The sequence below is a fragment of the Triturus cristatus genome, chromosome 6 (genome assembly GCF_964204655.1).
Source record: "Triturus cristatus chromosome 6, aTriCri1.1, whole genome shotgun sequence".
In the NCBI taxonomy this organism is placed as follows: Eukaryota; Metazoa; Chordata; class Amphibia; order Caudata; family Salamandridae; genus Triturus; species Triturus cristatus.
Window position 1 is genome coordinate 1,371,111,754 of NC_140589.1, and position 576,716 is coordinate 1,371,688,469.

Below are 576,716 nucleotides of genomic sequence, written 5' to 3' on the forward strand. Positions count from 1 at the left end.
AGGAATATAGCCAACAAGGCTACCTACCTTTGAATCTTACTTAGAATTATCAAAGAGTATGCATCAAAATTCCCTATCTATTACATACCCAAATCAGCTGACCGATTGGTCCCATGTTAATTTTATATTGTTTTCAGAATATCTGATAATACTGTAATATAGTGTCTTAAAATTCGCAACTATGCATCTCCAAGTACAACATTGTTCAATGGGTGTCACCATTCCCAAAGGATGGCAAATTGTCAGTATCCTATGTTTACCTTGGGGCATTATCCTCTTTGCTGCTAGGCCTTCCCCCCCCCGCGTGCTAAGCCCTTTTTTGGATATTTGGGGGTAGTTCACGCTTATGCCCCTCTATATTTTTGACCACATAAGGTATCCACGCCAAACTTGCGTCCTTTTCTTCCAAAATCATGAGGATTTTAAAGGTACCCAGGGTTTGTGGATTCCCCTGGAGGGGAATCAGAAATTAGCCAAAATAAAGTAAAATTTAGTTTTTGGGGGGAAAAATGGGAACAAAGGCCTACAGATGAAAGCGTCTGTTTTTTTCCCTGCAAATGGTATAAAAAAAGGGGTTGTGGTGTTGAAATCACCATCTTCCCAGCTTTCAGGGACAATCAGACTTTTGTCAGAAAACCAAAATGTTTTACACAGTTTTGGCATTTTTCTGGGACTAGGCCTATTTTTGCTATTTTTTGTGCTTTCAACCTTCTTCCAGTTAATGGTAGAAATGGGAATTAAAGCAATAATGGATCCTGGAAAGCTATACAAAGTAGCCAAAATTCTGAATTCAGCAAGGGGTCATTTGTGTAGATCCTTCAAGGTTTTATTGTAGAAACTAACAGTTGAATATAGGTAAAATTGAAAATTAGTTGATATAAATAGCCATTTGTGCCAACGTTCTCACCTGTAACTTCTTCAAATTAGGAGAGCTGTTTGAAAGCAAAATACCATTACATCCACTGGACCTGTCTGGTTGTGGGGATAGATAGGACTTGTAGGTTCACCAAGACCCCGACGAACCCTGAGCCAATAACTGAGCAGCGTCTTGCAATGGTTTTATGTACCGGGTATAGAGCAATTCATTTGGGAAAATATATACATGAAAAAATCGGTGTGAAAGACACCTATGTATTTATGAAATAGAAACAAAATATAGAGTTTAGAAGTTTAGAAACAGTAGATATTTGCACATTTCCGAAATTGTGAGTACCCATATTAGCATGAAAATTATAGGTCATTTTTCGAAATGACTTATTTTTTACACATTGTCTTTCATTTGGAAGGTAGAAATGCATCGAAAGTCAAAAGGTAATAACAGTTGTGAAGTAAGTACAAACTTTATCTTTCAACTTCGTTATCTTTATTCAAGTCAAAAGGTTAACTGCATCCTCAGCTTACTGGCAGGATCATTAAGTGAAGGCAACCTCGTCAACATTCCAAGGCTGCCTTCATGTCAACATTCTGAACGTTACATCACTACAGTGGAGAGTGGGGGTGGCCGGAATGTACCATGTGGTTAGTTACAACACATCTCCCTTCATAAAGAAGACCTCAGCTCACCCCTTAAACTGCCCGGATAAATATAAACCAAAACCAGGCCAATGCCACAATTTCCTTAACTCATATGAAATTCCTTGTGCCAACTTGGGGGTTTTCGGTCCCTAAGTTCCCTGCCTCCTTGTGCCCCTTCTGCTCGGGAACTCTGGGCCAGATACCTTCCCTCCCCTGCTTGGTCCATTTCCCTGGGACCCTTGGCCACCCGGTCCATGCTCCATTTTTTCCCATCCTCCATGATGACCACGTTTCTTTTGACCTCTCTTATTTTCCCCGGCTCATAGTACTTCTCCTCCTTGCCCCCTATGTTCATTGGTCTCCTTATCACCACCTTTTGTCCCTCTCTGAAAGATCTTTCCTGCACCCCCCACTTTCTGTCGTACCACCCTTTATACTTCTCTTGTCTGGAGTCAATTCTCTTACTGATTTCCTCCCGATCAACCACCACCGGATCCTTGGGGATCATCCAGTTGGGGGATAGTTTAGAACCCGCCTTTCTCCCCCTCAATAGTTCAAATGGTGTATGACCTGTGGAGAGGCTAGGCGTGGTGTGGTAGGCCCAAAGCATGTCTCTCAGAGCCCCCTCTATGGGATTCCCCGCTTTCACTGCTAGTTGTATACACTCTTTCAACATACGGTTAGCCCTCTCCACTTTTCCATTTGCTTTCGGGCAGTACAATGGGGTGCGTATGTGTGTTATTGACATGTCCTTCAGGTATTCCTTCATCTCTTCAGATACCAATTGGACACCATTGTCCGTGACTAAGGTGGAGGGAATGTCCTCCTTTGAAAACACTTCGTTCAAAAATTCAATCAACGATCTTGTGTTGATGTTGGTCACAAACTTGTGTGTGACCCAGTTCGAGTAGTAGTCTATAAGCACTAAGATGTACCATTGCTGTGGTCCCTTAGCCCTTATGGGGCCTGTGATGTCGAATCCCAACTTGTCCCATGGAGCACGCGGAACTTCCACGGGACTAAGCGGAGATTTCCGGATACATCTTGTTTTATCACTTACGCCGCATGCATGGCACTCTTTCACCTTGTCTTCCATGTGTGTATCCATCCCAGGGAACCAATATTCCGCTCTCAGTCTTGCCTTGCATAGGCTCCTTCCCAGGTGCCCCTCATGTGCAAGGTCCATGATCTGTCCTCTTAATCCAGCTGGTGGCACTATCCTGCCTGACTTGAGGAGGTATCCATCTACTATGGACAGATCATTTCTTACGTTCCAGTACGGTTGCATGTCTTCTGGTAGAGTCTTACATTTCATGGGCCATCCTTTGATTATCCAAGTTTTTACCCTGTTGATAATGCTATCCTGTTCCAGGTGATAGTCCCACTGACTCCTTGTCATAGCTGGGAGTTTAACCTCCAGAACCCCTTCATTGCTCTTGACCTCCTCCTCATGACTTCCTACTGGTGCTCTAGATAAAAAGTCCGCCACCTTGTTCTGTTGGCCCGGGACATACACTGTCTTGAAGTTGTAGCCCTGCAATCCTAGGACCCATTTTGCAATTCGCGGGGTCATGTTCTCCAAGACTTTGTTGCCGAACAAGAATATTAATGGCTTATGGTCCGTGCACACTTCAAAGGGCAATCCCCACACATAGAAGCTGAAATGTCTAATTGCCCAATACACCTCCAATGCCTCCTTCTCTATTGTAGAGTAATTAGACTCTGCCGCTGATAGCGCCCTTGATGCAAACGCTACCACTTTGACTTCGCCGCCCCCTCTTTGTGAGAGCATAGCACCTATGCCCTTCCCACTTGCATCCGTGGTTATTATGGTGTCTTTTGTAACATCAAAGTTGCCGATATATGGTGCCGTCACAATTGCTTCCTTTATGTTTTCAAAAGCCTGTTCTTGACTTTTCTCCCACACGAACGGCGTGTCCTTCCTTAGGATCTCTCTAAGGGGATTAGCTAACATTGCAAAGTTCTTAATGAATTTGGCCATGTATTCCGCTAGGCCCAAGAACGATAGTACCTCCTCTTTGCTTGATGGTGTAGGTGCTTTACGAACTGCTTCGACAAGATCTATCTTTGGTTTTATTCCCTCTTCTGAGATGGTATGCCCAAGATAGTCTACCGCCGTTACCCCTACTTTGCATTTGCTCTCCTTTGTGGTAAACCCTACCTCTTTTAGTTTGTTGAGTACTCTTTCTGCATTCATATTGTGTTCCTTCTCATTTGCTCCATAAATTAGAATGTCGTCCTGAAAGCACAATGATTTAGGACAATCCTTCAACACATGTTGCATCACCCTTTGGAATGCCGATGCTGCTGATGCCAGCCCAAAGGGCATTCTTAAGAATTTGTAGTTACCAAATGGGGTGGTGAACGCCGTTAATGGTTGTGACTCCGGATGAAGTTTGATTTGGTGGTAGGCCGATGAGAGGTCCAGAACACTGAAAAACTTTGCCCCTTGCAGTGTGCTCAACATCTCGTGTATCCTGGGTAAGGGGTGTCTGTCCACCACAATGTTGGCATTCAGTGTCCTGAGATCCACACATAAACGGATGCTCTTTCCACCCTCCTTACTTGTGATGACAATGGGCGCCAACCATGCCGCACATTCTACCTCCTGTATGACCCCTTGCTCCACCAACTTTCTCAATTCCTGTCTCAGAGGTTCCCTCATAAGTAAAGGGATCGACCTAGTCTTGTGCACCACCGGAATTGCTCCTTCCTTCAATTCAATTTTATGCATGTAATTTTTCAGTACCCCTAACTTGTCACTGAATACTTCCGGGAATTCTTTCACTAAATTTGATCCCACCTCTGGAGGGTCTATCAACAACACCTGCTCCTGGTTGTTAGGGTCAAGCTTTATTCCCAATTCCTTTTGGTGTTTCCACCCCAATAGACTAGACCCTTCTTTCGTAACGTACACTTTCCCTACTGTATGCCTGTCCTTAAACGAAATCCTCATTCTAATCATCCCCTCCAATGGTATGGGTACCCTATTGTAACCCATGGGGGCAATGTCAGCTGTTTCTAGTATGAGCTTATGTTTTGCAAACTTCTCCTCGAACCTGTTTTTGTCCACGAGGGTGAATGGGGAGCATGAGTCAGCATACACTTTGAACTTTTCCCCATTAAGTTCTATTTCGCATGTGGGGTACTGTGTCTGCTCTCCCTTATTTTCATCTTCCAGCTGAAAAATGTAATTTTTTTCTTCTTCCTCATCTTTCTCTCTGTTTTCCACTACATGGACTTTATTTGTACCCACATTACATACTTTAGAAAAGTGTCCTTTCCTATTGCACTTCCTGCAAACTACATTACGGGCTGGGCAGCGCCAATTGTTAGCTAGGTGATTGTGGTTACCACACCTAAAACACTTCAGGCCTTCCCCTTTATTTCCCGTGTAATCTTTGTTCCTATTCTCTACTTTACAGACTGCCTCCTCGTTGACATTATCCTTCCCTGTACTTTTCTCTTTTGCTCCTTCTGAAACTTTCATTTCTCTCATGCACTGTGCTGTATGCTCCAACCCCTTAGCTATACTAATGGCTTCCTCCAAGTCTGGATTTCTAGTAAGTAGTTCTTCCTGAACCTTCTCCTCATTGGTGCATCTCACCAATTGGTCTCTAATAAGAGAGTCCGTAAGTTGCCCAAACTCACATGTGGCTGCCATGCCTCTCAATACTGCTATGTACGACAACACCTTTTCTTCTTTCCTTTGTACCCTCTTAAAGAATTTGTGTCTTTCCAACACCACATTTATTTTTACTTTAAAGTGAGCTTCTAATTTCCTTAATGTGTATTCATACATGTCCACCCCTTCATCTTCTCCACTACCTTCATCCTCCACCTGTCTACCTGTAATGTCCTCAAACACCTTCCTTCCATGTATTCCCAGATTATGCAGGAGAATGTGTTGCTTTCTTAGATTTGAAAAATTCCCGCCTCCTATAGCTATCAAATATGACTTAAAAATACCTTCCCATCTTTTCCAAGGTATTTCTGGCTCTCCCAGCTCATTAAGGAATGGAGGCGGATGACTCATCCCTGCCCCTGCCATTTGTAGATGGGAAGTGACTAAAAGGATGAAAACCAGAGCAGGCAACAAAGTTTACCTATAAGGCAGCAGGACTATAACCCTATTTGAATATAATTTTTTTTTTCCTCTCTTGTATATCTTTTACACTACATGTAAATTCCAAATACTTCCCCTCTTTAGTCTGCGCATGAACCTTGTACCCTCTGGTAAAATCCTCCTTTATACTTCATTCACCTTTCCTTCTCTTAAGGACAGTCCTCTTTCTTTGTTTGGTGAATTTCCCAGCGTTCCTCTGTGGAGTTATGACGAATCCTTCCTGTGTCAGCCTGACGAACTCGACTTTGTGAGGAGAATACAGCTTCTGAGGTGGATTTTTTTTGTTACTGCTCTCCTTAGATTTCCCTTTTTAACTGCTCCATCATTGGGAAGCTTCTTTAAACATCGTTCCGCCCTCTCTTCACCCAGCGCTCTTTATACGAGGGCCGTACTGCTCGAGCCTACAACCGCTTACTTGCGTTTATTCTTTCACATCGAGTCCAGCGCGCGACCACTTCAGTTGGCTGACTTAGTACGTCGAGGCTGCTTTGGTACCAGAAAACGAGGTGGGGGGGAGAGGGGGGGGGGGTAGTTTGAGCCCCGGATGCCACCTCACCAGGATATGAAGTTCCACTCGGGGGCCTTGTACGCTTTGGCTGCAGCGATGGCCGTTGACTGCCTCGACGGTTCCTTGACGTTCTCGCTACCTCAGGGCACACGACACCAGCGTAGCACTCCGGACCGCACCAATGTCCGTGCCTGATGCTCCTCTTCAATACAACGCCCCTTGTAGCACCGCTTTCATCCTTTTCTCCCCGTTATCTCTTCACATCCTCTCACACTGATACCATGAATTCTTCTCTGTATATGTCCGTGAACCACCGCAGCTTTCACTTTTCTAATTTCATTCACCAATCCGGTGCTGTCCTGACGCAGTCATACACTTTTATCTTGCTCCGCTCCCCATAACAGAGGTAATATCATAGAGGGTAATTCTATTCAGTCTCTCCCCCATCACTTATCTCCTCGTCACCATAGACGTCAGGTGTCAGAGCGCTGTCAGCACGCTTCCTCTTTCCGGAGCCTTCAGTGCTTCCTACTAGCCAGTAAGTCGAAGTATCTACAGGGGAAGATGCAGCGCCGTCCCAGTCACAGCTCCCGTCATCCTCGTCGCCATCTGAAGTAAGTACAAACTTTATCTTTCAACTTCGTTATCTTTATTCAAGTCAAAAGGTTAACTGCATCCTCAGCTTACTGGCAGGATCATTAAGTGAAGGCAACCTCATCAACATTCCAAGGCTGCCTTCATGTCAACATTCTGAACGTTACATCACTACAGTGGAGAGTGGGGGTGGCCGGAATGTACCATGTGGTTAGTTACAACAAGTTGCTCTACAATTCTCTGTTACCCTAAATCTCCCAATAAAAATGGTACCTCACTTGTGTGGGTAGGCCAAGTGCCCGCGACAAGAAACGTCTCAAAACGCAACGTGGACACACTTTTATTTTTACAGTTAAAACTGACAATTTTTTTGCCAAGTGCCTAGCTGTAGATTTTGAACCCGAGCTCTGCCGGTACCTAGGAAAACCTAGCAAACCTATACATTTTTTTAAACTAGACACCCTGGGGAATCCAGGATGTGTCGACTTGACTGGCTCTCACCAGGTTCTGTTACCCAGAATCCCTTGCAAACCTTAAGATTTGTCCAAAAAAAACAAATTTTCTTCACATTTCTGTGGTGGAAAGTTTTGGAATCTGCGTGGATCCACACATTTCCGCACACCCTGCGTTCCCCAAAGTCTTCTGAGAAAAATGGTACCTCACTTGTGTAGGTAGGCCTAGTGCACGCAACAGGAAATGTCCCAAAACGCAACGTGGACACACCACATTTTCAGAGTGAAAACGGACCCTTTCTTTCCAAAGTGCCTAGCTGTAGATTTTGAACCCTAGCTCTGCCGGTACCTAGGGAAACCTAGCAAACCTATACATTTTTTTAAACTAGACACCCTGGGGAATCCAGGATGGGGTGACTTGACTGGCTCTCACCAGGTTCTGTTACCCAGAATCCCTTGCAAACCTTAAGATTTGTCCAAAAAAACACATTTTCTTCACATTTCTGTGGTGGAAAGTTTTGGAATCTGCGTGGATCCACACATTTCCGCACACCCTGCGTTCCCCAAAGTCTTCCGAGAAAAATGGTACCTCACTTGTGTGGGTAGGCCTAGTGCACGCAACAGGAAATGTCCCAAAACGCAACGTGGACACACCACATTTTCAGAGTGAAAACGGACCCTTTCTTTCCAAAGTGCCTAGCTGTAGATTTTGAACCCTAGGTCTGCCGGCACCTAGGGAAACCTAGCAAACCTATACATTTTTGAAAACTAGACACCAAGGGGAAGCCAGGATGGGTTACTTGACTGGCTCTCACCAGGTTCTGTTACCCAGAATCCCTGGCAAGCCTAAAAATGTGTTTAAAAAAAACACATTTTCCTCACATTTCTGTGGTGGAAAGTTTTGGAATCTGCATGGATCCACAAATTTCCACCCACCCCATGTTCCCCAAAGTCTTCCGAGAAAAATGGTACCTCACTTGTTTGGGTAGGCCTAGTGCCCATGCACGCGATCGTCATTGCAACGAAAACCAAAAATAGGCCTGGGGAGGTTGGGGGAGCTCTTCCCCACCTCCCCAGGCAAAAAAAAGGTAAATCCCTCTGCTGCAGCAGAGGGATTCTCTGAGCATATGCTCATGACGGAATGGTTCCGTCATGAGCACAGCAGCAATTGTGCTCATGACGGAACTATTCCGTCATGAGCTCTGAAAGGGTTATTTGAGGATAAAATGCCTCCGATTATTTTATTGAGCAATTCAGAATGGGATTTTGTCTCACTTAGTGGGTACTTTGCCCATTACAGCATTTATAACCTGCAGACTTAGGGGCCTATTAGTATGGCGGGTGGTGGCACCACAGTGGTGCTGGCGGTGGCGGAAAATGCTTATTTCCGCACGCCAGCAGCGGCCCTCACAGCCGCCATATTAGCATAGCCAAATATAGCCCATTTCCCATCCGCTTCGGTGCGACGCGAACCCCCATCAAAGTGCGCCCGCCACCATGGTGGTGGGAGCCAATGAAGCCTCACCGCCGTGCGGAATGGCATCCGGTTCGCTGTACAAATGAGCCCCAAACAGCCAGTCGCACCGCAGCGGAGAAACAGCCCAACCAGAGACGGTGGAAGCTCGACAGCGGAGCGCGATACCAGAGTCCTGGCCCCTTCCACCCGGTGCCGACCGCCATGGATCCAGCTCTACATGTCTTCCCGGTGCTGATACATCACCAGCAAATCATGGACCGTCGCAGACGCCGCCGCAGGTATGCAATAACACAATCCCGCACACAACCACAACACACAACTCATGGGCTGATACAGGGTCCCTGTCCACACCAGACACACTGGTGGGGACAGGAACACATCCACAAGTGTACCCACACATGTCCTACCTAGTAGCAAATCACCCCTCCGCATCCAGGTCCCCAATCTACCGCGATCATGAAGTAATGTCTCGGTCCCGTCACGGCAGCGGTAAAGACGCAGGAAAACATGCGCACAATGCAGAAGGCAGGGCCAGCTCCAGGCATGGGCAGTGCACAAAGACCACAGGGCTACACCTCCACCCTCCACACACTAGACCCCCAAAATGAAGAGACATGCCATGTGCACCTCCTGTGCACCCCATGCACAACAACAGCACAACAACAAGCCAGGTGAATCCACACTCTGCACCACACAACAAACAACTAGGGAGACAGCCACAGCAGGAGTGGCTGCAGAGGAACACACAGCACAGAAGCACATGCCCAGGGCAACCCACACCAACCACAACACCAAACACATGGCAAGGAAACTGAGTCCAAGCACAAAATGAACACACACAGATAATGAGCAACCACTCCACTGGACACACAACCTGACAAGGCACACAGACATACCCCACACTGACACACAGCCACATACACAGACCACATGCCAGCAGCAATGGAGCACAACATATAGGAAAGCCAAAGTGAGGTGCACACAAATGGAAGGCTGTTGTAGGGATTCTGCGTATGCACAGAACTGTGCGCAGGAAACCAGAACCTTAGAGAATTGTGGTGTACCAGAAACTCCCCTCAGAACTAAGAACCCCTTATCCGACTAGCTTAGTGTCACATTCGTTATCCGAGATTTAGCTCGGCGGTCCCAATGTATAGACAACCCAGAACATGCGACTTATTTATTCTCAGGAATGGTGGGAACCCGAAATACCCGTTTGCACATATATATATCAGTCCACAACAGAATAACTAAGACACAGTAAAGTTTAAAGAATTTATTCATAAACCTCGAGTCCTGTTATACAGTACTTTGGCTAACATAAGTAGACAAATGATTAAGATCATTACCATTAACATTGTTACAATACCATAGAATATAAAAGGAGCGATCATATTAATAATGACAGTGGAAAATAACCACCCTCCTTTCTCTAGCAACTAATAAAATATTATTAGACTATTAGAAGGTCTCATAGGCTTGCATAGGGGACCCCATACCGTATAGATCAGCTCAGGTGTATCACATCACAGGATCAGCTCAGTGTTCTCTGCAACAGCTCTTCTATCGAATGCCCTAACAATATGCTGCGCTGTGATACTAAAGCACACGACTTTCTGGTATTTGCAGCTGCGTGCATGTTGTGACTAAACAGTGGTACGATCACCCTGAACACAATCATCCGGCACCGTCTAGTGTCCTAGAACAGTTCTTTACTCGATGTATAGACCAAGGGCACTAGCAACTGTTAAGGATGTATAAATAACATTCCCTTGAGACAAGAGCGAGTCTGCATTTCTCAAATTAATAACATGTAACAACAGTGTCGGGTGCAAAGGCAGCAAAAGCAACAAGATGGTTTTCCAACAGCTAACGTGATTAAGCTAACTTAGCACTGTAAATAGGGAGTGGCCTAAAACCACGTGACATCCCCCTTTGATCGAACCACGGTATAACCAGGGGCGAATATTTTTACAGAACGCAGAGTTCAAGATCAACGATGCAGACTAAAGAGCTTGAAGTGTGAGTTCAGAAAATGAGAGGAAGAAAAAACTTCAAAGAAGAGAGGAAAGAAAAAAAATGCAAAAACACAATCCATCGTCCATAGAGGATTACGATCGTTTGTGAGAAGATAAAAAATTCACTCCATTGAACTTGCCATCAGGCAGTCAATTTTGGAAAGTATAAGCAGCATATGCGGCTGCAGCTTCCAGTAGAAAATCATTTGAGTCATCCGCAAAATTGGCTGACATCCAATCCAGCAAAGAAAAAGAACACACGTGTTCCACAGGGAAATGAGCATCAAGCACTCCACGTGGACAAGAAGCAGGCATCTCGATGTAACTTCGTGTCAGGAAGTCAACTGCTGCTTTCTCTATATCCCATAATCCAAGGACTCCTTGCGCCGCACCCAAGGCCATAAACCCGACTCCAGAACAGTCAAACTCATGAACCACTAAGGGATACATTAGTCGATCAAAATCCAGGTCAGGTGACACCAAGTTTGACAGACACATATCCAGAGCCCATTGGAACGGACATTCGAGACAGTGAAAGACAGGCTGTACACAAGTGAAAAACGGGAATCGGAAGGATAATCCATAAGCGACACTCAAGGTAGCCAGTGGCAAAGTCCCATAAGCTTCCCACATCCGGCTACGCAGATGGAACATGCTGAATCCGTGGTCGAGTAGCGCAGGTCGTGCAGCCATAGCGTAGTGCGCAGACCAACAGGAGTATGCCAGCAATTAATGCGAGTATCAGAGGAAACCCTCCGAAAACCCCAGAAAAAATAGAATGAAAAATAGCTGGTATTATACCAAAGATAGACTGGAAAGACGTCACAAGGCCAGAGCCTATAATTTTAAAAAAATGGACCAGACCAGTCGTAGAAGAAGCATTGAAGATAGTGTGTATTAGTGTGCCAAAATGTAGGGGGAGATCAGTATTCAAAAGCGCTTGAACTTCCGTGCGAGTGTTCGCAACTTGAAGGAGAAATGTTTCTCGTGACGAAGTCAGCGCAACCTCCTTTTGAGACAAAAGAGCCCTTATTCTGCTCATCCTATTGAACTCTGCTTTCAAGGTTGGAATCGTCGGCCAGATGGATATATCCAGTCGACCTTGCGGGGGTGGGAAAAGCACGTTATTACAGCAAATTACTCTTCGTGAAACTGAAACAATATAGGGAATTCCAGCTAACATCCCACAGCAAGCCTCACTATTTAAAAGCAGATAACTACCATTAGCAAGCAGCGTAAATGATGGTGTTATAACAGGCACAGGAATGCCCTTCAAGACGCAAGCCAAATTAGGAGCATTCATGTTACATGATCCATGTAATTGGATATGTCTACATACTACAGAATGATCAGGAGCAGACGTACACTCCTCACCCTTCAAATAAACTTCTTTGCCGTCTCTCTCACATCGATATGTAAATGGGAGAGACCAAACTTCATGCAGGAATGCGGAACCAAGTTTTTCAAATCTGCCTAAGGCATAATGTTTCATGCACGAACTAAACCTATACATAGAAATTGGTAGAGTTACCATCCCATGAACGAGCCATACTGCATAATCCGACTCAGCAACAGAAAAAGGCAAAGGTTCTAATTTTTCTATATGCAGTAGTGAATACGTAGCTTCTTTCATGGACATGAATTGTTGCTTTGCTGACAGATTAAATGGGCGGAAAAGAGAAGAAATATTCATGTAATCCCACGGTACTTTCCCCGCCTTTAACGTCTGCAAAATCCAAGCAAATTGCATAATCGAACGTAATTGATTTTGACCATGATACAACACAGACACGTCGTCCTGGACAATATCTACAACAGATGAAACAATGTTATCCAATGTATATATTCTTGAAGATAAGGTATTAATACTATTATCTATTACTGCCAATACTTTTTCCATATTGGCTTGGTCAATAGCACGGAGTCTGGAAGCAGCCTCAATCTGTGACAACTTCCATACCTCGTTGTAAACAGCATACACCCATCTTTTGGGTCTTCCTAATGCGGGACCCTTAACAAAATCATTCAAATCAATGTTGTCATGCAAACGTGACAAGTGAATTTTAACAGAATCTAACGTGGAATGTTGCAACCATGTCTGACATAATTTACCTACCGAGTAGGTAGTGACAGTATGTGAGGACAGAAAACGTGGTTCTACTCTATCCTGTATGTACCCGGGAATTAACCCCAAAAATCTACGTTGACAGGTATCCGAACTTTTCTGCCATATCAACCAACCTGTAGGGTCTAAGGCACTAATATTGAAGGTGGAATTGGAAATAAAAGACTGCAACATAGTAAGGGACAGATCTGTGTGATTCTCCCAACCAGGATAAGCTCTCAGATCCGGGATCGAGGGGGAATTTAATTTTTTAGAGATAGCCAATCCAAAACAGGTTGTCTGAAAAATAGTAGAATTTAAAAATAACATGTGGTTTGGGATCAGGCAGGCACGATGTAAAGCTTCTGTACCCTGTACTTGCCAAGATTTAGTTCCCCAAACCGATTTGAGATCAATAGCATGTTTCCAAACGTCATACCCTCCAATTGCCAAATCGTCCATGAAGGACTTAGAAAACAACAATTTAGTGTGGGTCAAACGCACCTTTGAAACAGGTTCGTTTATAAGCTTAAAATAAAAAGAAGCATTATTGGATACACTGAAATCCGAAAAATATGAAAACTTTCCGACCAATGTTTTTGAACTACCAATCTTCGGGGCAGGGCAATGTTCCCACTGCGTAAAGTTGACTAAACTACGAAATGTGTTTGCCCTATGTAGAAAATGTGTGCCATAATGTTGATAACAGAACTGCTCTGCATAGTTTTCATTATTCAAATACAAATCCTCAGCATCAAATGCGGCATAGTATTTTAAATCAGAAAACAGTGTCTCTATAGTTTTAACATCCCAATCATCAGATCAAATGTCTTGCTTCACCACATCACCCATAGAAACACGATATACAGATGGCACATTAATCACTTCCGTGGGCCCATGAATTTGAAATTTAACTGCATCCCATGCTATTCCATCACGAACAGGCCAGGCGGTGATATTTACAAAGGTCTGGTCCCTCTTCATGATGTGCGACGAAGAATGTGGGGCCAAAGTTCCATTAATTAATCTAATTGTAGAACGTTCATTCAGGTAGTGTCCATTTATCAACCTAAAAAACACTACCACAAAACCAATGGACATGAACAAAAAAATGCAAATGCGCACCAGCCAAATGTAAATCCAGGGGGGAACCAAAAATTGTCTCTTGAACCAGGCAAAAAATTTAGAAAATTTGGAAGGGGCAGTGGAAGTCAATGATTCAGTTCCAAAGGAAGAATTAGACTGGACAATGTCAGTTGAATGCAAAAGGGGCAATGGGACATCAGCAGGATAAGAATATTCAGCATCATCAGGTAAAGCACCATCCGCAGTTGAAACAGCAGAATCAGAAAGTACTTGCATTTCAATGGCAACCTCAGGCACTACGTCAGATGGTGGCACCACAACAGCACTGCGCATCATTGAAGGGCAAGAAACTGAAGGTGTCAGACTATGGAGTATCGGCCACCCTGTGTAGCTTGACATTGTCAACCGAAATGTACCTGTTGTCTCTGTGACCAGGAAGTGGAGGCAAAACAATTGTGCGGGTACCCTCAACTCCAAGCACCGGCACTGGTGCACGATAAGAGGGTCCAAACTCCTTCTTCTTCTCCACCTTTTCACGGACCAGATCACCAACTCGGGGTAGCCAGCCGACTACCGGAATCTGAAGTCCAGCCTCGGTCCCGGAAGATACGTGCTCTTTTGCTAGAGTGTCTCTTGTTTCTTGAAGATTCTGTAAGACAGTACAGTGGTCATCTAAGTCAAAAGGCGCGGCCGCCGCCGCCATGTCGAGACCCTCAAGGTCAGGGACAAACATTCGAACTCCGAAGAGCATCATGTACGGGGTCCTCCCACCCAGAGACCTTCTAGGGAGATTATTAAGTGCACGTTGGACGTCATACAAATGGGCTAGCCAGTTTTTGCCAGTACCTAACACCCTGGCTGTCAATGATTGCTTTAGGTCACGGTTCATTCGTTCCACAACACTATTGCCCTCAGGCCGGTATAGAGACGAAAATTTGACTTGGACCCCCAAACTTCTCATAGCTTCTTTGTAAGCCTTAGAGGCGAACGCAGGGCCCTGATCAGAGTGAAGGGTTCCACATGCAAAACTCCCTATAAAGACACGCAATGCTTTGATGGCAGTCCGGGCGTCAGCACTCCTGTGTGGCCACACCCAAAGAAAACGTGTGCACGAATCTACTGCAACCAAGATATACTTGTACGCAGTGTCCGAGGAAAAAGGACTGCAGTGATCTAAATAAACACACGCTAGTGGTTGATTAGATATATGCAGCTGCGTTTGTGGTGGTCGCGCCACCGTAGATGGCTTTATTTGTTGGCAAATACCACAATTGAGGACATAAGTCCGCGTATGTTTGTACAAACCGTACCACCAATAACGCTGTTGCAACAGTGACACAGTTGCGGACACTCCGGCGTGCGCTGACGCAACACCCTCATGCGCAGCTTGTACCAATGCAGGCCTGCAGTCCGAATTGGGAATAACCCTATCCCCAACATCATTAATCCTCACTAACAGGACGTTATCAGGACTTAAGTGATAATGGTATCGAGAAGGGAAACCTCTAAGGAAGTTTGTCCCAGTCTCTGATGCAGCAATAGCTGCCAAGATGTCATCATCGATCTTACTTTTGGATCTTGTAACCGCTGCTACTAAGTATGTTGCCACTGCTGTTTTAGCTGCCTCGTCAGCCAAACTGTTACCGACAGCATGGACACCAACTCGTTGGTGACCAAGAGTGTGAATAACACTCACAAGGGGTAGACTGCCTTTTAGTTCAGCCACCCTAGCCCAAAGCGTTTTATGCTTCACTGTGCTACCTTTTGAATCACGAAAACCATCTGTGATCCAAAACATCAGATTGTCGTTGTAAGATTGAACACAATAGTAAGAATCACTCACTATAAGAGTTGTGACTCTGTAATCAGCAAACTCCAGTGCAAGCACCAGAGCTCTAAGCTCCGCCAATTGTGCGGTACAATCACCCAAAGTCTGCGTATGCACCGCATCCTGAACGAATTCTCCATTCACGAAAGTACCAACCACAATTGCGCAAGCCGCTGAATAAGCGTGCCTTGATCCAGTTGCGGGCTGCGCGGACCCATCAGTGTATATGACACAATTGAACTCCTCCAAAGGGCGCAATGTAAGTGGAGCCGGATGAACTAATTCATACTCCAAACTCTCCTGAGTCTGTAGCCCTGCGTCAAAGATGTATTCGACGTCAGGCAAGGCTAAGGAGGTAGCCCATTGTATCCACCTTGGATGCAAAGCTTTAGAATTCGGCACACTTGCTTTAGTGACTGCCTCTAGGGCAGGAAATGGTGTCACCACCATCATGCGTTTCCCCTGCGATAGCGCTCGTTCTTTCAGGATTGCCATCTGAACCGCTGTCAAAACTTTTTCGACAGTGGAGAAACGCCTTTCAGCCGAAGCATATAAATGAGATTTGTAAGCAATGGGGACAGTGTCGCCTTCATTGTATGTTAAGTATGTGAACCCCTCCACACCCGGTACAATTCTTATGACCAGGTTTGTGTGGTTATCACGAGTTTGTAAATATTTCACAGTAAGAAGGTCAGACTGCAAAGAGTGTAATGCAGCCGAATGTTCTGGCAGCCAGCAAGATTTGGTAAAAGTTGGTTGCACCAAGGCATATAATGTCTTGATACGCTGGGCATATTCAGGAATGTAGGTACGACCGAAATTCAGAAAGCCCAGCAATGATTGTAGTTGTTTCAGTGTCGTAGGGATACGAAGGCGTGCGCATTTCTCAAGGAACTGCGGAGCCAAGCCTCGGCCCTCATTGTTGAGTTCGTACCCCAGGAATAAAACTGTGTACTCGGCAATGTGGGACTTCTTAAAGTTAAACTTGTAACCAAAGTCCGCAAACATAGTAATTATGTTGTCCACGCGAGCAAGGTGTGGAAGCAACTCGTCGTCTGTTAAGTAGATGTCATCAACGTACGAGTACGCCTCCGGGCCTACCATCTCTAAGAGAGAGACCACACGGGCAGCAAAAACCCCAGGACTATTTTTATAGCCCATTGGAAGCCTTTTGAACACTTTTTGTTTACCACCCGAAGTAAAAGCGGTCCACTCATAACTATGAGGGGATATGTTATGGCAATAAAAACCATTGGATAAGTCGAGTGTGGTTTTGAACCTTTTTCTCACAAGACTATCTACGAGCGCTGAACTATGGGTATTTTGCACTGCACAATTCCGGCAGTGCGAGTTTAAGTGCCGGTAATCCAAAACTAGGCGGTACGATCCGTCAGGCTTCGTTACAGTGAATAAAGGATTATTCATGGATGACACACACGTTTCAATTACTCCCTGATATTCCAATTGTTCAAGGATAGCCGCGACGTGAGACCTAGCCTCACGACGCATAGGGTATTGGGGTTGAGGCTGGGGGTCGGACCGCAATGGAAATTCATGGAGGGTAGAACTTTTATCCCACCCCACCTGATTACGATACAACGCAGGTGCAAGCACCCGCGCCCACTCCTCGGCCAACTTCTTAGACTCCTCTTTGGGCACTACGTGTCCAAAAGAAGGAAGAATGACTTCTTCCCCCCTTGGAGCATTTAGAACGAAAGCCGGGGGCCAATCCTTCTCTGCCAATAGTATATCATAGGTGGTTGTTAGATTATCCCAAAATACCGCGTTAATTTTGCGTTGTATGTCACCCTCAATATTGAGGACTATGTCAAATAACCTCTCAGGGGGGGCTACGCGAGTATCAGCAGTTTCTACTGTTACATAGATTTTAGTTGCTGTCGCCTCCAGAAATGGACGCAGTGCTCCCCGCACTACTGTAACTTCCGCCGCGCTGTCTAGCAGCGTCAAAGCCCATTTCATGTTCAGAAGCTGTGTCCGCACCATCTGAGGCATACTTCGCTGAGATAGCAGCAACTTTCTTTTTCTGAAACGGAGGACGCGGACGTGCAGAATCCTCCTGCTTGCCTTTTACGTCCGCCTGTCGGGGTTGGTCACGTCCTTGAGCACTCCGGCCTCTCCCACGGTCTCCGCCACCAAAGTGTGAAGCCGCTGATTCCTGTGAAGAACGAGGAATCGCTGGTCAGGAACCTGAAACCTATCAGGTGACTTAATACGAGAACGATCACGCAAATCATAAGTGCGTTCAACATATGCCTGAACTGGGGACGCTGGACGAGTCTCCTGTTTCTGTTGCTGTTTTTCTTGTTTTTTGGCTCGCCAATTTTGTTTTGGAAAGTTAGGTTTATCGTCTTTTGTAGACGAACTCACTTTAGTGTGCTGTACTACATCAGGAATTTTGATGACGGGTTTCACGCCTAAGGCACTACGTCCAACCATCCTATAGGCTTTTGCAATAACTTTTGCAAACTCCCTCGGCTTATCCTCTTCCGCAATTAGTTCCATCATGTTTCCCACTTGAAACTGCATGGCATCTCCTTTGAGATTTCCCATTATCATGGAACATACCACATCAAAGCTGTCGATAAGCCGCATTCCCAATTCAATAGCTGCTTCCGCACCATGGTCCTCCTGGACTTTCTTGATAACGGAAGGTAGTACCCACATAGACGTAGTGCCGAAGCACTTCGAATAGGTCGCGGCAAAGACCTTGCCCCAATTGTCACAATCGACAATGTCTGGGACTAGTTCTTTCGGCAAAGTAATAGTGAGTATCCTGTGTTTATCCACAGGACTAGTGTTAGGAAACACGGCTTCTAGCTGATCGAATTTTTCTGCAAGCCAATAAGGATACTCATCCTTATTCTGGGGACGCTTGCCAACAACCGCGTTTACCATTACAGGACTGATCACAACCGCATGATGGTGATCAGCCCCGTGTACCGCAACTGCAGGTGCCCCCACCTGTACAGTGCGTGACACATACTGCACTAACGCCCTATGGACCGTAATCAGGGTAGTGTGTAGTATACGTAAGCTATCCACTCCGACCGTCAGGTAGCGTGGATGAGGTGTATGTCCGGCCAGCACCGGCCAAGTAGCTCCTTCAATACCCAAAGGACCCAGTCTCGCCGGGGTGACCGTGTGGGGGAGGGCGCCATTAAACCAAATAGTGTGCTGCCAGGTTGAAATAGGAATTTCTAAAGCCATATATGGGGTATAATGAAGAGGCACCTGCGTAGCAGTGTATTTGTGGAACGTTTTATCAACGTCTTCCACAGCCTCAAAGGTAACCCAAGAGTAAAACAACTCATAAGGGTAAGTGGCACTTGCACTTCCGACAAACACCACTGCCATCCCGTCATCAGGCACCCCGTACGTCCTCAAATGAGCACGTAGAGACACCCTACTATGAGCGGGAATTTCTACCGCCATTAGAACTAAAAAGAAGATACAACGAGATCTTTAGTAGCACTTGGGCTTAGATTAGTGTAACCTTTTTTATTAACAAGCTTGAAAGAACCTATAGCCTAAAACCTAGGTAGGTTAAACCGTCACTCCCGTTATCCGGAAACCAGAGTGAGGGTGTTGTGGACTAATAAAAAGCACTACTAAGGCATCTCAGATATTAAGACCAAACGTTAGGTGCGCCATGTTGTAGGGATTCTGCGTATGCACAGAACTATGCGCAGGAAACCAGAACCTTAGAGAATTGTGGTGTACCAGAAACTCCCCTCAGAACTAAGAACCCCTTATCCGACTAGCTTAGTGTCACATTCGTTATCCGAGATTTAGCTCGGCGGTCCCAATGTATAGACAACCCAGAACATGCGACTTATTTATTCTCAGGAATGGTGGGAACCCGAAATACCCGTTTGCACATATATATATCAGTCCACAACAGAATAACTAAGACACAGTAAAGTTTAAAGAATTTATTCATAAACCTCGAGTCCTGTTATACAGTACTTTGGCTAACATAAGTAGACAAATGATTAAGATCATTACCATTAACATTGTTACAATACCATAGAATATAAAAGGAGCGATCATATTAATAATGACAGTGGAAAATAACCACCCTCCTTTCTCTAGCAACTAATAAAATATTATTAGACTATTAGAAGGTCTCATAGGCTTGCATAGGGGACCCCATACCGTATAGATCAGCTCAGGTGTATCACATCACAGGATCAGCTCAGTGTTCTCTGCAACAGCTCTTCTATCGAATGCCCTAACAATATGCTGCGCTGTGATATTAAAGCACACGACTTTCTGGTATTTGCAGCTGCGTGCATGTTGTGACTAAACAGTGGTATGATCACCCTGAACACAATCAGCCGGCACCGTCTAGTGTCCTAGAACAGTTCTTTACTCGATGTACAGACCAAGGGCACTAGCAACTGTTAAGGATGTATAAATAACATTCCCTTGAGACAAGAGCGAGTCTGCATTTCTCAAATTAATAACATGTAACAACAGTGTCGGGTGCAAAGGCAGCAAAAGCAACAAGATGGTTTTCCAACAGCTAACGTGATTAAGCTAACTTAGCACTGTAAATAGGGAGTGGCCTAAAACCACGTGACAAGGCCAAGGAGATAACCACCAAGCATGTGTACATCACATGCAAGACAAGGAACAGATAAAAACACCCTCAGACCAACAAAGCACACATGGCTAGCACAGTGAGTGAAGTCAAACCACAGTCACCTCAGTGCAACAACTCAGGGAGACAGCAAGGCAACCCATGTATGGGCACAGGGATGAAGGAAGGCCCTGAAGTCAAACTGTGAACAGCCACACATATGTATACAACTACTTCACAGGAGTATGCCAGCATCACAACCCACAGGGCCCATTGCCACACTCCATGACTGTCGAACACAAGTATGAATCTCCACACATCACCCCTCACACCTGCAGCACACAACACCAGAGTCAGACACACAGAAGGGTGTCAATAATGTCCAGTCAATACACAGACAAACAATCACACTCCCTGGGGATATCCACAAACATCACACACACACAGGGGTGCCAGAACCAATGTCTGAACAAAAACAACAGCCAAACACATAACTCAACAGAAACACACGCAGAACCACAAGAAGACCAGACATGACCTGTGCAGCAAAACTGTAGAAAGGCAATGGGAGCACAGGCAGAACAGGAGTGCACAACCTCATCAGTCAGGAACAATGCACAGACAACATACCACAACACAGACAAGAAGTGCACCATCACAGAACAACACAGCCACATCAAACACACAACAGATGCACAGGTCATAAAACACTTAGCAAACACAGCAGGACATCAGGGGATGTACTCCAGGCAAGGACAAGGCAACATACACCCACAGCACTGCATGCACAACAAGCAGTGTGTGCACACAAAACATAACAGTCCCACACAGATATGAGTAACACACCATGAACACCCACAACAACAATCAAAACAGCACACTGACAACATCACACTCAGGAAGTCAAGCAGTACCTCAGCATACACACATACACCCAACACAACACCCACAGATTCACAAGTCTGGGACACAAAAGTGGAAACAATGTGACCAGAGGACTGGGCAGCAAAACAGTTGAACTGCATATGAGCAACCATGACTGCTAAACAGTATAAGGACATCACAAATAACCAATTGGGAAAATGTCCTGAGTGGCACATTGCTCCTGACCAAATATCTGCACCACAAAGCACAGTGTCACAAATGAAGTGATGGGGAGGCACACACACAGGCAAACAAAGGGGACAGCTAAAATCAAAGTGAAGTGTTGTGCACATCAGTAGTGGACATGGCAGGAGTGTACCATACACAAATAGAGGGAGTGCAGACTCACAATGGGTAGGCATCTGAAGCACAGATAGGGGATGGTATGACACCACACACAACATGCCATACTGGAGGCAATAAAGCACCGTGTGACAGCAATGCATGGGAAAACACACCCACAATGTCAGTGTGGATCAGCAGGTCTGCACAGTGAGTACAAACAGTATCAAGACACATGGCTGATCAACAAAACACAACACTGAATTGCCAGTCACACAATCTGCATACTCACAATTGTCAAAAACAACAAGTAGGAGTCAGATAGAACTGCAAGGACACACCAACACACTGCACAGTGCACAACATACAACTCACACATGTTCACACAATCACAATCACAGGGCTGAACAATCCAAACAACAGGCAACCAACTCATGTGTGCCACACGTGTGTAGTTGACATTGCAGGGGCACGCACACATCAACACTCCCAACAAAGTCAACCCCTTCACACTGCACACTTCTTGACCACCCAAGTGTGCTGGAGCAGGGTTTTCTGTTGAAAATTTATCGGGTTTTAAGCACCAGTTTTGTCTATAAGTCGTGATTAAAATTATTAATCTATAAACGATAATTATTGGTTTTGTGTGAAAACTTTGACTAATCAACATAACTAACTAGTGAAACTACACGTGGGAATGCATATATGTTGCTTAATAATAATGTGCAGGTTTGATTAAATGAATGTTGCTAAGTGCTGTTTGTTTTAAAGCACAAAACGCTTTTGAATAACGTGTACTAATGCTTTATTGTGTTTCAAAAGGCTAGATAATTACATACACATAAGGGTATTAGTGGGGTTAACACTGTTTTATCATTATGCTGTGGTAACGTTGTTTTTGTCTCTTTTAATTAAGATGGTCCGTTTTGGCCTAGAAAAAGATGGCTGCCTTTTACAGCCTGCACTCGAGTGATCGAATTTTGATGAGAGGGCCTTGCTGAACATGGTCGAGAGTCACCTGACCACAGCCTTTGCCTGGTTTTGAAAGTTTCCGTGATGACAGCGACTCCAGGCAGGCATCCAAATGTCCTTGGAGGAAAAGAAAGCCACAATGAACTTTGTGATTACAGCGGTGGCTTCGCTATGGTTCCGAGGAAATGCGTTCACGAAAGTAACTTTTGCAAAACTCGAGTTTCCTTCTTCCGTCTTTTTATTTTTGTGATTTTTCTGAGCGGAGGTTCTTACAAATGTTGCGATGCAACATCCTTTCCTGCTCGTTTCGCTTGGTGATTCAATGAACATTTAGAATTTTTAATTGCTTTATTTTGCAATTTATGTTATAAATATTGTTAGACTAGGGAGGGTCTAAGGCCACTTCTTCCCAAACCTGCGTTGGTGAGGATCGATGCTGTGAGGACGGCGACTCGGGAGACTTTACTGAGAGACCTGTCCTGTCCCATTTATGACATTTAGCTAGACTAGGTAACTATGAGAATAATGATTTTGCTAATGATTGACTTTCATTTGAATTAATTTTTAGATAAAATATAATTTATGAATTACTGTGTTGGTGATTATTTCTTGTCGATTATTGAGTACTCTAATGTGATTATTGTTGTTTAAATCATGACTCGGGACGGTAACAAACTGATCACATTGACCTTACTGTAGATACAGGGTGTTTAGGAGTTTTCTCTCTCCAGGTTCAGTGCTGATAGAGTAATCGAGCGTATGTTAGTGAAATGGGCCCAAGTGTGTGATGAGTGCGTGTGCGTGTGTCTGTGAAATTACTCTATCCGTGGAAGTAGGGAGAATTTGTATGCCCTGATCTGCAGCAATTTCCTGGTAGCAGAGTAATGGTTTTGATTATTGTCTTGATCTGATTAGATTGCTTGTATATTGGCTTTTGATTCATTGATTTATTGATTGATGTTGGTATATGTACTAATACTATATGTTGAAGTCGTCGTGTTGAGTTTTATGTAGTGCTTCTGGAACTTGGGAGCTGGTGGCAGTTCCGTAGTAGGGCAGAGGGAAGTATATGCTGCTCTCGGGAAAGACGGGATTGTTGGTCCTGTACGTATGCAGGAGAAACGTGTGACAATTGAAGTTGTACGTCACATTGTCTGGGTTCGGAATCAGTGACATCGTCGTGTGTTACTATTAGGGACATATTTTTGGTATAAAAGGAGTGTGTATGGTAGCGAAGGTTATCTGTGAAACTCTGGTCTTAAGTCCCAGGGATCCGTAAGGTTTGCCGTTAAAGCTTACCGCTGGAGAAGTAATAGGTATTCTCTGAGCTTGTCTGAAGGACTGGGCAGAGGTAAACACTGCTTGGTTAACGTGTGTTATAATTCTGTAGTGGGGCAGACTGTTCGCTGTTCTCGGAAAAAGCAGGATTCTGTGTGTATGTACTACATTTTCTTGTATGAAAGTGCGTGAATGTATGAGCATTTAAATGATTGTAAGACTCTTTGGAGAAGTCCTAGAGGAAACAGTTAATGAGTGCATGTGAGAAGGGCAGAGTAGAGGGATGTGCTACTGTGTCAACGAGAGTATTAATTCCGTAGTGGAGCAGAAGTGAGTGCTGTTTCAGGGCAAGACGGGATTCTTGTAAACCAGATTTTCTTTACTATTCTGTGGTTAGCGAAGCAGACAATGGAGATGTTTTAATGTTGTAACTAATAGATTTTGTGGAAATTTAAACGAAGTCTACTGAGGGGATTTTGTAAAGGAGGGGTAGACGAGTGACAGGAGACAGAGCAGAAGCTGCAGTCAGCGACTGGTGACGTCATAGAGACCGCGCTCTGATTGGGTAGTGAATCAGAACAGGGTTCGCACTGGGATTGGTGCGTTGGTGTGAGCCGCGCAGGGATTGGAAGGAGTACAGGGTGACGTAGACGCTCCAGGATTGGTGCGTTGGTGTGAGTCGCGCTGTTATTGGACGAAAAGATTGTACCGTACCGTTGTGTTACGAAGGGATTAGAAAGTTTTGGTAAACGCTAAAATGTATTACCAAGAAGAGAAAAAGAAGAAATCCTTGTTCGGTAAATTAAAAAGATGGTTCGACAAGGATAAAGACATTAAAACAAGAGAAGGTGAATTGTTACCTCCAACGAAAATGCCTTCATCCTTCATGGCTGCGAAATATGGGTATCATACCTGTATATGGTTAGACAATTGGGTTAGGTACACTAGGGAGGATGGTGTTTTGGCTTTCCCGGAACATGGTTCATTTAATATGGCCGTGTTGAGAAATTTACGGGAAAAGATGTTGTGTCTTGACCCAAGACCAAGGCCGACACAGTTTGAGGCGTTGGTGGAATGGGAAGATGAAGTACATGAGCGAGAAAAACAGAGGTCTGGAGGCAACTATAGGTATATGTTTGGAAGGAAATATGATCGTGAAACTCATCATGATCGAATGAGGAGATGGCGAGATGCTAGCATGACAGAAGGATTATATCCTATGAGGGCAATTGAAGAGAAGGAAGAAAGAAAGGAAACAAGAGGGGTACCTGAAGCAGAAGTGAAAAGGTATAGAGTTAATGATTATGAGGATGAGGTCTTGGATGACATGATTTACAAGAGACCACCTCCATATAGACCAGAACCAGAAGAGAGCACACCAGTTGCTACTCCAATAAGAGATACTTTGCGTATCATTGAGACAGAAGTTGTGACACCTGATTTGAAAAGTGGTAGCTCTTTCAGAGAAAAAGAGAGAGAGAATCGATGTAGTGACGAGAATACGAGAGAATTAGCCAGAACTACATCTGAACTGACTGAAAAGATTAGAGAGCTGACGAAGAATTTGGAAGCTGTTACGGTGCCTGTAACCATAGGTCCGGTTATGCCTATTTTTGATAAGCAGAGAACGGGTGAGAATGGTTTGATGGTTCCATATGTAGGGAATAAATTAACAGGTTTGGCTGGTCCTTCAGGAGAGTCAGGAATAAGGACAGAAAATAATGATGTGAGACAAACAAGACGTGACACATGTAGTGGAGGATTAGAGGTGCAGTCTAATTCAAGATTGGATACTAGTGATACTAGTTGTTCAGGGATGCCGATTTTGGAACCACAAAGGATGCCAGAGAAAGTGGGTGCAGTGAAAAAGTCTACAGAAATAACAGCTGAAGATTTGAATGATTGGTTGAAAGTTCTTCAAAAGAAGGATAAAGATTCGCAGGCAATTGATGTAGCCAGGTTACGCATTGAATTGGAGGAGCTTGTTGCAGGGACAATTTCTACAGACATACTCAAAAATCATCATGATGGAGAATTGTTATTCATGTGCAAAAGCATCACTTGGAGGGTTAAGAATACACATGAAAGGTTAAGAACAATAGCGAGTGAACAGGGAGTTGACATGGATAAGGTGAAAGTTTTGCAGAAACCTTACAGGGTGGATTTCACGGATAAGGATATTGAAAATCTAAATGGTGCTGGCAGAACAGGACAGATTAAGGAAATGATTGCCTTATTGCGAAAATGGGGTGATGTAGAAAGATGGAAGGATAGGTGGTACAAGAAAAGGGAAGAATCAGTGGACAGGACTTATTCAGCATTTCCTGTGAGAGAAAAAGAGAAAACAGTGGATGCTTATCCTATGAGAGAAATACCTGGAGGAGGATATGTACATGTTCCATGGACCAGACAGGATATTTTATCATTTACAAATGATTTCCCTCGACTGAGAGAAAAGCCTGTCGAGTGGTATAGGCAGGTAGATAGGTTTGTGAAATTGTCGAAGGTGCTGTGGATTGATCTGAATAGTCTGTTTGATATAATTGTTCCAGCAGACTTGTGGGCTGAGTGTAAAATAGTTGTAAGTTGGCCTACTGAGGAATATCCAAGAGATCAGAAAACAGGAGCACCAGATCCAGAGGTAATGAAAAAATACGATCAGGTAATTGTATTCCTGAAAATAAAGTACCTCCAAAGGAGACAGACTGGGTTAAGATAGATCGAACACATCAGGAAGCAAAAGAATCAGTTCATGCTTTTTATGAAAGGCTGATACTGGCTTTCAAACAATTCAGTGGGGATGAACACCTGGGTGACAAGGATTTGAGTCATTTTGTATACAGATTTGTATATGGCCTGAGACCTGAGATTAGTGAGAGAATTCGTGAGCATACAGTGGACTGGCAGAGTAAGAAAATAGATGAGATCCTGAGGAATGCAAAGTACTTCAGTGATGAAATTGAAGCAAAGCAAAGAAAGCTGAAAGAAAAGGCAATGTGGGCACAGGTGAAAGTTGCGGAAAGACAAGAAGCACAGTTGGTGGAACAGGCAAATAATCCAGGGAATAGGCCCAGATATGTGGGGAAAGGAAAGGGAAATTTAGAAGAGGCGAAGAAAAAGTTCCCTTGCCACAACTGTGGTCAACTGGGACATTGGAGATCCGAGTGTACCAATCCACCATTAGTGAATAATGAAAGTAAATCATTAAATCAACAGGTGCAGACTGAGGGGTGTAATCAACAGCAGCAACAGCAGAAGGTTGTTAAACAGCAGAGTCAAGAGCCAAGACCGCCCTTGCCGCAGAATAGAGGGTCCCAAAAATACAATCAGGATTCAGGATTCTACAATGATGAGCAGGTAAACAAACAAAGGCGTTCTAACCCGGTACAACAGTATTTGTTAAAGAATGAAGGGAGTGAGTCTGAAGGTGATTATTGACGGTGCCGAAGAGAGGAGGAGGAGTGCATACTTGGTGCAACTCTAGAAATAGACCAGGCAGGACCATTTGTAGATGGGAAAATAAATGAAGAAGGTGTTACTTTTTTAGTAGACACAGGAGCGACGAGATCAACTGTCAGGTCAGCAGATATTAGAAATCTTCCTCTCTCGGATGAAGCAATCCAAGTAGTTGGTGTAGCAAATACACAAATCAAGACACGTCTTACTGAACCAGTAAGGGTAAGAATAGGGAAATTTTCAGACATGCACAGATTTGTGGTCTGTGACACTATTCCAGTGAACTTGTTAGGTAGGGACCTGTTGTGCAAGATGAATTGTACAATTTTCTGTACTCCGGATGGAATAGCTTTTGAAACACCAGATGAGGATGTTTTGTACCGGATGACTCTAGATAATAAAGAGAGTGAGATGGTTGGTACATATGCTGTGTTTAATCCAGAGGATTTGCCTCAAGAGCTGAGAGACACGGTGAAAACGACAGTTTGGGATTTTACTGGAGAAGATGTGGGATTGATGAATAATGTAGATCCTGTGAAAATTACAGTGAAAGAGGGAATTACTTATCCTAATATCCCTCAGTACAAAATGACACCAGAAATAATTGAAGGAATAACTCCTATTATTGAGAAAATGATTCAGCAGGGAGTCTTGAGAGAACTGTTGAGCAGCCCGTGTAATTCACCGATAATGGGGCTGAAGAAGCCGAATGGGAAGTTCAGGATTGTACAAGATTTGAGAAAGGTTAACAAAATTGTGGTGGCATGTTGTCCCATTGTGCCAAATCCGTCAGTGATTTTGTATCAGATTCCACATGATGCTGAGTGGTATACAGTGATTGATTTGTGTCATGCTTTCTTCTCGATACCATTGCATCATGACAGCCAGCCGATTTTTGCATTTAGGTTTGGCCAGCGTATTTTAGCATGGTGTCGAATCCCACAGGGGTACACAGAGAGTCCTTCGATATTCAATCAGTTATTGAAAAAAATCATTGGAGAGTTTGATCATGCCTGAAAGCTCAGTACTGGTGCAGTATATTGATGATCTACTTGTGGCATCAAAGACACGTGAAGCTTGTGAAGTAGATACCATAGCATTACTGAATCATCTGGCAGATGGAGGGTTAAAGGTATCTCCAGCCAAATTGCAATTTTGCAAGAAAGAGGTGCATTATCTTGGACACAATATTGAAAAGGGTCTGAGAAAGGTGACTGATGACAGGATCAAAATTATCAGGGGAATGAGAGCCCCAAGAACCCAGAGAGAAGTGAGGATGTTCCTGGGGATGGTGGGTTAATGTCGTCAGTGGATTAGTAACTTCTCCCTGATAGCAAAGCCACTGATTAAGTTGACAAAAAGTGAGGTGAAAGATCCATTAGAACTGGATGGAGAACAAAGGGCAGCATTTGAGGAGTTGAAGAGCAGAATGTGTGAAGCCCCTGCTTTGGGAATGCCAGACTATGAGAAAGAGTTTGAGTTGTACTGTAGTGAGAGAAATGGATGTGCACTTTCAGTGTTAATCCAGAAGCATGGACAATTGAGAAGGCCTATTGCGTACTTCTCATCGACACTTGACCCTGTAGCTGTGGATTTGCCAGGTTGTCTGAAATCAGTAGCTGCCACATGCAGAAGCTTGGAACAGAGTGAGGGTATAATAATGGGATATCCTGTGAGGGTATTCGTACCTCATAATGTGGCAATCCTTTTGACGAGAAGCAGAACTCAATATATGTCACATAGTCGGCTGACTAAATATGAGTAAGTCATTCTGGGAGCATCAAATGTGACTCTTGAGAGATGTGTGAATGTGAATCCAGCAACATTGTTGCCAGATACTGAAAATGTGGGTGTAAAGAACGAAGATGATCATAATTGCTTGGATGTGCTTGATTACTGTACAAAGCCAAGACCAGACATAAGAGATCTTCCATTGCCTGAAAGTGACCATGTGCTGTTTGTGGATGGATCATGTCTGATGAATGATGATGGTGTGCTGAGTGCAGCATATGCAGTGTGCAAGGTTTCAGAAGTTATGGAAGCTTCACCATTGAAAGGAGTGAAGTCTGCTCAAGTTGCTGAATTGGTGGCATTGACGAAAGCTTGCAAGATTGGAAAGAATCTGAGAGTGACTGTAATGACTGATAGTCAGTACGGATTTGGAGTTGTGCATGATTTTGGCCAGCTTTGGCTACAGAGAGGTTTCTTGACGTCGAGTGGGACTCCAATAATGAATGCTGAAGTGATTGGGAAATTACTTGAGGCGATACAGCTGCCTAAAGAATTAGCAGTTGTAAAATGTGCTGCTCATGGACAAGGAGATGATTTTGTTACACTTGGAAATCGTTTCGCAAATGACATTGCACAGTATTGTGCTAAAAATAATCACTCGATTAATAGGGAACGAGAAAAGGAAATGTCTTTGTGTTCTGTGATGTTTACTAATGTCCTAGAAACGTGGGATGAAGTGAAACGGTTGCAGGATGAGGCAGGAAATGAAGAAAAGAAAGATTGGATTAAGGCAGGTTGTGCTCCAAGAGAAACAGATCATGTCTGGATCTATAGAGATGGTAGACCAGTCATGCCTAACTCTATGCTGTCGACAATGGCAAGAATGTATCATGGCCAGGGACACTTGGGAAGGGATGCGATGATCAGGTCTTTTAAGCAGACTTGGTATAATGCAAAGTTCAGGATGATTGCAGAAAGCATCTGTCAAAGATGTTTGATTTGCCAGCAATTTAACACTGGGAAAAAGACAGTGGTGAGTCTGGGAACGATAGGCTGAGAAGGTGGTCCTTTTACGAGAATGCAGATTGATTTAATTGAAATGCCCCAAGTGAACAGATTGAGGTATGTTCTAGTGGTAGTCTGTTTGTTCTCGAGATGGGTGGAGGCCTATCCAACTAGGAGAAATGATGGAATAACAGTTGCAAAGTTACTGTTAAGAGAATTGATTCCTAGGTACGGGTTTCCAGTAACGATTGAGTCTGATAGCGGTGGACACTTCTATAATGAGCTCATGAGTTTAATTTGTGAAGCATTAAGCATACAGCAGAAGCTACATTGTGCATACAGACCAGAGGCTTCTGGCGTGGTGGAGCAGATGAATGGCACAATCAAAAATCGGATTGGTAAGATGTGTTTAGCCACTGGAATGAAATGGCCTGATGTCTTGCCTCTAGTGCTTATGACTATTAGATCTACTCCAGATAGAACTACTGGTTTGAGTCCACATGAGATTTCGATGGGACGTGCAATGCGTCATGCATTTGTGCCTGTCAATAAGTTGATGACAATAACTGATGACATGATTTTGGATTACTGTAAAGGCCTGGCTGACGGAGTTCATTCTGTGTTTCACCAGGTTGGAGAAGACGCTACAACACTTGAGAAGAAGCAAGCTCATGATCTGAGTCCAGGGGATTGGGTGAGGATTAAAGTGCACAGAAGAAGAAATTGCTTGGTTCCAAGGTGGGGAAGGCCAAGACAAGTTATTCTGACTACGACAACTGCAGTAAAGTGTGCCGGTGTGAAAAACTGGGTGCATGCAAGTCATACTTTGAGAGTTCCTAATCCAAAAGATGGGACTGGTAAGGAGTATTTTGAAGAGTCAGATTCCAGTGATGATGAGGAAGCTGAGTCAGTGAGAGGGAATCGGAATTCTGGAAGAGGGAAGGAGAAAGAGAGTCAGAGGAGGTTGCAAGAGAACCATTGAGAGTCTCAGAAGAGAGATCAGATTCTGTAAGAGTGCCTGAAGTTCCAACGAGCAGTGGAGAAAACAGAAGAGAAAAGAGCAATTCCACAGAGACTACTCCTGAATTAGATGAAGAAGTTGAAAATCCACTTGAGATTACACCTGAAGAAGCAGGGTCAGTAAAAGTTAGAGAGGGACAGATTGCGGAAGACCCCCGAGGAGGTGTAGGGAACATTCCTGATAAGTTAGGTGAAGGTACAAGTAGACAGCAAGAAGATTGCGTGTCGGAGACCCGAGGAGGGAAAGAGTCAGGGAAATCTCAATTGGTGGTGGGAAAAACTGTGGTGCTAAGGAAAACTGCTGAAGAACAAGAGGCAATAGAGACAGAATCAGATGAAAGTGAAAATGAGAAATCAGAAGGTCGAGTTCTGAGAAAGAGGACTTGGATTGGAGAAAGGAATAATAAAGAAGTAAGACCAAAAAAGGTTGTGAGAGGAGATCTTTGGCCTAACAACAGGATAAAGAGGCTGAGATACAGACTGACACGAGCAAATACATCGAAAGCTGCACAAGTGAACGAAGTGTCGAGTCAAAATCCAGCAAAAGGAGAAAAGCAGAGAGAGTCGAAAGAACCAGAGGAAATCAAAAGAATCAGAAAACCTAACCAGATGTATAGGTCACCGGAATGGACGTACGTGGCACTGTCTGAAGGTGAAGAGGCAGAAAGTCAAGGAAATCCAGAGGAGACCGTACGAGAAGTGGTTGAGGAAGATACAGGTGAAATCCTGAAAGTTATCTTGACTGACATTGAAGAAAAATCAGATACTGAGGATGTTGTTGGAGATCTAATACAATTTGATGTCGAAGAAGTCGAAGTGAAGAATGATGAATATCCAAATTGAGTGAACTAAAGGAGTCACTTGGAGAAAAGTGAAGAGAGGAAAAGTCTGAAATTAAGCTGTTTGAAGTAGTCCAAAGTTCTAGAAGTGCCAGTAGTGAAATAATAGAGGCTAAGTCAAAAGACACGGTCAAAGTAGTAAAATGGCTAACATAGAGAATAATCAAAGTAGATGTGCCTTCTTAAAAAGATGGTGTAGAATGTGCTGCTGCTGTACTGGATTATTAATGCTATTGTGGGGTGTGCTAGCTTTATTAGTTACTTTTAGAGTTACAATAGGTACATTTGAAATACATACTGAGAATGTGACTAATGCAGAGAAGAGTTCGCATAAAGTAGTTTCAACTAGAATTAGTAACGCTTACATACATAAAGATAGGTCAATTAATGATTTTTCTAGCAATGTTTTTTCAAAGTTGTTGTACGAATACGTAAAGACGATGGAAGTTAGGGATTGCTACGTATGTATGCAATTACCAGCATCTGTTTCAGAGGGTGTTACTTATCACCATTTACCAGCTACGTATGGAATTTCTTGTAGTGTGCTAAGTAGTGTCTTTTATTTGCTAGGGAAAATAGATTATGAGATGTCTAACAAAGATAACATTTTTGGGCAATTGCCTATGAATAAAAGGCTAAATCCAGCTAAAGAAGCTAACATTTTTGGTGAGATTTTTGTTGAGAAAGAAGAATTAACATTAGATTACATTTTTAAGAACAATTTAACTTGCAGTTTGAAAGAAGAGGAGAAGGCTTTCCTGAATATGGTTGAGGAAAGGAGAATGAGCATGCATGAAAAGGCAGGGAAATATGGAGTGAGTGAGACAATTTGGGACATTGAGATGGGGAAAGAATTGAAAAATGGGGCTAGTCCAACTTTAGCTCTAGATGCACCACAGAAGGGTAAACTATGTATTACTAGAAAGAAATCCCAATATGATACATATTTTGTTGGGACTAGTGAATGTCATGATACATACTTCATTGCAACAGGATGGGGTTTCAAGGGAGGAGAGGATCCAGTTTTCCCAGGAGTGTATTATGTTTGTGGGAACAAGGCTTATTACAGGTTGCCTGACCATTGGTATGGCACGTGTTATGTGGGCCTGGTCTTTCCAAAGATTTTTCATATAGATAAGATAGAAGAAGTAGAACATATTAATTTACTAACACGTTTTAAGAGAGAAACTTGGTCAGAAATTGTAGGTGATATTTTTGGAGCTTTAATTCCAGCAGTGGGAATTTCTTTAAATGCTTATGGGATTCGGAAACTGTCAACAGTGGTGGATCGCTTATCGACAAGTACCGCTGGAGGGTTTCTTTTGGTGAATACGGAGATGATTGCCGTACGTGCCATGTCTATGCAAAATCGACTTGCCCTTGATATTCTATTGGCCAAGGAGGGTGGAGTCTGTGGAATGCTGAAGGTACAACATTGTTGCACTTACATTCCTGACGAAAGCAAAGACCTGAAGGTTTATATCAAAAATATTATTGATTTGCATGAGGAATTAGTACCACTGGAAGCTGAAAGTATCTGGACTAAATTAGCTAATAAAGTGATAGCTGTTAAGAGTTTTATTACTAAGATAGGTAGTACTATTATAGGTAAGATATTGTTTCCTTTGTCCTGTGTAATTGTTGCTTTATTGATACTATGATTAGTGTGTTTGTGTTGTAAAAACAGGGGAGGGGAAAAGAGAAAAATTAGAAGTAATGCAGAAAAGAAACAAAAGAGGTCAAGGAGAGATCCACAAGAGATAGAATTAGAAGAATTGAGGGAGAGTGTGTACTTGGAAACGAAGAGGGATGATGAAAGGGAGTCAAGTGTGTAGTGTTGTGGAAAAGAAAAAAGACATTTCCAATTTCTCCTAAAATGGGACTAAATTTTTTTTTGGGGTTGTTTATTTGGTGATAATATCACCAAAGGGGGGATTGCTGGAGCAGGGTTTTCTGTTGAAAATTTATCGGGTTTTAAGCTCCAGTTTTGTCTATAAGTCGTGATTAAAATTATTAATCTATAATCGATAATTATTGGTTTTGTGTGAAAACTTTGACTAATCAACATAACTAACTAGTGAAACTACACGTGGGAATGCATATATGTTGCTTAATAATAATGTGCAGGTTTGATTAAATGAATGTTGCTAAGTGCTGTTTGTTTTAAAGCACAAAACGCTTTTGAATAACGTGTACTAATGCTTTATTGTGTTGCAAAAGGCTAGATAATTACATACACATAAGGGTATTAGTGGGGTTAACACTGTTTTATCATTATGCTGTGGTAACGTTGTTTTTGTCTCTTTTAATTAAGATGGTCCGTTTTGGCCTAGAAAAAGATGGCTGCCTTTTACAGCCTGCACTCGAGTGATCGAATTTTGATGAGAGGGCCTTGCTGAACATGGTCGAGAGTCACCTGACCACAGCCTTTGCCTGGTTTTGAAAGTTTCCGTGATGACAGCGACTCCAGGCAGGCATCCAAATGTCCTTGGAGGAAAAGAAAGCCACAATAAACTTTGTGATTACAGCGGTGGCTTCGCTATGGTTCCGAGGAAATGCGTTCACGAAAGTAACTTTTGCAAAACTCGAGTTTCCTTCCGTCTTTTTATTTTTGTGATTTTTCTGAGCGGAGGTTCTTACAAATGTTGCGATGCAACATCCTTTCCTGCTCGTTTCGCTTGGTGATTCAATGAACATTTAGAATTTTTATGTTGCTTTATTTTGCAATTTATGTTATAAATATTGTTAGACTAGGGAGGGTCTAAGGCCACTTCTTCCCAAACCTGCGTTGGTGAGGATCGATGCTGTGAGGACGGCGACTCGGGAGACTTTACTGAGAGACCTGTCCTGTCCCATTTATGACATTTAGCTAGACTAGGTAACTATGAGAATAATGATTTTGCTAATGATTGACTTTCATTTGAATTAATTTTTAGATAAATTATCATTTATGAATTACTGTGTTGGTGATTATTTCTTGTCGATTATTGAGTACTCTAATGTGATTATTGTTGTTTAAATCATGACTCAGGACGGTAACAAACTGATCACATTGACCTTACTGTAGATACAGGGTGTTTAGGAGTTTTCTCTCTCCAGGTTCAGTGCTGATAGAGTAATCGAGCGTATGTTAGTGAAATGGGCCCAAGTGTGTGATGAGTGCGTGTGCGTGTGTCTGTGAAATTACTCTATCCGTGGAAGTAGGGAGAATTTGTATGCCCTGATCTGCAGCAAGTGCACACATTGAAACTAACCCATGTGACTAGGATGACTGACCATCAGAATATGAGCATACACCTACACTGCTGGGCACACATGAAAGCAAGAACACACATACTGATGGCCCTGGCCAGCCTGCCTGCAATCCTGTGGATAGAATCCCACTATGTGCTGGCAGTGCCCCCAAACCTGACATGTGTACAATATAGCCAACATGAACAAATAATAAAATGATAATGGTATTTCATCTAAAAACAACATCATTGCACCCACAAGTATCAGAGTCAGGAAGAACTGAAGTCCCTGTCACCCCTGTAAAAAATAGAATAAGTGAGACAAGCCATTGGCAGTGTTGAAGTGGCACACAGAGCATGTGGCACAGTAAACCATATACACACAGAAAAAACTTTATTTAGTAAGGACACTGACAAAACTGACAACAGGAGCAACTGTCTTTATTCACATATTGCACAGATAGGCACCAAGACTAGAGAAGAGCAAGGCACAACATGCACAGTATGTCCACGAGAAGCAGCACAGGCAAGGGGAAAACAGCAAGGCCAGTGACCAGTCCAAGGTGCAGAGTATGTCCATGAGAAGCTGCACAGGCAAGGGGAAAACAGCAAGACCAGTGGCCAGTCCAAGGTGCAGAGTATGTCCATGAGAAGCTGCACAGGTAAGGGGCACACAGCAGTGAACGACAAGGCCAGTGGGCAGGACAAAGTGCAGAGTGAGACCATGAGAAGCTGCACAGGCAAGGGGCACACAGCAGTGAACGACAAGGCCAGTGGGCAGGACAAAGTGCAGAGTGAGTCCATGAGAAGCTGCACAGGGAATGTGTGCGACTGTACCCTGCCATGGTCAGCAACACAATCAGGGGGTAACAATGGGCAGTACAGGCACCTCTGTGGGAGAGACAGGTGTGTGAGGGTGACTACCACTTAGACATGGCTGTCAGTCGGAATGGGAGCTGGCTGTGTGTCAGGGACAGTTGGAGCACTTGATCGGGAGAGAGAGGCCCAGCTGAGGTAAAATTATCAGTGACTTGGGAAGCCGGAGGGCTGCTTGAACCAGGTGGTGTGGTGGCACGTGGAGATGGAGTCATGCTGACGTGAGACACAGTGTGGGTGGAAGATTGTGGAGGGGTGCTTTTCCACTTCTTGGGGATGTTAAATGGCTTGCCTGACTTGGGATCAATGGGAAGTGGTGTGGACACAACAGGCACACTCACCACTAAAGCTGCATCAGATGCAGACGCTGGCCCTCCCTCTGGGGACATGCTGGATCCTTCGCCTGGCCTCGCCTTTGCCCCTCTATCCCCTGTTTCCCAGGTGGTCCCTTTACAGTGCCCTCCTTTCCCTGCTTCACTGGGCTTGGAATGGGAGTCGAGGTAGTCGAGGAGTCGAGGTAGTGGGTGAATCTGCCTTTGAGCCCATCTTATGTGTACCATTCTCAGTTGTTCTCAGTTGTTGTGGTGGAGTGGTCATCCTCTGGTACAGGGGGAGTTTTGCAGGCAGCACTGGTGGTGGTGATGTTGGTGGTGGTGATGGTGGTGGAGGAGGACGCATAGGCTGTAACAGCAGGGGTCTGCTGAGACGTTGGTATTGCAGCAGATGTGTCGGGGGACGATGGGGTCCTGGGACCTGTTGCTCCCTGGTACACCAGATGGGCCAGCTTCGAGCTCCTCGTCCAATGAATCCGGGGAGTCAACATCCGAGAGGTCATGTTCTGGGGGGGAGACTGGCTCTGCAGGTTGCTGGTGTTGTCCTCTACAGTGAGTTCTTGGTCACCTGTGGGTCAGATAGGAAATGGTCATTGCAGAGCACCCCGCAAGCTTTGTGTTGGCTGTGTATCATTCACTGTTTATACACCACACCGTTGACTAATCATCACATTGTTTTCTATGTGCACTACTGTGCCTCCTGACATGATGCTGTGCTACATGCATTACTTGTCCATGGTGGGAGGTGTCAATACATACCCTGCGCCACGTGCATAATTTGTGATCACAGGGACATGTTGCCATCTAGGGGCTAGCGAAACAAAGATTTCCTGTGAGGACTCTTTGTTGATTACTCTGCCCTGGCAGACGTTACATCTGGGCATGAACTGGCCATTGTCAGCTCATGCATACCTTTGTCTTGGCATGTGCATATCTTGATTCGTACCACAAACCATGCTTTCTTTGTTTTCATATCGTCCTTATTGCTCTGGCCCCATGGCACTTTCACATGTCATTAAGTGCTGTGCATGATTGTGTACAGACTTTCTTCTACATGTGCATTGGTGTGTCACACTTTGGTTGCTGTGACAGTTTTATTTGCTTAGCTGTCTGCACACTGTGAGTGGCAATAGGATCTGTGTGTATGTTTGGGCAATGAGAGTGCTGGTGTTGTCATATGGCACCATGCTTTTTGAGAAGACTGGCTGTGTGCACATACTGGCTTCTTACCTGTTATGTTTTCACATTTAGCTTTGTTTTGTGACACATCTGTGTGTGTGTGTGTGTGGTGGAGGCTTACATCCTGCTCAAGGGTGGGACAAGAAAGCATAATATGTCTACATGCCTACCTTGTTTGTAGTGAATGTATGGCTGTCACATGCATCTGGGTGAGATGAAGTGCTCCATCTTGATGACAAGGGGGCATGGTGGGAGTAGTAGTACAGGCCTCCCACCCACAAACACCCTCAATGGCAAGGTGGCTGCCTACCTGTCAGTTTGATGAGAGCAATGCTATGGCTGCCACATGCTTCTGGGTGGGGAGAGTGTTCCATCCTGCTGAGCTGTGGTACAAGGGGACATGGTGGGAGTTGTAGTGCAGGCCTACCACCCCCAAATACCCTCCATGGCAAGATGGCTACCTACCTGTTAGATGAAGGTGAACAATGCAATGGTTGCCACATGGTTCTGGGTGGGGATGTTGCGCCATCCTGCTCAGGGGTAGGACAGGGCTACCTGGTGGGAGTTGTAGTGCAGTCTTCCCACCCACAGACACCCCTCCCTGGGAAGATGGCTGCCTACCTGTCAGTTTGAAGGGAGCAATGCTATGGCTGCCACATGCTTCTGGGTGGGGGGAGTGTTCCATCCTGCTGAGCTGTGGGACAAGGCGGCCTGGTGGGAGTTGTAGTGCAGTCTTCCCACCCACAAACACCCTTCCTGTGAAGATGGCTGCCTGTTAGTTTGAAGAGAGCAATGCTATGGCTGCCACATGCTTTTGGGGGGAAGTGTTCCATCCTGCTGAGATGTGGTACAAGGGAGCATGGTGGGAATTGTTGTGCAGGTCTCCCACCCCAAACACCCTCCATGGCAAGATGGCTACCTACCTGTTAGATGAAAGTGAACAATGCAATGACTGCCACATGCTTCTGGGTGGGGGTGGTGCTTCATCCTGCTCAGGGGTGGGACAGGGCTACCTGGTGGGAGTTGTGGTGCAGTCTTCCCAACCACAAACACCATCCCTGTGAAGATGGCTACCTACGTGTTTCTCCTGCTGTCGCCCTTGGCTGCCCCTGGTCATACCTGGCTGACCTTGTTCCTCGTCACCTCGTAGCTGCTGCACTGTCCCTCCCCCCCTCCCGCCGCCGCGTTTCAGACCTTCGTGGTCGCAGCGTGGAGGGAGGGTGAGTGAGGACTACATCACCCAGACTCCCCGGGCCCACACCGGACACAGCGTCACCTGTCTAGCGCCCGGAGGCGCATTAAATACGACATCACTCCCAGCGTCACGGGATCGCGCGCGGGCAGTGCCGGGCTAAGCCCGGGCAAAGGGCGGGCCGTCTGAGGCCGTCCGAGGACGGAGGAGGCCGGGCTGGGCCACTCCCCTTTCGTGGACATACTGCCATCATCATTACACGTCAACGATAAGGTACTGTGCTACACCAAATCGCCTTTCTGGTAACCTGGGTTTTATCTGGCTTGCTGCAGTGGATTGTGATATTGCTTTCTGCTATTCACTTGGTTGTTGCCATACAGCTTGTGCTGTATCATCGCTGTTGGGATAAAGTTATGGGCAAAAGGAAAGCCGTTGAGGGAGGGCAGACGAGTACTGGTAAAAAGGTGAAAAAGTCCAAGAAGAACACTCATGCCGCCATGAACTGTGTCCTGACCAGAATAGAGGAGATAGTGCGTGACTGTGAGGATACGCTGCTTGATGAGCAAGCGGGGAACCAGACAGCTAAAGTCGCCCCTAAGATAAATGGCACAATACCAACTATGTTTCATACTCACCGCTCGACAAAACAACAAAGGTCTGACCCCGCCTCCGATATCTCCACCTCTGTCTTGCAACACACCTCTTCACAACCCACGGCTACTACTACCACGAATACTTTAGAAGTAGTTCCAGTAAACTCGGACACTGCTCTACAAGCCCTATTATGCACCAACAGGTTCGCCTCCCTCGACCCTGACCTGTCTTATCCTTCTAGCCAGGCCGCCGCACCTATAGCGGATTCTTTGACTTCTACCAGGTCTGATGTCGACAATTTCTCAGCGCTGTATGGCAGAGTTGTGAGACTAGAGGAGCTGGTGGCCGAACTAAGCAAGAGAGTGGAGAGTCTTACTAGGCACAAGGCCCCTCCCCCCACCTCCCTGGCCTCTCCATCTGCTCCTGGGACAGTTTTGCCTACGAAGAAGTCTGACTCATCAAAGACAATTCCCCTAAAAACTAATGTTGGTAATGTAAACATGGGCCCTCATAATAAGGGGAACATTTCCAGAGAAAATGACCAGCCTAAGTTACACCTAGATCTGCTGAGAAGCCCTGTACCATCAAGCTTAACCACTGTAGTTCCTCTTTCTAGATGCACTCTCAGCCCTCCTATATCTAGTCGAGACAACTCTGCATCTCATTCTCTAGTTCCTTTGTCAATCCCTTATCCTGTGTGCAGGGGCTTCTCTGTTTTCATGACTCATGCTCCAAAATTGAAATCACGCTATGACCCTGAAAGCAGTAAATCCCTGCATAACAAAGTTATACACTGGTTGAGATACGTAAGAGGATGTAGATCTATCATCGGAGAGGATATTACAAGGGTAACGAGGCTTTCACGGGCGGATGCTGGCACTGATTGTATAGAGATCACTTTCAGGGATCCTGTCTTAGCTGAAAACCTACTCCTGCTTGAGTATAGGACTTCACCACCAGCTCATTCTTCTATCCAGATTCGTAAGTTTCCTGTTTGGAATTCCCAGAGGGAGGGAGAGGACTCTGGCCTAAGACAAGTCGATTGACTACCCAATGCAACTACAGGTCCTCCCCTATATACACTCTCTCCCCACTTTGTTATGGGCCCATCCTCGAATAGCATTCCATCTCTTTACCCGCCCTCAAATGTTCGGGGTAAAGCTGCCGATAGCTTGGCAACCGATGTGAGCTGCCAAGTCAGTATGCCTGTAGCTATAGGGACCCCCTCCACGCCACCTTCCATGGGTGCTATTAAGTTGCTATCATGGAACACTGCAGGTCTAAGGAGGAACCTCACAGACCCTGTTTGGAGTGATTTCATTGACAAGTTCGATGTTATCCTCTTTCAGGAAACCTCCGGGCGCTAGACAGGTGACGCTGTGTCCGGTGTGGGCCCGGGGAGTCTGGGTGATGTAGTCCTCACTCACCCTCCCTCCACGCTGCGGCCACGAAGGTCTGAAACGCGGCGGCCGCCGCGCCTATAGCGGATTCTTTGACTTCTACCAGGTCTGATGTCGACAATTTCTCAGCGCTGTATGGCAGAGTTGTGAGACTAGAGGAGCTGGTGGCCGAACTAAGCAAGAGAGTGGAGAGTCTTACTAGGCACAAGGCCCCTCCCTCCACCTCCCTGGCCTCTCCATCTGCTCCTGGGACAGTCTTGCCTACGAAGAAGTCTGACTCATCAAAGACAATTCCCCTAAAAACTAATGTTGGTAATGTAAACATGGGCCCTCATAATAAGGGGAACATTTCCAGAGAAAATGACCAGCCTAAGTTACACCTAGATCTGCTGAGAAGCCCTGTACCATCAAGCTTAACCACTGTAGTTCCTCTTTCTAAATGCACTCTCAGCCCTCCTATATCTAGTCGAGACAACTCTGCATCTCATTCTCTAGTTCCTTTGTCAATCCCTTATCCTGTGTGCAGGGGCTTCTCTGTTTTCATGACTCATGCTCCAAAATTGAAATCACGCTATGACCCTGAAAGCAGTGAATCCCTGCATAACAAAGTTATACACTGGTTGAGATACGTAAGAGGATGTAGATCTATCATGAGAGAGGATATTACAAGGGTAAGGAGGCTTTCACGGGCGGATGCTGGCACTGATTGTATAGAGATCACTTTCAGGGATCCTGTCTTAGCTGAAAACCTACTCCTGCTTGAGTATAGGACTTCACCACCAGCTCATTCTTCTATCCAGATTCGTAAGTTTCCTGTTTGGAATTCCCAGAGGGAGGGAGAGGACTCTGGCCTAAGACAAGTCGATTGACTACCCAATGCAACTACAGGTCCTCCCCTATATACACTCTCTCCCCACTTTGTTATGGGCCCATCCTCGAATAGCATTCCATCTCTTTACCCGCCCTCAAATGTTCGGGGTAAAGCTGCCGATAGCTTGGCAACCGATGTGAGCTCCCAAGTCAGTATGCCTGTAGCTATAGGGACCCCCTCCACGCCACCTTCCATGGGTGCTATTAAGTTGCTATCATGGAACACTGCAGGTCTAAGGAGGAACCTCACAGACCCTGTTTGGAGTGATTTCATTGACAAGTTCGATGTTATCCTCTTTCAGGAAACCTCCGGGCGCTAGACAGGTGACGCTGTGTCCGGTGTGGGCCCGGGGAGTCTGGGTGATGTAGTCCTCACTCACCCTCCCTCCACGCTGCGGCCACGAAGGTCTGAAACGCGGCGGCCGCCGCGCCTATAGCGGATTCTTTGACTTCTACCAGGTCTGATGTCGACAATTTCTCAGCGCTGTATGGCAGAGTTGTGAGACTAGAGGAGCTGGTGGCCGAACTAAGCAAGAGAGTGGAGAGTCTTACTAGGCACAAGGCCCCTCCCTCCACCTCCCTGGCCTCTCCATCTGCTCCTGGGACAGTCTTGCCTACGAAGAAGTCTGACTCATCAAAGACAATTCCCCTAAAAACTAATGTTGGTAATGTAAACATGGGCCCTCATAATAAGGGGAACATTTCCAGAGAAAATGACCAGCCTAAGTTACACCTAGATCTGCTGAGAAGCCCTGTACCATCAAGCTTAACCACTGTAGTTCCTCTTTCTAAATGCACTCTCAGCCCTCCTATATCTAGTCGAGACAACTCTGCATCTCATTCTCTAGTTCCTTTGTCAATCCCTTATCCTGTGTGCAGGGGCTTCTCTGTTTTCATGACTCATGCTCCAAAATTGAAATCACGCTATGACCCTGAAAGCAGTGAATCCCTGCATAACAAAGTTATACACTGGTTGAGATACGTAAGAGGATGTAGATCTATCATGAGAGAGGATATTACAAGGGTAAGGAGGCTTTCATGGGCGGATGCTGGCACTGATTGTATAGAGATCACTTTCAGGGATCCTGTCTTAGCTGAAAACCTACTCCTGCTTGAGTATAGGACTTCACCACCAGCTCATTCTTCTATCCAGATTCGTAAGTTTCCTGTTTGGAATTCCCAGAGGGAGGGAGAGGACTCTGGCCTAAGACAAGTCGATTGACTACCCAATGCAACTACAGGTCCTCCCCTATATACACTCTCTCCCCACTTTGTTATGGGCCCATCCTCGAATAGCATTCCATCTCTTTACCCGCCCTCAAATGTTCGGGGTAAAGCTGCCGATAGCTTGGCAACCGATGTGAGCTCCCAAGACAGTATGCCTGTAGCTATAGCGACCCCCTCCACGCCACCTTCCATGGGTGCTATTAAGTTGCTATCATGGAACACTGCAGGTCTAAGGAGGAACCTCACAGACCCTGTTTGGAGTGATTTCATTGACAAGTTCGATGTTATCCTCTTTCAGGAAACCTGGAGTTTTGTCCCCCTGCATAGATCAGGGTTTTCTATCTTTTCCGTTCCAGCGATTAGGTCCACACGAGGTCGACCCTCTGGGGGTCTTTCAATTTGGATCAATATTAGTCTGAACTGGACAGTTAAGTGGCATCCAACTACATCTCATGACCTCTTGCTAATTTCTATTAAAGGGTCAGTCCATCAACTTCCCCTTGAAATATTTAACATTTATGCTAGGGGTACTCCCGGCGGACAAGTAAGTCCAACTGTCTCAGCTCTTGAGTCTGAACTCTCTGCAATCTCCCCTAAGGCGGGTGTCATAGTCGCCGGGGACCTAAACTGCACTTTTGAGCCCCTGAGCAGCGATGACATTCTGGGTATTGGTGATACTGACTCTAAACAGGGTATACCCCAAATAACTCTCCCACCATTGAAGAATTGGTCTAAAAGAGCAGTACAAATCAACGCTCTCACCTTGGAGTTTAACTTGAGGGCCACAAATGGCCGAACCCATTCAGATGGCCTGGGTGCCCCAACATTTACGAGAACCGGTGCCCCCTCACGTATTGATTATATCTTACTGAGTATAGAGATCTGGCCAGACCTGATTGATATGGTAGTGGTCGATAGGCCCGAGAGCGATCACAACCCCCTGTTTTTGCAACTCAGGAGGGGCCTGGCCACTACTTTTATCGAGCATCCGATTGAACAGAGGCCCGGGGCTAGAGAGGTCGCCCTCACAAATTGTAATAGACGTCTCAAGTGGCCCAGGGTGGCAAAGCGTGAGATGGACCTGGGTAAAATCAGAAGCTCAGTCGAAGATGGCATTGCAGCAATGGACTTACTCACTAGTTGCCACTCGAAGACCCTCCCCACCAATGACTTCCTAGAAGTCTACCAACAAACGATAGCAAGGGTTGGGAATTTCTTTGTGATACAGGAGAAGGGGGATCTAAAGCGGCACCCCCCAAAAACAGAAAACCCCTGGTTTTCACAAGACTGCAGGGTTATGAGACAGTCTCTATCTCAAGCCATTAAATCCAAGGACCAATTAGCCATTACTAATGCCCGGAAAATGTACTACAACACTATAAGGACGGCAAAGCGTATGTGGGATGAATCCCATTGGCAAGACTTAAAGGCCGCAGCCCTGCTAAAAGATTCATCCCCTTTTTGGAACGTCGTAAACACTAGTATGAGGGGTGGGGCTGATCCAATCCCGAACCATATAACGGGGTCCCAATGGTATTCACATTTTTCAAACCTTTATTCATCTAGGGAAAGAGTGGGCCACGGGGAGCAGGTGCCTGAATCGGAGTATCCGGAACCTTCTGAGCCGGAGCCCGATTTTGCTCTAATTGAGGTCCTCTCTGCAATAAATATGATTGCCCCTGGGAAAGCAGCTGGCCCTGACGGACTTCCAGGTGACCTACTACTCCACGAAAAAGACCTCTGGGCAGAATTCATTCTTCGGTTCCTTAAAAATTTAGCCCTAGGCTGTCCAATTCCGGACTCCTGGAAGGGGGCGGAGGTGGTGGCCATATACAAGAAAGGGGATAGAGGGGACCCTGCCAACTACAGACCGATTAGCTTAATCGATGTAATTCAACAAGTGGTTGGCAGAGTCCTCCTAACCAGGATTAAGGCCTGGATAGATGAGGAGGGTATTTTGAGTCACCTGCAGGCGGGCTTCAGGGAGGGAGTAGGCACTATTGACCAGGTCTTCAGATTTTGTACCATCTATTGGAAATCTGTGGTCATCGAAAAAGGCAGCCTTTACTTGGCATTTATTGATTTAAAAACAGCCTTTGACCTGGTCCCACAATCACAGCTGTGGCAGGTACTATACGACCTGGGTATCCCTCCCCTAACCCTGGACCTCCTCAAACGCCTCCACGTAGGCAACTTTGCCAAAGTCAGGTGGGGACCGCAGGGACAACTTACAGAGAGGATTTCAGTTGAGAAAGGAGTGCGACAGGGTTGTGTCATGGCCCCGACCCTGTTCTCTCTCTATATAAATGGTGTGGCAGACTATTTGAGAGGCGACAGGGTCGATGCCCCAACCCTGTGCGGGGAAAAAATATCTACCCTGCTCTTTGCTGATGACACTCTCTTGATTTCGAAAAGCCCTATGGGCTTACAAACACTTTTGTCCCGTTTTTCCCAGTTTTGTGACATCAGGGGGCTGAAAATAAACACATCAAAAACCAAGCTGATGGCGCTCTCTCCCTCAAAAAACTTCAGGAATAACATCAACCTCAACGGCATCACACTTGAGCTAGTGGACGCTTTCGATTACCTTGGAGTGAGGGTCAATAACAAGCTCAAATGGGCTCCCCATCTTTCTAAAATGCTCCTTGCCCACAAAAGAGCTGCAGGGGCAATATCGAAACATCAGAGGCTCTCACACAGTAGGCCAATAGCGGCGGCCGTTAAGGTTTACGAGGGGAAGGCAACTGTGGGGTTTTGAAAACTTGACAGAGTTACTTAGATCTGAGAACAAGTTCTTCAGAGACTTAGTCTCGCTTCCCCTGTCCACCCCACTAGTTCCACTCTGTAGCGACTTTGGCAGACAAAACATCAGCAACGTGGCCAGGCTGCGTCCCATTTTATTCTGGTCGAGGATCAGAAGGTCCCCCGAACTCCACCACTATGCCTCAGCCCTGGATGAGTTATTAAATCTGGGAGAAGATCATAAGATCCCCTGGGTAATGAATTTGAAAAAACAACTGCAGAAGATTGGTTTGGAAGAAGCCTGGGTGACCCAGGTCCCACCCCCCAAACTAATGCTAAATTTTTTTTATTGGGATTGGGTTATGGCCGAAAATTTAAGAAGTCAGGAGGGTGTCCTCACTGTGCGTTTTTTGGACATGAAACCGGCTCCCAATCTGGAGCCCTTTTTGGATTTTATTGAATCGCCTCATGACAGATCACTATATCTTAAACTGCGGTATGGTACTCTCCCTCTTTATGATTTTCAATCTAGTTGGAGCAAGGCAATCACGTACCGAACAGGTTGCCCCGGTTGTGCCTCGCCCACAGAGTCTATTGGCCACTTTATGTTTGCCTGCCAGGCGTACAGGCAACCCAGATTAAGGTGGCTTAAACCTGTCTGCAAAAATCTGGGTATAAGGTCTGCAAGGGTGGCACTGCGCATTTTGACATATGAAACATCTGTCCCAAGTGTAATCTGTGGGACCGCCAAATACCTGGGTTGGGCCTGGAGGTTAAGACGCAGGCTGCTCAAGGTGCACCATTTATAAGTATACCATCCACCTCCTTGAATTTGCAACCTATTCTGTTTACATTATTAATGATAGAGGATATGTGAATATAATATGTGCATATATGACATTTTTTATCCTTTTTAACTTTGTATGAACTGAAGTCGCTTGTTGTAGTATGGTTGTTTTTAAACTGGTTTTTATACACATTGTGCTGAACTTTTATGACATTTTGTCTATGTCGAATAAAGTACTACAACAACAACAGGTACCTACCTGTCAGTTTGAAGGGAGCAATGCTATGGCTGCCACATGCTTCTGGGTGGGGGGAGTGTTCCATCCTGCTGAGCTGTGGGACAAGGGGGCCTGGTGGGAGTTGTAGTGCAGTCTTCCCACCCACAAACATGCTCCCTCTGAAGATGGCTGCCTAACTTTTAGTTTGAAGAGAGGAATGCTATGGCTGCCCATGCTTCTGGGGGGGTGAGTGTTCCATCCTGCTGAGCTATGGTACAAGGGGACATGGTGGGAGTTGTAGTGCAGGCCTCCCACCCCCAAACACCCTCCATGGCACGATGGCTACCTACCTGTTAGGTGAAAGTAAACAATGCAATGGCTGCCACATGCTTCTGGGTGGGGGTGGTGCTTCATCCTGCTCAGGGATGGGACAGGGCTACCTGGTGGGAGTTGTGGTGCAGTCTTCCCACCCACAAACACCATCCCTGTGAAGATGGCTACCTACCTGTCAGTTTGAAGGGAGCAATGCTATGGCTGCCACACGCTTCTGCGTGGGGGGAGTGTTCCATCCTGCTGAGCTGTGGGACAAGGGGGCCTGGTGGGAGTTGTAGTTCAGTCTTCCCACCCACAAACACGCTCCCTGTGAAGATGGCTGCCTAACTGTTAGTTTGAAGAGAGCAATGCTATGGCTGCCACATGCTTCTGGGGGGGAGTGTTCCATCCTGCTGAGCTATGGTACAAAGGAGCAGGGTGGGAGTTTTAGTGCAGGCCTCCCACCACCAAACACACTCCATGGCAGGATGGCTACCTACCTGTTAGATGAAGGTGAACAATGCAATGGCTGCCACATGCTTCTGGGTGGGAATGTTGCGCCATCCTGCTCAGGGGTAGGACAGGGCTACCTGGTGGGAGTTGTAGTGCAGTCTTCCCACCCACAGACACCCCTCCCTGGGAAGATGGCTGCCTACCTGTTGGTTTGTTTGGGGAGATACAATGGCTTCCGACTGCTTCGGGGGGAGTTCTCCATCTTGATGGGATGGGGGACATGGGTGCATGGTGGGATTAGTAGTGCATGACTCCCACCCACAAACAGTACGACCCTGGTTACTGGCTACCTACCTGTGGCCTTGTTGTGAGTTTTTTCTGTCGACCGCCATATTTGTCACGGAGCGTTCGCAGCGGTGGCTATGCTGCTGCTCTTCCGCCGGCTCTCCCATTCTTCACTGTTTGTTACCGCGGCGGTCGGAAACAGCGGAAACGTACCGCGGGACCATCGGGGATATCCTAATTTTCCGTGCGGTGTCTCCGCTGTCCTGACTTTGGTTTGATTTTGTTACGCTGTGAAACCGACCGCCATGGACAGGTTTTGGCCATCTCCGCCCGCTACGGGCGTTTTTTCTTTGCCTTGTTCCGCCACGGTTGGTGTTTTTGGGCGGTCATTCCTAATTTGGCTGCCGGTTTTTCCCCGGTACCGACGGGCGGTTGATTTCTGCTTCCATGGCGGTCGGGTGATTTTCCGACCGCCATGCTCATAGACCCCTTAATGTCCCTGTTGGCGGTCTGAGTACGACTACTTGACCCCAAACAATAGCACCTGTCATCTGTTTCTGTGTAAGTTGGCTACATACAGTCCCTGTTGGAAATGACCATCTTTTGTGTGGTATTACTATTCCCCTAGATTTTTGCTTTCATTATCCTTTCCTTTTGCTGAACTCATTTTTAATGGCTTTATTCCTCTGCACACTTCACTCCTGCAAACCAGTGGTAAAATGCTTGTGCTCTCCCTTCCAAATATGTCAAAATGTCATGCATCTGATTGGTACCTGTGATTTACTTGTACGTGTTTACTAGATGGCCCCCTCATGTATCCAGGGCATCTAAATAAAATGCTACCAGGGGGTTGTAGCACTCTTTGTGCCATCCACTAAAGTAGTACTGCAAAATATTTCTCAGGCCTGCCATTGCAGCCTGTGTGTGCAGATTTGAAACTGCCATTTTACTTGTCAAAATAAACCCTTTGTTAGGCCGAATACTCCTTTTTTGTTACCTATAAATCACCCCTAAGTTAGGCCCTGAAGGCTCATAGGGCACGATGCATGGTATTTAAAGAGTAGGACATGGTAGGGCAGGGTGCACAGTATTTAAAAGTAGGACGTGTGTACTTATGTTGTATTTTCCTGGCAGTGAAAAATCCCCAAAGTGCAACACCCTGTGATTCTGGGCAAATCACTCTCCCCATGCCCATGGACATTGCCTTGATACCCTCAGGTGATAAGCTATGCTATGTAAATCTACAAACTATAACTTACGATTGGCGAGCAGCAGAATAATTGTTTTTCCACCCGCTTGAATTGTTATTTTAAATCCTCTTTACTAGTAATGTCAGCTTTTTACTTATTATTTTGAAAAATTCACTTTAAAAAAGTGTGCCTGTCTGCAAGTTTCCAAGGTGACATGACTGTAAATTGCTCTCCTGTAGCATGATGTGTATTCCTTCCAGACAGTGGACAAAAGACTTGGGTTTGGGGAAGTGTGTTCCTCTCTTGAACAGGATGGCCTGAGGGGGGTGTAACTAGCCACTTCTTGAGCTTAAAAGGGTAGCCTGCAGGTGATACCCAGCTGGAGCCAGACCTTGGGGAAGGAAAGAACCAGTTTAGGGTTAGAAAAAGGTGGTGTTCCCCACCAACAGGCTGGCACTGGTCATAAAAGTGGTGACCCCAGAACCCAACATTGGAACACTCTTTTACTTGAGAAGATTTATTAGAAGGACTGCCCTGCTGTTTGAAGAAGGAAGACTGGACCTGCAACTGGACCTGCTTGTCTTGATCCCTGGACCCCAGAACTGACTCCAAGGATCAGTTGACTCACCTCCTGTTCGAGCTACAGGGACATGACAAACTTCCAGTGGCCTCTTCTGCTTTCCAGCTGACCAGACCCAACTGGATCGGGTCTGGATTTTTCTGATGGTCTCTGTGGGGGTGAGTTCTGACTGCCCGAGTACTGCCCTCAAAGTCCTGGATGCTCGACTGGACTCAGAGTGTACTCCTCCCTGCTCAATGGAACGTTTCAACGGAAATGAACACAACACAGCACACACTAACACAGGGCCTTTCATCGCAGAACATTGCAGCTCCTGATTGGCAGCTTTATCAGATCCAATGCAGAAGACACAGGAGAACTCAAAGGCCTCGCATTGTAGCACTTCACAGTCTGTGAGCAGCGGCCTAAGCATGTTTGACTCAGAATGACACAGAAACTTGCATTACAGAACCGCACAGCTCCTGATCAGTGAATCAATGGACCCAATGCGACTCAAGGTGAGCCTTGCATAGCAGTCCCTGCACTGAGGATAGAAGGTACAACTCCCAGTTGGCCGAATCTGATCCTATATTTGGCCCTAACTCCATCGCAGTCAGCCTGAACTTGTGACTTTTTCCAGGTCCAGCATCACCAGATACCCACGTTTGGCACTATTTTTACCTTAAATTTTAATAACTCAGAACTCTATTGATTGGATTTTTATCAGTTTGGTGTCATTTTATTTATTATAATATTGTCCGTTTTTAAAAAATTGGTTTGAGGTTCTTCTTGTGTTGTGTTTGCATTTTATTACTGTTTGAGTGCTACAAAATACTTTACACATTGCCTCTAAGTTAAGCCTGACTGCTGTTGTGCCATGCCACCAGAGGGTTGAACACAGGTTTATTTAGTGACTTTTGTGATTCACCCTGACAAAGATTGTGATTGTTCTTTGAAATAGGTTCTCTCCCCTTCAACAAATAACCAAATTGCTTACAATCACCAATTCTCCCAACTTTTCTTGTAATTGATTTGCATTCACATTTTGTGTGTCTGTCTATGGGGTGTATCCTGCTACCACCCTGGAATACTCATTGAAGCCATTATGACTCCACTAAGTGTGGTAATTCACCATAGAACCATGATAAATATCCTGGATAACCTATATGAATTGTCTTCCTTTTATACAGTACTTGTTTTGCAGGAGTTGATTAGATTATATTTGCCGAAGTGTACAATAGCAGACTCAGCTGGAATAAAAACTACCAATGAGTAAAATATTTCAAAATGATAAGCTGAACTCCCTGAGACTGCTAGAATGAGTTCAGCCCCAGTAGCAGAAAACCCTTGTGCTATTAAATGATTAAATAATAGACCCTCAAAATCTTCCCTTATCCGGACAGACCTTTCTGCAATTTCAACACCAGATTAGGAGCGCGATTGAAAGAACAATCAAATTATGGGGAAATCCTTTTGCAAGTTAAGTACATAACAAACCCTCAATCAGGATGTTCCGATCTGAAATAGGGTAGAAAACCACTAATGCAATGGGCATTTGTGGCCATTTCTGCATAAATAATAATTGGCAAGTACTTCTGTGTATCCCCCTGAGGATACTCAGATAACCAGCCCCATGTTGTGTACCATGTTACATTTATACAAAGATTATGCCAACACAACACAGTAGATAATTCAAGGCCCGTTGGAAAGCGTGGGTATGGACCAACCTGGAGCTGAAGTAATGGAAAAAGTATGTCCCACAAACCTGCCACAAACTACCTGGAGATAGTGTGCATCACACACATAACATTGCCAGAAACAATCAGGCATGTTTATGTATTGTTATTGTGAGCTCTGGCAACCTTTCACGAGAAGTGTATGCTTGCACAGGAACTCAACACCTACTTTTAAGACATTGTGCCTGATTTAGATCTTGGCAGATGGTTTACTCCATCACAACGGTGAGGGAAATCCCGTCCATGAAATATAAATCTCATTAGAACATTGGAATGTTGGGAGCTCCATTGTAGACAATGGAGCGCTCCCTGCTTCTACGTGCCAGTAAAGGCCCGCAGAGCAACATTCCAATGTTTTACAAAGGCTTCTCAGAGCTCGAGGGGATTTAAATCCCCTCGAGCTTAGAGAGGCTTTTGTTTAATTTCTTAAAACATTCTGTCCTCTAGTGGCAGAATGTTCTAATAGCATTATAGCCCTTCATAGCAGGGCTATACAAGCTATTAAAGTCCCGGTCCCTTGTTAAAGTCCCTCGCCTTCGGCTCGGGCCTTTAACGCGGGAGCAGGCCTTTAATAGCCGGTATAGCCCGCTACGACGGGCTATAAGGCTATATTATATCCGCTGGGATTAATATTTCAGCAGATGTGATATCCGTCACCATTGTGACAGATTGACCTTTCCTCCAAGATCTAAATCAGGCCCTTTATTGTAAGCCTATTTTAGAGAGGAATAGATGAAATAAAATAATTGTAAAAATCAGTAAAACTATAGTGAAAGTGTAAGCAAAGAATGTAGATATTATGAAAATCAGCAACACGTTATATGCAGTGCATTTTTTTTGTGTTCAAAATATTCTATTGGAATTTCTTAATGAACAATAGAAATAGACATACAAAAAGAGTATTATTAAGCTATAATATCTAATGCAATACGTACATCACCATATTCTCATATTCATTTCAATAGATAATAAAATAGTCATATTCCTATAAAACTAAAAAGAGGGAGGGGGGTAGGGTAACATCCAATAACAAAATTGTTGTTTGAGCTGTAAATAGAGCTACTATAACATATCGATTAATATAAGAAATGCAATAAGGGGAACATGCAATAAATATACCATTAAGATGAAAAATAAATATATATGCAGTGCATTTTTTAAGAATCCTTACCACCCTAACCTTTCAGGATCACATGTATCCCCATAATAATCATCAGTATTTCGATCAACATACACTTTTATAACTGTACTTCATTTATGTTTGTTCAGTTTGTAGGTCGGTCTGCAAGACAAGGTCACATTATGTACCTACTGGAAAAGATGCCATGGGACACATCTCCAGATGGCCTCTACTGGCTCTACTCAGAGTCGGTCAGCTCTGCTGTCTGGAATGTCGTTGAAGTCTTGCTCTCTCACAGAGAGGGCTGGAACAGCAGTTAAATAATGTCTTAGCCATTTATTTTAAGAAAAATAAATCTTGTGATTATAGAATTGTATGGAATGCCTCATTCCCAGTTTATTATTAATATATTTCTGTTTATTCCAAAATAAAGCAATCCAAATAAATACTGCGAGGAATAAAGTAAAGATGTTTTCTTTGTTTCGTTATTCTTTTTATTTTTTTCCAATGGTCACACTTACATCCATGCTCCAAATATAAGTCCTTCAATATATAGTCACTCCAGATAGGTAAGTTGGAGTAAAGCCAACAAGTGTTTCACCCCTTAAATGACACGCAAACCTTAAAGCCCTGTTACCCTTGGGGGATCCTTACAGAAAGCAAACTACAGCCTACTTTCTTTACGGCATTGTTTATTGGCATTGGCAGGAATTACAAACCAAAAGAAAGTTCCAGACATAAAACAACCAAAGAAAAAATAACATTCCACTCAGGCGTTTACCAAACAGCCACACAAATCAGCACTGTTCACAACAATACAAGAAAAAAGCCCGACATCAGGCCATCCAAGTGGCGACACTGCAGTATGCGAGCTGTGATCATTCCAGAATCATGGGCGTTCCCTTCCACCAACTCCTAGACAATGATAACCAAAAATATCAGTCAGCATATTCCTGAGAGGCAACATGTTCAGCATTTCCCTCCGAGTCCTGTTGTGCCAGCTGGTACGCCACTAGCGGAGCCCAGATGTCCTTAGAGAGAACGTATCAGCATCAGCCTCCCAATAGGTGGCAATATACCGCATCCTGTAACCAGTGGGCCACCTGGGGCTTAAGACACCGACCCCAATAGATGGCCACCCAAAGCTTAGCCAACAACAACCGTATAGCAATACGTTTGCATGCTTTAGTGGGGGCATCCTTGACATAACCAAGCACTGCAATCAATGGGGTCCATTCAAGCTCATAGTTCGTGAACAACGTAATGGTACCAAAAACTTTGGTACAGAAGCACACAACTCTAGAGCACTCCCATGCCAATTGCAAGAAGGTAGCAATAGGCGCAATGCCAACAATGCGACTCTTTGAGTAAACCCATCCCACGTAGCTGCACTGGTGTACGGTACAGCCAATGCAATTATTTAAAATGAATAAGACCTAGCTATAATTTGGGGATAGGGCCCAGCGCTGGGAGCAACAATAATGCAATTGATCCTCACTGACAGGGGAAGCCAAATCAGCTGCACAGGCATCTCGCGCAAGAGACATACTGAGTGGCACAGCTTCCTGCATCACAGTGTAGAGGCGAGGGATGAGCTGGCATGATGATGAGATGGTAAGAAGCACCTCCAATGTGCGGAGGGTCGGAGGGGCCTCTGGGAATGTGCAATGTATGGCGCACAGGTCTGCCCCCAGCTGATGGATGGGCACAAGAGAAGTAAAAATCCATGACTGGGGCACAGACCACACCCTCCTCAATGTGTTAGCACCTCCCATGCCCCCCAAGGCTGCCTTCTAGGCCAGACTAAAGTTACAAGGAGAGAGTTGAGGCGTCGACGAAAATGAACCATCAGTGGAAGTGGGAGATTGATAAAAAAGAATTGAAATTTGGGTAGTATCATCATTTTGGCGAATGCGATCCTCCCAATAAGGAACAGCAGCATCCTAATCCATGTAGACACTCAGCCCTCCAGCCAGGTCATCAACCAGCCCCAGATTTCATGCCAAAGGTTATCCATCATTGGACTGAGCCGAAGCCCCAGGTATTTAATCGGGTCAACCAGCCACATCAAGGGAAACTCTGACTCAACGGCCTGCGTAGCATCTGTGAGCGGGAATATTATAGAGCTCAGGCAGCTGTAAGAAATGCCAGCAAAGCCTCTGAAATGTATTATCTCCTGTATGAGTGGATCTAGGTTAGATTGAGGGTCCCAGTCATACAAGATGATGTCGTCTGCATACATTGAGACCAATATCCGCCCAGGGGTGAATGCAAGTCCACAGTGCGCATGATGCTGCAGCAATCGAGCAGCTAAAGGCTCTATCGTGACTACAAAAAAGAGGTGCAATAGTGACAGCCCTGCCTCATCCCCCGCGTGACCTCAAAGGAAGGACTGAGTGCCCCGTTAAGCCGCAGTCGAGCCACGGGCTGTGCAATTTTATTAGATGCGAAAGGGTACCAACAATGGCGGGAATAGCAGGAAGGTGGAAAAGATAAGGTCACTCAAGTGAATTGAATGCCTTAGTGGCGTCTAATAGCACCACCGCCACACCAAGGTGAGGACTGTGCGAGTGGACTAGGGCAAAAAAAGTTCCCAAATTGTGCGCCGTTGAATGGCCAGGTAAAAAGCCGGATTGGTCTGGATGAGCAATAGTCAGTAATAAGGGAAGAAGTCAGGAGGCAGCTAGCTTTGCCTGTATTTTATAATCAAGGTTGTTCATCGAAAAAAGTCAGTATGAGGCGAAGCACTGTGCATCTTTCTCAGGCTTCAGGATGGTAACAACAAGTGACGTCCTAAGAGAAGGTGGAAAATCGCTGTACGGCAGGGAGTCTTCATACATAAGAGATGGGGCAAGGAGAGGAGCATATTCTTTCTAGAAAGCTGTGGTGAGGCCATCCAAGCTCAGTGCCTTATCTCCGGCATACCACCAATGGTCTGGTTTACCTCCTCCACAGTAAAAGGTTCATTGAGGTTCTGGCAATGCTCATCCTCCAGCCACAGCAGCTGTCCAGATAGAAAGTCAGAGTGGACATGTCTGGCAGTGAGGATGTGGTGTTTAAAGTAGAATAAAAATTGGTCATTACATGCTGAATAGCTTCGACCCCCACGTGGACAGTTTGTTGATCATCCACTAACTCTACAATGTGGCCGCTAGCCCAAGGTTTGTGCAGCAGGCCAACCAGAGTCTTACTTGCAGTATTGCCTTCCCCATATCGCTGAGTGCAGGCCTCCCTTCCAAGATATTGCATTTCGCGAGCCACCGCTAAACCATTTTCTAGGAGCTTACACCGGATGGCCACAAGAATAGTAGCATTGTTAGTGGTAAACAATTGGATCACCAAAGCCCTAATGTCCTATTCTAAGCGCGCAGGCTCTCTTCTCAGCACCTTAAGACCCTCTGCCTGCTTAGCAATGAATGCTCCCCTTATCACTACCTTAATTGCCTCCCAAAAGCGTGGATGGGGACTCTATGGACTACTTATTCTGCTCTATGTATTCTACTATGCTCATCCAGATTTCCACCCTGAAGATCTGATCCTAAAGGGTGTTAGGGGGAAGCCTCCAAGTGAAGGCTAGCGAGAAAAGCTCCAGAGGGGCAAACTCCAACAGGACGGGGCATGATCTGATTGTGTCCAGGGGAGGTGTGTGACCTCAGCCGTCCAAATGACTATGTCTTTAGTGACCAGCCGCTAGTCAATTCAAAGCCATGTACTGTTCGTTGGCACTATAAATATGCCCTCAGTGCTAGAAATGTGTTTGGTAGGCCAGATATCAATAAGGTAATTCTCTGCCATAAGAGTTGATTACTGGGCTGCAGTTCCAGGATGTGGGCCTCTGGATTTGCTAGATCTATCCTCACTTGCATGTAAAACTACATTGAAATCTCCTCTCCACAACACAGCCCCGGTGCTCATTGTGCGGGCCAAATGCCATACCTCAACATAGAAAGCAAGGTCATCGCCCTGTTGGCCGTACATCGATACTAATATCAGGGGATGCCCCAGCAGTGTGCCAACCAGAATGATGTACTTGGCCTGTGAATCACATAGTACTTGAATAATTTGCCTAGGTATGCCCCTAAGAATAAGTCTAGCCACCCCGCATGCATAATTGGAGTAGTAGGATACATGTGACTCGGCAGTCCAGCAGGTGCAAGCGCACCAGGGTCGATTGAGTCAAATGTATCTCCTGTAATAGGCAGATATCAATATGGTGTTGCAACAGATATGCTAGTATATGCTGTGACTTGCAACGATCATCATGCCCCGGTATTCCCGGTAATCAGATGCATCAAGACCAATGGAATCATATAATTGCGCAGGTGGCTTATCGTACAGTGAACAAGTGTGGCAGTGTATTGCTGAGCGGTGATAAGAAGAAAAAATGAAGCAGAGCATTAAACATAGCACAGTAGTGCCAACTAAGGTCCTCCACCCACTTCACCCCCCCAATAGAGCCAAATTCCCACATCCCTCCCAGCATGGAAAAAAGCAGAGCCCCACACTTAGACAGTGTAGGGAAACATCCCCAAAGGGGCGACAAGAGATGCCAACGTAGAACCCCACCATATAATGACTGAGTGACCAGGACAAGTAGGTGATAGAGCATCCTGGGATAGAGAGACAGTTGCCACCACAGCCCACCGGACAAAACAGTCATAGCGAATCAGTCAGGCTGAGGTCAGCCAGAAGGGAATATCCGCTAGGTGGGCCCTTCACCACTTACATGCAAGAGTACACTCTGACTCACACTTCCAACAGAAGAGAGGAGTTGGCCTAACGGCTAGGGCGGTCAACCTCAAAACTGGGGAACCGGATTCGAGTCACGGCAAGGAAGCACAACATCCTGTGATTCCGGGCAAATCACTTATTCTCCCGTGCCTAACAAAAATGAATGTGTCCTCATGTAACGCAACTGGTGCTCTTGTAAAGCGCTCTGTTTGATACCTTCGGGTCAAGTTAGTGCTATATAAATCTATGTAAAAAAAGAGAGCAGCACGGATGGTCCCAGAAGATTAGTCATTGTTACTAAGGCGGTCCCTGCCAGATGAAGGGGCAGGTTTGGTGGTAGGGAAGTCCATGCTGGAGATAAATCTGGTGGCAGCCTTGGAGTCCGTGAAATGGCACGTCTTCCTGCAGTGTTGGACTTGCAAATTGGCTGGGTAGAGCAAGGAATAAGTGGCGCAATCTTTTTGCAATGAGCATTTCACAGTTAGGAACTTATGCCGGGCAGCCAGTATGGTCAGCTTAAAGTCAATGAAGAAGGAGATGGTATTCCCTTGGTACTGGTGGGGCCGGCACTCTATGGTAAGGCGCAGCACTTTGTCACTGTCCCTATAATTCAAGAGACAACCCACTATTTGGCACGCTAATGCTCCAGGGGGCGGACGCATGCCAAAGAACCTGTGCGCCCTCTCAACAGTGAGCATGGAGGAGAGATCCTCTCCAAACAGGGATTGCAGCATGGTGTTGGAGGGTAATTTCTACCCCAGATGTCACCACACAAATGTGCTTTCTAAAATAATAAGACACACGTGTGAAATGTAGGAAGTGAGTCAAGAGTGGCACCATTGTTTTAAAAAAACAATTTAAACAATAAATGTCAAAGAGATGCATCTTTAGTCAGAAGTAATTCTGGGCAATCAAGTAAGTAACAAGTGTTGGAGACTCATTTTAGATGAAGAGCAAAAACATGCAATCTAGTAAGTTTTAAAATCAAGGCAATGCAAAGGAAAGAGAGAGAGAGGGAGTGAAAATAAATTTCAAAATAGAGTAAGCATTACAACCTCAGCAAAAAATGCTAGATATGACGGTTAAGTAGGAGCACACACGCTTTGTGACCCAAGGGTTCACTGTGCGAGGTGGTCCGTCGAATGGACAGCGGGCAGCTCATTTATATTATTTTAATGAGGAATTGCTGACCACAAGTCGTGATTAAAACAGATGTTTGATCGTAAATCATAAAAAAATGTAAACATTTCTCAAAAACAATTTACGCCACTTCTCTGAAATTTATAAGAAAGCAGAAGATTACAAAATGATGTAGGTCATTTATTTGGTCAGGTTGCTGTCTTAATTTCTAAGGCTAGCAGAAAAACATCAAATGTGAGGAAATGCTATGTTCCAGCTAGCCCCCACCCGATTCATACCCCATCTTGTCCCTCTAACGGATGTTTCTTGTTTTTGCTACATCATCATGATGTGCAGGAAAGATGTGCACATTGAGGGCAGTGGCGGGCAGTGGGGGCTTGGTGACCTTGTTTACCAAAAAGACTGTGGCTGGGATTCATGTCCTTGGCAGTAGAGATGTCTATAATCTTATTAGGGAGGCATAAGGCCTACCAATTTCAGTGAATGTTTTAAGACAGTATGAGCAATTTAGCAAACTCCTACACATTTGGCTGGCAGGGCCATTTAAGACTCTCATGCTTCAGATGTAGGACATAAATAGCTAATGTATTATATGGTAAGTCTAGACCCTGCTTCAATGGTCTCAAAGTAAGTCTCCATCCATTCCATTGCTATTGGTTCAGGGATGCCTAAGAGTGCGCAACATTATTGGGACATGACCACACTTTTTGGTCTTCATTTTTGTTTTTAATGGCCTCAAGCACTTTTTCAATCCAGAGTGACTGTTCACCAGCAGCAGACTGTGTGTCCTCGACGTCCCTGAGTTGGTCAATGCTCTCTTTAGGTGTATCAACGTTTTCTTCAAGGCGATCAAAGAGGTCAGTGAGGAGGTCAATCCTCGAGTCAATGGTCTATAAGCTATGGTTTAGTTCTTGGAACATTGAACAAATGTCTGGTGCATTCCTAGAGCCCTCACAGTCCATAGTGTCTGTATCGTGGACTTCAGGGCCCTGTTCCACTGAGCGTGCAGAGTGGTGCAACTCAAAATAGAGTTTGGATTGTTTATTGTTGTGCTTCCCCATGATGTGGGTGATGTATCTCACTGATGCACTGCTTAAGATTACCAGGGCGTCAGGGGATAATAAAAGCAAAGAGCTGGGTCCCACCACTCCTTTGTCACAGGCCACCAGGGGGCAAGAGCATACCCAGCCAGTGCCCTAGCCAGAAAATGGTGCAGGCAAGCACAGAGCAACCTCCCGGTCCCTGGTTGGGGGGGTCACCTTCTGCAGACACTGGTGTGGGAGAGCCCAATAACAAAGCACAACTGCCCGAGAGCCCTGCCACACCCCAGAAGTCCTTAGTGAGGGGCATAAGCAGTCCTGCAGAAAACACACGGCAGGCAGGAGATTTGTCCCCATCTACCCCATCATGAAGACCAACCCAGGTGCAAGAGAAAGGGGACTGTCCAGCACCACCAATTCAGCTCCGCTAAGTGCCGTCCCCCAAGACCCATAGTCAGCAGGCAAGTCTTTGCATGGCACCCCTCACCTCACACCCAGCTCTGGGCTTGACAGAGTGCCCGCAAGAGTCCAATACCCACACGGGGGACCGATCCTCCCTTCACCGGTGACCTGTTCCAAAGAGCCCAGTGGGCGTGGCCCACAGAGACATCAATCACCACCACTAGGCCCCCACACACAAGACCATTGCTGAATCCAGGTCCCTCCATTGCCCTAGCGTCATCAAAGAGGATCAGTTCAGTCAGTGGGCTACTTGGGGCAATCGCAGGATACAAATTGCAGCCGATGTACCTCCTACATTATAAATTATAGTTCCTGGCTGGCAGAGCCTCTCTAGGCTCTGCTCATCTTGCAGCTGGGCTCTCTAGTGCCCCCAAACTACAAGCTACTTAAGGTGTACATGTGAACTGAATATCAAATATAAATGCAATATTAGTATCCACATTTATTAATGATATTCATCTTTTACAGAGCCACAAATATTAATAAATTCACCTTAATTGCTAAGGATTTTTGGACTTCATCGTTAACAGGGAAGTGCACCAGTGAATATTGCAATAAGCTTTTGAAAGGTGACAGTAATTTATTAAGCATGTCCACAATTTTTTTAATTAACGCTTAAGATAAATTGTATGAACAAAATCCCCCTTTTTTACAATCCAATTTAAATCCCTCTGCCTACTCTTCTATATTCTCATTTTTCACCAACCTCAGATATGGACTTATATATTAGGTACACAACTGTAGTACATTTAAATCATGAGTGTAATGATTCTACAGGGGGGCAGTCCATTGGCTTTAAGGATATCATTCCTTAATAAGAAATTATGAATTACAAATAATAGGAAAATAATGGCTTCTATTAACCTCTCTAGCTTCCAGCCTTGACAAAGCCCTAGATTGCATGCCACTTAAGGGGTGAAACATGTGTTGGCTTTACTATAACATATCTATCTTGAGATTCTAGGACTTACATATGGAGCATTTGTATGTGTGCCAATTGAAAAAAACTGAAAAGAAATAGAATATCAAAATAAAGAAAAAATCTTTACTTTATTTCTCGCTTGATTCATTTGGATTACTTTATTTTGGATAAAACAGCAATTGGATGTTGGGCTCTACCTCAAACAAGTGAGGATATTCCCCCCTAAAAAACATCAAGGTACCAATAAGGGTATTAACTAGCGAGACTGGAGTCATCCGGGCTTTTTGATTTCTACAAATCTTGCGATTATGATGTAAGGGGAGAGAAATAGAGTGAGTTTTCACCTTGCACACTCATGTTAAAGCCTACAACTATTATGCTTTCTCCTTAGCACCATCTATTCCAATAAATATATGCATTTGGACTAAAGAATGCTATCAAATAATCCCATGAATCTATGTACTGCACATGTTACACAATAAAGAAGATACATGAATCAGTTCTTGCAAAAGGACAAAACTTACATGACCTAAGCAGATGAGCAAATGCACAATAGATGTGACCTAAAAGACATATCAAGCAACATATATGACAGCTTACACATGTCATAAAACACTGGCTAGTGGGACGTATAAGAATAGCTACTCACTACCACCTCGACAGAACACATCTGGACAGAGAAAAACAAAAGAGTTTGCCTGAAAGAGTACTAAGGGCTGCACCTGTCCTTCATCGAAGGTCAGCTCCGGAAGTGCTCTCAAAGGACAAAATTAACTGGACTTCTGTAGCCTTGAGAAGATGCAAAACTAAAGAAGGGCAACTTGAAATAGGAACCAAATGGCACTGTGAACTGGAGTGAATGTCTGAGCCTTCCTCCAACAGCTCAATTTTAGCTTAGACCCTAGAAGCCTCTGACAGCTGTCTGTGAATTTAAGGATGTCCAGGAGGATGTTATCCTGCACCTGAAGAAATTAGAACTCTTGTCCACCGAAGGAATCCGGGGTAGAGTGGTCTTTCTTTCCTTTGAAGCTGTGGCTGGAGTCACCCAGAAAAGCATCAGGAATAGTTTACTAACAAAATAGACAACTGACTCTGCCTTTGCCCTCCTGGACTCTGTGAGGCAGAAGGATTTCATAGTAACGTTTTGGCAATCTGGTTTTGGTTTCTGTAATGTGCATGAACTAACGTAGGGTCACATATATCAACCTGTTACCGAAACTCCAAATGGGTTAGCTATTCAGTATGTGGAAGGAGCGTGTTTAGGGCATCCCTTCCAAATAGTGAATCACTGCAGTATGTATAAGTGATTTGTGACTGTGAATGGGGTCGCAAAACATTTGCAATTTACCACCAACTTGAAGTTGGTGGTAACCCATTCGCAATTGGCAAAGGGTGGCGTATTCTTTTTTTAAGTGCAGGTAGTTTTCCCATAGACCACTGCTTGCTTTTAAAAAATTATAAGGAAACTTTTAATTTTTGTTTTTTAAATGCAACCCATTTTCCTTTAAGGAACATGGACTGCATTTTAAAAAAAAATATTGCTTTATTTACAAACAATACCGGGCATGGTGGTCTGCTAACCCCAGCAGGCCACCATCCCATTGATTTTAGCGATTCCTAGGGGGTCACAAATTGCAAACTACCTTATTAATATTAATGAGGCAGGTTGATTGGCAAGCCTTTGAATCGCTAAATGAAACTATTGGAGTTTCATATATTTGGAATAGCGATTACCTAATTGCGATTCACTGAAAATCACAATTAGGTAATCGCTATTCCAATTCTTGAGACATGTGGCCCTTAGACTTTTATGACTCCATTATTCTTAATGGTGCTTTATGACGCTTTTTTTCCGAAATTATATCATATGAACCCCTGATCCAATTTATGACGTTTTAATTAGGCCAGGGTGAAATTCAATCTCCTAATGTTGGGAATCTCACATTACGTTTGTTATACTAAATTCCAGAAATTATGTCATTATGCCACTTTGATTAATAGCACGCATTTATGGTAAAAAACTACCATGAACACATGGTAACAACAGAATGTGAGCAGCTGTTGTTTGCGGTGCCTTCATTTGTTTGCACTTTTCTTTAGCAGAAAATCCGTTCTTGTGACACAAGGGTGCATTTCTCCCTCAACCATAATGCTAAATGGCAACTTTCCATTTCACATAATTATACATAATTTCTCATAATTTTGCCGAGATTCTGCATAATTGAAAAGAAGCAAATTATGCGAATTTTACAGACCCTGAGATTTAATAATTATTTATTTTTATCTACTTTTTTACTTTTTCATAACTTGGTAATTGGGAGTTGAGAATTGCACTAATTGATTTACTGGCTTTAATTTTGTTTTGGTGCTGGTTAAACAGTAATCTCTCTTTTCTTAGAGAAAAAACAGTGCAGCTTTGTTACATTGATACAGGGATTAAGCTCGGGTGCTCTCATTGAACAATGTATTACTGTAAAAGCACTAGTTTATTCCTTCTGAGGAAATCTGTTTCTTGTCCTCCACTGGTTCCTTCTGATTTTCCGTAGCAGAGGCATGGTGCACTCAGTAGTCAGTTATCTAGGTCTGAGTAGATGGATAAACACTTCTGTTGAAGTGGAACTATCAAAGGGGTAACCAAACAACATTTGCCGGGGGGGGGGGGGGGGTATAAATATATAAAGACCTAGAAATGTTTCTGTAATATCAATGGGATTATCTTCTGAAGATTCTCCACCTTGAAGCGTCTCATGGTGATGCATTAGCTGGTTTACTTTAGATCCAGCACCAATGAGGTGGCCCGTCATCTTGTAAAAATTATTAACAATTACGCATCTTGTCTTTACCCCGTTTGGTGATAAAATATCTATTCAAATGCATTTTGTTATCATTTTAGTATACGTTTTAATAGAGCCAAGGCCCCTTATCAACCATAGTCAATCTGAAACCAGAAAAACCTATACCACCTAAGGCATAGCTAAGAGTGTGGATTTTTCTGTTGCAAACCAGCATGGAACTCGTTTAAAAACTAAGCAATGGCTAAATGGCCTTCGGGATTTGTACTTGATGCTTGATGGATGACCAGTACCTATTCAAAATGTTTTAAGACACATTGACTTTGGATTATCTCAATAAAGATTCCAGCATGCTTTCTTCCTTGAAGGTTCAACAAATCTTCCTATTACTTGCCTAACTGCTGTACCTTCTAGAATGGAATTATGAAAGCATCAATGCCCTTTGCTCTGACCTTGTGGAAAGACAGCAGATAATCGTGACATGTGGTGGCAAACTTGACAACTTCCAGTAAGGATGAAGTTTGAATCCAATCAGGCACCAGTTCTGAATAGTAATCTTTTAGCTTCTGCATTACCTTCCACAACGTTGAACATGCTTTTCATTCCTTTACTGCCTTTCATGCCTCTTTGCTTTTAACTGTTAACAGCATTCCTACAATGATGGAGTTATAACTTCAACATGCAATGTTAGATTGATCCCAGCAATCAATTACAAACAGAAATGTTCACTCAACCCATGTGTGTTGAGTCTTCTGTTGACAGTGATGGTCTGCCTGCAAGACTTTACAGAAAGGAATCAACCACCATACATATAGGAATGTCATCCTTTGTGTGAGAAATTAAATTGTTGGTTGGCTGTGGTGTGAACCCTGGGTAAGTCACAGCCACAATCCCTTGCAGGATGAACCACAAAAAGTCTCTAAATCAACCTGTGCTTAACCCTGAGTAGCTTGGCACAAAAAGCAGTCAAACTTAACTTAGAGGCAAAGTAGCTTGCAGCACACCAACAGCAATTAAATGAAAACAAAACACAAGAAAATTCACACATCCAGTTAGAGAAAGAGAGTAAATTGTGATAAATTATTTGACCCCAAAACGACAAAAATCCAATCAGTAGAATTGGGGTTATGAATTTGTTTAATTTTTGGTAAAAACTAGTGCTTAAAAGATCAAAACCCTAACCTCACACATTTAGTCACACAAGACTGGGTCAAAGGTCATGGTTTGCATACAAGAAGTGGTTTTGGCCCGTCAGCACTTACATTCGGGCTTATTCGAGATTTCGAGAAAAATGTCCTGAGAAGGTAAAGTTCAGTGGGGCAAGGCTGCAGGAAGTGTCCGATGAGGAAGCGCCGTCGTCAAGGAGCCTTGGGTCGAAACTGCGAGGAAGATTTCTCCGTTTTGACTTAGGGCCTGATTTAGATTTTGGTGGGACTCATGTCGTCCCTCTGAGGCAGAGTTCGCAAGTACTCCCCAAAGCTGATGGAACCACGGCCACGGTATTTAGATGTGTGCTGGCTGAATCCCTTTCTGCATCGACAGAGTGTTTTCCGTCACGTAAACGGCTCACCACAGTTGATGCAGTAAACGTCTCTGCCAGCTAACATTACTCTATCACCATCCCTGATAACGATGCAGCAAGTTTATTTAGCTATAACAGTTGTGCTGGTGTTTTTTTAGCGGTGGATTGCCTACGGAGTGGTTCTGTTGCGTGACGCATTCAACATTAGACTATTCCAGTGGCTTTTGGATGGATGCTATCATCACACATCTGATGTATTTTGCCTACTTGTGTTCACCTGCATACCACACTATAAGGCTGAAGAGGGGTGAAACCCCGAAACCGGTCCTAGGATTCTTGTTTCCAGTTCAGGAAGGACCTGGCTTGGCAGTTCGGGCTGGACTGTTCCCATGAGGCACAGGGTCAAGACTGATTTGCATATGGCTGGGTTCAAACTGGAATGGCATGGGGAGCTAAAAAACCTATGGATTTAGGCCCAGATCTCTGTACTGGGTTGAATGTATGACATTGTTCTGCATTCTGTCCATCAACTGTTGTTTTTGTATTATTGATTTATGTCATGAGCTGGAGCCAGGACTCCTGGACCACAATAGGAAATCCACATCAATTACATCAATAGTCCAAATCATGGTAGTACTCCATTTAGCGGACAGAGAATCATTACAAAAAAAGGTTGCATTATCAGGTGCAATGACACACACAAATTGAAGTATTGTGCCAAAAGAAGGTCTTTCTACAATGATAAAACATATCAACAGCCTCAGACACAACATAAAATGGGGATTTTGCCAATGCGAAGGGAGATTAGTATGCTTTGTGTCGCCTACCACATGTGGTTAGAGAAATGTAAACAGTACATATTGGCTTGGTGCCAACATTCCACTGAAAACAAGTCTAACACAATCTTAAAAACTTAAATTCATTCACTGTGCAAGTTGTCTTTGTACATGATATGTACACCCAAAGTCTGTGTGTGTCTTTCACAGGATGAACCCCTGGTCCCTTTGTACTTCACAACAGCAGCATATAACTGCAAATGTCACAACATTGAAATGTCCAAATAAAGATGACATGTTGAAGGAATCTAAAACAGATTAAAAACAAAAGAAATTAGCTGATTACTAAATTTACACATGACTAGTGGATAATATTGAGGACACATTTTCTAAGAACAATCAAAGATAAAGAATGCAAATGAAGAGAGTACTCAATGTGTCAAAACCTTGATCAGCAAACATTTTTGTCCTGTATTTACATTAACTCGCCCTTTCTAAAATAATTCCAATGCAGACAGTCATCTTCATTAGATTACAAGTTGATTTAAAATGTAATGTAATAAACTGTAAATATATGTTCACACGCATGTGAAGAAGTTGTCAATAACATCTAGACGTAAATCAGTTCTTTCCCCTTCACCACTGATGGAGTGTGAAAGTTAAATAACGATTGCCTCTATCAACTTTTACCAGTAATAGAGATTTCCGATAAATAATTCTTAAGGAAGACATGTAAAATGGCTGAGACGAAAAATGTGAGATTCTTACTGCATCGTAAAAGCATGCAGAAGTGTTTGAAAACATGGAAATGTGAAAACGTAAAGAAAGAGAGAAACAGATATTATTTACCTATGCATGTGATCACGTGATTTGAGAAAATAAACTTAATTTACAAAGAAAATGTGCTACCAATAACTTTAAAATGTGTCAAAATGAAATAATGTCTACATAATAAAGCAACAGAAATGATTAAAATGATTAATTTAGCAATGACTAATAGTATGAAAGCTTGCAGTTTATTCTAATATTGTGTGATAAAAACTTGTACTTTTTAATGGAACGTAAATATTTTGTTTCGAAAATGATAAACATGCAAAAGATTTTTGAAGTAATGCCTAAAACTGACATGTAACATTTAAAAGAAAAATAATGATTTAATTAATTAAGAAAAGTTGAAATGCAATTATTAATGCATGTTTTATATTAATCGTAACATGGCAATGATTCAGCAAATTTCATGTAGGCCTCAAACGCTTTTCTTTCCTTGCTCGAAAAGCAGAATCTAGCTGGAGTAGTCACTTTCAAATGCTGTGAGAATTTTTCGTGAAGTTTCTTTCCTGTGCTCTAGGACAATGGACTCACTTTTGACAGAAATGTATTGCTAAAATGACAAACCCAGAGAGAGCGCCTGGGAATGGACAGACTGTGAGCAAAGTGACGTTTCTAACTTCAGAGGAAAGGATGGAAATAATAATATAAATTAATTTGATGAATTTGCAAAAAGATTACTTAATGCTTTTGGATTTTTAGTGAAGTATTGATAACACCATGAGCAGCCCACTGTGGCCAACCAATGGAAATCATATGGTATGATGGAAAGGATACTTTTTGGGCGTAAACCGTGAACTTTTGGATGTATAATTGCCCCTTGGAGGTAAAGTCAGGGCTGGCTCTCAATCTCAATTTCCTTGCCTGGCAAGCTGTCGGACTGAACTCTGATATCCCTCTAATGCCAAACCATTGAACTGAACTTTCCTGACTGATCTGGAACCTTCACTTTGTTGGCTGGTAAAGTGAGCAGGAAATAACCTTTCGGCTGAAGGGTTAACTTACTCCTTTCTGTAGCACACTGTGCTTCAGTTCTGCATACTTGGTTTGTATGATATATACACCGAGACTCGATTTTTCTCATGTTTCTCTTTCTCGTTCTTTTCCTAGGCAACAAGCAAATGTTTTTCTCTTTTACTGAATCTGTATGATTTTGTGTGGCTGATTGTACTAATTGATTGTTAATATGCGATTATATGTTTCTGACCATTCAAATTGAGGCTTTAGATAAATGTGTTCCATGAGCAAACTTTATCGTATTTGAGTCATTCTTGAAGATGAAATTTCTTGTCTTAAGATTTTTGATAATTGGTGACAACTGTGAAATGGTGATGAAATTGGCATGAATTTGGCATTTATTTATTCTAGGTCCTCATAAGGAATTGCCTCACGTTCTCTAAGTATCCGAGCCCCTGTTAGCTCACAAAAAGATCCATTGGAGGACCAATGTCTGATGCTTATAAAAGGCGAATTTCAAAGAATGAGAATGTTATGTTATGGGCCTGCAGTGGTATTGAAGAGGTTGTAGTGAGATTGCATTAGTTGGCCAGCTTTCCGCTGCATCACCACTATCATCTACATTTGGCATTTCAACAACCTCACCTGGGGACTCTTCATGGTCTCCATCCTCTGCAATATATGGGATGCTCTGTCACAGGGCTATGCTGTGTAACATGCAGCTGGCCATTAGAATCTGGCACACCTGAGTAGAGGAGGGATCCACCAGTCTTATTAAGACATTTAAATCTGACCTTTAGGGACACAAAAACCTGCTCCACTGGCCTCCGTGTTTTTTCATGGGCCTCATAGAAGCAGACTTCCCCTGGTGTTGTGGGTTTCATCATCGGTGCCAACAACCATGGTTGGTTAGGATAAGCTGAGTCTCCTATATGGAAAAAAAATATTTAGGCAAACATTATAACACGGTTTTAGATCATTAAATTTGAAATTATTCAAACAATATTTTGACAGATTGAATTATCCAACTGGTAAGGCCCTCTCCGGTCCAAGTTGTGACATTTGCAGGGGTATGCTACTATTCAGTAGTAGAAAGGAAGCATGGGTTGATTGTGGAAAATGCCCACACACGCTTGTGAAGTACAAATTTGGTAAGACAACTTACACATTGAGTGAATGGAAGTTCTTTCGATTGCGATAGACTTGATCTCTGGCGTGTGGTGGAACTAAGGCAATATGTATGCCATCAGTTGCGCCAACCACACATGGTAAGTTACCCTAAGCATAAACATCTCCCTTCATGTTGGCAAAATCCTCGTTTTGTGGAAACTGGATGAAGCTATTGATGTTTCTCATCTTAGAAGAAAGAACTTATTGTTGCACACCACTGAAAGTTGGTTGTGACATGCCACCAGATACTGCCACAGTGTATTAGAATTATCTTGTGGCCACAAAAGGTAGTACTGTCATGATTATGACTATTGGTGCTATTGCTGTGGGATTCCTATTGTGAGGCAGAAGGTCTGGCTCCAGTTGATGACATGAATTGAGACCGTTTTATCTGTTTTTAAAATGATGTTAATACTGCTTTAACCTTAGCTGTACTTCCACTTATAGTGCTCTTTGGGGAGACAAACACTTGGGACAGTATTATTGCTACAGATTATGCAGCCATGTTTATAGCCAGCACTCTGTTTTCAATTGTAATTATTGTTTGATTTTGTTTTAATTTCAGTTGCACTTGCACTTATAATGTGCTGATATCTTTGGGAAACTAACACTTGGGGAATTATCCAAACATTGACTTCAAGGCAGGGTTCAGTGTAGTAGTCTGTATTAAATTATTGCTAGTCGCCTCTCTGTTGGTGGTCTAGTTGTTGTTAAGGCCATAATATTTTATGTTGGATGGGGGGGACCCGCATAGTGAGAGCACTGCTGATGCGCCGAAGGCTCACCTAAGGCGTGCCCATCTTTGCTCGTCCACGTCCAGCTGGGGCCATGGGCCAGGACCCCAGACTCCCCACAGTCAGAGAGTCAGGTATTCGCTGCAGCCCAACTAAAGGCACTTTGACATACATGCCTGATAGATTGCTATTTTTTGGAGCCAGGCACTAGCTCCCAAACCTGCATTGGCTGTAACTTTGCCTGTCCCACCTATAGTGACTGGAATTCTGGCACTGTTTTACATCAATCTGCTGTTAATAGCCCTAATGCAATGCTTAACACTGATTGTTGTACCTCTAAGTCATCGGGCGGCCCTGTTCATGTTAGGGAATGTACGTTTTTTAGCATGAACTGCAGGTCTTTTTCGAGCCACCAACAACATATGTTTAATTTTCAATAGGACAACAATCCGGATGCCTTGTTTGTCAGTGAGACCTGCTCCATTAGGAATCCGCACCTGACATAATTGTGACTCTCCCACCTCACCCTTCTATAGTCTGGAAAGATAGACAAGATAGGTCTGATGGGGAGGTTGCCATCATTTATAAAAACGATTTCTAATGCAAAGTTGAAGATTTGATTTCTGTGCTCCTGCCTGTGAAAGTTTGCATTTTGCAATCTCACTTGTGCATACATTTACACTATCAGGAGTCCTTATCTATCACCCCCCTGGGACTGCTGGAAATTGGTGTACCACTTTCTGGACTTACAGGCTACCCTCATATTAAAATCTGCCAACTTTATGCTACTTGAGTAAATTAATTAACATTGGAAGACTCCAAGTGCAGCCAGAGCACATCTTTTATAGAGGATTTGGGTGTCCTTACTCTTGGGCTGCATTACTCTGCACCTACTCATACAGCCAGCGATCTTTACGTTCCGGTCTTTTCCAATGTGACGGAGTTGGTCATTGAACCTCCCCATCGATTACAGTGATCTGATCACTTTACAGTACCATTTAAGGTTAGTATCCCACACTGCCTTATAACTGCGCAACCTATACTCTCTTCTAAATCCAGAAATTGGTCAAACTTGAATGTGTCAGTCCTGATTGAGAGTCTTAATAGCACTCTGACTATTTTAAAACAATCAGATGACATGGATCAGGACCTGGTTCACAACTGGCTTAAGGAGGCCGTGGAGATAACTCTGCCTGCCAAACATAAATGCTTTGTGATCCATCGGCTCCCTGGCTCAATGACCTGCTCAGACAGGAAAAGAAACAGTGTAGAGTCTTGGAAAGTCTCTGGAGAAAGGCTTATACCGAGGAAGCTAAAATTAATTACAAAGTTGCTCTAAAAAAATGTCATGGGCTCTGCAAATCGGCTCATGCTGAATTTTACTCTGATAAGATCTTATGCACCCAAAACCGTCCTATGACACTGTTTAAAGTGATGCAGGAACTTTCCGTTTCTAGTAACTTACCCCCCACAATTCTCCTCTCTTAGACTCAATGTGAGGATCTAGCTCTCCTCTTCACTCTCAAAGTGAATAATATCCATGAGCAACTGGTGAGGGATTGCACAATTGGAGAACATATGTCAGAAGATGTGAATGCTAACATTTTTAACCCTATACTAGCTGATAATAAAGATATTCTGGCAAGATCCCCACTATATCCTTTACCATCCAGCAAGCTTGGGTACTGGATGCCAGTTCATTACTAACAATAATGGATCTTCTCAATTCCTCCTTACGTAATGGATAGGTCCCTCTGAGATGGTTCTCCCGCTTTTGAAAAAAGCTAACGTGGATCTGTTGAATTTGTGTCCTATTTCCTTGTTGCCTCCTTCTGGAAGGTGAGAGAAGCTTCTAGACAGTGTCTTTGCAGTGCATGGAATTTCCTCACTCCCCTTCCCTGGCTCCAAGCTGGCTGCAGTGACAATGTGGTGGTGATTGGTCCTTTGTGTGAAGGCAAAGCACACCCTATTCAGTTGCAAGTGGGGCTGTGCTCAGCTCGGCCTCCCATCCTGCCAGCAGTTGGCCCAATCAACGACACCTGATCCCTCTATTATGTGACTGTCTGGGAAGAACTCACAAAGTCTAAGTGTCAGTTACACCCAGTATTGTGACCCAAGACAGGCTGCAGGCACAAAAACGTTAAGGGCAGGTCAATTCCAACTTTCTAAAAGGCACATTTTCAAAATTGTTATTAAGAATCCAACTTTAACATTAAAGAGGATTTTTCATTAAAATACCATTGATACCAAACATGAAGCGGATACCTGGTCCTAATCAAAAGTTAGCACCTATTAAATGTATAAAGGACTTATAAGTAAATTAAATATGACAATCTGGTGTAAAAAAACTAAACCATGTTTAGGGTAGTGAGCAAAAACACTTTAACATTGGTTAGCCGGCCAAGAAAAACAAATTGAGCAAACAAATTGAAGGGTAAAGGCAAACCGTTTTGGGATGACCCCGCAGAGGCCAAGTTTCAACACTTTCCCTCAGAATAGAGAAGAAAATAGCGTGGGCGTGATCAAGAGAACTGTAAATAGCCATGTATCCGTGTTCCACTAAGCAAGAATGGCACTCTTTAAAATTAATGTAAAGGTAGACCAGTCTGAGCAGTGAACTGGAAGACAGGGGCATCTTCCAAAGAAAAACTAATTTTGGGTTCTGCTTCTGTCACCTTCTCTTAATCCTCTGAAAATGTACCTGTACAAAGGGATATGGAAGAAGTCTATTACTGTTCCTATAATCAATAAGAACTCTGCATTTTGTGTGTATTGTCACTCCTATTTTTATTTGAACCTGCCACATCTATTTTAGAGGAGATGTGCCTCTCACTATTTTGTTTCAAAAGCCATTTTTATGTTCTAGAGCGGCACTTTCATGTGTGCTTTTCCTAGAACCAAAATACGCACAGTGAGACTTGACTACCTGATCTTCTAAACTGTCTACACTGGCTCTCCAGCCAGGAGTCTTCCTAGAGCTCTGTTGCTACTACTGATTATGTGCTAAGCCAACAGCATTAATCTGTGTAAACTACTGATACACGTAAATGAACCAAGATGGCTTTCTTGACACCTGAACGATTTAGCTCTACAGCTCCCTCTGCCATCCTCTGCAATCCATACAGAAGTACAGAGACTATAAACTTCCAACTGACCAGGCGATCTATGGGTGCATAATTTTCTATACTTACTCAGGCCTGTCATATGCCATCAACCTGAAATCTTTGAGCACCAAGGTCCTAGTAAGCTGTCACCTGAATATCACTGATCATTCTTATATTTCCAAATCACACCCCCTTATCTTGAAGAAAGAAATAGCTCTCACTCAGTAGTAACTCATGTCCTCTGCTTCAGTGAGAGACGTAGAGTGAAGGCAGGTGCAAAAATTGAGCACAGCTACAAAGTGTCCAGTCTTAAAGATTGGCAGCCCGTTGCTAAAACAGTGTAATAGAAGCCATAGAAGGTCATAATGAGAACACTTGAATGTATTGTGTATATGATATGTGGTCAATGCAAAGAGCCCCACCCGACTATGTTTTGTATTCGTTATGCAAAACAGCAAACAAATATTATTGAAAACAATACGGCTATGGGTATTCATGGGCACACTTGGACCCCTTATCGAATCCTATGATCGAGATATATTTCCAAAAATATATTTCACAGAAAATAACCATTAACCCCATTAAGGGCCTCATTACGAATCTGGCGGTCCACAGACAGCCAGGCTTGCGGGGATGTGCCGGTGGCGGTCTGCCGACCACCCTATTACATCCAGGGTGCTCTGGGTGTGCTGGGACCGCCTCAACCATGGCGTTTTTGAGGCCGCAATATGCTTGGCGAGGCCGCTGTGGCTGCACCAAGCATATTACCTCATCACCATACTCTTCATGCCGGTGCGACCGCCATAAAAAGTGTGGTGGTGAGGAAACAAAGGGGTTCCTACAGGACCTCCTTGTGCCTCTGTGCCATGGGGTGCAAGCAGGGAGGCACTTATTGTGCTCCCCTGTCTGCATGCACCCCCAGTTCCTGCAGGGCATGGACTTGACTGTGCCTATTTTCAAAGCCAATGCCGTCGGACCACCAAAGAACTGGCTTATTATGATTTTGGTGGTCTCGGAGTGGGGTGGTGGCATGACGGCCCGCTTCGAGACCACCAATGTCATAATAAGACTCTAAGTCATCCCATTAACCTTTGTTCTTTAACACTGCAAAACCTAGCCAGTTGCATGCTCTACATTGACTTTTGTGCAGAGTTTCCTTTCCTAGAGTCTTCCCAATGATGTTCTATTATTTTGTGCAGTAGAATGTAGTTTAGTTCCACGTAGCTTTTTGAAGAGGCAACATTTTCAGTCTTTCAATCTGTTTTAAAATGGTAAGGGTGAACAATGGGGAGAGTGATAATGAAAGATATCCTACCTGCTTTGGTTTGACTGGGATAGTCTGATGGAACATTGACAGCAATAGAAACATGCTACCACATAGCAGCTACATGCCATTACTTGCCCAAAGCAGCTGATATACTGGCACATGCATCAACGTAGGCTTTAGCGATTCCTTAATTGCGATAATTAAGGAATCGCAATTAAGGCATTGCAAAAGCCTATGCATGTAGGAATCGCTATAAAAATAGCGATTCCTCCACATTCCTTAATTGCGACTCGCAAATTGCGAGTCGCAATTAAGGAATGCCATCCCATTCATTCCTATGGGCCTCCTGGCCCATAGGAATGAATTGGAGATTGCATGAGCAATTTGCGAGTACCAGTAGGTACTCGCAAATAGCTCATGCAATTTCAAGGGTGCAAGGGTGTCAAAATGACACCCTATTGCACCCCTGAAATTGATCTGTGCACATATGTTGCACACACACACATGCCCTAAGGGCATGTGTGTGCGCAACATGAAACTTTGAAAAATGCACAAAGTGCATTTTTCAAAGTTTTTGCAAATTACCATGAAGTTCAACTTCATGGTAATTTGCTCCCCCTATTAGCGAAATCGCTATTTTTTTTTACTTTAATGCATTGCATTTAACGAATCTCAATTTGGGATTCCTTAAATGCAATTGCAATTTAAGTAATCGCAATTGAGAAATTCCTTAAATTGCGATTTTTGCATTTGGGATGATGCATCCCAAATGCAAAAATACCGGTCGCAAAGGGGCAGATTCTGAGAATCTGCCCGTTTGCGACCGGTTTTTTCTTTGATGCATGTGCCTGATAATGCTCTAATCATATAAGCAGCAGCAGATGGTCAACAGCACTGAGCATGGCCCCAAGATTTCATGTGTCCAGAATAGAATATTCACTTTAATCTGATTATCAAAGAAGACGATGTAGGGCCCTCAAGAGAAATCTATCACTGTTAAAGGGGAAATTGGCACCAGATTGTTCGTGTTCCAGCAGATTGCAGGTGAACAGATCACCTGGCATTAGGGAGATACACTAATTGCACACGTAATGTTTTCTGAAACTGAGGGGCCAGAGATGCTGTTCGTGTTTTAGAGCAAAGTGCAGTTTTCAAAGACTCTTCACATCTTATTTTTTACATGTAACCTAAAGTGGTACTATAAATAAAATAGCATTTAATTTCTTTGTAATTCGCTCTCTTAACTTACAGTGCTTGGCGCTATATAAAATAGTTGAATAAAATAGATAAATTTCTGTATTCCATGAAACTGTGCAAAGGTCCTTTCGTATCGTTGCCTTACTAAAGAGAGTGTTGCAACAATTCTGAAATAAGAATTTCTATCCATTTAAACAGAGGACTTGTGACTATAGACTGGCATTGTTTAGTAGCAGGTAGCAACTCGATGGCTCCAAAACAGCGATGCTCAAATGAAGGAAAAGAGGGAATGGGAAAAAGGTGAATTTCCTTACAGCTGCATTATCCTATGTCCCAGGCACAATGACTGCCCATGCTGCGTCCTATAATCCTACACGCATTGCTTCAGAATTCTCAGGTTGTGCTCAGCTTTCACTGAATTCTGTCTGGGCATGAGGTCCATGCAGAAACGGGGGGGCATATTATCAAGAATGGCGTTAAGATTATCACCGCTTCAGCGGCAGGAAACTGCCGCTAAAGCGGCGATAATGGGCTTGATAATATGCCGCAGAGAATTCCAATAGAAGCCCAGGTTCACACCAGAACATGGGCTTCTGCTGGAATTCTCAAGGGCATAATATCAAGCCCATTATCGCCGCTTTAGCGGCAGTTTCCTGCCGCTCAAGCGGCGATAATCTTAATGCCATTCTTGAGAATATGCCCCCAGGAGTCAGTTTCTGCATGGACCTCATGCCCAGACAGAATTCAGTGAAAGCTGAGCAATATTTGGAACTACTGATGGAAGGAAACAATAGTGGGGCATATTAACAAGGGCCGGCGATAAATACTGCAAAGCGCACTTAGCGCTTGCATATTTAACGCCGGCTATCTCTGGAATTTATCGCCCGGTTAGCGCGTTATCAACAACGCGCATCGCCGAGGCGATAAAATTCCAGAGATAGGTGGGATATCGCCGTTTTCCATGGTGGAAAACGGCGATATCCTAGATAATAGGGCCTGTGGTCTTAGCCACACAATCCACCCCCCATGTTAGGTATGCCTTAGTCAGGAATTTAACAGACGTTAAATTCCTGAGTTAAGGCATATTTAACGGGATTTTAATTATCGCTAACCCTCCTTGATAATATCGCAAAGCTTCCTTCACGATATTATCCCATGTTGCTTTTCACAGCCACGCCTCTTTTTCACACGCCGCGAGGCGAGGCGTGTGAAAAAGGGGCGATACATCAAGGAATCACGCTCTAGCGTGCCCTTGATGATAATGCGATAATAAACAGGCTCTAAAGCGGCGATAATATTATCGTCGCCCCTTGATAATATGCCCCAGTATGCCTAAATTGTGAACCCTTCTGTTTTCCATTTCGCATACTTTAAAAAAGGTTTTTCATGTATTTATGTTTTGATGGTTTCCTGGGTGCCACAGGCTGCAAGCACACCTCTCCAGAGGTTTTTCACATTGAAACTATAGCATGTCACTGTTATAGATCATATCACATGCAATGCGCCCTAGTCTCACACAATTAAGCGTCCTCAACACACAGTGGTGCATTCAATATACATTTTGAAGAAATATCCCGATCAAATGTTCTGTTGGAAGAATTCCCACTTCATAAACAGATGTTTTTCCCTGGCAAGGAAGTGATGCTCTTTCAAAACGGTTTGCCCTGTGTGGTGCAGAAAAAAATAGCTTTAATGTTTTGAACAGAGACCGACCGACATTGACAGTTTCCTCTGATCAATGTCAACGGGATCCTCACAAAAATCCGATTTACTCTGGGGATAATCTCAAGGCATGGATTGCTGGCTTTAGGTGATTTAAATGCATTTTTTATCTTAATGCCACTTGAACTATGATTGGAGAATAAACATTCCCTCCCCCTGGATATGTTAACTGTTTTTTAATGATGTTATCAGATATTTTAACAGCGTACCCAGAGCAACAGAGGGGTTGGATTTGCTGTTTAACTATATTTGATGGTATGTCATCACAAATTAGGTGTATTAGTGATGCCAACTTGGCAGACAAAGCTGATTATGTCCTGCAGTCAAGCTGCATATGTGCAGAGGATTATAATTAATGACCAGGGATGCTGAGTCCTCTTTAATAATGATCCCCTCACTTTGCAGTGATTGTGAGCTTTATTGGCATGTGTGCTTTGTGCTGCAACAGAGGGGGCAATGAAACCAAATAGATCCATCAGTGTCATTCTATCTGATAGTTGGCAGAATTTTCCTAATAAATGAAGAATCTCTGGGAGCTAGCTGCACAGATTCTGCAGTGAATACAAAGGGAATGTTTCTGTTAATTTAAGTGGAATATTTAGAACTTAAAAATAAATTGGACCACATTTTGGCACTTTTTAAAATTGGATGCATGTCTAGTCCCACCTCTTTCCCTCTCCAGTGGATGATTCTCGCAAACTATTAAAGCTAGGATGAACTCAGAAAAGTTAAATTGAGTCAGTTTCTAACTAAAAGTTGTGAATTACCTGTCAAGAAAGGAAATGCAATAAGGTTTAAGTAGTTTAGGGCCTCGTGCTAAAAAATGCATTCGGTAAAAATGGTTGCAATTTGCACAGCCACATTTATTGTATGTATTTGCATTTAGCCAACCAACCTATGTATGAATAGGTTGGGTCACATAATGCAGAATTGTAGTGGATATTATTTCGGCCCACCTAATAAATAATAATTCGACAGATCACAAATTGCGACTCACAACGATTGACTCCAGTCACAGGAGTCACAGGAGTGGCTGTCTAATGGGGTTAGCAGGCCACCATCTTTGTGATGGCTCTTCCCCCCAAAAAGTATTGTAAATTGAGTCTATTTTCCTAAATGGAAAACTGGATGTGTTTAAAAAGAAACATGAAATGTTTTATAAACATATTCTACTAGTAAACAGGAGTAGCGGCTTCTGGAGGGAGGGCTGCCGGGCGGTGACACAGGGCGGGGCAGGGGCAGGGTGGGAGGTAGTAAACTCTGGATCATGACCGAACCGAGGTAAGTATACAAATAAATAAATAAAACGAATTTCGTTGTGCATGCTGCATCGCCAAATGCGATGCAGCGTACGCACTGAAATTTGTTTTATTTATTTATTTGTATACTTACCTCCGTTCGGCCGTAATCCGGAGTTTACTACCTCCCACCCTACCCCTCCCCCGCCCTGCATCACAGCCCAGCAGCACTCCCTCCAGGAGCCGCTACTGGTAAGCAGTGGTCCTGTCAAGATTTGGTGCATTCCTGCTCTCTCCTTGTGCTGGTTCACTGGGTCCTGCCTAGTGCCTATGCAGGCACCGTGCACCTTAGTACAAGGGTGCCTGCTTTACAAGCAGGATTGTTCTTGTGCAGAAAGGGCACCTACCTGTACATAAACAATCCTAAGAATGCAGCACACTTGGAAAGAGGAGAATTAAAGACATTTCTCCTTGCTCTGCCTTACTTGGGAAGGCGTAGTACTTTTATGCACTCCCAAGTTTACAAGCCTTTGTAAATCTGGGAACATGCCAAAATCCATGGGTAGATGCATGGGAATGACCCCATGCATGGGAACAATCCCGGTTCACCCATGGAGTTCCTCCCAAGTTGAAATGTAACATAACGCATGGCAAATAGCGGCCGTCCATTACATTTCTTTCCAGAGCCACGCAAGACCATTCAAATCAGGCCATGCGTGGCTTTGTAAATATCACTGAAGCCTTTGTGTTTTACTTGCATTGCCTTGCGTGGCTCAAGAGCAATGCAAAGGCTTCATGAAAAATTGGCTCTGATGTCTAAGGGTCTTAAATGGGATAATCAGGGATATATCATGCATCCTATAATGGTTAAAAAATGCAGTGTTCAATTGACACATGAATGTTAAAAATGAGATGCTAACACTTCCCTATTCTGATTTCTTTTTGTCCTGGCGTGAATTCCTTTATGGAAATTCTCTGATTTATGAGTCTTTTTTCATAACCATCCTCAGGAATTTTAAATTCTAGATTGCTAATGTATAGGAGAAAGGGTCTTAGACTATTTTCGGAGCACCACATTTTTTATGATATTATTCTGTATTGCGGTCACAGAATTACTTGGTTGTTTAATACTAGTTCACCTCAATTGCTTCAGGCGACTGGGAATTCCAGTTATCATTCTGTATCTTTACAGCATTGTCTTAAGAGTTGTGTATTTGAACTTGATTTTAAGTTTGTAATAAGCCTTCTTGAACTTGGGTACAGATTCCTTATCCTCATTGTGCAGCCAAGTGAGTTGCACTGTTAATTGAATTTTGATTGAATACAAATGCTAACTCCCATCATCTCTAAGTCGGATCTAAAAGATCTGTCAGAGAACCAATGGTAAGCAAGTGGCCCCAGAAAATGCTGTATCCCTATATTATAATATTGGAGTGTTGAGAGCTCCCATAAGCCAATGGGGTAGAAGTGAGATGCCTGGCATTGGTATAGTCCTTCTGATAATCTGATGTACAGCCTGAGTCTCTTTCTCCTGTGCTTCTCTCCAAGATATCTGAATTGCACAGGGGGATGAGAGAGGCAAAAGCTTTGGATAAGGGCACCCAGCAAGCCATCCTCCTTCCTCCTCTGAGCTCACAGGACCACTGGAGCTGTGGAAGAAGGGAGGGGAAAATTCTACTCTGTACCGAGGTCTCCCTTGGCTCTTACAAATGAAGAAAAACAGGTTAGCAGAGCAGTAGAAGATTCTGGGGCAGACTTCAATTTTATTTAACAGATCTAGCTTTCTATGTGTAATATTTGTAGTTAATGCTGTGGCCGCAAGCAAATCAGAAACTATGACACACACAGAAGGAGTTGTAAGTGCACCAAAGCTTCTAAGCTGCATGGGTTATTTAAACCCCTGTATCCCCTAGGAGGCTGTTTTCTTTAACCAGGACATTCTCTCCTCACTGGGCAGAATGCTCTACTATCCATATAGCTTGTAGAGGAAATCACCATATTTTCAAGAACACCTAGGAACCATTTTTAATGCAGCAAAATAAAATATTCAAAGTGTTTGTGAGCAGAGGAGTCAGCAAGAGCCCCGAGAAAATCTTCAAATGGATGCTCTGACAGCTGCAGCCCACTTATTCTCTTTAAAAGGAGACACTGCTTCATCCACAATGCGAAGGCCAGAGTCACATCAATTCACAGGCAAGAGTATATCACCTATGAAACATAGTTAAATTTACTGTATTTGTGAGAATTCTCTAAAAAAATAAAGAGACTTCCTTACACATAACAGGCACAGCAAAAATAGCAGCAGTTCAACTGTACTTCCCCAACATAAAATGGGTGCTCACTCTCACAAAGACACAATGGCATTAATAAAAAGAAGCAACAATCCAAGCTTCCTCTGACACTATATATATATTTTTAAGTTTGGCTTTGAAATATACAAGAGAAACCAGATGACACATAAATCACAGCCAGTGCTTATCATAGGCCAAACAGTGATGCAAGATACACGCCATTTTCCCTTTCCCAGAGTGAAGGAAATACCATGATCAGAAAGTCCTACCTCACCACACCCTCCAACAAAAATTGGTATGGATTTGGACCCGCTAGTCAGCCAGTGTACATCCTAGCGGCTGTTTAAGTTATCAGCTTATATGGTCATGTTCAACAGGAATGTTGTGAGGAGACCCACATATATCTCAAGGTCTAAACGATGAGGGGAACGGTCTGAAGTATAGGTCAATTGCTTGTTACAATAGGCTAACAACGGCAACCAGTCCTTGCATTTTGGTGAACCCCCTCACCCCCAGCAGCATGCCAGCAGTCTGTCTGCCAGTGAAAGCGCCAGGGCAGTATATTATCTGTGGGTTACGGAGATCTCCCATACTCAACCCAGCACTGCAACTCTCGGATTTCTGGACATCTCATAGTCAATTATAGTTGACAGTGCCATGAGGACTTATGTCCAAAACGAATGAACTGAGGTGCACAGACATGCCAAATGCAGGAAATTTGCATCCAGATGGCTGCACCGAGCACATTCGAGGGGCTCCCTGAGACCAAATTTGTGACGTGACAGCAGTGTGTTATAGGCCCTCTGTAGGAACTTGTAATGCATTATGAGGAGTCTACTGCTGGGCGATACTAGGACCATCTTAGCACAACAGAAGACCCACTATATAGCTGAAACACAGAGGAAACAACTGAATGCTTTGTTTCACACAATACAGGCATACCACATGCAGCAGGAGTGTAAACTGTGCATTAGAAACCACAGGTACCACAGTTATCCCTGTCTATGCCCACACATGCGTACACACACAGACACACACATGTAATACAAAAAGTCCAACAGAAGTACAATATTTTCTCACAAACATAAAGCATGTTCAAACAGGCAACAGTAGGTCACAATTTCATTAGAAATCTGATTCAATTTAGTATGGTTTGGGCCCCAGTATCATTTGATGCTGGCACCTACCCAGTTGCCAACCATCAAAGGCAGCTGCCTATATAGCTCCACCACTAGCACCTCCCACACCCTGGGTAGTGGATTCCTAAATTATTTTATGTTGCAGTACTGTCTGCAGCACACATATTATTATACCTTTTAGATGTAAACATTTGATTATACCTTTAGTACAGAGTAGAGCGTACCACAATTTTCATGAACAGTTTTCTCATTCTTTTCTCTAACAATGTGTATTTATTGCTAGTAGATTGAAAGTCAGAATAAATAGACAGGTAAAATAAAATCAACCTCTGACATTCCTCCTGAAAGTTTGTGCCAAGAGGCGTTTGCATTACATCATTATTCTCTCCAACCCTAATTTATTTAAAGGTGACATTAATAAAATATTCATTAAATGAAGAGTAGCCATTTGTCTGTGATCTTTAACAGTGTCCCCATTAACATTCAATTGACTCCCAGTCACAGATGTAACCCTTCTTAATAAAGTATCTATCCTTTTCCAAACCTTTGCAGAAGAGTTTTGATTTACACCAGGACAACCTCTATAAATACGCCACCTCTGCCTACCTTTTTGCTGCCTGGCTTTTTTAGTTTTAAAGTACCACAGCGCCTGTTGCCAATACGATTCCTAATGTTTCATAAAATAGATTAGATCTTTTAACTAGTTATCAAGCTGTTCTATTTAATGAAATAATTTTTTGCACACTTTAGCCTTGCTGGGCGGAGATTCAAGAGCAATTATACACTTTCAAATTTACACATACAATGTAAGGCCTAAATATATTCCAATACAGCAGAAAAATGCCTTGGTAAGTAAAATGACAGCTGGTGATAGAAAAGGGGCTACTGGTTGGCAGAGGTATGTACCTTGTCCAAGCAGGAACCACCACTCTGGTTAGGTAAGCTAGATGCATACTAAAAGATAACCTGTGCTCACGCTCTGGAAGTTTGGCACACAGCAGTCAGGCTTATCTAAAGAGGCAATTTGTAATTATTTGTGCAACACAAACACAGGTTTGGAAAAATCGATTATGATTTTATAAATAATCAAGAGCAAAACAACAAAAATCCAAAAAGTAGAAATTAAGTTATCAATTTTTAAAGAATAAAAAGAGTTCTAGTGTTTAGAAGCAAAGAGTACTTTAGGGGCTACTTGAGGTGGCGCTGGACCCGGGAAAGTCAACAGCTCAAGTAGTTCAAGTCGGAGCAAGACCACTTACTCATTGTCAGTGAAATTGCTCTCCCTCCCTCGCAGCTCCACCATTAAAGTGAGGCTTTCCCCTGAGCCCCTGCACTCTTGAGTGTTGGTTTTCGAGGCCCTCCTCCACCCGCAGGTTTTACCTGTGCCTCATCCCTTGTGGTCCAGTGGATCTCTGTCTCCTTTCTCTCGCTCTGCTTTTTCTCTCCTTTTCTCTCGTTTTTCCCCTCGTTTCTATCCCTCCTTTCACTCTCCTTCACTCTCCTTCTGTTTCTCTCCTCCTTTTTCACTCGTTTGTCCCCTTATTTCAAGCTCCCCCTTCACTCTCCTTCTGTGTCTTTCCTCCGTTTTTCACCCTCATCTCAGTCTCCCCCTTTCACTCTCCTCTGTGTCCTCTGTGTCTTTCCTCCACTCTGCGTGCACTTTTGCTGCCTTATTTGCACTCTCCCCTCTCTTTTTGACTTTTTCCTTTGCTTTTTCCGACCCGTTTTTTTCCCCACCGCTTCTCCCCCTGTGGCTTCTCCCCCCCAGCACGACCAGCATGACCGGCCCAATCCAGCTCCCCTCCTCGCTCCCGCCTCCCAGCTGTCCAGCCCTCCCTGACCCCTACTTAATGGCTGCCGCTGCGAGCCCAGGCGAGCAAGACAACTGACTCATTGTCAGTGAAATTGCTCGCTCTCCCTCCCTCCCTCGCAGCTCCACCATTAAGTGAGGCCTTCCCCCGAGCCCCTGCACTCTTGAGTGTTGGTGTTCAAGGCCCTCCTCCACCCGCAGGTTTTACCTGCACCTCATCCCTGGTGGTCCAGTGGACCTCTGTCTCCTTTCTCTCGCTCCGCTTTTTCTCTCCTTTTCACTTGTTTTAGCCCTCGTTTCTATCTCCCCTTTCACTCTCCTTCACTCTCCTTCTGTGTCTCTCCTCCTTTTTCACTTGTTTTTACCCTCATTTCAAGCTCCCCTTCACTCTCCTCTGTGTCCTCTGTGCCTTTCCTCCACTCTGCGTGCACTTTTGCTGCCTTATTTGCACTTTCCCCTCTCTTTTTGACTTTTTCCTTTGACTTTTCCACCCGGTTTTTTTCCACGCCGCTGCTCCCCCTGCGGCCCCTCCCCCTCAGCACGACTAGCGAGACCAGCCCAATCCAGCTCCCCTCCCTGCTCCTGCCTCCCAGCTGTCCAGCCCTCCCAGACCCCTACTTAATGGCTGCCGCGCTGCTGACGTGCCAAACGCAAGCCCGTCTGTGCGCGACTGCGACCCGACCGTAACCAACGCCAGGATCCCTGAATCTCTTCACCGCCAACGCTACGACCCAACGGCACTCGACGCACTCAACCCAGGCACCAACAACAACTGCAAGCTAGCACCCATGGACCCTTCAGCTGTCACCGCTACCGTCACACCTGCAGCACTGCCAAGACCGCAGACCCAGTGCAACCCGCCCGCAAGAACACAACCGAACTGAAGACCCTGCAATACATCCTTCTCAACATCCGATCCCTCCACAAACACGCCACCGAAATCTGGGACCTCCTCGACAGCACCACCCCGGATGTTGCATTCTTCACCAAAACCTGGACCAACACCACCTCGGGACCGGACATCACCATCGCCATTCCCCAAGGATACAAGATCTCCAGGAAGGACCGCCCCACCCGCCCAGGAGGAGGAATCGCCATCGTCCACAAATCACCCTCCGCCTGAGCACACTCGCTGACGAGCCCACAGACCTGATGGAACACCTTCACTTCAAGATACTGGCCAGCCCCACCTCCACCATCCAGGGAACCCTTATCTACCGACCCCTGGACCCTGAGGACATCATCTCCCCACATGCCATTGCATCAACCACCTACTGGAAGACCTCAACTTCCACCTCGACAACCAACTGGACCCCAGCACCACATCCCTCCAGGACAACCACCACAACATTGGACTCTGCCAAATCATGACCGAACCCACGCACTCAGCAGGACACTCCCTCGACCCCCTCTTCACAACAGGAAACTCCATCACCTTCAGCCACACCACCGAACTCCCATGGACTGACCATCGATGCATCCATTTCACCTTCAGAACACCCACCATCAACGACCAGCTAACCTCATCACTCAGCAACTCAACCTCAACCATCGCAGGAAACGATGACCCCAACGCCGCAGCCCAAACCCTGCACAGATGGATCTCCGACAGCATCAACACCATAGCCCCCAACAAGAAAAACAACAACACCCACGCCAAGAAAACTAGATGGTTTACTACCGAACTTCAAAAGTCCAGACGCACTTACCGCCACCTCGAAAAGGCCTGAAGGAACACCAAATCCACAGAAGCCCACAACAACTTTAGAGCCGCCACCAACGTCCACCACCAACTCATCAGAAAAATGAGGAAAAAAGCGATTGAAGACAGAATCTCCACTCATACACACTCATACACACAACAGCAAAGAACTCTTCAACATCATCAAGGAGTCCGCCCAACCCACCAGCGAGTCCATCAACATCCCTCCCTCACAAGACCTCTGCGACAAACTCAGCAACTTTTTCAACCACAAAATCGAGAGCATCTACTACAACTTTGATGAAGACAACCAACACACTGAACCCTCACCAACCACCCCCAATACCCTGAAGCCAGAGATGTACAACTGGACAGCCCTCACCACCGAAGACACACTGAAGATGATGAAGTCAATCCACTACGGGGCCCCCACGGACCCCTGCCCCCACCACATTTTCAACAGAGCCGCCACATCGCACCCACGCTCTGCCACACCATCAACTGCTCCCTGGCAACCGACTCGTTCCCCGACGACTGGAAACACACCGAGATCAACCCCCTCCTGAAGAAACCCTCGGCGGACCCCACCGATCTCATAAACTGCAGACCCATCTCCCGTTCCCAGCGAAAATCATAGAGAAAGCCATCAACAGCCAACTCGCCACCTTCATTGAGGAGCTCAACATCCTCGACTCTTCCCAATCCGGCTTTCGAAAAAACCACAGTACGGAAACCACCCTCCTCGCTGCAAAAGACGACTGCCGCACCCTACTAGACAAAGGAGAAACAACAGCCCTCATCCTCCTCGACCTCTCAGCGGCGTTCGACACAGTCTCTCACCGCACCCTAATATGCAGACTCCACGATGCAGGGATCCAAGACAAGGCCCATGACTGGATCCGCTCCTTTCTCACCGGCAGAACGCAGTGGGTCAGACCCCCCCCTTTCCTCTTGGACCCCACACCAACCACCTGCGGAGTCCCCCAGGGATCCTCCCTCAGCCCTACGCTCTTCAACGTCTACCTGGCTCCGCTCGCCCCCATCGTCAGAACCTACGGACTCAACATTGTGTCATAAGCAGACCACACCCAACTCAGTCTCCCACAACAGAAAGACCAGATCGGGAGTCCGCTCCTTCTCCTTCTCCTTCTTCCTGGCCAGAGCCTGGAACGACCTTCAGCTCCACCTAGGACAGACAACATCGCTCCCCATCTTCACAAGAAACCTCAAAATCTGGCTCTTCGACAGACCCTCTCCATGATGGACTGGAACCTGCGAACCCCCCCCACGACTTGAGACCCTTGCGGGTGAGTAGTCGCGCTTAACAAACCCTTGAGTGATTAATTGAAGCTGATCGCGATGGAGTGCAGGCCAGGGACAGCAGCCCAGCAGGCCCGGTGAACGGGGTACCTTGATCCTGGTCGTAAGCAGCAAGATGCGGGATGCAAAGAAATAATGCATCAATGTTTCACCTGCAGTTGAGGTGCTGCATCGATTTTCACACACTTGGATGGCAAGCATTGGTTTACAAAGAAGAGTGTCAAAGCTGCGATGCATTGATTGTGAAGCAGATGGGCTGGGTTTCTCCAAGCTGTCAAAGGGATGCGTCGATCGTCCTTCAGTGATGGTGGCAATGCAGTGGTGATAGTGCTGGATTGATGCCAATGCACCAGGTGCACTTCCATCAGGCAGGGGATGCATCGGTCAATGCTGCAGTTCCAGAGGTGCTGCTTGGGCCCCAAAGTGCGATTCGCCAATTCTACTCCCGCAACAAGGTTGATGTGTCTGGTGCTATTTCCACCAGGCAGGGATGATTCCACCAGTGCAAGTGTCTGGGTCCACTTCCAGTGACCCAGGCATCCCTGAGTCTCAAGCAACAGGTGGCAACCCAACAAGCCTTTGGAGATCACTTCAGTTGCAAACAGAGTCCAGCTCTCCTCAGTAGGATCAGAGAGCAGCAGGCAGCAGGTGAGCACAGCACAAAAGCAAGCCTTCCAGAGCCCTGCAGTCCAGCAGAGTTTCAGTACTTGATGCAGCACATCAGTTCTTCTGACAGAATCCAGTTGTAGGTCCAACGGTGCCATTGAAGTGGGGGTAAGTTCAAGGACGGGTATCCTTTCTTCCTCAGCCCTGGCTCCAGACTATCTGTGGGGGGGAATCAGCCCTTTGTGTAGGGTCAGGCCACTACCTTATTCAGACAAGAGTGTTAGCCCCTCCCTCCCTTCCTGCTCAGAAAGGGCCATCAGAATGCAGATAAGTGCTCAGACACACTTAACCGTCTTGTGTATGAGGCTGTCTAGAGGGAATGCACAAAGTGTAGCTGTCACCCTCCCCAGACATGTATTGGAGACAGGCTGAATGCTCACAGAGCAGCAATTGCAGAGAAAGGCTCACTTTCTTAAAGTGACATTTCTAAAATAGTAATGTTAAATCCAACTTTACCAGTAAAGAGGATTTATCATTACCATTCCAAAGGTATAAAACATGAGACCACTACTCCTTTCTAATCAGGTATTCTACCTTAAAAGTGCATTAAGGAATTCCCAGTTGTTAACCTATCGGAGGAGTAGGCCTTACAGTAGTGAAAAATGAATGTGTCTCTTTGTCACTACCAGGAGATGCAAAACGTACATGTCTGCCCTTCTACTTACACAGTTCCCTGCCCTATGGGCTACCTAGTACCTAACTTAGTGGGGACAAATGTGTAATAAAAGGGGAATTCAAGGCTTGGCAAAGGCTTTTAAGTGGCAAGTGAAAGTGACACACAGGCTTTGCGATGGCAGGCCTGAGACAGGTTTTCACAGAGATGAGGCAAGCAAAGTGTGTATGTCTACATGAATGTCTTTAAATGTATTAGAACTGTTGTGTTTACATTAATCATTTCCTTTTACCATTGTCAATGTTTGATTGCTTTACTCAGTCATATGCCCAAAGGGCAAATGGAATGCTTAGATGTTTGTCCTATGCTTTTAATTTTAAAGGCTCAAACTGTACTTTAATGATGATGCCCAAAGAGGCCAAAACTGGTCAGAGGTTAATTGTGTGCTCTGCAGAGAGGGCTTAGCAATAAGCCTGGGCGGAGCACATGGAGTTCTGAAAAACTCTGCTTCACGTAGCAGAGTTTTTTTCTTCTCTCGCTCTCCCCAACGTCAAGTTAGCGAGCATGGGAGAGGAAAATCTACATCCCAGCGAGATTGTTCCTTGCTCGTGCTCCCCAACAGCAAGTTGGTGACTGCTATCGAGAAAAAAACACCTCCCGGTGAAATTTGTCAATGCGGGGGGGGGGGGGGGCGAATTTCTCAATGCCAGCGGTCGCGACCGGTCGCATTGAGAAACCTTCTGTTCGCACTGAGAAATTTGCCGCTCGAGTAGAAAATCTACTCTATCAGCAGAAAAGAAGCAGCACCCTCTGGTACTGTGTATGGTGCCGTTCACGTTAATTTTCCAGCACAGGGCAAACATCCAGCAATGAAAATCAGCATGAACAGGCGTGACCAATCACACTCCACCGCTTGCAGAACTCCTCGTAGTGCAGTGGAATTTTTTGGTCACTTTGTGGAGTTCCCCAGAGTGGAACTACACAAACTCTGCCCAGACTTACTTAGCAATTTGGACTGAACAATTCTGATTGAAGCAGACCCAAGGCTGATTTGCATATTGTTGGTCCCTCTCTGTTTTAACTTAGTAAATAAAAAAATATGATGGACTGGAATGCATCTCAGATCAATTACCAATGGCGTAGGTAAATTCAAGCATTTTACTCACTGCTTTATAGTTGTTTTCCAGTAATTGCGACTGTGGTCGCTGCTGTTGTTCCTGTCTTGCCCACCCCTGTTACTGAGGTTGTTGTCCTTGCTGTGATGAAAACTATTCTTGCTGCTGTAGTTCCTGTTATGGCAACAATTGTTGTTGCCATTTACTCCTCTATAGTTATAGTTGTGGCCAATGCTGTTAACCCAGTCTTGCTATTAAAAGCTATTATTTTTGTTATGCCTGCTGGGGCAGCAGCAGTGGTCATACGGTATGTATTGTGGCCACTGCTGTATATTCAAATTAGATCACTGCTGCTGTGACAGCTTTTGCTGATGTTATTATCCATGCTCTGCTGGCAGATGTGATTGCTGCTGGGGTCACTGATGAGGCTATTGCTGTGGTCCTTGCAGTTGTGGAAGCTGTAATTGCCACTGTGTTTCCTCCTGTGCTAGCAGCTGTGGCTTCTCCATTTGCCCTGCAGTGGTGAGAGCTGTTGTCATTGCTCTTATTTCTGCCATGGGGACATGCACCATCTTCCTTGTGATTACAGCTGTGGTAAGTGCTGTTGTCCACGTCCTCATGGCATCTGTGCTTACTTCTGTGGCTCTAGCCATGGCCAGAGCTGCGATGAAACATTTGCTACTGCTGTGGACTCTGGTATGCTTGGAGCTTTTTATGCAATTGCTGTTGTTACTGTAGTGCTTACTCTGGTCACAGAGGTTCCTTAAGTTTTCCTTGCTGATGTAGACACTATTGTATTGCTGATGTTGCTATCATATTGACAGCACTGGTTGATGCTGTGATTACTGCTTTGGTAATAGCTGAAGTCACAGCTGTTTTGACTGCTGTCTTAGTTGTTGCTATGGTGGGGGCAGGTGTATCAGCTGCAGTGGCAGCTTCTTGGCTAAGGCGGAGGAGCGTAGCCCCACTGCTTTTCAGCAGGTTAAGGAAAAATAAAATAATAACTGAAAGTTATTATCAATTTATTTTTTACTGTTGTGGGTACAGCAGCTTTGCCAGGTGGGACATTGCGGGGCTGCTCTGCTTACAGAGCAGGGAAGAGGAGAAGTGGTCCTTACTCCCTAAGTGCGCAGGAATGTGTGGCTGGCCCTCTCGGGCTGGCCAAACATTCATGCGCACTTAGCATGTTCTCCACCCAGGCTGGTTTACAGCCTGGGTGTAAAACATGCCCAGGCTCCCTGTCCCCATCTGAGTGCCGAACCAGAGTGCTCAGACCAATCACAACGTTGCATTGCAGCGTTGTCTTTGGCTCAGTGAAGCCTCAACCTGGGTGCTTCCTGTTCTATGTTCCGGTTGGAGGAGAGACGCAATGAGGAAGACTCGGTGAGGTGGTAAGTTTAATTTTATTTTTTATTTACCCCTCTTCCCCTCTTCTCCTTCCTCTCAACCCTCGCCTCCCCACCCCGCCACCACTGATCCATGCTGGCCACCACTGATAAGCTTTTGTGGTTATGTTGTTATGTTATGGTGATTTGTATAGCACACTAGTCATCAAGAGGGTATCCAAGCTGTGCTAGCAAATGTTTTTACTTCTGTGTTCCCTGCTGTTGTAGCAGCTTTTATTGTTAATGTTGTGGCTGCTGTGTCTACAAAATAAATTTCTTGTAAAGCACCAAATTCTTATGTTATGTGGTGTTTTGTAGGATGCAATAATTTTCAGAATTAGCCATGGAAATCTCCAGGCAAATTGGGTCCAAATTGTGTTAACCGACATGCTCTATATCAAGTCATATATTTCATGTTATACTAAATTGGTGACTTATATTTTAATTTATACTACAAAAAAATCGGTGAGGCAATTAAGATGAGCCCAGTATGAGATAGGACTGAGGAACATATAAGGGCAAACAGTATTGAGGACCGTAAATCCAAACAAGGTAAAACAATATAACAAGACTAAAAGTTAACATCAAATTCCACACCCTTGATGAATATCCAGTTATATAAGGGATGGGAACAGAGAACTGAACCTACAGAGGGCAAAGCCTATTGGATTATAAAAACTGAAGGCAGTAAAACTTGGACTCTATATGCATGACAAATTTCATTATGTGTTTGAGAGATTAACGACGTGCATATATGGGTTAGTGAACTTTGGATGCAAATTGCCAGGGGATGATTAATTATTATAGTATTCTTTCCAATCAATGGTTTCTAAGCTGTGTAAAAAAATGATACGATCTGAGAATGCTCAGTGAGAAAATATACATTAATGAGTGGAACTTAAAAAATTAAGTAAAAGTAAATTTACATATGTAATTTTTCTCATGTGCAAATCTATTCTTAGGCTTTCATCTAACTTTATTACTTTTGGCTATTCACTGTTTCCGAGTATAAACTTTCTCCAAAGAGTACACTTCCACATCCACACACTTGAAACCATGGGGTAGAGCCAGATTAATGAATGTGAAGTTACAACTAGTATCTTTTAACATTTTGTGGAGGTCTTCACCACCAGAGTGGGGATCTCCCTATAGTAAAGGTTTGGGAAAAAGAAAAAACAGAAGTTTCCCGAACTTTATAAAAAAATAGTATAAAGATGTTATTGTTAAATATTAATGTAAATTAATTTGATAGTGTTGTAAAAGTAGACCAAATAAAAAATGACAGCACTATTATGTTGAAAGTCTATTAAACAGTTAGGAATTTAAAAATATTCAATTAATGTATAGTTATTCATTTAAAGTTTTTTTTAATCCCACTTACATAAAAACATTTATTTGTATTTAATATGTATTAAAAATTACTAAAAGCAATGCAAAGGATTATTTGAATTCATTACATTTTTCCTTAATACAAATAAACTTAAAGCTATGTTTACATTCTGTAAAGTTTGTATAAAAAAATCCAAATAAAATACTATTTATTTTTTAATTATATACGTAGTGTCTTTTATAGACTCAATGATTTCTTACCTATGTGTATATTTGGTTTCAGAGTTTATTTTTGATTTGGCACTGTCACCTCTGTCTTTCTACACTGGTTTCATAACGTGTTTAATTCACGATTCACATTCTGCATGATACATGTCTTGGTATGTGATACACTGCTATCTCCTGTGCCTTAGCTTTGACCTTTTGGTCATGGCTGCTGTGCACTGTTCAGCTCCTTTCTGTTTTGTTGCAGTAGTGCTCATTGACGTGCTTCCCATTCGAATTCTTTCTGAACCTGACACATTTGGAGAGGTCTCTGTTTGCTTTCCTATTGTTTTGGTCCATTGATACATGTTTTTTAATTCACTCCCAATCTTGAATGAGGCCTCCAAATGACACAGGACTTTCTGTCAGCAAGCTTCAGCTCTCCGTTTCCTGTTATCTCATCCAGTGCATACATCTCACTTTATAGCAGCACTTTAACCTGACATCTTTGTTAGCATTCCCACTGGTCTTTGGTTCATTCATTTTGTTTATCCATAACTTTTTGTATTTATCACGAAATACCGGTTAACTAGGTTACACTTGGTAATGATATATTTTGTTCTTTTTAAACAGTCTGTGTTGAATAATTTACTTAATTACTCCCCCCCTGATAGAGGAACTTACAAATTGAATTAGGGCATGGAATACAATTTCTATATATTGGACATGGATCAATAAAGTATTCAATATTGCATACACAACCAATACAAACAATTTTAAAGAATGAAGATTAATTATAACAGCATGGTATAATAGTGTTTACGGTAGCCAACTCCTGGCACTTATTTGACTGTGCACCCAGCAACACATTCCAGTTATGGTAGTGTGCAACTATTTGATTATTCAGGTGATTTGACTGTAGGGGATATCAGGCTGCATGCTTAAAGAAGAGCTCATACTAGTATATAGTGGTGGCTTTAATTGAGTGTGTTGTATCTAGTTTGTTGATGCTGTTGTCCCTGCCTTGGTGGAAGTTGTTGTCTTTTCTCTTATTACAGGTGCCGTTACTGCTGTTGTCAGTCTCATGACAACAGCTGTGGTTCCTAGTGTGGTGACAGCTGCAATGAAATCTATTGTTACTGCTGTTTCACCCTTCTGTGTTTGCCACCAATGTTGCGGCTGATGTTGCTACTCTGGTGGTGGCTAGCATTGTGACTACAGACTTTGGGGTCCCTTCTGTAGCAGAAGCTATTGTTGTTGCTTTTGTTGCTGCTGTGGTCATGACTGTGGTTGGTACTGTGCCTCCTACGGTTCTAGACACTCCAATAGTCCATGTTTTAGCAGCTTTATTTGCTGCTGTAATCTCCTCTGTGGTAAAATCTGTGGTTGCTGCTATTGTCTCTGCTGTGATGGCAGATGACTTGCATTGATGGTGCTGTCCCTGGCCTGCCTGCAACTGTTGCTGCAACTTTGAGATTGGCTGTGGTTGAAGGAATTGTGGCACCTGTTGTGGATCCCGTTCCTGTGGTTCCTGCTGTGGTAAATGTTATTGTTACTGCTGTAGCTGTGCCTGAGTTTGCATCAGTGGTCACTGCTATGGTCTCTGCTGTCATTACAGGTGTGGTCACTGCTGTGCTTGCAGCTGCTGTTGTTACCATGACTGGTGAGAGAGGCTGTCCTCAAGCTTCTGTCATTATGTTTCTTTCTTTGTTAAACACATGACCTCTGGTAGATAGCCAAAGCTGTCTACAGTAAAAACTAAAAAGAGTACCTCTCTCTTCTCAAGACAACCTCAGGGAAATCAAATTGTTTCTTTCTGTCGGGAGACTAATCAATACTGAATTCCCTCTATGAATACTCTTTTTTTCATTTTGTTAGGGCATGCACTCTTTCAGACTGCTAAAACTGTCACAGTCAGACGTAATGAGATATACCGTCTCTTCGTCCCTCTTCCTCCATCTTCATCTGAGCTTTCTATCTCTCTTCATATCTCTGTGCTGTACTCCTGCTCTCTGAAGGCCCAATTCACAAAGTTAACTCCACTAACTAATGTGCCAAATTACATTTACAAGTAAGAATACTTTGTATTTGCAAAATGCAAATTTACATTCTCAATGTGATATACTCCAACATACTATCACATCAGCTTGGTGTAATATTATGTTGTAGTAAACCTCCACACAAATGTGATTATTGGGAGCTTCTGAAAGGACGTACCAACAATATTAAAACACCCACAAAAATGTAGGTTTGTGATTATTCACAAACCTTTATAGGCGGTCTCCCAGTCCAAATAATATGTTCCTAAATTTACCCCATCAAGAGCTGGAGCAAATACATATTGTAATTGATGGAGCACCCACAAAATGTGGATTCACTTGTGCTTTTTCTTCCCTACCAGGAGTGTGATAGAATGAACTTGTAACTATTGTAGTAGGTGAACCAATAGTGAATCTCCTCTTTTTCAGCTTCCTACCTTTATCTGCCATAGATTGTGTTTAGTCCTTTTTCAAAGATTTCATCCAAAAAGTCAAAGAGCTGCATTTTCCCCTTCCTAATTACCATTAATACTGAACTTCATCCTCGCCTTCTTCTCTTTATTCCTATTGTGCTCTATGTTATGAGCTTAAACTTTGTCCTCATGGCTGTTTTGACCAACTATGTCATCTGAATTGCCAGTGGTGGTTCTTGGTTATGAGAACCTTCTTCTAGATGGGGAAACCTTGGCCCAGATTTGCAAAACCCTTGCATAACCATTGTGTCATGCTAGGTGACGCAAGCCAACGTAAAGGCTTAAGTGAGATTTACTAAGCTACACAAAGCCACTCTGTGTGGCTCTGTGAGGCTTGGTAAATCTAGAGTAACACAAGGCAGCGCATATTGCTTCCTTGCATTACTCTGCCCTGGGAAGGTATCCCACCGGTAGAGGGTGGGTGCTCCCATGCTTCCAACTATGGTTTTTGTGCATTCCCACAATTACTATCTCTAGTGAACCCGGGAATGTGTCATAAAACTACACCTTCCCAGGTAAAGGATAACAAGGAGAAATATGTTTATTTCTCCTTGTTTTTTCTTCTTTCTACCTATGCTGCATTCTGCAGCACACATAGGAAGATGAAAAAGCCCCAGAGGATTGTTTTTGAGAAGAAATGTGTCTTTTCCTGCACAAAAAATATCCTGCCTGTAAAGCAGGCACCCTTGCACCATGGTGCAAAGGTGCTTACATTAACACTGGGCTCTACTCAGTGTGCCAGCACAGGGAGAGAGCAGGAATGCATCATATCTTAGTAGCTATGCCGCATTCCTTCTCTCTCCCTGTTATGCAGTGCAGCAAGTAGTCTTACTGCGTTGCTTAACTTTTTAGTAAATCAGCCCCCTGTGCTGATCACTGATGGAATTTCAGAAACAGAAATTTCGTGTGGACATAATAGTTTGTCAAAATATCAAGGACCAAAATATCGAGAAGGTAAGTGCAAATAGGTAAGTATAGATTTACTATTCTTAACTCCACCTCTACGTACCTTGAAGATAGCTATATCATCAAGATAAATTTATGTGGAGTTGTATATAGTTAACTTTTGCTTACCTATATAGACTTATCTCACAATATTTTGTCCCACAATATTTCCATTTCCAAATCTCTGTCAAACCCTCCCCCCCCCCCCCCCGGTCTTTAGGTGGTACACAGCTACTATCTGCTGTACTTGTAGGTCTATTGAAACTCAATGCTTGTTATTCTTGTACTATTTTTAGATATTTATGGTAGTTCCGTGGGTAATAAAGTTGACAGCTCTCAGTGTTCCCATGCCGAGGGGATAACAGGCTGGGAGTTAATGCAACCAGCAAAATTACAAGTGCTTTCAATTGCCAATGATTCCTTTCTCTGCTAGATATATTTTTCACCTCTGTTAATGGCTTTATGAGCATGACTGGAGTGTGCAGACCATTTAGCTGCAGGCCAAGCTGCAAAATTAAATACACATCTTTAGAATTAAAATGGGATGCCTTGAAGGTGTATGCCCAGTTGTGGCCCTGCCTAACTCCACCATAGATGGTCCCAAGCTCAGCTGCGAAAGGAGGAGGGTTATGCATGGGGCTAGCTACTGCACCATGTAAAAAAATCCTAGCTACAGAACCATCAACCAAAAGATCAAGAGATATCCTAGCCTTGGGGATACAGGAATCTTGTTCACAGAGGGTTATTACACCTTGTGGTAAAAGCCATAGATCCCTGGAGGCCACAAAGCCAATCCACCTGCTTTTAACCAAGATCATCAGCATCAGGACGTGGAATGTGAGGACCATGTATTAGACAGACAAGATAGCCCAAGTGGCAGTGGGGGATGAAAAAATACAACCTTGCCCTCCTTGGCATCAGCAAGACCAGGTGGACACAGTCCAGACAGAAGAGACTGGCTCCAGGAGGAATGCTTCTATATTCTGGACACAAGGTAGAAAATGCTCCACATACTCAGAGAGTAGCAATGATGCTAACACCAGAAGCCAACAGAGCTCTGATTGAATGGGAAGCCCACGGTCCCAGAATCATCACAGCGCCCTTTAACATAAAGAAAATCAGGGTCAATATGAAAGTTATCCAATATAACAGCAAAGAAGAGGACAAAGAACGGTTTACTACAGAGTCAGTCCATCCTGGTGAAATGCCTTAAGAGAGACATCGCCATACAGATGAGGGACCTCAATGCCAAGATTGGAAGCGACAACACTGGGTACGAAGAAGTCATAGTCGACCATGGCCATAGCGACATGAATGAGAATGGTGAAAGGCTTGCATATCTCTGTGCCCAGAACAGTCTTGTGGTATTTTGTAATGTATTCCCACACACAACAATACACAAGGCAACATGGGTGTCACCAGACCATTCAACAGAGAATCAGGTCAACCATGTCTTTGCCAAGATTGTCCGGTGGTCCCTGCAGGATGTGAGAGGATGTGAGAGTGATGTAAGGAGCAGACGTGGCATCAGACAATCAACTTGTCATGGTTAGGTTAAAGCTAAAGCTCAGGAAAGCATGGATGGAACTAACAAACCAACACCAGCGATATAACGTCACCCTCCTCAAAGATCCATGGAAATGGAGCACATACTCAGTCACCCTCAGTAGCAAGTTTCAAGTCCTGCAAGAACTAGAGGATAACAGTCACCCAATACAAAGTCAGTGGGAGAAGATCAAAGAAACAGTGACATCAACCTACCAGGAAGTATTGGGTCCCAAGAAAAACCAGTATAAAGAATGGATCTCCACCCAGACTCTGCAAACTCCAAGAGAGAAAGGAAAAGAAAGTTGCAGCTCACACAAGCTGAACAAGTGTAGAAAAAGCAAAAGCTCAAGGTGAATACACCAAAACTAACAACAAAGAAAAGAGAAGCTGAAGAGCAGACTAGCAAAGATTCATCAATGGTCTTGCCACAGGAGCCCAAGAAGCAGCAAACAATGGAAACTTGAAAAACCTCTACAACATAACAAGGAAACTCTCTGGCAGATACAGGGATCCATAAAGATCTTTTAAAGGCAAAGCTGGGAAGATAATCATGGATAACAAAGGCCAACAACGAATATGGGTGGAGCACTTTGAAGAATTGCTGAACCAGCCTGTGCTGCAATCCCCACCAGACATACATCCAGCTGACAAGGACTTGCCATTCGACTGCAGCAGACCAATTAAAGGAAGAAATTCAGTAAGTCATCAAACAGTTGAGAAATAGGAAAGCAGCAGGACCTGACAACATTCCAGCAGAGGCACTGAAATCAGACATTGAAACATCAGTATACATGCTCTACCACATGTTTGGAAGGATAGGTAAAGAGGAAAAGGTGCCATCAGACTGGAAAGAGGGATTTCTCATCAAGATCCCCAAGAAAGGTGAACTGAGTAACTGCACCAATTACAGAGTGATAGCTCTTCTATCAACCCCAGGCAACGTGTTTAACAGAGTCATCTTGATCAGAATGAAGGAACAAGTCAACATTCAGGTGCGAGATCAACAAGCTGGTTTCCACATAGATAGATCCTACACAAACCAGATTGCAACAGTGTGCATCATCATTGAGCAGTCGATGAAATGGAACTCCTCCCTCTATATCAGCTCATCTACTATAAAAAGGCATTCAACAGCATTGACAAAGAGACCCTTTGGAAACTCCTCCGCCACTATGATGTGCCAGATAAGCTTGGAAGAATCATCAGGAACTCTTATGAGGGAATGACCTGCAAGATAGTCCATGGAGGACAACTCATGGAAGCCTTCCAAGAGAGGATCGGAGCCCGTCAGGGTTGTTTGCTTCTGCCTTTTCTATTCCTACTGGCCACATGCACAGCAAGGAGAAGAAATGGGATCCAGTGGACACCTTGGACACAGCTCGACAACCAGGACTTTGCAGATGACCTGGCCCTACTCTCCCATACCCGTCTACAGATGCAAGAGAAGACCGAAAATGAGGCAGACCCATCAGGACAACTTGGCCTCAACATAACACGGCTACCACAACTGCAATCATTCTTGCAGGCAATGCATTGCAAGAGCATGAGGCCTTCACCTACCTGGGCAGTGTCATAGACAAGCAGAGCAGCACAGACGCCAACATCAAGGCAAGTATAAGAAAAGCAAGGGCTGGCTTCATTCATCTAAAGAAGACCTGGAGCTCCAAGGACCAAATGGCCCAAACCAAGATTAGGCTTTTTAACGCCAATGTGAAATCGGTCCTTCTGTATGGAGCAGAAACATGTACGATAACAGTGACTACCTCCAACAAAGTCCAAACATTCACCTGCACCTGTCTGAGGAAAATCCTCCAAATCTGCTGGCCAAACACCATTAGCAACAACGACCTGTGGCAGCAGACTTTCCAATACCCTGCTCATGAAGAAACCATGAAAAGATGCTGGTGCTGGATAGGTCACACCCTCCGCAAGCTTGCATCAAACACCACCAAGCAAGCCCTGACCTGAAACCTTCAAGGGAAAAGGAAAATAGGAAGGCTAAGAAACACCTGGCACCAAGGCCCTGAGGCTGACTTCAAGGAGATGGGTTATACCTGGAGTCAGACTGAAAGAAAAGCGCAGGACAGAGATGTTGGAGTGTCCTGGTTGATAGCCAATACCCCAAGAGGGGTAATAGGCATAAGTAAGTAAGTCTGTTGGTCCTTTGTTTATTCTGCTTGAATATTTACCTAGTGGTACAAAATGCCAAATAGATAATATTGTACTAGGTAGTCTCATATACCACTTTACAAAGCCTCTCTTTATCTTTCTGCTTTTGGAGCACAGAGCTCCCTCCGCATCAGTAAAAGCAGGGAAGGTACCCTGGTAATATGCTAGTGCATGTACCGTCTGGTCACTTCCATTTGTAAACCCGAAAGACCCTATTGTCTGAGTTATGTTCAAATCTTTTTTCTATCATTTTAATCAAGTGACATTTTGAACACACACTAGTTGTTTGCTTTTAGCTGATCCTTCTTTTAACACTTTGTCATCAAATCTTGACATACTACACATTAGTTTTCACAATTATAGTCCACCAAAATGTTCCATGTGTCACTATTCATACCATAGTACAAATGGATCTCTATCTAAGCCACTTTGGGCTTGATTTAAAGACTACTGTACTTCTTATCACTAGAGGTGGGCGAGCCAAGAAATTAACAGGGAGAGACGAGCCAGAATCGAGACAAGGGTCTGGCTTGGCTCTAAGAGACCGTGCACAAGCTGAGATCTGAAATTTTTTGGTATGTAAATCGTGCAACAAAGAATGTATAAAATATGATAAAATTACTTCAAGATTCAGACAACTACATTTAATTAAAACACCGAGGCATTTCAGCTTAGTACATCAGATTATATGATCACATTGAGAGGCATTTATTAAATTGATAGTTTTTAAAAACATTAATGTAGATATATTTATGTCATCCACCCTGAGGACAATGCCGCTGGTGTACTAAGAGGCAAGTCACTTGTCATTTGCATCCTATATGTGACCTAGGTTGTTATTACCATGAGCCATACTAAACTGTATTTATTCCAACACAAGAGGTTTTTCATAGAGTGCACATCTCAAACTCACATATTTAAAGGTGTTCTTATAAGTGAGAACAAAGACAAATGAAGCTAGGCAACATGAAACACTTGTCAAGGATCCCCAAATTTATTGAAATGAGGAAGCTGGGATTGATCCCAAGGTTTCTGGTGTCACATTGTGCAGTTCAGGCTCTAGACAGGTTTCTCTGTCTCTTGCCCATCTTACATCAAAGGACACTGCCTGGTGTTTAGCTTTTGGTGTATGAGCTTAGAGCCTGGGTGGCAGGCAGAAGCCAAACGAGGGCTCAGCTCGTTTGTGGCTTTAAGATCCAAGAGACCCTCAAGCTGAGCCAGAGCCAGACATCTTGCTCAAGCCTGGCTTGAGCTTTCAGTGGCTCGTCCAACTCTGCTCCTCGCATACTATTCACAAACCTTCACAGCCAGAGACTTTGGCCTCTCCGATCTCTGCCTCGGTGTGGACATTTTTGCACATGTAGGTACATTTTAGTTGTAAATGTGAGAGGGATCGGGGTGTTGGGGAGATGGGGACCAATTACTCAAAAATGGATGCTCTTGGTCCATTAATACCTTGGTTATACATACAGGGTTTATTGACATTAATGAAAATGCACATGATAATGTTCAGGTGCAATAAAGAAAAATACCTTCTAACAATGTACTATAAAAAATAGTCATCACAAAGATTCATATTTCTCCCAGCACTAAATTAACAGGTTTTTATTTTAAGAAAACTGCAAAGCTCCCTATTAGGGCACACAACTGTCATGGGCACTCGAAGAACAACATTACATTTCAGCAGGCTGAATTTTGCACTGGCAAAATAATTTATTTAACAGTGTTTTCAATTAATACCCATATTCTGAGTCACGTTGCTGCTTGGCTGTCGAAGCAACTGCTATATAGCAATTTCTTAGACACTTTACCTGATTAGCATTTCAGTAGTTCTTTTCTTTTAAACATCATATTAAGGCTTCTCAACTGCAGGACTACTTGCAATAAATTGAAATTTATATCAATTCCAGACAAGCCATTTTCAGTTTGAGCGCATACGGGTAAATAGAACAACGCATTAGTCTTCAGTGATGGGACAATCAGTATGAATATATCACATGTAGCAAATTTTGTAAATGTCTGATGTGTTGAGTGTTTGCCTTATGACCATGGTGAGCAGTTCAATGAGATAGCAAAACATTATAATGGCTGAATGCAACGAGTTAATTTGAGAAAAAGAGTGGATAAAACAAAGAGGCATATCATCAAGGCCTGAAGATATAATTATCGCCGCTTTAGCGTCCGTTTTTAGGTGAAAAGCGGCGATAATTATATCGCATTATTTGCAAGGACACGCTAGCGCGTGTTTCCTTGATTCAGCTCCCGTTTTGTTCACGTCTCGCTTTGCATCTCTAATGAGATGCAAAGGAGGTGGGCCTGACAAAACACCATGGGAAAATATCGCTACCCCCGCTTTGTGATATCAACGAGGGGTAGCAATATTTTAAATCACGTTAACTATGCCTTAACGCAGGAATTTAACGTCTGTTAAATTCCTGACTAAAGCATAGCTTAGATGGGAGGTGGATTATGGTGATACGACCACAGGGTCGTATCACCAAGGCTATCTCCGTTTTGGGTGCAACATCGCTGGTTTTCCAGCGATGTTGGCCCATTTCCCTGGAATATTATCGTCCTGGAGTAATGCGTTGTTAATAACGCATTACCAGGGCGATAAATTCCATCGATAGACGGCGATAAATAAGCAAGCGCTAAGCGCGCTTTGCGTTTATATATCGCCGTCCTAGTAAATATGCCCCAAAGTTGGCAAACACATTCCAGCTAGCGATATCCTACCCTGCCCTTTCCTATCTATACTGCAGAAACTGGAAATTAGGATCATGAAATCCCTCCAGGGGACTGGTTTGAGAATTTTTATCCTGTCCTAATCCTGACAAATCTCCTGGGCGTTTTTTTGGACCATGTTGCTGGCTTTGTACGCCGGCCTCGTGCAAGCAGTCTAGGGTCAGATATCATTGTGTACTACAACCTTTGGTTTTATTCATATTACTTACTTAAATAATATTTGCAGCCACGTGTCAATACAAATCTTTATAGCTCTTCACATATTTTCCCACACAGCCATAACACTTCTTGAGTGTTGGTTACATATGTCCCCACAGGTTGGTCTGCATTTAGGAGTGTCATGGAGACACCTATTATTCTGCCATTCCACAAAGCGCTTTTAGCAACAACCCCTTCATCTTCTTTCACACGTACCTTTCTTCAGGTCTATAATGAAAATAAACTCTACTTTTTATAGGCATCCGAATCTGAGCTAAACTTAAAGTCAGTAAACCAACTGATCATTTCCAAGCACAGAACTATCCAGAAACTCTTTGGGAAAATCACCCCATCAATATTCCAAATTAAATGTTCCAACTCTTTTTGCTGTATGAACTACCAGCAGTTTCTCCTAGATTTCTCTTTAGGGACTCAAGTTTCAGTCTTCACCTTCTCCTCCTGTGACCCTTTGTCCTTCGCCAATGTTTTCTTATCGTGTTTCTTTTCACAAAGGCTCATTTTGAGGTCAGCTGGTCTTTTTTCATCTATGGCGAATCGTCTTTCGTCTATGTCTAGCTTTCGTAGAGACATATCCTGGGATGATGCTACCTTAAGATCCGTAAGGGCACACTGTGGACATTATTAGCGATTATTAGCACGTTTACAGCGCAGGGCGACCTCTTACTAAACTGCGCGGCTTCTATGCTAGAACGCCACAGTGTAATAAATGAGTTGTGATAAACATATAGGTTCATTTTCTAACGAGGACGTTTCACAAAGGTTAAAACTGCAGGGTACAACATAAGAGACGCAAAGCTTCTGACTAATGGAGATTGATACACCTGGCACCCGACAGACCCCTAACACCAATTTACGCAAGCTCCTGCCATGCAATTATGGCGGAAACACATTTTCTATAATTATACCCAGAGTCATAGCCTCCTAACTCTTTGCTATGCTGTTAGAATTAAGCAGCGATCACATACAATGCCTAATGCCAAAGCACTTGATGAATTAATTCACACATACGCATGTTTCTGAAGGTAGTCTTAAATAGGTCAATGATGTTGGAGACAAGAGTTTGCTCAGATTTAAAGTAAAAAAGCAAATCAAGTGGCATATATCTATTTAGATTCACAGGGAGTAATCCTGAGCTCTTTATTTAATAAGCCACATTAGAAAACTAGCACAGTAGGCAACGGCCTTTTAGCTGAAAATGCAATGTATATGTGCAGGAAGTTAATCGGCACACTTTTATTTTAAAGTAAAAAAGAATGTGCATAAAAACACAACAGAATATAGAGAACCCCAACTAATTCAAATCTAGCAGTAGATTATAAGGTCAATCCAGTGCTGAGTGAGAGAGTCCTTGGAAGGAATGTGCGCCACCCTTGCGCCACGCATTGGAGCTCAAGGGTGATGCAACTCCTATATAGGATCTATCAAGCCTTGCAAGGTCACCTTGTGTGGCTCTGAGTATCTTGCTAAATCTGCCGTAACTTAACGCAGTGCAAATCACTGCGGTGCATTACTCTGCAGCAGGGAGGCGTTCCATTGTCGCAGCATGGGTGTTCCCACGCATCCTCCCATGGATATTGGCACATTCCCAGATTTACTATTGCTGGTAGAGTTGGGAATGCATCAAAATGCTATGACTCCCCTGGTGAGGTATAATGAGAAATAACTTTATTTTTCCTAGTTTATACCTCTTTCTACATGTACTGCATTTTGCGGCACACATAGAGGAAAATGCCTCAGGGGATTTCTTTTGTGCAGGCAGGTGTTCCTCCCTGCACAAAAACAATCCTGCTTACAAAGCAGGCACCCTTGCACCATGATGCAAGGGTGCCTGTGTTGGCACTTGGCAGCACATTCTGCGCCAGCGCTGGGAAAAGTCAGAAATGTGCCGTATAATGTGAAATAGGGTGCATTTCTGCCCTTTCTCCATCATGCAGAGCAGCAAGGTGGCTTGCTGAGCTCCATGATCTTTTTTATAAATATGCTCCAATACAGCCCCTCAAATTCATATCAAACACCAAATTCAGGCTCACTTTGCCCTGAATTGTTGATGCTGGCATATTAATAAATAATATTTTGGACCACATATTAAAATCCCACTGTGTGCTCCAGGGCGTTACCAGGAGATATCAAAACTAATGAGGAAATAGATTTTAAGTTCAAGGAAAGGCAAGGATGCCATTGTCTCTAGACTATGACACACAGCAAGAGTCTAGCCTGAATCTGATATGTAAACAGGCACTTGCTGACTGGGTATTGTCAACGAATCTGGGATTTGGTCTGTCTCAGACCAGGCCTTCAGTTGGGCTCCTCCATAAGGGGATGTGATGATAGCACTTTGAATGGAGTTATTATCAAATCATCTAAACTACTGTAAAAGTGACTCACTGAAGACCCTTTCTATTGTCGAGATCCGTAGCATATACATTAAAAACACAGGGGCATAATTATGAAGGTTTTGCATAGCTCTTGTGCCCCGCAAAAGCATGCAAGGGCAACACAAAACCTAAGTCGGAATTATCAAGCCACACAATTCCACGTTGCGTGGCCCAGCGTGGCTTGATAAATCTAGAGTAATACACCACAGCGCAAATCGCTGCGTTGCATTAGTATGCCTGGGAAAGCATTCCATGGGTGGAGCGTGCGCATTTCCACATGCCCATCCCTAGATAATGGCACATTTCCAAATTTAGCACCACTGGTAAACCTGGGAATGCTTCAAAAAGCTAGCATAACGTGAACAAAATATCTTTTATTTCGCCCCTCGTTTTACTTTTTCTATGTTCTGCATTCTGCAGCACACATAGAAAGAGGAAAAAGCCTCATATGATTTGTTTTGTGCAGTAAAGCGGCCCTGCACAAAAACTATCCTGCTCACAACGCAGGCACCTTTGCACCTAGGCAGCCAAAAGGGCGCCAGTGCAAATAAAAGACAGGAATGCATTGTACATTAAATATGGTATATTCCTGCCCATTCACGCAGCACAGCAAGATGGCTTGCTGCGCTGTGTAAAAGCTACAAAAATAATCCCCACAGTACATGTGTCTACTCCCCTGCAGTGGTGTGTACATGTTTCTCAGCAAAGTTGATTATTACAAAAATCCACACATCTTCTTCAGGGTTATAAAATGTGTATAATTACTTACCAAATACATAATCGTTTTAATGCTTGCAGACTTACAAGGTGCTCACTAATATTTTAGATTAACCCTTTCTTTGGGGATATTAGTTAATATGTATTGTGCTGAGTTTGCTTTTCTTTTTCCTCTGCGTGCATCGTTCTACCCAGATATGCTCAGGGATTTAGCCCAGTCACATGTCAGCACTGCTCCACTTGCAAACACGTTCTCCTGTGTTCTGCACCTCTGCGATGCTAAGCACGTAATAGTTGTCTTGCCCATGAAACTTCTTTCATTAGTACCTTTCAGCAATACTTTGTCCCTAAAATATAGGTGGTCTCCAAAATCATGTGAACTTCTCTGCTATTTGTCCTGTGAGTACTTCTAAGCAGTTTGCATCATTACAGCGCTGAAGTATCTTTGTTTTTGTTTTTTACGTTTAAGAAAGCTTTATTGCAATAATTGCATCACAAAGGTAAATCTCAATAGTACATGTCCAATAACTAGGAACAGATATAGTAACAAAATATTCATGCTGAAAAAGAAGATACAGTTAGAACATGAACAGATATTAAAATGCTGAAATATTAAGGCAATAGAATGATAAGGAAAAACCTAATACAAATAGTACCTTAATAATACCGCATTTTTTGTTTATAATAAGGGGGAAGAGAAGGGCAATAACATAGAAAACAAAGGCGAGGGAAGACAAGATAATAAAATAAATAATAAATAAAAGAGTGCAAGTAACCAAGCTTACAGAGGACAATATTGTAAATTGATAATAGCATTGTAAATGAGAGTAACAACAATTAATAACAAATAAATGTTATAAACAACAATGAAAATATCAATGTGGTTGGAAAATAAAATTACTATCCTGAATCCATACAGGTGGAGTAGATGAGTAGGTAGCAAGTGGTGACCAAAAAATATTCTTCTGAAGGAGTTGATGTGCGGAGGTGGTGGATGCTCTGTTAACTCTATGATGGTGGGAGAGTAAATTCCACAATTCAGCAAAAGTAACTTTGGTAGCGTCTTTCCAGTTAGATGTAATAATATGAAAAGCAACGGCAATAAGCAAATCCACAAATGTGCCCAATTTAGAAGCACCAATCCAAATAGGTGAGGACGTACCCAAAGAAATAGATTTAATTTCAATAGAAAAATGAATGGAGTACATACTGGAAATTGTTCTATAAATCTTCTAGATGGAGTTAATTTGAGGGCAATAAAAACAAGCATTTGCAATGCAATCGGTCTCGCCTTTGGGACCTTATATGTATTTAGCTATGCAGAACATTAGCCTGGGTGCTGAAACATCTACTGTTCTTTAACATGGAGGGAAAGTAAGCAACAAACTGCGGAACATGCCAGGTATGGGAACACATGGAGAGATATACTGACTATCAGCAGGAAATAGTATCATCCAAAGCACTGTTTTTAATATAAAATCCGCCCCTTCCGTGGTCATATTACTGAAAATACAAGAATTGAAACAAATATTATTGTCTACGGGTGCTTGTTAAATACAAGTTACTATGGGCCTGGAATCTAGGGAATGCTAAAAGTGATTCTGGTATTTTACTGACCCTTGCTGGTCGTTTTCTATCAAGAAAATTAAATAGAGGCAGTTGAGCAACCATAAAGCAATTCTAGTATTTTACTGACTTCTACTGGTCGTTTTCTATCAAGACAGTTAAATAGAGGCAGTTGAACAGAAAATTAAGCCCCTAAGCAAAGGCGGAAGCAGACAAGTCCTGGGGCTGATCTCCAGATCCCACAAAGTACATACAACAGATCTTCCATACAGCGCAAACACTGTACATACAACAGATCTTCCAGACAGTGCAGTGCTGTCTAGGCTTGACCTAAAAATGAATGGAAGTATGTGCCAGGTGTGGTAGTACAGGTTAAACATGAGTTTGACAAACTTGATTTATATTTACAAATAGAGGTAGGAGTTAAAAACAATCTTTAATAAAAATAGTATAAAGTGTGTGTGGTGCTGGCGTTACAAGAGGTATGATGTATTATTTGCAAGATGGAATTCCAGGTTTGCATGAAGGAAGGGTGGTGCAATTCTGATTCACATATAAGGGCCCGATTTCGATCTCGTTCAGAAAGCATAACGACCAAATTGGTTCCGGAATGCTTTTCGTATGACTTGGATCGGGGGGGGGGGGGGTCCGACGGAGCGATTTGGATGCATCTGTATGCATCTGGATACGATTCGGTCAGACTCCTATTGACTTCAATGGGAGCCTGTGTTCCGGAAGTGAACACAGGCTCACATTGAAGAAAGGTTTGGGTGGGGAAAATCGTGCACCCTGTGGCGGGCACCCCATGGTGCCTGCCACTCTGTGCATGGTTGGGAAGAGGGGACCCATGGGTACCCCTATGTGCCCGATTCGGAGGGCCTGGGGTGATGGGGGCGCTTGCTACGGAACCCGAAGACCGATTCCGACAGCCATTTTGTTCCGGGCAAACCGAATCGGAAAGGCTATCCGATTCGGATCAGGCACTGAGCCTTAAGGCAAAGCTACTTGTTCTTGGCACTCCACATTCAGAGCATTGCATTTTACACATTGGGCATCTTTTTAGTGACTTTACTGCTGTTAGGCATTTTATTACATTTGCTGATTCCCTCAGGCACTTTGCACTTTCTTTTAAGCTGGTCCTCAGTCCGCCGCTGCTCTTCCTGGCCATTTGTGCGGAGGGACCTGGCTCCTTCCCTTCAGTTTCCTCACTTCCGGTATTGGCTATACTATTTAATTAACATGGGGACACAGAAGCTCAGTGGACGCGTGCAGTGGGCTCGCCGCTGGTGCGCCAAAGGCAAGCCCGTCTGCGCCCGTCGGCGGCCGGACCGCGGCCTGACTACGGCCAGAGCCAGCCATGCTTCCCAATTGACTAGTGGCTAGATCATTTGCTGGTCGACGAATGACCTTCTGTCCTTAAGGGGTAATCCTTGTCCTAGGAAACATGCCATTAGTCTCACAACTGGTGTGCTCCCCAGCAGTTGTACAGGATGCAATCTGATTCTGGGGCACACAAAGCAGAATCTAGGAAATAGAGACAAGGATGGTAGCAAGGGGTGTTCGAGTAAGCAGGCTGGCAAGGTTAGAGCATGCTTGACCAACTGCAGATCCCTGCCTATACATACAGAAGATATATGGCTTCTACTTGCAGAAGATGCATGGGATATCATGTTTTTGACAGAAACGTGGCTGAAAGATGAAGTCTTATCCGCAGTAGCTCTAGCCATTCCACCGGGCTTCAAAATTTGGTGCGCTAATTGGGAGGGGGAGAAACAAGGAGGGGGGGAAGCTATTATTATGAAGGACTCCCGGGAAATCGCCACTTGAGGGTTGCACCACATGGGCATGATAGAAGGCATGAATTTTTGCATCAAGATTGGCCCCATGACCTCATTTGCGGGACTCCTTTTATATAGACCCCCTGAGTGTCCTCCAAATATTATTCCTGAGCTCCTCAATTTTGTTGCCCAGTAATCAGTACAGTATTCCAACTACACGGCATTAGGTGATTTTAGCTTACACGATGATGATCCGAGATGTTCACAGGCAGCACAGCTCTCCTCCTCTCTCAGTGGAGTTAACATGATTCAGCTTGTTAAACTACCCACCCATAGGGCCGGGCATACTCTAGATCTTCTGTTTTCTAATATTCCGTCCTTGACAACTGAGACTCCATATCAACTGGTGTGGACAGAACATTTCTTAATACCATTTTCCTTCAGCTTGAAAGAACCTAGTCAGAGCGGTGGGACTCGTTACCTTTTCAAAAAAAAATTGTAAAAAGTTGGCAGCGGAGTCCCTTGGTCTAGTGCTACAGGAGAGCCAACCACTATTATTAAGGGACCCAAATGTGGATACACTTGCGTTAAATGGGTGGATTTCCGCTGCAGTGGAGTCCACTGCCCCAGTCAGAGCTACAAAAGCTATGAGAAAATCCTCATCGGTCCCCTGGTTCTCGGACCCTCTCCGGTTAAATAAAAGTAGATGTAAAAAACTGGAACGCCAATGGAGGGTGGAGTATAGCACAACAGCCAAACTGGTATATAAGAATGCACTGAAATAGTTCCACAAATTGATGAGAGAGGCAAGGAGGAATTACTTGGTGAAGCACATTAAGAATGCGTAAAACTCAAGTAAGGTATTATTTAGGGTCGTTAGCTCCTTCTCCAAAGCGAGGGAGCTGGAGATTGAAGTTCGGCCGTCCCCTTCTCTGTGTTCAAAAATATCAGATTTTTTTTATAGCAAAATTCGGAAAGTATACAACACCTTTACAAGTGCAGCAGAGACGGAAAAGACAGAAGACAGGGGGAGTGGTATTCCCGAGTTCTCTTTTACGGAATTCCTGCCCATCTCCCAGCAGGAATTTCTGGCAGAGATCCAGAGATGTGAGTCAGGTTCCCCAGAGGACCCATGCCCCCATAAACTGTGGAAAGAGCTGGCACATTTGCTCATCTTGTGCTGGAGCACATATGAAATACTTCTCCGGATTCGGGTATTTTCCCTGATACCTGGAAACATGCTGTGCTCCTCCCTCTCTGAAAAAAAACAAATGTGGATCCGGGGGATTTAACTAACTATCGCCCAATATCATTATTACCAGCTAAAATGCTGGAAAAAATGGTTTCGCGACAATTGACTGATTTTATTGAGAAGCAGGAGATTTTGCATGAGACTCAATCCGGTTTTCGGACTGGTTTTAGTACCGAGACATCGCTATTGGAGGTGGCAGAGTCGGTGAGATTGTCGGTGGATTCAGGATCTTCAGCAATGCTGGTGTTCCTAGATCTATACGCAGCATTCAATACGGTGGACCATCAAATTCTGGCACAGAGACTCCAGGCCGCTGGAATTGGGGGAGTGGTTTAAGTTGTTCCTTAAAAAATGAATGCAGAAGGTTGCTCTGCAACCCCATCAGTCAGAACCTAAACAGTTATGGTGTGGAGTATCTCAGGGGTCAGCTCTGAGCCCACTTCTTTTTAATATATATCTGCCCCGCTGTGTGCACTCATAGCCAACTGGGGTGTGAAGGCGATATCATACGCCAACAATACCCAGTTGGTATTTTCTTTTAAAGACCAGTCGGAGGACTCATTCAAGAGCTTTAAGGGATATCTGAAAGACCTCGCCCAGTGGATGAACAACAACAAACTCAAACTTAATGCAGAGAAAATGGAAGTGTTGCTCTCTGGTAAAGATGCACCGCTAGCAGCTGATATCTGGTGGCCTGCTGAAATGCCCCCCCCCTAACCCAGCAACCAAGGCAAAAAACCTAGGAGTGAAGTGGGGGGCAGATCCTTCTTTTACAGCTCAAATTCGGCAGGTGACAGCCTCTTGTTTCAGCAAACTGAGAAGCCTGAGAAAATGTTTACATTTGCTGCCGGAGGACTGTCGTAGAGTCATAGTCCATGCCACGGTGACATCTAGGCTGGACTTTGCAAACTGCCTGTACTTAGGCCTGCCGTTGTACCTAGTCAGAAGGCTCAGATGGTACAAAATGCGGCTGTGAGATTGATTAGATGTGTGCCATTTTGTTATCATATCTATCCGCATATTAAACAGCTTCACTGGTTACCGGTAGCAAGAAGGATCGAGTTTAAGGCTTTAACTCTGGCATTTCGGGCATTACATGGCAAATGTTTTAGTTACCTTAAACTGCAGCTGTGTCGATATAAACAGAGCCGCTCTTTGAGATCTAATTCTCAAAACCTGCTATGTACACCACACTTTGCCAAAGCTCGTTTAGGAGGTAGATCCTTCACTGTGGGGACTACTAAGCTGTGGAACTCTCTGCCAAATAATACCTGCCAAATCGAATCAGAGCCACTTTTCAGAAAATCTCTAAAAACTTGATTTTTTGGCCTAGGATAGTGATCGTGTGGCCTGTCTTCTTGTCATTCTCGCATGCTGCCTACTGTTACAGCACTGGGACACCTGTTTGAGGTAGCTGTTTGCACTTTATAAATGTCAGTATTATTATTATTATTATTAATTAGTCATCGTACTCGCTCGCTCGGAAACCGAGTCCATAGAGCTGTACAAATCGGCTCCGGAAAGGCTTGACCTGTCCGAATGCCTTTCGAAACTGATGCAGACAGGCCTAATGGTTCCCCGGCATCGTACTTGGTCATTCGGAAGTGTGTCCAAATTGGTCGAAAACAAGAGCTCCGGATTGGATTCAGCAAACCCAAACCTGATTCAGAGTCTTTACGACCGACATCAGAATCGACCCCTAAGTCTATTTTGTATTTGGGATTATTGGTGAAGAATAATGGAGATATTTGTATATGCAGAAGGCTTTAGAGGGTAAGGAAAAGACTGATTGTACTGGAGAAGGTTCGGATGTAGAAGGAGAAGCCTGTGAAATCAGAGAAATATGTTGTGTAAGAGAACATTATAATGATTCATATTTAAGAGTGGAAGTGACGGAGAACCAAATATGTTATGCACTTCAGAGGAGGTAAGAAGACATGACCCTTGAACTAAATGTTTAACTTGAATTATTCTTTTAGCAACCCAATCTTTCCAGAAGATGGTGCGATTTGATATCTTAAAGGATTTATTGTGCTATATAGATGATTCTAGGAAAACATACGAAGAAGGGAGAAATCTAGTGAGGATCGGAAAGAGGGTAGGAATAGATTGTGAAATGGTAGGTGATGAAAAGGAGTGTGGAGGTTGAGGAAAATAATCCAAAGACTGAAAAGGGAAAGGGAAAATAAGGGAATCTTCCAGAAGATGCCGAACCGTTAAGGGAATTTCATGTGATGAATGAATGTGAGGTAAAACCTGTTTAATTAAAAAGGAAGAATGATACAGTTTCAAGTTAGGAAAGTTGACTTCGCTCTTATCCTTGGATGTGCACGGAAAAGATTAAGAAATGCGTGTTCTTCGCCCATTCCATAAAAATTTACTAAGGGAACTGTTAAGGTATTTAAAGAATTTTAAAGGGTTTCTAACCGGTAGCATGGATGGGTGAAAGTTAATAACAGGGCGCATCTTAATTTTTATTTTGTCTAGCCAACCCCATCAGGATAAATAAAGAGGGGACCATTTTTCTGACATTTGAAGAGTTTTTTGAAGGAGATCCTTCAAATTGATCTGAACGGTTTTCATGATGAAGGGGGAGTATTTGATCGCTAGCCATTTAATATAATTGGAATTCCATTTAAAACAATTTTCTGCAAACATCTCTTTAAAACAGAATTTATTTAATTGGAGAACTTCAGATTTAGTAACATTTAGTTTGTAACCTGATAAGCTGGAGTAGGTGTTTAAAAGATCAGTACAGGCAGGAATGAAAGTTTGTGGTTGTAAGACATATACAATGATATCATCCGCAGAGGTCCTGAATTTAATTTCAGTGTATTTATGGATGAAACCATGAAATGATGGTGAATGGCATAGAGTATGTAAAAAGGGTTCTAGGAGTAATAGAAAAAGTAATGGAGATAATGGGCAAGCTTGTCTGGTACCACGTTGGAAGGAAAAATAAGAGGATTGGGTTCCATTAACAAGAATGGAGGTAGTTGGAGAGGAGCAAAGTACACTAATACATTGCAGACTTCTGGGGCCAAAACTGTGCCATTTGAGTGCTCGCACCATGAAACACTATTGAACACGAACAAAAGCTTTCACCACATCTAAAGTGATGGCGCCTATGGGGGTAGAAGTCTTAGAGTCCAGATGAATAATATTTAGAAAAGCGTTTGAATTGCCAGTGATATGTCTGCCCTTAACAAATCCAGTTGTTCTTTTCTAATGAGGTCTGAGATTAATTTATTAAGTCAAAGAGCTAATACTTTCTCAAAGATCTTGCAGTCCAAATTAATAGGGTAAATGGGTCGATAGCACAAGAAGAGAGATATTTATCTTTTTCAGGGATCAAGCAAAGCATCGCTTCCAAACAATTGCCTCTAGCTTCATTGTTAAGAAAAAAGTATTGGTATAGAGAGAGGAGGTAAGGAAGTAAAATATGTGAACATTGTAAGTAGAATTCAGCCATGAAACAATCCGGACCGGGGGAATCATCATTGGGTAATTTTGCTAATGCAGACTTAAGGTCTTCTAAGGATATGTCCTTATCGGGTAGAGAGTAATCTTAAGGCAGGTGAGAATGGGGAGGAAGAGATAAAAAAAGGTCTAGGCCAGTATCAGATAGAGAACATTCCTATGTGTGCAAATTCTGATAAAAGTCAGTAAAACATTGGAAAATGTCCTCGTCTTTTAAACGATTAACTCCTTTGTCATCTAAAATGTTTACTATTTTTGATTTTTGGAATTTAACTTTCAGATAATTTGCCAACAGCTTTTCTGTGCTATTACTCCCACCATAGACCTTAGAGTTAATCTTTAATAAAACACCGGAAGCCTCTTTGGTGGATTATTTTAAAGACCAACTTGGCTTGAATGAAATCTTTAAGAGTGGTTTAGTTGTTAGAAGTATAGTATTTATGCTCAAGTTGTTTAACAGAATAAAGAAGGAGTGCATAACCCTTCAAGGATTTATTTCTTTATAGCTGCAATGTAATAAATAATTCAACTTCTAGCCGTGGCTTAATGACATCCAAAATAATATAGAATGGGAGGTCTGAAGTAAAGTTGAGGGAAAATGTTCCTACAGAACAACTTCAAAGTTTTCCACAAAGTTTGGATCTTTCAGTAAATAGTTATTAAAATGCCAATTTTTTGATCTGGAGAATTCAAGTGAAATATCTATATCAATAAAAAGAGGTGAATGATTGAATAATAATATAGAGCCGATTTCAGCATAAGCTACTGTGGGAAGTAATTTAGGTGATATGAAAATATAATCAACTCTGTATTTTGAATTATGGGTGGGTGAATAAAAGGTGAATTCTATGTTCTCTGGATTAGAAATCCTTCATGCGTTTTTCATACCTTTGGATTTGATAGTGTTTTTGAGGTTTTTTTTCATTCTACATGGAACATATCTTGCAGATGATTTTCTATTGGTAAAAGGATCAATAAGCTGATTACAATCTACTCCCACAAGAGGACTACTGCCGGAAGAGGAATGTAAAATGAGAGATACGTCTTCCCAAAATTGTACGTCAATACCAGTGGAACGATAAATGTTAAGGAGGGAAATGGGAGTATTGTTGATGTTGGTGAGAAGAAGAAAGCATACACAAGGAGATGATGTACGGAGCGCTGAAACCTTTCAACTTTGCAGGCGCTCCATCCATCATCTCCCTGTGTTTGCGGTATGAAGAAGTCATCAACCCTCCTTCCTCATCCCTCTCCTCCTCTTCAATAGAAATTGAAAGTGACTTATGAAATAGCTTAATTACCCCATTTTTATTCTGATTTGCGGGAGAACAGAAAGCGTAGCATACCCAATGTTTCTTTAACGAGTTAATATCTTTTCCTGTAACATAACAATCTTGCACTGTAATCTGGCTAAATGCATTAGCACTCTGTTTCTTAACAGATTATGTAGACCTCTCACATTACGGGACACTACTCAGAGATTGTTCGCCATATGAATGGGAAAGCAGCTTATATTGTAAATACATTCTTATCTCAGTAAAAAATACAATGCAAAATGAAAAGGATAAGTAAACCATGCAAAGGAACAAATAGCTTGTATTGCAACGGTAAGAGTCAGGTAAAAAGAAAGGGTGGAGAAAAAAGAAAAGAGGAAGGAAGATGAAAAGAAAGAAAACAACAGTTGTAGAAAAAGAGAAGCTGCAACACAAAAAGTTGATGGACAAAATGTTAAACATTGTCAAACATTCCTAGTCACAGATCTGTGGTTAATCCATCGTTATTTTACTCGCCACGCCATTCCAGTTTGGACCCAGCCATATGCAGGGTCAAGACTGATTTGCATATGGCTGGGTCTAAACTGAGGTGGCATGGTGAGCAAAAGAACAATGGGTTGGGATGCTACGCCTGTGGTTAGACAAATTGCAAGCATTCCTCCCAGCACCCTTTGTGTTTTCATGAATCTCCCTAAGTGGAATGGGCATTCCCAGACATGGCTCCCATGCTCACTGTGTCTCTGGATTCAAGCTAGTCTGGCTGATGAGGGGTAAAACCCCAAAACCTGTTCCAGGATGCTTGTTTCCACTTAAGGGAGCACCTGGCCTGACTGTTTGGACTGAACTGCTCCCATAAGGAGCAGGGTCAAGACTGATTTGCATACGGCTGAGTCTAAACTGAGGTGGCACGGTGAGCAAAAGAACAATGGGTTGGATGCTACCATGAGTGATTGGCAGTGGTTAGACAAATTGCAAGCATTCCTCCCATCACCTTTTGTGTGTTTCATGTACTGCCCTAAGTGGCATGGGCATGGGCATGCCCAGACGTGGGTTCCACGCTCACTGTGTCACTAGGTTCAAGCAAGCCTGGTTGATGAGGGGTATTATCCCGGAACCGGTGCGAGGATGCTTGTTTTGGGTCAGGGAGGTCCTGGCCTGGTAGTTCAGGCTGATTGTTACCATAAGGAGCAGGGTCAAGAATGATATGGCTGGGTCTAAACTGAGGTGCCATGGTGAGCAAAGGAACAATGAATTTGAACCACATCTGTGACTGGGGTTGTTGAAGAGTCTGGTTGAGGGTTGGAAGGATGGGCTGGGGGTAAGGCTGCCATCTGTGAGGAGGCCATTGCCTGAAAAGATCTCTGTAGAGCAGACATGCTACAGTTAGTGCATTCAGCAGGGATCTGTTTCAATAGTGATACAGCCTCTTCACTCAGGGCAGCTGTGGGCACCGGGGCTGTGGATGAGGTTCCTGGGGCAAAGGAGACGTCACACCCCTTATGGGAGTGAATGCAGACAACTTAGTGGGGAACAGCAGTGAGAGTGGTGGAGATGGGACAGATGATGGCGAACATGGTGTTTGAGACACAGCTCCTGTGGTGTCCACAACCACCACAGAGCTGCCACTGGAGCCTGACTCTACCAAGGATGATGATGACAAGTCTGTTTCCTCCAGGACACGGCCAACACCCTCCGAAGCTGTTACTCCGCCGCTCTAAGTCTCCTCACCGGAGCCACTCAGCCCACCTGCCTTCCCAATATCTTCTGCACTGCCTCCTCTGCCTGGCTCGGTTGATGCTTAAAAAACAGTGGAAACAGGTGTGAGCAATATGTACATACTCATCTTTCTAACATTTCCCCAAAAGTGACATCAAAAAGGCATACACAACTGCACCAATTTTGGCCACTAATAGTTGCATGGCCACTAGTGGCCTTAAGTTACACTATCAGCTCACACATAGATTTCCATGGCAAGAGACCCCTTCAACAACTATAGTCATGCTCATTGCACATAAGTCTTATTTGCAACATCATCACCACAGTACAGCTATACTACACCGTACAGATATCCAAAGCCTAGAAAGTGCTATTTCCTGTGAAAGTAGCACACCTGTAACAAACAATGAAGGAAAATGAATAGCAAATAACATGTGCCAAAACAACAAATAGGCCCCACCATTGTATGGACACACTAACACATTACCAGACAACATCATTCCAATAAAATGCATTTTCCTTAGTGTCATATGAAACCTACATCAACACTGGAATTGATTACTCAATATAACCATACAATATCACATACCACCTATAGATGACCAGAATGTGGAACACAGTTGCAACTCCACAGTCCAAAACAAATATAGTCCCCAAAGTAGACCATTAACAAAGTGAGCTGATACCATTACAATGTTGGTATGATCTACTCACACATGACACACTGTTTGTGTGTTCACTATTGTACACCAAATCACAGTGATAGAACAATGCACTTCATTCATCTGCTAAAATATGACTATGTCACACAATCAAATTGAATATATATATGCAGTTTAATAAACAGTGAAATGCCCATGGTCAATCAAGGATCAACATCAACTCATATCTACACAGACTAACATGTGTTCAACAATACATATGAAATTAGCTTGTATACAGACTACACCATATAGATTAAAATCCCTCATAGCAAGGCCAAAGATGGAAAAGTAATGTGTCAACAGGCCATTTCCAAACATCAAATTTGTGAGCATTTCATATGACATGCCACACATTCTTGTTGCAGCAACTTCATGAACAATAACTTGTGATCTGTCATGGGTGGGACATATGACAATCACAACCTCACACAATTGGAGGCATCATGGCACATAAGTAAGCCATGTGATGCCTTTTATCAGATGTATATCAATCTCCTTTTAGAATGGATACCAAAAGTAGAGATGAGATTCCTAGTAGAATACATTCTTTTTACTATCCAGCCATGACATAACACATCAGCCTCAAGTGTGGAGTATTCCATCACTCTTTTTGTATGACGATCAGTCTGGAAAGGGAGTAAAATATTAGAGCGCGTTAGGTACACTCTGTACAAAACTCACCCTCTCCTAGCTGCTTTTTGGCCGTCAACTGCCCATCAAGCTCCGGATAGGCCACTGTCAGAGCATGGACTGCCAGGGGTGTCAAGGGCTGGCGAAAGCCCCTGAGACGTGGGGAGGACCTTCCCAGCTAGTACTTGGTAATGTTGCGGCATCTATGTCTGAAGTCCTCCCACCTCTTATGACATTGGGAGCTGTGCCACTTATAGACTCCCAGGGCCCGCACTTTCTGGGCGATGGCTTTCCATAAAGCCTGCTTCTGATGGGCGTTGACCTGAACATAAATACAAGATGAACCAAGTCAATGTCTGCCTGATAGATGACAAGAACAAAGCCACTTTCAAACTGAGCCATTGCTGACACCTACCACAGCAAGTGGGTACCACTAAACATTTTGCATCAGTGTCACCACCTTTTAAGGAACAAAGATGTGGGTACTGTCCTGCGGCCACTAAGACACACACCCGAACACAACGTCCTGGTACACATTCTACAGCAAACACACATGTTCATGTTTATGCTCATCGTTCCCTGCTGTGTGTTACAGAGGCACATACAACACTATCACCAACACATCATGGACCAGACATTTAGCCATGTCTGGACACACTCTGTATCCATCTGGCACATCATCATCCAGCTAATACCCCATGCTGCCTGACTGACAATATGATGTACTACATCAAAAATCTACAGTGCAAGGTATATATCAAAATGCGTCAAATTGTCATCTGACTAAGTGGCAATCAAAGTACATATTGATAAGGGTCAGGTAATGTCTGACATGTGTAACATGATGTAAGGACTATGCAGAGCTAACACATGTACCTACTACTTGCAATCAATGTAACATGGAAGACCCCAACAAACACTTGGGCATGCACATGCAATGCACACGTCTGAAGAAGCATGACAACTGGGCAAGTTTGGTCGGGCACACATGGGGTAGTTAATGGTATGTCAAACAAAGATATGAGCAACAGTACATCACTTCCTCAGCCTAACTATTGGTAAGAACACACCAAAGACCATCCTGCCCTAACTCACTTCCAACATGTTTCAACACAGTGTGGAACTACATGGAAAAGTCCATGGACAGGGGCAGACATTTCTCAAAGAAACTATCATCCAACATGGACACACAGAATGGAGAGAGCAGTAAGGTTAGGGAGTCCGATTGAGGTCAGTCAGATGATTGTGTCACACTAGGTCTTTACAATACATTCACATGGCCTGGCAGTAAATATTATGAAGCGATACTTATGTAGTCAATGGATCTGCCTGTACTTTCAGCATCCCTTTTCATTAGCACACAGTGTATCATTCACATCACATATTTTGCCATTAAGCAGTATGTACACAGGCTGATGAAATGGCCAAACATCAATCTAAATGATCCAACAGCTTAGTAAGTCTCACCGAAGTGACCATTGACATATATGTGTCCATGGCCATGTCGTTAGAATCACTGCTCTCAAATGCATCATCATTCATTTAACACACAAATGCCAAACATCATTAACACTAGTTCACATGAGATATACGAATGTATGACGTTACTAAGCATAAATTTACAACGTGGTATTTTACATCGCGTTCGTTACAACGCAAGTCGTTACAACAACTTGCGCTGGAGGGCGCTGGACTTAGGAATAGTATGAATTACTATTCCAACTCCAGTCTACGTACAGTAGGGAAGGTGTTGAAATAGTAAATCATACTATTCCTTAGGTTAGAGCGCCATCGAGCGCAAGTCGTTGTAACGACTTGCGTTGTAATGACCGTTATGTAAAGGCATTGCGATGCAATGCCCACGTTGTAATGGATGTTTCCCGAGATATACACATGACATGCAGAAAGCCCAATAACCCTAATTAATCAGATACATGTTCACCTAAGGTAATACATCACATCTGACTTCATTTATACACATGATGCCCATTCTTCATGCATACCTGTACAGACCATAAATCTTTTACATTGTACGCAGGGGAATGTCTGGCTATGTGGAGGTGTAGTAGGATGAGTGACTGTGGGTGGAGATGGCTGGCTGTGTGGAGGTGTCGTGGGTTGGGTGACTGTGGGTGGGGCTGGCTGGCTGTGTGGAGGTGTGGTGAGTTGGGTCACTGTAGGTGGTGATGGGTGGCTGTGTGGAGGTGTGGTGGGTTGGGTGAGTAGGGGTGGGGTTGGCTAGCTGTGTGGAGGTGTGATGGTTGGGTGACTGTGGGCGGGGGCAGCTGTAGTGTGCTACATTTGTCAGTCTGGGTGCATGTATGGATGTGTGTAATTCGATTTTGAAAAGGTACAGACATACGGATGTGGACTGGGGATAGGAAAGAGAAATTATGTGGGTGGGAAGGCTAGAGTGGGTGAAATACTGCCGTTGTTGAGGTTGCTGGAGACTGCAAAGATCCCTGCAGGGCACCCATACCACTCTGAATGCCACCAAGGTATGAAGTCAGCTGAGCACGTTAGCTAACTAGACCCTGGATCGCATTCACTAGTGCAGTTTGCCCGACAGAGATCTGTTTCAGGAGGTCAATGGCCTTCTCACCAAGGGAAGCTGGCGGCACAGGGGCAGAGGTGCCTGGAGGTGTGAAGACGGCCCCCCTCTTATAGGCGCAAGCCTGAGAAACTGTTTAGGGAGTAGCCAGGAGGGCAGAGGTGGGATGTGGGGTGGCGGAAAAGGTGGATCTGCATCAGGCTGTACAGTAGATGCAACCACCAGGGATTGGCCACTGAAGTCCAACTCAACAGATATAGATGTGTCATCTGTTTCCTCCGTGGCACTCCCCTCGCCCTCCTGGCCACCGGGTCTGTCGGTCTCAGAATCCCGATTTGAGCCACTTGTGCCAGCTGCATCACCAGGATCCTGGGCCCTGTCTCCTCCACTTGCGTGGGTAGTTGCTGAAATGGCAAGTTAACTTGGTTATACACAACCATCATTACAGACAGGTAGTTAAACTTTGAGACACTGCAAAAGACTGCAAGCATTTATCTATTGGACAACTTGCACAGAGTAAATGTCATGATACCTTACATGTGTATTTTTTCATGGCCCAAGAGTCTGTGTTCAACATCTGTGCATATCATGCAACATGGCATGCCAACATAACACTGCTTGATTCTTCATTTCATTTTTACGAATAAACGTCAAAAAATACCCTGCTTCTCAAAGCCAGGTAGCAATGTGAGCTTAATCGTATAATGCCATCATGTCCTGGTAAGACAGTCGTCTAATCTGTACTCACACTTCATCAATTCAAGGTGAATTCAATCCTTCAATGGCGTAATGACATTTAACATGTCCGTCAGTTCACAAATCTCTGTTGTCAATGTTGACAGAATATTTGAACAAGTCAGACCCTTACACCAAACTGTTTTGAGGCAACATGACCTCCAAATTAAGCTACACATAATGCACATGTATCTAGTACATCGCATCTAATTTAGAAAGCATATTTAGAATGGAATAATGTTGGCACTGCTGAATATTCTGAACTCATAGACACTGGTGTAGTAAGGGACACCTCATGACAAGGTTCAATTGACACCACAGTATCATGGTTGTGTACCCCATGTCATGTGCACCCATAATTGATGTAACATGGACACACTATACAACATATGATTTAAGGCAGAGTATTATGACTATTCCCATAATATGACATTTACATGTCACATACATGAGTAATTGCCAGTCACCAGAATGGAACATCACATATTGAGACTATACTGTCCTACCTCAAACCATGTGTAAGTCCTGCTCAACATCAGCATCATATGTTTTGCATTGAATACAGTGTCTTTCTTTGCGTTTTCAACACATTTATGTAGATATAACTCTGACATGGATGTGGCCTGACATGTTTCTCCACATAATACACCTTTGTGCTTAACACAATGGCTTACATTTCAATACATCAGATTGGCAGGAGCATAATCTACAAACATGACAATGGTCAGAGACACCTGTGCCCATGCTGACAGCCATATATTTTGCAGTTTAACTAGCCAAGCAGACCAACCCATCTTAAGCACTCACACTTCAGCTGCCGGTGAATGACATCACCTGTCACGTACAGAAGTTGTTAAGCTGTATGTGTTTTGTGCAGTACATTACTTACTCCCTCTAAACAGTTGTTGGTCTCTCAACAGTCCATCTAGCTCTGGATGGGCCACCGCCAAGATACAGTCCATCATGGGATTCAGGGTCTGCGCATGCCCCTACGATGTGGGGACGACCTTCCAAGTTGGAACTGTGCGATGTTGTAGCAACTCCATCATAGGTCCTCCCACCTTTATTGGGGATGGAAGCTGCACTGGGGAGGGACTCCCAAGGGCCACACTTTCCGGACTATGGCTTTTCAATAGCGTCGCTTGAGATGGGCGTTGACTTGAATGGATACAACAGAGGGAGAGAATGAGTAGTCAGCCCCTACTTCACATAAGAATATCACATACTTGTGTAGGCAGTATTCTGACATGTCCCAGAGAAACTGTAGTATATAAAAAGTTCAAATTATATAATTAATGTCCAAACACACACACATTGACTTTTTTCTCACCATTGATGCAACAAAATTTGGTTTAGCTGACACTTGGGCACAAGTTTGCCTTGTGCATTATAACTTGTTGAACTTTGCTAAATGTATCCTGAAGATCATGCATGGTCCTGAGTAGGATGATGTTTCAAGCAGACCTATTGTAGTGCAAGGTGTGTATGAGTTCAACATTCATACATCATTCATCACAGTCATGACATTACCAGAGATGCCAAGATCTAACACGTGGACATGGGTTCATCACACATAAGTCTATGACATTTTGTTAGCAAGAGACATGTACAGTTATGGCACCATGGAGCAGCAAACATCTTGGGAATCTCACCTGCTCCTCTGAAAAGCCATATAGTTGGCCATACAGGGGAAGGACCTCTTCAACCATGATTTCCAGTTCCTCTGTAGTGAAGGCAGGGGACCTCACACCTGTCTGGCATGGAATTGTTGCTCTTAGAGGTGGTACACAGCAGCTGATGGCGGGGAGGTGTGTGTAGCTGCTATTTAAAAAGGCAATTGTGCATGATTTCAAACTTGTACACTGCAGATGCATGCATGCATGTATACGTACACAGCGATTGGCTTGCCGCGGTCACATTCCACAATGTTAGCCTATGGAAGAGACCACAGCTGAAGGGAGCTCCAGACTCGTGGTCTTCGACCGCTAACATTAGGAGTCTCTATGAGTTATTATCGCTATGTATGGAGTGTGCCATCCTAGGGGACGTGCAATTCACTAAAATGTACTTGCTTTTTTCCATTTCTAGGACTTGGTTTAGCAAAATTTGTAGCTTGATCACTGGTATATCTTGTTCACATACACCTACTAGTTGTACAATCATTACACCCAATTGATGTCCTACGCTACCAGGATACAGTGTCCAGTTGTGTTGTTCACCTCTGTCAGACATGGTGAGCTATTCCTTGCTGAAAATAGTTGCACACACAATGAATGAAATCAACTCTTTAGTACTGTAGACATTTTGATTAACATGATAACAAGTATTGTCTGGATTCTGTGGTAAATATGTGAGATATACAAGTAATGTATGTTGAGCTAAGTAGTATTGTTATGATGACACTTTTGTTGGCCATCATGTAGCTTATAATTACTTTACATAGACATTCCCCATCCAGCTAACACATGCGTTCATTATTTTATTCCTTCAACTTTACATGTTGCTTCTGTCTCCCACCTAGGTGCCCTAGAAGGAGCAGACGCATGCCTATGGTTTTTCAATCATTCCCTGATCTGCAGACCATGCAAGACAGACATATAATCCAGAAATACTGTTTGGTTCGCAAGACTGTTTTGGATCTTGCTGAGCACCTTAAGCCAGACATTTCACCTGGACTTGTGAATCCGCACAATATCACACCACTTGTGAAGGTGTTGGCTGCTTTACATTTCTTTGCCTAAGGAACTTTCATACTCACAGTTGGCACATCTGGTGGGATGGCACAACCAAATTCAGTATGTTGATCACAGAGGTCCTTGCAGCTCTATTGAAACACTTTGACACATACATCTAGTTTCCACGACATGAAGATTTGGCCAATATGAAGGCAGATTTTTTTGGACTTGGTCACATACCCAACGTAATCAGATCCATAGATGACACACATATCAGCTTGGTTCCACCACATGACTGTGAGCAGGTGTATAGGAACAGGAAACACTTTCATTCCATTAATGTGCAAGTGGTTTGCCTTGCGGATTTGTACATCATCCACATCTGTGTTAAGTTCCCAGAACCTGCACATGATGGCTTCATTCTATGAAACAGCAGCATTCTACAACTGATGTTACGATTCAGACCGGAGAGGGCCTGGCTTGTGGGTAGGTGTCATGGCTGTTACCTCTTTAATGTTACATGTATTCTACAGTATTTCAAGTTCATGTGGTCACTTTGTGCACTACTGTCATTCTAACATCTAGGTGACTCAGCATATCAAAACATTCCATGGCTATTGACGTCACTGAGGAATCCCACAACACCAGGGGAAGTCCACTACCAAGAGGCCCATGGCAGGACATGTCGGCCAGTGGAGCGGGTTTTTGGGCTCTTGAAAGCCAGGTTCCGAAGCCTGCACAAGAGTGGGTGGTCCTCATCTACTCACTCGGGAAGGTATGTCAGATCACTGTTGCCTGCTGTATCCTTCACAACAGTGCCCTAAGATGCAACGTACCTCTCATTGATGATGATGATGATGATGATGCAGGCTATGAAAACCACAAAATGCCAAGTGAAGACGACAACAGTGTGGAAGATAAAGGTGAAGATGTCAGACAGCACCTTATCCAGAATTACTTCTTACAATAGCAGGTATATGTTAAAGAGTATGGATACATACATTGGAGCAGTGATGTGCAGATAAGAATCTAAATGTCAAGTGTTCAGTGATTGTGACAATGTGTATCCTGGGACAGATGATATGGGCTGTATATGTTGGGTGGTTGACCCACATGTGAGTTACACTATTGTAGTGACCACTAAAGTTCTATTTAGTTTTTAGTAAACCAATTTATGTAGGTCTGAAGTATCTGTGTTGTTGTGTTCTAAGTGTCTCCACCACGTCTTCTTCACAAGGACATTTCTGAGTCGTAAGTTCAGTATATACGTGCTGCTGTTCAGATGTTCGAAGCATACATTGAAGGTTCCTGGAAATAGTGTGTCTTGGAGGTTGGCTGTACAGAACCACAAGCAAGACACTTTGCGCAACAAATGGATGCCTGGGCCCTGATTTCTAAGGTACATCTGTTTTCAGGGGTGTTGGTTGAACAAGTAAATGTGTATGATATGTGACATCACAAGTGTAGGTCTTGTTGCAAAAGCAAAGTATTCTGCAATTCTCATGTGTACCTTCACAATGTCTAGGGCCTTAGTGTTGTAGATGGTGTGTCTGTTTTACTATGTTGTTTGGGGTGATTGTGTCATGCTACTGAAATGAGTTTAGCACCTTACACATGATGCTGGAGATTCTGGGTGAATTATTGTGAAAAAAGAGGACTTGAAACATGGTGATGTCAACTATGTTTATTAAATGCAAAAAATGGATTAGGTGACATAAACAGTGCAAGGCAGTAAATTGACTTATATATATGTGAAACTAAAAAAGGTGCCAAGGACTACTATCAAGGTGAATGACATCAATAGAGTAGAGTTCATAATTTCCAGAACAAACGTCCTACATAATCCCCACATCAGTGCCAGGAGTAGTGTTCAAGAACAGTTGTTGAGGTGTTGTACACAGAGAGAGAGATCACGGTCAAGGTGGACCACTAGCAGGCCTTGAGGTCTTGGAAATTTTCCCTCCTCGGTTTTTGATTGGATGCCCCCTCTTCCTGACTTGGGTGGGATCTGGAGCTACTAAATCATGGGTGTATACAGGACTGTTCTCCTCTGACGGGACATGGCATCCTGTGGCTGCTACTGATTTTGAGGGCTGTGATGTGTTTGGATCAGAGGATGTGGTTGATTTTGGTGGAAATGCCCAGAAGATGTTGGTATTGATCAGCTGCGGCCGCTGCAGGTAAGAGTGTTGGGGCCAGGTGAGGGGGGATTTCGAGAGACGACCACAAGGGAAATGTAATTATTTATTTAATATTCCCTCGTGGTCGTCTCTCGAAATCCCCCCTCACCTAGCCCCACTGCCCCACTGCTCTGACCTGCAGCGGCCAAGGCTGGTTTTGATGTCCTGAAGGACAATAACCAGAGAGTCCACCTCTGAGCACAACCCAGATAATTCATGGTGCAAGGCCTCCAGCCTCTGGTCACTGGACTGGTGCTGCTCTGTCATTCCCCTCAGCACAGGGGTCCAATGAGACCAACTGAGTCAGTCTGGCTAAGCTGCCCAGAAGTGCCAGGAGCGTCATCAACATCCACACCTCCGAGGTCAGGGTCATCACTGAACTGGCTTCATGGGAAACTTCCGGGTTTGTTGTTTGAGTTTACTCCCTCGCCTGGCTCAGCAGTGCAGCAGGGGTGGGATCATCTGTAAAAAGACTACACAACTGTTAGGTATGATACTATTGGTTTGTGAAGCTGGACATATACTACGTTTCAGCTTGGATGTGGGATGTTACAAGAGGTAACTGCCCCAGCAGATTTCTCCAACATTTGTGGGGCTTATCCAACATAATCACAGTCATAATTTCATGAACTCTAGTGAGGTATGTCATAATCAATTTGCCATCCAAAAGGGCAGGTCACTTCCTCAAATGAAGTTTCCTCATGTGAACCATGGCTCTTTGGTTCTTACAGACATGCAGTTGTTTACAAACAAGTATATCTTATTTTACATGTGATTTTTTCTGCATGAATTGTTCTTTCATTGATTTTCCACAACGCATATGTCCTGATCTGTGTCTACTTTTTGAGCGGGATGGTTGATTTGCAATGTGCTGATCATCATTGAGGCACATTTCTGGACATATTTCTTTTCATGTAAATGTCATGGGGTTGCAAATTGTGAGACTGAGCTTGTTCATTTGGTCAACATGTGTGACTATCATTTATTTGGGTTTGCACTTGATTGTTTATTGAGTGGGATGTGCTTCTGGTAGTCATTGGCGATGTACTGAAGAGGCTGTTTGCATAGGATCAATGTGGGACATTTCTATAGTTTAACACAATGGTCATATGTATCAAAATTGTTATCCAGTTGGTATCTCAACTTGTCTTTTAGAAATCCATGGTAACATGTCCATGCCTCCAGTACACACAAAGGTCAACCGTTTATATGTTGACATTCATTTCTGTTCATCAGCTCAAGAACGGACATTGATGAATGAGTATATAATTAGCATAGTGTTGTTTGCCATTTGCAATGTATGACCAGTACTAACCAGACATGACCGTGCATACTGACAATAAGTCAAGTCCATATGTAAAGTCACAATGTGGTGGATGACATATGTGGTGTGCTGCCCTACATGTTGGCTAACGAATATAGACTATCCTACACATTGCAGAGTATGGAGTTATGATCTTTAACAGTTGCCTAGATACATGAGAAGATGTTGTGCACTTGCTTACATGCAATCCCTGATTCACAATGAGGTTCCTTATTGCAAGACCAACCATGTACAGGTCATTTTGGTTTGTCAGTTGCAAAGTGACTCTTTGGAGGATGTAGTCATCCTCATTTGATGGTTGTATGTCAGACCAACGAGTTCCTATACAACGACTACCATGAGTACGCAGTCTCTACAACAACAGCGTCTTAGCCACGAATTGCTTTACCACGCATTTCTTTACCACAAATGTTTCTAGTAAAAGCTTGCATGGTAACTAGCTATCTGTGGCTAAGCATACCACCCACCCTCCCTCTCCCCCTCAGCGCTAAATACACCCCCATGCTCCTAAAAACAAACTCGAACCCCAAACTTTTCCTACAAACTACTCCTAACCTTCCCCCACCACCTAAAAATAACCCAAACACCCCCACCCCCTAAAAATTACCCCAATCCCTTCCTAATCCCTGAAAACTACCCTGAACGCCCCACACCCCTAAAAACTACCCCAATCCCCCACCCCCTATAAACTATCCTGAACCCCCACCCCCTAAAAACTACCCTGATTACTTCCTACCCCCTAACAACTACCCGAACCCCCCCACTGCCTAAAAACTACACCAAACCCCCACCCCTTAAAACTACCTCAAACCCCCTACCTAAAACCTACCATGAACCCCCTACCACCCCTAAAAACGACCCCGAACCCCCACCCACTAAAAACTATCCCAAACCCCCACCCCTTAAAAACTACCCTGATCCCCCATACCCCTAAAAACTACCCCGAACACCCCCACCCCCTTAAAACTACCCTGAACCCCTCTTACCTGTCCTGTTCTCTTTCTGACGCTCCCCTCTCCCCGCCCAGCCTGAACACTAGACCGGCTTTGCCATAACCACATACATGCTTGATTAAGGCAAAGTTTTTGTTCAGGCAAGTCGTTGTTCGGCTTGCAGGCTTCCAGAACTCGTGGCTCCGGCCTCGTTGTTCTGGAATTTCCCCCCATTTGACGCAATATTTTTTCATTGTCTGCATGCACTATGACGAGTGGAGTGTGAAAAATTGCATGGCATCTGTTTTGACTCATGATGCAGATGATGAGTGTCATATGATGGAAAAGCCTGTCATACGTTCTTTACATCATATTGTCAAACAATGATTCCTATAGCCACGTATGAGAATAGATGCCATTAGATTGGTTGTTTGCTGACCCTGTTGAGAAATCCCAGGCTACATGTGATACATTTATACCTCCAAGTAAATTGTATAGTAGTGTTTTTTGGCATGATATACATCATCCCATTCCTTGCCATGTAGGGTGGCACATTTCCAATGCTCTGCATTGTGACATGTGGGGCACATTGATTTCTATGTAGCTGACAGCCAGATCACTGTGTAGTTGACACACAATGTATATAATTTGACCATTTCTAGTTTAATATTTACTAAATGCATGACACATGTACCAGTGTGTCTGAATAATTGTCTTTACCCTAGCTTGTCTTACACAGTATTTCACCTTCCCCCTACCTGTCACTTAGGTAATGCACAAAGGTATGTTTTTCACACTGGTGACGTTGTGGAGTAAATGTGAGACTGGCTTATGTTTGTTGATACTTCAGGACTCACCAGGCTTGCAATTTGTGTGGTCCTTGTTTATAATTTCCTATTCGAATGGTGCTGCAATCCACTATTTTACCATTTGGTTTCAATTCTCCCAATGGCTTATATTTAACTGCTTTGTATTAAAAGAAAATATGGTATGCTATTAGAAATGCCCTCAGTCTTGATGCTTACCCTGCTTGTCTGATGATCAAACAGCATCTTAGGAGGTGATTATGATGGCGGACGGACTTAAGTCCGTCCACCATCATCCCAGGAATCAGGACCGCCCGCCTATATGGTGGCAGTCGCGCACATGCAATTTAATATGCGACCGCCACTGTGGTGGTCGCATCCTGCATGTTTACCATTGTGGCGGGTGCTGCTGGGTGCAGCATCCGCCGCAATGGCAAAAATGCATGTTGTGCATTTCCCTGCACTACGTGGTAGGCACCACGTGGTGCCTGCCACCTGGTGCAGGGAACTGCAAGGGGGCACCATAGGTGCCCCCCAAGTGCACAATTCCCATACCCCTGCACAAGGGGGGCCCACAACGGCCTTTGAATGGCGGTTGAACCGCCATTGAAAGGCTTTCTTGAGGCAGCATCCTAATGTGGTGGACGGTGCCTGCCCCGCACTGCCACCATTCTAGGTAAAAAGAATAGTTGATTGACAGAATGCAGAACAATGTCATACATTCACCCCAGTATAGAGATCTGGGCCTAAATCCATCGTTTTTTTGCTCACCATGCCATTCCAGTTTGAACGCAGCCATATGCAAATCAGTCTTGACCCTGTGCCTCATGGGAACAGTCCAGCCCGAACTGCCAAGCCAGGTCCTCTCTGGACTGGAAACAAGCATCCTAGGACTGGTTTCGAGGTTTCACCCGTCTTCAGCCAGGATAGCTTGATTCCAGTGGCATGGAGAGCACGGGACCCACGTCTGGGTATACCCGTCCCACTCGAGGTGACAAATACAAAAAGAACAGTTGATGGACAGAATGCAGAACAATGTCATACATTCACCCCAGTACAGAGATCTGGGTCTAAATCCATCGCTTTTTTGCTCACCATGCCATTCAAGTTTGAACCCAGCCATATGCAAATCAGTCTTGATCCTGTGCCTCATGGGAACAGTCTAGCCCGAACTGCCAAGCCAGGTCCTCCCTGGACTGGGAACAAGCATCCTAGGACCGGTTTCGTGGTTTCACCCCTCTTCAGCCCGGATAACTTGATTCCAGTGGTATGGAGAGCACAGGACCCACGTCTGGGCATACCCGTCCCACAGGGTCAAGGCTGATTTGCATATGGCTGGGTCCAAACTGGGGTGGCGTAGTGGGCAAAAGAGCGATGGATTTAACCCAGATCTTTTGACTGGGGGCGAATATTTGCATTGTCAGCATTCCGTCCATCATTTGTTTGCTGTAACACTTTTCGCCCTAAGTGGGATGGGTATGCCAAGACGTGGGTCCCTTGCTCACTGTGCCACTGGATTCAAGCTAGCCTGGCTGAAGAAGGGTGACATACCCTGAAACCGGTCTCAGGATGCTTGTTTCTGGTCCAGGGAGGACCTGGCCTGGCAGTTCGGTCTGGACAGTTCCCATGGGGCACAGGGTCAAGACTGATTTGCCCATGGCTGGGTCCAAACTGGGGTGGCGTAGTGGGCAAAAGAATAATGGGTTTAACCCAGATCTTTTGACTGAGGGAGAATGTTTGCATTGTCAGCATTCTGTCCATCATTTGTTTGCTGTAACACTTTTCGCCCTAAGTGGGATGGGTATAAACAGACATGGGTCCCTTGCTCACTGTGCCACTGGATTCAAACTAGCCTGGCTGAAGAAGGGTGACATACCCTGAAGCCGGTCCCAGGATGCTTGTTTCCGGTGCAGGGAGGACCTGGCCTGGCAGTTCGGTCTGGACTGCTCCCATGGGGCACAGGGTCAAGACTGATTTGCACATGGCTGGGTCCAAACTGGGGTGGCGTAGTGGGCAAAAGAAATTATGTGTTTAACCCAGATATTTTGACTGGGGGAGAATGCTTGCATTGTCAGCATTCTGTCCATCATTTGTTTGCTGTAACACTTTTTGCCCTAAGTGGGATAGGTATGCCCAGACGTGGGTCCCTTGCTCACTGTGCCACTGGATTCAAGCTAGCCTGGCTGAAGAAGGGTGACATACCCTGAAACCGGTCCCAGGATGCTTGTTTCCGGTCCTGGGAGGATCTGGCCTGACAGTTCGGTCTGGACTGTTCCCATGGGGCACAGGGTCAAGACTGATTTGCATATGGCTAGGTACAAACTGGGGTGGCATAGTGGGCAAAAGAACGATGGATTTAACCAAGATCTTTTGACCGGGGGAGAATGTTTGCATTGTCAGCATTCAGTCCATCATTTGTTTGCTGTAACACCATTCTAGGTATGGTGGCCGGGTCCGACAGGCAAACGTAATGATTGCCTGTGTCGGACCCATGGCGGATGGGCTTTCCGTCCGCCAGCACACCGTCCGCCATCCTTATCTGGCGGGCAGTATTTGGACACACGATGGAGGTGAAACCGCCACGGCTGGCTCAGGATCTATCATAATGACCCCCTTAGTGCTTCCTCCACATTTGAGGGTACAGAGTTTCTTGTGGCCTTCCATTCCTATTGGCAAATGTGTTTCAGCTAAGTGTCCTCACATCTGTCACATCTGCTCGCAAGATGTTCGTCATGCAGGGTTTTGGAATGTGTAGTGAAGCAGTCATTGTTGTGAATTGTCGTTCTTTTTATCTTTGGAGATGGGAGAAATTGGTGTCCCGACTTAGTAGAGCAAATGAATATGTGCTTTTTAAGTTTTTTCATCTGATCTGGCTATGACTGGTACTTATGTACTGTGTTTTTGTTGGTTTAGAGTTTCATCTATTCGAGAGTTGACTGCCTTTTTGGTCTCTACACGTTGTGGCTGTTCTTAACTATGGATCTCCTATTCATATTTCTATTCTTCAACAATGGATGCACCGGCTATGGGCCATCTTGAGGAACTGGTTCTTAAAATTGTGTTGTGACAGGATACTGCAGATCTTCGGCATAAAGGTTTTGAGAGAACTGGATAGTCATTAGTCCCTGACATTCAGACAGGCCTGGTTTGTCTTCAGGCAGCCCCTGTTTCATTGTCCTAGGTGTCCCTTCATTGGGCATTGGATCTTTGCTTGGGTTCATCAACCTATGTTGCCACAGACTTGGTACTGCTGATGAGTCCATTGCTGACCCATTCTAATAATTGTCCTTCTGGTTGTGAATTCTACATAATGCGAGGTTTGAGCCACTCGTGTTGTCAGAAGAATGTGCATCAATACACGGCAGCCTGATTGTGTGGTCGACTAACATGGTTGCAGGCCATTTGTCACCTATACCAGGATTGGCTGGAGATCAGAATCATGTCTGTTATTTGGAGTTCAGACAATGGGCAGTGGAATCTCTTACGGCATCTTAATCTGATTCCAGATTGGAGTCTCTGACACTTCGTCTCTAATGGGGCCATGGATTCATCATGGAGTCTGTGATTACGACATATCTTTGGCTTCAATACCAAAATGCTTACTAAAATAGATTGAGCCTAGGAATATGCAAGTAAAATGACTGACAATATGACAACCTATTCTGATACACTAGTTATTTGACAAGGGGGAGCGTACTCAGCTTAATGAACGTTTCTTTGGTAATGTCCCTAGATCACATTTGTATACCTATCTGTGTGCAGATATTGTTGTGGTATCAACTTTCACCGACTTTATATTGTGACGCTTATTGACAATCAGATTAATGGACTATGTGATTGTTGAGCTGTTTCGAGAATCACCAGACAATTAGTATGCACATTTTGTAAGATGTCAGACAACATTGTTCCATGTTCTACATATTGGTGAGGCACTACCACCTTTAATTGTTTTAGTGAAACTACAATGGTTTGGACGTACACAGATATTTGATGTACATATGCCAATTTGTATGTTTCTCTCACTTCTTAGTGCATAAGTGTAGATGACAGACATTCTGCAACGACTGGTATGTTGGAGTTATATGTGTACATACAGGAGTACTGGGTCTGCCAGTGAGTCAGGATATATGTGGCTCTCCCTTTCCATTCATGATTTGTTGTTGTAAGGGAGGGGTTGGGGCGAAGGATCATCTATCTCATGCAGTGACAGACCTGTTACGGTTTATGTATCTTTTGAAATATAGAGGTGTTATCAGTTATACATTATTCAGAATTATATGGCAAATATACTGTATTCAAATATAACCAATTTGGACACATTCACACAAGTTGCTTGGTGTTTTTTTACAGTTTGTTTTGTGAAAAGTATGCAACAATCATTCTAAGGGTGGGTTTTATTACCTCTGTCCCAGGGTGTATTGAGAGTGTTTATGTAATGGGGTGCCAAATGACTGCCTCTTTAGGTGGTGTTCAGGGACATGTGAAATACTACAGCTATTGAAATTGTGACACACACAGCTGGTATCTCTGAAATGACTACAACTCCCAGGAGACCATGTTACTCCCACTTACAACTGGGGCTGTTGAAGGGACACTGCTCAGGAACATATTGATGTTTGGGACCACAGGAAGTCCACCTGTTGGGGCCGCTACAGGTGGAATTTCTGTGGTCCTGAGCATCAATATCTTCCTGAGCAGTGTCCCTGCAACAGCCCTTATTTTAAGTGGAATTAACATGGCCTCCTGGGAGTTGTGTTATATTGCATTTTCCATAAGGTTACACTTGCTGCTATATATATGTATGACTATTGTTGTTGAGGTGCTTTTGTGACTGACCATGCATCGGATAATTGGTATCTCTTAAAGTAACTTGTGTACAAATTGTTGAAATGGGACTGCACTTACAGGCTGCATTGGCATATGTGGCTGGGCCTGAATTTGTGCGTATGATTGGTCATTTGCATGTAATTTCACAGCCAAAAAAGTGAAATATTTCACAAATAGTTTCAGTGTTGCTTGTTGCAAGGGTCAATTGAGGAGAAGATGGGCTGGGCAGTCTTGTTAACAGACACATTCATATGTAGTCAAGACATTTGCTTTGTGGTCACTTACCAGTGTCGATACTCCCAGGTATTCCAGTCATGCCCTCAGTGTGTAAGATTACCAAGACCTTATTCTCCCTTGGCTGGGGTTGTAGTGGTGCGCTAGGAGGGCCACTGCAAGTCCTCTGGGCCTCCTTGTGCTAGTTGGTGTATTTGTTCTTGGTGTGTGACTTGAGGTCATTCCACCTCATCCCGATATCTCCCTGCGTGCGGAGTGTGTTGCCAACACCATTTATTTAGTTGACTATCCTGGTCCACATTTCCTGTTTACGTGAGAGAGGAATGGTCAGGACTTGGGTTTCAAAAAGCTGGGGCTCTACTCTAATGATTTCATCCACCATAATAGTGAGCTCCTGTGTGCTGAATGCAGTTTTTTTGGGAGGCATGATGTTGGGGGTTAATGATCAAATGTGATGTGTACAAAAAAGGGTGATGTGGTGTATGAGTTTTGCCTGCTGGTTTGGCTACATGGATGTGACACATGTGGTTTGTGGGTGATAAAAATTGTGTGGGCAAATGGTATTCGGAGGGTGGGTAATGGTAATGATGATGAGGACTATAGTGAATAATGGGGTTCAGATAAATCTTCTAAAGGTATTTTGTAGCTGTTTTATAGGCTGGTCATTAAATGTATAAATGTGTTACGTTACTTCATGTGGATAAGGTTCTTGAACCAACCAATGGTTGTTTGTTATTTCAAATTAGAAATTGTGTTGTGATTTGTTGTTTAGAATGTAGGCATTGGATGATGACGCAGGACCGACTATTGGTCTGTGCCACTACCGGACCTCCAATGCCTTTTTGTAATCGTAATATGCTTGGCGGCCGGACTTGCGGTCCATGCAGTGTCCGGCGGTGAACCGATGACATCTATCACAACCGCAAGGCCGGTACAGGACCACTGGCTGAACCGCAAGCCATTGGTGGCGGATCTACAGGCGCTACTCGGAATACAGTGGATGGCCTTGCGCCAGTGAGGCATTGGCGCAAGTGCATTCGGACCACCAAACTCATAATAACGCCCTCAGGTCTTTCTCCTTCACTCCTCCCTACGGAGCTATGAACTATAGTCTGAAGCTGATCAACTTCATCCCTGAACTATTTGAGCCAACTGCTTACTTAGTATAGTTCCTGTGGGAGCAGAACCCCGAACCCCAAAGGTTTGACTCCCCAAAATATACCTCTTGCAGGTCCATTCTTCACGGTTGATCTTGCATTAAAGAACACCCTCCTCAACATCAGGCCCAACATTAATTTAGCAGAGTAACAAAATAAATAACTGGGAGTGCTCAATAACTGACATCTAGATCAGGAAAAGTTAGAGGGTTTTATTACAAAATCTCAAAATGAAGTGATCCAAAGTGACTATTAAATGCCATGAAGACATAGATGTGGAGTACATAATCAGAAATCAAAAGTGTTCCTACATGAGCAGTAAAATCATAAGAGAAACATAAATCATCCAGTACAGTTCATACAAGAAACAATTCAACAGTCCTATCATCCTCTAGGAACAATATAGTGCTCCCCAAAATACTATTAAGTGCAGACACATTGACTCTTATCGAAATGATCTGAAATACTTCCCTTGTACAGTCCTTCAGCCCAAAACGGCGACCCCCACTGGCCTCCTAATATTAGAATAACTTTCATTGACACTGAAGATTTTACTATTAGAATTGTAACTATGTTTCACAATGAATTTATGTTTTATCATGTAAATGTAAATGTTGTAGACTTGTAAAGCGCACAGCTGCCCCAGCAACGGGGCGTCCCGGCGCTGTAGATCACTGGGGAACCCGTCCTGGCTATCCCTGTGAGATGGTCCCTTTCTGGGTATCTCCAAGGTGAAACCAGGCATCCCCGGCGTCTGTGGGGGGCCGTTGTAGAGATGAGGCAAGCTTAATGCCCAGAGTTGCCGAGTGTGTTCCTGGTTAGAGTAGGTACCGAGGCGAGAATTATCAAGTCTGTTTTGACCCTGGTCCACGACCCTGCCGCGTCGGGAATTGAACCCTGGTCTCTGGCCGATTCTCTGCTTACGGATCTGCCACCTCTAACCAGTGAGCCACACCTCTCCATGTAAATGCAGAAGTTACTATCAAATGGTTATATTAACTTTTAGGCTGTCTGGGGCGAATCGGTAGTTTGTTGGTAAAAATACTAATTGAAATGTGTTTGTACAACAGCAATGTGTCGACTATCTGATTTCATTTTATCTATCATATTTAAAAAAAAAATTGAACTGAAAGTTTTTATCAATGATTTTTTAACTTACCATGTAAACATGTATTATCTTGTATATTTATTGCAATGGCTTTAAGTAACCACGTTATTGTTCAAATAAACATAAACTATATTTTAAAAAAAAAAGAGAATCGGACAGCATCCTCAGAAGAAAGTCTAAAATCTCTCTAACTCTCTGTAACAAAATTGGACAGATTCTCTGACAGAAAAGAAAAGTCATCTGGCTCACCACCTAAACCAAGGAGTTATTTTACATATTTTCAGCACACATAATTAAAAAACATTGTAGTTTCAAAGTGGCATGACTAGAGATAACATGTTTTAAGCAAATTAACATATGACACATGAGAATTAAGTACATAACACAAACTACTTTTTAAGAAATCGTTGAGCAACTTTTTCAGTGTTGATGTCCAGAGAGGTATAATACAATATGAAACATTCTTTGAACAGTAACCCATACACCAAGAAATTCTACAGTCCCACAACGGAATTAGAGCAGAAAGGTTCCTTGATATTCATTACTTTGGTAACATGAAGAAGTTTAATTCACAATACTTGCACTCTATGAAAATAACCAGTTATATTACAGTGTACTGGATAGAGAAGGTCCACAACAGTGCATGATTGGGAGGAGGAATGAGCAGGAGCAAGATGAACAGCACTTGAACAGCATCATATTCACAACAATGGTGATTTTGCAAACATGTTCCATTAATTAATCACATTAATAAACACACTTCTAAATATCATATTACTCTTGTTTCAAGTAAGTGCAATGTAATTACTTCATCATTTCCATCTAGATTTCATCAAAAAAATCATGAACACTCAAAGTTAATTATCATCCAAAATTTGTACATAAATAAATAATAAAAAGATATTTTAGTGTTAATTTATGGCTTCTTCCTATCCTAAAGTGCCAGTTACCAGTTGGGACTGGCCGAAAATATGTGCCCATTGAACCATGGTGTATCCATGAACAACACAACTTGACCTGAACCAGTCTGTTTCGAGATAATGGCTCCTAAACTTTAATACCCATTTCAGACTTTGTAGCGGTTACTGCCAAACTGCTGCATCTGTCCCTGTTGAAAATACTTAAATAGATTCAGAGACCTGTTAAACTCTTACGCAGTCTGACTTGGAACTGTTTGAAGTATGAATATTGACTATTGGATATTAAGTACTCCAGCTGAACTGATGTGAGGTCTTTAATTTGGCTTTTGCGTGTAATTTCATAAATCTTTGGTTCGGGGGGCACTTGTTTGGTTTAGGTGGTGGGTTTTGGGAACTAATGCGTTTAGGACTCTTAATTCCAGAAAGTTAACAGCAGGGACTTTAACACACCAAGTTGTTGAATTTCACCCAAAGATAGAGAAGCCAGTGGGTATATGAGAGTCTTCTGATGCATTGCATAGGTATGCCTGGCATCTAGCTCCCACTGAGTAGCTTTGTTTACATACATTGTAAATATGCAATAAATCCCATGCAGTTCTGAAAAAGCCCAAACACCCCACTATAGTTAGATATTGGCAATAGGCCAAATTGTTGTCTAAATTGAGGGGCAATGGTGGAGATGTTATGAATGTATTTGTGCTGCAACTTGAACCCACAAGGTGATTGCACCTGCTGTCTTGTGTGTCATACCTTTAATTGAACCTTTTCTGTATGGCTTAATAAAAGTGCTATTCTTCTGTGAGTTTATGACGCTGACTGGAACTTGAGCCTAGAAAGTGTATTTCAGCACATAGTTGTGGCTTATCTCTAAATACAAAGCAAACACAATGAGATAATGGACGGAGTGCTGAAACTTTTCAAACACTCACCCCCAGTCACAGATCTGGGTTGAATTCATCATCATTCTTTAGCTAACTTTGCCACCCCAGTTCAGACACAGCTATATGCAAATAAGTCTTGACTCTTTGCCTCATGGGAACAGTCCGGCCCGAATTGCCAAGCCATGTCTTCCCTGGACCGGAAACAAGCATCCTGGGACCGGTATCGGGCTAACAGCCCTCTTCAGCCAGGCTAGCTTGAATCCAGTGGCAAAGTGAGCAAGGGACCCATGTCTGGGCATACCCTGCCAACTTAGGGCGAACAAAACAAACACAAGGAGATGATGGACGGAGTGCTGAAACTTTTCAAACACTCACCCCCGTCACAGATCTGGGTAGAATCCATCATCATTATTTAGCTCACTTTGCCACCCCAGTTCAGACACAGCTAAATGCAAATCAGTCTTGACCCTGTGCCTCATGGGAACAGTCTAGCCCGTACTTCCAAGCCATGTCTTCCCTGGACCAGAAACAAGCATTCTGGAATCGGTTTCGGGCTAACAGCCCTCTTCAGCCAAGCTAGCTTGAATCCAGTGGCAAGGGACCCACGTCTGGGCATACCCTGCCAACATAGGGTGAACAAAGCAAACACAAGGAGATAATGGACGGAGTGCTGAAACTTTTCTAACACTCTGTCCATCATCTCCTTGTGTTTGCTTTATCTCTAAATACACCAGAATGCGTACATGAGGTAGGGGGTTAAATCATCTGAGACTTATCAGCTTCCACCAATCATGTTTGCTTTTCTATGACAATGGCAGTATAATGTTTCTACTTGGTTATTTTTTCTTTAGATCCTCATAGCATTTTGCTTATTTTCCAACTACATCTATTGTGAGGAACACATGAACAAATCTCAGTCTTTAGTTAACTTGTGAAAATAGTTTTTATTATTAAATGTGTTTGCATTGAATCAACATTAACACCTAAATATGCAATGTTATTTACTATGTTTTGTTCATGTTTATATTGACAGTAGCTATGTAGGCCTGCATTATAAAATGGCTAACGTTGGTTCCATCTTGCTTTGTCACCCATGAACATTTTAGTTCTAGATGAAGCTGGTTTCCTAATTATCAAAAGCAATGTTCTTTTGCTTACTTTCCCTTGTGAAACATTTTCTTTTCTTTGCGATTATCTGATGAGTAGTGCACACAAAGATACCTGCAGAATATGGATTAGTATCTCATCTTATTATAGTTTTAGAGCCTGATGATGACGTTGGGCAGAAAGCCAACCGACAGCTCAAAGAAGGCTTTCCGCCTGACATCATAGGTTTCCGTCCGACTGCCATATTATGATACTGGCGCTTTGAGGGAATACCATGGGGGATTTCTGCTGCACTTCCAATGGGCTCAAGGAGCCTAAAGGGGCGTTGGTCGGACAGTTAATCTCCAAATGGCAGCGTGCCAGCTCAGGCACCACCGTCGGGATTGTGATGTCCATTCCCACAGCCTTTCCATGTCAGCCTTTCCGACATGGAAAGGCTGTCGGAAAGTGACTTTGGAGGCCCCTAGCAGGGCCCCCGTCACCCCCATGTCCTCCGCTATGAGGCCTGGGGGGCACATCCGTGCATCATGTAGTGGGCACTGCATGGTGCCTGCCACACGGTGCATGGATGTTTTGAAAGTGTATTTTTTCTATTGCGGCTTGTGCTGCAGCCCGCAGAACAAGCCGCAAAAGAATAAATACACTTTACGATTGCTGCGAAGGCAGTTGCATTGTAATAGTGGAATCAGGACCGCCGACTCCTTGACGGGCGGTCCCGTTTCCGCTATGATGTCGGTCGGACGCTCGTCCAACCAACACTGTAATTAAGGCCAATGTAAGTTTGAAGGATGCTTAAAGAAGCTTTATTGTGAAGTTCCTGATAAGCTAACAAGTTGTAACTTTGTAAGTTGAGCAAACGAGGTCAAGCATTCTCAACCTTAGGACGCAAGCTTTGGAATGGACTTCTTTTCAATCTCTACAAAGAAACCTAATTTCTAGACTTCGGAAAAAATGTAAAACCTTATTATTTATTTAGTATGACTTACTAAATCTCTCATCTTCCTATTTCCTTTAGTGTCAGGACACCTCTCGGGGTAACAGCACACTTGACAAAAATGTTAATAAATCAATAATTAATGCTTTTGAAGTGTTGCTGCTTTTCTTCTGCAATCTGGGGTACTCATACTGCTCATACTGTCTGGGATATCATGGCTGAGAGTGTCTGAGTTATGATGATGTTTTTCTTGGGCATTGCTACTGCTCATGATGTTTAGCCTGGGATATATTAGTACCAATATGCCTAGTTTAGCATACTCTCTAATTTATGTTAATGCTTAAAAGCTTTGGAGTTGTGTTACTCTTAATGTATAATTTAAGGCTGCAGGCTTTCATAGTGTTGAATTTTCAGCATTTTGAGAATCTGAGCACTAGCTGTTTGGGGAGAAATTCTGTCAGATATTAAATGGAGAAGAAGTCTTCTAAGAAAGTGGTAGGTCAACATGACAGATTCTGCCAGGCCATAAGCCTGAGTTAGGCCACCTGCTATATGATTGGTGATCCTCAAGAACAGTTTCAGTCATACGATTGTTCCATTATATATTGCATGTATCATGCATCAATGGTGCTTATTTTTTCAGCTTGAGAGGTTGAAGGCTAATTCTCCCCTGTGTAGTCAAACCTGTTACCTGAGCAGAGATGTCTTCTGCTGGAACATTGACCCTATAAAGCTGACCTATAAAACCAAAATAAACAAATAATTTAGTAATATTGGCTAGATATTTCGTAATAGTAGATGTTATTCATTAAATCAGTTTCATTTAAACACATTTTAAATGAGGAAAGGTGTTGCACCTGGCCCTCTCTGCATGGTCACCCCCAAGACTTTTGCCTTCCTCTTACTATTTTTGCTGCATTTGTTTTTGTAGACCTTATTACTCTGTGCACTTAACCACTGCTAACCAGTGCTAAAGTGTCTGTGCTCTTTGCTTGAAATATGGTAACATTGGCTTATACCCAATTGGCATATTTAATTTACTCGTAAGTCTCTAGCAAAGTGGCACAACATGTGCCCAGGGTCTGTAAATTAAATGCTACTAATTGGCTGCCAACACTGATTGTGCCACTCACTTAAGTAACCTTTTACTTAACCTGTCATTGCAGAGCCTGTGTGTGCAGTTTTTTTTTTTTTTGAAACCGTTTATTACAAGACTCAAAAAAATATACAAGTATGGGCCTACAACCTTCCGGCCGGCCGCTAGCAATAAAAGGAGCATACGATATACATTTATAAAACACATGGTGCTGCGGCCGAGCATGCACAGGAGGTAACATCGTTGCGAGCCACACTATCCAGACCCCACTATACGGTTCCATTTTAAACTTAAAGAACAACAAATACAAACAAACCCACAAGGCAATCCTCAATCGGAATAGCAACACGTGCTCCCCTAGAGGGGGGATCCTAGCCATCCATAGGAATCTCAAGAGGGGGGGGAGAGATCAGAACTAGGGCTGGGTACACCTAATGCCCAGGTACCGGGGGGATGAGTTGGCTAAGGGGACGGGGCCGGCGACGGGTCGGGCAATAACGGTGGAGCACAGATTCCCCCGCGGTAGGCGTTTCAGGGGCCCCACACTTTCACCCATGTCGCAGGCTTACCTCTCGCCACATACACCACCTTTTCCCGAAACATGCACCAATCCATATGTTCCTTCCAGGCCGAGACAGTCGGGGGCCTCTGGGATCCCCACAGCTGGGCAATATCACGCTTGGCAACCATATACCCCAGAGTCACCCACCACGTCTGCGGCACCGAGTAATCGGTAGGCTCCCACACATTCAACAGGCATCTCCTCGCTTCGGGCAACAGCGCCACATGCGTGACCACTCGCAGCACCTCATGCACACCACGCCAGAACCCCTCCACCTCCGGGCACTCCCACAAGATATGCAGAAAAGTCCCCAGCGCACCACACCCACGCTTACACAAACCGTCCTCAGCATAGCCCATACGCAGGAGCTTTGGCCCCGTCATGTAGACCCTGTGGAGTATCTTGAGCTGGATGAAACGAAGGCGAGCCGGTATGGCCACCTCTTTCGGGGAGGCCACTGCGGAGATCCAGTCCTCGTCGTCCAGCTCCAGCCCATCGGCTACCCAAGCCTCATGAAGGGCAGTCAACAAGTCTGAGCGGTCGTTGATCAGTTTTTTGTAGATCAGTGAGATCGTGCTGTCAGGGACGTGTCCATCCAGCACTCTATCCTCCAGGGGGGAACACTCCGGAATGGAGGCAACGTCCGGAAAGACGGAGCCCAGCGCATGCCGGACCTGCAAGTACCGAAAGTACTCGCTGTCCTGCAACTGAAATTCCGTCTGCAGCATCTCGAACGTTTTAAATCCTCCCCTCGTCCAGAGATCCCCCACTTTGCTGATGCCTATTAAATCCCACTTCTCAAAGCCCTTCGAGGTCCACAAGGAGCCCAACCGCTCAGATGCGTATAGTGGTGACGCCCGGGTCAAACGGTCCTTCCACCCCATTGCAGCATTGGCCGCGTGCCACACTCGCACCATGACACGCGTGGGGCCCGTTAGGCGAGCGTCGGGCGCGCTAGAGTAGAGCGCTCGGTTATGGTCACCACCTGGAAGTAGCATCCTATCCATTTCAAACGCCGGGTTTAAGGCGGGCCCATATAGGCCCTGATTAATCGCAGCTAGCTGGGAGGCCCAATAATACCGTTTAATATCCGGGAGGGCAATCCCCCCGTCATACCAGGGGAGCGTCAGCTTAGCCAGGGCAATACGTGGCCTCCCGTCCCAGAACAGGCGGCGCTGCAAACTCTCCACTTCGCGGAAGTAGCGCGCTGGGACGAGGTCCATAGTGTTCTGCAACGCGTATAGGAAACGCGGCAACGACATCATTTTAAACAATGCCGCCCGGACGAGCGGCGAAAGCGGCAAACGCCGCCAGCGCGCGACATCCTCTTTCAGACGCTGGAGGGGGGGAAGCAAGTTCCGATCATACCGAGCCTCCGGGTCCAGAGTAATGAAGACACCTAGGTACCTAAATCCCTGCGGGGCGACCTGGATCGGACAGCCCCGCGGGAGGATAGGAGCCTCCCCAGAGAGAACATACACACACGATTTAGCCCAGTTGATGACCAGACCGGAGTTACAACCGAATGAATGCAGAACATCAACCAGTACTATGAGTGATTTACGTGGGGAAGCTAGGTACAAGAGGATGTCATCAGCGCATAGGGATACGCGGTCCTCATACTCAGGGGTCCAGCGGAGACCACGGATGGAAGGCTCCCACCGCAGCCACTCCGCCAGGGGCTCCAAGGCAAGTGCAAAGAGGAGCGGCGATAAGGGGCAGCCCTGTCGTGTGCCCCGGCCCAGCTCGAACGGAGCCGATACTCTTCCGTTCACCACCACCTGCGCCAATGGGCCCGAATACAGCAATTTGACCCAACTGATGAACCCTGGGCCAAATCCAAACTTCGCAAGCATCGCCCAGATATATGGCCATTCAAGCGTGTCAAACGCCATGGTGGCGTCTAAGGACGCCAAAATGGCCGGCTCCCGTATGAACGGGGCACGTGCGAGCACACCGTGCAAACGCCGCAGATTAAGGGCTGTGTTGCGATGGGGAATAAAGCCAGACTGGTCCTGATGAACCAAATCGCCCACCACGCCGACCAGCCGATTGGCCAGTACCTTGGCGAGAATCTTGGGCTCCGCATTCAGTAGCGAAATGGGCCGATAGGACGTAACCCGGTCCCGAGGTCTCCCTTCCTTGTGGATGACCACGATTGTAGCCAGACGCTGGTCCGGCGGGAGGGAGCCCACCGAGTGTGCCGCCAGGAACATAGCCCGGAGGTGGGGTGCCAGCGTATCCGGTCGCAACTTGTACAACTCGATAGGGAGACCATTCGGACCCATGGCCTTGCCGGAAGCGACCGAGCGTATGGCGAGGGCGATCTCGTCGGAGGTGGGAGCGGCGTCCAACGACACCCTGTCCTCCCCGGAAAGGGACGGCAGCGCGATATCACTGAGCAGGGCACGGGAATCCTCTTCCGAGCAGGGAGACACCGGGGAATACACCCCATGGAAATAATCCGCGAAGCAGGAGACAATTTCTTCTGGCTCAGTTACACACACACCATCCGTTTTCTCAATCAGCGGGACCACACGATTCGCTCTCTCTTTTTTGTCCAACCACGCTATAAGTTTACCAGCCTTATCACCCACATCGTACAGTCGCCCCTGTTGCTCTCTACTGAGGCCCCTGGCCGCCTCCGTGACGAGGGCCCTGTAGGCCGCTTGCTTGAGTTGGAGGACATGTAATGCAGCTTCCGTCACCCCACCTTCTAAATTCCCCTCCAACTCGGCTATTTCAGCCTCCATCCGGGTCACCTCCTCCCGCTCGCGCCTCCGGGCGTGGGAAATAAGGGATAGGGCCTCCCCTCGGAGTACTGTCTTGAAGGCCTCCCATAGCGGTATGGCCGAAGGCACAGACCCCACATTCTCATCAAAATATCGCTGAAGGGATTTAATCAATTCAGCGCGAATGGAGGGGTCGCGCAGGTACCAAGGATTGATTGGGACCACCCTACCCTCACCCCTCGGAAAGACATCAAAGTGCAGTAGGAGCGGGGAGTGGTCCGAAATACCCCGTGGCAAATGGCGTACCTCTCCCACCCTCCCAACATAGGCCGCCGGGACAAGGACATAGTCTAGTCGTGAGAGACTACCATGGGCTCCCGAGTGGAAAGTGTACTGCAGCTGCGTGGGGTGTTTTAAACGCCAGCAGTCCACTAATCCAAATGTATCCAAGAGGCCGGGTAGCCACGCCTGTGCCCGGAGGAGGTCCCTAGGGGGGTGACGATCCAAAGATCCAGATACCACCGCATTAAAATCCCCCCCCACAACTAAAAGCCCCCCCGGAAGGCCAAGGAGAAGGCGCCCAAGGTCCGCAAAGGTGGTCGACTGCAGCCCCGGTGGGATGTATACTGACACAAAGACAACCACTTTGCCCTCCAGTCTTCCCACCAAGACCGTATAACGTCCCCTATCATCGTGGAGCACCTCATCAATCTCCAACGGGAGCGAGTTCTTCACCATGATGCCCACACCCCGTGAGCCGGACGTGAAGCCCGAGTGAGCCACTAGGCGATAGCCACGCCGATTCATGGCGCAGAAGGAGTTGCCAATGAGGTGTGTCTCCTGCAGAAAGACTACATCGGGCGAGATTCGCTTCAAAAACTGCAGGACCACACCCCGTTTGATCCTGTCCCCCAGTCCATTCACATTCCAGGACAACAAAGTTAGTTCCCTACCCCCCATCATATACAGAAGCCATCATTCGTACCCCGGAGAGCACTTTAGAACTAACACAATAATACGTTTGTCTTGTGATAAAAACGAACAACACCCCATCCCTACCCACCCACCCCAACAGAACTCCCCCCTCCCTGCACCCCTGCATGAGCCCAAACAGCCCCCCCAACGTGCAGTGTGCCTGTCGCCCCATATATAGTTAGACTAACTAAACCCCCTAGAGGAGGAGGGAGAACCCCCAATAGACCCAACACAACCTCCATAGGAGGGGAACTTACAAAAACTGACGCAGAATCAAAAGTGGCATCATTTTCGTCCAGAGTGAGGCCCAATATTAGACCCTCAGTCCTGATCCAGCGTGCCGTCTCCCCCCGCCGCCCCCCCCGCCCCCCCCGATCACGATCCCCGGGCAGAGTATCCAGCCAGTCCCCGGCCGCCTCGGGACGATCAAAGAAGTGCGTGCGACCATCCACCTCCACACGCAGCTTGGCCGGGAAAAGCATGGCGTATTTGAGGTTTAGGTCCCGAAGACGGCGTTTGACGCCTAGGAAGCTCAGTCTCTGCTTCTGGACCGCTGGGGTGAAATCAGGATAAAAATTAACCTCCATATTGTCAAGCTTGACCGGTCCATGCAGTCTGGAGGTTTGCAGGATAGCGTCTCTATCCCGAAAATTGAAAATCCGGGCGATGAGAGGTCTCGGAGGGGCTCCGACCTTCGGCCTTCCCCCGGGAACCCTGTGGGCCCTCTCCACAGTGAAGAATTTGCTCAGCCCCCGTGGCTGGAGATGGGTAGCAATCAGGTCCTCCACAAAGAGATCCGCCGCCGCCTCCTCGCGTCCCTCGGGCACCCCGATAATGCGGATGTTGTTCCTCCGTGCCCGACTCTCGGAGTCCTCCAGGCGTCGATCCATTAGCGCAGTCGCCTGACTAAGCCGGCGCACCTCTGTCTGCAAGGCCGCCACATCTGTCGTTAGGCCCGATGCGGTGTGGGCCAAAGACTCTACTCGGTCGTTGGTTTTGGAAAGATCGGCCCTCACCAGGCCAACATCCACGAGGACCGAGTCAATCTTCTGCGCCAGTGTATCAAACCGCTGGCCCACCGAGGCCTTCATCTCGGCAATGGCGCCCATAACATCTCGCAGAGTCAAATCTGCGGGCAGGTCTGGGGCATCAGGAGGGCTCTCAGGGGACTTGCGTGGTCCATCGGGAGATCCCTTCTGGAGGGTATAGCGGTCCATACTGTTGGCCTGATGGACGGCGCCACGCCGGGTCGATTTGGTCTTTGCCCGGTCTCCATCTTGTTTCGTGGCCATGGCCACCAGTCTCCCAGTCGCACCAGCCACGTCGTGTAGGGCAGGAAAGCAGGCACGAGCTCCGGGGGGGCCCCCTCAGAGCAGCGGGGTGGATCACAGCCTGCAGGCAGGCAGGGTCTCCCAGCAAGGCCACACCACACCAACACCAAGGGCTCCGCGACCCAACCTCGCAGAGACGACAAGGTGGTGCGAAAGCGAAAGCGAAAGTGCGGGGCACGCGAGTCGCCAGGCCCTGCCTGACGCTGTTGTTCACTTTGTCACTGGATCACCCCACAGCGCAAATCCGGGGTCCGGCGAGGGGAAGGCCGCACACCTCAATCGGTGCTCACTCCGGTGTCCGAGGTCCGATTCGGAAGCGGGAAACGGGTGCCACCTCAGCTCAGGTTCACCAACATAGTCCCCTCATCCAGGGCAGGATAATTTCAGGATAATCGTAGGAGGTTGCGGAGGTCCTCGGGAGCCTCGCACCTACGCGGCCATCTTGGTTGCGCGCTAGGCTCCTCCCTGTGTGTGCAGTTTTAACCTGCCATGTTGACCTTGCAAGTTACACCTCTTGCCCTGGTAATGCAAAAATCTTAAATTCCATTTCCGTGCTGTAAGGTCTATCTTGCCCATGGGATATCATTGCAGTTTCCTTATTGCATTTTATAAATATAATTTCCAAATGGGAAGAGATCATTGGTTAATTTTGGTGTCTGGAATCCTAATTTAAATTCCTGATTTATGGTGAAGTCGGATGTTAAATTACTATCCCGAAAATGCCACTTTTAGAAAGTTGTATATACACGAGGAGAAACTAGTATACCCAGCTGAGACCTGGGTGATGTATCGTATCATACAACAATGTCTCACAGGGTAACAATTGCTCAATTTATTAATAAAGTATAACGAAATTATGAGGAAAACAACAATAGCACCAACAGGAAAGATGATTTTGAAACAATATAAGGACACAGAGCTGCATACTGTACTTACCAATCCTCAAGGTGCATGGTGGGCACTACTGCAAACAGGTACTCACACAAAGATGAGTAGGTCAGTAGACTCACGGATTCGGACTTATGACATGATTTTGATAAAACCATAAATTTGCTAGTTTATGTTTAATAGCAGTGAAATTAATGTCCATTCGCTGTCTTTTTTCACTTTTTCATATGTTTTACATGTGCAGCTCACTGTTCCTCCATGAGCACCATGTGTTCACTATGTACTTTATGCATAATGTTTAGGTAAAGTCGATGCTGCTTTTAAGCTCTTATTGCTCATCTTATTGCTCATAACGGCATAAATAAAACATAGGTGCTATTGTTGTTTTCCTTATAATGTAGTCATACTTTATGATTTAATTGTGCTATTTTTACCTGGTGAGACATTGTTGTGTGTTACCACTTTTATAAAATTGCCATTTTCTTGCTTAGCCATTTTTTGCCTCTGGTCACATGACTGGGCGCAGTTGGCAGTTGAGCTCTGTGTATTCCTCCTAGACAGCCACACACAATGGAAGCTGAGGTTTAACTGGATGGGCCATCATTGGCAGGATGGGAGGAAGCAGCTGGGACCAGCCTCACTTACACCTGAATAGTCTATGTCCTGTCTCCACACAAAGGGCTTAACAACCCTGCATTGTCACTTCAGCCAGCTTGGAGCCAGGGCAGGGGATTCAGGGAATTCCACGCTCTTCAAAGACACTGTTTAGAAGCTTCTCCCAACTTCCAGAACCTGAGCACCAATGTATAAAAGAAGGACCTTAGACACCACCACTTCAGTACACTTCTGGACCTGTGGATACTCTGCCTGGAAGAAGGACTACTGAGCTGCTGAAAGGACTTCCCCTCTGATGGAATGTTACTCCGAAGGAGCTACTGCCCTCCTGTGCTGACCTGCTGCCTGCTGCTCTCTTGCCTGGGGAGGAAGAATTAGACCTGCAAACCAGCTAGAACCCAGGACCCCAGAGTGACTCAAAGGTCTAGTCTGCTGGCCTCCTGATCTGAGCCTCAGGGACATAAAAGGCTCCCCTACAGCTTCTGTACCTGCCTTCAGTGATTTCCTGTCCCCTAACTGGTGCCCCCAGGTCCTGGGACCTTGGTGTGGATCGCGGGCTACTAAATCTGGTTCTACTGATTGAAGTTTTTGTAATTTTGGTCTTCTTTTATTTATTACATTTTGTTCTATTTTTCTAACCTACTGTGTGATCTGTTTGTGTGGAGATGTTACTATTTTACTGTTTGGAGTGTTGCACAAATACTTTACACATTGCCTCCAAGTTAAGCCTGACTGCTCTTTGCAAAGCTACCAGGGGTTCACCAAAGGTTAATTTGGGGTGTGCTTATCCCTGAATAGGATTGTGGTTGAGGTTTACCCAGGGCTCAGACCCCAGCCAACCAGTAATCCAATTTCTAACAAAAGGTCAAGTTGATGTATCCAAGAGTCAGATCATATGAGGTGCAGGCAACATGAAAATCTCTAAAGCAGGTTTAATAACCCAGTTACCTACCTTTTTGTTCCTGTGATATTCAATTTATGCACAAATCTAAGTAGGAGGTGCATTATCATGCTGTATAAAATTGACGTCATTTGAACTTGCTTGTCTTCTTTATCTTTCATTCTATCTCCTCCCTCACACACACACACACACACATAAACCTACACCTTCCCAGCACACAAAAGCTTTTAACAATAAGAGATTAATCTAATGGTTTTTCCAGTGATTGATTTCACAATGAATCTAGTAGTTTGTTATCTAAATTGCAGGGGTGAATGTGGTAATGTTTATGATTTGTTAATTATGATGGTCTCAACGCCTTTTTGTACTCTATCCTGTGTGTTTGCTTGATGTGGAAGCTCCCTATGGTTGGAGATTGCGCGATGTCTATGGGGTGTTCTCCACCTGCACAGCTCACATTCCACGTTTTGTCTGATTAACTCCTTGTCAGGATGGGCCCTTCACACTAAAGCTTGGTTGTTTTTTAGAGGGGAGAATGGGAACAGCACAGGCAGCAATGGATTTCCTCTTTCCAGCCCCAATATTCAATATCTGCTATCAGTTATATTGTTCAAATAGGTGTTCAGTAGTTTAATACACTGACTTCGATAGTGGTCCTATGTAATTCAGCATTGACTGAGTTTAATACTCTATCAGTATGGCAATTAAATAGTTGTACTCATGATGCATTGTGTCCATTCTCATTTTTACTGCAGCTTGTTCTCAATGGAGGTCCATGCTGTATTTTAAATGTTGTTTATTGGAACGAAACCGTGTTTTGATTGATTGATACCAGAGCAAGAGCCAAATTCAGAAATGCCAATGTGTAATTTTCTACAGTATTAGGATAACAAAATGGCGGACATTCTCCGGTGGATTTTCCTTAACAAAGAGGGCCAGTGAGGTGCCCGTGCATCTGCCTGAAGGGTGCTACCTTAAAAAGCCACTGGGAAGCAATTGGCCTCAAAATGGTCTTGTTGCAAGGGGAGGTGAGTACTCAAACGGGACCATGTCATTTTAATTTTTCCTACGGGTGCTGAAATCCTTGCACTGAACCGCTTCCAGATTTATGATTTCCGCCAGCTATCAACAGATCTTCCATATTAACCCAACTAGAAATCAGTCAATTGCGCCCAAACTCTCAACACGTTCTTATTATTGCAAAAAACTTACACTTGATACTTACCCAAGGCAGAATTATGTTGTGCTTTCTCACAGAAAATTATTAACATTGCTGTATGAAATAGCTATTCTTCTCTCATTAACGTGAGGCCCACACTTGTCAATTCGATTGCACAACTACCATGAATTCAAAGGAATAGTGTTGACAACCCACTGTTGCCAAGGTTTACTTCTAAAAATAGGGCAAGCGTATATTCAAGAATTCATTTAAAATGATTTGAGGAGAATATTTTCAGAGGTCTATTTCCTACCTTCGCATAAAGCATTTCACCTTCTGCCAACACGTTCATGAAAGCGCACATCCCATCCAGTTCAGATAATGTTTCATTTGAGTCTTTCCACTGGGACCAACATGTAACCTCAGAGGCCATCTCTAGTTACCTAGCTGGCAGCTGAAATGGCTCATTGCGCAGCTGCCTTCGAGATAGTCATTATCATCCCAGCAGGCTGATGCCTCCAGGGCTTTGACACCGAGCAAAGGTGTAATCTTCGCAACCCTGGCCACATTTCATCAATTATACGTGCTACAGTTTTTAATAAGCTGTTAAATATATCAACATAATTCTCTTTTTTGTAATGCGAAAGTATAGGTGCCTTATTATAGCGCAGGAAACATGCAAAGTCTGCCCTGGCAAGACACCAATTAGCTTCACTCTCCCTGTTCAGAAGTCATATTTGCCTATTTTGAAGTTAAGTAACTATTTAAAATATTTATTTTACCTTTTTTATTTCAGCTCATTTTACTCTGTCCTTGGCTTTTAGGGTGAAGCCTCTCTCATCGGAAACCAAACATGTCAGTTCATCAAATACTTCACAATCCAGACACAAAAGCCAAATACCTTAACACGGGGCATGTTGAATTTCATGAAAGGGGTTTGTGAATAGTTATCGGAATAATGACTCTTCGACCTATGAAATAAGTCAAAATATTGATGGCAAAAGATTGGGCTCTATAATTGGTCACATGGTACTGTTTTTTAGGTCTCGCGCCTACCGTTGCAGTGCATAGCACTGCTCGCGCAGCGAACGCCCTCTTGTGCAAGGTGTCAAAATCGAGCCAGGAATCGCACACGCTCGTGCGTGTGTGATTCCTTTTGTGCCACGCTATTGGCCATTGCGTGAGTCTTTTTATGAAAGACAGCACGCAATTGGCCAAAGGTGGGCGTATTGCTCCGCCATGGCCAATTGGTGTCTATTACGCGCACCAAAGGCCATGTGGTTTCAATTATCGTGCCCAGACACGGGCGCGATAATTGAAAGCACATGTTTCGCTGTGGCGCTCGCACCACTCGCGGGCGTGTTTGTTTTACAACAGCGATCGCTTTCGCGATCGCTTTCACTGCCACTTGTTTCAGCTTACTTGCATGAACTTAAAAAACAGGTTGCTCAACTTCGTTGCCTGGTATTTGATTGTATCATTAGAGAAGGCAATTGCCCCATACCAACCAGTCAAACAGCGCTCCCAGCAGCACCCACCTCCACGCCATTCAGTCTCCAACTGCCAGCAACTGACAATTGGAATCTCATAGGCCATGGAATGACAGAGCCCTGAAGACAGGTACAAGCGTTCACGAGACCAAGGTGCATACGCATACCAAGCACTACAGACAAGTACCAATATAACAATGCAAGCCATACTGACCAAATACTAAAGTTAATGCAAGGTTATGAGCTTAAGTTACCAGCGCTATACCAGAAATAAAAAACATCCGCAGAGCAGACACCTGGGAGCTAACCCGCCACAGCCAAGTACACCTCTGGTAGGGTAGACATTGCTCAATCCCTCCCAGATACAACCCCCAAACCCCTTCATTGAGTACAGCCGCTGGCCACATGGTCCACTTAAACGATCATGCCCTTCCCGGACACTGGGATATTCATGCGAGGCAGGTCGTGACCCAACCCAGTAGCTTCTAGGCTCACGCATCCAGCGTGAGACTAACACAAATATCCATCACAGGGAGACTGGCTGTTCTCACTCACGTTTCATTGAAACTGTTCCTTTAATCTGGCTGACTGAAACACTGCTCATCACAGTGTAGATTGCTGATAACGAGGAGGGTGGTGGATGAAGCGTGCTCAGAATAGTAACGCGTTTATACACTGGTAAAGCACACAAAACACTTACTGACGTGTCAATGGCAGCATGTAGGTTAGGGGGCCGGCGCAGCCAGCAGGGATGCCGACGGCAGTCTCACACCTGTGCAGCCACGAGCAGGTAACTGCCCCAATAAAGTACAGCAGGTGAGAACACTTCGGCAAACACCTCAGCCGCTGTCCGACGGGGCCTGCTGCAGGGTGGGTGGGAGAGAGAACGGTACCGCGGACTCATGTTTCCTGTCAGGGGTTGGTGGGACCCGCCGAGGCGGCTAGGAACCTGCCTCCAGACAATGGTGCCGCTGGCACCTGCTGCCTCCCTTCTGTGACGGACTCCCAACTCTTACCTGTCCCTTTCAGTGAGCGGCATCCGCTGCACAGGCACCAGGGAGACCGCTGTCGCTGAGTCGCCATCGAGAGCCACCCGGCCTGTGCATGTGTCACCAGCGCGTTGCTTCCTGTGGACTGCTGCTAGCGTGAGGAGCTTGCCGATGACGAGAGGCACAAGGACTGTATGGTGTATCATCATGTGCTGTTGTCCCCTCAAGAACCTTACATCTGCCCGCCTACAGCCGCCTTGCATTATGTAGCACTGTTGCTGACAGTTTGATGTGCAGCCTCTTCAGCACCGCACGCGTACACTCCTTCCCAGGTGGTGAGGGTTGGCTGCCCATAAACGCCCGATAATCCCAGGAGTCTTGCTTCGCACATAAGGCGTTCTAGGTGGTGCTGTATACTAACCAAATGTAGTTGTTATAGTTTTATATTGTCCAAACTCGCTCCGGAGGGTATTGTAGCGCTTTACACAAGCTCCAGTTAACAGCCGAAGCTGCCGACTCAGGAGCTGGTTTTAACTGACAACAAAGTTTTTAGATGTAGTTTTAAAGAAACTGCTGTCCTGTTGAGTCATTTCAGGTAACAGAATCTCCTATTGTGTACAGTTATTTTCAGCTGATCAAAACTTAGTGGGCTGCTGTCCCTTTCCACGTATTCCTACCTTAGTCCTACTCACCGCAGTGCTCTTTTTCTTCACCAGTCATCTTATAGTGGTGTGGACCTAGAAAGAGACGCCTCTGTGAACAGGTGAGCACTCTCCTATAATTTATTACATGATCATTAATTAAGAGATTAACTGGGAGAAAAAGTATGTGGGAGCAGTACATCAGCCTTCAGGGAAAACAGATGTTTTATAGCACAACAAAGCAACAATACAAAACATAACAAGCATTTGCAATGCAATAGGTCTCGCAGTTACGAGAGTTTGAGCTATTGGCATTGTAAATGACAATGCCTTTTATTTATGCGTTTGAAAACCTGCAAGCTGTGCGTAATCAAGCACTTTGTACTTATAGCTCTTGCTTATGAGAAGCAAAGCTGGCAGTCTCTTTTACTGACAACCTTGCTTCTTGTAAGCAGGGACTATACGTACAAAGTGCGTGTTTATGCACCGCTTGCTGGTTTTCAAAACAAATGAATAAAAGGCATTGTCATTTACAATGCCAATAGCTTCAACTCTAGCAAATGTGAGACCTATTGCATTGCAAATGCTTGTTTAATATTGATAGATTGACAAATACATTATTTAATAAATAGAACATGCAAAGCGTAAAATTCACAAATAAAAACAAAATGGAGAATTGTCCCTCAACTACTCAACTATATCAGTACTCCTGTTGAACATTGACAAAACCAACCTTTCAGATCCACCTCACAACAGATCATCCATTAAAACATGGGGCCTACTTCAGAAACGTAAATCTATGGACTGAGATCATTGCACACGTAGATTTACTCCTGGTCATAAAGAGCTAACTAGATGCAATTCTGAAACTCCAAGCAGAGATGTATGCCTAATAATAGGACTAGAAGTACACGCCCCCTTGAATGAGAGAAAGGGGACACATACAACTGAAAATAGAACCAAAACATTACCACTGGTAACTTTCTGGCCATATTGTAGGTATACATCTGCCAAATGCAGCTCTAGATAACATAGGCTGGGATATATGCATCCGCTTTATTGAATTCAAAACAATAGGGAAACGTGCACGACCCAAGGAAAATAATAACACTGCACAAACATTAGCACTGGTTGCACATAAGTAGAGCCCACAACCTGGACTCTGTCCTCTTCCATGTGTGCACCGAGGCATGTGTAGATCCAGACATCGGCTACAGGTGTGATTTCATATTTCATTAACAATTTTCATATTTTTATTTTAATATGCATGTACATATCTTAAGTTTTTATTTTCTCAATGTGATTTTTGCAGGTGCCTTTAATGTATACAGAAATTCCTTTTTTAATAGTTTATTAAACTTGTAGGGGAGGAACCAAATAGCACACATTTACACAAGTAGCAGTGTTTCACCCTGTAATGATTAAAGTGACATTGCCATCCCACAAATCAAATGTTTTATTGCGAGAATTTCTGTTAACTCCAGTTTGAATATAGGTCAGGAACAAGTACAGAACAAGATATTTACAAAGACATGACAGTAGAACAAAATAGGAACACAATTAGAACAAGCTGAGCCCTGTACTACCGCTCCTTCCCCCTTTAGGATACGTCTCTCTCAGCACTTGAGGCTATTCCTTAGATGAGTGGCCTACCATGAACAGGGCCGGCTTTAGCGCTGGTGGCCTCCCCCTCGTAGTCTCTCACTACCACCTGCAGAAGTTCCCTTCATCTCTCATATTGCCAGGCACAGCGCCCCCTGAGGTCACATCGCCCCCCTCCACAGGTCAGCACCCAGTGAGGCCTCACCAGTCGCACTGCCCTAAAGCCAGCCCTGACGATCAACACTGTTGAGGCACCTAGCCTCGCCTTCAATAATCAAACCTCATAGAAATAGGTGAAACGTCCTAAGATGCAGCAGATCGTTCATCAATTGACTTGTCTCTATCAATGAGTTCACAAGCAGTTCCTAGACCTTCTCGAACTGCCTACCTTGCAGGCAAAGTCCACATGATAATTTCTTCTGTGATATGATCAGCCACAAATTATGAATCTATTGTTTTCTGGATGGGGCTCCCCATTCTTCTGTGTGATGTAATAAGCTTTTTAGTAGACTTTAGCATATGAGGAAGCACGGTATTGAGAGTACTAAACATGTGTTCTACACAAGGGTCATTCATTCCCAACAATGTGCACCTGGTATGGGGTGGCTCACCACTTTCCTCACTGTCCCGAGCTTATATGCTCAAAAAAGCTGCGCATGATCACCTTCCAGCCTTATATTTAATGATTTCCCTCATAATACCACATCTCAAGCATTTTAGATTTGGTTCTGGATATGCATGGTAAAGGCAGTGCAGATTAAGTGTCCAATCAAACATCAACTTGTACACTTCTCCTATATGACGTGCATTATGGAAGCATTCAAGGATCTCTAGCCAGGAAGGGTGTACCCTTACTAACTATATCAACATACTCTGGTTAGGTGTCAACATCGTTCTCTGTAATACTCTACTGATTTCCTGGTAGCTTAGCACAATCAGCAGGCAATGCCCCAGAGAAATGTGGGCTAAGTTCAAGTAGTATTTTAAAGAAAAGAAAACAACACAAAAAAATCCTAAGCCAATTTAGAAAATTAGAGAGAAAAAAAAATCAACAAATAGACATCACAATAAATAAAATCAGATAATGGGAACTGTAGATATGATTTTAAGGCAAAAAGCACCCCAATAAAGTAAAGCAAGAATGACAATGTTCAGTGGATGACCAGGACCTAGGAGTTCAGTCCAGACACAATTGAAAGAAAGTAGGGTAAGCTAAGTAGATCCCATCAGTCAAAATCTTTACCTCTGGGCATTATCTAACTTTTGGACCTCAAAGTCACCTACAGGACCAGGTCAAAGCTGAAGATTTCAGGTATGTCGTTGTCTAGTTTCTGAAGTCACTTCATCACTGGAATACACTTGCCATCTCAACCTTGTTCAACGTTTTACCTTCAGACTTAGTCCCTTTTTTGGTTCTTAAAATCCATCAGCAGACTGGAAGCTGAAATCTGTAACCAGGCAGTGTGCCAAAAGGCTTGAAACCTTTACCCCAGGATCAGCTGAACTAGATTTAAGCACAGCAACACTCTTTGAGTGGGATAATCCTTAATTTCTTGCCCACTGAAGGAACACTCTCTCCGGGGAAGCCTCAGCACCTTGTTCTGGTCCTCCACAATTAAAAATAAATAATGAGTTCCTAGTTTTCTTGAACTACTGGCAAAGTTCCCCCTGGTCATTCCTGCACTCCTAAGGTTCTCAGGACAAGTGTGCGAGGCACCGAGTCTTTCTCCAGCCATGGTTCCTGCAAGGTTCGGTCCAGAGTGGTCAGATGGGTGTTCATGGATTCTACAGTCCTTCTGTTTGTTGTGACCCTTGATAAGGCAAACAGAGTGCCAACCACTTGGTCCTTGGAGAGCAGTTCTAGATCCTCTGATTCAGCAGGAGCCATTATGTTTTCTTCTTCCAGTAGTCAAGCAGAGTCTTCCTTCTTCAAGATGTTCTCTTCCCAGGTACAATAATATTCTGAGATAGTGGTGAGGTGCCAGCCTTATCTTTTGCATTAGTCATTACCTAGAGAATCAAGTCCACCAATTTCATTTTATCACAAATTCTCCATTTTCTTTTAAAGCACTTCCTCTCTTGGTTTACTGAAAACCTTTATATGAGCCCTACAATAAGAATGTTCCTACTGACTTCCACCTGAAGGAACTCTGTTCCTTTCCCCAGCCAGTACTCTCTGTAGATGAAGTGTCTGCCCATCTTCCATGGCCAAGCAGTTTTTTGCTCCTACTAGGGTTGAGTCCAGCAAGTTTGGATTGGTCATGTTAATGAACAGTAGCAGTTCTTACCATCCCCATTTAGCATCTCCAAGTCAGAAGAAGAACTGTGAAGACTCCCCTGTGCTACAACAACTCTTTCGGCCCACCCTTGAAATGCTAATCCCTGATAACTGGCCACTTGTTGACAAAACACCTGCTTTCCACAAGCCAGAGGCAAAGCTATTGTTTTTCTGGAGCAGGTTCGTTAGCAACCAACCAAGAATTTGTTAGGGCCATCTGCAGTAGGTCTGAGACCCAACTCAGTTTTAAACTAGTTTTCAATTAAGCAGCACAAGAAACACTTTCTAAAGGTACGTTTCCAGAATAGTTATCAAAATTCTACTTACACCATTGGATTTGTTTTTTTATATAAGTGAACAATACATTTTAGGCATTGCTTTAGTATTTTCCCGGGCAGAGATATAAAATACTGATTTAATTTAATTAAGGAACAGGCACTTTTCCTAGCCATATGGTACTGTAGCTTTTTTAAACTACAGCATAGTCAGTGTACTATGGTGCTTCTTGAAGGCATTTATTTTTGATATATATGTGGGTAGAGTAAATATACACTATGGCACACATAATATATTTCATGTCCATGCCACTAGTGCATTTCTTGAGCCATTTACTGTGGTATTACAGGAAAGATAAATAAGCCAATTAGGTGAAGCTAATTCACAGTACAACTTTTAGGGGACAGGCACATTGCTATGCCATTGTAAATCAGCAAAAATTAGATGGTACTACTGCAGAAATAATGTCCTTGCTTACAGTCTTCCACTTCCCTCATATTTCACAGGCTTTAGAGGCCCCAAATCCCCCTATCAAAATAGTATGCAAGTGACATATTCAGTGATCCTTCAAAGGAGGCCAGACCTTTTCCAAGGAAGAGAGCATCTGCACTTCTGCCACTTAATTGGGTTGGTAAAGCATCCTATCTCTTATTTTCAGATATCATAGCCTATCAATTTTGGACACTTTGAGGCATCTTGGTCATATCAAAAGGTGTAATAATCCCCCTTGAAGCATGTTGTGCAGCATGCAACAATCTTCCACTCTCTATCAATGAAACATGTCCACCTCTGCCTATACTGCGAGTTGAAATGAATAGGGGTATGTGGGAACTGTAAAATTGTAAGGCCCTCTTCAGTAGATAAGCCATCCTACATGTCTAGAGCTGCTCTTGAAAATTCAGAGGTATAGAGGTTCAGGGGTTACAGTTCTCTTGGAAACCAGGGTATGTCCCATAGAGTCCCCCTAGTAAACTCTTTTGCATGTGGCACAATCTCTCCTAAGTTTGTCTCACTGACTATTTCTCCAAAATTTGCAAATGTTCCTCGTGATCATGTTTAGTGAACGTTCAGGCATGGCAACACCCCAGATTCTGTCAGTGCTAGAAGACTTCTTTAATTTAACCTTTCCCAACCCCTAGCCCATATGAACTTAAAGTTAAGTGAAAATTATCCTTTGTTTATCTACTGCTGATAAACCCTACATAGTCCTCCTCACCCAGGAAGGGCATCATTTTATTGCGTCTCTTCTTGAGAACTGTTTTAAAGATCTTGGCATTGGCATTGGCATTTAGCAAAGCTATTGATATCTAAGATTTGCCATCTTCACTGTCCTTCTTTAGTTTAGAGATAAACAACATTCTGTGTCACACATAGAGAGAGGTACTCTTGATTGCTGTGCAAAGGAGCTATATAAGGAGGTCAGCGGTCCCACCAGAGTGTCCATGTAGGCTTTGTCTAACCAGGGCGACAAACATCTGTTCCAGGAGTCTCTTTTTTGTTACTTGAAAGCTTGGAGATATTTTATGGGATAATGTTTGCTTAGTTTTGGGATGAATCGCTGGGGTTATAAATACATTGGGCCTCATTTATGAGGTTTTGCCGTAGGGCATCACAGCAGGCATTCCTACAGCAAAAGAAAAGGACAGGAATGCACCGTATCTATAAGATACGGAGCATTCCTATCCTTTTCCCCTATGCCGGCACACAATGGGCTGCCGTGCGCCAACGCAGGCAACTTTGCACTATGGTGCAGGGGGTGCCTGCTTTGCGGGGATGATTATTTTTGTACAGGAAGGGAAACCTCTCTGTGCAAAAATAATCACAAGAGGCTTTTTCCTCTTTCTATGTGTGCTGCAGAATGCAGCACACATAGAAAAAGGAAAAACGAGGAGAAATAAAGATATTTCTCCTCGTTGTGCCTCCCTTACACCTCTCCAGGGGAGGCTGAAGCTTTTGGCGCTGCCTCAGATTTACGATTTCTCGTAAATCTGGGGCAGTGTCAAAAGGCCATGGATGTTGTTGGGAACACAAAAAGTGACGTTCCAGAGGCGCAAGGGGCCTCATAAATGAGGCCCATTGTCTCAATTTTCTTCAGTTTTGTTTGTGAATTTACTATAGATTTTTTTAATTTTCAAAAGAGTAAAGTTCATTGAAGTAAAAAGGGGAAGAAAAAGAAAAGGGGGAAATGCAATAAGGATACATATACAATATAATATGAAAACATATGATTGTACATGAATGAGTGATTACATTATCAATGAAAAAATGAAAAGTAGAAGCTGAGGAAAATACAAAGATATAAAACAAATCTGGTCAATTATCAGAAACGTAAAAACATATTCCTATTAAGTCTATAGAAACAATGTTAAAAACAGAAAAACGGAATGTCAAGGAGGTTTGAAAAACTCTTGTTCTGAAGTAGTACGTGCATGAGAAAGATTAGCATGGCAATCAATAAATGTCGTAACTGGGCACTAAAGATTTTTTAATCATTTAACTGCTGTTGCTTTACTGTTTGAGGTCTAGTCTACTCTCCAGTAAGCCTTGGATGTATTTTTGTAATGTATTTTCCATATTTGCATTGTTGCTGTGTTACATGTCTTTTAATCATGGTAGGACCTGTGAATGGCCTTGTATTAAAACACAATGTCTGTCATTTTTTGTCAGCACATGCCTTTTGGCAGCTAGGGCTGGCCGGCCCCTAGAGTCCAGGCCAATGTAGCCAGGCATGCTCCGTTTTTCTCAGCTACCTTCTTCCCCATGTGCTTCCCCACCATTTTTGAGAGATTGTGTATGTGTGATTTAAAAGTATTTTGGGGCGTAATTGAGGTTTTCTTGGTCTGTTTTTGGTTGGGGAGTTTTTGAAGTTTATTTAATTTTATCTTATTCTTTGAAATGTCTGGCAGTGGGCAAAGGTTAGTCCCATGTGTCCCAACCAGACACATGTTGGGTAAATAATAGATATCAGCACAGTTCTTTCCCTGCAATGCTATAAGATTTGTTTTGGGGAACTCCCAGCAGATAAGGCAACTAAGTTCCTTATTCTCCATGTCACCTTTGTTGACCATGCGGTGGGGGCAATTTTGTGTGTGTTTTTGATAGGCTGACATTCTTTATTCTCCACACCTTCTTCTTTACAAGTCATACAGTGATTACCATTTTGTGTAGCCAGTAAGCTTGTGTGTGTGTTTGTCTGGGTGTGCGGTGGCCACTTTGACTTTGCTCTATATGATTACTTTTTTGCTGACTATATGGCGACCACCATTTTATGGAACAAGAGACTATGGGCCTTATTACAATGTCGGTCGGATGGATACGTGTGCGACTGACCGCTGGTCGGCGGTCCTGACCCTGAATTATGATGCAACCGCACATGGTGCAGTCGCAAGCTCACTTTACTGTATGGGAGCTTTTGCTGTGGCTGGAAACTGTAAGCAGCACAAGCTCACATACAGAAAAAGGGAGTTTGTGCTCATCCCTGCACCGCGTGGCAGGCAACTCAAGGTGCCTGCCACACAGTGCAGGGATCAACAGGAGGCCATAATTGGTACCCCCTCGGCCCCTAACCAGAGACCACAGGAAGAAGGGGGCCCTGCATGGAAAGCATCATAATCCAGACTGTGTAAAACGTTGTTCATGTGGATTGAGTCACGGCTCCCACTGGTAGATGGGCTCCTTGAGTCCGTTGGAAGCCACTTGGAATGTCTGGCCAGTTTCAAAACCCACAGCCTCCATTGTAATGGGGCTGTGGGTTTTAAAACCGTGATGAGGCTCAGAAAACCTCTGAACTGTGTTCAGAGGCTTTCCAAGCCTCATCGGAATCGGCCCCTAAGTGTATGTTTTTTTTTGTTTTTGTTTTTTAAAATATTTTTACTTAGGGATAGTTCATCAGTGTTTAATGCAATAATAAATTATTACAGCGTCACACGTTTCCACACGATTGAAAATATAAAAACCATATACAGTAAAAACAGCAATATTTACATAGTATACCATTTCAGAACCAAGATCATATAGCATAGTTCAAAAACATGATTATTGCATATATCCTACCCAGCAGCGTGCCAACTGCCTATTGTGTCTTAACTCATATTTTCCCATAAAATCCTAAACTTCCTTTATGAGCCTGATCTTAGAGCATGTTTTCTTTCACATTCCTTAATGCTATCTAGTTTACAGAGTAACTGTTGAAAAGTCGGGGTATCCTTAGATCTCCAACTTTGAAGAATCAGCGACCTGGCTACCGGAACCAAAATGTATATCTGTTTTTTCAGAAGTGGAGAAGCTATTAAGTGAGGCGTGTATCCTAGAACGACTGTTTGGGTATCTAACACCTGCGGAACCTTTAAAATATTAAAACAATACTGATTAATCATGCTTCAGAATCTATTTAACTTCAGACACTCACAGAAGATATGTGTCCACTTCCCTCCTCCCTCTATATTCCAACAGAAACAGTTTGCAGAGATTTGAGGGTTTATTTTATGCAGAAAATCTGGCGTTCGATAAAGCACCCACTTGGAGTAATATTGCATTCATTTTAAATTGCCTACTTTCAGCAGTGAGCTGTTACAGTTATTTATCTGACTCCATGCTATGGTGGAGATCTGCAACCCTTCCTGGGTTTCCCATTTACTCTGTGCTTTCTGATATAATTTGCCTACTATTCGAGCTCGAATGAGGGAGGCCCAGCCACTAATCTATATATGGTGCTTAGGATCTAATAGTTGCCCTGCTAGTTCACTGGCCTCATTAATATGCATTAAATTAAGTTCCTGTAAAAAGTGTCTGACCCTAAGTATATGTTTGTCATTGTGTCTATGCTGTACCTGTCTCATCCTTCATTGCACATGTGGTGGATGAGCTAGCAACCACCATTTTGTGCAGCCAGTGTGTTTTTGAATCCTTTTTGTACCGCTTTTAAAAGCAGGAACAGTGATAGAAGAAACCAATGCCATTCTTGTTCATTTTTTTCTCTGATATAGGGCGTCATTATAATCATGGTGAGACCGCCGCCGACAGGCTGTTGGTGTCGGTCTCAACGCCATCGTAAGGCCATTTGCCTGCCGCCAAATTACAATGGTGGGCAGTTCCGTGGTGGTTGGAAAGTCCGACTGTGCGTCGGAGGCCTGCCTATCCCAAAATTGTGGTGGTGCCTACCAGGCCTCGCCGTAGGGATTAGGATGGTCTATCCCCACCAGCCTTTCAATGGCAGTTCACTCACCATGGAAAGACTAGCGGGGATGGACATGGGGGCACATAGCGGGCCACCCTTCATTTCGGGCCCTTGATTGTGGATGTGGTGGGGAATATATGGTGCCCCCCAACAGGTCCATGGTCCATGTTTCAAGGGACAGGCACCGCATGGTGCCTGTCACGTAGTAGAAGGATGTGTTACACATCCCTTTTTTCCATTGCAGCGGGTGCTGCAGCCAGCAGCCCCCACCGCAATGGAAACCCTGGACATAGTACTAATTCACTGAAAAAACCATAGGTTTCACACACGTTATAGTTAGGAATTAGCATTTAAAAAACCTTGCAAATTCACTGAAAAAACCATAGGTTTCACACATGTTATAGTTAGTGGAAATTTTACTGATAAAAAACCAATGAAATTGCCCCGTTATAGTTAGCGCAGGCAACTATAACTCACGCGACCGCAATCCTCTGCTGATGACATATGTGTCTTTATGAAAAAAAAATATTTGTAATATATGTATAGCTAAAAATGTATGGAAGAAGACATGGGCAAATAAGTGTCTAAATACAGTATTAGCATCAGCAGAGGATTGTGGTCGCGTGAGTTATAGTTGCCTGCGCTAACTATAACGGGGCAATTTCATTGGTTTTTTATCAGTAAAATTTCCACTAACTATAACATGTGTGAAACCTATGGTTTTTTCAGTGAATATATATATATATATATATTATCTACTGGCGGTCGCCAGTAGATAGTTATAGTTACAACCTAGTTTCCATAGAAAATCTCAAAATTCTATTTTGAATAACTTTGGCGCCGGTTGACGAATCCTCGCCAAATTTCCAAAACTAATGGGGCGCTCCGTTCAGCTCCTACCCTGAAAGTCTCGGGGTGATTCGTCAAGCGGGGGCCGAGAAAAAGGGGGGGTCCCAAAATGCATTTTTCCATAGGACCTTTAGTCGCAGCTACAGCCCGAACGGCTGAACAGAATTACGTGAAATTTGGCAGAGAGGTAGCCATAAGGTCAAGGAAGTGCCTTTTGCAGGTCTGATGTAAATCTGTTCAGTATTTCCTGAGAAAATAGCATTTAAAAGCATATCAATATCTATACGCACGCACCGTGCGCGCCCGGTGCGCGCACCCTGCCGTGCGCGAGCGCAATTCTGATTGGTTGTTAGATGTCGGTAAACATTCGAATCGGTCGAAACCAGGAAGTGTCGGCCGCCATTTTGTCTTTCGCAGTCTGAGGGGGTGAAAAAAAAAGGTGGAGAACGTGAAAAGGGGGCAGAGTGGACAGTTCCTGACCCCCTAGCCTTGGTCAGGGGGTCACAGAAGGACCCCCAAGGGCGAAAAAAACAAATTTTTTTTTTCTTAAAAATCGCGGGGTGCGCGCACGGTGCGCGCACAGCGAACCGTGGGAGACCGAGCCCCCACAGCGCGCGCACGGTGCGCGCACGGTGAAAAACCTGAAAAAATAAATTAATTAATAAATACATAACTTAGCATTAAAAAACCGTACAAATTCACTGAAAAAACCATAGGTTTCACACACGTTATAGTTACGAATTAGTATTTAAAAAACCTTGCAAATTCACTTAAAAACCATAGGTTTCACACAGGTTATAGTTAGCTGGACATTTCACTCGTAAAAAACCAATGAAATTCCCCCGTTATAGTTAGTGCAGGCAACTATAACTCACGCGACCGCAATCCTCTGCTGATGACGTCAGATATTACATCACTGATGACATATGTGTCTTTATGAATAAAAAATATTTGTAATATATGTATAGCTAAAGATTTATGGAAGAAGACATGGGTAAATAAGTGTCTAAATACAGTGATGTAATATCTGACGTCATCAGCAGAGGATTGCGGTCGCGTGAGTTATAGTTGCCTGCACTAACTATAACGTGCGCGCACTGTGGGCGCTCGGTGCGCTTCGCGCACCGAGCGCCCACATTGCGCATTTCGTACCGTGCACGCCTCGCCATTTTTTTCAAAATATCAATTGTTTTTTTCTCCCTTGGGGGTCCTTAGATATATTAAATGTGATTGTTAATTTTTTTTTTTTTTTTTTTTTTTTTTTACCGTACGCGTACGGTAAGCTTACCGTACGCGCACCCCGCGATTTTTTAAAAAAATTATTAAATTTATTTTTCATACTTTTTGGCCCTTCGTGAACCCCCTGACGAACGCTAGGGGGTCTGCAACTCTCTTCATTGCCCCCTTTTCATGTTATCTACCTTTTTTTTTCAGTGCGACAGACAGAAAATGGCGGCCGATACTTCCTGGTTTCGACCGATTCGAATGTTTACTTTGATCTAACAACCAATCAGAAACGCGCTCAGGCACGGCACCGTACGCGTACGGTAAGCTTACCGTAAGCGCACGGTAAGCGCACGGAGCGCTGCCACAGATATATATATTGATTTAAATGCTATTTTCTCAGGAACTACTGAACAGATTTACACCAGACCTACAAAAGGCACTTCCTTGACCTTATGGCTACCTCTCTGCCAAATTACAAGTAATTCTGTTCAGCCGTTCGGGCTGTAGCTGTGTCTAAAGGTCCTATGGAAAAATGCATGGGGAAAACGCATTTTGGGACCCCCCTTTTTTCTCAGCCCCCGCTTGACGAATCACCCCGAGACTTTCAGGGTAGGAGCGGAGCGTAGCGCCCCATTAGTTTTGAAAATTTCGCGAGGATTCGTCAACCGGTGCCAAAGTTATTCAAAATAGAATTTTCAGATTTCCTATGGAAACATGGTCCTAACTATAACTATCTACTGGCGACCGCCAGTAGATAATATATATATATATATATATATATATATATATATATATATATATATATATATATATATATATATATTAATAATAATAATAATAGAAATAGAAATAGTCCAATCCGCTCTTCTCACGGCGGAGATGTAGGCACGGACCTCTCGCCTCCAATCCCAAAATTAGTCAGTCCACAATCAGAAGTGGGTAAAGCAAAGATTTAATACCCAAAGTTAGAAAACAAAGATAAATTCGGACCAGTGTCCTCCATGACGCGTTTCGCTCCACGCAGGGAGCTTGATCACATGTATATATATATATATTCACTGAAAAAACCATAGGTTTCAGGGGTGTTATAGTTAGCTGGACTTTTCACTTGTACAAAACCATTGAAATTCCCCCGTTATAGTTAGTTCAGCTAACTATAACTCACGCGCCCGCAATGCACTGCTGATGACGTCACATATTACATCACTCATGACATGGTCAGTGACATCACTCATGACATCACTCATGACATCTCAAATGACATCACTGATGACATCATCCAGTGAATGTGTGTTTTTCTGAAAATTAAATATTTTTTATATATGTATATCTCAAGGTCGATGGAAGAATAAATGGGTATATAAGTGTCTAAATGGATGATTTGTTTTTGAAAAATTGATTGTGTAACTGACTGATTAAGTGTATCATAGTGAATACATGGCTTAGTGAGTAATGTTTAAATATGTAAATATCTGTATCAGTCTCTCACTTTGTGTATAAGTGGCTGCATGGGTTGGTGAGTAGCTACATGGGTGTCTATATAGGTTATTAGTTGGTTTTTTGAGTATCAGTCTGAGTGTCTGCATGGTTCGGTGGGGGTATTACGTAGTGCATAGGTGCATGAATGAGTGACTCACTCTTTGTATGTGTTGAAGACAGCATTTGTGCAGGACTGTATGGGTGGATGAGTGTGTGTATGGGTGTGTTAGTGAGTGAATGACTGTCTCAATAGTGTCTTTATGAGTAACTACATATGTTTTAAACTAGTATATGTGACTATTGGTGTATATAAGTGAGTATATGTGAGAGTGAGAGATTGAAAGAGTTCCTGTATGAATAAGTATGTGTTTCTATAAGTGATTGTTTAAAACACTAAGTATGTGTAAGTTTCCGTAGAAGTAAGTGTGGTGGTGTGTGTATAACTGTATATGCAAATAAATGTATGTTTGATTCTTTATTAGCATGAGTGACTATGTGTGTGAGTAACTCTATGGATGAGTGGCATTGTGTAACAGGATGTATAGGTGTATGAGTACATATGATGAGTGAATACATGTATGAGTGACTGTATAGGACTGTTGGTGAATGAGTGGATGTGTATGTGGATCTTAGAATTACTGAAGAGGTTGTTGTAACTGGTATTGGTATGTCCATTGTTTTGAAAAGTTTAGTCTCTATTTTTCAATGTGTGTATCAAAGGTTATATTAGGGTGAGAGGAGGTCTGCCACTCTATCACAAGGATGATGTCATCAGTGATGTCATCAGTGATGTCATTTGAGATGTCATCAGTGATGTCATGAGTGATGTCACTGACCATGTCATGAGTGATGTAATATGTGACGTCATGAGCAGTGCATTGCGGGCGCGCGAGTTATAGTTAGCTGAACTAACTATAATGGAGGAATTTCAATGGTTTTGTACAAGTGAAAAGTCCAGCTAACTATAACACCCCTGAAACCTATGGTTTTTTCAGTGAATTTCTGAGGTTTTTTAAATGCTAATTCCTAACTATAACGTGCCTGAAACCTATGTTTTTTTCTGTGAATTTCAAAGGTTTTGAAATGCTAATTTCTAACTATGCCTACAGAGATAGGACATGTGAAGAAAGAAGAAAAAATGCACAGAAAGAAAAAAAAGAAGTGCAGAAAGAAGCAACAGAAGTCCTCAAAGACGAAGAAAAGTGCAGGAAGAAGGATAACGTGCAGAAAGAACAAAAAGAAGAGCAGAAAGAAGCCTTGTTGCAAAATCATCCTGTACCCTCAACTTTTTCAGACGGATACTGGTGGTAACTGAGTCTGACTAACCAGTCCTAGAGCCAGTGCTATGTTAAAAGACACTTAGAATACAGTGAAAACACCTACATACACTAGGGAACATTATGCGTTGGGGTCCCCCTGTGATTAGCATGACCTCCTCTCTAAGCCCCTAGTATATAATAGGGCAGGGGGATTACAACTACCTCTTAAAACAGGCCACAGGGCGTTTTTGCACACGTTAACTCAGGCCCCTTCCCCTCCCTTCACCACTGTGTAAACATGCCCTGTGTCCGTTTTTAGTTGGGAGATTAAGTTCATTTGAATCCTGAGGGTCCCTAGGGTCCAACTAGCCCACTAGGTACCTCCAGTAAGTGCCACAGAGCTACGTTGCAGAGAGGTGTAAAAAGTGGCACAGCCTGGACCACCTCTCTGCAATGCAGCTCAGTGGCGCTTACTGGAAGCACTTGGTGGGCTAGTTAGCCCCCAGGGGCCCTCAGTATTGAAGGAAAATTATATCCCCAATTTAAAACGTGCCATAGTGCGTGTTTGCACACGTCACCTCAGGTCCCGTCCCCTCCCTTCACCACTGTGTAAACGCACCCTATGGCTGTTCTAAGTTGAGAGATTAAGTCCCCTTGAATCCTAAGGGTCCCTAGGGTCAAACTAGACCACTAGGTACCTCCAGTAAGCGCCACAGAGCTGCGTTTCAGAGAGGTGTAAAAAGGGGTTTGGCCTCAGAACACCTGTCTGCAGCGCAGCTCCCTGGTGCATGCTGGAGATGCCTGTTGGGCTAGTTGGCCCTCAGGGACCCTCAGTATTGAAGAGGAATTAATTCCCCAACTTACAACTCGCCAGGGGGCGCGTTTGCAGAGTGCTGCAAGGAGGGGGCATGGCCTCCGGCATGATGCCAGTCTTTTATTTATTTAAATTTTTTAAGAAGGGGGGCTGTGTGGTTCCCCTTCTTATTCTAATTTATTGGCCCTGATGACCCCATCTCCCAGGGCCTGTCTCCTAATTATATTTTTTTGACCCCAATCCCCAGGGCCGGCCACTGTTTTTTATTATTTTTAAAAAATATATATTTATAGACACTCCTAGGACATGCTGGACAAACCGTACGTACCTATCACCATGACGATTTGCGTGATATTCATTAAAAGGCGACTATGCATACAATGAATCCACGTGGAATGTATTTACACCACTAGTGAAGCTCTGACATGTCTGATGCCCTACCGTGGCTAATCCCGGTAGACACCCTTGTCGTTTATTTATACAAACATGGGTAGCTATTGACAGGCACATTTAATACACATGCACACCAAGCCATTCAAAGGGGATTCGACAAAAATTCGACCAAAACTATGCAAGAAACCCCCCTCACGGTTAATAAAACACACATCCACTGCCGGATGTGTAATACTTTTTATTTGACTCTCTGGAAAGGGGACGAACATCACTTGAGAGTCACAGCGCGCTCCTGGCAGAGCCCAATGCTGTGTTACACTCACCATTGCCTGCTGAGTGCCACACACATCTGTGTTGTATTCCACTAGCTAGTGCATATGCTAAGACACTCTCTAGCCCATGTGCACTGTAACACCACCCCGTGAATATGTCATGCCACACTTGTCTTCGCACGGGTTATATTGCCCCATCTAACGTGCCTTCCTCGATGCCTATGTTATAATGCACAGTGCTATGCCATACATATTACAATCTGTGATCCATATCTTTGTCACAGTGCATATGCAACGTTACACTCCCCAGCACATATTTTATATTACAACTTTAGAGACTAGTTAGGTTACACAACACTGCCCTGTGCATATTACACTCCAAGGCGCATATCGCATAGCACGCGCTAGTGCCTGTGCTATCTCGCGCTCTCCAATGAATCTGTCATTGCGCACAATGTATTGCATATTATATTTCACGCCCGGTTCATATTATATCACACTTTTTGGTGCATAGTTTATACCATACACTATATCTAGTTTTCATTTTCAATCGTGCTCTCAGGACTATGTTCTATATAACACTGTGTTCACCTACCCTTTTCACGGGCATTACATTTTGCGATAGGGGGTGGAGGGTCAGGGGGTGTTTCTGCCAAGTGAGCCCGGAGTCACAGTCACAAACGTCCTCTTCTTCCTGAATGAAAGTGAGATTATGCTGCATACTTGTTCATATTTTAAGTAGTTCGCACAGACACACGTTTTAAAAACAAGTTCCTAATACCCGCCTTCTCTGAACATTTAGCTTGCTGCCCCATCCCCCTCCTCCCTATCCTCTGTTGTGTGAATCCATGGACTAGCCTCCTCCCTCCTGCTATGCATGGTCTGATGTGCTGCCACTGCCCTCAATTTAGTATGATGTACCAGTCCACTCCTCCTGCCCTCCATTGCCCAATTCTATGCCCCATCATTGACCGCCTGCTTAAACTCTGTGCTTAGCTTGCTGCCCCTATTCTCCTTCCCCCTGCCCTCCGATGTCTTTGTGCATGCCCCTGCTCCATCCTTTTTGCCCACCATGTTCCATGGACCTGCCACTCCTATCTACTCTGAGTGTTCTGTTGAGCTGCCACTCCCCTCCCACCTGCCTAGCATTGTCAGATGACTGTAACCTGTCCCTGCCACCTCCACCCTGCCTGTCCACATGCCATGCCCCTATCCTCTTCTTCCTGTCCTACATGGTCCATTGTACTGCCACACCCTTCTGCCCCGTGAGGTCTGTTGTGAGGCCCCTTCCCCTGAACTTTCTTGTCTGTGCACAGGTCCTGACCCTCCCTTCTATCCTCCATCGTCCTTTGTGCATGCCCCTGCACCCTCCTTCTTGCCCATCATAGCCATTTTGCTACCACTAACCCTCCCACTTGCCATGCATGGTCTTCTGTGCTGCCATGGCCCCTCCCACCTTCCCTGTGTGGTCAGTTAGCTGCCCCTGAACCCCTCCCACCTTCCCTCCATGGTCTGTGTGTATGCCATCACAGTCTCACTGTTGCTCTTCATGGTGTGTCTTGCTTCTAGTGCCCATCCTGCCTGACCTCCATGGCTATCTTGCTGCACCTGCCCTGCCCCCTTGCCCCCAGCCCTCTGTTTACATGTGCAGACCCCTACTCCCTCCCTCCTGGCTTGTCTTATCACCCAGATGTAGCCCAAGTATAGCCCAATGACAGAATGTCCCAGAGTGTTCTTAAGAACAACTAGAGCGCTTACTGTCTTACTTATGACAAACGTATGGCACACCTGAAGCCATCTTGATTGAAATAAACTGGTAACACTTAAAACATTTAATTTAAAAAGGAACACAATGAGGGGGTTCTTTTTGCCATAGAAATTATGATTAGTGCTGAAGAAAGAAAAATTAGGGCACATTTTGATTGATTTCTCAAATCCTCTTCTATTTCATTAAAAAATTCTGATATGCAGACTGAAACATGCACTTTTAATACCAGCAGCAGACTTCTGTGGTGAGCAGTAGCTTTACTACAGTGATCTAATGAGCAACTAGAGTGCTAAAATTCAGAATTTATGGAAAATGTGTGACATATCTGAATACCTTCTTGATGGAATCAAAGTAAAAAACTGAAAGCATTTCCTACTGAGGAGACTGCAGTAAATGAGGAAATTAGGAAACTTCATAACAAATAAATCTCCCAAGATGGCCACCAGAGACAAAAGAGCCCAAATGCAGCACAAATATCTCCCAGATGTAGCCCACATGTAGCCCAATGACAGAAGTGTGCAAAACACGTATTTGTTGTGTATTTGCGGTTTTATATAGTGCAGACTTGTCAGGTATTGGAGTGCTTTACATGAGCATTGGTTACATCACACAAGATCGAATTCATTTTGGTTGTAGACATGGGGAGATTAAGTGATTTGACCAGAATCACAGAATGTTGAGCTGAAGCAGAAACTCCAACCTGGTTCCCCAGTTGCAAAGTCTGCAACTCTGGAAGTAACACCACATCCTCTCCCCTAGGTGCAACATTTAATCAAGTGGTCAACTGGATAAAAAAAATAAAGATTACAAACAATTTAAAAGTTCTTTGTCGCTATTTGAAAACTCAGAAAATATGTCCTCATTTTAGTTTTTTAGAGCACTAATCATAATTTTGATGCAAATAAGACCCTCTCATATATATGTCATTTCTAAAGGAGATGCTCTAGGTATCACAGTTTTGATTACATCAAGATGACGTCAGGCGTTCCACACTTTTGTAATAAATATAGAATGTTAGCAATCTAGTTGTTCATTGGGATACTGTTGAGAGGCAGAGGCCAGGGGCACGGACTCTGAAAATTGAAGGCAGGTAGGAGAGTGTAGAGGCAACAATTTGACCACACTGGGCAGGCAGGAAGGGCAGTGGCAGCACAACAGACTATGGAGGGCAGTGGAAAGGGGGGCAGGGGCAACAAACCAACAATACAGGACTGGCAAGAGAGGCTGTGGCAATATAATAGACCATTGTGGGCAGAAGAAAGAGGCAGTGGTAGTACAACCATACATGCCAACAGACCCGTTTCAGCCAGGAAACGTCCAATGTTTTTAAGCTCAAATGGGCTTTATTTGATCTGTCTCCTGTCTACAATCTCCTCTTTTTCAATGTAACTCAAAGGGGAAAATCAATACCCCAGTATTTTTTTCAAAATCTCCCTCTTACCAAGTTCAAAATGTTCGCAAGTATGGTACATTGGATCATGGTAGGCAGGAGGAATTGGGGTAGGCACATGGACTCCGATAACAGAGGACAGGAGGGACATGGAGAGGTGCACCAAACTGACCCTACAGGGCAGGCATCAGGGTTTGCAGCAGCACAATACACCACACAGGGCATGCAGGACGGGAGTGCAGCACAACAATCCATAGAAAGCAATAGGGAGGGGACAGGACCATGCACATGGACAACAGAGAACAGAGGGGAAAGAGGCAATGGTAGCTAGCTGACTATAATGGACAGACAGGAGAGAAAGCTGCAGCATAACAGACCATAAAGGGCAGGAGGGACGGATCAGGGGCATTACAATGGAACAGACAAGCCAGGAGGGAGGGAATCTGCACAAGGGAAACAGAGGGCTGGGGGCAAGGGGGCAGGGCAGGAGCAGCAAGATGACCATGGAGGTCAGGCAGGATGGGCACTAGAAACAAGACACACCATGGAGAGCAACAGTGAGAGTATGATGGCATACACACAGACCATAGAGGGAAGGTGGGAGGAGGTCAGGGGCAGCTAGCTGACCACACAGGGAAGGTGGGAGGGGCCATGGCAGCACAGAAGACCATGCATGGCAAGCGGGAGGGTTAGTGGCAGCACAATGGCTATGATGGGCAAGAAGGAGGGTATAGGGGCATGCACAAAGGACCATGGAGGATAGAAGGGAGGGTCAGGACCTGGGCACAGACAAGAGAGTTCAGGGGAAGGGGCCTCACAACAGACCGTGCAGGGCAGGCAGGAGGAGCAGTTGCAGCACAACAGACCAGGGAGGGCAGAAGGGTGTGGCAGTAAAATGGACCATGGAGGACAGGAGGAATGGGATAGGGGCATGGCATGTGGACAGGCAGGGTGGAGGTGGCAGGGACAGGTTACAGTCATCTGACAATGCTAGGCAGGTGGGAGGGGAGTGGCAGCTCAACAGAACACTCAGAGTAGATAGGAGTGACAGGTCCATGGAACATGGTGGGCAAACAGGATGGAGCAGGGGCATGCACAAAGACATCGGAGGGCAGGGGGAAGGAGAATAGGGGCAGCAAGCTAAGCACAGAGGCTAAGCAGGAGGTCAATTATGGGCCATAGAATTGGGCAATGGAGGGCAGGAGGAGTAGACTGGTACATCATGTTAAATGGAGGGCAGTGGCAGCACATCAGACCATGCATGGCAGGAGGGAGGAGGCTAGTCCATGGATTCAGACAACAGAGGATAGGGAGGAGGTGGATGGGGCAGCAAGCTAACTGTTTAGAGAAGGTGGGTATTAGGAACTTTATTGTTTTTAAAATGTGTGTCTGTGCGAACTACTTAAAATAGGAACAAGTATGCAAATGTAAATGTAAATGTCAAGGTACTTATAGAGCGCACTGTCACCAGACAGCCACCTTGCGATGTCGCCTATGCGGTTTCCTGGCGCTGATACTCATACCGCTGTGGAACCCCTCCTGGCTTTCCCTGTGAAGTGTCCACTCCTGGGCAAAGCCAGGCATCCTTAGCGCTGTTGGGGCCAGTGTGGAGGCTAAGCAAGCTATTGCCCAGAGTCGCAGCGTGAGGCCCGTGATTAGAATAGGCACCGAGTCGAGAATAGACAGGTTCAAGGAAATTGAGCCCGAGCCCCGCCAAGGACGGAATCGAACCCTTGTCCCTGGCCAGAGCTCTGCTTCAGGGTCTGCCGCTCTAACCATTGAGCCACACTCCTCCACTCTTATTCAGGAAGAAGAGGACGTTTGTGACTGTGAGTCTGGGCTCACTTGGCATAAACACCCCCTGACCCTCCACCCCCATCGCAAAATGTAATGCCCGTGAAAAGGGTAAGTGGACGCAGTGTTATATAGAACATAGTCCTGAGAGCACGATTGAAAATGAAAACTAGATATAGTATATGGTATAAACTATGCACCAAAAAGTGTGATATAAGATGAACTGGGGCGTGAAATATAATATGCAATACATTGTGCGCAATGACTGATTTATTGGAGAGCGCGAGATAGCACAGGCACTAGCGTGTGCTATGCGATATGCGCCTTGGAGTGTAATATGCACAGGGCAGTGTTGTGTAACCTAACTAGTCTCTAAAGTTGTAATATAAAATATGTGCTGGGGAGTGTAACGTTGCATATGCACTGTGACAAAGATATGGATCCCAGATTGTAATGTGTATGGCATAGCGCTGTGCGTTATAACATAGGCATCGAGGAAGACACGTTAAATGGGGTAAAATAACCCGTGCGAAGGACGAGTGTGGTATGACATATTAACGGGGTGGTGTTACAGTGCACATGGGCTAGAGAGTGTCATAGCATACGCACTAGCTGGTGGAATACAACACAGAGGTATGTGGCACTCGGCGGGCACTGGTGGGTGTAACACAGCATTGGGCTCAGCCAGGAGCACGCTGTGACTCTCAAGTGAGGTTTGTCTCCTTTCCAGAAAATAAAATAAAAAGTATTACACATCCGGCGGTGGATGTGTGTTTTATTAACCTTGAGGGGGGTTTCTTGAATAGTTTGGTCGAATTTTTGTCGAATCCCCTTTGAATGGCTTGGTGTGCGTGTGTATTAAACGTGCCCGTCAATAGCTACCCATGTTTGTATAAATAAACGACAAGGGTGTCTACTTGGAGAGTACCCACCGGCGGGGGCGCCGGGATTAGGCACGGTAGGGTGTCAGACATGTCAGAGCTTCACTAGCGGTGTAAATAAATTCCACGTGGATTCATTGTATGCATAGTCACCTTTTAATGAATATCACGCAAATCGTCGTGGTGATAGGTATATACGGTTTGTCCAGCATGTCCTAGGTGTTTTTAAATATATATATTTTTTAAATAATTAAAAACAAAGGCCGGCCCTGGGGGATGGGGCCACCGGAGCCATAAGTGGCCTGAGGAGGGGGGCAAATAGCCCCCCTCCTAAAGAATTAAAAAAATAAAAAAGGCCATGACCTGGGGGTTGGGGTCCCCGTGGCCGATTAAGCCCTTGGGAGGGGGGCCACGCGGCCCCCTTCCAAATTAATTTTTTTCAACAAAAGAAATTAGGGTGCAGGCCCTGGGGGATAGGGTCCCCAGGGCCAATAAATTAGAAAAAAAAAGGGGGGCCACACAGCCCTCCTTCTTAAAAAAATAAAATAAATAAAAGACCGTCATCGCGCCGGAGGCCACGCCCCCTCCTTGCAGCACTCTGCAAACGCACCCCCGGCCAGTTGTAAGTTGGGGAATTAATTCCCCTTCAATACTGAGGGTCCCTGAGAGCCATCTAGCCCAACAGGTATCTCCAGTATGTGCCAGGGAGCTGCGTTGCAGACAGGTGTTCTGAGGCCACGCCCCTTTTTACACCTCTAAGCATCGCAGCTCTGTGGCGCTTACTGGAGGTACCTAGTGGGCTAGTTTGACCCTAGGGACCCTTAGGATTCAAGGGGACTTAATCTCTCAACTGAGAACGGCCACAGGGCGCATTTACACAGTGGTGAAGGGAGGGGACGGGGCCTGAGGTGACGTGTGCAAACACGCCCTGTGGTGCGTTTTGAGTTGGGGAAATAATTCCCTTTCAATCCTGAGGGACCCTGGGGGCCAACTAGCTCACCAGGTGCTTCCAGTAAGCGCCACTGCTCTGCGTTGCAGAGAGGTGGTGCAGGCCGTGCCCCTTTTTACACCTCTCTGCAATGGCGCTTACTGAACATACCTAGTGGGCTATTTTGCCCCTAGGAACCCTCAGGATTCAAGGGGACTTAATCTCCCTACTTAAAACGGCCACAGGGCGCGTTTACACAGTGGGGAAGGGAGGGGACGGGGCCTGAGGTGACGTATGCAAACACGCCCTATGGCACCTTTTAAGTTGGGGAAATAATTCCCCTTCAATCCTGAGGGCCCCTGGGGGCTAAGTAGCCCACCAGGTGCTTCCAGTAAGCACCACTGAGCTGCGTTGCAGAGAGGTGGTCCAGGCCGTGCCACTTTTTACACCTCTCTGCATCGCAGCTCTGTGGCGCTTACTGGAGGTACCTAGTGGGCTAGTTAGACCCTAGGGACCCTCAGGATTCACATGAACTTAATCTACCAACTAAAAATGGCGACAGGGAGTGTTTACACAGTGGTGAGGGGAGGGGACGGGGCCTGAGTTAACGTGTGCAAACACGCCCTGTGGCGCGTTTTAAGTTGGGCAAATAATTCCCCTTCAATCCTGAGGGACCCTGGTGGCCAACTAGCCCACCAGGTGCTTCCAGTAAGCGCCACTGCGCTGCGTTGCAGAGAGGTGGTCTAGGCCGTTCCCCTTTTTACATCTCTCTGCAATGCAGCTCTGTGGCACTTACTGGAGGTACCTAGTGGTCTAGTTGGACCCTAGGGACCCTCAGGATTCAAGGGGACTTAATCTCCCAACCTAAAATGGCCACAGGGTGTGTTTACACAGTGGGGAAGGGAGGGGATTGGGCCTAAGGTGATGTGTGCAAACACGCCCTGTGGCGCATTTTAAGAGGTAGTTTTAATCCCCTGCCCTATTATATACTAGGGGCTTACAGAGGAGGTCATGCTAATCACAGGGGGACCCCAACACATAGTGTTCCCTAGTGTATGTAGGTGTTTTCACTGTATTCTGAGTGTCTTTTAACATAGCACTGGCTCTAGGACTGGTTAGCCAGACTCAGTTACCACCAGTATCCGTCTGAAAAAGTTGAGGGTACAGGATGATTTTTCAACAAGGCTTCTTTCTGTTCTTCTGTTTGTTCTTTCTGCACGTTATCCTTCTTCCTGCACTTTTCTTCGTCCTTGAGGACTTCTGTTGCTTCTTTCTGCATTTCTTTTTTTTGCTTTCTGTGCTTTTTTTCTTCTTTCTTCACATGTCCTATCTCTGTAGGTATAGTTAGAAATTAGCATTTAAAAAACCTTTGAAATTCACTGAAAAAAACATAGGTTTCAGGGGCGTTATAGTTAGCTGGACTTTTCAAAACCATTGAAATTCCCCTGTTATAGTTAGTTCAGCTAACTATAACTCACGCGCCCGCAATGCACTGCTGATGACGTCACATATTACATCACTCATGACATGGTCAGGAACATCACTCATGACATCACTGATGACATCATCCTTGTGATAGAGTGGCAGACCTCCTCTCCCTCTAATATAACCTTTGATACACACATTCGAAAATAGAAACTAACATTTTCAAAACAATGGACATACCAATACCAGTTACAACAACCTATTCAGTAATTCTATGATCCACATACACATCCACTCATTCACCAACAGTCCTATACAGTCACTCATACATGTACTCACTCATCATATGTACTCATACACCTATACATCCTGTTACACACGCCACTCATCCATAGAGTTACTCACACACATAGTCACTCATGCTAATAAAGAATCAAATATCCATTTACTTGCATATACAGTTATACACACACCACCACACTTACTTCTACAGAAACGTACACATACTTAGTCTTTTAAACAATCACTTATAGAAACACATACTTATTCATACAGGAACTCTTCCAATCTCTCACTCTCATATATACTCACGTATATACACCAATAGTCACATATACTAGTTTAAAACATATGTAGTTACTCATAAATACACTATTGAGACAGTCATTCACTCACTAACACACCCATGCACACACTCATCCACCCATACAGTCCTACACACATGCTGTCTTCAACATGTACAAACAGTGAGTCACTCATTCATGCACCTATGTACTACGTAATACCCCCCACCGAACCATACAGACACTCAGACACTCATACTGATACTCAAAAACCAACGAATAACCTATATAGACACTCATGTAGCTACTCACCAACCCATGCAGCCACTTATACACAAAGTGAGAGACTGATACAGATATTTACATATTTAAACATTACTCACTAAGCCATGTATTCACTAAGATACACTTAATCAGTCAGTTATACAATCAATTTTTCAAAAACAAATCATCCATTTAGACACTTATATACCCATTTATTCTTCCATCGACCTTGAGATATACATATATCAAACATATGTAATTTTCAGAAAAACACATTCACTGGATGATATCATCAGTGATGTCATCAGTGATGTCATTTGAGATGTCATCAGTGATGTCATGAGTGATGTCACTGACCATGTCATGAGTGATGTAATATGTGACGTCATCAGCAGTGCATTGCGGGCGCGCGAGTTATAGTTTAATAATTTCAATGGTTTTGTACGAGTGAAAAGTCAATCTAACTATAACGCCCCTGAAACCTATGGTTTCTTCAGGGAATTTCTAAGGTTTTTTAAATGCTAATTCCTAACTATAACGTGCCTGAAACCTATGGTTTTTTCAGTGAATATATATATATATATAACCTACTGGCGGTTGCCAGTAGGTAGTTATAGTTAGGACCAAGTTTCCATAGGAACAGCATTTATTGTTTTGCTTATAACTTTGGCGTCATTTGATGAATCTTCATGAAATTTTCCAAGCTAAATCTTTGTTCATATCAGCTCCTATGTTAAAAGATTGGGGGTGATTCGTTAAGGGGGGTGAGAAAAAAGGGGGGGGTCCCAAAATGTGTTTTCTCCATGTTAATTTCTATAGGAAACTTTAGACCAGGCTACAGGTCGAACGGGTGAACGGAATTACCCCAAATTTGGCAGGAAGAAGGGTCTTGGCCTAGAAAGTACGCTTTTGTTTATTTGGTGTAAATCCGTTCAGTTGTTTTGGAGAAATATCGACATTTGCAGATATCGATATTTGGGAATTCTGCCATCTGATTTGCTGAGGTGTTACGAGCACAAGATTGATGCTTATTGGCTGCGCGCTGTTGCAACTAGGAAGTGTTGGCAGCCATTTTGTGATTCCGTTGAAACGAGTAAGGGGGAAAAAGGGCGAAAAGAGTAGGAAACAGGAGGATAGGAGCACTGTAACCTCTGTGGGGGAGTGCAAAACAGAGTAGTCACTCCTACAGGACTGAAAGTGCGGTGTTGCACAGCTGAGATGAGATGCTGCTACACTCGGGTACGAAACCGAGAGCCTAAACCATGAGGTCATTGCTGTAAAGTGATGTGATCTGGTCTTTGTAGCATACCTGTGAAAGTAGTGTTAGTAGGTGTTTATACATACAGGGAGTGGGAAGTGAACTACTGACCTCTACCGTGCGTTTATACTATACCGGAAGTGGGAAGTGAAGTACTCACGTCTACTGGTGTAAAGACTCGCGGATCAAACCATGCTGATTGCTGTAAAGTGATGGGCTCTGGGCTCTGTAGCATACTGGCCGCTGTAGTATAACTGTGTATGTAGTGTTAGCATGCGTTTATACTATACAGGGAGTGGGAACCGAACTACTCACCCCTACTGGTCTGAAGACTCGGGGATTAAACCGTGAGCTCATTGCTGTAAAGTGATGTGCTATGGGCGCTGTAGCATACCTGTGGAAGCAGTGTTAGTTTGCGTTTATACAATACAGGGAGTGGGAAGCAAACTACTCACCCCTACAGGTCTCAAGACTCGTGGATGAAACCATGAGCTCATTGCTGTAAAGTTATGTGCTCTATGTAGTATTCCAATGTAAGTTATAGTAGAATGTTAGTATGTAATGCTACTATAATGTAAATATGTAATGTTAGAATGTATGGCTGTCATGAGGAGAATCTTGGGTAGTTTGTGCATGGTGCTGGAGAAGACGGTTGCCTTGCTGTCTGCTCCTGTTGGTGGCTGTTTAAGCTGTCTTATTTTCCTGCAATAAATCTACTTATCGGATCCACTGCTGTCTGCCTCTTCACTACATAAATTTGGCGCTGAGCGGGAGAAGGTAAAAAGAAGGCAGCACTCACCAATATTTCGAGCTTCCTTGCGTTCTGCTGAAGACCCGTTTTCTTGGTGTAGCTGTTTCTATTCATCCCAGGGTTGTCGGCTCATCAAACTATGTGATTCTACCTCTGTTAGGATTTGTATTTTTTGATTTTGGGCTTCCTCTGCCTCTTCACTACACTCTGTTTGCTGTACTACACGTGTGCAAGTAGTGTTAGTATGCGTTTATATTAATTCTGTAGTTATGCAGTAACCAATGCATCATGGCCCTATGGAGCTCCACCTCCCAGGCGCAGCTCATACAATGTCCCGGGGTGTGCATCTGCGGGACATTTATGTTTGCTATTACAGGGCAGTAGCATGGCTTCCATCCTGTGATAGTAAATTGTTGTTTGCCTCATTGAAGCGAGAGGAGGAAAACCTCTTTTTGCTTCAATAAAGCAAATCCGGATGGTAAAAATGGAGAAAAAAATATGAAGCGGAGTCTCACCCGTTCATTTAAATGAGCCCACGGGTGGGTAATGTTCTGGGGCCAATCCTATTATTATATTTTGGGGTCTCTGCAGCACTGGGGACCTTAATCTCACATGTAAATTAGGCGCGGGAGGGCACAGAGACGTTTCGCAGCCTAGGGGATCGACACCTCCCCGGGTATTGTTTATGAATTGTTCGGGGGGCTTCGAGGCCAAGTCAAGACCGGGGATCGGCAACCTCCGGGGCTTTTCTTAAATATGCAGGGTGGGCCTCACCAGTCCTTGAAGCCTCGGTGGCCCTAGGCAGTGCCTTATTGGTTCTGTAATCACACGGGCAGTAGTCATGATGTTATAAAGTGATTCACTCATAGAACCCTTGCCATTGTAGAATTACCCAGGCTTCATTTATGTAATAGTCTGTTGGTTTATATTTGGTAGGTGCACCGCAAAATTACAAATGTTTTTCCTCAAAACCTCCCATCAACCGCCGATTTTCGCAATAAACTACAGACAAGTGTTCACAATTCAGATAGAATTTTGATTGCGAGGATGGTTTACATCCCTTTTTTTATTGCACATTGTGATATGCGAGGTGGATGCGGCCATATCACCTGAAGCAGTGTGGAAGAACTGGGACATGTGGCGGTGTCGTTATCCTATTTATACATATGCAAAGTGGGCTGGGCTTGCATACGCCAGGCCAGTGTAGGGGTGTGAATAATTATTCCAGGGACCTGAGCGTTGTTCAGTTCCTGCCTGGGCAGGAAGTGTACTTATGTGTATGTCCCTGTTGCAGTTTTGACATCGTACAATCCGCAATTTAGATTAATGTAGCATGTACCGGGAGGGCAGCAACTATCGCTAATGAGATGCTGTCCGAAAACATTGAATGGACAACATCACATGTCGTTGTCCAACATTTATATTAGGGAATCAGTATGTGCATCAGATTATCACATGGATGATGTCATCAGTGATTTCATTTGAGATGTCATCAGTGATGTTATCAGTGATGTCACTGACCATGTCATGAGTGATGTAATATGTGACGTCATCACCAGTGCATTGCGGGCGTGCGAGTTATAGTTAGTTCAACGAACTATAACGGGTGAATTTCTCTGGTTTTATAGGAGTCAAATGTCCAACTAACTATAACATCCCTGAAACCTTTGGTTTTTCAGTGAATTTCTAAGGTTTTTTAAATGCTAATTCCTAAACTATACCGTCTGTAAAACCTTTGGTTTTTTCAGTGAATTGATATAATTTTTTTTTTTCACTGAAAAAAACATATGTTTCAGGGATGTTATAGTTAGTTGGACATTTCACTCATACAAAACCAGAGAAATTTGGCTGTTATAGGTAGTTAAGCTAACTATAACTCGCGCCTCCACAATGCACTGCTGATGATGTCACATATTACATCACTGATGACATAGTCAGTGACATCACCGATGACATCTCAAATGATATCACTGATGACATCATCCAGTGACTGTGTGCTTCTGTAAAGTTTAAATATGTTTTTATATATATATATATATATATATATATATATATATATATATATATATATATATATATATAAAAGCTCCTATGGGTCTGCAACGAAGCATTGAAAACGTGCCCCACCCACTGAGGCCCATCCAAGGGCTTAGAGAAGTTTCCAGCAGAGACATTTAGTGCATCTATAAAGAGCTTAATAATTAAGACACGAACTACGAATCCCAGCAAGCATTGCGAACACCGCATTGGCGGAGCACATCAAGGTGCAGTAAATTACTTACTTAATGGGGGCGTGTCGAAGCAAGCACTCCACTGAACTGTCGAGCCTCTGAGGAAGGAGGAATCAACCTCTGGAACGCGTCAGGCTTATCGGCATGTAAGCTGCCAAATGGATTCGGCATGGCGGTGCACGTCTGTACCGAATAAAGGGCCTCAATACTACGTGCAGTGCGAGTGCGTCCTTAATCGATGGGCAACCTTGGAGCGTGAATATATATATATATATATATATATATATATATATATATATATATATATATATATATGCCAAGGTGTATTCAAGAATGAGTCGGTGTATAGGTGTCTGAATGGTTAATTTAGTAGGTGCGTGACTGACTATAAGTGAGTGATTAAACGTGTCTTACTGAATGCATACATTAGTGACTAATCTGTGTGAATGTCTGTATCAGTCTGTCATTTAGTGTGTAAGCGGCTGTCTGGGTTGGGGAGTAGCTACATGATTGTCTATATGGGTTATTGATTGGTTGTCTGAGTATCTGTATGGGTGCATGAGTGTCTGTGTGGGTGGGTGGGGGTGTGTGTGACTGTGCATAGATGTGTGAGTGGGTGATTCACTGGGTGTATGGGCTCAAGAGTGTATCTGTGCAGGGCTCTATGGGTGGGTGAGTGTGTGTATGGGTGTGTTGGTGAGTGAATGGATCTCTCAGTGGTACATGTGTGAGTAACTACATATGTGAAAGGCAGTATATGTCAGTGTTGGAGTATATAAATGACTATATTGTGAGAGTGGCTGTATAGATGAGTGTGTGCTTGTATCAGTGATTGTATAAGAGAGTAAGTGTGTCTGTATGAATAACTGAGGTGGTGTTTGTATAACTGTATAGTTGAGTAAATGGGAGTGTGGTTGATTCTTTGCATGACTGACTAGATGTGTGAGTGACTCTATGGATGAGTGGCAGTGTGTGAGTGTCTGTATAGGTGTAAGAGTGCAGATGATAGTGCTGTATTGATGAGCAACTGCATGTGAGTGACTGTATGGGTGAATGAGTGGATGTGTGTGTAGACCTAGGAATCAGTGAGTGGGTGTGTTGTAACTGGTATTGGTGTGTCTCTTGTTTCGATAATGGTAGTCTGTATTTTAGAGTGGGTGTATCAAAGGTTATATTAGGGTGTGAGGAGGAGCATCAGATTATCAAGTGGATGATGCCATCAGTGATGTCACTGACCATGTCATCATTAATGTAATATGTGACGTCATCAGCAGTGTATTGCAGAGGCACGAGTTATAGTTAGCTTAACTAACTATAACGGCTGAATTTCTCTGGTATTGTACGAGTGAAATGTCCAACTAACTATAACGTTTCTGAAACCTATGCTTTTTGTAGTGAATTTCAAAGGTTTTTTAAATGCTAATATCTAACTATTATGACCCTGAAACCTATGTTTTCTTCAGTGAATTTCAAAGGTTGTTTAAATGCTAATTTCTAATTATAACGACCCTGGAGCCTATGGTTTTTATCAGTAAAGTTGTATTGTTTTTTAAATGCTAATTTCTAACTATAACGCCCCTGAAAATATTTTTTGTAGTTTTTTTATTTGTTATATAAATAATGTAATATTTTATATTTTCTAAAATATAAACATTAATTTGTATTTATTTATTTTTATAAAAAAGCGGATTTGCGCACCGATTGTGTACCTGTCTCGGTGGGTGCGCGAATCCATGCCGCCATATTGGTAAAGTCGTGTAGAATGCGCTCGGTAAGCGACAGGTATGCAAATTTCGACCCCGTGAAACGTTACGTACATAGTTCCGGAGGTCGCGCTGGGTGAGCGAATCCACAGCAAATTTTTAAGTTTTAAAACTATGTATATATATATATACGTTTAATATGTATATTGAAGCAAGAGAATATTTAATTTATTTATAAAAATCATATATTTGTAACTGAATAAAGATAAATTATAGTTAAATATATTTTTACGGATTCGCGACCGGTGCACGCTCGTTGCGCGCTCGGTGCACGAATCCATGTGACTTAAAAAAAAAAATCCTTGGTTAAGAACCTTTTCATTCTAGAAGTTACAGCACCCCAGTCAATTTTCTCATTCCTTCAGGAAGATTGTCAGGAGACACACCTATTGTGTTTTCTTCTCTTTTTCAATTTTTTGGGTGTTTTTTTTAGAGAAAACAACAAAATATGGCATCTTCAAATGCACCAGAAAACATCCATGGTAAAGAAGATGAGTTGGAGGAACCAACATGGAAAAGGAAGGAGAGTTTGTGTGGGCCTTTTTTACATTTCCTGAAGGAGAAAAAAAAGGGGAATGCGAGGAAGGTCACCTGCAGCATCTGCAAACATGTCTTATTTCGGGGCTCCGAGAAGAAATACTCATGTGGTACTTCCTCCATGTTAAAACATCTGCAGACCATACATCCTCGTTAGCTAGCTCAGGAGCAATGCAGATGAGAGCTGGAAGAACAAGCCCAGCAGGATGACCAGCAAGAAGGACGAAGCCCTTCTACTGGTTGTGCAACATCAAACAGAGGACCTGACATTAGAGCAGAATATGCTGGTCTGGAGGAAAGGTGAATCAAGTGCAGAAGGTTCTCTGTTATGGGGAACAATCCATTGACGCCATCATTTTTGCTGCACAAAGCCACCACTGCTAAAAAAAAATTGCAATGTTTTTTAAATTGCAAATGTTTTGACAACAGTTTTGTCAGTTTATTCTGTTTTTTATTAAAACCCCCAAAAATTCAAAAAGAGTTAGAAAAACACAAAAAAATAAAACAAAAAAAGAAGAAAAAATGGTTCTTTTTAGAGCTGCATATCTGGTTAAAAAAAGATACATTTTTATGTGTTGCATGAAGACGTGCTTGGATAATATCTGGATGATTACATGGGTGCATAGGTAGTGCCTGGATGATTGGAGGACTGCAAGGATAGTGTCTAAGTGATTGGAAGAGTGCATGGGTAGTGCTTCGGCAGTTGCATGAGTGCATGGGTAGTGCTTGGGTGATTGGAGTAGTGCATGGCTACTGTCTGGGTAATCGAAGGAGTGAATGAGTAGTGTCTAGGTGATCATAGGAGTGCATGGGTAGTGCACAGGTGATTGGGACAGTGCATGGGAAGAGCTTGGGTTATTGCATCAGTGGATGAGTACTGACTGGGTGATTGCAGTAGTGCATTTGTAATGCCTGTGTGATTTTGTAAGTGCATGGGTATTGCTTGGTTGATTTTGTAAATGCATGGGTAATGCCTGGGTGATTGCATGAGTTTATGGGTAATACCTGGATGATTGCATGAGTACATGGGTAGTGCCTGGGTGATTGCATGAGTGCATGGATAGTACCTGGGTGATTGGAGGAGTGCAAGGATACTGCATGGTGATTTTATAAGTGCACGGGTAGTGACTGGGTGATTGGAGAAGTGCATGCCTACTAGCTGGGTAATCGAAGGAGAGAATGAGTTGTGTGTGGGTGATAAGATTAGTGCATGGGTGATTGGAGCAGTGCATGGGTAATGCCTGGGTGATTGTATGAGTGGATAAGTAGTGCCTAAGGGATTGTAGGAGTACATAAGTAGTGCCTGGCTAATTTTGTAAGTGCATGGCTAGTGTTTTGGTGATTGCATGAGTGCATGGGTACTGCCTGGGCGATTGGAGGAGTGCAAGAATAGTGCATGGTGATTTTACAAGAGCATGGATAGTGTCTGAGTGATTAGAAGAGTGCATGGCTACTGGCTGGGTAATTGAAGGAGTAATGAGTAGTGTCTGGATGATTAGAGGAGTGCATGAATAATGCATGGGTGATTGGAGCAGTGCATGGGTAGGGCCTGTGTTATTGTACGAGTGGATGAGTAGTGCCTGGGTGATTGGAGAAGTGCATGGGTAGTGCCTAGGTGATTTTGTAAGTGCTTTGTTACTGCCTGGGTGATTGCATGAGTGCACAGGTAATGTGTGGGTGATTGAAGAGTATATGGGTAATGCTTGACTGATTACATTAGTTTGTGGGTAATGCCTGGATGATTGCATGAGTGCATCGGTAGTGCCTGGGTGATTGTAAGAGTGCAAGGGTAGTGTGTGGTGATTTTAAGAGTGATTGGATAAGTGCATGGTACTGGCTGGGTGATTAGAGGAGTTCTTGGGTAGTGCACGGGTGATTGGAACAGTACATGGGTGGTGCCTGGATTATTACATCAGTGGATGAGCACTGCCTGGGTGATTTCAGTAGGGCATTTGTAATGCCTGTGTGATTTTGTAAGTGCATGGGTAATGCCTGGGTGATTGCATAAGGTTATGGGTAATGCCTGGGTGATTGCATTATTGCATGGGTAGTGCCTGGGTGATTGGAGGAGTGTAAGGATACTGCATGGTGATATTATAGGTGCATGGGTAGTGACTGGGTGATTGGAGGAGTGCATGGCTTCTGGCTGAGTATTCGAAGGAGTGAATGAGTAATGTCTGGGTGATTAGAGGAATGCATGGGTAGTGCACGGGTGATTAGAGCAGTGCATGGGTAGTGCCTGGGTTAGTGCATGAGTGGATGAGTAGTGCCTGGGTGATCGGAGGAGTACATGGGTAGTGCCTGGGTGATTATGTTAGTGCATGAGTAATGCTTGGGTGATTTTGTAAGTGCATGTCTAAAGTCTGGTTGATTGCATGAGTTTATAGGTAATGCCTGGATGATTGCATGAGTTTATGGTCAGTGCACGGGTGATTGCATGAGTGCATGGGTACTGCCTGCGTGATTGGAGGAGTGCAAGAATAGTGCATGGTGATTTTATAAGAGCATGGATAGTGTCTGAGTGATTAGAAGAGTGCATGGCTACTGGCTGGGTAATTCAAGGAGTAAATGAGTAGTGTCTGGGTGATTAGAGGAGTGCATGGGTAGTGCATGGGTGATTGGAGCAGTGCATGGGTAGCGCCTGGGTCATTGCATGAGTGGATGAATAGTGCCTGGGTGATTGGAGCAGTGCATGGGTAGCGCCTGGGTCATTGCATGAGTGGATGAATAGTGCCTGGGTGATTGGAGAAGTGCATGGGTAGTGCCTGGGTGATTTTGTAAGTGCTTGGTTACTGCCTGGGTGATTGCATGAGTGCACAGGTAATGTATGGATGATTGAAGAGTGTATGGTTAATGCTTGACTGATTAAATTCGTTTATGGGTAATTCATGGATGATTGCATGGGTGCATCGGTAGTGCCTAGGTGTTTGTAAGAGTTCAAGGGAAGTGTGTGGTGATTTTATAAGTGCTTGGGTATTGGCGGAGTGATTGGATAAGTGCATGGCTACTTGCTGGTTGATTAGAGGAGTGCATGGGTAATACTTGAGTGATTGCAAGAATGTAGAAGTAATGTCTGTGTGATTGCAGCAGTGTATGGGGACTTCTAGAGTGATTAAAGGTGTGGATTAGTAATGCCTGGGTGATTTTGAAAGCACAAAGGTTATGCTTCAGTGATTCAAGCAGTGCATGGGTACTGCTGAGGTAATTTGAGGATTGAGATAATTGAGTTTGAAAAAAATAAATAACTGCAATAAAAGTGACTGAAAACATTAATTCATATTATTGTGCTTATTACATTATTTCATCTTACCTTATTTATTGAAGTAGATATCAAACTCATTGAAACTATTTTACAGTTGTTTCCTTGTAAACTACATTTAAAATATTTTCAAACTTTAATATTACTTTCTGTAAAAGAGAAGAAAAAATACTGTTATTGCATATAATATTATAGTTTTAAGAACACAACATAATTTTAGAATTACATAATATATTCAGTTTCTCTTTTTTGCTGTTTTCAGATTCTATTGAATTTCACCATGCACAGTGATTTCAATGTTGATCATCATACAACAGCGGGCAAACAAAATACAATCAATATGATTGTAAAAAAAACAGATCTGTGTTCAAAATATTTACAACAAGTTCAACTATCTCTTTATAAATATGCACTCTCATTTATATTGCATATAATTTAAAGATCAAATATATGAACTACTTCTTTCAAATACAATTTTCCAAATGCAATATCAATTAACACAAACAATAATCCAAACACTAATTGTTCACATCTTCCCAATAGGCCGAATGATGTTTCCGAATTCATTTGCATTGAAAATATCCAAAATATACTCGTTAATTCATGTTCACAGCTTCCCAATAGGCCGAATGATGTTTTCAAAACTTTGACATCAAGGATATCAGATATGAATTTGGTAATTCGTAAGGCAACTGATATTTGAATTTCAAATGGGCATCATTACAATGTGTCCATCCTTTATTGCATCAGATGTTGTAGTAGGTCCATCATGGAAAATAATCGCCACTGCTTTAAAAGTTCTTCCTGAAATTGACACTTGACTTGCCACAATTTTTTTTATTTTGTTTTCCAATTTTTTTCCATCTGCTCTACAACGTTGTAGCAGTAAAATGACAGATTGTCCAAATCTTTCTATAAATAATGTTGACAACATTTCTGATAGCAACGAGAATATTTCATACCTTTATTAGCTGTTTTTACTAATTTGTTAAAAGACACTAATTTACAAACTGGTATTGTCAAATATATGAATCGTTCAGTGTCTATTTCAGTGGTAGAAGAAAATGAGCACTCTTCACATTTATGATCCCATCTGCAACTTAGTCCAAAGAAATTTTCAATTTCAATCCCTTCATCTTCCAATACTGCAAGTGTAAACATAAGAAACTCTTGTGTATCTTGTTGTATATTAAGTGTAAATAGCAAAGATCCACTACATATATCTAAAAGATGCCAAATGCCAGAAGCAGAATGGATTTTAGTTCTATCAGTTACCAATTTTTCAAAAACATGATGTAATAAAGAATAGAATCTTTGTTCTCAATTTTCCATAATTTCATAATGAAGATCTTCTAGATAAAAGACAACATTTAGAAATACATTAGCATAGCAGTTGATACCTGTACTATTTTCTAACTGGTATCCTACAATATCATCAACATTGTCCATTTTCATTTTCTTTATAGACTCATCATTCTCTTGAATTGTTTTCTTTTTTCCAACCTCACTAGAATGTTTGTCATGTTTTTGTTTTGAGCGTACTACACATTTTTCATATATGGGATATTCACATTAAGTTAGGAGCATACAGCCTTCTTAACCGATTATACTCTCTTACACAATTTGCATCTGCACTAACCTTTTTCCCATCAAAATAAATCAAATACAATCCAGATAATGTTCTTACTCGAGAAAATTCAACATATGCAATACCCTCTTTAAACACTGTACTTCCAATATTTACCAAAGCACTGTCTACACTTAAACCTTGAGATTTATGAATGGTCTATATGCTAAAGAAAGAGGAAACTGTTTTCTACAAACATACAAATCTTTTACAAGCAAAAAATGAACAGCACAAAGTCCAATCTGTTTTTCCTCTTCAATCTGATCAAATTTAATCTTCAAAAATTCAATTCCATCTCTGCTCTGAAAATTTACATAATCAACAACTTTTTCCATTGCTCCATTCACTAAACCTTTTTCAACATCTAAATGATGCCGTTATATTACACGACAGTGTACACATACATATAAAGACTTCTCCAAACCAGCAGTCTTACATACAGTTTTTTCCAAAGAATTAAGGGGCATATTATCAAGCACCGCGTTAAAATGATCGCCGCTTTAGCGGCAGAAAACTGCCGCTAAAGCGGCGATAATGGGCTTGATAATATGACCGTGAGAATTCCAATAGAAGCCCATGATGACACCAGAACATGGGCTTCTATTGGAATTCTCAAGGGCATATTATCAAGCCCATTATCGGCGCTTTAGCGGCGATTTTCTGCCACTAAAGCGGTGATAATTTTAACGCCGTTCTTGATAATATGCCCCTTAATTTTGGCTGTAATTTCTCTGAGAGAAAAATATTAACTCCTTCATGCTCCATTTTATCAATGACTTCCATTTTCACTATTGCTTTTTTCTCCAGTTTCAAAAGTTCTTGATTGAATATAGAGCACTCTTGCAGTGTTGGCATTAGACAATGTATAGACTTCTTTTCTCTAATTTTTTTTGTACATTGTTTCTGGTGCAATATTTTCATTTGGAAACAAGTTTGTTATTAGCCGTCTTTGTAAAGCTTCTTTACCATGTTTTGTCAAAACACCAATTCTAATATCTTGAAGATATTTCCATAATGTTCATCACATGCTTGTCGCATATTCTTAATAAGTTCTTTATATTCAAAAATAGACCAAATGTTCACATTTCCAATACTTCTCAAAGATTTCTTAGTGTCCTCATGGACAAGTGTTTTAAAAACTGGTTGTCCTTTCACAGGAGTAAGTTGTAATAGATCTCCAAATACAATTACATGTTTTCCTTCAAATAAAACATCATAATCTGTTTTTAAAATCTGTTGCATTCTTTAATGTACAGAGGCAAGCATTACGTTTGAGACCAGGCTCACCTCATCAATTATCAGAAGTTTTATTTTCTTTAGTACTCTTGAAACTTCATAACAAGATTTTCCTGATAGCTTCTGATATTCTAACTTATTTTCATGTTCAACTGGTAGCATGAGTAATCGATGTAATGTAATCCCTTTAATGTTATCTGCTGCTAAACCAGTTGGAGCAGTTATAACACAAGATAAATGTGATTCAGTGGTTTTGTGTAGATAACTGCTCAAAACTTTAATTAAGAAACTTTTTCCTGTTCCAGCTTGCCCACTGATATACATTTGAATAGGTTTAAATGATGTGCATTGGCATTCTTTTTTTCATGAAGTAAACCATACTCTATCTGTTGTGTAACTTGCTGATATATTTCTTTTTGTTCAATATTTAGTTGTTCATCCAAGTGTCCCAACTCAATAATATCCTGTTGTGCCTGTTGCATTGCTGTTTCTACTTCATTCACAGCGTTAGCTGCTTCATTTTCAAGAATTGGTTGTCCTAGTGGATCTTGACTCAGTGGAGCAGAACTTTGACTATCTTGAGAACTGTCTCTAGGGATTTCAGCTGCAATACTAGTTTCTTGTTCAATCTCTTCATTCAACATTTGTAGATAATTTGGAAAACCTGTGCATTCAATGCTATCTTTACATGCAATAAAAGAATCTTCATAGCACTCAAAATCTCCAAGTAATTCCATTTCAGTACGCCAAGGCTTAAAGAGTTGCAGAAGTGGTAAATAGAAAAATTCCATTTTATCTGGAGTATCACAACTGAGTTTCCTGTGATTAATAAGTTTTCCTTTGGTATGTTTTACCAAATATCCATCACATCCAATTACTACATATTTTTCTTCATTTATATTTTCTGTAACATTTCTCTTAAAGCTGTAATATTGTAGTACTTCATAGAGACATATGTTTTCCAGATGTGGACTTCTTTTAGGATAGTACGTATTCAACATATTTGTTTTAACAATATCTGTACTTCCGGTTCATTTAATGCTAAGTATTCAATTTCTTGTAAAGCTTTCAATACTCGATTTTGTGCTACAGCAAGACCTAGACTTACCCAAATGATTCCTCTTGACTTTGAAACTTGCAGATGTCAACTGATCCGAACACTCGTACCCTCCAATCTCTCGATGGGAAAGCATCTTCAAACTAAAGCTGTACAATTTGTTACTAAGAGTCTTTTCTTGTGAAATTTCTTCCCACATTTCTTTCAATCGTTTTTTGCAGATTTTGTTATATATGATGTAACATAGCGAGCAACAGCAATTGAATTATCTGCAACATACTAAATATCCATATTTGCATTCCACGTTGTCAAAATCACTGGATTGTAATCATTAATTTTCTTTGAATCTTCACTTCTTTTTATATTGTAAGTATTCTTTGGAGATTTCCATGTTATAGTATGCCTCACAGCAGACATGAAACTGTTGACTCTTCCTTTGAAAATGACTGGATGTCGGAATCTAAAACGACATTTTGTATAAAAGTTTTCCTTTGATTTGTATTTCCGTCGACAATATTTCCCACATTGATGACTTTGAAACCGTAAAACTTGTTGTCATAATGTATTTTCTCCTCCTGTTTTTGGAATAGCACAGGTAACATAGTCTTCAATGAAAGATAAAACAGTCTCATCAGAATTGGTTCCAAATTTAGGTGCATCCTTGATCCATTATAGCATATGTTAATGAGGAGCACCTCTGGTTTGGTACTCCTTTCTCCAAAAGAAATCAATAACTTCTCCAAGAGGTTGGTTATTTTTATTGCAGATAAAAGACATCATAGCTTGAAACCTATGATTAAAATATCTGCATACATTTACAGGATCCAAGGAACACAGATCTATAGCTGTCTTCAACTCGATGTTTTTAATATTTGAATTTGTTTCTCGTAGAAATTCAAGTAAATCGTCCCATGCGTATTCATCACAGCTAAGGGTAACAAACCACGTAGGGGTTCCTAAGTTCCTTAACATACATTTAAGTTGTCCATGACAATGATACCAATAATCATTAGTACCACGTTGACACACCATCAAATTAATTACCTGAGATTCTAAATGATTGTCTCTTTGTTGTACTTTGTCCATGAATTCCTTTGCAGAAACATGTGTGAGATGAACTCCTGTTTAATATGTGGTTCACTGCATATGAAAGTCCAAACAAGTCCCTTTCAAACAGAAGATGAAATATATATGGAATACATTGTCAAAATCTTGGATATTCAGAGTACAATCTTGTTGTACAATATTCTGAAGCTGGTATCTGCACGGGTCGTTCATCATATTGTCCACCTTTCCAGTGGGGAACAGCTGTGGAAAACAACAGGCTTTTAAACTTCTTTCCCAAGCACTCTTAGGAGTTCCCTTCGCTTTATTCATTTGTAATAATTCAATAGTATTTCCAATCACTTCTTTTGAATGTAATGGATGGATACTATAATGTTCATAAATTGCTTCACTCCTGGAGTTGTCCACTTTTTTGATTTGGCCAGTTTAAATTTCTCTATCATCTTCTTAAGATATTTCTTGTTCTTCCAGATATACATTTTTACAAAAAATATTGTTTTCTATGAGATATAACGTAGCCTTTTGAACTTTGGTGACATCTACTAACTCTTGCCATATTTTCTGACTCTTTGTTGGTACACCATTAACTAGAATAACTACAGGTTCAGTTTCCTCTCTTTCTACACTAATAGTTTCAATATCCTTCTTTAAATCCAAAGGTAAATACACAACTCTTCCTTTTAATCCTCTTTGGAAATATTAGGTATGCAACTTAGCTGTTGTAGGCTATAGCCTGAAACAGGTGTACAGATTGAATAAGAATAGATTCATATGTATTTAAATCCACTAGTTCCGGAGGAATAGCTACCAACTCAAGGTTATTATGTACAGCTCTAGCTGGCATTCTATTCTCTTCTAATGTACTGTAACAATATTTACAAATAAGTTGATCACTACCCAACTCAAAACAACCTTCCACCAACAAATAAGCACCAAATTGCTTCCACTTCTCATTGTTTTCCTTTTCAATTTTTACTTACACATCAGTATTCATAGTTTGACTTCTATAGTGCGTATGTCGACAACAAATACAAACATAGTTTGGTTTTTCACAACAAATTACCTTAAACTTTGTAATTTCTTCTACAAACTTCTCAGTAGTACTATCTTCCTCTTCTTCTTCAACACCTACACTTTTCAAACTCTCACTTTCTCAATACTCTTCTTCAGGACCAAAGAAACAAAACTCTATATCATCACAAACTTTTTTTACATCCCATACTGAACCATGCAAAAGAGCAGTGTTTATTTCACTGAAAAATAATGCAGGATTTTTTACATAGTACAATCTTCTTACTAACTTCCGCATTGCAGAGTGATGTACTGCTAACATTCTCAAATGATGAAAAGTACTTTAACACACTTTTCTAGATAGATAAGCCAGAGAATGACCATGCAAGCCAGTATTTTTTTCTCACTTTACAAGGATCTAGTCCTTGCAACATCTTAATTTTCTGTTTAATACTTTTTTACTATACTGTTGTAAGAAATTTCATAAAATATCAATAGATTCCTGTTGTATACTACAAATACTACTACAATCCCACATATACACTGGAGCTTGTGAACATCTCCCTTTAACTTCTTCAGCTATTACTTCTTCCACATTTCTAGCAACCATCTTTTCTTTTTCAATTGGACACCCATTTTTAACTTCAAAAGAACGACCACTGGTATCAATTGCGTGAACTAATGTATTTTGTTGAAAGTAGCTCTCTTCATTTAAAAAAGGTTCTGAACTAGAAGTGTGCTTCCATTCACCCCAATTTATTTAATTAAAGTTATTTCCATTAACAAGTCTTTTTCTTTTACTTTTCTCTTTCATGAACTGGATTGTTTTATTCAACGTCTTCATAAATTTTAATACTAATATAAATAATCTTTTCAATTCAAAAGCCTTTTCAACTACACTTTCAATCTGTTGTTTTTTCTTGTAAAATGCAGATTTTTTTTATATTTCTTGCAATCTTTCAATACATTTTGTAGTACATTAGTTTTATACATTTGTTTGCTAATATCCTTATATTGTTTCATCCTCCTTTCAACATAGATAGAGATTTCATTCTCCTTGGTTCTACAACTATTCTTTTTGTTTTCCCCATTCTCAAAATTCTTTCCAGTTCTTAAAAGTATTTTAACAAATTCTTTAGTTCTCTTACCAGAAGACTTTTTCTGCAATGTCACATGTTGTACTTCATGTAATTTCTGCTTTTCTCTGTCCTTTAAAAAGTACTGATTTTTTGCTGTCTTTTCTTTTGCGCTTTTCTTGTCATACTGAATCTTTCTTAATAATGGAGAATATCTAAAAAAAACAATTTAAAATCATGTAATTTTATTAAAATAATTATATACAAACATTCTTATCTATTACTAAAGAAACACCTTCTATTTAAAACCTACAAACAAATGCATATATGGTTTTTATAATATGGTGAGACTTACACCTTAGATATGTTATAGTCTTTTTTTATATTTGACTAGGCACAACAGTTCCAGGATTACTAGAATAGTAAAGCAGAAGGACAAAAGTGTTGTTTAAGTCATGTTAGAAAATGGACTGCAACAGAAGTGCAGAAAGAAGCAAGATCACTGCAGTAATAAACAACAGAGGTACAGAAGAAGGGAAGAGATGTGTAGAAAGAGGCAAGAGCACTATAGAAAGAACCAATACACATGCAGGAAAACGGAAACAAGGTAGAGAAAGAGAGAAAGATGCACGAGGGGTACAGTGTACGAAGAAAAAGAAGTGTAGAAAGAAACAAAAGAGCTGAAAAGAGGCAAAGGGGTGCAGAAAAAGGGAAGAGAACTGCAGAAAATGTGCTGAAAGAGACATGAGATGTGCACAAAAAGGGAAAGAGGAAAGAGGTTTGCAGAAAGAGGCAAGAGAGTTACAGAAAGAAGCAAGTGTGGTGCATAAAGAAGCAACAGAGGTGAAGAAAGATGCAAGACAAGTGCACAAACAACCAAAAAATGTGCACAAAGAGCCAACAGAATTGCTGAAAAAGGCAACAGAACTGTACAAAGAAGCAAAACAAATGCAGAAAAAGGTAAATGAGGTGCAGAAAAAGGCAAGAGAGATACAAAAAGTGAAAAGAGAACAGCACAAAGAGGCAAGAGGAATGCAAAAAAATAAAAAAAAGAGTGCAGAAGAAGCAAAAGAAATGCAAAAAGAAGGAACAGAGCAGCAAAATAAGGGAAGAGGGTGCATAAACACAGAAGAGGAGTGCAGAAAGAAGGAAAAGATGTACACGAAAAAAGAAGTACACAAAAAAGGAACAGAGGTGCAGAAAGAGGCAATAGATGTGCAGAAAGAGGCAATAGAGGTGCAGAAAGAGGCAAGAGGGATGCAGAAAGTTCAAACAGAGGAGCAGGAAGAAGCCAGAGCATTGCAGAAAGAACCAACAGAGATCCAGGGAACAGGTGGGCAGACTGAGGCAACAGAGGTGCAGAATGAGGGAACAGGGCTGCAGAAAAAGGCATCAGGGATGCAGAAATTTGGAACAGAAAAGCAGGAAGAAGTCACAGCAGTGCAGATTGAATGAACAGAGGTGCAAAAAGAGTCCAGAGGTGTATAAAAAGAGGAAAGTGAAATATAGAACAAACAAAAGAGGTGCAGAAAGACACAAAAACAAATGCAGAAAGAAGGAACAGATGTGCAGAAAGAGGCAACAGGCATGCAGAAAAAGGGAAGAGAAGTGCAGAAAGACATAACAGGGGTGCAGAAAGAAGCGACAGATGCAGAAAGACTCAAAAAGTCCTCAAAGAAGGAACGCAGGTATAGAGTCCATGCATACTACCTAAGTAATTGAAGGAGTGTATGGGTAATGCCTGGGTGATTGCATAGTTGCAGGTTTAATATTTTGGATATTGGCGGAGTGTGTGAGTACAGTGTGGGTCATTGCATGAGTACAGGAGTAATGTGTGGGAGGTTGTTTGAGTATAGTGGTAGTGCGTCTGTGATTGAAGGACTGCAGCTGTAGTACATGGGTGATTATTTAAGTGCATGAGTAGTGGCAACATGATCAAAAGTGTGTATGGGTAATTCCTTGGGACATGATTAAAAGAGTGCGTGGGTAATACCTTGGTGATTGCATGAGTGCAGCAGTAATGCCTGAGTGATTACAGCAATGCATATGTAGTGCCTGCATTATTGGAAGACTGCATGGTGAGTACTTGGGTTTTTTGTTTAACTGCATGAGTGTTGGGCCTAGCCAAATATTAAGCAGCAGACTATTACATGACTCAACCATAAGTCTCTTCATAGTCTTAAAAGCAGGTATACACATGTCTGTACATTTTCAAACCATCATGATATCTAAAACAAATTTGTATATAATATTTCTGGAATATTGTGAAACCTAGAAACTGAGACATGTAATACATCTGCTTGTGTGATTGCATAACTCCATGGGTAGTGCTTGGGTGATTGTATAAGTGAAAAGGTAGTCACTGGGTAATTGCAGTAGAAGATAAAAAGTGACTGGCTAATTGCATGAGTGCAGACATTGACGTTGAGTGCACGTATAAGTGTATAAATACCTCCTGAATGCATAGATGAGTTATTAAGTAGTACCTAGGTGAATAGATGAGTGCAACAGTAGGGCCTACGTGAGTCCATGAGTGCAAGAGTAGTGTGTGGGCCATTACATGAGTGCATAGATACAGAATGCATGATTACATGACTGCAGGGGTAGTACATAACTAGTACCTGGGTGATTGCATGACTACAGGGTTAATATGTGGTGGATCTTTGGAGTACATAGCAAGTGAGTGGGTGCTTTTATAAGTTCATAAGTACCACCTGGGTGATTACTGAACTACTAAGATACTGCCTGAGCGATTACAGGTGTGCAAAGGTAGTGACTGGGTGATTTTAAACGTACATGAGTACTGGCTGAGTGATTACATAAGTACAAGAAAAGTGCGAGCGTGATTCAAAGAGTGCAAGGATAGTGTATGGGTGATTGAAACACTGTATGGCTAATGCATTGGTGATTGCATGAGTACAGGGGTAACATCTGGGGGATTAAAGGAGTACATAGGTAAACACCTGGGTGATTGCATGACTACAGGAGTAATATCTGGGAATTTACTTGACGACATAGGAAATGAGTGGGTGATTTTATAAGTGCATGGGTTCTTCTTCGCTGATTGCAGGACTACTCATGTACTGCCTGACTGAATAAAGGACTAATAACTGAGTGATTACATGAGTACAAGGGTGATTGAAGGACTGAAACAGTAGTGCCAGGGTGATTAAATAAGTGAATGAGTAGTTGAAAGAGGGCATGGGTAATACCTTGGTGATTGCATGAGTGCATAGATAGTGCTAGATGATTGCATCAGTGCAACAGTAATGCCTGAGTGATTACAGCACTGCATATGTAGTGCCTGCATCATTGGAAGACTGCATGGCAAGTACTTAGTTGTTTTTATGACTGCATGAGTGTTGGGCCTAGCCAAACATAAAGCAGTAGGCTATTACATGACTCAACTATAAGTCTTTCCATATTGTTACAAGCACACATACATATGTCTCAACGTTTTCAAATCATCATGATATCTAAAACAAATTTGTATACAATATTTCTGGAATATAGTCAAACCTAGAAACTGTGACATGTAATACGTCTGCTTGAGTGATTACATAACTCCATGGGCAGTAGTTTTTAGTAAAAGTCTCACCATATTACTAACATTATACATGAATATGTCTGTACCATAACACTATCCAAACCTTGAAAATTCCCAGAACAAACTTTCATTTTCAAGCAAACATTAAAAATGATGCAGCATATTTCAACTGTACCTCTCTAGAAACTTAAAAAAAGAAACCTAATCAATAACACCTTTTGTCAGCATTTTTAAAACCATGATTTTATGCTGCATCTTTACTATTCTACTAGTACTCACAGTCTTGAACCTACCACATAAAAAGCAACAAAATCTCCATGTTATTCATCATGCAGCTTCAAAAGTGTAAACATATGAAAATACATATACAAGTAAAAACATATGTGACCCAAAATTCGAAGCGCACCTTAAAACTTGATAGACTCCACCTCCAAATATTAAGTAACAGCTAAGATTATGCGGTATACTACAAATGTACATATCCACACACTAAAACCAACTACCACAATTACTAATCCATCTTCCAATATACACCTATTACTATACAGAATCTATTTCAAACAACATTTAAATACAATGAAACAAACTACAATACGCATCTGTACATTTAATAATATATTTCAACAATCACAGTTTTTGAATTATTTTTAAAGTTTAAAATAAACCTAATACATAATACATCTCACAAATTTATAACTCACCTTCAAAATAGATTTGTAGAATTTAAAATATCGCAAACTCATAAATGACTTTCTTATGCACACAATCAATGTAATGCACCAGTCTCAGCAAGGTAAAACCAGTAATGGCAAAGTTTCCCTCTCTTTCGCTACACAAATACATTTAAGTAACAAATCACATACCATCCTACATTATTTCAAATTGTAAAACACATATCTATTGGTTAGACATATTAACCCTTACCAACTGACGTCTAAAAGTGCCAAAGTTTCAACCCTTCCCCCATTCTCCTTTATGCCAGTTTCCATAAGTCTCTCCATATTGTTACAAGCACACATACAAAGTAATTCAAAGTCAAAATCAGCTTTATTTGATGCAAGAAATTCCACAATAAAAGCATACTAAGCTAAGTGAATCAATGAAAACATTCCTATATGACAACACAATCATAAATTAAAAACACATTTCAAAAACCATGATTTTTCGCTGCATCCAATAGCTAATATGTATATATATATTTTCTTCCAAAAACGCCACAGTTGTATATATATATATATTCACTGAAAAAACTATAGGTTTCACACATGTTATAGTTAGCTGGACATTTTACTGATAAAAAAACAATGAAATTCCCTCGTTATAGTTAGTGCAGGCAACTATAACTGACGCGACTGCAATCCTCTGCTGATGCTAATACTGTATTTAGACAATTGTTTGCCCATGTCTTCTTCCATTAAATTTTAGCTATACATATATTACAAATATTTTTTTTTCATAAAGACACATATGTCATCAGCAGAGGATTGCGGTCGCGTGAGTTATAGTTGCCTGCACTAACTATAACGGGGGAATTTCATTGGTTTTTTATCAGTAAAATGTCCAGCTAACTATAACATGTGTGAAACCTATGGTTTTTTCAGTGAATTTGCAAGGTTTTTTAAATGCTAATTCCTAACTATAACGTGTGTGAAACCTATGGTTTTTTCAGTGAATTTGTACGTTTTTTTAAATGCTAAGTTACTTTACGCCATTCGTGGCGTGCGCGCCCACTTAACGCAGTTCGTTCCGTGCGCGCACAATGAGCACGCGGTGCGCTTCGCGCACCGCGCGCCCACTTTACGCAGTTAGTGCCGTGCACGCAGGGTGGGCACGTAGTGCGCTACGCGCACTGCGTGCCCACGTTACGCTGGATGGGCCATGTACGCACGGTGCAGTCCGGGCTGTAGCTGTGTCTAAAGGACCTATGGAAAAATGCATGGGAAAAACGCGTTTTGGGACCCCCCTTTTATCTCAGCCCCCGCTTGACGAATCCCCCCGAGACTTTCAGGGTAGGAGCGGAGCGTAGCACGCCATTCGTTTTGAAAATTTTGCGAGGATTCGTTGACCGGCGCCAAAGTTATTCAAAATAGAATGTTGCGGTTTTCCTATGGAAACAGGGTCCTAACTATAACTACCTACTGGCGACCGCCAGTAGGTAATATATATATATATATATATATATATATATGTATATATATATATATATATGTATATATATATTATCTACTGGCGGTCGCCAGTAGATAGTTATAGTTAGGACCGTGTTTCCATAGGAAATCCGCAACATACTATTTGGAATAACTTTGGCGCCGGTTGACGAATCCTCGCGAAATGTTCAAAATAGGTGGGGCGCTCCGCTTCGCTCCTACCCTGAAAGTCTCGGGGGGATTCGTCAAGCGGGGGCTGAGAAAAAAGAGGGGTCCCAAAACGCATTTTCCCCATGCAATTTTCCATAGGGACCTTTAGTCCAAGGTACAGCCCGAACGGCTGAACAGAATTACTTGAAATTTGGCAGAGAGGTAGTCCTCAGGTCAGGGATGTGCCTTTTGCAGGTCCGGTGTCAATCTGTTCAGTAGTTCCTGAGAAAATCAAAAGTAAAATCATATATATATGTGGACGGAGCCTAACCACACATCTCATCCTGAGATCTGATTGGCTGTCAGCACTTCATCCAAGAAGTGTTGGCAGCCATCTTGGGACCAATATACATGATAGCACCTCATTAAAAAGCATTGCAGTTAATAGAAGGTTTTAAGACTTTAGTTACATTATAAATCATTTGTTGATGGTACCATACTCATTTTAGGAATTGTGGTATGTTCTAAGGTGATTTCACCATGTGAAAAAGCCTTCTGCTGGGATATCATGATTGTGAGAAAAATATTTTCTCATGCTTTTCCCACAGAGGTTTGGAAGGTGATCTATAAGCTAAACTAAGAGCTTATTTTCTGTAAATTCACATTATCTTTCTCAGTCATGTGAGAATGAAGTCTGACATTCTCAGTAAAACATGTACATCCAACAAGGGCAGAGACTGTCAGTTGATTCCTTTGTGTTCTACTGCAGCTTCCCAGAGTGTTCCAAAGAACAACTAGAGCGCTAACAGTCCTACTTATGAAAAACGTATGGCACACCTGAAGCCATCTTGCTTGGATTAAAGTGGTAACTCTTAAAACATTTAATTTAAAAAGGAACAAAATGAGGGGATTCATTTTTCCATAAAAAGTATGATTAGTGCTGCAGAAAGAAAAATTAGGGCACATTTTGAGTGACTTCTCAAATCCTCTTCTATTTCATTAAAAAATTCTGACATGCAGACTGAAACATGCACTTTCAATACCAGCAGCAGTTTTCCCTGGTGAGCAGTAGCTTTACTACAGTGATCTAATGAGCAAAAAGAGTGCTAACATTCTGAATTTATGGCAAATGTGTGACACATCTGAATGCCTTTGGAATCAGTAAAAAACTGAAAGTATTTCCTACTGAGGAGACTGCAGTAAATGAGGAAATTAGGAAACTTCATAACAAATAAGTCTGCCAAGATGGCCACCAGAGACAAAAGAGCCCAAATGTAGCCCAGATGTAGCCCAAGTATAGCCCAATGACAGAATGTCCCAGAGTGTTCTTAAAAACAACTAGATCACTTACTGTCTTCATTATGACAAAAGTATGGCACACCTGAAGCCATCTTGATTGGAATAAACTGGTAAGACTTAACACATTTAATTTAAAAAGGAACACAATGAGGGGGTTCATTTTGCCATAGAAATTATGATTAATGCTTTAGAAAGAAAATGAGGGCACATTTTGAGTGACTTCTCAAATCCTCTTCTATTTCATTAAAAAATTCTGACATGCAGACTGAAGCATGCACTTTTAATACCAGGAGCAGACTTACATGGTGAACAGTAGTTTTACTACAGTGATCTAATGAGCAGCTAGAGTGCTAACATTCAGAATTTATGGCAAATGTGTGACATATCTGAATACCTTAATGATGGAATCAAAGTAAAAAACTGAAAGCATTTCCTACTGAGGAGACTGCAGTACATGAGGAAATTAGGAAACTTCATAACAAATAAATCTCCCAAGATGGTCACCGGAGACAAAAGAGCCCAAATGTAGCCCAAAATCACCCAGATGTAGCCCAAATATAGCCCAATGACAGAAGTGTGCAAAACACTTATTATTTTGTGTTTTTGCAGTGTTATATAGTGCAGACTTGTCAGGTATTGGAGTGCTTTACATGAGCATTGGTTACATCACACAAGAACAAATTCATTTTGGTTGTAGACATGGGGAGACTAAGTGATTTGACCAGAATCACAGAATGTCGAGCTGAAACAGAAACTCCAACCTGGTTCCCCAGTTGCAAAGTCTGCAGTTCTGGAAGTAACACCACATCCTCTCCCCTAAGTGCAACATTTAATCAAGTGGTCAACTGGATTAAAAAACATAAAGGTAACAAATAATTTAAAAGTGCTTTCTCGCTATTTGAAAACTCAGAAAATATGTCCTTATTTTAGTCTTTTAAAGCACTAACCATAATTTTGATGCCAATAAGACCCTCTCATATATGTAATTTCTAAAGGAAATGCTCTAGGTATTACAGTTTTGATTACATCAAGATGACGTCAGGCGTTCCACACTTTTGTAATAAATATAGAATGTTAGCAATCTAGTTGTTCATTAGGATACTGTTGAGAGGCAGATGCCAGGGGCACGGACTCTGAAAATTGAAGGCAGGTAGGAGGGTGCAAAGGCAACAATTTAACCACACTGAGCAGGCAGGAAGGGCCGTGGCAGCACAACAGACTATGGAGGGCAGTGGAAAGGGGGGCAGGGGCAACAAACCAACAATACAGGACTTGCAAGAGAGGCTGTGGCAATGTAATAGACCATTGTGGTTAGAAGGAAGAGGCAATGGTAGTACAACCATACATGCCAACAGACCCGATTCAGCCAGGAAACGTCCAATGTTTTTAAGCTCAAATGGGCTTTATTTTATCTGTCTCCTGTCTACAATCTCCTCTTTTTCAATGTAACTCAAAGGGGAAAATCAATACCCCAGTTTTTTTTCAAAATCTCCCTCTTACCAAGTTCAAAATGTTCGCAAGTATGGTACATTGGATCATGGAAGGAAATGGGGTAGGGACATGGACTTGGATAACAGAGGACAGGAGGGACATGGAGAGGTGCACCAAACTGACCCTGCAGGGCAGGCATCAGGGTTTGCAGCAGCACAATACACCACACAGGGCATGCGGGACGGGAGTGCAGCACAACAATCCATAGAAAGCAAGAGGGAGGGGACAGGACCATGCACATGGACAACAGAGAACAGAGGGGCAAGAGGCAGGACCATAATGGACAGACAGGAGAGAAAGCTGCAGCATAACAGACCATAAAGGGCAGGAGGGATGGATCAGGGGCATTACAATGGAACAGACAAGCCAGGAGGGAGGGAGTAGGGGTCTGCACATGTAAACAGAGGGCTGGGGGCAAGGGGGCAGGGCAGGAGCAGCAAGATAGCCATGGAGGTCAGGCAGGATGGGCACTAGAAGCAAGACACACCATGAAGAGCAACAGTGAGACTGTGATGGCATACACACAGACCATGGAGGGAAGGTGGGAGGGGTTCAGGGGCAGCTAACTGACCACACAGGGGGCCATGTCAGAACAGAAGACCATGCATGGCAAGTGGGAGGGTTAGTGGTAGCACAATGGCTATGATGGGCAAGAAGGAGGGTGCAGGGGCATGCACAAAGGACGATGGAGGATAGAAGGGAGGTCAGGACCTGTGCACAGACAAGAAAATTCAGGGGAAGGGGCCTCACAACAGACCGCACGGGGCAGGCAAGAGGAGCAGTTGCAGCACAACAGACCAGGGAGGGCAGAAGGGTGTGGCAGTACAATGGACCGTGTAGGACAGGAGGAAGAGGATAGGGGCATGGCATGTGGACAGGCAGGGTGGAGGTGGCAGGGACAGGTTACAGTCATCTGACAATGCTAGGCAGGTGGGAGGGGAGTGGCAGCTCAACAGAACACTCAGAGTAGATAGGAGTGGCAGGTCCATGGAACATGGTGGACAAAAAGGATGGAGCAGGGGCATACACAAAGACATCGGAGGGCAGGGGGAAGGAGAATAGGGGCAGCAAGCTAAGCACAGAGTTTAAGCAGGAGGTCAATGATGGGGCATAGAATTGGGCAATGGAGGGCAGGAGGAGTGGACTGGTACATCATACTAAATTGAGGGCAGTGGCAGCACATCAGACCATGCATGGCAGGAGGGAGCAGGCTAGTCCATGGATTCACACAACAGAGGATAGGGAGGAGGGGGATGGGGCAGCAAGCTAACTGTTTAGAGAAGGCGGGTATTAGGAACTTTATTGTTTTTAAAACGTGTGTCTGTGCGAACTACTTAAAATATGAACAAGTATGCAGCATAATCTCACTTTTATTCAGGAAGAAGAGGACGTTTGTGACTGTGACTCCGGGCTCACTTGGCAGAAACACCCCCTGACCCTCCACCCCCTATCGCAAAATGTAATGCCCGTGAAAAGGGTAGGTGAACACATTGTTATATAGAACATAGTCCTCAGAGCACGATTGAAAATGAAAACTAGCTATAGTGTATGGTATAAACTATGCACCAAAAAGCGTGATATAAGATGAACCGGGCGTGAAATATAATATGCAATACATTGTGCGCAATGACAGATTCATTGGAGAGCGCGAGATAGCACAGGCACTAGCGCGTGCTATGCGATATGCGCCTTGGAGTGTAATATGCACAGGGCAGTGTTGTGTATCCTAACTAGTCTCTAAAGTTGTAATAGAAAATATGTGCTGGGGAGTGTAACGTTGCATATGCACTGTGACAAAGATATGGATCCCAGATTGTAATATGTATGGCATAGCACTGTGCGTTATAACATAGGCATCGAGGAAGGCACGTTAGATGGGGCAATATAACCCGTGCGAAGACAAGTGTGGCATGACATATTCACGGGGTGGTGTTACAGTGCACATGGGCTAGAGAGTGTCATAGCATATGCACTAGCTAGTGGAATACAACACAGAGGTGTGTGGCACTCAGCAGGCAATGGTGGGTGTAACACAGGATTGGGCTCTGCCAGGAGCGCACTGTGACTCTCAAGTGATGTTCGTCCCCTTTCCAGAGAGTAAAATAAAAAGTATTACACATCCGGCAGTGAATGTGTGTTTTATTAACCGTGAGGGGGGTTTCTTGCATAGTTTTTGTCGAATTTTTGTCGAATCCCCTTTGAATGGCTTGGTGTGCATGTGTATTAAATGTGCCCGTCAATAGCTACCCATGTTTGTATAAATAAACGACAAGGGTGTCTACCGGGATTAGGCACGGTAGGGCATCAGACATGTCAGAGCTTCACTATTGGTGTAAATACATTCCACGTGGATTCATTGTATGCATAGTCGCCTTTTAATGAATATCACGCAAATCGTCATGGTGATAGTTACGTACGGTTTGTCCAGCATGTCCTAGGTGTGTCTATAAATATATATTTTTTTAAAATAATAAAAAACAGTGGCCGGCCCTGGGGATTGGGGTCAAAAAAATATAATTAGGAGACAGGCCCTGGGGGATGGGGTCATCAGGGCCAATAAATTAGAATAAGAAGGGGAACCACACAGCCCCCCTTCTTAAAAAATTAAAATAAATAAAAGACTGGCATCGGGCCGGAGGCCACGCCCCCTCCTTGCAGCACTCTGCAAACGCGCCCCCTGGCGAGTTGTAAGTTGGGGAATTAATTCCTCTTCAATACTGAGGGTCCCTGAGGGCCAACTAGCCCAACAGGCATCTCCAGTATGCACCAGGGAGCTGCGCTGCAGACAGGTGTTCTGAGGCCAAGCCCCTTTTTACACCTCTCTGCAACGCAGCTCTGTGGCGCTTACTGGAGGTACCTAGTGGTCTAGTTTGACCCTAGGGACCCTTAGGATTCAAGGGGACTTAATCTCTCAACTTAGAACAGCCACAGGGTGCGTTTACACAGTGGTGAAGGGAGGGGACGGGACCTGAGGTGACGTGTGCAAACACGCACTATGGCACGTTTTAAATTGGGGATATAATTTTCCTTCAATACTGAGGGCCCCTGGGGGCTAACTAGCCCACCAAGTGCTTCCAGTAAGCGCCACTGAGCTGCATTGCAGAGAGGTGGTCCAGGCTGTGCCACTTTTTACACCTCTCTGCAACGTAGCTCTGTGGCACTTACTGGAGGTACCTAGTGGGCTAGTTGGACCCTAGGGACCCTCAGGATTCAAATGAACTTAATCTCCCAACTAAAAACGGACACAGGGCATGTTTACACAGTGGTGAAGGGAGGGGAAGGGGCCTGAGTTAACGTGTGCAAAAACGCCCTGTGGCCTGTTTTAAGAGGTAGTTGTAATCCCCCTGCCCTATTATATACTAGGGGCTTAGAGAGGAGGTCATGCAAATCACAGGGGGACCCCAACGCATAATGTTCCCTAGTGTATGTAGGTGTTTTCACTGTATTCTAAGTGTCTTTTAACATAGCACTGGCTCTAGGACTGGTTAGTCAGACTCAGTTACCACCAGTATCCGTCTGAAAAAGTTGAGGGTACAGGATGATTTTGCAACAAGGCTTCTTTCTGCTCTTCTTTTTGTTGTTTCTGCACGTTATCCTTCTTCCTGCACTTTTCTTCGTCTTTGAAGACTTCTGTTGCTTCTTTCTGCACTTCTTTTTTTTCTTTCTGTGCATTTTTTCTTCTTTCTTCACATGTCCTATCTCTGTAGGCATAGTTAGAAATTAGCATTTAAAAAACCTTTGAAATTCACAGAAAAAAACATAGATTTCAGGCACGTTATAGTTAGGAATTAGCATTTAAAAAACCTCAGAAATTCACTGAAAAAACCATAGGTTTCAGGGGTGTTATAGTTAGCTGGACTTTTCACTTGTACAAAACCATTGAAATTCCCCCGTTATAGTTAGTTCAGCTAACTATAACTCGCGCGCCCGCAATGCACTGCTGATGACGTCACATATTACATCACTCATGACATGGTCAGTGACATCACTCATGACACCACGTTTTGGGATGTCCTTATAAAAGTTGCAGAAGAGTATAAGGTGCAACGTGGATTGTTGAGACTTTCCATCACACGGGCAATTCGGGAGTTTAAGACTAGATTAGATTTTTACAATCTAGGGAATGCTAATAAATAGTGAAGTGTGCCGAGCATTAGCCTAATTAAATAAAATCTATGTTGGGTGTTTCTTACCAGTTTTAGATACAATTTTTGCTGTGGTCCTGCATGGGTATAGGGTTTTTTCTATCATAATCTACTTAACAGCATGTTAACAAGTTATACATATGCTCTAACCAAGGTATTTTCTTGCTATGGTCAAGGGCCAGACAATCAGTAATTAAATCTTTTGTAAATTTAGTTTCTTCTTTAGTCCACAACCCTTGCCAAAAGGTCAGGCCATATGTATTGTATCGCTTAAGTACGTTACAGACAGTTCTTTATGAACTATATAGTTTGCCGTTGAGCTAGGAACAGCCAACATTCTTTTTAAAAACTTATTTTCTAGGGGTTGTAGGGGGGCGTTGTTTGCTCTTTCCCAGATGGGGGCCCCATAGCAGACCCCTGAAACACATTTACTCCGGTACAAAGCAAGAATTCCCCGTATCGGTTTATTGCCTATTTTTGCAGAGAATCTAAAAATACTCTCAGTAGTTCCTAAAAATGTAATCTTACAAGATTCTATTGGCCCCCATTAGGATGGCGGGTGGAGTTTAGTCCGCCTGCCACCTTAGCGGTGCTGGGACCGGCCGTTAGTGGTGCGGCGGTCCTGCACCTGCAATTAGGATGCCACCGCCACCGTGGCATCCTCCATTCCCAGCATTGTGGCGGGCGGTGCTCACAGCACCGCCCGCCACAATGCTGGGAATGCACTGTGTGCATTGTCATGCACAAGGTGACAGGCACTGCGAGGTGCCTGCCACCATGTACATGACAATGCAGGGGGTACCACCCATGTTCACCCCCCACTCCCCCTACCCTGGGGGCCCGCAACGGGCCCCCGACAGCAATTGCCGCATGCTTTTCGATGCCACCACGGAAATGCACGTCTCCGCCTGCATCCAAATATGGACGGTGGTGTCATGCAGACACCGCCACCATATTGAGCACCTTTTCCGCCAGGTCGACTATTCAACCGGCGAAAAACCGGCAGATGGTCTTTCCATCCACTAGGGTCCCCCCGCCATCCTAATATGGTGGGGGGGAAATGGGTGGCAGACGGGGAAGGATGTAGGGTGGATCCGCCCTACATCCTTTTTTTTTTTTTTTTTAAATTTTTTATTGGTTTTTTTCCGTACACATTACAACAAAATAATTTGCACATATCATTAAACAATACAAGGGAGGAACATTGATAGAAAAAAGAACCAAAGACCCAAGGATTTACACCCTAAAACAATCTCCCTATGTTCAGGGAGTCTCCTTCCATCTCCTCACAGGTTCCCATATACGCTTACCTAAGGCTCTACCCTTTTTCCCCTTTCTATCATATATCCCTTTTTCCAAATTATACGCTGCTAATAATCTGGCCAGCCATTGATGGAATGTTGGAGCTGTCTTATCCAACCAGGCTGATGCAATACATATTCTATAAACGGACATAGCCACAAACAGAAAAAGAGAGGAGGCAGATTCCTCCTCTACCCCTCCTACTCCCAGAAGGATCCATACTGGTGTAAGGACAACATTAATTCCTAAACTTATATCTAAAAAAGATTCCATAGCCTTAATCAGAAGATTGAGATGGGGACACACTGCAAAAATATGAACAATATCAGCCTCACTACTATTGCATCGGGGGCAAGTAATTCCCGTCGTGCCCCCCATTTAAAAATCCTATCGGGAGTATGGTATAATGAATAAATCGTCTTGTAATGCTGAGACTGTAGGGCTGCCGAGCAAAGTATAGTCCGCCCTAATGCAAGAGAGTCCTGGAAGCAGTCCTGATCAATCTGAAGTTTATCACCCCATTTCTTTCCAAATTTTTCCAAATCATCACTTTTTAATAATGACAACTCAGCATAAATTTTCTTTATGGAACAGTCTGCTCCAGACTCAATCATGTCGAAAATCCTATTTTTACTAAACGCAGCTAACCCACCCTTCTTATTCTGCAGATAACTCCGAACTTGTAGAAACTTAAAGAAATTATTCCTAGGAAAACCATACTTCCCTTGAAGCTCCGAGAACTCCAAGAAACCTTGATCTCCCGTAAAATCCCCAAATTTACAGATCCCCCTCCATCCCCAATCACTCATAATCCTGTCCGCAAATATCTCTACTGGAAGAGAATTATTCCCCTCGATCCTAGTGTAAGCATTGAATCTACCCATCCCAAGTTTTTTACTCAATGCTGCCCAAATTTTATATCCTGCTAATAGTGTCTTAAATTTTGTTCGTTTATAATACCACGGGTCTGTATATTTCAAAAAACAGTTGCCAGCATCTTCCCCTATAAGCAATGCATAAATATCAGTTGAGTCTGATTTAATCTGAATATCTGAATTGTCTCCTCCCATCAGCCCCCTCATATATTGTATGGCTGATGCCCAGTAAAATAACTTAAAGTCCGGTACTGCCCAGCCCCCCTATCCCTGGATAGAGATAGAAACCGTAATGCCCTCCTGGTTTTCCCTTGTGCCCAAATAAATTTATTAATCAAGTGTTCGATTGCAAGAAACCATTTACCTTCGAATAACAAAGGAATTGTCCTAAATAAATAAAGAAATTTGGGCAGAATAAGCATTTTAATCACATTTGATCGGCCCACCAAGGAAAGATGAAGATTGTGGATCCTGTCAAGATCTTTCTTACATTTTACCATTATTGGCTCAATATTTTGCTTCACGATCTTTCCTACATCTGCCGAAATGTTAATACCTAAATACATCGCTGAATCCACTACTCTCCCATCATTACAGGTCGTCTGACTATTCTTTATTATCTGTGTCTTAGAGCTGTTTAAAGCGTATCCAGAAATCCGTCCAAAGACCTCAGCCTCCATTTCTACTTCCAACATTGTTCTAATTGGGGAGGGAGAGACTATCGCCACGTCGTCTGCATAGACCAGAGTTTTACAGAGCTGACCTTGAATATCAATCGGAGCAATTTGTTCATTTAATTCAAGCCTGCGGATCAGCAGATCAATATAAACTGCAAATAGCAAAGGCGAGCATGGACACCCCTGTCGGGTGCCTCTGTTAATCTGGAGAGGCAGTGTATGTTCTCCATTAATTCTAAGCTGAACTATAGGTGACCGATAAAGTGCCTGTATTGATTTAATGAAGCCTACCCCAATACCCCACCAAGCTAATGCAGCCCAGAGGTAGTCCCAGGAGACCCGATCGAATGCCTTCTCTGCATCTAGAAGGATAACCGACATAGGGTCTCCTGAGACTTCCGTTGCGTCCAGTAAGGTAATTATTTTTCGAACATGGTGCGCCGTCCCCCTCCCTGGTATAAACCCATGCTGTGTAGGACTGACCAACTGTGCTATTATCTTGGAGAGTCTAATAGCCATCACCTTTGAGAATATTTTGGCGTCTGCATTCATAAGGGTGATAGGCCTATATGAGCCTGGTTCCAGAGAAGGCTTGCCCTTTTTTAAAATCACCACCATATCTGCCCCGGCCCATGATTCTGGGACAGAATATCCAGACTGAGCCTGCAGGATAGTATCCACTAAATCAGGAATTAGTATATTTTGGAATATTCTATAAAACTCAGTGGGAATTAAATCAGGCCCCGCAGCCTTGCCAGAGGGGAGACTATTAAGAGCCACTAATATTTCCTCGACTTTAAAAGGTGCATCAAGTGCCTCCCTGTCCTGATCAGACAGGTGCGGAGGAGTTAAATCCGACAGATACTGCTGGATGTCTGAAGGAGCTCCTAGCTGATCTTTACTATATAATTTACCATAGAACTGTCTAAAAACCTCTTTAATTTCGTCGGTATCTGTGACTTTACCGCCTTTACCGTCAGAAATCTCATTAATCCGTCCTGCCGTTGTTCTCTGTCTAGTACGAATAGCAAGTATACGACCGACCCGCTCACTCAACTCATAACATTGTTCTTTTTTTGAGAGAAAAGTCGCAGCTGTCTTTATAGCAAGCCCCTCGATAAGATCTGCCTTGATACGAACTATATTAAGTAATACCAAAGTCGGGGAACCACCAACTCGAACCAGAAGGGCCAGCTCGTGTTCAGCCCCTGCAAGAGCACTAACCAATTTATTGACTCTGGCCTGCTCTAGCTTTTGCTTATGCAGACTATAACTTAACGTCTCTCCCCGTACCCCAGCCTTAAAAGCGTCCCAAATCATCCCCGCGGAGGTACTACCTCTATTTATTTCCCAAAAGGTTTTTATCCATCTATTCATATGTTTGATATAATCGTCATCCTTAAGTAACCTCCTCTCAAATGTCCAGGACCGAGACCTTCCTCCTCCTTGTAATTTTACTGTTAAAACCAGTGGATTATGATCCGAGACCAGCCGAGGGAATTTTACAATCTTACAATTAGATGATAGAGAATTTGAAATAAAAAAATAATCCAGCCTAACACAGACCCTATGGGGGGCAGAATAATAAGTTATACCATCATCCAAAGGATTCAGACGCCCCCATGCATCAATTAAAGTATTATGATGTGCCATATTAATGATTGCTCTGGATACCTTTTTCTTCCGTCCCAGATATTGCTGTCCCTCGTCGATACCTAGTCCACCGATCCCATTTATATTAAAATCCCCCGCCAAAATAACAGGTTCCGGCCATAAGGCCAATTCGGAGTCCAAATATTGAATAACACCCGGATCATCTTCGGTGGAACCATAGACTGATCCAATGGTAACTATTTGGTTATTAATTAAACTCTCTATCAAGACCCATCTCCCCCATTGATCCTCCTTCTTTCTGATGACCTTAACATCACTTCTTTTGGACAAAATAGCCACCCCCCTAGTTCTAACCCCCTGTCTTGAATAAGCCAACAATGAGAACCCGAGCTGTTCCATTAGGTAACTCTTTGCGGCTTCTACATGTGTCTCCTGTAGACATACAAAATCCAGTCGCATTAATCTTAGGGCGGCCGCAACATGTTGTCTTTTCAGCGGATCATTCAGCCCACACACGTTAATTGAGACGATCCTTATGCTCATTAAGATACAGCATAATTGTAGGCCCTCCCTAGAAACTGACCGTAAGTATATGCTCCGATTACATTCCTCAACTCGTGCTCAGGTTGTAACTTAACCTCCCTTTTCCGTGCATGACTTTTCAAATCTGATGCTGTGCAAAACATTACACATCCCCATTCCCGTGCCCAACCCCCCACAGACCCCTCCCCCACCCCAAGATCCCCCCCCAGTACCCTCCCGGTTTACAGGCAAATGGGTCAATCCTGACCCATGTGTGGCAGCTATGAATGCAGCAGCCACCCCCCCTCACTCCTAGACCCCCTATGTTCCGTATACCTCGCCCAGGAAACCAAGGAATCTCTTATACCTCTCGAGAATCGAGATGTGGAGCAAGACTTTACCCTCCCTTCTGCTCTTTCATTTCCGCCAAGTATTGCTGAGCCTTAATCTCCGATGTAAAAAACTTAACCTGGCCCTTAAAGATAACCTTGAGCCTCGCCGGGTACAACAAGTAGGCCTCATGCCCAAGGCTCTGAAGAGGACCAATGAGCTGCCTCATCTTCCACCTTCTTTCAACAGTAACATGGCAGAAATCAGGCCGGGCAAAGAAAGTAACTCCATCAAACGAACGTCTAGCGTCAGGTTTAGCCTTCTCCATGATTTCCTGCCTCAGGAGGAAGTTCCCGACGTAGACCAGAATCGCTCGGGGTCTTTCTGCCTGCGATAATGAACTATGGTTTTTTTTCTGAAAGACTGGGAAGCGATGAGCTCTTTGAACCTCACCCCCCCAGTCCCAGGTCTCCATCTCAGGAAATGCACCCTTAAACAATTTAATTACAAATGCCCTTATATCCTGCCCCTCGACCCCTTCAGCCACCCCCAAAAGTCTTATGTTGTTACGCCTCTGGCGATTCTCGAAATCTTCGAGTTTCCATTGTATGTCTTCAGAGAATTTCTCCTGTGCCTCTTTAAACGAATGCCACCTGCTCACATCATCTTCCAATTGACTCGTTCTCTCCTCTACATGAGCAACCCTATCCGCCATCTCCTCATATAGCTTATTCATTTTTCGCAAAGAGCCCTGAATTTTTTTTGCCGACTGTTTGGCTCTCCGACTCTCAAGTCTTGCCTCCCCCTGCATCTGCTTCAGAGTGGTATAGAGGAGATCCAATGACATAGCCTGGGGCTCATTGCCAATGCCATCCTGAACTGCCTGAGAGTTAGACACAGGTCCCTCCTGATGTAGCTGGGACGTTGCTGAATAATCCCAACAAAGCTTCCTGCTCCCCCCTGCTTCAGGAGGGCTCGGCGTATGTTTTAATTTAGATTTTGTCTTTTTCCTATGTGACACCTTATGTGTAATAGGTGCCTTCTGTACCGATGAGCTCACAGCAGAGTCCAGATCAGAATCAGAACAGGTATTCTCGCTCCCTTCACTAGACAAGAAAGAGTCTGAATCGTCATTTAAGGAAAAAAAACATTCACCATCTGGGGTTCCAGGGATTCCTCGCCTAGGTAACAATAGCTGGGACTGATTATAAGCCAAGCAATGAGCCTGAGCCTGTGCGGTTGCCTCTGCGGTTGCCCCTTTAAGACCTGACTTCTCATGACACATTGAGGGCTCTGTCAGACCTATATTCTGAACAAAATCCCCGCTTTTTCCTGCCATACTATCAGACAAGGTCTTTTCTCCGGCCGTTTGCTCGCCAGGCTTACTCAACAGTGACTCATCAGTCACTGAGCTCGAGATCGACTTTCCCCCCTGACTCGAAGAGAGTACCTGCACCCTTGTATCCGGTTGCCTAGCACCAACAGCCTCGTCGGGTAGTGGAACTGAAGACGCCTCGTCTGTTTCCTCGAGAACGCCTCCGCCTTGTAACTCGTCAGTTTCCAGTGCTTTTGCCTTGAACGAATCGTGTACCGAAGGCTGCCTGGGATCCTTGGTTGATTTACTCTTGCCTCCATCGAGTCCCGTCTTCGCTGCTAGGACTGATTTGCGGGCACTGGTGTCTTTCCCTCCTCCCGCTGTGACGGCTCCGACGCTTCCAACACCATTCCGCGGGTCGTCTGGTTTCCTCGGAGCTCTCCGTACCTGCGCTCCACGTTGCAAAGGATCTTTGCCGGCATCAGCGTCCGGACGGTCCTTATGAGTTAGATCCTCTTTGTGCTGTTTAGGTCCCTTCGGCGCCATGATCCGGATAACTTTGCCGAGTACTGACGGCCACTGCTCAAGTAAGTCCAAGTTGATTATATCTATCCACGTAAAAGCCCGCAGCAACGAGCGTGATGTGCAGACTCTCCAGATAGCGGTCACGATCGAGTAGGGGGCCTTAAACATCACTCATCCCCTCTGGTCTCATACTCAGGGCGTCTCAGAGGAGGGAGAGAGAACTGTGACTATACGCTGCACTCAGCCAGCGGCCATCTTGCCCACCCGCCCTACATCCTAATGGACCCCTATGTGCGTATTCCAGGTACCACTACTGTTAAAAAAAAATTACCATATATGAAAAAGATAAAACTCTGTTGATGGTGACCCCGCCCACGTGATGATGTCTGTTTTGAATCCTATTTCTCCCACATGTCATTACAAAAGTTTTCTTTACATTTAACTGAAAATCCTTTTCAGTCATGTACAGACCAAAGTTTTCTATTAGGGATTGCAGACCGTTTGCTGTCCTTGATATTAGGACAGCATCGTCTGCATAAAGAAATATTGGTGTGGGACGCGTCCCAACTTTTGGGGCGTCTACAGTTAAATTTTGTAAAAAGGGGTCTACATTATTAAAATATAGGGAAAATAAAAGGGGGGGCTAAAACACAACCCTGTCTACTACCACGCACAACTTTAAAGTCAAGTGTACATTCCCCCATTTTGCCAAACCGTACCCTAGAAGTTAAAAGTATATAAATCTGAGATAAAAATGTTATTATATCAATAGGTACCCCTAGCTCTTTCAAGGTTTGCCATAGAGTAATTGACAAGGTCGAAAGCGCTGGTCATATCGGCAAAATAGAGATGTAACGCCCCTTCCTTTGCTAACGTGTACTTTCCTATCAGTAAATCAAGGTTTACTCATTGTTCTACCATCTCAATACCTCTTCTGAAACCATACTGCGTCTAATAAAATTTTGTTCTCATTCGCGCAGTTTTCTAACCTCTCCAACATTATTCGGCCCATCAGTTTGAAGGTGGAATCAAGAAGAGATATTGGGCGGTAGCAGTTAGCCTTCCCCCCATCCCCCTTTTTTAAAAATGGGTACGATAATGTTTTCAGCCCATGATGCGGGTAAAACTCCTTCAAGGATAGCATTAAAAACATTCAATACAATCGGAATCCAAAAATCCGTATTACATTTAAAAACATCAATAGGTACGCCATCCACGCCAGCGGCTTTACCATTAACACTTTGTACCAGGGCATATTCGATTTCGTCTGTAGTTATTGGTGGTGAATTGACAGGCTCCACTAAGATATAATTTTATTTTTGCCCTTATTTAATTTGGCAGCATCTGGATTGAATAGTCTCTCAAAATGCAGTATCCATCTTCTGGGGACACCACAATATCCATATTTACTGCTGTATTCTCTTTAAAAAAGGGGTGGTTTATAGTTTTCCAAAAGAGGACTGGATCTTTCATCTCTGCGGCCTAGATTAATTTCTCCGATGCCCCTTCACGAACCTCCTTTTTCTGTACTGATCTTGGCACTATCCCTTGGCTTTAGTTTAAGGGCAGATTTTAGTTCCCCATTTAACCTACAACATTCCTGATTGAACCATCTAGAGTTGAGATCACAAACTTTCCTCTTCCTTTTGTCAGTTAAATCACCTGCAATTTCAGTTGTGATATTATAAAATGCATTAATAATATCCAAATTTGTCGAGGAACTATCCATGCAAGTTTCTAGATCTCTTTGTTTTTTCCCTATAAGGTGGATGGATTCACACCGGAACATTTTATTGAAATTCCATTATTGCCTTGGATATTAATATCAGTGTCCGCAGTCCTACCCCGTTTCTTCTGTATCAGGGTTAACCTCAGTGACACAGTGTATGGGATGGTGGTCACTAAGAAGTCTATCACTGATAAAAAAAAATTCCACCAAATCCCTGAAATTAGCTGATACAATAAGGTGGTCTATATTTGAAGATGACCTTGCCCCTGCAAATGTTTGTATTATAATCTCACCCTCTGACATTGGGTTCCAGAACTGCTAGATCATATTTGTGTACAGCAAGATTAATGGCTTCCCCGTATGGATCATGTGAAAAATGGGGAATCGTATCACGATAATAATCACAATATCCACACAGTTCTCCAACTTCAAAAGCACATTTGACACAGTTAAAATCACCACCCAAACTAAAAAATAATCCCCTCCTACTCCCTCCAAAAAATGTATTACAATGATGGACTGCTTTCCTTCCGAATATAACAACAAAAGCTGATAATGCTGTGACAAGGTATATGATTTCTATAAAATTAAGGGCGAAGTAACTGCGATAAAGTGACTAAGCCACCTTTTGCTCTCTCCATCCATGATGGACTATCATTGGTACAAATAGTTTGATATCCATTTATAAAAAAGGGCTCAGTATGCCATGTTTCTTGGATTAGTACAAGTGCAAACCCATCTATAGTTTTTAACCACTCCTCGTTGTTAATCTTATTTTTGATCCCTGCAATGTTCCACGTCATAATGTTTAAAAACTCATTTGTACATATACTTCAACTAACTTCTATTGGTTTACCAGTGGGAGAATCGACCTTGTTGCTGTTCGGAAACTTTCCCATAGCAACTTTCTGGGTTTGTACAGTTAGATCAACATTTTCCGGATTAATACGTAAGTTATTAATATACGCACAATCCTTAGTACTAGACAGTGGCCCTTCCATAACAATTTTGTTTTGTGTGGATAGATCCACATCTGTCAGGCTACAAAAAACAACGGGATCCGGATTCCTAGCTGGTGACTCTGCCATATACTTTCGCTGTCAGTCTATTTCGCTACATCTTTTCAATGGGTTGAACTTATTAAACAGCGGCACATTTGGAAAAATGTTGTGCCTCGAGTTTATACGAGTATTACTGAGACTAGGCCTATAGAAATAACCCAGTGGGACGGCCGTTATATAATCATCATTATCAAAGCAGGACCCATTAGCTTCATTCAGAAACATTTCTAACAACCTCCCCACCAGCCCCCTACTATGAAAGTTTACCACAACACAGTCTCCCTGACATGATGTCTTGGATTTGCACACCCAGTTCACTCTTCTTAGCATAATAATATCCTGATGTAACACATTAGCCCGAACATTCAAATTTGCGGATAACCAGTGAACCACTTGAGTTATCAAGGAATTATAAGTTTCCCTCTGGTTTTAAGTAAATTTTGGCACATTGTTTAGAACAATGACATATGGAGTTGCCGGGGGGGGGGGGAAGTTTTAAAGGCCCCTTGGTGTTGTTATTATCATGCATAATACTGTTTTGTATTAGCCGTCGAGAGTTATTTTGTTGCTCTTAAAGGATGGACTATATCTACTTTGTGGGGCCTTGAGTGTTGTGTTGGTTGAACTGTCAAGATATCCCCTGAAGTTGATGCCAGGATAGTCTCTCTTTGGTTTTTGTCACCTGTAATAGTAGCGGGAATTGATCTCTCTTGCGCATTCCGATGAATTATAGGCTAATTAATGGAGGCTAGACGCCTTACTTGTTGTTTTAGAGGATAACATTTCAGAAACCAAATCTGTCAAAAATGCCATATCTTTTTGCACCAATTTGATTTCTGACATTAAACGGCTCTCAATACTGCCAAATTTTCCATGTAATTTCTTGAATAAAATTTCGATTTCTTGCAGCTTTTTAGCATATTGTTTGTAATTGCTATCCCCAGTTCCTGGATTATTAACCCCCTTTTTTGTTTGAATTTAGTTTTAGCCTTGGTTAACTACTGCTCAGCAAGAGCAAACAGAGGTTTCAGAAAAATGCTACTATGTCCTGGGGTGGGCACCCCAGGACATAGCAAGAGACTGGGTCTGGGGGATGTAGTCCCCAGGGTCATTAATGGCTCCAGGAGGGCCCGTCCCTTTCCATTGAACAGTCAAGCCCTTGGGGATGGATCCCTGGGGCCTAAAATGGCACGCCTTGCCCATTATTTTTTAATGGCCAGGCCCTGGGGAATGGGGTCCCCGGGGCTGAAATCAGCCTGGGAGAGGGAGCACCTGACCTCCTCCCCCTTTTGCATTTCAGCAGGGCCTCGATGGATGGGGTCCCCAGGGCCAAAATTGGCCCGGGAGGGGCACCATGCAGCCCCCTTCCGATATCACATTTTTCCGGGGTATGGGGTCCCAGGGGCCAAATTCTGGTCAGGAGGGAGGCTGCACAGGCCCCCTCCCCATTGTCAACTTTGGGCTGGCATGAATAGAAAGAGGAAAATGCCATCAATGATTGTTTTTGTGCAGGAAGGTCGCCCTTCCTGCACAAAAACAATCATTCCTGCAAGACAGGCACCCTTGACACATGACACAAGGGTGTCTGCTTTGGCACACCACTGCTGTTTGTTTGCCAGTGCAGGGGAGAAAGGACCGGAATGCACCATATCTTGTAGATACAGCACATCGCTGCCCTTTTATTTTGGTGCATGGCAGCGCAGCAGAAAGTCTTGCTGCGCTGCTGTGTGTCAAAATATAGAACATGAGACTCAATATGTGTAACTAATATTGCCCCAGTCAGGTCTAACGGCATTCATCTGAAAGTTTGCAGGAAGATATCTCAGTAATGTACTACACCAATTAGTAAATAATTAGTAAGTAGGAACTCAGTTGATTTCAGTTATTGCTTGGAGATGGTGGTAGACCATGAAAAGCTATTGTCCACCTTTGATCAGATCATCAGGATACTTACACAATCCTCAAGACCCAATGTTTGCCAATTGTGTACCCAGGCTTATAAGCTTCTGAAATTGGCCTTACACTGTGCCCCTAGGGACTCCGTAAAAATTATAACCTGGCACTAGCAGCTGGTCAAAATTGCTCCAGGCTGCTGAGACAAAAGACACCAAGTTGTTTTGGAGTACAGTTAATGCCCCTTTTAAAAAAAGTGATCTTATCCTCAAACTCAATTCTTTTGTCTTTTGTTAATCATGGGTGGCACATGTCTTGGGCAATTTAGACTCACACAAGGAAGTTAGCTGGTCAGTTGCGGGCGAGAGGGGATTGTCTATCTCTATTAGGTATTTTCCTCGAGGAGGAACTGCTTGCCCTGGAACAAAGCACAGGTGGGAAAGCACCAGGTCCTGATGGGGTACCAGTTGACATGGATTAAGCAGCAGGGGATTTATGAGGTTCCATCTTGACACGGGTGCTCAATGCAGCTGCCAAGGGCATGATCCCTACCTCCTTGTCTGTTTCAGTTACAGTACCAATTTTTAAGAAGGGAAATAAATCAGAACCCAAATGCTATTGCCCCATTTCCCTCCTAGATTCATTAGTGACATTGATAAGTAAGACACTACTGATGAGACTTGAGGAATGGGCACTGGATAATTCTATTCTATCAGAGGTACATTTTGGATTTAGGAGGGGCTTGGGCCAGTCGAGCAATGTGTGAGTTTTGAGCTGTTGATCTGACAGTATATATCTTTATCTTTGTTTTACTGAACTAAGCAGTGCTTTTGAGTTGGTTGACCACTCAATTCTATGATCAACCTTGATCTCCCGTGGCACCCCAGAGGAATGAATGTTTGAATACGTTAATTGTTCAGTTAGTTAAAATTTACAATGTAACACAGTTATCGCACTTTCTGGCACATGCATCAAAGCTTTTTGCGATCGCAAATGGTGCGATTCGCAAAAATCGTCCGTTTGCGATCTCAAAATTAGCTTTTGCGATGCATCAAGGGTCAAGGCCCTCACAATTTGAAAATTCGCAATTAATTGTGAGTTCTCAAATTGCGATTGCATTTAAGGAATCGCATTTTGCGATTCCTTAAATGAAATGCAAGAACCACTTTGAAGTAGCGATTTCGCTACTAGGAGGTGCAAACTACCATGAAGTTGAACTTCATGGTAATTTGCAAAAACTTTGAAAAATGCACTAAAGTGCATTTTTAAAAGTTGTAGGTTACACAAACACATGTCCTTGGGACGTGTGTTCGCAACATTTGTGCACAGATCAATTTCAGGGGTGCAACAGGGTGTCCTTTTGACACCCTTGAAATTGCATGAGCAATTTGCGAGTACCTACAGGCCCATAGGAATGAATAGGAAGCTGTTCCTTATTTGCGACTCGCTATTTGCGAGTCGCAAATAAGGAATGTGTAGGAATCGCTATTATTATAGCGATTCCTACATGCATAGGATTTTGCAAGTCCTTAATTGCGAATCCTTAATATTCGCAATTATGGACTCGCAAAATCCTAGCATGATGCATGTGCCCGTTTGTACATAATATCACTTAAAAACAACAACATAAAATACAATTTAAAAATCTTTTTGTACTTTCACGTTTGAAGATCTTGCAGTAATATCTTTACATAGGTCTTATTGTGCTTACTAGTCCCATTGACCCACGGACACCCTTTTCACTCTATTTTTTGTTAAACCATACCATGTTTAAAACTTGATTATTAAGGTGCAGTGTGCCATTCTGGGTCGCTTGACTATTAAGTGCCAATGGATTGGCCAGTTCATCAGAAGTGCCAATACTAAAGTGTAGCAAGCCATACAGGGACACTAGATTGGACGAATAGAAGTTGTTAGACCCTAGGCTGGGTAGAAAGAGGTTAATTCATCCAATACGTGAAAGTGCTGTGTGTTATTTTGTAAAATTTTCATGATTTCTTATATTATTAAAACCATCATTTTTACTAATGATTCAAGGAACTCCTATGATTAAATGACAGAAAGTCCCTCACTATGATTGTATATCTTATAATCTATCCCATACAATTATACTAAGTATGGAGCTATTGTCATTTTTTAATTGATGACAAAGTTTCAAATATGCTCCAAGGCTGTTTATGTTTTGTCTCCTTAGACCAATCTCTAATCGTATTTAGGCTGGCGAGGCCTGAGGCGGGAGATTAAACGGGTGATGATAAGTTCCTACCATGAGGTTATCTATAATTTTATTGGCCTTCAATCTCAGAATCTCCACGCCGTATGTCAAGGAGGAAGCATGTTTAGCTGCCAAAACTTGTAAACGAGGTTTTAGAGACAAGCCTTTTAAGGTGTTATGCAGGGAGGCGAATGCTACAATTAATGAATTTTTCCTTCTTTGTATTGCAGCACACTGGTTCTTAAAAGAGCCTCTGGAGTAAATTATCACCCCCAAGTATCGATACTCTTGTACTGTCTCTAACACTGCCCCTTCTCCGATAATCTTCATTTGACAAGATGTTATTCCCAAAAAGACTAACATGGTTTTTGGTTTTATTTAAATTAACTTTTAACCCGTGGTCCACAGCGTACTGTGTGGTTTTATTAATTAACCATTGAAGCCCCACCCTTGTGTAGCTAATCAAAACAATATCATCAGCATCCAAGAGATGGGAGACATTAAAACTGGCCACAGTCAGGGAATGTGAATTAATCCTATTCAAAGCGGAGGAAATGTCAGCGAGGTACAAGTTGAACAAGAGAGGGGCCAGGACACAGCCTTGCTTTAGGCCGTTCATTGTTTGTTATTTTTTTCATAATTGTTTTATCTTGGCCCAATCTGACACTTGTCCATGTTTCTCTATACAATAATTGGATCGCTCTGAGGAGAGCAGGAGAAACACCCCAATTTGTTAGCTTGACCCAGATCGCTCTGAGAGAGTAGGAGAAATACCCCAATTTGTTAGTTTTACCCAAGGGAGATTATTTGCTTTCTTGAACATTTGTATGGAAACTTGTCTTCTAGGGTTTGGTATGGCCCCAATGGGGAATGCTCTCCCTTTTTATAGTAAAGAGGTGAATTAGGCAGGGCTGTATATTGGCACCTTTTTTGTTCTTGCTCTTTGTTAACATGGTTGATGGTGCTCTTCAGGCTCTGCAAGCCGATGCTTCCAGGATCATCAGCTGTCCTGTCCCTGTTTTTTTATATGCTGCAGACGTTCTTTTACTACCTAGGTCACCCATCGGCCTGCAGAGAATAAATGCATTTGGGGCCTTCATGTAATGTAAGAAAATGATGATTAATAAAACTTATACAATGGTCTGTAGGAAGAAGGTGTTGAAGTGTAGATCATTTTTTATTGGGGATTCCCAATAAATTCCCAAGGAGTAAACTCATTTTGTTATTTAGGGATTCTTTTTTTAAGCAACGGCACATGGTCCCAATAGGCTTCAAACGCTAGATCAAAGATGAGCAGAAACTGCCACAGGATTTTCAGGTTCTCCCAAAAGTTGGGTAGCCGAACGGTTAAGGAAATGTTTGACATATACAAGGCAAGAGGGCTGTCCACTGCCACATTTTTTAAATATAGGCATGATTGCAGAATGTGTGTGGAACTGATGAAGCCAACTGTTGCTTTTTATATGTCGATCGACTTACAGGATGATTGTCAATATTACCTGTCTTATGTGAATATCATCAAGCACCAATTTGTTCCGACCAGATTGCATGTGGGCACAGTACATCATCTAGTTGTTTTTACTGAAATGAAGGTACGACTACTGGATATGACGCCTTTTCCCTGAGATGATCGAACTAAGCAAAGAACTCAGCACTTTATGTTATTTTGCGATTTTTACAAGAATCTTAGGAGATATCATCTTAAACCAATTTTCCTCGCACATAATATCAGAGACTACAAAACTGCACTAAGCTATTTGTTTGCACTTGAAGACCCCTCTGTATGGTTTAATGTTGAACTTTTTATAAGGAGGGCAATACACCTTAGGAACAGTATTGACTGTTAGATTTGAACAAAAGGAGAAAGTGGGGCTTTTTCTTAATTATATGTTTTTAATTTACTTGGGCATTTCTATGTAGTATAATTATTGATGATACTCTGTATACACTTTTATGGCTGTTTTTTTTAACTTGCTGAGTAAAGCTTTGAATCAACCTCACAATATTCATTCCAATAAATAAAAACACCTAAACTTAAAATATAATAAACTATAATACAAACGTAAAGCAACATATGATAGTAATTTCACAGTCATCTCTATGTAAGTGGTTAGGGTAAAGTAAGATGCAATGCTATCTTTAAAATTATTTACAACATTTGTAATTGCATCTGTCTGTTGCATTAATGGTGAGGTCTCAACCATTGTATTTGGTGTGTGAGTTAAGGTTTGCATGACTGCTGTGTGAGCTATGGATTCTCATCCTGATCATAACTTGTGAATTTTAGTAAGTTTTCAGTTTTAGTTTTGCAGCCCTAATGGTGTTTTTTAGGTGAATGACTGCAGTTTGTTTCACATATGTTATGGTGTTATACAACAAAAACAACCATAACGTAAACCTTTGATTTTTATCAGGGAATACATTAAAATATGAGACAGGACATCATTAATGATTATACATTATTTTACAAGTTTACACACTTTCATCTTGCGGCCTGTTTTAATACATGAAGAAAAAAAAAGCAGAACATTTGACCTCTAGTAAAAGTTAACATAGTTTATTGGTGGGACTATAGTTTGCCTTGCAAGCCAGACCACATTCTTTTTGCTAGTGTCCTTCAAAGACATTTCACAAGAGTTTAAACTCCCGAACTGCATCTGTGTACAACTCAATGAGGCTTATATAAGATTTAGTATTCATTAGAAGAGCAATAGTCTAAAGCCGGCAAGTAATTTTAATGTTATTGTTAATAATTAGACTCTCCATATTGACACAACTGTAGGTTTCTAGCATAAAACAATGTATTTAAAGCTTCCGGTTTTACCCTACAAGTAAAGTTTACAAATAATTTTTGAGATGTGTTTGCTTGTGGCCAATTTGTCACTGCTCTCATAATGTTATAAGTGATTAAGTAGTGGTCAGTCCAACAAAGAGGTAAATTCACTAGACAATTGGCACCATTTGAATGTGTAAACATCTAATTTTTGCAGTGAGCACCTTGATGAGTAGTAAAGTTGATCATTTGTGTTAAATCTTACAATTTGCAGAAGTCAATGAGGTATTTGGCACCAGAAGCATAAAGATTGTCTCCCTTCATTCTAAAGTTATCCACATTTTTTAATGTGTGGTGAAAAAAATAAGTATGGCTTTTAAAAGAGTAACATCTCTTGAACTGAAATAATGTCCACATGTGTTTTACTGGTGAAAAGAATCTGCACTGCTGTGCCCACCCAGTTTACCGATATTGTCCACAATTTGCTGGAAATGCGAAACTGCGAAAGCAACATCATACAATTTGCACTCTAGAATAAGAAACAAGATTTCTATGCCATGCATAGGAATGTATCTTGCAATATTAATGGCAGCATAAATCGTATCTGGATCATGAATAGCCTGGACAAGGCTGAGCCTGAATAAAGTAGTCTCAATAACCTGGACATCATAAGAGAAGAAATCAAAGTTAGTTGGTTTGACCGGACCCCAGGTCTTACCTCCATTAATTGCTCTTGCGTATATCTGAGTTACACTCCTGGTACAGCGTATCATTGCTGCATAAATACTCCTTGACTGTAAAGGTTGAACTGTGTGGACACACTGTCTTGTTTGTAATTAGTCTAGACACAGATGCCTATTCACAAACAGCATTTTGAGGTATGTTTAATAGTACTACAATAATACTGTTAACATACTGTGGAGGAGTGTGGCTCAATGGTTAGAGCGGCAGACCCTGAAGCAGAGTTCTGGCCAGGGACCAGGGTTCGATTCCCGCCTTGGCGGGGCTTGGGCTCAATTTCCTCGGACCTGTCTATTCTCGCCTCTGTGCCTATTCTAATCACGGGCCCCACGCTGCAACTCTGGGCAATAGCTTGCTTAGCCTCCACACCGGCCCCAACAGTGCTAAGGATGCCTGGGGGTGCCCAGGAGTGGACACTTCACAGGGAAAGGCAGGAGGGGTTCCACAGCGGTATGAGTATCAGCGCCAGGAAACTGCAAAAGGCGACACTGCAAGGTGGCTGTCTGGTGACAGTGTGCTCTATAAGTACCTTGACATTTACATACTAGAAAATGCTATTTACTCACCTAAGAGGCAGAGGTCTATGCTTCTGACAGTCCTGTCTTATATGTGGAGATCTTCACCCCAACTGCAGAGATCACTGCACACGTCGATATAGGTTTTGGTAGTAAATGTCAGTGGGGTGGGAAGGGGTGGAATATCTGGAATATTTACTGCTAAAGGGGAGGGTTTTTAGGAAGGTACTTGCACTCACCCACAAAAGAGTAAGATCTTTGCTATTCATAAACTGCACTTCTATATAACATAGCCAAAAAGAACTCAAACACAGACATAAATGTGCTCCAGCTCAGAGCTAAAGTATTTCCAGCACCAACCACAGGAGCTCACAGGTACTGCAGCACCCTCTTATAGAGAATAATGGAGGTAGGGACTTAGGTTAAAACTCCATATGAAATAAAGTTAACATAAATCAATATATTCAAACTTTTTAAAAATATAAATAAATGTATTAAAAACAATATGTACATATGAATACATATTTCATTAAAAAAATATTAGTAACATTTTTTCAATTTAAAATTACATGTATTTTGTATTAAAAATGATACTAATTTAAAACAATTCAATATATTACTTTTAATAACTTTATTTTACAACTCATACAAATAAACATTTTACTTTAAGTCTGTCATTATTTTAAATATGTTTTTTAAAACATATTAATTTAATTTAATAGCTATAATAATTATAATTTCAATTGTAATTATTGTTAATAGTGATGTAGCATTTTATATAATTAATATTGATTAATTAATATTGAATCATCATTATAATTTAGTTGTATTTATGTATTTTAAATATTGATTTAAAATTCATAAATACAGCTAAATTGCATTACCATTCAATTTAAAAATATGTTAAAAAAAAATCAACTTTGTTTATCTTTTTTAAATGTCACTGTACTTTATCATGGAGATCTCTCCATCCCAAATAAGGAGGTCCCTGCCAAGTGTGTCGAACGTCAAATACAGTTATAAAGTCACTACTAGAGTAACTCTACACGTGTATATGATATTTTCTACCATATCCTCCCCTAGTTTTGGAGGTAATGACTTGTAAGTCTACTCTTTTGAATAATATTGTAAATGTTGAATATTCAAAAGTGGTAAAGTTACTCAAAAGTGTAAGAGTAAACTCACACTTGTAGATGTACTCATGTGTACGTTTACCTTTGTGAATAGTCCCCATAGATTTTTAAATTAAATTATTTATACAGCAGAGAACATGTGCAATTTTTCAATGTACTATATGAGCCACGCAACTAAATCCTTGCTGTGTGCATGGTGTTTGAATGATAATTGTGTCGATTTTTTTAAATCATGTGTCTTTGATGCAGCCATTGCTTTATATAGTACAAACAGACAGTATATGCTTTTTTATTGTAGCACTTAGCAAAAATAAAGGCATTTTTTCGTAATATAGTGTTTCTACCTTATTAACTCAAAATTATTACATCAACGGTGTAACATTTCTAATACTTTTATCAGGAATATTATCAGCTTTCATGACAAAATCGAATTTGATTAATTACGAAATTTGTACCACGAAGAAAATCAGTGACTGTCCTTTAAAAAAAAAAAAACATTAATAAAAAACTAAAACCAGCTACCACATTTTCAAAATTAGTAAGATAAATGGATATAAATCTTCTGACATAATAGCATCATGAATTATTTGTATGTCTTTGTTAATTATTGTGCATACGCAGAGCTAAGGTGTCCTCAAGTTAAACGGTGCTTGGCCCTTCAGAACCACTAACCAGCCCAGGCCCAGTTGCAGCCACAATCGCTGCTTCCTCCGCCTGTAAAAGAGGTGGGGAAACTGTGAGTTTGACAGTGCAGGTGAGTTACCAATTTATGGCACTTTACCTGATCTACCAAACTCTAAATAAGGGTATTACTGTGTGAGTGAAACTGGGGAGGGCTACAGTGAAATGTCAGCAACTGAAATAAACAGTACAGTGAAAGAATGGAAGTTCTAAACCAATTTCATTCAAATCTTAACATATGTTATCCAATAAACACAAGCAATTTGCCGACAAATTATAAAGAAAGTGAAAGTCAAGAACACTTGATCTAATTATTCAATTGACAGCTACGTGAGTGATACAGGTCCCTCCAGAGTTCAATACAGATTAAATGTAAAGGTAGAGCATCTGAAAAAATTGTCCCTTTTGTACGATTAATGAACAACGTGACAAAATCAGCATGACCAGGGAATGAACAGTATCAAATGAAGTCACCTTCAAACTTCTATCTAGTTCACTAGTGAGATGTGTCCCAATGTTGTATCCGGTGAAATCCTGCCATTGCTCAACATTTAACCATGAAAGAGATTTTGATGGAAGAAGGAAATAGCGAGCAAATAAATAGCTGTCAAGTGATTGATGGCCTCGTTTAGAAATTGGAGGAAACGCATAATCCACCAGTTTATAGAGGAAACTCTGAACATGAAGTAGAAGCAGTCCCCTTAATTTCCTGGAGAAAATGTATCCAATAGTGGAGGAAATTTAGCTTCCCATTGAATCTGGAGGTTTGTCAGTCCTTTCCAATCTCTAAATGTATGTATGTATGTATAGCTCAAGCAATAGAATCAAAAGAACATTTTAATAAAGTAGTTCCCACTAAAATGGTGATTAGAGATAATGAAACAATAGTTCCCTGACAAGGTTAAATTGAATCTCAAAATAAATGTCTGCTCTAACAGTATAAGAAAGTTTATGGTATTGGGCAGCGTTAAAGGTCACACAGAAGATAATTCCACAGAGAATCTCCTCACCCATACCTGACAAAGGTTTTTTATAGTGCTTACTTTTATTTTTTCAGGATATAACCTCCAAATTCAACACTTTCCATGCTTCTCAATAGATCTCATCATGTTAGTAGCACAGGTTGATAGGAACCCAGCAGGATCAGTCTTATGCACAAAGAATGAAAAGTGGTTGCAAGCACCTTTCAGCATTCTCACTACCTGGGTGCTGTTATCAGTGGTCGAAGTGGGCGGGATCGGAAGGGCACGGCGTGCCCCTACTTCTTCAATTCCAAGGATTCCGTTCCCCTACTTTTTTATTTTGAAAATGCGTCCCGGGACGCAAGAAATCACCATCGCCTTTAAATAAAGCACGGCGTTTCCTGGTGTTCGAGGACGCACGGCAGAGAAGTAACAGGGCTCTGTATTTTCCTTTTTGCTCAGAGAAGAAAAATACAGTGTCCACTTCTGCTATGCTGCTTCAGGTGCGCCCCCCCCCCACTCTTTCATTCTTCCCCCTCTTTCTGTCTAGCAGTTCTTCTCTTACTGAAAACCGTGACTTCAAGATGGGGTTCTCACTCTCTTTCCTCTCCTTTGTTTCATTTGCTCCCCTGTGAAATGGATCCAAAAAAGAAAATCATTTTTGCTGGAAATCTCGTATTTAATTCCAAACAAAGTGCAGCATCTGTAATAAAAGGTTAAAAATATGAAAAATAACTAAACAAAGTAAGACAGAGTGGTAGCAAACTGGCCAGATTGATTTTATTCACACCCAAACACATTAGCGCCACTTTTACAGAGTTTGCGAGTGAAGCGCTATTTTTGTTTTCTTGTGTTTGTTTTCCCTGGGCTTGCAACTAGTGCACCAATCCTGGAGGTACTGCAAAGTGTGGATTGGAAAACAAAATGTGTACTGCAGCTCTGCGTCCAGGGATGTGGTCCTTTTACCATACTCCTTATGTTTTGTAAGGATATAAACAATGGACATTGAAATGGGTCCATTCAAGACCCTGTAGTCATGTCCTTAACTTTTCAGGCAAAAACACTCACTGATTTCTGAATAGTGAGTGTAAAAGCGTTAAGGTAACCATGTTGTTCCTGCTTACATTTTACATGGTTTGCTAAATTTTGCATCCCCCTATGAGTGTTTGCTTTTTCCAGGATGATGTTACTTTTTTTTGTAGGCCGCATATTGCTCTTGTCTATTGCATCATTTAAATTGAGCCTCATCCAGGTGTTTATAGCCGGCAGCAATTGGGTTGTAGTTGAAGGCATTGTGAGTCTTTCTCAGTGGGGCAGTATGGTGTTCAGTGGGGGAGAGGATGTGGCACTATGGCCAGAGCTGCTGAATTTGGAACTGGGGAACCAGGTTCAGCCTTAATAACCAGTCCACCAGACGACTCTCCTGAGAGAGCACAATCCCATGCTAGACCTTAGAAGGCTTCGTAATACCTTAGAAGCGCTGGTGTCTTAGCACCAGCAGGTGGACCCTAGCGGTGGCAAGTCTGGGTTAACCTTCAAGGTTTGTCCACCACAATCCATGCTGAAGTTCACCTCCAGTCTTGCAGGCAGGCCTATGAAGCAGCACAGCCAAGAACAACAGTGACTCTGTCACTGAGGTCACAGGACCCTTGAGAAGGGCCAGCTCTAGGGCAGTGCAACCAGTGTGACCGGGCGCTGACTTTGGGTGGAGGCATTATGTTTGCAAGTATATTAAGGTTTTAAAAGCGTTTGCTGCCTCCTTCCTGGCCTCCAGCAATTTTCGGCAACAATAAAAATGTCATGATGACTCTGGTGTTTAATGTTCTTCGTAGAGAGAGATCGGAGTTTTGTCTAGTGGAAGTTTTGACTCATGGAAAGGTAGCACATAGGGTTAATGTGCCTGATGCAAAGAACATGTACCATGCTGCTTTTGTCAGAGAAATCCTTTTGTTGCTTGCAGTTTATAAGTTAAAATCCTAACATAGAACAGTGCGCTATTAATTGTCATCTAAGAGCTGCACACAAACTGCAAGATATAAATTAGAGCATTGTGTGTTTCCCCCCAGTCTTTGGTTATCCTAATGTTGCAAAAAGTGTTCTTTTGGACAGAAATCAATTCTGATTATCAAAGAACACCCCCAACCACGGTATTACGTTTTAAATTCTGAGTCTGTGTTTCTCCAGACCAATCACTATTAACCTATATGGCCTACTAGTATGGTTGCCATGTGACTCCTACACCTTGTAGTCCTTAGTCTTATGTAACATTTTCTATACAGTGACTTACGCACATATTGATTGTCTCTGAGTAATGCGTGGGATGTAAAGTGCTCTGACACCCTACACTGGTATGAGCGGCGCTGTAAATCAAATTAAATGCATCAGAGAGAGTGTGGTTATGGAGACTTGAGGGGCACTGTTAAAAGGTGGTAGTGAGGGAATCCATGGCTGAGGTGGTCATTGGGAGGCAATAACAAACATTAATGCACAGGGCACCACCAATGCTAAGGCCGGACCTGCCCTTGAGGTCAGTCTGCATCACCCATAGGTACCTTCATTGGCCTTGTTTCAGAGGTTGTAGCTGCAACTTACCAGGGATTGGCAATGCAGAATTTGCACGCACACCAAATTAAGTTCGCAAACTTCACAGTCTCTCTGCTTCATTCACAAGCACTTTTAACATGTGCTGCTTGCTGTGGGGCCACTGGAATTAATTATGCAGCAAGCAAAGGAGGATAAAATTATGCCGCAGTGTTGACTAAATTATGCATTAAAAAAAAGGCTGCAGAGTAATGCAGTATATTTTCTGATATTTTATTATTTTGACATGTGTACACATGCTAACAGTCTCTGGAAAGATTTTGACTTATTAGTACCAGTGTAACATACAAATGCAACAGTGAGAAAGGTGATCACTCAACCTTTGCAATAAGCCATCTACTCCGCAGCAAAACAAGTCACAATTTTATTAACGTTTGATACGTTTGAGCTATAAACAATTTATTAGTTTAAATGGTCAGATCATGCAGCAGATCTTGCATTATGAGGCAAATATGGCAGAGCCATAATTATATAGAAAACATTTGCAAACTAGGATATTTTGCCATTCATGTTTGAACTGCTGTTGTGGAAAAAGGGAGAAGTGCTGATGACAAACTCCATGGCTCGGCGACAAATGGCTTGTGCTTCCACATTTTATCGTATTTGGGACATTCTGTGATTAGAAGCATATCCCACTTTGTGAATGTGTTTAATGTCATAACTCATTATAACCTTAAATGATCATGTGTATCCATTGGTTGATTAAACTGGGCAGTGAAATGCCACACAAATATTAAAAATTGGGATGTTTGCGCATTCTGGCCACACCTCCGGCTCCGCCCACTGAGCCAATCCTTGGGTTATCAATGTCTGTGTGACACGACGACCTGCCAGTGCCGTGCAACCCTCTCTTTAGAGGAGTGACAATGAGTTAGTTGAGTCCCCATCAAGACAAGTGTCCAACTTGCACGGATTTAAAATCATAAACTATAAATAACATCTTAATGGCACCAATAGGAAAGAATTAAAAATTAACATGTTCCCATGTTTTATTAATATCAGTGACATTACAGAGTATGTAGATTATGCCAACGTGATATTATGGCGAGTTGGAAAACAGTAGAAGCCTACCCACAGTGTTATCTAGTTTAATAAAATATCTTACCTTTTGCTTACTGTCCACCTAGGCATCACTTCTCATTTGCCATATATGAGAGAGATGGCTTAATGTACATATTCGTACGTGCAGATGATGGCAAAGTCCCTTACAGTTTATCACAAGAAGGGGATGGCCTGTTACACCACCCAAACTAGGCCTCAAAAATTGTTTTAAACAAAAAAGTTTGGGTGTGCAAGTTAGATGAATAGCATTTGGGTAAAAACAGTCCCTTACAGAGCACCATAGTGCATATAGGTACATCCAAAACAGTGAAATTCAAGGTCAGAAAGGAAGTGAACCAACTCAACATGCACAGGTGCATTTGCGTGCATTGAGGATGCCTCACAATACTCCAGGGTATATTGTGTCAGGGGACATCAAATACTTGCCGTTTTGCAACCTCCATGAAAGCCAGAGTGGAATGAGAACAGCTGTGAGGCCAACAGTTTCCAACTCTCTGAGCATCCGGGCTATTCTTGTCAAAACCAGGTGCCTGATGCAAAGAACATGTACCATGCAGATCACAAAGTGCACATAATGTAAATAGGTCAGTGGGCTGCTGCTTTTGTCAGAGAAATCCTTTTGTTGCTTGCAGTTTATAAGTTAAAATCCTAACATAGAACAGTGCGCTATTAACTGTCATCTAAGAGCTGCATACAAACTGTCATATTTTTCCACATACCGGGGCATATTTGCAAGCCCTTATCTCCACAGGAACGTTCTTGTGGCGATGTGGGCTTTGCCTTCTTTACAAGGCGGCGTTAAGCAACTGAATGTGGCTTATCACTGCCTTGTAAATAAGGCACCCTTTCACGCTATACTTAGAGTGAAAGGGGGAAACCCTTGCTGTGGGCGTTCCACAGCAACACCCATTGATTTTGATGCTGCCCAATATTTACAAGGGTGGTGTAAATAGGAGGCAGCACCAAAATTAAGACCAGGGAAAACCTTGTCTTACCCTGACAAAACGAGGAGAAATATTTAATTTTTTCCTTATTTTTGCTGTTTCTATGTGTGCTGCGTTATACACCACAAATGGAAACAGCAAAACGGCTTTGATTGTTTATGTCCAGGAAGGTGTCCCTTCCTTCCTTCACATAAACATTCATGAAGAAGCGATGTTTTGCAACTTCTATGTGTGCTGCATTAAGCAGTACACATAGAAGTTTCAAATCGCCATTTCAGATTGTTTATGTGCAGGAAGGTACAACTTCCTGCACATAAACAATCACATCCCTCAACGCAGGCACCCTTGCACTAATGGTGCAAGTGTATCTGCGTTGGCGCTAGGCTGCTAAATTTAGCGCCAGTGCAGGGGGAAATGCAGGGCTGCAGCATATTCTTGTAAATATGGTGCAGCCCTGCATTTCTAAAGTGACGGAGTGTGTTGTTAGCCTTCTTGGCTTGATGACCCGCTTTGCCACTTACATTGTAAACATGCCCCACGGAGACTTGAAATAAATCAGCCATGCTGAGAAAATAAAAGATATTCTAAAAGGATTGTGATGTGATTGTCTGTATTCTTTTTTCATTCAGGTTATACATAACTAATTAAATCATGGCGCTCTGCTGCAGAGCTCTTATTATGAAGTGTATGGTATGTATTTTTATGCGCTATATAAGTTAAATACCGCATAGAAAATGTGCACATGCAAGCCATAAGGTGATAGTGATATACGAGAAACTCCGTTGGTGGATCTCTTTGATGATCTTGTGTGATCCTCTGCTCATTGGTTGATTTGGAACAGTTTGTGCTATATGGCTGTAGCTTAATATATGTATTTATCACCAGAAAAAATAAAAACATTGTGAGTACCATCTGCAAAACTGACAAGTTAAATTAAGGACGTCATGCTGGAGGCAAAAGATATTATTTATTAACAACAGCTATGGCGTTCTAAAGCAACGCATCACAACTAAAAGATGCAGAAAGAGTCAATGAATCACTGAAAAGAAGAAGAGAGTAGGAAAAATCAGAAGAGGCCAGAAAGGAGAGTCATTTCACAATGTAAAGAGAATCTAGTTCGAAAAATAATACAACAACATGCGTTTACCAAACTATCACTACTCAAAAACACGTTCTAGGAACTACCCAATCCTTGGCGCATCTACCTGAACAGCCGCATCAGCAAACAGACTCCGATCAGAGCTTCATGCTAGCTCACAACCCCACATCTGCAGACCTGAAGCCGGTGGTCGAGCTTTCTCATACCTAGCTCCTTAAGCCTGGAACAACCTCCAACTGCATATCAGTGCCTAGCTCTGTCTTTGAGTTTCACAAGAAACCCAAAACCTGGCTTTTCAAGTAGGCCCCAGCCAGACTCTAGTACGCCATCTTCTTCAGGTGTCTGGAAACACCCTAGAGAGATATGCAGGGCTGGGCTGGCCGTACCAGGCATTGGGCATTTCGCCGGGAGGCTGGAAGGGTGGTGGCCTATTTTGCAGCGGTGGGGGCCAGTTTTGTGACTAGGGGCCGGGTTTGGCGCGGTATTGCAATGTCAGCCCCAAGTAACAATAGCAATCGGGCTTCACACTTGCTCATCGCCTCTATGGGGGTGGGGGCTGGGATGGCCCGACAAACTGCAAGGGCTGCTTTGAGTTCCCAGACAGGCCCTGGTGATATGCGCATCATACAAACACACTTAATATAAAATAGCATCATAATCTTCATATCTGACATCTGGTGATTGAAAGAGTGACGTATGCACTGGTGCCCAGAAAGTCACAGGGTACATAGGAGTGAGTCCCTGACAGTATCTCCCCAAACTTTGGTAAAGTCAATATTTCTGGAGGTTTTATAAGTTAAAGTACTTCTCATTTGATTGGCGAGTTTGTGTGTGTGTGGTTGATTTGATGGGTGAGTGAGTGATTGAGAAAATGATTCAAAAGTTGGAGAAATGAATGAGTGCATGGATGAGTGAATGAATGAGTATCAGGGCCGGACTGGCCGTAGCGGGAACCGGGCACTTCCCTGTGGGCTGGAAGGGAGGGAGCGGTTTTGTTGCTGGGAGCCCCTTGTAACAAAAGCTAAGCAGCAGTGTTTCAGCCCTGGCGAATACTTCCGCCCCCCTGCCCCCGGCCGGTCGGGCGTAATTGCCAGGGTTGGTTTGCGATCCCAGTCTGGCCCTGATGACTATGAAATAGTCTGACATAAAATGATAGATGTCTATCCCATGGAAAGACAGAGCTGCCCTTTACATGTTAACGAACTACACAGAAATATGCATAGCACATTTATAGACTTTTATATTATTGTATTTATTGTACATTTTGTAATCAGGTAAAAATATGTATGAAAAGGCCATAACAAATAAGCAAGGCTAAAACAAAGTGAAAAAAAATTAATAAAACAATCTATTGCTCTGAAGTGAACTCCATTTTGGGCAGATATGCCTATATGCACATGCAAAATAAAGTCACTCACAATGAAGAGAGCCATTGGGTAAAGTGGGCTGGCCCATTGCCCCCCGCTGGATTGCTGTAGGGGGTGGAAGTAAAATATTAATGACACTTGAACAAATTTATGGATGAAGAAGGCTGAACTAAAGCCCCTTATGTATATTGATATGTATGCATTTTTTGTATTGTGATTTTTTTCTAAAACGTTAGATTGACTAGACAGCGAAAGCTGTTTCTAGGCCAGACCTATAACTGCTAATGTGATAGCATGTTAACCTGTAGAGCGTTTCAAGTAGTCAAATCTTAACAACTTGACCTTTTGACACACTCTTACCCGTCTGCCCGTGTTTAAATCGATCAGTGATCTAAAAAGATATTCAGAATGTAAGATTAGCATCTAGGAATGAAACATCCATTATGACCAGCATGCCAAGTTGTCACGCGTAGGATAAGGTAGATCACTGACTAGTCCACAAAACTGACATATAGGTAAGCTTGAAGCAGTTATGCGCCCCTTTGAGTTACAGTAACTGCCATGGGGTCATGCCTACTGCCCCAGTATGTAAAATGAGTCCTGTGACCTGGGGCAAATAAGGCTCCTTTGTTTTTATGTTTTAATGATTGTCACTGATGCCAAACATTGTATGCATTTATTATTCAATACTGGTCATGAACATTAGAACGTGTGCGAATGCAAAACTGATTTCAATCATCTTCAGTGCACAAGTAATTAGGATTATCCTCAGGTGATCACAAAGATGTTTAGAATGAAGAGACCCTTAAAAGGGGGGGCGTGGCTTGGGAGCCACGCATAACGGACATGTGAGCCCACATTTATCCTGTTAAAACCTAAGTTATTGCATACTTTACCCGAGGCAGACCCGGTGACTGATTTGCATATTGCTGGGTTCAAACTTGAATGGCATGGTGAGCAAAAAACGATGGATTTAGGCCCAGATCTCTGTACTGGGGTGAATGTATGACATTTTTCTTCATTCTGTCCATCAACTGTTGTTTTTGCTTTTGTCACCCCGAGTGGTACGGGTATGCCCAGACGTGGATCCCGTGCTCTCCATGCCACTGGAATCAAGCTATCCTGGCTGAAGCGGGGGAAACCCCGAAACCGGTCCTAGGATGCTTGTTTTCAGTCCAGGGAGGACCTGGCTTGACAGTTCGGGCTGGACTGTTCCCATGAGGCACAGGGTAAAGACTGATTTGCATATTGCTGGGTTCAAACTGGAATGGCATGGTGAGCAAAACAACGATGGATTTAGGCCCAGATCTCTGCACTGGGGTGAATGTGTGACATTGATTTGCATTCTGTCCATCAACTGTTGTTTTTGCATTTGTCACCCCGAGTGGTACGGGTATGGCCAGACGTGGGTCCCGTGCTCTCCATACCACTGGAATCAAGCTACCCTGGCTGAAGAGGGGTAAAACACCGATACCAGTCCTAGGATGCTTGTTTCCAGTCCAGGGAGGAGCTGGCTTGGCAGTTCGGGCTGGACTGATCCCATGAGGCACAGGGTCAAGACTGATTTACATATGACTGGGTTCAAACTGGAATGGCATTGTGAGCAAAAAAACAATGCATTTAGGCCCAGATCTCTGTACTGGGGTGAATGTATGACATTGTTCTGCATTCTGTCCATCAACTGTTGTTTTTGCCAGCCTGCCCCCTGGAGAGTTTCACCTATTCGTGGTAGGAGCCCACCGAGACTATGACTGTTTTGCCTGTAGGTTGGGCGGCTGGCCATTGCTGAGCTGCCCTGTGGAGAATGAACTTTGGGTTTCTGGGAATCGTTAGTTTTTTCACCCTTTTTTTGGGTAGTCTTTATGAGCAGATGGGGCCTTGGTCTCTTATTTCTAGGATAGGAGGAAAGGTAAGGGGAAAGGGACAGTTTTGGCTATTTAGATGTGTGTGATGCCTGTGGGAAAGCTCACATTGAAAGCATTGACATGGAATATCAGGGGAATGGGCTCAGCTGCTAAGCGCCATAACATACATAGGTATATATGCAGATGAGGGGTACAGATTGCATTCCTCCAGGCGTTGGAGGGTGCAGATATTTGCGACCTCATATTCTGCATACGCGAGGGACGCACTAGTTTGGATCAGGGCGGGTGTTCCCTTTGAACCCTCTAACACTTGTATTGATAAAGAGGGCAGGTATGTATTGATCAAGGGCAGAATGTACGGACAGGAACTCACAATAGGCAGTATATATGCCCCCAATCAAGACCAAGTGCAATTCCTCTAGACGATTTCAGGCTCTCTGAGTGCAGTGTTAACCCCGTGTGTATAACTGGGGGGATGTTACCTGCGTTGCCGATACAACTCTTGGTCGTTCACACTCCCCATTGCCGAGCGCACACATACATAAGACGGCGGCGGGGTTCCCGGACTGGAAGGGTCATTGGGGACTGGAGCACATCTGGAGAGCACAGCACATTGAGGATCAGGACTATTCCTACTATTCGTCCCTACATTAGCTGCACACCAGAATGCATTTATTCTTAGGCACACCGGCTCTAAGCCGCCTAGAAGCACATACAGAATACTTGAGGGGGCACTTTCTCTGACCACAGCCCCCTCCTGTTGGCTCTCCAGCCAGAAGGTCACCGTCCACCAGTTCCATTGTGGCGGCTGAATATGAAGGCCCTCGGAGACAACTGTTTTAGAGAGTCCATTGGCACTGCCATAGACCCTACTTTGACACCAATGCAGCTCCAGTGCCCTGATAGAGTTGGAGGCATTCAAGGTGGTCCTGATGGATACATGTATGGGGGAATCAATAGGAGCACAGGAGGTGCTCCTTTGAGAATTGGAAACCCTAGGAGGCGATTTACATAGAATCGACAATGAACAAGGCTCTGGGCCAGGCGTGACGGTTCCTCTTAAGCAAACACGAATGTCCTATTGCCAGGATCTTGAACGCCTCAGATGCCATGATTTTAAAAGCTGCCTTACCAAAGTGCAGGAAGAAGAAGGGAAGACGGGTAGGTTGCTGGTCTGGTTGATTAAACGAGAGATGCGGGGATCCCCAATAACACAAATTGTATCCGCCGAGGGAGATATAATATATGGCCCTGAGGCTATCAACGCTTCATTTTGCAATTACTATTTATCACTATATAAGGCACCCCCAATATCCCTTGATGCACTACGAGAATATCTGAAAGTGCTACACCCTTTACTCCTAGATGAACAAACACTTTACACTTTGAGAGGGCCTGTGACAACTCCTGAAATCCAAGCTGCGATTAAAGGCTTGGCCTCCGGAAAGACCCCAGGACCTGATGGCCTGCCGACTGAATTTTATTTAGCTTATATAACAAAGCTTTCCCCTCAAATGGCGAAGCTCTGTACAGAATCTTTGGAGTCTGGATGCCTGCCTGGATCCAAAGAGATGCGATGGTTATCCCCCTTCCTAAGAAACCCAAGCAGGAGGCGACAGTCACAGATTTTCACCCACTCTCCATGTTAAACATGGATTTTAAGATCCTTAGCAAGATTCTAGCTCTTCGTCTGCTGCCTTAAATGTCCACCCTAGTTCATCCTGACCCAAAAAAATTTATCCCGGCCTGTACTCGGTGCTATACCAGCCAGAAGCCTGTAGCTCACAGAATGCAGACCTCTTGTCGATAGAACTTGAGAAGGCCTTTGATACTGTGAGGTGGGATTATCTGCTTGAAACCATGAGACACATCGGCCTCGGTCATAGTTGGATAAAATGGGTGTGGTTGCTATATGAGAGTCCTACGGCTAGGGTACGGAGTGGGAAAACAGTGTCTCCCCAATACAAGATTTTTCGAGGCACACGGCAGGTGTGTCCATTGTCTCCCCTGCTGTTTGCATTGGTGATGGAACCTCTGGCAGCCTTATTTTGCCAAGGTGGAGAGGGATTGGGTATCACATTAGGGGCACATACACATATTATTTCATTATACGCCGACGACCTACTGATTTATCTTAATAATGTAACAGTAGGCACCACAATAGCTTTGTGACTGCTGGAGCAATTTGAAGTATTGTCAGGACTCAAGGTAAACTGCAGCAAAACTTACCTCTTTCCGGACACAGCCACCGCAGCCCCACCCTCCAGGCTTGATGGTGGGCATAAATTGGGCCCCCACTATTTTTCGATATCTGGGGATCCAAGTCTTCTACTTGTTGGAGGACCTTCGGGAAGGCAATTTGGGTGAAGCTCTTCGGTCCCTGAGATCCAATGATTCGTTCTGGTGCGCGTTGCAGTTGCCGATCATGGCTCGGGTTCCTCTCACAAAAGTGGTCATGCTGCCGCGACTGCTGTTGTTTTTTACTAACCTTCCTATAACTATCCCTGCCTCATGGTTCTGCCAATTGGATGCCCTACTGCGTGATCTGATCTGGGACAAGGGGGGCTGGAGAGTGGCTTTGTCAGTCTTGCAGTCTTGCAACGCCCCTCAGTGGAGGGAGGACTCGGAGTACCCAACTTCGAGTTCTATTTCTTAGCTTCACAGCTCCAGTGGTTAGCGCAATGGTTGGCCAATGTAGGCCCTGAGGGCACGAATCTAACAGACCAAGGGGTTCTTGCAGACTGGCTGCTGGCAAAGATGCTACAAGCAGACGTTGTCATTCCTCATCTATCTCTTCTCCAGACCACAGCTTTGAGATACTGAAGACGTTGCCTTTTAAAAATGGGAAACTCTCCTGTGTACTCTCCGGACCTACCATTAGTAGGTCTTCCACATGGGAAACCCAAGACGATATTAACCCAAACAATGCTGAGATCTTGGACCGAGGCCGGGTTGGAAAAAGTGGGATATTGCTACCTACAAGAGATACTAGCTCCTTTTGAGGACCTGCTAGAGAGCTATCATTTACTACCCGGTCAATTCCTAGCATACGAAACAATACTGCGTACCTTCAGACGGCTCTGGGGGGGAGGTCAAGAAGAACCTAAGTCACACGCAATATTACACTCGCTTCTCACATTAGGCACTGCTGGAAACCAGGTGAAATGGTTTTACATATCGCAACTGGAGATGACCCGCACCTTCCTGACAAATTTACTCACTCGCTGGGAGGCCCTCCTGAGTAGAACCGTCACAGACAAGGAATGGTCCAAGATTCTGGCTTATCCTAGGAACATTTCGCGTAATACTAGATTGAAGTATGCACAGTTTAACTATAAGCACATGACATACATGACTCCTCATAAGCTCCAGCTCGCCTTTGGAGGTACTGGATACAAATGCCCGAGATACGACCAGATAGACGCTGACTTCCTGCATATGACTTGGGATTGTAACCCGCTGCGCCACTTCTGGGAAGTGATACTACAACTCATAGGCACGGCTCTAGGGCATACATTTGGATCAACAATAGAGGTGTGTCTTTTGGGGATTTTCCCTTGTCCTCCTAAAAAGAAAGCAGGGAACAGATTCCTGGATTTAGCTCTAGCTCTAGCCAAGAAAAGGATAGCTATGGCCTGGAAGTTCGCTTCAGGACCGGCGGTGGAGGCCTGGAAACGGGATGTTACTCACTGGGTGGGCCCTGACGAGAGAGGAGGCGTGTGGACTGTGGAGACGTCCCATGGCTGACCTCTGGAGGGAGATACTGGACTCATGGGAGAACCCAGACAGAGATAAGAGTGATGAGGGGGGGGGTGAGGATGAAGCGCAGACGAGTTGAGGGGTGGCTTCAAGGGGGATCACTTGAATAACAGTACTATGTCAAATTACGCTTACTGGCAGATGCTATCAGATCCTCATGCACAGTGCATCGCTGACTATTTAGTGAGATTATATACGTGACCTGGCTTGAAGGCAGCCTTTTGATAAGATGGCCCAACCTGCGCCCTTCGCATAATCGCCCCGCCCCTTCTTTCCCCTAATACATGTTTTGATTAACTGCTTAATCCATTATTACGTCGGCGACCTTTGGGCCCTCTGCACAGTTTGTTAATTAGATAGGTTTTATGATGTAGTAGTTGTATAGTCATCTGTTCCTTTTTATTAATAATGAATTACAAGATAATTATAGACTGGCATACACCAGAGGATGGTTTACATGGCTGGAATTGTCCTTTCCCATGTCGTACAGGTGAGAAAAGATTGCAATAAATGTTATTTTGACTTTAGTATGTATAACTGTACATAATATCGCTTACATGGCCTACTTAAACTGTAACCAAGGAGTTGAGAAACCCCAATATGCAATAATGTATTAAATGAGATGATAATGCCTGGATTTTTTAACAAATGGCAATACAAATATGTTTGAAATAAAAGAGACACTGAAAAGAGGTATTCAGGTATTCATTTCTAGAAAACTCCAACGTTCCAATTTTAGTGACTACAGAAGGAATGAAAGGCTGAGGGGACCTGAGTATTCAAACATGTGACCGTCAAGTTACATGCAGATCGCTACAAAGGATGCATTAGTCATTTGAACTATTAAACCTGTTCTGAAGAAAGATGTCTGCTGTCAACACAGTACCAAAACAATATCCCCTTCCAGTTTGTTTCTTCACTCTGTGCGGACTACAAGAGGTTTGCCAATAGAGAAGACCCCAATAGAGAAGGACCCTGGTTTTGGCAAGTAGTTAGCAAAAACCAAAGAGCAATTTGGGAGCAAGGAAAGGGCCACTCTTTCCAGAAGCCACAGCGAGGATGCCCAAAACCTTAGAAACTAAAAATAATGATAATAACAAATTTGAAAATGAATAAAAATGGGTAAGCCTTATGTAGCATGGGTTGACCACCCACGGTCAGTTGGGCACGGGGCCTGGCTGGAGGTAAGGCCCTGTGAACAACCCCTTCTACGCAGGGATAAAATCCATGTCCAGTGGGGTTTTGTCGACTGCAATGAGTTCAGTGCAGGACCTACTGCAGAGTGTAGTGGGGCTAGTCGTTTGGCACTAAAGCTAGTAGCTAACAACACAACAAAGAAAAACATCAATAAACAACAACACAAACTCAAAAAATAAATAACACTATATTAATTGTTGTCTCATTGGTAGCGTTACTGTAATATTAAATTTGACATATAACATTGTTTAAATCTTTTGTAATGATATTTATAATAAAAATATATGATGATCAACTGTGTAATATGTGCTTATATTGCTAAAGAGGGGTTCTGGAGAAATTCATAAATCTCACATGAACTTCAATATGGCACTATAGGACCGTATTACTGTTATGTTTTCCAGCTCTTTCTTTGGTCTGGAGCACAAAAGCGCCGGGACACTCCTTTGGAGTAGCCGTTGCGCTATAAAAGTCCCATTTAACATAACATAACATAACATAACATAACATAACATGATGTTACTTGCCATGCAATTTTTATATTACATGATTGATTAGTTAATTTAAGTATGGTTTCGAATTTAAACACCACCCCTTTAGTATTCATTGATTTCCTGACACTGCATATTGTCTGACAATGTTTTGAGGAATGTCTGTTTTTGTTTGGGATAATAAACTAATATTTAAAATATGCCTTATAGAAAAATGTGTATTGTTTTAAAGCTCCTTTTTAAATATAAAGCGCATTGTAAGGAAATTAAAACATTTATTCTAAAATTCACTTTTCTTATGTAGTAGAATGACACTATAAAGTACATGTTACAAAACTTGTACAAAGAAAGGAAATAATGTGGGACAGTGTAACGCTTTTTTTGATAAGATCCTGTATTTACAATGTTAATTTTCACACAACATTGAGGATTCATTGATAGATGTTCCTGCAAGGGTGAGCTTGTCAGGTGTGCTGAATATTACCCTGAAAGCAACGCTAGATTTCTTTTACCAATCAATAATTCATGCATCAGCCATGCAAATCATAACTCTCATCCCAAATGCTTTGATCATGACCTCACCCATTAATGACTTCATAAGTGACATGGCATCAGAGGTTATCATTAATATTATCCACAAAATGACTGCAGCTACAGTTTGATTGACTTTTTTGGTTTGTATTGTTAATTAATGATTTTGGTGCACTTGGGTGTTCTTGCGCAGTGATATACATTGTGTGAGGCCATTAGCCTTGCATCTGGTGTACGAGTAATCATTTGCTGGTAATGGATACCATAAATGGGGAATTTTAAGGAGGGGTTGGATTTAATTTGTAATCACCACTGTAATTTAATTGTAGTAATTTAAGTGAATTAGTTAGATTTTTAAATATATAACATAAACATAACATGAATGTGTAAAGCACACATTCACCCATAAGTATCTTGGTGCTGAATAACAGATGTTTATTGTTACCCAACTCAATGGTACTCGTTTTATCGATCTCAGATGGATGAAAGGCTTAGTGGACCTGCTGGGATTTGAACCCGTGACCATGAGGTCGAACACAGGTCCCTGCAGTGGTCGCATTAGTTCACTGAGCTACCAGACCTGCCGTTAATATGACAAGAGGAACAGGAACCTATATCAACATTTACTGTGTTTTTTAAATGCTGTTAAGTTTGTTTTATGATGTACTACATATCTCTTTTTAGTGTCCAACACCCACTGTGCATGTCTGCCGGGATGACTGCGGGGTCTGGTTTCACAATGCATACTCAATTCACACTTGTGACCAACCCAGTTCTTCATATCCTTTGACCATCCAAAGGAGGCGCTGGCCACATGGCCTGGCCTTGGATTCACCCATAGCCTGCTGCGTGTAGCCATTGGCAATGTATAAATGAGAGTTTGTTAAAAAACCTACTATAGGCTTAGTGGATACTGCTCCAGATTCATGAATCCTAAGACTTCCAGGTGGATCTTCAAAGTCCAGAACTGTTGGACTTCGCCCTCTCTGCACAGCCACTCCCAAACCTTTGCCTTCACCATCTGATTTTTATGAATTCCTTGTTTCTGGAATCTCTGGGCTTTACCATTGCTAACTAGTGCCAAGATGATGGCGCCCATGGCCCAAAACATCGTAAATTGGTTTACACCTGATTAGCATATTTAATGTATGTATAAGTTCCTAGTAAAATGGTATTCCGCACACCCAGGGCATGTAAATTAAATGCTACTAGTTTGCCTGCAGCACTTATTGCTCCACCCACCTAAGTAGTCCCTTAAAACATTCCCCCAGGCCTGTCATTGCAGTCTGTATGTAGTTTTAAACTCCAAATTCGACTTGAAAATATAACCCACTTGCCAAGCCTAAAATTCCATTTTATTACATATGTCACCCCTCAGGTAGGCTTTAGACATCCCATAGGGCAGCGTGCATTGTAATTAAAATGTTGGACATGTGCTTTTAAGTTTTATATGTCCTGGTTGTGAAAAACGTCTACATTTGTTGTTCACAACTGTGAGGGCTACCTCTCCCATAGGATAACATTAGGTTACCTAATTACAATTATTGGGGTCGACCTTGGTTTTTAAAAAGGTAGGAAAGTCATGTTTGGGATCTAAGGAATTGTAATTTAAAATCCTCTTTGAGGGTAAAGTCAGAATTTAAGTCAAAATTTTGAAATTGCCACTTTAAGAAAGGTTGGCATTTTCCTGTCCTAACTATCTGGTACCTGCAGACTGTTTCTGGGTCACATGACTAAGTGTAGGTGGCAATTGACCTTTTGGCAGAGTTTGCCATCTCTGACTTGATAGGTGGGCAGAGCTCTTGCCTGCCACTCTTGCACTCTAAATGCACTGGCTCAGCTCACACGTGACTTCACAATAGCCTAAAGGGCCCTAAAGCGGACTGGGACCAGGGCAGGGAGGTAGGGAATACCAGACACCTCTGTTGGGGAAAACTGCAAAAGCTTCTCCTGCTTCAAAGCTGGCACCAGGTATAAATATAGGAACCTCCGACCCAGCTCTTCAGATCCCATTTGGACCTGTGGATGTCCCAGAAGAAGGACTTCTCTGCTGCTCTGCTGCAAGAAGAGCTGCTCTGCTATCCTGCTTCTCTTCTGTCCTGCTGCTCTGCTGCCTGAGTTAGAAAGACTGGACCTGCACCTTGAACCCAGCATCACCAGAGTGACTCCAAGGGCTAGTTGGCTTTCTACCTGATCAGAGCCTCAGGAACAGAAAAGGCTCTTACCAACCTGAACCCTGCACCTGAAATGTGCCTTGTGTGAGTCCTAAACCCCCTAGTCCTGGACCCTTGGAAGTGGTACTAAAGGTGCTCTGGCAGCCCACCTGTGGACTTTACCAGAACCAACACAGTGCTACTCAAACCTGACACTGCCTCACAGCCCCTCATCAGCACCAATGCAGTGCGACACAGCTTTGAAGCATATTTAAATTAGGTTACCTATTTGTTGGTTGTATATATATTTGGTACATTTTAATTTATTTTACTGTAAATATTTAAAATTAAATACATATATATTTTTTTTAGATATTGTTGTAAAGTACATATATATATATATATATATATATATATATATATATATATATATATATATATATGAACAGCGCTCCTCTCACAACAAAAGGACACAACGCTGTGTCTTTGACAATTCCAGCCAGGGTTTATTCAGTGGCTCTGTCGGACGCGTTTCGCCTGAACCAGCAGGCTTGTTCACCAACCAGCCTGCTGGTTCAGGCGAAACGCGTCCGACAGAGCCACTGAATAAACCCTGGCTGGAATTGTCAAAGACACAGCGTCGTGTCCTTTTGTTGTGAGAGGAGTGCTGTTCATATTTAGCGGACCGAGCTTGGAGGTTCGCCTGACGACGCACCCGCTGATCTGGAGTTTGCGGTGGCTGTTCTAAGCAACGTGGCAAAGGATATATATATATATATATATATATATATTCACTGAAAAAACCATAGGTTTCACACATGTTATAGTTAGCTGGACATTTTACTGATAAAAAAACCAATGAAATTCCCCCGTTATAGTTACTGTAGGCAACTATAACTCACGCGACCGTAATCCTCTGCTGATGCTAATACTGTATTTAGACACTTATTTGCCCATGTCTTCTTCCATTAAATTTTAGCTATACATATATTCCAAATATTTTTTTTTCATAAAGACACATATGTCATCAGCAGAGGATTACGGTCGCGTGAGTTATAGTTGCCTACAGTAACTATAACGGGGGAATTTCATTGGTTTTTTATCGGTAAAATGTCCAGCTAACTATAACATGTGTGAAACCTATGGTTTTTTCAGTGAATTTGCAAGGTTTTTTAAATGCTAATTCCTAACTATAACGTGTGTGAAACCTATGGTTTTTTCAGTGAATTTGTACGGTTTTTTAAATGCTAAGTTACTTTACGCCATTTGTGGCGTGCGCGCCCACTTAACGCAGTTCGTACCGTGCGCGCACAGTGAGCACGCAGTGCGCTTCGCGCACCGCGTGCCCACGTTACGCTAGATGGGCCATGAACGCACGATGCGCTTCGCGCACCATGCGCACATGGAGGACATATGATGAGCATCGTTGTGACAGGTAAAATATATGTTTTGTTTAGCTCTAATAAGCCATGCACAAAAGGTGCACTTCGGGCACCTTTTGCACACGGGGTGGGGAGAATGTGGATATTTTTTTTTTTATTTTATTATTTCTTACCGTACGCGTACGGTAAGCGTAATCGGCGAAATTTTCGAAAAAATTAAAATTGCCTTTTTTCACTTGGGGGATCGTTGGGGACTCCCTCGACATGGCTAGGTGCTTGGGAGCTGTGTAAACAGCCCCTTTACATGTTTTTGCACTTGGTTTTTCAACCCCCTGTCAGAGTGCGAGAGAGAAAATGGCGGCCGCCGCTTCCTGGTTTCGACCGATTCGAATGTTTACTAAGATCTAAGGGCCAATCAGAATCGCGCTCGCGCACGCCACCGTACGCGTACGGTAAGCGCACCGTACGCTGGCTCAGATATATATATTGATTTAAAGGCTATTTTCTCAGAATCTACTGAACAGATTTACACCAAACCTACAAAAGGCACTTCCTTGACCTGAGGACTACCTCTCTGCCAAATTTCAAGTAATTCTGTTCAGCCGTTCGGGCTGTAGCTGTGTCTAAAGGTCCTATGGAAAAATGCATGGGAAAAACGCGTTTTGGGACCCCCCTTTTATCTCAGCCCCAGCTTGACGAATCCCCCCGAGACTTTCAGGGTAGGAGCGGAGCGTAGCGCCCCACCTATTTTGAAAAATTCGCGAGGATTCGTCAACCGGCGCCAAAGTTATTCAAAATAGAATGTTGCGGATTTCCTATGGAAACGTGGTCCTAACTATAACTACCTACTGGCGACCGCCAGTAGGTAATATATTAGAAAATCCTTACGTCCTGCATCCATAAGGCAGAGTGGCACTCAAGATTTAAGGAAACAAAAACGTTATTGACTGACGCGTTTCAACCTAACGGTCTTCGTCAAAGTCACTCCGTAACCCGGAAGTGGCCGTGCTTAAATGCATTTTTAATAAACAAAGAAAACATATGCAAACATTGGAGTCTTCAAATAATAGAAGACAGACTCCAGTCACGTGATCGATATTTTACATTTTCAGTGTCAATCTTAATTCATCAAATTACCATAATTGATGTGAGATAATATTGCATATATATGTGACATTTGTGGGGGTGTCATGGTTGCAAAACCGATAGTGGCTCGCTTAACTGCGTGTGCTCAGAGTCAACAACGCCTTCAGGAATAATGACAAACGCCACGTGATATATAGACACATACATTTTAAATAACTGCTTAAAAATCTTTATTTAATATTATATTATTTTTACCTTATCTACTATTTTAATATAAATTACTTTACAGTCAATATTTATTTTTAAAAAAATGATATTCTTACTTTTTTTGTGCGATATTCTCTTCCACTATATTTTTGACACTATATTTTTGTCATTTCAAATATAAATATAGAAACAAAAAATTTTAGTAACCAATCTTTTTAACACATTATTCATGTGAGCCGATATTGGTGTTAAAAATATTTTGCCATATAGCCAAATGAATGCTACTGGTATGTCAAATCAGGGCTTTACATTAGTTTGTGAGAAAATTCCACATATTTAAGCAAAAAGCACGAAATCTAGATGGAAGATATCAAACATGGCATTCTCATGGGAGGGCATGCCATGTGTAAAGAAAGTCAGCAGACTGCTCAAAAGAAACATTCTCTACCTGTATAATTCATTTTGTGCAATACGTCACAAATTTAAAGTCACCTGCAATGCTGGCCTACTAACAAGAGCACACCAAAATTTAAGTATCAAAACATATCAATTTTAATTTTATTGTCGTATCATGATATTTAATTTTTAAATAGAAACATAATAAAGACAAAGCACATCCCACACCACACACATTCAGCCATTCAGACAACCAAATTCATACCCACACATACTCATATGTCCTGGAATTCAGGAATCCGACAATACATAAATCTCGAATGAAAAAACAACAAATGGACCAATAGCCCTGCACGAGAATAACATCAATAATTGTCCATTAAAAAGCAGGGAACATGTTTTACAGAGAAAGCATAGACATTAGATGGGACAGATAAAAATGGAAAAACAACAATATATGATCGTATAATCCATGGAGTTCAGATCAGCATATTCAAAAATAAGTGTCAGGGGGATTGAGAAGAGACAATAAACAATTGAGGTCCGCGAAGATGCTTCAGCACCAACGCGCGTTTTGGTGTAAGACCCCAATATGGATCTCGCCTTACTCAGGGCGCATGTACCAAAAGCAATGGCCGTGGGATGTGCCTGGACTTCAGGATCAGCATGCAAGACAACAGCAGCAGTATCTCGGGGGAGGAACAATAAAGAGATATCGAAATCCAGAGCGGGACCTGATTCGCAAAATGCACACAGCGGTCGAACTAGTTAGTCAAAATCAGGAGAAATAGGGATCCTACACGGCAATAAATATTGAGTGTCCTGCGTTTCCAAGGTCTGAATCAATCCATCGAGAGCAGCTTGTTTAGCTAAATAGTTAAGCTGCTCAGAATTACACATGCAGCGCGGGACGGCCAAGCAATACATACACTCCAGCGCCTGCCACCGCTGGAGACACTCTGCGGGAAACCGGCCGATAGCCGGGCCAGCTTCATAAAGAAAGTCACGCAAGATACCAGCTTCAGAGTAGTTCAAACAGAGATTGTCATCTGGTGAGAATATTTCTGGTTCAGAAGTTACTACGAGAAGAACAAGCATTGACAAAGGCAATAGGTCTGGTATTGTCCACCAGCCTTTTGGCAATTTTTGTTTTGTTTTGTCATGGCTTTTGCAAAACGTTATTGCTTGGGAAGCAGCTGGGCCCTCATTAAATATAAAAGAAAAAATGGCTAAAGGCAAAAGTGTTTTTCTGGTCACAAAAAAGTACACATTACCATGCTACAGCCGGCACTACCATATGTACAGAGGTGCTCTTTGTGAAAGGGCAGCATGCTGTAAGTCATAGTGAAGTCAGTCAGTGGCTAAAGTCGGCTTACTTTGCCCCTTGATGTATGCTGGAGTGGATGGAAGAAAAATATGAATGACACAATCACAGACGAATGGATGAGGTCTGACTGAAAACCCCTATAAGTAGTTACATTACGAATAAATGAACTGGCATTTGTAAAGGGCACTGTTACTCCAAGGCGTGTCCTGGCGCTCTGCACCTCTGCCAACACCTAGAAGGCCTAAATATTTTAGGTTTGGTTAAGCAACCAAGTCTTCAATCTTTCCCTGAATTGAGACATATCTGTAATTCTACGAATCTCAAGGGAAGTTTGTACCAAGCTGACAGACCTAAGAAGGAAAGTAGTGCACCTAATCTCAGGTGTTTTGGCTTAGAAGGCTTTGGCTGACTGCAGGCATCTGGAGGGAGCATAGAAATTGATGCATGCCCTTAGATATTCGGTACCTGTCCGATTAAGGGCCTTATGAACCAGATGAGAGTCTTAAATAAGGTTCTCTTTTTTATAGGGAGCCAATGAAGTAGCTTTAGGTGTGGTGACACATGTGCTCTCAGATGCAAACCAAGGAGAGTACGTACTGCCTCATTTAGGCCCACCTGCAGTTTGTTAATAAGGTAGTCAGGCAGGCCCAGATACAAGGCATTGCCATAATCCAGCCTAGCTGACACCAACGCCCGTATCACCTGTTTCCTGGATGAGAAAGACAAACAATTAAGAACATTTCTTAAGATATGTAGTAGACAGAAGCAGGATCCTACTACTGTGTTCACCTGTGATGAGAATGTGAGACCTTCATCAATTTTAATACCTAAGTTCTTCACTGAGTTCGCTTGGTGCCCTGGATAGGGAATATCCACTGGCCAGAAGGTTTTCCATGGTTCCTGGGCCTTAGTTTAAAAAAATAACAGCTTTGTTTTTTCTGCGTTGTATTTGAACTGATGAAGCGTCAGCCACTGAAACTAATATTTTCACCAGGAAGCCCTATTATACCGTCCCATGAAAACAGTAGCTGGGTGTCATCAGCATATGAAATTATTTTGGCCCCAAGGCCTCCGCAAGAGGCTCAAGAGGAGTAAGATAGATGCTAAATAAAGTAGGGCTCAGAGCCAAGCCCTGCGGTACTTCAACTTGCAAATCACTCAATTCCGACGAAAAAGAGGGCATCCATATCTCTTGCCTATGTCCTTCAAGGAATGATGGCAGCCAGTCGAAGGCTGTACCCCCAAATTCACTGTCTTTGAGAAGGGCCAGAAGAGCAGCATGGGGAATTGTATCAAAGGCCGCTGAAAGATCTGATATTATCAGCAATGCCTTCCCGCCAGAGTCTAAAATGTTCCTGATGTAATCTACCGCCTCCACTAGTGCCGTGTTAGTACTGAAACATGGACAGAAGCCAGACTGACTGGGGTGTAATAGATTGTTGGTTTCCAGGTATTGGGAGAGCAGAGAATTAACATGTTTTTCCAAAACCTTCGTTAGAGCTTGGAGCAAAGAAATAGATCTGCAATTAGATAGTTCAGCTGAGTCTGCCTGTGCCTTTTTCAACAGAGGCAGGATCTTAGCCTGGCGATGACAGTGATTCATTCAAGACAATATTGACTAAAGGGGTAATCACTCTGGTGCCCAGTGCCAATACGTTAGGGGGGCATGGGTCCGTCAGATAACCTGACTTGAGGCTTTGAATAGCTGTCAGAGAATCTTCCAGAGAGATAGGATCAAATTGGGAAAGAGACCCTATGGAATTCAGGCGATAATTTGCATAGAAACTAACTAGAAAGAAAAAAGAAGGAATAAGAAAGGAAAGAAATAAGGAAAAGCAAAAAAAGAAAGAAGAAAAGAAGGAACAAAAGGAGGTAAGAAGGCAAAAAGGAAAGAAGGAAAAAAAGAAGGTGAAAAAGAAAGAAAGAAGGAAAGTAAGAAGGAAAGAAAAAAATGAATGAAAGAAAGAAAGAAAAAAAGAAAGAAAGAAGGAAAGAAAGAAAGAGGGTTACAGCATAAAATATTGGATACTTAAACTCAAATTTCACCCCAAATATTTTTAAATAAATTTGCTACAAGTGTGTTGCAAAATAAATACCATAAAGTCTGTTTTTCTTCCTGGGCAACGTCAATCAAAGAACCATTGGTAAAACCGAGTCCAGGAACACAATATGGCATGCTGTGAAATAGCAGCAGTCCATTTTAAAAGGAATTTACAACAACATGTGAAGTAGATAGGAACAGATAAAGCTGCAATGTGCCCTGTGCTCACTTCAAAGACGTTCTACTGTCACATCAGGCAAATCTGAGACTAAAGGGAACTCCTTATGTGCATATGTGCACCTTGTGAAAGAGTAAAATGTAGTTAATCAAAGTGACTTTAACCAGAGGATTAAGTAGGGGTGGCCCGTTGCCCCATGCTGAATGCTGTAGTGGGTGGAAGCAAAACGGAATTGACACAATAACAGACCAATGGATGAAGAGAGGTAGGTCTGTTATATGTATTTAGTAAAATCAAAAGGTCTTGGCTAATGGCAGACCTAAAAATGACACACAATTGTGCAATGTGTAATGTTGTGAATTTTAAAAATGTTGTGTGATGTAAAAGTCATGATTTTCCTTGTATTTTGCAAGCATAGCTAACATTTTAATTGATTCAATGGATACCTAACTCTTCCTGCCTTGCACTTGCATGTCTATCTCTCTCTCTCGACCAGGCTCTATATTTCCACACTATTTCCACATCCTTTAAATGTATCACTGCATGCTAAATGGTCTACATGTTTAGGTGATTGTTGGTCAGTGTACCTGTGGCCTGTTTCTCTACTGCTCTCTGTGTATAGATGGATGCGTTTGTCTGTGTGTGCATGGATATCATTAAGTATGTTCATCTGCACATACGCATGCATGTGTCATCTATATCAATGCTGTGTCACTGGGTACACGTAAGCAATGCAAAAGTCAAACTTATTGGCTTTGTGGATGTTTCTTATTAACCTGAAGTTTCTCAGCACCTTCATATTCAATTTTTCATCACCCTCTAAAACAGCATTCACAATTGTCCATAGATATGGGTCAAATGCACAAAGGAGCTATGTTAGGCCTGACAGTCTGAGCCTTCCTCACAACTTTTTGCCCACTTCCGCCATTTTTTCTGACCTTGTTTTGATGACTTTAGGACTCTGTGCACTTTTCGACTGCTAGCCAGTGCTAAAGTGCTTGTACTCTGGGCCCTAAACATGGTAAAATTTGCTCATCACCAATGGGCATATTTCATTTACTTATATGTCCCTAGTAAAGTGCATTACATGTGCTGAGGGCCTATAAATTAAATGCTACTAGTGGGCCTGCATCAATTATTGTGCCACCCACTTAAGTAGCCATCTAACCATGGTTCAGGCCTGTCATTGAAGGGCCTGTGTGTACAATTTACACTGCCATTTCAACCTAGCAAGATAAACCTCTTGCCAGGCCTAAACCTTCCCTCTTCATATATATAAGTCACCCCTAAGGTGGGCCCTGGATAACCCAGAAGGCAGGGTGCAATGTACCTATAAAGTAGGACATGTACTTTTAGTTGTTTTGTGTCCTGAAAAGCTCTCAATTTCGTTTTTCACCACTGCAAATCATATATCTCCCAAATAACATTGGGATTACCTTATTACATTTTTTAAGTGTTATTTCCAAGATAGACTTTTTGAGTTTCGTGTGTCTGGACTCTCAATTTCAAATCACGACTTATGGTAGAGTCAGATATTAAATTGCTAGTCTGAAAATGACACTTTTTGAAAGTCGGCATTTTCTTACTTTAGACACTTGGTGCCTGCTGCCTTTCTCTGTTCAGTCTTGGGTGGGTGACTGCTTGACTTTGTGTATTCCCTCTAGACAGCTATACACAAAGACAGCTTAGGTGTGACTTGATCGGCTATCCTAAGAGATGGGCAGGAGGAGCTGGGCACAGACAAAGGGCTGCATGCACCAGAGTAGTGAGTCTGGAGCCAGGGAAGGAAGAGAAGACCTCTGCACACTTCCAAGACTTTTCTTTGAAGTTTCCCCCACTTCAAAGGCACAACTTGGTATAAGTACTGGTACTCTGACATCATTACTTTAGTACACTTCTGGACCTGTAAAGACTCTGCCAGAAAAGACTGTTCCGCCCTTAAAGGACTGCCACTCTGCTGAACTGCTGCTTTGCTGGACTCCTGTAGTGCTGTGCTGCCCTGCTGCCCCTGCTGTTCCCCTGCCTGGGTGAGAAGGACTGGACCTGTATTACATGAATCCAGAGAGACTCCGAGGGCAGCTGGCTTGCCTCCTGATCTGCAGTGTCAGGGATATAAAAGACTTCCAACCATCCTGCTACTACACCTGGACTCAGCAATCTGTGAGTCTGCCCAGCAAAGTGAAGCCACCCCAGTCCTGGACTCTTAGAAGTGGGCCTAAGGCATCTGCCCTTGCAGAGCTGAAGCATCATCTGCTGCAGGAGTAGAATTGATGCATCACAGCTGTTGCGGGAACGGGACCGAGACATTACCCTCAAAACCTGTGCATCGCCTTAGGAACTGCCGCTTCGGAATGGTGCATCGCCTTCGAAACAGCCACATCTTGGAACTGGCGTATCACCTTTGGAACCAGCACATTGCCACTGTTGTATGGAGAAAATCGATGCATCACCCCCTGCTGCATGGGGAAAACCAATGCATCCCTCAGGTTCACCCTGCATCTTTGTCCACGCAACCTGGCTAAAGGTACTTTTGTTCAGTGATCCTCACTGGGTCCCTGTGTCCGGCCTGCACTCCATTGCGTTCGGCCTGAACTCTTGGCTTTGTCCTAGTCCATTGCGACCAGATATCCCCAGTAGGTGCTTATTTCTGCTAAGTGCAATTTCACAGTTTATTCTTTAAAAAGTCATGTCTCAAGTTCTACTTATTGGATTTTGTCGTTATGGTCTTGTTTTATTCATAAAAGTAAGGTCTATTTTGTCAACTTGGTGTGGAGTCTTTTGTGGTGTTTTCACTGTGTTACTGTGTGAAGTTTTGCAGAAATACTTTACCCATTGCCTCTTAAGTTAAGCCTGACTGCTCTGTGCCAAGCTACTAGAGGATGAACAATTTGAAAAATAAGCAGCTAGGTTAAGCACGTATGCACTGCCTGGACATGTCACTTTTCAGTAGTGAGAGTATTGCCCACCTCAAATGGCCAGCTGCTTGAAAGACCATAGACAATAAAGATGAACACAAAGGTATGAGAGGCAACACAAGAGCGAATTAACTAATACAATGTGGTACTGAACAGATTGTGTAATCCACACAGAACTTGTAAGGTTTCAAATTTTCTTTATTCCATAGTTTGATGTTGTCACATTCACAGCCAACGCGTTTCGCCCAAACATGGGCTTCTTCAAGGCTGTTGGAGATCATACAAAAAGTCATATCAAAATTTTATATAGTGAAACAGTTTTGTTTGACAAACAAACTAATCGTAATACAAAGAAAAATAGAGAAGTGAACAACACACCATAATCTAGATGTCTGTCAAGCCAAGGACCTAGAATCAAAAATAAAACGTGAAAAAGAAAAGTAAAGATGAATTCAAAATTTTCTTGCACTGAAGCCCAGAATATCTTGTCACCAGAAACAGTGTTGATTAGAAAAAGGAATAAACCAGTGTAAGAAAAGTACTAGAAATGAGACTGAGAAACAAACATGTATAGGTTAAGAAATGTTGCTTACCAAGAAATCAGACTGAATGGCGCATAAAAAATGGGTCACAACAACGCAGAATGTTCATGACAGATAGGGTCTAAAAATAGCAAGGGGAAACATAAGTAAAGCTATTTTTAGACCCTATCTGTCATGAACATTCTGCGTTGTTGTGACCCATTTTTTATGCGCCATTCAGTCTGATTTCTTGGTAAGCGACATTTCTTACCCTATACATGTTTGTTTCTCAGTCTCATTCCTAGTACTTTTCTTACACTGGTTTATTCCTTTTTCTAATCAACACTGTTTCTGGTGACAAGATATTCTGGGCTTCAGTGCTAGAAAATTTTGAATTCATCTTTACTTTTCTTTTTCACGTTTTATTTTTGATTCTAGGTCCTTGGCTTGACAGACATCTAGATTATGGTGTGTTGTTCACTTCTCTATTTTTCTTTGTATTACGATTAGTTTGTTTGTCAAACAAAACTGTTTCACTATATAAAATTTTGATATGACTTTTTTTATGATCTCCAACAGCCTTGAAGAAGCCCATGTTTGGGCGAAACGCGTTGGCTGTGAATGTGACAACATCAAACTATGGAATAAAGAAAATTTGAAACCTTACAAGTTCTGTGTGGATTACACAATCTGTTCAGTACCACATTGTATTAGTTAATTCGCTCTTGTGTTGCCTCTCATACCTTTGTGTTCATCTACTAGAGGATGAGCACAGGTTAATTTAAGGTGTATATGTGACTTACCCTGACTAGGATTGTTGTTACTGCTTGGATATGGTGCATACTTTTGTCAACCAGAAACCCAATTCCTAACAAGCTTTGTGAATTCCAGGTCAATTGCCTTAAGCTTGTCCCTACAAAAGAACATTAACATAGAGTGAAATGAGCTACAGAACGGGAAAGGCCATGGAAAGTCATATCCCACATCTTGGATGAGATTGCTTATTCTGTTCCATAAAGACATAATGAGTTGAAAATGATTATAAAATGTTCTGTGTGAAATTCACACACAGAGCAGAGCTTGAAAAGTAGATCGATGCTTAATGGAGTTCGCTTGTGCTACTAGCTAAAACTACATCTGAATTCAGGTTTGCACAGACGGCCCATCACAACAATTGTCATGCCTACCAAAACTATTTTTGCTCGGATCTGAATTTACCTTAAAGAAATAAAAAGACAAAAGGTGTCTGGCAAAACGGGAACAAGTTGGTTTAAATAAATGCAGATGTTGGGTGAGTATCAACAGAGTGCGTCTGAAGAAAGTCTCTCCCCGGTACAAAGTTTCGGCTGGCAATATATACATCTCCTGAGGTACAATAAACCAATTATTCATTCTTGAAAAAGCATCTTAGTCAGAAATTAACAAGTTTGCGTATCTGATAAGGACACAGATGGCTCATAACCTCGGGGAGAGCTAGTGTCAGCTAGTGTGTATGTATGCAGATGCCTGGTGTGGGGAGCATGTGATCACTATGTGAGGTGTGCATGTTGTGTCCTGATTGCTTTTATCTACATGTGGCATCTAGCTTTGGGGTATTTCTGCGAAATGCGTGCCTTTGGCCAAATGTGTTTTATTGGGTCCAATTTCCTCATACCTGTTTGCAGTGCAACTATCTATCTGTAGGATCAATCAGGGTTTTGAAAGCACAATAACCCCTGGGCGATTCAGGGGGTGAGAACTAGAGGCACAGGGCACTAGGAGCAAGCTATCCTCCTACACGAAATGTAAACACAAAAGAAGCTGCTCCCAACGAAATGACCGAAGGTACTCTAAATCTTGACTGTGAGTGCTGGCATCTCACAAAAAGTGAAGGACTGTCCTCACGCACCGCCAGGTGTCATGTTTCATCATCGGCAGTCCTCGCCCTCTAGAAACTCGGGGGCAGATTTATGAGCCCCTTGCGCCACTTTTGCGTCACTTTTCCCATGTTAAAAGTGACGCAAAAGTGGCGCAAGGGGCTCATAAATCTGCCCCTCGGTTTGATAGAGGATGGGCCTTCACATGGAGACAGGGAGGCACTTCTAAAACTAAGTGGGGACCCGTGACAAGTAAGTGGAGTTTTAAAAACCATTACAGTTACCAAATTATATTTAATAGAGGTGTTGGCTATATGGTGTTAAAATAATGTGGGTGGTAGTGTCTGTTACTTTTACCCCAACTATGTGCATACTACCTAATTTGAGGACTGCATTTTTACAGAGGAAACCCCTACTTGTAGTGAAACCACACAGCAGAAGTGCAACAATGAAAAATGGGATTAGTGATATGAATAGTTTGGATACCCATAGGGGAATCCACAGAAAGATACTATGCAACCTGTTCTGCTAAGGGGCACCTCCCTCCTTCTTCATGTCGGTTTGCAGACAATGCAGTTCTTGGATGGCAAGAGCTAATGTTCCATTGTCCATGTAATTTCTGAAGCTAAAAGGTCAAACGGAAGCACCAATCTTGGCACACATCCCACCCTCAATCACAGTCATCATGTCCAACACTCACCGATGTTGCATCACCATAGGGTGGATTGCTCTAAGTTCTTCCTTGATAGCATTTAAGCCGAGCTCGGTATCATTAATCATCTTCAACATTTCTCACCTGGTTATTTGTAACCAGCGGGTGTTCACCTTTGTTTGCATGGTGAAGAAGGATATCATCCGTCCTGCGTTTACTTGAGTCTCTGTAAACCGTCTAACTTTTTCTGGAATGTCCTTCTACAGAGCCCAGCCAAAATAATCAGCAGTTCTTCTACTTTGACCCTGATGCAACAGAGTTGTTTTCTTCTGTAACAAGGAGGTCAACACTCAATCTGACTGGGACCCTCTAGCACTACTATTAGTTTTTCCTTCTCTCATATTGCCTGAATACCCATAGTGGATATACAGACACCAGCAGTTGCCTTTAGGTGATGTAGGTGCAAAAGCCCCAACATCCGGGAAGCAGCTTGGTGTGGGCAAGGTCACCGCATTGTCAGCAGATATCCATCAACGTGGAGGTGCCCCACTGCAGGTCCGGTATCACGCGCAGTTTTTGTTTCTGCCCAGTAGTATGGTTCCTTTGCCTCTGAAACACAGAGAATACAGTGTAAGTTTCCGTACAATTAAGGGTTGCTCCTTCCCCTCCAACTATGTGTACCTATTAATCTCAGTTTCCCAGATATCCTGGCATGGGGTGTCTATACTTGAATTGGACCCTCTCCCATGAGACTCATTTCCCCTAGTGTAATCGAGGTGAGAGGCCCTGCACTGGAATTCCATGTCCGGGGTCCCTTTGTCATTAAAGAAGGTGGTCACAAAGGCATTAAGGGCCACCCTGGGACTGCAGACAGAGGTGAGAGTGGACGTATTTGTGCACTGGTGTGGTGGTTTTGCTGCCCCCAGGATCCTCTTTTCGAGGAAGTGCCTGGGGCAAACAGTGTCCTCCCCTATAGTGCCCCTTCTGCACATCCTGTCTACCTCGGTTTGGATGTCTCTAGCTTCGGTACAAAGGTATACTGCTGTGAGGTTGGTCTCATACTAGGTGATGTTTGCTAGTGCCCTCGGGGTTTCTACTCTATTGGGTTGAATCTTCTCCCTGATCCTACTTAGGTACAGATGGACGAGACATCTTGCAGTTTTAGAGGCTATCTCCTGGGATAAATAAAGCCTGTCTGTGCCTACGGCATGGGGTATCAGTGAACATATGTAGCATGACCTGTTCGTGGTTTGAGTGCCTATGGCAGTCAGATGTTGGTACCAGGTGTTGTGTTGGAGTGTTCTGTGTAGTGTGGGAGGAATGCTACCATTTGGTTCAGTATAGGTGTATGTGAGATGAGAGAGGTCCCTGCACATGCCTTGCAAGAATGTAGAAGTAGAGTTTATGAGGATAGGCATACACCTAGCTATGGAGGGGCTTGAGAGCAACCCGGCTAAATAAAGCATGTAAACAATACAAAAATATTTACTTAAAAGACCTTCGCAGGCTGTAGAATCATCGATGGAGGAGATGTCTGTCTTCTGAGTGCCCAGATGTTTTTTGTCTTGGTGCCTCTTTAAAACATTGTTGTGAAAGTCAATTTGTAGTCTGTGTTACTTGAGCAGTTGGCCTTGTGAAAGTCCTTTTGAAAGATTTGCTCGAATGGGTGGCGGACCGCGGCAATGATGGTGCACTTGCAGCTCTATCACAGGCTGTAGGATACGAACTGTGAATTGTAGGTTAGCTTGGAAAAAACATTAGCAGTTGTTTGGAAAATTCATGCATTTACATTTTATCAATACACCTGACGGTTTTACGGTGAGTGAATTTTTTCCTAATGGGGTACTGGAAGGAGGTGGTAGGATTTTTGGGGAATGGTGAGTGGTACGCTGATTAAGGAGGTCCTAGGATTTTGGGGGAATGATGAGCTTTAAGCTGAATTAATGCTGTTTGTATTTTGGTTCTCCCTCGCCTTGCTACGGTGTGGACAGTACTCTTCCCCAGCAGGCTCCTCCTTTTAAAGATGTGATGTTTTAATCTGTGCGGAGGTGTACTTTTGACCTACATGTGCTGCGTGTAATTGTGTGGGAAATGAATGCCTGTTTTTTAGGCCAATATTTCCATTTAAAAGCACTGACTATGCACAAAAGGTTTACTTCTTCACCTTTCCATGAACATGTATTTCATAATAAATAATAGTTGCGTTAATATTTTCATATATTTTCGTTGAATGTGTCATGTTAACTCATGATTAGTTTTGTCATTTAATGGGGTAATGAAGAGTTCTTACATAGAAATGCAGAATTTAAAATGTGAATTTGATTTCTTAGCTTATTAGTTTTTTTCCACTCAATGGTGGTTCTGCAGAATGTTTTCCTTAATACAGATGTTTCAACTTGAACATAGACCATTATTAGAAACATGATAATTTAAATGGGAAAATAATAACATGAAGATAAAACTGTTAGAAGTATTTGCAAACTTCACACTGCTGCCTGGATTATTTGTGAAAATGAAGTTAAGATGCTAAAGAAAGATATGACTCACTTGAGGAAACTTCAGTTGCATTTGATTGGTTACACCTCATCCACAGCCTTGAGCTTAACTCTCATTACACTTTTGGTTCCCTCAGAGAGTCAGCCTTGGAATTCTCAAAGTCTGAGAATTCTATGTGACACAGGCCACTACCCACAGCTGTGGAGCAGGATGTCACACTTCTCCCTCTTTATACAATTACAGAGATATATACACTAATAGCAATAATTTGAAGCATAGAGAGTATTAAAATACTATCAATGTGTCCAGAAATAATGAGAAAATCATTATGAAACACTTGCTTGGAAAACAATGCCTATATAGAGTTAAATGAGGAATAAAACTTTCCAGCACACATTGTTTGAGAATGCAACTCTTAATTAGCATAAAGTGAGGAATAAAACATGTATGCAAAAAATAACACTTTCCAAAGAAGTAAGTGAAACTCAGTTTAACTCATAATCTTTGTAGTGACTAGGGGGCTGTGTCACATGCCTACTCGTCCTGGTAAAGACTCTGGATTTGTTGTAGTTTGGCTAAACCAATTTCTCCCTCCTCATGGCATTTTCTAACTGATGTCCCTCTCTGTTTTCTTCATCAATCTCATCCTGTCCTGAGGATTCCATTTCCTCATCATGCCGTTCTGGACCCACACATTTGACCACTCTTCCTAAATTCCAAATCCTCCCATCCTGAGTTTTTATAGCATTGTGAAACTATTTAGTTATCTTCATTGTTTCTGTGAATTTAGACCCCTCTTTGTGACCAGTAGGAGATCTCACTTTAACTCATTCACTTAGTTTGAAATCAATTAACTTGGTCTTATGTTTCTGGTCATAATATTTCTTTCTTACATTCTATGACTTAAGCTCTTTTCTCCTCCATGCTTGGTTAATATCTATCCTTAACCAACCTTTACACCACTTAATCTATCTAGCTACTAATCTGGAGTTGGGTCTCCTGTACTTTGATAGCACAAAAGGTGTCATGTCAGTGGATTGATGTGGAGTGAATCTATAAGCCTCCAACCTACACATAACCTCCTCCCTTCCAACACAAACCATTTGCCTTTGCTAGTTGATTGACTTCCTTGATGGCTTTATTAAATCTCTCTAATACTCCATTAGTTTCAGGATGGTAGAGAGCACAGAGCTTGTGTTTTATACCATTGCGTTCTTAAAATTCCTTAGTTTCTCTTGCGTAAAATTGTGTCCCATTATCTGTCAGCAATGTGTTGGTAAGATCTTCACGCATGAAAAGGTCTACCAGAAATGTGATCACCGCATTGGAACTGATATCAGATACTATTTTAATTAGTGGCCATCTTGAGAAGAGGTTCACTAATAATGAAATATATGGAGAGCTCTTTACTTCAGTCAACGACCCAACTATATCCATGGCCACATTCATCCAACGTCCTTCGGGTAAATGACTACACACCATGGGTGGGGTGTATGACTTCAACACCTTGTCACTAGCTACACACTACATATAGTCTCTGTCTAGTCTCGTCACTGCTTCATCTATCCCTAGCCACCAGAAGTCTAGGCATAACCTCTGTTTAGTCTTGGTAATGCCAAAGTAGCCTTCGTGAGCCAGGTTAATCAGCCTCATCCTTATATTGCTTGGCGGTATTAATCTAGAACCCCTGAACAGACATCCATCCAAATCAGACACTTCCTCCTTGACCATCCAGTACTGTCAAACCTGTTCCTCAACTTTCCCTTGTGTGTCCCATCCCTTAAATAGTTTTTCTCACACCTTTATTAGAATGGGATCTGTTAAGAGATGCTGTTTCCAACAATTCTCTTCAATGGCGCAATGGGTACAACACAGACATCTTCCTTGGGTACATCCACATCCTCCCTGTAACTCATCTCATACCCAAGTTCTGTATCTGTATCTTTCACAAGATGTGATGGACAATCGGCAGCACAATTTCTAACACGTGGAACATACTCAACATCAAAGTTGAACTCCTGGAGAATTACCACCCATCTCTTGATCCTACTTGAGATTGCCATCGAGCCTTTCTTTGTAAATACTTCCATCAGTGGCTTATGGTCCATTCTCACCATAAACATGGTTCCCCAGATGAAGTCTCTACATTTATTAAGAGCCCAGTACACTGCCAATGCTTCCCTCTCAAACACAGAGTAATTGACTTCTACTTGTCTAAATTATCTGGAGGCAAATGCCTTTTTTTGTTCACCTGAACTATCTTCCTGTAGAAGAACTGCTCCTAAACCTTTTGAGCTTGCATCAGTTGCCACTATTGTTTTTTTTCCTGGTACAAATGATTTCAAACAGGGTGTGTTAACCAGGGCTTTCTTAATGTCTTCAAATTCTTCCTCACACAACTTGTTCCAGGTGTAAATATTTTTATTTTTTGTAATTGACTCATCTCAAATGCGCGGCCTGCAAAGTTGACTATAAATGTACTGTAGAACTCCACCATCCCTAGGAATGGTTTTAATTCATCCTTGTTCACAAGAGAAGCTAAGTTGATTATTGTGTTTACCAATTCAGATTTAGGTCATATGCTTTGAGATGAAATTGTTTGTCCCAGATAGTTTATCTCTACTCATTTGATCTTACATTTTACTTTTTTGACTGTTACACTAAACTCTTTAAACTTCATCAGAACCTGTCTCAGTCTTATGTCATGTATTGTCTCATTTTCGCAGAAAATCGATACATCGGCTTGATAAAAGAATACCCTTGGGACCACTGTTAGTAAGGAAGAAATGGATCTCTGGAAAGCTGATGCTGCTGACACAAGGACAAACGGTATTTGTTTAAACTTGTAAGCTCCCAGGGGGCGTGGCTTGGCGTGAGCCAAGATGGCCACATAAAGTGAGAGCTCCTAAGGGCCCTCCTGTGACCACTAAAATCTGCCCGATATCCTGCCACTTCTGAGCCGCAAGTTTTACTACAGTGCCTGGGTGGGGGCAACACACATCTGGAGCCGAAGAGAGGACATGAAACCCTGAATCCTGGGTCCCGCTGGAGTGAGGAGGGGAAAGCCCGTCTGAGGCGAGCACAGACCGGCTGCACAGGGAAAAGATCCGGACTCGAGGCATGCTGGTCGAGATGTGTGCAACGACAGAGGCCCGGGCACTGGCAGAGTAAGCAAGAATCTCCCTCCTCCTCCCGCCCAAAAGTGCAGGGGGAAAGTACCTGCGAGGAATGACCGGCTCCTGAGGCAGAGGTGAGGCCGGGTGGTGACGCCACGAGAGGCCGACATGCGGAGGTGGAGGCAGGCCTAGGCGGGACCGGGCCTAGCAGGTACTTAAATCGGCACCCAGCTGCAGATTGACCGGCGATTCCACTGGACCCCCATTTGGCTCGTTACCCCTCCCCCACACACCGGGGTTGCAGGCAAGACCAATGGCGGCGATATAAGCACCCGCTGCAAAGCAGACCAGAGACACACCGGGACTCTGAGTGGCCCGGGGAGGTAACCGAACATGGTAAGGCGGGGGGGGGGGTGCACTGGTGTAAGGCTGTGCCTGGGGGAGAGAGGGAGAAACTACCCAGGTGATGCCGGAGTGACAGCACTGCTGTCGGTAGAGAGCCAGCAGGGATATATACCCCCCTCACAGCGATCCTCTGTGGGGGCAAACATCAAGGTGGGGGCGACTGAACGAAAGGTGGAAGTTACCTGGGGAGCAAGGAGGCGGACTAGGCTGTACAGGTGTAGCATAAGAACCGCTAATTAGCCAACTAGGAGCAGGGCTACCTGCAGTCGATCTTTGTAAAGTTTGGATAAAAGGTCACTTGCCTGATTGATTCTGAAATGGAAGATAATTTAAATAGTCTCTTGTTTATCTGGGCATGCAGCAGAAGCAAGAGCAGGTCAGGAGAGGCCATGGGAAGGATAAAGTGGGGCACGCCTGGGTCAGCTCTGGAGTGTGTGAGACCGTGGGGGCTGCACCTACAGTCACTTGGACTGCTGGAGTGCCTGTGCTGGATAGCTACACAACCACCAGCAAACGACGGAGCAGGGACCAGGGTAAGAACAATGGAAGTAAGCTGACTTCTTCCCCCTCACGATATGCGACCCAAGGGTGACCTGCTGACGTAGTCCAATAGGTTGGATAAATATGCGGTTCCCAGGAGGACAGAGGGCACCTCGGCCTCAGACTCCCAGGAAATGGCAGAACCGTCAATGGGCCGCATTATGACCGCCATCAGGGACCTGAGAACCACCCTAGAGTCCAAAATGGACAAGGTCATCATCAAACTGACATTATTAAGGGCAGATATGAACAAGACCTCCGAGAAAGTCGCAGTGGCGGAAAAAAACATAGGCGAACTACAGTCTGCGCAGAAGAAAACGGAGGAGTGGGTACAGTAACTTATGCACCACCAGAAGATCATGGCAGCATAGCTGGACGATCAGGAGGGAGGGCCTATAGAAATAACAACAGGGTGGTGTAAGTCCCCGAGGGGGCAGAGGGCCCCAGTGTAGATCTGTACTGGAGGACCTCATACAGAACCACCTACAGCCCAAACAACTCTCAGCCTTCTTTTCGGTGGAAAGGGCGCACAGAGCACCGGTACCACCACCGAAGCTGGGGGCCCCCAGAGAACTATCATTGTACTGATCCTCAACTATCGCGATGCGATCCTACAGGCCGCTTGCACCAAGGGGGTCTTGCAATTTGAGAACACTGTCATTCGGTTCTTTCCAGACTTTACCCTAATGGTCCAACGACAATGACTCACATTCCAGGAGGTAAAAAGATCCCTGCGCTCGAGAACATCAAATATATGATGCTCTTCCCAGCCAAGCTCATGGTACTGGATAGTGGCAAATCCTTGTACTTTATGAGACCCGATGATGTATGGGGCTGGTTGGAGGAGGGGAGATTGGCCAGCCAGCAGCCGCAACAAGGAAATAGCCAAAGACGCAGGGGTTCAGGGGTCACGGAGCGACAAGAGCGGCACACCGAGAGCCCAGGGAGCAGCTCTCCCCCAAGAACTGAACTTTAGAGACCACATGAGTAAAAAGAATTACAGAGTGTCCTTGGAGTGGGGGGGCGGGCATGGCAGGCCCAGGCCAGAAGCAAAAGGTGGTGGAACATAAACAAACTGAAATACGATGGGAAGAGGCCTGGTCTCCACTGCCCACTGAGCCCGATGACAGTCCAGAACCAGAAATAGGGAAATAGAAAAGTGAGCGGTGGGGGGTGGCTACGGCTTATTGGCGGCAGAGCTAACCAACCCCAAGTTATAGATTTATGGGTTTTTTTGGGCAACAGGTGCTCTGCACTTTGGGGATGTGGGTAGTTTTGAACCTACAATGCAGGGTAGCAGGGTGGGGAGGGGGAACAGGAGTGGGATTGTTCTATTAAGTTGTATAGTTATGATTCATTCTTGTTTTATGCGATCCACAAATGAGACAGCATGTTACACCTCCTATGCAAGGCAATTCCTATGGTGTAAGGGAGTGGGCTGGGTTAGTGGACGTTGGGGTGGAGGGCAGACTTCCCAACTGCTGACATGACCACACAACACACGGATACAATGCAAATCATGAAGTGGAATGTCAATGGGTTGGGGATAAAATAAAAAGGACTATGGTCCTGCAGTACCTCTACAGACACTCCGCTGACCTGGTATTTTTTCAAGAGACGCATCTACGGGATAATCATTATCTTGCACTTAGGTTAGGGTACACTTCCGGATGCACGTCGGCTTCACATCAGGCTGAAGCTCCACATGGAAACCCTCCCTGCACTCAGCAAAATACTGCTCGAAATGCCATCGGGCCTCCTTCTCATGGGAGGAGATATGAATGCAGTGATGTCCTATGACACTGACAGAACTGCCAGGACAGTACACGACGGGAGGGCTTCCCCTCTGTGGTTGTTCGCGGGGACGATGGGCTTCTCAGATCTTTGGAGACTGCATAAACCAACCAGTATACAGTACACACGTGTCGCAGCAGAACATGGTAGCAGGCGAGACTAGATTACCTGTTCACACAATCCATGCATGTGGGACACTTTCCCAGGGCACATCTTAGGACAAGGGGAATATCCGATCATTCGCCGGTAGAGGTTTGCCTACAGGGCCCCACTAGGAACTGCACCATGCCGCCGCGCCTGGCTTCCTGGTACTTCAAAGACAGAGACGCTCAAGAAAAGTTTAGGAAAAGGACACAGTTGTATTTTAGTGAAAACTCAGGGTCAGTGACCTCGAGCAGCACTCTTTGGGAGGTGTATAAAGCAGTGGCCAGAGGCTATTTACAGGCAGAGATGGGTGGTCAGAGGAAGGAGATATTGGAGAGAGACATTTAGGCCCTAGAGAGAGTGCCACTTTTCAATGGGAAGTTAGATTCTGGAGTGAGACAGAAGATACGCCTCAAACAAAAGGAGCTGAAGGATATGGAGGAGGAAATGGCACGTAAACATGCCGTGGACACCCAGAGACGGATGTACGACTTGAGTAACAAAGCAAACAAGTTCATAGCGTGGTGGGAAAGGAGAAATTGGGAGCGAAACTGGGTGGCAGAGATTCGGGATATAGAGCGCTGGGCAAAAATTTCAGGCAAGGAAATAGCAGATGCCTTTGCTACGTACTTTGAGACTCTCTACCAATCCGCAATGACTAGGACGGAGGAGGAGTGTGCAGAACTACTCAAAGACTTCTCCTTACTAACTCTCCCACAGGATGACAGTGATGCTATTGAACAAGACTTGCGAAAGAAGAGATAGAAAGCGCCATGCGTGACCTACAGCCAGGGAAAGCAGCAGGACCGAAAGGGCTGCCAGTGTAATTTTTTTAATGTGTACCATCCGTGGTGGTGCAGCCGATGTTGGAGATGTTTTATACTGCACTGGAAGAGGGACGTCTATCTGAGGACCTTAGAATGGCCACGATTGTGGTCATCCCAAAGAAAGAAAAGCCTCCGGAACAATGTAGCTCTTGCCAGCCTATCTCTCTACTTAACTTCGAAACATAGGTCCTTGCAGAGGTGCCCTCTAATCATCTCGCTACCATAATCTCCTCAATAATCCACACGGACCAGACAGATTTGATGCCCCAAAGAAGCACCAGACTAAACCTCTGGTGCCTATATGGTGTTATGCAGGAGGCAGCAATGAACAGGGAAGAACCCACAGCGGTGCTGTCATTGGACGCCCGCATGGCGTTTAACAGTATTGAATGGTCCTATCCAACGGAGGTCTTGATCCGACTGGGCTTTGGCCCAAAATTGCGAGCCTGGATCCATTTGCTGTATCATAATCTGATGGTGCATGTTGGGGTAAATGGATCGGTCTCAAGGCCTTTTACACAGCATAGGGATACACGTCAGGGATGCCCCCTACCCCCAATGATTTCTGCAAAGATGCTGGAACCACTTGCTGCGCGGGTCCAGAGGGCATTGATTTGAGAAATGTGTGGGAAGAGCGCATTTCCCTGTAGGCCGACGATGTGCTGCTGTATGTCAGCAGGCCCAGGCAAATGATCCATAGAATCATACTCTGCCTTTTCAGTAGTTACTTAGGGTACCAGGTCAATTGGTATAAGTCGCTCCTTTTTAGGTTGACTGATGAGGAATCCCAGCTCACTTCAGAATGTAGGGCTCTGATACGCCGGGACCAATTTTAATACCTGGGTATCTGGATCACCAAATCGGAGACTGACTTCATGAATCTAAATATGCAGGCCTAGCTTACGAGACTACACGAGGACATCCTACACTGGAGCAAGCTGCCCATATCCCTTAAGGGTGTTATTCAAAATGATGGCCCTTCCTATGCTGCTATAAGTGCTGCAAAACACCCCATACAGGATCCCAGAGAAATTCTTCTGGACTATTGAAGAGGAGTTACGCAAACTACTGTGGGAAGGAGGTACACCACGCATTGTGCTGCTTAAGTTGCAGCGGGGGGTATATGAGGGCGGCCTGGTCATCTCGGTTATTCAGAACTACTATAAGGCAGCCCAACTAGTCAATGTTAATGGTTGGGTGTTTGCGCCTCTCTGAACCCGCTTACCGGTTGGACCGACATGCAATGGGGTTAGAGGATATGCCTCACTCCTATATCAAAAAAACCTAATTAAGTCACTACCTGTGCATACGCAGACTGTGGTGCGGGCATGGCACTCTGGCACAAAGGTGCTGGGTTGGGAATTGCGACTGTCTCAGCAAACCCCGCTTTGGCGAAGCGATGCCCTGAGCGAAGTGGGAGGTCTTCAGGACCTTCGCGGATGGAGCCTCATTGGCATAGACAGCCTTGGGGACATATGGAGAAGTGGGGCTATGCTGACCTTTAGTGAAATCCAGACTGAGTATCATAAAGCAGACGAGGGACAATTCCACTACTTACAATTGAGGTATGCCGTGCATTGTCATATGACAAAGGGGGAGATTCTGCCTGAATATTCCCATTTAGAAGACCGGCTACTGCTAGATCCTATGGTAGATAAGGCAATCTCCCTTACATACCGGAAAATAATGAACAGTCTTCTGGATCCCTTGGGCCCACTTAGATGCATGGGAGACTGATGTGGGACTACTGGAGGATGATGACTGGCAAGAGACTATCCAGTGTCCCAGGGAGGTGGCAATATGCGCAAGGTCCAGACTAATCCACATTCGAATGCTGCACGGAGAGTACGCGCCTAGGTAGTCCAATACAAGCTGGGTAGATGTGATACGGGCCTGTGCGTCAGGGGATGTGGTGAGATGGGTACGTTCTTTCATATTATCTGGGCATGCCCAAAATTCAATAATTCTGGTCTAAAATAAACGGAGTAATGTCCGAAGTAGAGGGCAGGCAGGTACAACTAGACACCAGGTGGCATTTGCTTGGGTTTGGGGGAGGACAGACCAAAGCAAGGGCTGCCCTAACAAATGGGAAAAAACTAGAGCCCATGGGAAACCTACCGGGCCTGAGGTGCTGAAGAGCGGGAGGGAAGGTCTAATCGTGGCGGTGGGACAATGGGATGGTCTAAGAAACACACCAATGATGTGAAGTGATATGTGGAAAGGATATGTATACCACCCTTGTAACTGCCGAAAAGGTTTTGCCTAATATTTGTTATTTGTACTGCCGGATTGCACAGAATATTTGTAAAGAGAAGTTCAAAGAAAAAAAATCTTTTAAGCCCCTATGGGAGTTAGAAAGGCTGTAAGATCTTGGTGATCAGCATGTAATCAAATTTGGTGATATCCTGAAGTTAAGTCTAATGTTTAAAAGTACTTAACTCCAGCTGTTTTGGTAAAAATGCCTGTATTCATTGATAAAGGGAACTTGTCCACTACAATTTCTGTGCTAAGGGTTCTCAGATCTATGCATAAGCAAATTTTCCCATCCTGTTTTAAAGCCACTAAAATTGGAGCCAACCATTTCGTTGCCTCAACTGGTGTGATATCTTCCAGTTTGCATAATCTTTCCAACTCAGCCTTGACTGCATCATGTATGCTTAAGGGAAGGCTTCTTGCTGTAGCTGAAACTGCTGTTTTAAGACAACCCAACTTGACAGAGAAGACCTCATGAAGCTCCTTTTCAATTTTACAATTCCTATTCCCCAACAGATATGTTTTGCACTAAAATTTGTGGATTGGAGTTGGGATCGAGAAATACTTCTAAATCCTACTGTACAGGCCAGCTCAGAATATTGTCAACACGAACAGACACATATATTTTCCATACTGCATATTTCATCTGGTATTTTGCCCTTCCTATGAAGTAACCCTTCATTTTTATAGGCTGCCCTTCATACTCTACTGGCACAACATCCAATTTATGAAGTTTGACTTGTCCCTTATGCATTAAAATGAATACATTTTCAGAAATAATTATTAACCTAGAACAAGAGTCAAACATGACTTCTACATCTCTGACATTTATCTTTATCCAATCTTTTGAATTATTAGGGTTATTGACTGACATCTGAAATCCTTATCCATTTTCTTCACAAACTTCCCATTATTGCAATATGCCAAGTAATGTCCTTTTTTCCACATTTGTTGCATTGAGTTCTGCAGGCTGGCAATCTTTGTTGTTTTCCAAATGCCCAGTACACCCACATCTATGACATCTCACTTTGAAATCATTGTCACTGTTCCTCCCATATGTGTGTTCTTCATTTAGTACTACTGGTGCATTGCGTTCTTCTCTTTTCACTTGATGTACATCCTCTTTACTCACATTATCTTTTTTCTCTCACTCACACACTTCAGCATGTGCTCTATTACTTTGGCTACAATTAAAACTTCATTCGAGGGTGAACCGTCTTTAAGTCACAATTCTTCTCGAATTTTCTCTAATTTAATTAAAATTGATCTCTGATCTGTTCATCACAACTAGCCCTAAAATTACAAGTGGCTGCTAGTTTTCTAAGTGCTGACACGCACTCTTCTACACTCTCTCCCTCCTTCTGTGAATGTTTGCCAAAATGTAAGCATTTTAAAATGGTGCTGATCCTGGGAAGAAAATGATTAACCATTTAATGCAAATGTTATATTCTTATAATCTGCTAGATTATTTTGCTCCTAGCTCAGGAAGATATTCTAATATTTCCTGCCCTTTAACAGTAAAGTAATAAGGCTGTTTTTCTCTCTAGACCTAACTTAGGTCCACATACTACAGCACAACTGTGGAACACCTTTTTCAACTTATTCCATTTCAAAGGCGGTTCAAAGGGACATGCACAAAAGAAGAGGAGTGGTGTTGCATTTTTCATGTTTGGGACCACTGCTCCAGTGACAGTCTATATATTATTGTGAGAAGTGTGACAGTATATGTTATTGTGAGAACGATTTTCTATTAACATGAACTTCAAGTAACACTTCAGCACCAAACGTAAGAATTACATCCACTGTCAGTTACTCCAACATTGGACAATTGGCCTTGTCTCACACAAGTGTGCAACTCGCAGAAGGAAAGTGTTTGTAATGATGACAGTGTTGTTATATTTCTTCTAAAGAGACAAATATACATGACTGTATTCATGTGATAAGACAAGGAGTAATCCTGTTCCCAGGAGTACATTGAAAGATGATCGGCTGGTGGGAGACGGAAGGAGCAACATGTTGCACAGTTTCAGAATGTAATGTCTATAGAGTGTTTGTTTCTAGATTAGGTTACCACTTTCTACATTCTATGGAGGCGATTAGTATAGCGGGTGGATCGCCACCGCCTGTATGATAGTGGCGATCCGCCCGCCAAAAGTCACCACCCGCATGTCTTTCCCCCCCGCCACATTACTATGGCGGGGGAGACCCTGGCAGACAGGAAGACCGTCCGCCGTTTTTCCGCCAATAGGCAAACCGCCCGGTTGCCTACCAGGCGGAAAAACACAGCAATATGGTGGCGGTGCCGGCAGGCACCGCCATCCATATTACTATGATGGCGGAGAAGTGCCTTTCCATGGCGGAGACTCCGCCATGGAAAGGCATACGTTTTCTTCTTTGGGGGCCTGTTGTGGGCCCCAGGGTGTTGGGGGGTGCACATGGGGGTACCTATGGTACCCCCCTGCATTTTTATGCAAAAGGTGGCAGGCACTGCACGGTGCCTGCCACGTTGTGCATGCAAATGCGCGACATGCATATATTGCATTGTAGCAGGTGCTGCCCGCCACAATGCAAGGTATGCGGGATGCCACCGCCACGGTGGCGGTGGCATCCTAATTGCCAGTGCGGGACCGCCGCACCACTGGTGGCCGGTCCCAGCAACGCTACGTCCGCCCGCCATCCTAATCGGCCCCTAAGTTTCCAGACACTTGTCTGGATACTTTTCCAGACACAGACCCTTATACCACTTTGCTTGAAACTCTACTGAGATTCTTGAACCTCTCTTTATGGGAAGTTCTGCATTATTGATTTATTATATATAGCTGACTTTAATGCTAAAAGCTTTATGCTTTTCTCTCACTCTCTCTCAAACTAGAACCTTTTATGATTTCTGAATCCCCATTCCTAAAATAGTGATTCTTTCCTTTATGGAACGTGCTTTAGTGAATTTATATTTTGATCAACCAATTTTGATTTTATATTTCTGTGATTGAGATTAGCATGAATTTTACGTGTGATATGCCAATAAAGATAAACTACTAAAAGATTTGATTAATAAAACCCTTTAACATATGGCAAACTCTCATTATTGACAAAAATACATTAGTGATTGTGATTAATATTTAACGTGATGTACAACTCCTGATCTTCTCTAAAATAACAACAAGATCCATTTTAACCTAGGAGACCCAGAAATAAGCGATTAGCCCAAATGATGGTAAACTGAAATATTTTAATTTTAACCAAATCCCAGCTCCAGCAGTTGCAAGTTTCTACTGCATTTTCCCCTTCATGTGGGGCAGTGGAACAATACTAACAATCCAGTGAAAACTCCCCTAATGAATAAACAACCTAAGATGCATACATTAAAATTTTGAAAACAATTCTCTCAAAAAGTTGGATAAATGGTTCCCTGATGCATCCATGGGCCTGTCGTATATAGCATAGGCAAGCAAAAGCCTTACTGTGCCAGGTCAGTAATGGATGAAGTAGTACCTATTGAGAATGTAGTGTATTTATGAAATAAAAAAATGTCAAGTCCAAATCTATGTTGAAATAAAAAATTTAGGAAATAGCACTACACAGTGAGGGGCGAACATGGAGAGAAACATGAAAAATTGCCTTAACATTTTTTCTAATAAATGTCTAAAGGGGATATCTTTCAGATGGTTTTCAATAGAGAATCATTTTTTTCCTCATTTTCATGGCTTTTCTTTGAACAGCCATCTCACATGTATGAGATGTGTGTAATGTGAACGTCCCTCTGACATGCATGAGATGTGTGGAGTTTGTCAGCAAGCATACGCTCAACACAGACATGCATGCACGCATCCTCATGTCGCATGCAACATAAGTAGTTAAATAAATAGATCCCTGGTGGGCAAATGCATCAGCTGGATATCTGCCTCTGATACAGGTGTCTATGTCATTATTGCGGGGCCCAGGGTACACCCCAATGGCGACAAGGAAGCTCACACCTGTTCCCATGTGGACTCACCTCAGCCTCCAGGCCAGCCACATATTGCCACACTGATCTGTTGCAGTGCATAGGCTGAAGTGCTGCCCCAACCCTCTATCAGGTCCACTTGGTGTTTGTACCCTGCACCCTCAGTAAAATGCTCTCCTGCCTCAAGGCTGCTTCTCGGTGACAGGAGGCAACTCATCTCAGGTCGTGTCCTAGAGGTGTGGTGCCACTTGAGCACCTCTGAAGGGCACTCCGGGGACAAGTGGAGACCTCATCATCCTGCTTGATTGAAACACAAGGCCCCAGACTCATCTGATTCTCCTGTGGCCGTACACAGTGGATAATCACTGCCTTAGAGATGCAGAGGTATCCAGCACCATCGAAGAAAGATGAATAAGGGTGAAATATAGAGGTCATCTCAGGCAAGAAAAAAAGAAAACAGGAGGAACACTCTGAAGACCAGACCTATTTGAGCAACTTGACCTACAACCACTCCCACATTTCAAAGATCATGTAGCATTGGAAGGTAGCAACCAAAATGCTGAGAATGTCCCTAATATTGAAACGCCAACAGCTTCTCAAGGAGCAGGTGTTGTGCAGGTATGCTGTCCAGCACACCCAGGTGGTGGCACTTCAAAACCCACTTCGGACTTTCAGCAAGATTAGCCCCCCCCCCACCACAGGAGTCCCACAGTGGCCCATCTGGGTTGTTTGCTGGATAAACTATTTCAATGCGACAAAGGAGACACTTCACTACGCCAGAAAAGATATTTTAAAACTTTTCAACAACCTTCTAAATGTGGGTGAGAAAAGCAACTATGAAGGAGCCATTGCTACCAACAACTGCATTTTAACACACTAATGAATTCTGATTTTAAAAGATTCACACTACGCCAAGCTCTTCAATATGGAGGTGAATTGGTAGGCATGTTCTACACCTGAATGAGAGAATGTGCACTATATTTTTAGATCATGAATCACACAAACATGTGAGAGCTCAAATAATACAGAACTAGAGGCCAACCTCCCTGAGGCAGCATATCCCAGAACACCCAGGATATTGTTTGATGAAATTCTGACCCTCGCCATATCCCACAAACTTTAAAATGGGAATGCAGAACACATCAAGTCTGTAATCAGGAAAATGGTGAAAAAAAAGGGTTGGAGGAACCAAGAACCATCACAACTGAAGCTGTTGATACCATCAGACGAGGGCAGTTTCCCTGAAAAAACCTCACACAGCTCTCATAAGGGGTAAAACTGTTACTGTGGTTTCCCCTGAAACCTGCACCTGAATATCCAGTAAAAGGAAAGACTTCTGCCACCTGCAACAAACCCTACAACTTTGTCAGAGTGTGCAGGGATGTCCGACGGACCAATTCAATATGACCTAGAGTCCCACATATGGCACAACATTCTAACACTTTACAAGGGGACAAGTAAAGACTCCCATATTGGTGACACTCTTACAGTAATCGTGTCTCTTGATGATGAAGATGATGAGATATTTTTAATATCTTTTGCAGACCATGCCTTAAAGAAAACAAATCACTAGACAATATGTTATGTAAGGATTGTGGACACTCTAATCACAACCCTAATTGACACTGTTACATCAGTTAATATAATGAGTATAGACCAGTTGAACAGACTTTGCACTCAACCAACCTTGAGACCCACAAGCATAAACATCTTCACCTACGGGTGAGCAGAACCACTGTCCTCGGCTGAAAAGTATTTAACTAATGATTTGTATTAAGCTGATGTGTGCATGGTTAAATTATTTGTTGCTATTCAGGTACGGGAACACTTCTCAGCTGCATCACATTTTGAAGGATTGAACCTGATACATTTAATATTTTCTGAATAAATGTAAGGAGTGGACAGCATCTTGAATGAATTTTCACATTTAGTTGTGGGCCTTGGGTGTCTCAGGACATCTTTGGAGCACCACATATGGCATCTGCCTGGACAAGGGGCCTGAAGGAGAACAAAGCATTTGATAATATCCAAGACTTGCTTCTTCACAATACCATAATGGGGTTCTTTGACTCCCTTCAAGGACTTAGAGTTAATCATTGATGCTAGCACTGTAGATCTCAGAACTGTGCAGATTGAAATAGAGGCTGTAGCGATTAAATGGAGATGGATTTATTTTCACCTGTACTTCATTTGCCATTACTTCAAGGTAACACCAGACCACAAATATTTGTTGCTACTATTCTCTAAGACCAATCAGCATGAGAATTGTAAAGTGCATCCTCCAGCTGCAAAAGTACCAATTTACTGTCACCAGGGTGCAAAATCCCAGCAGACTGTTTATCACACCACTCTCTCCCATTTTCTTTTGTTCACCATGAAAAGTCCTGCTATGATGAGTAGGTTAAATTGGTAGCCAATGTCACATGTCCCTAGTCGCATCACCCACTTCCTCAGATCTCTGTCTCTAGAAGACAATCCAGTCAGCTGAGTCCAACCAATAAAAGACATTCCTGTAAGCCCTTCATGCAAGGAACCCAGACCATCAGAATGATCGGAGAATGCTGTGGTCCATCAGGTATTAACTGAGCACCATGAGGGATGGACTCCTTCGAGGTAACAGCATTGTTACTCTCCAATTTCTTTGATCTGCCATAACTAAAGCCTGGCTGTGTAACAAAGTATAGTTGCAAGGAATATATATCATGGTTTACTCTGTGGTGGCTGAATTTCAGTGGTGGCAAGCATCCCTACAAACCAGCACTAGGGATTACCAAAGCCCACAACAATATATCAGCGCAGACCTTGGTTCCTCCTCTAATGGCAGATAGATCCTTGTCTTATCCAAAATTTCCACTAGTGAAGATACTGGGATCCATGGATTTTGAGCATTTTCTCCCCCAAACTGGAAAAATTAATTTGTATATTTGTGGTCCCAAGATGAACAACGGACCACTGTTTCTGAGTGCTGATTTTAAACATCAATGGCAATCATTTGGGATTAATCACAGGAAAATAACTTCCTTCTGGCCCCAAGCTAATATAGAGGTAGAGCGCCTTAGGAGAATCCTGAAATAAGTGATCCATCTTTGCATGGGGGCAAAACAGGGACACTGAAAGAACCATTGTCCAGTTTTCGTGGAACTATAGATGCACGTCTCATTCTACCACAAATTGTTCCCTCTCAACTATGATATACGGGTGGGTTATCAGTGATGTCATTCTCCACACTGACATGTGGACTTCTGAACCCAGAGATTGCCAGTGATGTGGGCACAACAACAACGAGGCGAGCAGCAAAGTGTGGTGATCAGTATATATCAACATCCAACTCGATGAGAAAGTCTTGGCTCCAAATTAACAGGGAGCTGGAAAATTCTTCATGCAATTTGAAAATCATCTGTGGGTAGTGGCTAGCAACAAAGGCACCATGATCATGTGATCATGGCCGTAACAGGGGTTGAGACCTTCACCTGAAACATTGCTTTCTTTAAAAGGTGTCAAGAGGGAGCATCTGGAACCAATTCACCCCAAGGAGAAGATGAACACCACTGAGATTAAAATGTTGGATCAAAGCGTGGAGAGCCCATCAAAATATGAACAATAGAGGGTCATTGACAACTCTGCACCCTCCCCCTACCAGTGTCACATCACTTTGACATGACGATGATATGCCTTTGGGAGGATGAAAAGGACTCTACAGTCTCAGACTGAATCACCCTCTATGTAAATGCTCCAAGACTGTACTTGGTAGTATTTGCCCACCAGAGGCGGAACTAGAAGTGTCAGCTTGTCATTGTTTTATGAAACCTAACACCAATTAACAGTGAGAAGAATGTAGTGTGCCACATGACATACGTGTAACATGGAAACATATTTTTCCCCATTGTTCATATGAACCTTTGATAGCGGACATGAAGTATTGAAAGGGAGAAAACACCAACACAATTCTAACTTTTGATGCCCATGTGATTCCACAATGAGAACAAGGAATCGGTAAATATGATTAAAGAGTTTTATTTAGATTACCAATCAATCCAGTGAATATGCAAGTCAAAGGCAAATTCAAACAGTACATTAGTACAATAGGCAAATGGAAATATCTCAGTTGGTTGCGCCAGAATACAATGAGATAGACAGTAACAGCCACAATTATTCAATAACAAATCAAGTGAGCGGGTGTTCCATAAAGAAATTTCCCTTCTCTACTCTAAACATGGGTCAGGTATGGATTCATCTATCAAGGGTCTCTAATTCGGGAGCATGGAAGAAGAAGGTGTCAGCATGATCAGACATCAGTAGAAGTCTAAAGGAAAAATAAATAAGTGTTTGGCATAAAACTTCACAGTGGCAAGAATAGGGCAAGCAGAGAGTTTTGTACCTCTCTACGTCTAAAGGGAATTGCTCCTAACTCAAACTATGGGAGCACCAATATAAAAGTAAAAGGAGATTCAGAAATGACTTAACAACCTCACTCCACCCGGAACCAATCAGAGCACTGCTTGAGTGAAACTTCAACATAGCTCTGAACTCATAAAGCATCGATCGAAGTGGCCATTTTCAGCTTGAACATCTTGCCATCTTGGTACACAATGAACAGAAAGCTTCATTGTTTCTCTACGTTCACTCACAAGTCTCTCTCAGGTCTCTCTGTCAGTCCTTTTATGCAAACAATAAGCCTTTCTCTTGCTAATAATATAATAAACCTTCAAGAAAATAAAACATGTTGGGAAGCAAAAGTACATTTCAACTGGGGTCTGTAATCAGGCTAACTTTAGTTAAGCATTCAATGTGCACTTCATAAACATGGTTATACATGCACACGTATAACTTTAAAATAATTGCAAAATGTGAGGACAGAATACATGTTTACATAAGCTAATATAACTTGAAATTTAAGTATAAAACATGAATAAGGAAATACTAAACTAAGCACTGGTGCACACGTATATAAATCTCTAGAGTCTACAATGAATACATTCCAGTAATGCTTTTAAATGCTTCACTCACATTAATACAGTTAAGGCACACAGTGATTATAATGTCAGGTGCATTATATAATTGCATTTCTGTGATGTGTAAAGGTGGAGTCTAAATTACATTGCTCCAACAATATACCATATAACATATATGACTGAACATGTCAAAAGCATATGTATAATCATAAGCTATTATATTCTCCATGTCACTCTATCCCTGCATAGTCCTTCTTCCAAACAGATATAAAAGCACACAAACTTTACTTGAAATTTAGAGAAAGCATCATTAAAATAAGCGTAGCTTGCCTTTGTCCATAAATTACGATTTATGCTGAGTTAAGGAACTCTAAGTTTGAAGTTCACATTCAGAAACCAATATTATCTTGTGCCAATCCACACAGTCACATTAATAACCACTATTTTATTGGAGCTCTGAATTTAATGCATAATACTGGATTAGCCTTTCCAAACAATGTATTCAAATGTAATAAAAAGCAAAGATGGGAGGCAAAGGACAAAATTAATAAAGCGTAATTTCTTCTCAATAGTTGACATGGAAACCTTTTTTCTCCAGCAGCAGTTTTTCAATCTGTGAACCTACCACTTAGCTCTAAAATGCATGTTTTGAAATGCAGCCACGTCTGGCATGCCGGGAAGCAGAAGACCTGAGCGAATTTTACAATTATGCTTTTATGAAGAAAGTTATAGGAAAAGTTGATACAAAGGACCTCCTGTACAGTGGGCATCAAGTGAAAGAAAACCTATAATTTGGCTCGTGGTGAAGCACAGTTATATACAGAAGTGCATATCGAAGATGTTATTCACAAACAAAAACCGTAAATCTGTATATTTAGGATCCTTTCAGTGGTGCAGGTTTGCAACTTCTGAATATTCTTAAATATATACAGTTGTAGTCAGTGGCCGGTACAATTTTCCAGGTGCACAAGTGGTTAAGTCAGTTCAAATTATTTTTCCAGGTATTTGATTTTCCCCAGTTGCAGTACAGTTCTGCACTGACGAAAGAGGGAGCGCTGTTCACAATTGCAATTTTATTTTACTTTTTGCTCTATAAGGAAAATATATTTGACCTTGAGGAAACCCCTTTCTATACATCCTTACCAAAATTTGGTGGTGGTCCATTCCTTTTTAGGTCGAGCATTCGAGACCTCTTGTATATACTTTAGTATATACTTATATGTTTATGTACTTTGTGGGCTCTGGAGATAGGCCTAGGACTTGTCTGCTTCTGCTTAGGGACTTTTTTCTGTTCAACTGTCTCTATTTAACTCTCCTGATAGAAAACGACCAGTAGAGGTCAGTAAAATACCAGAATTGCTCTCTGCTTATTCAACTGCCTCTATTTAACTATCTTGATAGAAAAGGACCAGTAGAGGTCAGTAAAATACCAGAATTGCTTTCTGCTGAGGGACTTTCTTGTTCTAATTTTTCTGGCAACTGCCTCTATTTAACTTTCTTGATAGAAAACCACCAGCATAGGTCAGCAAAATACCAGAATCACTTTAGCATTCTCTAGATTCCAGTCCATAGAAATTGTCTTCTACGAGCACCCTTAGACAATTTTTTTCAAATCTTGTATTTTCAGTGATATGGCCACCGAAGGCCCTGATTTTATATTAAAAACAGAGCTTTGGACTACACCATTTCCCGGTGAAAGGCAATATTTCTCTCCAGTTTGGTGCTTACTTTCCCTCCATGTTAAAGAACAGTAGATGTTTCAGCACCCAGGCTAATGTGCTGCATAGCTAAATACATATAAGGTCCCAAAGGTGAGACCGATTGCATTGCAAATGCTTGTTTTACCTAGGAAAAGGAAGGGCTTCGGCTCCTAACTGGTGTAAATCAAGTGGGAAAGAGTCAATTTTATATTCTCAAACTGATAGTCTGTGGTCATTCTCAGAATGACGCCCTGGACTGCCCACTTTCTGCCTATTGCTTGGTATTTAGTCCTCCATAATATTACGTTCATAAAGGTTAGTATGACGCAAGAGTTAATGGGTCTACGACAGCCAGTTCACTTTTTGTGAATAACTAGCAATTGTAAGTCGAAGATTTTTTCAATAGTAAAATTGCTCATGGCCTGCAATATTTTTGCTGTTCATCTACACCCCACTTTTAGAAAACTTTTCACTGGACCAGCGATCTTATAACTGAGGGGCATATTGATCTCATTTACACACAATGCAGTAGCCACCTTAGTGCGCTGTGTGGCGTGAAAGGGCAGGAATGCACTGTATTTGACATTATATGGCTCATTCCTGCTCTCTGCTTGCGCTGGCGCACAATGTGCTTCCTTCTGCCAACAAAGTGACACTTGCACCATGGTGCAGGGGTGCCTGCATTGTAGGCAGGCTTGCTTTTGTGCAGGAAGGGACACCTTACTGCACAAAAACGTTCCTCAAAGGCATTTTCATCTTTCTGTATGTGCTGTAAAATGCAGCACACGTAGAAAGAGGAAAAAACTGAGAGAAATAACATAATTTCTCCTTGGTATGCCTCTCCTGTGGAGGCGTAGCATTTCGACGCATTCCCGGGTCTGTCAATAGTGATAAATCTGGGAATGTGCCCAAATACATGGGTGGATGCATGAGGACACCAGCCCTTGCACCCCCTTGTGTACTGCATGGGCTTAAATTTCTTTTGAATGCAACTTGCTCTGATCTTCCTACCTTGGTGCAATGTAGGTAATTAACCTTGCAGCTATTAATGTACTGTCACTTTGTTTACTTGTTCTTTCATTCCTACACTTGTGATGGGTAGTCGTTGCTGTTCATATGGGCAAATGTGATACATTCTTTTAAGGCAGTTATTTAGTTTTGGTATTGCACACTATCGCTGGCTTTAATTCAGTAGTCATTGTATTTCAGAAGGCCAAAATCACAACACATTTGCACACCTAAGTTCAACTTGATTGCAAAAAAGTGCAGTCGGTCAGACACTAATAGTAAATCAGATTTACAGTATCAGAACCGCCAAGCATTTATCTCTGAAGGTGGAAATATTTAGTTCAACATTCTCAAATATGTTGTATTTCTTTTTGTTTGCCATTAGTGTATAGTGAGACTACTCTGCAGATCTACATATTTAGTTTTTGCCATGGTCTAGGAAGGTGGTTTATTAGAAGGTGGAGGTAGGCACCTTCAGCTAGTAACAATACCATAGTCACTTATAAGGTCCAGTCAAGTCTCAATGAATGAATTATTGGACAACCTATGGTAACTTGTCAGACGAGCAGTCAGGCATAACTTAGGAGACAGGTGTGTAAAGCATTTAGTATTACCAAACCAATAAATAAGTAAAAGACACAACACAATAAAAAACCCAAAACAATTTATAAACATAGAGAATATGTTTAACTTTAAAATGACACCAAAACAACAAAAATCCAATGTAGGGAAAAGGAGATATGAATTTTTAAAGTTAAATATGCATTGTAGCACCAAAAAGCTTAAAGCACACTCATGGCTATCTGGTCGCATTGGACTGGGACATAGTCAAAGTTTTAGGCCGACCTTGATGGAGCAATGGTCGGGTTGGTTGAGCGATAGGTCCCAGGCAAGATTTTACCTTATTAACAAGGTGGAATTAAGCCACTTAATGTGTCTTAATGCCGCCTTGTAAATAAGGCTCCTTTTCACGCAGACTTAGCATGAAAGGGGTGGTCAATGGGTGTTGCAGTGGGCATTCCACCGCAACACCCATTGCTTTTGATGCTGTCCCCTCTTTACAAGGGTGGCATAAGTATGGGGCAGCTCCAAAAATAAGACCGGGGTAAACCTGGTCTTAGCCTGGCGAAACGAGGAGAAATTATTAATTTCTCCTCGTTTTTGCTATTTCTATGTGTGCTGCATTCTGCAGCACACATTGAAAGAGCAAATCGCCACTAGTGATTGTTCATGTGCAGGATGGTGACCTTTCCTGCATATACAAAATCATTAAATAAAGATAAGTTGCAACTTCTATGTCTGCTGCAGAATGCAGAACACATAGAAGTTACAAATCGCCGTTAGTAATTGTTTATGTTCGTGAAGGGACACCTTCCTGTACATGAAAAATTATTCCCTGCATCGCCGACACCTGTGCACTATGGTGCAAGGGTGCCTGCACTGGTGCCAGTCAGCTAGATTTAGCACCAGCGCTAGGGGAAATGCAGGGGTGCACCACATTCTTGGGAATACGTCGCTTTCCTAAATTTTTTAAATGATGGAGTGCAGCGTTAGCAGTTTTGGAGCTACACCACGCTCCTCCAGTTTATTGTAAATATGTCCCTTAGTCACTTTTTAGAAAGTTAAAAATCTCCAGTGGAATAAGGCTGAAGACTGTAACTGACGAGGACTCCATGAGGACTGATACCCCTTCTGTGAAGGACGGCCAAGCAGGATTTGCTGCTGAGGAAAAGAATGTAGCGGGAGCTGCAAAAAAGTCAGGCCGAATTGTGATGCATCTTGGGCAGATAGATGAACATGTCAGTCCTGGTCTTCTCTTGGTTCTTGGAGAAGTTTGTAGCTAAAATTGTTCTAAGTCCCAAGTTTGGGATATTGGCTATCTGGGAATATTTAACACTGCCACCAAGGGTCCAGGAGTGGAGGGGCACCACTTGGGGGGTTAGGACTCACTGAAGTTGGGTCCAGGTGCTGGTTCAAGATGGCTAGAGCCTTTTAGGTCCCTGAGGCTCTGATCAGGACACCAGTCAACTAGCCCTTGGGGTCACTCTAGTAGTCCTGGATTCAAGAAGCGGAACAGGACTCAAGCAGCAGAACAGACCTTCCAGGTGCAGCAAAGCAGTCCTCCGAAGTACACAGCAGGACACAGCAGCAGGCAGTTCTCTGAGAGTCCTTCTGCAGGTACAGAAACTTTACTGAAGAGTGGGTCTGTGGGTCCTATTTATATAACTGGTGTCTTCTTTGAAGTAAGAGTTTTCTAGGTAATTCATTTTGAAGTGCTTGAAGTTTCCTTCCTTCCCTGTCCAGGCTCCAGTCTGCCCCCCTGAACAATGCAGGGGTGAGAAGTTCTTTGTGTGAAGCCAGAGCACAGCTATTGTTTTGCAAGTGGTGCTATGGCCAGCTTTGCCCCCCACCCTGCCAGTGATGGCCCATCCAGGCACACCTAATCAATTGTTTGTGTGGCTTTCTGGAAGGACTGCCAACTACACCTAGTCATGTGACTGTAATTCTCACCTTTGATATTTTCGGCAGGGGCAAGATGGAGGTCAGTAGCTAGATCCTAGCTTCCCTCAGTCCCCACAGAAGCCCAACAAAGTCAAAGCATACGATGCTAATATGGGGAGGGGGGTAAACAAGGGAACTAGAGACACACATCAGAGATATTCAGAGTGGAATAGGATTCTTCAGAATCACTGAGAAGGCCTGTATAAAAGACAAGAGGTATGTGTAACTACAAAAACTGATATTAACAATTCCAGTTCTACTTCTACAAGACAGTCCTTTAAGGTCTGTACATATATACCTGTGAATTTCCTCTCTTCCATTAAAGTATTTAGGTATGTAGAGGCAGAGTATGCCCTTTTCTTTCTATGTAAAAAAGAACATGTGCATTAAGTTTTGTGGTAAGGCCAAATGACATAGATCAATAATGGAGGATAAGGTAACCAATGAACCAACCTTTAGAAGGAGTCAGCACACTTAGAATAGCCCTTTAAAAATATTAGTCCAAAGGAAAAAAGAAAAAAACGTATTTCCCAAGAGGATGGAGTGAATCAAGCGTAGTAAAGAGAACAAAAATGTATACCAAAAAATAGGCAGGGCTTATAAAATACAAATACGCATTCCTTAACTTCAGGATAGGTTGCAGTAAAGTTCTTTACATTCTCTTTAACAGCTAACCTCTGTGCACAAGGAAATGGAATCTCTAACAGCCGTAGAGATAACATAGATAAGTATTGTATAAATATAGAAAATAGTTTCACGATACCACCAAAGATGAAATGTGAGGATTCTTTAAAGGTTTTGTCATTCTTCTTTCTTTTGCAGGATAACGAGTTCCAGAAGAGATAGCGAGGCTAGCGGCATGGATGAACCAAGAATTCGTAGAGGAGAAGCCTGAGGCCAACAAACGACCGCCGACGGGACCCAGAAGTAATCAGGTGAGTCAAAGGCCGCGGACAGAGGAACGCACATGTAGACTAGAATGTGAAGCACTCTTCCCTTTGTGCCTGCTCTCTTTATTCTGGGATTGCTCCTCTCTGCCCGCATATGCGGGTGTTTACAGAGCAGTCCCGACAGTACACTCCCCCACACAACCCCCAACCAGATTGGGTTTTGTAGAGGAATGTCTATGGAACACCCTAAGTAGTCTAGGAGCATGAACATGACCAGCATGTTCCCATGTAAAATCCTTGGGACCATACCCCTGCCAATGGATTAAGTATTGTAATCTTCGCTGTACTCTACGAGAATCTATTATAGACTCTACTAAGTATTCAGGTTCATTGTCAATCAGTATCACAGGGGGTCGGGCAGGTAACGTGCTACCAGATATAGCTAGTTTCAAAAGGGAAACATGAAATACTGGATGGATTTCAGGGTGGAGGGTAAGTTCAATTTCATGGCCGCTGCATTAAATACCTTCACAATTTCGTAAGGGCCAATAAATCGTGGGGGGAACTTACATGTGGACAACCACACCTTGTCTCCCACCACATAATTAAGAGAGCGTTGACGATGAAGATCCGTGTTTCCTTTGTACACACTTTTAGCTTTGTCCTAATTGATTTGGGCAGTTTTCTGTATGTCATGTATGTGTTCTATGAATTCCTGAGCTGCAGGAGTGGGGGTCGAATCAGATGGGTGTAAAAACAGAGAACAAGGATGAAATCATAATTGCAATAAAAAGGGGAAACAGATGAGTGCATTCCGTTATTAAATACAAACTCAGCTGTCCACAAAAAGGAATCCCATTCTTCAGAAGATTGCAACAAATGACACATCAAATATTGTTTGAGGTATGGGTTAATTCTTTCTGTCTATCCATCTGTTTGTGGATGGTGGGTAGAGGACAGACGAACATCAATATGTATCAATGTACCCAATCCTCTCCAAAATTTAGACACAAATTTGGGATCCCTGTTGGAAACAATCACAGAAGAAAGACCATGTAATCTCACTATGTGTTATAAAAAGATGTTGGCCAATTCTTTGGATGTAGGGAGTGCTTGTAATGGAATAAAATGAGACATTTTTGTTAACGTGTCTACAACTACAAGAAGTACTGTGTATCCCTGAGCTGTCTGAGGTAATTCTACTATGAAGTCCAAAGAGATGGAATGCCACCTTGCAGGAGGAGTTGGCATTGGGATGAATAATCCAACAGGGAATTGATGAGAGCTTTTACTCTGTGCACATATGTGACATTTCTGAATGCATTGTTTTGTGTCTTGGGCCATTGTCGGTCACCAAAATGTTCTCTTAAGGAGATCCATAGTTTTTTTAGATCCTGGGTGTCCTGACAACTGGTGTGTGTGTGACCATTCTAATGATTGTTGCTTTAAGTGCAGCGTAGGTAAGACCAGACCCCCCTGAATGTATAACAAGTTGTGCATTTGACGGCCCATGTGTTTTCGTTCTAGTTCTTTGATTTCAGTGAAATCTTGTGCCTACAGTACTTGATGCAAATAATCCTACACAGAACAAAAGGCCCCTAATATGCGTTCTTGGGTGATAATAGACGAGTGATAGTTTTACATTTCTACCTCGTCATAACCAAATCGGGACAAAGCATCTGCCTTTCTATATTTGTCGAAATCACTGAAATAGTGAGTCCAACGTAGTTGTCTCAAAGGATAGAGCTCGGGCTACCTTTAAGAATTCCAAATTCCTATATCAGTGAGGAGTGTAACGGTATGGAGAGCACCCATCAAATATTGATGCCATTCCTCAAAGGCCCTTTTTATGGCAAGGAGTTCTCTATCTCCCACAGAGTAGTTCTGGTCGGTAGGGGTCAGTTTATGTGAGTAGAAGGCCACAGGATGTAAGTAGCCCATATCCTAGTTTCATTGTGACAACACCCTTCCTATAGCTACTTGGGAAGCGTCCGCTTCTACTATTAAAGGTTCAGATGAATCAGGGTGCCTCAAAACAGGTGCTTTAACAAAGGCATGTTTTAATTTCATAAAAGCGTCATCTGCAGAAGAAGACGATATAAAGGCAAGGTCGCACAGTCAGCATAAACAGTCTACAAAAATTGGCTAAGCCCAAAAAACTTTGTACGTCCTTTACAGACTGATGAGGCTGCCAACTGGTTATAGCATGTATTTTTTGAGGATCCATACACACCCCGTTCGGGATTACACAAATCCCAGAAAGGTAACAGTTGTTGTGTGGAGTTCACATTTTTCCAACTTTACATACAACTGGTTGTCTTTTAGCCGTTCCAAGACGGCTCTTACATGACTCACATGTTAAGTGGTAGAGGAGGAATATATCAATATGTCATCAAGGAAGGCTATAGCATAAAATTACAACATGTCTTGTACAGCCTCATTAATAAAAAAACTTGAAAGGCTGCAGAAGCATTGCAAAGGCCGAAAGGCATCACCAGATACTAAAAGAGGCTGCATTTGTGTGAAATGCTGTTTTCCAATCATCTCCCTCTTGTACCCTTACCGGATGATAAGCTCCTCTCAAGTCTAGTTTCATAACTATTCGAGCATCTTTAACCTGATCAAGCAGAGATTGAATAAGATGCAAAGGGTACCTTTTTTATGATTATAATATTGAGGGCTCTATAGTTGATGCAACACCTGAGACCACCCTCCTGTTCTGGTATAAAAAACAGAGGTGAAGAAGCAAGGTCTTATAAAACTTATACGAAGCATCTTATCCAGATATTCCCTCAAATACAGATTTTCTTTTTGGGTCAAAGCGTAGATACGACTACATAGTATTTGCGCACCAGTAGTCAAATCAATTCAACAATCGTAGGATTGATGGGCTGGGAGAACAGAAGCCTTTTTTATATACCAAGTCTGAGTAACAGCCAGGCAATTCAGGTATATCAGATGTAGTGAGTACTGCAATTTCTTTTTCTGGTAAGAGAGCAGAAAGACAATGTTTCTTACCTATTTCAGAATTAAAGGACAAGTCTTGCCTACACAAATCAATGTCCGGGTTGTGATGCCATAACCATGGTATACCCAAAATGGCCTGGAACTGATGTGATTGTATGAGGTCGAACTGCAATGTCTCTTGATGTTGCTCTTGTATAACGAGTAGCAACTCAGCAGCAGCATTGATAATGAGACCACAATTAATGCTACTCCTGTCAATGGTTTTAACCTCATCTATTATTTTCTTTGGTTCCACAGGAATGTTCATCTGTTTTGCCCAGTGCATATCCATGATATTCCCTATGGCACTGGAGTCAATCATAATCTGAACTTCTAATGTCCTCTCTCTCCATGATAGTTGAGCTGTTATAAAGAAATGAGGAGGAGAGGACACTACTTTCTCTTGGGATAAGAGTTGGGAGACTATTAAACCTGATCTACCCGATGATCTTGTCTCCATAGACCACGGGCTCAGCAGTTTCCTGACTCGTTACGTCCTTTGTGATTCACTGGACAGCCTCTTAGGAAGTGACCTGATTTACAGCTATAAAGACATCATTCCTTTTCTCTGGGACGTTGACATTCTTCATCACTGAAAGGTCCTCTTATTCTCCCTATTTGCATGGGATCAGACTTTTCACTAGATTTCTCGGTTTTTGCCTTTCTTTCTTTGTATATTACTATGTTGGGGTCAAAACGTCCTCTCTCTCGTCGCATCTCATGCAATCTGTGGTCTAGTTTGACTACTAAGTGAATAAGAGCATTGCATGACTCTGGAGGATCTACTACTTGAGCTAGTAAATGTTTCAAATCATCACATAGCCCTTTATGAAAAAGGGCACTGCGCTTTGCCTCTGGCCGCCTGCCACTGCTACTAATCCATTGAAACTGGAGATATAAGACATTAGCCTTGCTTCAGGTTCAAAAGTTCTGTATCAATAGGAGTGTCTGTCAAATAACCTACGTAGTTCATCTTTGAAGGCTGCGTAATTATATAGTAAAGGATTGTTACGTTCCAACTAGTGGTATTGACCACGTGGTAGCTGTCTTGACTGAATAAGATAAAACAATACCTAGTGTGGCTTGTTCAGTAGGGAATCATGACACTTTGCACATAAAGTGTAGTTGACACTGGTTAATAAAGGTGTCAAATTTAGACCGGGTTCCCATAATTCTCTTAGGAGGAACTAAATGGATAGCAGATGGAGTGGTTACATGAAATTTCGGCTGACTGGTTCCAGAAGGGGAAGGATTAGAAGTAAACAGATTCCCTGGTGCACCAGTATTAATTCATGCTGCGGAGGCAGGAATAGAATTCTGCTGTAAGGCATCTACTCTAAAGGAAAGGGATTGTGTTTCTTTTTGTAGGTTCCCTATCATGTGGGCCACATCAGCCAAGGTTATCTGGCTGTCTTTCATCTCGCGCAGGCTTTAAGTAAACATGGGCTTTGTGTTCTGTAATTCTCACCTTTGATATTTTCCACAGGGACAAGATGGAGGTCAGTAGCTAGATACCAACTTCCCCCAATCACTACAAAAGCCCAACAAAGTCAAAGCATATAACAGTGAGACAGGGAAGAGGGGAAAACAAGTGAACAAGAGACACACATCTGAGATATTTGGGGTGGAATAGGAATACTCAGAATCGCTGAGAAGGCCTGCATAAAAGACAAGAGGCATGTGTAACTACATAAACTGATATTAACGATTCCAGTTATACTTCTACAAGACAATCCTTTAAGTTCTGTACATATCTACCTGTACATATCTACCTGTGAATGTCCCCCTCTTGCGTTAAGGTCTTTAGGTAAGTAGAGGCAGAGTATGCACTTTTCTTTCTATGTATAAAAGAACATGTGTATTAAGTTTTGTGGTAAGGACAAAGGACATAGACCAATAATGGATGATAAGGTAACCAATGAACCAATATGTAGGAGGAGTCAGCACACTTAGAATAGCCCTTAAAAAATATAAGTCCCAATGGAAAAAAAAAATACATATTTCTCAACAGGATGGAGTGAATCAAGTGTAGTAAGGAGAACAGCTAATAACAGTGCACAAGGAAACGAAATCAACAACAGACGTGGAGATAACTCAGATAAGTATAGTATAAATATGGAAAATTGTTTCACTATACCACCAGAGATAAAATGTGAGTGAGGATTCTGCTAAGGTTTTGCTATTCTTCTTTCTTTTGCAGGATAACGAGTTCCAAAGAGATAGCAAGGACAGCGGCATGGAAGAACCAGGCATTCGCATTGGAGAAGCCTGATGCTGACAAATGACCACCGATGGGACCTAGAACGCGAAGCCCTCTTCCCTTTGTGCCTGTCCTCTTTATTTTGGGATAGCTCTGCCCTGCTCGCAAATGCGGGCTTTATGGAGCAGTCCCGACAGTGACCCAGGAATAGGCTGCAGGCACCAAATAGTCAGGGCAGGAAATTGCCAACTTTAAAAAGTGGCATTTTCACACTTGTAACTAAAAATCCAACTTTACTAATAAAGAGGATTTTAAATTACAATTTCTCAGACAGACACCAAACTTGAAATATTGACCTTTTCCCAATCAAATGTTAGCACTTATTAAATGTAATACGGCAACCCAATGTTATCCTATAGGAGAGGTAGGCCCACAGTAGTGAAAAATGTATTTGCATGTAAAACTGAAAAGTGCATGTTCACGCTTTTAATTACAAAGTCTACCTAGTGCCTACATTAGGGATGATTTATATATAATAAAAGGGGAGCTTAAGGCTTGGCGAGAGGTTTATTTTGTCAAATCGAATGGAATTTTAAAACTTCATTCAAGCTGCAATGGCAGACCTAGGACATGTTTTAAGGGGCTACTTAAGGGGGTAGCACAATAAGTGCTGCACGCCCACTAGTAGCATTTAATTCACAGGCTTTGGGTATATGGTGAATACTTTTATTAGGGAATTATAGGTAATTTAAATATGCCAATCAGGTGTAAGCCAATTTTGCCATGTTTTAGGGAGTGAGCACAAGCACTTTAGAACTGGTTAGCGGTGGTAAAGTGCTAAGAGTCCTAATGCCAAGAAAGGTAAATTTAGTAAAATTGGAGGGTGAAGGCAAAATGATTGGGGGAAGACGACCCTAAGGCTGACTGGTCCTACACCAGTCCCATTTATAGATCCTTGACAGGCAGACAGAGATCTCTGTGCCATCAGCAGTGCTAGAGGCATTGAACTTTTTAGAACTGGCTCCAAGTTCACTGCACCTACTAAGCAAACGTTTTTAGTTTTCAAGAAAAAATCTCGGAAAGTGGTAGTTTGTTCCTCACAAAGAAAAAAACTATTTTGCCCTGAAGTGCAAGGAGTTCTATCCATGCATGTTAGAGGCATTGTTTCGTTTTCCAGCCAGGGATTGTCATTTCTCTCTTTGTGGTCCTGGGCAGAGAAATCTAGGTAGGGCAGGGTGACTGTCCCTATAACCTGGTGGGTCATTGGATAAAGGGATGCAAGTCAGATGTTTCCACTAGCCAGAATGTTCTTCACCAGTGTAAATGTGGTGGTTTCATGCCTTTAAATTGGGTGAGGAAACTGCGGGATATTTGTGACTGTAGTACTGCCAATTTACAACAGTGCTTCTGTTTCACTAACATCTATATTACCCACATAGTTTCTCAGTGCCACATCAATGAGTTAGAAAAATGTTATAAGTCTCTGAAAGGACAAGAAATTGGCCATCTTGCTTGTGGATTATTGGCCCCATCTGTCAAGGACAGTAGTTTTGTATTTTTCCAAATGGGTTACAAAGACCGGTTCAATTTGCAAATGAGCTAAGTTGGTTGATTTCTCCAGTGCATTAGGAAAGGCTGCTCTCCAATATAGTTTTGGATAGCCTGCAAGCAGTTATTGCAGATAAACGTTATGCAAGCAAATAATATAATGTAATAATATTACCCTCATTCTATTACAGCACAGGCACTGGCATCTCTGCCTTTTTGGGTATTGCTTCAGACTGCTTCAGTAGATAGCAGACATCATTCTATGTACAATACTAAATGGAGTAGGATCCCTTTGCTCATGAATGGATGGCTTTCTTGTCAGTCTCAGTCCCCTGCTCTTTATTGGATGTTGTTTGTCTGTATTTGTGCATTTTTCCTGCACCTGGAGTATTTCTTGTTGCTGCTGTTTTTGATTGGCTAAGTTGTATGCTGCCACCATGCACCTCATGGAACTCTTCTTTAATGTTTTTATTCATTTCACCTTTATCACTCCATGGGAGTGCATTACTGCTCCCTTTTCTGGCTCTTTCCATCACTCTTTCCTGCTCCTCTTTCCCCTCCTGCCTCTCTGAGCAAGACCTTGAATCCCATTAGTTTCCTCATACATTACAGAAATGTGCTTGACTCATTTGCGGTGTGACATGTGCCAGATGGTGTTTGGTGATGACCTAGATATCTCGCAGCACATTCCTGTACTTATTGTTGCTCACCTACCTCCTCTTTCCTTCCCATGCCCCTCTTGTGCTGCCCTCTGCCATTCCATTCATGCTGCTGCTATTGGGTTTGCTAATGCTGGATGCTTTTATAGTTAACTGCAGTTAAGGGTGTCAGAAAGCAAAGGACGAAAAAGTACACCACCATTTTTTAAATGAAGGATTTCTACAATTTAGGAAAGGATTTACAGTAGAGGTCTAGGATACGATACCGCACTTATTTGTAACTTGGGAATAATATTGGCTCTTGGTGCGAAGATCAAAGGAAACAAGACCCCTTAGTTTCCTAAATTAGTGAAAGAAACTTTCACAACAAACAATGGCATAAAGAATTTGATCCACACACAATAAGAAGTAAGTAAACAGTTCCACCAAAATATCATAGTTTACATATTCCTTTATTAAGATTTCTTTCTTCTCAGTAGCCAATGCGTTTCATCCTATTTTAGGACTTCGTCAAGGCTCATAAACTGTCCTCTGGGAGATGTACTTGTTCTCCTAACTTTAATGCCACCTCGAGTTTATCCTGTCTGTATCACTGGGATATCGTAATCCCCAGTTACGAAAACGTATTTTAAAATTCTCTTCTGTATTTTTTCTCTCGTTATAATAGCAGCATCACATAGCTGTACTTGCGTTTTAGGGTCCAAGATTTTTTGTTTTTTTGCGTACTAAAGTCCAAAGTTTAGCCAGTGTTTATCGAAGGCACCCCTTAGGTGACTTCAGGTCACGGTCGACCCAAAATTCGTGAAATACAATTTGGGCAGAGTGTCCCACCTTCCGTGTGCAACACCGTCAATTCACTTCATATTGTACAATGATGTTTTAAGGCATGGGCAAAGTGGACTCTGGACTAGGGACCCAGAATATCAGGAGGCCCCCATACAGCAGCCAGCTCTGTTCTGCAGAGCCTTGCCCTGATGAAGTTGAATAATTCTTAAACAGATTATTTTAAATGCCATTTTCCTTTAATTTAGTTTTAACGTAAGTGAGAGTCTATTACAGACATTTTGCAGAGAAAAAGTTGGGTTTATTTTTCATGTTAAGTCCATAAAAAAATAGTTTTCTTTTAGATCAAAATAGGACCACACATATGAGGAATAAGAGGGTGTCACAGAGATTATTTGCAGTAATAGTAGTGAACTGCTACTGTGATGCAATATTGAAAACACACATCACTATCCCTGAATATTAGATGCAAATAGATTTAGGATTTGGACGAGTGTGCCTGTTCACTGTCAGTGAGCTGGCCAAACAGGGCATGAAAGAGCTGAAATTGAATCATAAATTCGAAATGGTTCTGAACAGGGCCTCCAAAAATACGTTTGGCCCAGGGCCCCAAAAATCCTTAAGAAGTCCCTGACAATGACACATATATAAAAATGTCACCCTCCAGCAGCCCTGAACACAGCTTACAATCACATTCAAGACCATTCAGTTGTAGAAGTCTATTCACCTAACCCTGAACCATTGTGCCAAATTGTTTAGCTTCCATAGATATGCTAATTAAATTTGCTATATTTAGATTGCAAAAAAATCACAAAAAGCTGGAAAAATTCATCCAGTTTAAGCTACATAAAGCCAATCCGAACACAACAAGTAATAACCTTCCAAATCTTATTTGTAATATTGGTGTTGCCCCATTTTGACAAAGAAAATATTCTCCTGGCAGGATTTCTGGACTTTACCCTCACCACACCGAAAGCACATTTTCACGCTAGCTTACAAATCACAAAGGACAACAAAAATATGACAACATTGCCAAACTTTCATGCCAGACCCCAAGCAAGTCCTGAAATTTTAAAATAGACAAGCAAGCCTTATCAAGCTATACCATTAGCCTTTGGAAAGTCTCCCCCATTAAGACTTTCACCCTTTCTTCTGGAGCAGGAACAACGTAAATAAAGGCTAGACCCCATTACTAACCCTATGTTAACCAATATGCAAACATGTTAATCTATGTCTTTAATGGTTGCCAACATAATGGAATAATTACTCTGCACTCATATAATCCAAGGATAGTCAATGCATTACTTATAACAGCTGAAACAATAAATGATATTTCTAACCTTTAGCTTAACTGCAAGTAGGCATTAGCATTAGCCTGGCCAAACCCTTGGAAAATCTTTGTCGTATTCTGAGTTTAATCTTTTTCTTGAACTATTCTCATGTTTTCTTTCAATTTCAGTTGCCCTATGGACTTCATAATTTAGAATAGCCTTTTAAATTGGGGAGCGGTAATTGGGACGTTGTTGTGTACATGAGTGTGTGAGAGAGCCTCCTATACCACGCAGACTGGACCCTCGATACTGTTCAAGGAGATGTGCAGCTGTGTGTTTCTTTGTTTGATGATGGGAACGTGGAAAGTTTCCTGTTCCCAAGAGACGGCGTATCCTGATTGGCCCATGTAGAAGAAGTTGGTGGACAAAATTTCCAGAACCAATTTTTGTATTGATTGTGTGTTTCTTAGTATAGTTTAGCAGATCCTGACCTGACTGAGGGAAGACCTTTCTCAAACTCTGTGTAGAGAGCTCGAAATATTCCAGAAAATATATAGAACTTGTCGAAGTACAGCCATTTCTCCAAATTCCATGGTCCCGTTTGGAGCATCGGAAATGTTTTGGTGGTTCTAAAGGAGGCTGCAGTGTATGAGGAGTGAGTATAAGTAGGGTTGTGCATCACAAACTGTGTGTGTCAAGCTTGTGGTGTCTGTGTTGACATTGTGTGTCTCGTGGTGTGGTGTTTATTTTAAGGCTGAGAAGCTTGACAGAAGAGCTAATGTGCTTTCCATGTAGGATGTTTGTTCATGTAAAGGTATATGTGCTTGTTGTTGAGAAGCTGAAGATGTAATCAGACTCGTCGCAGCCCAAGGTTCTGAGATAGATAATAAGAGTATTGCTGTTTAACTTGCCTGTTGAAGTTTGGTGGTGTCAGTCCGTGAGGAACAATCGACTGCACTATTGTGATAGGGAACTAGAATTGACTATTGTAAGTGTACTAGTAGTGATTGATGTTGGTAGATCCTGTTGCGCAGAGGAGAAGCTGCACTAGTCAGGATGATTTCCAACTGATTGAGATTTCACTTGTGTGTGTGTTAACGTAGGAAGGGTTGTTCCCTGTTTGCCCGCTTAAGTGAGTGATAACTTTGAATTTCTTTAGTAGAACAAGCAAGTTTTTTGTGTTCTGTTTTGCCGTCTTTGTAAAAGTTCTGCTTATGCACTTAAATTGTAACCGTTGCATGGTGCTGCAATCTACATCATTACATGCAGCACTGATATTGGGTGGTTGGTGTGAGTACTGCACTGATATTGGTCATTGTGTCATCAGTTGTTCTATGAAAGGCTCCCATAGAAGGTGTTCTGTTGGGATTGGACACTGATAGTGTTTTAAATTTCATTGTGATTTGCTGAGAGCTGCAGGTTGTGTAACATTGAGATTGTTTACTCCTAACTATTGAACACTACTGCAAAATGAAATATTCTAGGATTTGTGAGAGGTGATGTGAAGGTCCCCACCCATAAGGGTGAATGAGCTCCTCCGGAAGGTACACCAGGTCATTTTTATGGCCATCAATATTGAACTCCACAATGGCATTTAGCTTAGCCAATGGAACAAGATCATTAACAAAGAAGGGGCCTTGCAATTTTTCTGATAAGGTACCTTTAATCTGAATATAATTGAGAATTTGAAGCAAGTGATATATGTATGAAGCCTCCAACCTAGACCAGCACAGTATGAGGCTTTGAATGCTTGGGTATGAGCTACGAATGCCAAAGATAAGTAAAAGTATCAAATCAGAGTTAAAAGAACAGTCCATGGTTAAATGGATGCTGAGTGGGATGCTGAGTGGGATGCTGAGCAGCAAGTGTGGAGAAGATATGAGGTTGAGGGAGTTAGAATGTACCCAGTACTGTTAAATAACAAACCAAAAAAGAACAAAAGCATAGAAAGAGGACACAGGTACCCAGCTTGAATCTAGTACCAATAATGCCTTTAGTGATGAATTCCCTGGAGGACTTGTTGTCCTCCCAACCACCCCCATATAATGTAGCTCAACCTCTGAAAAAGGTCCCCCAGATAATGGTAATGGAACAACCACACCAGTTAGTCCTGTTCAGTCCCAAGTAAGTGTTATGAAGTCACCCACCTGTTCACCGGGTTGTTTCTTCTTCGATGATGATAGATCCCAAATCCCCCCGAGGCTTATCAGGGTGGCAAGGAAATGTGCCGACCACTCTGAGAAACCTCCAAGGGAAAGGGGAGTGGGAATGAGAAAAACAAAGAGACGCTGAGTAGGTTCTTCAGCTTATCGTCTGGTATGAAGGTGTACTGTTTTCTCAAAGGTGAAGCGTCACTGAACCAAAGGGACGTATATCTATGAAAACATAAATAACACTGATCAAGCTTTATCCTTACTGTGCATTAAACATTAACACTCTTTTATTCTGCACCAAACCTACCCTAAAAGGATAGGATCATTGTTTCGCTTCGTAGAAAAAATATCACTGCTGTCAGAGTTCAAGGTGTCTGCCCTTTAAGAGATATTAAACAAACATGAAATGTCAATCCAACTTAAATGTAACACTATTAGTTGTTAGTTTGTTAATTGTGGCGCAAATTAGCTTTTTGAACCTTGCTAACGTACCTTGAATTTTCTGCAGTCTTGCCAGCAAGGATTCAAGAACTAAAAGATAATAAGATAAGAAAAGGCAACACAAAATACTGACTATGCACTGATTAGAGTACTTTCTCTATGCCTACAGTGCGTCTTAATAAGCGCTCAAGTACTCCGCAATAAGCGCTCAAAACATATTTCTCATGTATTTATACATAGACAACTCAGGGGTTCCTATGAATATGACAGTCTTGGTTTTACACTAAACACAGGTGTCCCCATGAATGTGGCAGTCTTCGTTTTAGTTCAACAACCCTTTAAATTATAGCAGTTCAAAGATTTATTCTTTTAATTGTCTCCAAAGATTAGTAAACTCAACTTGTTCTGGAATTCCGCTTTTGCTCTGTCTAAATAAATGAAGCAAGTCTTACCGCGTTTCTCAGTTTGTAGTAAGCTGTTTAGTCATTGCAGTTTACCGTTTTTTAAATTAAACTCTTGTTTTCTCATTTTCCGCAGGAACCGGAAGCTGATGCTGCAGAGGGAAGGTGTGGCTCGAATGTGGTGAACCGGAAAGGACGTCAGACCGCGAATGGCTCGGGGAATTCTCCGCTGGTGAATCCGGAACTAGAGGCAGACGCCGGTGAAAGACGCGCTGCTGTCTTAGGATCGGGAAGGCGATGCCGCTTGGAAGGATCAGGGAACAGGTGAGTGATTCGCTACAAGTAAGCGAAGCTCCGGGACTGAGACGGGTGGGGTTTTTATAGTAGGCAAGAAAAGGGCGTGCTTCACGTTATGAATCTTCACATGTCCCTGCATACACGGCCCTGACTTGAAAAACACGTGAAGCATGCCATTCACCGAGGAAACGTGAGTCAATAATCGCTTCCCCAAAAACGGTTAACACGTGTGAAGACCGTGCCCTTGCTCAGCAAACAATCATTGGCAAAGTCAACAGTAACCAACAAACACGTGTGAAAGCCTTGTTCTTAAACATCAAACAATCATTGGTACAGTCAAATAATAACCCACAAACATTGGCAAGAACAAATATTAATCATTGATCAAACTAATTTGTTTCTAATTGGAGTACGATGATTAATACTTCGGAAACACATGGGCTGATTTACTGGGAAAGCAATCCTTGAGTAACACAAATTGGGTAATCGCTGCCAACTGTGGTTTTCTCGTAACAGTGAGAGGGCCAACTCCAACAGTCCGGTTGTGACTGCCGCAACTCAAACAGCCTCCTTTTTGATGATCCCAATTACGACAGGTTTAGTAATGCAAGTGCTTGACCTTGCTTCGGAGCAACGTACCCACCAGCCTCAGCTGAAAATATTTTAGTTACTTGTTGAATTTTTAACAATTTAATAACAATGTGTTGGATAATGATTAACATAAGTTCACTTCACTATGAAAACTTTTCAAAGTAATTCATTTAATCAAAATGTACATTTCACAGTAATGTTTACAATGAGTACAGGCATCAGAATTTCAAAATGATTTATATTCGCCCAATGCATTTCGGGCCTTTGGCGGCCCTTCGTCAGGGGATTCTCTGCAAATGAATCAAAAGAATACAGGCATTTTAACGTCGGTATACAGGAGAGCAACATATACATGTGATACATGTTTAGAAACTCAGCGTAGTTTTTCACATAGACAAAAATGAATGTCCATCTATCAAAAAGAAAAAAGTTTGTGAAAGGATAATCAACTTAGAAACCAATCACCCAGTGTAGTGAGCAAATAACGTGCAAAAAGACCAAGATACCTGATCTTCTTGTACTCTCCCTGGCTGTAAAGAGGAGGAAAAAACACTAATGTAACTAAACAATCTACACCCCTCAAAAAAAAGGAAGATGCAGGACAACCGTCCCTCGAGTCAACTAACCTGCGGAATGAAACTGATCCGCGTTAACACTAACTTCTTCACGGGATCGACTGTGGAAAAACATACACAAAAGAATGCTTACTAACCATACTTTACTACATATCTACAACCCTCATGTATGCTCCTATAAACTCAAAAGAGTGACCCTCACCTTTGCAATGAAACAATCTTGGCTTCTCGTAATCATCAAAAAACCGCTAAACGAGCTCCTCAAAGCCGTACTGAATCATCAAAGCGGCATCTGCCTTATATGGAACCATTGTAATCGCCAAGGAAATAGGACTAAAACAATCAACTAAAAGAAACTCGGCCGCCATTTTCGAAAGGGAAACTGTTCCCAAAGACGCAACTAGTAAACAGAATCGAAGTTTGAAAGAAATGTGCAAAATTAAGTTGGAGAGAGAGGAAAAAATTCAGAATGTGCCTCTTACAAATAAAAATGATAGAAAATGAAAATATATGAACAATTGTGGACATTCATAATATTGCCGTCTATATGTCTCCTACAACATGCAAATGCATCGATTTACAAAAAACATCCTAAATCAACTTTTTCATTTATCCCATGGGGATCTTGTGTGTTCAACCTCCTGATCCAAAATATCTCTCTTTGTAGAAGTGATTTGGATAAGTTCCTACCCGGGACTGGGACCATTTTGTCAATTACTTGAAATTTAAGTTGGGAAATGGAGTGTTTGCACCTGTTCCAATGTACCGCTAAACTGCTCTTTTGGTTGTTGTTACGGATCGTGCTTTTGTGTTCAGAGATTCGAGTTTTAATTTTTCTCTCTGTTTTCCCTATGTAGAGAAGTCCGCACGGACATTTAATAGCATAGATGACATTAGTGGAGTCACAAGTGGAACTGTGATGCAGTTTGATAGTTTCCCCCGTCGAGGGGTGGTGTACTATATCACCTACTATTACGTTGTTACAATGTACGCAGTTGGCACATCTTTGCGTGCCTTTAAATTCTGTGGCAGTAACCTTGGACGTGGTAGATAAAATTTCTTTGATGTTCTTCGATCTTTTATACGCAAATAAAGGTTTCTCTTTAAAAAGATCTTTGAAATCCTCTTCATTTTGCAGCATGTCCCATCTGTTCATAATGATTTGTTTAATTTGTTTTGAACTTGTTGAGTACTTAGACACAAAGACTTGTCTGGTGGAACATTTTTTAGGTGCAGATTGTAGTAGACTTTCCCTTGTTCTTTGTTGGGTCTTGGTGATTGCTTCATTCAAAATTCCTTCAGGATATCCTTTGGATAAATACCTCTTCTTCATACTCTCTGTGTTGGTTTGACATGTTTGTTCAGATGAACAAATCCTATTAGCACGTAAAAATTGTGAAAAAGGAAGATTCTTCAATAAATTTTGTGGATGGAAGCTTGTGAATTTCAAGGTGTTATTGTTGTCAGTGGGTTTATGATGGATTTCTGTTTGAATAATACCATCCTTGATTTTTATCAATACATCCAAGAAAGATAATGAGTGTTTACTGATGGTATTCGTAAATTGTATGTGTTCATTTTTTAGGTTGAGTTTCGATATCTTTTTGACCAACATTTCCGGACTGTTTTTCCAGATTAAAAAGATGTCGTCTATGTATCTCACATACATCAGAGTGTTATCCGTCCATACACTGTCGAGGTAAATGTGCTGATCTTCAAAATGGGCCATGTAGGTATTCGCGTATGCGGGCGCCCCCGCAAAACCCATAGATGTACCTTTGAGTTGTAGGTAGTACAGATCGTTCCACTCAAAGTAACTATGATGCAAACAGAAATGCAACATTTCCAATACAAAGATTTTGTCTGCTCTCAGGGTAGTTTGTCTTAATAATGCCCATTCAACAGCTTCCATCCCCCCGGAATGAGGGATGGAGGTATATAGGGATTTCACATCCAAAGTACACAGTAAGCTTTCGTCAGTGATCTGGACTCTTTGTAGTTTTTGTAAAAATTGAGTGGTATCTTTGATATAGGAATTCCATTCCTGAACAAAAGGTTGTAAAAAACAGTCAATGTATTTGCCAATGGGTTCAAAAATGGTCCCGCACCCAGTCACTATGGGTCTAAATGGGGGATTGAAAAGATCTTTATGGATTTTAGGCAGCATGTATAATCCAGGTGTACTCGGATTCTCTTGGGTTAGAAATGCCAATTACGACTGGCCATGTAGGCCTGGGCGTAGTTCGCGAAGTCGCACTTCGCGAAGCTACGCAAAGTGAAGTTCGCACTACGCGAGCTACGCGTAGCACTTCGCGAACTGCGTAGTACCTTGTTCGCACTGTGCCAGATGTCGTTTTCAATGATTGCACAGTGCGGACAAGCAACCGGCACTGTGCAATCATTGAAAATGGCATCTTGCACAGTGCGAGCTGTAGTTTTCTGCTGCTCGAGTAGATTTTTACTCGAGCTTCAGCTTTCTCAACGCAAACTGGTAGTTTCTCATCGCGAGCGGTCGCGAGCATACGCGACCACTCGCAATGAGAAACCTGACCTCCTCGCGTTGGGAATCTCGCCGGGAGGTTTATTTTCCATGCTCGCGATCGCCAACTTGAAGTTGCTGATCGCGAACAAGGAAAAAGTCTCGCCGGGATGTCATTTTGCTTGCTCGCGGTCGCCAACTTGACGTTGAGGACCGCGAGCAAGCAAAAAATTACCTCAGCACTACGCAACACTATGCTACGCGTGCTCGCACTGTGCTACGTGCAGTTCGCGTAGTGCGAAGTAGCGCGAACTTCGCAAACTACGCGAGCGTAGCGTAGTGCTTCGCCCAGGCTTACATGTAATGTCAATTCCAGTAGTGACTAACCCGTCATAACAGCCCAGACTGCAACAATCCCCATTGCAACTACCCTGGCTGCAATAGCTCTGGTTCCTGTATTTGTAGAGGCAACAGTTGGAATCTCTGTTGCCACTAATGTCACCACCACTCAAAATTCACAAATAGTTGCATGGAACCCCAGCCAGTTCATAGGAGCTTTTGCTTTGGAACCTTCTTTAGTGTTCAGAACCTCAATTGCTCAAGGTCCTACTTGACTCTTGGAACTAGGAGCACAGCCGGAAGGAAGGGAACTTCCACTGGGAATTGAGAAACAGAAAAGGATAAAGGTAGTCCTCTAACTCAAGTAGCTCTGATGCCTCTATCTGTTGCTAGGCTGAAGGTGGATTAGGATGAACTCATTAAGGGAAATTTAGACACAAGATTTCTAGATGGGCAACATGAAGAGGAGTTACAGTTCTTTTTTGTTGTATTTCAATTTTGTATTAGTTTTCTCACACTACCAAACTTGTATCACAGACAAAGATGTCCAAGAACAATAGTATGATCAATCCCCAATGTACAGCCGTTCAACTGAAATAAATGGTCCTCCAACTAAGAGAGGGGAACGGATCAATTGGCTACTATAGCTCAAACAGGGGAGAACAATGAAGGAAAGGAAGAAAGAAAAAAAAGAATGCAAGGAACCCCCTTCCCCCACGCTGGCGCTGTCTTTGTCATTGCAATAACCAAGATGGATGAAATATGAACTAAATCCAGGCCTGATTATACCCAGTGTAAGATCAGAAAGAAGTCTGCACCATCCTGCACCTTCTATCCCCTATGCTTATCCACCTCACCATGGGTGCAAGAGCACGTCTCAAACCTTCTAGTGTCCGACTCACCACTATCCCTCAATATCTGTCCATAACTCTCTTAAATGTGGATACGTTAACTCTCGAAATTGGCCTCAAGTAAACTACGGTGCACCAGTTTTGCACTATCTGAACCGTGTGGCAGTCTCCTATGGAAATTGGGACACTATCTTGTCTGTGTTGCCCTATCATTAAGCTGTATTGTGGCGTATCATCTACCCGTTCAGATATATTTACAGGTGTAAGAATGAGCCCAGACCTCTTCAAATTTCTGCATTTGGTCATTGAGTTTACATATGTGTTTTTCCATCGGCAGCCATCTCATGCATGTGAGACAATAAGAGTAATTAAGTAAGGAAATCACTCAACAAGCTTAGAAGGCATATGATAGCAAATGAATACAATATTGATCTAAGAGCCAGCCCTTACAGAAGTGTTTTAGGACACATTTGGATGTGAATACTCACTAATTCGAGAACTTCTGAGCGGAACAATCTAGATAAAATTAGAGATAGAAGGAATTGACATGGAAATTGAAGGAGGACGCTGACGTGACAAGAAAGACAACTGCTCAGAATGACACTGAAGCCAGTGCCTTCCCTTTAAGGGAAGTGCTTAGAGGGAGATAAGTACATGTGCACTGGGGTTGTGGTTATCTTGCCACATTTACAAATCAGTTTCCAAATTTGAGGGAAAGTTCCACTTGTGGTACACTCAGGTTGAGCGGTTTATGAAGATCTCAAAGGTATTATGGGAATACTTGAACACCTTTTTTGACATTGTATTTCCCAGTGATTTGTGAGCTGAATGTAAAGTGTCAGTACAGTGGCAGAATGCAGAACCCCAGAGGGTAGCTCAGAGAAATGTGACATCTCTTTTGGTGATACAGAAATATCAACAAGTGATTAAGGGTCATATATCAAGCACGGCGTTAAAATTATCACCTCTTTAGCGGCAGAAAAATGCTGCAGAGAATTCCAATAGAAGCCCATGTTGACCACAGAACATAGGCTTCTATGGGAATTCTCAAGGTCATATTATCAAGCCCATTATCGCCGCTTTAGCGGCAGATTTCTGCCGCTAAAGCGGCGATAATTTCAACGCTGTTTCTTGATAATATGCCCCTAATTTCTTAAAACGCAAGGTCCCAGAGAAAGTAGTTGACTGGTTGAATATAAACCAGCCTACCCAAGAGGCTAAGAAGTATGTGCATGTCTATTATGAGCATTTGGTGCATGAGTATTAGGAGTGTTTGATGCACGCATTCAGACAGCACACCTGTGTTGAAACCCCTGAAAGTTGTGAGCAACATTGTGTCACAGTTTGTTCTTGAGTTGTGTCCGGAGATCAGTTCACATATTCAGCAGAATGTGATTTTTTGTCAGATTAAGCCTTTGGTTCAGATTTTCCGATATGCGAAGTATTGTAGTGATGAGTTGGAAATTAAACAGAAAAGGCTTTAGGGAAAGTTTATGTTGGCCTCTACCAAACTTGTGCAGACAGGATTTCAGAATGGCCTGTATATGGGAAATAATGATGGTGGTCCAATATAGGATGTTGAATTCCAAGGCAGAGTACAGATGATGCATAATTGGAACAGTGCTCAACAAGATAGAGGTTGCAGTGTTCTGACTGATCAGAGATAGGGAATAGATGTTGTGACATTGACATTCTCTAATCCAAGCTATTATTGCAGCAAGTTGGGCCATTGGAAGAGGGAGTGTAGGCTGAACCCTAACAGAATATCTGGTGCGGGTCAAGTGTGGGCTGTTAATCCAGTGCAGATGCAAACTGTACCAATGCAGAGACCTCCTAATCTCAATTTGTCACAAGCCCCTATGATGCAGGTTCCACAAACTCTAATGGCCGCGCATATTATAAAAGATCTGAGGTTCAATGTGAACCAGTTTCTAATAGCTAACCCAAACCCCTTTGACAATCAAGCCAAATTCCTACAATTCCCAGTCTCTGATGCATCTGGGGACTACGGGTCTGATCAATCACAAAGAGAGTGCCTGATGGGGAGGACGATTGCGCACTTGGGGCAGTCTTGGAGGTAAACCAAAGTGGTCCATTCATGAAATCTAACATGAATGGCCACCAAGTGTTGACATTGGAGTAATCAGATTCACAGTTAGAACAGGGAAAGACCCAAACCTACCCCGCTCAGAAACACAGATTCAACTTGTAGTAAACAAACAGTTTGTAAATCCTGTGTCAGAAAAGGTCCCTATAAAGAAAGGTTCCTTTTTGAAGACGATCATCAGGTTGCAGTATGTGATTCAAATGTGGTTAATCTGTTGAGTCAAAGGTTATTGTGCAAGTTAAATGGCACAATCTACACTGCACCAGAAGGTGTTGAATTCCAACCTCCTGATGTACATTTCAAAATAGCTAATCAAGATACGGCTGTTGGGTTGTTTCCAATGATGAATGTTGATGATTTGCCCTGTGATATGAAGGATAGTGTAAATTTAGAAGTTTAGGGTTTCTCAGGCAAAGATAATGGACTCATAAAAGATGTAGAACCTGCTTGGATCACTTTTAAACCAAATGCAGAGTACCCCTCGAACACCCCAGTATAGTCTCTCACTAGAGATGATAGCTGGATTTGCCCCAATTATTGAGTCCATGATACAGCAAAGGATCTTAACAGAGATTTTTGGGAGACCCTGTAATTACCCTAGCATGGGCCTAAAAAAGCCTTGGGACAAGTCCTGCATAGCGCAGAACCTTAGAAAGATCAATAACATTGTTATCCTTTGTTGTCCTGTAGCACGGAATCTTGCTATGATTCTGTTTCAGATTCCCTGTGAGGCTGATTAGTTCACCGTTGTCGATTTGTGCCAAGCATTCTTTTCCATCCCATTGTGTGAAGAGAGCCTGTTTCTCTTCACGTTCCAGTTCCAGAATAGAATCTTGACATGGTGTGGGGTTGCACACGGCTATATGGAGAGTCCCTTGATTTTTAAGAGGATATTGAAAAAGAAGCTGGAGACCTGTTAGTGGTGTCAATGTCACAAGAGAAAGAGACACATTAGCAAGACACAATTACATTAATGAATCACCTGACCGGAAATTGACATAAGGTATCTCCAAGTAAACTGCAATCTTGGAAGTCCGGTATCTGGGACATAACTTTAATAAGGGAGCACTGAAGGTGTTGCAAGAAAGGATCTCGACCATTTTGAAAATGAATCCTCTGAATACACAGACAGAAGTCATAATGTGTCTGGCAATGTTGTGCTTCTGTACTCAGTGCATAGCCAACTGTTCCCTAGTGGCAAAACCTCTACAGAGGTTGACACACAAGATGTGTAGTATCCAATACCATGAGATAACTACAGCATGAATGCCTTCCTAGAGCTAGGAGAAAGTCTGTGCCAGGTCAGGGAATGCAAGATTACAGTAAAGAATTTTCTATATACTGCAATGAAAGGGAAGAGTGCACTCTCTCAGTGCTAACACAAGTGCATGGCGGTTCTCGAAGTCCAGTGGCCTATTCCTCAGCCACATTTGATCTAATAGCTGCAGGTTGCCGGGTTCCCTAAAGGTTGTGACTGCCATAGGTGTCAGCATCAAACCAAGTGAGAACATTATTATAGGCTATCCTCTTATAGTGATGGTCCTCCACTCAATGGAGGTGCTCCTCATGAAAACTAAGACACAATACCTGACTAGCAGCCAGCTCACAAGATATTAGGTATCAGAGCGCTTTACATGAGCACCAGTTTTGTTACAGATGGACACATTCATTTTTTTAGGCACTGGGAAATTAAGTGATTTGCCCATAATCATAGGATGTTGAGCATCCCTTCCAAGACTCGAACTTGGTTCCCAATCTTCGAGGTCAACCGTACTAGCCCTAAGACTACATCCTCTCCCCAATTACTTTGAGGAGGTGCTGCAGCTGAATCTTACCATGTTGCTGCCATTACAAAAAAAACTGCTGGATCTGGGAAAGTTGAGCATGGCTGTCTCGATGTAATTGAATAGTGTGCCAAGCCAAGACCTCACATTAAAGATGAACCCCTTGCAGAGCCTGATTATGTGTTGTATGTGGATGGCTCCTCCTTAACAGATAAATGATGGGGGGAATCTGAGAACTGTGTATGCTGTCTGCACTCTAGAGGCTCTAGTAGAAAACTCCTGGCTGAGTGATGTAACCTCTGCCCAAGTGGCTGAATTGGTGTCTTTTACTACAGATAGCTGTATTTCAGACCAATTGAAAGCTACTATTTTTACTGATAGTCGGTATTGCTTTGGGGCCATCCATGATTTTGGGCAAATGTGGTAACAAAGAGGGTGTACGACATCTTCTGGGTTCCCATGCGAAATGGAAATTATGTTATGAAGATGTTGGAAGCACTGCAAATGCCTTTGGAAATTGCAGTGGTGAAATGTACACCACACAAGAGCGGCAATGATTATGTTACCACTGGAAACTGATACGCCGATGAGGTTGCTCAGTATTGCGCTCATGGAGCCATGTGCATTTAACAGAGAATATTCAAGGTAATCTGAGAAGGAGACCAACTTCAATTTGTAGTTTATTGTTGCTTATTCTTGGGACAAAGTCAGAAAATTGCCGGAGGAAGCAGCAGAAATTGAACTGCAGGGCTGGACTACAGAAGGTTGTGTGAAGAATGAATATGAGATTTGGGTTTCAGCAGATGGAAGACCTGTGTTGCCAAATAGGTTGCTGTCACCTATGGTGAGACATTTTCATGGTCTTGCACATAGAGGCAGGGACGCGATGTTGAGGTTGTTACAGCGGAATTGATTTAACACCCTTTTAGAGTGATGGCTTAGAATCTTTTCCATTGCTGTGTCACCTGTCAGCAGTTGAACGTAGCAACAAGAACAACAGTGACACTGAGTCACACAGGGAGGTCAGGCTGTTCCTTTAACAGAATGCAATTGTATTTTATTGAACTGCCCATGTTCAATTGGATGTGATAGGGCCTGGTTGTGGTGTGTATCTTCTCCTGTCAGGTAGAAGCTTACTCCATCAGAAGAAATGACAGTCTCACTGCGGGTAAGCTTTCACTGTAAGAGTTAGCACTTCAGTTTAGATTTCCTATTTCTCTTGAGTCAGACCGTGGAATCCAATCAAGTTCTGAGAATGCTAATCAATCAAAAGACCTTTATTCGAATTACTTAAATTCATAAAAGTACAGACATAAAAAACAATTCATTATTACAGTATACAAATATAGTGATTTTAAAAAATTGAAAAGGAACTAAAACAGCAATCTTTCAAGGGTTTTCCATCATATTGCGTACACGGATTATTAGTCTTAAAAAGGTACTAGTACGGAAGGTCAGTTCCTCTGAATCCAGGGAGAGTAACATCAGACGGGACTCTTCCAGGGAGAGGGGTCTATGTTTTCTAAAATAAGGTGTTAAAAACCAATTAATATATTTTAAATAACATTTGCAGAAGAATAAAAAATGCAGATCGTTCTGTTTGCTGGTGCCATCACAGGGGCAAGGGTTACATTCTGTAATGTGATTATAGCCCAAGGGAAAACCCAACAAGAATTTTATGGAGCCTGCCCTTAATCGGAATAACAAAGACCTCTCCCAACTAGACATAGGAAGAGTAAGATATAGTGGGAGAGGTTGCCTGGGCAGGTCATTCTCCATATATCTGACAACGGTAGATTTGGATATTTCCCTTTCCAACCTTTCTGCTTCAAAGAGTGCATATAGTGCTAGTTTAACCTCTACCTTGTCTTGGTATCCGATTCTGGAGGGATCTGAGAAAAGAGCTCCTTTATTCACGGCATTTAATGATTTTAAAACTCCAGCTAACCATGGAATTAAAAGGCCATGATCACATTTAAGACAATCTCTAATTATGCTTTGTGTTAGGGAGGCTGCATTGTTCCTCCAGATTCTCAACCAGAATAGGGCTGGTCTGCTTCTAATAAAATCACAGATGTAAGGGAGGTTTAACTCTTTGTGACAGATAAATTCTGAGGACGAAATTGGGGCACCCAGTACTTTCCTGCAGAAACGTGTCTCTTCTCGTTGGATACCGGGGTTTTTAGCAGGGGCCCAGACTTCAGCCCCGTAAGTGGCAACAGGGATACACTGCAATCTAAAAAATTTTAAAATAGCACTGGTTGCACCTAATTTCTTAGGGCATGGGAGGCTCAATATTGAGTTGATGGCCTTCGAGAACTTACTCGTGGCGTGGGCGAAGTGCCCACTCCACGAGTTGTTCGCAGCGATAGCCACCCCAAGATATATAAAAGAGTTTCAGAATCGAGTTTGTCAGACCCGATATGCATGGTATTAAGTTTCCGCTTACCGGGTCTGCATGACATAACAAAAGATTTTTTAAAATTCACCCGCAGATCTAGGCCCTCCATATGGTGTACAAAATTTTCCACAAGCAGGCGGAGGGCATTAGGAGTGCGGCCCATAAGGACCGCATCATCTGCGTATAATAGAACTGGTAAAGGATGTCCCTGAATAATTGGGACATCTCTAGTTACTTGTTTTAAAACCTTTGCTATGCCATTAATGTAAATAATGAACAACAGGGGTGCTAAAACGCACCCCTGTCTGACCCCCCCTGCCTATTTTTATAGCTCCTGAGACTTCGCCTCCTGACCCGATCCTAACTTGGGCCCTAAGGTCAGTATGGAGATACGCCAGGAAGTGCACTAAAGGCTCGTCCAATCCATAATTGAGAAGCATGGACCACAGTTTTGATCTGTTTACCAGGTCAAACGCGGATGAAAGGTCCATGAAGGCGAGATAAATGGGGGACGATCGAGCAACAGTATACTTATCAATTATTAATTTTAAATTCAGACATTGCTCGACCGTACCCACTCCACTCCTAAATCCCATTTGACATGGATCCAATAGGGCACAATCTTCCGCCCATTCTACCACCCTGTTGTAAATAACTCGCCCAAGTATTTTTAAAGTATTGTCCAAGAGCGAGATTGGGCGGTAGTTAGCTGGGTCTGACCTATCACCCTTTTTATAGATTGGAACAATGATACTGAGAGACCACGTATTAGGGATGGGCGCTCTTGACAGACCGTTGAAAACATTGTGTAAGATTGGTGCCCATAGATCTGGGCCGTGCTTTATGATATCTATGGGAAATCCATCAGGTCCAGGGGCCTTGTTGCCAAGGCTCTCTCTGATGGCTGTCACCACCTCGGAAAGATCGATCCGTAGGTCTCGCAGCTGTCCCAAGTCTGGGATAGTTACTTCCTCCAAGGGAGCAGCGTATATATTTGAAAAGTGGGCTTCCCAGGTGCTACTGGTTATGTTGCAGCCAATTGGGGATAAATGTTTACCCATATCGCGCATTTTCCTGACAGCGGACCAAAATGGCCCACTGCTCTTCAGATCGGCGCTATCAACCAGGGACTCCCACTGTTCCACTAAAAGTGCCGACTTTCTTTCAGCTATTTTATTTTTATAAAATTTCCTAGCTATTTGTACCTGCACTGTATTCCTTGGCTTAATGGTTAATACCCTGCGTAGTTCCCTATTTGCCTTAGAACAGGCAGAGTCAAACCATCTCGGGTCTTTCGCCTTTGTGGGTAAGGGGATTAGCAAGTAATTTTTAATTGCCACACATAGTTTACCAAAATCGGTAACCATTCTGTGGCAATCCCCGTCAGGTGTCAAACAGGAGTTTATTAATATTAGATGATCTTTTTTTAAGGAATCAAGTAGGGCTTCACAATCAATTCCCCTCCATTTTAGACGGAGACCGTCACCAGATGGCATAATATCTCTTGCGCCATTAAATGTGGCGTATACTGGGCTAGGGCCCAAATACAAAGTGACTGTAAGCGGGTTGTGGTCTCCATATAATGTCTCTACCACATTTGAATCTGTGACACAGTCTAATAGGTTGGGGGATGTGAAAATAAAGTCAATCGTTGAATGTGAATCTCTCCCTCTATGCGTGGGGGCACAGATCATCCTTGGGGATTGGCTTGCTTCCATTACATTACTAAGAATGTGCTCGTTTAATATTTTAACAAGCTCAATACCTCTACGGTCTGCTGAATCTGAGCAGCTTCTGTCCTCTAGTCGAGGTTTTCCTGGAATTTTCGCATTAAAATCACCCCCAATGAGGATCCCTGACTTCTCGTCTAGACCTGTGTTTGTATTCGATTCAAGATGTACCAATAAATTAGAAAGTGCTATATAGTTCCTATTTGGTATTGAATTAAAATCATTATTATAAAAGTTAATTAAATAAATCTTGGTCTTCCGCTTGTATTCGAGGACCTGAATATTTGGGTTCCCGAATGATAAATCCTTAAAAGTACCACCCGCCAGTATCCTGATCCCAATAAAAAGCCCTCCCATTGCTCGACCAAAGGCAGACTTAGAAGCGAACACACTGAAACAATGATAGCCCTCTAGGTGCACATTCCCTACGGCCCAGGTCTCTTGGAACATGATAATGTCTTTGCCATCCAATAGCTGGACCCACTGAGGGTCAGACAATCTTGATTCTATACCTGCAACGTTCCAGCTGAGGATTGACAAATCACAACCACTTGGGCTGCCTAGGTGCTTGTCCCTGGAAATCGACCTGGGATTAATTTGTAAGGTTGTTGTTACGCCATCGCATGCGACTGGCGATTCAGCCGTAGCGGGCTGTGCAACCATAGATTGAGGTGTAGTAATTTTTGTGGGATCTAGGAGTTCCTCAGTTACATCGGTTACCTCTGCACATTCAATATTCCTAACACTTTCCCGCAGTCAATCTAGTTCTTCTAAGTTTGAAAGGGCATGTTCGAATCGATTGTATGTTGGAACATTGGACAGGTATCTCCTCTCATACTCGTCCGGGCGAATATTTTGATGGGTCTCTGCATAGGGCCTCTCCCTAGGAATGTGCTGGGGTGTGACTAAAAATGGGGGATATGGCATTTGGTGTGCAGGTAGTGCAATCACATTACTCAATGGAAGGGCATTTCTAGTGTCAGGGTACTGGCCCTGGTGGTAACGTCGGTTATTGGTTCTAAAATCAATGTTAATGTCCTGGCGATGTCCCAAGAAGTGAGTGCCCATGCTAGGATTAAGATCTATTAGGTGCCTATAAAAATACCCAAGGGGGAGAAGGGTGGTATTGTATTCCCAATGGGAGGGCTGTGGGGCTTTTGCTAACGTGCATTGAGCCCATAAAGGAGACTTAAAATTTATAATTATGCAGTCTCCTTCAAACTTTTTCCTTAAGGGACCCACCCACCCCACTCTTTGGGTATGAATAATCTCCCCAGCGCCGTCCATTGGAAATTGACAATATCTGGATAGCCAATGGAGAGTTCTGTTTTTTAGGCTAACAACATTTTCTTCTTGATCTTTCCTTAGCTTGGGGACGTTAGCTAACACCAGGACATAGGGTCCGCACTCAGGGGGTAGGCTAATACGGGCCGGAATTAGCTTAGCAGTGGTTGATATGGGCTGGTCCGGCTTGGGTAAGGGTGGGGATAAGTCAAGTCGGGCATCAGTATTGATTTGACCAGGGTATGCCATATTACATTTAGGGATGGTTTGAGCCATCTCTACAGAGGTGGCAACCGTGGGGGATGTTGGTTTAGATGCCCGTTTAGGACGATGCTCCACAGGTGGTAGGTTTTTACTTGTACTTGGTATTGGGGCAGCAAGGGGACACTATTATTAATTTTGTCAAACATTTTGGGCTGATTTATTTGCACATCATCGATAATGGTAGTTGCCCCTGGAGTGGGAAAAATTTCTTGATGCTGCCTTGAACTTAATTTAGATACATGATCAGTCAATACTCTCATCCTTTTTTCTATGTTTGATACATGTAAGTTCAAAGGACCCAAAAGAGTAGATATCAGTGTCTCCAGTCTCCCCCAAAATCCCTGAGCCCCTGACAATGTGTTAATTTCTATAATGGAGGAATCCGTCCTACTAGCTAGGCTGTCCCCTTTGGCCTTATCTGGTACTACGGGTACGACAGACCTCCGTGGTTGACTATTCCCACCCTTCTGTTTGTTTTGTGGGGGCTCGATGTGTTTCCGCTTGCTTTTAGCTTTTTGCCTCTTTGCTTTCTGTCCCCTTGTTTGCATTGGTCCGCTAATGCTTTTATCCCCACCTGAGTCAAGGGCAACAGAGTCATGACATGAGTCGATCCCTTCTGTGTGGATCAAATTGTCTGCTGGAGATGACAAAAAATCCATGTCCCTGTTTGGGCTTGGTTCTAACATAATGGGAGTTGACGATAACCTAGTATCCGTAGGCAGAGGATCATGGGGAACTATATTTCCATTTGTGTGGTTCTCTTTCGTAGCTGTGCCCGGAAGCCCTGCGTATGATGTGGCAAGTAAAGAATCGAGGGATCTTTCAAAGGAGTTATCATGTTGCATGAATAGGGGAAGACTAGGTGGAAGCGAGAGGCGTCTTTCAGTATTCTGAATAGCCGTAGCAACGACCCCTATTGTTTTTTGCAACATTTTGTCTATGGCCGTTAAACTTGGCAATGGGGTAGTAGGTGCTGCATGTTGTTTGGGCTTACCCGGTCTTCTGGGCGCTGCTGAGGTCTTTTTCCCCATGATGAGTGTTGATGTAGGTAGCCAGTAGTGGTTTTACAGCCAAATACCCCCGGGCCAACGATGTTAGGGGGGGGCCCTGCCGCGCCTCTTCCTGGCGATGACGGGCAAGGACGGGCCCGCCCTTGGCCCGGGCTTCGCCCGCGCGCGTCCCGCGCTGCGTGAAGCCTGCAGGGCTTATGAAGAGCCCGGGCGCTGCCTGATGTCGTCAGCGGCAGGCGCCCGGAGCTGAGGATGCTGGGGCTTGTGGTCTCCTAGCCGTTCACCTCACGGCGGTGCAGGAATACTCCCAGTCCCTCGCAGCAGGCGGGCAAGGCGACTCTCCCCACAAAAGCCGTTCCCCTCACGGCGAGCCTTCGTTAGGTAGGTGCAAATAATTTGAAAAGCGCGTCCCGCGCTGCGTGAAGCCTGCAGGGCTTATGAAGAGCCCGGGCGCTGCCTGATGTAGTCAGCGGCAGGCGCCCGGAGCTGAGGATGCTGGGGCTTGTGGTCTCCTAGCCGTTCACCTCACGGCGGTGCAGGAATACTCCCAGTCCCTCGCAGCAGGCGGGCAAGGCGACTCTCCCCACAAAAGCCGTTCCCCTCACGGCGAGCCTTCGTTAGGTAGGTGCAAATAATTTGAAAAGCGCGTCTGAGAATGCTGGGTGTAGCCTTACAGGTTGAACAGCGAATGTAATGTAGCATCCGAAATCACTGTTCAAGTGAATGGAACTTTGAAGTCCTGCCTGGCTAAAATGAGTGTGCCCCCCTCTTAGAAGTTGCCAGATGCTTTCCCTTTGGTGTTGATGAGTCTATGGAGTACCTCTGATCACCGAACAAGATTGTCACCCCACAAAATCTTCATTGGGAGTGCCACAAGGCTACCTACGAATGCGCTTGTGAATATTTCACAAGACATGGTTCTTTACTACTATAACGGACTGGCTGATGTGGTGTATTCTGTCTCTTACCAGGTTGAAACTGCAACTGCCCTCCTGAACCAAGAACAGTGCCATGACCTCAGTCATAGGGAGTGAGTCCCGGTGAAGAAGCACATCAGAAAGTTGTGCTTGGCATCAGGCTGGTGTCACCCCTTCCAAGTTATCCTGCTCACCCACACAGAGGTCAAATGTGGTGGATTACTTAAATGGGTGCACACCTCCCACACATCGATTGAAGCATCATGATTAATAAGTGGTGACAACAATCATTGATTCACAGAGTCAAATGCTTGATCACCCGGAAGGAGTAGAGGAGGGTGAAGAGAACACCCACTCACCTCCAAGTCAGCAAGCACTTCAAATCTAGAGGTGCCACAAAGGCAACCTGATGTGAGTCCTGGGCCTTTAGGGAATGGCTCTGAAGTAACCACAGTGAATCAGCTGAATGCGCAATTGAATACAACTCTGATCCAAGAGAAAAGGTGTGTAATGTGACCAAGAGTGACATCAAAAGGGAAGAGTGGTCGCGGAGTTGTGGGAGACAAAGTTTATCTTAGGAAAGCATACCACGAACTGTCACAGAGGAGACTGAATTGTGTTGACTAAGTGATAGTGAAGATGCACAGCCAGTAGTTAGGAGATCAACAACAACAAGAGTGCCCAGTCAAAGGCACTCAGCTCCTAAGTGGACGTACTTAGCAGAAAGTGCTCTTGACCCCATTACTTATGACCCCGGTGATAAATGGACAGTGCCTGCAGAACCACCGTGAATAAGGCTACTACAGTGAGGTTTTTGACCTTTGAATTGATTACTATTATTATAACAGACGTATCTGTGAACTGCACTTTGTTGAACTCTGAACGTTGGTGAATTCTGAAGGGGGCAACACTACGCAAGAAGAGTAGGTTTACCATTTTAGATGGAGTAGGGCTAGGGATGACTCACGAGGATCTCTGACATATTATCGACAGACACATTATCGAACTACACAAATATCGCAACAAATATATCGACATCAAAAATATCGACATTGTATACTTATTTAAAAAACTACACTAATATCGACACTACAATATCGTAATACAATTATATCGATCACACAAATATCGCACACATTAATATCGAAATACTAAATATCGACATAAGTTAATAAATATGACACATGTCACAAATATCGATAACCAAAATATAGACATCAATAATATCGTTTTTTTAAATATATCGACAATTCTAATACTAATAAAACCAATACTTTCAACAACATAAAGACAATATTTTACCAAAACATACATTTTCAAATGAGATTCTACTTAAACATAAACATAACATTTATAGCGATCTCTATATTTAACAACATAATAAAAAAACCCTAAAATAATTATCACATTGGCATTTCGAACACATTTAAATAAAATTAGTACACATTATAAACAATCTTTTTATATATAATAATTTAAAACTCTCCTCCTTTAAAACTAAATATACTCTTACTTAGCATTTTCCATAAAAGGAAACCAATTAACTAAAAAAAATTCAAACCATCCAATAGAAAGGCCACATACAGAAAACAACCAATAACATTCAAGAAACAATTTGAAACCACTATATAAACCAATTAAAACAAGTGTTCCACGGTGCCTTAAACCAAAGCATTGAACGAAGAAGAAGCTCTACTAAACAGAAGAAACCTACATCCTATTACTATTCTAAAAACGTAAGTAAATATTCTTTTCTAACTAAACTGCCAAATTAAACTAAAACACTAATTTATCTTTACTCAAATAAATAACTAACTTATATATTCCATCTCTTTATGTTTCCACTACAGATATTACTCCAAACAGCTAAAGAAAATATTGAAGATTGCCAGAAAAGACTCACTAAAAAGTAAGTATACTATCAAAATACTTTATAAAATATTAATTAAATCCTACTTAAACCCCAAAACATCCTAAACCCCTAAACAAATCCATGTTCTCTTTTTTAAATTGTAAAAAACCTGTATAAATTAACACCTATAGTCTATACCACTGGGCATGAGGGTAGGCTCTGTTTGCTTAGTGAGAGGTTAGGCTACTGCATCTTATTTATTAGGCAGGAGGGGCACATAGTAAGAGGGGTAGGAGACGGGGGTACATTGACATGTGGTGGGGGAGGGGGGGGTAGAGAACTGGGTGGAAAGGTTGTTCATTCTCCTGAATAATTAGTCTTGATGATAAATGTGTGGTACTTCCGGGACAGATGAAGGTGGGGGAATGTTTTTTGAATTGTTAATTTGTAAAACAATAAAATAAGTTTCTTCAATAAAAATATAGTCTATACCAAACAGCAATACCACCCCACTTAAAAAACTAAACCAACCACAACAATAAATGTTCTTTAACTTTCAGAGACTAAATCAACTAAACAACATTTTTGCGACAAACAACATCTTCATGCAAATACAACAAAAAAGACTTGGTAAGTATATATAAAAAAAATGCTTTTTTGCTAATTTCATATAAAGATATAAAGTACTATAGCATATATTTTCATATACATTTTTTCCAGAATTGTAACACATCACGATGACAGAAGAAGCCCAATTTATAACTTCGCAGAAAGGAAAATTCCTATTGTGTTACATGGGTTACACATACACCCAAGAAAAGCAGACGGACCGAAAAGTGAACTGGAAGTGTACTAAATATTATTCTAACAAATGCTACGGCCGAGCAACAACAAGAGAAACAACTGTACTATATACAAGAGAGCATAACCATCCACCCAATCTCTCTGAAATAGAAGTCAGATCAACTCTTGAAAATATCAAAGAATTAAGCACAGGTTCACAAACTGCTACAAGTGTAATCCTAAAAGAACTATTACCTAGAGTGCCCAAAGAAGCAAGAGGCCAATTACCATCAATTGCTTCTATAAAAAGAACTATTGCTAGGACCAAAAAAGCAACCACGACAACTATACCATCCCCTAAAACTTTTCAAGAGATCATCATTCCACCAGAATTAAGTATCACCCACAATAATGAACCTTTTATTTTTTTTGATAACAAAAGCCCAGAAAAAAGAATCATAATGTTTGCTACTGCAAACAATATAACTAAACTGCAACAATGCCAAACATGGATGATGGATGGCACCTTTACAATATGCCCAAAACCATTCTATCAGCTTTACACAATACACGGTCAATATCACAACACTTCCATACCTTTAATTTATGCACTATTACCTAACAAACAAAACACAACATATAATGAAATGCTAGGAAAAGTAAAACAAGAATCTAATGATTTTTACCCTCAAACAATTATCATAGACTTTGAGCAAGCCATGATAAATTCCATTCTAAAACTGTACCCCCATACAGCTATCCAAGGATGTTACTTCCATCTTAACCAATGTATATGGAGACATTTACAAAAATCTTCACTAAGTGTAGAATACGCCACTAACATAAGTTTTGCACATCAAATAAAACTTCTAACAGCCCTAGCTTATGTACCAACCACAGATGTTGCAGAACATTACAATCTTTTATTAGAAAGTCCATTCTACAAACAAAATGAAGTAAAGTTATCTCCCCTGTTAGATTATTTTGAGGATACCTGGGTGGGGAGACTGCACAGATCAGGCCATAGACGTCAGCCCAAGTTCCAAATACCTTGGTGGAATGTATATGTAAGTACACTCAACCAACAAGCCAAAACTAACAACGCCGTCGAGGGCTGGCATAATGCATTCCTAACTTCTACTGGGAGAACAACTCCAACACTACAAAAACTACTAATTGCCATACAAAAGGAACAAAGTTTCCAAGAATTAAGAATGCAACAATCTGTCCTACAATTAAAACCAAAACAGTCTAGACAAACTACTCAAATGTATAATTACCTACAACAACAGGTACAGCTATACCCATCCACAAGAGGACTTGAGTACTTAAATATAATAGCTCAAACTCTCTTCTAAACCCTTTTCTACATATTAACCCACAATTCTACTAAAACAACTATCACAACATAAATAATCCACTTTATTATATCACATATTTAATTATGTGGTCTAAAATATATACATGAATTATATGGACATATATTTAGACAACATAATTAAACAAACCAAGTACACAACAACAATATTAAATATATAAGGTTTCGCCACCAACAATAAAAATATTTAAATGAACTTACCTGTGTAGTATCTCCAATGGGATAATAACATTCCTTCCAAATAAATCCAGGGAGTTCAAAATCCATAGTTATCCAAAAAATGACTATCCATTAACCATAAAAATCCCGAAAAATATAAAAAAGTTAAATAACCGCTCCTGGAAACCCGAACAATAAAGGAAGTGTTAAATAAACATTAGTAAACACAACTAATACACACTTCCTTTAAAAAAATAAGGTGTTTGAAACCGACGAAAATATCTTCTCCGTAAAACCTACAAAACAGAAACAAACATTCCCACCCACCCACAAACACACAAAACGCACGTACAAACCTCACTACAAACGTTATTCAAACACTATAAAACTTTAACACACCGAAATACCAAAACACTAACAAAGCCACAAACACGGAACACAACGTTAATTATAAAACCGTATACAAACTATTACTAACACCCTAACTTCTAAAACATCAATCAATACACACTTATTACAACATAACTACTTCCACAAAACACTTAAAACTATTTAATAATAAAGCAAATAACTCTTACCTTCTCAAACGCGAAACAGCTCCGAACCGCGACCTGGATTCGACCAAAATAACCCAAAACAACAGCGAGCGGTTACAAAATAAAAGAACCAAACAAACATAGGAAGTTTGAAAATTAAAGCAGCACGGTTTTAGGTGAATGCTCAGCCTGGACTTTTCACTTTATCAGTAACGATAATATTGCCCACCTCAAATGGTCAGCTGCTCAAATGACCACCAAGACAACAATTATCCACAAGTATGAGAGGCAACATATTGGAAGAAATGTAAATTAATGTCAAAATAAACTTTTGTGTTTCGAATCCACACAGTAGTTGAGTATTTGCTTGAATTCCTTTATTCCAAGATTTAGTGAGACCAGATCCGCAGCCAATGCATTTCGCACAAACATGGGATTTTCAAGGCGAGTTTCAACAATAAGAAATATTTACACGTCAAAACGGGGGGTAGTATGACGAAATCGGCAGGACCCAGAGTTCAATCTAGGTAATAGGTCGATAGCTTTAGACAGTTCGTATGGTATATATCAGACATGTTTATTGCAATGATGTAATTATTAAAATATGCGTAATAATAAACAAAATTTTCTCTCGAATGAATATACATTCCAACAACTATAAAATAAATATTATTTTCCTATCTACTATTTAATTTAAAAATAATTTGGAATTTGCATTCTGATATAACTTCTATGTTTTATCCAACCCAAACTAAAATCTACAGATTTTTTGTCAATTAAATCCAATAAATTTAACTATTCTTATTCAACTCTATAATTAATTCTAATATTTGCTATTTACCAAACTTAATTAACATACTACTCCCACTACATACTGAACTTAATTAATTTACTATTCTCATTCCAACCTATATTTAATTAGGGTAGGTGCTGGACACTGAACTAAATTAATTTACTATTCCCACTCCACTCTATATTTAATTAAGATAAGTGCTGGACACTGAACTTAATTAATTTACTATTCTCACTCCAACCTATATTAAATTAGGGTAGATGCTGGACACTGAACTAAATTAATTTACTATTCCCACTCCAGTCTATATTAAATTAAAATAAGTGCTGGACACTGAACTTAATTAATTTACTATTCTCACTCCAACCTATATTTAATTAGAGTATGTGCTGGACACTGAACTGAATTCATTTACTATTCCCACTCCAATCTATATTTAATTAAGATAAGTGCTGGACACTGAACTTAATTAATTTACTATTCTCACTCCAAACTATATTAAATTACAGTAGGTGCTGGACAATGAACTTAATTAATTTACTATTCCCACTCCACTCTATATTTAATTAAGATAAGTTCTGGACACTAAACTTAATTAATTTACTATTCTCACTCCAACCTATATTAAATTAGGGTAGGTGCTGGACACTGAACTAAATTAATTTACTATTCCCACTCCAGTCTATATTAAATTAAAATAAGTGCTGGACACTGAACTTAATTAATTTACTATTCTCACTCCAACCTATATTTAATTAGGGTAGGTGCTGGACACTGAACTAAATTAATTTACTATTCCCACTCCACTCTATATTTAATTAAGATAAGTGCTGGACACTGAACTTAATTAATTTACTATTCTCACTCCAACCTATATTAAATTAGGGTAGGTGCTGGACACTGAACTAAATTAATTTACTATTCCCACTCCAGTCTATATTAAATTAAAATAAGTACTGGACACTGAACTTAATTAATTTACTATTCTCACTCCAACCTATATTTAATTAGAGTATGTGCTGGACACTGAACTGAATTCATTTACTATTCCCACTCCAATATATATTTAATTAAGATAAGTGCTGGACACTGAACTTAATTAATTTACTATTCTCACTCCAAACTATATTAAATTACAGTAGGTGCTGGACACTGAACTAAATTAATTTACTATTCCCACTCCACTCTATATTTAATTAAGATAAGTGCTGGACACTGAACTTAATTAATTTACTATTCTCACTCCAACCTATATTAAATTAGGGTAGGTGCTGGACACTGAACTAAATTAATTTACTATTCCCACTCCAGTCTATATTAAATTAAAATAAGTACTGGACACTGAACTTAATTAATTTACTATTCTCACTCCAACCTATATTTAATTAGAGTATGTGCTGGACACTGAACTGAATTCATTTACTATTCCCACTCCAATATATATTTAATTAAGATAAGTGCTGGACACTGAACTTAATTAATTTACTATTCTCACTCCAAACTATATTAAATTACAGTAGGTGCTGGACAATGAACTAAATTAATTTACTCTTCCCACTCCACTCTATATTTAATTAAGATAAGTGCTGGACACTGAACTTAATTAATTTACTATTCTCACTCCAACCTATATTAAATTAGGGTAGGTGCTGGACACTGAACTAAATTAATTTACTATTCCCACTCCAGTCTATATTAAATTAAAATAAGTGCTGGACACTGAACTTAATAAATTTACTATTCCCACTCCAATCTATATTTAATTAAGATAAGTGCTGGACACTGAACTTAATTAATTTACTATTCTCACTCCAAACTATATTAAATTACAGTAGGTGCTGGACAATGAACTAAATTAATTTACTATTCCCACTCCACTCTATATTTAATTAAGATAAGTGCTGGACACTGAACTTAATTAATTTACTATTCTCACTCCAACCTATATTAAATTAGGGTAGGTGCTGGACACTGAACTAAATTAATTTACTATTCCCACTCCAGTCTATATTAAATTAAAATAAGTGCTGGACACTGAACTTAATTAATTTACTATTCTCACTCCAACCTATATTTAATTAGAGTATGTGCTGGACACTGAACTGAATTCATTTACTATTCCCACTCCAATCTATATTTAATTAAGATAAGTGCTGGACACTGAACTTATTAATTTACTATTCTCAATCCAAACTATATTAAATTACAGTAGGTGCTGGACAATGAACTTAATTAATTTACTATTCCCACTCCACTCTATATTTAATTAAGATAAGTGCTGGACAATGAACTTAATTAATTTACTATTCTCACTCCAACCTATATTAAATTAGGGTAGGTGCTGGACACTGAACTAAATTAATTTACTATTCCCACTCCATTCTATATTAAATTAAAATAAGTGCTGGACAGTGAACTTAATTAATTTAATACTCTGACTGAAATCTATATTTAATTATGGGATTAGTTAAATTTAAAAATAAATTTAAATTTTCTAAATATTAATATTTTTTAAAGTAACAATATATAAACATGTTAAATTAACTTCCCACCCTTATCCCCTATAACCCAACATTCCGCTCCTAAAATTATTTGTAACATTCTAAAAAAAAAAAAAATTTCTAAATTAATTTGTTAAAAAATTAACAGATATATAAACATTTTTACAACACTTCCCACCCTTAGCCCCTATCAACCAACATCCCACTCCGTAATATATTTGTAAAAATCGAAAATTTATTTCCTATTTATAAATATTTTTAATAAAAAATTAACAAATATTTATAAACTTCCCACCCTTATCTCCTATAAACCAACATCCCGCTCCTAAAATTTTATTTAAAATGCAAATTTTAATTTACAATTTCTAAATTTTTTTTTATTTTAAAATTAAATAATATATAAACATCTTTAAAACACTTCCCACCCTTATCCCCTATAAACCAACATCCCGCTCCTAAAATTTTATTTAAAATGCAAATTTTTATTTACAATTTCTAAATTTTTTTTTTTTTTAAATTAAATAATATATACAAATTTTTAAAAAACTTCCCACCCTTATCCCCTATAAACCAACATCCCGCTCCTAAAATTTTATTTAAAATGCAAATTTTAAATTACAATTTCCAATTTTTTTTTTTTTTTAATTAAATAATATATAAACATTTTTAAAACACTTCCCACCCTTATCCCCTATAAACCAACATCCCACTCCTAAAATGATTTCTAAAATTCTAAATTAAATTTACAATTTCTAAATAAATTTCAAAAAAATTCTAACAATATATAAACATTTTTAATACACTTCCCACCCTTATCCCCTATAAACCAACATCCCGCTCCTAAATTTTTTTATAAAATTCTAAATTTAATTTAGAATTTCTAGAAAATTATTTTAAAAAATTTACAAATATATAAAAAATTTTAAAACACTTCCCACCCTTATCCCCTATAAACCAACATCCCGCTCCTAAAATTAAATATACATTTCACATTTTAAATTAAATTTAATAATTAAATTTTACAATATATTACAAAAATAAATTAACTTTTTTAAAACACTCCCCACCCTTATCCCCTATAACCCAACATCCCGCCCCTAAAACAATATAAATATTTCTCATATTACACAATAACGATATTTTCACATGTCGATATTATTACGAACGATATTACTTACATCGACATATAAGTAAAAAAAAAAAAACAATATTTTTCACATCGATATTAGCTATTTCGATATTTTGGACATTCGATATTTTTGACTCGATATTTATGTCCCTCGATATTAAAAAGTCGATATATAGACTGCTCACCGACTCACGAAGACAACTGTATATATGAACATAGTTTTGCTATTTTGCACAAGTAGGCTTAATAGCAACAGTTATCAATTTGCTTAAAACTGTTCTTAAGGTCTGACTGTGTTGCAAAATAGACTTGCTCTAGATATTTTACCTTCAAAAGAGGGTGGAATTTTTAGGAGGGTAAAAGTTCAGCAATGCTGCGCTCACATCCCATATAAGAGAAAGGAGATCAGCAAATACGTGTAAAGTATCACTGGAGTGTCAATAAAATTGAAGGAACTGCAAGCAACAGGTTCCTGGAAGGCAATTGAGAAAGGATTTTCTGCTGTAGGTAATTGGCTTACTAGGATTTTCAGTGGATTTTTAGGCACTATATTGAAGTCTGTTTTGATTGTTGGTGTTTATTTGATTTTTTTATTTGCTATGGAAAGGAATTTGGATATATGAGGACCAAGAAAATGATGGTTGAGGGAAAGGGAACTAAGAGGACGAGAGAAGCGGTTGAATTGGAGGATGAACCATGTAGAATTTATGATGAGATGAAGGAGTTGGAGAACACTAAATATAAGCAACAACAAACAACTCACTTTTGAAATTCGTTTTGGAATGTTGATTCATCTTGTGTGATGGCTATCCTAGTCATTAGCGGGAGCACTGGAGCAGTGAAATGAACTACTCCACCCCGTTACTAACTATGTGTTAATCAACATGCTAATATGTTAATCTGTGTGTTAATGTGCAAAAGCATAATGGAGTAATTAGGCCGCACTCGAATCAAAGTCTAATCGATATATTACTTAAATCGTAGCTGAAAGCATATTTAAGATTTCTAACCTTTATTTTAACTGCAACTAGGCCTTAAGCCTGCCAAACCCTTTGAAAATCTTTCTTGTATTCTGTTCATGATTTCTTTCAATTTCAGGTGTCCTTTCTACTTCATTAGTTAGAATAGCCTTTTGCTTATGCTGAGATCTTTTAGATTAGGGAGCAGTAATTGGAACTTGGCTGTAGACATGCAGTGCTGGGGATGGGGGAGAGTCTTCCAGGCAGAGGGGACTCTAAGTACTTTCCAAGGATGTGCAGCTGTGTGCTTCTTTGTTTGATCATGGGAACAAGGAGAGTTTACTTTCTCCCAGGAGACAGTGTATCGTGATTGACCAATACAGAAGGAGAAGGAGTTGGTGGGCGAAGTTCCAGAGCCTTCTTTTTCCTAATAATTGTGTGTTTCTTAGTATAGTTTAGCAGATCCTGACCTGATTTTGCTTAGGGAAGACCTTTACTGAACTCTGCTGATTTCCCCTACCGGGGATGTTGAGCTTCATGCTTGAAAACCTGCATCTAATTTCCCCTGTACATTAATTTAGTTCAACCGATGCTAAAACCTTCTGCTTACGATTTTCCCCTGTCACTTTTCAATGCCTTATTTAGCTTAGAGAAGTTCCTTTATGGAACCTATCTATTTCTGGTTATGTATTCTGTACATCATTATATTTAGCATTTTTTTCTACATAATAAATACATTTGGATTGCATGACCAAATCGATAGCTATATTTTAATTTGATATTTGGATTTTCTGTTTACTTTAATTTGCAATTTTGATTACATTTGCTAATAAACCTTCCTAGTTTAGACACCATCCTCTCTGTCATTTTTGGCAAATTGGTTTCACTGTAATGGATGTAATGGAAATGTTGTGCTGTTGCTAGCTCCTTTCAAACATTTCCAGTCAGCAATTAAAGGTCCATTTGACCAGTAGCACAACCTGGACTACACTTACATTTTAGGTAAAAGAAAGTGTGCTGGATCAGAGCTCAGTGGTGAACTTAAAACTTGGACATGAGTCATTGTGGAGTTTTATTTACCTGAAAGTAGACAATGTGAAAAATTACAGCAAATTTGCTAATCCTTTTTAATCGCTCAAGGAAAGGTCCTCAAAAGCAGATTTGATGCAATAACACATTGTTTTCAGAGACTTTTTGCTGAAAAAATAAATTGATTTTCTGGCAATTTCTAGTTAACTATTTTGAATTAAAACCCTTGAAAATTTACTTTTGTGGTATAATCCAAAAACAATTGGATATTGCCAGACACACAACTTTAAAAAATATCTGAACTTATGGTCATTAATTTGCAAATAAAATGAATTAGGCTTAATTACTCTGGCAAACTTTAATTTTTGAATCCCCTTAATGAAACTCTTGCTTGGAATCCCAGTTTTGCTGAATGGATTTTTTTCAACAAGTTGCTAGGTGTTAGAATGTATCTTGGCATCTAACCTTTCCATTAATACAACCCTTTCATTGGTATTATCATGGGTACTGTCTTTCTTATATTCTCCTACTCTCTGCCCCCATGCAAAATGCTTTGCTATGTATATATTGTGGGTGCTTGCTTCACAAATTGCCAGAATCAAATAAACAAATGATGCTAAACTTGACTTAGCCGGTATTGCATCTCTGTCTTCATGTGCTCATGCATGATAAAATTGAGCCCAACTCACCAAGGTAAACTCAGGCTTTCATGTAAATTTACCATTTTTCCCTATTCACAAACGTATTTTGCGAGTAGTATCTTTACAACTGCAGAGTCTCCGCACTTGTTGCGGATACTCCACATATTTATTCATTCTTTCATTCATTTCAATCTTTATTCGATTTATAACAAAATATAACAAAATAAACCATAAAAGCACCATATCATACATCATAAAATCATAATACAACATCAATCTTCATTCATTAAAACTGTGTTGTATCGCACGAAAATTCATATCAATGTTGTGAATACATTACAGTAGGATAAACATTTCTGCATCGAAGTACAGCCCTATCTTTTTATGCGTGGAGTCTCTGCCATAAGTGCGGAGAGTCTGCAGTCGTAAATATAATACTCATAAAATACCTTTGTGAAAAGGAAAAAATAGCAAACTTACATAATAGTGTAAATTTACCTTTGTGAATCAGGACCTAAGTGTTTCAGGGAGCTAGATAGTAGGCCTAAAAAGAACGATGCATCATTTTCGTAAGAGACTAATTCCATACCAAACAGAATAATGAAATCAGGAAATGGCAGAAAATAACCAGTGGGATATAAGCTAGATGGCTGATTGAGATAATGTATATCAAAATCATTAGTTGTGCAGTGAAGCTACTGCATAAGTGAACCACTAAATCAATATGCACTCAGTCCCAAAAGCTGTCTAAACACGTATGATCGCCCAGTTGCAGAATATCAGTCCCAGGGCAAAAAAAAATACCTCATTATGCACTCCAATCACTAGAAAAAGTATGGCACGTTCTCTTTCTTACCAATATATATTGAAAGTGAAAGTGAAAGAGGCAAACTACCTGAGACATTTATCACTATGTACAGAGAGTGATGATTATTGAGTCCTTACTAAAAATACATCAATATTTATAGAAGACACTAACCTGTGTTTATCATAACCCCAAGTGACCTTGAGCTACTGATTTGGTGGTGATATTGGGGAATATTATCAAGGACGGCGATAACATTATCGCCGCTTTGGCAGCAGGAAACTGCCGCTAAAAGCGGTGATAATGGGCTTGATAATATGCCGCAGAGAATTCCAATAGAAGTCCATGTTCTAGTGTGAACATGGGCTTCTATTGGAATTCTCAAGGGCATATTATCAAGCCCATTATCGCCGCTTTAGCGGCAGTTTCCTGCCGCTAAAGCGACGATAATTTTATCACCGTCCTTGATAATATGCCCCTTCGATTGTCTGTATCTGTAAAGGCGATAGCGAGTCATCAGTATTAAAGCATCTGACTCACAAAAGTAAACTTACATTTTTGTGTTAGTTTATTCCTTTTCGATATTCACAATCTATGATTTAATAGTAACTTTACAACTATGGTGACTCCGCAGTCCAGGTGGAGAACGTGGCACATATAAAGATAGTGCAGGTCTATCAGACGAAATCTTCTGCATGTGACTCTGTAAATATGGAGATAGAAAATGTTTTTCATCCTTTTAAATGCAGCACTGTAGAATTTAACGCAGCACTATGCTGCGTGGTTTTCTATTAATCTATCCATTGGTTACCTGCTGTAAGTCAAAGGGCTTATGTCAGACTAGAGAGCAATGGGGAGTTGTTGAAAATTGTGTTACTGGTTGAAACCCTACTCAATCAAAAACCACAATCTCTGTCAGGGTGAAACACAAGCAAATCCCAAATTAACCTTTGCTCAACCCTCTGTCAGCTTGGCACAAAGCAATCAGGCTTAACTTAGAGGCAATGTGTAAAGTATTTATGCACTATGTCAAACAGTAATAAAGTGAGAACACAACACAAGAGAAATCGAACACCAAATTAAAGTGGAGTAAATAGTAATAACTTATTTGACAACAAAACAACAAAAAATCCAATCAGTAGTACCAAAGATAGGCAGTTCTAAAGATTTAAGTAAAAATAGTGCCCACAAGCACAAAGCGCCAACTGTAGGTATCTGATTGTGCCTGGTTGCGACAAAGTCACAAGTTAGGGCTGACTGTGATGGAACACATGCCAGATACAGGGCCCAGGTCTGGCCCACTGAACAAAGTATGTTAAATCCTGGTTTGCGGAGTGTTGAGAGATCCCAGGTTGAGGATGTTCCGTGCACTGGCGGTTCTAAGGAAGCAGCTAGGCTGTGATTTGTAGTCATGCACTGTGGTCAAGGATGCTGTTGACAAAGAGCTTGTGATGCAAAATCCTGCACTGAAGATGCATCGATCACCGGCGGTCCCAAAAAAGGTGCGGAACTGTTGTGTTCTTTTACGTCTTTAGTGTGCCAATGACCTGCTCGATAGAGTTCTGACTTACACGCAGAACGCAGTGAGAATGCAGACCGCGCTTTAGATGCCTATCAGTGCCCGAGGGAGGCTTTACAAGTGAGTCTAGCGAACCACCTCTGTTTTTAGATAAGAAGCTCTTAAGGTTGCATTTAGTTCGAGGTCTGATGCTATTGCACTTTTAACTGTGGGTGATAGTTTTTAATCTTCATAACTGCCTCATTATCTAAGCATGCTGTTGTTGTGGTCATATGGTGTTTGTTTAAATAGGAGTCCACTCTGACTAATAGTAAGTTCAGCTTCCATTAAACTGGCATATTGTTGTTGTGGTTACACGGTATTTGTTTAATTAGAGGTCCACTCTGACTAAAAGTAAGTTCAACCTCTATTAACTTGGCTTGAGTCTTCTTCTATGGGCACCCACGCACGCCCAGGTGATCAGCCCATCATTGAACAAATATGTAGGTGAGTGATGTGAAATGTGGATATATATGTGGTATTTGATTTGGATTATTATGCTTTAGGTTGTTCCTTATACCCTTGTACTGATGAGGCCCGGATGAAAGGGCTGGAACACGTCGACTGTTGAAGAATGGAGGAATCCACCAAATTAAAAACATTGTGTTAAAGTTGGATGCTCACAGTACTAAAAAGGTTTTAGAGGTGTAGTTGGTACCTCAAGTGTGTAGAGGATTACCTCGCAGTGGATTGCTGTTAATTAGAAAGCAAACACTTTATTGTAAATTGGGGGGGTAGGAAACCATTGTTGTTTATGTGTTTATCTGTGATGGTTTATGTACTTTTATATATTGTCTTTTGATTTTGATTTATTTGATTTATTGATTTATTTGATTATTTATTTAAAAAGAAATTAATAATTATTCCAACCAAGAAGAAATGTTGGTATGTGGCTTACTGATGTGTAAGTAAAAGAAATGGGACTATGTACCATGAAATAGGAGTAATTTGATGTATCCTATGATTACTTTGAATGTATCCATCCCTCCACATCACTTTTTGTATAGTGTGCAAAGTCATGCGTCGGCATAGAGAATGTCGTCGACGAAGGGCTTGCAATGCAAAGGCCTGTTTCGAGGATGCATCATGCGGTGACAGTTCTGAGGAGAATGTGGGCTGCAATGCGAGGCCTGGCATCGGGATGTGTTGTGCTGTGGTGGTTTCGATGTGGCTGCAAGGAGATGCATCACGCCGCATCAGTTCTGCTTCTCAGGACTACAGCTGGACTGGCAACGCACCTTCAGTCCCACTTCCAAGAGGCCAGGACTGGGCTGGCACCCCTTGGCGGGTAGGACTCACAGCAGACAGAGTCCAGATGCTTGGTTCAAGGTGGTTGGACCCTGTTCTGTCTCTGAAGCTCGATCAGGAGGCCAGCCAACTAGCATTTGGAGTCACTCTGGAGGTCCGTTTTTCAAGATATAGATCCAGTCCTTTCACTCAGGCAACAACTCAGCAGGCAACAGGGTAGCAAGGCAACAGAGTAGCCTTCCTTCTTGCAGAGCAGTACAACAGTCCTCACGAGTCATCCACAGGTCCAGAGGTGTACTGAAGAGATATATACCTAGTGCCAGCTTTGATGTAGGAGAAGATTCTGGAGGTTTCCACTCTAAGAGGTTTCGGTAATTTCCTGCCTCCCTACCCTGGCCCTAACATGTCTAGGGTCACAATAGACTTGCATGAAACTCTTTGTGAGTGTGACCAGGGAGACCCTGTGGGATGCACAAGTGTGGTAGGTGATATCTCCTCCCTCTCATTATGTCAGATAGGGCCCATCCTGCTAACACGTATTGCACTTTGTCTTACTTTTTGGGAGCAATACACAAAGACCAACAGCCGGCTACACCGAGTCACGTGACCCAGGATAAAGGCTGCAGATACCAAATGATTGGGACAAGACAATGCCAACTTTCTAAAAATTAAACACATAAGGGCAACACAATATTCACTTGTGTGCATGGGTATTGAAAGTCAAATAGACATTGGTGCCAACAAGGGATTCGCTCTCATAGAAATATTTGAATTACTATCTCAATCATATAAGGTGTCTGACTTGGCATCGTAAATTAATTGCAAGTTATACACTTAATGTTTTAAGAAAATAAAGTTCAACAGAAAGGTGTATGTCTTTATATCCAATTCAGATTGAAATTCAGAATCATAAAAATAGGGTATCACTAAACAATTTCCACATACTTTCACAAGAGACACAAGCATCACTTTTTATCTTAGCATACTGAATGTCAACACATGGAAAAACACACTTTCCAAATCAAAATGTATTAAGTCTGTCTCTCTCATAAGAACTAGAGTTGAAATATCAATGTAAAAATTAGGAAAGTTGTGTTAAGCGTCAACATTCCCGTCTCTGTTGGCATATATCTTTGAGACCATCGTCAGAGACCATCTTCAGAACAGTGAAGTGGTGTGAAGATCTAAGACCCCCTAGTTGGTGAGTCAACTAGTGACTCGGATTAATCAATTGTTCATTGGCAAAGAATCAGTCAAGGTAAGAATACTAGGCATTTACTAAGTGGGCTCCCTTTCACTAGTAATTCAATACAGTGTTTCAAAAAGTGTCTGCTTTTATTGAAGCCATGACATAAGAGGTGGGTCTCTATCAGCAATCAACATGAAACTCATGTTGATTGCCGACAGAGACCAACTACTTAAACTACTTATGCTTCGATAAAAGCAGACAATTTTCAAATTATTGCAATGGCAGGCCTGAGACATGTTTAAAAACTGTTTAAGTGGGTAGCACAACCAGTGCTGCAAGCCCACTAGTAGCATTTAATTGGCAGCCCTTGGTTACATGCAGCTCACCTTACTAGGGACTTAAAGTAAATTATATGTGCCAATTGGGTTTCACCATGTTTAAAGGAGACAGCACAAGCACTTTATCACTGGTTAGCAGTGGTGAAGTGCATAAAGTCCTAAAAGCTAACAAAAATGGGTTCAGAAAATAGGGGGGTGAATGCAAAATGTTTGTGTGTCTGAGTGTGGTGTCTTTTTGATGCCAAGGTATGTGTGTTTAGAGAAATGTTTGTGTTGTGGCATGAGGCTAAGAATGATTGTTCACACTGCTATGAAGAGCGAATGGAGTGTCCTCACTTTGGGGGGTTTTAGGGCCGACATATCTACCCAGCTACCAAACTGGCCCCAGTCTCATTTAGATTAAGATTTGGCATTTTCTCACTTCAATGAAGACAAAGCTTGCTTATTGAACCCATTAGTTCATAAACGATCCCAGGAGTAATTCAAGATTTCTGTTTAATGTACATGAACAGTAGTTTTGTTTGGAGCTTTTAATTGTAGGAACATTTTATTAGGCTTGGGCATAGATCAAATTAGGAGTCCTTTACCATGCCTACATGCGTGGTGAAATATTTTCCATGTTAACATCAATGGTGAGGGTTTCTACTTAAAATAAACTAACAAAACACATTATTTTATTCACATGACTCAGTGCTTAGAATTCTAAGATGCCCTGTTAGTCCCAATGAGGGCTCATTTAAAGCCCATTCAGAGCTCCAGGAGGTAGGATACTTTCTCTCGAATGCCCCCGCTGTCATTTGTTTTGCAATGTTAGACCTCTCATCCTTAGGGTGGTCGTCCTCCAAATCTTTGCATGCTTGCCTCCACTTTTTGCTGTGTCTTTTTTTGGCCTTAGGACTCTGGGCATTTTACAACTGCTAACCAGAGCTAAAGTGCATGTGCTTCTCCCCTAAAGCATGGTGGCATTGGTAAGTACCTGATTGGCATATTTCGTTCACTTATAAGTCCCTTGTAACGTGGTATACCATATACGCAGAGCCTGTGATCGAAATGCTACTAGTGGGCCTACAGAACTGGTTGTGCCACCTACACATACACAAGTAGTCTTTCAAACCTGTCTCAGGCCTGCTCTTCCAAGACATGTGTTTGCAGTTTCTTGCTACTGTGACTTGGCATTTAAAACCCCTTGCCAAGCCTTAAACTTTGTTTTTATTACACATAGGTCACCCCTAAAGTAGGCCCTAGGTATCCCTAAGGGCAGGGTGCTGTGTATTTAAAAGGTAGGGCATGTCCTTTCAAGTTTTACATGTCCTGGTATTGACAAACAGCTATATTTGTTTTCCATTACAGTGAGGCATATTCCTCTTGTAGGCTGGCATTGGCAATCCCTTAAGTCACTTTTAAGCTGTAATTCCTAGTTAGAAAGGAGTCACTGCATCATGTCTCAAATCTTTGGAATGGTAATGATAAATCCTCTTTAATAGTAAGGTTGGATTTAACCTTACTATTTTAGAAATTCCACTTTTAGAAAGTGGACATTTCTCTGCTCTTAACTTTGCTCTGTGTGCCTGCAGCCTGTCCCCAATACATGTCTGGGCAACAGCAACACTTTGTACATTCACTCTACACAGCCACAAATACAGGAAGGGTGGGTGTGACAGAGGACTCATCTGCATTCATCTGCATTCTGATTCCTTCCTGGGCAGGAAGGGCAAGTGGGAGCTAACACTTACATCTGAATAGGCAATGTCCTGTTTCCCACACAAAGGGCTATTTACCCCTGACAGATAGCCTGGCAGACAGGTCAGGGATGAAAGGGGGACCTGTGCACCTCCAAGGAGCTGCTTTGAAATCACCCCCTACTTCAAAGTCACATTTGGGTATAAGTACTGGGGCTACTAACACAGTGCACTAATGGACCTGGGAAGAACTCTACTGGCGTTAAGACTGCTTTGATGTAAGGATTGACACTTTGCCTTGACTGACTGTTCTGAGGAACTGCTTCCTGCTTTGCTGAGCTGTCCTGCTGGTCTCTGCCCTGCTGAGGACAAGGACTTGACCCCTCTCACTTGAACCCAGAGTGACTCAAAGGGCTTGCCTTCTGTTTTCTGAAGTCTCAGGGACACAAAAGACTTCCTGCAATCCTGCTGGTGCTGCGGGACTCTGCCATCTGTGAGTCCTACCCTTGCCTGATGTGCCCCCTCCAGTACTGTGCTGCAGAAGTGGGTTCTGCAGCTGATCTGCTACAAAATCGATGCATCGTCACCACTGCACGACACAAAACCAACGCAGGGCCCTTTTTATCACCGATGCAGTGCAAATCCAAAGACATCACAGCGCAGTCCAACTGCAAGGTTCGCCGATGATGAAGCTCCAATCAGGGGTCCTGACTGCAAGGCTCAACTTTGAGGCATTGGCCAGACTGCGTGAATCGGAACCAACGCAGTTGACTCGCGACTACGACACTCTGCTCCATCCTAAGTGTTTTTTCAGCAGACCCTGCATGGGTCCTGTATATGGCCTGTCCTCCATTGCGTTCGGCCTGAACTTTGGCTTTACCCCGGACCTCAAGTAACCTTTTAGCACTATTGACTTCTAAGCATTATTTTTGCATGTATTCTTTCAAAATGTATATCTCAGTTTCTACTGATTGGATTTTTGTTGTTTTGGTTTTGTTTTACTCAGATAAATATCCTCTAATATTCTAAACCTGTGTAGCGTCTTTTGTGGTGTATTCATTGTGTTTCTGTGTGTGTGTGTGTGTGTGTGTTGCACAAATACTTTACACATTGCCTCTTAAGTTAAGTCTGCCTGTTATGTGCCAAGCTACCAGTTGTTGAGCACAGGTGCCTATCTAGCTTACCCTGACTAGGACTGTGGTCCCTACTTGGCCAGGGTGCAAACCTCTGCCAAATAGAGATGTCCAATTTCTAACATGCACATATTACAAGAATGAATGTGCTCTAGCAGGATCAGGGTGAGTACCCCTGGTTGCCATGCACCATGTTGCAAAGTGTCTGGGATGGGGATAGGCACGTTTGGGGAGGCCCCTGTAGGCTTTTCCTATTTGCCTGCGATAAGAAGCTCTGGCTGTGCCCTGGGTCAGACCCCCAGCAGTCCTGGGGGTGGAAGCCCCCAGCCCTGAGTTCTGTTCCATGGCTCGCCATGTAGCTTGGAGCCCAGGACGGGGGACCCACAGGTCCTGAAAAGCCTTCCCTGGCAGACCTTGGGGTGGAATACCCTGGTCCTAGGTTCTTTTCCCATGTGCACCGTGTCTACCATTTACTGTGGACGGTGACCTGCAGGTACGGGGAGGACTCCCATGTTTGCCCTAAAGCTTAGATGGGCCCTGGGGTGGAAGACCCCGGCCTTGGGCTCTGTTACCTGGACTGCTGTGCCTCAAATGTGCTGTGGACAGGTACCAGCTGGGCCCATGTTAGCCTCCACTGCTTGTCTGGGTTCAGGAGCTCTGAGCATTCCCCTGATCAAAACCCCCATGGGCCCAGGGGTGGGAGCCCTCAGCCTTGGGCTCCCTTCTCCAGCCCGCCGTGTCACAAAGTGCCTAGGGAATGGTCCCAGAGACCCAAGAAGATCTCCACTGCTTGACTGGGTTCAGAAGCTCTGGCCGGGCCCAGGGTTAGAGCCTCATTCGGTCCTGGGGTGGAAGGCTCTGGTTCCAAAGTGCCTCTCTTTAACAGGCACAGCTCCTTATACTTTTGCCGATTCCAGATGTCTCCCCTCCCCCCCCCCAAAAAAAGAAAAACGTAAATTGGATGCATATACTTTGTTTCTCATTCTCTGTATAGCAGCTACATAATTCTTCATTTGATTTGTTATTGAGGATACATTTTGTTAGAAGGTTTGGATATCCATTAGTGAGTCTGTAGTTTTATACTATGTCATTGAGACTGATTTATATCAGCATGGCTTTGAATTTGTAATAAATCCATACTAATTCCCATCTGTGTGGATGTGTAGGCAAATGGGTTACACTGTAATTGTTAAATTATAGTTGATTCTAAATACTTGTATTTCTCAGGCACCTATAACCTTACAATGCATGAGGCAAGGAAGGAGAAGCCCAAATTCTATGTGTTCTGAGGTGGTAGCAGAATAGTTAGGTCCTGAGATAGGGGAGTCAGCAGATTTGATCTGAGAATAGTTAAATTCCTAGTCCTAGTCCCAGATCCCATGGGCTGAGTCAGAGGATTGGTGGAGTTCCAGTGGTTTGTGGCGGAGTGGTAACAGCGGAGTAGTTAGTATTAATAGCGTTGCACATGTACAGCTTATGCTTAACTTGCGGTGTTATAATAGCTGTGCAGGGCCGGCTTTAGTGTTGGTGGTGCCCAGTGTGACAATGTTTGTAGGCACCCCTCCATGACCACCTCTGCCATGCATTCCCTCACTACCACCCTTTAACAATGCCCCTCAAGTCTTCACAACCACTATCAATCAGAGACATTTAATTAATTGTATAGCGCCACTCATACAAGTCTAGGGTATCAGAAATGTTACATGAGACAGAGGACTACAAGGTGTAAGAGTCACATCATCCATACTGGTAGGCAGTATAGTTTAGGAGTGCTTGTTCTGCAGAAGCACAAAACTCAGAATTTAAAAAGTAACACCATGGTTGGAGGTTCTACCCTTTTTAGAACATTAGGATAATAAAAGTCGGGAAAAATCATAACTCTCTGATCAGTACTTTGCAGTTTGCATGCAGCTCTTTGATGACACTTAATAACTCACTGTTCTATGTTAGGATTTTAACTTGCAAGTCACAAAAATATCTTTCTGACGAAAACAGTTGCCCACTGGCCTATTTACATTATGTGAACTTTGTGATCTGCATGGTACATTTTCTTTGCAGCAGGCATATTAACCCTCTGCGCTACCTTATGATGAGTCAAAAACTTCCACTAGACAAAACTCTGATCGCTCTCCAGCAAGAAGATTAATCCCTGGAGTTATTTTGGCATTTTTAATAATGCCTGAAAAGTGCTGGAGGCAAGGAACATTGCAGCAGGTGCTTATAAATCAATAATATACTTGCAATTAGGGCCCCCCCCCAAACTAAGTAAGTACCCGGTGTGGTTGCACTGGTCACTCCACCCTAGAGCCAGCCCTGTAGTTGTGAGATGTTTGGCAAAGGTTTTTGAATGTTGTGTGAACTTGGTGCTTCATGTGAAAAAGTTGAAGTTCGACATGGGCTAAAATCCCAGGATGATATTGAAAGTGTAAAAGGCTGTATTTTAATTGTCTGCTGAGGTTATGTGGTGTCTGTTGTGAGAGGTCGTCGATAACCCAGTCGAGATAGGGACATTTATCTTTATGTGTGAAAGTGAGGTATGATTAGTGTGGAGAACCTTTTGCAATGAGGGAAACTGAACTGATTAGGGTGATTCACCACAGGTCGAGGTTTCGTTTCTAATGTATGTCAGAGTAGATCGGGAAGTATTGTTCCCTGTTATTTCTTGTGTGATTGAAGTCTTTCAATTTCCTTAGCAAAGCAGACAATTGTTATATGCGCCATTGCATTGTATTTTCTTGCCTGCGTATTGCTGAAGAGAGTGCGCATCCTGGGTCCCACCCCTTCAGCCTGGGACTAATCCTGGTGGCCAGCCGATCTGGGACCACCTTCCACTCATAAAGAACATGAACGCAACCTTGGCATCATACTGGACTCATCGCTCTCAATGAACTGCCAAATCAACTCAGTTTCCTCAGCCTGCCTGCTTCTACATACTCCACCTGCTTTGAAAGACATTCAGCTGTATCCCCACAGAATCCAGAAAGACTATCACCCACGCACTCATCACCAGCAGACTCAACTACGGCAACGCACTTTACTCCGGCATCACCCAGAAACAACTCAAGAAACTGCGGAACGTTCAAAATGCTGCCACCAGATTGGTCCTCGACATCCCCCGCCACAGCCACATCATGCAACACCTCCGAAAATGCCACTGACTCCTGGTCAACAAGAGGAAACACCTTCAAGCTCCTCACACATGCCTACAAAGCTCACCACAACATAGGACCAGCATACCTGAACCACTGCCTTACATTTCACGTACCTGCCAGATGTTCCACCCATCGCGTCTTTGCCTCCGTCCCCAGGATCCACAAGACTATAACTGGAGGTAGTTCCTTCTCCTACCTTGCCACCAAGACCTGGCACACCCTTCCCCCAACTCAGACAATCTGCGTTGCTGACCCAATTCAAGAAGGACCTCAAGACCTGGCTCTTCGAATGATCCTCTGCAACCAAAAGGACCAGCAGCTACCCCCCCACCAGTGTCTTGAGACACTCATGGGTGAGTAGTCGTGCTTTACAAACCCCTGATTGATTGATTGACTGTTAGACCTGGCATCTTTGGCATGGTTTCCCCTGAGTTTTTGCCTCTACCTCCTGTATTTTTGACGCTGTGCTGGATTTCGTTTTTGCTGGTTTAGATGCTTTCGGCTCTTTGCCACTGCTGATCAGTGTCAAAGTGCAAGTGCTCCCTAGGTAAATTGTTACTGTAATTGGTTATCCATGATTGGCCTATTTGTGTTACCAAGAAGTCCCTAGTAAAGTGCACCAAGTGTGCCAGGGCTGGTGATTCAAATGCTACTAGTGGGCCTGCAGCACTGATTGTGCCACCCACATGAGTAGCCCTAAAATGGTGCCTCAGGCCTGCCACCGCGGTCCTGGGTGCAGTTGCTAACTGCCATGCTGCCCTGACCAGTGTCCACACTGGCCATGCCTAACCCTTCCCTTGCTATACACATTGGACACCCCTATGGAAGGCCCTAGGTACCCCACTGGGCAGGGTGCAGTGTATGTGAAAGGTAGAGCATGTACTAGTGTGAGTGACATGCTCTGGTCGTGAATTACAGCCATTTTCGTTTTTCACTATTGCAAGGCTATCTGTTCTCCATAGGCCAGAATGGACAGTTTGATTATTACATCTTATAATCCTAAACTGACTCAGGGAACATGGTAGAAATTCGGGTTTAGTATGCCTGAACTCAGAATGATAAAATACATCTTTAAGTGAAGTTAGTTTTAACATTCTCTGTTTGAAAATACCACTTTTAGAAAGTAGGTATTTTCTTGTCTAACCATCCAAACCTGCATTTGCTAGGCTGTGTATTCCTTGTCTGGAGTTTGAGTGACAGGGCTGGGGAATTCCATGGGGCTGGGGAATTCCCGGAGACAGGGTGAGCCAGCACAGGGCTGAATAGAGAGATCTGCATCTAGATGGGAGGGAGGAGTTGCAACTGGGACTTGAATAGGACAGTGCCTGCCCCCCACAGAGTTGGCTCCACCCCCTGTGGTGCGTCTGATGTCTCTGCCCTGCACTGTGAAAGGAGAGAAGGAATCATGTCAACAAAGTGCTCCAGGGCTGTGCTTTCCCTCCACAATGCTGGATCCGCCTCCTGTGGGGCGTCTGATGTTTCTGCCCTGCACTGTGAAAGGAAAGAAGGAGTCATGTAAACAGAGTGCTCCAGAACTGGTTTGGACTGGGCAAAGGCCCCTCTACCCTCAGAGGACAAAGGAGTTTGGGGTATAAATATTGGGACCCTGATCCCAAGAATTTAGATCATCCAGGAATCAAGAAGGAACCTCTGCCAAGGAGAAAGCTGGAAGACTGAAGAAGAAGGACTGACCTGCTGTAAGGCTGACCTGCAGTTGCTTTGCTGCCAAGGAGAGGGGAAGGACTTTGCTGTGTGCTGTGTCCCCTGGCTTGAAGGAATCTCCAAGGGTCTGAGTAGTGCTGGCCTCCTGTTAAGAAGTCCCAGGAACAAAAGGACTTCACCCCCAGATTCCCCCTGGAGTCTGCTGTGTGAGTTCTGCCCTTCCTAGAGTGCTTGATCCAATTGCGGGGCCTCTGGAAGTGGTGCCTGCTGTTGGGAAGCTGACCAAGAGAAAAGAAGTAAAAGATCTGCAACTTTTTCACGCACCACAGGTTTAGTGAGAACATTTCCATCACCGCGAAGATCGTCGCAGCGCCTGTCGCCGCTGCAACGTCAACGCCGCGTTTATCTTCGGAGCGCATCGCCCCCGCAGCGGGAAGATTCCCGTCGCTGCGAGTATCGTCGCAGAGCCTGCCGCCGCTGAGTGAGATCGTCGTACCGCTCGTTAGCAGGCCGCATTTCGTCGCTGCGAACATCGTCACAGAGCCATCGAAGATCGTCGCACCGCTCGTTAGCGGGCCATATTTCATCGCTGCGAACATCGTCACAGAAACATCGAAGATCATCGCATCGTGCCTTTGCGAGTAAATTTCTACCGGAGAAGCTATGCCTTGGAATCCATACAAGTATTGCCTCACTCCCCATACAGGCCGGATTTGTCGCACACGCCCGCTGCGTGCAGCGAGGTTGTCGCATCGCCTCCCCAGGGTCTCAGGACTGACGCTGTTACTTGTTTTTCAATGCCTGAGCCCCGTTAAGAACTTTCATCGCATCACCAGGTACTGTTGGCTAAAATCGACGCTAATGTGGATTATTTTGTCGCTAAGCTAAGAACTCTTTTGAAACCATATTCTTGAACTGTGTATGTTGGATTTTTTGTCGTTTTGGTCTTGTGTAGTTTATATAAAAGTACTTTATTTATCTACACTGGTGTGGAGTCCATTTGTGGTGTTTTCACTGTGTTACTGTGAGTGTTGGTACAAATACTTTACACATTGCCTTTCATAAGCCTGTCTGCTCGTGCCAAGCTACCAAGGGGGTGAGCAGGGGTTATCTAAAGAGTGTATCCCCCTTACCCTGACTAGAAGTAAGGGTCCCTATTTGGACAGTGGTACCTACCTATGCCAACTATAGACCCCCAGATCTAACATTGACTTTGTTTCCACAGGCAGGCAGAGGCACAGGATGATTAAAAGAGAAAATGGATACTTTCTAATAGTGCCATTTTCAAACACACAGTTTAAAAAACATATCTACTAAAAGATGTGTTTTTAAAATTCAGAGCTCAGAGAGCCTAAACTTTCAATCTCTAGCTGTACCCAATTAAAAGTTACACATGTAAAGTGTTGCAAGGCAGATCCAATGTTAACCTATGGGAGAGCTAGTCCGTGCCATAGTGAAAAACTAAATTGCAGTATTTCACTATCTGGACATGCAAAACACATCGGCACGTGTCCCAACTTTCACATTAACTGCATCCTGCCTACGGGAGGGGGGACCTTGGGTCTACCTTAGAGGTGCCTTACATGTAGTAAAAGGGAGAGTTAGAGCCTTGGTAACTAAAAAAGGAGTATGCAGTTCCTAAAGAGGCTATAAAGTGACTAGGGAATAAGTACAAGTGACTGGCTACCAAGAAGGAGGATGGGGAATTCCTCCTTTCAGATTAAGGGCCCTAACACACCCAGCCCGCTGGGTGTCATGCTTCATCATTGGGCATGCTCCTCGTCGGGTCGGCGCTGCAATACCCGACGGGCACCCTCAGTGGGGGCTCTTTAGCGGAGATCTTTTATCCTTGCCGTATGGTGAGCGTGTGAAAGAGACCCTAAAGTGTAGAAATGTAGCGTTGTGGTTTCTAAAAAAGTGAGTTAAAACAGGGAGAGGGAGAATCAGGGCAACTATTTTTATAATCCTGTCTCCCACCCTGATTAAAAGGAGTGATGGCGACTGTCTATAGTGATGTTATAGGCAGTTGCTCTATGCTTCATGCGGTCAACATGTTTCTTGCCCAGGTTGTTCCCTGGAGGATCAGGCGGCAATTCATCAGGATCTAAAAATGGAAGTTGAAATCTACACGAAGTGACTGATAATGAGGTGTAATAACCTAGATATTACCAGTCTGGTGGCACCAGTGGCATCTATACAGATGCCTCACTTTCTTGTAAATCTGCCCCAAGGTTACTGTAGAGACATATATGCATGCACATATATGTCTGCACCATTGCTATAGTGCACCCTTCCTCCCTGGCTATAGGAAGCCTGCCTTAGTGGTAGACTTCTGTCTAGTACTGGTAGAAAGGGGACTCTGCTACATGTAGTGTGTGCAAAGTCGAACTCGAGCAGCACAGTTGCTCATGCAGGCTGTGGTGGCAGACCTTGAGGCTTTACTTTTACTCGGGTTACTCAGTGTGGCACAAATAGACATAGAGATTTTAGGGATTTGGGGGCCCTGGGTCAAATGTTTTTTTGGGGGTCCCTGTTCAGAACAGTTTTGATTTTATGATCCAATTTCAGCTCTTTCCTGCCCTCTTTGGTAACATTCTAAATGTGTGTACATCTGATATTCAGGGATAGTGATGTGTGTTTTCAGTATTTTAACACAGCAGCAGCTCACTAATATTACTGCAAATACATTTCTCATATGTGGGGTTCTGTATTGATCTTAAAGAAACATTTTATATGGATGTTGCATGAAACATAAACACATTTTGTCTGCAAAATATCTATAATAGACTCTCACACATTATAAATAAATGATAGAAAAATGCTATTTACAACAATCTGTTTAAAAATTGTTCAAGGTCATCAAGGCAAGACTCTCTGCAGAACATAGCTGGCTTTATCAGGGGCCCTCCTGAAAAGCTGGAGCCTTGGGCCAGAGCCCACTTTGCCCATGCCTTAAAACATCTTTGCAAATAGTGTTGCAGCACCGGTGACCTCTTTAATCTCCCTGATCTGGGTACCACAGGTACCATTTAGTAGGGGCTTACAGGGAAGGTTAAAGTATATTGCCAACTGGGTGTACCAATTCACAATACCATTGAGAGAAAGAGCACCGGCACTGGGGCCTGGTTAGTAGGTCCCTGTGCACTTTCAGATCCATTACCACAGCATCTCGAGCAAAAAGTTGGGGAAAGTGTGATCATCCAAAAAGGGCACTTTCCTACAGGTTAAAAATGCAAATTCAGGAATTGATTCACAGCATCCGGAGATTTAGAGCGTACTTGATGAGTGGGAAGTTACATGGTTAAAAAGGAAAAGTCCCAAAAGATAAATGGGGGAACTGCCTCCTTCTGGAGAGGGAGGGGTGGGAACTCCAAGTGTCTTTTTACGAGAGGTACGTAGTGGAAGCTATGTTCATGTACCCTGGAGTAGGAGTGATCTTGCGTCATTAACTAATGATTTTCCTAGGTTAAGAGAGAAACCTGTGGAATGGTGAAAACAAGTTGACAGGTTTGTGAACACTTCAAAGGTTTTGTGGACTGATTTGAATACTCTGCTTGATATTGTGGTTCCAAGTGGACAGTATGTAAAATAGCCAGAGAGTGGCCTGAGAGGGAACCAGTGAGAGACCCTTTGACCAATGCTCCATCGCCCGTACTAATGAGAAAGTACAACCAGTTGATTATGTGGTTGAAGTCCAAAGTGTCGCCCCAAGATATTGACTGGGTCAAGATTGATCGTATGACCCAGGAAGCCAAAGAGATGATTCATGTATATTATGAGAGATTGTTACAGGCATTTAAACAATACAGTGGAATGGAAGCATTGGAGCCTAAATATATGGGACATTTTGTGTCTAGGTTTGTGATAGGATTGATGCCTGAGATTAGTATGGTGATTCAACAGCATTTGATATGTTGGCAGAATAAACCGGTTGATGAGATCTTGTGATACGCTAAGTTTTGCAATGATGGGATTGACGTCAGGCAGAAGTAATTGATGGAGATAATCATAGTAGCTCAAATGAAAGCTGCACAGAAGAGAAGTCAAGGTCCTCCATTTGTTGGGGATTCACTCCCTATGCAGAGAGTGTACCCGCAGGGTGCTCCTGCCATGCAAGATGGAGGTGATTTTCAGAACAAGGTAGGGGTCGGGGCATCCCTATTGATCTAAGTACTGGAATTGATATAGCCACATTGAAAAAGTCTAACCCATGTCACTACTGTAATAGGTTGGGGCATTGGAAGTAGGAATGTCATCTTAATACTGAAAATTAAGGTCAGAATCTAGACCTTACACAGTCTCAGAACAATAATTCTATACAACCGTAGAATGTACTTGGACCGAGGTCTAATGCGCCCCAAGCCCCAGTGATGCAAGTTCCACTATCCACAATACTACAGCAAGCTGCCAATCGTCCTAGATTTGTTTTGAATCAGGCTCCGAATGTGAACCAGAATTCTTTCCAGGGCAACATTCCTTATCAGCAATATCCTATATTTGAGACCATTGATCATTTTGGCTCTGATCAGTTCATCTGACGGTCCTGAGAGGGGAGGAAGATTGTGTGCATGGCGCAGTCTTGGAGGTAGACCAGAGAGGCTCATTTGTAGATGGTGAGGTAAATGGCCACACTGTATCATTTTTGGTTGCTACAGGTGCTACCCGTTCTACTGTAAGAACAGTGGAAGTTCCAGACCAACCCCTCTTGGGAAGAAGCATCCAAGATTTTCGAGGTGCTAATCAACAATGAGGAATCCTATTACTGAATATGTGCCAGTAAGAATAGTAAATAATTTTGGGGCTAATCATCAGTTTGTGGTTTGTGACTGAAGTCCTGTGAGTTTGTTCGGATGTGACTTGCTGTGCAAGCTGAATTACATCATTTATTGCACACAGAGAGGTGTGTAGTTTAAGATTCACGACGCGGATATTGCCTTTAAAATGGTTAATCAAAATCCAGTTATTGCACTGTACCCTTTGATGACAATTGAAGAATTACCCTTCAATCTAGAGACACTGTGAGGTCTGAGATTTGGGATTTTTCTGGTAAGGACATTGGACTTTGCATGCAAATGTGCTTGTGAACATTACTGATGAGCTGATACTTGATTACTGCAAAGGACTGGCTGATGAGGTGCGTTTTGTGTCTCATCAGTTTGAAGCTGCCACAGACCCGTCTCACCAGGAGCAGTGCCATAACCTCAGATCCAGTGTCTGGGTCCTGGAGAAAGAACACATCTAGAAGAGTTGTCTGGAGCCTCGCTGGTGTGGGCCATTCCAAGTGATCCTTGTCACCACGAATGCTGTAAGGTGTGGAGGTCTCCCAACTGTGTGCATGTTGCCCACACTCGCCAAGTTCTGTGTCCCCTTGATGATTTAACATCACCTCTCCCAAAAAGGCCAGTGGTAGTTGAGATTGCATGGAAGCAGGTTAGTCAAACTTTAGTGGACCAGCAGGAACCAGGTTCTAAACTTGTTCGGCCTGAGATGGGGTCCTGGAGAGTTGGTTATTGAACCTGAAGAAGCTCTGTGGGTGACTGAGCCAGACTCGGACCCCGATAAATGGCCTAGTGCTGTGGAACTGTGAGTGGCTACAGGAGAACATTACCCAAAAAGGCAGGAGAGGGAGAGACTGATACCACAGGGAGAAGGTGATCTCCCAGTCATTCCTGAGGATACTGAGTTTTCTGATCCGAGTGACTGAGGAGGAGAAGGGATGCACTCGGAAGGTCAAAGAGAGCAAGAGTGCCCTGTTGGAGATACATTTCCCCTGAATGGACGTATTTCCTTGCAAATGACAGGGAGAACGATTTCTGGGAATTTGGGAATCACTGTGAAAATTCAATTGAAACTTTGGGAACTTGATCTCCAGTTTGATCTTACTTTTGAACTTCCTTTGTTAGTGAAATTGAGTGCCTTGAGACATCTTATTCTGGATGTGGCCAAGTTTCTTTACTTGGATGTGAATGAGTTTTCCGTGCTAGTAGATGAACTGAAACATTTCATTCTGGAACTGATTGTTAAATGAACTTGAACTGTTTATTTTTAGAGACATTTAAATAGACTTTGTAGTGAACAAAGAAGAGTACTGAGGTTTGAGGAAGTTGAAGGAGCATAAGGTTGTCCTTTAGAAGAACATGGAGTAGGGCTAAGGAAGACTCATGGAGATCTTTGTACATTTTCTTTTTTTTTAACAGTTCTGTTTATTGTTATAAACATCAAAATGACAAAACATAGGAACAATAAAGAAAACAATACACTGCCATGTAATGACTTATACAGACCGGTATCCAACCTCCTCTGCGCCCCTCTCTGTTCTCTCCTTAGCTCTGCCAGTGGTTGCAAGTGAGTCAGATTGATATTCTTGTTGCCTATCATTTGAAATTTTGTTTTGCTGTTTGCACAGGTGGAAACTGACAGAGAAGATTCTCCAGCTGCTATGTTAGACTCAAAGGGTAAGATTCCAACGAAGAATGGAAGCCAATTTTAATACTAATAAGCGTAGATACATCATAGCAGGCACACATAGTTGTAGTATTAATTGTATTGCTTACAGGGTTATATTCAGCTATATATAGGTCAGAAGAGATCAAGTCTACTGTTGCCACTACTACATTGCATCCTGCTGATAGTGACCTACAGTTGTAGTGGCCTAAAATCTGCACACAGATCTATCAAGCGGAGATTTCTTTTCAAACGCTTATTTTAGATTGCTTTATGAGTACATTGACACTAAGAGTGCAAGAGATTGTTACATTTGTACCCAATTGCCTGCTTCTTTAGTAGAAGGTATAACCTACCACCATATTCTTTTGACGTATGGGATTTCTTGTAGTCGTCTACTAAGCTTATACTATAGACAGGGTAGTTATTTTTGAAATTATGTTTTAGTCCTTTCAGATGTTCCGATCTTCAAACATTTAAATAAGAATCCTTATTTTAAAGGTGCATAGATAGCAGGCAAATATTTTAAGTCTCGTAAGTCCCTAGACACTGATTATGCACATAGGCATAATATGATTTGTTCAATGTCGGATGTGGAGAATGTTTTTTTAAATTTAGTAGAAGACAGGAGGAGAGATCTTGGGCCACATTTACAAACTTTGGACGCACAGAAGCGCAGCAGGCCTTCGGGCTGCGCTGCCATACGTCAAAAGAAAAGGTCAGCAATGTACCGCATCTACAAGATACGGTTTATTCCTGTCCTTCTCCTCCGCGCACAAACAGCAGCCATGCGCCGAAGCAGTCACCCTTGCGCCATGTTGCAAGGGTGCCTACGTTGCGGGTATGATTGTTTTTGGCATTTTCCTATTTCTATGTGCTGCAGAAGGCAGCACACATAGAAAAAAGAAAAAACTAGGAGAAATAAAAGTATTTCCCTTCATTGCACCACTCCTACGCCACTGAATCTGACACTTTCCCAGGTTTACAATTCCTTGTAAATCTGGGAATGTTTCAGATTCCATGGGTGTCGTGTGGGAACACCCATAGCAGCACCCATAGAACGCCCCTTGCATGCAGTGTTCTGCATGAAAGGGGCATATATTTACAAGGGCTTGAAAAGCCATGTAAAGTGGCTATGTGTGGCCTTGTAAATATGCTGCAGCACATTGTGCCACCAGAGTGTTAAAAAAGTGATGCTCCGGAGGCACAAAAGTTAAAATGTGAAACTGACAAAGATCTTAAAAAACACCATAGGTGGAGTAGTGAAGAAATTGAACATCAGGTGAAGGGAAAATGTGTCCGCCTTCATATTAGATTGGCAACATGAGGGAAAGTTATGTATATATATTAATCAGAGTTATATAGGCCTGTTATTTTTAGGGCAGAGTGAAAGTGAACATGTTTGCAAATGAGGGGGAAGAGTGATCATTTCTTAGAAAGACAAGATCCTGCAATTCCTGGAGTGTACTTTATTTATAGACAGTATGCATATTTTAAATTTCCCCATGTCACGGTACTTATCTTAATATAGTTTTCCCAAAGATTTACTATGTGGAACATTTTAATGATTCTGTGTGGGAAACAAAACATAGAACTAGACAAGGTATTAGTGCAGCCGAAGTAGTAGGAGATATTTTTGTGCCATAATCCCATCTGTAGGTGTAATTCTGAATGATCTGAAAATTAGAAAGCTGTCTACAATAGTGGATACATTGGCTACTAGTACTGCAAATTCTTTATTGCTTGTGGATGCTGAGATGGTTGTGATAAGGTCTATGGTTTTACAGAAATGTCTCTTTTGATAGACCTTGTACTCTAAAAGGAGAGCTGAGACTGTAGGATGTTAGAAGTTCAGCAATGTTGTAATTACATCCCAGATGAAAGTTAGGCTCTTGAGAAATATATTCAGAATATATCTGGGTTGATAAAAGTTTTGAAAGAGTTAGAAGAGACGAGTGCTTTGGGAGTGTTAGAATCCGGGTTCTCTGGTTGGCACAGGTAGGTACTTGTGACAAGCAAGGAACCTTTCCTCTAGTCAGGGTAAGGGGTTACACTACAAAAACAACCCCTGCTCACCCTCTAGGTAGCTTGGCGAGAGCAGACAAGGCTTATCTCAGAGCGTTATAGGTTAAGCATTTGTGAACACATACAGTAACCAAGTGACAACACTACAAATGGACACCACACAGGTATTTATATTAAAAATAAGGATTCTTTATATAAGATTATCACAAGACCATTAAACGATTAAAAATACACAATACGGTTGCTTAGTTGGTAGAAGATTGCTTAGTTTCTCTTAAGTTCCTAAATGCAACACTTTAAGTCAATGTACCTTAGATGCGACACGCAGGGCAATGAAAGTGTTGCAGCGATGCAGATGCGTTGAAGTTCTTGGTGCAAAAGAAATAAAGACGGGATCTTCCAGATGCGTTACGCTTCTCCGATGTTGCGAGAAGGCTCGACTCGATGCGTCAGCTACAGCGGCGTCACCTTTGACGAGATGCGACGACAGCGGCCTTGGCAGCGGCACTCTTCTCCGACGTTGGGAGACGCTTCCGCTCGATGCGATGCTGCAGCGGCGACACCCCTTCTGCGAGATACGACGACAGCGGCTCCGACAGCGGCACGCTTCTCCGTGGATGCGAGGCGCTTTTCTGGTGGCGGTGCAATGCGACAACTACGATGGCTGCGATGGCGACACGCTTCCTCCTCGATGCGAGACTCTTCTCTCGATGCGGTGCAATGCGACAGCTACGATGGCTGCGATGGCGACACGCTTCTTCGGCGTTGCGAGACACTTCCAAAATGATTTGAGATGCTTCCGCTCGATGCGATGCTGCAGCGGCGACACTCTTTGCGAGATGCGACGACAGCGGCTCCGACGGCGGCACGCTTCTCTTCCTTGCGTCGCGCTTCCAGCTCCTTGCGACACGCAGTCCCTCAGAAGGCCCAACAACAGCAGCAGGCACTTCCAAAAGACTCTGGGGAGCTGGGGGTGAAGTCTACTGGTCCTGGGACTTCGTTCAGGGGGCAAGCTCAGTTCAAGCTCTTGGAGATCTTTTTAAAGCACAAGTTGAAGCAAAGTCTTTAGTAGTCTTTCTCCTCTCCTTCAGCAGCAAGGCACCCACTGCAGGCCAATCCCCCAGGTCAGGGACAGTACTCCTCCTACAGCTTTCCCAGTTCCTTCTCCTCTGGCAGAGGTTCTTCTTGTTTCAGCAGGATCTAATTTCTTGGGAGCAGGGTCCCAATAGTTATACCCCTAATTCCTTTGTTCCTCTGGGGTTGAGGGGCCTTTGCCCAGTCCAAACCAGTTCTTGAGCACTCTGTTGACATGACTCTGCCTTTCTATTCAGGGTGCAGGGCAGAGACATCAGCCGCTCCGCAGGAGGTGGAGCCAGCATTGTGGTAGCAGAGCACAACCCTATTCAGAGCCCAGGTGTACTCCTCCCACCCATCTGACTGCCAATCTTCCTATTCACCACCAGGCTACCTAGCCCTGCCCCTCTGGGTTTCCCCAGCCCTGTCACTCACACAACCAGACAGGCAGATACACATCATAGCAGAGGCGGACTGAAATGGTCAGGCAAGCAAATACCAACTTTCTAAAAGTGGTATTTACAAACACAGAATATTAAAATAAACTTTACTAAAAGATGTATTTTATTATTCTGAGTTCAGGCATACTAAACTCGAATTTCTACCATGTTCCCTGGGTCTGTTAGGATCATAGGATGTAACAATTCTAACAGCCCCTTCTGGCCTATGGAGAACAGGTAGCCTTACAATAGTGAAAAACGAAAATGGCTGTAATTCACAATTAGGACATGCCACACACATCAGGGCTTGTCCTACCTTATGCTTACAATGCACCCTGCCCTTGGGCCTACCATAGGGGTGACTAATATGAAGTTAAGGGAAGGTTTAGGGACTGGTAAGTGTGTGCACTTACCCAGTCAGCATGACAGTACCAGACTGCACGCAGGTTCTGCAATGGCAGACCTTAGATACATTTTACCAGGCTGCTTCTGTGGGTGGCACAACCAGTGCTGCAAGCCCACCAGCAGCATTTGTATTTACAAGCCCTGGGCACTCCTGGTGCACTTTACTGGGGTCTGACAGTAAACCAAATAAGCCAATCATGGAATCCAACCAACATATACATTTTAAATAGGGAGCACTTGCACTGTGGCACTGGTTGGCAGTGGCACAGTGCTCTGAGCAGCTAACACCAGCAAAACACATGAGGCACAGCGACAAAAAGTGGAAGGGAGACTCACACCAAGGTGCCAGGTTTAACACGTGTCCCCTCCAGCTGAAAAGTCGGGAGAACTACCCTACCCCAGGGAGTTCCTCATCACTAAGGTGGAAAAATCTGGACAGACCGTCAGCATTGGCATGATCTGTACCAGGGCGATGTTTCACCGTGAAATCCATACCCTGTAGGGAAATGGACCACCTCAACAGCTTTGGATTCTCACCCCTCATATGCATCAACCATCTGAGGGGCCTGTGGTCTGTCTGAACCCGGAAGTGAGACCCAAACAGGTAGGGTCTTAGCTTCTTCAGCGCCCAGACCACAGCAAATGCCTCATGCTCAATAGCACTCCATCTCTGTTCCCGTGGTAGTAACCTCCTGCTAATAAAGGCTACAGGTTGATCTAGGCCCTCTTCATTAATCTGTGAAAGAACAGCCCCCGCACCATGCTCTGAAGCGTCTGTCTGAACGATAAACTCTTTGGAGAAGTTGGGAGCCAAAAGCACGGGCGCCGTGCACATAGCAGGGCCTCAACAGATTTCTGACAGGTATCAGTCCAAATCACATTCCTGGGCTGCTTCCTTGAAGTCAGCACTGTCAAGGGGGCAACAATGTTGCCATGCCCCTTGACAAACCTCCTGTAATACCCGGTGAGACCTAGGAGGGCTCTCACCTCTGTCTGGGTTTTGGGCGACTCCCAATTCAGGATGGTTTCTATCTTGGGTTGAAGGGGTGCCACCTGGCCACTCCCAACTTGGTGCCCCAAGTACACCACTGAACCCTGCCCGATCTGGCACTTACTCGCCTTGATCGTGAGGCCTGCCCTCCGCAGCGCCATCAACACTTCCCAGAGGTGGCGCAGGTGTTCCTCCCACGTGGAGCTGAACACTGCGATGTCATCCAGGTAGGCTGCACTGAACGAATCCAGCCCAACCAACACCTGGTTGACCAACCTGTGGAAGGTGGCAGGGGCATTCTTCATCCCAAAGGGCATAACCCGGAACTGGTAATGCCCATCAGGGGTGGAAAATGCTGACCTCTCTTTGGCCCCATCGGTCAAGGCGATCTGCCAATACCCAGACGTTAAATCAAACGTGCTGAGGTAGTTGGCAGCCCCTAGCCGATCTATGAGCTCATCAGCTCTGGGGATGGGGTGTGCGCCAGTCCTGGTGACCGAATTGAGTCCTCTGTAGTCCACACAGAACCGGAGTTCGGGTGTGGCTCCCGGCGCTGCAGCCTTTGGGACCAAGACCACTGGGCTGGACCAAGGACTGCTTGAGGACTCAATTACCCCAAGGGCAAACATCTTGGAGACCTCCTCCTTGATGCAGGCCCTTACCCTGTCAGTTACCCTGTAGGCCTTATGCCGCACAGGTGTACTATCCCCAGTGTCCACATCATGGACACACCAATCAGTGACACCGGGAATCAGGGAAAACAGGTCAGAAAATTGTCCCAGTAACTGGCGACAATCGTTCTGTTGCTCAGGGGTCAGGGTGGAAGAGAGGATGACACCATCCACTGACCCGTATAGTAAAAATAAATTCCTAGGCAGTCTCTATGTACTAACAAGACCATCTATCAATATTGTTGTTGGGAAACGAGAGGAATGCTAAAAACATCAATTTAAATTCAAAGATAATAAATTTTATTTTTTCATCTTATTCATTTCTTCATTTTTTCAAAAAGAAAAAAGAATTTCATATCATTTAATACATACGATATAAATTAAAAAATAGATTAACAACAATAAAAAATATACAATACAATACAATATAAAATAAGTGGCAGCTTGTAATGAATAATCGTAATTGACGCGCGTTTCGGCGTTCACAACGCCTTCATCAGGAGTAGCCACAAAAGTATCTACAATAATAAAAGACGTATGATCAAAAAACAGCCTAATGTTTATATTTACATTCATATCTTTTCTAAATCATTATTGTGAATACATTCTCAAGATCCCAACATAAACAGTAAAATTCATATTATGATATAGATACTGTGATAATAGAATGCTAGAACAAACTAATTTACACATATTTAGAGCAGTTTTCTTCTCTTTTAAGAAATGTAAATAGCCAAAAGAGAGAGATGAAAAACAGAAAGATAGAACCAGACAGACTGTATAGTGAAAATGGACTTACTTAAAATATCAAAAATCGATCTTTTATGGAGTAAAATTTGCATTAACCGATGTTGTGTATCTGGTATGGAGGATTGCTGAAAATACACCAATCACAAAAATGCAACATATTATATCTGACCGTATATAGATTCACCTGATGTTAGCATAGATGGAACAGAGTGTTCCATATTGTATTCAAGAATTTAAATATTATTCTGTATTAGTCCGATGAAACTTACTTTCAACAGGTAAGAGGATTGGCAAATACATCTAAGGATAAATCTTATTTTTATGTAGGCTTTGATACAGAATCTAGAATGGAAACACCATATTTTAATTTCATATCAATCATAATTATAGTGATGATACAAATCATAAAAGGATGCGTAGAAACACTACCTTTTGTTACTCTTCTAGTTAAGAGGAAATTATTAGTCCCAACGGAGCATTAATCTGCTGATTCACGTGATTTAATTGCCTAAAGAGAATTGATATAAAAACGGATTCTAAAGGAAAACAAACAAAGGGATTATCAAAAAAGGCAAACTAGTAAACCTTCATGTGAATAACAGTTAGCTGGAAGGAATACTTGACTAATCTTCGCACACATCGCGATGTCATCTATTTAAAGGGGTAGGTTCCACGAATGATTTTTCTGAAACTTAAAGAAAACATATTTTAAGTATAGAATCAATCTACTATTTATATACGTCAGATCTAATATAGAGAGTAACTTAAGCGCGCTAAATTTACCTTATTTTAGTTTTCGCGGGGCTGAAAAATGGCCTCCGGCGTCTCGCGTGCTCACAGAAGAAAATGAGATAGCGAGAGATACAAACTAACCACACTCCTAAATACTCGTTGGTTGATCATGTGGCAAGTCATGTGACAGCTATTTTTTTCTTTTTTTCTCTTTGTCTATCCCTACTTTATTAGTAACCAAATCAAGTGACAGGTCACGTATAGTTTGTTGCTTTGTTGTGGTGCAAAAAAGCAGGCAAATGTAAAAACGGACTCTTCGACTCAATGCGTCCATATTGACTCAACTTTGTAGATACCTACGAATAAGGCTATGGCTCGTAAAAGCCTTAACTTCAAGATCAGTTCAGTTTAGGAGTCCATACATGAATTTTTATAAATACGAAGAGGAATAAAGGTAAAACAAGATATTTATACCTTGAATCTTAACATACAAGGTAAATGCTGAATCCGTCATACAATAGCATTTTCCCACGGAATTTTTATTGTTTAATCCCTTTTTGAAAGTGTTAAGTGAAAAAATCCAAAAGACCTCACGTTTTTTTCGTATTTTCTCACCACCTTTATTGTTGGGGGTTCTGATTTTTTCCAGAATTGTCCAACGGAGATCTTCCGGTTTGTGATTCATTTCAATGAAATGTTTAACTAAAGGCGCAATGAGTTTAGCAGTCCTAATAGCAGAACGATGTTCGGCAATCCTGGTATGAATGGCTCGAGATGTTTCGCCAACATATCCTAGTTGACATGGACAGAGAATAAAATAAATTATATTTTGAGTTCTGCAATTCCACATTTATGATGCTTGTATGGTGAACCCATTGTGGGTAAATGTTTCTCCACTTAGAATAGAATCACAAGATTTGCAAGAGGAACATTTAACTGTTCCTTTAATTGGCACATTACCATCAATAGATTTCTGAATAAACGCAGGGTTTAATAAATTTTTATCAAACCTAGAATGGACAATAAGATCTTTGATATTTTTATTGCGTCTATGAGCAAACAGAGGTTTTACTAATTTTTGCTGTTCAGGATTGCTGTTAAGAATATGCCAATTAGCATTGATGATTTGTTTTACTTTGTGGTCCAGGGTAGAGTGTCTCGTGATACATACCAGTTGTGTTTTTTCAATGGTATCTTTTGATTTGAGGAGATGGTCACGGTCATAAAATCTAGCTCGTTTGTAAGAATCCCTTATCAAACGATGGGGATATCCTCTATCCAGGAATTTTTTCCTCATGTCAGCTGCCTGTACATCAAAATCACTCAAATTAGTACAGTTTCTCCGAACTCGCAGAAATTGCGAAAACGGAATACTTTGCTTTTGGTTTCGAGGATGAAAACTTTTAAAGTGTAGCAAAGTATTTCTTGCTGTTGGTTTTATAAAAAGGTCTACTTCTAACTTACCTTGTGCGTGTCTTATTATAATATCCAAAAATTCCACTTTATCAATACTTTTTTGAGCTGTGAATTTTAGATTTTTGTCTGCAGCGTTAAGCCATATCAAAAATTCAGACAATGAGTCTTCTCCATCGGTCCAGACAAAAAAGATATCATCTATATATCTGGACCAGACGGAGATAGACTCAAAAAATGGTGCGATTTCATTGTGTATATTCTTAGTCTCGAAGGCAGCCATATAAATATTGGCTATAGATGGTGCGACTGAAGCACCCATACTTACGCCTGTCACTTGTCTAAATAGAGTGTCACCAAATTCAAAAATGTTTTCCCTGAGTATTATATCAAGGCATGCAAGTATAAATGTTTTAGGACAAGGTATGTTAAATTCATCAATGAACCAGTCTGTGGCTTTCAGTGCTCCATCTAAAGGAATATTGCTATATAGTGACTCTATGTCAAGAGTCACTAAGATGTCCTTTTGGGGGTTGAATCGAATGTTTTCTATTTTATTAATCATTTCCCCAGTATCTTTGATATAGGAAAGGATTCTCGGAATATAAGGACGTAGTTTAAAATCAACAAATTTCGATAGAGGTTCAGTAATCGTTCCAATTGTAGAGACTATTGGTCTATAAGGGGGATCTTTGGTGTTCTTATGGATTTTTGGCAACCCATAGATACATGCTGTTTTATTCTTGTTAAAATTTAGAAACTCATATTCTTTATTAGTAATTTCACCAGCGACTAAAGCTTGATGAGTTAGAGTTTGGATTTTTTTAGATACCAAAGTTGAGGGATTAGACAGTATTTTAGTGTAAAAATTATTGTCATTAAGCATAGTAGACATTTTATGTTCATAATCAAAGGTATTAATGACTACTATGCCACCCCCTTTGTCACAGCTCTTTATTGTCAAATCTTTATTTAGGGCCAGAGAGTGCAGTGCTAAGAATTCGTCTCTATCAAGATTATATATAGGTTTCGGAATAAAATGGAGTGCTCGTTCCAGTTTTTGAAGAACAACTAATTCAAATGTAGCTACTTCAGGTCCTAATTGTTCTAAAGAAGGACAAAAATTGGATGGAAGGGCAATAGTTCTTGTAGTAGCATGGTCAGAATTTAGATTTGTGTTAAGTTAAAAAAAAAAATTTAATCTAATTTTTCGAAAAAATGCAATAATATCCTGATATAGTTCAAATTTATTAGCATTGGTGTGAGGCACATAAGAGAGACCTTTAGATAACAGATTTATACAATGTATATCTAAATTATGGGATGATAAATTGAATATGGGGATTACATCCCCTGTTTCCAGTATTGTCTGTTGCGTGTTTCCAACAGATATTGAGCATCCTGCCGTTGATGGTGTTGGGGTTGATAACTGCCTCTGCTTTGTGACTGAAATCTCACTCTTGATCGTCCCCTGCGTGGCCCTCGATTGGCTAAAAAAGGCTGTGGTGTATTATGTTTTGTTGCGAAGGAATTATAGTTCTCTTCAGATTCATAATAAGCTGCATTTTCTTCTCCTTCTGATTCTGATGTATTAGAAAAGGTAGTAACTCGTTGTTGCTTGGATCTATTTTCATCTAGATAGTGGTTTTGTTTGTAAAAACTATCTCCAAGGTAGGGATAAGTGTTTTCTAATGAGTGAAACCTTTTATCTTTCATGAATTTATCAGATTTACGTTTATTTAAATAATTAGCAAAAGATTCAAGTTCTTTATTGGAGTCTTCTAATTTTTTCTTTGCCTCGTCTATACTGTTCATCTTTTTAATTTTTTCTTCTAGTTCATCTAATTCCGTTTTTACTGAAGCCGCTAATTCCTTCGCAGTCTCAATTATTAATATCATTAAATCTCTCGAGCACCTATTTGCTATCATACTCCACTTTTCTAAAAATGGTCTATGGTGGACAAATAATCCTGGAATGTTACGGACACGGAGGCCAGTTGGAATAATGCCTGCTTTTAAATATTCCAACATAAATTCTCCGTGTGCCTCCATACGCTTGAGTTTCTTTTTTAAATCTATTAATTTCCGCATATCTTCGTTGCTATGTATACTTTCTTTCGAACTATTACAAAAAGTATTACTACTTCCTACTAGTAAGGCAAAATCTTCATCTGAGAAGCCAAAAGTTTTTAGTTGGGCCATGTTCGAAAGTTTTAGTATCAAGAGAGGTGAAGAGAAAAAGGTGAAACAAATAGATTAAAGAAAAAGAACAAGGATTAATAAATCACAATATAGAGTAAAATTACAAAAAAACATTCAAATTATCACAGACAAAACTGATAAAACAATTGTAGGATACAAAGCACAAGCCCTGCACAGACCAGCTGTGGGTAAATCAGATGAAGGAAACAAGGACCCCCTGAACAGTAAATAGTTCAACTCCTAGGACAGGGTAATATACGTATAGTAAAAATAAATTCCTAGGCAGTCTCTATGTACTAACAAGACCATCTATCAATATTGTTGTTGGGAAACGAGAGGAATGCTAAAAACATCAATTTAGTTTCAAAGATAATAAATTTTATTTTTTCATCTTATTCATTTCTTCATTTTTTCAAAAAGAAAAAAGAATTTCATATCATTTAATACATACGATATAAATTAAAAAATAGATCAACAACAATAAAAAATATACAATACAATACAATATAAAATAAGTGGCAGCTTGTAATGAATAATCGTAATCGACGCGCGTTTCGGCGTTCACAACGCCTTCATCAGGAGTAGCCACAAAAGTATCTACAATAATAAAAGACGTATGATCAAAAAACAGCCTAATGTTTATATTTACATTCATATCTTTTCTAAATCATTATTGTGAATACATTCTCAAGATCCCAACATAAACAGTAAAATTCATATTATGATATAGATACTGTGATAATAGAATGCTAGAACAAACTAATTTACACATATTTAGAGCAGTTTTCTTCTCTTTTAAGAAATGTAAATAGCCAAAAGAGAGAGATGAAAAACAGAAAGATAGAACCAGACAGACTGTATAGTGAAAATGGACTTACTTAAAATATCAAAAATCGATCTTTTATGGAGTAAAATTTGCATTAACCGATGTTGTGTATCTGATATGGAGGATTGCTGAAAATACACCAATCACAAAAATGCAACATATTATATCTGACCGTATATAGATTCACCTGATGTTAGCATAGATGGAACAGAGTGTTCCATATTGTATTCAAGAATTTAAATATTATTCTGTATTAGTCCAATGAAACTTACTTTCAACAGGTAAGAGGATTGGCAAATACGTCTAAGGATAAATCTTATTTTTATGTAGGCTTTGATACAGAATCTAGAATGGAAACACCATATTTTAATTTCATATCAATCATAATTATAGTGATGATACAAATCATAAAAGGATGCGTAGAAACACTACCTTTTGTTACTCTTCTAGTTAAGAGGAAATTATTAGTCCCAACGGAGCATTAATCTGCTGATTCACGTGATTTAATTGCCTAAAGAGAATTGATATAAAAACGGATTCTAAAGGAAAAAAACAAAGGGATTATCAAAAAAGGCAAACTAGTAAACCTTCATGTGAATAACAGTTAGCTAGAAGGAATACTTGACTAACCTTCGCACACATCGCGATGTCATCTATTTAAAGGGTAGGTTCCACGAATGATTTTTCTGAAACTTAAAGAAAACATATTTTAAGTATAGAATCAATCTACTATTTATATACGTCAGATCTAATATAGAGAGTAACTTAAGCGGGCTAAATTTACCTTATTTTAGTTTTCGCGGGGCTGAAAAATGGCCTCCGGCGTCTCGCGTGCTCACAGAAGAAAATGAGATAGCGAGAGATACAAACTAACCACACTCCTAAATACTCGTTGGTTGATCCACTGACCCATCTTGCTCCTTGGCTGACAGGAGGTCAGGAAGAGGCTCGGTCTCCTCCTCCATCCCAGCATCTGTCGCTAAGAGCATGCCCACTTGGGACCTCTCCAAGTGGGGCTTGAGGCGGTTGACATGAAGGACCCTCAAGGGGTTCCTTGGAGACCACAAGTTCACCAAATAGGTGACAGGGCTCTTGCGCTCCACAACCTCAAAGGGACCGGTCCACTTATCCTGGAGCGCACAGGGCTCCACTGGGGCCAAGACCCATACCTTCTGTCCAGGCTGAAGCTCTACCAGAGTGGCGTTCTGGTCGTACCACCACTTCATCTCCTCCTGGCTGGCTTCCAGGTTTGCCTCAGCAAGTTCCCTGAAATGCCTAGTCTGGTTTCTGAAGGCCAGCATGTAGCTATATACATTCTGGGGAGGTTTCCTGGGAGATTGCTCCCAGCCTTCCTTGACCAGACTTAGAGGTCCTCTCACTGGGTGTCCGTACAGCAGCTCAAAGGGACTGAACCCTAGAGACTTCTGTGGCACCTCTCTGTAAGCAAAGAGAAGGCATGGTAAGAGGACGTCCCACTTACACCTCATGGGTTCCTCAAGACCCATTATCATGCCCTTTAGGGTTCGGTTAAATCTCTCAACCAACCCGTTTCCTTGGGGGTGGTAATGTGTGGTGAACTTGTAGGTTACACCACACTCTTGTCAAAGAGATTTCATATATTTAGATATGAAATTGGTACCTCGGTCAGACACCACCTCTAGAGAGAATCCCACTCGGGAGAAAATTCCCATCAGCGCACGTCCCACCACGGGGGCCGTCACTGTCCTCAGAGGGATGGCTTCTGGGTACCGGGTGGCATGGTCCACCAGGACCAGGATGAACCATCGCTGTCCTGGGGTCCAGTGGCCCTACAATGTCAATCCCCACTCGCTGGAATGGGGTACCGACCACAGGGAATGGCTGGAGTGGAGCCTTCTGCTTCCTTCCACTCTTCCCACTTGCCTGGCAAGTCTGGCAGGTCCTGCAGTGAGTGTCTGAACTACTGCGCATTTGGGGCCAAAAGAAGTGGGTGACCAGCCTTTCAAAGGTCTTGTCCTGCCCCAAATGTCCTGCTAATGGCACATTGTGAGCCAGCCCCAGTAGGAAGGCTCTGAAGCGCTGGGGTACCACCAGCACACGGGCTGACCCAGGCTCAGCAACCTTAGGCTCAGAGTACAGGAGGTCGTTCTCCCAGTAAATGAAATGTGACCCAGACTGATCACCTGCGGCCTGGTCTGCAGCCTGCTGCCGCATACCCACGAGAGAAGGGCACTCTTTCTGCTCCCTGCAGAATTCCTCCCTGGAGGGTCCTCCTTCTTGCTGCCAATGGGTCAGCTCAGGCAGATCCACCAGTTCAGCTATCTGTTCCCCTGTAGGTTCCAGGGCATCCCCCTCAAGGTCTGCTCCCTCCTGGACCGTGGGAACTTTGGGGGCCGGTTTCCCGTGCCCCCTGCCTCTTCTCCCTAAGGCCGGTTCCTGGGCCTCCCTCTCAGGCTCCAGGTCCTCTTGAGCACCTCTACTCGCTGCCATGGACCGTGTGGTGACACACGCCCGATCTGGCATACCCAACATCTCCAGGTGAGCACTCCGCTCCACCTTAGCCCAAGGTGAGCTCTCCAGATCGTTCCCTAACAGACAATCTACAGGCATGGCCGGCCTCACAGCTACCTGAAGAGTACCAGAGACCACCCCCCCCACTCAAAGGGAACCTGAGCCACCGGGCAGTGACTCTCGGTGTTGTCGGCGGCAACAACCGGATAGAATGCTCCTGGGACAACCTGCTCCTGAGACACCAGGTGGCGCTTGACAGCCGTCACACTGGCTCCTGTGTCTCTGAGAGCTTCCACTCTATGGCCATTTATGGTCACCCACTGCCTGTATTTTCTAGTGTTCTCAGGCAGCTGGGTTTTGGGGACCACTTCACGGTCTCCTAATGAGACCAGGGACATTTCTACTGAACCCCACCCACCTTGGACACCCATCTCCCCACCCAGGGCTACACTAGCCGTCTGCCGGGGGTTTGCACCAGGGGGTGCTGGTTTACCAAACTGGCGACACTTGGGATCATTGGCAAAATGACCCAGCTCACCACATCTGTAACAGGTCAGGGGCCCTCTTTGAACAGGGGGACCTGTCGGGGCCCCAGTCGGTTTCTGGGGTGGGGGAGGCTGAGAACCTTTCCCTTGGTTCCCTTGGGGATTACTTTGGGGCCTCTTCTGGAACTCCCTCTGTTTACCCTTGTCCCCCCGCTCTTCTGCTGGGGACCCTGCCCACCTTTGGCGGAGTCTCCCACGGGACCCTTGTGGACCCTGGTACTGACCCAGCGGTCCGCCTCCTCAGCAAGCTTCCTAGGGTTAGTCAGCCTACTATCAATCAGGTGCTGGCGTAGCTCAGGAAAACAATTACTGGACAAGTGCTCCCATGCCATTAAATCAAGAAGCCCTTGAAAATTATCAACCTTGCTACCCTTCACCCAACCATCCAGTGCTCTGCAAAAAAAAGTCACATACTCCACATACGTACTATTGGGAATCTTAGTGCAACCCCTGAACCTCTGTCTATACATTTCAGGGGTTAACCCATACCTAGCCATTAAAGCATCCTTCATATGGGGGTAAGAGTTATACACATCTGAGGGCAAATCTAGCAGTGTGTCCCGCCCTTCACTCAAGAACCGCCCCCACAACCCCGCTCCCCAATCCTTCTCAGGGACCCGGTGGGAGGACATGGCTACTTCGTAGGCTTTAAACCACTGCCCTATGTCATCATTTAAAAAAAATTCTTTCACTACATCTTTGGGTATGTACACTCTGGACTCTACCTGCACTGGGGGTGTGCTGCCACCAGAGGGAGTGCTTCCCAAGCCCTGGGCTTTCAACTCCAGCTCCCTCATTTTTACGTCATGCTCCATTTGGATTTTTTTCTCTTCCATTTCTAGCCTTTTTTGTTCCATTGCCAGTTGCCCATTTAGTTTGGCCATCTCTATTTCATGAGCTCTGGTTTCCTTCCTGTCTGCCAACTCCTCTGGAGATAAACTTTTACTAGAAACACTGCTACCTGCAGGGGAAGGGGATCTCCTTCCTCTTGAACCCACTGGCCCACCCAGCTGCTCATCTGCATTCTCATCATCAGTGGCATTCCTTGCTTCTACCCAGGCCCTCAGCACCTTGTAGAGCTGTGTCTTGTTTTTACATCCAGTTGTAGAAACATTAAACTTCTTGCAAAAGAACTTCAGCTGTGATAACTTGTAGCTGTCTAGATTCTCTTCTTTCCATTCAAATTCTGTATTGACAGAGACTATGGATGCTGCTTTCTCCACCATGGTAAAGCTTGGCAGTGCTCAAAAATAGACAGTCCCAAAAAGAAATCTACCAACAAGTATTGGTTGTGTTAAGGTCTGCACTCACTAAGTAGTGTTCACCAATTACTGTACATGAGTCACAAATGCAAGTCCAGAATCCTCACCGCTGACCACCAATGTTAGAATCCGGGTTCTCTGGTTGGCACAGGTAGGTACTTGTGACAAGCAAGGAACCTTTCCTCTAGTCAGGGTAAGGGGTTACACTACAAAAACAACCCCTGCTCACCATCTAGGTAGCTTGGCGCGAGCAGACAAGGCTTATCTCAGATCGTTATAGGTTAAGCATTTGTGAACACATACAGTAACCAAGTGACAACACTACAAATGGACACCACACAGGTATTTATATTAAAAATAAGGATTCTTTATATAGGATTATCACAAGACCATTAAACGATTAAAAATACACAATACGGTTGCTTAGTTGGTAGAAGATTGCTTAGTTTCTCTTAAGTTCTTAAATGCGACACTTTAAGTCAATGTACCTTAGATACGACACGCAGGGCAACGAAAGTGTTGCAGCGATGCAGATGCGTTGAAGTTCTTGGTGCAAAAGAAATAAAGACGGGATCTTCCAGATGCGTTACGCTTCTCTGATGTTGCGAGAAGGCTCGACTCGATGCGTCAGTTACAGCGGCGTCACCTTTGGCGAGATGCGACGACAGCGGCCTTGGCAGCGGCACTCTTCTCCGATGTTGCGAGACGTTTCCGCTCGATGCGATGCTGCAGCGGCGACACCCCACTGGCGAGATGCGACAACAGCGGCTCCGACGGCGGCACGCTTCTCCGTGGATGCGAGGCGCTTTTCTGGTTGCGGTGCAATGCGACAACTACGATGGCTGCGATGGCGACACGCTTCCTCCTCGATGCGAGACTCTTCTCTCGATGCGGTGCAATGCGACAGCTACGATGGCTGCGATGGTGACACGCTTCTTTGGCGTTGCGAGACACTTCCGGAATGATGCGAGACGCTTCCGCTCGATGCGATGCTGCAGCGCGACACTCTTTGCGAGATGCGACGACAGCGGCTCCGACGGTGGCACGCTTCTCTTCCTTGCGTCGCGCTTCCAGCTCCTTGCGACACGCAGTCCCTCAGAAGACCCAACAACAGCAGCAGGCACTTCCAAAAGACTCTGGGGAGCTGGGGGTGAAGTCCACTGGTCCTGGGACTTCGTTCAGGGGGCAAGCTCAGTTCAAGCCCTTGGAGATCTTTTTAAAGCACAAGTTGAAGCAAAGTCTTTAGTAGTCTTTCTCCTCTCCTTCAGCAGCAAGGCAACCACTGCAGGCCAATCCCCCAGGTCAGGGACAGTACTCCTCTTACAGCTTTCCCAGTTCCTTCTCCTCTGGCAGAGGTTCTTCTTGTTTCAGCAGGATCTAATTTCTTGGGAGCAGGGTCCCAATACTTATACCCCTAATTCCTTTGTTCCTCTGGGGTTGAGGGGCCTTTACCCAGTCCAAGCCAGTTCTTGAGCACTCTGTTGACATGACTCTGCCTTTCTAGTCAGGGTGCAGGGCAGAGACATCAGCCACTCCGCAGGAGGTGGAGCCAGCATTGTGGTAGCAGAGCACAACCCTATTCAGAGCCCAGGTGTACTCCTCCCACCCATCTGACTGCCAATCTTCCTATTCACCACCAGGCTACCTAGCCCTGCCCCTCTGGGTTTCCCTAGCCCTGTCACTCACACAACCAGACAGGCAGATACAAATCATAGCAGAGGCAGGCTGAAATGGTCAGGCAAGCAAATACCAACTTTCTAAAAGTGGTATTTGCAAACACAGAATATTAAAATAAACTTTACTAAAAGATGTATTTTATTATTCTGAGTTCAGGCATACTTAACTCGAATTTCTACCATGTTCCCTGGGTCTGTTAGGATCATAGGATGTAACAATTCTCACAGCCCATTCTGGCCTATGGAGAACAGGTAGCCTTACAATAGTGAAAAACGAAAATGGCTGTAATTCACTATTAGGACATGCCACACACATCAGGACTTGTCCTACCTTATGCTTACAATGCACCCTGCCCTTGGGCCTACCATAGGGGTGACTAATATGAAGTTAAGGGAAGGTTTAGAGACTGGTAAGTGTGTGCACTTACCCAGTCAGCATGACAGTACCAGACTGCACGCAGGTTCTGCAATGGCAGACCTTAGATACATTTTACCAGGCTGCTTCTGTGGGTGGCACAACCAGTGCTGTAAGCCCACCAGCAGCATTTGTATTTACAAGCCCTGGGCACTCCTGGTGCGCTTTACTGGGGTCTGACAGTAAACCAAATAAGCCAATCATGGAATCCAACCAACATATACATTTTAAACAGGGAGCACTTGCACTGCGGCACTGGTTGGCAGTGGTACAGTGCTCTGAGCAGCTAACACCAGCACAACACATGAGGCACAGCGACAAAAAGTAGAAGGGAGACTCACGCCAAGGTGCCAGGTCTAACAGGGAGCCATTGGGAATGGATTTTCTGCAGTAGGCAAACGGTTTGGAAACTTGAGATGTGAAATTTTGGGTGTAATTTTGAAACCTCTTTTGATAACTGCCCTTTGTGCAATATTCCTGCTTATAATCTTTAAGAGATAAAAGTATGCACAAGTTAGACAAGTAGTGAAGAGGAAGAAAGCAGAGTAGAGTTAGATGAGAATCCTATATGTTTACACATGGCCTTATGTACTCATGTGATGTAACAATTTTTAATGTGAGGTGCACCTGAACAGATAAAGAAGGTGCATTCATTGTGTAATCTCAACATTTATATGAGTGTGCCTATTAACATTTTCCTATACAGTAACAGTAAATTGCAGTTCTCACATATATCTACATTTGTGTGGTTTGAATAATATTGTAAATTATTGTTAGAGTCGGGGATCTCTGGTTGGCGCAAGGTTGCCCTTGTGTCAAGCAGGAACCCTCTCCTCCACGTCAGGGCGCAGGATAACCCCTCGCGAATGACCCTTGCTCACCCTCTAGGTGCGTGGCGTGAGCAGCCAAGGCGATTCCTCAGGCGTTGTTGGTTAAGCACTTACAATCGTACACACAGTAAATACATCAATCCCCCCAGAAACGGACACCAGACTTGGATATATATAAAAATACGATTCTTTATGTAAAAATAAGGTATATATATCTCAGCAGACTTATCACAAGACCAATAACGTTTTCGCTATGCCACCAGGTTGTCCAGCGGGCAAATGTTCGTTGTTCGTAGCTTCAAATGGATACTTTGTAGTTCTCTTGCAAATGTTACTTGTGGTTCCAGTACTCACAGAGATCGGCTCCTGCGAACGGGGAAATAAGGCGTTGCGGGCCCCGAGCCCGATACTGGAACTTCTTTCGTGATGTGGAGAGCCGGCACAGATCGGTGCGACTCTCAGCTTGGGAAGTGTTCTTGGGTCCTCAATCAGCAGGTGTGGGCACGTAGGCAGGCGCGGCCAGCGACCCTTTAGCACGGCGGTGCAGGAGGGTCTCCACAGCGGGGGCGGCGCGGCCTGAGATGTCCGGGGATAGCGAAGCGGGGTCACAGGGCACAGTCAGTGCAGCTGGATGACCCGGCGTAGATCACAGTCGTCGGACGGCTTCCGGCAGGAGGGGTGATAGCGCGTTCAGCGCACTCCAATGGCAGGCGGTGACAGGGATGCAGGCGGCCTGGCCCGGGAACAGAGAGCGGCTCGGGACGGAGCGGGGCTCTCACGGGTTGGAGGCAGGCGAGCTTCTGAGTGTCACGGCCCTAGGAGGGGCGATGAGGGGCGCAGTCTCTTTTCCAGCGGGATGCACACACGGCTCGAATTGGAGGATGAGCAAGAAGCACAGAGAACCCACTGTTCCTGGGGTTCAGTTCAGGGGGCAAGCTCAGGTCAAGCCCTTGGAGAATGTTCAAGCACAAAGTAGCAAAGTCTTTTCAGTAAGTCTCTTCCTCTCCTCTCTCAGCAAGGCAAGCAGCAGGCCAGCTCCTCCGGCGTCTTCTTCTCCTTCTAGTCGGGCAGAGGTTCTTTGTGGTAAACAGGATTCTGATTTCTTAGGAGCCAGGCTCCTACTTTTATACCATGATTCTTTTGTTCTTTAGCGCCAGGGGGCCTAGGCCTGGCTCAGTCCAGTTCTGGAGCACTTTGTTATGGTGACTCTGCTCTTTCCTTTCAGCAGCAGGGCAGAGACATCAGCCGCCCCACAGGGGGTGGCGCCGGCTTTGTGGTGGCAGAGCACAGGTCTATTCAAGAGTCAAGGTGTACTCCTCCCACCCATCCAGGTGTCACCTCTCTACCCACCACCTGGCAGCCAACCTGTCTCTGGGGATTCCCCAACCCTGCTCCTTACTGTTGCCAGGCAGAACACATACACACAGCAGAGGCGGACTGAGATGGTCAGGTCAGTAAATACTAACTTTCTAAAAGTAGTATTTACAAACCCAGGATATTAAAATAAACTTGACTACAAGAAGTATTTTATCATCCTGAGTTCAGGCATACTAAACTTGACACTTCTACCATGCTCTCTGAGTCCACTGGGGTCACAGCGTTGGCGTGATCCCGGCAGCCCATTCTGGCCTATGGAGAGCAGGCAGCCTTCAATAGTGAAGAACGGAAATGGCTGTAATTCACTACTAAGACATGCCACACACATCAGGGCATGTCCTACCTTATGCCTACAATGCACCCTGCCCTTGGGCCTACCAGAGGGGTGGCTAATATGTAGGTAAGGGAAGGTTTAGGGACTGGCAAGTGGGGGCACTTGCGCAGTCAGCGCGACGGTCCCGGACCGCGCACAGGCTCTGCGGTGGCAGACCCTAGACACACTTTACAAGGCCGCTTCCGGGGGTGGCGCAACCAGCGCTGCAAGCCCACCAGCAGCATTGGCATTCACAAGCCCTGGCACCCCTGGTGCACTTTACTGGGGACTGACAGTGAATCCAATAAACCAATCGTGGACATCAATTACAGGTACACTTTACTTAGGGAGCACTTGCACTGCGGCACGGATTAGCCGTGGCGCAGTGCCCTGAGCGGACAACACCAGCAAAACAGTCGAGGCACACCATCAAAAAGTGGAAGGGAAACTCACGCCAAGGTGCCAGGTCTAACACGTGTCCCCTCCAGCTGAAATGTGGGGAGAACTACCCTTGCCCAGGGGGTTCCTCGTCACTAAGGCGGAAATACCTGGACAGACCGTCAGCGTTGGCGTGATCTGTACCAGGACGGTGTTCCACCGTAAAGTCCATACCCTGTAGGGAGATGGACCACCTCAACAGCTTCGGGTTTTCACCCCTCATTTGCATCAACCATCTGAGGGGCCTGTGGTCCGTCTGAACCCGGAAGTGAGACCCAAACAAGTAGGGTCTTAGCTTCTTCAGCGCCCAGACCACAGCAAATGCTTCTCGCTCAATTGCACTCCACCTACTTTCCCGTGGAAGTAACCTCCTACTGATGAAGGCTACGGGTTGGTCCCAGCCCTCCTCAGTCATCTGTGAGAGAACAGCCCCCACACCATGCTCTGAAGCGTCTGTCTGGACTAGGAATTCCTTGGAGAAGTCAGGGGCCAAGAGCACGGGCGCCGTGCACATGGCAGTCTTCAGGGTGTCGAAAGCTTTCTGACAGGTGTCAGTCCAAATCACGTTCCTGGGCTGCTTCTTCGAAGTCAGCTCTGTCAAGGGGGCAACGATCGTTCCATAGCCCTTGACAAACCTCCTGTAGTACCCAGTGAGCCCCAGGAAGGCCCTCACTGCGGTCTGCGTCTTGGGGGGTTCCCAAGCCAGGATGGTCTCAATTTTGGGTTGCAAGGGTGCCACCTTGCCACTCCCCACTTGGTGTCCCAAGTACACCACGGAACCCTGCCCGATCTGGCACTTGCTTGCCTTGATCGTGAGGCCTGCTCGGCGCAGCGCCATCAACACTTCCCAGAGGTGGCGCAGGTGTTCAGGCCAGGTGGCACTGAACACTGCGATGTCATCCAGGTAGGCGGCACTGAACGCATCCAGCCCAACCAGTACCTGGTTGACCAACCTCTGAAAGGTGGCAGGGGCATTCTTCATCCCAAATGGCATGACTCGGAACTGGAAGTGCCCATCTGGTGTAGAGAATGCGGACCTCTCTTTGGCCCCATCGGTCAAGGCGATCTGCCAGTACCCAGACGTTAGATCAAACGTACTGAGGAACCGGGCAGCCCCCAGCCGATCAATGAGCTCATCAGCTCTGGGGATGGGGTGCGCGTCAGTCTTCGTGACTGAATTGAGTCCTCTGTAGTCCACACAGAACCGGAGTTCAGGTGTGGCTCCCGGCGCAGCAGCCTTTGGGACCAAGACCACGGGGCTGGACCAAGGACTGCTGGAGGACTCAACCACCCCTAGCGCAAGCATTTTGGAGACCTCCTCCTTAATGCAAGCTCTGACCCTGTCAGTTACCCTGTAAGCCTTGTGCTTCACAGGTAAGCTGTCTCCTGTGTCCACATCATGGACGCACCAATCTGTGACACCAGGAACCAGGGAGAATTGGTCGGAAAATTGTCCCAGCAAGTGGCGGCAGTCTTCCTGTTGTTCGGGCGTCAGGGTGGGTGAGAGGTTAACTCCATCCACTGACCCATCTTTCTCAGAGGCCACTAAGAGGTCAGGAAGAGGCTCGGTCTCCTCTTCCATTCCATCATCAGTGGCCAGCAGCATGCCCACTTCGGTCCTCTCTAAGTGGGGCTTAAGGCGGTTAACATGTAGGACCCTCAAAGGGTTCCTGGGAGTCTGCATGTCCACCAAGTAGGTGATAGGACTTTTGCGCTCCACAACCTCAAATGGACCTGTCCACTTATCCTGAAGTGCACAAGGCTCCACTGGGGCCAAGACCCACACCTTTTGTCCAGGTTGAAGCTCTACCAGAGTGGCATTCCGGTCGTACCACCGCTTCATCTCCTCCTGGCTGGCTTCCAGATTTGCCTCAGCAAGTTGCCTGAAACGCCGAGTCTGGTTTCGGAAGGCCAGCATGTAACTATATACATTCTGGGGAGGTTTCCTGGGAGATTGCTCCCAGCCTTCCTTTACCAAACTCAGAGGTCCTCTTACCGGGTGACCATACAGAAGCTCAAAGGGGCTGAACCCTAGAGACTTCTGTGGCACCTCTCGGTAAGCGAAGAGCAGGCATGGCAAGAGGACGTCCCACTTACGCCTCATTGGACCGTCCAGGCCCATGATCATGCCTTTGAGGGTTCGGTTGAATCTCTCAACCAACCCATTTCCTTGGGGATGGTAAGGAGTGGTGAACTTGTAAGTTACCCCACACTCCTTCCACAGGGATTTCATATATGTGGATATGAAATTGGTCCCCCTGTCGCTCACCACCTCTAGAGGGAATCCCACTCGGGAGAAAATTCCCATCAGTGCCCGTCCCACCACGGGGGCCGTCACTGTCCTCAGAGGGATGGCTTCAGGGTACCGGGTGGCATGGTCCACCAAGACCAGGATGAACCTGTTGCCCAGGGCTGTCTTGGGGTCCAGAGGCCCCACAATATCAATACCCACCCGTTGGAATGGCGTACCGACCACAGGGAAAGGTTGCAGAGGAGCCTTGTGCTTCCCTCCGCTCTTACCACTTGCCTGGCAAGTCCGACAGGTTCTGCAGTAGGAATCGGAATTCTTGTGCATTTGGGGCCAGTAAAAGTGGGTGACAAGCCTGTCATAGGTCTTGTCCATCCCCAAATGTCCTGCTAACGGCACATCATGAGCCAGCCCCAGTAGGAAGGTTCTGAACTTCTGGGGTACCACCAGCACACGGGCTGACCCAGGTTCAGCAGCCTTAGGCTCGGAATACAGGAGGTCACTCTCCCAGTACACGTAGTGTGTTTTGGCCTGAACACCATTGGCCTGGTCTGCAGCCTGTTGCCGCATACCCACGAGAGAAGGGCATTCTTTCTGCTCCCTGCAGAATTCCTCCCTGGAGGGACCTCCTTCTTGCTGCCAATGGGTCAGCTCAGGCAGATCTCCCAGCTCGGCAATCTGTTCCCCGGTAGGCTCCAGAGCATCCCCCTCAGGGTCTACTTCCTCCCGGGCCGTGGGAACTTCGGGGGCCGGTTTCCCGCGCCTCCTGCGCCTTCTCCCTAAGGCCGGTTCCTGGACCTCTCCCTCAGGCTCCAGGACCCTCTCAACACCCCTACTGGCTGCCATGGACCGGGTGGTCACGCACGCCCAGTCGGGTAGACCCACCATCCTCAGATGCGTGGTCTTCTCCACCTTTTCCCAAGGGGAACTCTCCAGGTCGTTCCCTAGCAGACAGTCTACAGGCATGTCAGTTCTCACAGCGACTTGTAGAGTACCAGAGACCTCCCCCCACTCAAAGGGAACTTGAGCCATTGGACAACGACTCTCTACGTTGTCAGCATTGACAACCCTACAGTAGGCATTGGGTACAATTTGCTCTTGAGACACCAGGTGTTGCCTCACCGAGGTCAACGCTGGCTCCTGTATCTCTAAGAGCCTCAACCTTCTTCCCATTGATGGTCACTACTTGCCCATATTTCTTAGTGTTAGAGGGCAGGTAGGTTACAGGGACCATCTCACTGTCTCCTAGCGAGACTAGGGTCATCTGCCCGGGACCCCCACCCTCCTGGACTGCTACCTCCTCCCCAAAGTTAATACTAGCTACTTGCCGGGGTGGAGCACCAGTGGGTGCGGTCTTACCAAACAGGCGACACTTAGGATCAGAGGCAATGTGACCCGGGTCACCACACTTATAACAATTGAAGGGCCCCTTTGGAACAGGTCTACCTGTCGGGGCCCCGTTCTGCTGCGGGGGTGGGGGAGGCTGAGAACCCTTCTGCTGGTTCCCTTGGGAATTACTTTGGGGGCCTTTTTGGAACCCCTTCTGTTTACCCTTGTCCCCCCCACTCTTCTGCTGGGGACCCTGCCCACCTTTGGCGGAGTCTCCCACTTGACCCCTGTGGACCCTGGTGCTGAGCCAGCGGTCCGCCTCCTCAGCAAGCTTCCTCGGGTTGGACAGCTTGCTATCTATCAGGTGCTGGCGTAGCTCAGGAAAACATTGACTGGACAAGTGCTCCCATGCAATTAAATCAAGCAGCCCTTGATAATCATTCACTTTGCTACCCTTCACCCAACCATCCAGCGCTCTGCAGAAAAAGGTCACATATTCCACATACGTACTCTCAGGGATCTTCTTGGTCTCCCTGAACCTCTGTCTATATAGCTCAGGAGTTAACCCATACCTGGTCATTAAAGCTTCCTTCATATGGGGGTATGAGGTCTGGACTTCTAAGGGCAAATCTAACAGTGTGTCCCGCCCTTCCGCAAGGAACCTTCCCCACAACCCCGCTCCCCAGTCTTTCTCAGGGACCCGGTGTGAGGACATGGCCACCTCGTAGGCTCTAAACCACTGCCCTATGTCATCCTTTCTAAAATACTCCTTTACTACATCTTTGGGGATGTACACCTTGGACTCTACCTGCGCTGGTGGAGTGCTGCCACCAGAAGGAGCGGTGTCCAAACTTTTCGCCTTCAGCTCCAACTCCTTCAATCTGATATCATGATCCATTTGGCGTTGTTGTGCCTCCAGGGCCAACTTCTGCTTTTCCATTTCCATTTGTCCTGCCAACTTTGCCATCTCCATTGCATGCGCCCTGTCTGCTGCCCTGTCTGCCAGCTCCTCTGGTGACCGGACTCTGCTGGGCTCCTCAAGGTTGTCGGGTGGAACGATGTCCCCCGCATTCCGTAGGTCTCGTGACTCCTTCCAGGCTCTCAACGCCTTGGTGTACTGGGGCTTCCTCTTGCATCCAGCATGGGGGACTCTGAATTGTACACTGTAGCCTTTCAATTGCTCCATCGTGTAGCCTTCCAGTCTCTCCCAATCCACCTCATCGATTCCAGAAATCACAGAGAGTGCTCTCCCAGCGGAGTGTGAGCCAGGCATGGTTGCAGTAATGGCAGATGTCTCAACAAAGTTCACCAAATAAAAACCTGCGGCTGCGTTATTTGGTCTGCTCTCACTATCTGGTGATTAATAATTCACTGTATGCAAACTACAAGTGCAAATCCGAAATCCCACCGCTGCCACCAATGTTAGAGTCGGGGATCTCTGGTTGGCGCAAGGTTGCCCTTGTGTCAAGCAGGAACCCTCTCCTCCACGTCAGGGCGCAGGATAACCCCTCGCGAATGACCCTTGCTCACCCTCTAGGTGCGTGGCGTGAGCAGCCAAGGCGATTCCTCAGGCGTTGTTGGTTAAGCACTTACAATCGTACACACAGTAAATACATCAATCCCCCCAGAAACGGACACCAGACTTGGATATATATAAAAATACGATTCTTTATGTAAAAATAAGGTATATATATCTCAGCAGACTTATCACAAGACCAATAACGTTTTCGCTATGCCACCAGGTTGTCCAGCGGGCAAATGTTCGTTGTTCGTAGCTTCAAATGGATACTTTGTAGTTCTCTTGCAAATGTTACTTGTGGTTCCAGTACTCACAGAGATCGGCTCCTGCGAACGGGGAAATAAGGCGTTGCGGGCCCCGAGCCCGATACTGGAACTTCTTTCGTGATGTGGAGAGCCGGCACAGATCGGTGCGACTCTCAGCTTGGGAAGTGTTCTTGGGTCCTCAATCAGCAGGTGTGGGCACGTAGGCAGGCGCGGCCAGCGACCCTTTAGCACGGCGGTGCAGGAGGGTCTCCACAGCGGGGGCGGCGCGGCCTGAGATGTCCGGGGATAGCGAAGCGGGGTCACAGGGCACAGTCAGTGCAGCTGGATGACCCGGCGTAGATCACAGTCGTCGGACGGCTTCCGGCAGGAGGGGTGATAGCGCGCTCAGCGCACTCCAATGGCAGGCGGTGACAGGGATGCAGGCGGCCTGGCCCGGGAACAGAGAGCGGCTCGGGACGGAGCGGGGCTCTCACGGGTTGGAGGCAGGCGAGCTTCTGAGTGTCACGGCCCTAGGAGGGGCGATGAGGGGCGCAGTCTCTTTTCCAGCGGGATGCACACACGGCTCGAATTGGAGGATGAGCAAGAAGCACAGAGAACCCACTGTTCCTGGGGTTCAGTTCAGGGGGCAAGCTCAGGTCAAGCCCTTGGAGAATGTTCAAGCACAAAGTAGCAAAGTCTTTTCAGTAAGTCTCTTCCTCTCCTCTCTCAGCAAGGCAAGCAGCAGGCCAGCTCCTCCGGCGTCTTCTTCTCCTTCTAGTCGGGCAGAGGTTCTTTGTGGTAAACAGGATTCTGATTTCTTAGGAGCCAGGCTCCTACTTTTATACCATGATTCTTTTGTTCTTTAGCGCCAGGGGGCCTAGGCCTGGCTCAGTCCAGTTCTGGAGCACTTTGTTATGGTGACTCTGCTCTTTCCTTTCAGCAGCAGGGCAGAGACATCAGCCGCCCCACAGGGGGTGGCGCCGGCTTTGTGGTGGCAGAGCACAGGTCTATTCAAGAGTCAAGGTGTACTCCTCCCACCCATCCAGGTGTCACCTCTCTACCCACCACCTGGCAGCCAACCTGTCTCTGGGGATTCCCCAACCCTGCTCCTTACTGTTGCCAGGCAGAACACATACACACAGCAGAGGCGGACTGAGATGGTCAGGTCAGTAAATACTAACTTTCTAAAAGTAGTATTTACAAACCCAGGATATTAAAATAAACTTGACTACAAGAAGTATTTTATCATCCTGAGTTCAGGCATACTAAACTTGACACTTCTACCATGCTCTCTGAGTCCACTGGGGTCACAGCGTTGGCGTGATCCCGGCAGCCCATTCTGGCCTATGGAGAGCAGGCAGCCTTCAATAGTGAAGAACGGAAATGGCTGTAATTCACTACTAAGACATGCCACACACATCAGGGCATGTCCTACCTTATGCCTACAATGCACCCTGCCCTTGGGCCTACCAGAGGGGTGGCTAATATGTAGGTAAGGGAAGGTTTAGGGACTGGCAAGTGGGGGCACTTGCGCAGTCAGCGCGACGGTCCCGGACCGCGCACAGGCTCTGCGGTGGCAGACCCTAGACACACTTTACAAGGCCGCTTCCGGGGGTGGCGCAACCAGCGCTGCAAGCCCACCAGCAGCATTGGCATTCACAAGCCCTGGCACCCCTGGTGCACTTTACTGGGGACTGACAGTGAATCCAATAAACCAATCGTGGACATCAATTACAGGTACACTTTACTTAGGGAGCACTTGCACTGCGGCACGGATTAGCCGTGGCGCAGTGCCCTGAGCGGACAACACCAGCAAAACAGTCGAGGCACACCATCAAAAAGTGGAAGGGAAACTCACGCCAAGGTGCCAGGTCTAACAATTATTTTATATATTTACTTATTAATTTAAATAATACTGTGCTTTTTTTGTAACTAGAAATGTATCTATTTGAATAGTGCTTCACTTCTATGTTGTAACTGTTTATGTAACTATAATCATGCATTTAAACGTGTACTGAAATGCTTGCTGCACTAATTTAACCAAAGACCTTAAGCATAGGGATTTTTAATGTTTAACTTTTAATGTGAATTTTTGCTTTGGATACAATGTTTTTCTCTCCTTAGCAGGTGCAGTTGCATGAGTTCAAGGTAAAAGAAAGGCACATTGTGTGCAGTGGTGGCTCCTCCTCTAAGGCGGAGGAGCGTCGCACCACTGCTTTGGGAGCAGTGCAGCGGAAAAATAAATTATATTAACCTGGTTATTATCATTTATTTTTCAGTGTCGGCTGGATTAGGGCGTGGCTAGGCTGGGGTTACGGGGAGGAATGGTTTGCCCTCTCCAAGTGCATGTCCGGCAAAAATAGTCAGGCTTGCTTTACACAGCCTGGTGAGGAACATGCAAAGCCTCCCAGTCCCTGTTTGAGCACCAAACCATTGCGCTCAGAACAATCACAACGTAGCATTGCAGCATTGTGATTGGCTTTGGGGAGGGAGCCTGTGTGCTTTCTCCTTCCTTCTGCTACGGAAGCAGAGGAGAAGGCAGCTGAAGGGACCGAAGGGGAGAAACAGCCGGCCGCAAAAAGGTAAGTGGATTTTTTTTGTGTCCCCAACCACGCCCCGCCCGCCACCCCCGTCACCTGACAATCACTACTGATTGTGTGAAAGAGATAGTGAGGCTTGAAAGGAGTATCTTGTGGCAAGGATAATGACAATATTCCCACTGATGAAAATGGAACATATGAGGAAAGTTAAGTATCCCACTGAGCTTACAAACCACTTGAAAGTAAATGTAATCTCACCCCCATCCGGTGTGGAATCAGGGCCGGCTCTAGGACGGTGCGACCAGTGCCACCGCACCGGGTGCTGACTTCCTGGGGGCGCCGTGTTTGCAAGTTTATTATGTTTTTAAAGCTCCTGCTGCGACGTCCCTTTCCTTCAGCAATTACCAGGCATCACAACAATGTCAAGTTAACTCCTGTGATTAATGATCTTCCTGGAGAGAGATTCGGTTTTGTATAGTTGATGTTTTGACTTATGTAAAGGTAGTGCAGAGGGATAATATGCCTGCTGCAAAGAACGTGTACCATACAGATTACAGAGTGCATATACTGTAAAAAAATCAGCAGGTTCCTGGTTTTTAAAGAGACATCCTTTTGTTACTTGCAATTTATAACTTAAAGTCTTAATATAGAATAGTGAGCTATTAACTTTCATCATAGAACTGCATACACACAGCAAAGTATACATAAGAGCATTGATTAATGTTGCAAATGGGTTAATTTGAGTATAAATCAATTTATGTTATTAAAGAAAACTCCCAACTATGCTGTTTCTTTTTCTGCTCTGAGTTTGTGCTTCTCCACACCAAGCACTCCTAAACTATATGCCCACCAGTATGGATGACATGTAACTCCTACACCTTTAGTCCTTTGGCTTATGTAACATTTCCTATACACTGATTTATGATTGTCTCTGTGTAATGTGTGGGTGATGCAAAGTGCTCGGACATCCTTTACTGGTCTGAGTGGCGCTATATAACCATTTCAATGCATCTGAGAGAGACTGGTTATGGAGACTTAGTCACTGTTAAAGGGTACTAGTGAGAGAATCCGTGGTGGAGGTGGTCATTGGGGGCACCAACTAACATCGTCGCACTGGGCGCCACCAGTGCTAAAGCCGGCCCAGTGTGGAATACAGTGTCAAGCAAACACTTATATTTTGCATTGGTGTGATTGCTATATTATTTTTTCAAAACGTATTGTGTTATTCAAATAAGTGTAATGGATATGAGACGCAGTTCGCCACACTGATGGGAATGCTCCGTTATATTCTAAAATATTTCCAACAGACCAGGAAAAAAAGCAACTTGTTTGTACAACCCAAAGATTAACATGGCACGTCTATAATTCTTCTTCTGCCTGCCACTTACGTCACTTACATTTTCCGGCAATCTAGCAAAATAGCCAATAGATGTCGCTGTTGCCTCATAGTGAACGAGAAACGTCCGCACGTTTCATATCGTAAAGAGCAGGCTCTGTTTCCACGATGACATCTGCTGAGGAAATATCATGACCCGCCTTTATGCAGGCTTTTTTAAGGGTAACTGAGTTGGCATTGTTGAGTTCCACCCAGTAAGTGTTCTGAGAAATATGCGCGAATTATCACACGCTATTTTAGGTCACATTTAGCTGTGTAGCTAGCTGCCTCACTACTATCACTTAATCAACAAAAATAATATAATAATTCAATGCATTATAAGGGCATGTCGTCGGCCTTCTTAATACATTGGTCGTTTTCGACTGTCATTCGCATTTTGGTGCAGCCTGCAAATGAAAAACATCGCTAGGCGATGGCTCAGCCCACTTCAGCTAATTGCTCTTTTGCAATGTGAGAAACAGCATATTTTGTACCTGATCGCACGTGCTTCTCACTCTGAAAAGGAGAGCGCTTGAGTGCCAGGGATGATGGGGAAATACTATAATTTTTTGCTATCCAATCTGCATAACCATTTCTAAAAATTGCAGTCATGTTTGTGTGTCTAGACCAGTAGACTGTATCTTAGAGTCTCAGTAATTCAAAGCCAATAGTACGTTTTCCTTCCAATAGTACAATTTCCGTATTCCAATAACAATCATCTTTTCCTGTGTTACATATTTAAACTAAAATGGCTTTAAATAACTGCAATAAATGCACCTACCTGCTATTAGGCACCCACACTAGATTATTAAGATTTTATGACAAGCATTTGCAATGCAATAGGTCGAAAGTTTGAGCTATTGGCATTGTAAATGACAATGCCTTTTATTTATGTGTTTTGAAAACCTGCAATTGGTGTGCAATCAATCAATCAATCAATCAATCAAATAATTTGTAAAGCGCACTACATACCCGCAAGGGTTTCAAGGCGCTGAGGGTGGGGAGAGGGGGGGTGCTGTTGCTACTGATCGAACATCCAGGTCTTGAGTTGTCTCCTGAAGGTTAGAAGGTCTTCGGTTTGTCGTAGGATGAGGGGGAGGGTGTTCCAGGTCTTGGCAGTGCAGTGGTAGAAGGATTTGCCTCCGGCTGTGGTTCTACGGATGCGTGGGACGGTAGCCAGGGAGAGGTCTGCGGAGCGGAGTTTCCTGTTGGGTACGTAGAAGGAGAGTCAACTGTTGAGATAGACTGGGCCGGTCTTGTGGAGTGCCTGGTGTGCGTGGATCAGGAGCTTGAAGGAGATTCTTTTGTCGACAGGGAGCCAGTGCAGGTTCCTCAGGTGGGGGGTGATGTGGTCGCGGCGCGGGACGTCGAGGATCAGGCGTGCAGAGGCATTCTGGATTCTTTGCAGTCTGTTGATGAAGTTGGTCGGGGCTCCGGCGTAGAGGGCGTTTCCGTAGTTGAGTCTGCTGCTGACTAGGGCCTGGGTGACTGTTTTCCTTGTCTCTGTCGGGATCCATCTGTAGATCTTGCAGAGCATACGAAGGGAGTTGAAGCAGGTGGAGGCGACAGCATTGACTTGTTTGGTCATGGTGAGCTTTGAGTTGAGGATGACTCCCAGGTTGCGTGCGTGGTTGGTGGGTGCGGGGGGTGTCCCCAGCGATGCGGGCCACCAGGAGTCATCCCATGCTGAAGGGTTCGGCCCGAGGATGAGGATCTCCGTCTTGTCTGTGTTCAGCTTAAGGCGGCTATCCTCCAGCCAATTGGCGACGGAATTCATTCCCTGGTGGAGGTTGGATTTGGCGGTGATGGGGTCCTTGGTGAAGGAGAGGATCAGTTGCCTGTCGTCGGCGTAGGAGATTATGTTGAGGTCGTGATGTCAGGCGATGCGTGCGAGAGGCGCCATTTAGACGTTGAACTGTGTCGGGCTGAGGGAGGATCCCTGAGGGACGCCGCAGATGACCTCGGAGGCTTCGGATCGGAACGGGGGAGGCGGACTCTCTGGGTTCTCCCGGAGAGGAAGGAGGAGGTCCAGTCCAGGGCCTTGTCTCGGATCCCTGCGTCATGGAGTTGTGTGCGTAGTGTGCGGTGGCAGATGGTGTTGAAGGCAGTGGAGAGGTCCAGAAGGCTGAGGGCCGCCATCTCGCCGTTGTCCAGTAGGATCCTGATGTCGTCTGTGGCGGCGATGAGGGCAGTCTCGGTGCTGTGGTTGCTGCGGAATCCTTACTGGGAGGGGTCCAGGATGCTTTTGTCTTCGAGGTAGCGGGTGAGCTGGATGTTGACTATCTTCTCGATGACCTTAGATGGGAACGGAAGCAGGGAGATGGGCCAGAAGTTTTTGAGTTCGCTCGGGTCCGCCTTGGGTTTCTTCAGTAGGGCGTTGATCTCGGCATGTTTCCAGCTCTCAGGGAAGGTCGCGGTCTCGAAGGAGAGGTTGATGATGTTGCGCAGGTGGGGTGCGATGGAGCTGCTGGCTTTGTTGAAGATGTGGAGTGGATTGTGCCCATGGTCTTGATTGTGTCTTCGATGCTTACGTTGGGCCAGGTTGTCAGGGGGTCGTGGTCGGTGGGGTGTGGTGGGTCCGGCGTGTAGGGGCCTGTTAGGGTCGTCCGGGGTTGAAGCTGTCTTGGATGTCGGTGATCTTGCGGTGGAAGAAGGTGGTGAGGGAGTCGCACAGGGCTTGCGATGGCGGGATGTCGTTGGCGTTGGAGCTGGGGTTGGAGAGTTCCTTCACGACCTTGAAGAGCTCCTTGCTGTTGTGTGCGTTGTTGTCGAGGCGGTCTTTGAAGGAGGTCCTCTTGGCGGTCCTGATGAGGTGGTGGTGGTGGTGGCGGATGGCGTCTTTGTGGGCTGCGTGGCTGCCCGGCGACTTCTCGCTGTGCCATATGTTCTCCAACTTCCGGCAGGTGCGCTTTGACGCTAGGAGTTCCGGGGTGAACCAGTTGGCTCTCTTGCTGGTGTCTTTGAGGGTTTGTTTTTTCAGTGAGGCTAAGGTGTTGGCACTTGGTACTTACAGTCATTGCTTATGAGAAGCAGGGCTGGCAGTAAAAGAGGCGCAGTTGCTGCCAGCCTTGTTTCTAGTAATGCGAGACCTATTGAATTGCAAATTCTTTTTGGCAGCAGGATTAAAAAGCATTTGCAATGCAATAGGTCTCACATTTCTAAATGTTAGACCAATAGGCGTTGTAAATGCTAATGGTTTTTATTTAGGTTATTTTGTTTGCCGGGTTGGAGGGACTTGGCTTCTGAGACTGTATGTGTGTTCCATGTGTGGCTAGTGAGTGCATAGGGTATGGCAGAGTGCAATACAAACACTTTAACTCATTTACAAGGACTTATTTGACAAAATAAACACAGGTAGGGTAAAATGATGCATTTGAGTACGTGGTGGGGGTTAGAGGAGAGAACGGGATGCAGTTTGTCCCACATTACAACACAATAAAAGCTCAACCAAATCAGTGCGATTTAATTTAAAATCAAGTTGAGCAAAGAAAAATATTTGGCTTTTTATTAATACATTCAACAGTCTCAGCAAACAAACCAAGGAGCATCGCTGTACAGTAGACGTCATACTTTTATATCAGCACTGAAACCGTCAGTAAAACAAGCATTGGCAATGCCAATCGGTCTCGCCATTAGGATATCATATGTATTTAGCTATGCAGCACATTAGCGTGGGTGCTGAATCACTTTCGCTCTAGAAGTCAGGGTAAGTGCGTATCAATAAGGCAGGCGCTTTTTGAGGCAGCAGAAGCCCTCCGCACACGTCAGGTAAAATGCAGCGTGTCGTGCTCCCCCTCCGCTAATGCTAGCATAGCTAAATATATATAACATCCTAATAGCGGGACCGATTAGCATTACCAATGCTTGTTTCTTTCCTTTTCAAACTGCCGGTTTGTATCTATAAAGTACACCATATCCCTGTTCTATGCTTATATCTGTTGATTAAATGTTAAATAAAAAAAAAAAAAACTGTATAATAGATACCCCACTCTTAAAGGAAAAGCGTGTTAAACATTCAGTTCAGCAACAAATGTGACAACAATATAGAGATGTTTAAAGGCATTGGCAAAGTGGGCACTGGCCCAAGAATGCAGTGCTCCAGGGGGCCACTGATAGAGCCTGCTCGGTTCTGCAGACAGGCCTACCCTGATGACCATGAATGATTCTTAAACAGTTTGTTTAAAAATCTGTTTTCCCTTCATTTATTTTTAATGTGGATGATCTGTAGGACTCTGTAACAGAAATTTTGCCGAGAAATGTAATGCTTGTTTTTCAACACCATGCAACATCCATAAATATAAGTTTATTTTAGGTCGGAACAGGACCTTGCATTTGAGGAAAGAGGGGGCATCACAAAGATTATTTGCAATAATATTCATGAGGTGCTGCTTTATTACGATATTGAAACCACGTCACTATCACCGAGTATTAGATGTAAACACACTTAGACTGTGGCTCTGCCCTGTCACTGACCCTGCCACAAGGGCATAAAAGGCCTGCAATTTGATTATACATTCAAAGCTGTTCTGAACAGGGCCCTCAACATCCTTAGGATGCCCCTGAAACACTATGCCAAAGCTAACCACTATTGGACCTGTGCTAAGAGTCCATTTAAAAGGGCTACTGGAAAGCTGAGAAATTACGAAGTGTGAATTACATATTATTGAAATACACTTAACGTGACTGTAGGCAGAATACCTCATAACTCATAACTATTATAAGCATACAGGATGGGACAAGTGGGACAAATTAATCTTCTGCTTCTGTTTCCCATATCTGTACTAGTTCCAGAGCTTCAAGACATCTGCACACATATGGGAAGGACAAATACGATAATTTAGCATATATGAACACTTATCTTTTGTATAGAATACAAGTGCCTAATCACATAACAGCCAGGCTGCAGCCATAGCAAAGGACGAAGTGCAAAACAAAAACAAACCGGCGGAACACACTAAACATATTGGATTCCCTCACAGTATCATATTATGTGTGAAACCCCTTAACGGAGAAATAGAAGTGCAGGTACGCTGTACCAGAGTGCATGCTTGTTTCTAAGAAGTGCAGGTACTCTCCAATTAAAAGTAGTACGTTTTTCTTGATAAATGCCGGTGCTCTCCTTCTCAAAATAAAAATATATGTCGGTACTCAGTACCGGCCCATTTAAAGCACTGCTTATAGGTTGCACACATTTGTAGATGCACATTTCTGATAATAGTGAAAATGCAATAATTATGTTTCAAGACAATAAGCGTCCGCTACCTTTAAACCAGCGAATACAGTCAAATGCTCAAGGAAACGCCACATTATGATATTAAACTCCCAGAGCATGATGGGAATATAGGTTTTTTCTTTTTTAAATGCGTGTCAGGGCAAACACTGGGGACTGCCACGCACAAGCTGTATGTGTTCTCTTGGCCCAGTGTTGCTGGTTTGCATGCACAGGTACGATAGGCTGGGGGTAGGTGCGTGGGCAAAGCATGTGTGGTCTACTTTCATTCTGTTAATTTCTTTCTTCTCACTAGTCCAAATGATTGAGTTAATGAAGAACAGGAGAGACAGTGCTGCCCCCAAGAATACTACACTTCCGGCCCTTCTGAAAAACCTGGCAGAAGCTTGTGAATCTAAATAAATCTTACTTCAGCACGGGGATGTCCCAGCAGACCTAACACATATCAAGGCAACACCAATATTCTTTAGAATACCAACAAGCGCACTCACCATGCTGGCAGCTCCACTGCCGGAGCGGAAAGCAGCTCCTAGAAACCGGGGAAACGAGCACTAGGCAGCTGCACGCTTTGGAAGATAATAGGAAGTAGGAGGAGCACAGGAAAGTGACGCAAATAAGAAGAGGACGAAGTGACGATTCCTAAACGTACTGAGCAACATTGAAACAGAAGAAGGTCCTCAAGGAACGTCGCTCTCAGCTGTGTGTATATAACGTGGCCATCTTTGAGAACTGCAGAGGTTAAGACAATGTCTAACCGTATGTAAGGGAAAGAGAATTTGCGCTGTCAAAGTGAGGCCCCCCTCATTGTCTGCACTCACTTTGAAAACAATTCTCAATTTCAGTAATTTTCCCAGCACAAAGAAAGCGATAATCTTTCAATGCGTAGCATATTTTAAAATTACTATTCTCTTCTGAAATGCCAATTACAAAATATACAATATGCTTCTAGAACGTACTAGTTATTGTACCCTTTGGACGTCTACTTAACTGTTCAATCAGCTCTGATTTAGCCTTGTGCTCTGAACTGCAGCCGCACATATATTATTAGGGTGTAGCAGGACAGTAATTTAATTCGAATAAATGTACTATGAACGGAACGGAGCGAACTACACAACGATCCCATAAACAACCAGTTGGAGTGGCGACAATATGGAAGTTAAGTCCCCAAGGGCGAGAACTGAAATTAAACAAGCATTTGCAATGCAAGAGTACTCGCATTTACACGAGACCTCTTGAATTACAAACGGGAGTGCGAGTGGGCGGGCATGATTAAGGGACGAACAACGGAAGTTGGAGGGGGCAGGAGAGAAGGCACGGACAGCGGGAGGGGTGGCAGGACACAAAGTAGTACTCAGGAAATATGCAGTAAAGGGGCCAATAGCCGTGGAAGGAGACATGGCCGTCATAAGGCGGGACTAGCAGCCTTTAAACCAATCAGCAGGGAGCATTTAGAAACAACAAAGCCACAAGCCAATGAAAAAGTGGGCGGAGGAGGGGGCGGGGCTTCCCTCACCTATAGTGTATACTGCATGCCTCGCAAAGCGAGCAGCGCATGCGCTGCACCGCTAGGCGAGACCTAAAAACAACGGTGCCCCCTTGAAAGGGGTATGGTCTGGGGCAATCGACTGACTGGCAGGCATGTCAGAGATTTTATCTGTGAGCACCTCCTAGTACACGATTTTTTAAACCCATGTTCAATGTGAAAAACAGAATGTACACAGTTCTAAAGCTATGGACAAATACCTCTCTGAAAAAACACCTGATACTTAAAGGGCACTCCACTGCACTAGCATAATGAACCAGAATGTTGCTTCCAGAAATATGACAAAAGCATACCAGGCGAAGAAGTGGCAAAAAAAGAAGACGTACCTCACAGCATGACGTAACTAAATGTCCTCGAAAAAAAAAATTGTAAGTGAACTGCACCTAAATCTGCAAACCTGCTCCGTGACAAAAAACAACTTGTGTCTATACCATCTTCTCTTATTAACTAACGAAGTAAAAGCACACAATTTACTCAAAGAGTTCGGAAAAACGGAATGTAGTCAGTCTATTGCTGAAATGTAATTAGTTCAAAACAAACGTGACATGCGCGTTTAAAAGGTGCTGGTTAGTCAATCGAAAACACGTGATTTGCCCACCATATGTGATGAAACTAAACAAAACACTTCGGATATATTGTACAACCCAAATATTGACAAAGCCTAAATACACCATATGTTGTAAGCGATGCGTGCAACAAATAATTTGGTTTTTAAAACTAAACAACACACAGGATTTAAATAGGAATAATAGAATAAACACAATGACAAAACCAATGCCGCACAGACCTGATTATTGACCCCTGTCTGGGTAATTGCGCACCTTGGACTCTGCCATCAGGTGGATGGTGCGAGATACAGGGCAGCTGGCTGTATATGGCAGCAGGAGAGTAAGGCACTGGAGATGACTACAGGCGCTTCAGCCGGAGGCTACGTGGGGACCCTGAGGGAATGAGTGCAGCGGCACTGTCAGTGAGAGCACTGCCAAATGTAGGCTACGGGTCTGCCGGTGCATGGGGCTGCACTGAGGCGGGCAGTGACAATGACAGGTGAGTGCACCCGCTCTGTTATTCAGCTCTGGTGTGTTAGTTATTCCTTATGTCCTCCTCTGAGCTCCTGGCTATTCAGCGCTACTGTTTTCAATCGCTGCTAGTTTCTGAGTTGGCAATATACACGGTAATGTTAGGCGAACTGTTTGTGGATCCCACAATGTGAGAGCGAGACCTGGGAGTACGGCGGACCGAGTCTGCACGGCATGCCCAGCAGCTTGATGCAGCGGCGGCTGCCTGGGAGTAGAGTGTGGTGTGGCCATAGAAATAAGTTATAGGTACTTACACACAAACACACATAAACAAGAATTTGTAAATGCACTGTGTTTGATAAAGTGATGAAGGGCCTACCGCATTCCCTCCATGCTTTATGAAATGGACAGAGTCGGAGGAATTTGTAAATTGCGCTCTGCTGGCTGCTAAAGTGCGGGTCAGTCGAGCTGTGTTATACTGCAGCCTGCTGCTGTCTCCTGTGCCCCAGCTGCCTCCTTTGTAATCCTCTGCTGCGGCACCAATATATGGCATGAACAACAACACAACAACACCAGAGCTCAGTAAAAACGCCAGCATGCACTGGAATAGATTATGGTGGTGATATCAACGCGCAGTGAGAAAGCGCTTGGCATGATGGGATATGTAATCTCTGCAACTCCTGCTATTCGGGCACTTAGAGCAGTTCAAAGGAAAAAAGGACTACATATTCCGGGATTCAGTGGAACAGCCATTGCATTCCAAAAGTGGACGAAAACAGTAGTTAGGTGCCGCTGCTTCTGGACTAAACGGAAGTCAGTCTCAAATAAAGAGCCTGTAAAAACCAAGCTAACACGAGATATGGCAACGTTCAACAAATAGCAAGCGGCAGCAGAAACTACTGCCAATAGGCGGAGTTTCACCCAAGGGGATACCAAAGGGGATGATGGATGGAGCGTTAGAGCAAATCAAACACTCACCCCCAGTCAACTGATCTGGGTTTAATCCAACATCATTCTTTAACTCACTCCACCACCCCAGTTCAGACATGGCCATATGCAAATCAGTCTGACCCTGTGCCTCATGGGAACAGTCCAGCCCGAACTGCCAAGACATGTCTTCCCTGGAGCGGAAACAAGCATCCTGGGACCGGTTTCGGGTTCATAACCCTCGTCAGCCAGGCTATCTTGAATCCAGTGGCAAAGTGAGCAAGGGACCCACGTCTGGGCATAACCTGCCAACTTAGGGCGAACAAAGCGATACCAAAGGGGATGATGGACGGAGCGTTAGAGCAAATCAAACACTCACCCCCAGTCAACAGATCTGGGTTTAATCCAACATCATTCTTTAGCTCACTCCACCACCCCAGTTCAGACATGGCCATATGCAAATCAGTCTGTCCCTGTGTCTCATGGGAACAGTCCAGCCCGAACTGCCAAGCCATGTCTTCCCTGGACCGGAAGCAAGCATCCTGGGACCGGTTTAGGGTTCATAACCCTCGTCAGCCAGGCTATCTTGAATCCAGTGGCAAAGTGAGCAAGGGACCCACGTCTGGGCATACCCTGCCAACTTAGGGCGAACAAAGCGATACCAAAGGTGATGATGGACGGAGCGTTAGAGCAAATCAAACACTCACCCCCAGTCAACCGATCTGGGTTTAATCCAACATCATTCTTTAGCTCACTCCACCACCCCAGTTCAGACATGGCCATATGCAAATCAGTCTGACCCTGTGCCTCATGGGAACAGTCCAGCCCGAACTGCCAAGCCATGTCTTCCCTGGACCGGAAACAAGCATCCTGGGACCGGTTTCGGGTTCATAACCCTCGTCAGCCAGACTATCTTGAATCCAGAGGCAAAGTGAGCAAGGGACCCACGTCTGGGCATACCCTGCCAACTTAGGGTGAACAAACCGATACCAAAGGGGATGATGGACGGAGCGTTAGAGCAAATCAAACACTCACCCCCAATCAACTGATCTGGGTTTAATCCAACATCATTCTTTAGCTCACTCCACCACCCCAGTTCAGACATAGCCATATGCAAATCAGTCTGACCCTGTGCCTCATGGGAACAGTCCAGCCCGAACTGCCAAGCCATGTCTTCCCTGGACTGGAAACAAGCATCCTGGGACCGGTTTCGGGTTCATAAACCTCGTCAGCCAGGCTATCTTGAATCCAGTGGCAAAGTGAGCAAGGGACCCACGTCTGGGCATACCCTGCCAACTTAGGGCAAACAAAGCGATACCAAAGGGGATGATGGACGGAGTGTTAGAGTAAATCAAACACTCACCCCCAATCAACTGATCTGGGTTTAATCAAACATCATTCTTTAGCTCACTCCACCACCCCAGTTCAGACATGGCCATATGCAAATCAGTGTGACCCTGTGCCTCATCGGAACAGTCCAGCCCAAACTGCCAAGCCATGTCTTCCCTGGACCGGAAACAAGCATCCTGGGACTGGTTTCACCCAACAAATACAGATTACTTGATACCTCATAGGGGCAGCGCATGCGCTGCCTATGCAAGACCTAAAAAATGGCCATAAAAAAAATAATGATTCAAACCTGTGGCCACCACGTTTGGGCAGTAGTATGCTTCTTTTTTACCTTTTCATTTTTGTAGCCTATGCTTGCATTAACACATATATAAAAATGCATCCATCACAGCAACTTGATATGGCCAGACCGATTGAATTTGCAAATGCCGCTTTATGTAGCGATAACTGGAAAATGTGTCCATTCCGGGGAAATGAGCTGAGCAGGGGTTAATATCACCCAATTTAATGCTACTCGTTTTACCAGTGTCGGAAGAATTAAAGCATGTGTCTCACCCTGCCCCAACCTAATTCATTGACCTAGTGTACCAGCTTGTATGAGGAACAACAGGGCCAATTACAGTGCATAACGAAACTTGAGGGGGGCCCCCTGCAAAGTGCATGGAGGGGGGGGCATGCACCGGACCCAGTCAGGTGCTCTCAGGCCTGGAGGGACCCCTGTACCAAGGGGGCTGCGGGGTGCTATTATTACGCCACTGGACCAATACTGCTCCGGCAGCTAATGCTGATAATCCAACAATGGGATACAGAAAAAGGAAAGCACAAACCCATCCTTAAGAATGCATTATAATGGCAAGACCCACCAAAAGCATGATGTGAAGACACACCTGATGCATGTCTTGTACCAAATCACTCCCCACTTCCAACACAGATGCAAACGTCAGCCACACAGTAGGATACTGAACAATTTAAAGATGACTAAATAATCATAGTTGTTGTAGGGGGCCAGTGCAAGAACAGACTGTGAATACCTCGGCTACTAGTTCCAATAGTTATTCTTATGTGGAATCAAGTCATGGACTTGGATCAGTAAGTCATGCGCAAAATATGGACAATGACACACTCAGCATTTCCAAGGACTTTCAGTGTGTGCCGAGCAGAGTAGAAGCTTGAAAGTGAGAAAGAGACTTACATATTGTTCCCCTGCCATTCTTAAGAGCCTAATACTCCACTTGAAGGACAATCAATAAGTCCTGAGTGGGAGCTCAGTTTGACTCTCAAACCGCTCTCAAGGGAACAAAAAAGACAAAGTCTACATGTTACTTTAATGTTAAACCTGAAAAGCAGGCAATACAAACAATTGTTTTTAGAACATAGTAAGAGTTGTAGGTTTAATCTACAGACAGCTTTATCTGTCTGTTGGCAGACCTCTTGTTTACAACACTTAAAATATACTTGGGCCCAGTTTACAAGTTTACAGTTCACTAGTTTATCAAGCAGCGCAGTGCAGCGGCCGCAAATGCTGAGCTGCGCTGCGTGAGAAGGAGAGAGCAGGAGAGCGCCATATTTATATCCTCCCCCTATCGCTATTGCTGGAAGAGAAATGTGCTGCAGTGCGCTACGTACACACTTTTGCGTCATAGAGCAAGGGTGTATCCATGAGTCTAGCATAGGTTTTGTAGGATACTCTTCCAGTACAAAATACTATGCTTAGACTAACCTTAAAACTTTTCCCTCCTTGTATGTGTGCTGTACAGTGCAGCATGCATGCAAAGTCAGCAAAGAAAGGAGAAATTAAAGCATTTCTCCATGACAGTGCCTGTTTGAAATGGGCACTTTTTTCTGATGCTAAACCTTATCTAATTTTTGAAGTAAATTAGACTTTGAGTCAGAAACCTTGGGTGGTTTCATTGGAATGCCCATGCAGCACCCATGGAAACGCCCCCTTTGGATCTAAGTAATTCAAAGCAGTGCGATTTTCAAGGGAATTTCCAGAGCAATACAAGTTTAGTGCTGGAAAGTAAATTAGTAAAAAAAAGATTTTACGTTGATTTCTGTCACTTTTGTGACGCAAACATGGCGCTAAAATTGGACTTTGTGTAAACCCCTTTCTCTTTATTGGATGGCTTTGTTGTTTACCTCAGTTGTGTGTTCTTGATTCTATGGCTTTCCTCCCTACTAATGTGTTTGTCCTGCCCAGGACCATTTCATGTGGTCTGATTAGACAAGTTATATTGTTCCCCAGCTGACCTAAAGCACTCCTTTTTTTTAGCATTCAGCACTCCATGTTAGTACATGTGTTTCATTCCTCTCTCCCCACTTGTTCCTCTGTGTGCTTTATTTTTACTTCACCCTCCCCTAATTTTGTTGCTTGTTGTCCTGCTTCCCACCTTAAATATCTTTTTTATTTATAATTGTTATTTATGTGGGTCATTTGTCTTTTTATTGCTTTGTCCCCTCCCCTTTTCTTTCATTCTGTCCTGCTACTGTTCCTCTCGTCCTCCCTCTTCCTCTGATGTGTCAGCTGATCTGACCCCTCCCTTTTACTCTGATCGTCCAGCTGCTCCTGTTTTACCTCGGTCTCTTCCCCACGCCCCTTCTCCCACACCACTCTCTTGCCTGATCTGTATGGCTCTGCATGGCTTGATAAATCTAGAGTAAAACAAGGCCGAGCATATCACTGCCTTGCATTACTATGCCTCAGGATGGCATTCAATAGATGGGACATTGGTGTCCCCACGCATCCATCCATGGATTCTGGGCATTCCCAGATTTACCATTATTGGTATACCTGGGAATGCGTCAAAATGCTATGCCTCCCCAGGTGGGGCGTAACAAGGAGAAATATCTTTATTTCTCTTTGTTTTTTCCTTTCTCTACGTGTGCTGCATTCCGTTTCATGCAGCACATCGCAACATGGTGGCTGACTGTGCTGCTTGAAAGATTAATAAATATGTCCCATAGTATTTAAATGTGCTACAAGTTTCTTTTAAATAGCTTTTTTTTAAAGTTGCAACCCTTCTTGCTCTGGACTCTGTCACATTGCTGCACCCTTTTACTGTTTGAGGCATCTTTCTTACTCTTATCTTTGGAAGACACATTTATAGCTTAAATTCTTCAGGCAGGATTTATTTGAAATGATTTCACTGTAACACTGCCATGGTTAGCAAAGTACATGAGGCCACATAAATCACAGCTTGGTTTTAATGGCCACGAATTAAGTTTCTCCAAATTTCCAGACAAATACCCTCTGCTCCTTCTTCAGTATATAATAACCACACCAATGTGTTACACTCACTAGGAAGCATTAAATCAGTAATTGTAGGAAACTGGGCTTTTGTTGCAGTACCCCTTCCCCCAACTTTTTTGCCTGGTGTTTGATGCAACTTTGACTGAAGTGTACTAGGTTCCTGCTAACCAGGTCCCCAGCACCAGTGGTCTGTCCCTAAAAATGTACAATTGTTCTCCCAATTGGTAATACCTTTAGCACCCACAATAAGTTCCTAGTAAATAGTACCCCTGGTACCTATGTCCTGAGGTAGTGAAGAGGGTCCCCCAAGGGCTGCAGCACAAACTGTGCCACCCTAAGGGACCCCTCACCAAACTCATGCAGGGCTTCTATTGCAGGCTGGGAGTTTTGGTGCAGACAAAAGTGAAAACACAACTTGACATGCTTCCCTATGTGCTGGGCCCCCTAACACTACATGTAGTACCTGCAAGTCACCCCTACAGCAGACTTTACAGTCCTAAGGCAGGGTACTTGGTATTACATGTGGGGGAATACCCGCATGAGCAGATATGCCCCTGTGCTGGTCAGTTCCATTACTGTCAGTGCAAGTGAACAGGGAAGCAATTTTAGAATATATATAGGTTCTGTGAGGGGTTTAGTTGATGAAGGAAGAATGGCGCTCAAACATAACACACCAAGGGTCAGATAGTAAACTGGTGAGTACGGTGCTGCGAGATCAGGGGAAAACAAACCCTGGCAAGAAAAAGAACCCCTGCGAGTTGGGGTGTAGGAGACACCCACTACAAATGGAAACAGGTTCTGCGCACACGTTAGAAATAAACACAATGTAGTGAGACCGAAGGGTATGGTCGAAAGAACGAAGGAGGTCTACACCAGAAATGTCTTTGTAGATTTAATAGTGCGTATCTTCAAATGAAAAGGGAACATGAGAACAACCAGCCGACACGTGTTTCGTCAACGGGAAACAACCCGTGACTCTTCAGGGCTGGGAAGGACACAAAGAAAACAAATAAACATACAAAAAAAAAAAATTTAAATGGTAAAGCAAACAAGATCAGTCAAAGGCGGGGGAACAAGAGGTGGAAGTCCCTCTGTAAAACAGTAGGGTCAGAAGTGACAAGGAACACAACGAATAGAATGGCAAAGGGTGAAAGGTACAAAAGGTCCGTACATGTGGAAAGATGAGCATTAACGCGAGGCAATTATTAAGGAGGGGCCAAATCATAATTGTCAGGCAACATTTGGGTCATATAGGGGTATCTGTAGGACCACACGTATAGAAATAAAATGCATAGAGGACTTGAATGCAACTTGAAAGTAATAATGCCACAGTACGTAAAGGGTATCCAAAAATTGGTACATATAAGTCAAAGTGCGTCACAACAGTGAGATTGCCATTCAAAAAATGTGGTGAGGGATAAACGAGACAAGTAGAAGAAAAGTGAAAAAAGAAAACGCTGAAGAGAAAATTCCAAGTGGTAGGCACCATAGTAGGAAGCCTATAAGAGAGGGACAGCAGACAAGCAGAGAACTGGTACAGTGGATGACGAACATAAGGATCACGAGCAGGCACCACACGGGTAAGAAATAACAGAAAATGGCGTGGAAAGGGTAAAAACACCGTCAGTGAGCATAGTATAAGGTATAGAGGTCCGCGAGAAAAAGGAACGGGTAGGTAGCGTTACAGAAAACAGCAGAAGCATCAGAAGAGTAAGCGACATATGAAACGGCACATGTAACGAAACCAGACACAGTGCAAGAGAGTCATCATGGATGAAAGTGAGACAGGAAGCGATATGGAAATCGATCGCAAGAGACAGGGGTGAGAGAGATCTACCTGAAAGGAATAAAGCTGGCAAACGTAACCAGGTCGTAGGATCAATTGGTGGAGAAGGGAGAGGATGTCACCGTAACGATCGCGGTATGTGGGAACTATGGATCTGACACTATGATGAAAAGAAAGGAGTGAGAACAAAAGCCGGGCAATAAGAAAGGAGAAGGCCAGAATAGGAGTCGCTTATCGTAGGCGCAGAAAGAACAACAAGTGGTCTCTGGCTCAAAATTACGGCAGAGACAGAAATGGCGGGTAAAATCCGTTGGGATGCGTGGATGACGGGTAAGTCACTCCACAATGAGATCTACGGGAGGAAAAAGGTGCGTGTAAGAGGGTCTGTGAAAAGGGAGTCACTAAGTAGAGGGCGAAGGTAGAGTGCTTACCATAGGGTCCGGGCAACGAGCAGGAATCGTCTCGCGCTCAGCATGGTGGAAGCAGGAAGTGAATATAAAGGATTCGAAAAGGACTAGACCGTAAAGGGCCAACCCGGTGGACCGGAAGTGAGGATGAGAGCATCTAGTGAGATGACGGTGGCGGGGGTGAAAAACGAAACAGGTGAATGGTGTGTGGTGAATTAAAAGAGACAGACACAAGCGGGAGACGGAGTAGGAAAAAAGGCATCAGTAGCAGAATAGCACTCGCTGGCGCCAGAGGCACAGAAGTAGAGTACTGCCAGTGGTGCAAAGTAAACAGAAGAACACTCGCTGGTAATGCGAGAAGGGGAGACATCACAAGTTAGGCGTACAAAGGGAAAGAGAATGGAGTAAAGGTAGTCAATAGAAAACAGTGGCAAGACAAGAGGGGGGAGTGGAAACAGTATAAGCAAATGTAACAAAGCGCAACATAAACAAAAGCACAGGTCGGTGCAAGTAAAAAGCATAAAACAGGAATATTCAAATGAACATATCAAAAATAACCACAAGAAAGGATGTCAATTAGTAGTGAGAGAGCAGCAAAGTCTCAAAATTAAGAGCCTAGAAAGTACTGTAACTCATGGTCAATGTTCAAGCCGTGTCTCACGGTATGCAAGCGCATGATCCAGGTTGCTTCCAGGCGACGTAGTTTCAATTCTCGGTTACCACCTCTGACATTCGGTGGTGTAGTGTCTATTCCGAAAAAGGTGAGTTTCTTCAGTGCACCCTGGGTGGGGCAAGACATCATATGTATGGCCATAGGATATCTGACATCACAATTGCGCATTGCCCTAGCATGCTCAAGGATGCGTTCTTTCAATGGTCTGATGGTGCTCCCCACGTACTGTTTTTTACACATGCATTCCAGGATGTAAATCACGTACTTGGTGTTGCAGTTGATGTTGCCCCTGATTTCAAATTTTTGATTCGCTGCACTAGTGAACGTATTGATGCCGTGAAGTGCCCATTTACAAGCACCACAGCAACAACATCTGAAGAAACCTTTGGTATGTTGAGTGAGCCACGTGGTGCTTATGGCGGTGCGTGGGACTGAGTCTATTTCTTAGGGTTCTCCCACGTCTGAAAGTGATTTGAGGCTTGGTGGTGATGAATTCCCTCAGTGTCCTGTCTTTGAGTAGAGTGTTCCAGTGTCTATTGAAACTGTTTCTGATAATAGTGCTAATCTCATTATAGTCAGTGATGAGTCTGACCGGTTGGGACTCAGAATCGGTTCTCTTTTTGTTGAGTAAGGTTTCGTTTCTTGGGATCTTCCCAATTCTCTGGGCTGCCTTTTGAAGGGTGCGTGGTTTGTAGCCTCTGTTGATGAATCTCCCTCTCATATCTTTGAGACAGGCCTCAAACTCATTCTCTTCACTGCAGTTTCTGCGTGCTCTAGTGAATTCTCCGTAGGGAATTGCCTGTATTTGATATAAGGGGTGTGAACTCTCAGCATGGAGGATGGCGTTGCAGGAGGTTATTTTACGATGAAGACGGCTGTGGAGAGTGTTGTTGCTAACGTAAAGTTCTACGTCTAGAAAGTTGATTCTGCTCGTGCTGGAGGTGCACGTGAAGCGCATGTCCATGTCATTGGAGTTAAGATATTGGCAGAAATCAGTGAGACTGTCTTGAGTGCCAGACCATAGCAGGAGACAGTCGTCGATGTAACGACCCCAATAGATGATGTTGTCAGTCCACTGTGCCCCATTAGAGCCCCAGATCCAATTAGCCTCTAAGGAGCCCATGTATAAATTGGCAAAAGATGGGGAAAATTTGGAACCCATGGCCACACCTTTGATCTGTTTGTACCATTGTCTGTCGTACAGGAAATAGTTATTATTCAGGATGATTTCCATCATGGTGGAAAGCATGTTAGTGTGTTGCCACAATGTGGCCGGTCTATTTTCTAGAAAGTGAGTTACTACTTTTAGACCAAGAATGGGTTTTATAGAGGTGTACAGAGAAACCACATCCAATGTGGCCATGATCATATCAGGTTGCCACACGACGTTGTCAAGGACACCCAAAATATATTTTGTGTCCTGGATGTAGGAGGGTAAGTTTCTGACCATAGGGCTGAGAAAAAGGTCAACATATTGAGCCAATCTCTCTGTGGGTCCCCCTATGCCTGACACGAGAGGTCGACCAGGAGGAAAAATGGCTTGTTTATGGACCTTAGGTAGAGTATATAGCCAGGGGAAAGTGGGTCTTACTACTTTCATGTAGAGTGCCTCGTCTTCATCAATCAGACCGAGGGTGTGCCAGTCTGACAGGTTCTTATTGATCACGATGGTTAAGGGGCCCGTGGGATTACCATGCAGGAGTTCATAACAAGTGTTGTCCTGGAGTTGAGTGAGGATCTCATGGTGGTAGTCTGTGCTGTTCATGACCACCACGTTGCCACCCTTATCAGCTTCTCTGATAGTAATTTCAGTGTCAGCACTAAGTGTTTTGAGAGCCAGGCGCTTGCACCTTTTGAGATTATCCTTAGGTCTACGTGTGGCCCTTATTCTTTTGTTTTCATATGCATCTAGGTCTTCTAAGACAAGGTTGTAGAATAAATCTATGGAATTACCTCCCGCTAAGGTGGGTGTCCATTTAGATTTGGTTTTGAGACCACTGCAGATGGTGGCGTCGGTGTCTATGTCCAGTTCCTGTAAGAGGTGTTCAATACTCAGGGGAGAGTCCTCAGTGTCGGTGAGTGACAGTAAGAGGTGTGTGGCTCTGATGTCATTGATGCTCTGCATGCTGGAGGATGTGGTGTCTATGGTGTGCTTGGGTCTGTTAACCTCAGAAGAGATAGCAGAGAAGTGTTTTTTAAGTTTAAGACCCCTGATGAATTTAAAAAGGTCAATCTTAGATCTGCAGAGGTCTCCTGTCTCATGAGGGTTAAAATCAAGGCCTTTGCTGAGGAGGGAGATCATGTCGTTAGTAAGGTTCTTGGAGGAGAGGTTGATTACCTGTACTTCTGAGGTGGAAGTGACTATTTCTTCCCGTCCCCGGACCTTAACTTCCTCTTGTATTCTTCCTTTCCCAGCTCTTTTCACTCTGCGGGTTTTCTGTCCTGTGTGCCAAGTCTCTGTTGTGACCTGTTTTCCCTTCGTATGGCCTGTATCTCTCGTAAAAAAACAGATGTAGTAATTCTTACAGCAGAGGGGCCCTGGGTGTCAAGTTCACTATCACTGGTCTGGATTGAATTGAGTGAGGAAGAACTGGAGGAGATTGTGCTCGTGTTGGCTCTAGAAATTGTGTCACCCCGGGAAGTATTTTGCACTAGTAGATCATACTTGCGGGCAAAGGTGAAGACTCGTCCCTCTTTGTAGTCTGCCTCGTCTCTCTTGAGCTGTCTGGTCTTCCTATCCTTAATGTCATTTTGGTGTTTGTTCAGAATCTCATTGAGTATGTTATAGTTCTTTTCGGTGGCTTCTTTAAGATTAAGGTCCTGAATCTCTTTCTCTAGAACAGTGATTTCTGATTGTAAAGCAGTTACTTTACGTTCAGCACTTTCAATGAGAATGTGTATGAGTGTTTTGGAGTTCACTGTTAGAGCTTCCTCCCATTTACCAAGTAAATCGTCATCAAGGTCGTCAAAGGTAGGGAAGATCTGTGAGCGGAGTCCCCTGGGAACTCGGTTGAGTCTAAGGTATTGCTTAAGGGTGGCGCTGTCCCACCATCTGGAATTTTCCGTTTTTTTTAATCTTTCTAGTTTCTGAAATTTTTCTCTGAGTCCTTCTCTGAGTGGTGGGTTACCACTGGTGGAGGTACTGGCTGTGGGAGTTCCTTTGGCTAAATTATCAAACAGTTCTGATGCGACCTTATCTCTATCCATATCAAATAATGTGTAATGGTGTTATGGCTGCCCTTCCTAAGACTAAAAATAGGTTCTCTGAGGGGTTTAGTTGATGAAGGAAGAATGGCGCTCAAACATAACACACCAAGGGTCAGATAGTAAACTGGTGAGTACGGTGCTGCGAGATCAGGGGAAAACAAACCCTAGCAAGAAAAAGAACCCCTGCGAGTTGGGGTGTAGGAGACACCCACTACAAATGGAAACAGGTTCTGCGCACACGTTAGAAATAATCACAATGTAGTGAGACCGAAGGGTATGGTCGAAAGTACGAAGGAGGTCTACACCAGAAATGTCTTTGTAGATTTAATAGTGCGTATCTTCAAATGAAAAGGGAACATGAGAACAACCAGCCGACACATGTTTCGTCAACGGGAAACAACCCGTGACTCTTCAGGGCTGGGAAGGACACAAAGAAAACAAATAAACATACAAAAAAAAAAAAAAAAAAAATGTAAATGGTAAAGCAAACAAGATCGGTCAAAGGCGGGGGAACAAGAGGTGGAAGTCCCTCTGTAAAACAGTAGGGTCAGAAGTGACAAGGAACACAACGAATAGAATGGCAAAGGGTGAAAGGTACAAAAGGTCCGTACATGTGGAAAGATGAGCATTAACGCGAGGCAATTATTAAGGAGGGGCCAAATCATAATTGTCAGGCAACATTTGGGTCATATAGGGGTATCTGTAGGACCACACGTATAGAAATAAAATGCATAGAGGACTTGAATGCAACTTGAAAGTAATAATGCCACAGTACGTAAAGGGTATCCAAAAATTGGTACATATAAGTCAAAGTGCGTCACAACAGTGAGATTGCCATTCAAAAAATGTGGTGAGGGATAAACGAGACAAGTAGAAGAAAAGTGAAAAAAGAAAACGCTGAAGAGAAAATTCCAAGTGGTAGGCACCATAGTAGGAAGCCTATAAGAGAGGGACAGCAGACAAGCAGAGAACTGGTACAGTGGATGACGAACATAAGGATCACGAGCAGGCACCACACGGGTAAGAAATAACAGAAAATGGCGTGGAAAGGGTAAAAACACCGTCAGTGAGCATAGTATAAGGTATAGAGGTCCACGAATAAAAGGAACGGGTAGGTAGCGTTACAGAAAACAGCAGAAGCATCAGAAGAGTAAGCGACATATGAAACGGCACATGTAACGAAACCAGACACAGTGCAAGAGAGTCATCATGGATGAAAGTGAGACAGGAAGTGATATGGAAATCGATCGCAAGAGACAGGGGTGAGAGAGATCTACCTGAAAGGAATAAAGCTGGCAAACGTAACCAGGTCGTAGGATCAATTGGTGGAGAAGGGTGAGGATGTCACCGTAACGATCGCGGTATGTGGGAACTATGGATCTGACACTATGATGAAAAGAAAGGAGTGAGAACAAAAGCCGGGCAATAAGAAAGGAGAAGGCCAGAATAGGAGTCGCTTACCGTAGGCGCAGAAAGAACAACAAGTGGTCTCTGGCTCAAAATTACGGCAGAGACAGAAATGGCGGGTAAAATCCGTTGGGATGCGTGGATGACGGGTAAGTCACTCCACAATGAGATCTACGGGAGGAAAAAGGTGCGTGTAAGAGGGTCTGTGAAAAGGGAGTCACTAAGTAGAGGGCGAAGGTAGAGTGCTTACCATAGGGTCCGGGCAACGAGCAGGAATCGTCTCGCGCTCAGCATGGTGGAAGCAGGAAGTGAATATAAAGGATTCGAAAAGGACTAGACCGTAAAGGGCCAACCCGGCGGACCGGAAGTGAGGATGAGAGCATCCAGTGAGATGACGGTGGCGGGGGTGAAAAACGAAACAGGTGAATGGTGTGTGGTGAATTAAAAGAGACAGACACAAGCGGGAGACGGAGTAGGAAAAAAGGCATCAGTAGCAGAATAGCACTCGCTGGCGCCAGAGGCACAGAAGTAGAGTGCTGCCAGTGGTGCAAAGTAAACAGAAGAACACTCGCTGGTAATGCGAGAAGGGGAGACATCACAAGTTAGGCGTACAAAGGGAAAGAGAATGGAGTAAAGGTAGTCAATAGAAAACAGTGGCAAGACAAGAGGGGGGAGTGGAAACAGTATAAGCAAATGTAACAAAGCGCAACATAAACAAAAGCACAGGTCGGTGCAAGTAAAAAGCATAAAACAGGAATATTCAAATGAACATATCAAAAATAACCACAAGAAAGGATGTCAATTAGTAGTGAGAGAGCAGCAAAGTCTCAAAATTAAGAGCCTAGAAAGTACTGTAACTCATGGTCAATGTTCAAGCCGTGTCTCACGGTATGCAAGCGCATGATCCAGGTTGCTTCCAGGCGACGTAGTTTCAATTCTCGGTTACCACCTCTGACATTTGGTGGTGTAGTGTCTATTCCGAAAAAGGTGAGTTTCTTCAGTGCACCCTGGGTGGGGCAAGACATCATATGTATGGCCATAGGATATCTGGCATCACAATTGCGCATTGCCCTAGCATGCTCAAGGATGCGTTCTTTCAATGGTCTGATGGTGCTCCCCACGTACTGTTTTTTACACGTGCATTCCAGGATGTAAATCACGTACTTGGTGTTGCAGTTGATGTTGCCCCTGATTTCAAATTTTTGATTCGCTGCACTAGTGAACGTATTGATGCCGTGAAGTGCCCATTTACAAGCACCACAGCAACCACATCTGAAGAAACCTTTGGTATGTTGAGTGAGCCACGTGGTGCTTATGGCGGTGCGTGGGACTGTGGGGCTGAGTCTATTTCTTAGGGTTCTCCCACGTCTGAAAGTGATTTGAGGCTTGGTGGTGATGAATTCCCTCAGTGTCCTGTCTTTGAGTAGAGTGTTCCAGTGTCTATTGAAACTGTTTCTGATAATAGTGCTAATCTCATTATAGTCTTGTTTGCTTTACCATTTAAATTATTATTATTTTTTTTTTTTGTATGTTTATTTGTTTTCTTTGTGTCCTTCCCAGCCCTGAAGAGTCACAGGTGGTTTCCCGTTGACGAAACACGTGTCGGCTGGTTGTTCTCATGTTCCCTTTTCATTTGAAGATACGCACTATTAAATCTACCAAGACATTTCTGGTGTAGACCTCCTTCGTACTTTCGACCATACCCTTCTGTCTCACTACATTGTGTTTATTTCTAACGTGTGCGCAGAACCTGTTTCCAAGCAATTTTAGAATATATGTTGGACACTGGTGAAAACGAGTTCCCCAGCTACATGATGGTTTCGCTGAAAATAGGGATGTTTGGTATCAAACATCTCATATTGATAAACCCACACTGATTCCAGTGTTGGATTTACCAATAGGACATAAATTGAGAGGCAACAAGTAACCAATTCATAGGAAGCAATATTTCAAACAACGACTTGGAGATAAACAAGATGAGACAGTCACTGTTTGTAGTTGTTTTATTTTCTTTAATTTTATTCCTTTTCAACAAGCTCAGCCAATGCCTTCCACATAAACATAGGCTTCAATGACCAATTCACGTACACATAAAGATGAAGAGATTATTACACCACATTATACCGTTACTATATACATTAAGTCAAACATTCATTCAAATGCTGTCACAGAAAGACATCTAATAAAAACAGACTAGGGACTTGGGACACAATACTCAACAGACTCATATACAGACTAACCGTCATGCGAGAAAGTGCATCTTAGACCTGTTTTGTTAAAAAAGCATTTAAAAGCATGTGTCTGACATGTTACATCACATTAATCAAGCATGACTTCCATATATCAATAGATAGGAGAAAAGAAACATACATGTATACCCTCCATCAACTGGTGTAGTTAATATCTTCACCCAAAGTCTGTGAGTGAGGGAAAAACATGGAAAAGGAAAAGACAAATAGATTAAAAACACGAGTGCGTGACTCGCAGACCAACACTCTCATTACTACACAAAACAAGCAAAGACCACAAAAACAAATATTTTACTCGCGGTAAAGACTTGGGTGCCGATCACGATCCGGTAAAAAATTCCCATGTGCGACTCGTATCGGGTCTTTTCACCGTACGAATCGTACAAGTGCCGTACGAACTGGCAATCACGATTCGCATGGTAAAAAGTCCATACGAACCGCACTGGGAATCATTCCCCACATGTCCTCGGGTCGGAAAATGTGTCCGACACGTCCTCGGACGATTTACCTTACAAACGTGAAAATCCAAGTCCGACCGAGGAATCACGATCCATCCCGTGCGTCCGAGGTTACAACCGTATGGAAAAAACACCGTCCGCACCGAACTCCTACAGCAACCATGGAGACATGTGCCCGCATACGCGCCCAACACTCCCCCCAGCCCCCGTACGTCCGACACGTACCCCCCGTATATGTATACCCCCACCCGTCTAGGTACACCCCAGTACGTTCCAGTCGAACCCCCACCCCAGTACGTGTCATAGCCCCGTCTACCTACACCCCAGTACGTTCCAGTCGTACCCCCACCCCAGTACGTGTCGTACCACCGTCAATGTACACCCCCCCACCCCAGTACGTGTCGTACCACCGTCCATGTACACCCCAGTACGTTCCAGTCGTACCCCCACCCCAGTACGTGTCGTACCACCGTGAACCTACACCCCAGTACGTTCGAGCCCCACCCCCACCCCAGTACGTGTCATAGCCCCGTCTACCCACACCCCAGTACGTTCCAGTCGTACCCCCACCCCAGTACGTGTCGTACCACCGTCAATGTACACCCCCCCACCCCTGTACGTGTCGTACCACCGTCTATGTACACCCCAGTACGTTCCAGTCGTACCCCCACCCCAGTACGTGTCGTACCACCGTCAATGTACACCCCCCACCCCTGTACGTGTCGTACCACCGTCTATGTACACCCCAGTACGCTCCAGTCGTACCCCCACCCCAGTACGTGTCGTACCACCGTGAACCTACACCCCAGTACGTTCGAGCCCCACCCCCACCCCAGTACGTGTCATACCCCCCGTGTACCTACACCCCAGTACGTTCCAGTCGTACCCCCACCCCTGGACGTGTCGTACCACCGTGAACCTACACCCCAGTACGTTCGAGTCCTACCCCCACCCCAGTACGTGTCGTACCACCGTCAATGTACACCCCCCCACCCCAGTACGTGTCGTACCACCGTCAATGTACACCCCCCACCCCTGTACGTGTCGTACCACCGTCCATGTACACCCCAGTACGTTCCAGTCGTACCCCCACCCCAGTACGTGTCGTACCACCGTCAATGTACACCCCCCCACCCCAGTACGTGTCGTACCACCGTCAATGTACACCCCCCACCCCTGTACGTGTCGTACCACCGTCCATGTACACCCCAGTACGTTCCAGTCATACCCCCACCCCAGTACGTGTCGTACCACCGTCAATGTACACCCCCCCACCCCAGTACGTGTCGTACCACCGTCAATGTACACCCCCCCACCCCTGTACGTGTCGTACCACCGTCCATGTACACCCCAGTACGTTCCAGTCGTACCCCCACCCCAGTACGTGTCGTACCACCGTCAATGTACACCCCCCCACCCCAGTACGTGTCGTACCACCGTCCATGTACACCCCAGTACGTTCCAGTCGTACCCCCACCCCAGTACGTGTCGTACCACCGTGAACCTACACCCCAGTACGTTCGAGCCCCACCCCAGTACGTGTCATAGCCCCGTCTACCCACACCCCAATACGTTCCAGTCGTACCCCCACCCCAGTACGTGTCGTACCACCGTCAATGTACACCCCCCCACCCCTGTACGTGTCGTACCACCGTCTATGTACACCCCAGTACGTTCCAGTCGTACCCCCACCCCAGTACGTGTCATACCCCCGTGTACCTACACCCCAGTACGTTCCTGGCGCACCCCCAACACAACCTCCTAAGTACGGAGCGCACCCCATGCCCCAACATCACAACCGCATGTACGAGTCGTACAAAGCCACACACAAGGACATAATCGTACAACCAAATGGCCCATGTACACACCGTACACACGCTCAAAACGCACGTACACAACAAGGACAAAACAAAACAACACAAGAATACACCATTCGAAAGGCACACAGCCACTAAACATGGCCAACAACCACTAAAATAACACAATCACTGACCTGCAACTGTCAAAAACAAACAGAGGCCCAATACACCACCACTCCTTATAACACACCCACCCAAAATTCAAACACTGCCACACCCACCCATGGACCAATGAAAAGGGCCCACACACACAAACCATGAGCCTTTGCAACAGACTCACTGCTGCCAGACACCACAGAACCAGACTACAAGCTACACCACATCTTACACTTGCACACCTTCACACGACCACCCTCACAAACACCCTCTCATCACATTCACACACACACACAACCATCCACACCCCCCCCCAACATCCACACACCCCCCACACCCACACCATCCCCACCCACACCCCTCACCATGCCCACTACCAAGAATCCAAAGTTCAGTCACCGAGAGTTGGAGGTCCTTGTTGATCAAATCCTCAGAGTCGAGCCACAGATCTTTGGAACATTGGTCAGAAGCACCAGCCAGGCAGCCAAAACATCCATGTGGCAGACCATCGTCGATGCTGTGAATGCTGTTGCGGACACCAGGAGGACCAAGCAGGATTGCCAGAACAGGTGGTACGATCTGCGGAGGAGGGTCAGAGCCAAGAGGCAGGAGGAACACGACCAGGCCAACGCCACCGGAGGAGGGCCCTCCCGCAGAGCCGTACAGTACCATCCCTGGGAGGAGAGGGTGATGGCCATACTGCCGGTGGAGGCAGTTGAAGGAGTAGAAGGACTCCGAGACCCAGGTGAGTACACAAACAACGCACCTCACATGGGGGGAACTGCAACCACAACCAAAATTAATAACAGGCACGCAACCACCACAAGCCATCGCATGACTCAACCACACTCCATGAGCAGGCACATGCCACTGCTGCCACCATGCCCCATGCACCCAGCTGGACAATGTCAAGTCACAGGCCACAGAAGACAACAACACATGACTCGGTAACCCGGATGGTGGGAGGCTGGGCACCAAGAATCACATAGTGCGACTCCAAAGCAGACAACAATGCCCTCTGCCCATATGGCCTAGGTCACAGCCAGACAAACACTGTTACCCAACACAGGAATGACTTGCCAGCAAATGGCGGACGCCTTGCATCAACACATGGGGGTGAAGGCACTGTTTTGCACATGACAGCAGCTAATGAACAGCCAACATTGTGAAAGAGTGGCAGCACACACCACCACAGCAGCAGCGCACAGACACACAGCAGACAAAATGGGTGCCTGGAGATCAGAAACAAACTCACATCAACAGGCCAAGGGCCACTCAAAGATCTGCTAACAGTGTGTGCCCAGGAAGCTGGGCCAAGGTGACAGAGGGTGACACACGGAGGGAGGGAGAGGGGGACACAGAGGGAGGGAGAGGGGGACTGAGAGGGAGGGAGACGGACAGAGGGAGGAGGCTGACACACAGAGGGAGGGAGAGGGGGACAGAGAGGGAGGGAGAGGGGGACAGAGAGGGAGGGAGACACAGGAAGATGGACTGAGGGAGGAGGCTGACACACAGAGGGAGGGAGAGGGGGACAGAGAGGGAGGGAGAGGGGGACAGAGAAGGAGGGAGACACAGGGAGAGCAAATCAGTCCTTTGGTGTGTGGGAATGTCTGCTCGTCAGCAGGTGGACTGCGTGCATGTAGACAAGGGTGGCCAGTGCCAGAACCCCCCCTCTTCATCATGGCAAAACGCAGGGCCATGTCACAACCTGTACACGAGCACAAGGACAGCCACCTGCATCATATAAGTGTGTGGATCCACTCTATGTGCACATGTACAGTGCTACAAGGAAGGCGCAAATACATGGCTCGCCACACATGCACACTCCACTGCTGACTGCAGTCACACTTGACGCAGCAAGTAAGACTGTGCCACACATAGTTAAAGGGGCCAAATTGGTGCCCAAGGGACACACCCATGCACAAGTGCACTGTGAGTGGAATGCAAGACAGATCCTAATTCCAAGAGGAAATGTGCCAACTTTGTAACGGATGAAACATGGATGTTGCATGGATCAAAATTAACATTTTCTCTCTCACACACAGGTCAACGTCGTGCTGCACCCCCCAACACTGGGGGGGAACACTCACAGGACCCGGATCTGCAGGAGACCGATCCCACCGGCAGCGACCACTCTCACCACTCTGCGGACGACCCCGACCGACCTGGCCCCTCTGGTGTCCAACCACCTGCAGCACCTGCGTCAGGTACAACCGTGCCAACCACCACCCCTACTCCTGCCACATCCCAGGAGACACCCAGGATCCCTGCCCCAACACCACAATGCAGCCAGGCTCGCCAGGAGGGACACGGTGTCCCGGGCACCCAGGAGGAGGCAGGCGACAACGCCAATGCCACCCCTCAGGGGTCCCGGAGACCCGATGTTCCCACAAGTGCAGGCCAGACGCAAGTGGGCAGGGGTGGTGGGAGTGGAGGACGGCGGAGGCGCGAGCCTGACCAGTTGGCTGGGGATCCGGTATTTTCCCATGTCCGTAACATCCTGGACTCATACCGACAGGACACCACGGGCATGGCCCAGGTTGTGTCCGTCCTCGAGGGGATCAAGGTCCAGCAGGCCCAGCAACATGCGGAGCTAATAGCCTGTCTACAGGTACACCAACGGAGGATGGAGGACAGACAGGCTGAGCAAGTGACGGCGTCCCAGGGGATTCACGCTGAACTCCGTCGGATGGCCGACACCATGGCCGACCCTCCCTGTGCCAGAAGGCGGAGAACATCACCACCCACAGGGAGGGATCATGAGGAGGAGGAGGAAACATCCGACGGAGCATCCCAGACGTCGTCACGGCCTGCTGCTGAGGTTCCCCGCAGGAAGCCGGGTCGTCCACGGAAAGGACCGTGAGGGTGGCTGCTACATCACCATCTCCCAGGACACCTGGCCTGGCACCTGGCCCACTGGAGCAACAGCATCACAGCATCAAGAGACATTCTCTGCCACATGGCCCTGCTGGTCACTGGCTGACCAATGTTGACAAAGACTGTGGCATGGACTCTGAGGATTTCCAATGGCAAGGACACCAACTCCCCTACTGAACTTTGGATTCCCTAATCCCGGAAAGCCCCTCACTTTGTCCCCCCCCCCCCAATAATAAATCACACTATTAAGAGTAGATGCCTGCTGGTAGCATTATTACCTAACATGTGTCTTGTACAGTCTAAACATGCCTGAGTCATCTGTTCACTTCAACCATCCACACCCTGGGGCCTGAGTCTGGCACAGGACACCTGGGTCACAGTTTATTAGGCAAGACAGACATGGAGCACCATACACACCCGTGATGGTCAAAACCAGCTGAGGGGGTGGCAGAACAACCGTGCTGACAGACACATTGAGTACAGCAACAGTCATGCGCAGAGGTCAGGGATCCTGGCCCGTGTCCTGGGGGGCACCCAGGTATGTGTAGACAGGTGGCAGAACCATGTCCTGCAAGCTTGAGTCCGGTGGATGCAGAGAATGGGGTCATGGACAACGTTGGATGCATGGGGATGGCACATGTCACAATACCCACACAGTCATGGACATCATGCCCAATACACAGTCTCAGCACACACACACAGCTTGCATCTTGCCACTCGACACATTGACACATAGCCACAATCAGGGAATACCATGCCAGACATGCAGGATGCACCGTGCCAACACACCAGCATTGACTGAGAAGAGGCACCTTGGAGGCATAGGGACACCTTTCTTAGTCATGTTTTTGGGATTGCAGAGGCAACTTGAAGTACACATGAACACATCATGTGGAGTAACATGTGGCTCCAACACTGGCACCCCCCTTCTGCAGCACAAATGCGTGATAGCCATGGAACTGGCACACAAGCGTCGGCTAACAGCTAAACACCCACAGCTGCTCACGGAGAGCCTGCCATACACCATACATCCGCTGATGTGGAAGTCCCACGCCATGTCAAGACAATGTTAACCGTATGTGTCCGAGGGCAGTGTCACACACATTGATGCCATCATCACAATCCACTATCCCATCACTGATGACTGACAACCAGGCAGCCCATCTATTCAGGTGTACCCAGCTGCATGTCGTGTCCCATGGGGATGCCACATGTCTGCAGAGGAACCAAACCCCGACCGGGGTAGTGTGCACACATCGTGAACAACTGCCACACCCAATACACCCCAGATGCATCCCTTACCCCATGGAGACTTCCAAACGTGTCCGTGCCTGTAACGCTGAGTCAGCCCACGATGTCATGTCCATGAGGAATAGCAGTGCCACAACAATGCAACCAGCAAACGGCATGCGCAGGTACCTGGGGAAGAGAGACACACAAGAAGTCAGCCACAAAAAGCACAGCCACTTGCATGTGCAGTTACTCGACACATGTATGGATGACAACATGCTAGGTCACAATTATGACTGGGGAAATACTACCATCACTGCCACCATCACTCCAGTGACACACCCACACACACCTCTGACCCACGTGCCATACATGCAGGTGGAGACACACATCACAACGCATGCCACACGGGGACCAATGCGTGCACACTCAGACCCTGGTACTCACCACTAAGCAAAGAAGTCGCGTATGAGCCGAGTCCGGATGTCCTCTTGCGGCTCCACATCCTCCACATCACTAGCCCCATTGCCAAGCCCTTCGTCCTCCACGGGTGGATGGTCCTCGTCATGTTGATTCAGGATGAGTGGCACAGCTCTTTCAACTGCCATGTTGTGCAGCATGCAGCAGACCATGAAGATCTTGCAGACCTTCGCCGGGGCATAAGGGAGTGCACCGCCGGTCTTGTGGAGGCACCGGAATCGGCTCTTCAGCATGCCAAACGTCCTCTCTATCACTCGCCTTGTCCGGCCATGGGCGGTGTTATAGCGGAGCTGGGCCGGCATGATGGGGTTGCGGAGAGGTGTCAGCAGCCAAGGCATGTTGGGATAGCCAGCGTCCCCTACATGGGAAGCACATGGACATCGTTAGAACTGGTGTAGCGGTCGTGCTGGTCGGCTATACAGAATACAGGACAGACAGACTGTACCCACCAACAACACATGCCCGTTCGTTGCGCAGCTGCATCATCATATCAGGCATCCCGCTACGCCTCATGATGTAGGCATCGTGTGCTGATCCTGGGAAACGAGCACAGACATGTGAAATCACCATATTAAACAGACACACCACAAGGGCATTGATGGAGTGGTAGTGCTTCCGATTGCGGTACGCCACCTCCCGTGCGTGTGGTGGTACCAAACCTACATGTGTCCCATCTATGGACCCAATGACATGGGGCATCCCTCCCAGGGCATAGAATCCACGCTTGACCTCAGTCATCTGTTCAGGGGTTGGGAACTTGATGAAGTCATCCAGGTGAATCAACATGGCCTCCAAGAAATCATGCAGCACACCGCTGAACATGCTCTGGGACATGCCACCAACATGAGCTATGGTATTTTGGAAGGTACCCGTGGCAAGAAAATGTAGGGCAGCCATTACCTTCAGCTGGGGTGTCAGTGCCGTAGGATACCTGTGCTGCGGTTGCAGGTGTGGTGCCAGTCTCGCCATCAGCTCCAGAATCAACGGTTGGGTGAAGCGGTAGAGCCGGATCCTGTCATTCTCCTGCATGGTAGCCAAGTCTGGAATTCTTCGGGCAACCGGAGGCGATCTGCAGTAATTTGGAAGTGACAAGGAAGAGTGAGTGCACTACGAGAACAACTCATGTCTACTGAGCACATGTAAATCTGGCAATACACACATGCCACATAGGGAGTCAGGCATGTGCTACATGCCCAGGACACGTATGGATGCAAGGTGACACTCCTTCCAAGACCCAGCTACACACGGTGATTGAGAACCTCCCCATGCCACGCCATGGAAATAGCTGTGTCCCAGTGCAAGTGCACTGCCCGACGCAAGACAGGAGTGACATACACCCACACATCAGCAGAAGTGTGATGCCGATTGCAGAGACTGGTAGCGGAACACTGGAGCCACAGGTCACATGACATTACACTAGTCCAGCCCACACACCTTGCCATGAAGGTGCACATGTCATGACTCACCACACATTCCTTGTGAGTTTGCTGACATGGCCTTGTCACGCTACTCCGTGTCCCATGCATACATGTGCACCTCACATCCGATAACACATGTGGCATGGTGTTGGGAACAGTGTGCAATGACAATCTACACACAGCCACATGTTGGTTGCTGCAACGGCTGCAGCTTTTGAGGGTGCTACAACATCAACCTGATGTAAATCCCGGACACATATATGACATAGTCACATTGTGCACTGTGGGTAGTGACAAGTCATGTGTCATGACCCCTGTACCGGGCATCATGGGACACTTCCGTGTGTTGGTGTCCGTGCCATGCCAGTGACGCTCACCCCAAGTGCGCAGTCCCACATGCACACATGTCAAAGGAGTCAAGGGCATGCCTGGCACACATTGCACCCTCACACAGTACACATGTACACATCTCATCATACATCTGGTGCCTTCTCCACTCAGGAGGCATGTTCCACATCACAGCCTGTGACACCTGTGCCCCACACATGTAGTAATGCACAGACGATGCCTTGATGTCCATTCCTGGACAAGTATGTCCATCCATGGACAAGTATGTCCGCCCTATTCCTACATGTGTGTCGCCTATCACCACAGTGATGTGTAAAAACCGCCGTACTGCTGCTGAGAGGGCCTGTGCATGTTCCCAAATCACTGTGGGAGTGCTGCCGTATGTGTACCCATCGTGATGGCGAGCGTACAGGCATTTGTACGGTCCGTAGCACTACGGGTACGCATACGCGTGCAGACCCATAGTGATAGTGAGCGTAGATGCGTGTGTACGGCCCTATCACTATGGGTCTGCACGCGTATGCGTACCCGTAGTGGTACGGACCGTACACTCGCATCTACGCTCACTATCACTATGGGTCTGCACGCGTATGCGTACCCGTAGTGGTACGGACCGTACACACGCATGTACGCTCACTATCACTATGGGTCTGCACGCGTATGCGTACCCGTAGTGGTACGGACCGTACACACGCATGTACGCTCACTATCACTATGGGTCTGCACGCGTATGCGTACCCGTAGTGGTACGGACCGTACACTCGCATCTACGCTCACTATCACTATGGGTCTGCACGCGTATGCGTACCCGTAGTGGTACGGACCGTACACACGCATGTACGCTCACTATCACTATGGGTCTGCACGCGTATGCGTACCCGTAGTGGTACGGACCATACACTCGCATGTACGCTCACTATCACTATGGGTCTGCACGCGTATGCGTACCCGTAGTGGTACGGACCGTACACTCGCATGTACACTCACTATCACTAGGAGTACGCATACGCGTGCAGACCCATAGTGATATAGAGCGTACATGCGTGTGTACGGTCCGTAACACTACGGGTACGCATACGTGTGCAGACCCATAGTGATAGAGAGCGTACATGCGTGTGTACGGTCCGTAAGACTACGGGTACGCATACGCGTGCAGACCCGTAGTGATGGAGAGCGTAGGCATGCATGTACGGGCCGTTGCCATGCATTTGGGGTGCCCTAGGGCCCCGAAACGCACCGTACCTGTGTGTGATGCTCCAAATTACATAGGGGACAAGTATTAAGGCCTACATGCATGCTGGTTGTCATGGAGACCAAGTTCAAAATTCGAAATTGTTCTGGAAGGTGCACAGCAGAAGTCAGTTGGAATTCTTCTACTTTGTTGCAATGTGTTTGTGGGGCTGACATCATGCAGGAGAATGAAACCGATAGAGAACCCACAGACTGCTAGGTTTGAAGGGATTGGTGGAAACATAGGATGCAAATGTGAGTGACCAATCACTCTGTACTCCTGTGCATGAGACTGGGCAGAAGGGCACATATAAGGCAGCCAGGTCCCATGAGGGAACACTTGCCTGCACATCTTTGCATTCGTCGACCCAGCTGCTGCTACTGATTCCCTGGAACCATGTCAAGGGCTGTGGAGAGGACACAGCCATTCACCCTGGAGGAGAACATGGCTCTGCTGGATGTGATCCTCCCACAGTACTCCATGCTGTATGGGCGACCAGGGTATCAGGTGAGTGCATAGGCCACTGCCACAGACTGTCCCTATGTTGTGACTGTGACTTCTGCCATTGCGTCCAGGTGTAACACACATGCCATGTTCTGTCGGGGGGGTCCCAGGGGGGGGGTGCCTGATGTCTCCCAGCAGTGCCCTGAGACAGGAGGGGTGGGGGCCTATCACTCCCAGCAGTGCCCTGAGACAGGAGGGGTGGGTGTGATGCACAGTGTGAGCCTTGATCATTGATTGTGACATTGCCATCATTCCACCTGTGTACCCACTGTGGCACGTACTGCTTTTTCCCTCACCAGGGGATGATGTCCCTATGACAAAGGTGCAATGCGTTGGCTGCATGACATGCCTTGTTGTAACCAGCTAATTTGTACCCATATGTCTCTCTGTGACATGTGGCTGGTGTATTGATGTGGTGTCACTTGTTCCTCCTCACAGGTAGGCGCCACTGCCAAGTAGCAGATCTGGCTGACCGCCGTCAGTGCCGTGAGGGGTGTGGATGGTCGGAGGCGGAGCCTGCCCCAGGTGAGAAAACGCTGGCAGGATATCCGGTGCTGGACGCGGAGGATTGCACGGCTCCTGCTGGGGGACTCACCTGAGAGCCACAAGAACCGCGGCCGCCGCCGTCTGAGCCACCTCCACAGGCGTGTGCTGCCGGTGGTCTTTCCAGACCTGGAGAGGCGCTTACAGGCGATGCAGCAGCCGGAAGGGGGTAGGTACATGTGTGTTCGTTGTGTGTCACCGGCATTTGTAAGGGCACAGTAGCATGAATTAACTGGCAGGGTTTAAAGGTGCTGTGCAGATCCTGTTTGCCCCAGTATAGCGCTGTGCCCCTGCCACCCTTCCCCTCCTTGCAATGTGTTCCCTGGTCTGTGTGTAGTCACTCCTTCACAAGGTGATGTAGGCTGGCGCTTTGTCCACGAGAACAATGACTGTAGCATCATGTGTGGGGGTGGTGTGTAACAGGTTGTGGGACCTTGCCTGTGCACTGTCAAGTTCACTGCATGTGGGTTCCATGTCAGTTGGCACTGATGCTGACTCCAGACATGGGAGTTGGTCTCTCATGTGTCATGCCTTACAGCGCGCATGTCCTATGTAGTGGCCTGTGACATGATGTGCATGAGTGTGCGATACACATAGTGCAGGGATGGTGACGTGTGTTGCAGTCATTACCATTCAGTAGCATGTAGTTGCGTGCCCACTACTGTCCCCTGGGGCACCTTTTCCTCAGTGGTGTATGTGTCATCATAAACGTGGCCAATCTCAGTGTCTACAGCGTAGGTTGTGCTCTGTGCCATTGTCCCCTGTCACCATGTATATAGACGTGCTATTTTGTACAGGTGTCCACTGTGCAGCCTGACCTGATTGTCCTTCTTCATACTCACAGTTGCCAGTGCCTGTGTGTCTTGTTATACTCATCTGAGGATGGGCACTGGTACCTCATTATTTGTACAGGCGCACCTTGGCTGTTTGGCGTCCAATCTTGCTTTTTGCCTGCCCCTGTGTGTATCACCCAGACTATGAGATGTTGGTGCCACCTGTGTCTCAACAATTTGCCTCGTGTAGGGTCTTGTTGGGGCGGGCAATGCCTATGTGTCAAATCCTGATTTCCACTTGCTGGGTCTGGGCAGTGTGTGATGTGTCTGGACACACACGCAATGTGCAGTGACCGAGTCATGTTGGGCATGTTTTCAGCATTACCTATGCAGCATGTGTCTCAAGTTCATGGATATGGTCCCTGGTCATCGGTATTTTCGCCAACGCTGTGTGGTGCAGATGCAGTGCTGGATTGTCCCCAGGGCCTGGGTGCTATGTCAGACTCCGTTTCCTGTGTTTAGCTATTGTCTCATGCTCTCCATGGTATTTCAGTGGCATGGTGGCTCAACCAACTGTGTGTTTCATGCCCTACATCGGTACCCTGTTCAGTAGATGTTAGGGATCTTCCTTTTCAGGCTATGCAATGTTACCTATGTAGATTGGACTCATGTGACTGATGTGTACAGCTGTCTGATTAATTTCTGTCTCTCCACCCTGCCCACAGCATCGTCGGGGGACACAGAGGGAGACATGGACACAGACCAGGCGGAGGGACCGAGCACCAGTGCCAGCCGTGACATCGGGTCTGGCACATCGAGTGGGACAGAGGCGGAGGAGAGTGTGGCCGAGGACCTGTCGACTGGCACATCAGACTACGAAGCTGACAGGTCCGAGGAGGATGTCTCCGAGTGGGCGGAGGCTGCACCAGCAGCTGACAGCGGAACAACACCTCGCACCGCCCCCTCAGTTTCCACCAGCCGCCTCCCACTTGCTCGTGTCCCTTCCCAGCGTGCCCGGTCACAGCATGTCTCCTTCCTGCCAGGCACCGCACCCCCTGCCCCTGTCTCCACTGCTGCCGCCAATGCAGAGTCTGTGGACATCCAGCGGCAACTGCAGGTTGGTCAGGTTGCGATCCTTAATGTCCTCCATGCCCACGGCAAAACCCTCACCAACATCGAGGCTTTCTTGGAGGGCATTCATTCATCGCAGGCTGACCAACGCAACTTGCTGAGGTCCATAGACTCCACACTGACTGCAGCAGTGGGTCTCCTGCAGCGCGACCTCCCCCCACCTACCCCTGCCCCATCCACACTTCCCACTCCCATGCCTGTCCCACGTACACCCAGACGTCGGCATGCACCCACATCAACGGACACGGGCACCACACCAGCAGGGAAGGTCCACCGCACTCCTCCTGACACGCACACACAGGGTGAGGTAGGCACACCCACTGGGTCGGGGGGCAAACGTGTGACACGCAGCCATAGTGGGAGTCCGCATTCCACCCAGTCCACTCCCTCCAAATCCCCTCCCCTCAGCTCTCCTGGCCACATCTCCCCCAAGGACTCCTTCATGGCCGCTCTGTCCCTGAGCCCCACAGTTACACCACCACGCAAGCGGTCAAGGAGGTCCCCGGTCAGGGTGGTTGAGTCTCCCCCCCTGTCTCCACCCTACCCCGGTGGCGCTGCGACCCATCCCTCTGACCCCCCCCCCCTCCTTGGGGCCTGAGGTCCCTTCGGGTGCAGGGGACTCCCTGGAGGACCTTGCAAAGGTGTGTAGTGCCATCCTGGCCTCCGCCTTTGGCACTGACCCACCCCCTGTGGTGGAGTCCTCCATCCCTGCACCCACAACGCCGCCCCTTTGCCCTGATGTCCCTGCGGTGCCTGTTGCTTCCCCCCCCCCTGATGCCCTCACCAGTGTGGAAGACGATGCCATTTGACTGTGCAGGCAAGGTAGGGGACACGCATCCCACTGTGTCCCCCATCCAGCTGAGAATCATTGACTGCCCTATGGGCTTTGTGAAGATTGAACTGCCTGCGATCCACGGACTTTGTGCTCATGCTGAATAAAGCTTAATTTTGTTTTCATTATCACACTACTGCTATGCTGGTATTGGTGTTGGTGGGGCTGCTACATGGTTTTTGGTGGTGTGTAAGGGTTTGGGTGTGTGGGATATGTAGTAGTGTACTGCTCATTGGTGGGACCCTGGGATCTGTGTGCCATCACAAGGTGTTGGCTAACTTTCTTTGTTCATGTAAGCAGTTACTGCATGGTGCACTTGTCCCAGGGTGTATTCCTTCCTCTGTGTACCCAGCTTTCTTCCCTGCAGGGTGTTCCCAATGTTTAGCGCAGAGCTGTGTCTACATGAGCTGTGTGTGTGACGGAGCCCTTCTACTTTGGCCATGCATGCAGGGCCATGTCTCCACCTGCAACAATCGTGGCATCCTTGATGATCACTGTACTTGTGTGTGGAGTCTGTTGACATGAGTTCATGGGGACATGTTCCCTTGTAGCCAGTGTGCATGTGGATAATTCTGGCCTCACACACATGTGTTACACCCCTCCTGTCTCAGGGCACTGGTGGGAGGATTCCACACCCACCCCTCCTGTCTCAGGGCACTGCTGGGAGTGATAGGCACCCACCCCTCCTGTCTCAGGGCACTGCTGGGAGGACTCTGCACACACCCCTCCTGTCTCAGGGCACTGCTGGGAGTGATAGGCACCCACCCCTCCTGTCTCAGGGCACTGCTGGGAGGACTCTGCACACACCCCTCCTGTCTCAGGGCACTGCTGGGAGTGATAGGCACCCACCCCTCCTGTCTCAGGGCACTGCTGGGAGGACTCTGCACACACCCCTCCTGTCTCAGGGCACTGCTGGGAGTGATAGGCACCCACCCCTCCTGTCTCAGGGCACTGCTGGGAGGACTCTGCACACGCCCCTCCTGTCTCAAGGCACTGCTGGGAGTGATAGGCACCCACCCCTCCTGTCTCAGGGCACTGCTGGGAGGACTCTGCACACACCCCTCCTGTCTCAGGGCACTGCTGGGAGTGATAGGCACCCACCCCTCCTGTCTCAGCGCACTGCTGGGAGGACTCTGCACACACCCCTCCTGTCTCAGGGCACTGCTGGGAGTGATAGGCACCCACCCCTCCTGTCTCAGGGCACTGCTGGGAGGACTCTGCACACACCCCTCCTGTCTCAGGGCACTGCTGGGAGTGATAGGCACCCACCCCTTCTGTCTCAGGGCACTGCTGGGAGGACTCTGCACACACCCCTCCTGTCTCAGGGCACTGCTGGGAGGACTCCACACCCACCCCTCCTGTCTCTGGGCACAGCTGGGAGGACTCCACACCCACCCCTCCTGTCTCAGGGCACTGCTGGGAGTGATAGGCACCCACCCCTCCTGTCTCAGGGCACTGCTGGGAGTGATAGGCAACCACCCCTCCTGTCTCAGGGCACTGCTGGGTGGACTCTGCACACACACCTCCGATTTCAGGATATGTACGCTTGGCACATACACGGTGGGGGTACGCTCAATGCATTCGAGGTGAGGGTACGAGTCTACTTACACTGGTGTGGTGGGGGTACGCTCCTTGCATTCGCGGGTGGGGGTACGGGTCGTACTTACACTGTTGGGCTGGGGGGTACGCTCCTTGCATTCGCGGGTGGGGGTACGGGTCGTACTTACGCTGTTGGGCTGGGGGGTATGCTCCTTGCATACGCGGGTGGGGGTACGGGTCGTACTTACACTGTTGGGCTGGGGGGTACGCTCCTTGCATTCGCGGGTGGGGGTACGGGTCGTACTTACACTGTTGGGCTGGGGGTTACGCTCCTTGCATTCGCGGGTGGGGGTACGGGTCGTACTTACGCTCTTGGGCTGGGGGGTACGCTCCTTGCATTCGCGGGTGGGGGTACGGGTCGTACTTACGCTGTTGGGGTGGGGGGTACGCTCCTTGCATTCGCGGGTGGGGGTACGGGTCGTACTTACACTGTTGGGCTGGGGGGTACGCTCCTTGCATTCGCGGGTGAGGGTACGGGTTGAACTTACGCTGTTGGGCTGGGGGGTACGCTCCTTGCATTCGCGGGTGGGGGTACGGGTCGTACTTACACTGTTGGGGTGGGGGGTACGCTCCTTGCATACGGGGTGGGGGTAGGGTCCGTACATGTCCGTCCCCACGCTATGTGATGTTTGTGCGGCCCGTACCCAGGCCTTTGCCACGTGGGTGCGATCCGTCCCGCCATTGTTGGGGTGACGTGTGTGGGCGTGGTCCGACTCGTACCCACGCTCTTCAGGCGTGGGTACGGGACGTACCTGTCTGGTTGTGTTGCCGGTTCGCGTGGTGACGGACTTCCGTTGTGGTGGTCGCTGGCTTATCAGGACACGCCCCCACCCCCTCGTGGTGACCAGGGCATGGGAGTCAGGTATGTCCAGGCCATGTGTGGTGTGTGACTTATGTGGTTGTTTTGTGGCCTGCCCTGGTCGTTCCACCCCCACCCCACCCCACTTTCCCCCCTCCCTTAGTTATTCTGACCTTCTGCGGCGTCTGCGTCGTAACCTGTAGAGGAGGTGTACTGCTATGAGGGCAGGGATGACTCGTAGGTTCGGGTCCATGTCTGTCCGTCGCGTACTGGTACTCCTTGCTCGCGTCGTCCTGTCGCGTCCTCCTGTCACGTACGGGTCCTCCTTGGTGGCGTCGTCCTGTGTGTCCGTCACGTACTGGTCCTCCTTGTTCGCGTCGTCGTCTGTCCGTCGCGTACTGGTGGTCCTTGTTCGCGTCGTCCTGATTTCCCGGCAGTTTTTGGCTGCCGCAAAATATTCACCGTGCGGGGTGACGTCGGTGCGAATCGTGATTCCTGGGTCGTGAATGGCTGGCTGCGAGCGTCCCGACGTCAGGTCGGCGCTTTCCCGGATCGCATTGGTAGGTGTTTTTTTGTTCGGTCGGGCTTTTTTAATGGTGTACCCGTGCGAATCGTAATTCCTTGTTTGTGAAAATTGACGACCGGGTACGCGTCGGGCGGAGATTGTGCTCCGTCCGACGGTTCGTACCCGGTTTTTGCAGGATCGTGATCGGCACCTTGGTAGAGCCAAATACGGCATAACGCGTTGTGTATGTGTGATGCACGTAAACTCATCTTGTTGGAACTGGAAATCCATGTCTAATGGGATGTCCATCCACAGGGTGAGGAAAATGGAAGGAGCAGAAAGAGTGAGCATAGACCCAAAACCAAAGTGAACATCCCAATGGCAAAGTAAAAGAACGGAACACAAAATCCGGGAAGGCAGAAAACTCTACAGGCAGACAAAACAGGATATAAGTAAGTGAGTGATATCTAATGGGAGATTCACTCGACTAAGACCTAGATCGTGTCTCACTGATGCTCAAAAAACATTCAAACACTAAATTCAAACTCCTGCCACAATCCGTCTATAAATGCTTGTCTACAAAGTCCGTATTCCGTGGATGTTAAAATGACACTTAAGCGCAGTTTTTCGTTCTTCCTTCAAATTTGAGCATATGCAAAGCAAATGGATAATTTTCTCTTCTCCCAATTTACATAAACAGCAAGGCACCGGTTCTATTGTTCGAACCATGGCATTACATGGCTAGATCCTGGAAAGAGGCCAAAGCATGCTTTAGAAAAAGTGTTTTTTAGCTTCACAAACCAAGGGGTTTCTAAATATGACTGAACCTTCAGTAAAGTATATCTCTTCATTAGTGATCATGCGTGGGATCTTTTTGCAAAGATGTCTTTGTCTCTATACAACGATAAGTGATTTGTTATTTTACTAATAGTTTTTAGGTCTCGCCTGATCCAGCACATGCGCTGGTCTGGCCGAGACATTTAGTGTACGGGTTTTGAAAGTGCTGCCACAAGGCCTAGCGTTTGCGTTCATGCGCGCAGCCGGCAGCTTTCAGCGCCCGAGGCGCCATCTGGAGCTTTCACTTTTTCCACCCGCGTTGCGCGGCCAATGCTTGTTTTCCAAGCTTTGGCCGCGTGCACACAACTCCCGCTTCTCCCCCTCCACATATGGCGTCTCGCGTGTGCGGCCAATGCTTGTTTAATTAACTGCAGCTCCTCTGCTTCTGCCCAGCTAATCCTTTTATCCACCTGACCTGCTTTCAAAAGAGTGAAACTCTGTCACAAAACAAGAACATTAATGTTGAACTGCCCTGTGCTGTCTGGCACCTCCATCTTTTATGTCTTAGAAGTAATTCATATGCTTCACAGCCTCACATTTTGTACAGTGTCAACAATACAATCTATGTATGCTTAATTTAAGATCATCTCTATTTTAAACGTAATGCAAGTGTCTGCTTTGGCAGCTCTTCAAGGGCTTTTTTTCCGGCTGGTTAGGCACGACATTTTATCAGCGAGGCTGCCCAATTGACACACTGACTAAGCCGATCGTGCTCGTGAACGTCAACAGATGGCTGAATATGACATTCCAGGTTACATATGGGCCCATCATGGCACGGGCTCCATAGGGGATTGATCGAAGCAGGTTGAGATGAAATGCAATGTGACTCATTTTGCCTAAGAACTTAGGGGCATATTATCAAGACAGGCGATAAAATTATTGCCGCTTTAGCCACTGTCTCCATTCTGTGGATCCTAACTTTCAATTCCAGTATTTTCATGGTTAGTATCGGCAATTCCATCAGCCTGAAATCTCCACATGGAATTCTGCATTACTTGTAATCCGGACCTAAGTGAGGCCTTGTCTTAGAATCTTGCTTGTATTCGTCTCTATATTTATTCATTGTTACCTGTGTTGTTTATTCATGTTTTCCTTATTTAATGTTGCAATGTGCTTTCTTTCAAATTCTTGCATCTGATGGTAGTTTGCTGGTTTTCTGCTACAGTCCTGTTGTGAAAGTCATGCCATCATCATGTATCTTCTCCTGTTTCTGTATGAATAAAAATGCCCCTTCATGCCTTGAGAACACATTGGTGTGCATTGATGCAGTGGACCCTTATGGTCAGAAATGATGATGGCCTTGTGGTGTAGACATACTACTACATATCTCAGTATTCAGTAGGTTCATCTAAGGTTTTTCCTTTTACCAAAATATTGACTAGAGATGCATATTGAAAATATCCCAAAGGAAGTGACTATTACAGTGATTGTGATTGGTATCATAGTCACAAGACGATCAGGACTAGTTGACCCTGGTTTATGGAGCTGGTGCTTGTAGATGTAAATGCCTCCACCTCTATGTGTCTTTAAATTCATTGATGGCTGCAACCGGTTATAATATGAAAAAGAGGTTGATGTGGGTGTCATGCAAGGATTTATGGCTTGTCATTGCTTTACTGCCAGCCATATGGATTGGGGATTCAATCTCTTCACCTGCCAATCACAGTATATCTGCTGTCTAGCTAGGATCTGGTTACCATCCCATCCCAAACATGACTGAAGTCATCTAAAATCCAGAAATTTGTGACTGCCAATGGGTCATCACTGCTGTTCTGCTGCCTCAGATGTTTCCTTTAAGTGATTAATCTAATCTCGAACCTGGTATCGATTATTTGATGGCATTTTTTATGACCATGTGTTCTCATTACACCTGCAAGTGACTCTTTTTACCATAGAAGAGAGTTTTCTCATGCTGAATCTCTGTATCCTCAAATACTCTAACATATTGCATAAACAGACTGAAATCCTTCGTCACACGCTAGGATATGCGGAAAGCCTGGAATAAATGAGTCAAAATTCATGCATCAGATCCCTTTAAAAAATGTCTGTGAGCGCAATACCTCAACTGAGCAGTCTAGTCTTCATTTAAGAAATTGCGATTTCTTAAATGAAATTTAACACTCACCAAAGGATTGCGATTAATCCTTAAGAAATCGCAAATTACCACCAACTACTAGTTGGTGTTAATTTGCGATTTCTTTTAAAAATGCACGTTTTGTAATTTTACAAAGTGCCACGTGACGCACATACATGCCCTTAGGGCCTGTATGGGCGCCATATGACCACACATGCTAATTTCAGGGTGTATCAGGGTGTCATCTTGACACCCTTGCACCTTTGAAATTATTCTCAAATTGCGATTAGCAAATTGCGATTCGCAATTTGAGAATTACTTCCCATTCATTCCTATGGGTCTCCTGGCCCATAGGAATGAATGGGAAGGTATTCCTTAATTGCGATTTCGCAATTTGCTAATCGCAATTAAGGAATTTTAAGAAATCGCAAAAGTTTTGCGATTTTTTAAATACATCCCGTTTTGCAATTCTCAAATAGCGATTCTTTAAAAATTGCTATTTGAGAATCGCAAATGGAGATGTTGATACATATGCCCCCTGATGTGCTAAAAGGTTGGTTGCTAAAAGTGGTTGCAAATTGCACACCAACTTTTTAGAACCAGTCTTAAATTTTGAGATGTGATCTATGTACTGTTAGGTCACATTGAAAAATCTTCGGTCACAAGTGGTCACAGAACAATCTGCCTAAGGAATATTACCTAGGCAGGTTGCTATTTGCATTCCCAAGCTAATGGCTGAACGCACAGACATGGTGCCATGCAAGGAACGCAGACCTCCATCCCTACGTTTGCATTCCAAAAATGGATGTTTTTCTATATAAGCCAGTGTTCTTTAATGGAGCCTGTGCTGCTTGAAAAACAGTTCCCAATCGTAGAGACATAGATATGACAATAGAAATTCCAACAGAAGGGAGTAAGTAACCGTCCGGGTAGACTCCTGGAGGACTGCATGCTTCCATTCCAAAGCTGCTTGATATGATTCTCAAAGGTAAGCTGTCCAACAGCAGCAAATTCCCCAGGGGCAGCTTCCATTTTACAAATCAGTGACCACTTTCTTTAAGAAAACAATATCAGTTCAATGGTTTGCAACTACAATTGTGTTTGCAAACCATGGGAACAAAGCATACCTATTTACATTTAGTAGGGGAGATCCATGTAAAATCTCTTCCTAGTTGTTATTCAATCTGAATGGGAAATCCTATTATGTGAGTCAAAAACAATTTTACAGCTCGCAAAATGGGTCTAATACATACCAAACAAGCACTGGCATAGCCAATAGGTCTCGCCGGTGGGGCCTTATAAGTGTTTAACCATGCAACAGTTAATTTTGTTGCACCGGGGATATTGTGCTGCATAACTAAATACTTATAAGGTCTCAAAAGCGAGACCTATTGGCTATGCCAATGCTTGTTTTAAATGATTCTGAGGTTATAGGCATATCCCAAATCTCATGCACTGAATATTCATCCAAGGCAGCTTGTAAGTATTGCAAAAATTGAGATTCCCAATATGTTTGTATTTCCTGCCACAGCTCAGTTGATTGACATTATACGTTTTATTCTATTCCACACTTTTATAAATTGGCCTTTCCTTGCAATTAGCTGATTAGTTAGCCCAAAGCTTAGTAGATATGGCACTGCCCTGCTCTTTCCCTCTCACACAGCACTGCATGACAACTTTGCAAATCTTGGCATCTGTTTATCAAGGAAGCAGAAAAGCATAAATAGCATTGAAAATGTGGCTGTAAGGGTAATTTTTGTATATGCTTAAGAAGGCGGTAGTAAAGTTGGCCCTTCCACTGTGTGAAATATAAACACTGTCCTCGCCTGTTCAATACTAAGGGGTTGAACGAAGCAGCTGTTCCAGCACCTTCTTTTAACATGTTGAAGTAGTGCGAACATGAACACAGCACCAGAAACCCATCAGACACTTTTTGCAAGTAAATATTTTGCGTTTGGAGCATTTTTCCTTGTTTAAGAACTCTTGAATTGCACTTGGGTTCTGTGGTCTGCATAATTCAAATTACATTTTCGATTCACGGACCCTACCATATGCCAAAGTTAGATGATTTTCTGTACAAACTGGACCCCTTTCTATTTTTGTCTTGCTTTGATGCTGACAACTGCCAGAGTAAAATCTACCAGAGAAGCACTTCTAGGGCTTAGGGTTTTATTAAATCAAACTTTTTCATATTGCATATTAAAATTATAATTTTACAGACGTGGCACATCTAATGGACATGAAGCACACAAAAGGTGATGAGAGGATGCTTGCAATAAGTCTAACCACTGGCAATCACTTGCATCGTTCTTTTGCCCACCATGCCCACCATGCCAGCTCAGATTAGACCCAGCCATATGCAAATCCATCTTCATCCTCTTGCTCCAATAGGAACAGTCCAGCCCGAATTGCCAACCACTGCCCTCTATGAACCAGAACCATTTTACAGACATGGCACATCTGATGAACACTCAAGAGCCTACTAACTATATCAGCAATTGATGCATGTTTTAGCATAAATGTGATGTTTTAAACTCAGGTGAATTTTATTATCTGGATATTAGGCACTTTCACAAAGGAAAGGCAGGTCCCTAAGATTGCTTCCCCTGCTCCTCCAGCCCCAACTAATGGCTGTTAGAGGAAAAAATATTTTCCATATGTTAGGTTTTGTGCTTCATGTGACACAACCCTGCAACTGTGCTACTTTTTATAACATACTAAACTGGTGAAAGTCCAACTTGTGCCCTTGGTTGGACACACTTGGGGACAGATTTATCAACATTTGAGAATGTGCGAAGCCACAAACAGTGGTGTAAACCAGCGTAAAGTGTTGTTAAACTGTTTACTTTCCAGTGCAAAGCTTTATTTGCGCTGGAAAGTAGCCAGTGCAGTTAGACAAATAGCGCTTAGCGATATCTTACCACCCTTGGGGGTTTAGTTACAAGAGCCATGCGACGCCGGAGCATCATTTTTTTTACACTCTGGTGGTGCAGGCTTCTCAATCATATCTATAAGGTGACACAAAGCCACCCTGTGTGGCTTTGTATGGCCTCATAAATATGGAGTAAGGCAAGGCAGTTCATGGCCGCATAGATATGGAGTAAGTAAAGCAGTGCAAAGTGCTGAGTTGCCTTAATCTGTGTCAAGGAGGCGTTCCATGGGCATTGTGGTGAGTGTTTCCACACAACATCCATGAAGTTTGACACTGCCCCAGATTTACAAAATCATGTAAACCTGGAGCAGCACCAAAACCATACTCCTCCACAGAGCAGGCGTAACAAGGAGAAATATTTTCATTTCTCCTTGTTTTTTCCTCTGTCCATGTGTGCTGCATTCACATAGAACGACAAACACACCTCTCCGGATTGTTTTTGTGCAGTAAGGTGCCACTTTGTGCAAGGGTGCCTGCGTTGGCGCTAGACAGCAAATTGTACACCAGCTCAAGGGGAAAGGACAGGAATACACCATATTTCATAAATACTGTGCATTCTGGCCCTTTCACAAAAAGACTTGCAGAGCTGTCCAACGCCAATTGCTCATACATGAGGCCAATGGTTTCTAATACAGAGCCCTATCTACTAACACTAGTAAACAGGGCTTTGTTGCCAAAAATCACACAATAGTAATGGGAGAAGAAGCCGGGCAGCTCTTGGTATCAAAACATTGACAAAACCAATAAAAAACATTAATGCTACAGAAAATAAAGCAGTCTTTTCTTACTGTAATGTGCATTTTTCAGATGCTTTATATGTGCTTTATTACAGTGGGTTTGAAGTTTGTACAGCATGTGCACACCCAATCCGAAAACTAACCTTATTGTCCTTGGCAATGCTTGTATTTAGCATGCCACGGAATTGCGTGTGTTGCAATGCTGTCTTCCCAACATGTTCCTCTGCCCTCATGCTCTAGTTTTACTTCCCATACTCCCTGAGATATTTCCTATTCTAGTTTTAAATAATTGTTAATTTATTTGTATCTTTGTCAGTTCCCCGCAGCTGCAAAGAGATTCTGGGCGCACTTTATTTTTCATTTTAATTACTTTTAATGTACCTTTGTAAATTATCCATCCGCCATGTCATGATGCACATGTCCTCAGGCCTCACAGCACATGCATTGGCGGCCTACCTGGAATGGGTTTTCACTGCTAGAAAGAGAAAACCTATTTTGAGATTATGGCCATGCATCTGCATACATACACACCTTTTAAGTTGCATGTGTCTGCATATGAATTATAATGATTAAGAAAGCACTGGCAATAATCTGCCAATAGCTTGGCCTTTTAAAAGCTTTGAGCTGTTGCTTTGCCAATGCTTGTTTGCCACGAAGGTACCTAATCTATCAAATTTAGATGAAATGAAGATTTAATTGAGTTTGAAAGGATTCAATTGTATGTCTTGCGAATTACGTTCAGCTGTTTGCAAGGAGTACGTACGCCCTGAGCTATTTCACCAGAATTTGAGTTTGTAATCTGCATTACTCCAAAGGATTTCTGCACACTGACAACCACTGAGCTATCTAGAAAAAAACACAGACCTGTAACCTGCAGGTTGAAAACAGAGCTCTACGGATTGGCCAATTCATCCTCTAAGCATTGGTACCACGAATGAAACTTATGAAAAGATATTACATACCTATCTGTGCAGCAAGAGCATTGACCACCTGAGCAATCTTCATTACTCTGCCCTTCTTGGCTCCACCACCAATTTTACATTTCCAGTAGTTCTGTGTGCAGTCACAGGTGTTAGTTGTCCTTCTAAAGCATGCCTGAGTTGCAAATATGATTAAATCTGTGAATTGCAAATATGTTATTCATAGGTTTTATGTCATATGCACGTTCATTTGAAATTCTGGGTTCCAGTGTGGGGTCACAGGTGCACTTGATCACTCACACATTGAAGAGATCAGACTAGCAATGGATTAGTGGCTAGTTACCAGGACAATTTTACTTGAATAGAAACAGAGGCAATTCTACCAGGGGAGGGTCTCTTCCTCACAACAAACTAAATAGCATTGCTAGGACACTCTGCAAAGAATAAGACACTTGGCGATTATTTTTGGGGCAGATTTACAAGCCCCTCACGCCACTGGCACGTCACTTTTTGTGATGCCCTCTACGTGCATTTTGCTGCCCATATTTACATGGGCAGGAAAAGTCACCCTGTGTGACTTTTCCTGTCCTTGTAAATATGGCCCCTTTGCACGCAGCACTTTGCGTGAGAGGGGTGTTCCATGGGTGTTGCTGTGGGTGTTCTAATGCAACACCCATGGAACCAGACACATTTCCAGATTTACAAGAAATCGATAATCTGGAAATGTGTCTGAATGCTACGCCGGGGAGGCGTAGGGAGGCACAAGGAGGAGAAATGTATTCATTTCTCTTCCTTTTTTCCTCTTTATATGCTTGCTGCATTCTGCAGCACTCATAGGAAGAGGAAATCACCTCTGGTGATTGTTTATGTGCAGATGTCCCTTCCTGCACATAAACAATCATTTAAAAAAACACAATGACGTTTTGCAAGTTCTATGCGTGCTAATGCGGCACACACAGAAGTTGTAAAACGCCATTTCTGATTGTTTATGTGCAGGAAGAGAAACCTTCCTGCACAGAAACAATCATCCCAGTGACGCAGGCATCTTTGCACTCATGGCAACAGTTTGAGCGCCAGTGCAGGGAAAAGCACAGAGATGCAACATATTGTTGTAAATATGTCGCATCCCCGTGCTTACAAACTAACGCAGTGCGGTGCAGCAAAATGACTTGCTGCATCGCGCTGCGTTAGTTTATTGTAAATCTTCCCCTCATCAAAACGTATGGTGCCATATAGTATACGCCGAATAAATGAACAAACATTCCCATGTTCCTAATTTAGGTGGAGAGCATTCACAATAAAACACACCAACAACTGCAGTTGCTACAGCAAAGCCAGAAAAAAATGACATTCTTGCATGTAGTGTCCATGCATGGACACGTTCTAGTGTTCCGACCTGCTGTACTACACTGTACACCCACCCACCACAGACGTCACTGTGTCAGGTGACGCTGGCAATAAAAGGCCATCATTACATTGCAGGCGATATAGAGCGCTGCTGACGTGTTATTGATTTATTATTAATGTGAACGCTCCCTACCTAAAATAGGAATATTTCAGAGCTCCTTTCTTTATCGTACTCATTATTTCAGTTAATTAGTCTCTCAATTCTGCTTAAAGTACCCCCATGCGATGGCATAAACTGGTGTACTGTGTTTTGTTCCTTATATTGACTTACTGTGATGCAACTATTATATACAGTCTCGTACTTCTCATTAGTAGCCAGAGTGGAAGATTATGATTGTTCCTGCACACGTCTCCTCATCATCTCTCACTCTTGCAATTCGTTGTGGCAGAGTAGTTACTTCAGGTGCTGGGAAAACTTCCCTTCAAATAGCCACACGAGAAAGTGAGAACTTTATTAAAAGAAACAAGCATTTTAATGTCAATGCCAACAGTTGACACGTGGTGGCAGCAGAAGGCTACGCATGTTATTTTATTAATTGAAAACAATAAACCGACATAACGGCAAACGAATGACGTTCCTTTCTGCGATATTCCAGGCCCTATTCTGCAGGGAACGCATTTACTTCTAGAAACAGCCAAGGATGTTAGTAGCCAGACGCTACAAAAGACAAAGACATAAAACCAGCGCCACTCATGATCCTCACTTTCCCAGCAATTGTAACATCATAATAAAAGACACACCTTAAAAAAACACACGTGGAAGCCCACACTTTCTGCTTTATAGTGTGGTATTTGCAGTATAAAAATAGATAGTAGCATGGATGAATGAGATTGTATGAGCCACAGTCAGCAAATAGCTAGTGAGCTAGAATATAAATCTCATCACAGAGCTATAGTGCATGAGACCACAGCAGCATTGCTGAACAGACTCCAAACAATTATGTCATGGCAGAATTTCAGAGAAGCTCTTGTATGAAAAAATGGGTGAGACCACCAGCCTAATTCACCCTGCGAAGTGTTAGTCCCTTTTGGCATTTCTTGGTCAGGAAGACTTCATCACAATTGGACGTTCTGAGGTGAATTAACTCCCAGTCATCAACACCCCTCAAAGTGCCAGTGCTGTTCAAATCAATAGCCCAAGATAACGTTCTACTTCTCCTGCATTTCCAAAGGTGATGCAGAAATGAAACCTCTACAGTTCACCTTGTGCTTGAGAGGGGGGAGGGGGGATCCTCTAAGAGTTGCCAGACACAACTGAAACACGCCAATTGCCATACAGATGGTGGAGGTGTCTTTTTTGTAGGGGTGGGTGAAACTTGTGAAATTTGACTTTGTGGAAGTCCGCTGAGTTACATAAAAACTCAGCGAGATTCTGCGGAGTTCCACCAATGGGTGGAAATAGGCGCGATGCACTGCTCCTACTGTGATTTAGCACCAGTGGCGCGTTCATTGCTGAAAAATGAGCGCCAATGGCACCACGTGGTGTGCCAGAGGACGTTGCGACTCAAGCCGATTTTCTACTCGAGCAGGAGCCTTCTGACCGCAAACGGTCACGACTGCCTGTGTTAGAAAAATGTCACTGGATGTCCTACTAGGGACCAGAAATCTCAATAGGGTTCGCCAAATCTTGCTCGCAACTTACTGTTCTGGAGCCTCAAGTGAGAAAAAATTCCACGACGCAACAATTGGGGGAATTTGACCAGAACTCCGCGTTACAAGAGTAATGTAGAGTCACCAAAATTCTGCTAATTCCCCTGGTGGAACGGAATATTTCACCCACCCATACTTTTTTATGGCCACTCTGGGCCTTTACAGTGAATGGAGGACATTGCAGCAGATTTCTGCCCCACTTGATCCTTCGCAGTGATGTATTAGAAAGGCATTTTTGAGTGCATTAATAAGGGGTGAGCGAAACTGCCAATTTTCTTCCACGTGTGCTATGTGTAATCTAACAAGATTCATTGCTTTCGCAGTTGTCTGTGTGGAAATTGTATGTTCCCTTTCCCCTCATCACCCAAGGTGTGACACTAGCTCCATGTGTTGTTCATACAGGCCAGATCTACGAAGAAATCAATGCAGTGCAGAAAGTAATGTTTCTGGGCTGTGTTATGTGAATGGAAGAGCGCAGAACAGCACCATATCTACTAAGTTGTCGTATTGTTCTGTCTCCCTCGGAGCTGGCACTCTTTGTACTGCCATGTGCCAGCGCAGGCACAATTATGCCATAGTGCAAGGGTGTCTGCGTTGTGGTAAGCATAGGTTTTGTACAGGAAGGAGTCCCTTCCCGAAGAAAAAATACGCTTTAAGGCACTCCCCTCTTTGTCTATGTGCTGTAGAATGCAGCAGACATGCAAGGAGAGAAAAGCAAAGAGAAATGAAAACATTTCTCCTCGTTACACTTGCTTCCAGGAGGCACAGTATTTTGGGGGATTTGAGTCAGAACCCATCGGTGATTGCATGAGAATGCCCGTGCTCCGCCCATGGAATGCTCCATTGACACAAAGTTACTCAAGGCAGTGCATTGAGCAGCGTTGCGTTACTTTTGATTTCAATCAATGCGTATCGCGAATTGTGTTGGATTGTAAAATACCAACACAACACTTTGCGTTTGTGTTAAAAAAGTAGCGCAAACCATACGCAAAATCTTTGTAAATTGAAGCCAAAGTTTCTAACGCTACATGTTAAGCATTGCTAATAAAGCACGTAACCAAGTCACACATCCAGTTTCACAACTCCCTGAAACATTTTCTGCCACATAGCAAAAATGAAGCAAATACAGTAAGCATAATAAAAAGAAACAGGCATAAAAAGAGAAACCTATGAAACTCAATACTCAGGATTTACTTAGAGATTACATTCTGTAATAAAAATTTCATACGGTCATAATATTGCATTGATATTGACATACATATTGCATAAACATGTCAACAAAACACTGAGATCCAGCACTCCACAACGTTATTTTGCAATCATGTAATATATCAGTCCATTCAGCAGGTGTGATTTCACAATTGTTTCTTTATTATATTCTTCTTTTCTTTACAAATGTAAAAGACATAAACGCTGTTTATGTCTTTTACATTTGTAAAGAAAAGAAGAATATAATAAAGAAACAATTGTGAAATCACACCTGCTGAATAGACTGATATATTACATGATTGCAAAATAACGTTGTGGAGTGCTGGATCTCAGTGTTTTGTTGACATATTGCTGGATCTTTTGATCCTAAGGAGGTTTAGGGGTATCTAACCTCATGATCCGTGGCACCTGAAAAATATTGATAATTTTTGACCTAACTAGATGAATTGGTGCATTGAGATACCTACCGTATACCCCGTTTCGTTTGTGTATTGTGATATTGCATAAACATGAACTTTGGTAAATATGAATTATGGTGAACCTACTTCAAACTGTGGTTTTTCTAACTTACCAGAATTCTTCCTAGTAGTCTTTGTCTGGAGGTCTCGCAGAACCTCTTGTTTTCTTGAAATATTGTCTCAGATCCAACCTTTTTCCCCGTATGCACCTCTCTCTGTTTAACTTCCTTGTCATTGGGTTTGTCTTGCCCATTTATATATCAGTGATCTTCAGACTTCCTTCCCCTCCATTTTTCACTGTGCCATTTCCTAGTCCTTCTGTGTTCCTTCCACCTAGTCCAACTTTGCCTCACACTTCCGGTTGAGCCTTTCAGCCAATATTTGGATACAGTGTCAATACATTGTCAGCTGAATGCAGTGATGTATTGCCCATCCTGCAGTGAGGTCGCCAGCTAGACAATCCTGAAGTTAATTTAGTAAACGCACATAAATCTATGCTTATGGGGCATTGAAGATGTTAGTGTGGATGAAGTTTGACCTATTAATACTAGGACGAGGAAACTTTTTATGCAATGGCGATATAACACACTGCCACTAAGGGCCTATACAGCACGTTGGGCACACTCAAACCACTCTGCTCAATGCCCTATATGTTTACTCCCTGAAGAAACGGATCTCCACATCATATTTTTCTGCCCGACCTACCGCAGAGCAAGGAACTACTGGCTTCGGCCCCTTCTTAAAAACATGGGTTTTAGTCACTGTGCTCCCGCTTTTAGAATATTGAAAACGGACCTCTCCCCTCCAGTAGTCTTTGCGGTGGCAACATTTTTAACTTCTATGTGGTTTACCCGCATGCGTTACATCAAGTCTTTATAAATGAGTTTAATGCTGGACGATTTTAAAAATTGTACTTATGTAATTTTAATTGTCTATATTGTTTTGTAATGATGTACAGTGTTTTCTTTTATGGCCCTGGTGGCCGAAATAAAGATTTGATGATGATGATGATGATTAATACTAATAATGTATTTTATATAGCGCTTCACAGCATGCTTTAACCTTTTTTGAGCGTACGAGAATTACTCTCACCAAATCTAATTGCTTCCTTTCCTCAAGATGATGAAAGGAAGAGTTCACTTTAACAGGTTTGAAACTCATGAGACATAGATCGCACTACATAACAGCCTTACATTACAATAGAACCGATTCCGACGGGAGATTCCTGATTTTTGAAGCCCAAAATGGCTTTATTATGGCGGTCTCCCTCCAGTTTTATTTGAAGTCAAAGTGGTAAATACATTCTCCTGATTTTTATTTTTTAAAATGTCCCACGTTCCTCTTCTAAAATCTTGGCATGTTTGAGCAGTGGCAAATATTTAATTGCAGGAGACATCTTACCATTGACATTTTTTAAAGGACAACATCACCTTTACTGTAAAGTCCATACACCTTTAGTTAGATATTCATTTTCTGAATATTCCTAACCAAGTGTTAGTGCCATGTGTCGAGGGTATACAGGGCACCCCTTGAAATGGGCACTGTCCAGAGCACAGGACACAGGACCCGCCCCTTTGTATGTCTTTTCAGATCTGCATAACTGTCATACGTCATATGCTATTTGATCAGGTAGGTTATTGATGATTTATTTGTGATGTCATCTTCAATATCATATAGGAGGTCATGACCATTCCACTGGCGGCCTCATTTGCAATGAATTGGTGTAGGTAGCGCTGCAAGTCTGTTTGTTGCGCTGCCCTACACGAATTAGAAAGGGCAGGAATGCACATTATGAGAAATTCGCTTTAAGAAATGGACTATAGAGTGAACATAAGTTGCATCCATTTTGTCTTTGGGCTGACATTTATTTAAATCAAAACTATTTTACATTTTCCACTTCACAAGAAATGCTTTTGCCCTTAAGTTTGTTTTTCTCAGCAAAGAGCTTTGTTCCTTTTGCGACTCGCTGACATCATGGAAAAATGACTGTTGTGCCTCAATTTGCTTAACTGTTGTGACATGTAACTGATAACCACAGAACTAGCAGAAGGTCTTATAACTGTTGCTAAACCCTTATCTCGTAAGGTGCAGTCTTTGTACCAGCCACAGGTTGGCATGGGAAATTTCCACTGCTAAGCACATGTGTATGTAGTCATGTACCCCTGCTTTGAGTTGGTATATATATGAGAGGCTAAGTGTTGATCTTCGTCCAGTCTACACAGGCCATCTGAAGTGCCGTGGTGGACATTGTACCCGCAAAGCTCAATAAAAGGTTTTTGTTAAAACTTGTCCCAGACTCTTCACATTTCAATTTTAGATGGACAGAGTGGTATTATCCAGAGCGTATGCGTACACTTTCCATGCTTATATACCTGTCCTTTCAGCCAGCGCCAGGGTACTATTTGGTGCGGATCTCTGACAAAATTTCGAAAGTCAGAAATTCGACCTAAAAAAATATCGCAACAAAAATATCGATGTCAAGAATATCGACATCCTATCTACAACATGGTAAGTACAAAAATATCGAAAATAAAATATCGATGTCAAAAATATCGTTTTTAAAAATATTGGGTTTTTTTGGTTACAAAAAATATGTAAAATAAACATAATAATACTTATAAATAAAATAAACATAATTAAATATATTTCATCATGTTAAAAATTAATAATTAATCAATATAATTTAATAAAAAAATTATTAAACATATACATTAAGGTGCCGATTCCGATCCTGGAGAAACCGGGTACGAACTGTCGGTCGAGGAGTTTTCTCCATCCGACTCGTACCCGGGAAAAAAACATTACAAACATGCAAGTACGATTCGCACGGAAACACCATTTCCGTACGAATCGTAAAAAACACCGACCGATGAAAATATACATACAAATGTGATCCGGGAAAGCGCCGACGTGACGTCGGGGCGCATTCAGGCTGCGTTTCACGAACCAGGAAGTACGATTCGAACCGACAACAGTCCGGACGGCAATATTTTTATGGCACCCAAAAAGTGCCGGAAAAGCGAAGTACGCCGCGATGCGAGCAGAATTGGGGGCCCGGTACGGGCCGTACCCCCCCAGCCCTCTGTATGTACGCGCCGTCCCCCCCCAGCCCCCCGTATGTACGCGCCGTACCCCCAGCCCCCCTCCGTGTGTACGCGCCGTTCCCCCCCAGCCCAGCGGATGGACGTGCCGCACCCCCCCAGCCCCCGTATGTATGTGCCGTCCCCCCCAGCCCCCCGTATGTACGCGCCGTCCCCCCCAGCCCCCCGTATGTACGCGCCGTACCCCCAGCCCCCCTCCGTGTATGTACGGCGCGTACCCCCACCCGTGTATGTACAGTGTGGACCCCCACCCGTGTATGTACGGCGCGTACCCCCACCCGTGTATGTACGGCGCATACCCCCACCCCCGTAGGTACAGTGCGGACCCCCAGTGCTATGCGCTGGGGGTTCGCACCGTACCTACAGGGGTGGAGGTACGCGCCGTACATACACGGGTGGGGGTCTGCACCGTACCTACGGGGGTGGGGGTACGTGCCGTACAGACACGGGTGGGGGTACGCGCCGTACATACACGGGGGGGGTCCGCACTGTACATACACAGGTGGGGGTCCGCACCGGACATACACGGAGGGGTGCTGGGGGTACGGCGCGTACATACGGGGGCTGGGGGGGAAGGGCGCGTACATATGGGGGGCTGGGGGGGTGTTCGGCGCGTACATACAGGGGGCTGGGGGGGTACGGCGCGTACATACGGGGGGCTGGGGGGGTGTTTGGCGCATACATACGGGGGGCTGGGGGGACGGCGCGTACATACGGGGGGCTGGGGGGGACGGCGCGTACATACGGGGGGCTGGGAGGGTGTTCGGCGCGTAAATACGGAGGGCTGGGGGGGTACGGCACGTCCATCCGTGGGGCTTGGGGGGGACGGCGCGTACATACGGGGGGCTGGGGGGGAACGGCGCGTACATAGGGGGGCTGGGGGGGTACGGCGCGTCCATCCGCGGGGCTGGGGGGGGACGGCGCGTACATACGGGGGGCTGGGGGGGTGTTCGGCGCGTACCGGGCACCTGTTTGGACGTCTCCATGGTTGCTATAGGAGTTCGCTTCGGACGGTCTTTTTACCATACGGTTGTACAATCGGACGGACGGTATGAATCGTACTCGCGCGCTCGGACTTCAGTTTTCAGACTCGTACGTAAAAATGTCCGGGGACGTGTCGGACACCTTTTCCGACCCGAGGACGTGTAGGGGAATTTACCCAATGCGATTCGTATGGACTTTTTCACATACGAATCGTACTTGCCAGTTTGTACGGGACTTGTACGATTCGGACGGAAAAAAGTCCAAATTCAATTCGGACGGGGGAAATTTTTCCAGGATCCGAATCGGCACCATAATATATAATATATATACTTACTTAATAATGTTTTTATAATTATTTTAATAAATTATAAATTATTTAAAAATATTAAAAATTGCAAAAACATTACACACATAAAACAATAACATAAATAAAAATTAAATAATTATATATAACAAATTAAAAAAATTACATTTAATTTAAATATTGTTAAAATTAATTATATACTACATTAGCTAAAATAATAAATAAAATATTAAATAGCAGAGACAATAAAACTACTACTCCAGCTCCAAAAAACAACAGAAAGAAAAATTGTGGATAGCGGAGGGCTAAAAATTACTATATCCACTCCAGATAGTGTAACAGTAGGGAAAGTGTTGGATAGCGTAGAGGTATAAATTATTATTCCAACTCCAGGGAGTGCAACAGTAAGGAAAGTGTTAGATAGCGTAGGGGTAAAAATAACTATTCCAACTCCAAAGAGTGCAACAGTAGGGAAAGTGTTGGATGGCATAGGGGTAAAAATTAGTATTCCCACTCCAGACAGTGCAACCGTAGGGAAAATGTTGGATGGCGTAGGGGTAAAAATTACAATTCCCACTCCATACAGTGCAACAGTAGGGAAAGTGTTGGATAACGTAAGGGTAAAAATTACTATTCCAACTCCAGGGAGTGCAACAGTAGAGAAAGTGTTGGATTGCGTAGGGATAAAAATTACTATTCCCACTCCAGACAGTGCAACAGTAGGGAAAGTGTTGGATAGCGTAGGGATACAAATTACTATTCCAACTCCAGAGAATGCAACAGTAGGGAAAGTGTTGGATAGCGTAGGGGTAAAAATTACTATTCCAACTCCAGAGAGTGCAACAGTAGGGAAAGTGTTGGATAGCGTAGGAGTAAAAATTGCTATTCCAAATCCAGAGAGTGCAACAGTAGGGAAAGTGTTGGATAGCGTAGGGGTAAAAATTACTATTCCAACTCCAGAGAGTGCAACAGTAAGGAAAGTGTTGGATAGCGTAGGGGTAAAAATAACTATTCCAACTCCAAAGAGTGCAACAGTAGGGAAAGTGTTGGATGGCGTAGGGGTAAAAATTAGTATTCCCACTCCCGACACTGCAACCGTACGGAAAATGTTGGATGGCGTAGGGGTAAAAATTGCAATTCCCACTCCATACAGTGCAACAGTAGGGAAAGTGTTGGATAACGTAAGGGTAAAAATTACTATTCCAACTCCAGGGAGTGCAACAGTAGAGAAAGTGTTGGATTGCGTAGGGATAAAAATTACTATTCCCACTCCAGACAGTGCAACAGTAGGGAAAGTGTTGGATAGCGTAGGGGTAAAAATTACTATCCCAACTCCAGAGAGTGCAACAGTAGGGAAAGTGTTGGATAGCGTAGGGGTAAAAATTACTATTCCAACTCCAGAGGGTGCAATAGTGGGGAAAGTGTTGGATAGCGTAGGGGTAAAAATTGCTATTCCAACTCCAGAGAGTGCAACAGTAGGGAAAGTGTTGGATAGCGTAGGGGTAAACATTACTATTCCAACTCCAGAGAGTGCAACAGTAGGGAAAGTGTTGGATAGCGTAGGGGTAAAAATTACTACTCCAACTCCAGAGAGTGCAACAGTAGGGAAAGTGTTGGATTGCGTAGGGGTAAAAATTACTATTCTAACTCCAGAGAGTGCAACAGTAGGGAAAGTGTTGGATAGCTTAGAAGTTAAAAATAACATACTTATAAATACAATAATTCTTTAAAATATTTAATAATATAATTATTAAATAACTCAAAATTACTTACAAATACCAATAGATATTTATTAAAAACATAACTACCAATAAATAATTAATTAGCAATAAATTATGAATAAATACCAATAAATAATAATTAATGAATATTAATTACCAATTAAAAAATATTAAACAATTACATTTTTTATACCAAAAAATAATTATCAAACTTTAATTACCAATTAAAAAATATTAAACAATTGCATATTTTTTATACCAAAAATAATAATTATTATACATTAATTACCAATTAATAATTACTTATTAATATAGTAATTAGAAATATCAATAAATAATATTTAAACATATCTAATTACCAACTGATTATTAATCAACAATAACCCAATTTTCATAACCAAAATAATATAATTTAAAATATTTACCAATTAATAATTAATCTCCAATTAATTAATTATCAATACCCAGCAACAAATTTAATAATTACTTAATTAGATTTCAATTACTTCCAACACTATACCCATATAAACGCATGAAACACTCAAATAATAAAATAATACAGTTAACATAATTATCAATTAATCAATTAATAAAAACTAATTACCAATTAATAAAAATTAATTACCAATTAATACTTAATTAACAAAAATGTAATTATCAATACCAATAAATAAAAAAAAAAAGAGGTAAAAATTAGTATTCCCACTCCAGACAGTGCAACCGTAGGGAAAATGTTGGATGGCGTAGGGGTAAAAATTACAATTCCCACTCCATACAGTGCAACAGTAGGGAAAGTGTTGGATAACGTAAGGGTAAAAATTACTATTCCAACTCCAGGGAGTGCAACAGTAGAGAAAGTGTTGGATTGCGTAGGGATAAAAATTACTATTCCCACTCCAGACAGTGCAACAGTAGGGAAAGTGTTGGATAGCGTAGGGATACAAATTACTATTCCAACTCCAGAGAGTGCAACAGTAGGGAAAGTGTTGGATAGCGTAGGGGTAAAAATTACTATTCCAACTCCAGAGAGTGCAACAGTAGGGAAAGTGTTGGATAGTGTACGAGTAAAAATTGCTATTCCAAATCCAGAGAGTGCAACAGTAGGGAAAGTGTTGGATAGCGTAGGGGTAAAAATTACTATTCCAACTCCAGAGAGTGCAACAGTAAGGAAAGTGTTGGATAGCGTAGGGGTAAAAATAACTATTCCAACTCCAAAGAGTGCAACAGTAGGGAAAGTGTTGGATGGCGTAGGGGTAAAAATTAGTATTCCCACTCCCGACACTGCAACCGTACGGAAAATGTTGGATGGCATAGGGGTAAAAATTACAATTCCCACTCCATACAGTGCAACAGTAGGGAAAGTGTTGGATAACGTAAGGGTAAAAATTACTATTCCAACTCCAGGGAGTTCAACAGTAGAGAAAGTGTTGGATTGCGTAGGGATAAAAATTACTATTCCCACTCCAGACAGTGCAACAGTAGGGAAAGTGTTGGATAGCGTAGGGGTAAAAATTACTATTCCAACTCCAGAGAGTGCAATAGTAGGGAAAGTGTTGGATAGCGTAGGGGTAAAAATTGCTATTCCAACTCCAGAGAGTGCAACAGTAGGGAAAGTGTTGGATAGCGTAGGGGTAAACATTACTATTCCAACTCCAGAGAGTGCAACAGTAGGGAAAGTGTTGGATAGCGTAGGGGTAAAAATTACTACTCCAACTCCAGAGAGTGCAACAGTAGGGAAAGTGTTGGATTGCGTAGGGGTAAAAATTACTATTCTAACTCCAGAGAGTGCAACAGTAGGGAAAGTGTTGGATAGCTTAGAAGTTAAAAATAACATACTTATAAATACAATAATTCTTTAAAATATTTAATAATGTAATTATTAAATAACTCAAAATTACTTACAAATACCAATAGATATTTATTAAAAACATAACTACCAATAAATAATTAATTAGCAATAAATTATTAATAAATACCAATAAATAATAATTAATGAATATTAATTACCAATTAAAAAATATTAAACAATTACATTTTTTATACCAAAAAATAATTATCAAACTTTAATTACCAATTAAAAAATATTAAACAATTGCATATTTTTTATACCAAAAATAATAATTATTATACATTAATTACCAATTAATAATTACTTATTAATATAGTAATTAGAAATATCAATAAATAATATTTAAACATATCTAATTACCAATTGATTATTAATCAACAATAACCCAATTTTCATAACCAAAATAATATAATTTAAAATATTTACCAATTAATAATTAATCTCCAATTAATTAATTATCAATACCCAGCAACAAATTTAATAATTACTTAATTAGATTTCAATTACTTCCAACACTATACCCATATAAACGCATGAAACACTCAAATAATAAAATAATACAGTTAACATAATTATCAATTAATCAATTAATAAAAACTAATTACCAATTAATAAAAATTAATTACCAATTAATACTTAATTAACAAAAATATAATTATCAATACCAATAAATAAATAAAAATATTACTTAATTACAATTAAATTACTTCCCACCCTGTTCCCCTATAAAACCACAACCCGCTACAGAATTTAAACGCAAAAATTATTTAAAATTAATTTATAAGTCCTAAAAATGTATAATTAATTTCATATAATTAAATTACTTCCCACCCTAATCCCCTATAAACCCACAACCCGCTACAGATTTTAAACGCAAAAATTATTTAAAATTAATTTATAATTCCCAAAAATGTATAATTAAATTTATATAATTAAATTACTTCCCACCCTTTTCCCGTATAAACCCACAACCCGCTACGGTACTAAAACACAAAATTAGCTTAAAAAAACATTATTAACATATAAAAATTGTATACATATATTTTAAAACCAGTTGAACACTTAACAAAAAATAATTAACACATACATATTAAATACATAATAAAATGCTTAGCAATATTATACATATCGATATTAGTGACATAGATATTAGTAACATCGATATATTTCATATAGATATTACTAACTTCGATATTACTAACATCGATATAAAAAAACCGATATTACTTACCTTAGGGTCGATATTCTGTCCATCGATATTCTTGACATCGATATTCTGTCCCTTCGATATTCTAGACTCGATATTATTGTAGGACGAAATTAAATTTTCGATATTTAGACTGCTCACCATTTGGGGCCTAGCGCCAACGCAGGCACCCTTACACCATGGCTCAAGGGTGTCTGCGTTGTTGACAGGATTGTTTTTGTGCAGAAAGGGACACCTACTTGCACAAAAGCAATCCATGGAGGCTTTTACCTCTTTCCAAGTGTGCTGCAGAATGTAGCACACATAGAGGAAAACACAAGGATAAATAAAGATATTTCTCCTCCTTACGCAGACATATAGTTTTGCGGCACTCACAGGCTGACAGATCCTTGTAAATCTTAGAATGTGTTAAAACCTATCAGTGTTGTGTGGGAAAACCCACAGCAATGCCCATGGAATGCCCCCCTGACACAGTGTAAGGCAATGCAGTGACTTACGCTGCGTTGCCTTACACCATATCTACGAGGCCATGAAAAGGCATGCAAAGTGGCTATGCATAGCCTCTTTGATATGGGTCTGTACTCTTCACTGCTGGAGCGGCATAATAAATGATGCACCACAGGTTCTAGGGGCTTGTAAATAAGCCTCAGGGTGTGTTGTGGTTGAGAGAATAACAATGACGTGCAAACTTGAGGGATTTTGGGGTTTTGAATAAAACCATAATTTGCTTTCAATATAAATTTTTCAATGCATTTATAAATCTGTTTTACACAGTATAGTGTTAGTATCTGAGTGTTGTTGAGAGCTGTAACATGTCGTTAAGAATTAATGGGTTTTCTAATGACATGTCCTGACTGTGCCCTTAATTTGGTTTATTCCGGTAATGTCCTACATTGATGCACAGTGTACATTGTGTACAGATTAGCAAGTGGTGGGGATTTACTCTGCATCGAACATGGCCTGTGGATGTACCCTAAGTGCTATTCATGCAAAGATTTGCCTTTAGACATACCTTTTATGCCTGCATCCTACAGCCATGCCTTATATTGGTGCATATAGACGGAACAGAGTCCTACATGACATATGGTATACACAGAAAATGATCTAGTGCTATACTTTATATGTACTTGACAAATTCGGGCATGAATTTTAGCAATGTCCTGCGTACAGCGTCTTTAGGCACCACCTGTGGCTATGCTATGTGCATAGTGCACCCAAAGCATGTATGCAGGTATGTAAGTGGTATTTATATAGCGCGATCCTAACAAAATATACATCAGAATGCCACACAGGTTCAAAAGTAAGCATATAGTCAACAAGCATAGCAGAGGTATCTAGTTACTGGATTGTTTCTGCAATGTTATGTAGTGTTTTTTAAAGTGGTGAGTCTTTAATTCTTTCCTAAACTGGAGTAGAGTTAGGGAAGTCCTCATGTATGCGTGGTTTGGTTTTAGGTCATGGGTGCATAGATGGAAAAGGTCTGCTGCTTTGTTTTTATATTTTTGTATACTACAGTACATGCTTTAGAGATGTATCTTACAAATCATATGCACACTTAGCATGACAATAGCGCATGCCATGGGCGCACCCTTGATTCTTTCTAAGGATCCAGACTTAGAGGAGCATTGCATATCCTACAGTCATTTGGTGGGGTAATATCATACTGACTAAATACTGATACAAAGGGGTGTTGTGATTAATGCTTGTGGTAATACTCAATCATTCTGAGTTCTGCCCCTAGAAATGGGAGTTCATGCAATAATTCTGAAGCATGAAAACTCAGAATGGTGTGGTTTTTCCATGCACAAATCCCACCGGGTTTTACATTTGAAAAATTGCTGGAAAAATCTACCAGTAGATTAAGATCAAGATGAGGAATTGGACTGTTAGCTGAGAGGAGATGTGTGAGCCCTTCTCAAGCAACAGCCACAATCCTTGCAGGGTGAACCACAAACAGTCACTAAATCAATCAATGCTTAAACCACTGGTAGCTTGACAAAAAAGCAGAGAGGCTTAGCTCACAGGTAATGCGTAAAGTATTTATGCAGCACACGAACAGCAATAAAGTGAAAACACAACACAAGGCAAATCCCACATCAATAAAAAAAAAGAATAGAGTACAATTAAATACATTATGTGACTTCAAAACGATAATAATTCAATCAGTAGAAATGGAGATATTCAATTTCAAAGTTTTAAGGTAAGTGTAGAGGCTAAAACCACAAAGCACCAGTTGTAGTTATCTGGTCATGCTGGACCAGGGCAACGTCACAGGTTCAGGCTGACCGGGATTGAGTACAGGCCAGATAAATGGGGCCAGTTTAGTCCCACTGAGAATTGTACCAGATGTTCCTGATGTGAATTATTACATTGTGTTGCATTGGTTCCCAGGAGGAGCTGTGAGAGCTGCGATGCAAGGCCCTGCGTTGGGTTGCATCACATTACATTGGTTCTGATGTGGAGCTGTAATGCGAGGGGCCTGCGTTGAGTTACATTGTGTTTCACTACATCTGTTCCAATGAGGCCACCAATCAGGGGCTGCATGGTGCTGAAATGCGAGGTCCTTCGCTGTGCTGCATTGAGTTGCATAGCAGTATGTTTCGGTCTAAGGAAACCCACATTTGGGCTAGAAGGAGTACCCTCTGATGCCACCCAAGGAATTATGGCCTAGGCACCTATTGGGGATCAGTACTCACCCCATCAGAGGTCAGCAGCAGATCACAGGCAGGTCCAGTTGAGTCTGAGGGTCCTTTTTGTATAACTAGTGTTAACTTTGAAATGGGAGAAGCTTCTGGGGATTTCCCCCCATAGAGGTGTTTGGAATGGCTTGCCTCCCTGTCCTTGTCTTAGTCTGTTTGCAGTCACTATAGGCAGTATGACATTCTTTGTGTTTGAACTGAGGCAGTGACTTTGAAAAGCAAGAATGGCTTTGCATAGCTCTGCCACCCACCATCCTGCCTGGCATGGTCCATCCTGCCAAAACCCAGTCCTATTGCGTGGCTGTCTGAAGGAGTTCACAAAGGCCAACTGCAAGCTTAATTTAGTCATGCTACCCATGAAACAGACTGAAGACCCCTAATGGTTTAGGACAAGAACATGCTAACTTTCTCAGTTAGTGGGGTAGCCCTGTAGTCAAACAGCCATCAAGGGTCCTACCCCTCGTGTCAACCTATTCGGTGGTGGTTCCCGTCAAATAGGTTGACACGAGGGGCAGGACCCTTGATGGCTGTTTGACTACAGGGCTACCCCACTACGGTAGTTTTCCACTTGGAGTTGATACCCCTCTCAAAACGGGATGGAGTGACATACAAGACTAATTAGTCTACGACAATTGATAAGGAGCGTTAGTCGCCCTTATCCCGAATACTGCAGGGAATTCTTCTGCCTAACCCAATCCAGGGGGCATTTTTTCCGCCCTGAAGAAAGTCGAGCACCTTTTATGGGGCCTAGCAGGACTGAAACATGTTGTCTATAGGGTCTTAGGACCATAATATCCCAATTGACCCTTAAACTTTATTTTATTATCACCACTGACAGTTCCAAGAATAAAAGGGATACTGGGAACTGCTGTGGCTTTTAATCTTTATCCCCCTGGCCAAAAACATCTTCATAAGAGCTCCCTGAGATATGGTCGAGCCCACCTCGACTTGTAGGCGTCGAGGTGTCCCGATGATGAAGCATGACACCACTAGGGTGTGTGAGGGAATATAAAACAAAAGGAGTTGCCTCCTTTCCCACTGAGTAGTGGTGTTCTGTTCCATCTTCATTCAGGGACCTTAACATCTGAAAATTCTAGGTCTGTTCAAATACAACTCGCAATCTCATTTTTGAGTTGCTGGTGGGGAGTACTTCTGGTAGAACAGTATAAAACCTGGGAGGGTGTACTCCTCCCTGTATTTCCTCTCAGCCCCCCTGTAAGTTTGGAACCCCTTCCTGCTTACGTCAGTGCCTAAAAAGGTCTAACATTCTGCATTTCTTAGAAGCCTTATTCAGGCACAAACACTCAGTTGCGCTGAAACTGGCATTCCTTCAAATTTCAATATAAGCCAATAATTCAAGACGTTTCTGACAAAAAACACAGAGGACCTGATTCACAAAGGTAAACTTAGATGTTTGGTCTAAACTTAGACCAAATATTTAAGTTTACAACTTTGGGAATTCACAAAGGGCATTCCTGAGTACTATCTTTATATCCGCACTGGGGGCGAAGAGTCCCTGTGTCAAAGACCACTTCCACAGTGAAGTGAATCTTGGGCTCCATGGCCAAGGTCCCCCTCTCAGAACCTATTGAATCAGAACTAGGTGGAAACGAGCTCAGGTGACAGTTGATGTACTGACCATCCTCCCCGACTAATATATTAAGGAGGGGCCTGTTGTCCAAACTAAGGATGTCCATCCAGTTGGACAAGGATGGAAACATAGTCTGTTCCTCCCCTGGAGCCTCCCCACTAAAAGACAACTGTCAACCTCCTTCCTCATCCTGGGAACGCCAGCTAGGATGATTCTGGACCGTCAAGCCCATGCTAAAGGGTTAGTCCTGGATCATATGAGAAACCTCATAGAGTTATATAAACTAGCTCAGCAATGACTGGCCAGGCACACAATTTCTTGGTAAGCACAACCAAGAAAGCAGCGTGTAGGGTGCGAGTGGAGCCGGAAGCCCAAGACCATGGCACGCACCAACCCACTGCATCAGTAGCAACCAGACCATGCGCACCCCCGGGGGTACGAGATACAGCCTTTGTCACCACCCTGGCACCTCCCTAAGGGAGGAAGTGGTACAGTCAAAATGGCAGCTTGACAAGGGTGCACTGCCGGCACTAGGAGCCCCCTCTCTGTCATAAAACGCGGCACCTAGGCAAGTAACCATGGTGGGCAACACGGCATGCTCACCTGGGGAGAGTCCACAAACCTGAAATCCATAGGTCATTGACCTCATCCCTGATGCAGGAGCCCTCTTGGAGTGACCAGAAATCAGATGAGAGTGCCCCCAAAGGAGCTGCAGCAACCACAGGTGTGCAAGGGGTACCGGAGTGAATGAGGACTCAGCTGCAGGTTCCCAGAGGCATCCATCAGAATACCCGTACCCGAAAGCTGAAAGACTGGCAACCCCCAAATACAAGAGGTTGCCACTACTGCTACCGAAGGAACCATATGGCCAACTACTGTCATTTTAAATATGTATCACAAGCAGACTAGAATAGTACCAGGGCCGTTCCCACAGACTACCTACAAACCAAACAAGTCCCAGAACCAGCTAAGTACGTAGTGAACCCACAACCTCAGTGTAGGAGAGTAGGATCTGCTTCACATGTTTACCCCCACTTTTTGCAGGTGTTTCACTGTTTTTCGGCTTTAGTCTGGCTGGGACCCTGCTATTCAGGGCCCCAGCCGAGCTGCTTCCTCTCTAAACTGATTGCATGTACTTTAGGTACACTCCAGATTGGATTCTGGGGTACCCGTGTGAGTCCCTAGTATATGGTATACTATGTACCCAGGGCATAGGTACCCCAGAGGCCTACCAGGGGCTGAAGCATGTATTGTGCCACCCCTGGAAAGCCATGCAAAATGATACCACGGGTCTGCTACTGAAGCCTGGGTAAGGTGGTGCATGCACCCCTTACTGAGGTATAGGTTCACTATACCTCACCTATCAATGCACATAGTAACCTATCAGTCACCCCTATGGCAGGCCTTATCAATCCTGAAGGCAGGGTGCTTGGTTATATGTGAGAGGGTGCCCAGGCATGAGCTGAGCCCCTCTGCAGCCTTCAGAATCTCTTCTCCGGGGTTGTCAGTGGTGCAGCCTGACATTATACTCTTAAGTGCATTATATCTTAAATGGTTGATGCTTACATTGGACTGGCTGCAGGGAAACATGTTTTGTTTGGTGTCAAGCACCTTGGAATCATACCCCCACATCAGTTCTTGATGTGAGGATATGATCGCACCCTTCTAGAGGGTGAGACACGGCAGCACTGGTATACCCGGTAGAAATCTAATAGAGCCCTGGCATCACATAATGGATGCTGCAGCCACAGACACGGCTCTGGCCTCCTGCTGCTGACCGAAACTCTGGCAGGGGAGGCCTGGACAATAGGTTTCCTGTCACAGGGAGGTGTATCCACCTCCCAGTCAGGCTTATGTGTATTGGGGCTGGGTGGGAGCACTCTCTGAGTGCTTTGAAGTCCTGCACTGGGGGCACATTTGGTGTCCCTGTGCATAGTCCAGCTCAAACCGGTTCAGGGGCTTCCAGCCCCTGCTCTGGCGCAAAACTGGACAAAGGAAATGGGTGTAGCCACCCCTCTTTCCAAACCCTCCCATGGGTGGGTCCCTAGAGCTAGTCCAACCCCTTCCTTAGGTATAAGGAAGGAACCTCTGTAACCAGAACTTTAGATATCCCTGGACGAAACTCTGAAGCTGAATCCTGGAACTTTGACGCTCTACTAAAGACTAGAGGACTGAAGAAATCTCCCTTGGGGTCAAGGAGGGACTCCCCTGCTTGGCAGGCACTAATGAAGCATTTTGCCGGTCTGCATTTCCGAAGCTCCTGCCGGACTCTGAAGAGGATTTCCAGACATCTTAGAGGCTGACCCGAGTCCCCAGCTAAGCTGAGACCCGCAGCCCTCGTGAGTAGTGTGGAACTGGAACTCCTGGTCACCGTGCACTTTTGCAAGTGCATTAACTTCTTGACGTCTCTTGAAGTCGTGCTTGGGGTTACTTACCTCGAGCAGAAGATCCACTGAAGATTGTTGGCCGAGTCACCCCGAGTGACCCGTGGGCCGCCATTTTGTGTTTCCTTTCGAGGTCCCTTCATGATCCCTTGTCCGTCAACTGGTGGGTCCCTGAGGGGGTAACTTTGAATTTCCTTGGGCTTCCCTAGTTGTTTCAGACATGCCCTGACTCCCTGCCAAGTGGTGAGTCCGTCAGACCTTGCTGGTCTGCACCGAAGCATCTTTCTCCTTTCTGCATGGGTTGCTGTTGCCAAGGCTTGTTGTGCCCAATCCGAGACCCGACACTGCAGCACTCGACATCCTTTGTCGGATAGCTAGAATCCAGCTCCTGGTTGTCCTCCACATCTTCTGGTCCTCGTGGCTGAAGAGTCAATCTTCACCTCTTTCACCTGAAATCACCCGACATCGGTGGGCATCCGCCTATCACCTTCCTGGTCACTGGAAGTGACCCAGACTCTGTCCCCTCTGCTTTCAGGTTCTTCTAGACTTTGATACAGGCTTGGATCTCTTCGGACACTTTGCATCTTCCCGGCAGCAGCACTTCTTTGCCAGCTCTCATTGAAATCGATGACGCGACCTGACACCATTTGACACCTATGCACCCAGCTTCCCTGGGTGAGGTAACTCGAGTACTCTGGTGCCACCGTGGGTGTTGACCCTAGAACTTCCTAAGTCCCAAAGGGTTTGGTCCTGACTCGTCCCTAAGTGTCCCTAATCTTTAGAAATCTAATTGCGACTTTCCCCATAGAAGCTAACAGGAGCTCGCGGCTGTGTTCTCACACTGCACACGGCCACTGTGGGTCCCCTGTGTCACTACCTTGGGTGGTTCCTTGGGGTTCCAGCGATTCTACAGGCTCTAGGCCTTGTGTATAGTTAAGTCGTGGTTCTTATACCACTATTTTAGTATATGGTTTGGCTCGCCCCTAGGGTCTGACGTGTATTTGTGCTATTTTACTGTCAGATTTGAAGTGTAACTTATGTGTTTTGACCTCTAGTCTCATAAAGAAACTAGGGTGGTGTGTTTAGAAATAAATACATATATTTTATATATATACCTAGTGTGGTTGTCTTTCATTTAGGCACTCAAGAGATTATAGACTGGTAAAACAAGCTGCTTTACATTCCTTCAAGACTTAGCCTGAAGGCTGCTCTCCATAGCTACCACTAGGATAGCTTTCAATAAAGGCTGTCTTTAACCTATAACCAATAAGGGGTTGTTTAGACTGGTACAGGGTGCCCACTATAACTAGTGGACAGCATATACCAGGCCACCTTCTCACACTCAGTATAACACCTACTCCATACCCCCTTCAGAAAACTCAGTACAACCACAAGTGATAGCGACACAGCAGTAGGGAAGTCTCAAGCCTTCACTTGCGCACAAAAAACTCAGGGCAGCCATACTATGTCGAACAGGAATCCACGCTAGAGTCCCCCATCTAGATGCCAGCAAGGGCCTGGGCCCCATTGCTGTTGATCCCTCGGGGAGGTGTTGACTGGCCACACCACTGGAGGAGGACAGTCTGTTGAGGGAGCAGGGCTGGCCCCCAGCTGGTACATAGAAACAGCCACCCAGGTCACTTCGCCCAAGTCACTAGGGCACACTCCCGATCGAAAGGACTTCATTCTTCAACACTTTTTCAGGCTTTCTCCAAATGGAGGCCTCTCTTTAGATGCAAAATGAGTCATACATTGTGCTCATTGGACACGCTGCAACGCCAAATGGCGATGCAGCGTGCGCGATGTAATCCGTTTTAGTTATTTATTTATGTACTGTATGCCAGAGTTTAATACCCCCACCCTGGCCCTCCCCCTCCCCGCCCCACCGCCCCGCAGCACTTCCTCCAGGAGTCGCTACTGGGGTGTAGCCCAGTAACTCAGCTTGATTAGAGACAAACCTCACTCCATTCAATGTGCAGTGGTCCAAAGGCCGTGCCTGCATAAAAGAACCATTAAACTGAAATCCAAACACCCGCTTCCCTTCATAGTTGCATGCAGCACATGCAGGTCAAAAGGACACCTCTGCCCAAATCAAAGCATCACACCTCTAAACAGAATAGCCCACAGGAAAAGAGTACAGTCCCCATCATAGCTAGAAAGGAGGGAAAATAAAATATAAAGAGTTAAAAACAGTTTAACACTCACTTCGCTCCTAAAATTCTAGCATCTCTAAAAATAGTTTAAAACTCACCATCCTCCTAAAAACCTTGGGGCCATATTATCAAGCCAGGTGATAAAATTATCGCCGCTTTAGCGGCAGAAAACTGCCGCTAAAACGGCGATAATGGGCTTGATAATATGCTCTATGGAATTCCGATTGAAGCCCATGTTAGATGTCCTTCACATTTAACATGGGTTTCAATTGGAATTCCATAGAGCATATTATCAAGCCCATTATCGCCGTTTTAGTGGCAGTTTTCTGCCGCTAAAGCGGCGATAATTTTATCGCCTGGCTTGAGAATATGCCCCTAAGTACTTGCTTTTCAGGACCCCATGAGGAAAAAAACAATTTGCTCACAGCTAAACCATTGAGCGCATCGGTAAAATGTAACTGCAGGTATTTTTCAGGCAACTGCCTAACGATTTGTTTTTTCCAAATTAACGTACAAACCACAGACCTTATCCTGCAGGTCTGTGATTGAGCTGAAAGTGCACCAACACTGCCGAAGCCCACCATTCCTTCGACTAAAGATTTGAAAGACTTTTTTTCACAAGGACAATTTCTCAAGTAATACGGGATACATTAACTTTCGCAAATATCCCTTGAAAGACATTGTTTACACTGCACCAAGACAAGGCACCTCACCTAAAGATGACTCTACAGCCAACGAATGATTTTTAGTTCTGTATTTTTGTATTTTGGTACATGCTCTATTTAGCCGGGGTGCTCTCAAACCCTTCAGGAACTAGACGTATGCCTAATCTCGTAAATTCTTCTTCTAGATTCTTGCAACACATGTGCTGAGACCTCTCTCACCTCACACACAACTACACTGAGTCAAACACTAGTATTCCTTACGCACTACACAGCTCACTCCTACACAACACCTGGTACCAACACATAATCGCCGTAAGCCCACAAATTAAGAACAGGTCGTGTTATATATGTTATATATGTTCATTGATACCCCACACCATAGGCACAGACAGCCTTTACCTATCCCAGGAGATAGTCCCAGAAAGAGAAAAATGTCTCATCCATCTGTACCTAGGTAGGATCAGGGCGAAAATCCAACCCCATAGAGTAGAACACTGTAGGACACTAGTAAACATCAGCCAGTACGAGACCAACCCCACTGTACTGTATCTCTTCACTGAGCCTAGCGACATCCAATCCGAGGTAGACAGGATGCGCAGAAGGGGCACCATAGAAAAGGACACTGTTTGGCCACTGGAATTTGTAGAAAAGAGGTTCCTGGAGGTAGCAAGACCACTGCACCAGTGCACAAGTACGTACGCTCCCGCCTCCGTGTGCGCTCACAGGGTGGCACTTAACATCTTTGGCGCCACTTTCTTTAATGACAAATGGACCCAGGACATGGAGTTCCAGTGTAGGGCTGCTCACCTCAATCAAGAAGGGGTAAATGAGTCCCATGGAGGGAGTCCAATGCTAGCACAGACACCTCGTGCCAGGAAATCTGGGATACTGAGATTAATAGGTACACATGGCTGGAGGGAAAGGGGCAATCCCTAATTGTACAGAAACTTACATTGTAATATTTATGTGTCAGAGGCAAAGGAACCATAATGTTGGGGCATTATGAAGGCTGCGACGTGATACTATGTGTACTGGACCTCCAATGGATCACCTCCACGTTGCTAGAAACTGGTCCTTGACACACAAACACCTAAGCAGCAATCTGTCAGAAGTTACATGCACATCCAAATTAATCTTTTTGTCAGTTATTAACTTTCACAATGATTGATAGTATGTTTCTTATATAATTTTCTTTCTACTTTACCTATAGTGCTCTCAAACCTAACTTCCTCCTCTGCTTGTCGAAGGAAAAACCAACCCGTAGAGAAGCCCACAAGGATATCCCACTAAGGTCACACAATAATTACACATCAGTCGAGGCACATTATAGGCGTTCGTCTTTTAAACATATCATATGATATCAGAGTCATAGCGAATTTAAAAGTCCACAAACAAGTCGAAATTTTTTTTTTAGTTAATTATCATTTGTTTATTATTCCTTTCTTGGATTGTCCAAATTTCAATATAACACATAACAGCCGACACGTGTTTCGTCCATCCGGACTTTTTCAAGGCTGTAACAAATGGATACAAACATACACTATTACAAAAAATAGATAAAAACATTCGCTGTCTACAGTTTAATGTTAAAAGAAAAAAAAACACAAAAAACCATAATTTTATTTTAAAATGCTCCTCTTGTTAAAAAGCAAATTGACATATATCTATACGATATTTATTCCTTATACCTTGGCACTTGGTACAAATAAGGGGCTAGTGCCAATCAATACAATAAAAAAGAGAAAGGCCATAAGGACACAGTTGGTCAAAAAGATGTAAGCTGTAAGCTTATAGTATAGAGAGAGCCAACACCAGCAGGATCATCAAGGAAATATTGGAGTGTGAGATATATTATAGTATGACAACAGATTGGTATCTGCTAATGGTGAGAAAAGATGGAACTGACCTCAATGGAGAGATTAATTTCTGATTATTTTAGCTGGGCTCAGTATAAGGACATTACAGAAGAATTTAGACTGTTCACAGAGACTCAACGCCAGAGGGTCGATACCCTTCTTTACAATACAAACACAAGCAAACACCAACTGGTTACAAATAACCAGGTGGAAACTTATGAGGATGATCACCAATACTGAGCACTGCCTAAACGCCATCAAGAAAGAACTGAGAGTCATACGCCTTATGGCAATGGAACATTGGTATGTGTTGAACTTGATGGCTGCAATGGAGGGTTGGGTGTGTGCCAAGTTTAGTGCTGGCTGTTGTACTTTTATTCCTAGAAACAACATGGACAATGGGACATTAACCCATGACATCCAAGAAGTGCATCACCTGCAAGCTGACATGAAGGAGGAGAGAGGTGCCCCAGAACAGGACTGGTAACATTGTATCCTTTTTTGAATCCCTCTATGGGTGTCCAAAATATTGACATCACTGATGCCAGTTTTCATTACTGCCCTTCTGTAATGTGGTTTCACACAAGTTGGGGTTTTCTGCTGTAAAAACGCAGTCCTCAAATTAGGTGGTATGCACATAGCTATGGAAAATTTACAGACACTACAGACAGACACACCCTTTCACATAATGTAACTGTCATGACATATGAGGAAGATAAAGTAGTTGAAGAATCAACTAGAGGGGGAAGTGTTGGAATGGGTAAATATGATGTGAAGTAGTACCATGACTTGAATATGGCAGGGTCCAACTGGGGTGGCATAGTGAGCGAACGAATGATGGATTAAACCCAGCTCCCTTGACTGGGGGCGAGTGGTTGAAAAGTTTCAGCACTCCATCCATCATCTTGTTATGTTTATTTTATTTGCCCTAAGTGGCCAAGGGTATGCCCAGACATAGGTCCCTTGCTTGCTGTAACATAACATAACATGTGTATTTGTAAAGCGCATGTTCACCCCTAATGGGGTATCTTTGCGCTGAATAACAGATGTTTATTGCTACCAAACTCAATGGTACTCCTTTTATCGACCTCAAATGGATAAAAGGCTGAGTGGACCCACTGGGATTTGAACCTGTGACCATGAGGTGGAACACAGAACCCGACAGTGGATGCATTAGTCCACTGAGCCACCAGACCCGGCACCATTGGATTCAAGCTAGCCTGGCTGATGAAGGATAATACCCCAAAACAGGTCCTAGGATGCTTGTTTCTGGTCCAGGGAGGCCCCTACCAGGCAGTTTGTGCTGGACTGTTCCCATGAGAAGCAGGGTCCAAACGGATTTGTAGTGGTTGAAAAGTTTCAGCTCTCTATCCATCATCTTGTTGTGTTTGCTGTTTGCCCTAAGTAGCCAAGGGTATGCCCAGATGTGGGTCCCTTGCTTGCTGTGTCACTGGACTCAAGCTAGCCTGGCTCATGAGGGCTGATACCCCTTTCTCCTGGCATAACCCCTTGAGCTGAGCCGCTTTGTATGATTCTATATCGGCCAACTCAAATTCCATCTTGCCAGTTAGGGCCACAGACGCTGCAGTGAAAAATGGGACTTGGGCAAAAGGTCCTTTGAAAAATCAAAAGATGTAGGAACAGGGAGAATTGAAAAAGGCTCAAATTGGTCTAAGTATAGAGCTGGCAAAGTCTTATCTAAAAAGGCAATGTGTAATGTATTTGTGCAACACACAGAGAGTAACACAATGAATGCACCACAAAAAGACTTTACACAGGTTTAGAAAGATATAGAATATTCATCCAAGCAAAATTAGACCAACATGACAACAATCTAACAAGTAGATGTTGAGATATGAATTTTTAAAGACTAAATCAAAAATAGTACTTAAAAGTCACAAGCAGTAATAAAGTTACTTGAGGTCGCAAGGGACCGGTGCAGATCCAAAGTTCAGGATGACCGTGATTGATGACAAGCTGGCTACAGGACCCAGGCCTGTCCCGCTTTAGAGATACCTCAGATGGAGATTTGGTAGTCATCGAGAGTCTGCTGCGTTTTTGTTGAGTCTCACAAATGGGATCCTGTGTCATCGTCAAGCTCCATTGAAGTGAATGCAATGCATTTTCGTCAAGCCTCGCTGAACTTCATTGTCCAAATGCGCCGGCTATAGAACCATTGTCGTTGGGCAGCCTCTGCGTTGGCATCAAAGGGTGATGGTGTGGAATTTCTCACACAGTTGATGCAATGCATAGCTTTCTGATGAAAACTGCTTCAGAATCCCCTTCTGAGGCCCAGAGCATGGAGGGGGCACCTCAGGCAAATGTAGGACTCATGTAAGGCAGAGTCCAGCAGCACCAGCAGAATTGTTGGAACTATTTTGTGTCCCTGAGACTTCAGACAACAGGAGGCAAGCCAGCAAGCCCTTGGTGATCACTTGAAAGGAAGGCAGAATTCTACCAGCCATGTCAGGGAGCAGCAAGCAACCAGCATAAAAGTAGTACTTCCAGCAAAGCAGTCCAGTTGAGTCCTTCAAGTAGCCCAGAGGTCCTTCTGACAGAGTTTCAGTTCAAGATCCAGACGTGTCTGATTTGATGGGGTCAAAAACCCAGTACTTCTGCCCAATAGTAACTTTGAATAGGGGATGACTTCATAGGAACTCTCTGAAGTCCAGAAGGATCCTTTTCATCCCAGTCCTGTCTGCAGGCTAACTCTGGAGGGGTGAGGGGCGTAAATTAATGCTTTGTGTGTGGACAGGACACTACCTATTAAAGTGTAAGTATCAGTCATTCCCATTCCTCCCTGCCCAGGAAGACCCATAAGAATACAGATGAATGCAGTTGAGTGCTCAGAATGCAGATGAGCCTCACCTTCCTGTGTTTTTGGTTGTCTAGAGGGAATGCACAAAGTGTAGCTGTCACCCAACCCAGACGTTTATTGGAGACAGGCTGACAAGTACAAAGACCTGTAAGTACAGTGAAATGTCCACTTTCTAAAAGTGGCATTTCTAAAGCAGTAATGTTAAATCCAACTTCAGAAATAAGGAGGATTTATCATTACCATTCCAAACATATCAAACATGAAAAAACTACTCCTCTCTGATCTGGAAATGCAGCTTAAAAATATTTTAAGGAATTCCCAATATTGGCCTGTAAGAGGGGTAGGCCACACAGTAGTGAAAAACAAAATATGAGCTTCTATATGTTATATGAGCTTCTATAGCGCACAGCTGCCCCAGCAAAGAGGCGTCCCGGCGCTCTGACTGGCAGAAGAAATATACATAAAACAGAGAAAAAAAAAAAAAAACAGAAAGGAAGCAACGGGACAGGGAAAGGAGGTCCTGTGCAGTATATTAAGATCCAGGGGGGAAAAGATAGGTTTTAATCACCCTCCTGAACATAAGCAAATCATCCAGAGTGCGGATGTGAGCTGGTAATGAATTCCAAAGCCTAGCCGCCAGATAGCGGAAGGAACGCCCTCCCGCTCTACAGCGTTTGAACCGAGGGACTGCTGCCAGATTTTGGCCCAATGATCTCAGAGAGCGAGAGGGGACATAGGGGTAAGAAGATGCTCTAAGATCGGAGGGGAGGACAGCTTAAGAATATTGAAGGAAAGACATAGAGTCTTAAACTCAATCCTTTGAGCCATGGGCAGCCAATGGAGTTTCCGGATAGTTTCCTTCGCAGAGCAAAACCTGGGAAGACCCACCAGGGCTCTGGCCGCCGCATTCTGTACGCACTGCATCCAGATAACTTCCGCCTTATTGGCCCCCAATAGGAGTAAGCTCGCATAGTCAAGCGCGAAAGTATGGTGGCCTGAATTTTCAGCTGTCTAGTAGGGGCGTCAAAAAATTTCAGGGTTGACCTGAGCCCCCGCAAGACACCAAAGCAAGAAGCAGCCACTTTTTTAGTGTGTCCGCAGAAACTCAGGGCGGGATCTAACCAGACACCCAAGTTTTTAACCTCGGGGACCGGAATGGGGGCTGCGCCCAACTCTGGGGGCCACCACTGAGCACCCCAGAGGTAGCTCTGTTTCCCAACAATAAGAACCTCCGTTTTCTTGGCGTTAAGCTGTAAGCAGTTAGCAGTCATCCAGCCAGCCACTGCTGTCAAACCCTCCCTGAACCTAGGGGCCTCAGAGTCGGAATCCCCATTAAGTGCAACCGCCAGCTGCATGTCGTCAGCATAGGAGACCATAGTCAGGCACCACTGCTTGGCGACCGCAGCCAGCGGCTGCACATACAGATTGAATAACGTGGGGCTAAGTGCCGACCCCTGAGGCACTCCCTGCTCGATGAAATAGGGTTTAGACTCAAATGGAGGTGTAGCAACCCGAAATGAGCGACCCGCTAAAAATGACCGAAACCATTCAAGTGCCAAGCCAGAAACACCTGCTTCACCCAAACGCTGCAATAATATCACGTGTGAGACCGTGTCAAACGCAGCACTGAGGTCAAGTAACACCAGTGCCGCAGTTTGACCGGAATCAAGCACAGAACGCAGATGTTCCGTCATCGCAAGGAGAGCAGTCTCTGTGCTATGACCTGCCCGGAATCCATTCTGGGAGGAATCCAGGATATTAGCAATCTGTAGGTGGTGAGTAAGGATTCCATTGGCATGAGCCACCGCAACCTTGGCGGCCCATGGGAGGAGAGAAATAGGGCAGTAATTCTCCAGTTTGAGGGGATCCAAGGCGGGTTTCTTCAGGATAGGAGTGACATAGGCTTGTTTCCACTTAGTTGGTACAATCCCTGAAGACAGTGAGAGATTGATGAGTTGGCGCACAGGGGGGAAGCGAAATAGGCAGTTTATCACTACCAGGATATGAAAAACATGAAGGTACATGTCCTACCTTTAACTTACATAGCACCCTGCCCTTAGGGTTACTTAGAGCCTACCTTAGGGGTGACCTTTATGTAATGAAAGGAGAGTTTAAGGCTTGGCAAGTAGTTTTGAATGGCAAGTTGAAGTAGCAGTAAACTGCACACACAGGCACTGCAGTGGAAGACCTGAGACATGTTTAAAACACTACTTCTGTGGGTAGCACAATCAGTGCTGCAGCCCACTACTAGCATTTGAAATACAGACCCTGGGTAAATGGTATACCACTTTACAAGGGACTTACCAGTACAACAAATATGCCAGTCAGGTATACACCAATGTCGTCATGTTGTGGAGAGAAGCACATGCACTTTAGCACTGGTTAGCAGTGGTTATATGCTCAGAGTCCTAAGGCCAACAGAAACAATCAGCAAAAAATGGAAGGCAATAGGCAAAGAATTGTGGGAAGGCAACCCTAAGAATGACAGTCTAATGCATACCCCCACCTGCTGAAAGTGAGGAGATCTACCCAACCTCTAGGGAGTTCTCAATACTAAGTAGGAAAAAATTGATAGACCATCAGCATTAGCATCGTCTACTCCTGGGCTGTGTACCACCCTGAAGTCCATACCCTGCAGGGAAATGGACCACCTTAACAATTTGCAATTCTCACCCCTCATTTACATGAGCCACCTGAGGGGCCTGTGGTCTATATGACTAAGTAAGTGAGTGCCAAACAGGTATGGCCTCAACTTCTTCAGTGCCCAGACCACAGCAAAAGCTTCTCTCTCATTAGCACTCCACCTCTGTTCCCTGTGGAGTAACCTCCTGGAGATGAAGGCTACAGGTTAATTTAGGCCTCCCTCATTAAGTTGAGGTAGTACTGTCCCTATGCCATGCTTTGAGGCATCTGCCTGAACAATAAAATCCTTGGAGAAATCAGGGGCCTTGAACACAGGAGCTGTGAACATGACTTGCTTCAGGAAGTCAAATGCATTTTGGTATGCCTCTGTTCAAATTACATTTTTGGACTGCTTCTTGGAACTCAGCTAGGTCAATGAGGCAACAATGGTGTCATATCCCTTGACAAACCTCCTACAGTACCCAGTGAGGCCCAAGAATGCTCTGTCTGGAGTCTGTGTTTTGGGAGGCAGCCAGGCTATCTTGGCCTGAAGGGGTTGCAACTTTCCCCTGCCCACCAGGTGTCCCAAGTACACTACTCCTGCCTTATCTAACACTTACTTGCCTTGATAGTCAGGCCTGCCTGTTGCAGGGCCTGAAGCACCTCCTGGAGGTGAAAACAGTTGTCCTTCATCTGCCACTGAAGACAGTATGTCATCCAGATAAGCAGCAGAGAAGAGCTTCATACCAGCAAGGACCTGGTTCAACAGCCTCTGGAAGGTGGCATGGGTTTTCGTTAATCCAAAAGGCATCACTATAAACTGGTAGTGGCCCTTTGGAGTGGAGAAGGCCGACCTTTCCTTTGCTCAATCTGGTAGGGCAATCTGCCAGTACCCTGATGTAAGATCAAAGGTGCTGTGGTATTGGGAAGCCCCAACTTGTCAATCAGCTCATCCGCCTTGGGAATGGAATAAGCATCAGTCTTTGTCACAGAATTTAGCCATCTATAATCTACATAGAACTTCATTTCAGGTGTGGTGCCTGCTGGGTTGGCCTTTGGTATCAGAACCACAATACTGGGCCAGGGGCTTCTGAAGGGTTCTATCAACCCCAAACTCCAGCATTTTGGACACTTCAGCCTTAATGCTGGACGTCACCTGATCTTACAACTTGTAAGATTTATTCTTAAAAGGTAGGTTGTTCCCTGTGTCCACATCATGGGTACACAGATAGGTAGTGCCAGTGAGAAGGCGGAACAGAGAAGAGTGTTGTCCCAACACTTGGTGGCAGTCTCTCAGTTCTTCAGGCGTTTGAGTGGGGAAAAGGATTACTCCTTCCACAGACTCATCCTTCTCCTTGGAGTCCAAAAGTTCCGGTAGAGGTTCATACACCTCTTCCTCTTCTCAATCAGTCACCAACAGCATGGTGAGATCAGACATCTCAAAGTGTGGTCTGAGGCAATTTACATGCAGTGCCCTGTGGGGTTTCCTATGGGTCTTGAGGTCCACCAGGTATGTGACCTCACCCTTTCTTTCCATCATCTCATTTGGCCCATTCTAGCAGTAACGGAGGTCCCTGTGCTCTACCCTACTCCATCACCCACACTTTTTGACCATGTTGAAATTCCACAGTGGAAAAATGTTTGTCATACCACTCCTTTATGACTCTCCGGCTAGCTTCGAGGTTACTGAAAGCTGGCTTCCATAACTTAGCCATCAGGCTTCTGAGGCCAGCATGTAGCTCACTACATCCTGGGGTACCTTCATGGGAGCTTCCTGGAACCCTTATTTCTCCAGACTCAGTGGTCCTCTGACTGGGTGCCTATGCAACAGTTCAAAAGGGCTGAAACCCACTCCTCTCTGTGACACATCATGGTAAGCAAACAGCAAGCATGGTCCGATAATATCTCACTTTTTCCTCATGGCCTCAAGCAGGCCTCTGTTCATGCCTTTCAGGTTCTTGTTGAAACTCTCAACAAGCCCATTGGTTTGTGGATGGTAAGGGGTAGAGAACCTCTATGATACCCACACTCCTTCCACATTGACTTCAGCTAAGCAGACATGAAGTTTGTGCGTCAAGGCACAAATTATTTGGGGAAACCCACTCGGGTTAAAATCCGCATCAAGGCCTTTCCATCAATTAATCAATCAGTAATCTTATAAAGTGCAACTACTCACCCGTGAGGGGGTCTGCGGTTCAATCCAAGAGACAGATCTGGAGGTCCTTCCTGAATTGCTACAGCAATGGTGATTGCCTGAGGTGTAGCGGCAGGGTGTTCCAGGTCTTCTCAGCAAGGAAGGAGAAGGATCTTCCTCAAGCCATAGCCTTGCAGATCCATGGGATGGTTGCCGGGACCGGTTTGGTGGAGAGGAGATGTCTGGTGGGAGTGTAGACCGAGAAGCGGGGGTTGAGGTATGAAAGTCTAGCATTGTGGAGTGGTTTGTAGGCACGCATGAGGAGATTGAAGGTTTTTCTTTTACTGACAGGTAGCCGGAGTAGGTCTCTCAGGTGGCCAGTGATGTGGTTGCGGCATGGGATGCTCAGAATGAGTCTGGCGGAGGTGCTCTAGATGTTCTGCAGTTTCTTTTGGAGTTTCTGGTTGGTGCTGGCATAGAGTGGGTTGCTGAAGTCGGGTCTGCTGCTGACGAGCTCATGGGTGACCGTTTTCCTCGACTCCGTGGGGATCATTTAGAGATCTTACGAAGGAAGAAGGACTAAACGGCATTGATTTGGCAGTTCATTGAGAGCTAGGAGTCCAGGATGATGCTGAGGTTTTGTGCGTGGTCTGTGGGTGTGGGAGTGTTCAGAGTCCTGTCGGCCATCAAAGTCATCCTACGTGGAGGGGGAGGAGCCCAGGATGAGGACTTCTACTTGTCTGAGTTGAGCTTGAGGCAGCGGTCCTTCATCCAGGTGGCGACTGCCTTCATGCAGTTGTGAAAGTTGCTCTTGGAGGCAGTGGGTTCATCTGTGAGGGAGAGAAACAGATGGGTGTCATCAATGTAGGAGACGATGTTGAGTCCATGGTGTCTGACGATGGCTGCAGGAGGGCCATGTAGATGTTGAAGAGGATGGGGCTCAGGGAGGATCCCAGAGGCACTCTGCAGCTGATCTCTGTGGGTTCTGATTTGAACAGCGGAAGTCTGACTCTCTGTGTTTGGCTGGTGAGGAAGGAACTGATACATTCTAGAGCTTTGTCATGGATGCCGGTGTGGTGGGGTGTACGCAGAGGGTGTGGTGGTGGATGGTGTCAGAGGTGGCTGAAATGTCCATGAGGATGAGGGGAGCAGTCTTGCCTCAGTCGAGGAGGTTGCGGAGGTCATCTGTTCCTCGAGTCATCTGCAGGTGCACCTGGACTCTTGGAGGGTGGTGAAGACCCAGCTTGCTTTCTTGGAGGACTGTTTGGCTGAGGGTTTCTTGAGGGGGGTCAGTGTGTTGGCTTAGTCAGAGATCCAGCAGTGGAGGGTGCATGCTGAGGTGTTGTGATCCGTGGAAGTCAGTGTTGGGGTCTTGCTGAGGGAGGTGGTGAGCTGGTCTTTGGAGACCTTGTTCCTGCTTTTGCAAGGATTGCGGTGAGCATGGTGGAGTACGGTGGGTTTGGTGAAGGAGAAGTGGATGCAGTGGTGGTTGGTCCAGTGTGGCTCAGAGGTGCGGCCGACGGAGATGTTGTTGCTTGTGGAGAAGATTAGGTCTAGCGTATGCCCTGCTGAGTGGATTGGTATTGTGACCAGTTGTTTGAGTCCAATGGTGGTGAGGTTCTCCAGTAGGGATGAGGTATTGTGGTCTTCGAGGTTGTCCATGTGGATGCCGAGGAGGATGTAGTCCATAGAGGCGAGAGCGTGGTGAGCGATAAAGTCAGTTATGGCTTTCGGAAAGGGGGCAGGGTCTGGGAGATCTGTAGACCAGGGTTTCTATGGAAGGTGGTATTCAGGATCATCTGGATCTGGAAGTGGAGGTGCCGCATGGTGGGTTAGTGGCCGTTGGAGCTGGTTGTGAAGTGGAAGGTATCTTTGTGAATGATGGCAATGCCTCCTCCTGGCTAGTTGATGCAGTCCTTGTAGATGATTTTGTAGCTGTCGGGGACGGCAGCTGCGATATTCAGGGCTGAGCTGGAGTTCCTCCAGGTTTCTGTGAAGAATGCGACATCGGGGGAGATGCATTCAAGCAGGTCCCAGATCTGCATGGAGTGTCTTTTGAGGGAACGGGTGTTGAGTAGGATGCATCTGAGGTGGTGTGGTCCGGGCCTTGAGGGTCATGCAGTCGATGGGTCTGGTATCCGGAGGCCAGTGACGGTTCAGTTGCAGGTGTGACAGGGGCTTGGGTATACTTTGGTGACGTGAGGTGGCAGGTGGTGGAATGTCCAGTGTTGAGGGCATGGAGGGCGCCGGAATCATATTGGTGGATGGTCCAGGGACCAGGGTCTGTGGTGCTGGATGTGATCCAGGCGTGGATGGGTGCAGACAGTCTTGCCTTATGGGAGGCGGGAAGCAGGAAAATGCTGCTGGAGGGGGGTGGGGCAGCAGAGGATGAGCAGCAGCAAGGGAAAGGGTAAAAAGGGTGGAGGAGGGCCTCAATCTAAGGACCTGGAAGGGTCAGGGGGCAACAGCTACTAGGCGGAGCTGTGGGGCAAGGGAAGCAACCTACCCAAAAGGTCAGTTAGATCGCTCCTTCACCATGCAGCGGTTGCAGTTAAATAGTGTTTGGGGAGGGCTGGACAGCTGGGAGGCAGCAAGCAGGAAAAGGAGCAGGGAAGCAACTTACTGACAAGGTCTTTGCCACTGCAGGTTCTGTAGTGGTCCTCAGAGGAATTGCTTCTGGGTACGTAGTGGCATGATCCATTAGAACCAGGATGAACCTATTGCCTGATGCTGTCTGGGGATCCATAGGCCCTACAATGTTGATGCTCACCTCCTCAAAGAGGGTGCGAATGACAAGCAGTGGGTTAAGGAGGACTATTGGCATCGGCACTGTCTTCCCACTAGCCTGGCAGGTCACACAAGTCCTACGGATTGCATCTGAGGAATTCTTGATCCTAGGTCAATAGAAGTGGTGGACAAGCCTTGCAAAGGTCTTGTCTTCACTTAGGTGTCCTGTCAGGGGACTCTCATGGGCCAGCTCCTGAAGGAACACCCTATAGCACTGGGGGGCCACCAGGGCCCTCAATGTCCCATGCATGGAGCCTTAGGCTCACTGTACAGTAGGCTGTCTTCACAGTAAATGTGGTGAATATTAAAAGCCTCACCTGCTGCTTGGGCTTCAGTCTGTTGCCTCATGCTCACAAGGGTTGGGCACTCCCTTGGTGCCTGACAGAACCCCTCCATGGTGAGTCCTCCTTCCACATGCCATCCAGCAAGCTCAGGCAGGTCACCAAGTGAAGCCATGTCCTCCTCAGTGGACACCGGGTCAGCCACCATAGGTGCCCCATCCATCTCACTGGAGGCACATTCAGGAGCTAGATTACTATGCACTCTGCCTTTCCCCTTCGTAGCAGCTAGCTGGGCCATTGGATCTTAGGAACTATCTCATTGTCACAAAGGGACACTGGGCTATCCCCCATAAACTCCCCCCCATTAACTGGGACAATTTCCTCCCCCAGCACTATACTAATTCCCATGGAATCTTTCCTTCAGTGGTAGGTGGTGCTCTTTTTAGATACTTGGGATCCCCTTTGTAATGTCCATAGCACTTGATGGACTTGGGCTGCAGACATTTGTCAGGGTAAGGTTTCTGCTGGTGACCAGTTTGGGAATGTGAACCAGAGCCTTTCCCCTGTGAGTTGTTTTGGGGGCCTTTAGGGAAATCAAGGCCTGATTTACATCTTGGTGGATGGGTTACTCCATCACATCGGTGACGGATATCCCATCCGTCGAAATATAAATCCAATTGGATATAAGGGGATTTATATTTCGGTGAACAGGATATCCATCACCGTTGTGATGGAGTTACCCATCCGCCAAGATCTATATCACGCCCTCAATCTTTTTATCTCCCCCATCCTTCTTCTGAATGGGATCCTGACCACCCTTTTTGCAGTTTCCTCAGACACCTTTTTGGACACTCTGGTGCTCACCCAGAGGTCCACCACCTCAGCAAGCTTCCTGGCATCAGTAAGCTTGCTATCTAACAGAAAAGCAGTCCAATAGAGCCCTTTAACTAGCCCAGCAGTCCTTCTGGCAGAGTATCAGTTCAATATCCAGACTTGTCTGATTTGATAGGGTCAGAGACCCAGTACTTACACCCAATAGTGACTTTGATTTAGGGGGTGACTTCAAAGGAACTCTCTGAAGTCCACAAGGATTCTTTTCAACCCAGTCCTGTCTGCCAGGCTAGTGTGTTGTGTGTGGACAGGACACTACCTATTGAAGTGTAAGTGTCAGTCCTTCTCATTCCTCCCTGCCCAGGAAGACTCATGAGAATGCAGATGAATGCAGGTGAGTGCTCAGAATGCAGATGAGCCTCACTTTCCTGTGTTTGTGGTTGTCTAGAGGGAACGCACAAAGTGTAGCGGTCACCCAACCCACACGTGCATTGGAAACAGGTTGACAGGCCCAAAGACCCGTAAGTAGAAAGAAATGTCCGCTTTCTAAAAGTGGCATTTCTAAAGCAGTAATGTTAAATCCAACTTCACAAGTAAGGAGGATTCATCATTACCATTCCTAACATATCAAACTTGAAAAACGACTCCTCTGTGATCTGAAATTACAGCTTAAAAGTATTTTAACAAATTACCAATACTGGCTTATAAGAGGGGTAGGCCTCACAGTAGTAAGACATGAAATAGGCAGTTTATCACTTCCAGATTATGGAAAACATAAAGGTACATGTCCTACCTTTTACTTACATAGTACCCTGCCCTTAGGGTTACTTAGGGCCTATCTTAGGTGTGACATTTATGTAATGAAAGGAGAGTTTAAGGCTTGGCAAGTAGTATTAAATGGCAAGTTGAAGTGGCAGTAAACTGCACACACAGGCACTGCAGTGGAAGACCTGAGACATGTTTGAAACACTACTTCTGTGGGTAGCACAATCAGTGCTGCAGCCCACTACTAGCATTTGAAGTACAGGCCCTGTATAAATGGTATACCACTTTACAAGGGACTTACCAGTACAACAAATATGCCAATCAGGTATACACCAATGTCGTCATGTTGTGGAGAGAAGCACATGCACTTTAGCACTGGTTAGCAGTGGTAATATGCTCAGAGTCCTAAGGCCAACAAAAAGAATCAGCAAAAATGGAAGGAAAAAGTCTAAAAGTAGGAGGAAAGACCACTCTAAAGATGGCAGGTCTAAGAGGATGACAGTTCACCAAATAAGTCCTCTAGGAAATGATAAATTACGCACTGCAGTAAGATGGTTAGGTTCATTCACAGCATATTTTGCAGTGGGAAAGGCATTTTACTGTCGCAAAAAGCTCATAATTCCTAAATCCTGATTCAAAGTAGCAGGATTTGCTGTTAAATTACCAGGTGCAAATTGCACTAACAGAACATGCACAAAGTTGCTGGAGTTTTCTGCAATAGTAAGTTTGGTGATCTGGGAATGACCATTGAGAATGTTGAACAAATCCAAAACGGCTTTACGTTTTCTACTCCTATAAACACACATACCTTTACTTTTAAAAGGTTGAAGCGAGTTTAAAAATATGGTAGGAAAGTGCCTAGAACCCACCACATGTATTAGGAGATTCTATTCACATGCAAAAAAAAATCCATATAGAGAACAAGACCGAAAAAATAAAAATTAGTCGTGCATATTTTCACTGTATTTAGACTTGTGGATTATGTGCTCAAACGTCCAAAACATGCTCCATGGGATTTTGTGAATTGTAAAAAAACAAAATAGGATATCTTCTTGAATCATTTGCAGAAATCTAGCCTGCTTACATATCCTTAAATGTCCTCCTTTTTGCGAATAGGGTCGAGAGACGCTGTGGGATACTTGGTGATACCTGTTTTGTCATGCACAATAGACTCGTCATTCTAAAGGGAAGCCCTTCTGAAATAGAAGCACATATTGAAAACCGTGAATGAGAAATTGATCTTCCACACCTTTTTCGGTTCTCTTGGTGTTTATCACTTGAAGGGTTATTCATATTTAAAGTAATCACAAAATCCCTTAGAGGCAAGGCCACATTCTTCTTTGATGATGTTATGATGAGTACCACACATTAGATTAGGGGGTGTTTTATGGGTTTTGCCAAGCGTGTGAATGTTCATAAATTACAGCAGCTGCCAAGTTACCAGTGAAAAACGAGCACAACAAACACACCCACGCTGAAACGTGTTTCAAGACATCCAGAGAACCATGTTTACATTTTTATTAGCTTGTGCAATGCGCCCATTAAAACAAACGTCCATGTGCCAGCATGCTTTGATGTTATTAAATTCACAACCCTTTCCAACCATAAGCCTATTAACTATATAGGCACACTGTTATCTTGTAAGAAAATAGTGGTGTTTTTTTGTGGAACTCGAACCCATATAACATAATGTATATGTAATGTCATGTGGCACCTGCTGTAAAACGTTAATTTAACATGGGTTAGAGCTATGTGTCTGTCCTCCTGGAGGAAAGGATCGCTTGAGGTTCCTAAACAAGGACTGCTATCCAATTTAATACCGATTGTTGTTTTGTACAGCGGTTCTTGTCGAAATTATTCTGTTTCTGAAGAAGTACAAAGATACACAAGCAAAAGGACTCAAATCTCTCACAAATACATGCACTGGAAACTGGTCAAACTGTGCCATGTTGAATGCTTGCCCACTATTTGTGGATGCCAAGTTTCACAGACCCATACGTAAGTAGCTCATCCAATCCAGTTACTTTCTTTGCATTTTGGGCCTTGAGGCACTGCCTTCATAATGTGTCAAATACAAGCACAAATCCCAGAATGCAACGAAAAATATCTGAACTGGATGCTGTTCACACACATGGAATTGGGAATCTGCTGTAAGCTCCCAATCAATGGCTGAAACGCCAACATGGCATTGGGTTGGCTAAGGTCCTGATTTTGGAAAGCATCTTATGCTGCTATGTGGAGGTTGGGAGACAGCGATGGTGCTGCATGAGTGCTGTAGAAATGTTGGTAAAATTAATTAGCCTCACGATCATTGACTCGATTTAGGATCACATGTGGCTGGAAGCATTATCCCCATACTTCCTCAGTATATCATATCTTTATGCAAAGTAGCTGAGTTAATTGGTTGAATTTCTTTATGCCTATATACTTGGTAGTCATCAGTTAACTGGAATTCATGTTTACATTGCTTAATTCGCCACGGGAAACATAGGGTCCGATTTAGAGTTTGTTGGACACGGTACACCACCTCAAACACAATAGAGTACCTCCCTGCCAAACCATTGGTTCTCCTCACTCATTTAAAGATGGGAACCCCTGTTGGCTCCACTAATAGAATACTTCCTCCAGCCCAGTGAAGTAGGAGCCATCAGAAGAAGGGCATCAAACCGTCTGCCCTATTTAGGATGCGTGGTGTAATACACATATTTTCCTGTGCATCAAAGCCAGGACAAACTTGGTGATGAGGGAAATAAAAACTAAAAAAAAACACTCACATCCTGGAAGGAAACTTACAGGCTGTGGGGATATTTAGTTTTTAATTTTTCAAAATCAAACTCCCAGTTTTGGAGTTTGTTCATGAAAAACAAAAAAACTTTTGAAATGTTTGTCTTAGCTATCAGTATCACCTATTTAACTTTTCCTACATTGACAGCAACCACCATTATGGCAGTTCCTGACAATGTAGAGAGATGTCTGTGGGGCCGGCAGAATCTTTTAATATGGTGGGCGGAGGTCCCTCAGGATGGCAGGGATAATGTCATACCACCAAACTTTTTTTTTGTTTTTTGTTTATTGAGTTTTCTCATAGCTTAGCAAAATAGAAGAGAAAGACAATCAGCATAATAGTGACATTCCACGGATAGATACATGCATTACAGCGACATCTAATCAGTGACTTTATACGATGCAAATTCCAAGAGCAGAAGAATAACAAGCATTTACAATGCAATGGTCTCGGCAATATTATAGGTAGAGCTATTGGTATTGTTCATTATTTTTTTATCATTTTTGTATCCCTAAATAAATGGCATTGTCATTTCTATTGGCATTAGCTTTTTTTTTGAATTTACATTGCAATGGTCTTGGCATTGTTAAAGTTAGAGCTATTGGAATTGTTCCTGACATTATTTTGGTTAATGTTTTTGTTTTTAAAACATTTAAAGAAATAGCATTATTATTTACAATGTCAATAGCTTAATCACTCTCAAATGTGAGACCTATTGCATTTGCACCCAGACACAGAGCCACACACACAAAGCCACCCACACACAGCCACTCACATAGAGCAACCCACACACAAATAGAGCCACCCACAGAGCCACCTAAACACACACACACAGTTACCCACACACTGACAGAGCCACCACGCATATAGCCACCTACAAAAAAACCCAAGGCATTGTCATTTCTATCAGCATTAGTTTTTTTTTGCATATGTGATACCTATTGCATTAGCAGAGATAGAGTGAGGTAGTGAGATAGAGAGAGCGAGTGAGGTATTGAAATAGAGTGAGGTAGTGAGAGAGAGTGAGGTAGATAGAGAGTGAGGTAGTGAAAGAGTGAGTTAGTGAGTGAGGTATTTTCTGACGTAGTGAGATAGAAACAGTGAGTGATGTTGTGAGATAGAGAAAGATTGAGGTAGTGAAAGAGAGAGTGAGGTAGTGAGGGATGTTGTGAGGTATTAAGATAGAAACAGAGAGTGATGTAGTGAAGTAGTGAGATAGAGTGAGGTAGTGAAAGAGTGAGTGTAAGTGACTTAGTGTATTTGAGAGAGAGAGTGAGGTAGTGAGATAGAGAGAGTGAATTAGTGAGTTAGAAAGAGAGAGTGAAGTTGTGAGGTAGTGAGAGAGTGATGTAGAGAAGTTTTGAGAGAGTGTGTTGTGATATAGTGAGGTAGTGAGAGTGAGATAGAAATAGATAGCGATGTAGTGAAAGAGAGTGAGGTAGTGAGATAGAGAGAGAGTGAAGTTTTTAAGTAGTGTGTTAGAGTGAGAGATAGTTACTGTGGTAGTGATATTGTGTTGCTGTGAGAAAGAGAGAGTTGAGTAGTGAGTTAGAGAGTGAGGTAGAGAGTTAGTGAGAGAGAGTGTAGTATAGTGAGAGATAGTGAGGTAGTGAGAGATAGTGAGGGAGTGAGAGAGAGAGTTAGGGAGAGAGAGTGACGTAGTGAGAGAGCCAACCCCACACACATACAGAACCACCCACACAGAGCCACACACATACAAAGTGTATCCCCCAGACATACATACAGAGCCATACCTACAGAGTCAGCCAGACACAGATAGAGAGCTATCCACACAAATATTCAGAGCTACAGACATCCACATACAGAGCCACTGACTTACACATACAGAGCTAGCTAGAGACATAGAGTCACCTAACTCACATACCGAGCTAGCCACATAAAGATACTGAGCCATCTATACACACACAGAGGCACCTATGCACTTATTGAGCTACACATACACTGAGCCACACACACGCACAGCTACACACATAGAACCACACAGACATACACAGACTTACAATGCAATACAACGCAATGGTCTCGGCATTGTTAAAGTTAGAGCTGTTGGCATTGCTCATGACATTCTTGTATGTTTTTGTTTTTAAAACATTTAAAGAAACGGCCTTGTTATTTACAATGTCAATAGCTTAATCACTCTCCAATGTGAGACCTATTGCATTTGCACCCACACACAGAGCCACACACACAGAGCCACCCACACATACAGAGCCACACACACATGGCCACCTACACACACAGAGCCACCTACACACACAGAGCCACCTACACACACAGAGCCACCTACACACAGAGCCACCTACACATACAGAGCCACTCACATAGAGCAACCTACACACAAAGTTACCCCCACCACTCACATAGAGCATTCTACACACAGTTACCCCCACACAGAGCATCCCACACACACAGAGCCTCCCACACACACACACAGAGCCTCCCACACACACACACAGAGCTTCCCACCCACACACACAGAGCCTCTCACACACATATACGCTACAGCCAGGGCTTTAAGAGGGCCGGGTCTCACCAGTGAAGAGCATCGGCAGTTTTTTAAATGGGGCCTCAAAATGGGTCTCTATCGGGCTCTGTTTTGTGCCCTGGCACCAGCGGTCTGTTTTTTGTCCGTTTTGTGTCACAGCAGGCACATTGACGTGCGTGCTCACTTCTCTCTAGTGGAGAAATTAGCTTTAGCGTTGGACCCTTTAAAGATTTCCCTTTTCTTGTTTTTGCCAAATCGATGCTATCCGGAATAGTTTATACATGGTAATGACTAGCTCCACAAAGTGGTTTCGTGGGCAGAATAATTTCGGCCTCGCTGGATGCACGCGTAGTTTACAACACAGGCAAATTACCAAGGGCTAAATCTGAAGTTCTGCGAATCTCAGTCGTAATTTACGAACTATGCAGTATTTATGCAAAAGCCACTATTGTATGCAGGTGCCAGTGTACGGTGTAACTTTGCGAATAATCATGATGTGCACAGGGTCACACTGTGGAGAGCACTGGCGGAGATCTGTAGCCCCCAAGTATGGCACAGTATGGTGTGATGGAGTACCTATATAGCGCTTACTAGCCCTGAAGAGGCGCTAGAGCTGTGTTCGGAGAACAACTCAGCGCATCCAATCCCTTTTCTTTTGCACTTTAGGACATGTATGCCTACATGTATGGGGGGCTTGTACAGCACCAGAACGCATACTATGAAAGTAGGCCAGATATGCTACTGTCCCCGGGCACCGAACACCCTGAGTGCTCTGGGCCCAGTGGACACTATGCCATGGGGAGAGGGGGGGTGTAACATAGGACGATCACTCTACACCGCATTAAGGTTTTGAAACCTCCTTTTAAATCGTCTCGAAAATTCCGAGCGATCTCATAATTATTAACCTGGTAAACACCTCACTGACCCTACTACCTACAGATCCTACAATACAATTCCCCCGCCCATGCACCCCCACCCCCACAACCCACCTTCGTCCAGGTAGCTGAGCCTCTGCAGCTCGGCCGGGACCCTGGCCACGGTCTCCAGCCGTTCCTTCAGCTCCCGGAGCCGGGTCTGGGGGCTGCACCTGGGGACAGAGAACAGCTCCCCGCTGGCTTCTAGGCGCACAGTGACTGTGTACTGCCGCCCGCCGTGGGAGGAGGCCAGCTTGGGGAGCCCCTGGAGCCGGTAGCCCGTAGCCAGAGGCAGGCTCGGGGAGGAGGCGACGAGGCCGATGGTGGCGCGCCATTGCCGAAGCAGAGCCCTCAGCGCACCTGCCTGGTTTGGTGTCTTTGGGAGCGGGACAGACGCGTCGCTAGGTGACTGGGTCCATAAGTCCTCCTCCCCACACAGAGGAAGGCATTAACATCTCAAACGCCTCACTAAAAGAGAAAACAAAACTCATTCAGGCGGGGGACATTTTGGGTTGGATATCTGAGGCTGGCAGATTCAAAATAACGTTCATAATAATATGAAACCTTGCTCGCTTTTTACATCTACCAGTCAGACGCTGAATGCGTTTACACGATATGTTTTGAGAGTTCCGTAGTTATATTGTATCATTGCTCTTATAGGGCATACCCTGTTGCAGTGCCGCTGAAGCGCATCAGACGGGTGGGCACGGTGTTGTATAAATTGTTTCATTGTTTTCGAGTAATTGCGTTGTAATTACCTTTACAATATGCTTCTTACTCTGAGGCGCGAAAAAAATAATGGAACCGGGAAAGAGTTTAATGTCTGTGTTAAAAAAAAAAGAAATCTGAACAAGAGACGAGAGTAGGGGGGCGAAGGACAGAAAGGCAGGGAGATAAGCGAGCATCTATGGAAAGAAAACACACACCGCCACCTTTCTCTGAGGCGAAGCAGAAATGCCTCGGAGAAACGCAGCGGCGGTTTCAGATTCGGGGGCGTCTTTCTTTTTCTCTCCTCTTGCCATTGGCTGGAGGAGAGAAAAACACGCCTAAAAAAGGGCGTGGCTAAAAGTGGAAAGAAGAGCATGGAACATGCCCCCCAATCTGAAAAAGACGGAGCCTATTTGGAGGGACGGCTCTCTCCTCCAATGGCTGGCCTCCGTTTAGGAAGCCGGCCAATGGAGGAGAGGCAAAAAGAGAGGCGGGCTAAATAGCCACTCTAAGAAACATAAGATCTCCGGACTTCCGGTTCTGCCTTCGGCAGACCGGACGGTCCCTCGACCTAAAAAAGAAAGCGGACATTTCATAGCAGGGGCATCTTACACAGGTCTCACATACAACAGATAACGCAAATCAGTGTAGGGTTAAAAAGGAATCAATACATCCAAGTGTAGAGACATTACACAATAGCAGTCAATATTCAGGCCGTAAGGTAAAATAATTAGGGGGGGGGCATGGATCTTGTCCGGTCTCTGCGGGGTGCTCCAGGAGATATGATTTGAGTGGGCCCCAAATATCTCTGGGACGTGACGAAGTCGGAAGGAGGTCAGCGTATGTGTTTGTTTGGTCTTGCCAAAATGTCATGTCCCCAATCCATTCCTTGAATTTGGGCGCTCTGCCTCGACCCCACCTACAGGCCACCCGCCTTCTGGCCAGTAGCAAACTGAATGAGACAAATTTACGGTGTGCCACTGGTATCTTCTCTGTGTATCCGAGTAATGGTAGGAGAGGAGACAGTGGGAGCGTCGAGGACGTCATAAGTTCTAGCGCTGCAAATACCTGTTGCCAGTAGGTAAGGACCGAGCCGCATTCCCAAGCAAGATGCAGGAAATCAGCAGCTTCCGCCCTGCATCTGTCACACCAGTTTGTGTCCCGTAATGCAAATTTGTGTAGCTTACCGGGTTATAATAGATGCGATGTAAAAATTTGTAATGGGTGATGCGTAGCTGAGTACTAGAGGAGACGTGTTCAGTTTGTTTACGGCAGCACACCCACTGTTGATCAGTGATGTCCTGCCCAAGCTCAGTGGACCATTTATCCTGAGCAGCACAGCGGGTGGATTTGGTGTCAGTATACAGGCTATGATAGAGTGCAGATACTAGGTGAGAGGCGTTGTCAGTACGCATTATGTGGTGCAAGGGGGCAACTACCGGGCGTTCCAGAGGGTATGAGAGAGTATATTCTTTAAGCCCTTGTCGCAGTCGGACATAAAGGAAGATATCCATGGTGGAAGGTGGATAGTCTGAAAATAGCTGTTGCAGAGTGCAAAACTTGCCGTTTAGATAAAGGTCGCTCCAACGCTGAATATGGCATGTAGCTTTAACTGTTTTAAAGACGCCTTCTTGCAAGAGAGGCATCTTTGGATGATAGGTAAGCGGGAGTAACGGGAAATATAGTATGGGAGCTTGCAAACGATGAGCAATGCGGTTCCATGCTTTAATCTTGCAGTCTACAGAGAACGGGCAGGGTGTACGAGGTGCAAGTGTTGTCAGTATGACCCCATCTAGCGGGATAGGGTCCGCAAGTCAGTGTTCAGTCGCCACATGAGGCGTGTGTCTGGGAGGGTGGAACCAGTAGTGGGCATAATGTGCTTGGGCACAGAGATAATATAATTCAAATGAACATTGAATCCCCCCTGGGAGTAAGGCCGTGCAAGTGTGTCCCATTGTAAACGCGGTTGTTTGCCGCCCCACACTAGTCTGATCAACTCCGAACAAAGTGATGAGAAAAAATGCTTCCCTGGGTCAGACGGAATGTTTAAAAACAAATATAAGAATTTGGGGAGGACCACCATCTTAATAAGGGAAATGCCTCCTGCCATAGTGAGGGGAAGCGCATTCCATCTAGTTATGCAACCAGTAACATGTTCTAGTGTTCACCCGTAGTTAAGTCTCATCAATTCTTCGCGATCTGTGGTGACGTGTACCCCTAGATATTTTACTTCAGTAGATCACTATTCAATGGGGAGGTCAGTGTCAAATGGTGTCACCGAAGCAGTGAGTGGAAAAATTTGGGATTTGGTCCAGTTGATGTGGATGCGGATGCCAGAGAGACCACCAAACCTAACGAATTCTCGAAGGAGCGGGTTGAGGTTTTGCTGTGGTTCCTTAACATACAGGGTAAACATTGTCCGCATACAGAGAAATGAGGATCGGCGAAGAAAGCAGCAGAGGGCTTTTTCTTGATGGTGTTGCCTGATTTTGGCTGCCAGGGGTTCTATAGCAAGGGCAAACAGGAGAGGAGATAGCGGGCAACCCTGCCAGGTGCCACGGGAAAGAGGGAATGAGGAGGAGACATGACTGTTAATTAAAACTATTGCCTTTGGAGAAGTATAGAGGAGACGAATCCATGCTAAAAAACCGATGGGGAGCCCCATGCATTGAAGAATAGTAAATAGGTAGTTCCATTCTACAGAGTTGAAGGCCTTCGTGGCATCTAGGAAGAACGCCACTAGTGCCAGTTGTGGGTCGACATTTAGCAATATAGAAAAAAGCGTTCGGAGATTGTGGGAAGACGCCCCACTGGGGATAAATCCGGCCTGGTCCGGCAAGACTAATTTCTCCATCAGGAGACTGAAGCGGTTGGCCAATAGTTTGGCAAGAATTTTCCTGTCTGTATTGATTAGGGAGAGAGGCTGATAGGAATCGCAGCGGTCTGCAGGTTTGCTGGGTTTCAGGAGAGAGGTAATAAGTGCCTCTCTCATCGAGCCTGGAAGGATCTGTAACTCCTGGGCCTCCATGTAAACTTCTTTCAACACTGGAAGTAATTGATCGAGGTATGTTTTGTAAAAGTATATGGGGAGCCCGTCTGAGCCCCGGGCTTTCCTCGATTTCATCTGCATAATAGCTGCTCGCAGCTCATCATCCTCAAATGGTGCTGTTAAGAATTCCCTCTGATTGTCCCCTAGCCAAACTAGTGAAACATCTTCAAGATAATGAGAGAGATCAGGAGGTTCAGTCCTACGAGTACTGTATAGGTCTGAATTAGTGAACATGTGCAAGATTGCGAGACCATCTCTCTGGGGTACCCCAGCACCATCTACCACATCTAAGACGTAATTAGAAAAACGGGGCTGTCGAATTTCAGTCGCCAGTGCTCTACTGGGCCTATCCTCCTCCCCATAGCGACAGGCAGTGAAGTACTTGCCCCGAAATCTGGCTTCCCGCTCAGCCGTGGTGGTATACTCAGTGAGCTTGTCCCGAAGTGAGGCACTCTGGGCTCTTGATGTCCCACACTACAGACCCTTTTCTAATTGTCTCAACTCACTTTCGAGTTGTCGCAAGTTTTGCCGGATACCTCTGAGGACTCCGAAGCTTTTCAACATGCACAAGTCGCGAATCGTGACTTTTAATGCCTTCCAAATCATGCCACAGGTTAGGGGCGTAATTGTCATACATACTGGGGCGTGATCTGAGTAGGTCCTGGCCATATGCTCTGCCGAGATGATCCAAGGAACAACCCCGTGGGAACAAATCCAGTGATCTAGCCGCAACCAGGAGGAGTGTGCTGTTGTGTAATAGGTGCCTTCTCTCTCATCTGGGTGCACATGACGCCACACATCTATGAGCCCATGGGTTGGAAACAACCGAGAAAGTGTGTCTTGAGTTTGAGTGTAAGGTTGTGGGAGGGGATTGGACCTATTGGGTGAGGGGCATAGGGTAGTGTTAAAATCCCCCCCCAGATGACATGGGTGGATCCCACCTTGAGAATATGTCCTCAGAGGGTGGTGAAGTAATCAGGATTATCAGTGTTTGGCCCGTAACAGCAAACAAGCTTAATCGATTTGCGTACCTAGTGTACCCCAGAGCATGTAGCTCCTGCCTGAAGAGTCACTGAAAGTGCCACCTAAAATGAAGGGTGTGTTCTTTTTAACTAAGATCAAAGTGCCTCGTGAGTATGTAGAATAGGAGAAAAACACTCGGTCGGAAGCCCATTTGCTCCCGAAGCAAGTAGGGCGGCGGGTGTCGGTGTGTATCTCCCCTGGAGCATTGCAACATGTATTTGATGCCTATCAAGGTATGTAAGGATTTGCCTACATTTGCGTGGATCGCTGAGACTTCTAACATTCCATGTGAGTAATTTTATTCATAACTGTTCAGCATGTGAAGGCATTCTTAGGGAAGGGACCCGTTATAAGAGATGTCCTAGTAAATGGAAAGTGCGTGATTATTTCGATGCGTGCTGGCATGTCTATCTGGTATGGTGATGGAGGGGGGAGAGAAAGGGAGAGTGCTCGGCAAAGTCCAGAACAAAACCTACAAATTGCAATAAGCCCATCAGTAAGCCATACAGAGCATATATAGCACATGATACACTTATCTGTCTACAACGAGCTGCAGACAATTGAAACCGCCATGAAAGAGTGCATTGTTCCTCTCAACGGGTGCAGGCAAAGACATCCCTACATTACAGGGACCATGATGCAGCAGGCAATGTGAAGAGTGAGTAGGTCCGTGAATGAGCCCTAAAGCGTTAGTGTCCACTTTTAGAGTCAGCTTTTTGTAGGGGATGGAGACCTGAAAGCACAGTCACTGGGATCTTGATGCGGTGATCTTTGCTTGAAGGTCTTGAGGAAGTACTCAACTTGTTGTGGATTTGAGAAGAGGGTGTGTTTGCCTTGATAAGTAACCTGCAAACGTTCTGGGTACATGAGGGCATATTCGATTTGCCCGTTCCATAGCTTGACCTGCCGGAATTTGCAACGTGCCTCCTGAACTGCGACAGTAATGTCCGGATAAATGGTGAACTCATTGCTCTCAAATTGCAGTGACTTGTTCTTTCGAGCCAGTTTGAGTGCGGTATCTCAGTCGTGATAGTTCAGGAGATGGACCACAATAGGACGTGGTGTACTGCCTGGAGGAGGTTGGGGACCCAAGGAGCGATGCGCCCGTTCCACAATGAATTGTGATGAGAAGGCTTCCTCACTAAAGGTACCTTTCAGGAGGCACTCGATGAAGTCTTCCATGCGGCCCGTGTTTGTGCTCTCCGGTATTCCTATGACTCGGATATTATGACAGGGACTGCGAGCTTCAAGGTCCCCGTTTTTGGCAGCAATGACTTTTAAAAGCTTATCCATTTGGGACACTTGTTGCTGCATCTGGGATGTGGCATCTTCGTTGTTTGAAATGCGCCGTTCAGCCTCTTTGATCTGCTCGTCATGCTTATCCACTTTCTGGACAAGAAAGTCCAGACGGTCGTTCATGGAGTCCATTTTCCCAGAGAGATCAGCAAGACTATGCTGCATAGCCAAGAGCAGGGTTTTAACTTCATCTTCTGGGGCTGTTGATTGTGTTTGCGCCTGCTCATTGCTGGGTTGTCCGGATTCCTCCGACTTAGAACGTGTAACAGCCTTTTTTATCTCGAAGATGAGCTTGGGTTGGCGGCCATATGGTTTCCCCATTGTTGCAAGAATAAAGAGCTGTATATGCAGGAGGATTAACAATGGCGGGAGGCACACACAAGGTAGCTATTGGGCCAGCAAGTTGGAAGATGATAAGTCGTCTGTTGTGATAGTGTTACTTCCAGGAGTAGGAAGTGTTATGTTCCAGAAGGAGTTGTTGTTTCCAGCAGCAGCAGTTGCCGGTATGGCAGGGTGGAGGAGCAGAGATCAACCTGCGGAGCAGCTAACAGTGTAATAGGAGGATGGTAGGCCTTATAAGACTAATACCAGTCCAATGCAGGGTACACTGCAGCGTATGGAGGGTGAATTGGTAGCACAAAGTGCTTGGAGGATGGCCCACTGTGGTGCAACACTGACGGCCCAGGGGAGTGAAGTAGGCGTCTCAAGTCAATGCGCTAAGGCCTAGATGACTAGGAGACTGTGTGGCTGCCGGTGCATCGGAGGACCAATCAAGTGATTCCTGCTGGCGTTAAAGACAATAAGAACAAGCGAGTTGTGCACCAACACGCAGCCTGTAAGTCGTTCAAGGATCCTGAAAGCGGGAAGCACCAAGGGAGGGAATAGGACTATGGAAGATTGCAACTGGTAACGTGGCAGCCACCCCAAATCACCTAGTGTAAGGGAGGATAAGAAGAGAAAGCACCTAATGTCGCAGTATGCAGGATTAAGATGTGAATGGGTCCAGGCGGGAGACCTGCCTTTGCGCCACACCGTGCAGGAAAAGTCTTGGCGGTCTGAGGCGATTCCAGACCACAGTGCCCACCGTGGTTGAAAAAATTAGTTGGCAGGTAATGGGTAACAGCAGCACTGCACAGAATGGTTTAGGCAAGGCTTTCCTGAGCCCGCAAAGGTGGCATATCAACTTGATCACAGGGTGTCGCAATCATGCGGAGCCTAAGTCAGGAAAGAACTGCAGATTGGTGAGGAGTATTCCACACAGGATCGGTGACCAGCGAGGGACTCGAGGTCGGTATATGATAGAGGCCTGCCAGGGCCAACGGACACGCATTATCTCCAGCTCCCGTACTGCACAGAGATCCAGGCCGGGTAACAAGGTTGGTGGTCAACTCCACAGCACCTGCAGGGGCTCCCACAAATGGAGCACTGTTGAAGCCGACAGGTAGAACGTCCATTGCAGTGGAATGCAAGTAGTGCTCTCCGGACTGGCACGAAGTAGAGCCCCTGGGGTGTAGCAAGGTGAAGTGGGGGGGGTCCCTCGTTGAGCGGGAAAGGACCTGGAGCACAGCTGCGGCAAAGGGAACAGTATAGACACCCAAAGTGGCTTACGGATTGATGTTGGCGCGGGTGGGTAATAGCGCTCACGCAGTCCAAGTTATTATGTCGGATCGCAGACGCAGCGCTCACCTTGCCACATTTGTCGGGAACTACCGATTATTTGCACAGTTTATGTCCGTCCAGCTATCGGCAGTCGTTACAGGCAGACAGACGGGAGAACACCACGCAAAAAAATGGGCAGCCACTGCTTGCTGAGTAGAGGGGCCTGTTGCCACGTGGAATCCCCGGAACTCGTGCAGCAGGAACAGCCATGCAGATCTCCAGGAGTGTCAACACACTCACCCCGTGTGCACCAAAGTCCGACCAGGAGTCTCCTGCCAGGGTCGGAGAGCCTCAATTCTTGCCACATAGCTGGAGGATAGGTTAATAAACAAGCGGCAAGCTGTAAAGGCAGGATTAGTGGGCTAGATTTAAAAATAAGTGAAGGATTATGCCGCCAAGCTGCCAGAGCCTCACAGGTGTGCAGCCATCTTGGTCATGCGCCACCTAGCGCCCTCCTCCTACCCCCAAACTCTATATTGGCCCCCTAGTAGGAAATCTGTGATGTGGATTATTTGTGTTTGCGTTGAATCTTTGCCATTTTCCTTGCAGTGGATCTGGTATCCATAGTTTGGGCCAGCACTGGCAAGGCGTAATTTGGACAAGAGGGTTTTCTCAGATTTTGTAAATTACTACAAATTTTCTCATTTGGTGGTGTGTGTATATGTTTTCTGTTTTCTTCCTCTAGTCTCCTCATTGTACACCCTTTATAGTCACAATGTTAGGTCTGGTTTGACAGTGCAGCTGTCTCAGACTTTATGTGATCAAGAGAAAAAGAACTTTCAAAAGTACTAGTGAAAGAAGAGTTTAGGTGCCACTCACGTGCTGTTTCTTTGAGTACAACATTTAATGGGCAGATGTTGTGTAACTACTCTAAAGATAGTTATTGAATTGCACATTTTGGCTTGTGGGAATATTTATGTTTAATAACCAAAACTGAATTGATTATAGTGGGAATCTAATGGACAAGGCTATAGGCTTGATCTGTTTATTATGATTAAAGGGTGTATGCTTGATGTATTTATTGTAAACAACATATTTTTAAGTCTATAGGCATGTTGGGGTAGATTGTTATTACTCTTTATAACAGTCTTCAGACAGCTATTTTGTTGTATGGAATCTCACAAGGGCTTTGATGTTCGTTACCCTCTTTGACAAATCGCGAGGATAGAAGATATGCACTGTGAAAATACTTGTTAAGTCCTCTTAGACAACATAGTATTTTGCTTTGCCAATTATAATACTGTATACCTTATAATTTATGTCTGCCTGATGGCTGTCTTGCGGTAAAGATTATGCTAAAAATAGTAGGCCAAAGTTGGTTATGGTGACTAGCCAGTGATAAATACTGTAAGCCTGATTGTTTCACTGGAAAAGTGAATGTCCAATATGATAGGTAACATCTGTTTGTTATGAACAATTATGACAAATCCTGCAGGCCTAGCTTATTTATTGTGCAAATAACATTTTTAAACCAATACGCCTTTAAAAGTGCATTATTAATACACTGTGATACAAGGTGTAAACAGGTATTTAGTTACATGTAATCCCACAGATCACCATAGTAAGCATGGGTTTTGGTGTTGGTCACCCACTCTGAAAAAAACAAGATTTTAATTGATTGTGGTGATTCTTGTTGGACCCTTTTGAGAAGAACGGTATATATTTTGCCAACTGTGATTGTTTACATATTTGTAACTTTATAACTGTATACGTGATTGTAGCCAGTTTATGTGTACTTCAGTAAGCCTCTATTGTTTAAGGGGTCAAGACAATGGCCACAGCTATAGGTCTTATCAGTTCATTTGGAAAATGTAGATCAGATTCCATACATTGTGTCTGTTTATTACAAAATTCTTTTAGAAAGCCAGTAGGCTTGAATTTATATTTTCGCAAAAAGTATGAGTTGAAGGCAATAGGCTTTTTGGGGTGTTTGGTATTATATTGCACTGTGCTGAAGTCTGACGCCAGAGTCAGAGTTGAAACGCGTAATGCATGTTACCTGTCATTGCCTGAATAAAGTTGGTCACGAAGGACAGTGGTGTGGCTTGGTTTGCTGAATCCTGAAGGGGAGAGCAATTTCTTTGGAATATATATTTATGTGTATATATTTATGTGTATATATTATCTACTGGCAGTCGCCAGTAGGTAGTTAAAGTTAGAACCATGTTTCTATAGGAAAAGCATTTTTTGGCTTGCCTATATTCTTGGCGCAGTTTGACGAATCCTCACGAAATTTCTCAAAGAAGCGCGCTGGTGATTTTAGTTGTGCTTGGAAAGTTTCGGCGCAATCCGTCAAGGGGGGGCTGAGAAAAGGGGGGGTCAAAAAAAGTGCATTTCCCACGCTAATTCCTAAGGTGTTTTGAACACGACTACTGCGCGAACTGCTGAACGGAATTGCACCAGATTTGCAGATAGATAGCTTTTGGTAGGCAGACTGTGCTTTTTGTTATTTAGTGTAAATCCATTCACCAGCTTTTGAGAAATTAAAAGAAATCCAAATTTGGATATTTATAATCGTGGTTAATTCGAGAATAAGGACATTAGGTTTTGATACTGGCACATTAAGTAGTCCTTTTATTGGGCTGAAGGCATTTTAATTGATGATTTATACCTTCATTGTTTATGAAGTGCCTGTTTGTTCGATGCTTTAGCAGCTCATAAAGGGTCATATGAATGACCATTCCGTTTTGCGAGTTGCAAATTGCAATTTTTTGGAATGTACTAGTGTGTCTCAGATACATTTAGCAATTCCCAATGGGGTCGCAAATTACCTGCCTCATCAATATTCACGAAGCAGGGCGCAATTTGGGACCCATTGGGAATGGCCTACAATCACAGGGATGGTAGCCTGCTTGGGACAGGAGACCACCATGTCTGTGTTTGCTTTTTAAATAAATCAAATATTTTTTTCAAATGCTGCCCGTTTTCGTTAAAGGAAAACGGGTTGCGATAAAAAGAAAAAATGTATAGTTTTCTTTTCATTTTTTAAGGGCAGGCAGTGGTCCGTGGGACCATTACCTGCTCTTCAAAAATAGTTTCGCTGGGGACCCCTTCCCATTTTCGACTGGCTTTATAATTGTTGGTAACTGAGATTGTTTTGCGACCCCATTTGCAGTTGCAAAACAATCGTACATCCTCCTGCGACTCGCTATTAGGGAGGAACACCCTTGGCACGCCCCTTCCTAATAGCGACTGACAAACCCTATTTCTCGAGTTGGTAATAGATTACCGACTCGCAAGATAGGGTTTGTTATTGGCACAACCCTTTTTAACAGTCGCAAGCGGCCCGATTTCTCATTTGTGACTGCTAAAAATGGTCGTACTTCTGGCCCAAAGTCACAGTGCTGTTCACTAATCACACTCGTTCATTTAATTGTTTGACAGACTGTAATAATAATTTAGCATATTCATTTATCAGTGGCAGGAATATTTATTCACACTATAGCCCTTATGTTCCAAAGGCATCAAATTCTATGCCCATCCACCCTACATTTGCATGATCGTCAGAAGATGCTGTTCCCTCTGACACGCGTTGCTCCTTCTGTTCTTACTCAGCAAGAACCACATTGCTTTACGATGAAGTGAAGCTGCAATTTGTTAAACCCTTCTGTCTGCACTTGACAAGGGGAGCACGTCATACACCTACATAGACAACTCATTACCATTGGAATAACAGTCAAGGGAGGTGCAAAACCTGGCTGTCAAGAAGATGGCTGACCTTTGAGCAACTCCTGTGCCGGCCTTTCCAGGTTGCGGGCCATATGGTATTTTTGGTCCCCTTTGTTCACGCAATCGGTGATGCACTGTATCACAGAGGCTGCTGCTGCACTAGGATTGATCAATGGGCTTACACGGTTAGTTGATGACCGCACTCAGCTGACCCTGGCCTCAGTTGTGGGCTGCTATATGCTCACTCTCCTGTCGAACTGATACAGTGACGAAGGGTGCTTCTAGGGTGAAGATTCCCTGTTCCAGTCCTTGAGGGTTATGCTGGACCATGATTACACATTGAGATGCTATTTCTGCTGCTTTACTAAGACAGCAAGCCACTCCAGGCTGGTTGTTTGCCCCATTCCAGCTCGAAGACAGCCCCATACCAAGAAGAACGCTGCCTATCTAGTTTTAAACCTGGCACTTAAACGGCAAATCGGAATGACTGGTATCCTGTTGATAGTGGCCATCTTGGATTGGGTTGGATGCTGAGTCTTCTGACTCTTCTTGTTAGCAACTAACAGCTGGCAAAACACGGTCTATTCTATGTACCCTCTTATGACCATTGTAGATGTCTGGGAACAAGGCCTCCAGGAAGCTATTGTTATCAGAAGTGTTGGCTGGAGACAAAATAAGGTGTTCCACACTGCTTCAGAACCAAGCATGACCTCGACTATACTGGAAGTGCTCATGAAAGAGCTGAAGTAGGTCAAGTCCTCCATCAACATGGCAGAGGCGTCATTGGGAGAAATGATTTGGGAAATGAATTCAGTACACACTGAAATCTTTAAAGCACAGCTCGAAAGCTTGAAGAAGTGACTTAAGGCCCAGGAGCAAAAAGTGTTGAAAGCTCCAGATTGGGAACGGATTATGGGACCAGCAAGAGAATGGTATTGACCTCAATGACAAAAGAAGTTGAGGTAATGTTCACCTTTATGGGTTGCAGGAAACGGAAGGAGAAGACATCTAGAGCTTCCTAGCATAGATTGAGGCAAAGAATAAACACAAATAAAAATACACCCTGACTGATTATGTCAGTTGCAACACCAGAATGTATGATTTATCTTCCAGACAATGAAACAACATGGTCTGCACTCCTACAAAGGTTCACAAAATACATCTGCAGCCGACTTCTCGTATGCAATCAATTTGCTCAGAAAGAAATTCTTATCGCTATGGCCGCTCCTTAAGTAGAGAGGTTGAAGAATACAGGCCCCAGCTAGGCCCGCAGAATACAAGGGTTCGCTCTCCTGTAACAAAAGCTAGAGGGAAGTTGGCACGGAAACTGCAAATACAAAGACCGAGTTTATTAACCCTTAAGGGTGGTCCTACAACCTATACAACACTCTTCAGTATTGCATAGAGTAGCACAAAGAACTTGCGTACACAGTCCCCTTTTATACACAACAGAGGGGCTCATAAGTGGGTGGATACAACATGAAGCAGAGAGTATTACCTTTTATGGACATTTTCGATACAAAATCAATATGTGGGCGGAGTGAGCAATTTCCTAAGCCCGCGAAAACATGGTCAAGCAAGGACTAACTGATAACAGATGTGGTCAAGTCTGGGCATGCGCCAGACGGACAAAGGAGCTATTTATAGACTGTTACTAGGCAGATTACGAGAGCAACTAACACGAAGATAGGACTCGTCTCGTGCAGAGCACGTGAAGACACGACAACACAAGATGGAGTCCAGACATTAGTCAACATAAGTAGAGAAACTTGGTCTAAGGAAGGGGAATTCATGTCTTTAGTGAATGCTTAATCATATCGCTGGTTTAGTTTTCAACAGACGACCCTTTCAGCATTTACTGAAGACATTCGGCTTATTAGGATAATCATCATATATGTCAATTTTCATCATTTCTTCCACCTCTTTGTTTAAATGTTTCTGATAGGTGACATTGGCAATAGCTTTCTTATCAGGAATACAGAATGACACACATAGCGAACAGAGTAAAGGACCACACTGAACACAAATGCAGCAAGAAAACAGAATTGCCACAATAATGCAGAGACCAGTTAAAACCTTCCATCCCCATGCAGTGATCAGTGCCCAAAACCATCCAGAAAAGGTCCAAGTGCCATTTTCTGTATGGATCTCAGCTGCGATTTTATGCAATTTATTAATAGCGTTATAAACTGATGGCGTATGGTCAGGAATAAACACACAACAACTACTTCCGATAATTTTACATGCTCCACCTCGGTCAGCTAACATAACATCTAATACCATACGATTCTGCAATGCAACAATTCTGGTAATTTGTAATTCTTCCGTAAGATTCCCAAGAGCAGCAGCGGTTTGATTCGTCACAGCCTCTACAACTCTCGTTAATCTTCAAACCTTCCTACTATTTAGGGCAGCTCCAACAAAGAAAAACAATCCTAGATTAAAATCAACATACTGCTGTAAGCTAGTATCGGTTTGATCAACATCATCAATGGATAGAGTATGTTTATACCTATTTACAGTCACATTATTCAACAACTTCAAATCTTTATGATAAGATGCAGGTGCTAAAAATACAGGGGGTAATAAGAATGCTACATAACATACTCCGGACCAGCCAGCTGGCAAACGATAGTAGCCCTTATTCCCACATACAAAGTATGTATTATGGGAGGCTAAGAAAGTACTATTATTTAATCCATCTATATTTAACACAATAATACAATCACTAACACCAACAGGAATATAACCCACACTCTGAACACACAGATCCGCTTGAGCTTGTGCCACTTGAATCACGAAGTGTTCTTTCCCTGCAGTGTCTCTGGTATTCGTGAAAATGTAGGGGATTGATTCATTGTCCGGTCGATATTCTTCCCATTCCCATATTGTCCCATTCGCTTGTGGATAGCCATCTTTATCTTGATGACATTCCCTATTAAGTCTGAAAAGTAGTCGTCCCACTGTAGGTTTCCGTGTGGCAAAAAGCAAAGTGTACCATGCTCTACAAGAGCCATTATGAGAGAAAGGAAGAGGTATGAACGGCGTTCCTCCTTTCTTCTGATGAGCTGGCATCATACCACATATCCAACAGTTCGTAGCATTTGTGGCAACATGGGTATGATGCAACATCTGGATGAAAGTGTTATTCAAATAAGACTGACGATGCTTCAATTCCTGATACGGAAGGGTATAAAAGTAGTGCTCCTCAGGCACTGGAGTGGTCAAAACAAGCAACTCACGGGCAGGAGTCACGTCCTCAACAAACCATGTGGTTATACCAACAATAGCCACAATGATAATAAAGCTTGTCGCACAAAGAATCTTCTTCTTCTCCATCTTGTAATAAGAAGTCAATATCTTCCTGAAACTAAAAGGTTGTCAGAACTCTTCCCCTTAGGCAGCCGTTGATTTCTTCACCAGCGGGCCAAGACGGGTGTCACTACACTAATGCAGGGCTGATCCCCCCCCCTTGCCTCATTGGCTCTCTGTTTCACTAACCTAAGGGCCGTTCTGACAACATCTCTGGATACAGAAAAAATCACTTCCTCTGTCGAAGATGATATCTTCCTCCTCCAGGAATCGCTTGGTCCGGGAAGAGCTCCTCAGTGTCGTTCGGTTCCACAGCACGGCCTTTCTCCGCAGTCAGGATTTCTCGATGGTCGGTCAACACAGCAGGCTCCACCAATCCAGGCGGCACGACAGTGCAAAGAGTGGATCCAGTTCTTCCGATTGGAAACTCGCACAGCTGTCCTCGTTGCGAGCAGGACTTGCTCAGGACCAACCCATCTCGGCTCCAGACTGTTCGTCCTTTCGAACACCTTTATCATAAGCTGATCGCCAGGTCGGAGGTTATGGCCTTCACCGGTGGACCGATCAGGGAGCGCCTCTCGAACCTGTTGATGAATGGAAACCAAATTATCCGTTAACTGTGCCAGATAATCATTCATCATTACACAAGGTACATCATACACTGACTTTGGTTTTGGTGGACTCCAAATATTCATTGGGCGTCCAAACACGATCTCGTAGGGTGTGAGACCGGTCCTGAGAATGCGGTATCGATCTAATTGACAATAATGTCAGCGGTAAAGCGTCTGGCCAAGTCAAAGAAGTCGAAGCTTGGATTTTAGCGATCTTAAGCTTCAAAGTACCGTTATATTTCTCAACCAATCCCGCAGACTGAGGGTGAAACACTGCATGAAATTTCTGGGTAATGCCTAGCCCTTTCAGGACATACTTGATAACGTCTGCTATAAAATGAGGTCCGTTATCACTCCACAACAATCTACAAACACCATATCGAGGGAAGAACTCCTTCAATAGCATCTTGGCTGTAGTCATTGCAGTATTGTCTTTCGTAGGGTATGCCTCAACCCATTTGCTGAAGGCACAAACCACTACTAGAACATACTTCAGATTGTTACAGCGCTCAAGCTGAATGTAATCCATCTGCAAAACCTCAAAGGGTGCAGTAGGTGTCGCGAATCCTCCTGCTGGAGTTCGTGTACCCTTTCCTGGGTTGTACCTCAGGCAAATCATGCAGGTCTGCACTACCCTCTTTGCCGTACTAGCGATCTCCGGATGCTCCCAAACTCGTGTGAGTAATGTAACAACTGCGGAAGCTCCGACATGCGCTAGTCCATGTGCCATCTGAACCATAGGTTGTACGAAGGCTGTGGGTAACTTCCATTTATCCATCTGCTTACTTCTCCAACACCCTTCATCATCCAATTCTCCATCATTGGACCATTGCTCCCGTTCCTTATCGGAAGCGGTCCTCTGTATCTCCAGCACTTCTCTCCTAGCATCGTGCCATCTTTCTGTCTGCGACTTCACAACATACATTGCAGTAGCACCAGGCTGCATCGCAGTCTCTCGTGCCACCCGGTCTGCTAAAGCGTTCCCTTCTCCAACTTTATCAACCACCTTTTTATGGGCACTACATTTAACTATAGCAATCTTCTTTGGATATGTTAATGCAGTCAAAAGATTGTGAACTAACTCTCCATACATTATCTGTGTTCCATGTGACGTTAGAAACCCTCTCTCCTTCCAGAGTAGGCCGAAATCGTGCGCTACTCCGAAGGCATAGCGGCTGTCTGTATAAACATTCACACACAATCCTGTACTGAGCTCACATGCTCGTGTTAATGCTATCAGTTCCGCTGCTTGAGCTGATTTCTGCGGTATGCGTGCTGTCTCCACTATTGTTTGTAATGTGGTAATTGCATACGCTGCTGAAGTCGTACCATGTGGTAGCTTCAGGCATGATCCATCCACCCACAGTTCTCCATCTACATCTGTAAAGGGCGTATCCTGGAGATCAATACGACCCTTTGTCTGTTCCTCAGTCACAAGAATACAATCATGTGCTTTCCGTGCTTCAGACTGAGTTTCCGGGAACGGCAACAATGTGGCTGGATTTAACGTTGCACACCTCTTTAACGTAATATGAGGAGCCAAAAGCGTCAACTCATATCCCGTTAATCGAGCACTGGTCAAATGCTGCGTCTTTGTCTGATTAAGCAGGGCATCAACAGCATGGGGGACTAATACCAACAGTTTGTGAGATAACACAATTCCCTCGCTTTGGCGTATTGACACAGCTGTCGCGGCAACCGAGCGAAAACAACCAGGTAATGCTCGGGCAACAGGATCAAGTACAGCCAAAAAATATGCACAAGGGCGCTGCTTATCGCCGTGCATCTGCACTAAAACTGATAATGCACATCCATATTTCTCATGCACATACAGTGAAAAGGGCTTCGTATAATCAGGGGTACCTAACACTAGTGCTGAACAAAGGGCTTGTCGTAATTGCTGGAAAGCAATTTCACACTCAGTTGACCAGGGAAGAGGAATCGGAGTGTCTTTTGTCAAGAGTGCTAACAATGGCTTAGCTATGTGTGAAAACCCCAATATCCATTGCCTACAGAAAGAAGCAAGACCCAAAAATGCACACACATCCTTCTGTGTGGAAGGCACTGGCGTGTCCAAAATTGCTTGAATACGATCTGGTGTGAGTGCACGCCCCTCCTTAGACAAAAGGTGACCCAAATAAGTCACCTTTGGTCTACAGAATTGCAATTTCTTCCTCGACACTTTGTGATTGTGCGATGCCAAAAAGGAAAGCAAAGATAACGTACACTCCTCACACAGCTCAGGAGTGTCGGCCGCCAACAAGATGTCATCGACATATTGTATAAGGGCGACACCATCAGGCAGAGCAAAGGAATCCAATTGTCTTTTCAACGCTTGACTGTAAATACTAGGGCTCTCTGTATAACCCTGAGGGACTCTACAAAATCTGTAAGACCTATTATTCAAAGTGAAGCCGAAAAGGTATCGGCTATCAGGGTGAATAGGAATCGAAAAGAAAGCATTCTTCAAATCAATAACTGAAAACGTGGTCGCCGTTGGCGGGACCAGAGTAAGTAACGTCGTGATATCAGAAACCACTGGATACTGAGGTATCACTATCTTATTCACTTCTCGTAAGTCAATGATAAAACGATAAACCCTAGTGTCAGTATCTTTCTTCAAAATGGGTAAAATAGGACTGTTGCAGACATTATAGGGAACTTCCTCCACTACTCCCACCTTAATCAAATCCTGCACAATCTGTGTGAGTGCCTCCTCCCCCTCCTGGGAAATGCGATACTGAGGGAGGCGTGGCAACACCGCACCCTCCTGGACACTAATGTGGACAGGCGGAATCACCATCTGTCCCACATCAGTATCCGAAATGGCCCATAAGGAATGAGGGTGGGAAGCCAATACATTATCCTCCGCAACCACACACATCCGTTCCGTCATTGGGTGATTATCGTTTAATATCACACGTACTCCAGTAGGGGAGCAGCGGATCGTAGCTCTGAAGTGTTTGAGCATATCAAGACCCATAATATTGTCGGGCATGTTCGGAGCAAGCAAAAACGGACAGGGTGCAGAAAAGTGGTCAACATGGAATACAAGGAGTCGGGAAAGAGGGCTTCGAGAGAGTGTACCATCAAACCCTACCGATGTAACCATTAAGCCAGATGGGGGAGCCCTCGGAACCAATTGTTTGGACAGCGCACTGCGAGTAGCCCCTGTATCAACTAGGAACCGATCAGTAGAACCCAAAACATTTGCTGAAACATAAGGACCCTTCTGATCAACCGGCACTTCAACTGATTCTAACCCCTATCCAACGCAATCCTACGCATGCTGTGAGTCATGGTACCTAGAACGATCATTCCCAGACATCTGATACTGATTTTGCCGATCAAATACATTAGGTCTATCTCGTTGCTGCACGTGAGGCTCAAAGCGAGCACGATCATTAGAATGCCCCCTGAAATTCGAAAAGCCCCCTCTACCTCGCGGTGGTCCCTGACCACGTCCCTGACGAGATGCATATAATACCGGACAATCTCTAGCCCAATTGTATGCGACTGTTTACAATACGCACATTGATTTCTATTAACATCTGACCGACCAGAAGGGGGAACCATAGAATCCTCCTCTACCTCTTTCAACACCCCGACGAGGCGGACCATATACTTGTGCTAACATCACCTTAGTTTTCAAATCTTTCGATTTCTTCTCCTCATTCCCCTTCGCTTCTTGTTCCTGACGCTCATAATACTGAGCCATAGTCAGGAGGGATGCCGGAGACGAGGTGGACCAAGAACTTTCACTCGCTTTCAATCGAGCTGCTATTCCCGGTAATAAATTCGCCACATATTTATCAACAAAAAGATGTCGACCCGTATCATCCGTGAGCGACTGACCACTGAAATCATGAAATGTCTCCTCAAAGCGCGTAAAGAAATCTGAAACTGATTCATCAACCTTCTGTTTACATGAGGCTATCATGTTCCAGTCAATCTTTTTAGGGGGGATAATTATTTTTAATTTAGTCAAGATAGCAGCAGGAAGATCTAAAATAAGCTGGGGTGGTTGTTGCGCTGGTTTTCTTTCCCTATCCACATCCTCAATCTCAGACCATTTGGCCTTAAAAGCGGCTTGATCATCCACCTTCCGCACAGATCGCCACATATCCGGTGGTAAAATAAGCCCAAAGAACAAATCTATATCTGCCAAAGTCATAGTACAAGAATTCAAGGCCCCTTCGACCTCCCCGTAAAAGGCCGCTGGATTCTTGCGGGGGTCAGGCAGTGCATTCTTTAATGCCATAACATCAGCCCTATGCCAGGGAGTATAAACCCAATTATACACAAAATATCCCTTAGCATCAGGGGAAGATATATCTGAACTATTTCCTGCTCCTTTAGGAGGAACATACAAAGGCGCCGCCTCTCGCATCGGTTTAGCATGCACTAGTTCACTCTTATCTGAATGGGAGGTAGATGATTGGTCGCCGCCGATATGTAAATCCAATTGCTCCTTCTCCCCTGCCTGCAGGCGCGCTCTCTCTTTAAGTTCAACCGTCGCGTCCCGCAATGAAAACAGCTGTCGGACCGCATCGGGTACCTTAGAGGGAGAAAAAACACCGTTACGTAATGCTTTAGAATCTGATACTACATCATCGGGCTCAAAAACATCTGAATATTTCCGAAAGGCAGTAATCACGTCATGAGAAAAAGTTTCAAGAAAATACAGCTGCTCTTTATCCCGCCATTGTTCCAAAGATTCCAATAATTCAGAAAGAGATAGCTTGCCTTTAAGCGCACGCAAAGAAATTTTCCGAAGCTCACCCATACGCTCAACTGATAACATGGACCGCCTGTCTACCTTATCCGAAACCGATACAGAATCCTGTGGCCTCGGGGCAGACGCGCCAACATAAGGGGGCGGAGAACGATCTAATAAATAAAAATCATCTTCAAGATTAGTAAGGACAGGATAAAGTGGCTGGCGGACAGCATATTGACGCGAGACTTGCAGCCTACGCTCTTTCTCTTGTCTCTCCGCCAGTTCTTTTTCTTCCCGGCGCTTTGCTTCCTGCGCTCTCACATGATCATTTTTCCGTTGCTCTTTATCAATCAACGCTTTCTCACGTTTCTCTCGCTCACGCACTTCCTTCACCCATAACCGTACACATTCAAACATGTCTTGGCGAGCACGCCGTGTACACATACACTGTTCCACATACTCAATCTTACGCATATCAAACGATCCATACAAAGGCCATCGTAACTCAGGATCCTTTTTGGTGTATTTCCTCCACACTGTGCTGTACATTATAAAGGAAAGACCATGCTTCACATACATATCCCTATTAGGAGTCCCCTCTGGGGGGGCTGGAGCAGCTTCCTCAAGATTTAACCGGTTTCCAAAGCAGCAGCACCACTTACGGAGTGCGCTAAAAGCAGGCATGCTCAAAAATAATGCAAAATATGCAGTATTATCAAAAAAATGGCACTTAAACTTTGCGCCGTTCAGATTTACACAGCTCCGGAGAAATATCTCGACATTACCTGCCTATATGTGTTGCAACGCATATATTCTCACAATAATCAATACAAAATATGACCGGTCATCACAAATCAAACTCAAATAGCCAACCCAGGCTTCAAAACTCGGAGCAAGTACCGTACAACGGTTCTTACCAATCAAGAGTGTCCAGATTCCAACTGCCAAGTTCCAAAATTCGCCCAAACGGCTGTCGCGGCAAACCGACAGAAGAGGTCTCAGTCGAGGACCGGCGCCACCCAGAAGGTCAGTTCGGAAGGGAAGGAAGAAAACCTCGGGATGCCAGGGCTAAAACCGCCACTGGCAGTGATCACATCCCCGGCCAAATTCCTCACCTTCGTCACGACCAATCCTTCGAGCATCCGAGTCGCCGATGAGCCCCATGTGACGGGCGCCAATTGAAGAATACAGGCCTCAGCTAGGCCCGCAGAATACAAGGGTTCGCTCTCCTGTAACAAAAGCTAGAAGGAAGTTGGCACGGAAACTGCAAATACAAAGACAGAGTTTATTAACCCTTAAGGGTGGTCCTACAACCTATACAACACTCTTCAGTATTGCATAGAGTAGCACAAACAACTTGCATACACAGTCCCCTTTTATACACAACAGAGGGGCTCATAAGTGGGTGGATACAACATGAAGCAGAGAGTATTACCTTTTATGGACATTTTCGATACAAAATCAATATGTGGGCGGAGTGAGCAATTTCCTAAGCCCGCGAAAACATGGTCAAGCAAGGACTAACTGATAACAGATGTGGTCAAGTCTGGGCATGCGCCAGACGGACAAAGGAGCTATTTATAGACTGTTACTAGGCAGATTACGAGAGCAACTAACACGAAGATAGGACTCGTCTCGTCTCGTGCAGAGCACGTGAAGACACGACAATACAAGATGGAGTCCAGACATTAGTCAACATAAGGAGAGAAACTTGGTCTAAGGAAGGGGAATTCATGTCTTTAGTGAATGCTTAATCATATCGCTGGTTTAGTTTTCAACAAGGTAAGAGGTGTGGACATTTTGATGACATTTGAAGGCAATCTAAAAAAAATTATTACACACAAGATCTTGAACGCTATCTGGATTCCTTGGACCGTACTTCAGTGGACGTGGCACTGACACTCCATGGAGGAGAAGCCCACTCTTCTACTGCCTGCTCTGATATACCTGATACGACCCCAGTGGAACCCCCTCCTTTGCAGGTGAGAAACAGATATTCTGCAAGAGATAAAACTCATGATGGGGCACCGCCCAAGGAACAGAGATAAGTCTAGATCCCTGCACAAGGCATGATGGCTTGTACTATTTGAAATCCATAATCTTAATAAGCGGGATAAGGCAGGACATTTCCATTTTTCTATATTGATATGTTAACATTTTTTTATATCGCTATGTTAATATTGAACGTTTTGGGCAGTTTCCTTATGGTGGGTTGTCCCGCAAGGCACTCAAGGGGTAACTTATAATTGTAAAGTTTGAGGTGCTTGGTTGTTCATAGCACCGCTGGCTTTTCTGCAAGCTAGCTAATAGGTACCTGTTTTCTTTAGCAATAACATGTTGCTCATTTCTGAGCCTACATCATGGGAGAATTAATCAACACTCTATAATTTTACTATCTGCATCACCGACATAAGGTTCAGATGACACAAAAGTATACTTCTATTGCATACCCAATCTCTGACTGCTTACAGGATGGGCATGCTTAATACTAAATCATTTTCCCTATAGTCTCCAAATGTCAATAGTCTCAAGAGGTACGTGCAACAGAAAAAAAAGTGTTGAATCATCTTGGATACAAGAAACCAGGCATTGCTTTGTTGCAAGAGTCCCATGTGTAACAGACAGAGGCTGAAAAACTCAATCGAGACTAGGATAGAACTGTGATAGTGGCACTGAGATCTGATGATCAAGCTAACGTTTCCTGCCCTTTCACACTACCCTTTAGAGAATGCACGATTGCAATCCTTATTGAGATAGGATATTTGTGCAAATATACAAAGCGTGGTATGATCCTGGAGGTTGGCGTGTGTGTGCTAAAATCAAAATCTTAAACCAGGATCTCGTAGTTGATTCTGTAAACTCTCTCAGGTGAGCAGAGTATTGTCCGAAGTTGACAAATACCAGTGGTGATTGGTGGATATTGGGATTTCTCGACTGATCCAATCTTAGACTGCTCAGACCATCCAGACCCCAAAAGTGATAATGACAGGGGTATTCTGAGAGACTTGCTGACAGATAATTCTCTATTCTGCTCTATGACCAGGGGGCCTAGGCCAGAATGTCATTATTATGCTGAACTGGTTATACTGCAGCCCAATGGCCATAATAAATTATAATAGCTTCTTCATCAATGGCGGTACAGACAGGGGTTTCCCCTGTCTCTCCTACTCTTTTTTACTTGTGCTGCAAACATTAGCAATTGTCATAAATTTTCCACAGGAAATTATAGGCAATATTAAAATTCCGCTGTATGTTGATGACGTCTTGATGATGTTGGCTTCCCCTGAGATATCCATTCCCGCTTTGATAGATGTCATTCAGGCCTTCTTTGTGTTTTCTGATATAAGGTCAATGGGACGAAGAATGAAGCCATGCCAATGACGCCCCACACAAAAGCCCACTCTCTCTACCGTAAGCCATTCGAAGGGGTCCAGAATCAGATAAAGTATCTAGATACAGTGATTAGTGGTCACATCCAGAAGATGGTCAAGGATAACATGGACATTCCTATTTAATACATGGAGGTATTGTACAGTTAATAAAAACCATTACAAATATTTAAAATTCCATGAATTTAAAAGACAGAAGATGAACATATACAACAAATAAACAGATAATAAATTATAAAAATTATATAAATTAATCTCGTGCTTAAAATAATACATGGAGGGGAATTTTGTGAAGTGTAATGAATTGCAGCTTTCCACGTTGGGGTGAACACACATTATTAAAAAATTGTGGTAACCCCCCTATCTCTCACTCAACTTCACCAAATTGACCGTCAGATTTAGAATTATATCTGGCAAGGTGACTCACCAGGATCTGCAATAGCTAAATTGCATCCCGCATCAAACCCAGGTAGTTTTTGAGTCCCAAAAATAGAATTGTATTATACTGACAAGCAGCTGTTACAATTAGCATACCATTTCAACTCTGATGACTGTGGCTGGCAGCAAAGACAACACTATACTGATAGGGTCGAAGAAAATGTGGATAACTGGACACAAAACCTTACAGAAAAGTGGGTTTTTCAATGTGCAGACTCCTCTCTGGAATAACACCGAAATGTGAACTAATGGGAAAATGCTCAACTGGTCATCGTTGATTCAGAAAGCCTTTCTGGATAGCAATGAGGAACTAATAGTGGGTATGTTTAAATGTTTTCAAGATCTACTTAGGGAATTCGATTTGAATGTACCCTGTTCTTATATTATTTGCAACTTAAGATCTGTCTAAACATGAAACTAATTAAACTAGCAGCCGCATTAGAAAACTGTTCCCTTCATGCGTATCTAGATTGTTAGGCCAGCCATAAACGTCAATCTTAGGTAGCTACAAAACATTGATTGAAGAGTCATACTCAACATCCAGTATGACATATCTTCAGGATAATTGGCAGCAGCACGTTTTTTTTTGTTTTTTTTAAATATATTTATATAGCGCGAACTCGACCCGAAGGTATTGGAGCGCTTCACATGTGCACCGTATTTACATTACACATTCAGGAACGGGGAGCTTGAGTGATTTGCCCAGAATCACAAGCTGTGGACGCGACCCCGAGGTTCGATCGCTGTTTTCCAGCACCAAAGTCGGCAGTCTAGCCGACGGACCACATTCTCTCCTGTCCCCTTCACTGGTATACATTGGTCTACTCTCTTGTCCAATTGTAACCATAGTTTTAAAGAGGGCCGACTAAAATGCAATCACTTTAAAGTAATTTGTGATTGGCAATGGTCTTCGAGTAAGCTACACAGAGCAAAGCTGCCTCCGGTATTCGAAGTGTTGGAGATATGGTCAGGTTGTAGGGGATATGTCCATATTTTGTGTCATTGTCTGATGTTGCTGAACTTCTGGAGTTCAGTCTGGCACCTACTGAACGACACATGCAACTTACATTTCAAACTGTCCCTGGAGCTAGCTTTGCTTCATATTTTGTGCAGAGTCCCAGGAATCACTGAGCACCAGAAGATGGCAGGACTCAGCGCTGGCAGGGACTAAAGTATGTATTTTGAAGCACTTGAAACTGAAAGCGCCTTCTACACTGGGAGAATAGACAGATATATGAATTATTCATTTATAAACTGAATGATCGGTTGCAAGTCTTTGAAGCAACCTGGGTACTGTAAATCACTTAATGGCTAGCGGATGCCCACGACCCAAGTCGTGAAAGGACCTAGCCAATTAGCCTTGTTTAATAACATTTGGTTGGGGGTGTTAAAAAGGATATGGGTATTTAGAGTGACCTATGGATATACTTGTATGCATATAATATAATCAGTAGACTAGGGTTCTAGGAAAAGTTTGACCAAAAATATTATGGATGATTATTAATAATGTTTGGCCTCATGCTGTGACGTCCATGAACGTGGTGGCGTTGCGAAAGTGAACAAATATGATTTGCTACATGGAAGCAAATGTATTTGTATTAATAACTGAAAAACCAATAAAAAGATAAAAAAAATTAAAAAATGAAATGTTTTGGAGAGCTAATTATTGTTATAATAGCCTCTGCTTTTTGTATAAAAACTCAATAAAAAAGATTAAACAAGATTGGCTGTCAATCAGCGCCCCTGGTTGAAACCTCACCCCTGGCCAGTCCAGCTTATCTAAAAGCACCTTGTTGGCATATGTGCCTTTAAATGTGACATCTCATTAATGGGAAATGTACTACCTACTGATGACGACTGGAAAGGTAAGTGCTACTGACGACTCATTGTCGGAACATTCTTTGCATCACAGGGATGCACTGCATGCGCCTTCTGTCTAGACATTGACATAGGAGTACCCAAGAGCTACAATCTCAGTGCCCACTTAGCTGGCCACAGAGATGAAGTGGTAATGATAGTTAAAGCACAGCTGAAATGTGTACAGGAGTTTAAATGGAATGGTTCCTGCCCAGAATTACTAGCCTCTGTTGTAATGTCCTTTCTGCACTCCAATGTTGAGAGAAAAATCATTTCCCAATTAGATTATGAAGCACAGGGAGCAATGCTACAGCCACATTTTAATTAAAATGTGGACGGGGTGTGGTCTCGCGAAGCAGCATGATGGCCGCTTTCTGGAGGGCTTTGCCGGGCACGCTTATTATTATTCTTCAGGGGGCATCTACAACTTGAAAACACACGCACAGCCCTAATTTAAGGTCCAGATTTGGCTGTCGAGATCTGGGAGCTTGATGCCCCTCCTGGCACCTGATGGGACAATTGTATTGATTAGGCCTACCTGTGGCTGGCTGCAGAGTGCTCAGTATGGCGGGGTGTGCGAGGATCACCTGGCTGGAGGCACCCCACATCACTGCATTGGGTGATCAATTTGAGGCCTCCGTCAGATTTTGGACACTGGCTGCACCCAAATCTGTGTCCCGTGCTGGAGATCTGACCTGCCTGCTGGTTTGGGACTGACGTCACGCTGAGAGGGGCAGCCCGTGGCCGCCTGCAGCTGCGCTGTGTACGATTGCAGCAAGGGGATAAGACATGGGTGTCCATTATCACCTTTATTATTTGCTTTGAGTATTGAACCCCTGGCCACAAGGATAAGAGCAGCACAAGACATTAGAGGTATATGGTTTGGCTCCATAGAACACAAGATCTCCTTGTTCGCTGACGATATCCTTCTGTCGCTCACGATACCACGGTCTTCTCTGCCTGCCTTGCAAGAAGAACTTAGATCCTTTGAAAAAACTAGCTGGCTTCCGAGTTAATCTCTCTAAGTCCTTCCTCCTGAATCTCACCCTCCCGGAGGCGGAGATGATTCCTCTAATCAGGGACCTTCCTTTCCAATAGGAAAAACGTGACATCACATACTTAGGTATAAAGGTTAGAGCTATCAGTGACTTATACAGGGCAAACTACCCTCCCTTACTTCAAAAATTCAGATGGATATCAAAAATGGGGACCGTAAAATATCTCATGGCTAGACCACATCCACGCGGTTAAAATGACGGTCCCTCCAAAAGTATTATATCTGTTCCAGGCCCTCCCCATAGCCCTTGACCGTGACTTTCTGCCCACACTGCATAATATGATCACTATATACATATGGCAAAATGGAAGAGCACGACTATCCTTTTAAGTGCTCAGACGATCCTGGGAGGAAGGCGGGGTGGCCCTTCCTGGTTTCGACCTATATTATAAAGTTGCAAAACTAAGTAATTGCAGAGTGGTCCCTCAGAGAATCTGATAAGCATTGGTTACATATTGATAGGGCAGTAGTTGGCAGAACCATATGGGATGTGTTATGGAAACCAAGGGAGGACTGGCCAAAGAATGCATACTTGAGCACCCCCACATGGACAACACTTAGAGTCTGGGACGAGATTACAAGAACTACAGACTGGGCGATGTTTCCATCCCATACACACCGATTCACTTCAACCCAATATTTCCTCTGGCAAATCAACCAGGACCCTTTGATGCATGGCGAGAGGGTGGCTGTCTCACACTATCAGATTTGTTCCATAATTTTGACATTTTAACTTTTGAACATTGTCAACGCAACTTTAGCCTCCCCCCCACGGAACACTCTCATCATCTCCAGCTTAAACACTGGGCGAACAGAGTAGCAGCCACCCGAGAATGGACACCTATAGAAAAACTTGTTAGGTGGGTAGGCTCAATGCTAGGAGTAATTTAATTTCTATACGTCCTATTGTTATTGATCCAGCGCAAACAACAACTCGGGAAAAAGGTGAGAACACAACTGTCCTCCCTGCGTCGCAGACCCGCCGTCACACTAACTCATTCACACACGCATTCATTTGTGGGGCCCATAACACCAACACTCGCACGTTTCTCTCTTTCACAGGTCTGCACACAGGAGGGGGAATGATGCGCCGGACATGTGGGTGGGAGTACCTTATAACCTATAGGGAAAGAAAAGTTATCTTACATCATATACATTAACCTTCGCCACCTATAGATTCCTAATCTTAAACATCAAGGCACTCCGCCCACTTCGTCGATCGGACCAAATAGTTGGATTGGTTGATGGTGATTTTAGAACCAGCTAAAACACATTTAAGACTCAGAATCCTCTATTCTCTTTTAATAAGAACCACAAACTCATAATTTCTGTTAATCAATAATTGTTTATCTAAATTTTCATTAAATTAGCATTTGTCTCTTCAAATTTTAGAATTTCTAGACCAATTTAATTAAATCACAGAGCACCATATTTACCTATTCTGGCTATCTGGGTTTTCTCTAATTCATTGGCTCAGCATAACCGAATTTTGTCGGTAAATTGTCCAAGGATCAGGCCAGATCTCACAGTCCGAAAGTCCTTTACTCAGCACGTTACAGTCCCAAAGATCATCAAAGGCCCATAAATCGTGCCAGCATCCGTCTTTGAAAGGTCTCGAATAGCGTAGCGACTAACTCCTCCCTATTCTACTACTTTTTTATAATAAATTTCGGGATAACATGAAACATTTTTGGGCGGAGAGGAGAGATGATTGGCCAAGAGAAATCGTCCGATTTTGTATTGTCCGGTTTCACAGGGTTTTTGCTGATGAGTTCTCCGGCTATGAGCAAATTTCCGAATGTTGCAATATTTCTATTCGTGCATTGTTCATTTATAACAGTTCTTGTCTTCTGGGGTCTTTGGCAGTGCCCCAATAACCTATCCTTGACAGGAACGGCGTGTACAGAGGTCATTAGGGAATTCCCGGTACCGTCCGAGTCTGTGCACTAGGCTTCCCGCATCACGAGACGGTGGCCACTTCTGAATCCGTACTCTGCCGCCATATCTTTTGCTAGGCCAAAATGTCAACTTAAGCGAAACAAACACAAAAGAGTAATTAATACAAAGAAGTGATGCTGCTAATGTTATACCCTCACTAATCCCTTTATGTATTAGTATTTTTCTAGCATATAGCTACATTTAAAGCAGTATATTCACCTTTACGGTCCTCCACAAAGGTGCAAACGTCACAAAAGCAACATAACGCATGCGATATCTAGTTATCACTAACCCCGGGCGTAGCACTACGCTTCGCCCACGTAGTGTACGTAGCGCTGCCTGCTTCGCACTTTCCGAAGTAGGCAAAGCAGGGCAGCGCTACGCACACGCCGAGGGCGAAGCGTAGCTGCTTGCCACCCGCCACCCACCTCCCGCCCGCCCTTCTTTTAAATAATATGAGCAATGAAAAATAAAGTAAAGTAAGTCGACTTACCCGTAAGCGCGGCGTCTCCGGGGCTCCCTCTTTCAGTTTCTAATTTCTTCTGGCAAATGCGCATGCGCGGACACCCGCGCATGCGCATTTCTCGCGAGAAATGCGCATGCGCGGGCGTCCGCGCATGCGCATTTGGCAGAAGAAATTAGAAACTGAAAGAGGGAGCCCCGGAGACGCCGCGCTTACGGGTAAGTCGACTTACTTTACTTTATTTTTCATTGCTTATATTATTTAAAAGAATGGCGGGTGGGAGGTGGGTGGCACGTAGTGGGGCTACGCGAAGCGCGTAGTGTGCGTAGATTTGGGCACACTACGTGCTGCTTCACGTAGCCCCACTACGCCCACTACGCCCACCCTTAGTTATCACATATACTACTGTTAATATGCGTACGTGTTTTAGATATTAAAGTTATTTTGCCATTCAAATAGCAAGTTCCCACGTGTAATTCATGCATGCAGGTTGGTTAATCTTAATATATCACCGTACACAATTAGTAAATTATAATAGGTAGGTTATTCAGTTAATACTTTCATGCAAAAAAGAGGAGGTATACAAAATTTTGCACTACCTGCTCCATCATTATCCACACTGCACTCATCCAGACCACGCTACATCGATTTCAAATTTACCATGAATAATCTCAGCAGCATCCCAATCCTTAATGTGCAAAACATGTAAACATCAGAATGAGGTGCTTGTTTTATGCAATCATGTGCAAATTCGCAATGAAATATCTGATTCTGTTGATTCAAAATACAGTACTGAATAGTGCGAATACAAATCATTTCCTTTTTGGGCTTAAAACAGGATCGCAGATTGAAAAGAGGAGTGAAAAGATTCACCTGATAGGACTCATATTCTATATGGAGTTGATACCTATGGTATTAAAAACCAATGACTGGATCTAACAATATACCTCTTATACGTTTTTACCTTTTTATTCGAACATAAAGCTCGCCATCTGCATTTCAACCCCAGGGGATTCCATTTTCAATCATGATAATTAATATTTATTCAGCTCTCCTCAGAGTCAGGTCACGATCACCACCTCTGGCATTCACTGGTGCATGTTGGATTCCATAAAAACATAAGCCACTCCTGTCACCTTGATGTTCTTCCCATGTATGCTTGGTAGTAACATAGGAGAAATCTTTGTTGGCTATTGCACGTATATGTTGGAGTATTCACAACTTTAGTTTGTTTATTGTGCTATCTATGTATTTTTTACCACAAATACATTATAGCATATCAACTACATGTGTACTCTCGCAATGTATGTATTCTTTTATTTCTCTGGTATTACCATCCTCTATATATATATATATATTTATATATTCCAACCAAACCCGACTTCTTTTGAAAAAATCGGACACCGACACTGGAAATGCTTTCAGCCATCCGGCTTGGGTATTTATTCTTTTCGCTTACGCGTTTCGGCACAACTGCCTTGCTCACACAGTTTAACGCGAACAGATCAATTTCATTTAAACCTAAGTCACAGAGTCACATGCTTTGTTTCCTCAATGAACATGGAAAACAGACTATTACTACTTTCATGTAATGCCGATTTAACACTCAATTGCTTGTTTCTTGGCATAGTGCCTGATTCTCTCTATTCATGATTTGCTTTGATTCAAGAAAATCAAATGGATTAGATTTTAAAAAGTACATAATATTTCATATATTTACAAATTAATCGAGGCATCCATGTAGAGAAAATTTAGAGAGAATGACATTATTTAAAGCACAATTGGAAGAACTTCATATATTAATTCAGCAGTGCAAAGTTCTTATAATTCCATGCTCACAATTATTGCAAAATCATTGTAGAATATCCTTTGGCGAGTGCCCCTATCCCGAATTTGATTTTGTCCATCTTTCATTGTTACGGTCGGGCAACCCGCAACGGCTATTTCATGTCAATCTACTGTTGGGACCTTGACATCCAAAGGCGAAGGAGAAAAAGAGGGGGAGACACATAATAATGTCTTTGTAGGACACATATTTCATAATAAAAATTAGTTTCATTTCAATAGTAATAAAGTGCTAGTGCTTTGCTCAGCGCAAACATACGTGCAAACAATGCTAAATAAAGTGCTAGTGCCTCCTTATGTGCAAAGACCGCAGTATCATAACAACAAAGTGCTAGTGCATTACAGTACTTTACTTTAAAGAAATACATAATAAATTTATCATTTGTGTCCTATCAATGTTTAGAACTCTCCTTAAAACAATGATTATCCAAAATAATAGATAGAGGGAACAAACTATTCATTTGTGACTTGGTACAGATTAAAATAACAATAAAAAAGCTTAAAAAAAGCCAAAAATTGTTGAGATGGATACCTCTATTTCAAATGTACATGTAGATCTTCTTCAACATTCATGCCATGCGGGCTTTTAGTGTTAAACATCAGTATATATTTGGACTCCAGTTTACTTAATTTCCTTTCTCTATCACCCCCTCTTTGATCCTTGGGGATCTGGTCAATAGCAAAATATACTAGTTCACTAGTCTTGCCTTTATGGAATTCGTTCATGTGGCGAGCAACTACATAATTTTTGTCATTGTTGCCTATTGCCCTAAGATGTTGCAAGATACGTACATGAACCATATGAATGGTACTACCTACATACATCTTAGGGCAAGGACATTTCAAAACGTAAACAACAAAGTCACTCCTACAGTTTAGAGGTTTTCTTAATTTCCAAGGGCTGTTCAAAAGAGGAGAGATTATTTGTTGTGTGTTCTTGCCATGCCTGCAGGCCTTACACTTAAAACATTTATGAAAACCTGGGCTTACTTTGAGCCAACCACCTCCTTTTTTGGTTTCCAAGTTAGTTTTAAACAAATCATCTCTCATGGATTTGGCACGATTGAAAGTCACCAATGGCCTTCGTGAGATTTTCCCTTGTAGGATTGGATCCTGTCTGACAAGGTGCCAGTGTCTACTCAGGCTGTCTCTCACCCTAGCCTGGTATGCACTGAAACCAGTAATCATACGGATCTGACTCTGAGTGTGCTTCCTCTTTTCTTCAGCTTTTTTGGTGTCTGGTTTTAATAATACACTTCTTTCCATGCTCTCTACTTTCAATTTTGCCTGATTTAATGTTTCTATCTTGTATCCTCTTTGAAGGAATCTGTGTGTTAAAGCTCCCTGGGCCTGCCCCAGAGCAGCCATTTCACTACAGTTTCGTTTCATTCTTAGATTCTCTGCGTAAGGGATACTCATTTTTAGTTTAGTCGGATGGAAACTAGCCGCGTGCAAAATTGAATTTCCAGCGGTTGGTATCCTGTAGGTACAAGTTTGGATTGAATTCTGTGCAATATAAACCTCTAAATCTAAGTAGGTTACTCTCTCTGTACTTATTTGCTCAGTAAATTTTAGATTTAACTTGTTTACGTTGATGCTTTCAATGAACTTTTGTGCTGATTCTCTAGATCCGTTCCATATGATGAATAAATCATCAATGAATCGGATCCATTTGTTGACATGGTCTCTCCATTCACTGATATATTCAACTCTGAGCACCTGCTCCTCCCACCAGCCCATGTGTAGGTTGGCATAGCTGGGGGCGAAGCAGGTGCCCATCGCCGTGTATATTTATATATATATATATATATATCTATATATGAACAACCACTGTCGCTTGGTCACAACCACCGCAACTCTAAATCAAAGGGCGCGTCGTCCGCCCGGATCATCCAAGCTCGATCCGTATGAATTCTCTAAACTGCCGTTACCAAGGTAAAGGTTGATGACGCCATGTCTTGCCGCAATAAACGATTTTAATAATCAGCTGCTGGACGCCTTTCGCCTGTCCTGCAGGCTTGTTCACCTGCAGGACAGGCGAAACACATCCAGCAGCTGATTATTAAAATCGTTTATTGCGGCAAGACATGGCGTCGTCATCCTTTACCTTGGTAACGGCAGTTTAGAGAATATATATATATATATATATATATATATATATATATATATATATATATATGTTCACTCAAATTGCCCAAGCATTACAAGGACGCACTCACAGTGTTTGTCACCATCCGGTTTATTAAAGGAAAACACCAGCGTCTTCAATCCATCTATTCACAGTCTTGAGCCTGACGCGTTTCGAGGCCAGAGCCTCCTCTTCATAGGCAGCTTGATAGCGAGTGAGCAGATAGGCTTCAATTACGTGTTTGCAAGCATGTGATTAATTTATACGCCCCCAGTGGGCTGATGCTAAGTGCAAATAGAATTGCGTGCTTGCTGGAATTTGTAGTCCAGTTGCATCGAAGCTAAAAAATGCTTTTCTCCCTCAGTGGGTTTCCGTTCTCACCCGCAAACATTTCAGCAACATTTAATACCTTCAGTAGGTCTTCGGATTGTGCGCTGGTTTTTATTAATCCACAAACACTGTGCTGGAAACCAGGCGTGGATACAGTTCCCGCCTCACAGCCCCTCTTGGAATTCCGAGGCGGTGCAGTCCTTCACGGCAGGGCTGCCGTGGTTTAAAATGTTCACTCAAATTGCCCAAGCATTACAAGGACGCACTCACAGTGTTTGTCACCATCCGGTTTATTAAAGGAAAACACCAGCGTCTTCAATCCATCTATTCACAGTCTTGAGCCTGACGCGTTTCGAGGCCAGAGCCTCCTCTTCATAGGCAGCTTGATAGCGAGTGAGCAGATAGGCTTCAATTACGTGTTTGCAAGCATGTGATTAATTTATACGCCCCCAGTGGGCTGATGCTAAGTGCAAATAGAATTGCGTGCTTGCTGGAATTTGTAGTCCAGTTGCATCGAAGCTAAAAAATGCTTTTCTCCCTCAGTGGGTTTCCGTTCTCACCCGCAAACATTTCAGCAACATTTAATACCTTCAGTAGGTCTTCGGATTGTGCGCCGGTTTTTATTAATCCACAAACACCGTGCTGGAAACCAGGCGTGGATACAGTTCCCGCCTCACAGCCCCTCTTGGAATTCCGAGGCGGTGCAGTCCTTCACGGCAGGGCTGCCGTGGTTTAAAATGTTCACTCAAATTGCCCAAGCATTACAAGAACGCACTCACAGTGTTTGTCACCATCCGGTTTATTAAAGGAAAACACCAGCGTCTTCAATCCATCTATTCACAGTCTTGAGCCTGACGCGTTTCCAGGCCAGAGCCTCCTCTTCATAGGCAGCTTGATAGCGAGTGAGCAGATAGGCTTCAATTACGTGTTTGCAAGCATGTGATTAATTTATACGCCCCCAGTGGGCTGATGCTAAGTGCAAATAGAATTGCATGCTTGCTGGAATTTGTAGTGCAGTTGCATCGAAGCTAAAAAATGCTTTTCTCCCTCAGTGGGTTTCCGTTCTCACCCGCAAACATTTCAGCAACATTTAATACCTTCAGTAGGTCTTCGGATTGTGCGCCGGTTTTTATTAATCCACAAACACTGTGCTGGAAACCAGGCGTGGATACAGTTCCCGCCTCACAGCCCCTCTTGGAATTCCGAGGCGGTGCAGTCCTTCAGGGCAGGGCTGCCGTGGTTTAAAATGTTCACTCAAATTGCCCAAGCATTACAAGGACGCACTCACAGTGTTTGTCACCATCCGGTTTATTAAAGGAAAACACCAGCGTCTTCAATCCATCTATTCACAGTCTTGAGCCTGACGCGTTTCGAGGCCAGAGCCTCCTCTTCATAGGCAGCTTGATAGCGAGTGAGCAGATAGGCTTCAATTACGTGTTTGCAAGCATGTGATTAATTTATACGCCCCCAGTGGGCTGATGCTAAGTGCAAATAGAATTGCGTGCTTGCTGGAATTTGTAGTCCAGTTGCATCGAAGCTAAAAAATGCTTTTCTCCCTCAGTGGGTTTCCGTTCTCACCCGCAAACATTTCAGCAACATTTAATACCTTCAGTAGGTCTTCGGATTGTGCGCCGGTTTTTATTAATCCACAAACACTGTGCTGGACACCAGGCGTGGATACAGTTCCCGCCTCACAGCCCCTCTTGGAATTCCGAGGCGGTGCAGTCCTTCACGGCAGGGCTGCCGTGGTTTAAAATGTTCACTCAAATTGCCCAAGCATTACAAGGATGCACTCACAGTGTTTGTCACCATCCAGTTTATTAAAGGAAAACACCAGCGTCTTCAATCCATCTATTCACAGTCTTGAGCCTGACGCGTTTCGAGGCCAGAGCCTCCTCTTCATAGGCAGCTTGATAGCGAGTGATCAGATAGGCTTCAATTACGTGTTTGCAAGCATGTGATTAATTTATACGCCCCCAGTGGGCTGATGCTAAGTGCAAATAGAATTGCGTGCTTGCTGGAATTTGTAGTCCAGTTGCATCGAAGCTAAAAAATGCTTTTCTCCCTCAGTGGGTTTCCGTTCTCACCCGCAAACATTTCAGCAACATTTAATACCTTCAGTAGGTCTTCGGATTGTGCGCCGGTTTTTATTAATCCACAAACACTGTGCTGGAAACCAGGCGAAGTAGTCACTCCTACCGGACTGAAAGTGAAAGTGCGGTGTTGCTCAGAGTGACATGGTGCTGAGATGAGATGCTGCTACACTTAGGTATGAAACCGAGAGCCTAAACCGTGAGGTCATTGCTGTAAAGTGATGTGCTCTGGTGTTTGTAGCGTACCTGTGGAAGTAGTGTTAATAGGCGTATATACCATACAGGGAGTGGGAAGCGAACTACTGACCTCTACTGTGCATTTATACTATACTGGAAGTGGGAAGCGAAGTACTCACGCCTACCGGTGTGAAGACTCGGGGATCAAACCGAGCTGATTGTTGTAAAGTGATGGGCTGTGGGCACTGTAGCATACTGGCCGCTGTAGTATAACTATGTAAATAGTGTTAGTATGCGTTTATACTATATAGGGAGTGGGAAGCGAACTACTCACCCCTATGGTCTGAAGACTCTGGGATTAAACCGTGAGCTCATTGTTGTAAAGTAATGTGCTATGGGCGCTGTAGCATACCTGTGGAAGTATTGGTAGTTTGTGTTTATACAATACAGGGAGTGGGAAGCGAACTACCCACCCCTGCCGGTCTAAAAAATCGTGGAGGAAACCATGAGCTCATTGCTGTAAAGTCATGTGCTCTGTGTAGTATTCCAATGTAAGACATAGTAGGATGTTAGTATGTAATGCTACTATAATGTAAGTATGTAATGTTAGAATATAGGGCTGTCATGAGGGGAATCTTGGGGAGTTTGTACACGGTGCTGGAGAGACGGTTACCTTGCTGTCTGGTCCTGTTGGTGGCTGTTTAAGCTGTCTTCTTTTCCTGCAATATATCTACTTATCGGATCCACTGCTGTCTTCCTCATCCCTACATAAATTTGGCGACGAGTGGGAGAAGGTAAAAAGCAGCACCCACCAAGATTTTGAGTTTGCTTGCATTCTGCTGAAGACCCGTTTTCTTGGTGAAGCTGTTTCTACTCATCCCAGGGTCGTCGGCTGATCGAACTCTGTGATCCTACCTCTGGTAGGATTTATATTTTGGGCTTCCTCTGCCTCTTCACTACACTCTGGTTGCTGTGCTACACGTGTGCAAGTAGTGTTAGTATGCGTTTATACTAATTCTGTAGTTATGCATTAACCAAAGCATCATGGCCCTATGGAGCGCCACCTCCCAGGTGCAGGTCATAGAATGTCCCGGGGTGTGCATCCACGGGACATTTATGTTTGCTATTACAGGGCGGGAGCATTGCTTCCACCCTGTGATAGTAAATTCTTGTTTGCCTCGTTGAAGCGAGAGGAGGAAAACCTCGCATCGCTTCAATAAAGCAGATCCGGATGGTAAAAATGGAGAAAACAAAAATGAAGCAGGGTCTCACCCGTTCATTTAAATGAGCCCACTGGTGGGTAATGTTCCGAGGCCAATCCTATTATTATATTGCGGGTTCTCTGCAGCACTGGGGACCTTAATCTCACATGTAAATTAGGCACAGGAGGGCACAGAGACGTTTCGCAGACTAGGGGATTGACACCCCCCGGGTATTGTTTACGAATTGTTCGGGGAGCTTCGAGACCAACTCAAGACCGGGGATCGGCAACCTCTGGGGCTTTACTTAAATATGCAGGGTGTGCCTCGCCTGTCCTTAAAGCCTCGGTGGCCCTAGGCAGTGCCTTATTGGTTCTGAAATCACACGGGCAGTACTCACAGTGTTATAAAGTGATACACTCATAGAACCCTTGCCGTTGTGGAATTACCCAGGCTTCATTTATGTAATAGTCTGTTGATTTATATTTGGTAGATGCACCGCAAAATTAAAAATGTTTTCCTTCATAAACTACTATCAACCGCCGATTTTCACAATAAACTACAGACAAGTGTTGTCAGAAAAAGAAGACCCATACACTCACTTATTTATTGGTAAAACAAATAACTTTTATTAAAACAACACAAATAAATGGAAACACAACTTTATTCGAACAACAGTAAAACATAAAAGAAGTGGGTGGGACTCTTCCGGAAGCAGCGTACAAAACCTGCAAGAGAAAAAAGAAACATAAGTATGTGTGCCATGTCCAAGAGAACAAGCATTGGCATGTGATATGATGTTTTAAAAACAAAAACAAAAATAAAAGGCATTGTTATTTGCATTGTCAATAGCTCAGACTTGCGTAAATGTGAGACCTATTGCATTGCAAATGCTTGTTAATTGCTGGCAGGTCTACGACCAGGAGGGACCCGGCCCACTTAAAGCCCTGCGCACTGTGCGTTTCAAGCAAGCGCCCTCTGCATGAGACTAAAGGCTCCTTGCCCTTTGACCCAAGGCACCGTGCCCAGTGACACTGGCTCCTGCTCACAGTATGAGGTTCCTATCCCTAAAACTCATCACCATTGGCTCACTGCATGAGACCAGAGGCAGCCTTAAGCCGCGCTCATGAGCTAGCATCAGAAAAGAGGCAATACCAGCACGCGCCCTGAAGTTCACGTAAGGCGCCACTTAGGCGCTCTAAAAACGTCAAAATAAATGCAAGAAAATAACAACCCAGGAGTTGTGTGTGCGCGCACGCGCTAAAAATAAATTTTAAAAAGCACGCGAGTGGTGCTCAGGGGCGCTTGAGTGAGTGCGTTGGCGATGAGCGGGTGCGTGATCCTGCATCCTGCTCTTTTTCAAAGGACATACTCATACTTGTGGTGCGTGGCTGCGGAATGCCCCCAAGCCGTATGCCGCCACAAGCATGAGTATGTGCTTTGTAAAAAGAGCTGCACGATGACTAAAGAAAGGTAGTCAGAATTAAGGGTGGGCGAAACTGGGCAAATCTCCGCACACTCTGGGGCATAACGGAAGTTGTCCGCCCGCCTCCCGCCCGCCTTAAATACATTAGAATAACAATTGTTGCAGCGCATCTTCTTCTGGGAACTGCGCATACGTGGGAGCCCGCGCATGCGCAGTTCCCAGAAGAAGACGCGCTACAGAAGGATCAGAGCCCGGGGCCGCCGCCGATAAAGTAAGGTTACTCTTAACAATTGGTATTCTAATGTATTTAAGGCGGGCAGGAGGCGGGAGGGAGGCGGGATGTGCATAAGGGAACTATGCGGAGAGTGCGGAGATTGGTTTCATCTCCGTGCCTCACCGCGTAGGTCCCTTACACACATTACGCCCACCCTTAGTCAGAATGAAAGGAAGAAAGTGAGAATAGGACAGAGAGCAAGTAGGTGGAAGGAAGAAGGTGAGGGAGAGTCATAGAACAGAGGGAGGAGGAGACAGAGCGTCAGCCTACGGCACCCAGCCCTCACTGTTCACCTCCAGTCACCCGTGTGTCGGGGACGCTGGGGTCCGTGAGAAAGAGTGCGGTCCAGCAAGTCTTTGAAATGAAACAGAGATATGAATGAGGCCAGAGATTATATTATTATCTACGGCAACATCGCTTGTCTGCACCTGTGCACCCGGGCTGCTGCACCCCAGCCCCTTCCCCCGCACTGTGCTCAATTGCAGCTCCTGCGCACCGAGGCTTCACTGCTCACCTGCCACAACCGGTGTGTCCAACGACGTGCCGGTGCGAGCTCTGACTCCAGGGTGCCTCTCATGGTGGCACAGCAGGTCTCCGGTCGGGGACGGTGTCTTGATACCACGATGGAAGGCATCAGAAAGGCCAGAGCATCAGCACCGGTTGAGCACCTGCTGCGTGCTTTTTTGTGCAACTAACTCAGTGTCTGAAAAGGGAGAAATAATATAATGGTGGAAACGTCTTAAGGTAAATTGAGGTTTATTTCAAGCTTAATAGAGAACAGCAGTTGATTGCATCCTTCCATCTTGAAGTATGATCTACCAACTGTTAGTGGTAATCGTGGTTCAAAGAGGAGTTGGAGTGCACGAGAATACACAAGGGTAAATAATAATATATTATGCCAACGTTCACATACAAAGGAACAGAGTGCATGCTAGAAGGATAATGTGCACCTGCAATGCAGTTGGGCAAGTCTGTGTGCATGCGCACTTAGTAATCAGCTCACTACAGTGCCCCAAAAGCCAACGCGACGTGTCTGTAGGGCAGCTCTGCCCGCTGACTCAGGCCTACAGTACGGTCCAGCAGGTATTGTATTGCATTGTATAAACTTTTATATAGCGCAGCTATCACCCAACGGGCATCCTGGTGCTTGGAGACCATGATGACATACAGAGAACAGAACGACTGGACCACTGATCAGGAATGTTGCTACCTGTTCCTGGCAAATAGCCAGGTCTTAAGGTTCCTCCTAAAGTCCAGCAAAGAATCAGCTTGTCTAAGGTTCTGGGGGATCTCATTCCAGAGACGTGCTGCTGCCATACCAAAAGCCCTTCCTCCCATCCTTGCCAGCTTTATTCTAGGGATGGACACCAGGCTTTGGCTAGTGGACCGGAGGAGTCTTTTGGGCTCGTACCAGGAGAATCGCTCTTGTATTGGTAGCGGACCTATATTGTGTAGTGCTCTGTAAACCATACATAGAGACTTGAATCTAATTCTGTCTTTGATGGGCAGCCAGCGTAGGTCCCTCAGCGCCAGAGTCGTGGAGGAGCCGCGCTGTCTCTTAAGAGCCAATTTAGCTGCCATAGACTGGACTCTTTGCAACCCCTGCTGAATGTATTCGGGAGCACCCAAATACAAGGAGTTGCAATAGTCCAGTCTACTCAGAATTATGCTTCGGACCACTAAGGGTCTTGCCTCGCTTGGTAGTAGAGGAAGAATTTGCAGAAGAGCTCTCATTAGGGCAAAACAGATGCCGATTGTTTTGTTGGCCTGGGTTTGCATCTGAAGGTCCTCATCCACCATGACCCCTAAGTTACAAACCGTTTTTGCTGCCACTATGGGGGCATCCTCTGGCCTAAACCTAAATTCGCCCATTAAGTGTTTAGACATTTTTGCTGCAGAACAATACAACAGCTCTGTTTTCCCGGCGTTGTGCTGTAAGGAGTTAGCCTTCAGCCAGTCTGAGACCCGCCCCATACATGCCTGAAAGGAGCTCATAGGCAATGCATGCTTTCCTTCAAAGGAGAATAGCAGTTGGATATCATCGGCATAATTGACCACGTCGATCCCATAAGATTTTATAATAGGGATCAGGGGGCCTAAGTAGACATTAAAAAGAATCGGGCTGATTGCCGAGCCCTGGGGTACTCCATAGCATAGGTCCTTAAAATGAGAGAGAGATGTGACTGAATGAGGTCAGAGATCACATCATTACGCACGGCAACATCGCTTGTTTACACCTGTGCACCCAGGCTGATGCACCCCATCCCTTACGCCGCACCACGCTCAATTGCAGACCCTGTGCACGCAGGCCCCACTGCTCACCTTCTGTCATTGGTTTGTGTCCAAACACGACGTCCAGCAGGGTTCACAATTCAGATGTAGTTTTGATTGCCAGGATGATGTACACCTCATGGATTCCTTTTTTTTATTGTGTATTGTGATATGCGAGGTGGATGCGGCCATATCACCTGAAGCAGTGTGGAAGAACTGGGACATGTGGCGTCTTCGTTATCCTATTTATACGTACGCAAAGTGGGCTGGGCTTGCGTATGCCAGGTGTGAATAATTATTCTGGGGACCTGGGCGTTGTTCAGTTCCTGCCTGGGCAGGAAGTGTACTTATGTGTGTGTCCCTGTTGCAGTTTTGACTTTGCACAATCCGCAATTTACATTAATGTAGCATGTACCGGGATGGCGGCAACTATCGCTAATGAGATGCTGTCCGAAAACAAAGAATGGACAACATCGCATGTCGTTGTCAAGCTTGTGGATATGCATAGACACGCATGTCAATGGTGTGCGGTATTATTGAAAGTGTTGCTATCGCGAAGCGCACACATGTGAATGTGCATGGATGGAGGGAGGATCAGCAGTGAGGCTACGTCATACATAGTGCTAACGCTCATTACAGTCAAGCAATGCATGTCAAACGTGAATCTGAAAGTCGCACATATGACTAACTACTATACTGGTAAAGCCTGACAACAGAGCATACTGCAACACAAATCTACACATTACTCTTTACTGTTTGTCACATGTGATCTAGGATGTGCACTCTGCCCGTGGCTGATGATACCCCTTCGAGCCACCAATACCCAGGGCGAAAGGCAGCACATCAATGCACACACACACTCACACCAGGGTCATCGTGTAGCACACATTTGTTTTTTGATGTAACGTTTCAGATGCATGGCTATCACACGTGGAAGGCTACTATACAGAGCATGATTATTGATCAAGATGATCGTTGCATGTTGTGTGTACTATAAGATATGTGTACACAGCAAAGAAAATTCAAAAAAGCTCTGTAAGCAGAAGAGGTGTCTCTCATCAAACGGTGTAGAGAGAATGACTAAAATGGGTGGGGTCCTCCAACTGTTACAATGGGAAATGTTATGAACCAATCAAAAGCTTTCTTTTAAGGTCACATGGCAAGCGCGCACCGAGCGCGCAAGGAGGCCGCACCCAACGCGATTTTGAGAAAATACATTTACCATAATATAGGTTTATTACAGTTAGAAATATGTAAATGTGGAAAATATTTTAGATTATCGCTTGTTCTCATACACACTTTAAACTTATTTAGAGATAGTTTTGAGACATAAAAAAATAAATAAGGTAATGGCGTACCCGGCGTGATACCACACGCATATGACGTAACACAGGGCCTGGCAGCGTGCACTCGTCGCATACGGAACGTGCAGCCGGCGCGACCCTATACGTATACCAAATGCGCATCCTTAACGAGTTTCGCAATATCACGGATAGGATTCTCATGGCGATGGAGCTTGGTACACTACCGGTACAGGAGTCTAGTTTTCTAAAAAAAAAATATCTATACATACTTTTTTGGGAAGATATAAAAAATTACATAATTTTTCAAATAAAAAAAAAAGATAATAGGGTTTGCAAAATATTACAAAAAAATAGAGGTTTTATAAATATTAAAATATGAAATTAACATTTGAAAAACCGTTAAAATTCTCTGAAAAAAACATAGGTTTTACAGACGTTATAGTTAGGAATTAGCATTTAAAAAACCTTAGAAATTCACTGAAAAAAACCACAGGTTTCAGGGACGTTATAGTTAGTTGGACATTTGACTCATATAAAACCAGAGAAACTCGCCTGTTATAGTTAGTTGAGCTAACTATAACTCGCGCACCCGCAATGCACTGGTGATGACGTCACATTAATTCACTCACCAACTCACCCATACACACACTAACTCACCCATACAGCCCTTCCCAGATGCACTTTTTAATCCATACAACCAGTGAATCACCCACTCAGACATGTATGCACAGAATCACATGCCCCCGCACCCACCCATACAGACATTCAGGCACCCATACAGATACTCAGACAACAAATCAATAACCCATATTGACACTCATGTAGCTACTCACCAACCCATGGAGCCGCTTATACACCAACTGAGACATTAATACAGGATTTCACACAGTTTAGTCACTAACCCATACATTCAGCAACACATGTTCAATCACTCACTTATACAGTCAGTCATTCACCTACTAAATAATCCATTCAGGGACTTGTAAATTCACTCTTTCTTCAATACACCTTGGCATAGATATATATGAAAAATATTTAAACTTTACAGAAACACACATTCACTGGATGATGTCATCAGTGATGTCATCAGTGATGTCACTGACCATGTCATGAGTAATGTAATATGTGACGTCATCACCAGTGCATTGCGGGCACGTGAGTTATAGTTAGCTCAACTAACTATAACAGGCGACTTTCTCTGGTTTTATATGAGTCAAATATCCAACTAACTATAACGTCCCTGAAACCTATGTTTTTTTTAGTGAATTTATATATGTATGTATGTATGTATGTATGTATGTATATATATATATATATATATGCCAGGAGCAGCTTGTGACTCCACAAGGAGTCGGGAATCATTGTATTCGCAGCCCGCCAGGAATCCGCATGAGGGGCTTGAATGTTAAGGAGACCCAGGAAGCCAAAGGACATTATTTCCAACACAGAGCCATCCGCCTTTACGATTCTCACCTTTACCCTGGTGACATGGACACGAACTTTGTCTTTTCCACGCACAACCTATCCCGACCAAGTGAATCCTGGGACCTGTGGTTAAGATCCGAAACTACAGGGGGTGTGCATACAGGCGAATGTGGGACTGAGCTCTCAAACCAATGGGAGCACGTCAGGACAAACAAAGGTGTGGGTGGAGTAGCGCCGTGAATTCAGAGGCATCTGAAGAAGGTGGTCAATGTCGAAATGCATAATGCCTTACAGTCCTATTAAAAGGCTTCGAAATTGAACTCCCCGAGGGGCCTCTTACCTTTCGTGATTGGAGGGGTGTGTTTGGATATATATATATTCACTGAAAAAACCATAGGTTTCAGGCACGTTATAGTTAGGAATTAGCATTTAAAAAACCTTAGAAATTCACTGAAAAAACCATAGGTTTCAGGGGCGTTACAGTTAGCTGGACTTTTCACTCGTATAAAACCATTGAAATTCCCCCGTTATAGTTAGTTCAGCTAACTATAACTCGCGCGCCCGCAATGCACTGCTGATGACGTCACATATTACATCACTCATGACATGGTCAGTGACATCACTCATGACATCTCAAATGACATCACTGATGACATCACTGATGACATCATCCAGTGAATGTGTGTTTTTCTGAAAATTACATATGTTTTATATATGTATATCTCAAGGTCGATGGAAGAATAAATGGGTATATAAGTATCTAAATGGATGATTTGATTTTGAAAAATTGATTGTATAACTGACTGTTTAAGTGTATCTTAGTGAATACATGGCTTAGTGAGTAATGTTTAAATATGTAAATATCTGTATCAGTCTGTCACTTTGTGTATAAGTGGCTGCATGGGCTGGTGAGTAGCTACATGAGTGTCTATATAGGTTATTAGTTGGTTTTTTGAGTATCAGTATGAGTGTCTGAGTGTCTGTATGGTTCGGTGGGGGGTATTACGTAGTGCATAGGTGCATGAATGAGTGACTCACTGTTTGTATGTGTTGAAGACAGCATGTATGCAGGACTGTATGGGTGGATGAGTGTGTGCATGGGTGTGTTAGTGAGTGAATGACTGTCCTAATAGTGTCTTTATGAGTAACTACATATGTTTTAAACTAGTATATGTGACTATTGGTGTATATAAGTGAGTATATGTGAGAGTGAGAGATTGAAAGAGATCCTGTATGAATAAGTATGTGTTTCTATAAGTGATTGTTTAAAAGACTAAGTATGTGTAAGTTTCTGGTAGAAGTAAGTGTGGTAGTGTGTGTATAACTGTATATGCAAGTAAACGGATGTTTGATTCTTTATTAGCAGAGTGACTATGTGTGTGAGTAACTCTATGGATGAGTGGCATTGTGTAACAGGATGTATAGGTGTATGAGTACAGATGATGAGTGAGTACATGTATGAGTGACTGTATAGGACTGTTGGTGAATGAGTGGATGTGTATGTGGATCTTAGAATTACTGAATAGGTTGTTGTAACTGATATTGGTATGTCCATTGTTTTGAAAATTTTAGTTTCTATTTTTGAATGTGTGTATCAAAGGTTATATTAGGGGGAGAGGAGGTCTGCCACTCTATCACAAGGATGATGTCATCAGTGATGTCATTTGAGATGTTATCAGTGATGTCATGAGTGATGTCACTGACCATGTCATGAGTGATGTAATATGTGACGTCATCAGCAGTGCATTGCGGGCGCGCGAGTTATAGTTAGCTGAACTAACTATAACGGGGGAATTTCAATGGTTTTATACGAGTGAAAAGTCCAGCTAACTATAACGCCCCTGAAACTTATGGTTTTTTCAGTGAATTTCTAAGGTTTTTTAAATGCTAATTCCTAACTATAACGTGCCTGAAACCTATGTTTTTTTCAGTGAATTTCAAAGGTTTTTTAAATGCTAATTTCTAACTATGCCTACAGAGATAGGACATGTGAAGAAAGAAGAAAAAACGCACAGAAAGAAAAAAAAGAAATGCAGAAAAAAGCAACAGAAGTCCTCAAAGACGAAGAAAAGTACAGGAAGAAGGATAACGTGCAGAAAGAACAAACAGAAGAGCAGAAAGAAGCCTTGTTGCAAAATCATCCTGTACCCTCAACTTTTTGAGACGGATACTGGTGGTAACTGAGTCTGACTAACCAGTCCTAGAGCCAGTGCTATGTTAAAAGACACTCAGAATACAGTGAAAACACCTACATACACTAGGGAACACTATGCGTTGGGGTCCCCCTGTGATCAGCATGACCTTCTCTGTAAGCCCCTAGTATATAATAGGGCAGGGGATTAAAACTACCTCTTAAAACGCGCCACAGGGCGTGATTGCACACGTCACCTCAGGCTCCGTCCCCTCACTTCCCCACTGTGTAAAGACGTCCTGTGGCCATTTTTTAAGTTGGGAGATTAATTCCCCTTGAATCCTGAGGATCCCTAGGGGCAAAATAGCCCACTAGGTACGTCCAGTAAGCGCCATTGCAGAGAGGTGTAAAAAGGGGCACGGCCTGCACCACCTCTCTGCAACGCAGAGCAGTGGCGCTTACTGGAAGCACCTGGTGGGTTAGTTGGCCCCCAGGGTCCCTCAGGATTGAAAGAGAATTATTTCCCCAACTTAAAACGCGCCACAGGGCGTGTTTGCACACGTCACCTTAGGCCCCGTCCCCTCCCTTCACCACTGTGTAAACGCGCCCTGTGGCCGTTCTAAGTTGAGAGATTAAGTCCTCTTGAATCCTAAGGGTCCCTAGGGTCAAACTAGCCCACTAGGTACCTCCAGTAAGCGCCACAGAGCTGCGTTGCATAGAGGTGTAAAAAGGGACGTGGCCTCAAAACACCTGTCTGCAACGCAGCTCCCTGGCGCATACTGGAGATACCTGTTGGGCTAGTTGGCCCTCAGGGACCCTCAGTATTGAAGGGGAATTAATTCCCCAACTTACAACTGGACAGGGGGCGCGTTTGCAGAGTGCTGCAAGGAGGGGGCGTGGCCTCCAGCACGATGCTTGTCTTTTATTTATTTTACTTTTTTAAGAAGGAGGGCTGTGTGGCCCTCCTTCTTTTTCTAATTTACTGGCCCTGGGGACCCCATCCCCCAGGACCTGCACCCTAATTTTTATTGTTGAAAAAAATTAATTTGGCCCTCCCAAGGCCTTAATCGGCCCCGGGGACCCCAACCCCCGGGTCATGGCCTTTTTTTTTTTATTCTTTAGGAGGGGGCTGCGTTGCCCCCCTCCTCAGGCCACTTATGGCCCCGGGGATCCCATCCCCTGGGGCCGGCCTTTGTTTTTTATTATTTTAAAAAATATATATTTATAGAAACACCTAGGACATGCTGGACAAACCGTATGTACCTATTACCATGACGATTTGCGTGATATTCATTAAAAGGCGACTATGCATAGAATGAATCCACATGGAATGTATTTACAACGCTAGTGAAGCTCTGACGTGTCTGACGCCCTACCGTGCCTAATCCCGGCGCCCCCGCCGGTGGGTACTCTCCAAGTAGACACCCTTGTCGTTTATTTATACAAACATGGGTAGCTATTGATGGGCACATTTAATATACACGCACACCAAGCCATTCAAAGGGGATTCGACAAAAATTCGACCAAACTATGCAAGAAACCCCCCTAATGGTTAATAAAACACACATCCACCGCCGGATGTGTAATACTTTTTATTTTACTCTCTGGAAAGGAGACGAACCTCACTTGAGAGTCACAGCGTGCTCCTGGCTGAGCCCAATGCTGTGTTATACCCACCAGTGCCCGCCGAGTGCCTCACACCTCTGTGTTGTATTCCACCAGCTAGTGCGTATGCTATGACACTCTCTAGCCCATGTGCACTGTAACACCACCCCGTGAATATGTCATGCAACACTTGCCTTCGCACAGGTTATATTGCCCCATCTAACGTGCCTTCCTCGATGCCTATGTTATAACGCACAGCGCTGTGCCATACATATTACAATCTTGGATCTATATCTTTGTCACAGTGCATATGCAACGTTACACTCCCCAGCACATATTTTATATTACAACTTTAGAGACTAGTTAGGTTACACAACACTGCCCTGTGCATATTGCACTCCAAGGCGCATATCGCATAGCACGCGCTAGTGCCTGTGCTATCTCGCACTCTCCAATGAATCTGTCATTGCGCACAATGTATTGCATATTATATTTCACGCCCGGTTCATATTATATCACACTTTTTGGTGCATAGTTTATACCATATACTATATCTAGTTTCCATTTTCAATCGTGCTCTCAGGACTATGTTCTATATAACACTGCGTCCACCTACCCTTTTCACGGGCATTACATTTTGCGATGGGGGTGGAGGGTCAGGGGGTGTTTCTGCCAAGTGAGCCCAGAGTCACAGTCACAAACGTCCTCTTCTTCCTGAATAAAAGTGAGATTATGCTGCATACTTGTTCATATTTTAAGTGGTTCGCACAGACACACATTTTAAAAATAATAAAGTTCCTAATACCCACCTTCTCTGAACAGTTAGCTTGCTGCCCCATCCACCTCCTCCCTATCCTCTGTTGTCTGAATCCATTGCCTAGCCTCCTCCCTCCTGCCATGCATGGTCTGATGTGCTGCCACTGCCCTCCATTTAGCATGATGTGCCAGTCCACTCCTCCTGCCCTCCATTGCCCAATTCTATGGCCCATCATTGACCTCCTGCTTAGCCTCTGTGCTTAGCTTGCTGCCCCTATTCTCCTTCCCCCTGCCCTGCGATGTCTTTGTGCATGCCCCTGCTCCATCCTTTTTGCCCACCATGTTCCATGGACTTGCCACTCCTATCTACTCTGAGTGTTCTGTTGAGTTGCCACTCCCCTCCCACCTGCCTAGCATTGTCAGATGACTGTAACCTGACCCTGCCACCTCCACCCTGCCTGTCCACATGCCATGCCCCTATCCCCTTCCTCCTGTCCTCCATGGTCCATTTTACTGCCACACCCTTCTGCCCTCCCTGGTCTGTTGTGCTGCAACTGCTCCTCCTGCCTGCCCCACGCGGTCTGTTTTGAGGCCCCTTCCCCTGAACTCTCTTGTCTGTGCCCAGGTCCTGACCCTCCCTTCTATCCTCCATGGTCATTTGTGCATGCCCCTGCACCATCCTTCTTGCCAATCATAGCCATTGTGCTGCCACTAACCCTCCTGCTTGCCATGCATGGTCTTCTGTGCTGCCATGGCCCCTTCCACCTTCCCTGTGTGGTCAGCTAGCTGCCCCTGACCCCCTCCCACCTTCCCTCCATGGTCTGTGTGTATGCCACCATAGTCTCATTGTTGCTCTCCATGATGTGTCTTGTTTCTAGTGCCCATCCTGCCTGACCTCCATGGTCATCTTGCTGCTCCTGCCCTGCCCCCTTGCCCCCAGCCCTCTGTTTCCATGTGCAGACCCCTATTCCCTCCCTCCTGGCTTGTCTGTTCCATTGTAATGCCCCTGATGATCCGTCCCTCCTTCCCTTTATGGTCTGTTATGCTGCAGCTTTCTCTCCTGTCTGTCCATTATGGTCAGCTAGCTACCATTGCCTCTTTCCCCTCTGTTCTCTGTTGTCCATGTGCATGGCCCTGTCCACTCCCTATTGCTTTCTATGGATTGTTGTGCTGCACTCCCGTCCCGCATGCACTGTGTGGTGTATTGTGCTGCTGCAAACCGTGATGCCTGCCCTGTAGGGTCAGTTTGGTGCACCTCTCCATGTCCCTCCTGTCCTCTGTTATCCAAGTCCATGTCCCTACCCCAATTCCTCCTGCCTACCATGATCCAATGTACCATACTTGCGAACATTTTGAACTTGGTAAGAGGGAGATTTTGAAAAAAACTGGGGTATTGATTTGCCCCTTTGAGTTACATTGAAAAAGAGGAGATTGTAGACAGGAGACAGATCAAATAAAGCCCATTTGAGCTTAAAAACATTGGACGTTTCCTGGCTGAAACGGGTCTGTTGGCATGTATGGTTGTACTACCACTGCCTCTTCCTTCTGCCCACAATGGTCTATTATATTGCCACAGCCTCTCTTGCCAGTCCTGTATTGTTGGTTTGTTGCCCCTGCCCCCCTTTCCACTGCCCTCCAGAGTCTGTTGTGCTGCCACTGCCCTTCCTGCCTGCCCAGTGTGGTCAAATTGTTGCCTCTGCACTCTCCTACCTGCCTTAAATTTTCAGAGTCCATGCCTCTGACCTCTGCCTCTCAACAGTATCCCAATGAACAACTAGATTGCTAACATTCTATATTTATTACAAAAGTGTGGAACGCCTGACGTCATCTTGATGTAATTAAAACTGTAATACCTAGAGTATTTCCTTTAGAAATTACATATATGAAAGGGTCTTATTTGCATCAAAATTATAGTTAGTGCTCTAAAAAACTAAAATGAGGACATATTTTCTGAGTTTTCAAATAGCGACAAAGAACTTTTAAATTATTTGTAATCTTTATGTTTTTTTATCCAGTTGACCACTTGATTAAATGTTGCACATAGGGGAGAGGATGTGGTGTTACTTCCAGAGCTGCAGACTTTGCAACTGGGGAACCAGGTTGGAGTTTCTGCTTCAGCTCAACATTCTGTGATTCTGGTCAAATCACTTAATCTCCCCATGTCTACAACCAAAATGAATTTGATCTTGTGTGATGTAACCAATGCTCATGTAAAGCACTCCAATACCTGAAAATTCTGCACTATTTAAAACTGCAAATACACAAAAAATAAGTGTTTTGCACACTTCTGTCATTGGGCTACATGTGGGCTACATCTTGGTGATATTTGTGCTGCATTTGGGCTCTTTTGTCTATGGTGGCCATCTTGGGAAATTTATTTGTTATGAAGTTTCCTAATTTCCTCATTTACTGCAGTCTCCTCAGTAGGAAATGCCTTCAGATTTTTACTTTGATTCCATCAAGAAGGTATTCAGATATGTCACACATTTGCCATAAATTCTGAATGTTAGCACTCTAGTTGCTCATTAGATCACTGTAGTAAAGCTACTGCTCACCACGGAAGTCTGCTGCTGGTATTAAAAGTGCATGTTTCAGTCTGCATATCAGAATTTTTTAATGAAATAGAAGAGGATTTGAGAAGTCACTCAAAATGTGCCCTAATTTTTCTTTCTTCAGCATTAATCATAATTTCTATTGCAAAATGAACCCCCTCATTGTGTTCCTTTTTAAATTAAATGTTTTAAGTGTTACCAGTTTATTCCAATAAAGATGGCTTCAGGTGTGCCATACTTTTGTCATAAGTAAGTCAGTAAGCGCTCTAGTTGTTCTTAAGAACACTCTGGGACATTCTGTCATTGGGCTATACTTTGGCTACATCTGGGTGATATTTGGGCTACATTTGGGCTCTTTTGTCTCTGGTGGCCATCTTGGGAGATTTATTTGTTATGAAGTTTCCTAATTTCCTCATTTACTGCAGTCTCCTCAGTGGGAATACCTTCAGTTTTTTATTTTGGTTCCATCAAGAAGGCATTCAGATGTGTCACACATTTGCCATAAATTCTGAATGTTAGCACTCTAGTTGCTCATTAGATCACTGTAGTAAAACTACTGGTCACCAGGGAAGTCTGCTGCTGGTATTCAAAGTGCATGTTTCAGTCTGCATGTCAGAATTTGTTTATGAAATTGAAGAGGATTTGAGAAGTCAAAATGTGCCCTAATGTTTCTTTCTGCAGAACTAATCATAATTTCTATGGCAAAATGAACCCCCTCATTTTGTTCCTTTGTAAATTAAATGTTTTAAGTGTTACCACTTTATTCCAATCAAGATGGCTTCAGATGTGCCATACTTTTGTCATAAGTAAGACTGTTAGCGCTCTAGTTGTTCGTTAGAATACTCTGGGACATTCTGTCATTGGGCTATACTTGGGCTACATCTGGGTGATATTTAGGCTACATTTGGGCTCTTTTGTCTCTGGTGGCCATCTTGGGAGATTTATTTGTTATGAAGTTTCCTAATTTCCTCATTTACTGCAGTCTCCTCAGTAGGAAATACTTTCAGTTTTTTACTTTGGATCCATCAAGAAGGCCTTCAGATGTGTCACACATTTGCCATAAATTTTGAATGTTAGCACTCTAGTTGCTCATTAGATCACTGTAGTAAAGCTACTGCTCACCAGGGAAGTCTGCTGCTGGTATTCAAAGTTTATGTTTCAGTCTGCATGTCAGAATTTTTTTATGAAATAGAAGAGGATTTGAGAAGTCAAAATGTGCCCTAATTTTGCTTTCTGAAGCACTAATCATAATTTCTATGGCAAAATGTTAGCGCTCTAGTTGTTTGTTAGAACACTGTGGGACATTCTGTCATTGGGCTGTACTTGGGCTACATCTGGGTGATATTTGGGCTACTTTTGTCTCTGGTGGCCATTTTGTGAGGCTTATTTGTTATGATGTTTCCTAATTTCCTCATTTACTACAGTCTCCTCAGTAGGAAATACTTTCAGTTTTTACTTTGATTCCATCAAGAAGGCCTTCAGATGTGTCACACATTTGCCATAAATTCTGAATGTTAACACTCTAGTTGCTCATTAGATCACTGTAGTAGAGCTACTGCTCACCAGGGAAGTCTGCTGCTGGTATTGAAAGTGCATGTTTCAGTCTGCATGTCAGAATTTTTTAATGAAATAGAAGAGTATTTGAGAAGTCACTCAAAATGTGCCCTAATTTTTCTTTCTGCAGCACTAATCATACTTTCTATGGCAAAATGAACCCCCTCATTTTATTCCTTTTTAAATGAAATGTTTTAAGAGTTACCACTTTATTCCAACCAAGATGGCTTCAGGTGTGCCATACGTTTGTCATAAGTAGGACTGTTAGTGCTCTAGTTGTTCTTTAGAACACTCTGGGAAGCTGCAGTAGACCACAAAGGAATCAACTGACAGTCTCTGCCCTTGTTGGATGTATATGTTTTACTGAGAATGTCAGACTTTATGCTCACATGACTGAGAAAGATAATGTGAATTTACAGAAAATATGCTCTCAGTTTAGCTTATAGATCATCTTCCAAACCTCTGTGGGAAAAGCATGAGAAAATAGTTTTCTCTCAAACATGATTCATGATATCACAGCAGAAGGCTTTTTCACATGGTAAAATCACCTTAGAACACACCACAATTCCTAAAATGAGTATGGTACCATCAACAAATGATTTATAATGTAACTAAAGTCTTAAAACCTTCTATTAACTGCAATGCTTTTTAATGAGGTGCTATCAAGATGGCTGCCAACACTTCTTGGATGAAGTGCTGACAGCCAATCAGATCTCACGATGAGATGTGTGGTTAGGCTCCGCCCAGATATATATGTGATTTTACTTTTGATTTTCTCAGGAACTACTGAACAGATTTACACCATTTAAGCAAAAGGCATGAGTCTGAACTGAGGACTGCCTGTTTGCCAAATTTGGTGTAATTCCGTTCAGCGGTTCGGGCTGTAGCTGCGACAACAGATCCTATGGGAAATTGCATGGGGAAAACGCGTTTTGGGACCTCCTTTTTTCTCATCCCCCACTTGATGAATCACCACGAAACTTTCAGGGTAGGAGCCGAGCAGAGCTGGCAAAATTTCGCGAAGATTCGTCAACCGGCGCCAGACTTATTGGGAATAGAATGTTGCGGATTTCCTATGGAAAATAGGTCCTAACTATAACTATCTACTGGCGACCGCCAGTAGATTATATATATATATATATATATATATATATATATATATATATATATATATATATATATATATATATATATATATATATATATATATATATATATATATATATTCAATGAAAAAACCAAAGGTTTCACACATGTTATAGTTAGCTGGACATTTCACTCGTAAAAAACCAATGAAATTCCCCCGTTATAGTTAGTTCAGCTAACTATAACTCGTGCGCCCGCAATGCACTACTGATGACGTCACATATTACATCACTCATGACATGGTCAGTGACATCACTCATGACATCACTGATGACATCTCAAATGACATCACTAATGACATCACTGATGACATCATCCTTGTGATAGAGTGGCAGACCTCCTCTTCCCCTAATATAACCTTTGATACACACATTCAAAAATAGAAATTAAAATTTTCAAAACAATGGACATACCAATACCAGTTACAACAACCAATACAGTAATTCTAAGATCCACATACACATCCACTCATCCACCAACAATCCTATACAGTCACTCATACATGTACTCACACATCATATGTACTCATACACCTAAACAACCTGTAACACAATCCCACTCATCCATAGAGTTACTCACACACATAGTCACTCATGCTAATAAAGAAACAAACATCCATTTACTTGCATATACAGTTATACACACACCAGCACACTTACTTTAACAGAAACTTACACATACTTAGTCTTTTTAACAATCACTTATAGAAACACATACTTATTCATACAGGAACTCTTCCAATCTCTCACTCTCACATATACTCACTTATAAACAACAATAGTCACATATACTAGTTTAAAACATATGTAGTTACTTATGAAGACACTATTGAGACAGTCATTCACTCACTAACACACCCATGCACACACTCATCCACCCATATAGTCCTGCACACATGCTGTCTTCAACACATACAAACAGTGAGTCACTCATTCATGCATCTATGCACTACGTAATACCCCCCACCGCACCATGAAGACACTCAGACACTCATACTGATACTCAAAAAAACAACTATTAACCTATATAGACACTCATGTAGCTACTCACCACCCCATGCAGCCACTTATATACAAAGTGAGAGACTGATACAGGTATTTACACATTTAAACATTACTCACTAAGCCATGTATTCAAAAAGATACACTTAATCAGTCAGTTATACAATCAATTTTTCAGAAACAAATCATCAATTTAGACACTTATATAGTCATTTATTCTTCCATCGACCTTGAGATATACATATATAAAACATATTTAATTTTTAGAAAAACACACATTCACTGGATGATGTCATCAGTGATGTCATTTGAGATGTCATCAGTGATGTCATCAGTGATGTCACTGACCATGTCATGAGTGATGTAATATGTGACGTCATCAGTAGTGCATTGCGGGCGCGCGAGTTATAGTTAGCTGAACTAACTATATGGGGGAATTTCATTGGTTTTTTACGAGTGAAATGTCCAGCTAACTATAACATGTGTGAAACCTTTGGTTTTTTCATTGAATTTCTAAGGTTTTTTAAATGCTAATTCCTAACTATAACGTGTGTGAAACCCATGGTTTTTTCAGTGAATTTCAAAGGTTTTTTAAATGCTAATTCCTAACTATAACGTGTGTGAAACCCATGGTTTTTTCAGTGAATTTGCAAGGTTTTTTAAATGCTAATTTTTTTTTTTTTCTTCTATTTTTTTTTACATATTTTTATTTTAATTTTCTATCCTTTTTTAAAGACTATGGTTAAATTTTTAAAATTCTATAATATGTTTTTTTTAATATATTTTATAAAATAAACATGTAAAATTTATTTGCAATACATTTTTTCCTTTTTTTTATTTTTTTTTTAGTACGCGTACCGTAAGCTTACGGTAAGCGTACGGTTTACGCAACGTCCGTAATTTATCTACGCTGTTTGCGTATATTTACGCAATTTGCGTAGCCGCGCGTACTTTGCGTGGGACGCGTACGCGTGTACGCTACACGCGCACGTTACGCGGAAGTGTCGGGGAGTGACTGTTAAGCGCATGCGCGCAAGCGCGTGTCTTTTTTAAGCGCATGCGTACTTTTGCCGTAAGCGTATCGTAAGCGTACCGTAAGCGTACGGTAGGTCATGTGATCATGAAACACAAGTTTTGATTGGTTGAAACTACTTTCAGTTCTAGAACTCTCCTACACCACACCCATTCCCCTCATTTCTGCTTGTGATCCCTTAGGAGAAGGAGCTGGGTTGTCTTTGTGATACGATGGCAGAACAGCAGAGCCCTTCTGAGAGTGAGGCTAGCAGCACTACCTTGAGGCAGAGAGCGAGGAAACAAAAGACCTCTTATGTATGGGATTATTTTACTTTTCCAGAAGGCCAGCAAAAGGTAAATGCACCCTTAGTGACTTGTAAGCTGTGTGGTCGTGTACTTTCTAGAGGGAATCCTGACAGGAAGTATTCCTTTGGGAATCATACCATGATGAGACACCTTAAGGATGTACACAAAAGGACACATGCTCGACTTACTGGAGGTAACCCTTCAGTAAGTCAACCAAGCACATCCACAGCAGCTCAGCCTGGACCATCATCTGCAGGGCCGAGTCCTTTTTCTGCAGGTCAGGTGAGCCCTTCATCTGTGGGGGGAGCATCTCCTTTTGCTGGCCCTCTGGAAATTAACCCTCGGTTTCTGAGGGTTGATATTCGATGCGCCTCTCGTCATGATCTAATTTTTCATAGGGAGACCAGTGTTTCCCTAGTGAACAACAAAATAGATCAGCACACTTGTCGCAGAGACTAATTTTCCCAATCTTTCTTTCCTCTGTCCCTGCATGAACACAACGGCTCTTTTAAGAGCCAACCTTATCTTTCATCTTTTTTTTATATATGTTTTTAAAAACTTTTTTTTTTTTTTTTTTTTACCGTACGCGTACGGTGCGCGTAATTTTTTTTTTTTTTTTTAAAAAACACTAAAAATCAATTATCACATTACAAGGTCCTTGAGAGACTACAATTAAAAACTGAAAATGTGATTGTAGAGAAGTAGAAAAAAAGGAACCATGATACTATTGACTTACCATACCCGCTCAAAAAAATATTTATTCATTTGTTTTTTTTAAAAATTGCTTTAAAAATGGTTCTAGGTTTTGAAAATTTTCTATATCAATCTGAAAAAAAAGAAAAAAGTATTAATATTTTTTAAAACATTTTATAATACAGTACACATATTTACATATTTATCAAAAAATATTTTTGCCTTATTTTTGCTGTTTTCAGAATATATTGCATTTCACTATAAATTGTGAAAGCAATTGCATTCATCATTTAACAGCGGGCAAAAAAAAAATAACAATCTCAAAGATTGTATTAAAAAAGCCCAGAATCTCTTTTTACTTAAACTTAACAATATAGAAATGCATAATATTCTAAAAAATATCATCTAATATCAATACTTATTTCTTTAAAATACCGTCTGATATTTTTGTTTCAGAAGTATAATCACAATATTATATCTCAAATAACTCCACAATACATCTGGTTCCATTTTCTTTAGGCCAAATAGTAATTTTAAAATTCTTTTTTGATTAAATTTCCAATGGTAATCCAATAAAATTCTAAAGTTTAATTTGTACAGATCTCACCGATTCTCTGTAACATATTGGTTCCCGAAAGATTTATTAATAATTTATTAAGTCCACAATAGAATTGGTTACCTTTCCGCATGGCCAAATAGTAATTTAAAAAATCTTTTTTGAAAAAATTTCCAATGGCACTCCAATAACATTCCAAAATTTAAATTGTGCAGATGTTACCGATTTTCTCTAAATTTTTGGTTTTCGAAAGTTTCATTAAAAATTAAAAAAGTCCACATTACAATTGGTTATCTTTCCATTAGGCCAAATGATAATTTAAAAAATCTTTTTTTTTGAAAATTCCAGTGGTAATCCAATAAAATGGTTAAATTGTTTTGTCCAGATCTTGCCAAGTCTCTCTAAAATTTAGGTTTCAGGAAGATTAGATAGGAATTTGCTAAATCAAAAGGCAAACGTTGCTTAAAAACCAATTGGGAATCATTACACAGTGTCCAGCCTTTTTCACATTTAAGATAAACTGTGTAATGTCCAGAAGTAACAGTAGGTCCTTCATGGAAAATTATTGCAACAGTTACAAAAGTTTTTCCTGAAATTGATAATTGCTGTCCTGTAAACTTCTTTATTTAAGTATCCAATTTTGAACCATCAGCTCTACATCGTTGCATCATTAAAATTACATACTGTCCGTATTCCTTTAAAATTAACTTTGAAAACATGTCAGATTGACACTCACCGCATTGCATGCTATGATTAGCATCTTTAACTAATTTAGCAAAAGTGACTGTTTTACTCTCTGGCAATGTCAAATAAATAAACCTTTCATTATCAACATTAGAGCCACATATATTATAACAGTTTTCACAACTATGTTCCCATTTATAAGAGAGACCAAATAAATTATCAATTGCAACTTCTTCTTCTTCCAGTACCTGAAGAAAATACATCAAAAGTTCTTGTGCGTCTTGCTGTTCATTTTGAGAAAACTGCGTTCCTCCTGAACATACATGTAAAAGTTTTCTAATTTCAGTAGCACTTTCTATTTTAGTTTTATCAATACTAAGCTTTTCAAAAAGGAGACTCAGCTCAGAACAGAATCTTTTTCCCTGATTTACTATTATCTGCTCTTGCAAACTTTCCAGATACAATGCAACATTCAGCACTACATTAGCGTAGCAGTTGACACCAGAGCTATTTTCAAAATGACATCCTACAACCTGTTCTTCTTTTTCCTTACTCTTTTTGCTTGCAATTACATTACTCCTCTTTTTTTTCCTCCTCTCTACATCTTCATTACAGATATTCTCATTTCTCCTTTTACGAGAAACTACACGTTTCTCCAACACAGGATACTGACCTAAATGAGGAGCATAGCTTCTTCTTAATCTATTATACTCCTTTACACAATTTGTATCAGCACTAACTTTTGAGTCATCAAAGTCTATCATGAATAAACCTGATAATGTTTTCACTCGTGACAAAGCAACATATGCCATACCTTCTTTGAACACAGTTGAACCAATGTTCACAAATGCACAATCTACAGTCAATCCTTGAGACTTGTGAATAGTTACAGCATATGCTAGCGAAAACGGAAACTGCTTCCTACGTACATATAAGTCTTTCACAAGCATGAAACGAACTGTACAACGACAAATGTCTTTAACTTCTTCTATCTGATCAAATTTTATTTTTAAACATTCAATTCCATCTTTTTTCTGATAATTAATAAAACCCACAACTCTTCCCATAGCTCCATTAACTAAACCTTTTTCAACATCCAAATTTCTCCTTAAAAATACTCTACAGTTCATGCAAACATATAGATTTTTTTCTAATCCAGCTGTTTTGGAAATGTTCTTCTCTAGTGAATCCAATTTATTTTTCACTGTGCCTGTTAATGTGATAGTAATTCTTCCATCCTCAATTTTGTCCACTGCTTCCAATTTCCTGATCTCTTCCTTTTCCAATTTCAAAAGCTCCTCATTGAATATTGAGCATTCACGTAGAGTTGGCATTAAGCAGATGACACTTTTGTTTTCTGCAATGTTCTTGTATATCATCTCTGCAACTATTTCTTCCTTTGGAAATAAATTATGTAGCAGCCGACTCTGTAATGCTTTTTTGCCAACTTCAGTGAGTAGTCCAATTCTGATATCTTTCAGAATACTTCCATATTCTTCATCGCTTGCTTGCCTCATATTAGTAGTAAGTTCCTTGTACTCAAAGAAGGACCAAATATTTGTATTTCCGATGCTTCCCAATGACTTCTTCGTGTCTTCATGTGTGACAGTATTAAACACTGGTTGTCCTTTAACTGGAGTAAGTTGCAAAAGATCTCCAAAAACTATGACGTGTTTTCCACCAAATAACATGTCATAGTCTGTCTTCAGAATTTGCTGCATTCTTAAATGCACAAAGGCAAGCATTAAGTTTGAAACCATGCTCACCTCATCAATAATGAGAACTTGCATCTTCTTCAATACTCTTGAAACTTCCAAGGATGCTTCTCCAGTTAGCTTGTTGTATTGTATTTTGTTCTCATGCTCCACTGGTAACATTAGCAAACGATGTAAAGTGATTCCTTTTATGTTATATGCGGCTAACCCAGTTGGAGCAGTAACCACACAAGACAAAGTAGAATCCGTTTTTTGCTGTAGGTAGCTTCTGATGACTTTAATTAGGAAACTTTTTCCAGTTCCAGCTTGTCCGCTTACATACATCCTGATTGGATGAAATGATGTGCATGAGCACTCTTTTTTTTCATGTAGAAATCTGTGATCAATTTTGTTTCTGATCTCTTCATAAATTTGTTGCTGCTCTTCATTCAGTTGTCTTTCCAAATTTTGTAAGTCTATAAATTCTTCTTGAGCTTGATTCATAGCCGTTTCCACTTCATTCATGGCTATTGATGCTTCATTTTCAACGATTGGTTGTCCTAGGGGATCTTGACTGAGTGTTCCTGAACTTTGGCTGTCCTGAGAACTGTCTCTAGCTATTTCTGCTGCAATTGTAGTTTCCTGTTCAATTTCTTCATTTAACATTTGCAGATAACTTGAGAATGTACTGCATTGTATGCTGTCTTTGCAAGCATTAAAAGAATCTTCATAGCTTTGAAATTCTCCCAGTAGTTCATCCTCTGTACGCCATGGTTTAAACAACTGTAAAAGAACCAAGTAGTAAAATTCCTTCTTGTCAGTAGTGTCGCAACTCAGCTTCCTGTGATTTATCAAACTTCCTTTTGTTTGCTTCACCAAACATCCTTCCTCACCAATGACTTTATATTTTCCATTGTTGATGTCTTCTGCGGCTTTCCGTGAATAAATGTAGTTCTGCAGCACTTCATAGAGACACATGTTCTCCAGATGTTGACTTCTCTTGGGATAATATGTGTCCAACATGTTTGATTTCAAAATATCTGTACTTTCTGGGTCATTCTCGGCCAAATATTCAATTTCTCCAACAGATTTCAGTACCCGATTTCTCATTGCTGCAAGGCCTAAACTTGCCCAAATTATTCTTCTTGATTTCGAGTAGAGACTTGCAGAAGATAACCTATCTGAACATTCGTAGGATCCAATTTCTCGATGCGATAACATCTTCAAACTGAAACTGTACAGCTTCTTACTGACAGTCTTCTCGTGAGAAATCTCTTCCCACATTTCCTTCAATTCTGTTTTTTCTGATTTCGTAATGTAAGACGTTACATATCGAGCAACAGCAATGGAATTGTCAGCTACATACTGTATATCCATGTTAGCGTTCCACATGGATAAAATGACTGGGTTGTAGTCATTTATATTTTTTGATTCTTCTTTTCTTTTTAGGTTGTAGGTATTCTTAGGTGATTTTCTTGTGATAGTATGTCTCACAGATGACATAAAACTGTTAACTCTTCCATTTGAAAGAACAGGTCTAGGAAATCCAAATCGACATTTAGTGTAGTATTTATCTTTGCTCTTGTATTTCCGTCGACAGTATTTTCCACACCGATGACTTTGGAAACGTAAAACTTGCTCCTTTAACTTTTTCTCTTCTGTGCTTTTTGGTATAGCACATGTTGCATATTCTTCAATGTAAGATAACACTGCTTCATCAGTATCTGTTCCAAACTTTGGGGCATCCTTGATCCACAACAGCATATGAATATGAGGAGCACCTCTTGCCTGGTACTCTTTTCTCCAAAAGAAATCCACTACTTCTCCTAGAGGTGGATTTTTTTTATTGCAGATGAAGGACATCATAGCCTCAAATCTATGATTGAAATATCTGCAAACATTAACCCCTTCAGCGCTGCGCGGATTCCCCCGCGGTGCTGAAGGGTTCGAGCGCGGGCGGGGCCATGACAGAACGGTTCCGTCATGAGCACAGCTCAACCGATGCTCATGACGGAACCGTTCCGTCATGAGCATGGAAGGGGTTAACCGGATCCAATGAGCACAGTTCTCCTGCTGTCTTGTATTCGATGTTTTTAATGTTTGAATTTGCCTCTCGTAGAAAATCCAGTAAATCATCCCAAGCGTACTCGGCACAGCTTAGGGTAACGAACCATGTTGGTGTTCCTAAATTCCGTAACATACATTTTAATTCACCATGGCGTCGGTCCCAATATTCATTTGTCCCACGCTGACAAGCCATCAGATTGATCAGTTGTGTTTCCAAATGATCATCTCGGTGCTGCACTTTCTCCATAAAATCCTTAGCAGACACATTTTGTAAATGTACTCCACTTTTTAAAATGTGATTTACTGCATAAGACAGTGCAGACAAATCACTTTCAAATAAAAGATGGAACAAATAAGGAATACTTTGTCGAAATCTGGGATCTTCAGCATATAGTCTTGTAGTCCGATACTCAGAAGCTGGAATCTGTTCCGGACGTTCATCGTATCGTCCTCCTTTTCCTTTAGGAAACAGCTGGGGAAAACATCGAGCTTCCAAGCTCTCCTCCCATACACTCACGGGAGTTCCTTTTGCTTTCTTCATCTGAAAGAGATCAATATTGTCTCCCATAACTTCTTTTGAATGAAGAGGATGTATGCTAAAATGTTCATAAATTTCTTCTTCCTTTGACTTGTCCACTTTTTCAATTTGTCCAGTTGGTGTTTCTGTGTCTTCTTGTAAATCTTCTTCTTCTTCTTCTTCTATATAAATTGATTCATACCATTTGTTATTCCTTTTCAAATACAAATTTGCTCTTTGTACTTTCCGCACATCTACCAGCTCCTGCCAAATCTTCTTATTCTTTGTAGGTACACCATTAACCAGAATAATTAATGGTTCAGTTTCCAAAGTATCCGCATCAATAGTTTCCATATTTTTTTTCAAATCCAAGGGCAAATACACCACTCTACCTTTTAAACCTCTCAGTAAATCTGAAGGAGGTAATTTACCAGTTTTGGGCTCCATACGTACTATGGTCTGGAACGGATGAACACATTGAATGAGTATAGACTCATATGTATTTAATTCAGAAAGTTCAGCAGGAATAGCATCCAATTCTAAATTATTATGTACAGCTCTGGTCGGCATTCTATTTTCCTCTAACTTGTTGTAACAGTATTTACAAATACGCTGATCTTCACCCAATTCAAAACAATTTTCAAGAAATATATATGTGGCAAAATCCTTCCACTTATAATTATCTTCATTTTCACTCTTTCTGTAGAGATCAACATTCCTAGTTTGTTTTCTATAATGAGTTCTGCGGCAACAAATACAAGTAAAATTTGGTCTTTCATTAGAGATTATTGCAAATTTTGTTATGTGATCATTAAATGTCTTACTTACAGAGGGTTCTACATTCTCTTCCACTTCTTCCTCATTTACTGTGTCCTTCTCTGCACTGTTTTGTTCAGGACCAAAGTAACAAAACTGAATTTCATCAACAACCTTCTCTACATCTGATACCGTTCCTCGGAACAGAGCCCTATTCAATTCATTTAACTTTATTGCTGGACTTTTAGCAAAATACAACCGTCTCACAAACTTTCTCATTTCAGTATGATGAACAGCCAGCATCCTAAAATGATGGAAAACACTATTACACACTTTTCTAGATAGACAAGCCAGAGAATGACCCTGCAAACCAGTATTCTCTCTCACTCTGCATGGATCCAGACTTTGAAGCACCTTAATCTTCTGTTTTATACTTTTTTTACTATATTCTCTTAGAAACTCACGAAATTTGTCAAGAGATTCCTGACGCACAGTGCAAATACTACTACAATTCCAAGTGTACACTGGGGCTTTAGGACGTCTCCCCATAGCCTCATCCGCCATCACTTGTACCTCATCTCTTGGAACCATTATCTCCTTCTCCATTATGCAACCATTTTTCACTTCGTAAGCACGACCTCTGGTGTCAACTGCATGCAGCAAACTATTACTTTGAAAATAGCTCTCTTCATTAAAAAAAGGTTCACTACTTGAACTATGCATCCACTTTCCTAAAAACACTTTACAAAAGTTTGTTCTGTTCACTACTCTTTTCTTTTTGCTATGTGATTTCAGTACATTAACCATTTTGTCTAATGTACAAATCCTATTCAAAATTAAAATGAATAGTTTCCTTTTTAATTCTAATGCCTTTGCTGCAATGGCTTCAATTTCTTTTTTTCTCTTATAAAACTTAGCCTTTTGCTTATATTTCTTCACATCCTTTATCAAATTGGACATAACTCTTCTCTGAAACATTTTTCTACGTATCTCTTTAAACGCTGTTTTTCTGTTTATGTAAATCTTTTCAGTTGCAGAAGGTATATTTGCATTAACTAAATTCTCAATTTTTTCCTGTCCTTTTCTTTTCAAAACATTCTTTCCAGTACAGACATTTTGTACATTTTTCCTTTTTTTGAATATGTTTTTTAGAAATTGTTTTGTCTGCTTACCAGAAGATTTTTTCTTTTTCCCAACATGAGCATCTTCTACTAACTTTGGTCCTCCAGTTGTCTTCAAATATAGGTTTTTTTTGTGGTTTTTTTTAACTCTGGATTTTGTAGGCATCTTAAATTTTGTTCACTGCTCTTCAGCAATACCTGAAAAAAACAAAAAAAAAATCCTTTATTTTATTTAAATATATTACTACATTTCTATTCACAATAGTCACAAAACGTAATTTCTTTGCCAATTTGAAAACACACTTATTACTCTTTTTTTTGGCAAGTGATAATCACTTTTACAGACTGACACATTATAAATCCACTTTTCAGATTTTTTTAAAAGCACATGTCCAAACTGCTTTTTCAGACCACCACCATGTGTAACCTGGGTGACTGCCTACACTCCAGCAAGGGCAATCAGCCTTAGTGATGCTGAATGTATTTGCATTACTGACTGAAACCTCACACCCCACTCACTTGTAAATACTGTGCATGATTCCACATGGTAAGCAGTTGGGTGTGTGCTAAGAGTCTGCTTCTGCACCAAAAAATGGCTCCCCCATTTTCCTACTAATGCAAATGTAAAATTACCAGAGTAGTACACAATAAATCTCTGCCTGTTATTCCTATTTGCACACAGAGTCATGTTTTCACATTAGTAACAAAACGAAATTTCTTTCCCAATTTGAAAGCACACTTACTGCTCTTTTTTTTGGCAAGTGATAATCACTTTTACAGACTGACACATTATGAATCCACTTTTCAGATTTTTTAAAAAGCCCATGTCCAGACTGCTTTTTCAAACCACCACCATATGTAACCTGGGTGACTGCCTACACTCCAGCAAGGGCAACCAGCCTTAGTGATGCTGAATGTATTTGCATTACAGACTGAAACCTCAAACCCCACTCACTTGTAAATACTGTGCATGATTCCACATGGAAAGCAGCTGGGTGTGTGCTAAGAGTCTGCTTCTGCACCAAAAAATGGCTCCCCCTTTTTCCTACTAATGCAACTGTGAAATCACCAGAGCAAAACGCCGTAAATCTCTACCTGTAATTCCTATATGCACACAGAGTTATGTTTTCACATTAGTCACAAAACGAAATTTCTTTGCCAATTTGAAAGCACACTTACTCCTCTTTTTTTTGGCAAGTGATAATCACTTTTACAGACTGACACATTATGAATCCACTTTTCAGATTTTTTAAAAAGCCTATGTCCAGACTGCTTTTTCAGTCCACCACCATGTGTAACCTGGGTGACTGCCTACACTCCAGCAAGGGCAACCAGCCTTAGTGATGCTGAATGTATTTGCATTACAGACTGAAACCTCAAACCCCACTCGCTTGTAAATACTGTGCATGATTCCACATGGAAAGCAGCTGGGTGTGTGCTAAGAGTCTGCTTCTGCACCAAAAAATGGCTCCCCCTTTTTCCTACTAATGCAACTGTGAAATCACCAGAGCAAAACGCAATAAATCTCTGCCTGTAATTCCTATATGCACACAGAGTCATGTTTTCACATTAGTCACAAAACGAAATTTCTTTGCCAATTTGAAAGCACACTTACTGCTCTTTTTTTTTGGCAAGTGATAATCACTTTTACAGACTGACACATTATGAATCCACTTTTCAGATTCTTAAAAAAGCACATGTCCAGACTGCTTTTTCAGACCACCACCATGTGTATCCTGGGTGACTGCCTACATACCAGCAAGGGCAACCAGCCTTAGTGATGCTGAATGTATTTGCATTACAGACTGAAACCTCAAACCCCACTCTCTTGTAAATACTGTGCATGATTATACATGGAAAGCAGCTGGGTGTGTGCTAAGAGTCTGCTTCTGCACCAAAAAATGGCTCCCCCTTTTTCCTACTAATGCAACTGTGAAATCACCAGAGCAAAACGCAATAAATCTCTGCCTGTAATTCCTATTTGCACACAGAGTCATGTTTTCACATTAGTCACAAAACGAAATTTCTTTGCCAATTTGAAAGCACACTTACTGCTCTTTTTTTTTGGCAAGGGATAATCACTTTTACAGACTGACACATTATGAATCCACTTTTCAGATTTTTTAAAAAGCCCATGTCCAGACTGCTTTTTCAGACCACCACCATGTGTATCCTGGGTGACTGCCTACATACCAGCAAGGGCAACCAGCCTTAGTGATGCTGAATGTATTTGCATTACAGACTGAAACCTCAAACCCCACTTGCTTGTAAATACTGTGCATGATTATTCATGGAAAGCAGCTGGGTGTGTGCTAAGAGTCTGCTTCTGCACCAAAAAATGGCTCCCCCTTTTTCCTACTAATGCAACTGTGAAATCACCAGAGCAAAACGCAATAAATCTCTGCCTGTAATTCCTATTTGCACACAGAGTCATGTTTTCACATTAGTCACAAAACGAAATTTCTTTGCCAATTTGAAAGCACACTTACTGCTCTTTTTTTTTGGCAAGTGATAATCACTTTTACAGACTGACACATTATGAATCCACTTTTCAGATTTTTTAAAAAGCCCATGTCCAGACTGCTTTTTCAGACCACCACCATGTGTATCCTGGGTGACTGCCTACATACCAGCAAGGGCAACCAGCCTTAATGATGCTGAATGTATTTGCATTACAGACTGAAACCTCAAACCCCACTCGCTTGTAAATACTGTGCATGATTATACATGGAAAGCAGCTGGGTGTGTGCTAAGAGTCTGCTTCTGCACCAAAAAATGGCTCCCCCTTTTTCCTACTAATGCAACTGTGAAATCACCAGAGCAAAACGCAATAAATCTCTGCCTGTAATTCCTATTTGCACACAGAGTCATGTTTTCACATTAGTCACAAAACGAAATTTCTTTGCCAATTTGAAAGCACACTTACTGCTCTTTTTTTTGGCAAGTGATAATCACTTTTACAGACTGACACATTATGAATCCACTTTTCAGATTTTTTAAAAAGCCCATGTCCAGACTGCTTTTTCAGACCACCACCATGTGTATCCTGGGTGACTGCCTACATACCAGCAAGGGCAACCAGCCTTAGTGATGCTGAATGTATTTGCATTACAGACTGAAACCTCAAACCCCACTCGCTTGTAAATACTGTGCATGATTATACATGGAAAGCAGCTGGGTGTGTGCTAAGAGTCTGCTTCTGCACCAAAAAATGGCTCCCCCTTTTTCCTACTAATGCAACTGTGAAATCACCAGAGCAAAACGCAATAAATCTCTGCCTGTAATTCCTATTTGCACACAGAGTCATGTTTTCACATTAGTCACAAAACAAAATTTCTTTGCCAATTTGAAAGCACACTTACTGCTCTTTTTTTTTGGCAAGTGATAATCACTTTTACAGACTGACACATTATGAATCCACTTTTCAGATTTTTTAAAAAGCCCATGTCCAGACTGCTTTTTCAGACCACCACCATGTGTATCCTGGGTGACTGCCTACATACCAGCAAGGGCAACCAGCCTTAGTGATGCTGAATGTATTTGCATTACAGACTGAAACCTCAAACCCCACTCGCTTGTAAATACTGTGCATGATTATACATGGAAAGCAGCTGGGTGTGTGCTAAGAGTCTGCTTCTGCACCAAAAAATGGCTCCCCCTTTTTCCTACTAATGCAACTGTGAAATCACCAGAGCAAAACGCAATAAATCTCTGCCTGTAATTCCTATTTGCACACAGAGTCATGTTTTCACATTAGTCACAAAACGACATTTCTTTGCCAATTTGAAAGCACACTTACTGCTCTTTTTTTTTGGCAAGTGATAATCACTTTTACAGACTGACACATTATAAATCCACTTTTCAGATTTTTTTAAAAGCACATGTCCAAACTGCTTTTTCAGACCACCACCATGTGTAACCTGGGTGACTGCCTACATACCAGCAAGGGCAACCAGCCTTAGTGATGCTGAATGTATTTGCATTACAGACTGAAACCTCAAACCCCACTCGCTTGTAAATACTGTGCATGATTCTACATGGAAAGCAGCTGGGTGTGTGCTAAGAGTCTGCTTCTGCACCAAAAAATCGCTCCCCCTTTTTCCTACTAATGCAAATATAAAATTACCAGAGTTGTACACAATAAATCTCTGCCTATATTTCCCAACATGTGTAACCTGGGTGACTGCCTACATTCCAGCAAGGGCAACCAGCCTTAGTGATGCTGAATGTATTTGCATTACTGAGTCCAACCTCAAACCCTTAAACTATTCTTTTTTTATACCAATACACCTTAATTTATCGTGAAAACATAGTCCATATTATTTTACATGTTCCTCACATTTAAATTTCTCCCAAAACAGAAAATAATAAACACAACTTCAACAAAAAGAATTACATTTCTATTATTCATTTCTTAATTTACCATATACATCTCCTCTCAAACTCTAAACTCACCTTTAAAATTAGTTAGTTGTGAAAGAAATGTGGCACTCAAACAGCAGATTATCAGAGCCAGGATCTCTGTTCTCTACACCTCTCTCCTCTCAGCAGAACCAGATAATGGCAAAGTTTCCCTCTATTTTTCCCCACATATACATGTAAGTTTCAAATCTCAGTGCTTCCCCCTTTTTTTCAAATGTAATCACACATTTCTATTGGTTGAAAACCAACCCTTTCCCAAAAGTACCCTTCCCCCAACTTGACTTCTGCCTAGTACCCTTCCCCCAACTTGACTTCTGCCTGCTACCATAGCAACAGCTCATGGAACACTGCTGTGTGGAGTTAGGTCAGAAGTTCGCCAAACAATGTTTCAATTCCACAGAGCAAGAGTGCTTGACTTTTCAAACCTAACAGCAAATCCATAGTACTGTTCTTTGGTAACACATTTTTCTGTACCAATACAAAACATGCTTCTATAAATTTACACATACAGCCTAGTTTTTAGTGTAGAATGGTATGAAACAGCCAATCAGTTCTTTTTTTTTATAAAAAAATATGTATGCCTCCATTTCCAAACTGTCTTTCATTTCTTTTTACCATTCTACTGAATTACACCTCCTGAGTGCATCCAGATCTCCTTTGAAGATGTTCACAGTGTGGATTGTAGGACACAGCTATGTCTTCTGGAGTGAAAAGTTTGCAGAGAAAACAGGTATGGTGAGAGACCTTGCTTTGCCAAATGTAGACATTAAATGGATTGGTCAGAGAGGGTTAAAGTGGCACCAATTGATGCCATTGGTGAAATCCTTCATGCAAATCCAACACCCTGACCTCATAATAGTGCACTGTGGTGGCAATGACCTAGGCACTTTGACTGGGGTAGGTCTGGAAATGCTTATGAAGGACACCTTTGCACAACTGTTTTCACTTTTCCCTAAAACTGCCTTTGTGTTTTCCAACATATGCCAAAGGCAAAAATGGAACTGGTCCAATCATTTCTGTCCGCAGATTGACAAAGCAAGAAAGCACGTCAACAAATCTGTTTCTGCTTTCCTCCGTGACTATGGTATGGGTTCCATTTACCACAACAACTTGCGTTACGACATGCAAGACATTTATAGAGGAGATGGTGTGCACTTCAATGATGAAGGGAACAGAGTCTTCCTCTTGAACCTTAGACTCTGCATCGGTACTTACTTGTAGGTACCACTAAAAAATAACTTCATAAACACAACGGCTCTTTTTAGAGCCCCCTAATATCTAAACTCTTAAATCTGCATTTCATTTCTTTTATTTATTTTTTTTGTTACCGTACGCTTACCGTACGCGTACCCCGTGATTTTTTTTAAAATCAATAAATGTTTTCTTTGTACTTTTCTGTCCTTCTTTGACCCCCTCACAAATGTAAGGGGGTCTGTAACTCTCCTCCTTGCCCCCTTTTCTTGTTATCACTCTTTTTTTTCTGAGTGAAACACACGAAATGGCGGCCGCCGCTTCCTGGTTTCGGCCGATTCGAATGTTTACTAAGATCTAAGAGCCAATCAGAATCGCGCTCGCGCACGCCACCGTACGCGTACGGTAAGCGTACCGTAAGCGTACCGTAAGCTGGCTCAGATATATATATTGATTTAAAGGCTATTTTCTCAGAATCTACTGAACATATTTACACCAAACCTACAAAAGGCACTTCCTTGACCTGAGGACTACCTCTCTGCCAAATTTCTAGTAATTCTGTTCAGCCGTTCGGGCTGTAGCCCTGTCTAAAGGTCCTATGGAAAAATGCATGGGAAAAACGCGTTTTGGGACCCCCCTTTTATCTCAGCTACCGCTTGACGAATACCCCCGAGACTTTCAGGGTAGGAGCGGAGCGTAGCGCCCCACCTATTTTGAGAAATTCGCGAGGATTCGTCGACCGGCGCCAAAGTTATTCAAAATAGAATGTTGCGGATTTCCTATGGAAACGTGGTCCTAATTATAACTACCTACTGGCGACCGCCAGTAGGTAATATATATATATATATATTCACTGAAAAAACCATAGGTTTCACACATGTTATAGTTAGCTGGACATTTTACTGATAAAAAACCAATGAAATTCCCCCGTTATAGTTAGTGCAGGCAACTATAACTCACACGACCGCAATCCTCTGCTGATGCTAATACTGTATTTAGACACTTATTTGCCCATGTCTTCTTCCATTAAATTTTAGCTATACATATATTACAAATATTTTTTTTTCATAAAGACACATATGTCATCAGCAGAGGATTGCGGTCGCGTGAGTTATAGTTGCCTGCACTAACTATAACGGGGGAATTTCATTGGTTTTTTATCAGTAAAATGTCCAGCTAACTATAACATGTGTGAAACCTATGGTTTTTTCAGTGAATTTGCAAGGTTTTTTAAATGCTAATTCCTAACTATAACGTGTGTGAAACCTATGGTTTTTTCAGTGAATTTGTACGGTTTTTTAAATGCTAAGTTACTTTACGCCATTCGTGGCGTGCGCGCCCACTTAACGCAGTTCGTTCCGTGCGCGCACGGTGCGCTTCGCGCACCGCGCGCCCACTTTACGCAGTTAGTGGCGTGCACGCACGGTGGGCACGCGGTGCGCTACGCGCACCGCGTGCCCACGTTACGCTGGATGGGCCATGTACGCACGATGCGCTTCGCGCACCGTGCGCACATAGAGGACATATTATGCGCTTCGTTGTGTAAGGTAATCTTTTTAATTTTCAGTATATTTACATGCCATGCACAAATGGTGCCCTTTGGGCACCATTTGCATACGGGTGGGGAGAGTATGGATAATGTTTTTTTTATATATAATTTTTACCGTACGCGTACGGTAAGCGTAATCGGCAATTTTTCGAAAAAAAATAAAATTGACGTTTTGGCCTTGGGAGTTCTTTGGGGACACCTTCATCAAGGCTAGGTGGTTAGGAGCGGTCTAAACAGCCCCTTTACATGTTTTTGGCCTTTGTTTTTCCTCCCCCCCTCTGAGTGCGAGAGAGAAAATGGCGGCCGTCGCTTCCTGGTTTCGACCGATTCGAATGTTTACTAAGATCTAACAGCCAATCAGAATCGCGCTCGCGCACGGCACCGTACGCGTACGGTAAGCTTACCGTAAGCGCACGGTAAGCGCACCGTAAGCTGCCACAGATATATATATTGATTTAAATGCTATTTTCTCAGGAACTACTGAACAGATTTACACCAGACCTACAAAAGGCACTTCCTTGACCTGAGGACTACCTCTGTGCCAAATTTCAAGTAACTCTGTTCAGCCGTTCGGGCTGTAGCTGTGTCTAAAGGTCCTATGGAAAAATGCATGGGAAAAACGCGTTTTGGGACCCCCCTTTTTTCTCAGCCCCCGCTTGACGAATCCCCCCGAGACTTTCAGGGTAGGAGCGGAGCGTAGCGCCCCACCTATTTTGAAAATTTCGCGAGGATTCGTCGACCGGCGCCAAAGTTATTCCAAATAGAATGTTGCGGTTTTCCTATGGAAACAGGGTCCTAACTATAACTATCTACTGGCGACCGCCAGTAGACAATGTATATATATATATATATATATATATATATATATATATATATATATATATATATATATATATAATTCAAAAATCATCCAAAAGCAGAGGCATGCACAGGTGGACTCCCGCTTCAACAAGACTCCTTTATTTTGCAGAAACCAGCAACACAGTGAATTATACCTTTAAAACTTCCCTACGCATGTCAGAGCTCCTGCTCCTTGCTCACGGGAAACTTGCATTGCGGCGGTGTTTTCTGCAAAATAAAGGACTCTTGCTGAAGCGGGAGTCCACCTGACATTGTGCGCGCCTCTGCTTTTGGACGATTTTTGAATGATGTTTTCCGGCCTGTCCAGGTCGGGGAGGCAGCGCCACCACATGGATTTCTGGACTGTGGGCCTTGATTTCAAGGTCCGTTATACAGGATGTCAGGGGCATGGATTGAAACCACCATGCACATTGAAGGCTCCATTGGGAGTCAAACCTAAAGTTTGCTGACCTACGGAACCCATACAGGGTCATATTGTAACGGGAGAACTACATGATCCAGAAGCCCATGAAATAAGAAGCTCATCTGAGGGCGTTATAAAGGCCAATTAAAGGACACATGTTCTTCCGTATCCGCCGCAATGCAAATTTCCCGTGAGCAAGGAGCAGGAGCTCCGAAACGCGTAGGGAAGTTTTAAAGGTATTATTCACTGTGTTGCTGGTTTCTGCAAAATAAAGGACTCTTGTTGAAGCGGGAGTCCGCCTGACATTGTGCGCGCCTCTGCTTTTGGACGATTTTTGAATTTTATATATATATATATATATATATATATATCCAGCTCCAAAGTTCTCTCTCCCAGTCGGGAAGAAAGACACAGCATTTCCGGGTTTTTTCAGAACCCGGAAATGCTGTGTTTTTTAATATATAAAAAAACGATGCCGCGCTACACAAATTGCAAACACACTGACGAAGGGAGAACCCGAAACGCGTATGTGAAGCGCTATGGAATAAACTGGTTATCGAACGAAACCCGCGAGTGCTGTCTCTTTCTTACCGACTGGGAGAGAGAACTTTGGAGCTGGATATAATACACGGGGCACCACCGTGTGAGAAGCACCCGTCATGGAGTGACCCGTTGCAAAGGTGCAGTGGAGCGAATATATATATATATATATATATATATATATATTTATATATGTATGTATGTATGTATGTATATATATATATATACATTTATTAGATCGGGAAGTCCCACAGAAAGCCTTACAAAGCATCAGTCTAAACCTAAACCATATCATTCATGGCATAATGATTCACTTAAAAAGTAAAAACTCTAAGTGTTATGCTAACATGTATGTTATGTTAAAGGCATTTGATATAGCACTAAACGACTCACACCTTGAGGTGTATCATGGCGCAAGCAACCAGAAACTGCAAGTGAAGGAGACCCATTAGAATAATTATGTTTTTAGAAGATTTTTTAATGTAGAGAGATCTTGGCACATTCGAATTTGCAAATTAATCTTGTTCCAGTGGAGCGGGCAAGGTGAGATAAGGATCTGCCACAGAATCTAGAGGTGCGAATGCAATTAATTTTTAGAAGAGCTTGGTGCAAGGATCTGAGCAAACTCGTTGGTTTGTATAGACTGAGTCTGTTATGCAAGAATGAGGGAAGCCGTAAGGTTAATGCTTTGTGTGTTAGGCAGCTTAGTTTAAAAATAGCCCGTTTCCTGACGGGGTGCTAGTGAAGTGATTTCAAAATGGGGGCAGAGGATGAGCGAGGGGCGAGGTTGCTGATTAGGCAGGAGGCAGTATTCAGGACAACCTGAAACGTAGCCAACAATGCTTTGATTGCTGCTACTAGCAGTGCATTTCCATAGTCCAGGCAGCCAGTTATCAGTGACCGGACTAGGTTCTTATTTATGATGCAGGGAGTCACGGGAAAGTTTTCCTAAGTAGTTTCAGAGTGGAAACATAGGTGCCACATATGGTGCTGATTTGGTCCTTCATAGAATGTGCCTGATCTAGCTTGACACCAAGATGTTTTACTGCTGGGCGTTTTAGGGCAAGGGACGGGCCTAATTCAACATGCCACCAGTCTGCTGACCAAGTCTCCTGAGCCTTGCCAAACTGCATTATGTCTGCTTTTTTTTCCATTTAATTGGAAACAGTTGTTAGCCATCCAATCAGTGATTTTCCTCATGCAATACACAAACCTTATTTTAGCCATTTCAGGGCTTGGCCAAAAGAGGTGGGTTGTTGGGTGTCATCAGCTGTGTCAATCTGTGCGAGCCGGCCATATAGGCATTGAATACAGTCGGGCTCAGGGAAGAATGCTGCAGGACTATCTCATTCTATCTCAAATACAGAAAACACTTGAAAGCATATGTTTAGTGTTCTGAAAAAGTATCTTCAACCAAATTCTAGTTTAAATTTACTCCATCAAAGGAATTCTTTGATGTATTAGTGGACATCTTAAAATCTAAAATTGAGCAAAATCACCAGTTGATTAAAGATGCTCACACTGCAGCTGAAAGAGTATTGTTTTCTAGTTCTCATGTAAGTGTAGCTTGCTTTCTGCTTCCTTACCTCGACTAAAATAGTGGCTGGAATTATCTACAAGGCAAAGTCTGCCTCACCAGATGATATATGTACTGAGTCAGTTTTCTTTGCTTTACCAACAGTAATCATCCTTAATCTTGATGATCATTTCAATCTTTCTCTAGCAATCTGTTTTGTCTCCACACAATGTAAAAGGGGCTTAATAACTCACTGACGCCCGCACTGTGCGCCCTGCAGTGAGGCCAAGGATTGGATGTGCATGTAGTCCCCACAACTTTATGACCCGCTGACAAGCACTATGAGGAGCTCACACTATGAGGAGCTCACACTGCTTTCCAATGCATCCTCAGAGCTCTCAATCATGTGCAGTCTTAAACATGGACCCACAAGCTCAAGTCACCCAGACATCTGGTGGTGGGCCTGTTCAGAATACTCATCATACAAACTCCATGTTACATGAAAAGCTCTAGAAACACTAAATAATTAAAAGCAAATAATCTTAGGGAATGCATTATGAAGTGAAACATGTGACGTGAAATTAAAAGAAATTGCTTTACTAGCAAAGAATACCTTGAGGGTATTAACAGCAATTGTTGAAAAATGGAAATGTTTGTGCACGTAAAAATAAGAATATGAATATAGAGTCGGATGGGGACCCTTTCAAAGTCATTTTTTAATTGCTGCCAACTCTGGGACTTGTCAGGACCCACCCCACTTAAAGCCCTATTTCAGCTATTCTTAAATAGGCCTGGGCTAAAATTATGTTCCGCTCACGGAAATTGCGATAATTTGACATTTTGGCGTTCCGCGGAGAGCGCGAAAATGTCAACATTTCCGCAATCCGCATTTTACCGGAAATTTTTTGCTTGCTCGCGCTGTAAAATAATACATTCTCACGTGCGCGCGATCGCCTTACCTGAATCCCCGCGTTCGCCGACAAGTTTTCCCGATCCGGTCGAGTTCTCCACGAGATGTTGGATTGTTGGTAGCCATTTGCGCTGTCTCGCAGTAACGTTATTCGTCGCGCGATCACGTATTTCTTCTCGCGATCATGCACCGCGAGACAAGTGAAAACAAGATGGCCGCGCCCGCGAGCAACCGCATGGGTAAGTTGGCAAGCCGCGACCACGCAGGAAATACCGCAAACGGATGGGAAAAAAACTTCCGCATCTCCGCGATATTTCCGCGTGTTTGCGGAGATTTTTTACATTTTCGCGATAACTTGCGAAAGTGAATTTCGCAAATTCCGCCCACCCCTATTCTTAAATAGGGACTTGCAAAAATCCTATTTGTAGGCCATCTTATATTGCTCAAATTGGAGAAAATGGGTGTGACTCCTTCCGAGGCACTTCTGTTTTCCTCCTTTACCCTTTTATGAGAAAGTGGGTGAAGCCAGCTACAGCCTTTTGAAACGTAATTCACATCTCTAAAGTAAATGTTTCAATACAAATATTCTGCTGGATTCAGTGTAGAAAAAACATCATGTTTTGAGAGTGAACAATCATTTTGTGCCTCACATGGATGAAATCACAGAGGAAAAAGTCTGTTGTTCAATTATATCAGTCCTAATACGATTGATTAGAAATGATGATAATACTACGAAGGGTATCTGACATTCTCCCAATCACTTTGTACCTCTCCACCTCGGCTAAAAAAAAGCTGAGCATCATCAGTCCTGGAGGCACAACATTTCAGTGTGCTTTGTCATGATGGATCTTTAATCCGTACTGCCCTTTTACCCTATAGTCAGGCATTAAAATGATGCATTAAGATACTTGCATCAGACCTGGTATAACGAAAAATAATAAAATCAACTTTATGTTAAAGCAAGCACAAATGCATGCGAGATTTCTGTCATGGGGATTCCAGACAGCCGTGATTTGCTGTTTTTTACTGAGGCCATTTGCTTGTAGGAAATAATGTGCGAAGTAACACCAGGGCACCATGGGGGATTCTGTTAAACAGAGCCCTGGGGAGTTAATTTGCAAATATATGTTTGATACATAAGCTGAAACTCAGACTTCAAGGTGTCGAAAGGATATTTAAATGCTGTCAGTAGATGTAATGCAGACGCCAATGATAGGAATTAAATCAAGGGGGCATGATTTAAAAAAGGTAATGAGCAAATGCATTAATAATCTGAGTGCCAAATCTTCATTTACAATACAAAATGTTGCAAACCTTTTAGTAATTACAGGATTTTGTAGGCACTAACAAATATTATGCTAAAACACATTGTTATATCCCTATGTGTATGCATATCTATATATATATACTACGAAGTGGCGATTGCCGTTGCGTAGTTATAGTTGGGTCAGCATTTCCATAGGAAATGAGTTTTTTGTGTTGCTAATAACTTTGCCACCATTTGACGAATCTTCATGAAACTTTCCCAGAAAATACTCTTTTTTGACTAGTTGGTGCATGGAAAGGTTTGGGGTGATCCATCAAGCCGGGGCCGAGAAAAAAGAGTGTTCCAAAACAAAAAATCACCATGCATTTTCTATAGATTTCTTTAGACAGGGCTACATCATGAATGGAATTACATCAAATTTGGCAGGAAGGTAGAACTTGGTACACAGATTGAGATTTTCATAATTGGGTGTAAATATGTAGATTTTAAGGAATTAAATATTTGTATATCTGGACAGTTGGATTTGACGGACTCTCATGAGCGTTCCTTGAACCCAGTTTTGAAATATAGAGCATTCTGATAGACCCAGGGAACTATTTTCCTTTGGGCAAATTAGCTTCCGCAGGAGTCAGACTCGCACAGGAGCAAACTCTAATTGGCTGCCGGCAACATCAGAAAATCTTGCTAGCAGCAATTGCAGGGCTGAGAGACCTAGTTCCCTGCAGTAAAGTTGAAAAAAAAAATAGTATAAGGGGCAGGATAGGGACACCATGCCCCTATTGGGGGAACCCAGAGAGACCCCTCTGGGACCCAAAAAAAGAGAAGCAATTTCTGCCCTGATCCCATAGGACACCCAAAGGAACAAAAACAAATTGGCGTCCGGGATCGCGTTGTTTTATTTGGGACGGGGGTGCGACCCCCCCTTTCCAAACCATTGTAGGCCCCAGGGAACCCAACCCTGGATCCATATTATAGAAGAGGAGAGGGCTCGTGCCCCCCTCCCCGAGCCTGTAGAGGCCCCTAAGACTCCTTTCCTTGGACTGGCTCACATGATGTGTCCCGGGAAGACAGCAGTTTCTCTGCCCACATTGGTGCGGGCAGCAAAACTTGTGTTTGCTCACTCCTGGCAGGAGCATTTTTTAACCTCCTGGGAGGAGCTTTAAAAATACTCGTGCTAGTTGGGAGAAGACATTTGATTTGTTCAGTGCTGGTAGTGAAATAGATCAAGTGATTGCTCCTGCTCGGAGGGATCAGCATAAGTAACTGCTCCCTGTGGGCGGGAGCAATGATGGCTCCCGCAGCATGCAGGATGATGTCTGGGGCTGCGGGGCCCTGTGGTTGCCTCCGCAGCCCCCAGCGTTGAGCATGATGGGTGCCCTGTGTGGGCACCAGAGCACCCACCTTAAAATAATGCAGGCCTGGGGTCCCGGAAACAGCTTGGGGAGGGGAGCCACTCCGAAAATGCACTGGTTACAGTACATACTATATATTTTTTTGATCCCCTTGCTTAGTTCTGGGAACTGTTTTGTCTTCACATGCTAATACTTCAATGAATTTTGATGAAGAGAGACGTATATTGGGTCATCCAAATATTCTTATACAATCTTCTCAATTGCCATTATTGTTGACATTTGATGTTTCGACATTTCCAGTGGATGTGCACTTGATCTACATTCTGCTGTGTCCCTTGACCAACCTATTGCAGATGTTATAAGTGAAGATGTTAGTGCTGGAGGTTTAGTAGCAGGCAACAGTGTTACCATTGGTTGGTGCAGCTGCTGCATTTGTGACATGCTTCTTGATTTTAGGCCAACAAGGAGATCTCTGGGGGTTGAAGGCAGCAAATTTGTTCTGATGTGGCCTTGAATTTGCAATCATTCATTCTCTAGGTCACACATTTTTCTGATGATCCAATCCTTGTAAATTTAGATATTTACTATTGAAAAAGGAATGAAAGTTGGCAAAATTGATTGTCCCATTGAACCAGCATTAAGTCACAAAATGCATTCTTCAGAAAACACAATCTGTTTTTACAGCCCTTGATTTGTGTTCACGCAAATGATTAAGCTAATGATTAAAGCAGCTGCTTGTTCATTAACATTGGTAAATGTTTTTTCTAACTTTTTCAAATGTTCCTGTGGTATGTGCAACAAGGAAATTGCTTGACTTCTGTATGTAATTCTTCCAAGATGTTAGCAGTTGTGTGCGATTTCACCATAGAGAGCATTGCAACTTTTACATGCTGCCAAATAACTCAAAAAGCATCCTCTATGGTGAGACCAGTGGTATGCTTTTGATTACCCCCCCCTTGAAGGAGACCCAGAGTACAATGATGCACATGTAGTCTGTTGCTTGACAACTGGCCGATATGTTTGTCGTGAGATGGATGGACTGATCATCACACTACTTCATTGATTCACCTGAAGGTGAAGTGCTGGCACAGCAACAGTGAAAATATATGTCAGGCCTGGAACCTTCCAACATAATATGAGGACTTCATAATCTAGTTCTGTCTAGATTACATGTACATTGTGCCACTAGAATCAAGCTACACCATGTTGATGAGCCCTAACTAGTGTGAAACTAGTCCTGGGTTGCTTGTATTGTGGTTCAGGAAGGACCTAGCCTGGCAGTTCGGGCTGGACTGTTCCCATTGGAGCAGGGTCAAAACTGATTTGCATTTTGCTAGGTCCAAACTGAGGTGGCATGTTTTGGAAAATAACAGTGGACTGAGATGCTGCTCTGAGTAATTACAAGTGGCTGAGATTGATTCAAGCATTCCATCCATAAAGTTTTTATATACTTTAGTCTATCTAGATTACAAGCAGTGAGTACAATGCAACTGAAAAAACCTTTGCGAGATGAGTGCAGGAGGAGAGTTTGAAGTACATGCTATTCTATTCACCAAAACTAAAGGTGATTGAAGACAATAAAACCCCTTTCTTCATTTCCCCTGAGATGGCTTGGACCTAGCTAGAGGGATGGCAGAAGCACAGCGAAAAGAAGCACACTGGGCCCTCTTATCCACGAGACAAAGTAACAGGAGATTCGGAAAGATTGCAGTTATGAGTAATGGCTGCCTCTCTAGAGTGACTTGTAGGCAATGCAGACGGGGCATTGGATTTAGAGTACACTTGATGCAGGACATTAATGAAGACAGTGTTAAGAACTTGCAACAGAAGTATTAGGAAAATGAAATGCAAGTAAATTAGGATGTGTCTTGATAGTGGAGGCATAATGTAAGTGCTGACAAAGGGCATTGATGGTGGATTGATTGCCCCTCCCACTTCACCTCAATGAGGAGTTAATGCCAGAGTCAGAGCTGGGTTTCATGGTGTCTTCCCAAATGGTGGGCTTCTGCTGAAGTCATTGATTGATAAAGTTCTGGTCTGGATTTTAGGTATGTTTTGTTGTTGTTTTGGATGTGTCATGGGGGCTTGGTAGTTTTTTGAAGAGGGTAGTGATCCAGGAAATATAATGAGAACATTTGCCAGTTTTGTGAGAGTCCTCTCACTCCATGGGACGTGTAGTCCTTGTTATATTCATGCATGTGTTCAGTGTAACTCATATACCATAAGCAAGAAGGCACTTTCCTGGTAGTGTCCGTACTCTGAACAGGAGATATGAAAATCCTTATATTGTTATGTATCAATGCAAAATCAAAATAATGCTGCATGTTATGATTTATCAAGGAATCCAAGGACGAGGAGAGGGACTGGGGTTTGCTTGAACGTAAATAGGCACATGATGAGAGAACCAAATTTATGATTGGACACAATTATGGAGCACTGAATGGCTGTGTTGTATTAGTCAGAATTATTCAAATATGAGGATGGGAAAGAGATTGAGACACAGTCACTAAATTGATCTATAACATCAAACACATAAAATATGAGGCAGTTAAAAAATATACAAAATGGGTCTTGGATGGACCCCAGGTATTTTGATATTTTTCTCTATCCCCTCCCCTATCCCTTCATAGGAGCCCCATGGGCCCAAGAGGGACACCAGGTATTTATTAAAGAATGTATTCAATTTTGCCTGCCTTCCACTGTCTCCTATAAAAGAGCCACACAAGGTATTGTAATATTACTTGATTTATATTTACCTGTACCCCTCCCTCCTATAGGGGCCCGATGGGCTCTGGAGGGACACCGGTTATTTTGATATTAATCTATTATATTTGTACATGCCCCTTCTTGACTTCCATAGGGTCCAAAGGGTTCCTGGATGGGTACCAACTATGGTTTGTATTAATTTAATAAATGTTTGCCTACCCCTTTCCTTCCTGTATGGGCCCCATAGGTCGTGGAAGGATTCAAGGTATTTACATATTAATCTATTAGATTTTTGCCTCCTAACTATTAGGAGCAATATGGGCACCGAAGGAAAAACACTTATTGTTTTTTTAAATTTATTTATATTAGTATTTTTATCATGATTATTATTACTGTTATTGTTATTATTATTATTACTATCAATTTGATTCAAAATCTTTATTTGGCACTATCATGTTAGGCCATAAAAGTACAATTAAAAATAATATACAACGAATAGTCGGACAGATAAAATCGAAATACATTATACAAATTAGAAACACTACAGTTAAAAATCAACCGGCACCAACCTCATACTGGCTATTGCAAGTAATGCTTTTCCTAATTAGTATTGCAACCTGTATGTAAACTAGAATACATATAGAAGGAGTCCCCAATGTACATAAGTATCGTGAACCAGCATTATGGTCCCCGATATTCTGTTCAAGGAAAATTGGTTTACAGTAATATTTCCTTAGACCATCGTAAAAGCTGTAGAATAAAATAAAGTGCTGTGTGCTTTGTCTCGAAATGCTTTTGCATGGGCAAGAGGGCATATCCATAGACCATAGCTTCATAATAGGAAAGGCAACTAAACCTAACCGCAGCCTAATAAGAGCAAAACCGTGCTGGGTATTGTTCACCCAAAACATGTATGGTTGACATCCATCCAAAAAAATGCTTAAAATGTAGGAAACCATCTTAGATTTCTTTAATTCCACAAGAGGTCTTTTCCATATCTTGTACTTAGAAATTAGATCTTAATATAACTCTTATCAAGAACTTACATACAATGTGGGTGATGCGGTACGGGCATATCAAACAATAATTAAAATATATCATTAATGTAGGAGAGTCAGGGGATTGTAAATGCATAGTCTAATGTTAAACAATCTAAAATAATTGATTTTTTAAAAACGTGTTTCAACTTTGCCCAGATGGAATGACAGAGTAGTATATAGGCTTAAGCAAGAGTGAATCCTCCCGGTATGTAACCTCACCCTTTTTGTGGACAATAAAAGATGGTACGGAAGCCGGAGTACACAGCAAACCCCTTAGGAAAACGTTCTCCTTTACCTGATGGGGACAGTTAGGTGTATAACCCCGAAGGCCTCCACCAAATGTGGCAGTCGACAACACTCATGCCTTTTTTATGGTAATAATTTCATTAACTGGTCAGTTGTCAAGCTTGTGGGAGACCCTAAAGACTCCTTTACATAATCGGCTCATTTTCTAATGGGCATTTTCTATATGTTGAGGCCATAATTGGAGAATGAAATTTCCAAGTAACAGAATATATTCACCCTCTCAATTGGGAAGCCCCGATATAGAAGGTCTTACACTTTTTTTTTTACTGCGTGCCATTGTATATGTTTTTGATCTATTAATCTTGGCCTCCATAAAATCTCCAAATGTGTCCATCAGTTTTTGCCGCTGACAGGGGTACTTGACCACAACACAGCTTTGTGGGCATACAACAACACAGCGACCAAACGTCCGGTGATGATGGGTGCATTGGTCCACAGAGCCTGAAGGACACCATACACCCCATTAATAAAAGGAGAAACCAGTAAAGGTGCCAAAACTCAAGCCTTTCTAATGTCCCTCTTAATTTTAAATAGAGGGGAGCATTCCCCATTTGGGCCAAAATGGACCTTAGCAAACAGGTTCTTGTACAACCGGGATGGGAAGAAAACTATATTTTCAGGGGGACCAAGAGAAAGCAAGGTAGACCAAAAAATCGAGTGTCAACTAAATCAAAAGAACCGCTGAGAACAGCGAAACATAGAAAGACCCTGACTTGGCTTTGGTGTCTTTCCCAATGAGCAGGTCAAGATTTGCGCACTGCCCAACTGTCTCCAACCCTCTCCTTAATCCATACTGGGCCTCCGACCGGATAGAGTTATCCGTTGCCTACTGCTATAGTTGCTGCAGAAGAACCCTACCCATGATCTTAGCCAAAGAACCAGGAGGGAGATGACTCGGTAATACTTTGGGTTGGATTTGTCCCCCTTCCTGAAAATAGGCACTATGATTGAATCTGCACAGCTAGAAGGGATCGTCCACTCAGCAGACGCATTAAACACTCGGGCAAAAATGGGACCCCATAGTTTTTGCTTTTTTCTAAAAGCATTGACTGGGACTCTATCAGGGCTAGGTGCCTTCTCCCTGGCACTGTGTTCTAGGGCTTGGAGAACCTCATTCAAAGTAATATCCAAAAGACAACAACATATTTGGTTTACACTCTTGCTAATTACCAGGGGAGCGCTGTCTTTCAGGGAATCAAAAATACTAGACATGATTGACCATATTCTTAATGAGAGCTAAATACAGCAAATTCAGCCACTGTGTAATTTTTTTTAAATGGATACTCCAAACAGGGTAACATCATTTATCTCAGCTGCCTGTGCCAAATTTGACCAAGCCTCATCTCCGAGCACCTTATTCCTAGAAGTTAATACCATGTTACAATTGTTTCTTAGTTTCTTAATTTTTCTTTGGTGGAAGGAGAGGGATTTCTGCAATTTGTGGATAACCTTTATCCATAAAGGAAGGTCATCAGCATCATTCACAGCAGCTCCAGCACTTGCATTGAATAGATTCTAATATGTTTTTGCAACACATATCTAATATATTTTTGATGTGTTTAATTTTGCACTAGGGATACTATTTTTATTCATGTTTGCAAATATGCTATCTTTTTCATATGAAAGAGTTACACACCAAGAATTTAAGGGGCATATTCACAAGGAGCTATCGCCGAATTAACGGCACTTTATCGCAGCCAAAGTCGTGATAAAAATACCTCCCCATTCAGAAGCTGGAGTTAACAGCCCACAGCACCAGTTTACCCATGATAGCAGCCCCAAAAAACATCGCCATAGAGGCCCACCGCAACTATTGCAGAGTGGGCGTTCCCGTGCCAAAAGCCGTGTCAACATCACACCTCAACATTCTCAACGGCCAGCCAGATCGGCGATTAGAACACAAAACTAGCGATAAGGGACGTTAGCACCAGGAAATCTACACCTGCTCTGACCTGGTGTTAAGCCGGACGGCAGCCAACACCACAAAAGGGAGACCAGCCCACAGCCACATCGGAAGGGCAACAGATGCCATGGAGCCACACATCATGTGGCCCAGACACCCAAGAGGGCCACAACACCCACTGACACCACTCCCCGGACCACCCCTCCCTGGCAACCCCCCCAACAAAGACATGCCACATCAACTACACAAAAACATGTACAAATTATTCTGCATGATGTCGCACAATCACAACACTTGAAATGCATGTGTCGTCACAGAAATGAGCATCACACATTCACTTTCGAAGCAACAAATAAAACTTTATTGAAATGAACACCAAAATTAAATGAAGACACATGGTGGCTCCACGCGGGACAGTCCATAGGTCACAGCCTGCAAGACAAAAAACATGATGAGAAGGTGTGTCCTGCGCACATCAAAGGACAGAGAGAGAGCGAAGGAGAGAGAGAGAAGAAAAAGTGAGAGGAGAGAGACAGAGAGAGAAGAAGAGAGGGAGAGAGAGAGAGATAAGAAGAGAGGGAGAGAGAGAGAGAGAAGAAAAGAGGGAGAGAGAGAAAGAGAGAGAGAAAGAGAGAGAGCCGCCCCTGCGCACCCAGGCCACACTGCTCACCTGCTGCCACCGGTGTGTCTACAACCACGTGCCGGTATGTATAGCAGCACACCAGGACACACATCTGATTCAGAGCTGTCATCTTAAACAGAGTCCAGATACATGACTGGCACAGTACACACACGCGCACAAGATAACATCACCTACCCGCCCATGCACACCCAGGCAGAGGCATCACAAAGTCACCCGCCGCCGATGGAGCATGCCCAAGCCTCACTGCTCACCTTCCGCCACCGGCATGCAGACTGGATGTCCCACCACGTGCCGCTGCGAGCCACAAGCCCCGGGCCCCTAGACATGGCACCCTCCACACCATGCAGCCACGCTCCGCAGGCCAACAGGTCTCACGTTTGGTGCTGGGTCTTGATTACTCCATGGCAGAGGACATACCAGTGCACCCGGCAACATCGCAGGCTGCACACCCGCTCAGTTTTGATTTGTTCAGCATTACGTACATCAATTGTGTGTCTTTTGCACACCCAATCAGCCCAATGGGTGCCACCAAGTCTGTGACCTGGAAGCGAGGCCACGTGGCTCTGGCCTACACTGCGGTCCAGCAGGGCACACGAAACCTGAGTTGCCCAGACCGCCGGGACGGGGCATCATCGCCGGGTGCCCAGCCACTCAGCAGTTTAAGGTGCCACTGACTCAGTGCACCCAAAGTCACCATCCTGTGGCCTGTGCCGGCCTGTGCCGGCCTGTGCCGGTCGCAATGCGCCAGGTGCGACTTAACCTGCGCAACCCCAGTCCGCGCCACGTGGTGGTTGGCCCATGCTGTACACAGGCCTGGGTTGTCACTAACCCTGTGCAACCCCAGTCAGCGCCACATGGTGGTCAGCCCGTGCCGTACGCAGGCCTGGGTTCCCACTAGCCCTGTGCACAACAAAACTCTTGTGCCCTTCATGATTGGGAACCGTGGCGTCCATCATCCAGTCACCACGGACAGAGGAGAATGTGACGTTGTCGGCCCTTTATGTTGGCAGAGTCATATGGCCTGTGACGCCTGTGCCGGATGGGTGTGGTGTGCGTGCAAACCTGCCCTCAGGGAGTGTCTGTAACATGCTGACAACTTGACCAGTGACCTCCACACCAACAGCGAGTTCGCCTGCGACAGGGAGCAATGAGGGCCCCCCCTCGAAGCATAAGCGGAGTGGTCTGGCCTACCATACGCCGGACAAGCGCAGGGCTTGCCACAATGACACGTGGGCTCTGGGCGTGGTTCAGTCCATGTCGGGACAAGGAAGTGAGTGATGTGTGTGTCCCTGTTGTAGTGTCCATGGGACCCGGTACACAAAATGCAATGTAGCACCCTCTGACTGGCATCCCACAGGATGAGCATCATTGACGCAAGGGACATCACTGCCCCTAGATTCATCCACACATGCATACATGACTGATGAAAGACATGACACAGCAGTGCGTCACTGGATGTTTATTGCACATCCAGTGCAGTTATACAGCTGGAGCAGTTCAGGGCAATGCCCAGCACACTACACAATATTTGCCCGTGGAGGGCCAGCCAGAGTCCATCCGGGGATGACAAGTCCTGCTGAAGGGAAGGGTACAGTCCGCAGCCTGGTCGCCGTGTCATTGGTCATCAATACGGGAGTGGCAGTCCATGTCGCTGTCCAAGGTGAGTGCATCGGAGTGTATCGTGGGTCAGTGGAAGGTCATGAGGCCATATGCAGGACCAAGCAGAAACAGGCCAGGTGGCAGTAATGAATGCTAGTGCCTGGACCTTCTGACCACAGTCCCCTTCACATCCCCGTCCCCGGGTGTGTGCCCTGCCCCACCTGTGGGTGTTGCAGAACCGGCTGCCGCAATGTGTGTCACTGACACATCAGGGGCCTGAGTGGATCCAGCTGTCACACTGGGTGGCACTGACACATCAGAGGGCAGGGATGTGGATGGTGTGGGGGCAGCAGCATTCATCAGCGCCACGCCTTGTGGCGGCAATGCCATGATGGAGGTCTGTAGGGCATGATAGATCCCAGCTACATTCCGATGATGTGCAGTGGTGACTGCCATCCTTTCTGCCTCCATCCGCACCATTTCCTCCATGAGCCTCCATATGTGTGCCAGCTCACGGCTGGCATCGCTGGAGCCACTCTGAACGGACAGGTGTTCTTCTCGCCGCATCAGGACTCCAGCGATGACAGTCAAGGCTCGTTGGAGACCATGGGGCGGACATAGACACCCAAGGATGGCGTCCAGTTTGGCAGCTATGATGCCGAAGCCCACCCGCACCGGCTCAGCCGGCTCCATCTGGCACTCCAGCACATGGCTTTGGAAGGCCATGTGTTGTTCCTGGTGGTGTGGGTGATAGGTGGGGTCATCATTGATGTAGCTGGGCTGCCCTGAGCCTGGAGGTGAGTGGCGGATGAGATCAATTATGTCTTGGATGGTCAGGGTGTCGATGCTGGCGTTGTCCTCCTCATCATCTGTGAAGAGTGGCTGGGACTGGTCTACAGGAGGTGTTGACGGTGCCCCTGCGATGTGAAGGGGAGATGGTGTATTACAATGTGTCCACATGTGTGTAGACGCATGGTACAGGTTGACATTCAGACAGCATGGCATTGTACATTGTGAGTCTGTAGATCTGGGCGATGACCCTGAGTCATTGTGGGTGTGCACTGTGCTCTGCTTGATTGTGCATGTGTGCCATTATGCCCATCTCCACCGGTCCCCCCAGTACCTAATGGTCACTCACCCTGTTGCGGTTGTGTTGTGTCCTGTCGAGCAGTGTCCGGTCCCCCGACTCAGGCCACAGTCTCCACATGATGACTTTTGACACCAGCTCCTCCATGTCATCCAGCTCCAGCTGTGGCGCTGGGCCCCCACCTTCAGTCTGCATTGCTGCCTTCTGGTTGGCAGTGAGTTTCACCTTGGTCTTCCGCTTGATGTCATTCCATCGCCTCTTGACCTCGTCCATTGTCCGCTTGTGCTCTCCGACGGCATTCACCTTGTCGACGATGTCCCGCCATATTGCAGTTTTGGTGTCCCGTGACACGTTGGAGGTGACAAAGAGTTGTTGATGGTGTTCCATCACCTCCGTGACTATGATCCTGTTTGCCTGCGGACTGAACTTCGTCTTCCTCATCTTCTTATCCTTGACCTTCCCTGTCCCCGAGGTCCCAGGCTGGTCGTCCGGGGTGCTTGTAGGGTTGCGCTCGTCCTCTGCACCTGCTACAACTGCCTCCATGGTGCTTGGGTGTAGGTCAGTTTGTGTATGGGTGTTTTTTCTGCTTTTATGGAAATTGTTCCCACCTGCCAGGTGTGTGTTGCAGGCCTGGTGCTGCTTATCGCTGATTTCCTCATTGCGCTTTGGCCCATCGCAGGTTTTTTGGTGTTGTGGTTTGTGTTTTTATCTCCATCGAGGTGGTTTTATCGCAGACATTGTCCGCGGTTTTGGCAGACTATCGCATGCTACCACCATGTTGTGAATCTCACATTGTTACTGGGTTATTTTCCCACGATCGACTGCAATATTGAAAGTTGCGCTATGCTACTCTTGTGGTAGTTCTTGTGAATATACCCCATGGTGTTTTGTGGGAAAAGTGATGGTGTTACCATATATTATAAGAAATAAATAATCCACATGCCATACACGATAAGGATATTGCAAGCCCCCCTATAGTTCCATACCGCCATATAGAAACTCAGCCTTCTCATTCATTCCACTATATGGTCATAGAACTCCTCAGTGACTTGCAATATCCTTATAATGAATCACAGAGGGTACTTTATCCCATATATAATGGCATGTGCTTGGCTGATAGAGGTTTTTGTAATTTTATGCATGTGTGTGGCACAGAGTTGGCTCATCCTGCTAGACCTCTCAGAGCCTGTCAACACTGTCTCTTATGGCACCCTCATAGCCAGACTCCAGGACTGAGGAATTCAAGGGCCTCCCTGAGCTGGATTGCTTCCTTCCATTGTAACAGAACTCAACATGTCAGACTCTCACCTTACACCTCCAAACACAAGAAGCTTATCTGCAGAGTCACCTAGGGCTTATCCCTCAGCCCAACCATGTTGAACGTGTACATGGCACTGCTCGCCCATATCATAAGAGCCAGTGTAATCAACATTGTCTCCTACGCCAATGACACTCAGTTCATCCTCTCCCTCACCGAAATGGACAGCACCACCAGTACCAATTTCATCTCCTGTCTGTCCAACGTGGCCAACTGGATAAGAGAGAACTGCCTTAAATTCAACATGGACAAAATGTTGATCCTGTTCTTTTGAAAACAAAAGCTGTTGGGACTCCTCCCGAATTGGGTCCCATGCCCACCCCCACAGACCACGCCAGAGACCTTGCATTATCCTAGATGACAAACCCACAATGAATAAACAGGTCAATGCCATGATCGCATCCTTCTGCCTCATTCACAGAATGCTTCACAAGATCTTAAATGGCTCCCCATGCATGCAGGACACACAGTCATCCAGGCCCTCATAACCCGTTGACTCAACTTGGCAGCACATTATACATCCGCATCTTTAACCAGCTATTGCAAGACTCCAGACCACACCAAAACATCACCACAAGGTTCATCCTAGATATCCCCAGGAGTGCCCACATCACACCCCACCTCGCTGAGCTACACTGGACATCCAACCAGAAACATTGTCAGTTCCCACTGCTCATCCATGTTTACAAATCCCTCCACAACACCTGACCAGCTTACCTCACTGACCGACTTCAACTCCACCAGCCTACCGGACAGCTATGCTCTACGTCTTTCTCCCTAGCATGAATCCCACTAATCCACAAAAGCAAGTCAGGAGGACGCACCTTCTTCTTTATCTCTGCCAGGAACTGGAATGAGCTTCCTCAATACATCAGGACAGCTATCTCACTTCTCAATTTGCACAAGAAACTGTAGACATGGCTATTCAGTTAGGAATGTCGCCCGGCCTACATTCCTGCTCCAGCACCTGGATACTCTCATTGATGATAAGCTTCCCTATACAAATCATCATAACATAACCCAGCACAACACAAAATACCATAACAGAGTTTATTCCACTTATTTTCAAAATAGTGTGCTGCTAAGCACATATTACAGCACCTTAGCTAGAAATCTTAGGGGCTTTAAGTGGGAATAAAAATATACATTCTGTAGTTATTGAATCTAGCTCTTGAGAGCCTGCTGTGATGATGTCAGGAAGTGAGGATTAGGAGAAACTGCTACAAGAAAGAAGAAACATGATGTTAGATCAACTACTCATTAGGAATTACCCAAGGAAACCTCTACCCTGTTCATTAAAGAGAGCATGGATGTGGATGAACTATAAAGTAAACTGTATTAATAATCATAATGAGCTAGAATCCTTAGAATCTGACTCTCACCACATTACATTGGTATGTACATTGCCTATCTCATGAGGTTAGGGCTGAATATACTGTTACGGGGTGTTAGAAATTAGGTTTCTGTTTGGCGGAGGGATGCACTCGGTCCAAGCAGGAACCACAGGGCAAGTCAGATACACACCATACATTAACCTGTGCTCACCCTCTGCTAGCTTGGCACAGAACATGGAGGCTTAACTTAAGAGAGAGTGTGTAAAGTATTTGTGCAGCACTTCAAACAGTAACAAAAAATAGATTATGATTGTATAAATGAAACAAGAACACAATGACAAAAATCCAATAAGTAGAAGTCAAGATATTTGTTTTTAATGATTAAAAGTAAAAATAGCAGTTAGAAGCAATAGGCGCCTATGGTGGTTATCTGTTCACACTGGACCGGGGCAAAGTCGAGAGTTCAGGCTGACCACAATAGAGGGTGGGCTGGGGACAGGAGCCACACAAGGCTCACTGATCAAAAGGGAAATAAGAGGTGGTGAGATGCACTCCTTTTTCTTTCCTTTTTTTGTCCATGTTTATACTGATTCCACTTTATTGGCATGCATACTTGTTCTGCGCTTCGCCTCTTGCACTGCATACAAAACAAATCAAAGGGGAACCATCCCTGGTTCCACCAAGTTGCACCGCCAAGTCGCAGTATGAATCCAATAAATTAAATTCAACCTTATTTTTAACTTTCTTTTATCCATATTTTTCGAAAATTCTTCATTCTTTTTTACCATTTATTCAATTTGTTTTATCCATACCACTGCTCCCACCAAGATTTTAAAACGGGCTCCAAGGCACAGATTGGTTCCACATGTCATGATGTTTTTGTTTAAATTATGTTTTAGATGCCCCTGACGAAGGAAATATTTTTCCCGAAATGCATTGGGTTCTTTTAATAAACATCATGTGAAACCAACCTTAAAATGCGTGACCACATAAACTCTATAGCTAAAACAGCCAGATTCCATCTGAGCTACCTTAGGAAATTGAAACCCTTCCTTGATGCTCCCGACCTAAAAATGGCAGTCCAAGCACTCGTCATCTCTAGACTTGAATACGGCTGCTCTACCCTCTCGGGCTTACCCAAGATTTCCCTGGCACCTCTTAAAGCCTGCCTCAACGCGGCCGCTAGACTACTTACCGGCTCAAGGAAATACGATCATATTTCCCCACACCTGAAAGCTCTCAACTGGCTTCCCCTGGAGGCAAGAATACAGCTAAAACTAGCTTGCATCACGCACAAAGCCTTACACTCTAACTCCCCTGCATACTTGACACAGAAACTCGTGATCTCCGGAGGAACCAGAAACTCCAGATCTGCCAGAGATCTCCTGCTCCAATCTGCACGATTTTGGAAAAAAAAAACTTACAATCGGGCCTTCTCAGGGGCTGCTCCTAGAATATGGAACTCTCTCCCACCAGACATCAGAAGAATTCCCTCACTGACTCGTTTCAAAAAGGATTCAAAAACCTTCCTTATGGGCAAATTTCTTGTCTAACATTGCCTTAACTACTTTTATGGCATGAACTATGGCGGCCTCCCCCCCCTCCCCTCCTTCCCCCCCTCCCCCCGCACTACCGGATCTCCTGTAACATCAGAAACTTGGGACCTGTTCAGAACAACTGAAAACGTACTCTGTAAATATGGTATCTCGCTTGTGTAATTTGATAACGTAAACTGTAAATACATGCGCCTCTTTACCCTTATACTCCGCACCATTGCTACTCGAGCTGTAATTGGTTGATTCTAAATCTGTCTGTATATCTTTTTGCTCTCCTGTAAAGCGCTCTGATACCCTAACGGGCCAAGTTTGCGCTCTATAAAACACATAAATAAAAAAAAAAAAATACCTAGTCATTACATTCCAACATCATGGTATCAGCGATTAGTCTGTACATTTTCAAGATTTTTATGGGACATTGTATTTTAACATCCAAATCTGCAAGGACAAGCGTATTATTTACAACAGGTTCCGCAACGTCAGGTAAAAACATAATGCAGCTTAGATTCTCAATACTTAGTCTAATTTCTATCGTTTGACCCCCGACAGATGCATAGCAATATTTTCCCATTATAATGTAACACTACACCATGGTCGGAGATAGTGTGTTTTAACATGCGAATGGTCAATTTTTGTTAAAGGGATGCAAAAGTTTTTCAAACCAAATGAAATACAGCAATTCGTAAAATAGCTAATTTAAAACATAGTAGTATATCTGGTGGGTTGCGAAGAGAGAATTGCTTAATCCGCTCTTCAAAAGCTGTAGGTGCATATTGAATTTAGGTAGAATTGTGGGGCATGTGTTTTGAAAAAAGGGTGCCTTTCGTGTATGAGTGCAGACTTTCATTACTTGTGCCGATGGACCACGTATAGTACAGTTGGGATTACACTATCTGCATATTCCCAGTAAAGTGTGCATCAGTTACTTGTGGGAGCAGGCTAATTTCTCTCGGAAGAGTCAAGGTTTAGCACTTATAAAGAAGGGGGCAAAGACAGGGGTACGCGCTTAATGATAGCGTATAAATGAGAACAGGGCAGGTAACTATCAGGGATTACTTAAGGCTACCGCTACTACAGCACGAGTCCGTTCGAGGTGGAAAGAAGATGAGGGGGTGCAGCAAACACTTACTTGGTGGTCGTTGAAAAAGTGGTCTCTCGTAGGGTCCCTGGATAAATCCTTGTCGCTTTGCGATGGTGATAATGTCCCCATCTTAAGTATGACGTGTGACCGAGGTGACCCGGAAGTGAACTTGCAACGTGACCGGAAGCAGAGTTGCGAGTCAAAGGCAAAACTAAAATGTTTATGTTCAGCACAGCGTTATTGCTTATGTACAATAAATGCCAAATGTGGAAGAAGTAAAATAGGGACAGTGTGTGCAAGTAACAATTCAGCACACGTAGAAAAAGGAAAAATTAGGAGAAATAAAGATATTTCTCCTCACTGAGCCTCCCTTACACATCCCCTGGGGAGGCATAAGCTTTTGGCACTGCTTCAGATTTACGATTTCTCATAAATCTGGGGCAGTGTCAAAAAGCCATGGATGTTGCTGGGAACGCCCCCAGCAACACCCATTGCACGCCCCTTTAATGTAGAACATTGCGTTAAATGGACTGATATTTATCAGGCAGAATTAAGCCAAAAAAAGTGGCTTAGTGCTGCCTGATAAATATCACGCAGGATTCTGCGCCACAAAAAGTGACGTTCCAGAGGTACAAGGAGTCTCATAAATGAGGCCTTAGTACTTATACCCAGTTGTGCCTTTGAAGTGGAGGTGACTTCAAAAAGGTGCTTTGGAGTTCACAGAGGTCCTCCCTCTCAGCTCTGGTTCCACTACAGGGGGGTTGCAGCCCTTTATGTGGGGACAGAACACTTCCTATTGAGGTGTCAGTAAAGTCCAACCGTCTCCCACTCCAGACAGGCATTTGAAACTGGCTTTCTAAAAGTACAACCACTAGAGGGGTTAGGCCCATAGGACAAGGATCAGGTAGGGCCATAATACTTATTAAACACAGGGGGGGATACCTGACCCCTTTACCGCATCTACTTTATCGCTTTATAGCATCAATCAAAACACTGCCTTTTTTTGTTTGATTGGGTCATTTATTAAACCATTCCATTTGGAATTATTTTCATATAATTTTTACACAAAACATAGAAGCAGTAAAGGAGTCATGTATCCTTTCCTGTATTTAGTAGGCTTTCTAAAATTGGCATTTTGAAATAGTAAGGATAAATTCAACTTTGCCAACAGTGAGGATTTATCATTACCATTCCAATGATTTGAAATATGACAGAGCTACTCCTTCTCAATCAGGAATTAAAGCTCATAAGTTTAATAAGGAATTACCAAACCTATGACAGGGGTAGGCCTCACAGTAGTGAAAAACACATTTGGTTGTTTTACACTATCGGGACACGCAAAACCTATCAGTACATGTCCTACAGTTTAATCATACAGCACCCTGCCCATTGAGCTACCTAGGGCTACCTTAGGGGTGACTTATCTGTAATAAAAGGGGAATTTAAGGCTTGACAAGAGTTTTTAAATGCCACATTGACATGGCAGCAAAACTGCACACACAGGCTCTACCGTGACAGGACTGAGACATGTTTAAAGTGCTATTTATTTAGCTGGCACAGTCAGTGCTGCAGGTCCACTAGTAGCATTTAGTTTACAGGCACTGGGAACATGTATTGCACTCTACCAGGGACATGTAGGTAAATTAGATATGCCAATTGTGGATAGACAATGAAACCATGTTTTAGGGAAGAGGCACATGCACTTTGCAAATTGTTGGCAGCAGTTAAGTGCTCATAGTCTTAAGGCCAACAAAAAGAAATCAGAAAAAAGGTGAGGCAAACAGGCAAACATTTGGGAAAGACTACCCTAAGGCTGTCAGGTCTAACAATGTTCTTTTTGGCTGTTTGGTGGTATTGGGTCGAACGCAATTTATTAACTTCACTAATTGGGTTCTGTGCCTCTCTTAATCTATATATCACTTTTATGGCAAATTAAAAAATGTATGATATTTCAGGTATGTACGTACATCTTGATAAGACCTATTTATGTCGACTGCACACTTTGGAGTGGGTAGCAATCTGGTGTTCTGAAATGTCATTGATTTTCGATTTTTAAATTGAGATGTAAACAATTGATTGCATATGGTTTTTAAAGGGGTTTCTCATGGAGTGATGACTTTTAAGCTGTTATTTTTTGGACACAGGGAAATTATGCATACATGTCCTTATGTGTGTATTATTATCTGCGGCCCTGAAGAAGTTTGCCTGAATGAAACGTGTTGGCTGTATGAGCTCAGTCTTTGAATGGAATGAAAAGGCTGTATGATGCTTGTTAGGTCTCGCGTAGCGTTGCTGTGCACATGCGCAGCACGCTCGGCGACATTTATTGCTTAGAAGGACTTTCAGAAGAAGGCTTTAAGCCCCGCCCCTCATTTCCATTGGCTGGTGCCACCATTTATGCTAAACGGTGGCCTGCCATTGGAAATGAGGGTTTTTGGTTGGCGCCCTTTGGCTTGTGATCTGGACTGGGTTGACTGCTTCACGGCTGTCGTGATGCGCTTTCTTATCTTTATGGAAAAAAACAAAACCGGGTTTTGGCTCAAAAACTCAGCTGAACTGAGCCCAAAATACTAGAAAAACAGAACACAAAGTTCAAGCTAAGACTCACTCAACCTAATACTTTAATAACTCCTAATAAGAAATGAAACATGAGAGGAGGGTTTTATGAATTTCCTTATTATTTGACGGAAATGATTTTAATTAATTTCACATTTCAAAATGATTTTGCGCTGAGACATTGCTTCATAGCGCTTAGATCTTATGTACAAATTCCTATCTAACAAAACATGTAGTACATCAACATATTATTAATGATCCCCTGGGTGACTGAAACAGACATGCAAACACTCATCAAGCACTCATGGCCATTATACTCATGCATACACCAAAACAAACACTCACTATAAAGAACTAGGTCCTTGTAGCGACCTTTCTTCTCTTGTAAATTGATTACATCTCAATTTTAACATCAAGAAACATTCTGTTTTTTCGTTGACACAATGAAATTGACAGATTATTTTGAAACACACAAGAAGAACAAAAATATCTTAAAAGCGGTGCGACACAAGGACCAAACTGGTCGACGCGTTTCGAACCACTGTATTTTGGGTTCTCCTCAGGACCAACCAATTTCTGCAATGAACAATAAAAAAAACGTTTTAGGATATAATACTGTGACTCAGAATTCCTACAAAGCACCATCAAGGCCTCACATCACCCACCTTGGAATTAGAAATCTATCTGCCCGAAATGTATCCAAATCGTTTCCAATGATGAGGAACCTAAACAAGAAACCATCTGCATTATAGTTTCCTACTTGTCTATAACAGGCTATACATACAGCACAGGACAAACAACAGACTTTGGATAAAACAATGGTACTAACTCAACTTACTGGATCAGGGGAACGTGTCCTCTTTTCCGGCTACCAATAATTTGATATTGGCTTTTCTAAAACGAGGGAAAACGAGCTACGATTACTAACGTCATAAACGTTCAGAAACCGAAACCAACGTCATCACTAATGTCATAAACGTTCAAAAACCGAAACCACACCAGCCTTGTGAAGTGAAAAACTTACTTGTATAAGTTCATAAGTTCATTTCAAATGGTTTGCCCGCGCCGGGATCTAAAAGTAAACAAAGCGGTATAAGTCGTCGCAAATTCTACTAAGACTTAAGTCCTCTAAGCTTCCGTGCCCTTAGTGTTCTTTTCTTTTTTCGCCTGCGAGCTTACCGGGAGTTCACCTTTCGTCGCTCCATGTACGTGTCAATCCATTAGTGAGGTACACGTTGCATGATGGGAACTAATGACGATTTGAACTAACTGAAACTACCAGAAGCCCAAAGGTTGCTGGTAGATGTAGTTCATACTTGGCAACCTTCAAGGTGTATTTTAGAAAACGTGGCCACGATTTAAAAAATGCTTGGAACACTCAAGGGGGTAGGCTTTTAAATTGGAAACACGTGGTTGTCCACAAAACACGCCAGGTGGCTGCTGGGCAGTGTGGTTCGAACTTCACTCTCCTGAAGTTATGTGTTTAAATATACGCAGAATTTATTTATTTTTTTTTTTTTTTTTTGCGTGTCAAACGGAGGAAGGCAATCCAAAAGGGGGTAAGAGTAGCTGCAAACCAATCGGCACTGTACATGAACTATAAATAACGGACTCAGTTGACAGGAAAGCCGTACATAGTTTGTAACATTGGAACAGCAGGACGAACAGGAAAGACAGTGGTGACAACTGGACGATGTTGTTCTCAAATTAAACAATTGGTCTGAATATCTCCGCTACTTCATTCAGGCCGTTAATCGCCGTGTTGAATTTCATGATGAGTAATGCCTCACGTTGGCTTAATTGGCCTTCCAAATCGCCTCCACACGGGTCTCTTTCAATCTTGGACAAAACTGTCCATTTCAAATCCTCCTCACTGTGTGTCATTGTGACCCAGTGGTTGACTAATGGGGCATTTTCCACTCGTCGTCTAATCCTAGATTTATGCTGGATGATACGTTGTCGGACCTCCTGGGTTGTCTTCCCAATATACAACTTTGGGCAGGGACAAGTTATTGCATAGACCACATTTTTTGTTTTACAATTACTAAATGTGTTATGCTTCCAGTGGATGGTATTGAAAGAAAAGACATCACCCTCTATGGTCTGCTCGCAACTTATGCATGTTCCACATTTGTGGTGACCAACAACTGGCGGTAAATTCAGCATGCTCCTTAATGTCCGCTGTTCTTGTTTTGGTAGAGCAGCACGGACTATGTAGTTGGCTACACTTTTCTCCTTTTTATAAGCAAACATTGGAGGGGTGGAAAATTCTTCATGGAGGTCCTTAATCAAATGCCAATTGCCTAGGATGAGTTTCCGGAGTTGGTGGCTATTAGGGCAGAATGTTGTTACACAGACTGGTCTGTTGCCCTTATTCCTAGTTTTTTGCTCCAACAATGTCTCTCTTGGTGTCCACCAAGCTCTCTTCAAAGAGTGTTTGAGTAATATCTTGGGGTATCCCCTCTCAAGTAGGCGATCTCTTAATTTGTTGGCATGCGTGAAGTATTCCTCTTTTTTGGTACAGTTCCTGCGAATTCGCAAGAACTGACCGTAAGGTAGATTTTGTCTCAGACTGCGAGGATGGTTGCTCGTATAATGTAGTGCCTTATTCCGGTCTGTCTGTTTTCTAAAAAGTGTGGTTTCTAGCTCTCCATCCGAAGCCACTACCTTAACGTCCAGAAATGTAATTGATTCGTTTGACGAAACACTACTAAATTTGATGTCATTTGATCTTCCGTTGAGCCAACCAACAAACTCGTCCAGTGCTTGCTGTGTACCAGTCCAAATTAGAAAAATGTCGTCAATATAGCGCATATAGTTGGAAATGTTTGCAACAAATGGGTTGTTGTTGTATATGAAATTGTTTTCATATAAACCCATAAATAGCACAGCCAACTCCGGGGCGAAAGGACATCCCATCGCCACGCCTCTTGTTTGGTAAAAAAACTGTGAATCAAAAGAAAAATAATTTTTGGATAGTGCAAACTTGGCCAGAGACAGAAGAAATTCCGTTGGAACTTGTTCCGGTCGCTCTCTTTGACATAAAAACCACTCCAAAGCTTGATCCTGAGGAATTTGGGTGTAGAGTGACACCACGTCCATTGAAACCATCAGTTGTTTAGTTTTGTTGAACTGCACGGATGCTATTCTATTGAGAAAGGCAGTGGTGTCTTTCAAATGGGCCGGAACTTGATTGATGAATGGTTTCAGAAAAAAATCAATATATTGAGCCACTGGCTCAATAAGTGATTCACAACCAGATACTATAGGTCGTCCTGGGGGATCAAGTTCATTTTTGTGAAGTTTGGGCAAGGCATAAAAGACCGGTATCCTCGGATTCATATTCTTAAGAAACAGACGTTCTTTGGGGCCTACGAAACCTTGTGAAAAGCCTTCTTCGATAATATGGAAAAGTTGATCTTGTAGTTCTTTTGTTGGATCTTTCTTAATTTTCCGATAGCAGGTCACGTCTTCCAACTGGCGTAGTACTTCCTTCTTATATTTATTGACGTCCCAAAGGACAACTGCCCCACCTTTGTCCGCCTGCTTCACCACTATAGATCTATCATTTTGCAGGTCAATCAGGGCATCTTTCTCCTGTTTGGCTAAGTTAAACTTAACGAAGCTTTTTTTACTTTCCATTGCCTGAATTCCTGATAAGATGGTTCTCTCAAAAGTGGTAATTTCCTTGGGGACCTTGGAGGACGGTTGCGATATTCCCAACCATGGGAAATGAGGACACGTCGCCAATATTACAAGAGCTAGCTTCATCACCAATTTACAACCTGTCTGACAAAATCCTCACAGGTGCGGAAATTTCCATTTTACAAAAAGGACTTAGCTTTGTTCCTTCCAGAACTACAGACTTTATAAAAATGAAGCTTGAAACCATGGAGTTCTGTCGTAAAATCCGTTTGAAAACGTTCTTTTCTGAGACAACTGAAGCAGTAACGGCAGAAATAACTGGACTAAAGAGGAAATCCACCTTTTGTCCAACAGGACCCAAGGTCCCCAAGGAAATTACCACTTTTGAGAGAACCATCTTATCAGGAATTCAGGCAATGGAAAGTAAAAAAAGCTTCGTTAAGTTTAACTTAGCCAAACAGGAGAAAGATGCCCTGATTGACCTGCAAAATGATAGATCTATAGTGGTGAAGCAGGCGGACAAAGGTGGGGCAGTTGTCCTTTGGGACGTCAATAAATATAAGAAGGAAGTACTACGCCAGTTGGAAGACGTGACCTGCTATCGGAAAATTAAGAAAGATCCAACAAAAGAACTACAAGATCAACTTTTCCATATTATCGAAGAAGGCTTTTCACAAGGTTTCGTAGGCCCCAAAGAACGTCTGTTTCTTAAGAATATGAATCCGAGGATACCGGTCTTTTATGCCTTGCCCAAACTTCACAAAAATGAACTTGATCCCCCAGGACGACCTATAGTATCTGGTTGTGAATCACTTATTGAGCCAGTGGCTCAATATATTGATTTTTTTCTGAAACCATTCATCAATCAAGTTCCGGCCCATTTGAAAGACACCACTGCCTTTCTCAATAGAATAGCATCCGTGCAGTTCAACAAAACTAAACAACTGATGGTTTCAATGGACGTGGTGTCACTCTACACCCAAATTCCTCAGGATCAAGCTTTGGAGTGGTTTTTATGTCAAAGAGAGCGACCGGAACAAGTTCCAACGGAATTTCTTCTGTCTCTGGCCAAGTTTGCACTATCCAAAAATTATTTTTCTTTTGATTCACAGTTTTTTTACCAAACAAGAGGCGTGGCGATGGGATGTCCTTTCGCCCCGGAGTTGGCTGTGCTATTTATGGGTTTATATGAAAACAATTTCATATACAACAACAACCCATTTGTTGCAAACATTTCCAACTATATGCGCTATATTGACGACATTTTCCTAATTTGGACTGGTACACAGCAAGCACTGGACGAGTTTGTTGGTTGGCTCAACGGAAGATCAAATGACATCAAATTTAGTAGTGTTTCGTCAAACGAATCAATTACATTTCTGGACGTTAAGGTAGTGGCTTCGGATGGAGAGCTAGAAACCACACTTTTTAGAAAACAGACAGACCGGAATAAGGCACTACATTATACGAGCAACCATCCTCGCAGTCTGAGACAAAATCTACCTTACGGTCAGTTCTTGCGAATTCGCAGGAACTGTACCAAAAAAGAGGAATACTTCACGCATGCCAACAAATTAAGAGATCGCCTACTTGAGAGGGGAGACCCCAAGAAATTACTCAAACACTCTTTGAAGAGAGCTTGGTGGACACCAAGAGAGACATTGTTGGAGCAAAAAACTAGGAATAAGGGCAACAGACCAGTCTGTGTAACAACATTCTGCCCTAATAGCCACCAACTCCGGAAACTCATCCTAGGCAATTGGCATTTGATTAAGGACCTCCATGAAGAATTTTCCACCCCTCCAATGTTTGCTTATAAAAAGGAGAAAAGTGTAGCCAACTACATAGTCCGTGCTGCTCTACCAAAACAAGAACAGCGGACATTAAGGAGCATGCTGAATTTACCGCCAGTTGTTGGTCACCACAAATGTGGAACATGCATAAGTTGCGAGCAGACCATAGAGGGTGATGTCTTTTCTTTCAATACCATCCACTGGAAGCATAACACATTTAGTAATTGTAAAACAAAAAATGTGGTCTATGCAATAACTTGTCCCTGCCCAAAGTTGTATATTGGGAAGACAACCCAGGAGGTCCGACAACGTATCATCCAGCATAAATCTAGGATTAGACGACGAGTGGAAAATGCCCCATTAGTCAACCACTGGGTCACAATGACACAGTGAGGAGGATTTGAAATGGACAGTTTTGTCCAAGATTGAAAGAGACCCGCGTGGAGGCGATTTGGAAGGCCAATTAAGCCAACGTGAGGCATTACTCATCATGAAATTCAACACGGCGATTAACGGCCTGAATGAAGTAGCGGAGATATTCAGACCAATTGTTTAATTTGAGAACAACATCGTCCAGTTGTCACCACTGTCTTTCCTGTTCGTCCTGCTGTTCCAATGTTACAAACTATGTACGGCTTTCCTGTCAACTGAGTCCGTTATTTATAGTTCATGTACAGTGCCGATTGGTTTGCAGCTACTCTTACCCCCTTTTGGATTGCCTTCCTCCGTTTGACACGCAAAAAAAAACAAAAAAAAAAAAAAACATTTTTCTGCGTATATTTAAACACATAACTTCAGGAGAGTGAAGTTCGAACCACATTGCCCAGCAGCCACCTGGCGTGTTTTGTGGACAACCACGCGTTTCGAATTTAAAAGCCTACCCCCTTGAGTGTTCCAAGCATTTTTTAAATCGTGGCCACGTTTTCTAAAATACACCTTGAAGGTTGCCAAGTATGAACTACATCTACCAGCAACCTTTGGGCTTCTGGTAGTTTCAGTTAGTTCAAATCGTCATTAGTTCCCATCATGCAACGTGTACCTCACTAATGGATTGACACGTACATGGAGCGACGAAAGGTGAACTCCCGGTAAGCTCGCAGGCGAAAAAAGAAAAGAACACTAAGGGCACGGAAGCTTAGAGGACTTAAGTCTTAGTAGAATTTGCGACGACTTATACCGCTTTGTTTACTTTTAGATCCCGGCGCGGGCAAACCATTTGAAATGAACTTATGAACTTATACAAGTAAGTTTTTCACTTCACAAGGCTGGTGTGGTTTCGGTTTTTGAACGTTTATGACATTAGTGATGACGTTGGTTTCGGTTTCTGAACGTTTATGACGTTAGTAATCGTAGCTCATTTTCCCTCGTTTTAGAAAAGCCAATATCAAATTATTGGTAGCCGGAAAAGAGGACACGTTCCCCTGATCCAGTAAGTTGAGTTAGTACCATTGTTTTATCCAAAGTCTGTTGTTTGTCCTGTGCTGTATGTATAGCCTGTTATAGACAAGTAGGAAACTATAATGCAGATGGTTTCTTGTTTAGGTTCCTCATCATTGGAAACGATTTGGATACATTTCGGGCAGATAGATTTCTAATTCCAAGGTGGGTGATGTGAGGCCTTGATGGTGCTTTGTAGGAATTCTGAGTCACAGTATTATATCCTAAAACGTTTTTTTTATTGTTCATTGCAGAAATTGGTTGGTCCTGAGGAGAACCCAAAATACAGTGGTTCGAAACGCGTCGACCAGTTTGGTCCTTGTGTCGCACCGCTTTTAAGATATTTTTGTTCTTCTTGTGTGTTTCAAAATAATCTGTCAATTTCATTGTGTCAACGAAAAAACAGAATGTTTCTTGATGTTAAAATTGAGATGTAATCAATTTACAAGAGAAGAAAGGTCGCTACAAGGACCTAGGGGCATATGTATCAACATCACCATTTGCGATTCTCAAATAGCGATTTTTAAAGAATCGCTATTTGAGAATTGCAAAACGGGATGTATTTAAAAAATTGCAAACTTTTTGCGATTTCTTAAATTTCCTTAATTGCGATTAGCAAATTGCGAAATCGCAATTAAGGAATACCTGCCCATTCATTTCTATGGGCCAGGAGACCCATAGGAATGAATGGGCAGTAATTCTCAAATAGCGAATCGCAATTTGCTAATCGCAATTTGAGAATAATTTCAAAGGTGCAAGGGTGTCATGATGACACCCTGATGCACCCCTGAAATGAGCATGTGTGTGCATATGGCGCACATACATGCCCTAAGGGCATGTATGAGCGCCACGTGGCACTTTGTAAAATTCAAAAAAGTGCATTTTGAAAGGAAATCACAAATTACCACCAACTGGAAGTTGGTGGTAATTTGCGATTTCTTAAGGATAATTCGCACAACTTGGGTGCTTTTTACATATCATTTAAGAAATCGCAATTTGCGATTTCTTAAATGCTTACGCAAAATTAAGAAATCGCAAAATTAGCAATTCCTTAATTTTGCGATGGGATTTGGCTCATACATCCCGATTACCGATTTTTTAATCGCAAACGCTGTTATTTTGCGAATCGCAGCATTTGCGATTAAAAAATCGTTTGATACATATGCCCCCTAGTTCTTTATAGTGAGTGTTTGTTTTGGTGTATGCATGAGTATAATGGCCATGAGTGCTTGATGAGTGTTTGCATGTCTGTTTCAGTCACCCAGGGGATCATTAATAATATGTTGATGTACTACATGTTTTGTTAGATAGGAATTTGTACATAAGATCTAAGCGCTATGAAGCAATGTCTCAGCGCAAAATCATTTTGAAATGTGAAATTAATTAAAATCATTTCCGTCAAATAATAAGGAAATTCATAAAACCCTCCTCTCATGTTTCATTTCTTATTAGGAGTTATTAAAGCATTAGGTTGAGTGAGTCTTAGCTTGAACTTTTTGTTCTGTTTTTCTAGTTCTTATCTTTATGGGCCATGTGTTTAAACACATAGCCCCATAAGGACAAGAGATCCCCATGCTCCGGCGCGATCCTCTTTCGCTTTCGGGACCGCGCTTGTCTTCCTTATCTCACGAGACACCGTCAAATTCACGAGTTCAGGTGTCCGTTGTACAAACACCTCTTGCATTTGGTTAAAGACTATAATGCTGCATTATAAATAATACAAATCTATGCTACAGATAGGGTACCATGACAACTGACTCAAATCACTGGTGACATTGTCATGGTGGATGGAGGGCATCAGTGTTTCTAAGTTGATGTTAAAAAAACAGTCCGTGTTTATAAGTGCTTCTCAATGCCTTGGTATAATCTGCAGTACTAAGGTGAAATGATTCCTCGCGTTAATAAACAGACTGTTTTTGAATTCTGAACAGACTCTGGCTTTTATTTACATGACTTCGTTTGCGTGATTAATATGCCAAATATTTTCAATGTTCATTTGGTGCATTGACTCTGAGGCAAGCCCAGCTTTTCAACGCTCAGCTCTGGCTCCCTCTATTAACTTGTCGACCCAGCCACCTATGATGTTATACCGTTTACACGCCCGACCCCCTCCCCACTACCATTCCCCACTTCACCTGGGAATCCAGTGTGGTATGCACTCAAAGGAAGAATCCTGCCTGCAGCCCTCTGCCCCTCCACACCCACCCCCCAGCAGCGTGCACGTTCAGTGCCAGTCTGCAACGCTCTTCCCCCAGCGGCATGCATGTTCAGTGCCAGCCTGCAGCCCTCCTTCCCCAGTGGTGTGCACGTTCAATGCCAGCCTTCAGCCCTCTGTCCCACTGCAGCGTGGAAGCTCATTGGCAGCCTGCAGCCCTCTCCGCCCCCACCCCCAGCAGTGTGCATATTCAGTGCCAGCCTGCAGCCCTCCTTTCCCAGTGGTGTGCACGTGCAATGCCGTGGCAGCCTGCAGCCCTCTGCCCCCATCCCCCAGTGTTGTGCACGCTCAGTGCAGCCCGCAGTCCTCTGCCCCCCCTCCCCCAATGGTGTTCACGCTCAGTGGTAGCCTGCAGCCTCTGCCACCCCTCCCAGTGGTGTGCACGCTTAGTGGTAGCCTGAAGCCTCTGCCCCCACGGCATGAATGCTCAGTGGCAGCTTACAGCCTCTTCCCCCCCTCAGCGCTGTGCACGCTTAGTCGCAGCCCTCTGCCACCCTCCCCTGCCCCAGCGGTGTGCTTGCTCAGTCAAGCCCGCAGCCCTCTGTCCCCCCTCCCCCCAGTGGTGTTGTTATGTTATGTTATGTTATGTTAAAGTAATTTTGTAGAGCGCACAGCTACCCTACTAGGGTTTTCCAGCGCTAAAACTGACAGAGGACTAGATCAATCAATAAGGAAATTACAGGCAAAGATTATTGGTCAAATAACCAGGTTTTTAAAAGTTTTCGGAAAAAAAGGAATGTGGATTTATTACGGATTGCTATTGGGAGAGAGTTCCAAAGCACTGGACCAAGATAGGCAAAAGAACGACCGCCCATTCTTTTAAGTTTAACGGTAGGCACCACAAATTTACCTTGGGTAGCTGAACGAAGCATACGAGAGGGTAAATAGGGTTGAAACAAGGTTTGTAGATACTTTGGAGAAGGGCCAATTTTAATTTTGTGCATATAACACATGGCTTTTAACTTCACTCGGTTTTCAATCTTAAGCCAGTGAAGATTATGCAAAGCACTCGAAGTAGAGGAGTTTTTAGGGAGCAGGCATAACAGCCCGGCAGCCGAATTTTGCACCACTTGTAGTTTCCGTGTAATCTCCTTGTTTACACCCAAATAGAGAATGTTACCATAGTCCAGTCTCGAGGTCACAAGCGCCTGGCCTACGGTTTTCTGGGTGGACGCAGGGAGCATCCAAATGATTTTTTTCAACCATTTTAAGATGGTAAAACAAGTGGCAGCTACTTTTACAGCCTGCTGTTTCATGGATAAATTAATATTAATCAAGACTCCCAAGTTACGGACACAAGCAGACCCATCTCGCATGGCCAATGCTGAGGACCCCAAAGATCCTTATTCTTCCCTAAAATGAGGAGTTTGGTCTTATCGCCGTTGAGCTTAAGGAGATTACTTTGCATCCACGATGCAATATTCCTTAAGCCAGTCTGGAGCACCGAAGGTCCGCACAGCTGTCCCGAAGAAAGGGAGAAGATGATCTGAGTATCATCGGCGTACAAAAACAGGCTCAGTCCTGCTTCCTCTGCTATTATTGCCAGGGGTTTAATGTACAAATTAAATAGAATAGGGCTCAAAATATAGCCCTGTGGCACTCCATAAGAAGAGGGGTAAGTTTTAGATGTGGCTCTAGAAGAAAAAACTTGAAAGGTGAAAAGACGCAAGCCAGTCAAGAGCTGTGCCAGTAATGCCAGAGGACTGCAAAAGTTTTAAAAACACAGTGTGGGACACCGTATCAAATGCAGCGCTCAAATCGAGCAAGATTAGAGCTACAGTGTCCCCAGCATCCAGATGCTGTCGTAACATCTCTGAAACTCCAAGCAAAGTAGTCTCTGTAGAGAAACCTGTTCGAAAACCGGACTGAGAGGGATGTAAAAGACTGGAAGAGTCTACAAAATTAGTAAGTTGCTGATTAATATGTTTTTCCAACATTCCAACGTTCAGTGCAACCTGGAGCCTCTGCCCCCCCAGTGGTGTGCACATTCAGTGGCAGCCTGTAGCCTCTACCCCCTCCCCTTCCCAGCAGTGTGCACACACTCGTATGAACCCGCCTCACTTCCCCCCTTTGCCCCAGCGGTGTGCCGGTGTACACACAGCCCTGTACCCCCCTCCTCATCCCAGTGGTGTGCATGCTCATTGCCAGCCTGAAGGCCTCCCCCCTTCCCTGTGGTGTGCACGTTCAGTGCAGCCCGGAGCCCCTGACCCCTCCCCCGCCCAAGCGGTGTGCACGCAGAGTGCCAGCCCGCAGCCTCCACATGCCGGCAGTCGCAGACTACAGCGCATGGTGCGCACGCTTCCCGGAGCAGCCTGTCTCTCTCTACGCTCTCCCGGGTGTACAGAGATACCCGGGATGTACTGCAGGCTGCAGGCAGGTGCAGGCGCATCTCGCGCCCTGGATCTGTTTAAAGGGGCACCTACAAGAGCTCTTTACTCTGCTTCACCCAACACCATCCTACACCTCACTCTCCCAACCCACGCACCACTTCTCCGGGCTGAAGGTGACTCCGTTCCGGGTGTCACAAACCCAATAACTGAAGGATAGTTATTAACCCCTTCAGTGCCCCGCCCTTTCCCCCTCCTGTGCCGGCCGTTACATTAGCGGGCGGGGTTCATGATGAGATAGTCTCGTCATGGGCACAGCGCAACCGTGCTCCATGATGAGACTATCTCGTCATGGGCACAGAAGCGGTTAACAAGATAAATCTATCCAGCTCGGCCACTAGAGGGTTCCACCGGAAGTCTGTTTTTGCAGTATTCTTTCATGACAAAACTTTACAGATCAACGCTCGGAGGATATTCTCATTAAATAAGGAATCCGCACTCAAATTCACACATGCACGTGCATATTCAGCGTATTTAATGTCATATTATTTATATTCACACTATCTTTCGTCCTACTATGCATTGGATGCTCAGTGAGTAGGGCAGGAGACAGGGGTCATACAGTGCTCGCAGACCCCCCCGCCTTTAACAGGGAGACACGCTCCCCCATCTCTAACAAACAGCGTCTACGTCTGTGCAGGAACTGGGTTATCCCACCATCCTCGTGCCAGCTGCAGCTGCACTTATAGGGGGGCCGCCTCTCTCTCTGGGGCTGTTAGCAGTTCGCCCTAGCCTAGAGCATACGGAAAGCAAGGAGCCGGAGGCAGGTGTAAACGGTGCTCTACTGCACCTCACCACCCTGCACAGAATCCTTCGGGCAGCAGAAGACCAAGCCCCCCACCCCTGCTCTGCGGTTGGGCTTCACTCAACGAGTTACTGATAAAACTGCCAATGTCAACACCCAAACAGAGCAGAGCGAGCATCACCGCCCAAAGAAAATAACTTTCCCTCCCACAGTACAGCAAGTTTCACCACCCAGACAGACTCCACGCATTCCCGTCCACACAAGAGCAAACTTCACCACCCAGACAAACAGCACACATTACCGTCCGAATAAAATCTAATTTCACTACCCAGACAAACAGCACGTATTACCGCCCGCACAAGAGCAAACTTCACCACCCAGACAAACAGCACGTATTCCTGTCCGCACAAGAGCAAACTTCACCACCCAGACACACAGCATGTATTACCGTCTGCACAAGAGCAAACTTCACCAACCAGACAAACAGCACTTATTACCGCCCGCACAAGAGCAAACTTCACCACCCAGACAAACAGCACGCATTACCGTCCGAATAATAGCTAATTTCAGCACCCAGACAAACAGCATGTATTACTGCCCGCACAAGAGCGAACTTCACCACCCAGACAAACAGCACGCATTCCCGCCAGCACAAGAGCAAACTTCACCACCCAGACACACAGCACATATTACCGCCCGCACAAGAGCAAACTTCACCACCCAGACAAACAGCACGTATTCCCGTCTGCACATGAGCAAATTTCACCACCCAGACAAACAGCACGTATTACCGCCCACACAAGAGCAAACTTCACCACCCAGACAAACAGCACGCGTTACCCTCCAAATAATAGCTAATTTCACCACCCGGACAAACAGCACGTATTCCCGTCCGAATAATAGCTAATTTCACCACCCAGACAAACAGCACGTATTACCGCTCGCACAAGAGCAAACTTCACCACCAAGACAAACAGCACGTATTACTGCCCGCACAAGAGCAAACTTCACCACCCGGACAAACAGCACATGTTACCTTCCGCAGTATAGCCAACTTCCTCACCCTGAAAAGCTGCACACTGTACCCAACTGTCCAAAGCAGCGGAATCACCTGTGTATACAAGAGCCAAATGTGCTAGCAGGCAAAACAGAGCAAGCTGCACCACCATTGCAGAGGGCAGGTTACTGTAGAAATGAAGCATGGCAGCAAAGGAAGAAGCACCTTTTCTATAGATGTATGGCTGCTGTCACCCATTGTGCTGCTGGAATTTAGCCTGCCTAGAATGTTTTATGGACAAATTTCTAATTTACTTGTTTCTGAACCTTGTGTGTGTGTGTTTGTGTGTGTGTGTGTGTGTGTGAGAGAGAGAGAGAGAGAGACGTCTCCCACCCCGCCTTCCCAGGTTATATTTATTTATTTATTTATTTATAACATTTATTAACCTCTTCTGTGCCCATGACGAGACTATCTCGTCATGAACCCCACCCGCTAAGGAAGCGCCAAGCACAGGAGGGGGAAAAGGCCTGGCACCCAAGGGGTCAAGCACTCTATCACCTGACAGGCATCCTGGCGCTGAACCAACAGTGTAAACCATCAAACTAGTGTTCCGGGAGACGCAAGTGACCAGTTACAAACTAGGAAAGAGACACATTTTTAATCTCTTCCTGAAAGGGAGGAGATCCTCCATTTGTCTCAGCTCCAGAGGGAGCTTGTTCCACAGTCGTGCTGCTGTGGTGCAAAAAGCCCTACCACCTAATTGAATTTTTTTATATCTAGGCACCTTTACCAACCTTGCTGTAGAGGAGCGAAGGCTCCGCACTGGAATATACCACGCAAATTTCCTTCTCAGCAGAGTCGGCCCAAGTCCATGCAGGGCTTTAAAAACTACAGACAAAGATTTGAACTGGACTCTCTGACATATCAGGAGCCAGTGCAGTTCGGCCAAAGCCAAAGAGGTAGAAGACAGCCTTGATTTCCCCAGGGCGAGTTTCGCCGCTATTGCCTGAATCCTCTGAAGCCTATCCAGTAAATATCTCGGGGACTCAAGCAATAAAACGTTACAATAGTCCAATCTGCTTACGATAATGCATTGCACAATCAGTGCTTGTGCATGCATTGGCAGTAGCGGGAGAATTTTACGCAGGGCTCTAATAATGGCAAAACTACTCCCCACCATTTTATTTACCTGCGATTCGAGAGTCAGCTTACTGTTGAACATAACACCCAGGTTGCAGACCTTCTCAACCGGCAACACTGTACTCGCTGATGCTAGTGGCCAGAAGTTCAGGAGAAGCCCCATGGGGTTCTTTCCCACTGGGCAATAGAGAATCTCCGTTTTCTCAGAGTTAAACTGAAGCAAATTCTCCTTCAGCCATTGAGCAGTATCTCGAAGACATTCATGAAACACTTCCAGTATTGTAGCCTGTTCTCCCTCTAAGGAGAGAATTGGTTGAGTATCATCCGCATAATTTAGAATGTTAATATTGTGTGACCTTATGACATTAATTAGAGGTTTCATATAAACATTGAAGAGAATAGGGCTAAGCGCAGAACCCTGCGGAACGCAATGCAAAACGTCAGTAAAATCGAACTGATAAGGGGGGAGCGAGACTGCCTGTTTCCTATTGAAAAGAAAGGATTGAAACCAGCTCAAAGCCGTGCCTGCTATTCCCACCTCTTTGAGGGGCATATCAGCAACAACAGGCGATAATTATCGCTAAGCGCACTTAGCGCTAGGATAATTATCGTCGGCTAACGTGGATTTTTATCGCTGAGATAGCGTGCTATTAGCAACGCTTATCTCAAAAGTGATAAAAATCCTAGCGCTAACTGCCTAACGTGAGATTATCGCTGGAAACCCAGTGATAATCTCACGAAATGTGGCGTTAGCTTGTTGATAGGTCCTCACAAACTTAGCCATGATATCCACCTTCCATAGGATATCATGGCTAAGTCAGTCCTGAAGCAGGCGTAAGGAAAGTAGCGATAACAGGGGTTATCGCTACTTTTCTTGCCGCTATGCTTCATAGCGTGGGGCTTGATGATAGGAGAAATGTCGCTTAGCGACATTTCTCCTGTCATGTTAGGTCAGGATCGCCCACTTTGCATCTCATTAGAGATGCAAAGCTGGACGTTAAGAATTTGTGCGCTAATGCAAGGTTTCACGCATTAGCGTGACCTTGCTAATTATGCGGCCGAAAAGTGGCGATAATGTTCTATCGCCGCCTTGTAGATATGCCCCTAAGTCTCTTCAAAAGAGTGACGTGATTGACCGTGTCGAATGCGGCAGACAGGTCAAGCAGGATTAGGACCACCGCCTGACCTCTGTCTGCATGCATGCGAAGCTCGTCCATCACCGTCACTAAGGCCGTCTCCGTACCATGGACTGGATGGAACCCAAACTGTACATTCTCTAGGATTCCATTGGATTCCAGGTACTTGGAGAGCGCACCACTGACCACACATTCTACAATCTTAGCGGGATACGGTAACAGGGAGATCGGCCTGTAATTTTTAGGACATGCTGGATCCAAAGTTGTCTTTTTTAACAGCGGTGTTACCAAAGCCTGTTTCCACACTGTTGGTACCATTCCACTAAGAAGAGATTGATTACAGATACGGCGGAGAACAGGGAATAATTCCGCTCCCAGCTCCTTCCACTCCTTATGTGGTAAGGGGTCCAAAGGTGACCCCGAAGAGATACTCAAGGTCATTTTACAGAATTCCTCTTCAGAAGGTATCTCTAAGTCAATTAAGGTGGGCCACAACTCTGTCTCTTCACCTGCTACCTTATTAACATCATTCGGATTTCCCTCATTCTGCCCCTTATGATCTATACCCTCAACCTCCACCTGTATCATAGCCCCTCCAAGGCCATCAATGATAGTTTTAATTTTTTCATTTTAAAATCTTTGCCAGGCCATCATACAAAATCTGAGTAGGGAGTGTCTGATTCTTAGCACACTCAGGACTAATCAAATTATTCAAAATATTAAAAATGCTTCTGGTGCCATTCGGCGCATTTAAAATAGTCCTTGAGAAATACTCGGACTTTGCAATGATTATTTCTTTCTTATAACTAGTAATTAGAGATTTCCAGGCAATTTTATCTTTCCCTTCATACGCCCTTCTCCATCTCCTTTCAGCCTGTTTACACTCGAGTTTGAGGTTTTTCAATATATCATTAAACCAGGGTGCCGATGGTCTGCCCATTTTCTTATGGTTTTTTAACGGGGCGATCTGATCCAAAGTTGAAATAATCTCAGTGCACAAGGACCTATAATTGTCCTCCACCTGCCTATTAGTCTTAAAAGAGTCCTCAAGGGCAAACACCGAAAGGGTGTCACGTTTTTTTAGAAGGGATTTCCAATTCCTGCTAACATAATTC

The 576,716-nt window shown here is 43.7% G+C and overlaps 1 long non-coding RNA gene across 2 annotated transcripts; it reads right to left on the reverse strand.

Annotated features, from left to right (window-relative positions):
• Positions 1-35,492: 35,492 nt before the first annotated feature.
• Positions 35,493-380,475, reverse strand: LOC146821427 (uncharacterized). Of its 2 annotated transcripts, XR_014963168.1 has the most exons (6): positions 379,962-380,475; positions 356,269-356,330; positions 356,071-356,177; positions 355,911-355,983; positions 355,691-355,766; positions 350,618-355,409 (listed from the first exon to the last, which is right to left on the reverse strand). It is a non-coding gene; the product is annotated as an uncharacterized LOC146821427 (long non-coding RNA). The 2 variants fall into 2 exon arrangements; XR_014963169.1 differs by lacking the exons at positions 350,618-355,409; positions 355,691-355,766; positions 355,911-355,983; positions 356,071-356,177; positions 356,269-356,330 and adding exons at positions 35,493-36,848; positions 67,959-68,241.
• Between the last annotated feature and the right edge of the window lie 196,241 nt (positions 380,476-576,716).